The 576716-nt window shown below is 35.6% G+C and overlaps 1 protein-coding gene, 1 long non-coding RNA gene and 1 other non-coding gene across 5 annotated transcripts; 2 read left to right on the top strand and 1 right to left on the bottom strand.

Moving 5' to 3' along the window:
* Positions 1 to 240916: 240916 nt before the first annotated feature.
* Positions 240917 to 462548, top strand: PRR16 (proline rich 16). Of its 3 annotated transcripts, none has more exons than XM_008014231.3 (3): positions 240917 to 241318; positions 399249 to 399346; positions 461190 to 462548. In XM_008014231.3, exons 2-3 carry the CDS (start codon positions 399335 to 399337, stop codon positions 461943 to 461945), a joined length of 768 nt encoding a protein of 255 aa, XP_008012422.1. In that variant the 5' UTR covers positions 240917 to 241318; positions 399249 to 399334; the 3' UTR covers positions 461946 to 462548. The 3 variants fall into 3 exon arrangements, with proteins under 3 accessions (XP_008012422.1, XP_008012420.1, XP_037864601.1); XM_038008673.2 differs by lacking the exon at positions 399249 to 399346 and adding an exon at positions 436259 to 436316 and having other exon boundaries at positions 241214 to 241318; XM_008014229.3 differs by lacking the exon at positions 399249 to 399346.
* Positions 462549 to 480683: 18135 nt separating this feature from the next.
* LOC119618436 (U4 spliceosomal RNA) lies at positions 480684 to 480827 on the bottom strand. The gene has a single exon (XR_005234741.1). It is a non-coding gene; the product is annotated as a U4 spliceosomal RNA (small nuclear RNA).
* A 76629-nt stretch (positions 480828 to 557456) lies between these two features.
* On the top strand, positions 557457 to 561795 carry LOC140709984 (uncharacterized). Its single transcript, XR_012090882.1, has 2 exons — positions 557457 to 557554; positions 560571 to 561795. It is a non-coding gene; the product is annotated as an uncharacterized lncRNA (long non-coding RNA).
* The last annotated feature ends 14921 nt before the right edge of the window (positions 561796 to 576716 follow it).

Raw genomic sequence — 576716 nt, 5'->3', positions numbered from 1 at the left:
GTCTTCTTCAAAATATGACAATTTCTACAGATTACTAGATTATTTCCGTATTCCGAATGACAAGTCCAGCATAAGTAAACCAACTAAAGACTTTTTTTTTCAAATTTCACAAATTGTTGACTCCTGGCTAATGCAATTTTACTCTACATTATGCAATGTGTTCTCCTGAGAAGAAGCTGCATGCTTATTTCTTTCGGTTTGATGTCTTGTAATGGATTGGATTTGAGTGAATGAGAGGATAGTTTATCCTGTATTTTCTCTAATTTGTCTGAATTTTCAACAGTATGTGTATATACTTTCCTTTGGGTCTATCATACATACAGAAACTGTTCATGTTAATTTACCATCATGCAATTGAAAATAAGGCTCTAATAGCAGTCAAGATTCATAGTTACAGAATTCTCCAGAATTTTATCCTTTATTGCTCTCTAATTTATAGGTCCATCTAATCAGAGGTAACATTGTATTTTGAAGCCCTGCATTGAATTCCAAATGGTGTTAAAAAGCTTTGCAGTATTGAAACTTCGCTGAAATTTCCACCAGGGATAAATTTATGCTATTTCCCAATATTATTTTAAGTGAGCTTTTTTTTTTTTTACCCACTCTGAATGACACTGAACTACCCATTCATTATTTCTTTGGATAATCTCTGCTATTTTCTGTTCCCCTCCTCTTTTTACTCCAGTAATTACTTGCTTTCAGTTCTTTTTATATGCCAACCAATTTATCACATACATTCAGCATTTTCTCATAATTTTCACTCTAAACACTATCTCTGACATCTTGCCAACATCCTATTGGATCCCACTATTTCTGCTTTTATTTGAATACTAATTATTTTAGTCTTGGGCATTTTGGAAGGATTAATGCATACATGGGAAAATTGATGGTCCTAAAATTTAAGGTCATTAACCCAGCTAGCCATTAATTCTCAAAAAATGTCCTTAAAGGAAGGAAGTGATTATCGTTCTTGCAGCATCTTTGGTTTTTCTTTCAAGCCTATTTTCCCTAGCACAACTGGTTTTCAGACATAACAGAGTGTCATGAATTTAAAACAAATTTAGAAAATGCCAAAGAATAAAGAATAATTTTAATACCTATTGTTAATTATTGGCTTCCTATTTAGAAGTAAAACCACTAAATAGAATAAATTCATTCATCAAAGACAGAAACGGAGAGAAGTAAAAAAAAAGTTTGTGAACAGACAAACTAGATGATTTGTAAACAGTAAATTTTGTTTCTTTCCCTTAGGTAAAGAGTAGCCTGCAAAGTACCAAAGAAGATATTCACACACACACACATACACACATACACGCACACAGACACAAAATTCACCAATTTATGAATTCTCTGAAAACCATGGTAAGTTCTGCAGTGAAACACAGGCAACCAGCTGTCTGTACCCTCTGTTACACACCTCAGTCTTAGTCCATCTCTGTAGCATTTCTCTCATGACAATTTTTCAACTCTCCCCAATTTGACCAAGCCACGTTGATCATCAGGGCTTCAGTTCTCCTTGACACATGTCCCCTTGACATAAGTGATGTCCCCTTGACATAAGTTGAATATTGCCTAGGGACAATGACTTTACACTAGCATTAAAGAATGTGAATGTGTATTGTGAAGCTGAACAAAAATTTTAAGGGCCCAAATTTCTTTGAGTAACACAGCAACCACTCATAGGTGTCAGAAGACAAAATTACAACAAAGTTGGTTATAGATCTAACTGGCTTTTATTTCTGATTGAGAAATCCGGGAAGCCTCCATTCTACAAAATAGAATGAGAATTTTTTTTCTAGGCATTAGCAAAGTAGTGGGTTTTGCAAGGTGGGAACAAGGAAACAGAATAGGAAAAAAGCCAATTAGTTAACCTCAGGTTACTTCGGGTTACTTCAGTTTACTTTTTTGTAACGAATAAAGCATATTCCTCCTTATTATGCTGATTGCAGTAGACTGCAATCTCCTGTTTTCAGGAAAACCTGGTCTGTTTGCGGATCCATCCGCTTCCTTAAAGTTTCAGTTTGATATGTGGCATTTAGCATGAGTGACTTCATTTTGGTTTGGTCTGGTCTGTTGGGGCCTAGTGCAGGAGCTCAGTCTAAAACAATGGTCTCCCATAATGTTTCTTTAATATGTTCGTTCTTTTCTTGAAGCTCAGTTACATATTTTCAATTGCTGTATTATATCCACTGTTTTCACATGTTTGTAGCAGGAAAGTTTCCTATGCGTATCTCTTAGTTTATTATATTGCTGGATGTGGTCCTAATTTATTTATGTTTTTAAAGATGATTCTGGGGAAGTTTAGAGACATTTATCTGACACTTTCTCATTGCTATCTCTTACACCCATTATCCCTTGAATCAATGTTTCTTGTACCAATCTGTACCAATGATCACTATCTTAGGCCAGTCCCTTCATTTCTTATTAATATTTACTTTAAAAAAATACAACTGTTGTTTTGTTGAGATCCTTACTTTGACCTCATTCTCTTCCAAATCACTTACCCATTATTATGTCTTTCCTGATTAAAATTCTCAGCAGTGTCCCATCTACTATCAAAAAATTTCTCTTCTTCTGCCTATTTACACTCCACCACACACATCCCTGCACTTGAGCCTCCCCAAATGCAGTAGCTGTGGTTTCCTGAACACTGCCACCAATTTCCATGCCATTGTCTGTGTTATATCTAATGTCTACAGTGATCTTTAATCACCTCATTGACTTGGTTAATTCCTCTTTGGAGATGAAAGAAAAAAATAATTTCTGACTAGTCAGTACATAAAAGGAGAAACGAATCATCCTGAGTATTCAAATACTTAAAAATTGTGTTTTTAAAAAGGCTTAAAGACAAAATTTACAGTCAATTGAAACTCACAGAATAGAGTTTCTTTGCCAATATGTAAAGTGTGTTCTGAAACAAATGTAGCTGCTGTTGATTTGGTTAAATTCCAGTTAGAATGTAAGAAAGCAGTCTAAATTTTACAACAGAAAGAGAATATGTTTTAAAACAAAACAACATGTATAGGTACATTTACAAAATTCCATAGTAATAAAAGTTAAAAATGTATTTATTTATTCAATTTTTTTTGTATTGCAAACATGAAGTGTCAACTGTTATGAATTAAAGAGGAAAAGAATATGCAATTATAAATTGTTTGAGGTAGAATAATATTAAAAACAAAGGAAATTTCATTAAACTAAAGAAGACAAAAGGGTTAAAAATAAACATCATCTCAAATTCTATGGGGAGGGAGGGAAAACTACTGAAAGCATTGATTCTGAAGACATTGCCATATTGCTGACTAGATTCATATTTCACAAGAGGAAATAGATGCATTACAAAATAGACATTCTTTTTCTTGATAAAATTATGTCCATTAGAAGTTTATGAAAATACATATTGGCTATAGTTATATATTGAAACAATATTTTACAAGTATGTAATAATGAAACCGGAAATTAGTATAATAGTGTAATCAAATACTTTTTTACCTGAAAACTGTAAAATAAGTTTTTAAAACTACATAACCTCCAAAGTATATTTAAATTGATGGTTTTCATGACATAAATTATACTTCAAAAAGGCTGTTTTTTAAAAAAAATGTAGCCTCCAAATTATGGTAACCTGTAAAATAAATCTAAAATGACAATCCTAAATGTATAAGACTTGGTGAAATGTTAGGGAATCATTTAGCAAAATTTCCAACAACACTATACAAATATTCCAGGAGCAAAAGTTTCCACAAATGTCTTTTAAAATATTCAGAATCTCAAACTTTTAACTCCATTAATACCCTAATTTAGTCTTTTTCAATTATTCACAGAAAGGTATTTTCATATCTAAATTAAATTAACTGAGTAAAGAATGTTGCCTTCAATAGAGAATTGAGAATATTTTCTTTTTTGTTTGTTTGTTCGTTTTTTGGGTTTTTTTTTCTTTTTTCTTTTTTCTTTTATTATTATACTTTAAGTTCTAGGGTACATGTGCACAACGTGCAGGTTTGTTACATACGTATTCCTGTGCCATGTTGGTGTGCTGCACCCATCAACTCATCAGCACCCATCAACTCATCATTTACATCAGGTATAACTCCCAGTGCAATCCCTCCCTCCCCTCCCCATAATAGGCCCCAGTGTGTGATGTTCCCCTTCCCGAGTACAAGTGATCTCATTGTTCAGTTCCCACCTATGAGCGAGAACATGCGGTGTTTGGTTTTCTGTTCTTGCAATAGCTTGCTCAAAATGATGGATTCCAGCTGCATCCATGTCCCTACAAAGGACACAAACTCATCCTTTTTTATGGCTGCATAGTATTCCATGGTGTATATGTGCCACATTTTCTTAATCCAGTCTGTCACTAATGGACATTTGGGTTGATTCCAAGTCTTTGCTATTGTGAATAGTGCCGCAGTAAACATACGTGTGCGTGTGTCCTTATAGCAGTATGATTTATAATCCTTTGGGTATATTCCCAGTAATGGGATGGCTGGGTCATATGGTACTTCTAGTTCTAGATCCTTGAGGAATCATCATACTGTTTTCCATAATGGTTGAACTAGTTTACAATCCCACCAACAGTGTAAAAGTGTTCCTATTTCTCCACATCCTCTCCAGCACCTGTTGTTTCCTGACTTTTGAATGATTGCCTTTCTAACTGGTGTGAGATGGTATCTCATTGTGGTTTTGATTTGCATTTCTCTGATGGTCAGTGATGACGAGCATTTTTTTCATGTGTCTGTTGGCTGTATGCATGTCTTCTTTTGAGAAATGTCTGTTCATATCCTTTGCCCACTTTTTGATGGGGTTGTTTGTTTTTTTCTTGTAAATTAGATGGATTAGAGACTTAAATTTAGACCCAATACCATGAAAACCCTAGGTAATACCATTCAGGACATAGGCATGGGCAAGGACTTCATGTCTAAAACACCAAAAGCAATGGCAACAAAAGCCAAAATTGGCAAATGGGATCTAATTAAACTAAAGAGCTTCTGCACAGCAAAAGAAACTACCATCAGAGTGAGCAGGCAACATACAGAATGGGAGAAAATTTTTGCAATCTACTCATCTGACAAAGGGCTAATATCCAGAACCTACAAAGAACTCAAGCAAATTTATGAGAATTGAGAATATTTTCTATTCCACTGTTTCCAAAACTAAAATTTATATTTTAATGTAGCCATACACATCTGGGTAAATTAAAAATACATAATACTAAATGTAGATATAAATGCTCCATTTCAAATAACTTCTATCATTTTCTACATTAACAGTTTAAAAGACAAGGGAAAAGAATATTGAAACAAGCCTAGTGTATTCTCTAAGAGCCAAAATAACAGAGTAGCATAAAGTTATTTGACTAATATAGGGCCATAGAAATCATTTCATTCTATTCTTCACCAGCATTTGAACCCATATGCACTATAATTTAAAATGCATGAAACCCATATGTACTTCCATAACTAAATATCTTAATCTAAAAAAAGTTATCATAAGTAGGAAATGTCTTTGAAATCATGTTTATTCTTTAAAACAGATCTAATTTTTCTTCTTCATTAAACACCAATTTTTGTTGAATATTAATATTTGAAATATACTAAATATAAAAGTGAACATAACTATATGTAAAAGGACATTCATTATAGCAGCATCTGTAGTAGCAAAGGATTGAAAATAACCTAAATACCATTCAATAGAGGACAGGTTAAATAATGTATGGCCCTACCATGGAATATTATGCAGCCATTTAAAAATTAAGGAGCAACATACATGGAATGATCACCAGGAGGTATTGTGTAAAAAAGGTAAGCTTTGCAACAGTCTGTATAGGGTGGTTCCCGTCTTATAAATAAAAATGTCATCCATGCAATTCATACCACAAACATGTTTTGAGTGCCTATTAGGCAAGGTACTATTCTAAGTGCTTGGGATAGAGCAGTGAATGAAACAAAGTACTGTCATGGAACTCCTATTCTAGGAGAAGAAGACAGATAATAAAATAAACATAATTATGCCATGGAGTGAGAGGTAGTATTAACAAAAATAAAGCAAGTTATTTGAGTATGGCAAAGAGAAACAAGGCAATATGGTTGCTCTTCCTCTTAGGAGTAGTTAGGGATAATGTGATATTGAGCAGTGGCCTAAAGATGGGTAGGAACAGATTAGAGGGAATAAGGAGAGGTGTGAGATATTCCTATTTTTATCATTTTGAGTTTGGGGTCATGTCAATATTTTACGTAATCAGAATAAGTTAAGAGAATAAAAAACTATAAAATTAAACATAAACACATACAAATGAAGCTAATATGTTATCAAATTGATAACACAATCACACAAAGTAAAATTTAATTCCAGTAATTAAGCATACTCTTTGGGGAAAACATTTGAAGGGTAGAATGGCAATAAAATCTTAAAGTTTACTCCGCTGTTTTGTTGTAGGTATTGCTATTAGTATCATAGTTCTGAAACTATTCTGTATATAGCACAAAGCAAGTGAGTTATTATATTGATCTTTTTGGGAATCAGAGTTTTCTCTGTGTTAAAAGGCAGATGACTAATATGAAATTGTTGAACATGAGGAAGATCCTATACTGGAATGCAGGAGTACTGGCTAGATACATTTTTATGGAATTCAAAGCCTATACAATTTTGGAGGCTCTCTTAAAGGAACATTAGAAATATAAAATTAGGTATAAAACCTTAAATAGATCCCATTAACATCACAATAAATCTTTTCTAAACTGGTGGGGTTGGATTTGACTTGAAAGTATAGATTTTTTTTTTTTCTCTCCATGCTGGAAAGGCTTAGAAATAATAATAGCCTTATAGCAATGAGCAGACCTAGTACCCAGACTTTGTGTTCTATATACATTCCCCAACAGAAATGAGGAATTGCTAAAGAAATGTCTGACTCCAGGTCTAAGCAGAAAAAGTATAAGAATATTCTAAAACATCTTGTACCAGACTCAAGAATGTGCTCAAAGACTAGTGGGATAACAAAATGACAAGTTTAACAAGGATCCTAATGGCTAAATTTGCAACTTTTTGAAGCACCAAAAATAACTATGACAGTAATGGATAAAACATTCACTTTTTAAAAAATCTGAGTCTTTGATGATACTGAAAGAAACAGAGAGACAAAGAAAGGGGAAAAGCTGTTGTTAACTTGAAATTCTTCTATAAACAACTGTAGGAATGACAATGCATTTTGAAAATCCCAGTCTAATAATAGATCCATGGAAGAATCATTAATGAATGCTAAAATTATTAAGTAAAATGGTTTGGAAGAGCAGGAAATTCATACAGTGATAGAGTATCAGCTCAGAGATAATTTAGTTTCAAATTAACAAATATGGTGGTCACCACCTTAACTAAGTAATAGATTCAGTATTTTTTATCATGTAGTACAACCTGAGATTAGGTGCTTCTGTTATGAAGTAGCAAAATACATATAATACTATATATACCTATATATATTTTGAGATATGTGTGTGTGTGTGTGTGTGTATAGCATTTATACTGCCATGAAGCATATTTGCCAAAAATGCTCTTTTTTTTTTTTTTTCTCTGAGACAGAGTCTCACTCTGTCGCCCAGGCTGGAGTGCAGCGGCACGGTCTCGGTTTACAACCTCCGCCTCCCAGGTTGACGCCATTCTCCTGCCTCAGCCTCCCAAGTAGCTGGGACTACAGGCGCCTGCCACCTCGCCCGGATAATTTTTTTTTTTTTTAAGTAGAGACGGGGTTTCACCGTGTTAGCCAGGATGGTCTCAATCTCCTGACCTCCTCCTGACCTCGTGATCCGCCTGCCTCGGCCCCCCAAAGTGCTAGCCACCGAGCCCGGCCCTTGAAAAATGTTTAATCTAACACTAATCATGACGTAACAACCAGACAAATCCAAAGTGTGAAACTTTCTGTAAGGCAACTCCCCCAGGTTCCTAAAAAATGTCTGATGGGAGAAAAAAAAGTCAAGGGGATTGATGAAAGATAAAACTAAAAAGACAATATAGACAAATGCCATCTGTGGACTTCAATTTAATCCTGGACTTGTGGGTCTCTCTGCAACCCCCCACCCACGCACACACACACACTCACACACACAAAAAGCATTTGGGGGACAATTGGGTTAATGTAAATATGGACTGGGTATTAAATGATATTTAACTCACACTAATTTTTATAGCTGTAATCATGATATTACAGTTGTATCGCAGTTAGATAAGAGAATGCCCCAATATTTAGGCGTTGCCTGAAGTAAGTGAAGTATCATGATATGTTCAACTTCCAAATGATCCAGAACAATGTACCTGTGTGTGTATGTAAGTGTGTACATGCATATTGTTTATAACTCTTTGAAGCATAAAAACTTACTATGACAGTAATGGATAACACACTGAATATTTTTTAAAATCTATTAAGTCCATAATGATACTGAAAGAAAACTAAGAGAGAGAGAGAGCAAGAGAGAGAGAGAGAGAGAGCACAGAATCTGTGCATGTGCATAAAGCAAACATTCAAAATGTCAAGAATTTGAAAGTCTAGGAGAAGGTATTCAGGTATTCTTTAGAATTTTTCAAAATTAAAAAAAAAATAGGGAAAAGGCAAAAAATAATGAAGCTGAGTCTGGAAAGCAAGGAGCAGATACATGATGAGAGACATAGAGCTTTCTCCTGCGTCTCTCTCCTTCTGCCTTTTCCTCACCCCCACGTTCCCCCAAAGAAAGGAAATTACCTACTCTGACTAAAGCAAACAGAACTCCATCTACAGTTTACTATCGATAATGTGTTCTAAAATACTATTCTAGTTTAAAATACAAAATTTTACATTTTCTGATTTCCTGGGAAATGAAGTTGACATTTGATACCATTTCAAACATAAATGTAAATATTGTAATAGCAGGATATTTTAAATGTCTGTTTGACAAACTGGAACACTATTCTAATTAAAAGCAGTCTCTATAGAAAGGCATGCTAAACACACAATAATTATAATTTTAACAAGACATTAACATTTTCTCCAAACTCCAAAGGTGATTTAGGTAATGTTACAGAACATACGTGCCAGGAAATTGTCAAATTAAACTAAGCAGGGCTTGCCTCGAGTAAAAAAATGCAACATGGGCAAGTTTATCCTTCATTCCGGGATTCTCTCCTCACTTTTAGACTATTCCCGCAGCTCAGATGGATTGCCATCTAAAGCAGATGGTCGTATTTATTCATTCAATTTGTTTCTGCGCACCAACAAAGGCTTATCTCTGCCATGTGCCTGCTTTACTCAACCCTCTGCTCCCTGATTCCCACAGCATTACACAGAAATTCGCCTTCCGTATTCCTCTCCTTCATGGTCCAAAGTATTTGCTAGCTAGCATTGTAAATCATTCCTGCTTAGTATGCTAATTAGGGGAACCAGATGACCACTCCATGTGCGTGTTAACTGCAGCCTTCTGAGGGCAATAGTACGGCTTTTTGTCTAATGCCTCAGTTACAGAAAAGTTATTCCTGAACTTCCTCTGTGAACCTACAGCTCCTGTGCACACCTTTTTAACACACATTACTTGAGAGTGTAATTATGTCTTTAGATCTTTGGCTAGATGTAGTCTAATATCTCACACATTATAAATGCTTAGTAAAGGATTACTGAACTCAACTGTCAAATTGAAAACTGTTAAATTGGAACCATTTCAGCCAAAAGCCAGAAATTGCATTTCAGAGGGAACTCTTTCTTTCAGGAAAGACTAAACTAATAAGAGAAATAACAGGCAGTGAGGTCAAGGATCTGAAGCCTTTCCTAGCTCATGAAAAAAAAATCCCCTCTGTTGAGAGCAGGTAGATTTAAAACAGCCTCTTAGGTGAAACAAGTGTACCTTTCTGGGAGGAGCATGCCTTAACTGGAATTTGCTTAATGTCCAACCTTGTGACAGTCCAAGAAAGAATCACTGTCAAAGGAAGAGAACCTGTGCGATTTGCTGTTGATCCTTCACTTTTATCAAGTTGCTGTTTGTTTTTAAACTCAGACAATAAAAAAGCAACTTTATCCCAAAAATTTTCAGCAAAAAAGTACAGTATATATAAACACCAATCTCCTGCTGGAGCTTAAAACCTCAATCTATTTAATATTTAATATCTTGGTCCTACAAAAACTAAAACGACTCTAGAAAATGAGGGAGAAAGAATAAATAGTCCTTGGGGGTAAACCATAGAGAAGAGGTTGACACCATAGCATGTTACAGTGGGGACTACATTTTAGTAGTTTCTATCGTGTAAAGCAATTAATATCATAGTTCTCTAGCACTTGAAAGAATCTAAAAGTGAAAGAACACGAGGCTGCAGGCAGAGAACCTGACTTCTAGACCCAACATCAGCACATGCTGTGCCTCTGAACAAAGAACTTAATGGCACCTCTGGGTTTTTATCTGAAAACCAAGAGTATTGAACTTGATGTGATGTTAAGTTTCTTTCAAGGCATATTACTCAGTAATTACACATTTGATTTGTTCTTTATGGGAAATGAAACTAATAGGGAGTACAATTGACCATAACTGCATTAGTGTGTATAATTTCATAGGGGTTCCTGTACTGCCCTGATCAGATAAGACCGAAGTCTTTATTCTCACAGCTGGTGTTCTGAATGGCTCACAGCTGAGTCCCCTCTCAATGAATTACCTGCAGAAATCTGACTGGCAACTTATTTCCAAGAAACAGCCTCCATCTGCTGATCACTTTAGAGATACAGAGGCTGGGCCCTCTTGCCTCAATTTGGAACAATGCTGAAAGACCATCCTAGGTGCAAAGCATCCTAAGGATTCCACTGAAGTTTGCAGCAACTGTAATAGAGGTCAACTCCTCCCTCAGCCCAATTCTGCCTCCCTGACTCCATTCTAATTGTTGCATCCGAAAGTGTTGCCCAATATCCTCCCATCTCCAACTCAGGTAATTTCCCAGGGAATCCAACTTCAGATAGCTGGTACTACATATGGTCCTAGGCAGCAAATTATAGAATGGAATTTTGGAGAGCTGATAATAAGGATCCCTTTGCTGGTGATAACTGTAAGATTGATCATTCCTGGGATGAGATAGTGGTGAAATTAATAAAACTTTTACCTGTGGCAAATTGAGACAAGACTTCAGTGTGTCAGAAAACACTAGGAGGTTCAGTATCTTAGATATTTGAAAGGCTTAGGGGAAAAAGTAATTATAAGAACTATAGAATCAGATAGCTGTTACTGGCTACCACTGATGCATTGCAGAAATTTAATGGCACTCTGAGGGGTATTAATCTCAAATTTAAGGCAAAGTATAAAAGACCAAGGGCCTCCTTGGAGGCATATAAAGATATTCTCATCTACTACAGCCAGATAGCAGAAATAGCTTGAGATCAGACTCCACTCTAAATGCATATGAAAACCAGAGGTCCAGAGAAAAGAAGTTGAATTCTCTACCCTAGCTGGTATGCCACCAAAGTGAGACACTGAGACTCGAAATGGGGACATGTGGGTTGAGATACTCAAGAATCTTGAATCCTCAGATCTTACTAAATGCTGTAGCGCTGCACAAGTGGTTCACTCTCCTCCCGTAAAGCTTGCTATTCTGCCCTTACTTGAAGATGCTGCGGAGCCTCAAAAGAACACATGCCCTTCTCAGATTCTACCCCACTTCCATTCCTGGCTAGAAGACTAATAAACAGGGTCAAATTACAGCATAACCCAGCCAAGGATGCACTGGGCTTGTTAAGAGAAGAGAAACACAGCAGAAGCTGCAGGGCCCAGGGACCAAGATTCAGCAAGAACCAGAGGAGTGTGTGTGGGGTGAGATCCCTAGGGCAATAGATCGGCAGTATAGTGCATAAGCGTGAGTAAGGGAACTTTCATCCCTAAGGGGGCACTGTCCAGTGACACAGGATTTAATAATATGGCAAGAACCCTGGAAGATGGGTGCTAACATACTGCTAGCATGGCTTTTGGAAGCCTGGAAAAAGAAATTATCTACACTAAGAAAACTAGAAATGTCAGAAAAGCCGAAACAGTAGAAAGGTGTGGCTGAACGTAGTGGCTCACGCCACTTTGGGAGGCCGAGGCGGGTGGATCACCTGAGGTCAGGGGTTCCAGACCAGGCTGACCAATATGGAGAAGCCCCACTTTTACTAAAAATACAAAAATTAGCCAAGCGTGGCGGTGTGCACCTGTAGTCCTAGCTATTCGGGAGTCTGAGGTAGGAGAATTGCTTGAAACTGGTAGGCAGAGGTTGCAGTGAGCCGAGACTGTGCCACTGCACTCCAGCCTGGGTGACAGAGCCAGACTCCACCTCAAAAAAAAAAAAAAAAAAAAAAAGAGAGAAAAGAAAAGAGCAAGATGGTCAGAAAAGTTAAAGTGCTAGGGTCAGCACTGTAAGATAAGGCAAAATTTAAAACAAACAAACAAAGCCACTACTCACTGGCCAACTGCTTTTCAGAGATGGGCTTATAAGACAACTCTGTGTTTACTGAAGCAATGAGGAATGTGTTTATGAAAGAAGTGCCAGAAACAGTGAGAAATTTATTGGTGGCTGTTTTTTCTAAGACATAGGTAATTGTTGGAGATGCTGTATGGTTTGGTCTAGCAATAGAGATTTTGCAATCCTGAAATAATAAAGGTTAGAATGCAATACTTTAGAAGCAAAGGGGATGCAGCACAATGAGTGGCAAAATGGAGTTGTGGATTTTAATTTATTGGGAACTGGCTATTCTTGTATTTAAAAATAATCCTAATCTCTATTCTGAGAAACAATTACATTACTTTGAAATGGTTTGATCTTTGTAAGGATTTTTTCTAAGTTTTGTTAGGAGAAACCAAAGCAGTCTTCATCTAGAGCAAATCTTGCCTTACTAATGAGGCAACAAATACCTTTCTGAGCACCCTACCCCACCCCCGTCTGTCTGGTGAGAATACCAACAACACCTTTCCCTGTGTGTGTTCAGGAAATTGTTCTGATCGCTCTTTTTGAGTGGTTCTTTTCCCAACCTTGAATAGTCAGCTAACTCTGGGAACTCTGTCAAAGGTCTGGATCGATCTCTCTCTCTCTGTCTTTCTCTCTCCCCCGCCCTCCCCGCCTTCTCTCTCTCCCTCTGTGTCTCTTTCTCTCTTGGTAGCTCACTCTCTATCTCTCCGTAGCTCTCTCCTTTCAGTACTTTTCCATGAGAACCCTAGCCATGTTGGCCCTCCTGAAATCTCAAATCTAACTCTCCTCAACTTAAAATATTTACAATTGGGAGCAGAAGGTTAAATTTACAAAATGTAGTAAGATGGTCAAATTCACCAAGATTATTCTCAACAGCAAAGTGCGGTGGCTCACACTTATAATCCCAAAGCTTTGGGAGGCCAAGGCAGGAGGATTGCTTAAGCCCAGGAGTTCAAGACCAGCCTCGGCAACATACGAAGACCCTATCTCCACCAAAATTTGTTTAAAATATGTTGAGGCAGGAGGACGTCCTGAGCCTAGGAGTTTATGGCTATAGTGAGCTATGGCCACAGTACCACATTCAGTCTATGTGACAAAGCAAGACCATGTCATTAAAACAAACAACAACAAAAAGATAAGAGTATGCATCAATTCAAGCACATATGTGTGAATTTTCTCAGATAATTACTGAGATATGCACACTTTCCAGGAAATTTTATGAAGATGTTTAATTAGCAGAAAATAATATACAACACGTAAGCAAAATATCATATGTATATCAACCACTGATATTTCTTAAGATATTTTAATCTGCAAAACCCAATACACTTACATCCCAATAAAGTGCCAACATGTGAACTCTCAGAATTCTTCCTGTGGATTTTTTATTATTACATGTCTTTGCAGTAAACAAAGGTGGAATTTCTGACCAGCAACTGCCCCATTTTCAGAGAACCTGTTGCTCACTCACAATAGTAGATCCCTACAGTCATGTTGGAATCACACACCTTTGTACCCACAAGGTGTAGACATATAAGTCAAGATAGACCCAGAAGATTCTCTCCTAACAGAAATTTAGAACAGGACTTGAAGACACCCATCAATTTCTTTGGTACCTGAACTGAAATGACCTATATATCTATCTGCAGTGATCACATGGAACAGCAGAGAAAGCTGGCCTGCATAGAAAGGAGAGTAAAACAGAGAGGCAGACAGATAAAAATGATTTGGGAGAAAGTAAATGATGTTATTAATAGCTTTCCGATTTTTGGTAATCTTCCTGTGTAAGACACATCTACATTTCCTGACACTGAGTTCCAATAAACCATTTGCATATTCTCCTTTTTAATCTAAACTATAATAAGAGAAAAATTGACCTACCATGCCTTGTGAGATATAATGAAAATACATTTTTTTTGCCTCCTATTATGCTTCTAAAATGTATTCAGTAAAGGAAAAAATTTTCTCTTGCCTCGGATAAAATTCTTTCTCTAGTAAGCCCTGTAAACTTTCTGTTCTCATTTGAAGTTTAAAATACCCTCCAGTCACTAAAATCTAAAGGCTATCTTGTATCTATTAAAATTGTCCAGCCCAAGACAATAGTCCAAATGCAACTTTCCTCTCTCAGGCTACTACTGAAGGTTTGTTGCTCACGAATGCAAAGGGGGAGAAACAGAAGGGCTTCATCATCTTTCTTTCCCTTCTTAGCATGTCTCCTCCTCTGCTAACTGCAGCTACTGACCTCCCCAGGGTTGAATCCAGAAAGGAGCAGGGCTTAGGGTCAAGGGCAGTCTTACATAGTTGATACGGGTTTCATCTTCAATGGGCCCCTCTAAGTGACAGATGTTCAGATGCTTCATCAGAAACTTTGTGAACTTTCTGGAGAAATCCCTTCCACCTCATGCTAAGTACCTCTGGCTACAATTTCTATAATATGATAATCTATGCCTCATAAAACTCCTTCTTGGAATACTCAAGTTCTCTGAGGGGTTCTCTTGGACAGAATAATAAATGACACTACCAGGTCTGTTTTCCCTGTGAGGCCCACCCTTGGTGCACAGAAGTATGCTTTCTTTTCACAACTGTCCCTAAGTGTGAAGGTACATCTGGAACAGTTCTGTGATTTTTCTCTGCCCCACTACCACCTGCTGATAGCAACAGCCTGTCACCTAGTCCAGCAGATACGTCTCATGTTTTCTGAGTTGTCCTATTGAGGTAGCATCACCCTTACCTTCTCTTTCTCAAGGAGAAGCAGGAATCAGGGCAACAGTTTAAAAATTATTTTCTTTTTTCTTCTCTTAAGCCTTTTATACAACTGATGTGGGTCATGGTCCCTGAGGGTGGTCCAAGTGTCTAAAAACTAATTTTACTTTTTAAAAAATTTCAATATAGCACCTTTTATTTGTGTGTAGCATCTATTGCAACTTGGTGAAATTGTCAAAAGTTAAATTTTATCATGTAACATTAGCATCAGTTTGTTTCTGTTACTCTTCTACTCCTGCCAAAAAACCACTAATGAAGTATTCTGCCAGTATTCATAGTAAATACCTACATTGTAAGTTTCATGAACCTGAAAGTAATTTTCACTATTGAAAGACTGTGAAGGTTTATGGAATGTAACAATTTGCTGAATTGAGAATTTGAATCACATTAGCTAACAAAAGAGAGAACAAATTATTTGATATCCTTATCCACATGTGATCTTGATTTTTCTTTACCCATAGGTGGAATAGAAAGTAACTCTCGTGAGATAGTCGGAGGTCACTTCCAAGATAGCCAAATAGGAACAGCTCCAGTGTACAGATCCCAGCAAGATCAATGGAGAAGACTAGTGATTTCTGCATTACCAGCTGAGGTACCTAGTTCATCTCATTGGGACTGGTTGGACAGTGGGTGCAGCCCACAGAGGGAGAACCCAAGAAGGGTACGGCATTGCCTCACCCAGAAAGTGAAAGGGGTCAAGGGATTTCCCTTTTCTAGCCAAGGGAAGCCATGAGTGACTGCACATGGAGAAATGGTACACTCTGCCCAAATACTGAGCTTTTCCCACAGTCTTAGCAACCGGCAGACCAGGACATCCCTCCCATGCCTGACTCGGCAGGTCCCATGCCCACGGAACCTTGCATGCTGCTAGAGCAGCAGTCTGAGATCGACCTGGGATGCCGCAGCATGGTGGGGGAAGGGGCGTACACCATTCCTTAGGCTTGAGTAGGCAGTTCTATCTCACAATGTAAACAAAGGAGCAGGAAAGCTCAAACTGGGTGGGGCCCACCACAGCTCAGCAAGGCCTACTGCCTCTCTAGATTCCACCTCTGGGGGTAAGGCATATCTGAACAAAAGGCAGCAGACAGCTTCTCCAGACTTAAATATCCCTGCCTGACAGCTCTGAAGAGAGCAGTCGTTCTCCCAGCATGGCATTCAAGCTCCGATAATGGATAGACTGCCTCCTCAAGTGGGTCCCTGAAACCCATGTAGCTTGACTGGGAGACATCTCCCAGTAGGGGCCAACAGACACCTCATACAGGCGGGTGCCCCTCTGGGACTAAGATTCCAGATGAAGGATCAGGCAGCAATATTTGCTCTTCTGCAGCCTCCATTGGTGATACCCAGGCAAACAGGATCTGGAGTGGTCCTCCAGCAAACTCTAACAGACCTGCAGCTGAAAGCCCTATCTGTTAGAAAGAAAACTAACAACACAAAGGAATAGCATCAACATCAACAAAAAGAACATCCACACAAAAACCCCATCTGTAGGTTACCAACATCAAATACCAAATGTAGATAAAACCATAAAGATGGGGATAAACCAGAGTAGAAAGGCTGAAAATTCCAAAAACCAGAATGCCTCTTCTCCTCCAAAGGAACACAACTCTTCACCAGCAAGGGAACAAAACTGGATGGAGAATGAGTTTGATGATGAGTTGACAGAAGTAGGCTTCAGAAGATCGGTAATAACAGACTTTCCAAGCTAAAGGAGCATGTTCCAACCCATTGCAAGGAAGCTAAAAACCTTGAAAAAAGGTTAGATGAATGGCTAAGTAGAATAAGCAGTGTAGAGAAGAGCTTAAATGACCTGATGGAGCTGAAATCCATAGTACAAGAATGTCATGAAGCATACACAAGCTTCAGTAGCTGAATCAATCAAGCAGAAGAAAGGGTATCAGTGAGTGAAGATCAAATTAATGAAATGAAGTGAGAAGACAACAATAGAGAAAAAAAGAGTGAAAAGAAACAAACAAAGCCTCCAATAAATATGGGACTATGTGAAAAGACCAAATCTGCGTTTGATTGGTGTACTTGAAAGTGATGGGGAGAATGAAACCAAGTTAGTAAACACTCTTCAGTATATTATCCAGGAGAACTTCCCCAACCTAGCAAGGAAGGCCAACATTCAACTTCAGGAAATACAGAGAACACCACAAAGATACTCCTCAAGAAGAGCAACCCCAAGACACGTAATTGTCAGATTCACCAAAGTTGAAATGAAGGAAAAAACGTTAAAGGCAGCCAGAGAGAAAGGTCAGGTTACCCACAAAGCGAAGCCCAACAGACTAACAGCAGATCTTTTAGCAGAAACTCTATAAACCAGAAGACAGTGGGGGCCAATATTCAACATTTTTAAAGAAAAGAATTTTCAACCCAGAATCTCATATCCTGCCAAACTAAGCTTCATAAGTGAAGGAGAAATAAAATCCTTTACAGACAAGCAAATGTTGACAGATTTTGTCACTGCAAGCCTGCTTTACAAGGGCTCCTGAAGGAAGCACTAAACATGGAAAGGAACAACTGGTACCAGCCACTGCAAAAACATGCCAAATTGTAAAGACCATCAATGCTATGAAGAAACTACATCAATTAACAGGTGAAATAACCAGCTAGCATCATAATAACAAGATCAAATTCACACATAACAATATTAACTTTAAATATAAATGGGCTAAATGCCCCAATTAAAACATACAGACTGGTAAAATGAATAAAGAGTTAAGACCCATCAGTGTGCTATATTCAGGAGACCCATCTCACGTGCAAAGACACACATAGGCTCAAAATAAAGGGATGGAGGAAGATTTACCAAGCAAATGGAAAGCAAAAAATAAAAGCAGGGTTAGCAATACTGGTCACTGGTAAAACAGACTTTAAATCAACAAAGACCAAAAGAGGCAAAGAAGGCCATTACATAATGGTAAAGGAATCAATTCAACAAGAAGAGTTAACTATCCTAAATATATATGCACCCAATACAGGAGCACCCAGATTCATAAAGCAAGTCCTTGGAGACCTACAAAGAGACTTAGACCCCCATACAATAATAATGAGAGACTTTAACACCCCACTATCAATATTAGACAGATCAATGAGACAGAAGGTTAACAAGGATATCCAGAATTTGAACTCAGCTCTGGACCAAGTGGACCTAATAGACATGTACAGAACTTCCACCCCAAATCAACAGAATATACATTCTTCTCAGCACCACATCGCACTTACTCTAAAATTGACCACATAATTGGAAATAAAACACTCCTCAGCAAATATAAAAGAACAGAAATCACAACAAACTGTGTCTCAGACCACAATGCAACCAAATTAGAACTCAGGATTAAGAAACTCACTCAAAACCACATAACTACATGGGAACTGAACAACCTGCTCCTGAATGACTACTGGGTAAATAGTGAAATGAAGGCAGAAATAAAGAAGTTCTTTGAAACCAATGAGAACAAAGAGACAATGTACCGGAATCTCTGGGACTCATTTAAAGTGGTGTGCAGAGGGAAATTTATAGCACTAAATGCCCACAAGAGAAAGCAGGAAAGATCTAAAATTGACACCCTAACATCACAATGAAAAGAGCTAGAGAAGCAAGAGCAAACACATTCAAAAGCCAGCAGAAGGCAAGAAATAACTAAGATCAGAGCAGAACTGAAGGAGACAGACACACACAAAAAAAAAACCCTTCAAAAAATCAGTGAATCTAGGAGCTGGTTTTTTGAAAAGATCAACAAAATTGATAGACCGCTAGCAAGACTAATAAAGAAGTAAAGAGAGAAGAATAAAATTGACACAATAAAAAATGGTAAAGGGGATATCAACACCGATCCCACAGAAATACAAACTACCATCAGAGAATACTGTAAACAGCTCTAAGCAAGTAAACTAGAAAATCTAGAAGAAATTGATCAATTCCTGGACACATGCACCCTCCCAAGACAAAACCAGTAAGAAGCTGAATCCCTGAATAGACCAATAACAAGTTCTGAAATTGAGGCAATAATTAATAGCCTACCAACCAAAAAAAGTCCAGGACCAGACGGATTCACAGTCAAATTCGACCAGAGGTACAAAGAGGAGCTGGAACCACTCTTTCTGAAACTATTCCAATCAACAGGAAAAGATAGAATCCTCTCTAATTCATTTTATGAGGCCAACATCATCCTGATACCAAAGCCTTGCAGAGACGTAAAAAAGAAAGAGAACTTTATACCAGTATCTCTGATGAACATAAATGTAAAAATCCTCAATAAAATACTGGCCAACCGAATCCAGCAGTACATCGAAAAGCTTATCCACCACGATCAAATTGGCTTCATCCCTAGTATGCAAGGCTGGTTCAACATACACAAATCAATAAACGTAATCCATCACATAAACAGATCTAATGGCAAAAACCACATTAATATCTCAATAGGTGCAGAAAAGGCCATCGACAAAATTCAACAGTCTTTCACACTAAAAACTCTCAATAAACTAGGTATCGATGGAAAGTATCTCAAAATAATAGCTATTTATGACAAACACACAGCCAATATCATACTGAATGGGCAAAAATTGGAAGCATTCCCTTAGAAAATCGGCACAAGACAAGGATGGCCTCTCTCACCATTCCTATTCAGCATAATATTGGAAGTTCTGACCAGGGCAATCAGGCAAGAAAAAGCAATAAAGAATATTCAAATAGGAAGAGAGGAAGTCAAATTGCCCCTGTTTGCAGAGGACATTGTATATTTAGAAAACCCCATCGTCTCAGACCCAAGATAAGCAACTTCAGCAAAGTTGCAGGATACAAAATCAATGTGCAAAAAGCACAAGCATTCTAATACACCAATAACAGACAAGCAGAGAGCCAAATCATGAGTGAACTCCCATTCACAATTGCTACTAAGCAAATATAATACCTAGAAATACAACTTACAAGAGATATGAAGGAGTTCTTCAGTGAGAACTACAAACCACTGCTCAAGGAAATAAGAGAGGACTCAAACAAATGGAAAAACATTCCTTGCTCATGGATAGGAACAATCAATATCAACAAAATGGCCTTACCGCCCAAAGTAATTTATAGATTCAATGCTATCCCCATAAACTACCACTGACTTTCTTCACAGAATTGGAAAAAACTACTTTAAACTTTATATGGAACCAAAAAAGAGCCTGCATAGCCAAGATAATCCTGGGCAAGAAGAACAAAGTTGGAGGCATCAAGCTACCTGATGTCAGACTATACAACAAGGCTACAGTAACCAAAAGAGCATGGCACTGGTACCAAAACAGATATATAGACTAATGGAACAGTACAGAGGCCTCAGAAATAACACCACACATCTATCACCATCTGATCTTTGACAAACCTGACACACACAAGCAATGGGGAAAAGATTCCCTATTTAATAAATGGTGTTGGGAAAACTGGCTAGCCGTATGCAGAAAACTGAAACTGCATGCCTTCCTTATACTTTACACAAAAATCAACTCAAGATGGATCAAATACTTAAACTTAAGACCTAGGACCATAAAAATTCTAGAAGAAAACCTGGGCAATACCATACAGGACATAGGCATGGGCAACGACTTCATGTCTAAAACACCAAAAGCAAGGGCAACAAAAGCCAAAATTGACAAATGGGATCTAATTAACCTAAAGCACTTCTGCACAGCAACAGAAACTATCATCAGAGTGAACAGGCAACCTACAGAATGGGGGAAAATGTTTGCAATCTTTCCATCTGACAAAGGGCTAATATCCAGAATCTACAAAGAACTTAAACAAATTTACAAGAAAAAAGCAAACAACCCCATCAAAAAATGGGCAAAGGATATGAACAGACACTTCTCGAAAGAAGACATTTATGCAGCCGACAAACATGAAAAAATGCTCATCATCACTGGTCATTAGAGAAATACAAATCAAAATCACAATGAGATACCATCTCACACCAGTTAGAATGGCGATCATTAAAAAGTCAGGAAACAACAGATGCGAGAGAGGTTGTGGAAAAATAGGAAAGCTTTTACACTGTTGGTGGGACTGTAAATTAGTTCAACCATTGCAGAATACAGTGTGGCGATTCCTCAAGGATCTAGAACCAGAAATACCATTTGACCCAGCAATTCCATTACTGGGCAAATACCCAAAGGATTATAAATCATTCTATGATAAAGACACATGTACACGTATGTTTATTGTGGTACTATTCACAATAGCAATGACTTGGAACCAACCCAAACGTCCACCAGTGATAGACTGGATTAAGAAAATGTGTAACACATATACTAAGGAATACAATGCAGCTGTGAAAAAGGATGAGTTCACACCCTTTTGCAGGGACGTGGATGAAGCTGGAAACCATCATTCTCAGCAAACTATCACAAGACCAGAAGAGCAAACACTGTATGTTCTCACTGATAAGTGGGAGTTGAACAATGAGAACACATGGACACAGGGAGGGGAACATCACACATCGGGGCCTGCAGGGGGTTGGGGGCTAGAGAAGGGATAACATTAGGAGAAATACCTAACATAGGTGATGGGTTGATGGGTGCACCAAACCACCACGGCACGCGTATACCTGTGTAACAAAACTGCACGTTCTGCACATGTAACCCAGAACTTAAAGTATAATTTTAAAAAATGAAAAAAAAGAAAGCAACTCTTGTGAAATGGTTTAAGGAAATATTCTTATTTTAAAAATAGAAGTTAAAAAAATGTAAAAGTATCAAAGGCTGTAGTCCAGGAAATGACTATGGCTTAGATCTGATTTTTGAACCACCAGATACTTGAGTCACTGAATAAATATTAATTGTGCACTCATCATGTACAAGGTATTGTGATGGGTGCTAAGTCTAAACAAAGAACAAAATAGGCATGATTCTTGCTCCTTTGAACTTTACTATCTATATTTGTTTCAACTGAAAACAAAGAAAAAAGATTCATGAAATTATTCTACCAGTGCCCTAGTTATTCATCAAGAAAGAAAATTTTGATGAAAGGTAAAATCTGCCTAATTTATGATGTGAACATATACACAGGTAACATGTGCCTTTAGAAAAAATGTGAATCTTTAGAAAGCCACGTGCCTATACAAATTTTTTCATGAGGCAAACATAGGCAAACTAACCTTTAACACAGGTAACGAGGAAGAAAACAGAAATACTTGTGTTGCATATAATATGAAGTTGACTGTAAAAGTTGAATATAATAATCACATGTCTGCAGAATTGTTTTCCTTCAATCTGAGAAAACTAATTGAAGATGACGGGTGTGGCCCAGAACCAGTGTCCCATATCTGTTGGAGGGAAGTGTCTTTTCAAACATTCCCATGTGTCCCCTGTGCTCCAGAGCAACTGCCCTGACACTCGTCAGTCCTGCTTTCATCTTGTATATTTAAGGAGGTTAAAGGTTAATGTTATAAAAATGAAGAAAGCTAAGACACTGTAAGGTGTGTTTTGCTAGCAGAAATCGAATTTAAACTTCATAAACTACTTGAACATTTCCTTTTTTCATTAGAGAGATATATATGGCATGACTATATTTACAAATTCGGAGATTATGAAGAGTTATCTCCAAGAGTGTGAAGAAAACTCTAAACCCCCTAGTAATTGTCCACTTGTATTACCTGTGTAAGTCTTGACTTCCACCAGCTCTGGTACCTAAGAGCAGTCAGAACAATCCTCTGTGGCGAACATTTACAAATCTGCTTAAAAAGCTTTACCAAAAATGATTGCTGGTGACCTGCCTTGGTATTCCTGGGTCCTTTTTGCATACTTTGTCAGGGCCTACCAGGATTAAATTCTGGTGGTATTTAGTTGGTGATTCTGTTCCAGGTTTTGGAAACCAGAACAGTCTCTTGAGGAACAACTTTCTATTAGGGCTAATTTATACTCCAGTGCAGAACACTCTTGAGACTGAACAAGGGACTCTTGCTAAGTATGCCAAAAGAAGAGTTATAAACCAGCAGCAGCTTATAGTCACCGTAGCTGAGTTTTCAATCAAGTTTGCTGAATGCAGAGTCTAGAATATTTGCTTCTCTTAAATTGCAGAGCAGAAACACAAATCCAGAAGAAGGGGAGGATGGTGATACAACATGAGGAGAGACACGTACCATGTATAGAGCTCATGGCTGAGCCCTGTGCATTCTCACCTGTTTAAACTACCAAAGCAACTGAAGAAGGAAAAAGACGGATCTGACACCTTACTTCCCACACACTGTTCACCTCCCTCAGATGCAGATACATAACTTACAGGCTTTCACAGTTCAGGGTGAGGATGGCATTGACCCATGAAACATGCAATCCCGTAATTAAAACAATCTTGCCATGTTAAAGCAATAACAGATTATACAAGAGTGATTTTTGCAAACTCACTTACCTAGAAGTTGTGACTTTTGGGGGTGCTTGGGAAAATTTAGACTAGTATAATTTACCAATCATCTATTTTAAATAAAATTTATTTTCTACCTTAATACCTACACTACAGAACTTTTTGTGTCACCAGGACTCTATCATTAAGGTTATTTATGTCACGCAGGGTTATATCTCTGTCTGATACACCCAACAGGGTCTCAGATCATCTCCCATACCCAGAGTGCTATAGATAAGTGTGAATTTCTCACTAAAAACCTATCAGAAATTCTTAAGTTTTGCCAAGACTATTGGTGTTTATTCCTGGCACAGAGTCATAACAGTATTTGAACAAAATAACCTTAGGGAATTATCTTTGTTACTGATTCACTGCCAATACGAAAAATCATGAAATTGAAATACATATTCTTTCTATCCTTTCTTACCTTTATTTATTCATTTATTCTACCACATTTGTGCCTACTATGTACTAGGCATTGTGTAAAGGACCCAGCGATGAACAAAATACAGTGTGGCTTCTGCCCTGATAAAACTTTCCATTTAGTGAAGGAGATAGACCACAAACAAGTAAACAAACATAAAGTGCAAAGCTATAGTCTGAGCCACTAGAAAATAAAATGGAGACATATTTAGATAAAATGGTCAAAGGAGGCCCTTAGACAAGGTAAAATATAAGTCCTATAGGGAAAGTCTCTACTTGCTCCATTTTTTGCTATCCTTAGATTATCTCCTTTTTTTATTTCTTCAAATTTCTAATTTAAGTGTCACACCCTTATGCATTTTCTTCTTTTTCATTCATATTTATTTGGTTTTCTTATTAATTTACTCCAATCTCTTTGCTCCATCTTACCTTGGTCACTGTGTATCGAGCCTCTCAGGATGAAATTCATAAGGAAATCAACCATTTTTCTCTGGTATGTGGAAATGTAAGTCAAAACTCTTCAATCATTATTTACCTCATATTCATCACTTTGTCACATTTTACTGGAAAATGCTGTTTAAGATGTGAAACAAGCATATTCTATCACCATTTACTTTGAATTTCTTGTATAACCAGGATCTTTTTTTTAATAGAAACTGAATTAGCCTGTAAGGCTGCTTATCCCATAAACATAACTTGGTTTTCTTTTCTTCTTCCCTTCTGATTCAAAATTGCTATGGGAGATGTCTGAACACTGACAAAGCACCTGCAACATCACATCTCAGCATTAGAAGTTATTTATAACCAGTTTATAAAGACAAGTCAACAAATGTGTTAAACTGTATGCTGTGGCGGATATTGGCATAGCCTTTTCCATTCAAGTCTACAGTCCAGCAGGCACATGAGACATGTGCCTTCATTATCATGTAATCCAAATTTATCCAGCCCTCATTAGTCTAGTGATAATAAATAGAGTTCATATTAACAGTAATAACTCTAATTTTCCTAACTTTTACCTGATTGCTGAAGCATAGCCTTCCACCTCACCCTGAATCCACACAAATATTTCTGCAACCGTGTCTCCCAGGTGCTCTTTTCTGTTCCTCCCAGGTGGTACTGATAGTATTCAACTTCTGACATGCACTGTTATCTCACACAAGGAACATGGTTCTTTCCATTTTTATTTATAATCCATTCCTCTGGCACCCGCTTTGCTATGGCACCTAGCTGATTTTACCTGACTCCTTCTTTCCTCGGCATGAGTGTTCTCCAAAGAGACACCTCAGGGTGCATGCAAACAGTGCATGCTATCCCATCATCTAATCAGTGGGCTACACTTGGCTGAACACAGTGTAGGTGGTCACTGCTTCTTCTGACCACACACCCTGAGGCCTTTTACAGCTGTCGCCAGGAGTTAAAGGAGGCCAGCACAGTGGGATGCTCAGCTTCCCTAGAGCTGCCAGTCTAATCAAAGGTGTTAAGGTGGAGCCTCCACATGTGGTGTAAGCTCCATTCCTCAACAAAATGAATTGAGATCATGCTCCTGTTGGTCTTCTCCCTCCTATATCAGAGGTCAAGAGGAAGACTGTATAACGAGACAGAGACCACATCTCAAGATGATGCCAAATCCTCTTGACCATTCAACAGGGAATCCCAAAATTCAACCACTCCCTATCCCCCAAATTCACACTCTTGTCACAATTGTTTTATTCCAACAATGCAAATTGGATCCCCTAATTCTTTCCTCAACACGCTTCTTAACTTCTAAAACTCTTTCACTATGCCCTGTGAAATTCATCATTCGTCATTATGAAAATTCCCTATCTGAGTATTTCTGAATGTTTACCTCAGTTTTTGGCTCTAATAAAAATCTGATTATCCTCTCAAAATACTTTTTGCCTTCCCATCTTTCAAGCATTAGGTTTTCCTTTCTTCCCACAGTCATTATAGTGTTGCACTTGGAGATGCTTCTTGTTCTCATTGCTACTTCTACCACATTTTCCCTATGACCTCCATGTTAGTAAATCCAGCGCTCATTGCTAGTCTTTATCAAATATCATCTCTCTGCCACACTTGATGGAATAAATAACTTGCTTTTTCTTAATGTATTTACATCACTTGCATCCAAGACACCATTCTCTCTTGGTTTTCTCCCAACATCATTGATCATTTTTCTCCATTTCCTGTAATAATTCTTTTTCTTCTCACTGATCTCTTAATGTAGAAGAGCCCTAGGGTCTCTTCTCTATGAACACTGATATTCTTGGTGATTTTACTTAGTTTCATGGCTGTAAATTATGTGTGTGTGTGCATACACATAAATGTATGTATGTATGTATTTGTGTGTATGTATGTATGTGTGTGTCTGTGTGTGTTGTGTGTGTGTGTGTGTGTGTATATATATATATACACACATACATATATATATCAGATCTCCCTCTTGAATTCCAGGCTAGTATATTCTGCAATCCTCTTAACAGCTTCACTTGGTTGTCTAAAGCTACCATGTCCAAAACTGAACTGCCAATTTTACCCTCCAAACTTGCTCTATCCCCAATTTTTCCTTTTTCTACTAAAGGCAATTCCATACTTACAGTTGACCAGGTCATAATTCTTAGCATGATCTTTAATTTCGTCCTTACCTTTACACCACACATCTAAAATACCAGCAAATCCATTGGCTCTACCCTCACAATATAACCAGAAACTGACTATATGTGACTTCATCCACTGCTACCACCCTAGTTCCATTCAACGTCTGTTCTAGCATGGATTTCTGTTTTCTTCTTTGCTCCCTTACTGTGTATTCTCAACCCAACAGCCAGAATGCTTCTTATAAAAAGTAAGTGAGATAATAACTATTGTCTCTCTACTCAAAACCATGCAACAGATCTCCATTTCACGCTAAGTAAAAGCCAAAGTTCCTGATGACCCACAAGGCCTGATATAACACCTGCTACCTCTCTGACTTTATCTCCTAGTTTTATCCCCCTTTTTATAAGCAAAGTGTACTCAAGACTAGGGTTTTCAACAGTTTGTTCATCTCTAAAAGGTCATTCCCCAGATTTCCACATGGCTATTCCCCTCACCTTATTCATGATTTTCCTCAAATTATCTCCTCAGCAAGGCATACCCCATCCATTCTATTTCAAATTCAACCTACAACCTTAATATCACCCCAGAACTCTTGATTCCCTTTGCCCTGCTCTCACGTGTCCTCTTTTCCATAACATTCATCATCTTTTAACTTACTATATCATTAACTTATTTATAATAAGTATTACTCATTGTCTGTCTTCCCTACCCAGAAGGGCAGGGATTTTTGTATTATTCGCTGATAGTTTTCTTTCCAAAACAGTGCCTGACATATATTATATGCACAATAAAGGTCTGTACAATTGGGTTTATTCTGGGATTCATAAAAAGTATAGTAAAATGTGGCACCTGTTCTTTTTTTCTTAAAAAAAAGGGGGGGTGGGTAAGTAGACTATTCAGGGACATAGATGAAGGAGATTTTATTTCTGGCTGGAGGCACTGAGTAAAGAACTATAAAAAGGTAGAATATCAATGGAGTTTGACAAGTTGGTAAAAATTGCTTGGCAAGTGATGATGAATGGAGAAGGGTATTCCAGCATAAGAAAAAAAATCGACAAACAAAGTACAGTCAAAAATCACAGAATTTATGAAAAGCATTTCGGGGGAGAGGAAGGTGGGGCCCAAGGCTTGAAAAACTACCTATCAGATATTATGTTCACTACTTGTGCAAGGGAATCATTAGAAGTTCAAACCTCCTGCTCCTGAATGACTACTGGGTACATAACAAAAGGAAGGCAGAAATAAACATGTTCCTTGAAACCAATAACAACAAAGACAATATATACCAGAATATCTGGGACATATTTAAAGCAGTGTGTAAAGGGAAATTTATAGCACTAAATGTCCACAAGAGAAATCAGGAAAGATCTAAAATTGACACTCTAACATCACAATTAAAAGAACTAGAGAAGCAAGAGCAAACACATTCAAAAGCCAGCAGAAGGCAAGAAATAACTAAGATCAGAGAAGAACTGAAGGAGACAGAGACACAAAAACCCTTCAAAAAATCAATGAATCCAGGAGGTGGTTTTTTGAAAGATCAACAAAATTGCTAGACTGCTAGCAAGACTAATAAAGAAGTAAACAGAGAAGAATCAAATAGATGCAATAAAAAATGATAAAGGGGATATCAACACCAATCCCACAGAAATACAAACTACCATCAGAGAATACTATAAACACCTCTATGCAAATAAACTAGAAAATCTAGAAGAAATGAATAAATTCCTGGACACATACGCCCTCCCAAGACTAAACAAGGAAGAAGTTGAATCCCTGAATAGACCAATAGCAGGCTCTGAAATTGAGTCAATAATTAATAGCCTACCAACCAGAAAAAGTCCAGGACCAGACAGATTCACAGCCAAATTCTACCAGAGGTACAAAGAGGAGCTGGTACCATTCCTTTTGAAACTATTCCAGTCAATAGAAAAAGAGGGAATCCTCCCTAACTCATTTTATTAGGTCAACATCATCCTGATACCAAAGCCTGGCAGAGACACAACAAAAAAAGAGAATTTTAGACCAATATCCCTGATGAACATCGATGCAAAAATCCTTAATAAAATACTGGCAAACAGAATCGAGCAGCACATCAAAAAGCTTATCCACCATGATCAAGTGGGCTTCATCCCTGGAATGCAAGGCTGGTTCAATATACACAAATCAATAAACGTAATCCAGCATATAAACAGAACGAAAGACAAAAAACACATGATTATCTCAATAGATGCAGAAAAGGTCTTTGACAAAATTCAACAACTCTTCATGCTAAAAACTCTCAATAAACTAGGAATTGATGGAACGTATCTCAAAATAATAAGAGTTATTTATGACAAACACACAGCCCAAATCGTACTCAATGGGCAAAAACTGGAAGCATTCCCTTTGAAAACAGGCACAAGACAAGGATGCCCTCTCTCACCACTCCTATTTAACATAGTGTTGGAAGTTCTGGCCAGGGCAATCAGGCAGGAGAAAGAAATAAAGGGTATTCAATTAGGAAAAGAGGAAGTCAAATTGTCCCTGTTTGCAAATGACATGATTGTATATTTAGAAAACCCCATCGTCTCAGCCCAAAATCTGCTTAAGTTGATAAGTAACTGTAGCAAAGTCTCAGGATACAAAATCAATGTGCAAAAGTCACAGTCATTCTTATACACCAATAACAGACAGGCAGCCAAATCATGAGTGAACTCCCATTCACAATTGCTACTAAGAGAATGAAATATCTAGGAATCCAACTTACAAGGGATGTGAAGGACCTCTTCAAGGAGAACTACAAACCACTGCTCAACGAAATAAAAGGACACAAACAAATGGAAGAACATTCCATAATCATGGATAGGAAGAATCAATATCATGAAAATGGCCATACTGCCCAAAGTAATTTATAGATTCAATGTCATCCCCATCAAGTTACCAATGACTTTCTTCACAGAATTGGAAAAAACTACTTTAAAGTTCATATGGAACCAAAAAAGAGCCCACATTGCCAAGACAATCCTAAGTCAAAAGAACAAAGCTGGAGGCATCATGCTACCTGACTTCAAACTATACTCCAAGGCTACAGTAACCAAAACAGCATGGTACTGGTACCAAAACAGATATATAGACCAATGGAACAGAACAGAGCCCTCAGAAATAATACCACACATCTACAGCCATCTGATCTTTGACAAACCTGACAAAAACATCAAATGGAGAAAGGATTCCCTATGTAATAACTGGTGCCAGGAAAACTGGCTAGCCATAAGTAGAAAGCTGAAACTGGATCCCTTCCTTACACCTTATACAAAAATTAATTCAAGATGGATTAAAGACTTAAATGTGAGACCTAAAACCATAAAAACCCTACAAGAAAACCTAGCTAATACCATTCAGGACATAGGCATGGGCAAGGACTTCACATCTAAAACACCAAAAGCAATGGCAACAAAAGTCAAAATTGACAAATGGGATCTAATTAAACTAAAGAGTTTCTGCACAGCAAAAGAAACTACCATCAGAGTGAACAGGTAACCTACAGAAAGGGAGAATATTTTTGCAATCTACTCATCTGACAAAGGGCTAATATCTAGAATCTACAAAAAACTCGAACAAATTTACAAGAAAAAAAACAACCCCATCAAAGAGTGGGTGAAGGATATGAACAGACACTTCTCAAAAGAAGACACTTCTGCAGCCAGTAGATACATGAAAAAATGCTCATCATCAGTCACCATCAGAGAAATGCAAATCAAAACCACAATGAGATACTATCTCACACCAGTTAGAATGGCGATCATTAAAAAGTCAGGAAACAACAGGTGTTGGAGAGGATGTGGAGAAATAGGAACACTTTTACACTGTTGGTGGGACTGTAAACTAGTTCAACCATTGTGGAAGACAGTGTGGTGATTCCTTAAGGATCTAGAACTAGAAATATCATTTGACCCAGCCATCCCATTACTGGGTATATACCCAAAGGATTATAAATCATGCTGCTATAAAGACACATGCACACATATGTTTATTGTGGCACTATTCACAATAGCAAAGACTTGGAACCAACCCAAATGTCCATCATGATAGACTGGATTAAGAAAATGTGGCACATATACACCATGGAATACTATGCAGCCATAAAAAAAGGATGAGTTCATGTCCTTTGTAAGGGCATGGATGAAGCTGGAAACCATCATTCTCAGCAAACTATTGCAAGGACAGAAAACCAAACACTGCATGTTCTCACTCATAGGTGGGAATTGAACAACGAGAACACCTGGACACAGGAAGGGGAACATGACACAGTGGGGTCCGTTGTGGGGTGAGGGGAAGGGGGAGGGATAGCATTAGGAGATACACCTAATGTAAATGACGAGTTAATGGATGCAGCACATCAACATGGCACATATATACATATGTAACAAACCTGCACGTTGTGCACATGTACCCTAGAACATAAAGTATAATAAAACAAATAATACATTAAAAAAAAAAAGAGTTCAAACCTCAGCATCACACAATATACCCACGTGGCAAAACTGCACATGTACTCCCTGAATCTAAAATGAGATAAAATAAAACTCCAAAGCTTTTCAAATTATACTATCATGATAATTCATTTTAATGAAAGACAGAAAAAGGGAAAAGTAGTTTGGTTTGACTAGAATGTAAACTTTGGGAGTAGAAAAATTGAGATAAAACGCTGGAAAATGGAATAGGATTTATAGTCAATGTACTTTAATGTCAGAGTCAAAGTTTAGACAACATTCTGAATGCAGTATGGAACTAGTAAAGGATTTTAAACACAGAAAGGATAAAATTGGACTGGAGAGATTCACTGGAGTAGGGAGAAAAGGGAAAAAAGGAGACTATTCTAAAAAGCTGTTGCAATTTTTCAGGTGAGAGATTGTGAGGTACTTAACTAGGCAATGCTGCAGGAATTTTTTTGATATAAGCTTGATATATTCATAGAAAGTGAGTTAGCAAGTCTTGATGATTGAATAAAATTATGAGAAAGGAGAGAAATAGAGATGACAAGGTTTGTATTCTGAATGGCTTTAAGTAGAATAAAGAACACAAGATGGGGAAGATGTATTAAGGATTTTTACTTGGAAGTGTATTTGAGAAAACATACTGGAAAAATAAGTTTGTGGCCCAGGAGAGAAGTTTAATCTGAAACTATATATTTGTGATTTTTATATTAATGAACATAAATGAGATACTGTAGAGTATCTGCCCAGTGGGTTCGGAATATATAGAGAGGAGCAAACAATGATAGAAAGAAATATCTTGAAAATATTCAGAGAGGTGGAGGGAAAGATGTCATCATGGACTTAAGGAAGAGGAGGAAGAAAATGAGAAAAGAAGAGTAATCGGGGTGAAACTTTGAAGTTTGGTAAGTCAAAGCCAAATGACAACAAGCTCTATATGGTGAATGAATTGATCAAGGTCATTAGAGTGGAAGATGTAAAAGATTAGTGAGGTTATAGTGATCATGAGTCATTAACATGGGTGCAGAAAGAACAACAGCAGGGGTTTGGGTTAAGAGAAAGACCTACACATATGCACAATGCATTAAGGCTATATAAATGCAGAAGGCACCAAGAAAAGTAATAGAAAAATGTGGTTTATTTCTGTGTAATTAGTTAAGCAGATGAAACAAAAGTATTAAATAGCTTTTAATTTTTAGATTAATGATTCTACAAACATATTTAATGATGCTCAGAAAGGGCTGCAGGGCCCTATAATAAGTCAAATATATGAGAAAAAAATAAATGAGCTACCTGTAGAATCATAAAGAGAAATTATCATCCACCAGCCTTGAGTGATCATACATTCAAGAGTCAAAATTTTGTTTCATATGATTTAGTTTCTTATTATGTGGTGTTTCATTTTTATGGAACATTTAGAATTTCTTAGTGGAATAGCAATCACTGATATGAATATTACTTGCCATGAAAAAAAATGATGAACTTGATAGTGATTAATGGCTTCCATTACACTCAGAATTTAGGTTCAATTGCTGGCTCTGTTGATAATAGCACAAAACTCCGCAAAAGAGGAACCGACATTTTAACACATTTCAGAAGTCCCAGATTTGGAGTACATGACTTTTTTACTTGTACTTCACTATACAATATAAGTCTCTATATCTATCTTAAATTATTAGGTTCATAAATATATCTATCTTAAATATACATATATGTCTATATTTTAAATAATTATGATCTTTTTAAGTAAAGAATAAAATAAAGGAAATCATTCGTGTTTATTCTCAATAAAAGCCATTGGTCAGGTTTTTCATCTTTTGGTTTCTTTTATATCATAAATCCATTTTCTATTTAATGCCTTGGGATTTAGCCACATGATTCACTATACTATGAATGATAATGTTATAGCTGAAGCTTGGAACCATCTCTCCAAAAGCCTATCTCAACATTAAATATTAAGATATCACATTAAAAAGGTAAGAGACACAGGGAGCAGCAAAGATAATTAATGTTACAAGGAAAGAACTACACAGAAAAATAAATGATCAAAGGATAATTCTGGGTTGTCAAGAATTTTTTTAATGTTTCAAAGAACAGAAAAACCCCAGTCCTTTGCACCCGTTTCCTTCTTTCCTTATTCTGCTGATCCACTCTGTCTCTACCACGCAAGGCAATGCTTAGCTCTCAAATGAATGTATGGGGATTTTCTTTACAACTTTTGTTGTGATTATTGTGCTTTGCTTTCAGAACAGAGGAAATGGGAGTTGCCAGTTGTCAAGTACATTTATGTAACAAATGTTTGTTTGCAAATATCTTGCCTTGGGGGAAGAAGAGATGGGAGTTTTCAGTTGTCAAATTGATTTTAGCATTGAATATATTGTTTTAAGAAAACAAGCATAAGAAAACAAGCATAAGCTTGTATTTGTCAACAATTGCTGACAATAAAAATGTGTTTCCTTCAAGTGTGACTGTATTTTATCTTGCTAAGGAGTCAGAAGTTAATGAGCTGATAAAAAATAAATCTCCCACTTCTAGTAACTGAAGTAGAAAAAGATAGTCTAAGATCAAAACCTGTGAGAGGAGAGGAACTGCACCAAAGGGCCCATCCTGCTGGTCTGGAGCTTGCTGGAGATCCAACACAACTCTCCCACGTTTGGATGCATGTTAAGACCGTGACCCACTAAGACAGGTCCAGTCCAGTGAGATTGCTGACTATCAGATCGATTCCCATGGCTCCTAGATGAAGACCATTGGCCTCTACTTGAAACAGATTCATTACTACAGGAAAAGTAGCAAACTGGATGTTGCCATGTTGAATTCTGGATATTAACATCCATAATCCAATAAGAAATGGTCTTATTCAAATACTGAGAAAAGTGAGTGCTTCAGTTTACCTGAACAGTTTTGTCTAGGGAGGTTGAAAGAGGAAGCTTTCATGATTAGAATATTTGGAGCACCCTCTAAACTCCATATTACGACTATGACTTAATTTTTGGTAGCACATCTTAGGGAGGTCAGCAGTATTTTAGTTCCCTGAGTCTAACTAATGATAAGCAACTACAAAGAGTCCTATATGCCCCAGGGAGCTTCTATTAGTACATGAAGCTCTGTAAGCAATGGGGACTGACTTCAAAGGATGCAATAACTATTCCTATATATGGTGAGGCTTGTCTGGATACTCCCTTAGATCAGCTCTTGACTCCCATTTATGGGTCAACTTTACATTCTGAGAGTGAAATCCTCCATTGTCACAATTTATTCATGAACTCTAACCAAGTGAAGCAGTAACTCGAACAACAAATTTATTCTGGTACCAAAGATTTTATTAATCCATTCCTTCTACTTTTACTAAAGTTAGAAATCACACTCAAATGAGAATTTAATATTTTTCTAATCACAAAAATGAAAATGAAATATTTCTAAATCCACAGGATTAAAGAGCTCTTTTCAGTGTTTCATGTTTTGAAATTATTTCATTCCACAGTAGTGTTATTAATCTTTCTAGCTTCTTCACCAAACTTGAGTGATCAGGCATCCTGTCGGTTGCTTTCCTTATAATGTGTTCTTCAACAGTGAGCCAAAGATAGATGTCAAGCTTGAAGTAAAGGTTCATTTACCTTCATGTATCTTTCAGGGAAAGCCTCTGATGATTATGTAAGATGCCATTATAATTAATTATCAAATGGATGAGTGAATTTTAAAATGAGACTATAATTCATTGACCAGAATCCTGTTCACCATTCTTCAATTAGGGTGGGCCTTTTCCATCTTGGATTAACATTCTTCTTTCTCCTTAATTGATCTCTTGTCATCCTTGAACAAAAAGTCATTTGTTAGTACAGGAAGCAGTCAAAGTTAAACAAGGAGCCTACTGATGTTGAAAGGCTCTGTGTCATAGAAAAAGTCATGTGCAAGGTGCTTGCAATAGATGAAAATGTAAAACACACACCACACACCACACACACACACACACACACACACTCATAACTGCATGCTAGAAATTATGTTAACCAGTGTTGATATTCAAAATATGTAACAACTGTAGAGGCAGCATGGGTACCAACCATCAGAATGAATGCAATGTCTAATCAGAACGAGTGCTGCATGACCTGCTGGTATAGCTATATTGATACACCTGATTGCATTAGCCTTGAAGAATATAATTGCTCTGTTCACTATTAATTTACTTTACAATTACAAGGTCATTGATAACTTTTAAGCAGAAAACTCTATAATTCTGTAATTTTCATTGACATTTTTAGTGTACACTGAGAGTAGCAACTTCAAATGCTGCAAGACATGGCAGGAATTAAAAGCCAGGAAGTGCACAAGGGAGCTGGAAGTGGTAAAGCCTGCAAAACAGGAGAGTGCATTCCTCAACCAAAGATGTTCAAATTAAAATATTTTTTAAATTGCTGGCTGGGAAATACAACATAACTCAGATTCCATCTTAGGTTCAAACTAATGAGCATGCCAAAGTCCAATAAACCTCTTCAAATGCTATAAAGTTCTCCAGTCTAAACTAATACTTGGGAAACATGTTGTATTCTCATGATGGACTATGTCATTATGTCACAAAAGTTGAAAAACTTATAATAAAAATTAAACAAAAATCAAAGAAAAATTTTCCTAACGTTTCTCTTAAACTGCAAATGGTCAGGAACTGTGCCTTATGTCATTCTCCTACTGGCACAGTGCTTCTTATTCTGTATGTTATCCAATGCAGAATGAAGAATGATTTATTGTTTGTTTCCTTGCTTGTTTGCTCCTTATTTTAACAAAAGAGGGTTTTAATTTCTTCCTGAGTGAATGATGATAAAGTAGAAATAGAAAACTATTTCATGAATGCCGTTATAAATACTCAAGGGTAACAGAAAAGTAGAGCATTATTACTAAGTTATAGGTAAAACTACCCAATATGCACTTATGGAGGCGAGGTGAAGAAAAAACAGATCTGATCATATATACCACAAATTATTTATTTACTATTTAAGAAAATGGCCAGCTCCATATAAGCAAAAACCCTCCATAAGCATCTTGAAACCCACAAAGCTATCCGGAATTGACACACCCCATTATAGAGAATTGACAAGTCCCATTCATTCCGTGGGATTTTATGAGCACCATAGCAAATTTGTGAACACGTTATGGACCTGATGCAGACATTTCCTGAGCATGCCTCAATCCTAAAGGGTCTTCCAGGAAACACTTTCAGTTATGGAATGAAGGTGAAGAAACCCACAACTTGGGAGGGATCACTGGAACAGAATATAGTGCACGGTTCTTCTTGGGTTTGATAATTCTCCAGCACACATTATAAAACTGAAAAATCTGAAGAATTCTTCATTTAATCCCAATGTCTTGCTTTATTTTAAACCTCAGATCTATAATTTTGTGGCTGAAAATCAAATCAAAAATTTAAAGAAAGTAGGAAAGGGGAATAGATGGAAAAAAGAGAGATAATTAACGCAATACAATGACATTCATGCTTGATCATTGTTATTGTCCAGTGACGACTACATCCCAAGGTCTTGGATGAAGAATAAAAATATGTTTCAGACACTAATGAAAGGTTTCTTCAAGGCAACAGAAATTAAAGACATTGATGTCATACTCAAAAAAAATCATGAAACAAAACACTTTTGGAGGCTTGACTGTACAAAATTAGAATCTACACCATCTACTACTTCAAATTCACATTTAAAAATGTATTTTGGGATAACGCTGGTCTATCACACTAACTGATGACAGTTATGGAAGCCAAATGTGTAGTAGGTGATTAAAGACTAGCATCTCCCTATTTTGACATTTGATGAAGTCTGAAAATATTTCTTATACAAGAATGTGTAATAGCTACATTAATCAGCTCTTCAAATAATTTAATTCTCAAGATGATACTACAGTTTTTTATCCTTCCCTTGTCTATTAATTTCTTAAGGAGAAAAATGTCATATAATGTCATATAATGAGTAAAGTTCATGTTTGTTTAAGTTTCTACTCTTAAATAGCTATAAATTTTCAAATGCCTTGATATAAGAGAAACTGTTAATTGCATCAATAAAATCTGTATCAAAGATAAAGTTTTAGCCAAAGAATTCAGTATAAACCAGAGAATAAATATGTTTATTTCCAAAATATTAAAAATATTTAGAAGGTCTATCATATATAATATTAACTACAGTTCTCATGCTGTACATTAGATCTCTAGGCTTATTCATCTTATATAACTTGACCTACATCTCCCCATTTCTTCCCCCTCCATGCCCCAGTAATCACTGTCATACTCTCTGTTTCCACATACAGTATTTGACATTTTTTCCCTAAAATTTCACTAAAATCATGCAGTATTTGCCTTCCTCTGTGTGACTTATTCCACTTAGCATAATATCCTCCATGTCTATCCATGTGTCATAAATTGCACAATCTCCCTTTTTAACTCTGAATATTGTTCCATTGTACGTATATACCACAACTTCTTTATGCATTCATTCATTTATGAACACAGGTTGTTTTCATATCTTGGCTGATGTGTTGTTGAATTTGGTTTGCTAGTATTTTCATCAGAGAAACTGGACCATCTTTTCTTGTGGTATCTTTCTGGCTTTGGTATCAGGGTGGCCTCGTAAAGTAAGTTTGGCCTCATAAAATAAGTTTCAAAGTAAGCCCGCTACTTTGGTTTTTGGAAGAGTTCAAGAATTGGTATTAATTCTTCTGTGAATGTTTGGTAAGTGAATTTACATATTCTCTATAATATATGCTGAGAAAAAGAAGTCCAGAAATAGCAATGTCAACCATAAAATGCAAATAATACTTAACTTACCATACTACAAAGCCATAGATGAGAACCCATGTACTACTGGTCCAAGAAGAAATAAATAAATAAATAAATAAATATTTAAAAAAGGAACGCGGAAATTGGAATGGTTGGATAAATGATGATAACACTAAATACAGAGAGGGATCTCTGAGCTCTGAGAAAAAAAACAGCCCAATCTCAGGAGAGTACATAGAACCAGAATAATCAAAGTGAAAGCCAAATCAGCCAGGGAATCCTACTCAGAATATGACTCAAGCAAAAAAAAAAAAAAAGAAAAATAGACTAAAAGTCTACAAGTCACAGATGTTTCTGGAGGCTAGCAGAGCTCCCAGCAAGCAACATCCAAATGCAGAACAGGCTATACAATTTAAAAGACTCAGTGTAAAATGAAAATGTGGGTCCCAAAGTACAGAAAAAGTACATTAGAAGTATTAAAATGTAAAGTCCATTCCTTCCTTCCACAGTCTGTCTGTCTCAATTTGTTATGGTGTTTTCGTTTGCTATGTAATGTTATTCTAAGTAAATTTAAATTATTAGTAAAACTTTTACCATTCATCTTTATATTGTTCAATACCAATCTTAAATGCAAATATAAGAGCATTTAACTCATACATGGAATTAACAAAATTTCAGGCTTTACTTTTTGCAGCTCATATATGAATATATATTATAGTCTTGCCAGAAGAGTGGAAAATCTACAGAAAATTAACACAACTGCTTTTATTTCACTTCTTGATGTATGCACAATCTACTGATAGTCTTTAACTCTGCCTTATTGATGAGTAAGAAGGACTAACAAGAAAAGGAATTATGGGTTGCACTATTTCCCTTTCCTTCTCTTTCATCATTCTTAGTGGAAGTGGTTGGGTAATGCAGGGAAGTACAAAATGATAGGGTCCTCTGGTCATTTGTGTTTCTCAGTGCTCATTGACATATTTCTACATTCAAAGCAAATTATGTTTGAAACAGAAAGCATGGCCTTCAGGGATGTTCACATCCCCACTTTCTCGTTGGTAGATGTAACATGCTTACTGTATACTCCTTTGAGCCTTGCTGAACCTCCACATATCAATGACTGTGATAGGTAGAATGCTTAGATGGCCCCCACGTGTTCTTCCCCTTGTTGTGCACACCTTGTCCAATTCCCTCACTTAAATGCAGTGGGCTGTGTGAATGTGATGGGATATTACTCCCATGATTATATTATGTTATGTTATGTGGCAAAGGTAAAGGGACTTTACAAATGTAATTAAGGTCCCAACTCAGTTGGTTGAAGTTAATAAAAAGATTGAGTATCCTAGGTGGGTCCTATATAATCAGATGAACCCTGTAAAAGAGAGACTACAGATCAGAAACTCCAAGCAACAGCGGAGACTCTCTCTCCATCTCCCTACAGTCCTCCTTTTCCCCTCCCACCATCGAACTATTGTTTTAAAACTTTGAAGAAGCAAGCTGCCATGAACTCTACTGCCATAAGGAAATGAATTCTACCAACAACATGAGGGAGCTTGAAAGCAGATCCTTCCCTCTCTAAGCCTCCCAGTGAGAATGCAGCCCAGCCAACTTTGAATACAGCCTTATGAACCCTTAAGCAAAAGATCCAGTTAAGCAATGCCCAAATTCCTGTCCTACAGAAAGTGTTAGTAATAAATGTGTGTTGTTTTAAACCACTCAGTTTGTGGCAAATTATTATACAGTGCACAAAACTAATATTTGGGTCCATTGGAATTCTGTGCTTATGGAGTATTGCAGTGCTATATGTGAATAGGGCAAGAAGGAACGGTGCGGACATGCATATTGTGTAATGCTTACACACATTTGCTTACACATATCCACCATCATCCCATCAGAATTCACTTACAAAACACAGATTCGAATGTAAAATTATTATGAAGTTCAAATTAGCAACAGCAGAGCATGAAATCAAGCATAAAACCTTTCTATCATGGGGCCCTAGACAACTGCATGTTCATGAAGCTGGCCCTGCCCAGTGGACAAGGACCAGGAACAAGTAGATTACTTCAAAAACAGCATATCTTTCTCTGCATGATAAAATATTGCAATCTGTGCCCTTTCCTCTCCCATAAAAGCATACTGTCTTAGGGAGAGTAGTGAGCAATAAGGATAGCAAGCTGAGTACAAAGCATTACCGAACTAAACAGTTTACATGGCCACATCATACGTGCTTTACACTGAATTTTATACTTAATTATTTCACTGCTTTCTATTCCCCAGCTCCAACAAATGAGCCCCAAGAGGATTACTAGATTTGTTAAAAAGAAAATTGCAAAAATGCATAATTGCATTTTCTCTGAAATCCAAGCTGTGGAGTGAATAATATATTCTGACCCCATTTTGCTCATGGCACAGGACTTAAACTATTTTTAAAACAAATCCTTTAAAGTTATATAATGCCTTGAAGAGTGAATCCCCCCAACTTACTCTCTGGAACTGCGTATAATCATCCTTTTAAGAACTTTTTACTCCTAAAGAGTCCGTAAGGACAAAGATTCTTAGAAAAGGTCTCTTGAAGAATTTTAAGCAAAATCATCAGTGGAACTTGGACAAAATCAACAAATTACTTAATGCCTAAAATATCACAAAATATTATCTTCTAACTGCTCTGAGGACAGAATTTACACAGAAGTTTTATAGGTTTTGTTTTTTTGTTTTGTTTTGTTTTCTCAAATAACCTTGGCATTTGGGGAAAAAATAAAGTAAGTGCTGAATTGTAAGTTATCCTATTCTTCTGAGGGAATGAAAACAGCTGAAGAAAAGGAATTCTGATGAAAAGTATTCCAAAGTAAATTCAGTCCCTAACTCTCTCTTAAGGATTGCAACTCATGTGCATCAGATCCTAGATAGTTTTAAAAGTTCCAAAAATGCATCCTTACACTTTACTGGGAATAACTCCATCTGCAGTCATACTGGCATGGCTAGAAGAAATCCCAAAGAGAATTCTAATTTCCTATGTCTGATTTCTTCTGCCTCAAATCTTATAGTCAACTTTTATTTTTCCTGTTTTAAACGTTTTCTTCCCTTGACTCAACCTCCTTTTCCCAACACATCTCTATTTTTCTCTTCCATTACCAAACTCCAGACTCTAGTAACCTCACACCAGAATCACTTCAATACTTCTACTATCTTCCTAAAGTCTTTTTTCTTCTAGGACATTTAATAGAGTGCTACCTAATTAATCCCTCTAAAATGCTATCTCTAAAAATATCAATGCTAAATTATTCAGCCTAGCATCAAAGTCTCTTCCCAATCTAGACTCTACCACCTTTTCGCCCTTGGTGGTTTCCTATGCGTTGAACACAAGGAAATAGCCCAAAAAGCCTCACCAGTTTTTCTGGGAGATACTATTTCTTATAGATAAATTAAATCTGATTTCACATTTGTAGATTCAATTCAACATTTCTTAGTCCTCAATTATATGCCAGGCACCATGCTTGACACTGGAGAAGCAACAATGAGTGAGACATGACCCTGACTTTGAAGAGCTCACTGTGGTAGGAGAGTTCAAAGGACTCCCCAACCCACCTTGTCACCCCTACTTCTACCACTACAAAATATGTGACAACGGCTAGAGGGGATTATTTATAAAATATTAAGAGAGCACATATAAGGGAGTTAAGATTAGAGAAAGTGGATATAAAAAGACCATGCAGGCCGGGCACGGTGGCTCACGCCTGTAATCCCAGCACTTTGGGAGGCCGAGGCGGGCGGATCACAAGGTCAGGAGATCGAGACCATGGTGAAACCCCGTCTCTACTAAAAAATAGAAAAAAAATAGCCGGGCGCAGTGGCGGGCACCTGTAGTCCCAGCTACTTGGGAGGCTGAGGCAGGAGAATGGCGTGAACCCGGGAGGCGGAGCTTGCAGTGAGCCGAGATTGCGCCACTGCACTCCAGCCTGGGCGACAGAGCGAGACTCCGTCTCAAAAAAAAAAAAAAAAAAAAAAAGACCATGCAAGAGCTACAATAGACAGGTCATTTATTTATCAACCTGATTAGGGTTTCTATTCCTAAATGATATGCAAAATAAGAAAAAAAAAAAGTCTTCCTATAGTATCTATAAGGTTGCATATCCCTAAATTAGAATAGAAGCAGAAAAGAGGGAAAGGCAGGAGCCAATCCAGTGTAATGAATAACTTATAGGACTCTGTTGGGAGCAAGCCCCCCAAAATCTGGCCATAAACTGGCCATAAACAAAATCTCTGCAGCACTGTGATATGTCCATAATGGCCCTAATGCCCAAGCTAGAAGGTTGTGGGTTTACTGGAATGAAGGCAAGGAACACCTGGCCTGCCCAGGGTGGAAAACCACTTAAAGGCATTCTTAAGCCACAAACAATAGCATGAGTGATCTGTGTCTTAAGAGCATGTTCCTGCTGCAGTTAACTAGCCCATCCCTTCATTTCCCATAAGGGAAACTTTTAGTTAATTTTATCTATAGAAACAATGCTAATGACTGGTTTGCTGTTAAAATATATGTGGGTAAATCTCTGTTTGGGGCTGTCAGCTCTGAAGGCTGTGAGACCCCTGATTTCCCACTTTACACCTCTATATTTCTGTGTGTGTGTCTTTAATTCCTCTAGAGCTGCTGGGTTAGGGTCTCCCTGACTGAGGTGGTCTTGGAAGGACTCTGTGAATAACCATTTGGGAGAGAGAATTAAAGACAAGGATTAAGATGGATTCCACGTTCTCAGGTCTGAGTGCCTGAGGGAAAATAGGATGTTTAAGTGGCAAAACAGTCAGAATAGAAGGACAGCTGGAGAGGGGGAAAGTAGTGTGGCATTTTGGATGTACTTATGGAAGAGATGTCTCTACTTGTAGCAGGCATTTAAAAATGAGACCTAGAACTCAGTTTTGATGTATACTTGGTGACATGATAAAAACATGAAGAAAGAAGTGGAAAAAGAAGAGCAAAAAGCCAAGAACAGAATTTTAGAAATCATCCGGATGTGAAGTCGGCAGAACACGATGAAACCAAAATAAGAACATAAATAAGGAGCAGCCAGAAAGTTAAGAAGAGAAACACCACATAATCTAGAACCTTTCAGTCTTATCATACATTACTTTAAAATAAAGACCATGAATTATTCTATGCTCTAGCAAATTTTCTCCTTAAGGGCACTTCTTTGGCCATTTGTTAGTGGTTATGAAAGTGGGGTTAGCTTTACAAAATTATTTTCAAAATATGAATCAGGGAATCTTCATAGTACACACAAGGTATGTTTTTAATTATGAAATGGAAATATGAAAGAAAATCTAATGAAATGCACTATAATTCAGTTACATTTTACTGAAAAAATGTAGACATGTGACTTCTCTCCAGCTGATTTCACTGCTCCTGATAGTCACACTGTGGTCAACTGCCACCAGCAAGCTTTATACTACTAAACAATCAAAATAAAAGAACATATGAGGTTCTACATAATAAATATAGGTCTGCATTTAAAGCCAATGTGTTTTATATTTTTAGTCATAAGCACAGGTCTCTTTACATTAATGTTGAAAGGACCTACAAATAGTTCATAAATTTAGGCCTGTAAAACTGCATACCTCCTACTGATCCACAATACTGCCAGTTTTTATAAGCCTTCTCTGAAGCAGAGTCCTCAACTCGAAAGGCCACAAAAGAATGTTGACTAGGACTGGCCTATGCGTAAGGGACAAACAGTTCAAATGAAGTCAAACATTAGCACTAAGAATTGAAATGTAACCTAACCAACCTACAAATCAAAGTTTTATGACACTTTATTTTTCTTAAATGAAGAGCAATAGGATTTCAGTATCAGACAGACCACTGTCCAAATTCCAGCTCTACTTCGTAATAGTTATGTGACCTTGACAATGTTAGGAGCTCTTAGTTTCCATATATGAGAAATGGATGGTTGTGTATAACTTGCAGGGTCATTGGTAAGGTTAAAAAAGATAGCACATATAAATTGCCTACAACAGAGCCTAGTCCATATATCTGTATAACGTAATTGGTTAGTTTTAAAGAATAACATTAATTTTGTTTGATCTCTTTTCTCTTCCACAATTTTTTCTACTTGTATTAACAAGAAAGCAGCATTTTTGTAATCTGACATTTTCAAGATTCCACATGATTAATGCAATTTCCAGCAAACTTTATGGTTAATTTCTCTAGCTTTTATGGCCATCTATGATTAATGCTCTCTTAGCTAGTAATAAATGTGATAATGTTATGAGTTCTGTAACTTGAAGCATTATAAGTAGAACAAAATGAGATGATTTATGCAATCAGAGACAGGTAAGACAGCCCACACTTGACCCCCATTCAAAAATAAAAATAATTTAAAATAGGAGTGCAGGTCTGTTTAGAAGAGAAAAAATTTACATCATGCAAAGAAAAGAAACTGTGCTTTAAAAAGGTAGTCTGAACCTTAAGTTAATTACAAAATACAGCATGCTCAGTAACAATGTGGCTTTTTAAAGTCAGATTTGCTTCAAGTGAGTCATTGAAGTTCTCTGTGCCTCAATTTCCTTTTCTGTTAAATGATAATGGCAAAATGTAAAATGAAATGATTAACATATACGCTATATATCGGTAAAGAGTACAGTTACTTCTCAACAGGTTGTTGTTGTTATTCTTTCGGGATTCATCAGGGTCCTGAGAACAAACAGAAAAAACTCAGCTAAGGTTATGAAGAGAATTTAATGCTTAGGCTATTTTCAGAGGTATAGGGACCAATAAGAGATATTGAAAGACCCAGGACTGTCAACAATCAGAAGCCATCATTACAACAGGATCTGTAGAGGTAAGCAAGGGGAAGATAATGCTAACCAACCTGGTGGTCATAAAGGGTTGCGGAACTACAGCACTCAAAGGGAAGGGGAGAAATATTTATATTTTCCACTGGCTAAACCCAACAGAAAGCTAGAGGGCAAAGAACTGTACAGCCAAGGTGCTGGAGTCCATGGGAATCATCCTCCCTGGATAGGCTCTCCAAGGGCAGGGAAGAGCAGAGAATCAATCGGGGGGATGGAGGGTTAAACAGAGTCTATCCAACCTAAATTATAATTGAATAATTAAATCAAACCCTGTATTCCTCATAGTTACACTTAGGCTAGAGCCTTTATTTTGCTCACTGGACTCCTTTCTCAGTTCTCTATCTATTCCAAGTCCTTTTCTTTTCGGGGGGGAGGCAGTGGTGGGGTGGAGGGGAACAGACTTAATATGATAACTGTGCCACATCTGTTATCTTCTGGGTTCTTGATCAGTGAAGGGTAAGCCTTTATTTTGAAGCATTTCTGCTTCTCTTTTACTGCTCCAGTTCATAGTCAAAAGGAATAAAATTCTTGATGATTAAAAAGTGCCATAAGTCTGATAAATGTAAGTTGTCAGTTTGTTCATGCAAAAGACAGAGTGTAAAAATCTAATGAGACTTTTAACATTTTTGTGACTGTTTGGCAAACAGCAATGGTTCATTTTGGTTTTGCTCATTTGCTATACTCTCCTCTATAGAATGATGCATAATGCCAACATTTACCTTTAGCCAAAGTTTTTACGTCCAATCAGCAAACCACCTAAATGCATCAGCCTGAATCTTGTTATCAGTAATCTGGGTGAATTGGTATAAATTTTTGTTTCAGATGTTAAAATTATTAAGTTACAACAAGAGGAATTTTAAAAGAGCCCAAATCTACTCTAATGATGGGGGTGTGTGTGTACATGTAATAGTTAAAATGAAAAAGCATTATGTGATTTTGTTACAAACTTCTAAATAACCTCTCAAATTAGGTATTTAGAGACAAATCATGAAAGATGTAGAAATTGAACAAAAAAGGTTTGTGGGAATTCTCAGTGAAAAACTAGGCATTTTCTAGGGTACTCCCTTCCTCATTATCTAGCAGATGCATGCCTTTCATTCACAGAACTGTTTACTACTCTATATATTATAGATAACTGATCAAAACGGAAATAATTATTTTTCTGAGTTATTTTAGCAATACATAATATTTGCATATATTTATGTGGTATATATATTACTACACGCATAGAATGTGTAATGATTAAGTCAGGATGTTTACAGTATCCATTACCACAAACATTTATTATTTCTGTATTTGAGAACAGTTCAACTCATCACTTCTGTTATTTTGTTGTTAACTATAGTCAAAACTATATTTTGTATTATCTTTAAAGTTGTAATATCTTTCTGGTTTCCTCAATAATTAATGAGCAAATTAAATCTTTGACACATGTTTATTTTATATTTGTGTGTGTCATGATTGTATCTTTTTAATCTTTTACAGGTATTATCATCATTCCCCAGTTTTACAGATGGAGAAACTAAGGATCAGAAAAGTTGAGTAGCCCATTGCAGAACTACTACTATTCTGAACACACAATTGTTGAAGTCAAAGTGCATGCTTTTCTCATACATGAAAATTTTATTAATGTAAAAAAAATCACATGGATATTGTATGCTAGAGCCTTTAATAGAACACTGGATCATATGTAGCATGAAAACCCAACTAACTAATAATTACCACTGATTAGATAATTAGCAACAGTATTGCTAATTACATTTCAACATAGTTTCTGTATGGTAACAAAAATGTTAATAATAGCCTACTGAAGTATAAACAAAGTAATATTGTACAAACTCAGCAATCAAACATGCCAGTGATTCATTTCAGTTGGAACATTAGGAAGTTTCAAGTATTTTTTTTTTCTTTACCAGTTCTTTGGATTAGCAGACATTATTAGCTGGTTTTGATTGTTTCATATGTAGTGGGGGGAAAAAAAAAAAAAGAAACAGAGAAGGAGTAAAAAAAAGAAAACAGGTGGAGGGGCTGGGTGTGGTGACTCACGCCTATAATCCCAGCACTTTGGGAGGCCGAGGCAGGCAGATTGCCTGAGCTCAGGAGTTTGAGACCAGCCTAGGCAACATGATGAAACCCCTTCTCTACTAAAATTTTAAAAAAAAATTTAGCCAGGCGTGGTGGCACATGCCTGGAGTCCCAGCTACTCAGGAGGCTGAGGCAGGAGAATTGCTTGAACCCGGGAGGCAGAGGTTGCAGTGAGCCAAGATCATGCCACTGCACTCTATCCTGGGCAACAGAGCGAGATTCCGCCCCCCCCCCAAAAAAAAAGAAAAAACAAAGAAAAAGAAAAAAGAAGAAAAGGAAAAGAAAGAGAGACAGAGAGAGAGAAACAAGTGGAGGATGATGATGAGGAGGAGCAGCAGCCTTCAGCATATGATAAATTAAAATAACATACATATGGAGTTAGGAATTCTGTTCTGTACACTGGGCAAGTTATTTATTCAGAGTCAGATCCTTCATGTATAACATGGGGATATGACCACCTAGCACTAAGCTACTAAGATAAAATGAGATAGTGACTATACACTGTCTGGCACACAAGTAAGATTTTAGTATTTGAATTCCCTTCATACAACTCTACCCCTGCTCCAGATCATTCCATAGCCCTCAAAACACAATGAGGCAGTACACAACAAGAATTTAGAATATACTTTACTATTAAGTAGTCTTGGAGAGCAAATAGTGAACCTGAATGTTCAACTAAATTTTTTTCCAGTCAGCACCTGTAAGATATGAATTCTCAGTAGCACACTTACAAAACAGCTAATTTCAAGACTCACATAAATGTAATGAAAAATTTGTTTTCTTGAAAAAATGTAAGACAAGCAAGTGGCATATGACTCAGAAGTTCTGATATCCATCAAATAGTGTCTCAGAAAAAATTTATAGTGGTTACAGTGTGACAACCTGGAGGGACAACTTTTAGGTTATGGTTATCTTTGTATACAGCTGAAGTGACAAGCTTATATGCAGTCTTTAAACCATTTAAGATTATACAATGCTCTGCATTCCCTCACTTAGTTTCTTTTCTCAGGGGTGTAGGGGGAAGGGGATGGGATGATGTTTGTTTTAAATCAGATTCCCAATTTAGTTCATGAAGGATAAGTAGTAAAACATTAAGAACATCCATTTTTATTCTTCTAGTTTCTTATATGTTTCTCAGTAACTTCTCAAATTTCTTCCTCTTCCAAATCTTTCAAAACTTTTCATGCTCCTGAATCCTCTCTGAATTAAACATAGAAATACAACTGTAAACCTTCTATAAGCAAGCCAAAACTATCTTCATCTTTTATACTAAATATAAAATATTAACCAAAAACATTACTTTTGAGTAGCCAAGTCACTCAAAATATAATAGTTAGCAACCACTATAGAGTTTTCCATCCTATAGAAAGAAAAAGAATTGCCTTAAAGAGAACACAAAAGAAGAGCATAGATTATGAGTCATTCCCTGGATCTCTGGCAATCAATAATAGGTTAAAAAGCCATCTTAGATACACAGATGTTAAACATGGGGCAGTTTCTTTTGAGCAGAAGTCTATTTCAGGTTTCTTGAACTCTGACTGAGTTTGAACACATACCATGGAGGTCACCATAGTACAGCCTACATGTATCTGTAGACTGCGTGGCCTGTATCTATCATGTTAGGCATTTTTGTTCACCTTCATAGTAAAGTGGATCAATCCTACAGTCCCATTATGGACCAAACCTTCTACCATTGGCACCCCATCTTGGTCACTAAATATCACAGCAAGTTCATATATGCACATAACCTATGGTGGTATACTCATAATGGTTATCGGGAAATCAGACAGTGTAAATAAAATTATCACAGCTATATTCAGAAAAGGTTAAACTTGTAATCAAAAAATGCACCAGTAAATAATTGGGATTGGAGTTCTACAAGATAATTCCTAATTGGTTTGAAGCTTTCGAAAATAGCTACAGATGGTAAGTTTGTCATCATTCCTTATCAACAAAAAATGTGCCAATGGGTAATTTAATCCTAAACCTTTCTTCCTTTTAGGGATCCTCTGTTTCAACTCAAACTGATTTAAAACAAAGTTGTAAATTGAAATTCAGTTCTGGCACAAAGTACTGGAATTAGCATAGACCTTACAAGTTAAAGGCTCGGTAATCCCAAAAACTGCCCCCACTTCAGACACCAGTCACAAGTTCAAGTGATTGCCAGGCTATCCACACCACTGAACAACTGGCTACAAATTTGGATTTCCCCATGTTGAGTCCACTCACACTTAATTTGCTGAATTCAGGAAAGTACTTTACTTACAATTATATATATATATATATGTATATATATATGAATGATACAACTCAAGAGCAGCCAAATGAAGAGGCACATAGGACAAAGTCTTGGTGCATTCCAAACACAGAACTTCACAGCATTTAACTCATGAAGTCAGGGTGTGTCTTCCTCCTGGCACATTAATGTGCTCATCAACCAGGAAACTCCACTGAGCTTCAGCTCCAGAGTTTTTACTGGGGTTCATTAATTCTTTGGAATACAGAATTAAAATCAATCTCCAGCCTTCCCCAGCTCCCTGGTGGTTAGGGTATATCAAAGTTCCCTCCCTCCAATCATGTGATTTTCTGTGGCCAGCCTTCATCCTGAAGTTACCCAGGGTACCACTATGTGTTACCTCATTAGCATAAACTTAGGCAGATTCAGGGGGCTCATAAATAACAAGGACACTCTTATTATTCAGAAAATCTCAAGAGCTTAGGGGTTCCCTCCCAGAATCAGGGACAATATCCAGCCAAATCCTTTATTATACACCATGGGATGATTATATGCATTGTAATATCAAGTGGGCCAAAAACAAGGCCTGAATATGTAACTGATGATCAAATAATGTATTAAGAAATATAAATGACTTGTTTCTTCTACACCAGAATCACAGATCAGCTTTACTATTCAAAGCCATCTGCTCTCCCAGCTTATTCTGGTGTTAGGAAATAATGGGACTTGAGTCTGAGAACTGAACCACTTCAGGAGCATTGGCACCATGTACATGGAATCACGTAAGCTACACCATTGGCATCTTAGTCTCTCTTATTCTATTTTAGTCTATTTCAAAGTCTAAACAATTTCTGATCATTAGCCAAAAGGACCTCCTCTCTAAATACTGACAGACTTAAACACCATTCTCTTAGTGCATCCAATGTGAAATAACTGATGCTTTATAGCAAACACCTCCAGACATCAATATAGCTATGAAATCTATAACAGAAAAGTACCAAATCATCTGATCTCTCACTCAACTTCAGGATGGATAGGATACCAATTCATCCATGCGGTAATTTGTCTCAGATTCTTTCAGTATCTGCTGTAGAAATGCACTCTGTAGAACAGTTTATCCTGTCTAGCCCTCCAATTCAGACAGGACATAAAACACTGGAGTTGGAACTGGCAGATCTAAAGGCTAAGTTTCAGCTACCAACACTTACATTGAAAATTTTACTTAACTTCTCTGTACTTCAGATTTGTCATCTGTTAAATGAAAGTAATGCCAAAATCACAACCACACATTAATGATAAAGTATGATAACATATGTATCACTTTAAGGCACAGTAGAAGATAAATTTGTTAAAACAGGCAGAATCCTGATTTGTGCTCTAAAGTCCTCATGTTCAATTAAACTGCATTTTTTTCATATGCTGTGTTTTAGGATCAATTACACACACACACACACACACACACAGAGAGAGAGCTCTCTTTAGCTCTACCAAATGGCCACTTGAAGACATAATATGCATTCAGTAATTACACCTCCACCCTTGGCAAGGTAGTTAGGGATGGACATTAAGCCTTAACATGTGTCAAAAGCCTGCCAAAACACATCCAAATACTATACAATGCTGGTATCCCAACCCTGCCAATAGCTCCTTCAGCTTATCTTCATGCAGAGATACATGGCTTTCCATGATAAGTCAGGTGTGTCAATTTGCATTCTAAAAATGCCAAATTTGTCCTTCTATACTTCAGATCCTGAAGTTAAATATTCAAAACACCAAATACCTGTATTTAGCACTCTACAAAGCTTTCAGTGTTGACTTAACAGACATGTGGTTCTGATCAAAAGCCTGTATAGGAAAATTAATATTTGAGAATAATAGTCGACCAGTGTGTTTTGATCTTCCTTAATTCATGCTGCCTTCAATACTTTCTCTTGCACCTTCTGTTATGTTCATCCCAGCCACATATATTTATAAAAAGCCTTATTTTCTGTTGTTTCAAGTTACAATGAATATATATCAAATACATTTGTCCAAAGTGCACACCGCATCCTCAGCTACTCCTGCTCAGACCTTGACATGGAAATACGGTCAGAGGATAAGGATTGAAGAGCAGACTGATGGATAGCAATTTGGAAGTGACAATGAGCAGCAAAGTAGATAGTGAAACTATTTTCAAGCCCTGAGATTTGGGGATGTGAAAGAGAAAACTGCTTCCACTTGTGAGTACTGTAAGAAAACCATACCCTCTGAAGATAGTCAGGTTTTGGTTTAGGCAGGGAAGTCAAGATAATACTTTGTGACAATGTGAGAATTAAGAGAATCCTGCTACTGAGGAGGAAGGCATTTCAGAGGGCATCATGGAACAGTCTGGGTACAAAAAGGAGGACCAGATCAGGGGTCTGCAGGCACCACAGGGAAGAAATTCCAATTGGAGAGAGATGGCAGAAAAGGCTTTACTCTCTCATGGCAACTCAGATAAACAGGGACATGAGGCATGTGGTGTTTGTCCTCATAGTCTAGGCAATGAGAAAAGACAACCAATGTTAATACTGCCACAAGAAGTCACCACAGAGAATTGCCCATGGGGTTGTGGCTTACTTCAGTGTGATGAACTTTAAGCTACAATTAACTTCTAAAAACTATACCATATAGTGTAATAGCCCATCCTATTGGCATTTCCCACAAAATATAATGGCCATCAAGACTGGCAAGATGAAGGAGGCAGGGGGGTGGAGAGACTCAGTCAATGTAATAGTGCTCATGACCACAGGCTAACATTTTACGTATCTTTCTTTTATTACAGGCCACTTTTAAAAATTACTCCTATAATTTGATGGTATCAATTATAAAGAAAATAAAAAATATAAATATTTTGAAATAACTCAGAATTATCTTCTCTGCATACTTTCCAACTGTGGGTAAACAAATAAGTTAATAAATTCAGCAGATTGAAAAGATTTACTACCAAAGAACTCTATCAGTGGACAATTAAAAGGTTTAGTTAAGAAATATATTTATAATTGCAAATCTTCCTATAGAAACAAAGAAAACACTTTGAGATTAATGAGAAAACATAGTCAGAAACCATCATGGTTGAGGGAAATAATGAGGCTGCAGTTCAGAAAATTCCCAGTTCTATTACAATAAAAAACAAGTTTAACAGCACATACGTCATTCACCAGTTATACCATATAGGTCTCCCAAATAAAGTATTCTGTTCCCATCCCCCAGTGCTTGTTTTAACATATGTATCACACATGAAAATCTCTACCCCATGACCAGCTTTTATCATCAGTTTCCAAAAACTGTGAAAATATGTTTTCACTCCAGTTTTGCATATTTGTCAACTTAGGAAAGTTCCTATCGCTTGCGTGAATATAGGAAGAGGGTCTGCCTAGAGAGCTGACTCATAAAAAATAACTAAATTACAGTTCTCATTTTATAGCTCTTCTCTTGGCATGGTGCTTGATGTCAAAAATAGATACTTTGAATTGAATGCATAAATAAATATATCATATATAAATTAATTTATACATATATATGGAGAGAGAGAAAAAAGAAAGAGAGAGAGAGCACCACATCTGACTCAAGTTATGAATCTTTGTTTTCTTTCTCCAGGAGTTCTTGTGGAATGGGCTGTGCTCACCCAGGCTCCTGTCTCACCTAACATCCAACAGCACACACTGGGAGGTCAGATAAGGCTAAGAAGGTACTGTGTGATTGAGGACATTGCTTCTCTGCATGCCTTCTTCAGCAACATACATTGCCTCTGCCTTATTTTCTTTGCAGCAATGTTATGAAGTAAGACCCCCAGAGCAATTACCTGACTTTCCACTGGTGGGTAGTGTTCCTTCTCTGCCCCTTAAACATAGCTTCATTACCAGGTACTGAAGCAATCAGCCTATGCTAGCCCACACTAAAGAACACCTACACGCAACTGAAGAATTTTATCCAAGGCATATGAGGAAAGCTGCTACAGAATTCAGCTCCTAAGGCTATACACTGGCCAGATGGTGTTTTAATCATCAAAGAGGGAGAGAATTAAAACTAGGAGGCTGGCATCTCTGGAAAGAGACTGTGACATCAAGATGCATACCAAAGTACAGGGCTCTCAGTATTGCTTCCTAAGCACTACTACATTAGTGAGATGTTAACTAGCTGCTTCCACAGAGAATTCCTCAAACATAAAATAGGAGCATTGCTTGCCTACTGGCAAAGGGTAGAAAGTAAAAGAACACCAAAGCAGGTGATACACATTGAAGTGGAAAGGTGCAATTGCAGAAGGGAAGGCTGCAAAAACAATGCCCCGAAGCATAATTGTAGGCTGGCTGCATAACCACTATAACCAACAGACTTGTAGAGCAGGCTCCAGAATGTAGTTGCCTCTTTGAGGCACACTGCAGGTCAGCTCAGGGTCTAAATATTAGCTCTTACGTGATAACAGACTAGAAAGTTAAACACTTTAAACATAAAATAATCTTCAGGTGCCCAGAGGAAGGAAGAAAAAACAAAACTAGCTAAGGGCCGTAGCCTTGTCTTTGCAAATGAGATAAAGCAAAATGATTTAAAATAATACTGCCTGTGACAATCCGAAACTCTGCTGCTCCCACCTAATGGCGGTGTAAAATAATTATCTCCACTTCCAAGAGAGAAATAATTAGATGACATTGAATTGAAAAGGCTCTATGTTTAAAATGTAGTTTTTATTACTTTAAAAGAAATTCATGTTAGTAGAAACATTATAATTCAGAAAAATATGGAAAAAAAAAATATAATCCTACATCCCAGAGGCAACCACTACTAGTTTGTCATTTTCCTTTCTATTTTTACACATATTTTACATGGTTGATATACTAAATATGAAATGTTATACTCTGCTTTTTCAGCTATGATAACAAATATTTTTCCAACTGACTGTATTTTAATGATACCTGGCTTACTTGTTAAAAAGTATTCTTTTAGGTCATATAAAGTGCAATGTATTCTATCATGTAGATACAGTGATAAGTTAAAAAAAAATAGTTTAAGATCTCTTACCAGTTCAAATCACAAACCCAATAAGCTAATTAGAGTGGAAATTCCACATACAGTAGAGTCAGAAACACCAAACCATACTAAACCCTTGTAAGTGGGGAACAATGACACCACATATAAATGAAGAGATCTGCAGAGCCTCAAGGAGCTTCCACTCATTTTGTCAATCATTAATCTGGCATGTCCATTTGCAAATGAAAGAAAGCAAAAAAATGTAAAAAATTCTTTTGTGATTTCCCCTCAACTCCACAATTTCTTGTTGTCTTTTAAGACCAACTGCCAACTTCAAGTTTCAACAATTTTCCTTGATTCTTTGGTTTCTAGGAAGACAGCTTTCCCCAATTGTGTTCCCATGGAGCTTTGAGTAAACTCTAATTTAACACACTTATTACATCATTAATTTATTGTCATTGTTTAACCTCCTCATGACTCTATGAACTTCTTGAAGGTACAAATAATATGTCATATTTATTTTTCCCTCAGAATCTATCAATGACTAGTAGAGAGTAAGGGCTCAATACATATTTTTTGAGCAACCACTATTAAATAAATTTAAAGTGAAACACATTTTTTTCTGAAAATATAGGAAAGCAATATTCAAATGGGTTCCTGATCTAGACCCCAAGAGGGTTCTTGGACCTTGTACAAGAAAGAATTTGGGTGACTCATACAGTAAAGTGAAAACAAGTTTACTAAGAAAGTAAAGGAATAGAAGAATGGCTACTCCATAGGCAGAGCAGTGGTACGGGCTGCTTGACTGAGTGTGCGTATAGTTATTTCTTGATTATATGCTAATCAAGGGTTGGATTATTCATGAGTTTTCCAGGAAAGACGTGGGAATTTCCTGGGAACTGAGGGTTCCTCCCCTTTTTAGACTGCATAGGGTAACCTCCAGACATTGGACATATAACTTCTAGGCATTTGTAAACTGTCATGGCGCTGGTGGGGTTGTCTTTTAACATGCTAATGCATTATAATTAGCATATGAGCAGTGAGAAAGACCAAAGGTCCCTTTTATCGCCATCTTGGTTTTGGTGGGTTTTGGCCGACTTCTTTATGGCATCCTGTTTCATCAGCAGGGTCTTTGTGTTCTGCTGACTCCTATCTCAGGAATAATTTGTGTGTGTGTGTGTGTGTGTGTGTGTGTGTGTGTGTATGTGTTCTTAATTATATCTATCCTAAGTCAGAATTGCAGTAGCTTTTGTCACTCTGCTTCGAGACTTGGTCTTTCTGGAAATTCAACTTATATATTTGATTTTCCATCCATTTAAAAAATTCTTTTGGGCAGAGATTAGTTTTATTTTGGGCTTTGGTTTTTAAAGAGCCCCGAACTGACTGAACTTCGTGTATGTATATCATGTGCATATCAGATGTCATTTTATTTTTTCTTTTGCAATTTTTATACATTTTCTTTTATTTAAACACTCCATTTATTTCTGTTTATTATTAACATTTTGCACATAGTTCATAACATAGGACCCAAAGGACTGTGTTATAAGATGAAGTCTGTTTTACAATATTACTTTTCCTACTAGCTACTATGTTGTGTAGCTTATGCACCAGCATTCAATTAGTTCAATGGTTAATTACAACAATTAGTTCAATGGTTAATTACAAAAGTCTGGCTTGGGTGGGCTAGTTTTTCTGATATTTACTGATCCTGGAAAGGTTCATATCACTGCTGGATGTCAGCAGAAGTTGAGCCTCTAAGTGGCATTTGTAACAGTAATCAGATGTCATAAACTGTTTAAGAGGAATATTTGAGCGAATTTGTCCTCTTGATGCCTTAGCTAAATTTCTTAATTAATGTCTTTTTAGATAATATATGTGAGCTCACCATCAAGACCCTACCATTATCTAATTCCTGACCAAAACCAAAATTCCCAGTACTATCAGGTTTTCTTTTAGAAATACTTACTTTATCATCCTTTCATATTTTAATATTTGCTTTTAGGACATAGTTGAATTTTTCTAAATAATTATAAAGGGTTTTCTTGCAATTGAACAAAAACTATGCCTTTCTTTATCCATATTTATTTTCTCACTACAGTGCTCAAAGAATCCACTTCTACCACCCACCCGAATCAATGACTAAGCCAGTGGTTTGTATTTCATAAACAAGGCGTTATTACTTTCAACTTCATCCCCTATATTAGGATCTTCTTTCTTGTTTCTTTTTTTTTTTTTTTTTTTGGTTCTTGCCAAGTGATTTTATTAGGTTCACAGCTCTGTAGTCCAGCTTCTAAAATTGTCAGCTTAAGTTAGAAATATGTGTCATGACAGTCATTCCAAAGTATTAAGAAAAGCAGAAATTTGGTGACATGAAAACTTGAAGAAAAAGGAATTTGGCAAAGACTGACAGTAGTTAGATTGATTCTTGGCAGTGCTAGAGATGTGAATTTTGTCATTATTATTATCATTTTTTCCATTCCTGGAAGTGAAAAGTAATTTTGCAGGTAATTATAACTTCATATATTTAGTGCTTATTTTGTCATTTTCTACAAACATGTATATTTTTAAGTAAACTAAAGAGGCTTGTTTAATTAATAGAATTTTAAAAGAAAAATTATTTAATTGTTGCCTACTCTATCCATATAGCAGCTTTCAAATGCATGCTTTCATTCTCTGTCAACACTCACACACATAACAATGTTGTATAATATACATATGTGTGTGTATACACACACACCCATATACGCAGTCCATTTTTATTGTTTGTGGATTTCATTTTTGTGAACTGGCCTACTTGCTAAAATTTATTTGTGACTCCCAGACCAATATGGGTGGTGCTTTTCTGGTCATTCACGGACATGCGTATGCACAGAGCAGGAAAAAATGTGAGTCGGTCCCAGGCACACATTCCCCCAGCTCAGGTCAAAGTGTGGCATCACCTTCTTGTTGCATATCTCCTACTGTAAATAAGTGTTTTTGTTCACAGTCTGGTGACTTTTTCACATTTTTGTGCCTTTTGTTGATTATTTCTCTATTAAAAATAGCCTCCAAGTATAGTGCTAAAATGCTATCTAGTGTTGCTAGGTACAAGAGTGCTGTGATGTACCTGAGGAAGGACGTAAGTTCGTTAGACATGCTTCATTTAGGCACAGTCAATCAGTGCTGCTGACTGTGAATTCGATGTCATTGAGTCAACAATACATACTAAATAAGATGTGTTGAAACAGAAACAGACATAAAACAAGGTTATATATTGATCTGATGACCAGAGGCTCCTTGGAACCTAACCCTGTATTTCCTTTAGGATTGATAATTCAGTATTCATAGATACAACATTTATGGTGACTTTATAGAATGTTACTACCACAAATAATATGAACAAACTCTATATACCTTATTAAGCTTTAAATTTATACTATTCATATGTATATCTAATCACATACGCACCTATTCAGACACATAATTACACATTTATTTTTAACTAACTCTATAGTTACACTACCAAAGTTTGAGGAACACTGGTTTACTAGGATATTAATTTGAAGGGCATAGGACTTTACAGTTTAGATTCAATTGGCTAACAAAGGTGCCTAGAGTTGTTTCTGTTTTTCTTGTGAAATAGCCATTCCAACAATTGAAATCAGTCTATTATTTTAATAATAACTCATTTTCTGGGAGTTAAACACACTCCAGACATTTTCCATCATAAACCTGTGGTTTCTGGTTTCTGCTTATTGCAGTCATCTTCTCTGCCAGCTCACATTTCTCTTTCTCTTCCTGAGAAATCATTAAGCAGAAAGAGAGTGGAGTGAAATATTTAAAGTGTTGAAAGGGAGTGGAGGTAGAGAAACTAGGTGCTTTCTCTCTAAGATTGGGAGCCAAGGATGTCTCCATGATGTCTTTTAAACATCATAGTAGATGTTCTAAGTAATATAATAAGTTAAATAAATAAAAGTATATATGTTGATTTAGAAGGAGTTTATCCTCAGAAGACATGACTTTCTAATTAGAAAAATCCAAATAATTGAGAAAAACTTCTGCAAAGAAAAAACTATAGTGTGGTTGCAGGATATAAAGTTAATATATAAAAGTCAATTGTTTCCTATATACTAGCATTGTAGAATTGAATTTTTTTTTTTTTTTTTTTTTTTTTTTTTTTTTTTTTTTTTGATGAAGTCTCACTCTGTCACCCAGGCTGGAGTGCAGTGGCATGATCTCGGCTCACTGCAGCCTCCACCGCCCAGGTTCAAGCGATTCTTCTGCCTCAGTCTCCCAAGTAGCTGGACTACAGGCGTGGGTCACCATGCCCAGCTAAGTTTTGTACATTTAGTAGAGACGGAGTTTCACCCTGTTGGCCAGGATGGTCTTCATCTCCTAACCTCGTGATCCGCCTACCTCAGCCTCCCAAAGTGCTGGGATTACAGGCGTAAGCCACCCCACCCAGCCTGAAATTTGTTTTTAAGATCTCACTATGTTGCTCAGGCTGGTCTCAAACTCCTGAGCTCAAGATACCATCCCATCATAGCCTCCCAAGTGGCTGGGATTACAAGAGACTACTACTGTACTCAGCTCAGTTAGAATTGGAAATTAAAAATACAATGCCATTTACATTAATAACAAAAAATTAAATGTTCAATTATTAATCTAACAAAATGTGTACAAGATCTATTTGAGGAAAACAAAACTCTGATGAAAGAAATCAAGGAAGATCTAAATTAAGAGACATTCTATGTTTGTGGATAGTAATATTCTATATTGTTATCAGTTCTTCCCAAATTGATATACTGATGCAATGTAATCTCAATCAAAATACTAGCATAATTTGTCATGACTGCCAAAAACCAGAAGAAATCAACATGCCCTTCATTAGTTAATGGATAAACAAACTGCAGCATACAGGAGAACACTATTCAGCAATAAAGAAGTGAAGATCCTAAGCCACAAAAAGACATGGAGGAAAGTTGAGTGTATATTGCTAAATAAAAAAAGTAAATTGGAAAAGCTATGTACTGTATGATTCTAAATATATAACATTCTAGAAAAGGCACAACTATAGAGACAGTAAGATCAGTGGATGCCAGAGGTTGAGGAGGTGGAATGGGGGTGGAGCACAGGGGATTTAATAAGTCTACTCTTATTAAGTAAGGGAGAGTAGTAAATCTACTCTCCATGATAGCATAATGGTGGCTATATGGCATTATGGAGTCATCAAAACCGTGGAACTGCAAAATGTTGATAGAAAATCCTAATGTAAACTGTGGACTTTAGTTAATAATAATATATAAGCTTATTAGGCAACAAATGTGCCACACTCATGTAAGATGTTAATAATAGAGTAAACCATGAGCAGTAAGAAGTGGTTCATGGGAACTCACTGTACTATCTGCTCAATTTTTTGTAAACTTAAAACTAATCTATAACATAAAGTCTATTAACTTTTTAAAGCTTACATTAGATATTTAATTTTTAAAAGATTATTTTGTCCCATGTTTTACTTTCTTGTGTCAAATAATGAAAACTAGTTTTAAAAATGATCATTATGAATCACTGTAGAAATACAGAGATGACTTGTACATGTGTATAAAATAATTGATTTTGATAAAAATTGACTGCAGTGATGCTTAAGTAGTTAGAAGGTATTTTAAGTAGGGGAGAGGAAGAGAGAGGTAGCGATTACAGTAGGGAAAAGAGCATGTGTTGATTCAAGAAGATGGAGTAGCCATGTTGTGAGACAATAAAGGGGGAGGCAGTGGCATATGATAGAGGTTATTTAGAAAAGTAGTTAGATTAAAGTTATGGAGAAGTTCTGATGCCAGGAGAGGTGTTTATCCAAACCTGGAGGCACAGCAGTAACATAAACAAAGTAGTGTTGTAAGGATTAAATAATGTCCATGGGAATATATTTACTCCAATGTCTGGAATATTGAAGGGACTCTATAAATGTTAAACTTCTTGTCTTTTCAGATAATTATTTTCATGGTTAAATCAACTCTCAAGCAATATTAAGTGGGTGACTCATAATAACCAACCACTTGGGACAAAATATAATTAGTACACTTAATTAAAATTATGTTAAAATACATTTTTCCTCCTTCAGTCACAATGCTAATTGATTAATGTATACATCATAATTTTATTTAGACTGAAAACTTCTAGAGGGCAGAGTATTATAATTTTATCATTAGAAACAAATTCTATATAGAGTGGTTATTAATTAAATATTGCTTAAGTATTAAATGAAACATTAGGATGCAATTGATAAGATATGATTAGAACTCAAACTGATTAAAATGCTCTGTAATTTGGATAATCTGTGCTGCTCTTCACTTTTCAAGCACAAAATAACTAAATTCTTCTCTTTCTCCAATAGGCTAAGGTTATGATGATTCTTAAGTGTTCATTACTTGAAAAAAAAAATTATTTAACAGACATATGTAGAGGATTTTCTTATATAAACTAAAGTATTCTCAGTTGATTCTCTATTTAATACAATTTAATTTTCACAGATCTTTGTGACATTATTTGAGCATTTAATGAATATTAATAATTATTCACCAAAAAATCGAGTCCAAGGGATTTACAGTGACTCAGAGCCTTAGAGATGAGGAAATGAGGAGGTCTCACATAATGAGGCAAGGACCCTACAATGGTCAAAGAGTTTCATGATGAGGAGAATGTAATTAGTGAAAGAACAAAGTTTCTATTTCTGACTGCTAATTAACCTATTCACACTTAAATCAAGAAGAAAAAAAAACTTTGGGTGAAAGAAGTCTTCCTATCTTCAAGTGGACTTTTGAGACTGCTATTTCTCTTTTTCATTACTGTGAGATTTCATTGTTTAGTCTAAAATCTGAAATGACAACTTTTGATGTATAGAATCCAGTATTAAAACCTTGAATTTCTAAACTTCAAGATTGTTCAGCATGATTTTTTTTTTCAGTACAGCAACATTTCAGCATGATTTTTTTCAGTACATTATTTTCAGTTTTAAAAATACATATTTCAGAAAGCACTACTCATCATCCCCCAATACTCTTAACTATCATCATCAGATTCAATTGATTAGATTTAATTCATTAGATATTTAATATTTAATTCTAAAACTCAGTAAACATATATCACTTAAAATAACTATGGTTAACACCTGTTAAAGATATTTGTTTGTGTAAGTTACAAATATTATTTTTTAAAAATCAGGTTATGTATTTATACCTTGACTAGGTCCTTGACCATGTTCAAGGCAATCTGCCATTTTGTTTCTGTCTCTATCATCAGTGTTGTAGTGGTGACCCCATTATCATATTGATGACTCAGCCTACAATTGTATATGCAGGACAAAATGGAAAACAACTTCACATAATCTGCATGAATCAAAGTGCTAAAATAGTTTTAGTTCAGTCCCCTAGATCCAGACTCCAGAAGATTTGAGGACAGCAAAAATACACTACAGGTTTGCAGTTTTTGTCCAAAACATTATAAACTAAAGAAAGATAATTCTCCACTTCTCTTTAGTTCTCATCAGCATAAGGAGCTGGCCTCATATTTGCTCTAAAAGATTTGAAAGGGGTTGCAGGTTAACTTAAGAAAATAGTCTCATAAAAATAGCAGTCTCATAAAATGGAGAAAGAATTCCAATAAATGTATTACCCGATTTGAACATTACATTTCATTGATAGAGTGTTGGGTTTCATGTTATAGTAACTGATGGAAGTTGAAGAACAAGGTTCTGGAATGCAATTTTAGTTGGCATAATTCAGAGAAAGAAGTTCTTTCATATTCCCCCTAAAGTATTTTACATGGGGGTAAAGAATTATTAAAATTCTTTACCTCCTAACCCACCTCACCAATACATTAGAAGATTTTATTTACTAAATAGCCTAAAAACAGTGAGCCTACCTTTAAGATCTTGTTACACTGTAGAAGATAGGGAGAACAGAATGAATGAACCAGATTCCCAGAAAAGGTTTGTAGGCGAATAACAAGGTGAGTGTATAGTTGGTTGAGTCATGAGATATCATAAAGATCTATAGCTGGCTGGTCCCTGAGGTATTTTTCAGAATGATTTGAACACATTTAGAGAGTTCCTGAGGAAGTTGTTTCTTCAAGGCATTTTGTGTGTGTGTGTGTGTGTGTGTGTGTGTGTGTGTGAAACCAGAATGTACTTCAGCACACAGTCTATTGTAGAGCAGTTCTCAAACTGAAGCATGCAGAATCGCCTGATGGGCTTGTGAAAACACAGATTGCTGGGCTTCAATCTCAGAATTTTGTATCCACTGAGCCTAAGATGGGACCTAAAAATTTGCATTTCCAGCATGTCCTCAGATGATGCCAATGCTGCTGGTCTGGGGACCCCACCTGGTGAATTCTAACTGTTCTAGAGCAGATTCGGTCCACTCGATAGCCACAGATTAACTAAATAACTTGGAAGTCAACAGAAATCCACCTTCTAAATCCTGCTTTAGCAATATCTTACTAAGAACTTGAATTTTAAGCCAGCTGTCTGGCTTCTATCTGTGTCCCCTTGGAGTACAAATCCAAATAACATGTTGCTAAATTTCATTCCCTTTTCATCATGTCCTGTTTTTCCCTGGGTTGATAAATCTTTGAAATTGTTCGAAAATGTTCAATAATTTGGTTCAGTGCTCTTGGTCCCTATAGAAATGAGATATCATTAGAAATTATAGGCTTTTTAAATAAAGACAAAAAAAGATAATACTTTTAAAATTAAATTTTAGATAATTAGCACTTGCATACCTTGAACTAACAGTATTTGAAACTTATGCATGAAATGTATCCCAAGTGAAAATATCATCTCTGTGTTTATGCCTGTTTCACATTCACAGTTTTTTTTTTTAACTTAAAAATTGGACTGGATTATGTTAACATTTCTGAAAAATAACTGCAACTTACCTCTTCCAAATACCTGAGGAAAGAGAACAAAAATACTAATAATTCCCCTAATACCCATTCGACACTCTACATTAATATACACGTTTTCATATGCATGGATTGAGTTGATTATTTACTTTAAGGTATACACGGGTACTATATGTAGAAATTAAAACTTATCTTAAAAACATTTTGTTATCTCTACTTTCTACTTCTCAACTGTTTACCAAGCATACACTATACATTTTTCCCCTTTGTCCTTTTATTTTTCTTTATCTTATTTCTAATCATACAATCTTGAGAAAAAGGATATTTGAGTATATTTTTGATGAATGTTATATGGATAGGTCATAATCTGTCTCATTTAATTTTAGAGGTGAAAATCCCTGATGGGAAAGACATTGTCTTTCAATGCAACATGTACCACATGACTCCTAGAATTTGTGGGGTATTTAATAACCTTTACATCACCATCATTGATATTATCATCAATCATGGAAGCTATTCTCAGCTCTGATTCAATTAGATGTAGAGAAAAAAGAAGTCTCGTATGTTTCTGGTTGCTGTTCAGCATAACAGCTCCCCTTTTTAAAAATACATCTGCTCTCTTTCAAGTAATTTTTGTGTACCTCTCAGATCTGTAATGGTGGTGCCTTCAAATTAGTGACAAAGAAGTTAATTGAAATGAGCTAGCAGTTACTGACGAAAGCAAGTGCTGGGTTCAGCATGATAGTGCTAACCTGTTTCCACATGGCAAACCAGTATTGCACAAAAGCAAATCATCACTGAAATGTAGTCATTCTCTTAATCATCTAATGATTCTATTACTTACGTATATAGATAAATGCACACAGGGCACCCTGTTGTCTTCAGTAAGGTCATTCAGTAATCATTAGAGTTGAGTAAACAAGGGTTATACTGCCCTTCCCAACAACGTAAACTTACCTACTTTTATATATCCTATAATTATGGAGCAGAAATATAAAATATAAAATGAGTTTCACTGATACATAGATTTACAGAGCCTGTAACCAGAGACACTATTTTTCCCTTCGAAAAGCTAAAATATTTTAGAACCTGAAAGATGTTTTGAATTAATTTTCATCTATGAAGTGCTTTGTTCAAATGGAATTTTATTTGGTAACACTTTATGTGAAAGAGATAAAAGCATAAGTTGTGAATGAAGTCAGTTTGGGAGGTCAACTGGTTGAACTGCTTTTCACACCAGCAGTTCCCAAGGAGCCTCCACAGTAAGCCAAGGGATGTCAAAGCAGCATAAAAACTTCACTATTTGAAAGTTAATCAGTGGTCAGTTTTTTTTTCTCCAAAGCATTTATCACAATATAACATACCATGCACAGTATTTTATTTTCTTACTTATTAATTACTTTAATTGGGATCTAAGTTCTTTGGAGGGAGGACCTTTTTGTTTGTTTGTTTGTTTGCTACATCATAGGAACTCAAAACTATTTTTTGAATGAATGAATGCATGGATGAATATGTTTACTAATTAGTGGAGTGAAAGAACAAAACTAGATTTCCAGAATCAAAGAAAAGGTGAGACATAGTCACTGACCCAAAAGAACACGCGGAGAATTTGGAGCAGATTAAGTGTCCAAAAGAAACAACTAATAATGTAAAGCCACTTGATAGCTTTCCAGTGGTAGAGGAACAGTGTACTAACATTAATTTGGAAGAGAGGAAACTGGGTCAAGAAGATCAGGAAAAAATCAGTAGGGGTAATGAAGAAAGAAAGTAGCTAACTACATGTATGGCCTTAAATAATTTGCTTAAACTATCTGGGTCTCACTGTCCTCATATAAAATGTTTTTCTAGCTAAATGACCAGCAAGAACCCCAGGAGTTTTAGGCATAAAAAGGAATCTTTGAATGGATGGTAAAATCCTAAACTAGATGGGAGACAATTTGTCTGCAAATTTGCCTTGAGAACAAAGTAAAGTTTAGTGTAGTATAGAGTTCATAACAGTGTAAACTTTTCTTTAAAAACTACAGTATACTGACTTCCTGCGCAATAGATTAGTTTTGCTCCTTTTTGAACTTCCTATAGGTAGAATCTTATGTGATGGACTATTTTCTTGCTTCTTTCACTTAACATTCTGTTTATGACATTTATAAACTTATAACTTTAATAATATATTTTTATTATATATTAATATATTAATTATAATATATTTTTAAGTATTACTTTTTTAATGTAATCATCTGAATACTGTACATTATACCCATTAAGAAATTACTCATCCTGCTGAGCACGGTGACTCACGCCTGTAATCCCAGCACTTTGGGAGGCCGAGGCAGGTGGATCACTTGAGGTCAGGAGTTCGAGACCAGCCTGGCCAACATTGTGAAACCCTGTCTCTACGAAAAAATACAAAAATTAGCCAGGCATTGTGGTGCATGCCTGTAACCCAAGGTACTCAGGAGGCTGAGTTCAATCACTTGAACCCAGGAGGTGGAGGCTGAGGTGAGCCAAGATCGCGCCACTGCACTCTGACCTGGCATCCTGGGTGATGGAGTGATACCCTGCCAAAAAAAAAAAAAAAAAAAAAAAAAAAAGAAATTACTCATCCCTCATCCCCATCACATCCCCACCCTTCCAAGTCTCCAGTGGCTGTTATTCCACACTTTATGTCCATGTGTACAGATTAATTAGCTCCCACTTATAAGTGAGAACATACAGTATTTGACTTTCTGTTTCTACTATTTAAAAATCAATTATTTGTTCTTTTTTCCTCAATCTTACCTGTTTGTTGAGTAATTATTTAAAATTATTCTGTTATTCCTCTTTATTATTTTTAGTTCTCTTTTACATTCACTTAGTAATTTTATGCCAAATATTAGAAAAAGTCTTCAAGATGTCTCAAGATCTCTTTAAAATTTTGCAAATTATTGGGAATCCCAAAGATCTTTTGATAATGCAGGCTACATATATTGATATTTATCATATTAGACATGAAAACTGAAAAAGTGCTAAAACAAAGAACACACAGCTACTTGTTACATTAGTCATCTAGTCATCAGAGCAGGGATAATACCACATGTTATGTTACCTTTGGAAAACTTCACTATATAATTACAAGAGAATGAAAGCAAAAAAGCAAATAATATCTTAGTGTTGTTATGAAAATAATTGTCACTGCACATATTCTCTGAAAGTTTCATTTTTGGAACTTGCTATCCTGGAGATTCAACATGAATACTTAATTTATGAGACTCTACTGTAGATTCATATTTTTTGTGTAATTTCTGCCCCTTGATTGTGGCGTGAATATAGTGACTCACTTCTAAGGAATAGAATGAAGCAAAATGGTGGGGTGCAGACTCCATGACTAAGTTTCAAAAAGATTTTGGCATGTGTGCATTCTCACTCCCTCTGGATTCACGTGTTCTGGGAGAAGTCAGATGCCAGTTTACAAAGCAGCTTTGTGGAAAGGACGGCATGAAGAGTGCCTACAAGCAAATACTTCCCTAATCAAGTCTTGAGATGAATGCAGTCCTGGCCCAATCTTGATAGCAGTCTCATGAGAGATCCTAATACCCAACCATCCGAAGGCCTCCCAGATTCCTAATCCGCAGAGGCTGTGAGATAATAAATGTTTATTGTTTCAAGCTGCTAAATTTCAGGGTTGTTTTATAATAATATATAACCTGGTATACCTGGTGCATAATTTCTATGCTTTACCTTCACATTTCTGTGTTTTTATACCTAAATGCTTTTTATCTTTAATTCTGTAGAAGACTTTAGGCAATTATTTGTGTTATTTAGTCAATTTGCATATTTATTTGTAAATTTAAGTTCATATCTACTATCTTTACTCTTTTCAATTTAACAGAATAGTGTTACATTATTTTATATTTCCTTCTCTTATTTTGGATACTCAACTTTTAAAATTCATTTCCCTGTATTAATGTGTTATTTATTATTTTTTTCACTATTTTCTTTGTGGTTATCCTGGCAATTATGACATACATAATTATTTAAGTCAATTAAAAAATCTTACTTTTTCAACTTCCCATAGTAATTCTGAAACCACAGAAAAAATTAATTTAGCTGACTCCTTTCTACATATCTGCCTATGTTTTAGTTTCAAATGTATTTAAAATAACATAAGCATTAGAATAATTATTCTGGGCCGGGCGCGGTGGCTCAAGCCTGTAATCCCAGCACTTTGGGAGGCCGAGATGGGCGGATCACGAGGTCAGGAGATCGAGACCATCCTGGCGAACATGGTGAAACCCCGTCTCTACTAAAAAATACAAGAAACTAGCCGGGCGAGGTGGCGGGCGCCTGTAGACCCAGCTACTCGGGAGTCTGAGGCAGGAGAATGGCGTGAACCCGGGAGGCGGAACTTGCAGTGAGCTGAGATCCAGCCACTGCACGCCAGCCCGGGCGACAGAGTGAGACTCCGTCTCAAAAAAAAAAAAAAAAAAAAAAAAAAAAGAATAATTATTCTGTGTAACCAGTATTGTGTTTATTTACATGTTTACTATTTTGTGTGTTCTTTATTCCATCATGTATTTTCTAATTTCTAGAGCAATCATTTTATTATGCCTGAAAAATTCTCTTTGCTATTTATTTTACAGTAGGCTTCCATGTAATGAATACTTCACTTTTTTTGTTTAAAAATGACCCTCATATTTTGCCCTCATTTGAATAATATTTTCCCTGGAAATAGAAATTCTGTTTGACATTTATTGTATGTCAGCACATTAAGAATGTCATACCAGCAGACAATAGAATGTCTACTCGTTTCTATAATTTCTTTTTTTTTTTTAATTTATTTATTATTATTAAACTTCAAGTTGTAGGGTACATGTGCACAACGTGCAGCTGTGCTACATATGTATATTTGTGCCATGTTGGTGTGCTGCACCCATCAACTCGTCATTTACATCAGGTATAACTCCCAATGCAATCCCTCCCCCCTCCCCCCTCCCCATGATAGGCCCCGGTGTGTGATGTTCCCCTTCCCGAGTCCAAGTGATCTCATTGTTCAGTTCCCGCCTATGAGTGAGAACATGCGGTGTTTGGTTTTCTGTTCTTGTGATAGTTTATGAGAATGATGGTTTCCAGCTGCATCCGTGTCCCTACAAAGGATACAAACTCATCCTTTTTTATGGCTGCATAGTATTCCATGGTGTATATGTGCCACATTTTCTTAATCCAATCTGTCACTGATGGACATTTGGGTTGATTCCAAGTCTTTGCTATTGTGAATAGTGCTGCAATAAACATACGTGTGCATGTGTCTTTATAGCAGCATAATTTATAATCCTTTGGGTATATACCTAGTAATGAGATGGCTGGGTCATATGGTACATCTAGTTCTAGATCCTTGAGGAATCGCCATACTGTTTTCCATAATGGTTGAACTAGTTTACAATCCCACCAACAGTGTAAAAGTGTTCCTATTTCTCCACATCCTCTCCAGCACCTGTTGTTTCCTGACTTTTTAATGATCACCATTGTAACTGGTGTGAGATGGTATCTCATTGTGGTTTTGATTTGCATTTCTCTGATGGCCAGTGATGATGAGCATTTTTTCATGTGTCTGTTGGCTGTATGAATGTCTTCTTTTGAGAAATGTCTGTTCATATCCTTTGCCCACTTTTGGATGGGGTTGTTTGTTTTTTTCTTGTAAATTTGTTTGAGTTCTTTGTAGGTTCTGGATATTAGCCCTTTGTCAGATGAGTAGATTGCAAAAATTTTTTCCCATTCTGTAGGTTGCCTGTTCACTCTGATGGTAGTTTCTTTTGCTGTGCAGAAGCTCTTTAGTTTAATGAGATCCCATTTGTCAATTTTGGCTTTTGCTGCCGTTGCTTTTGGTGTTTTAGACATGAAGTCCTTGCCCATGCCTATGTCCTGAATGGTACTACCTAGGTTTTCCTCTAGGATTTTTATGGTATTAGGTCTAACATTTAAGTCTCTAATCCATCTTGAATTAATTTTCGTATAAGGAGTAAGGAAAGGATCCAGTTTCAGCTTTCTACTTATGGCTAGCCAATTATCCCAGCACCATTTATTAAATAGGGAATCCTTTCCCCATTTCTTGTTTCTCTCAGGTTTGTCAAAGATCAGATGGCTGTAGATGTGTGGTATTATTTCTGAGGACTCTGTTCTGTTCCATTGGTCTATATCTCTGTTTTGGTACCAGTACCATGCTGTTTTGGTTAGTGTAGCCTTGTAGTATAGTTTGAAGTCAGGTAGCGTGATGCCTCCAGCTTTGTTCTTTTGACTTAGGATTGTCTTGGAGATGCGGGCTCTTTTTTGGTTCCATATGAACTTTAAAGCAGTTTTTTCCAATTCTGTGAAGAAGCTCATTGGTAGCTTGATGGGGATGGCATTGAATCTATAAATTACCTTGGGCAGTATGGCCATTTTCACGATATTGATTCTTCCTATCCATGAGCATGGTATGTTCTTCCATTTGTTTGTGTCCTCTTTGATTTCACTGAGCAGTGGTTTGTAGTTCTCCTTGAAGAGGTCCTTTACATCCCTTGTAAGTTGGATTCCTAGGTATTTTATTCTCTTTGAAGCAATTGTGAATGGAAGTTCATTCCTGATTTGGCTCTCTGTTTGACTGTCATTGGTGTATAAGAATGCTTGTGATTTTTGCACATTAATTTTGTATCCTGAGACTTTGCTGAAGTTGCTGATCAGCTTAAGGAGATTTTGGGCTGAGACAATGGGGTTTTCTAAATATACAATGATGTCGTCTGCAAACAGGGACAATTTGACTTCTTCTTTTCCTAACTGAATCCCCTTGATTTCTTTCTCTTGCCTGATTGCCCTAGCCAGAACTTCCAACACTATGTTGAATAGGAGTGGTGAGAGAGGGCATCCCTGTCTTGTGCCAGTTTTCAAAGGGAATTTTTCCAGTTTTTGCCCATTCAGTATGATATTGGCTGTGGGTTTGTCATAAATAGCTCTTATTATTTTGAGGTACGTTCCATCAATACTGAATTTATTGAGCGTTTTTAGCATGAAGGGCTGTTGAATTTTGTCAAAAGCCTTTTCTGCATCTATTGAGATAATGATGTGGTTCTTGTCTTTGGTTCTGTTTATATGCTGGATTATGTTTATTGATTTGCGAATGTTGAACCAGCCTTGCATCACAGGGATGAAGCCCACTTGATCATGGTGGATAAGCTTTTTGATGTGCTGCTGAATCCAGTTTGCCAGTATTGTATTGAGGATTTTTGCATCGATGTTCATCAGGGATATTGGTCTAAAATTCTCTTTTTTTGTTGTGTCTCTGCCAGGCTTTGGTATCAGGATGATGTTGGCCTCATAAAATGAGTTAGGGAGGATTCCCTCTTTTTCTATTGATTGGAATAGTTTCAGAAGGAATGGTACCAGCTCCTCCTTGTACCTCTGGTAGAATTCAGCTGTGAATCCATCTGGTCCTGGACTTTTTTTGGTTGGTAGGCTATTAATTATTGCCTCAATTTCAGAGCCTACTATTGGTCTATTCAGGGATTCAACTTCTTCCTGGTTTAGTCTTGGAAGAGTGTAAGTGTCCAGGAAATTATCCATTTCTTCTAGATTTTCCAGTTTATTTGCATAGAGGTGTTTCTAGTATTCTCTGATGGTAGTTTGTATTTCTGTGGGGTGGGTGGTGATATCCCCTTTATCATTTTTAATTGCGTCGATTTGATTCTTCTCTCTTTTCTTTTTTATTAGTCTTGCTAGTGGTCTGTCAATTTTGTTGATCTTTTCCAAAAACCAACTCCTGGATTCATTGATTTTTTGGAGGGTTTTTTGTGTCTCTATCTCCTTCAGTTCTGCTCTGATCTTAGTTATTTCTTGCCTTCTGCTAGCTTTCGAATGTGTTTGCTCTTGCTTCTCTAGTTCTTTTAATTGCGATGTTAGAGTGTCAATTTTAGATCTTTCCTGCTTTCTCTTGTGGGCATTTAGTGCTATAAATTTCCCTCTACACACTGCTTTAAACGTGTCCCAGAGATTCTGCAATGTTGTATCTTTGTTCTCATTGGTTTCAAAGAACATCTTTATTTCTGCCTTCATTTCGTTATGTACCCAGTAGTCATTCAGGAGCAGGTTGTTCAGTTTCCATGTAGTTGAGCGGTTTTGATTGAGTTTCTTAGTCCTGAGTTCTAATTTGATTGCACTGTGGTCTGAGAGACAGTTTGTTATAATTTCTGTTCTTGTACATTTGCTGAGGAGTGCTTTACTTCCAATTACGTGGTCAATTTTGGAGTAAGTACGATGTGGTGCTGAGAAGAATGTATATTCTGTTGATTTGGGGTGGAGAGTTCTATAGATGTCTATTAGGTCTGCTTGCTGCAGAGATGAGTTCAATTCCTGGATATCCTTGTTTACTTTCTGTCTCGTTGATCTGTCTAATGTTGACAGTGGAGTGTTGAAGTCTCCCATTATTATTGTATGGGAGTCTAAGTCTCTTTGTAAGTCTCTAAGGACTTGCTTTATGAATCTGGGTGCTCCTGTATTGGGTGCATATATATTTAGGATAGTTAGCTCTTCCTGTTGAATTGATCCCTTTACCATTATGTAATGGCCTTCTTTGTCTCTTTTGATCTTTGATGGTTTAAAGTCTGTTTTATCAGAGACTAGTATTGCAACCCCCGCTTTTTTTTGTTCTCCATTTGCTTGGTAAATCTTCCTCCATCCCTTTATTTTGAGCCTATGTATGTCTCTGCGTGTGAGATGGGTCTCCTGAATACAGCAGACTGATGGGTCTTGACTCTTTATCCAGTTTGCCAGTCTGTGTCTTTTAATTGGAGCATTATTCCATTTACATTTAAGGTTAAGATTGTTATGTGTGAACTTGATCCTGCCATTATGATATTAACTGGTTATTTTGCTCGTTAGTTGATGCAGTTTCTTCCTAGCCTTGATGGTCTTTACATTTTGGCATGTTTTTGCAATGGCTGGTACCGGTTGTTCCTTTCCATGTTTAGTGCTTCCTTCAGGGTCTCTTGTAAGGCAGGCCTAGTGGTGACAAAATCTCTAAGCATTTGCTTATCTGTAAAGGATTTTATTTCTCCTTCACTTATGAAACTTAGTTTGGCTGGATATAAAATTCTGGGTTTAAAATTCTTTTCTTTAAGAATGTTGAATATTGGCCCCCACTCTCTTCTGGCTTGAAGAGTTTCTGCCGAGAGATCTGCTGTTAGTCTGATGGGCTTCCCTTTGTGGGTAACCCGACCTTTCTCTCTGGCTGCCCTTAAGATTTTTTCCTTCATTTCAACTTTGGTGAATCTGGCAATTATGTGTCTTGGAGTTGCTCTTCTCGAGGAGTATCTTTGTGGCGTTCTCTGTATTTCCTGGATTTGAATGTTGGCCTGCCCTACTAGGTTGGGGAAGTTCTCCTGGATGATATCCTGAAGAGTGTTTTCCAACTTGGTTCCATTTTCCCCCTCACTTTCAGGCACCCCAATCAGACGTAGATTTGGTCTTTTTACATAATCCCATACTTCTTGCAGGCTTTGTTCATTTCTTTTTCTTGTTTTTTCTTTTGGTTTCTCTTCACGCTTCATTTCATTTATTTGATCCTCAATCGCTGACATTCTTTCTTCCAGTTGATCGAGTCGGTTACTGAAGCTTGTGCATTTGTCACGTATTTCTCGTGCCATGGTTTTCGTCTCTTTCATTTCGTTTGTGAGCTTCTCTGCATTAATTACTCTAGCCATCAATTCTTCCACTTTTTTTTCAAGATTTTTAGTTTCTTTGCGCTGGGTACGTAATTCCTCCTTTAGCTCTGAGAAATTTGATGGACTGAAGCCTTCTTCTCTCATCTCGTCGAAGTCATTCTCTGTCCAGCTTTGATCCGTTGCTGGCGATGAGCTGCGCTCCTTTGCCGGGGGAGATGCACTCTTATTTTTTGAATTTCCAGCTTTTCTGCCCTGCTTTTTCCCCATCTTTGTGGTTTTATCTGCCTCTGGTCTTTGATGATGGTGATGTACTGATGGGGTTTTGGTGTAGGTGTCTTTCCTGTTTGATAGCTTTCCTTCTAACAGTCAGGATCCTCAGCTGTAGGTTGTAGCTGTAGGAGATTGCTTGAGGTCCACTCCAGACCCTGTTTGCCTGGGTATCAGCAGCAGAGGCTGCAGAAGATAGAATATTTCTGAACAGCGAGTGTACCTGTCTGATTCTTGCTTTGGAAGCTTCCTCTCAGGGGTGTACTCCACCCTGTGAGGTGTGGGGTGTCAGACTGCCCCTAGTGGGAGATGTCTCCCAGTTAGGCTACTCAGGGGTCAGGGACCCACTTGAGCAGGGAGTCTGTCCCTTCTGAGATCTCAACCTCCATGTTAGGAGATCCACTGCTCTCTTCAAAGCTGTCAGACAGAGTCGTTTGCGTCTGCAGAGCTGCTGTGTTTGTTATTGTTTACTGTGCCCTGTCCCCAGAGGTGGAGTCTACAGAGACAGGCAGGTTTCCTTGAGCTGCTGTGAGCTCCACCCAGTTCGAGCTTCCCAGCAGCTTTGTTTACCTACTTAAGCCTCAGCAATGGCGGGTGCCCCTCCCCCAGCCTCGCTGCTGCCTTGCCGGTAGATCACAGACTGCTGTGCTAGCAATGAGGGAGGCTCCGTGGGTGTGGGACCCTCTCGGCCAGGTGTGGGATATGATCTCCTGGTGTGCCTGTTTGCTTAAAGCACAGTATTGGGGTGGGAGTTACCCGATTTTCCAGGTGTTGTGTGTCTCAGTTCCCCTGGCTAGGAAAAGGGATTCCCTTCCCCCTTGTGCTTCCCAGGTGAGGCAATGCCTCGCCCTGCTTCAGCTCTCGCTGGTCGGGCTGCAGCAGCTGACCAGCACCGATCATCTGGCACTCCCCAGTGAGATGAACCCAGTACCTCAGTTGAAAATGCAGAAATCACCGGTCTTCTGTGTCGCTCGCCCTGGGAGTTGGAGACTGGAGCTGTTCCTATTCGGCCATCTTGCTCCACCCCCCGTTTCTATAATTTCTATTGTGTGTTTAACTCAGTACTACTGCATTTCCTTTCTTCACTGCATCTTAGCCTCAAGTATTTGGCGGATGTGTCCTAATGCTTTCAAATAGTAAGTTTAAAAATAAATTTAGCCTCTTCTTATAGTTATTCTAAGACAGATGGTTGATAAGTTATTAGTTATTAAAATAGTCAGAAGCAGAAGTCTAGGTGGTCATTTTTAAGTAAGGATTAAATTGGAGACAATTTTGCTAGACCTTTTATTTGTTGGGGTGGAGGACTTTGTCTTTTGTAGAATTAAAAAACCTTAGTTGCAGTGTTTTCATAATTTGAACATATTTCCATTGTGGTTGAACAATAAAATTGCTTTTGATATTATTTTTATTACACTTTGCATAGGAAGAACATTAAAGTCAAAGATGGTAAGGACAACAGAGATAGACTCATTCATTATGCCTTATGGCTGCTATATACAATATATCAGTTTGGGGAAGAATGAGACATAGGGAGAATTGAGTCTAAAAAAAGTAAGTTGATGAAAACTGACAGCCCTTTCATGAATATAGGATTTTATTCCACAGAAAAATGAGGAGTTACATGAATCACATTAGTTATAGTAAGATCACAAACCATAGTCACATTGTGGTTTAGAGGGACACAGCTTTTATAAAACACAAAGAAAAGGAGAATAATCTTAAAATTGGAGAAGTTATTGAATAGGCTATTAAAATTGTTGAAGTAAGTGAAAGTTGATTTAGTACTGGGAAGTATCACTAGAAATAGAAAAGATGAAATGCAGTTACATGATATTTCAGGGAAATAGGCATTGGGCTTGATTACAAATTGGATGTGGAAAGGAAAGATATACAAAATGAGTAGGGCACTAAATTAGTTGAGTTTATTAAATAAAAATTAATTACTTAGATACAAATTATGTTCTTAGAAATTTACATATCCAGAACATTGTGATCAAAGCTAATTCTGAAACTCTCTTAGCACTCATGAAAGTAATCATTATTGGAGAAGGCTGGATTCATGATATGGCATTAGAGGAGAAGGGAGGGTTCTTTTGTAGAAGAAATATATATTTGTAAAACAAAATGATGTCTTGGTACTGGACAGTGGGTAATGCAGTAGATCCAGGGAAGAAGCACTAAGGGCACAGTGGGAACCTGAAGTACTTTCTCTGTGGACTGTAGTGGAGGTTATTATTCACTTCTTTATTTAATGACTCAGTCTCTGATTCAAAGCCAGCTAGCACTGGAGATTCACTGGCTAGTAACAATGGCAAAGAATAAGACACATAAAAACTAATACAAGACAAATTATGAAATCTATGTCCTTCAGTTATATTCACTATGTTAATTTAATGTGGTAATTCTTGATAAAGGAACTAACATACCAAACTTGACCTGGGGAAGGAGTGAATGTTTTATAACTGTTGGATGTTTGATGAAAGGGCATAGAAATTGTTAAAGAGTTCTAAAATCTTGCAGTTTATAGGCAAATAAATAGTGGTGTTGCTGGTATTAAAATTAATAGTTATTTTGTGGGAAACTTGGAAAATGTTTGTAAAAATAAAATAGAACAAAAACATTATTATCTTGGCATACAGAGATTTTGACTGATAATAGTTCAGAAATAAGCTTTCATATTTTTTCCCTAAATTTATCCCAAATAGGCTCAAATCTATTTAGGAATAGAGGCATAATTCTAGGAACAATATATAGTTTTCATAAAATACAAGAGTAGTCATTTATTTAGCCATGGAAATAAATGCAATAAAAATACCCTAATTTGAAAAATTCCCTTTTGTTATTTTAATTCAATTAAGTAAAAAGCATATATCTTTATTATATGAAAACATAATATAAATGTTATTTGAAAATTGGAAGCAGATATTCCTTACTCTAAATTGGAAGATGAATCTTTCATCATCATTAACTCTGTATAAAATTTTGAGAACTATATTCCACATAATATTAAATATAGTAACTATTTTAAAAATCCATGATCGCCTCTATGACTATTGGAAACCAAGAAGAGACTCCTTGGTAATGGCAAAACCCAGTGGAATTGGGAGCCCCTATGCCTAAAACAGTAGTCCATTTCTTGGAGCCATTTCCATTTTCCTACAATCCCAGGATGCTTCCCCATTCACTAACCAGTAACAAGTCATCTCAAATATGGAGGCAAATACACAAGCAAGACTCATTTAACATTTTAGGAATGCTAACACCATAATGGAGGTACCAAACTCAACAAACAGAAAAACTGAAACCCAAGAAGAGAGATTTATAAGAGACTAAGAAGAAAAAATCAAAATAAATATAATTTATCTTCTCAGAGATATTTGAAAGATGGTGACATTCAAAAGAAGAAATTGGGGGGAATTATAAAAATAAAAATTTGATTTTTGAAATGAAAATCCCAATTTGAATAACAATGATTATGGCTGAAGAGAAAATTAGTAGGGTAAAAATAATTAAGCTAAGATAATCTTTCAAAATATAGCTGAAGAAGATAAAAAGAAAGTTAAATAAAAAGTAACTCTGAGCATTCAATTTCCATGTAGCAAGTGATAAACAAGAAAAAACAAGTGATTTACAAATAACAAATATAGAAAGCCATCATAGAAAAAGAAAATACAGATCTGAACTGAATTTTTATTTTCCATACTGAAAGGACAATTTAGTAAACAGAATGAATAAGAAAGGCTACATCCAGATTGTATTAGTCATGCACAAGGCAATTTACAAAAGAAAGAGATCTAACGGACTTAGTTCCAAGAGGCCTCACAATCATGGCAGAAGGCAAGGAGGAGCAAGTCACATTTTACATGGACAGTAGCAAGTCACATTTTACATGGACAGCAGCAGGCAAAGAGAGAGAGCTTGTTCGGGGAAATTACCATTTTTAAAGCATCAGATTTCATGCGAGTTATTCGCTATCACGAGAACAGCACAGGAAAGACTGGCCTCCATGAATCAATTATCTCCCACTGGGTCCCTCCCATAACACATGGGAATTATGGGAGCTACAAGATGAGATTTGGGTGGGGACACAGAGCCAAACCATATCACAGATACTTATAATACTTAAATTCATTGATAAAATGAAAAGTAAGTGATTCTAGACAAGAAAACTGAAAAGAAATGAGGATTTGATTAATATGCTTCTGCTTCATTAAAAGGGGGACAAGGAAACAATAAAATCTGTAAAGATCTGAGAAAAATAGTGTTGATCTAAGAAATATTCATAGAATTATATAATCATATGTAAAAGGAAATATTGCACGTTTTAATATTTGCAAATGCTCAGAAATTTTACCACCCATAAAGACTCACAGAAACAATTACAGAAAGATACAGTCTAGCAAAACTGAAAACAAACTAAAAACTTGTGGAACCCAAGAAGCAATGGCAGGATACAAAACTAGTAAATCTTTTCGATTATAAATGTTTACTGAAAAAAGGCATGTGTATTTGTGCATGCATAATAACACAATGGAACTAAAACAGTATTGGTTGAAAGCATGATAAGAAATAATATAACAAGTAGAAAACTGGCAATGTATTAGACAAATAAATCAATAGACTGGGGTAGAATAGTTTATAAATAGAAACATACAGAGATATAAATTTACCACATAATAAAGTTAGCTTTTCAAATGGGGGAAAAACAGTATTCAATAATTGGCTATACATTTGGATTTATATATCTACATACTTTCTTCCCATGATCAATTCTAAGTCATGTGGAAACAAATAGCTATTCATTTGAAGTTATGTATCTTCAATACATAATTTCACAAAATAAATTCCAGATGAATTTTAGTCCTTTTGGAAATAAAGATATTCAAAGGAAACTTTGGGAGAATATGTATACAGCTTTGGTTTGGGAAGGCATTTTATTTAAATATTCAACAAACCATAGCCATAAAATTAATGACTAATAAATTGACTACTTATAAATGTAAGCTTTAAAATAATGAAAGTTACCAAAACAAAGTTAAAAATAGTTTATAGACTGGGAAGAGTATTTAAACGTTTATAACAAATTATTATATTTGAAATAAACATATCCTACAAATTATTTAAAAAGCAAAAACATACAATCTAATAGAAAAAGAAGCAAAACAAATGAACAATTAACAAAAGATGAAATATAAAAGGCCAACAAACATAAAGGAAATCATTCAACCTCACAGGTAATCTTGGAAAATCAAAATAAAAATACAATTAGATACATCAAACAGTTTATTAATAATTTCACAGTTTGACAATATCAGCTGAAGTGAAGGCACAAGAGCAGGTGCTCTCATGGATGAGGATGATTGGTGGTAGTATTAAATGGTATAACCACAATGGAAGACAATTTTGGAGAATTGATTCAGACGGCAGCTCTAATCTACTAATCCTACCTAATTCCACTTCTTAGTATTCACTTAAGAGAATTATTCAATATATGACTGGAAGAGCATGTGCAGATGTTTTTACTAAAATATTATTTAGAAAAATGAAAAGATGTGGACTACAGTTTTTTTTTTTTTTTCAGTAGAGAAGTAACATGGGCAAATCTCAAAAACAAATGAAAAAAAGTAAATTGTAAAATGATACACTTCTATCATTTACATGAAAACTAAAAATGTGTGTGTACATGTACATGTGTGTGTACAAATGTCGGTAATTGTAAAAATGTATTAATCAGTAAACTATTGATCATAGATAGTCACCTCGCACAAGTAAACTTAAACTGGAAACAGTAAAAACAAAAAGGAGCATAAACTTTTTTAGGTTGTCTAATATTTTATAATGTATATTTATGTTACTTGTGTAATTATAAATAAAATTTAAAATTTGACATAATTTTGATATATTCAAAATAGTTTGTAATTAAGTAGTTAGCATGTAACTAGAATGCTGTCATTGTGAATTAGGAAGATTAATACTTGAGAAATAATGAGTTATATTGTCTTAGAAGTTGAATATAATTTTTTCAGAAATGATGGAATGGAATTAAGTCTGTTATCCTATTGTTTTTTTTTTTTTTTTTTTGAGAGATTTAACATGATAATATCTTGAATATAACACCTGACCATAGATTAGTAACAGAAGAAAATACAAATATCTGTGTGTAAATAAGTAACAACTGGAAAAACTTTTTGTCATCTTCATTTAACTGATTAAAGCCATCTCTTTGACTCCTTTTTCAGCTTTATTGAGGTATAATTGACAAATAAAAATTATTTATATTATACAACTTGATGTTTTGTTATACACTGTGAAGTGATCACAATAAAAACAAAAAGTTAATTAATGTATCTATCACAGTTAACATAGCCTCTTTACTCTTTTTCTTCCTTTTTTCTATTTTTTTCTTTCTTTCTTTCTCTTTGTTTCTGTGGTAAGAACACTTAAGATCTACTCTTTCATTAACCAACTAATATCATAATGACAGGATCAAGTTCACACATAACAATATTAACCTTAAATGTAAATGGACTAAATGGTCCAATTAAGAGACACAGACTGGCAAATTGGATAAAGAGTCAAGACCCATCAGTTTGCTGTATTCAGGAGACCGATCTCACATGCAGAGACATACATAGGCTCAAAATAAAGGGATGGAGGAAGATTTACCAAGCAAATGGAAACCAAAAAAGAGCAGGGTTGCAATCCTAGTCTCTGATAAAACGAACTTTAAACCATCAAAGATCAAAAGAGGCAAAGAAGGCCATTATATAATGGTAAAGGAATCAATTCATCAGGAAGAGCTAACTGTCCTAAATAGACATGCACTCAATACAGGAGCACCCAGATTCATAAAGCAAGTCTTTAGAGAATTACGAAGAGACTTAGACTCCCATACAATAATAATGGGAGACTTTAACACCCCACTGTCAACATTAGACAGATCAATGAGACAGAAAGTCAACAAGGATATCCAGGAATCGAACTCATCTCTGCACCAAGCGGACCTAATAGACATCTACAGAACTCTTCACCCCAAATCAACAGAATATACATTCTTCTCAGCACCACATTGCACTTATTCCAAAATTGACCACGTAGTTGGAAGTAAAGCACTCCTCAGCAAATGTAAAAGCACAGAAATTATAACAAATTGTCTCTCAGACCATAGTGCAATCAAACTAGAACTCAGGACTAAGAAACTCAATCAAAACCACTCAACTATATGGAAACTGAACAACCTGCTCCTGAATGACTACTGGGTCCATGACGAAATGAAGGCAAAAATAAAGATGTTCTTTGAAACCAATGAGAACAAAGATACAACATACAAGAATCTCTGGGACACATTTAAAGCAGCACGTAGAGGGAAATTTATAGCACTAAATGCCCACAAGAGAAAGCAGGAAAGATCTAAAATTGACACCCTAGCATCATAATTTAAAAAACTAGAGAAGCAAGAGCAAATACATTCAAAAGCTAGCAGAAGGCAAGAAATAACTAAGATCAGAGCAGAACTGAAGGAAATACAGACCCAAAAAACTCTCCAAAAAATCAATGAATCCAGGAGTTGGTTTTTTGAAAAGATCAACAAAATTGACAGACCGCTAGCAAGACTAATAAGAAAAGAGAGAAGAATCAAATAGACACAATAAAAAATGATAAAGGTGATATCACCACCAACCCCACAGAAATACAAACTACCATCAGAGAATAGTATAAACACCTCTATGCAAATAAACTAGAAAACCTAGAAGTAATGGATAATTTCCTGGACACTTACACTCTCCCAAAATTAAACCAGGAAGAAGTTGAATCCCTGAACAGACCAATAGCAGGCTCTGAAATTGAGACAATAATTTATAGCCTAACAACCAAAAAGAGTCCAGGACCAGACGGATTCACAGGCGAATTCTACCAGAGGTACAAGGAGGAGTTGGTACCATTCCTTCTGAAACTATTCCAATCAATAGAAAAAGAGGGAATCCTCTCTAACTCATTTTACAAGGCCAACATCATCCTGATACCAAAGCCTGACAGAGATACAACAAAAAAAAAACGAGAATTTTAGACCAATATCCCTGATGAACATCGATTCAAAAATCCTCAATAAAATACTGGCAAACCGAATCCAGCAGCACATCAAAAAGCTTATCTACCATGATCAAGTGGGCTTCATCCCTGGGATGCAAGGCTGGTTCAATATTCGCAAATCAATAAACATAATCCAGCATATAAACAGAACCAAAGACAAAAACCACATGATTATCTCAGTAGATGCAGAAAAGGCCTTTGACAAAATTCAACAGCCCTTCATGCAAAAAACTCTTAATAAATTCGTTATCGATGGAACGTATCTCAAAATAATAAGAGCTATTTATGACAAACTCACAACCAATATCATACTGTATGGGCAAAAACTGGAAGCATTCCCTTTGAAAACTGGCACAAGACAGGGATGCCCTCTCTCACCACTCCTATTCAACATAGTGTTGGAAGTTCTGGCTAGGGCAATCAGGTAAAAGAAAGAAAGCATATTCAGTTAGAAAAAGAAGAAGTCAAATTGTCCCTGTTTGCAGATGACATGATTGTATATTTAGAAAACCCCATTGTCTCAGCCCAAAATCTCCTTAAGCTGAATAGCAACTTCAGCAAAGTCTCAGGATGCAAAATCAATGTGCAAAAATCACAAGCATTCTTATACACCAGTAACAGACAGAGAGTCAAATCATGAATAAACTCCCATTCACAATAGCTTCAAAGAGAATAAAATACCTAGGAATCCAACTTACAAGGGATGTAAAGAACCTCTTCAAGGAGAACTACAAACCACTGCTCCATGAAATAAAAGAGGACACAAACAAATGGAAGAACATACCATGCTCATGGATAGGAAGAATCAATATTGTGAAAATGGCCATAGTACCCAAGGCAATTTATAGATTCAATGCCATCCCCATTAAGCTACCAATGACTTTCTTCACAGAATTGGAAAAAACTGCTTTAAAGTTCATATGGAACCAAAAAAGAGCCCACATTGCCAAGACAATCCTAAGTCAAAAGCACAAAGCTGGAGGCATCACGCTACCTGACTTCAAACTATACTGCAAGGCTACAGTAACCAAAATAGCATGGTACTGGTACCAAAACAGAGATATGGAACAGAACAGAGTCCTCAGAAATACTACCACACATCTACAACCATCTGATCTTTCACAAACCTGACAAAAACAAGAAATGGGGAAAGGATTCCCTATTTAATAAATAATGCTGGGAAAATTGACTCACCATAAGTAGAAAGCTGAAACTGGATCCTTTCCTTACTCCTTATACGAAAATTAATTCAAGATGGATTAGAGACTTAAATGTTAGACCTAATACCATAAAAACTCTAGAAGAAAACCTAGGTAATACCATTCAGGACATAGGCATGGGCAAGGACTTCATGTCTAAAACACCAAAAGTAATGGCAACAAAAGCCAAAATTGACAAATGGGATCTAATTAAACTAAAGAGCTCCTGCATGGCAAAAGAAACTACCATGAGAGTGAACAGGCGACCTATAGAATGGGAGAAAATTTTTGCAATCTACTCATCTGACAAAGGGCTAATATCCAGAACCTATAAAGAACTCAATCAAATTTATAAGAAAAAAACAAACAACCCCATCAAAAACTGGGCAAAGAATATGAACAGACACTTCTCAAAAGAAGACATTCATACAGTCAACAGACACGTGAAAAAATGCTCATCATCAGTCACCATCAGAGAAATGCAAATCAAAACCACAATGAGATACTATCTCACACCAGTTAGAATGGCAATCATTAAAAAATCAGGAAACAACAGGTGCTGGAGAGGATGTAGAGAAATAGGAACACTTTTACACTGTTGGTAGAACTGTAAACTAGTTCAATCTTTGTGGAAAACAGTGTGGTGATTCCTCAAGGATCTAGAACTAGAAGTACCATATGACCCAGCCATCCCATTACTGGGTATATACCCAAAGGATTGTAAGTCATGCTGCTATAAAGACACATGCACACGTATGTTTATTGTGGCACTATTCACAATAGCAAAGACTTGGAATCAACCCAAATGTCCATCAGTGACAGACTGGATTAAGAAAATGTAGCACATATACACCATGGAATACTCTGCAGCCATAAAAAAGGATGAGTTTGTGCCCTTTGTGGGGACATGGATGCAGCTGGAAACCATCATTCTGAGCAAGCTATTGCAAGAAGAGAAAACTAAATACCACATGTTCTCACTCATAGGTGGGAATTGAACAATGAGATCACTTGGACACAGAAAGGGGAACATCACACACTGGGTCCTAGTGTGGGGAAGGGGGAGGGGGAGGGATTGCATTAGGAGATATACCTAATGTAAATGACGAGTTAATGGGTGCAGCACACCAACATGGCACATGTATACATATGTAACAAACCTGCACATTGTGCACATGTATCCTAGAACTTAAAGTACAATAAAAAAAGAAAAAGAAAAAGAAGATCTACTCTTTCAGCAAATTTCAAGTATTTGATGGAGTATTGTTAACTATAGTCAACATGTTGTACATTAGCTCTCCAGAATTAATTCTAGTTCATTTAGTATTAATGAAAACTCTGTGCCTTTTGGTCAACATCTTTCCTTTTCTCCCTCCCCCAGTTCCTGGCAACCACCATTCTTACTATCTGTTTCTATGAGTTTGACATTTTAGGTTCCACATATAAGTGAGATTATGCAGTGTTTGTCTTTCTGTGGCTGGCTTATGTCATTGTGTATAATGTCTTCCAGATTCAGCTGTGTTTTCACAAATAGCAGAGCTTTCTTTTTTTAAGGGCTGAATAATATTCTATTATATATATGTGTGTGTGCATATATGCTTTTCTGTGCGTATGCATGTATATCACATTTTGTTCATCTGTTCATCCATTGATGGACATATAAGTTGAGTCCATCCATCTCTTGGCTATTGTGAGTAATGCTGCAATGAACATGGAAGTACAGGTGTCTCTTTGAGATCCTGATTTCATTTTCTTTGGATATATATTCAGAAGCAGGATTGATGGACCACATGGTAGTTCTACTTTTAAGTTTTTGAGGAGCCTTCATATTGTTTTTCTATGGTGGTTATACTAAGTTACATTCCCACCAGTGTAAATTAGTGTACAAAGTATACTACAAAATGTATACTGTACAAGGGTTCCTTTTTTACTACATTCTTTCTGAACTTGTTACCTTTCATCTTTTTGATAGTAATCATCCTAATAGGTGTGAGGTGAAATCTCATAATGGTTTTGATGAACATTTCCCTGATGATTAGTTACATTGAACACCTTTTCATATAGCCGATGGCCATTTTTATGACTTCTGTTAAAATATGTCTATTCAGGTTCTTTGCCCATCTCCTTGACTCTTTCTCCTTTCTTTCCTCATTCAGATTCATTTACGCTCACATCTTAAAATGTGAAGATTGATTGACAGCTCAGCTTTAGACGCTAGTATTTTAGCAAATAAAAAAATTTAAAGGCTAAAATAATATTATAAGTAAAGAGCTTTTTATTCTCTAAAATTACCATTTTACTTGAAACGCAATTTTTATTTTAAGTATGCCATGACTCAATACCCAATATTGATTGTCATGTCTTGATTTTTTAATGTTTATTTTTCCTTTGCTATTTTATTTTAATTGCTTTGGAAAATTAAAGCAGATATTATGGTATACGAGAAATATCTTTTATATGCATCTTTTAAAAATGATCGCATCTGATGTTGTCTTATTCTAAGGTGTAAGGTTCTTGCCACTAAAGCCAGGTAAAGAGTTAAAGCAATGATCCATGTAATTGAGGGAACAGTAGCTTTAGTTTGACGACTAACCTGAGTCAAGGTTTTACCACTGGAATTACTTAGGTTTACTTTCTAAGTCCCCAGAATGTCTCTTGTATTCTGGGTGATTGATTAAAGAGTTCACAGCAGTAAGCACAACAGAGCCACTATTATCCAATTCAAGGATATAGTATGTACGTGTGAGTCACCATAAAAATGAAGTGATATGTATGGGGGATGCCAAAAACTGTGTAGTAGTTACCAATTTTTGTACGTATCGGAGCTATTGCAGGATTGCTATATCCCTTCCAAACACATCCATACAAAGGACATGCTTGTTTTGCTCTCTTGCCTTTCTAGCGCCTGGCATAGAGTAGGCCCTTAATAAGTACTTATTGAATTAATGAAATAAAGAGTTTAAAATTGTGGAATCAATTTGATGATCATTAAAATGCAAAAACAATTTTCCAGCCAAACCCCAGAATGCTTTATCACTCTTATTTTGTTTTATTTTTATTAGAATTTGACACTTGTTATATTATCAATCTGTTTATTGTCTGTTTCCCAACCAGAATTAGGATTGTCAGGGATAATCATATGAAGACAAATACTATAAGCCCAGAGATTGTTTATTTCATTTTCTACTGTATCCCAGCCAAAATATTCTGGCATGAAAACATATTCTGAACAAATGAATAGATGAAGAATTGAAGACATCTCAACCACAGTAGGACACAAATAAGTTTGATTCATATAAGCACTCCATCTCTAGTTTGTTTGCTAACCAAAAATTAGTGAGTAGACACAATTGAAAGTGATAATTAATTATTCTAATATTTATTGATGAGTTGATTGATTTACTCTTTCATCATTCAATATAGGACCTAGAAGTAGAATTTAGGACAGGGTTCCTCATTTAGGACATGGTTCCTCATTTCCTAGAAAGGTTCTGTTAAATATTGAAATTTAAAAAAGAATTCTTTAGGAGTTAGGACCCCTGAACAAACTGTTATAGTTCAGCTACAAAATAAATTAATCAGGTGGCTTAATGGTTTAATGTTTTTCCTCTGGAGCAAAAGAATATTTTGACTACATTTTTATTTGAACCAACTAGGTACTACAGGGGATATGCTAAGAATAAATGATATTTAATTTCACTTCTATTTATGCAACCACATGTAAAGCCAAAACTGATCAATTATGGTTTAAAGAGTTCAAAAATTGTTTTTCATTTTTGTTATCCTGTTCCTGAGTATTCATATGCACAATTACCCAGTTTCTTTAGGAAACTGAGCCATCATGTAAGCTAGAATAAATCTGTTCTGAGTTAAACCTCATGTATTTTAAAATTAATTATATTCATGCAAACACATATAAAACCAATATTTTAACAAATGCAGTGCCATTTCAGTGGAAGTATGTAAATAACTGAAAGTAGAGTTTTCTAAAAATTATTTTAAAAAGTGATTTAATAAAATGAACCAAAGAACATAGAAACAACCACCTATAAAGCAGACATTGTGAAAGAAGCTTGGGAAGAAGAAAAATTACATTAATCATAATATTTTAGTACATGGGCAAAAACAAAATGACAGTGTCATTTTAGAATTACATATCACAATGGAAAATGGTGTTGAAAAGGACCTTTCCTTTTACCAAAATTCATAGGTAGTATCCAAAGTGGAGCACAAAATATCAAGTACCTCACATTCCAAAGAGAAATGAACTCAATTGGAAACCCACTGGTTCTTCTACACCCCAGCATCACTTTAGCCCTTACCCCCTCGGACCTCCCCTGTGTGATAGGAAATGAAGGAGTAGAGAAGGAATGGGATAAACAGTCATTACTGTCATGGGACTTGGACTTGGACATAAAAATCTATGGTTTTTGCTTTTTCATTCCTTCTCCAGGAAGAATGGGTGTCTTCTGGCTACAAGAGAATTACGCATGGAGTTTAGGCATGAAACTGCAACTGCTTTTCCATTCTGTATTTGCTAAGTGTGACGTTGCTGAGCAGCTCTCCATACCTATTGGAGAAGAGAGGAGAAAGAGTCAGATACGGCAGAGTGGAAAGAAGATACCAGTGATGCAGTCTGAATCTTCATATTTAATGTGTAATAACGTGCGGATTTACTCTGGTTTACGTGATTAACACTGAAGATAGCCAAACCTAAATCGGTGGTTTTTTAAGGAGGGACATCACAGCAGCAAAAACTTGTATAACAAATAAAAACCTAAGAAAAGAGAAATGAAATCAGTGCAGTTACAGCTGCATTCACCGTCATGTCCATTTAATGTGGTAATTCCGACAAAGCAGCTAATACATCAAACTTGACTGGTGGAAGGGAGTGACTGTTTTATAACTGTTTCATGGCTTATAAAAGAGCATAGTAATTGCTAAGTAATTCTAAAATCTTACAGTGTATGGAGAAACAGTTGCATGATAATATTGAAAGTAACACATTTTATTGCCTCCAATTTCTTACTAGGCTAGCTTGGCTTCTTTAGATGGCGTCTCAAATAGTTTTCCAAGAAAACAGTAGAAATATACTACAAAGTTTCTTAAGTCCTAGCAATTAGAAGTATTATGACATCCCTTCTGCTTAATTCTACTGGACAACTGCCAGCCCAGATTCAAAGAGAGGAGGAAATAGACTCCATTTCTTATGGGAATGACAAAATCACATTGCATAGTGGTACGTACTGGATTGGGAGAAATCTGTGGCCATATTTTGAAATCTACCACAGGTAACAAAACAATTAGCTGAGAACAACTAACATGGACATACTTTTCATCAACACTAAAAGAGACACAAAGTAGAGCACAGGTATTGATTTCCAGTTACTTCTCACTGAAAGGCTGCTAAAATTGCTTCACCAACTATGATTAAAGAAAATATCTTTGTAATAATGGATTTTGTATTTCTCTTTTGGCATTGTCCAGGTTCTGTTCATTCTCTTATGCCCTTAAAAAAAGTGCCATATTCCATTATAAGCTTTATACTTTATCCTTAGGATGACAAAAATAAATAGTTATAATTACTCCCTTTTAAAAGATAAGGAATCGAAGATTTTAAAGGCTAAGTAACTTGCTAAGCCACGTAGCTGGTGAGTGGTGGAGCTGGAATCCAAATCCAGACAATCTGCCCCACGTCCATGCTCTTAACCACCATGGTTACTGCCTATTTGATTAATTCGGGGTTCTATTTTCACTCTTTTGTAGATTAGAATATAGCTTGCTTATATCAGGGATTTTATTTTTGGCCTCTGCTAATGCACTTGTTCAAAATTCATACTTAAAATAACATCTTAATCAGGGTGAAGTAGTCAATGTTTGGCGTAATTAATCTGCTTCAGTCATTAGTGGGATTGGTCTGATCTGTGTTGTATAGACTGGATAGTGAGTTAACCAGACCAATATGTCTGAAACAGTCATCCACCAGGGCCATCAACTCAGGCAGTGGCTGATGGAAAACAAAAAACAAAAAACATAGATTTCATAATGGAAGAAGACACAGGTTGGGACCAGACTCCAGGGTTTCAAATTCTAGCTCTGCCACTTACTAGCTGGAAGACTTCGGGCATGACCCTTAATCACTGGGGATAATAATAGATTCTTCTTGATAGTATGATTATGAAGATTAAATTTAATGAGTTCGTATTTGTAGAAATGCTTGGAACTCTATTTTTGTGCCTTTTAAACAATTTTTAAAAATTGTATTTACTTCAGACCACCTAGCCAGGACAAACGATGTGTCTGGGCACTCAGTACATCTGAAGTGTCTGGAGTGGTCAGATGTTAATCTAAACATAGGTTTTTTGTTTGTTTGTTTTGTTTTTTAAGTTTTTAAACTTTTTATTTGCATATTTAAAAAATTGTGCATTCCAATAATTAAAATCATTTGAACAACAACAACAACAAAAATGGCACTCTGATTAAACTGCATTACAGCCTGCAGGACACCTTGGGCCAGCTTGGTTTTACTCTAGATTTCACTGTCGTCCCACCCCACTTCTTCCAACCCACTTCTTCCTTCACCAACGTGCAAGTTCTTTCCTTCCCTGCCAGCCAGATAGACAGATGAGAGAGGCGGGCGCGGCCTTCATTGTCAGTAGTTCTTTGATGTGAAAGGGGCAGCACAGTCATTTAAACTTGATCCAACCTCTTTGCATCTTACAAAGTTAAACAACTAAAAGAAGTAAAATAAGAAGGCAATGCTTGTGGAATGTACAGTGCATATTGGCGGCGCACGCCTCGTTACGATTCGCCTGCTTGCTTCTCCTGTTCAATCATTTCTTTGGAAGGCCGTGGATTTTTCTCTTGCGTCTCTATCTCCTTCAGTTTCGACTTATCGAATTTCTCGATCTCAGCCATATCGGGTTTGTCAGACGTGGTTGCGGAGGAAAAGCGGAGCGAGGCGCGCGAAAACGAGCGAAGTCTGGTCTGCGCAGTGGCCACCACCAAGTTGTCCCAAATATAGGTTTTATTTGTCCCGCTATCCAATTTTTTCAACCTATTGAAAATACTGATCTTCCATTTGAGAGTTGTCTTTGGTTCAGCTGAACTAGAAATGGGACTGGGGGATGATTGTGTCCTGCATTTTACCTCCCAAAGAGTGGGAAAGGTATTTTTTGTCCTCATCCATACCCAGTATTAACCACAGGTGGGTTTCAGAAATTAAAAGGGAAAACTTTCCTCACTTAGCCCCAGCCTGGGCCGTGAGTGACCTGGGTGACAGTAGCCCCTTGACCTATCACATCTCATCAGCATCTCATGCTTACAAAGTTCTACCCATGGATGACAGATAATCAACCCAGTAGTCATGGTAGCCCAATCAGTCTCCCTTTTCTGCACCTCTGGACCTTTGCACAATGAGCACTAGGCTGAGGTAGTTCAAATGATCTGAACTTCAAAATTAGAAAACGTGGGACCAGGCATGGTGGCTCACGCCTGTAATCCCAGCACTGGGAGGCCGAGACAGGCAGATTACTTGATGTCAGGAGTTCAAGACCAGCCTGGCCAACATGGTGAAACCCCGTCTCTACTAAAAATATAAAAAATTAGCCAGGCGTGTTGGCATGCACTTGTAATCCCAGCTACTGGGGAAGCTGAGGCAGGAGAATCGCTGGAACCTGGGAGGCAGAGGTTGCAGTGAGCCAGGATCGTGCCACTGCACTCCAGTCTTGGTGACAGTGAGATTCCATCTCAAAAAAAAAAAAAAAAAAAAAAAGAAAGAAAGAAAAGAAAAAGAAAAGAAAAAGAAAACGTGGTTCTCTGGCATTCACTGGCTCTTAAAATTGGAAGTTATTTAATCTTACTAAGTATTTCTTTCCTCAACTGTACAACAGGGATGATAATAAAACAGTACCTAATCTCAGTACCTAGTGTATCGTTAGCTCTCATTAAATGGTAGCTATTCTCATTTATTGGATATAGTACATGCTTCAGTTATTTCTCTAAAGCTCAAAGGGCCTAGTTCTCATGGGATATATGCCTATTACTTGGCAAATGTATCCATGTATAAATCATATAATATTGTGCTTTGGGAAAGTACATGAGAAAAGTAAAATTTATACCCAATTGAACTGTAGGAAAATATAATGTTTCATATAGAAAAAATTTATATCATTTATAATTAGAAGGGCTACTGATTTCAAATTTTGTATTTCAAAGCTCATATATTAACCATAAAATATACATCATAGTGTAAGTTAAATGTACCATTCTAAACCCTCTATTTTAATTCATAAAGTTCATATTTTTATTGCTGCCTTTTGATTTATTACAAAAGTGACTGCTTTATTTACCCAGTATTGATCTAATATAAACTTGCTAAGCTTCATTCTCTTATCAATTAAAAAGTTCTGACTCATGGAATGTTAAGATAATCCATTAAGAAATAAAAATATACTGCATGAATGGACAAAAATGTATATATACACAATGGAATACTATTCAGTCATAAAAAATAAAATTATCTAATTTAGAGTAACATGGATGAGCCTGTAGAATATTATGTTATGTGACATAAACTAGACACAGAAAGACAAATACCATAGGATCTCACTTGTGTAATCTACAAAAGTTGATCTCATAAAAGTAGTGAATAAAAACAATGGTTACCAGAGACTGGGAAGGGAAGGAAAAAGGAATAAAGGGGAGAGATTGGTTAATGTGTAATACAAAGTTACAATTGGAAAGGAAGAATAAATTCTAGGGTTTTGTTGTACAGTAGGGTGACCATAGTTAACAATAACGCCTTTGTGTTTGAAAATAGCTAGAAGAGAAGATTTTGAATGTTGCCACCACAAATAAATGATAAATATTTGTGGTGATGGATATACTAACTGTCCTGATTTGATCATCACACAACATACATGTCTATCAGAACGTCACAGTGTACCCCGTAAATATGTACAATTATTGAGTCAATAAAAAAGAAAAATAATTTAAAAATAAAAAAGCCTGAGATTTGAGCTGCTTACAAATAAATGTTATAACACTACATTGTCATTATCACATTTTGACTCTAATACAAAACTATCAGTTCCACAGCATTTAAGAGCATTTGTTTAATGTCAATAGCAGAATTCACAAAACTGACAATTTATCTCACTCTCTTGCTCTCTCTATGTTAACTAGATCAAAATCATGACCAAGGGTCTGAGAAAATGTGTTGTTTATATTTAATAGAGTTCAATACAACTAAAATTTATTCTTAGAAAAATATATTTCAGAAAATTTGAAATGTCAACTCTAGAACCTGACATAAAAATTCATACTAACTTTGAATTTGGTTCAAAAATAAAAATATAACCCTGCTAGAATTATTCATTAATTGCTTGGAGAGATTTCAAATATTTGACAGTAGGACTAGACAATCCATCATGTTAGAACTGGCATAAGTCTTTGCATTTTAGCTAAAATATTCATAGTTTTAGAAAGATTTAGTATTGTCTTAGTTAATATTACCTTCAGAATACATAATTCCATTGAGTTTACATATTTATTACAAACAGGAGAAGAGTTCAATATCTCTCCTTGGTCAAATAATACAAACATTAATGTATCCATGTCATCACACTGCCAGCTGCTATTGTTGGAGCATCCCCTCCAAAACTTAATGTGGGAAACTTAATTCCCAGTGTGGCAAATTTGGGAAGTAGAACCCTTACAAAGTGAGGTCTAGTGGGAGGTATTTGGATTAGGGGGCTCTGCTTTCCTGGGCTGCTTGGTATCATTCTCATAGTAGTGACTTCTCCCTCTCACAAGATTGGATAAGTTTTCGTGGGGATCTATTGGTTCCCATGAGAGTGGGCTGTAATAAAGCAAGGACACTCCTTATGTTTTGTCTCTTTGCACTTGTCTGCTTCCCATTTGACCTTCTGGGATGGCAGCACGAAGACCCTCACCAGAAGCCAAGCAGATGCTGGTGCCATGCTTTTGGACTTTCCAGGTACCAGAATCACAAGCTGAACAAACCTCTTTTCTTCACAAATTACTCAACATCAGGTATTTTGTTATACCAACACAAAACAGACAAGACAAAGACACCACCTAAATACAGAAAACAGTATATAAAGGAAATCAAGTCTTACAACGTTCAAGTTAGCTTATAACATCTGGCTTTGATTTATTCATGAAACAAATATTTAAACAGAATCTGCTTTGTGAAACTTAGAGGAACACTTGATCTTCTCCATTTCTGTTTACTTCTTGAGTTTTGTGGATAGAATACTACTGTTAACAGCTGTTCAGAGAAAACAAGATTAAGAGTCAAAATGTTAGAGAATCTTAGATTTTAAAAAGCAATAAGATTTGTTTGTGGCAAAAGTTCTTGTTCTTTTAAAAAATTCTTTAAGAAGGGGATTCAGGGTGTTATAAAATTTCCCAAATATAAATGGCCATGGGCCCCTTACCTCCTATCCTAGTAATATTTATTAATATATTAATCAACATTATAGTGTTGTGAAATCTGTTCCTGAGAAGTCGTCTTTTCCAATCTACTCTTCTTGTGGAGTGGGTGACTACAGACTATTAAATTTAACTTTTTCTCAAGGACAATATTAGATTTATTTTGGAATTAAACATAGATTTTTTTCCACTTCAAACGGATTTTTTCTGCTAAATGTTATTTTTTCCATCCAAGTGGAGTCTTTTTCTAGGATCCTGCCATCTAGAGGATCATGAAATGAATAACTTGATGTTATCTAATTAGGTTTAATTTGCTTTTACTGCTTAAAATATGTTATATTTTTCTAAGCTCTCAAAGAGTTAGATAAACTCTAATAAAAACTCAATGATCTCCTTATGCAGAAATTCCTTGTAAAATATCATGAATAATTAGTACTAACTATAATCTAATATATTCATAAGCATATATATGCATACATATATATTTACTTCAGATGGTCAGGAAGTCTTCTGTACTTGTGGATTTGTAGTTTATGGTTTCAAAAATTTATATCAAGGTCTGCTCACCGTTATTCTTTTTCTTGTTGTTTTTGTTTTTATTGATATTATGCTCCTCTCTTACCATAATGTGATAAATGTTGAAGTGTTTATTATTTATTCGTACTATCAATCATGTAACTAAAACTTAAGTATATGTAGTTGAGAGGGAGAAATATTTGCATAGTGAGGACAGAACAGTATTTAAAATTACCTTATTAGAAAGCCTCCTAAATTATCTTCTATGTGAACAAAAGTACAGAAAATTAAATAGGAAATATCACTTTCATTAGAATTCCTCTCCTTTGTTCATAAGTTGAAGTTTTGTTTCAATACAATAAAATTACGACAAATTTTTTGTCATGAAATATAGGTTCATCTTCTACATTTTTTACCTAACATATTAAAACTTTTTATTTAAGTAAGTGTGAATTCTGAAGTTACCTTGATATTAGTTAGCTTTATTTAATGAGTGGTGGTAAGAAATGAGTTCTTACTAAAATGGAAGAAACTTTGATTCATAAGTAATAAAAGAATGCCTGGAAATTGACAGTTTGAAACAGGCAAGTATCTAATGATCCAGTCGAGATTATTTTAATTGGCTAGACCTTTGTCACTCTAGTCCATCCCAGTAAAAAGTTGATAAGTTACAACAATATGAAACTCTATACAATATCCACATCATCACAGGAGGATCGAGGTTTTGTGGAATCAGAAGCTTATACAATTTGGAGGAGTAATTTTTAATAAAATATTACAAATATAATAATTCAAAATTTCTAGACATTTCTTAGCAGTTGCCTATTCCAGTGAGAGGTCTTGCAGCTTTAAGTTTCAACAAGTTTATGATAAATAAGCTTTTCTATATTATTCAGATATCAAGTATATCTGCTGGAAAAGCATCACAATTGAGGACAAGAGAACTTTGCCATTTCTGAAATTAATTGTTCTGGATTTTGATTTCATTACAACATAGGCAAGTGTGCATTACATAAAATTATCTCTAAGGTTTCTTTTGATTGAAGAATTTCTATTTTTAAGTGGAAAATTTATTACTTCCAGAGCAAGGCATTTTCCTTGCTAATGTGGAAAAGTGAGTGAATCTTGTTAATTTATTTTGGTACCCTAATTTACATGATTATTTCCTGCCCTCTAAGTTATATTTGCTTTCATAGAGCAAAATATATGTTGGCGGTTCTCAGAGGCCTCAACTGGTTAAAATATCTTGTTCTTGTTTTACAGAATTGTTCAATGTATTTTCTAAGTCAGGGTCCTGAGTACTGGCTCCAGATCATTTGTTTTCACAGAGCAAAATATATGTTGACTGTCCTCAGAGGTCTCAACTTGGTTAAAATATCTTGTTCTTGTTTTACAGTAATAGTCATTATATTTTCTAAGTCAGAGTCCTGAGTACTAGCTCCAGATCATTAGGGAGAGGTGGGGATCTTACAGCAGAGAAGAGAAAAAAGGAAGAATAGGAATCTGTTCCCAGCATCTGCTTTCTCTTCTTCAGCAAATCTTAGAATTGAAAGCTTGACCTACTAACTGAGACATTAATATCATATATTTGAAAGTTGAAATGATAAGTTCTTATCATTTAGCTTCCACTTATAAGTAAGAACATGCAGTATTTGGTTTTCTATTCCTGTGTTAGTTTGCTAAGGAGAATGGCCTCCAGCTCCATTCATATTCTTGCAAAAGAAATGATCTTGTTCTTTTTTATGGCTACATAGTATTTTGTGGTGTATATATACCACAATTTCTTTATCCAATCTGTCATCGGTGGACATTTAAGTTGATTCTATATCTTTGCTATTGTGAATAGTTGTGCAATGAACATTCATGTGCATATATCTTTATGGTAGAATGATTTATATTCCTTTGGGTATATGCCCAGTAATGAGATTGATGAGTCAAATGGTAGTTCTGCTTTTAGCTCTTTGAGAAATCACCATACTGCTTTCCACAATGCAGATGCTAGGGTCTACTTGAGGAGGGAGATGGAGGAGGGAGAGGAGCAGAAAAGTTCACTATTGGGCACTGGGCTTAATACCTGGGTGATGAAATAATATGTACAACACACCGCCATGACACATATCTACCTATGTAACAAACCTTCACATGTACCCCCAAGCCTAAAATAAAAGTTAAGTAAAAAAGAAAGCTGAAATGATAATTAAGTTAGGTGGGTAAGCAGAGTTTTGTTTTTTTAAGCACCAGATAAGTAAATATAGAATTGATATGAATATGACTGACATGCGAACATCTTTTCAGGACTATTTTCCCAAAATCAGTATAAAGATAGAGTCTCTTTGCTTTCATTTTCTATTTATATATGAAAATATATAGAGAAAAATTATTCAGAGATGGACCAAAATTTTATCTTTATGTGGTACCCGCTTTGTAATCATTTTAAACAACTAAAAAACTGTAAGACAGATTTTTTATTTTTGAAATGGGATTGAAAAATTCCATTTTGTGAACAAAAGAGTTAATTTATAGGATTAGCAATAGCCAAACCCTATCTTTTATATACACAAGTATATAAAGCAAAGTAGTCTTAAAGAAAAATCAAGCATTGTACTGAAGTAGCCTTCCAATTTTACTACAATACATTTTTTTGTGGGATAGATTGGGCTATTTCACATAGATTAAATTTGACAGGATACCAGACTATTGCTATATTTTTACTTCTAATTCAGTACCCTTTTTGTTAAATGTGAGGCAGAAAATACATATTTTTGGGTTTTTTTTCTGATGGGGAAAGTCAATTGAATAATACTTCAAAACTCTGCCATGACTGTGTATCTGGCTTACATTATTTTATAGATAGCTGGAGGGTATTTTAGCCTTGACGTTTCACTTGTCCTGAAAATAGTGATGATACATGGACCAGCACTACATAGAGATCCCATTTTTCTTTCCAAAAGTGCAGTGTGATTAGCCTTTTTATCCTCCCAAGACTGCTACCTAGGGAGGCTCTCATGTCAAAGCCAATGCAGCTTTGATGAAGCAGCATCTCAAGATACTATGGTTTAAATTCAGGGCAGCAGTTGGGAATGGATTGTTTACTGGTCTTATTGTTCACTCAGATTTGTCCCTGTCTCATACAGAGATTGCAAAGGATTTTTTTTTTTTTTTTTTTTTTTTTTTAGATGGAGTTTTGCTCTTTGTTGCCCAGGCTGGAGTACAGTGGCACAATCTTGGCTCACTGCAACCTCCCCCTCCCAGGTTCAAGTGATTCTCCTGTCTTGGCCTCCCGAGTAGCTGGGATTACAGGTGCCTGCCACCACGCCTGGCTAATTTTTGTATTTTTGGTAGAGACGGGGTTTTACCATGTTGGCCAGGCTGGTCTCGAACTTCTGACCTCAAGTGATCCACCCACCTCAGCCTCCCAAAGTGCTGGGATTACAGGTGTGAGCCACGGCGCCCAGCTGAGAAGGATCTTTTAACTGAACTCTGCATGCTATTTATGGCCTTTGGAGACAGAAGAAATCCAAAGACAATACATTCAGGGCAAGGGGAATGAAGGGAGCTGGGAGAGACTCAACAGTTCGTTTCTACCCTGGCATTATGGAAGTTCCCGGGCACATATGCCAGTCTGTCAAGCTGAAAATATAGTTATTCCTGCAAACACTGAGAAAAATTTCAAAATAAAACTCTCAGATATGCAAAACTTTAAAAGGACAGAGTCAACCAAATAGGTCTAAGAATAAGCAAAATTAATGTCAGTTAAGACCGTTTCCCTCTGAATAATGGTGAGAGCACTTGGTGGAGAAGTCTAGGTATAACTGACTCTTAGCATTTGTATCCAAATATCATTATTGATTTATAACTTTCCCTGGTTTATCTGAGTCCTACAATCTACCTATGTTAGTAATCCCTGCCTAAGGTGGCACAGCTCACTTTGGCCCATGGCAGCAAGGCACATTCACCTTTGAGGCCCAATCTGTTCTGAAGATAACAGAAGGGACCCCACTACACTTTAAGAGATTACTCAAAGGGATTCTATCCCCGTGAGCTTCTTCACACTGAAAAATGGGATAATGGCAATTCGTCTAACAGGAATACAATTCTTTGGACCTACAGGCACCAAAATAACAACAAAAATGAATGAGAAGGAAGCTAAGAATCCCACTGGACCCAATAGGTAAAACAGAAAAAGTCTCATTATGTTCTTGAGACATTAATTTGTATGTTTTTTTTTTTTTTCCATTTACATCATGTCTGGAGAAAGGTAAACAATCCACACATTATTTTAATTTTAATTTTTTTTTAGACAGGGCTGTGCTCTGTCACGCATGCTGGAGTGCAGTCGCATGATCATGGGTCACTGCAGCCTCAACTTCCCGGGCTCAGGCAATCCCCATGCTGCAGCCTCTCAAGTAGCTGAGGCCACAGGTGCGTGTGCCACCATACCCAGCTAATATTTTTCTTTCTTTCTTTCTTTTTTATTGTAGAGACAGGGTCTCACTATGTTGCTGAGGCTGATCTTGAACTTCTAGGCTCAAGCAATCCTCCGCTTTGCTCGCCCCGAGTACTGAGATTGCAGGCATGAGACATCATGCCCAGCCTCTTAATTTTTAATTTTTAAAAATATGATCAAACGGGAGCTGAGATCTGCTTTTATGAAATGGAAGAGTGGTGGTCAAAGAAGCAGTCATTGTACTAAGAAATGGCTTGAAAGGATTTCGCTTTTCTGTCATCTCCATTAACCCTCCCCACCCACCATTAAGCAAAACAAATCAAAAACAAAAGCAAACAAACGAAAATCAACCCTCAGTAAATTTTCCATTTACGTTAAATTTTGCCATGCAATGTTTTAAAACACGTTTTAGTCTCTCATACAATTCCTTGATTCACACACAGACACACATACACACACACACAAACACACACACCTCTCCTACCAAGAAAACTGGAGGCAGCAGGACAGGAAGAAGAGACAGGACTTCACTTACCTTGGTGGCTACTGCATCCAATCTATCTGGCTCCTTCTTCCTCCTTTTCATTGGGGGCATTTGTAAATTAAGGCATGCAGAAGACAACTGCTATGATTACCCTAGGATTCCTGTATTATCACAAAATTCACTTTCAGGTTTCCAAGGGATGATCCAGTTTGCATATTAGCCATGTTTATACAAATAAACAGAATACTTTGTGAAACAATTTGAAATATTTGCTCAGAATGAACAATATCCTTTACTCAGTAGGCGACGTGTATTGGTTGAAGTTACATAACGGATATTTTAATAAGAGAATGCTTTTTCCCACCTCACCCTTCATCGCACATAGTTTCTTTCTGCTGCTAACCCCTCTCAGCAGTGGCTAGTTGTAAACTGAAGGCTAAGATGTCTGCAAGAAGCTGAGATTCATAACATTGTGGAGTGTAGGCTGTAGGGTGAATGGCAAGATAGATGTAACAAAGTATAGAGAAGCAGGGAGAGTTTCTCTGACTGGCTAGGACATGTCATATATTTAATGGAGAAAGCAGTCCACATAAAAAACACGTCTACATATAAGGTGTGATTTAAATGGCTAAGTTTAAATGAAGATGGTCTGTGCCTCATATTGATTTTTATGTTATTCTTTATCCCATTAATTGAAATATTATTATCTGGATATATAATTCTCTTATTAACAGCATCTGTGAGAAAAACTGTAGCATGAATTGTTCATGTGGTGTGCATATATGAAGGAATTTTTAAATTTTCACTGGGTTTTTTCATATTTCAGAAAAAAAGTAGCAAATCGCTCCTTCAAAGAAGAAATGTGACATTATCAAGGATGTTGTTCCCATGGCATCATTGACTTTATCCAATCGCAGCAGCTTATATTTCCATAGAAACTGGATCTGACAATGACTACTAAAAGTGCAGTCCCCCATAGCAATATCAGTTGAATTAAAAAAAAAAGCGTAAATTGTCTTATCAAAATCTTTTCCCACACAGTCCACATTCTCACATTGTCCTCTGCTATTTTATTAAATACTGACTTGCTGTCCAAAGGAGTGACTTTATAAGAAGGCTTGAGAGATATAATAGTAATACCAATGATTTAGGTGTAAATTTAAAAAAAATTATAGTGCTTATTTCATTTGTTAGAGATAAATGTATATAAATCTTCCAGCAGAGAAGTTTCCAAATCACTTATTTTTTCCTTTGTTCTTTGCTTCTTTTTCTTCATTTATTTTTTTCTCCCTTCATTTGTTCTATCCTTCATTCTTTTTTTCTTTCCTTTCTTTCTTCTTTCCTTCCTTTCTCCCTGTCTCTCTCTTCCTCCCTCTTCCTAGCTTTTTTTCTTTCTGTACATCCATCTTTCCTCTCTTTCTTAGATATCTGTTTTCCTTTCCATATTTTAAAAGCATCCAGGATTAAGTCCTGTACTAACTAAGGAACCAACAATTTCTTGATCTTCTCTCTCATTTTTAAATTTGGTCTAGTTTATGCCTATCTAGTAATGAGTAATCTGTGGCTACAAGAAAAATAACAAGTTCAAATCCCTTCTAACGTAACCGAGAGAGCCCTGTGCGCACACCTGTAAAGACACAGCCATCTGCCATATTCCCCAACTTTGTACCATTCAACAGAAAAACTCCCAGGAAGAACAGCAGCTCAGAATTTTTCTAGTAAGCTCTTTGATAGGAAAGCCAAGATGCCCTTTTCCTCTTTTCATAATGGACTATTGTTTCTGCCTTTCCTTTAAGGGTGTCAGGCAGGGAGATAAAACTCAGGAGGGAAGACTGGATACAGGCTTCTGACTAATAACTTGAGTCAGAAATAGGAAAAAAAATAGTTCCTTATTTTCTTTCCATCTGTCTGGCCTCATTTATTTATTATCCGTTCATATAATAGATATTAACTGAGTCCCCACTGTTTCCTCACATCTCCACATAATGCCACTTACCTGTTCCTTTGCATTCTTAATTAATGTCATGCCTCACTTGGATTTCTCTGATAGCTCTTACTTCCTGTCTTTTTCTCATCATCAACCCTTTTCTTCAACCCACCCTACAAATCTGCAGCCAGGTCAAGCTTGCTATGGGGCTGTTTGGATGCTATTATTTCCATTCTTATGAACTTCCAGAATTTTCCCAGTTTTATAGAATAAAATTCAAACCTTTTAGCCTTCAATTCAGGGTCTTATAATCTGCATCCAACAATTCTACTTTTTTAATACCTTATACATAAGCAAGACTGAGCTATGTGTTTGTTCTCCTTGTCCTCTTTTTCTCTTCCTGTCCGCATGCTGTGCTCTCTCCCGTAAGTGCTGATTGACTCACTGATCCTTTTGGCCTTCTTCCTCTACTCAACTGTCAAGCCTCCCTTCATCTTCCCTTTTCTGCTCTCCAGCGGGAATTCACTTCTAGCTCTTCTACAACCCATGGAACTTTATCTCTCCTGTAACATTTTGCATTTTTGAGTTTATAGTTATGAGTATTTGCAAACATCACGTATTTGCCATTGTAGAATGTATGCTCCTTGAGAGCAGAGTGCACCATTGAATACGCTTTATAGTTCAACAGCATGCTTCGTAGTCTTCAACTGAGTAAATGGATGCGTGTTCTGCAATGCCACTCTCTATTAGTTTTAAAAAGACATGTTTAATAATAAGCCTATTGCTAATTTCAGCTATAATGGGGGTGATATTATGGTCCAATAAGAGCCTTTTGTATCAAGACTTTAAAAACTTTTCTTGCTGTGTAGACAGTGGCAGTTCCATCAGTCCCAGCAAGATCAGAACCTCTGAAGAATCATAACCCTCCTTTGGTACACCAACTATTGTCCATTAACATCTTACTGACTGTAATGATGCTTACCAATCAGATTAAGAAATGTACTCCTAACCCAAGACAAGGATACCTTTTACTCCTTATTCCTAACAGTCTTCTTTGAATGTGTTTTTAAAAATTCACAAGTTTCCAAAATCAAAATGTATAAAAAAGTATATAATGCAAAGTCTCCTTGCCACCCTATTCATCGTGTGCCCAGTTGCCAGTACACTGATAAACAGATATTGCTGTGTTAGAGTCTTGGGGATCTTCCTAGAGAGCTTTTTAATATAGATGTTATTATGTATCTTTAAGATACATAGCACGGTGTTGTGGGATACATATAGATAGTAAAATGATTAATGCAGCAAATTAAAATATCTATCATTTCAGATAGCTCCTCTATTGTGTATGTGTGTGTCAAGGGCAACTAATATCTGCTCATTTAGTAAAACTTCTAATTACAAGGCAATATTATTTATATATTTATTTATTTTTATTTTTATTTTTTGAGGTGGAGTTTTGCTGATAAGCCCAGGCTGGAATGAAGTGGTGTGATCTCGGCTCACTGCAACCTCCACCCCTCAAGTTCAAGCAATTTCTCCTTCCTCAGCCTCCCGAGTAACTGGGATTACAGGTGCATGGCACCACGCCCAGCTAATTTTTGTATTTTTAGTAGAGGTGGGGTTTTGCCATGTTGGCGAGGCTGGTCTCGTACTCCTAACCTAAGGTGATCCACCTGCCTCAGCCTCCCAAAGTGCTAATATTACAGGCGTGAGCCACTGGCAATATTGCTAACTTGGCTGGGAGGCCCAAGGCAATATTATTAACTATAGTCCTCATGTTGTACATTGCTATCTAGACCTGTTCATTTTACCTGTCTGCTACTTTGTGTTATTTGAGCCCATTTTCTCCCGAGGACCACCTCCTGGTAACCACTGTTTTATTCTCTACTTTTAGGGAGATTTTTATGTACACAAAATCAAATATAAATGAACGTTTTTCTCATGTTTTATGCCAATCATATCATACTATACACATTTTATATGTTTGTGTTTTTTTTCCTTGAAAATGTTTCTTCAAGATCTTCCTAGATCATATTGTGTCATATTCAATTGTATGGTAGAGTATCACATTCAGTTCTGGGGATATAACATATTTAAAGAGTTGCTAGTTGACAGATAATGAAGTTTGTTTCTAAACATTATTACAGCCTATACCACAATGAATAACTTTGTATATACATTATTTTCTGTGTATGGGAACTTATGTGTATGATACCTTCCTAGGATTTGTTGCCGAAAGTGTATATAATCTTGGATAGATACCTTATAGTCTTGGACAAATACTTCAAAATCATCCTCCATTTAGACTGTACCAACTTGGACTTTTATCAGCAATGAATGAGAGTTTCTATTTCCACAGACTTGCTAGTTGTGTTTTGAAACTTTGATTTCTGCCAAGTTGATGCTGAAAAATAGTCGCTTTAAAAAATATGAAATGTTTCATGAATTTGCACATCCTCTTTGTTCAGAGGCCCCGCTAATTTCTGAATGGCATCAATTTTTGGTATATGTGTTGCTGAAGTGAGCACTCTGTTTACCTTTTATTTGTGTCTCTATGATTGTGAGATCAATGTGTTTTCAGGTATTTAAGATATTTGCAGATGTTTAATTTCAAGATGAATTTAATACAATTTACTTTAATAGTAATTTTGAATTTAATATGAGTTTTTCTACTTTTTAAACTACAAATTCATTGAAAATTTTTATACATTTCAGATCTAAACTATGATGTGGCTTGCATATATTTTTTTCAGTTTATCATTTGTCCTTAGCCCTTCAATATGATGACTTTTGCCATGTAAAAGTGTTTTGTTGTTTTTTTTTTTTTTGATGAATTCTGAATTTTGAGTCCTAGAAAGGACTTTTTATACATTGAGATTATAAAACAATTCTCTTGTCTCCCCACCCCACACAATCTCACCCTCTGTAGCTTTTGTGGACTCATTTCCTTACATGTAAATTTTGAATCATTTCAAATGGATCTGACACTATTTTTGTACCAATACCATTTATTTAATGTCATTTTATAACTGGTATGAAGTGACTTTATAACATACTAGCTTTACCATACTACCTTTAAATAAGTTGGAGATCAATTATTGAAAATTCTATTCTATTGAATTCATATTCATGTGCCAATACCACATTATCTTAATTACTGAGACTTATAATATGTTTTGCTATTTAAGAGTGCTAATTATAAAATATTGCTCTTGTTTTTCATACATTTTATGGCTCTTTTTACTTTTTCATTTTACGGTATGCAATTTAAAGTCAGCAATGTATTTTAAGAGAATGTTAATTTTGTTTCAAGAGCATATTAAATTTATAAATTAATGGGGGAAATCAATTACTTTTTAGGCTAAATCTTCCTATCAAACAACTCTGTAAGCTATTACCTCAAGCTTTCTTTTGTCAGAAGTATATTAAAATTTTACTATTTTTTTGTTAAGTTTGTTGCTAAGTACTTTTCTTGCTATTAGAAATTTTACTTTTCATTTTGTCATACTTTCTAACAAGTTGTATATGTGAAATCATTTACTTTAATTATAATAATTATTTTCTATGGCTTATTTGCCAAGTTCTCTTATTTACTGTAGTGATTTTTGTTAATTATACTTAATTTACCTCCAAAATAGCAATCCCCAGTCATGTTAATTTTCAAATAGATACGTAAAACTTATCTTCAAAGCTTATAACTCATTTTTTCCTCTATATTCTAATTGTTTTGGTTATAAAATTATTAAATAACGATGATAGTGGACTTCCTTTTTGTTTTATCCTCTGTAACAGTTTAAATAGAAATGGGATTTTCTGTTCTTTTGGGTTTTGTAGAAAATTCCTCTGAAAAATAATCTTAAACTAGTAGTTTTTGGTGATAGGTACTTAACAAAATTTTTCATTTCTTTTATGTTAATTTGTCTTTTTAAATGCTTGTGTGTTTTTTCAATAAAATGGGTTTCTGTAAATTATATTTTTCTAGGAAATTGCTTAACTTTTTAGGTTTTACATAGAAGTAAGCACAATTATTTCTTACGACTCTAAATTTTCTCCTTTTGTACTTTGGGTTAACTAGCTACTTAACATTTCTGACTTTTGGTAATTATGCTTTCCTCTGTTTTTGCTAGATTTGTTTCATTAGCTCTATTTTACTGTTTTCTTCTGGTACTTCTAGGCTTTCCTTGCATTATCCTAGTTGTTCTCTTATGTTTCTGGTCATTGTTTATCAAATTTCTTTGCCATTTTATTTTCGATATCTAAATTGTAAGTGTTGCAGGTTAAAGGTTTAGCCTTCTTTCTCAGCATATTCTTTTTCTATATAGGCTGTCTCATCGATAACGTGGTTTAAATGACTCCCTAAAATATATTACTCATTGAAATTCCACCTCTTAGTTATAGGCACATGTTATTCTTTCAGTCATTCATAGACTAATAAAATTACATATATCTAAAACTTGGTTCTCTTCCTTCAGTGTTTCTTATCACTGTGAACACACCAGCATCTGCCTAGTCTCAATCACAGAATCCTAAAGGGATTCTCTCATATATTTGTTCTCTTAACGTCTATTCCCTCTAAATTAATGGATCCCTTTAATTTTCCCACTTAAGTGTCTCTTTAATATATCTTCTCTCTTTACTGTCATGACCCTCTTCTAAGCCACCATCATCTTTTGCCTACCAAGGGGATGGCCTCCTGCCCAGTCTCGGTTTCTTCCCAATTCATTCTTCATATTAAAGCCACGTTAATTCCATAATCCCTTTCTCTTGCTTAAGTTCACTTATAGCTTATTATTATTGTCCAGGGAAAACACTAGAAATATTTATATGGTTTTTAAGGTTCTGAATGATGTGGGCCCTAGACACCAGTCTCAGCTCGAGCCGCTCTACCCTTTGCTTTCTCCAGTCCAGACAAACCAGCAGTTTTTTCATTTTCCAAATGCATTATTCTTCTTGTATCATCTTATGATATTTGCATATTTGCAGTCACTGTTTCTTGAGAAATTCATTCTACTATTCCATTTATTACTAATTCATTATCTTTGGACTTGGTCTTCGTGTTTCTCAGATTTTTTTCCTCCTTTTTTATTTTTAATTTTTGTGGGCACATTGTAGGTGTATATCTCAGATAAGATTCCTCATATTCATCTTTTCTAGATCCTTTGGGTAGCTCTCTTTCCTCCGTATACCAGTTGAGTTTTCAGGTACACAACAAATTACATAATTATTTGTTTAGTGTTGATTTTTCATACAACGTGTAGCCTCAGTGTGGATATCTCTTTGGTACATGACTTAATCCCCCAGTAACTAGTAAGATGACTATCTACTAAAGAGTTCAAAACATTGAAAGAAAAAATGTTATCAAGAAAAAAATAATAAAAGTTTAGAAAATGTATTATTATTCTCTAAAAATTGAAACAGAAGATCTATATTAGCATGATATTAATAATCTAGCAGGACAAATAGTTCCAAACAGAATTATAAATTTAACATTTCATCTTGGCAAAGAAATAAATGATTAATGATCAGTATTACTGTAATTTTCTAACCATCTAGAATCATAAACAGTACGAGATGCCCAGGTTATACAAAATAAACTCTACATGAATATATATGCAAATTTAATCTCACGCATGTAATCTTAGCCCTTTGGGAGGCTGAGATGTGTGGATCACCTGTGGTCAGGAGTTTGAGATCAGTCTGGCCAACATGGTGAAACCCTATCTCTACTAAAAGTACAAAACATTAGCTGGGCGTGATGGCATGCGCCTGTAATCCCAGCTACTTGGGAGGCTGAGGCAGGGGAATTGCTTGAACCAGAGAGTGGAGGTTGCAGTGACCTGAGATTGTGCCACTACACTCCAGCCTGGGCAACAGAACGAGACTCTATCAAAAAAAATAAAGAAAAAAAAAAAAAAAGGAAGGAAGGAAGGAAGGCAGGAAGGAAGGAAGGAAGGAAGGAAGGAAGGAAGGAAGGAAGGAAGGAAGGAAGGAAACAAGATTGCTAGTAGAAAAAATTTCATAAAAAGAAGTGTTCACAACAGGAGGGTAAAAGTTGTTTAATATATGTGATGGAAAATAAGTTATTGTCCTTACGTGTTAAATGAAGTCTTTGTGATTATTTAAGAGATAATCACCAAGAAAATGACAAACGCCTAAGTTAAAGAAAAAAATAATGATTTTAAACAGGCAATTCATACAATATTAAATGTCGAATTATATGGTAATTTTGACTGCTTTAATAGCCATGGGAATGAAAATAGAAAGGGTATATTATTTAATTAGGGTGACAATGATTAAAAGAATGATAATATAAGAAATAAAGAATATATTAACATAATTAAGGAATGATCAGAAGAACTAGCTAACATAGAAAAACAGACATTGTTATACAAAGATAGCAAGATTATAAATTGAAATAACCTTCACAGAGGACAAATTGGCATTATGAGTCAAAAATGTTTAGAATGGTCACACTCATTCATTCCTCTCTGAAAAACAACCTAAGAAAATATTCAATTGAACACAAATGGTCGTGTCTTACTTGTCATTTAGTGTCCTACTTGCAGAAATGAATAGGACTTTATGGCATAAATATTCATATTATCCATGTTTATAGATACATCTAATTTTCTTCCCCTTGCTTTTAAAAAATTTGTTTTTTATTCACTGTAATTTTTTTCTATAAGTCCTTACATATTTAGAAACACATCCTGAAACAAGATAAAATACTAATACACATACACACACACACAAGTGCACATACCATTGCTGTTTGTAGTTGCAGCTTTTAACAGAGTGCTTAATGTATAGAAACCATTCCATAATTTCTACTTAAATCAAACTGAAGTGAATACTGTATCATAGGAATTATACAAGCAGAACGTGTATTACCCACTTGTCAAGGATGTCTGCCTTCTTGTGAAATAAAATAAATCTTTCCTGTTTTTCCAAACCTCATCTCTAGAAGCTAAGTCACGGTATGCTTAATTGATTTTGATTTGCTCTCACATTTTGTATATAGATTTCCTTCATTTCACAGAAACACCATCTCTATTACAGGATTTGGGCAGAGCTAGCAGAGCTGCTATTTACCCTAGTAAGTGCCCTAGAAAGTCAATTGTCGAAGGCTGAAAGAGTGAGGGTCTTGATCAACTCAGTATACCACTGGAGACTATGTGAGTAAACAGCAAACTGTTCTCATGAAAGCAGGATGTTGGCAAACTGACAAACTGTGTCTGCCTACCAGAAGGAATGATGAGGGCAGTCATGACCCAGGTACAAGCGTTTCTTGTGATCAGGCAAATCTAAAGCCTGTTAGCAATAACGTGAACCTGTGATCAATCAAGCAGTTGACCAATCATTACCTCCTCCCTGCTCTTGTTACCCAATAAATACTAAGGGCTGTGAAGCTCGGGGACTGCTTTTGCTCACTAGAAGCAGGGAGCTCTCTTCTTCCCCAGCCCCTTCCTTTAAAACAGTTTTTTTTTTTTTTTTTGGTCTTAAGTTTTCATTTCTACGTTTTGTTCCTTCCTTCGGTCTCATAATGATGGTCTCAAGTAGTAACAGTAGTAACAATGGTAACTGCTGTAGTGATGGTCTCAAGCAGTAACAGTAGCAACTGCTGTAATGACTGTCTCAAGTAGTAGCAGTGGCATTCCGCCATAGTCAATTCTACTTTATCTACAAGTCACCAGCACAGAGGTACCTTTTGTTTGCAAAGGCAAATATACAGTAAGTTGTCAGCCAGCAAAGTCTTCATCACTATATCTAAGACTTAAATTTTCAGCTAAGCAAGTCCAGAATTAAACTCTTCATACTGCTATTAGGCATTAACTTAATCGGTGATTATTATTTTGGTACATTTTCCAAAGTAACATACTCAAATGGCTGTGACATGACAATCTGGAAGTTCAGGGCTAAACGAATATTTTATTTAATTTGTAGAAAGTATAATTCTTGAGATAAATTAACAAATGCTAATAAATGCAAAGTTTAACATAAAATTAATGTTATACCGAATTGTAATAATAAGGGAAGTGTTTTGATTTTGTAACAGTTTAGCTTTTAAATAAATACAATGTTTCATTAATTTGAAAAAAATGATTATAAAACATACAATTTGGTAATTGGATGCACATTTTCTTGGAAGGAAGATATTGCAAGTATTGTAACTTAACATTAAAATCAAGACTATTACTACTGTTTAGACCTAAAAGTGTTTATTCATCAGAAATTAAAGATTTTGAAAATAACTTGCTGTTGTCATTTTTTTTTTTTTTTTTTTTTTTTTTTTTTGAGATGGAGTTTCGCTCTTTTTGCCCAGGCTGGAGTGCAATGGTGCGATCTCGGCTCACTGCAACCTCTGCCTCCTGGGTTCAAGTGATTCTCCTGCCTCACCCTCCCAAGTTGCTGGGATTACAGGCATGCCCTACCATGCCCAGCTAATTTTGTATTTTTAATAGAGATGAGGTTTCTCCATGTTGGTCAGACTGGTCTTGAACTCCCAATCTCAGATGATCCACCCACCTTGGCTTCTCAAAGTGCTGGGATTACAAGTGTGAGCCACCATGCCCAGCCTGTGGTCATACTATTAATGAAACAATAAATATCCTGATGTCATAAAGCCAAATCACTATGATATAGTAAAGACCTCAGATTAAAGATTATTCTTATAGTCTCTGTAAACACAGGGATTTTCACACCTTGGTCTGAGTACCTTTTACAATAACTTTTAAAATGGTTATTGATCATTTGTGATTACAATTACTTAGTGAATTAGTCTGTCAATATTTGACAACTCCTAAGATAAATCTAAAATTTCATAAGTTGGTTCTAAAATTCACCTGTAAGATTAAATGACTAAGAAAAGCCAAGATAACTTTAAAGAATAGTGATGGGAAGTTTATTTTAAAACTATTTTTCATATTTATTTTTATTTATAATAACTGGTAATAAATTTTTTTGATTTATTTTTTATTGGCAAAAACAATTGTACATATATATGGGATACATGTGATATTTTGATATATGCATACAGTGTGTAATGATAAAATCATGGTAATTGGGATATGCATTACCTCATTTTTCATTTCTTTCTGTTGAGAACACTTCAAATCTTCTCTTCTAACTACTGTGTAATACACAATAAATCATTGCTAACTATAGCACCCCATTGTGCTATCAAACACTATAACTTATTTATTCTCTTTAACTATATATGTGGACCCATTAACCAACCTCTCTTCACCACCTCACCCTCTTCCCAGCCTCTGGTAGCCACCATTCTCCTCTCCACCTCCATGAAATCAACTTTTTTAGCTCCCACATATGAGTAAGAACACATAATAATTGTCTTTCTTGCTTATTTCACTTAACATAATAACTTCCAGTTCCATCTATCTTGCTGCAAATGACAGGAATTTATTCTTTTGGGATGGCTGAATAGTATTCAGTTGTGTATATATAACACATTTCCTTCATCCATTGATTGTAAAGTTAGGAATAGTACAGTAATAAACATGGGAGTGCAGATGTCTTTTCCATATATTGATTTCCTTGTTTTATATTTAGATACATGCCCAGCAGAAATTACTGGGTCATATGGTAGATCTATTTTAATTTTTTAATGAGCCTCCATACTGTTTTCCACAGTGGTTGTACTAATGTACATTTCCATCAAAGGTGTGCCAGCATTCTCCTTTTTCTGCATCCTTGCCAGCATGTTATATTTTGTCCTTTTGATAATAGCTATTTTAACTAGGGTGAAATGATTTTGCATTGTGGTTTTTATTTGCATTTTTTCTAATGATTAGTGATGTTGAGCATTTTTTCATATGCCTATTGGTGATTTGTATGTTGTCTTTTGAGAAATGTGTATTCGAGACATTTGCTTATTTTTTAAAATTTATTTATTTATTTTGTTTTTGAGACAGGGTCTTACTTTGTCACCCAACCTGGAATGCAGTGGCACTATCTCAGCTGACTGCAGCCTCCACCTCCCAGGCTTAAGCAATCCTAGCACCTCAGCCTCCAGAGTACCTGGATTATAAGTGTGCACCACCACACACAGTTAGTTTTTGTACTTTTTGTAGAGACGGAATTTCGTCATGTTGCCCAGGCTGTTCTCAAACTCCTGACCTCAAGCAATCTACCTACCTCAGCCTCCCAAAGTGCTGGGATTACAGGCATGAGCCATGGAGCCCAGCCGTGTGCCCATTTTTAAACTCAATTGTTTTTCTCTATTAAGTTGTTTGAGTTTCTTATATATTCTGGTTATTAGTTCCATGTTGGCTGCATTAATTTGAAAATATTATCTTCGAATATGTAGGCATCTCATGCTCATGGATTGGAAGAATTAATATTGTGAAAATGACCATATCACCAAAAGAAATCTACAGATTCAATGTAATCCCTATCAAAATAACAATGATGTTCTTCACAAAAATAGAAAAACAGAATCCTAAAATTTATGTAGAATCACAGAAGACTCCAAATAGCCAAAGCAATCTTGAGCAAAAACAACAACAACAACAAAAGAAAAAACAAACAGAGCTGGATGCATTACACCGCCTGCCTTCAAAAATATATTATAAGGCTATCAAAACAGCATTGTACTAGCTTAATAACAGACACATGTTCAAATGGAGCAGGTCAGAGAGCCCAGAGATAAATCCAACTATTTCCAACTAACTGATTTTCAACAAAGGTACCAAGGGTATTGATTGGGAAAAGAACGGTCTCTTCAATAACTGGTGCTGGGAAAACTGGATATCTGCAAGCAGAAAAATGAAACTGTATCCCTATCTCTCACCATATATAAAAGTCAAATCAAAATTGTTTAAAGACTTAAATGTAAGACCTGAACCTGTGAAACTACTAGAAGAAAACATTAGGGAAAAGCTTCAGAGCATTACTCTGGGCAAAGATTTTGGGGGAAGACCTCAAAAGCACAGGCAACAAAAGCAAAAATAGACAAATTGGATAACGTCAAGCAAAAATGCTTATACACAGCAAAGAAAACAAGTAACATAGTGAATAGACAATCTACCGAATGGGAGAAAATATTTTGAAATCATATTAATTAAAAGTTTGTTGCTAGTGCTGAAAAAGACAGTAGTTAAACCAATAGAGCAGGAGACAGCACAGAAAGAGTCCTGAGCATAAATGGGAAATTATATATGACAGAGGCAGCATCTAGAGAAAAAAACACGAACTATTCAATGAATGTTAACAAGAAAAGAGATGATTCGTAGGAGGGAAAATGATCAGATTCCCATTATAATCATGCAGAAAAGTAAATCCTCAATGGATTAAAGACCTAAATGTGCAAAGCAAAATTATAAAGACCTACGAAGAAAATAAACAAGCATATGTTTATACCTTAGGATTCGTAAGGATTTCTTGCAAAAATACAAGATATAAAAAATTATCAATAGAGTTGATAACAATAAAATTAATAAACTATAAAATAAAGTTAAATTACAAACTAAACCAGAAGTTATTTGCACTGCATTGTCTGGCAAAGGATTATATCTAGAATATATGAGGATATTGTACAAATCACTAAGTAAAACAACAGCTAAAATTATCCAAGAATGTAAATAAAGACTAATAAACATAAGGAAATATTCTGAAATATTATTTCTTGAATAAAAGAACTGTCATTCTCATTATATTGTTATGTCCTTCTTATTAGATTATATTATCAAACATTTTAAAATCTGACAATTCAAAATTTTTTTGTGCATATAGGACACTATGTATATTTCTGGTGGTAGTGTAAATTGGCACTACTTTGCATAATGAAAGTGGAAACACCTAGTAAAATCAAAGACGCACACCACATACACACACACACACACACACACACTACAACCCATAATATTCACCTCTAGATAAATTTTTTATAAACCAGAGGAAACCTATCATATCTGTAATAGGATATATACAAGAAAATCTGCTGAAGGTTTTTATAATAGAAAAATACTGAAATTATTGTTACTGCCTCTATACAGAAGAGGATTAAAAATCTAAGATATTGGGCAATGCTATTTATTCAGGACAGGCACAGGAAAAGATTTCATGATCAAGATGCCAAAAGCAATTGCAACAAAAGCAAAAATTGACTAATGGGTTCTAATTAAACTAAAGAGCTTCTGCATAGCACCATAAACTATCAATTGAGGAAAGAGAAAATCTACAGAATGGGAGAAAGTTTTTGACAACTGTGCATCTGACAAACATCTAATATCCAGCATCTAAAGGAACTTGAACAAATTTATAAGAAAAAAAAACATTAAAAAGTGAACAAGTACATGGACAGACACTTAAAAAAAAAAAAAGGCATACATGTGGCCAAAAATCATATGACAAAAAGCTCAGTATCACTGATGATTACAGAAATGCCAATCAAAACCACCATGAGATACCATCTCACACATGTAAGAATGGCTATTACAAAAAGTCAAAAAATAACAGATGCTGGCAAGGTTATGGAGAAAAAGAAACACTTATACATCGTTGGTGGGTGCGTAAATTAGTTTAGCCATTAGGGAAGACAGTGTGGTGATTCCTCCAAAGCCTAAAGACAGAAATAGCATTTGACCCAGCAATCCCATTGCTGGGCATATACCTAAAGTAATGCAAATTATTCTATTATAAAGACACATACATGTGTATGTTCATTGCAGCACTATTCACAATAGCAAAGACAAGGAATCAACCTAAATGTCCATCAATGACAGATCGGATAAGGAAAACATGGTACATATATACCATGGAATGCTATGCAACCATAAAAAGAACAAGATGATGTCCTTCCTTAGCCAGGACATGGAAGAAGCTGGAGTCCAGTATCCTTAGAGAACTAACACAGGAACAGAAAACCAAAAACTGCACGTTCTTACTTATAAATGGGTGCTAAATGATGAGAACACATGGATACATAGAGGGGAACAACACACACTGGGACCTATTGGAGAGTGGAGGATGGGAGAAGGGAGAGGATCAGGAGAAGTAACTAATGGGTACTAGGCTTAATACCTGGGTGATGAAATAATCAGTACAACAAACCCCTATGACTCAAACGTTTACCTATGTAACAACCTGCACATATACACCTGAACTTCAAATAAAAGTTTAAAAAAAATCTAAAGTATATCACTGTGATGGAAGGCTACTTAGTAGTGAATTAATGAAACAGAACCACATGAATCCAGGTAGATAGATCTTTAAAAAATACTAAATGTGTAAAAAAACAAGCTGCGAAAGTATGCCACCTGTTATGGTCAATACTAAAAGCATCCAAATCAATATCATATATTGATAAAAACTGTAGAACACCATCCTCACTCCAGGGATTTTACTGTGCTGACTCACAACTTAGAAAGGGAGGTCTAAGTCATCTAATGTTAGCAATTGCAATATCTTCAATAAAAATATGTGCATCTTTGGTCAATACCTGAGTGACAAAAGAGAGAGAAGAGATTTTCTGTAGCCTGCTTTCTCTCTCTTTTGTAGTTTTGTTTAGAATGGCATTCTAGTTGACCATGAGAAGTAGAGAGCAAGTCACTTGAAAGGTAGTCTCTCAGCAGGAATGTTCACTGCTTAGTCTAGCAGTTTCCTTTGAGCTACTCTGTGTGAAGGCACTTTCCTGTCTGCACTTTGCTGACGCTGCTGGTAGAAGGGCAGAGCTATAAATCCTTTTCTAGAGTAAAAGAGACGACACTGTGGGCTCTGGATCGGTTAGAGGGCTGCCATATGGCAGAGGGTGTTACCACTGTGGAAAACTGTACATATTTATTTGCCTTTTTTTTTTTCTTGTAAAAATCTTTAGAGCACTGAGTTCCTGCCCCAAATCTGACTCCATGTTAGGAACCAGCTGCAACAATGGTCCTACTTTGCTAAGGGGAGGACTGATATTCAGTTAGCGTGATCCAAGATCTCCATGTCAGTTGCTAAAACATTTAAATGCTTTCATCTTGACTGCTCCATCTCTGACCTTCAGAGGACCAGCAAACAAAAGGTTAATGCACTTCTTCAGGATGTATCTGTTTTTACTGGGCATTTGGGCTTTTCAAAATTCTAAATATTTTATTATCACTTCGGCTTGGAGAGCAGTTATATAAATAAAAGTTTAGAGGAATGACTTTTATGCTTTTCTGTCACACATGGAGACACACACACACACACACACAGATTTACATAAAAAAATGAATGTGGAACAGATTAGCATATAGAGTATATTGTATTATATTATTTATATAATATTATATAAATATTAGTTATTTATATTAAAATATAGTTATTTATATTAAGGGATGTCTTTGGGATGAATACCTATGATTGTGAGATAAAGGGAGCTAGATTGGGCAGAGAGAGAAGTTGAGGTACAATGTAAGTCAACAACAGCCTGAGTTGACTTCACAGGGAGCTTTGAACCACATATGACCCATTGCAGGTGCACCTCATTGGGACAAAATGGCCAGGTCTTTATAATCTCCACCAATCAGTGGAGTCTGCTGACTCAGATAGGGCGTGACCTTAGGCGAAGTTGCTCTACAGCTCAGGCCTTCTCCAGAGTCACTGGCACCTGAAAGGTCTCTGCTGACAGGAATTCCATCAGCAGAGGCAACAAGTCTTTCCTTGAAGAGAAATCCACGTTCATCATAAATCAGCACTATGGTTTTATTATAGCACTGAAAAAAAGATAAATGCACTTTATGATAGGTTTGGCTTTAAAACATGAACATAGATCAAGTTTTTTAAACTGTATGTTTTAGCACATGCACAACATTTAAATTTGGACTTCCACAGATATTAATGTATGTGAGATTAAATATCTTCCTGTAGTCTAAAAATGTTAAATCAGTTGCACCATTTCTCTTATTATCTCTTTTCTTTTTGCCCCTCTATTTCTTCTTCATTTTATCTACTTTTTTATAAAATACTCCTCCTTCATATAAATCATAAATAAACTCAGAAGAATAATAATGTCAGGGTCAGATTAATGTAGAATATACTAGAAGAGTGACATTACAGATATTAGAAACCACTTACAGATTCTTTTAGTATTAATAGGCTCACACATTTGTAACAACTTCAAGTTTGATGTTGTACCATATGACTCAGTTCCCTCCACTTACACTGCTATAATTTTCCTCAAATTTTCTTGTAGACCAGAAGAAAATTTGGAAGATTCTAAACATTACTGTCTGAGCCAGGATACATTACAACACAGAGCCTGAGGTGAAGCTTACGTGCTACACTTTATTAGGCATGCAATACCAGGGGAGCAAGAATGAAAAGAGCACTGGAGACGGCAAGAGGGAGAGCATAATGGTAAATTTTATGTGTTATCTTGATTGGGCCAAGGGATGTCCAGACAGCTGGCTAAACTTAATTTCTGGGTGTGTCTATGAGGGGGTTTCAGGGAGATATTAGTGTTTGAATTGGTAGACTGAGGAAAGAAGATGGGCCTCATCCAATCAACTGAGGTCCTGAATATAACAAAAAGATGGAGGAAGACTAAATTAACTGCCCGACTGCTGTGCTACAATATCAATTTTCCCTTGTCCTTGCACTCATGATTTTCAGGTATACCTGAACTAGAATTTATATCATTGGCTTTCTTGCTCTCAGGCCTTCAAACTATACCACCGTTGTTCATAGGTCTCCTAGAGAGCAGATGATGGGACTTCCCAACCTCTATAAATATGTGAGCCAATACCCTATAGTAAATATCTTCATGGATGGATAGATGTAGATAGGTGTCCTATTGCTTCTGTTTTTCTGGAGAACCCTGACTAACATACAAAGTGAATAAAAGGTGACTACTGAAGATATCTTCACAAGAAAGTACAACTGATTTCCATTCTGTAGGTTGCCTGCTCACTCTGATGGTAGTTTATTTTGCTGTGCAGAAGTTCTTTAGTTTAATTAGATCCTATTTGTCAAATTTGGCTTTTGTTGCCATTGCTTTTGGTGTTTTATACATAAAGTCCTTGCCCATGCCTATGTCCCGAATGGTATTGCCTAGATTTTCTTCTAGGGTTTTTATGGTTGTAGGTCTAACATTTAAGTCTCTAATCCATCTTGAATTAATTTTTATATAAGGTGTAAGGAAGGGATCCAGTTTTAGCTTTCTACTGATGGCTAGCCACTTTTCACAGCACCATTTATTAAATAGGGAATCCTTTCCCCATTTCTTCTTTTCATCAGGTTTGTCAAAGATCAGATGGCTGTAGATGTGTGGTATTATTTCTGAGGGCTCTGTTCTGTTTCATTGGTCTATATCTCTATTTTGGTACCAGTACCATGCTGTTTTGGTTACTGTAGCCTTGTAGTATAGTCTGAAGTCAGGTAGCATGGTGCCTCCAGCTTTGTTCTTTTGGCTTAGGATTGTCTTGGCAATGCAGGCTCTTTTTTGGTTCCATATAAACTTTAAAGCATCTAACAAAGGGCTAATATCCAGAACCTACAAAGAACTCAAACAAATTTACAAGAAAAAAACAACCCCATCAAAAAGTGGGCAAAGGATATGAACAGACACTTCTCAAAAGAAGACATTTATGCAGCCAACAGACACATGAAAAAATGCTCATCACCACTAGCCGTCAGAGAAATGCAAATCAAAACCACAATGAGATACCATCTCACACCAGTTAGAATGGTAATCATTAAAAAATCAGGAAACAACAGGTGCTGGAGAGGATGTGGAGAAATAGGAACACTTTTACACTGTTAGTGAGACTGTAAACTAGTTCAACCATTGTAGAAGACAGTGTGGTGATTCCTCAAGGATCTAGAACTATAAATACCATTTGACCCAGCTATCCCATTACTGGGTATACACCCAAAGGATTATAAATCATGCTACTATAATGACACATGCACACATATGTTGATTACGGCACTATTCACAATAGCAAAGACTTGGAACCAACCCAAATGTCCATCAATGATAGACTGGATTAAGAAAATGTAGCACATATACACCATAGAATGCTATGCAGCCATAAAAAGGATGAGTTTGTGTCCTTTGTAGGGATATGAATGCAGCTGGAAACCATCATTCTCAGCAAACTATTGCAAGAACAGAAAACCAAACACTGCATGTTCTCACTCATAGGTGGGAATTGAACAATGAGATCACTTGGACACAGGAAGGGGAACATCACACACTGGGGCCTGTAGTGTGGTGGGGGGAAGGGGGAGGGATAGCATTAGGAGATACACCTAATGTAAATGACGAGTTAATGGGTGTAGCACACCAACATGGCACATGTATACATATGTAACAAACCTGCATGTTGTGCACATGTACCCTGGAACATAAAGTATAATTTTTAAAGAGTGGTATAAAATTACAGTTAACAAATTGCATCTGATGAAAGAAATCGATTCTTGTTCTATAAAGCTTTTATATATAAGTATTCCTTTGACAGAAAATAAAATTTAAATTGGAAACAGAAAAAACAAACAAAAACAAAAAGAAAGTACAACTGATTTCTTAGTCACTACGGATGGTGCTTAGAAGCTGTCATGGGGGAGAAGGACAAATAATTTACCTTCTTGTTCCTTTCAGTGTATTTTTTCTTACTGTTCAAAGGTTGATCCAGAGCCATTAATTCCTTGATAATTTCAGGGTAAACTTTATATAGCCCCACCAGGCAATCACTGGAAAAGCCAGATTGCTCTTCCCATGGCATGGAACCTCACCAGAGTGTGAACATTGTGAATAAAACCAGAGTCTCCATAGCTCTAGCAACATTAAGATGAAAGTCATGCACAATGCTGGCCTTCTTATCTGGGGATACTAAGTTGTCAGGAAACAAAGCTAAGGGCATAGGTTGGGATTGCATGCACAGGCAAGCTACACCAATAAAGACTGAGCTGTCTCAGGGGTTGTCCTACTGACCCAAGCATAGAGAAACTGGAGAAGCTCAGGTGAGTCTGAGTCTGGCTATACAACCATGCCTGGGTGAACTCAGCTAAACAAATCTAGAAATTTACACAACATAATTCACTATAAATCATTTCATAAAATTCCATATGGCATTGCATTCATATAAATAAAAACACTGGTTCCCTGTTATTAACTTATAATAAAAACTCAGACTTGGACATGACCTTAGAAATCATGGAAGTAAGTTTCATCACCATTATTAGGAAAGGAACAATAAAATGACTTACTCAAAGTTAGAGAGAACATCTGAGATTGAAGAATAGAACTTGATGGATTCCTAAGCCAAGGATTTGATTCACTGTTTCACGCTTTCTCTCATTTCATATCCTGAAATCTTTAAACAGACTTAACACAGGACCCTGTTCAAAATGATATACAACTCACTAACATTTAAAAATGTATATGCAAAGAAATAGACATATGAGAAGGAAAATTATTCATATTGAGAAAAGATCTTCTGATATTACAAAATGAAGTTGTACCAGATGCCTTAGAATATTAAGGTTGATTTCTACCATGATACTCCTAGCAAAGACTTTTCAGATTATCTAGTTCATAGAATATTAATGTGGCATCAATGGGCCCCTTTAGGAATTTCCACTGAAGTTACATGCAAAGCATTGTGCCTGTGTATATTTTCATAAGAAGAAGTTTTATGGTTTATAAGATCCTCAAAGAAGTCTGTTAAAGATTAAAATGATAGAAAAAGAGGAGGAGCAAGAAAAGGCTTACTCAACTGCTTAATTTTTATCCAGGAGCAAACAGAGGCTCAGAGAACTGTCAAGTAACAGTCCCAACTGCACAAGATGAATGACTGGCAGATTTAGGGCTAAATTATTGCTCTCGTGACTCTAGGTCCAGTGCAATACCATAAATAGAAACCTTTCTTAGAGCTTTGGACCAATAACTTTTTCTAGAAGAACCAAGAGTTAGAAAAAGACAAGAAAGCTAAATATTAAGGTCAAAGGTATTTTTATTCTTTCCTTTAGAGAGAGTTTACAGGTAAAATGTTCATATTTTTTGTAAGAGAAAAAAATGAAAACCTAAGAATTTTTGCTTTTCCCAAGAGGTTTTGCCTTTCCCCAGGTTTCAGTCAGTTAATGACCATGCCGATCTGGACTCTTTGGCTCTATCTTCCTTTCACTCCTGCTGTTTCTGAAAAAGTGAAGAATGAACAGAAATTAACAGAAAGCATGTATGTCAGTTGCACATTCACAGAAATCAAAATTTATAAACTCATTCTATTATTAAATCTCATATTGTATGGAGAGAAAGACTAGGTAAGAAAAATAATTTTGTATACCCTGGAAAGTGACTTTTAGAACTTGAAAGTAATGTGTAGATAGCCATGGTATTTCTTTAACCATGCCCTTTTTTTCTCTAAGTTATGGTGAGAAACAAGATGTTATTCCTGGTCTAAATATAAATAACAGCTTATCCAGAAATTATCTAATTATCTAGCAAACTTGTTAATTTTTACTCTACATCTGTCATTACAAAACAACTTTTAAAGTCATCTTCATTATTTAATAGAAACTTTGATTTTTTAAATATTCAATAATAATGTGGATTTCAAAGGGCATTTCAGCAATCTCCCTAAAGATATAAACCCAGTATTTTCAGAATAGGTATCTTATTAGAGAAAACTTGGGGACTGACAAGGTTTTTGTGATTTGGGGTCAGTTCTTGGGTTATATTTTCTTTCAGAATGAAGTTGTTCTCTCTTCATTATATGCCATGTTCCTTTTATTCACTTTATTATTATTTTTGCTATATTAACTTTGCCTAAGTTCTGACCTTTGTCCTTCATTTTGCTCTTTTGTGTAGATTGGCAGCTCTATTTATACCCTTTATTTTATACTGAAATAGAGTAAGTTTTTCTTGATTACTGTGTATCTGAAGACTCTCTCTCCTCTGAGCGTTTTGTTTAGGACTGGATTTTTGTAGCACGTGGGCTGGGGGTTGTAAGAGACTGCAGAACCGGAAAGGTTCAGTAGGACTATGTGGTCTCTGCATCCATTTTGTCCAAGTTTTGTTAAATGCTCCATACCTGTGTTCATTCCACTGTGTGGGGGATGCATCCCTGCCCAGTGCAGATAGGATCTTTGACATCAGATAATTCCCATAACCCAATTTGGAGACGCTGACACATTCATTATGATTAGTTCAGTTGTTATCTCATCTTTTCTCTTATATCCACTTCCTAACAATAGAGGAGAAAAACATATGCATAATGTGGTTTTGGCATTTACTTTTTAAAGTTATTTTTTAAATTTGTTGTGGGCACCTAGTAGGTATACATATTTATTGGGTACATGAGATGTTTTGATACAGGCAAGCAATGTGAAATAAGCACATCATAGAAAATAGGGAATCCATCTTCTCAATCCTTTCAGTTACAAGCAATCCAATTACATTCTTTATTTTAAAATATACAACTAAGTTTTTAATGACCATACTCACCCTACTGTGCTATCAAATATTAGGCCTTATTCATTCTTTTTACATATTTTTTTTACCCATTAACCATACTTACCCTTCCCCACAATCTTCTACTACCTTTTCCAGCCTCTGGTAATCATTCTTGCTTCTACTGTCTATGTCCATGAGTTAAACTGATTTAATTTTGAGATTAAAAATATAGTGGTGAGGGAAACAGCTGAGGAAATCCATAAGCAATGTCTTCCTCCCACTTGCTCTCAACTTCTTGCTTATTTATTTTATCTTTTATGTTCTGCTTGATTAAATTGCAGTTTGCTACTGGAAATAATTAGCACTAAGCATTTATGGGACTGTTTAGCTTTTCCTTTACGGCTTTGTGCCCATTAGGGAATCACCAAAATGGTGAAGTACAGTCATTTTCCCAGTCCCTTACAGTGACTCAGAAGAGGTCAGGTGGGGGCTTCTAATCTTGTGGAAATGTCTGCTTCCTCCCCCAGACTCCCGAAACTCATCCGCCTTCCATTATTCTCTTGAGTGGAGCTGTGAGTGATACTTTTCAGGACTTTGATTTCTCTTCTAATCCCCAACCCCCTCCTCAGCACACAGTGAGCAAAATTTGGCACTGCTTCCACCGGCCCAAGCCAAAACATGTCAAAATTTTGAACACAGTACTACCCATTTGTTTTGCTATCCCGCACTCATTTTCTTTTCTTTTCTTTTCTTTTCTTTTTTTTTTTTGGGGGGGGGGGAGACGAAGTCTCGCTCTGTCGCCCAGGCTTGAGTGCAGTGGCGCGATCTCGGCTCACTCAACCTCCTCCCTGTGGGTTCAAGCAATTCTCCTGCCTCCTCCCGAGTAGCTGAGACTACAGGCACCTGCCACCATGCCCAGCTAATTTTTGTGCCTTTTGTAGAGATGGGTTTTCACCATGTTGGCCAGGATGAGCTCAATCTCTTGACCTTGTGATCGGCCTACCTTGGCCTCCCAAAGTCCTGGGATTACAGGCGTGAGCCACCGCGTGCAGCCAATCATTTTCTTTTATTGTATATTTGATTCGTATATTTTTGTTGTGTTTTTTTTTTAACTTTTTGTATCTCCTCATTGCTTGATTTTCTCATAAACAGCTTTTAGTATTTTAATGTAAGTTCACTGGCTTAAAATTACTGTCTAGAAAAGATAACCTTTTAAGTGACTAAAATATGAATGTATTTACAGAAGGACTGCTGTGATCAGTGTTAACGGACAAAATACACGAAAAAAGTAAAGGGAGCATTGATTCTTTCTCAATGTTTTCTTCTCATTGCATGTTTATATTTGTTTCCTTGATTTAGTGTTCCTGCCTGGAAGAGTCTGTTTTCTCTTTCATTGTGTACTTTGAGTATTCACAGCACAGCATATTATATCAATGTTCTTAGGGGGCACTTGAATCTCAGTATTCTCATTACTCACGAAGAAGAAGGAACAAGGTGTGGTTGAATTCTGACAAGAGACTTTCTCCTTCCTCCATTTCTCAGCTCAGTACACACACACACACACACATGTTCTTGCTCGCTCTCTCTCTCTCCCTCCCTCCCTCCCTCTCTCCTATGTGTGTGGTCATCATAGACTCTTGGGAACAGGCCCCCAAATCTGGCTATAAACTGGCCCCAAAACTGGCCGTAAACAAAATCTCTGCAGCACTGTGGCATGCTCGTGATGTCCTTGGCGCCCACGCTGGAAGGTTGTGGGTTTAACAGAATGAGGGTAAGGAACACCTGGCCCACCCAGGGCAGAGAACCGCTTAAGGCGTTCTTAAACCACAAACAATAGCATAAGCAATCTGTGCCTTAAGGAAATGTTCATGCTGCAGATAACTAGCCAGACCCATCCCTTTATTTCCCGTAAGGAATATTTTAAGTAAATCTTACGACTGGCTTGCTGTCGATAAATATGTGAGTAAATCTCTGTTCGTGGCTCTCTGCTCTGAAGGCTGTGGGACCCCTGATTTCCCACTCCACACTCTGTATTTCAGTGTGTGTATCTTTAATTCCTCTAGCGCCGCTGGGTTAGGGTCTCCACAACCGAGCTGATCTCGGCAGTAGACTACAATATTCTCTTAGTTGTACAATCAGAAATACAATGTTCAGAGATTTCCTTTGTGGCTCAACTTTTCCCACTGAGGTCATGTGATATGAATCTTTATTAAGATCCTCCTCTGGAAAAGGTAATGGCCACTATCAAGAAAGTTGATGGGTTTCACTGAAGACAGCACCTACTGCTACTGAGGAGTAAAATTAGAAAGCAGATGGAAACCTGCAAAGAAAAGGCCTAATTCAGGAAGTTAGCCAAGGCTGCTGTGCTGGTGATGTTGCCAAGACTCCCCAGTATTCTTCACAGCTACAGGGTTCCATTAAGTTAATAGGAGACTCCTACAATGGCCAGAAATTAATTCTGTCTTTTTGTTTAGCAGTGAAAGTTATACGGACTTTATTAAAGTCAAGATGCCAAGCATTAATTGAATACAATTGCCATAGTATTGTCACAATTACAGGATTCTGTGGTGTACCTTCACAGAGGATATGACACCTTTAAAAATATTTGAAAGAACTGTGCACACATGTGCCTACACACACACACTTAGAAGATACACATGTAGGAGAGTATATATACATATATCAAGTAGGATATATATATAAATATATATGTCTTTTTATATTTTTATAATTATATATTGTATATTTGTGTGTGTATGGAAAGTGCCCAAAAGACATAATTTGATTCATGACTGTGAAGCTGGCAATCAATTTATATTCTGAGGAAGTGGCCATTATATTAAAATGTATCCTGTATTTGTTGAATGAATGATACTAGAAGATAATGGTTTTATTATAATTTGTGCTACTCTAAGCAAATATAAATTGTCAGTAGTTTATATCTAAGCAACTAGTTAGTCTAAACAGAATGAGTAGGAGCTAGGAATTATTACCACAAAGGAAAACAAAATGATAAAATGTAATTTATATAAAAGAGCTAACCCAGAGTCACTATTTAATAAATGGTAGCTATTGTGATAATAATGATTCTAAAGTATTTTATTTTCAACTATTGTTTCCATATAATACTAACTTACAAAAAATACACTGAAGCAGTATGTACTAGAAAAACAATTTTTAAGGAACTTAGTAACTACTTAATAAAAGCTGAAACAGAGTGAGAGAGTTATGTTATAAAGGATTAGAGGTAAATTGGGATAGGGAATTATCCAGGAAATGATGAATTAAGGGAATCCATTGCAATTGAGCACAAAACTTACCTCTGAATATAAGTCAAGGAAAGAAGAAAAACATAATGAGACATAACTTTAACAGCTGAAAAACAAGGAATCATACCAATTTTCTAGAAGAGACAAATACTCCCCTATCTATGCAATCCATCAGAAATTTATCTTGTGAGTATTTCTATAAATAGCATGGGCTACTTCCAGTTTGCTAGGGCCTATTCCAATATAAAGCCTATAATTATCTATGTAAACTTTCACTGGAAAACGTTAATGTTTATAAAATAAATTACATGGTCTTCCTCTTTAATAGCAGAAAAGGTACTGAAACACATGAATTAATCTAGTTTTAATGAGGCCTGAAATATATTGGAGGCCTTTTTTAAGAAACAGAATATACAATTATATATACAATATTAGAAAGAAAATATTTATTTTGTGAAAAAAATAAATCACACAAATTAATTCTTGAAAACTTGACCAAAAACTAACAGTCTGCAGTAACGCAGTATTTTGCCTATGTTTGCTGACTGTATTCTCTAGGAACACCTCTTCCTAGGACAACAATTTTATTATATTATCTATAAAGAGAATAGCATGATTAAATGTGTTTATTTACATTTAATAACAAGAGGTTTATTAGAGCTTCATAGTTTGTAATGCCACATAAATTTTTAGTATTGCTGTCAAATTTGGGAAAATCTTAATCAAGTTCATTTTGTATATGAGCTATAAGAATTCAGGGAATTTATATTTTAAGTTTTCTTGGAATTACTAATTTTAAGTATTTCTTAAACTGACAGCATACATTGAACCAATACGGTATCAATACTATCGTTCCAGTAATGTATGAGTCTTTTTGTCTCTATTAATGTCAGCAATTCCTGTCAAATTGAAGTAGAATCAGCAAGAAATTTAAATACTTTATATGTATTTACATGATGAATTCCTCTTCATTAATTGGATTATCAAACAATCCAGAAGTCTATTTGTTACTTCTATGAGAAATTTATCTTTCTTCTTCAGGATTTACTGTTTTAAGTATGATCTAGTTAGCATTTTGTCTGAAACTTCAAGAGTTCAGCAAGAGAAGAGCTGTTGGATAAAAAGATATGATCTGAAGCACTGGAATGCATATAACATGCAACTTCACACACACTTACTTGCTGTTTATAGTCCTTCTACAGGTTTGTGTCTTACAAAGACAGAAATTCTGATAGATACTTTTCCCTCTCTTCCCATGGGGGAAAAATGTCCTGCAGTTGTTTAAATTATTTATGCTATGTTAAGTTTATTCCTTGCAGGGAGAAACTTCTACATTCACTTCGCATCAATGGAAACAGAATTGTCTGTTAACCATTCTGCATGTTTTATAGTTAGAAGAGTTGTTGAAGGACGAGTTATGGCTGTATTTCAAACCATGTTTCTTTTCCACTACCCTCATTCTTCCAATTCTGGCCACATTATGAACTCATGCCCTGCAGCTTTGTGTCACAACACCAGAGGAGCTGGCACATTATGTACCAAGATGGCTAGGAATAGTGATATTTTCTAATGAGATGACTGCCATCACGTAATACAACCCATTAAATTTCAAATAAAGGTTTGACCAAGCCGAATTCCTCCTAGATACCTAACATTTCTGGGACCACACTAACTTCAACAGACAAGGAAAGAATTGTGTCAAAGGAGAAAGTGGAATGAACTCAGGCAGTGGTTTTAATATGTTGTTGAGAAAATGTTTTATATCTGGAAATTTTATGAAATTTTCTACTTTATGAACCCAATGTAAGGGCCCCTCTTAGGGCCTAGGAAGGTACCTATGGGAGTAACAGGCCCTGAAGGCACAACTTAATTGTCTTCATGGTAAGTCTCACTGGGGAGATGTGATACAAGGGGACTTCCATTACTGCAGATCTCAGTAAAGTCCTAGGGTCATGAGTTAAGTAGGAGTCAACCCTACAAAGTCTTGAAATACAGCTTTGTAGTTTGTTTTACCATAAGGAATCTAGAAAAATCAATGTTTAGAATGTCCTACTTTAATATCAATACTCTAAGCAAAACATTTTTTATGAGACAATTTAAAATTGAGATAGGTAGGGAAGGAATTCTGTATTACCAATTTGAAAGATACCTACATGTGTGAACATATAATGTGAAATAGTCAGACTTTAATTTTACTAATATCAACTTCCATAAGGGTGGCCCTGGTATTTTCCAATCTGATCTCCAGAATATTGACTTTACTGGGCAAGGCTAATAGCGAATATATTTATATATCAAAATATATGTCTTTTATTTGGGATTTTATGAAGTCATATCTGGAGTTATAGAAGATGACTGAGTCTACTCCTCTGCAGTAAGGACTACAGATGGCAACATTGACAATTAGTTAAGAAAAATAATTTCCTACGTCAAAGTATGTGACATTGCCAATTTTATAAAATGCCTGCATAGGAAGAAATTATTTGCAGTGGATCTTGAGAAAGTAACTGGCTTGAAGGAAAGACACTTTAAATAGGAGAAAACAACTTGACGAAAATTGTGAAGATAGGGGTGTTTTCTTAAAATAAAACAATACTCTTTTTGAAAGCAGTAACACTTTCTCTATTAAAAATGAATTTTGAAAGTCTTATAGTCCCTAATCATTCCCATTGCAATAGTTTTCTCTCAAAATTACTGAGAAAAATAAACAAAAGGAAAAAGCAAGTGGCTTATTTCATGAATTATTTACATCTTTACTAAGAAAATAAAGTAAAGGAGTTGAGAAGAGAAAAGGCATGGCTTCAAGACTTTGATCTTTCTCGCTAGGATGGAGAGCTCCATGCATGGGAGTACAAGGAAACCCAAGAGGTTCTCTGGGGCTTGTGAAAAGAAAAAGGGACAATTGGGGCCTCTTTCTGAGGAAGCCCAGAAAAAGCAATCCTTTTGTTTCCCGTCTTGAGGAGAAACATGGTGTGGGGCTCACTCAATGTTTTTATCTTCTCAATCATCAGTCTTATGCATAAATTGATATGAGATCATAAGGCCTGATATTCAAGGCTTGGAATAGTAGTCTCGTGTTTCATTTTCTCCTGTCCTTCTGAATAGCCTCTTGATCTATTTTCTCCTTATCCCTTGTATTCTGAATTGTAATGTTATCATGCATTAAATTATGCTTAACTTTTCTAGCATCCTTCAGGATGCTAGACAATTAAACATGTATGATATGTTTTTGTTGATAAACATACATCTATATCTGACTAATGCAAGAATTTGTACTTTATAAATTTTGTGCACAGTCTTGCCCCAGCCCTCAAGAGAAGCATCATTACAAAACATTGCAGGGAATTAAAATATTGTAGTTGAGGATTATTCCCCCTAAACATACCTACAATACTTATATTTTCTATTTTTAAACCAAAGACTCACTTTCGCTTCTATAGTCAATAATAGAGGAAATACATTTTTAACATTAGTGTCATTCTTATATAACATTTGAATGAATTTCTTCCTCCAAATCTAATCTAATTTTTAAAAATAAATTGCATAATATGTTTTCAAGTATTGTGTGAGTCTATATTCCATTATTTCAATTGGGAAAAGTCATAATATATTCCTTGCCTAATGAAAAGTTTCAACCACAAATACTATGAAAATTTTCTCAGACATCTAAATATCACATAAGATAAACTGTTTACAACACCAATTAAGTAATATCTAGGTAGCTTGTTAGTGGCATGTATGTATTCTAACTGCGATGATAACATATAGAATCAGATACAAACTATATTGCAATAACACCTATTGCAATATTAATAAAATTGAAAACATGATTTAGATAGGTAAGAAATGCAGACAACAATTAGCAGAATAAAATATAACAAAGCCATTATAAGGCTGGTTTAAATATTGAAATATGTTGTACTAAAATATTTTCATATATGGGATATAAAAATGTACAATCACAACAAGCATTTTCAAATTGAGAGTTTGGCATTACAAAAGCTTCATTTTTACACATTTTAAGCAAAAGGAAAAGAATGATTTCAGTTCAGATTTTTTTAAAAGAAAATATCTCTAAAAGCATTTCTAAATGTATTATGAGTGGCTGAGTAAAACCTAGCTAATAACTTCAATTTAGAAATGCAAATTATATTTTACATTATTCACTTTCAATAAGCCATCAGTCAAAGGTGATGCCACTGATAATAATTTTTCTTTCCCATTAAAAGTAACCAAAAGTTCCTTTCAACACATTTTTATTTCTGCTGTCTAAAAGACAGTTCTTAAATCTGTGACAATTATATTTTTAAAATTAAAAACTTTTTTCACAAAAAGCAATGCATTTTTTTTAAAAAAGGAAATATAAGAAAATTCACCAGTACTATATATATATAATGACAAAAAAATGGGTCATACTTTTCACATCTTTTTATAATCCCGAGTTATTCTAAAATATAGTTAGATTCTCTTTTTTAGTGAGATTTAGAATTGGAAATGATCTTGTCAAGCTATCGTATAAAACCTTAGAACATATTTTGCCTAGTAGTGCTTTCCCAAAGATTAAAAAAAGATTAATGTTTTTCTATGCTTTAAAAAAATCATTAGTTCAGATTTTGTTAATTTGAAATTGTTGTAATTTCAACCAGTACTGGACTGAGGTTCGCCTCTTTTAAATAATATTTATTGAAGTATAACCTACATAAGGAATATGGGCAAATTATATGTTACAGTTTGATGAATTTTTCACAAACTGAACAACCCAGCTAGATCAAGAAACAGCATCGCACCAACCTCCTAGAAGCACTCCCTTGTGATGTCTTCCAGTGAGTACTAACCCCTTGGTCTAATAGTATTCCTGACTTCTAACACCATAGATTAAGTTGACCTGTTTGTAACTTTACGTACAAATCATATAATATGTAGTCATTTTTGTCTGGATTATTTCACTAAGGATTCTAATTGTGAGACTGATCTATATTATTGAGAGTAGTTGCCACATTTTAAATTATCACTGTTGTATAGTACTTCATTGTATGAGTATATAAAAATTTGTTCTGAAGTCTTCCATCATTGGACATTTGCGTAGTTTCTAGTATGGGACTACCATGAATAGTGCTGTAATAAATATTTTGTATGTCTTTTGGTGAACACATGTACACACTTCTGTCCAAATAGAAATTGCTAGGTCAAAAGATATGGATATATTCGTGGTTAGTATGTAGTGCCAACTAATTTTCCAGAGTATTTTTCAAAGTGATTGCATCAAGCTATATCTCCCACCAAGAATATACGTGACTTTTTGGTTTCTCCACATTCTCATCCACATTTAGCACTGTCTTTCATTTTCATTTAGTCATTCTGGTGTGAGAAACTTGCCATTTTTCTCTGTAAAATCCTTTTCTAGGCAAAGTAGTAGTGGAAGCAATGATTAATCACAACATTGTCAATATTTCCTTGTGCAGTTGTGACTGTTTCACCATTTGAAATGGCACACTTTCAGTGTCAAGTGTAGCAGTTAATAGATGCTTTATTATTAGATGTTGTATATAATATAGTGATGCATACCCTTTTTCATTCTTTTTTATTCAAAACCCTCAATTTTAGATACAACACTAGTCTCTTTCCTATTTGGAGAACGGTCACCTAAAAAATCACAATAGAAATATGTTAAGTCTTCTAAATGCATTGTCTATCCAAGTTTCTTCACTTCTCTGTAACTATTTTACAGTCATGAGTTGCTTAACAACAGGGATACATTCTGAGAAATGCATATTTAGGCAATGCTTTTTCATTGTGTGAACATCATAGACTATATTTATTTTTTATTTTTTATTTTTTTTTTTGAGATGGAGTCACTCTGTTGCTCATACTGGAGTGTGGTGGCACAATCTTGGCTCACTGCAACTTCTGCCACCCAGTTTTGAGTGATTCTCCTGCCTCAACCTCCTGAGTAGATGGGATTACAGGTGCTGCCACCGCGCCCAGCTAATTTTTGTAGTTTTAGTTGGAGACCGAGTTTCACCATCTTGGCCATGCTGGTCTTGACCTCCTAACCTTGTGATCCACTCGCTTTGGCCTCCCAAAGTGCTGGGATTACAGATGTAAGCCACTGCGCCCAGCCCATAGACTATATTTAAACCAATCTCAATGGTAGAGCCTACTAAGCACCTAGCCTATATGCAATAGCCCATTGCTCCTAGGCTAAAAACCTGCACAACACATCACTGTACTAAATTTTATAAGCAATTATAACACAATGCTAATATTTGTGTATCTAAACACGGAAAAAAAACAGTCAAAATACAGTATAGAAGCTGAAAAATGGCCCAACTATATGAGGCTCTTGCCATAAATGAAGCCGGAAGTTGCCCCAGGTGAGTCAGGGAGTATGTGATGAGGGACTGTGAAGGCTTAGGATGTAACTATTACACTACTGCAAACTTGATAAGCACTGTACATTTAGGCTACACTAAATTTGGAAAAATATATTTTTTTATTCTTCAATAATAAATTTACTTTCACTTACTATACTTTTTTACTTTATAACCTTTTTAATTCCTTAACTTTTAACACTTAGTTTAAAATACAAATGCACTGTACAGCTATCAAAAATATTTTGTCTATATACTTATTTAAGATTTTTTATTTTCAAAATATAAAAAAAGTTTTAAATTTCAAAGCTTTTCAAATTAAAAACTGAGACACAAATACACACATTAGCCCAGGGCACATAGGGACAGGATCAGCAATATCATCATCTTCCATCTCCACATCTTGTCCCACTGGAAGGTGTTTGGGGGCAATATCACACATGGAGTCTTCATCTCCTCTAAGAAGAATGCCTTCTTCTGGAATACTTCCTGAAAGAACTGCCCAAGGCTGTTTTATAGTTAATTTTTTTAATAAGTAGTTTTTAAAATAATGTTTATATAACAATATGTTTATATGATATATAGTAACATACATTTTTTAAATAAGTAGTTTCAATAGTTTTAAAAAATAACAATAAAATATAGAATATATTAAATACATAAACCAGTTAACATAGTCATTTATTGTCAAGTATTACATACTGTACATAATTGTATGTGCTATACTTTTCTATGACTGCCAATTCAGGATGTTTGTTTACACCAGCATCACCCCAAACGCATAAGTGATGTGCTGCACTGTGACTTTCATGTCACTATGTGATAGGAAGTTTTCAGCTCCAGTGTAATTTTACGGGACTACTGTCATCTATGCAATGTTTTATTGACCAAAATGTTATGTGGTACACGACTGCATTTTAAAAATTGAATACATTTAGAAATAAGTGAGGAAAATGTTTAGATCCTTCCAATAGATATCATGTGGTACCTTATAAATAGGGTGACCTAAATTTCAGGTTGCCTGGGATAGTCCTCCAGGTTTAGAGCTCTTCCCCTGGAGTAGTACCCCTTTGACTTACAAAGGTATCTTAGTTTGGATAATATATTTATGAACACTCTACTCGTACCCCAAACAAGCTCATCTCCTAATATTCTGATTAGTTTAAGTAAGAAACAGATCCTGTCTTTGAGTGGCTTATAGCTTAATTTTCTACTTCAGGTTTGTCTGACTCAGCTCATATTTGATGAACTTTATTCTGGAAACAAAAATTTTTTCATGTTGACTTAATACTGTATAATTTCAAAGTTAGTTCCATAAAATAAATCTGAGCTTTCATATTTGTCCTTTTTGCTGGTTTGAAATCTGAAGCAACACTTTTCAGTGTTTCAGAATGGAATTATGTTGCGTTACCATTACCCTTATTTCTAAATGTGAATTCATTTATTGAACTGGAACATTTTCTCTCAATGATATTGTTAAAAATGTTTTCTTTCATCGCTTGATTTCCTTTATTTGTTAAATTTTCTCTCAAAGCAGCACAAACATTGTGTATTTTAAAATGAGGTTTTATATTCATTTGAATGTTCTTTCAAGAGAAATGACAGCACATATTAAATGCTTTGTGATAATGCAATGTAACGTAAGCTGGAGACAAAATAAGAGTATATGAGTGCATATAAAGGATGTCAGTATTGAAATTCCTTTTGCAGCCTGAATATATTATAACGTACTCTTTTATGTACCAAATCCTTGGATTTGTGTGGATTACATTATGATATGAGAAGTTTGCCCTGAGTAGTTCTGGCTATTTTAACATAATAAAATAGGTATGTGGAGCTTAAAACACTGACCAGGGATAAAGTGTACCTCAAAGGCAGAAATATGGATTTGATATTTAAGGGACCAATCTGTGCTTATTAATCATAATCAAAATAAGGATACAATATAATCTGGTGGGTGGTTTTGCATCCATGACCAGTAAGTTTGTAGTCTTCCAGCTACCATATCTTAAAAAACAGTATCTCAGGATCCTCTCTCTTACACAATTTCCATCTGGTTGAACTATTTGCAACTAGAAATATATACTTTCAGGTCTACAATTTGGATTACAGCTGTTTGTAACAATTGTCATGTTACATCTTTGCTTACCCAAATCCATGATCTCATTATACTACACTCCTAAGACACAGGGTGATCCTAACATATGAACCAATGATACTGGAAGTGCTCAGCAAGGAGGAACTTCAGAAATGAGCTGTAGAAATTATGGGGAGTGATCATTAATAGGAACATTATCAGATATTAAGTAAGTGGTGATAAAACAAAAAACCATGCAGACAATTCATTGTTTTAAAACCACGAAAAAAGTTGCCTGGAACTGTCTTCATTCAAAATGCTATGGAGTAAATATACCCGTGTATTGCTCTTTGTATAGTCTGTTGTCCTTTGTGCAGCATGACATTTTGATGAATGGTGGGGATCTGAAATCAGCCAGAACTGATTTTGAATCTCTGAGGCTTTAGATAGGTTGCTATTTCTCTAACTCTCACTAGTTTCACATGTAATCTGGAGGTGATAATAATAATAACAATTTTCTTATGATGTTATGCATATTTATTGAAATGATGTGTACAAAGCACTTATCACAGTCATGGCACTTAGTAAATATGCTATAAATGATAGTTATAATTCTTTATTTAAGTCTTGTGCTCATGCTAAAGACAGCATTCCAGAATAATCAATGTTGCTCAAAAAATCCCTAGGAAGTCTAGAAAATTATTTTAAAATACTGCTTACCAAATTTTGAATACTTTTATTCAGGCCTTTCTGAGGGGAAAAAAAAAATTAAACCCCAACTTGGGGATATACTAAACAAAAATACATCCACTAATTAATGTTAATAAACACTGTGGGTATGGCATTCCTATGACTCCTCCTTCTCCCTGGGAGATTGTAGGAATGCTTTGTCTGGCACAACTAAGGATCTTGCTCAGATCCAGGTGTTCTCTGTCCATTCATTTGCTAACTCTTTTCCGTATGCTACACTATGGGGTTTCAGATTAAAGTCCTGAACTTACTGCTTCCTAGATTGTGATTTTGAGCAAGATATCTACTTTTTTACACCTTTTTTTTTTTTTCTTATAACATGGAGGTCAATATAAAGCACAAGTGTGTGAAATTATCATGAAGGATAAATAAGGTAAGGCCTAACATATTGTAAAGAGCAAGTAGAAGTTAGCTAACTACTTGTGCTTTAATAGTCACTAACTCTGGAATCAGTTTACCACCAGCTTCAGTTGATTTTTAGTGTCTCTGAAATTGCTGAAGGTTCAGACATGAGGTAAACATTTTAATAAATTATTTGCATGAATCTGTGAAGTGCTAGAATTTTAGAGGACCGCTTACTTTTCAAATGCTGCCTGAAGCTGCTTATTAGGAGGAAGGTCCTCTGCGCCCTGCCTGCGCTTGCTCATTCTCTCTGTTCTCTATGCTCTCTGGTCTATGTTGTCTCTCTCTCTGAACTGTGTTGCCAAAGTGGGAGTTTTTTTTTTTTCAGCTCCAGCTTTAAGTAGGAAAAGAGTTGCTTCTAGGTCATATATGATCTCAAAATGATTCCTTGGCTGTACAGAGAAATTCTGGACTGTAAGTTACTTTCTACAGCTACAGTTTTGAAGAGCCACCCTAGTGGCAGCGCCTTAGGAATTTGCTGTCTATTTCAATTCACCGTTATAAGGAATTATCACGTAGACTATCTACATTGAAGTAACAAATGGACTTCAATAATAATTTTATATATCTTTTATGATTTCAAATTATATTCTAAATTTTCTGGTTTGTAAGATTCATTTATTCATTTCACTCATTCAGCAAATATTTATTAAGCACCTTCCATATGCTACATACTATTTTAGGTATTAGAGGTTCATTATGGAACACAGTTGGAGTATGTTAAGTGCGGAAGTTTTAATTTTGAATATTGGCCCAGAGATAACATTTGAGTAAAGGTAAAATAGCAAGCCAGTTGATATTTGGGGAAAGAGCATTTCAGGCAGGGGAAAAGCAAGTGCAAAGATCTGGAAACAGAAGTGTGTCTGAAGTCTTCATGTAGTTGCAAGCTGAGCAAGAAGACAGATATAAGATAGAAGACCAGAGAAATATCTAGGGATGAGGACAAAATGGGCACATGCCCCTAGGTCATTGTAAGAACTTCGGCTTTTACTTTGGGTTACTGTTTACAAACTCAGATTATCTCTGCAAGATAGAGATAAGGAGTACACATATGGGAAGGCTGTCCAGCTATGCAGATACCTGAATGCCTTGTTGAGAGTAACTAACTGGAAAAGGAAGTTGTAGGTGACTTTATCAGTAGGTAAATTAAGGATTCAACCAAGTACAGGAATGTGGTTCAACTTCTAGCTCCTCAAAGTGTATTTTACTCAATCTTAACACCAGTTATCACATGACTGAAATTCCATCCTCTTTGATTATTCTTTCTGCTTCAAAATATATTTCTTCAGAAGTACTATTATGAAAAAGCAGATATGGTTGAGAACAATAGTACATTTAGCAATGACCAGATCTCTGAGATTAAGGATCTTTGACAGTAGTAAACTCTATGATAGCTAAAGTAACACCTGAAATTTGGTAAGTACAGTCATGCTCTGCATAAGGACATTTCAGACAACAATGAATTGCTTATATGATGATGGTACCGTAAGATTATAAAGGAGCTGAAAAATTCCTATCACCCAGTGATGTTGCAGCCATTGAAAAGTTGTGGTGCAACGTACTACTTAACGTTTTTGTGGTGATGCTTGTGTAAACAAGCCTACTGTGCTGCCAGACATATAAAATTATAACTCATACAATTAAGTATGGTATATAAGACTTACTAATGACAATAAATGGCTGTATTATCAATTTATGTATTTACTATACTATATATATATGTTTTTGAGTTGGAGTCTCGCTGTGAGCCCCAGGATGGAGTGCAATGGTGCAATCTCAGCTCGCTGCAGCCTCTGCCACCCTGCAGGTTCAAGCAATTCTGCTGCCCCAGCCTCTCAAGTAGCTGGGACTACAGGCATAGGCCACCACACCCAGCTACTTTTTTTCTTTTCTTTTCTTTTCTTTTTTTGTATTTGTAGTAGAGATAGGGTTTCACGATATTGGCCAGGCTGGTCTCAATCTCCTGACTTCAAGTGATCTGCCCACCTCAGCCTCCCAAAGTGCTGGGATTACAGGCATGAGCCACCGTGCCTGGCCTATACTGTACATTTTTGGTTTCTTTTAAAGATAGGGTCTTCATATGTTGCTGAATCTGGACTCAAACTTCTGGACTCAATCCTCCCACCTCAGCTGAGACTACAGGCACACACCACAGGGCCTGGCTTTCTTACTTTGCATTTTATCATTACTTTAGAGTATACTACTTCTACTTACTAAAAAAAAAATGTAAAACCTCAGGCAGGTTCTCCAGGAGCTATTCCAGAAGACAGCATTGTTGTTATAGGAGAGGATAGCTCCATACGTGTCATTATCTCTGAAGACCTTCCAACTGACAAGATATGGAAGTGAAAGACAGTGATGACTGATGATCCTGACCCAGTGTAGGCCTAGGCTAATGTCTGTGTTTATGTTGTAGTTTTTAACAAAAAAGTTTAAAAAATGAAACTAAAAAAATTGTTAAATAGAAAAAAGCTTATAGAATCATGATAAAGAAAATGTTTTTGTGTAGTTGTACAATGTGTGTTATATTACTACAAGAGTCAAGATGTTATAAAAATGTAAGAAGTTTGTAAAGTTAAAAAGTTATAATAATGTTAGGTTAATTTATTATTGAAGAAAGAAAAATACTTTTTATGAATTTAGTATAGCCTGTGTATAGTGTTTATAAAGTTTAGAGTAGTGTACAGTAATGTACCTAGGCCTTCACATTCATTCAGCCCTCATCCAATGACTCACCTGAAGTAACTTCCAGTCCTATAAGCTCCATTTATGGTAAAAGCCCTATACAGTTGGACCATTTTTCATCTTTCTTATTGTATTTAGACTGTACTCCTTTTATGTTTAGGTACACAAATACCTACCATTGTGTTACACTTGTATATGATATTCAATACAGTAACATGCTGAACAGGTTTGTAGCCTAGAAACAATAGGCTATACCATATAACCTAGTTGTAAGTACATCTGTAATGCTCATACAATTATCTAGGTTTGTGTAAATATACTCTATAATGATTGTACAATGAAGAAATTGCCTAATAACATATTTCTTAGAATGTCATTAAGTGATGCATTAACTGTACTTAACTATTAAGCAATCAGGTGTCAAGGTGGTCAATGACAATGGCCTTAATAGTGGTCAAGGACTATGAGCCAAACTGAAAGTAACAAGCCTTTTTTCACTTAGTTGTCACAATACAAGCAAGAGGCAAAAAGTGATGCTAGTTCCCTCATATTCCATTTTCCCCATAAAACAGTACCGGGCAAGGGTCAGAAGGATGCAGCAAAAATGGGAGAACATATCTTACTGCCAGGAAGTCCAGAACTTCCTGTATCTTTATGGACCTAAAAGTGAGAGTTAGAGAGGTAGTGGGACTAGGAATGAGTGAGTTAAAGTGAAAAAAGTACATGAGCCAAGGCTTCTTATAAAGGGATCTTAGTGGAGGCCTCTGGGAAATGCCTCTGTTACCAAACACCAGGGCTTAATTCTAGGTCCTGCTGCTTGCCACCCAATCACTGAGATGATGAGTATTGCCAAGGAAGAAGGCTTTAATCAGGTGTGGCAGCTGAGGAGGTGTGGCAGCTGAGGAGATGGGAGCTCAGTCTGAAATCCACCTCCCCACTGACTAAAGCTAGGGGTTTTTATAGCAGGGAGGAAATGTAACAATGTGTAAGGAAACAGGAACTAGGACAAGGCAAGGAAGCAATCATGATGAATAAGGGGTCCTGCATCTCATTGTCTGGATGTGGTGATCTCTATGAGACTTTTGGGTCAGTTTCATTTTCACCAAGACTTTGGATAAACAGGCCTCCAAGTGGAGGTGTCTGAACTAGAAATGCATATATGCATGTGAGCATGAGTCACACAGAGAGTCCTGAGTCCTTAACTGCAGCTCCCTCCAGAAAACTGCAATGTACTCTCTGTACAATCAGTCTGGTGGCAAAGCCTGCTAACTGCCTATGATCCACCTCAAAATATCAAATGTAGGATTTTGGCCTACAGGCAGACTCCTCATTAACAGATATTGTTGAATGAATAAATAACCAGTAACATCTAGCTGAATGATAACAGCTATATGCTTTCTAATGATCATAATGTAAGAGAGAGAAGGAAAAGAGCAAATGACTTCACTATGAACAAACTTCTTTATACTTTTTCCTACAAATGATCCTGAGTTGATTTTACTAGTGCCAGTTTAGATGTCCTAATTAGCTGAAAGAAAATTGTGTCAGCACAAAATAGCAGTAAAGTTATATAAAAGACTGTCAATCTATATTTTGATACTTTCTTCCATATAACTGGAACAAATTAAGATGAATCATTTAAATAAAAGTTGCCCTAAGGGAAGAATTTCAAACAGTATAATGTATCTCTAGTGGCATAATTTCTTTTTAAAATCTACTGGAATTGGATTCAAGTTTTTATGTCATTATTGGTGAGACTTTATTATATCTGTAATCTACGCTTGGTAGAACTGTTTGATAAATAAATGATGGTTGCTTTAAAATAAAAGGAATATTTTTCTTGATTTCATCATCATCTCTGTTCTATTAGTAACTATGAGATATTGAGACAGATGGAGTTTAAAATTAAGACTAAGTAAAAATAATATTGAAATTACTTAGTTTAAGTAACACAGATATCCAGCTGTCCCCCGAATACTGACACATTAGCATAATCTGATATACCTCAAAGCATTTGTTTCAAAATTCAAATAGCAACAAGACTGTTAATGAATTTGTATTTTACAAATGTAATCACTCTAGCAAATTTTAGCGAAGTGTGAATTACTTGAAAAGGCTGTCTTGGTTCCAAAGTTCTTTAGTAACAGAATATAGATTGTTTACATAAGAAAAATAACACAATGGTTGAGAGAATTAAATATTAAAAGTTACAGTTGTGTACTCATTTCTTTGTATGTGGATTGAAATACTTAAACATATAAATTTCTGAAGGAATGTAGTCATTGGAAATAATACATATAAATCATCAGTAATAATCTTAAATTGTTTAATGTTTTCTGAATCTTGAATATGTGTATAATATGTTAATATATTTAGAACATTCTGTCATTAGGGCTTTGGGTTCTTCTAGGAAGCTAAGGAAATATTATTTTAATGTTATCTTTCCTCCATATCTATATTCTTTCCTTCAATTTGCTTTTAATTAAATATTTTTAATCATATTTAATTTTGTAAAATTCTGTTTAGAATCTAAATATGTGTGTGTATGTGTATATATATGTATTCAATAAAGATAGCTTATCTAAAACTTGTTCTGCCATTTTTCTTCCTTAGCAGCTTTCCTTCTGTTTTGTTTTGCTCTCTGGTTAAGAAAGATGACTTGCATCTAAGTATCCACGATTGGTGTTATCACCAAAAAATTGTATTATTATGTACTCAGATGTCCATATTTTAAATAGGATTTAAGATGTGCATTAATTTGTTTTACTTAGAAACCCTACAATGAATATATTTTTTTCTATTCATGTAACAAAACTTATTTCTAAAGAGTTTTTAAAATAAATAACAAATGCAGAAAAAAATATATATATTTTTCCATCATAATGATGGCAGCGGCAGCCTGTCTGGAGGGGCCACTGTGAGGACTCCAGCTGCAGCAGGGAAGGTGCAGCCAGGGCTGTGCACTCCATGGAGACAGTAGGGACCAGGAACAGGTGATCCCAGTGGCAGCCCTGCACCCTACTGAGTTGGCAGAGTGGGAGCCTGCATTCTCAGGCACGGCTGCAGCCTCCCAGTTGTGACTCCAGACCTGGGCACCCCTATACTATCTGGGCCCAGGGAGCTCCCTGCCCCTGCAGGCTCAGAAGTGCTGCCTCCTACTTCCTGGAGGAAGTAGGCACTTCCTCTCTCCCCACTCTTGGCACCTGCTCCAGTGCAGAGTTAGGTTGTGGACAAGTCTGGGCACTGTTGTGACCCAGCTAGGTGTGTGTGTGCTCAGGGCAGCGCTGACACAACAGCCAGTCCCCACCATCGCCTTGGCTTCCTCTGAAACTTTGGGTGCTGATGAGCTCAGGGAGGAAGGACTACTTTTTGGTTCCATATGAATTTTAGAATAGGTTTTTCTAATTCTGTGAAGAATGGCATTGGTAGTTTGATAGAAACAGCATTGAATCTGTAGATTGCTTTGGGCAGTATGACCATTTTAATGATATTGATCCTGTAATCCATAAGTATGGAATGTTTTTCCATTTATTTTTGTCATTTCTGTTTTCTTTCAGCAGTGTTTTATAGTTCTTCTTATAGAGGACCTTCACCATCTTGGTTAGCTGTATTCCTAAGTATATCATTTCCTTTGTGGCTATTGAAAATGGGATTGTGGTCTCGATTTAACTGTTAACCAGGATATTATTGCTGTATAGAAATACTACTGGTTTTTGTACACTGATTTTATAGCCTGAAACTACTGATGTCGTTTATCAGTTCTAGTAACTTTTAGGCAGAGTCTTTAGGGTTTTCTCGGTATGGAATTAGATTGTCAGTGAAGAGAGATAGTTTGACTTCCTCTTTTCCTATTTGTATGCCTTTTATTTCTTTCTCTTGCCTGATGGCTCTGGCTAGGGCTTCTAGTACTATTTTTAATAGGAGTGGTGATGATGGCATCCTTGTCTAGTTCCAGTTCTCAAAAGAAATGCTTCCAGCTTTTGCCCATTCAGTATGATGTTGCCTGTGGGTTTGTCACAGATGACTCTTATTATTTTAAAGTATTATTTAAAGCTCCTTTGATGCCTAGTCTGTTGAGGATTTTTATCATGAAGTAATGTTGGATTTTATCAAAATATTTTTCTGTGTCTATTGAGATGTTCAAATAATTTTTGCTTTTAATTCTGTTTATGTGGTGAATCACATTTATTGATTTGCAGATGTTGAACCAGTCTTGTATCCCAGGAATAAAGCCTACATTACAAATTTCAAAAAAGCCACAGATTACTCCCAAATTAGGTGGCATGCCCTAAGAGGAATAAACCTGTGATTTCTTCTTTGTAAAGTGAGGCCAATTGGAGCATAAAGGCTCCAAGTAAGTCCCTGTATGCACATGACCCCAGAGGGACAAGGTGGTATGGTTTAGCTGTGTCACGATCCAAATCTCACCTTGAATTGTAATGATCCCCATGTTTCATGGGTGGGGCCAGGTGGAGATAACTGAATCATGGGATACTTTCCCCCATACTCTTTTCATAACAGTGAGTTCTCACAAGATCTGATGGTTTTATAAGGGGTTTCCCCACTTCAATCAGCACTCATTCTCTCTCCTACCACCATTTGAAGAGGTGCCTTTTGCTGTGATTGTAAGTTTCCTGAGGCTTCCACAGACATGTGGAACTGTGAGTTAATTAAAACTCTTTCCTTTAAAAATTGCCCACTCTTGGACAGCATTTTATAGCAGTGTGAGAACAGACTAGTAAAGTGGTACTGCAGGGAGTGGATACCCATAAAGATACCCAAAAATGTGGAAGCAACTTTGGAACTGGGTAACAGGCAGAGGTTCAAACAGTTTGGAGGGCTCAGAAGAAGACAGGAAAATGTGGCATAGTTTGGAACTTCATGGAGACTTGGAGGGCTATGAAGACAAGAAAATGTGAGAAACTGTGGAACTTCTTAGAGACTTGTTGAATGGTTTTGAATAAAATGCTGATAATGATATGGATAATGAAGTCCAGGCTGAGGTGGTCCCAGATGGAGATGAAGAAGTTCTTGGGAACTGGAATAAAGCTGATTTTTTTGCTATGCTCTAGCAAAGAGACTGGCAGCATTTTGCCCCAGCTTTAGAGAACCATGGAAGTTTGAACTTGAGAGAGATCATTTAGGGTATCTGGCAGAAGTGATTTCTAATTCTCAAAGCTTGCAAGAGGAAGCAGAAGATGAAAGTTTAAAAAATTTGCAGCCTAATGCTGCAGTAGAAAAGAAAAACCAATTTTCTGAGGAGAAATTCAAGCCAGCTGCAGAAATTAGAGTAAGGAGCAGCCAAAACAATGGGGAAAATGTCTTCAGGACATGTCTGAGACTTTCCTGGCAGCCCCTCCCATCACAAGCCTGGAGGCCTAGAAAAGAAAAATTGTTTCCTGGACTTGGTCCAGGGACCCTTTCTGTGTGCAGCCTCAGGAATTGATGCCCTGTATCCCAGTCACTCCAGCCTTGGTTAAAAGAGGCCAAGGTACAGCTCAGGCCATTGTTTCAGAGGGTGCAAGCCCAAAACCTTGGAGGTTTACATGTGGTTTGGGCCTGTAGGTGGTCAGAAGTCAGGAACTGAGGTTTTGGAACCTCTGCATAGATTTCAGAAGATATATGAAAACACTTATATTTCCAGGCAAATGTCCGCTGCAGGGGCAGAGCCCCATGGAGAACTTCTGCTAGGGAAATGTGGAAGTAAATATGGAGTTGGAACCCCGACACAGAGTTTCCATTGGGGCACTGACTAGTGAAGCTGTGAGAAGAGGTCCACCATCCTCCAAACCCCAGAATGGTCGACTCACCGACAGCTTGTACTGTGCACCTAGAAAAGCCACAAACACTAAACACCCGCCTGCAAAAGCAGCAGGAGTGGGGCTTTACCCTGTAAAGCCTCCGGGGTGGAGCTGTCCAAAGTTGTGGGAGTCTACCTCTTGCATCATCGTGACCTGGACGTGAGACATGGAGTCAACGGAGATCATTTTGGAACTTTAACATTTAATGACTGCCCAGCCATATTTCAGACTTTTATGGGACATGTAGCCCCTTTATTTTGGCTAATTTCTCTCATTTGGAATGGGAACATTTATCCAATGCCTATACTCCAATTATATCTTAGAAGTAACTAATATCCTTTTGATTTTACAGGCTCCTAGTTGGAAGGGACGTGCCTTGTCTCAGATGGGACTTTGGACTTGGACTTTTGGATTAATGCTGGAATGAATTAAAACTTTTGGGGATCTGTTGGAAAGGCATGATTGTTTTTTGAAACGTGACGCCATGAGATTTGGGAAGGCCCAGGGGCACAATGATATAATTTGGTTCTGTGTCCTCACCCAAATCTCACCTTGAATTGTAATAATCCTCAAGCATCAAGGGTGGGACCAGGTGGAGATAATGGAATCACAGGGCCATTTCCTCCATACTGTTATCATGATAGTGAGTGAGTTATCATGAAATCTGATGGTTTTATAAGGGGTTCCCCCTTCTCTCGGCACTCATTCTCTCTCCTGCCACCCTGTGAAGAGGTGGCTTCTGCAATGATTTTAAGTTTCCTGAGGCCTCTCCAGCCGTGAGGAACCAAGTCAATTAAAACTCTTTCCTTTATAAATTACCCAGTCTTGGGTGTTTCTTCATAGCACCATGAGAACAGACTAACACACAAGGGAAATGGGGTAAGATGAAGAATATCATGGACACATTATCTTCGCCTGAAGAGTGTCATCACTGTGACAGGGCAGAGGGGTATTGTTAGTGGATATCACATCAAAAACTAATCTCTGGCAACTAAGGAAAAATTTAAAAACTAGCAAATGACACGTAACACATTTTGGCTGTCCCACTAACAGTCAAAAATATCTTCTATTCCTTGAGCAGAGATACATCTGTACCATAGAATGATAGTAAGTTAGTGCAACAGACTCAACTTCTCTATATGTGTCTCTTCAGCTCAATGCCCTGGCTCACAATCAAGTACTATTGTTAAGTAGAACAGTGGCTTAGAAATAAAATCTCTCATTCCAAGATGAGTAGTAATTAGAAATGACAGTGTGTGATATCTGCAAATAAATTGCAAGAAAATATGAGCAAAGAAATACCACAAATACATAAAGTAAATTTTAAACATCACAAAGAATACTAAACAGAAGAAATTATAGAGAAACATGTTTTTCTTTAAAATCAGTTACATACAATGTGACATATATAATGGAAAGAAGCTAAAATAATAGTTAATTGGCTTCAAAGAAGACACAATGAGAAAACAGCAGGACAGAGGTGGGTGGCATAGCTCAGGGATAAAATGGAAGAGAAAAATAAAATTATTTTAAAAATTAAGAAAAGTCTTTATGTAAAGACAGATATTACTAAAAAGTCGGTTATTAGAGAACAGGTTGAATATATCTCAAACAAAATGAAATTAAATATTGAAATGTATGATTATTTGCACAGGAAATCTAGAAAGTAACAAAATAAATTTAACAGTGTTTCTGTGGCGGCTAAACAATTTGGGGGTCTTGAGATTGTACATTTAATTATGTACTTTTATTTTCTCTTATTACAGTCTAGTTTTTACCACTTTATAGCTTTTTTAAATATAAATCAGCTACTGTCTGCATACTCCATTATGTTATAGTATATTAAACTATCTAACAGACACCTTTTAGGTGACATTTATGGCAATTAGATTTGTATTTTATTAATGGATCTTTGCTTTATATAGAATGTTTCATTAAGACAACACTGCACAATCATTAATAATACTTAAAATAACATGATCAGAATTAAATGGAGATGGAAAATGTACAAGGGTAGAAGAGAGTTTATAGAACATAAGAAAGAAAATAAATACAATGGGGCGAGGCACAGTGGCTCGCACCTATAATCCCAACACTTTGGGAGGCCGAAGTGGGCGGATCATGAGGTCAGGAGTTCAAGACCAGCCTGGTCAACATAGTGAAACCCTGTATCTACTAAAAATACAACAAAACAAAACAAAACAAAACACAGCTGGGTGTGGTGACACATGCCTGTAGTCCCAGATACTTGGGCGACTGAGGCAAGGGAATCACTCTAACCCAGGAGGCAGAGGTTGCAGTGAGCCAAGACTGCACCATTGCACTCCAGCCTGAGCAACAGAGCAAGACTCTGTCTCAAAATAAATAAATAGATAAATGCAATGGAAAGTCATATTTCAAATGATCAGAGACCATTGCTATTAACAGTAAATGTGGCCAGATGAAATATATTTTTCTAGTCCCCAAAGAATGGTGGACCAGCTAAACCTTTCTATGCGATAAACACACACAACATTTTGGTCATGGACTGGGTCTTGTAATTTGTATCAGAGTCCCAATTTTCTTTGCATAATGCCATTCTCTCTCTTCACTCTACTGTTCCTACCATATCTTTCTTTGTCAGTTCCATTGGTACAGGACAATGTTCACATGATATAAGCAAGTTCATTGAAATGAGAACATCACTTTAACCAATATGTATAAGCTATATGATAATAAAGGACAGTGTGCTACCCTTTGATAGAGAAGACAGGGCCAATTCTGCAAACCCAGAGAGTTATGGGGGATCTAGGGATTCAGGATGTGTTATTCTGTAGATGCACATTGTCCTTTTACAAGTCACAGTGTACAGCTCCCCTGAACGGCCTTCATCATTGCAGAGCCGACTTTCAAGGACTGAGAATTCAAACTTCTCTAGAACTCCAGTACCCTTATAATTAAGTTCTGAGCTGGATCTTACACATAACTAACTTTTTGGCTTAAGATGATGAAAGTCCCTCTTATATACCGCCTTTAAGTCTTTGGATTCACATTTGGCCTTAAACAGGTGATTAATCACCTTCAGCCTTCATTGTCTTTATTCAAAGTTTCTATGAACCCCTAAAGTAGTCATCCAATTGTCTAGTTAGTATGACTATTGCTTTTTTCAAATTTCCCAAATGACTTGAGATTGTATTCACCTGTGCATTCTATTACTCCCCTATCCCAACCCACTTAACTACTGGTGAAAGTTTTAACAGTTACACGTCTACTGCATGCAGAGTACCTACCTCACTCACTCCTGGTGATAGGCCCTCTTTCCCAACCGGCCAGCAGGGAATCGAGTTCCAGAATCGTTTTAGAGCCTACTTTTTTGAACTGCTCCTAGCATTAACTGTCATATGTGAGGTTACCCAGGCAACAGACTCTCAGATGCAGATTGTTTTTCCCTTGATTTATTGGAGAATGCTTTCTTGGGATCAACACCTACAAGGGAGTAAGGGAATCAGGTTTGTGTAAAGGGATATTTGAATTGATATGCAATTGCAACAGAGGTCCCAGTTAATTCCATGGAAACTAAGCTGGCAAAGATATCCCAAGTTGAAGTCAATAGGTGGAACTTTGTAGCCCTCCTCCCTATTGATTTTCTTGCAGAAAAGAGGCCTAAACTTGCACCAGACACCTTCCTTTGACCTAGGGCATTTACTAGGGAGAGGTCCATATGTGAGCAGTTAGTGGCTGTAGCTGGGAGGAAGGAATACTTAGCTCCCAGAGGGGATATCTGGCAGTGGACCACAGCATCTAATAAAGATGAATAATTAAAACGCCACTCTCTTCTTGAAGTATTCCTCATCCTACATAGATAACATATTGCTCATCCAGTTGTGTGTGTGCCACTATTTCTCCTTCATTTGATTCATTTGTATTATAAATTAATGCTTATGTATCTGCTCAACAGCAAACTTTTAAACTTTTTAAGAACAGGGATTTTACATCTAGTCAGTGCTTTACACATACGAGGTACTGGGTAGTTCTTTATTATATATGACTACTTTTAGCATCATTAAGAACTGCATCAGAATTCCAAATAAGCAATGAACTAAACTGTCTTGCAATCTAAGCACTTATTAATATGATAAGTATTCATTATGCAACAATATGAATAAGGAAGAATACTGTCCTAGAATGATAAAGAATATAGTGGAAAGAATATTTTTGATATTTCTACTGATATAAAAGATGTTTAAGAAGTATGAGGAAAGAGACTTAGGATAGATATAAGGAATAATTTCTTGTTAATAAGAAATGTGAAAAATTTGAGACTATTTCATCTAGCACCTGGTTATATAAATACAGACATAGGTTCAGAAAAGTTAAGTTACTACCCAAGACTTTGCTCCCACTTATTGGCAAAATCAGGACTAGGATCAAGGATTTTTCATTGTCTGGTCATGCATCTCTCCTATGCCTTAGGAACCCGCTAATTTTAATAGATAAGAGTCAGAGCTGAAAATGAAAATTTACATATAGAAGATATGCTGCTTTGTTTTTTCAAGTGCTACCCTGGACCATTGTTCTAAGTGAGTTTAATGGTAGATACAAAATATAGAGCTCCACATTGTTAGTTTTTTTGAGTTAGTTTTGGTCTAAATGACTTTAATAAATAAAATGTTACATCAAGGTAACTTTCTTATAAAATCAAAGGGTTTTGTTTCTGTCTCTTGCATTATAATCATAAGGATGATCTGATGATCAGAGTTTTTAAAAAATGATGTCCAATACCCTGCAGAGAACATGCATTAGATATGCTGTGTGACTCAAGGCATAGCCTTGTGTAAAGATAAACAGAAGTTTCAGAGGTGTTACAATTCACCTTGATATGTTGTCCGAAACACTGTGTTTATTTATTTAATCAGCAAGTGGCTCCATTCACTTAGATCAAAAGACAGGTTGGCATCATTTGGACTATACCATTAGTGGGGATTGTATTTGACAACATGTTGATGCACATTTTGATTTTATTTTAAAATGAGAGGAAGGAGGTTACATACATATTTTATATAAGATATAATTAATAGGTCAATCAATCCAGAGGTCATTTATTGCTTTTATGTTATTAAATAAGTATTATGTTTTATAGGTTAACTTGCACTTAAATATTCCATTTTAAAGTTTTCATTGATGGAAATTCAGATACATTTATTTCCTGTTCATATTTTTGTTTTTTTAGTAAATTAAGTAGCTGCCCATTGAATTTGATTCTAACTTTCTATTAGAAACTTGTTCTATGCCTGTAATCCTAGCACTTTGGGAGGCAGAGGCGGGTGGATCACCTGAGGTCAGGTGTTTGATACCAGCCTGGCTAACATGATGAAACCCTGTCTCTACTAAAAACGCAAAAAAAAAAAAAAAAAAAAAAAATAGCTGGATGTGGTAGCAGGACCTGAAATCCCAGCTAATTGGGAGGCTGAGGCAGGAGAATTGCTTGTACCCAGGAGGCGGAGGTTGCAGTGAACCAAGATCATGCCACTGTACTCCAGCCTGGATGACAGAGCGAGACTGTGTCTAAAACAAAAAAAAGAAAAAGAAAAAAGAAAAAAAAGAAACCTGTTCTTCTGTTCTTTCCCATAGCTAAGAGTTCTTTCTGATATTATTTAGCCCACCTCAAGTTTTGATTCTACTGTTTTATGACATATAAATCCATATGAGAATTTGCACATATAAAATGCAGATTGTACTCCAATCTCTACTGTGTATCACATATATTTCACTTTGTAGGCATGTTTTGAACATAGGAAAGTGTGAACCCCAGGAACATGACATTTAAAAAATCAAGGCAGCCACTAGAGAATTTTCTTAAAGCTGTTCATTACAAACCTAAGCATACCCAGGGATCCTCTATCATTCCGCAAAGTCAGGGACATTTTATGCTAATAGTAGACAGGCATTTTGCTCACTTTTAAATAATTGTTTTGCAGTCTGCATTACAGAATTTCCATAAAACCTAATAATTATAGGTAATTTTGAAAAAACACCAAATTTTGAGTTATGAATTAGAATTTCCTATGTAGGTATTAAATACTAAACTATGAGCTAACAGTTTTGTTCATTGGCCAAAAAATATTTTGCCTACTACACAAAGAATATACTTAACAAGTTTAATAGCACAAGAATATAAATATACACACAAAAATATAGATATATGGAGTGAAATAAAATAGAATCCAATTCAGTTTTCAGTCTCTGGAAATTAAGCCACAATTTGGCCATTAATTTACCTCATGAGAAAATTTGTCCTTCTACATTTTATCTTTGAATAATTATGTTCAACAGCCATATACTATTGAAAACCAATATTTGGATGCCTACTTGAAATGAATTGTAAAATATAATTTGCCAGAATATCAGATTTTGAAGAATTATTTTGAAAGTTTGTAGTTTTTATAAGACAGAGCATTGAGTAGATAAAATGTTTTAATTTCTTTCATAAGAAATTAAGAGAGAATATAACAATACATTTTGTTTGAGAAAGGGACAGAAGGCAATAATTCTTATAAACAAAATGTATATATTTGTACAAATTTATTAATGGAAAATAATAGGCAACAAGAGGCAGATAGGTGATGGTGTGCAGATTTAGAGACACATGAGATCTATCATCTGCATGACAGAATTTCCTGGTAGCTAGATTGGAATGATGCAGCGTGGGAAGGAAGGGGCCTGTGGAGCCTTCCAAGCAGTGGTCAGAAACAGAGAATCAGCTGGAACCGCAGGAAACTATTTCCAAGTAAGCTGGTAACATCTGGTCATTATTCGGGTGAATAATTGGTGCTGGGATTGGAGAGGAAGAAATGATGTGTTCCAGCTGGTTAGTGGAGCTGACCAAAGAGACATCTGGATGAATTATCTTTAGAAGTCCATGATGGACCTCAGCTTCTGTGATGTGTCACCAATGAAGATGAAGTCCAAACAAAAGACAGAACTTAAGGGTAGACTCCGGTCCTCAGAAATGCACACTTTCCATTGATGAGGGGCCTTATCCCCAGACAAATAGAAAAAAAACAGGCAGACTGCTATAGCAAGTCCTGTGATATTGGTAGGTATCAAATAAAAAGTTCACATTTCTCACTAAGGCATTCAGCCAATGGATATTAGAAAAGGTCCATTAAGCTTTGGAGAGGCCTGGAGTTCTTTTGAGAATGGGAACAGCATTGGGAATTCACATAGAGATTAATGTCAGCATCAAGCAATCATTTACATGGTCAAAGTTGCATGGCAGAGCGAGTTGGGTATGCTGCATCCTTGGTCTACTTAGGAGTGTATGTCCAAGACCACTGCATGAGTGGAGAAGGAGAGGGGGTACCAGAGCTCTCCATTCACCTCAGTCATTTAGTCTAGGGTGGAAATGAGCCTTCATAGGTATCATAATAATGTAAAGTCTGGAACATAAGTTCCTGGAGAGCCAGTATCTTCTCTATTATTCACCACTCATCATCAGCACATCACTCAGTGCCTAGCACATTTCAGGCACTAAGCAAGCACTTGTTGAATGACTGAATGAAGTAAAAATAAGAGAAAGAGATAGGAGAAATTATGACTTATGCAAATACATAAATTCAGGGGGAAATGTCTATGAAAAATAAAATTGTGAAAATCTGTTCATGTGAGAAATGAAGTATTTTACACAAAACATTTGAATAAGTCTTAGGAGGTCTCTCCATATAAGTACAATGAAAGCATCTCATTCCATCTTTTAAATGTACCAATATTTATTTATGCAGTTGACTATTTAGTTGTTTCTTTCTCCACTTTTTTATTTATAAAGCAAATACTTCTATAAGAAAAAATAAGTCATATGGAGCTTTTAATATCTTCAAGAATCTACTTAAATAATTTGACAGTTTATGTACACTTAAAATGATATTGTTTGCAGTGGGAATTTTGCAGGCACACAGAAAGAATATTGTGTAATTCACTGAAGCAAAATATTAGTAAAATTTAAAAACTGGAAGTTGAATAAATAGATAACATTAACATTAACTTGGCAGAGGTAGGATATTGTTTTGGATCAAAATTATGATTAGCTCCCTGCAAAGAACACATTTTTAAAACAGTAAATTCTCATTTTTTCTAAATACAAGTCAATGTCTGTGAAAGTCAATTCCCAAACTGCCTGAATTTGCAACAATACCATAAACACCATTCTGTGTGAACCATATATAAAACATGTTAGACAAATAATGAATATGTCGGGTTCAGCTCCCACTCAATTCAGCAGGAAAAATTGACCAATATTTAGATGGCATACTTGCCTGCTGAATTTATTTTGGATATCATCCTCATAAGATTTCTATAAGGAATTTCCATTGGTTAATAATTTACTTAGGGAGAACTTTTTCCATCTTTTTACAAAGAAATACATGAGGTCAGAATAATATGATAAAGGCTTTTGTTCTATCTTCTTGATATAATTTTAATAATAACACAATGGAATGTATATAGGCTACCTTATCAAATTAGTTAGTTTTCATTTCTTTATTGCCCAAGGAAAAACAAGATTTATATTTGATTTTATGTGTTTGCATGTATATGAATTACTATCTTTTTGCAGTAGATGCAACATAGGGTATTAAACTTCTTTGACTTCTCCATTGCATCTTAAGAGCCAAGGAGAAAACCTATCACATTCAAGCAGTGAAAGGAATCTGTCACTCTGTAGTGGACTTGGTTGCAGTAGATCATTGTGTAGCATTATGTAACCTCTTTCAATCCCTTTCTTTCAGCTTGTTTTTCTCATCCCAAACAAATCATTAATAATGTTAGTATTCTCCTTTTTAAAAGAAAGTTATGTTTTTGTTTTATATCATATCTAAATAAGTTCAATGAGCTATATGCCTTAGATGTATGAGTAATAGCCACTATGTACAGTAATTGTAAGTTATGGTTGCCACTTCTGGACAGACAGTTGCCTGAATCTTTATTCATGAGTCAAACTTTTTCTTAAACCAAAATACAAATCATTAGACTCTTTTACTCTGGAAAATGTTTCACTTTGACAATAATAAATTACTTTAAGGAGATTATGCAAGCCTCCGGAGCTGAAGACTCACTACATTTTATCTGGGTTGGCTCTCAGTAACTATCAGTTCATGGAAAAAATGAAGCAAGAGGGATAATCAAAAACAAAAGAAGCCAAATAGACAAATAAATTAACAAAGAACCAAAAACATGTCAGATACAAGATTGAATATTTTCAGCATATTGCCCTTTATGTAAATTATTCTCTGAAATAACATGCATTGCTATAACCTTACCAGAGTGTTGGAGACAAATAGCATACAATCTGAAAAAGCAGTATCTTATTAAAAGCATGCCATTTTCTTTGATATTTGCTCAAAATATTAATTTCTTAATTTAAAAAATCTAACTTATTTGTTATAAATTTAAAAACAAAATAGTAGACCAAAAATAAAGGGAGATTTAATGTTTGAGTGGAGGGATTTCTTTATCGAGGCATAGTGTACTTAAATTGAGATGATTCTTTAGTTAGCCTGTTATATCTAAGTAGAAAAACCTGATTCAAGATAGGAGCATCTAGGGTACTTATGCTCAGTTTCAGTACCAACCATTAGGACTTAGGATCACAGAAATAGTATTTTTAAAACCAGCAAAGCTATCTTTAACATTTGAGAAAGATTGTCATGTAGCAATCTCTGGAGTTCTCTATCAGCCACTAAAAGCTAGAAAATATTTAGTAATAATTAGCTTGCAATGAAATATATTTTGTTTTTGTTTAAATGGAAAGGAGAAAATCAGTATCAAATTGGTTAAAAGAGGGAAATGATCAGAATAAGCATAAGCACAGACTTCCAAGTACTATAAACAATCTGGTAAGGAAAGAGATGAAAACCATAACAAAGAATCAAGTTAAGAATACAAAAAAGAAAATTAGAATCAATTACAGAGGAATATATATGTGTGTGTATATATATATGTATAAAATAGACAATTTTTAATTTAATCTACTTACACCTTGCTATAACCTAGTTTTTTGGGTTTTCTTCTCACTAACTTCATTGTATTGTTCCAAATCTATATTATATATTTTATTGTAGAAAGTTAAGAATACAAGCAAGTAGAAATAAGAATCAAAATGTTCTTAAAGACAAAATGTAAAAAAAAACACTTCAATTTTTTTCGCAAAAATAATGATAGATAGGGTTTACTAACACTTTCAGGCAGACCCTGCCATAATTGACTACATGTATTATTTAGTTCATATAAAAGCCCTAAGTAACAGGAACTCTTATAATTTCACTGCTCTTAAAGTTTAGAGTTGTTTTGGTCAGATAATCAATAAGTAAGAAAACCTCTTTTTGGAGAAGCATATTCACTGTAATCTTAAAATTCTCTCAGCCTTTTGATTTAGATAATACATTGGGAATTAGTATATGATATTTTGATACATCAAGCATCTTCATTGTATGTTGGGTATGTTAATACTTATTTCCATTTTTACATAATGTTGACAGTATCTGTATGGAAACATTGCAAAACAGAAGAAAAGAATAAAGTATAATACCTAGATTCATCAAATAGTCAGTAAATAATGTATTAGTTTGCTGTGGCTTCCAGACCATATTCCATCAGCTTGGTGTCTTAAACAATAGAAATTTATTTTCTCACAATTTATAGAAACTGGAAATCTAAGATCAAGGTGTCAGCAGATTTTATTTCTTTTGAGACTTTTCTTCTTGGCTTGAAGATGGCTATCTTCTCCCTGTTTCTTCACATGATCTTGTCTCTGTGCCTGTTTGTGTCCTAGTTTTCTCTTCTAACAAGGACACCATTCAAATTGGATTAGGGCCTACCCTGATGATACCATTTTAACTTCATTACTTCCTTAAAGTTCCTATCTTCAAAAAGTCACATTCTGAGGTTCTGGGAATTAGGACTTCAACATATGAATTTTGGGTGACTCTACTCAGCCAATAGCAGATCCAATTATATACTTTTTAAAACTGTGTGTGGAGATTGTTTAGGGAATTACATATTAAGGTATACAAGCGATATGGTTTGGCTGTGTCCCCTCCCAAAGCTCATCTTGAATTGTAGCTCCCACAATTCCCATGTGTTGTAGGAGGAAACTGGTGGGAGGTAATTGCATCATGTGGGCAATTTCACCCATACTGTTCTCATGACAGTGAATAAGTCTCACAAGATCTGATGGTTTTATAAGAGGAATTTCCCTGCCAAAGATTTCTCTTCGCTTGCCATCATCTATGTAAGACATGACTTTGGTCCTCTTTGTCTTCCACCATGATTGTGAGGTCTCATCAGGCATGTGGAACTGTGAGTCAATTAAATCTCTTTCCTTTCTAAATTATCTAGTCTCAGATATGTCTTTATCAGCAGTATGAAAATGGACTGATACAGTAACTTGGTATTGGTAGAGTGGGGCGCTTCTGCAAAGATATCTGAAAATGTGGAAGCGACTTTGGAACTGGGTAAGAGGCAGGGGATGGAACAGTTTCAAGGGCTCAGAAGAAGACAGGAAAATGTAGGAAAGGTTAGGACTCCCTAGAGACTTGTTGAATGGCTTTATCCAAAATGCTGATAGCAACATGGACAATGAAGTCTGGGCTGAGGTGAACTCAGATGGAAATGAAGAACTCATTGGGAACTGGAGCAAAGGTAACTCTTATTAGTTGTAGCAAAGAGACTGGCAGCATTTTGTCCCTGCCATAGAGATTTGTGGAAGTTTGAACTTAAGAGAGATGATTTAGGGTATCTAGCAGAAATTTCTAAGCAGCAAAGCATTCAGGAGGTTACTCTGGTGCTGTTTAAGGCATTCAGTATTATAAGGGAGCATAAAAGTTTGAAAAATTTGCAGCCTGACAATGTGATAGAAAAGAAAATCCTTTTCCTGAGGAGAAATTCAAGCCAGCTGCAGAAATTTGCATAAGTAAATATGATCTGAATGTTAATCACCAAGACAAGGGGTAAAATATCTCCAGGGCATACCAGAGGTCTTCACAGCAGCCCCTCCCATCAAAGGCCTGGATGCCTAGGAGGAAAAAATGGTTTCCTGGGCCTAGACCCAGGGTCCCCTGGCTGTGTGCAGCTTAGGGACTTAGTGCCCTTCATCCCAGCTGCTCAAGACATGGCTGAAAGAAGTGAATGTAGAACTTAGGTTGTGGCTTCAGAAGGTGCAAGTCCCAAGCCTTGACAGTTTCCATGTGGTGTTGAGCTTGTGAGTGCACCAAAGTTAAGGATTGGGGTTTGGGAACCTCTGCTTAGATTTCAGATGAGGTATGGAAATGCCAGGATGCCCAGCCAGAAGTTTGCTGCAGAGGTGGGGCCTTCATGGAGAACCTCTGCTAGGGCAGATAAGAAATGAATTGTGGGGTTAGAGCCCCCACACAGAGTCCCTACTGGGGCATGGCCTAGTGGAGCTGTGAGAAGAAGGTCATCATTCTCCAGACCCCAGAGTGGTATATCCACTGACAGCTTGCATTGTGCACCTGGAAAAGCCACAGACACTCAATACCAGTCCATGAAAGTAGCCAAGAGGGAAGCTGTACCCTGCAAAGCCACAGGGGTGGAGCTGCCCAAGACCATGGGATCCCACCTCTTGTATCAGTGTGACCTGGATGTAAGACATGGAGTCAAAGGAGACCATTTTGTTAAGACTTGACTTACCCTGTCAAATCTTTGGTAAGATTTGACTTACCCTGTAAGATTTGGCTGCCCTGCTGGATTTCAGACTTGCATGGGGCCTGTAGCCTCTTTGTTTTGGCCAATTTCTCCCATTTGGCATGGGTGTATTTACCCAATGCCTGTACCTCCATTGTATCTTGGAAGTAACTAACTTGCTTTTGATTTTACAGGCTCATAGGTGGAAAGTACTTGCCTTGTCTCAGATGAGATGTTGGACTGTGAACTTTTGAGTTAATGCTGAAATGATTTATTGAGTCATGACTTCTGAGTTAATGCTGAAATGACTTAAGACTTTGGAGGACTGTTGGGAAGGCATGGTTGGTTTTGAAATGTGAGGACATGAGATTTGGGAAGGAACAGGAGAAAAATGATATGCTTTGGCAGTGTCTGCACTCAAATCTCATCTTGTATTGTAGCTCCCACAATTCCCACATGTTGTGGGAGGAACCTGGTGGGAAGTAATTGAATCATGGAGATGGGTCTTTCCAGTGCTGTTCTCATGATGGTGAATAACTCTCATGAGATCTGATGGTTCTGTAAGGGAGAGTTTCCCTGTACAAGCTCTCTCTTTGCCTGCTGCCATCCATGCAAGATGTGACTTTGCTCCCCCTTGCCTTCACTATGATTGTGAGGCCACCCCAGTCATATGAAACTGTGAGTCAATTAAACCTCTCTCCTTTCAAATTACCCAGTCTTGGGTATGTCTTTATCAGCAGTGTGAAAATGGACTAATATAACAGGCATACCTCAAAGATACTGCACGTTTGTTTCCAGACCACAGCAATAAAGCAAACATTGTAATAAAACAAGATATACAAACTTTTTGGCTTCTCATTGCATATAAATTTATGTTTACATTACATTGCAGTCTATTAAATGTCATAGCACCATATCTTTAAAAACATATATACCTTAATTTAAAAATGCTTTAATGCTGAGACATCATAACAATCATCTGCACCTTCAGGGAGCCATAATCTCTTTGCTGGTGGAGAGTCTTGCCTTAATATTGACTGCTTACTAACAATGGTGAAGTTTGCTGAATGTTGGGGAGGTTGTGGCAATTTCTTAAAGTAAGACAACAATTACTTTTGCTACATCAACAGACTTCCTTCCCTGAAAGATTTCTCTATAGTATATGATGCTATTTGATAGCATTTTACCCACAGTAGAAATTCTTTCAAAATTGGAGTCAATCCTCTTAAACACTGCTGCTTCTTTATCAAATAAATTTCCAAAATATTCTAAATTATTTGTTTTCATATCAGCAATATTCACAGTACCTTCACCAAGAGCAGGTTTAATCTCAAGAAACCATTTTTTTTATCATTGAAAGGAAGCAACTCTTGATCCATTCAAGTTTGACTGTGAGATTGTAGCAATTAAGTCACATATTCAAGCTCCACTTACAATTCTACTTCTCTTGCTGTTTCCATCAGATCTGCAGTTACTTCCTCCAGTGAAGTCTTGAACTTCTCAAAATCATCCATGAGGGTTGGAATCAACTTCTTCAAAATGCCTTTTAATGTTGACATGTTACCATCTTCCCATGAAGTACAAATATTCTTAATGGTATCTAGAATGGTGAATAATTTCCAGAAGTTTTTCAACTTACTTTGCCAGGATCCATCAGAGTAACCACTGTCTACAGCAGCTAGAGCCTTATGAAATGTATTTCCTGGAAAATAAGACTCGAAAGTCAAAATTACAACTTGATTTTTGGGCTACAGAATGGATATTGTGTTAACAGCCATGAAAACAGCATTAATCCTGTATATCTTTATCAGTGTTCTTGAGTGACCAGGTGCATTGTCAATGAACAGTAATATTTTGAAATAAATCTTTTATTCTGAGCAGTAGATCTCAACATGGGCTTAAAATATTCAGTAAACCATGCTGTAAATAGATGTGCTGTTATCCAAGCTTTGTTGTTCTGTTTCTAGGGGCACAGGCAGAGTAAATTTAGAAAAATTCTTAAGGCCCCTAGGATGTCCAGAATAGTAAATAAGCATTGGCTTCAATTAAAGTCCTCAGCTGCATCAGCCCCTAACAAGAGGGTTAGCCTGTTTTATGAAGTGTTGAAGCTAGGCATTGACTTCTCTTTCACTGTGAAAGTCCTTGATGACATCTCTCATTACAAGGCTTTGTCTACGTTGACAATCTTTTAGTGCAGCCACCTTCATCAGTTATCTCAGTTAAATCTTCTGCATAACTTGCAGCAGCTCCTACATCAGCGCTTGCTGCTTCACCTTGCCTTTTTATGTTATAGGGATGGCTTCTTTCTTTAAACCTCATGAACCAGCCTCTGCTAACTTCCAACTGTTCTTCTGCAGCTTCCTCATAGAATTGAAGGGATTGAGGGCTTTACTCTGGATTAGGCTTTGTCTAAAGGGAATGTTGTGGCTGGTCTGATCTTCTATTCAGACCACTCAGACTTTATTCATATCAGTAATAAGGCTGTTTTGCTTTATTATCATTCATGTCTTCACTGGAATAGCACTTTTAATTTCCTTCAAGAACTTTTACTTTGAATTCACAACTTTATTGCTTGACACAAGAGGGCTAGCTTTTTGCCCAACTTTATTTTTGAAATGCCTTCCTCACTAACTTTAATAATTTTTAATTTTTCGTTTAAAGTGAGAGATATGCAACACTTCCTTTACGTGAACACTTACAGGTAATGGTAGGGAGTTTAATCAACCTAATTTTAATATTGTTGTCTCAGGGAATAGAGATGCTTCAAGAGAGAGAGAAAGATGGAGAAGGACCAGTCAGTGGAGCAGTCAGAACACATACAACATTTATCAGTTAAGGCTGTGGTCTTACATAAGTGTCATTTGTGGTGCCTCAAAACCATTAGAATAGTAACATTAAAATAATCACTGATCACAGATCACCAGCAGATATAATAATAATTATTTGTATATATTGTTGAAGTTTAAATATTGTGAGAATTCTCAAAATATGACACAGAGTCACAATGTGAGTACGTGGTGTTGGAAAATGTTTCTGATGAACTTGCTCAATGCAGGATTGTCACAAACCATCTGTTTGTAAAAACAAGCAAACAAAAACCCACTGCAATAAAATGAATTGCAATAAAACAAAGTATGCCTGTATTAAGAGCCCTAGCATTTGAGATTTCTTAGAATATGTGCTTTATCTTGAAAACACTATTCTCCAAATATATTGGCTTATATGCTGATTAGGGATTGAATTAGAAATCGTGTAAATAATAAATTTATTTCTCAGATACAAAATATCAGTTAACTATAGACAGCTCCCAACTTACCTATGGCTCATCTTATGATTTTTCAATATTACAATGGTGTGAAATGATACACATTCAGTAGAAGTCATACTTTAAATTTTGAATTTTGATCTTTTTTAGTGCTAGTGGTATGTGGCAGAATACTCTTTTGAAATTCTGGGCAGCGGCAGCAAACCTCAGCTCCCAGTCAGCCACAGGATCACAAGGCTTAACAATGATATTCAAGAATGTACTGAGTTGCCCAAGATACTTGAATATTGTGTTTAAATGTTCATCATGTCTACAAAATGCCCATTCATTATGTCTACAAAATGCCCATTTTTAACTTATGATATTTTCAACTTACACTAGGTATATGGGAACATAACCCCATTGTAAGTTAAGGAGCATTTGTATTTAGAAGACAGTGAAATGTTATGTATTTATCTTCTGTTTTAAAATATCATATCTTTTTATATTTACCTGCTGCTGTGAGCAAAATTGACTTAGTGTAGGGTTCTATAACATTAATATGTGAGTACATGAATAGTACAACAAGATCAAACCCTCAGTTTCCAGATAAGCAAAGTTATCTTAATGCTGGGTACCAGAGTTAACAATCACATTGAGTTTTATTTTTTCAGCTGTGTAAAGTCTGGTTTTAGAACACAAGTTAATGAACATTTCTGCCTTCATGTTAAAAAAAGTGTGTTAGCCAATATTTAAATTCTGTAATACTGTTATGAAGACCCCTTCTCTATACTTCTAAATTAAAGAAAAAAAAACTAAATGGAAATTATTACAATAAATGATTATATTTTAATTATGTAAGTAATTTGTCTTCACTGTTAGAATTTTATATTAATAGTGTTGTCAAAAAATAATTAAATCAGAGAAAATGATAAACAATTATGTTTTCAACCTTCCAAATTCTTTATTTGTAAATTATACATCCTGTGATATAGATAACAATGTGATAGTATCTACATAATATTGGAATATCCAGGTCAAAATTTAAAATTACAGATATGATAGATATATTATTTTTAATGTAACATTGTAATATATCCTGCATTATATTATACTTTATATATCTTATATATATTATAAGATATAATGTATAATAAAATAATATTATATACACCATTTTGCTGCCTACTTATTGATTTTATCTGATGTGTATAGACTCATGTGCCATACATTTAATGATCTTATTTCATATTCCATCTTCCATCTTGATAGAATATCATTGTATAATATTCAGTAATTTTGTATGCATCCCCCTATTGCTTTAAGTGTAAGTTGCTTTTATTATTTTATGATATACACTAATACATTGAGAATTCCAAAGAACTTCTCTGATTATATTTTTTAATTACATCTAAATTTATAACATATGCATAAGAACAGTTTTAAAATCACATTAAAACTACATAGTAATTTGACATATGTGCATATATAATTTGTTATTTACGTGTATATACATTATGTATAACTATCCCATGTTATTGGTACATTTGTTCATTTCTCCTAGATGTGAACCTAAAGTCAGACGTTAAAATTGAATGCATGTTTATCTAATGAATAATAGATGGCTGCTAGGCATATATTTCATGTTGCAGAATATAGTATCCAATGTAGTGATCCACAACTATTTGAAAAATATTTTCTATTCAGACATGATACAAATACCTCCTCTTGTTTATAGGACCTACCATCTTATTATGAGTTGTAAACTTGCAATATTTAATGTCTAGGCTGCCTGCATTATTTTTTATTTGTTATTATTATTATACTTTAAGTTCTAGGGTACATGTGCATAACGTGCAGGTTTGTTACATATGTATACTTGTGCCATGTTGGTGTGCTGCACCCATTAACTCGTCAGCACTCATCAACTCGTCATTTACATCAGGTATAACTCCCAATGAAATGCCTCCCCCCTCCCCCCTCCCCCTCCCCATGATAGGCCCCGGTGTATGATGTTCCCCTTCCCGAGTCCAAGTGATCTCATTGTTCTGTTCCCACCTAAGAGTGAGAACATGCGGTGTTTGGTTTTCTGTTCTTGTGATAGTTTGCTAAGAATGATGGTTTCCAGCTGCATCCATGTCCCTACAAAGGACACAAACTCATCCTTTTTTATGGCTGCAGAGTATTCCATGTTGTATATGTGCCACATTTTTTTAATCCAATCTGTCACTGATGGACATTTGGGTTGATTCCAAGTCTTTGCTATTGTGAATAGTGCCGCAATAAACATACGTGTGCATGTGTCTTTATAGCAGCATGATTTATAATCCTTTGGGTATATACCCAGTAATGGGATGGCTGGGTCATATGGTACATCTAGCTTCACATTCTTGAGGAATTGCCATACTGTTTTCCATAATGGTTGAACTAGTTTACAATCCCACCAACAGTGTAAAAGTGTTCCTATTTCTCCATATCTTCTCCAGCACCTGTTGTTTCCTGACTTTATAATGATCACCATTGTAACTGGTGTGAGATGGTATCTCATTGTGGTTTTGATTTGCATTTCGCTGATGGCCAGTAATGATGAGCATTTTTTCATGTGTCTGTTGGCTGTATGAATGTCTTCTTTTGAAAAATGTCTGTTCATATCCTTTGCCCACTTTTGGATGGGGTTGTTTGTTTTTTTATTGTAAATTTGTTAGAGTTCTTTGTAGGTTCTGGATATTAGCCCTTTGTCAGATGAGTAGATTGCAAAAATTTTCTCCCATTCTGTAGGTTGCCTGTTCACTCTGATGGTAGTTTCTTTTGCTGTGCAGAAGCTCTTTAGTTTAATTAGATCCCATTTGTCAATTTTGGCTTTTGCTGCCGTTGCTTTTGGTGTTTCAGACATGAAGTCTTTACCCATGCCTATGTCCTGAATGGTACTACCTAGGTTTTCCTCTAGGGTTTTTATGGTATTAGGTCTAACATTTAAGCCTCTAATCCATCTTGAATTAATTTTCATATAAGGAGTAAGGAAAGGATCCAGTTTCAGCTTTCTACATATGGCTAGCCAATTTTCCCAGCACCATTTATTAAATAGGGAATCCTTTCCCCATTTCTTGTTTCTCTCAGGTTTGTCAAAGATCAGATGGCTGTAGATGTGTGGTATTATTTCTGAGGACTCTGTTCTGTTCCATTGGTCTATATCTCTGTTTTGGTACCAGTACTATGCTGTTTTGGTTACTGTAGCCTGGTAGTATAGTTTGAAGTCAGGTAGCGTGATGCCTCCAGCTTTGTTCTTTTGACTTAGGATTGTCTTGGAGATGTGGGCTCTTTTTTGGTTCCATATGAACTTTAAAGCAGTTTTTTCCAATTCTGTGAACAAACTCATTGGTAGCTTGATAGGGATGGCATTGAATCTATAAATAACCTTGGGCAGTATGGCCATTTTCATGATATTGATTCTTCCTATCCATGAGCATGGTATGTTCTTCCATTTGTTTGTGTCCTCTTTTATTTCACGGAGCAGTGGTTTGTAGTTCTCCTTGAAGAGGTTCTTTACATCCCTTGTAAGTTGGATTACTAGGTATTTTATTCTCTTTGAAGCAATTGTGAATGGAAGTTCATTCATGATTTGGCTCTCTGTTTGTCTGTTACTGGTGTATAAGAATGCTTGTGATTTTTGCACATTAATTTTGTATCCTGAGACTATTTTGAAGTTGCTTATCAGCTCAAGGAGATTTTGGGCTGAGACAATGGGGTTTTCTAAATATACAATCATGTCATCTGCAAACAGGGACAATTTGACTTCTTCTTTTCCTAACTGAATACCCTTGATTTCTTTCTCTTGCCTGATTGCCCTAGCCAGAACTTCCAACACTATGTTGAATAGGAGTGGTGAGAGAGGGCATCCCTGTCTTGTGCCAGTTTCCAAAGGGAATTTTTCCAGTTTTTGCCCATTCAGTATGATATTGGCTGTGGGTTTGTCATAAATAGCTCTTATTATTTTGAGGTACATTCCATCAATACCGAATTTATTGAGCATTTTTAGCATGAAGGGCTGTTGAATTTTGTCAAAAGCCTTTTCTGCATCTGTTGAGATAATGATGTGGTTCTTGTCTTTGGTTCTGTTTATATGCTGGATTATGTTTATTGATTTGCGAATGTTGAACCAGCCTTGCATCGCAGGGATGAAGCCCACTTGATCATGGTGGATAAGCTTTTTGATGTGCTGCTAAATCCGGTTAGCCAGTATTTTATTGAGGATTTTTGCATCGATGTTCACCAGGGATATTGGTCTAAAATTCTCTTTTTTTGTTGTGTCTCTGCCAGGCTTTGGTATCAGGATGATGTTGGCCTCATAAAATGAGTTAGGGAGGATTCCCTCTTTTTCTATTGATTGGAATAGTTTCAGAAGGAATGGTACCAGCTCCTCCTTGTACCCCTGGTAGAATTCAGCTGTGAATCCATCTGGTCCTGGACTTTTTTCATTGGTAGGCTATTAATTATTGCCTCAATTTCAGAGCCTGCTATTGGTCTATTCAGGGATTCAACTTCTTCCTGGTTTAGTCTTGGAAGAGTGTAAGTGTCCAGGAAATTATCCATTTCTTCTAGATTTTCTAGTTTATTTGCGTAGAGGTGTTTATAGTATTCTCTGATGGTAGTTTGTATTTCTGTGGGGTCGGTGGTGATATCACCTTTGCCATTTTTTATTGCATCTATTTGATTCTTCTCTCTTTTCTTCTTTATTAGTCTTGCTAGTGGTCTGTCAATTTTGTTGATCTTTTCCAAAAACCAACTCCTGGATTCATTGATTTTTTGGAGGGTTTTTTGTGTCTGTATCTCCTTCAGTTCTGCTCTGATCTTAGTTATTTCTTGCCTTCTGCTAGCTTTCGAATGTGTTTGCTCTTGCTTCTCTAGTTCTTTTAATTGTGATGTTAGAGTGTCAATTTTAGATCTTTCCAGCTTTCTCTTGTGGGCATTTAGTGCTATAAATTTCCCTCTACACACTGCTTTAAATGTGTCCCAGAGATTCTGGTATGTTGTATCTTTGTTCTCATTGGTTTCAGGGAACATCTTTATTTCTGCCTTCATTTCGTTATGTACCCAGTAGTCATTCAGGTGCAGGTTGTTCATTTTCCATGTAGTTGAGTGGTTTTGATTGAATTTCTTAGTCCTGAGTTCTAGTTTGATTGCACTGTGGTCTGAGAGACAGTTTGTTATAATTTCTGTTCTTGTACATTTGCTGAGGAGTGTTTTACTTCCAAATACGTGGTCAATTTTGGAATAAGTGCGATGTGGTGCTGAGAAGAATGTATATTCTGTTGATTTGGGGTGGAGAGTTCTATAGATGTCTATTAGGTCTGCTTGCTGCAGAGATGAGTTCAATTCCTGGATATCCTTGTTAACTTTCTGTCTCGTTGATCTGTCTAATGTTGACAGTGGAGTGTTGAAGTCTCCCATTATTATTGTATGGGAGTCTAAGTCTCTTTGTAAGTCTCTAAGGACTTGCTTTATGAATCTGGGTGCTCCTGTATTGGGGGCATATATATTTAGGATAGTTAGCTCTTCCTGTTGAATTGATCCCTTTACCATTATGTAATGGCCTTCTTTGTCTCTTTTGATCTTTGATGGTTTAAAGTCCGTTTTATCAGAGACTAGTATTGCAACCCCCGCTTTTTTTTGTTCTCCATTTGCTTGGTAAATCTTCCTCCATGCCTTTATTTTGAGCCTATGTATGTCTCTGCATGTGAAATGGGTCTCCTGAATACAGCAGACTGATGGATCTTGACTCTTTATTCAGTTTGCCAGTCTGTGTCTTTTAATTGGACCATTTAGTCCATTTACATTTAAGGTTAATATTGTTATGTGTGAACTTGATCCTGCCATTATGATATTAACTGGTTATTTTGCTCGTTAGTTGATGCAGTTTCTTCCTAGCCTCGATGGTCTTTACATTTTGGCATGTTTTTGCAATGGCTGGTACTGGTTGTTCCTTTCCATGTTTAGTGCTTCCTTCAGGGTCTCTTGTAAGGCAGGCCTGGTGGTGACAAAATCTCTAAGTATTTGCTTATCTGTAAAGGATTTCATTTCTCCTTCACTTATGAAACTTAGTTTGGCTGGATATGAAATTCTGGGTTTAAAATTCTTTTCTTTAAGAATGTTGAATATTGGCCCCCACTCTCTTCTGGCTTGTAGAGTTTCTGCCGAGAGATCTGCTGTTAGTCTGATGGGCTTCCCTTTGTGGGTAACCTGACCTTTCTCTCTGGCTGCCCTTAAGATTTTTTCCTTCATTTCAACTTTGGTGAATCTGGCAATTATGTGTCTTGGAGTTGCTCTTCTCGAGGAGTATCTTTGTGGTGTTCTCTGTATTTCCTGGATTTGAATGTTGGCCTGCCCTACTAGGTTGGGGAAGTTCTCCTGGATGATATCCTGAAGAGTGTTTTCCAACTTGGTTCTATTTTCCCCCTCACTTTCAGGCACCCCAATCAGACGTAGATTTGGTCTTTTTACATAATCCCATACTTCTTGCAGGCTTTGTTCATTTCTTTTTCTTCTTTTTTCTTTTGGTTTCTCTTCTCGCTTCATTTCATTCATTTGATCCTCAATCGCTGATACTCTTTCTTCCAGTTGATCGAGTCAGTTACTGAAGCTTGTTCATTTGTCACGTATTTCTTGTGTCATGGTTTTTGTCTCTTTCATTTCGTTTGTGAGCTTCTCTGCATTAATTACTCTAGCCATCAATTCTTCCACTTTTTTTTCAAGATTTTTAGTTTCTTTGCGCTGGGTACGTAATTCCTCCTTTAGCTCTGAGAAGTTTGATGGACTGAAGCCTTCTTCTCTCATCTTTTCAAAGTCATTCTCCGTCCAGCTTTGATCCGTTGCTGGAGATGAGCTGCACTCCTTTGCCGGGGGAGATGCGCTCTTATTTTTTGAATTTCCAGCTTTTCTGCCTTGCTTTTTCCCCATCTTTGTGGTTTTATCTGCCTCTGGTCTTTGATGCTGGTGACGTACTGATGGGGTTTTGGTGTAGCTGTCCTTCCTGTTTGATAGTTTTCCTTCTAACAGTCAGGACCCTCAGCTGTAGGTCTGTTGGAGATTGCTTGAGGTCCACTCCAGACCCTGTTTGCCTGGGTATCAGCAGCAGAGGCTGCAGAAGATAGAATATTGCTGAACAGCAAGTGTACCTGTCTGATTCTTGCTTTGGAAGCTTCCTCTCAGGGGTGTACTCCACCCTGTGAGGTGTGGGGTGTCAGACTGCCCCTAGTGGGGGATGTCTCCCATTTAGGCTACTCAGGGGTCAGGCAGTTAGGCTATCCACTTGAGCAGGCAGTCTGTCCCTTCTCAGATCTCAACCTCCATGTTGGGAGATCCACTGCTCTCTTCAAAGCTGTCAGACAGAGTCATTTGCGTCTGCAGAGGTTTCTGCTGCTTTTCTTGTTGTTTATCTGTGCCCTGTCCCCAGAGGTGGAGTCTACAGAGACAGGCAGGTTTCCTTGAGCTGCTGTGAGCTCCACCCAGTTCGAGCTTCCCAGCGGCTTTGTTTACCTACTTAAGCCTCAGCATTGACGGGCACCCCTCCCCCAGCCTCGCTGCTGCCTTGTGGTTAGATCGCAGACTGCTGTGCTAGCAATGAGGGAGGCTCTGTGTGCGTGGGACCCTCCCGGCCAGGTGTGGGATATAATCTCCTGGTGTGCCTGTTTGCTTAAAGTGCAGTTTTGGGGTGGGAGTTACCCGATTTTCCAGGTGTTGTGTGTCTCAATTCTCCCGACTAGGAAAAGGAATTCCCTTCCCCCTTGTGCTTCCCAGGTGAGGCGATGCCTCGCCCTGCTTCAGCTCTCGCTGGTCGGGCTGCAGCAGCTGACCAGCACCGATTGTCCGGCACTCCCTAGTGAGATGAACCCAGTACCTCAGTTGAAAATGCAGAAATCACTGGTCTTCTGTGTCGCTAGCGCTCGGAGTTGGAGACTGGAGCTGTTCCTATTCGGCCATCTTGCTCTGCCCTCCCTGATTATATTTTAAGATTAACATCTAGAATTAGAATTTGTAGAATGAAAATAATGCACATATTTAAAGCTTTAGAATCCTGGGTCAAGTTCCTCTTCAGAAAAACAGAATAGTTTATACACAATTCACAAAAATATTTGAGGATACCCAATTTCTTACATGCCTATAAATTCTACTGACATTGTTTTCAACCAAGTAATTGAATAATGATATATTTTGCCTATAATTTATGTCCTCTAGTTCACATTTGTTAACAACTATTAAAGTTCTTTAGGGGATTTCTTCTTTATATTTTTGCCCATTTTTTTGTTAATGTGTCCTAAATAGTTACAATATTAATAAAAATTCATAACTACCAATTATTGGGTACTTTCCATTACAGGTACTTTCTAAGTACTTTATGTGTACCTAATCATCATGCTCTCAAAACTTTCCTAATATGAAAATAGTATTATTATCCCCACTTGACAAGTAGGTGGAAGATTCAAGGTTTGAAACCAAGAAGTTTGGCTTCAGTGTCTACCTTCATATCCCTCATATAATGTTGTCCACCTTTATTTTTGTGTTTATGCCTCTTTATACAAGAAAGATTTTTTTTGAACTACATTTTAAATATTATTTAATTTTAAATGACCTTATTGTTAGCCATATGTGGTTAGTGGCTAATATTGTTTGTTTGTTTGTTTTAATTATACTGTATGTTCTAGGGTAGATGTGTACAACGTGCAGGTTTGTTACATATGTATACATGTGCCATGTTGGTGTGCTGCATCCATTAACTTGTCACTTACATTAGGTAGATCTCCTAATGCTATCCCTCCCCCCTCTCCCTGCCCCACAACAGGCCCCGGTGTGTGATGTCCCTTACTGTGTCCAAGTGATCTCACTGTTCAATTCCCACCTAGGAGTGAGAACATGTGGTATTTGGTTTTCTGTTCTTGCAATGGTTTGCTGAGAATGATGGTTTCCAGCTGCATCCATGTCCCTACAAAGGACACGAACTCATCTTTTTTTTTATAGCTGCATAGCATTCCATGGTGTATATGTGCCACATTTTCTTAATCCAGTCTGTCATTGATGGACTTTTGGATTGGTTCCAAGTATTTGCTATTGTGAATAGTGCTGCAATAAATATATGTGTACGTGTGTCTTTACAGCAGCATGATTTATAATACTTTGGGTATATACCCAGTAATGGGATGGCTGGGTCAAATAGTATTTCCAGTTCTAGATCCTTGAGGAATCACCACACTGTTTTCCACAATGGTTGAACTAGTTTACAGTCCCACCAACAGTGTAAAAGTGTTCCTATTTCTCTACATCCTCTCCAACACCTGTTGTTTCCTGACTTTTTAATGATTGCCATTCTAACTGGTGTGAGATGGTATCTCATTGTGGTTTTGATTTGCATTTCTCTGATGGTGAGTGATGATGAGCATTTTTTCATGTGTCTGTTGGATAAATGTCTTCTTTTTGAGAAATGTCTGTTCATATCCTTTGCCCACTTTTGGATGGGGTTGTTTGTTTTTTTCTCGTAAATTCGATTGAGTTCTTTGTAGGTTCTGGATATTAGCCCTTTGTCAGATGAGTAGATTGCAAAAATTTCCTCCCATTCTGTAGGTTGCCTGTTCACTCTGATGGTAGTTTCTTTTGCTGTGCAGAAGCTCCTTAGTTTAATTAGATCCCATTTGTCAAATTTGGCTTTTGTTGCCATTACTTTTAGTGTTTTAGACATGAAGTCCTTGCCCATGCCTATGTCCTGAATGGTATTGCCTAGGTTTTCTTCTAGGGTTTTTATGGTATTAGGTCTAACATTTAAGTCTCCAATCCATCTTGAATTAATTTTTGTATAAAGAGTAAGGAAGGGGTCCAGTTTCAGCTTTCTACTTATGACTAACTGGTTTTCCCAGCATCATTTATTAAATAGGGAATCCTTTCCCCATTTCTTGTTTTTGTCAGGTTTGTCAAAGATCGGATGGTTGTAGATGTGAAGTATTATTTCTGAGGGCTCTGTTCTGTTCCATTGGTCTATATCTCTGTTTTGGTACCAGTACCATGCTTTACTGTAGCCCTGTAGTAAGAAAGATATTAATACTTTATGTATGGAGCAGATAATTTTTCTCAGTTAATTATTTTCTTTGAATTATGTTTCCGATACTTTAATAAAAATACATTTAGTTCTCCTTAAGTTCTCTCTCTCTCTCTCTCTCTAATCTTGGTTTTCTGCTTAGAATAGCTCTCCCAGGTTACATTCCCCAGGTTACATTGTACATACACGTATACTTTTTTTTTACTCGAATTTTTAATTCAGCTTCTCATTTCTCTCTCTCTTTTCTTTTTTGGAGACGGACTCTCACTCTGTTGCCCAGACCTGAGTTCAGTGGCGCAATTTTGGCTCACTGCAACCTCCATTTCCCGGGTTCAAATGATTCTCCTGCCTCAGACTCCCAAGTGGCTGAGATTACAGGGACCTGCCAACATGTCCAGATACTTTTTTTTTTCCTTTTTGTATTTTTAGTAGAGAAGGAGTTTTACCATGTTGGCCAGGCAGGTCTCAAACTCCTGACCTCAGATGATCTGCCTGCCTTGTCCTCCCAAAGTGCTGGGATTACAGGCGTGAGCCACCGTGCTCAGCCAGCAGGTGACAGATTTCAACACATATTTTGTTAAGTGGAAAGTGGATGATGATTTCTGAAATGAGGATTCCTCAGCCTGGAGCCAAATCTGCATGTTTCTTTGTGGTTATTTACAGATATGATATCAAGGTTAATAAATAAAAATATAGGGATGTAAGTAAATTGTAGTTATGAAGTTAATCAGCAGGAGAATTAAAATGGGAAAATTTAAAAGTACATCTTTCTGAGGAGTGGGAAAAATATGGCAAAAAACTGTTGCTTTTTATTATAATCCAGAATTAGTTTATATTTTTTTCATGTGCATGTACCACTTCGATACAACTTTTTAAAACTTAAACTTGGGTAAAAGAATTTCATTTTAACATAAATATGGGGCACAAACATTTCCTTTATAAAGAAATGATTATTTTTAAAAATCCATTCTTTCTATATCAAACTGAAATGTCAACATTAGTTATATCTGTTTATGGACTAATTTTTGATTTTGTTATCAGATCATTGTACCTATTCTTAATGCACAATGCCATTTTATATTCTATAAACAATTATTTGTTTACCGAATTCTTTTCAACATTTTTGATATTTTTATTTGTTTAATTCTCTAGAATCCAAATATCAAAAAAGAAAGCAAGAAATTTGAATCATGACAGAGGAAGACTGTAGCTCATATTGGCTTAGGGAAAAACACACACATGTAATTCATTGAACAGAAGTGCCTATTTTCGAAACACTGGTTGTCCAGGGTTAAAATTTGTCATTGTTTCTGCATAGAAACTGACGTCCGGAGCCCATCAGACATTATCTTTGTTTTTGGCCTTTCTCGGTTAATTTTTTTCACAGGGCTCAGTAGTTTCTTCTATAGATTTCAAATATTTAATCATAATATATAACAAAGACTTTAAAATGTAGATCTTCAGATTACCTAGATTGATCTGTGCACCTTTGTATCTATGCGACATTTCCTCATACATGTTTACATGTACTTATAAGTAAATCTAACGAACTATGATAATAAATTGTTTTTTTTCATAATCACCATTATGTTCTGTTTTGTAACGTTAGAAATTAGAATAAGAAACATTAAAATATCAAAAACATGTCTATCCCAGTTTTGCTACATCTGTGAAAATCTGTGGCTCTCATCTTCAACTGCAGGCAGGATTGAGAGGTGCTCCATGCTGCTGCCTCACTGGACCACCTGGCAGGTACTGCAGAGGCCTACTTAATGAGTAACCACACTCAATGAGTGATCATGATGGAGGTAGGGCTCAGTTTATTTATTCTGCTGTAACAGAATTCCATAAACTGGGTAGCTTACAAAGAACAAAAATATATTTCTCACAGTTCTGAAAGCTGAGAAGTTCAAGATGAAGGTGCTGCAGATCTTGTAAAGATCCACTTTTAGGTTTATAGAACAGCACCTCCTCATTATGTGCTCATGCGATGGAAGGAGGGAGGGTCCTCTCTGGGTCCCTTTTATAAGGTTCAGAATCTCATTCATAAGGTCTCGGCCCCAAGACTAAATCACCTCCCAAAGGCGCCACCTCTTAATAACATCACTTTGGGGGACAGAATTTCAACATATGAATTTTGGTTGGGACACAAACATTCAGACTGCAGCAAAGAGTAAAGAAAGGAAAAATTTGAAGATTAGTGTCTGTGGAGGGCCCACTTTCTGATTCATATTTGGCACCTTCTACCTGTGTCCTCACGTGGTGGAAGGGAAGAATTCTGATCTCGTCAGACTCTTATAAAGTCACTAATACCATTTTTGAGTGCTCTGCCCTCATAACCTAATCACCTCCCAAAGGTCCCTTCTTGGGGATTAGGCTTTAACATACAAGTTTTGAGGAGATGCAAACATTCAGTTTACAACAGGTATGAGTGTAAGGCCTCCTTCCCCCACTGGCCTGGCCCAACTGGCTCAGAACTGCTCTGCGGTGTGAAATTCTCCCCACCCCATCATTCTTCCTTCCCCTTCTACTTCTGCAAGTTCAGATCTGCATCTTGGTTTGGAGGTTCTTCTCACCTTCTCCCACTCTCTTGCCTTTATCCTCAGCAGATGTTTTCCCAGTAAATGTTTTTCATAGCTAATCCCATCTTGGTATTTGTTTCTCAGAGAACCTTAATTTACATAACCTAAAATAAATAAATGTGAAGAGATGTACTTCTATTTAATTCCCAATTCTTTTTATCTCTATTATTCATACATGTTTTCATATTAATTGAATATTCACTCGAATCAATTTAAATCTCAGTTCTTTAGCTTAGGTTTTCCTTTCAAAATAAAACCTTGAGGCTTTAAATTAGAACTGGTGTTTTTGCTGGGGAAATAATTCAAAAGTACCTTAGACTAAGAGTATTTGTGATGACAAAGTGCAAGAACTAGAAAAATACAATTAAAATAAACATTGTAAAATCACTTTCTTAGGTTCAATAGATAAGTTTCCTAAAATTATTACAGTAGCAGCAGATTTTCACAGATATCAGTCTCAGGTCTTTGTTCCTATATGCAGTATAAGGGTTTTCAGGGTTTTTCTGCCTCCTTGGTGGGGATGCTGACCATTCATGGAATAATCAGTTCACTTATTCATTAACCAGATGTGTGTGGAATATTTTGCCAGTGGGTAGGCTCTATGCTGAGTGTATTTCTCAAGTATTTATTAGATCCTAAATACAGCTAACCTTTGCCTTGTGTTGAATTTGACATTTGGAACACAGATTTAAGTAAATGCCAGAGTTCCACTCTAAAGATGAAGCGATTTCCTCTATTTGAAACTGTTTGTCCTTTTTGGTTCTGCACAGCTCAGTCAAAAGACATTTATACAAACTTCTAGTGGCTGATTCCTATAACCAAATTAACCACAAAACTCTACAAGAACAGGATATGATTCATACCTTGCTCAGTGTCTTCATTTCTGTCAGTTAGTACAATTTTTTTCTTTTACTAGTGTTGGATGGATTAACTCTAATGTCAGCAACAACATTTTATATGTATGCACACCTTTCTTCCTGCCTCCGCTCCTATGCCTGCCATGTCAATGCCTCTGCTGTGCTCTGTAACAGTCTTCTCTGGCCAGCACTGTCACCACTTTTCCCAATGTCCCCCAGTCTTTTTTGCATGCCTGTTCTCCTTTCCTGGCTCCCCTTTGACAATCACCATTTTTTTGGTACCTCTCCTCATCCCAAATTTTATGTTTCACTGTCCAGAGGTGCAAAACTTCCAGATGCTAAAGGAAAACTTCTTTAATCAAGAGACCATACCTTTCCTTCCCAGTTATCTCATGGATAGATCTCTTTCCAATAAAATTATTATGTTTTATGTTTTTGAATTTTCATTTATAATGATTTCTACTCTTGCTCTGAGAAATTGATTAAAAATTTTGCAATAGGCTGGCATGGTGGCTCACACCTGTAATCCCAGCACTTTGGGAGGTTGAGGTGGGTGGATCACCTGAGTTTGAGATCAACCTGACCAACACGGCAAAATCCCATCTCTACTAAAAGCACAAAATTAGCCAGGCGCAGTGGTGCATTCCTGTAATCCCACTACTCGGGAGGCTGAAGCAGGACAATCTCTTGAACAGGGGAGGTGGAGGTTGCAGTGAGCTGAGATCGTGCCACTGCACTCCAGCCTGGGCAACAAGACTGAGGCTCCATCTCAAAAAAAAAAAAAAAAAATTTGCAATACTAATTTCAGAAGATATTTTAGACACTTGGAGCCTATTTTTAGAAACATAATATGATTTTATATTTAATTATATATTCATATTTTAAAGAAGTGTGATAGGGTGTTTAATAGATACATTCAAGCATAAATATATACTAGGATAAAAATTTCCATGGCAAATTGGATTAAAATATAATTTCATTGAGAAAAAATAATAAGCCTTTTCAATATTAAAAATAATTTGTTCATATACTGAATGATAGGTTAATCACATAATTATTGTTATATTTATAATCCTTTTGGCTGTCTTTTTAAAAAATATAACAGCTGTATTTAAAATGGAAATAATATCCTTTTTAGCTATAGAAATATATGATACAAATTTTAGATTCTAACTTTTAAAATGTATATGAAAATACCTAGTTTTGAAAATCACCTTAGGAAGTGTCATTATCTGTTCAGATGCTATCACAAAATACCTTAGACTGGGTGGTTTATAAACAACAGAAATTTATTTCTCACAGATCCAGAAGCCAGGAAGTCCGAGATCAAGGTAGTGCAGATCTTGTAGACTCACTTTCAGGTTCATAGACCAGCACTTCCTCACTGTCTCTTCATGTGATGGAAGGAAGCTCTCTCTTGGGCCTCTTTTACAAAGGCACAACTTCATTGATGAGGGCTCTGCTGCAGACCGAATAGCTTCCCAAAGACACGACTTCTTAAATACCATCACCTCAGGCGTTAGGATTTCAACATATGAATTTCGGGGTGATGCAAACATTCAGATCAGAGCAGGGAGTAAAGGACTGAAAAATGTGAAGATCTACAAGTCTCAAATCACAGCTTATCAATGCTTATGAGTATCAGAATTTAATTTTGCCTGTTTTTTTAAAAAATTTTTCAATTTTTAATTTTTTGATAAGGGCTTCCTTCCTCCCTTCTAACGAAGTAATTTTTCTTTACCCAAGACTCTAACAACCATTCAATTCTTAGGAAAATATTTTTACATTTTTTTCGTAAAGACAGACTCATCACTCAATGGCAAATTTGTTTTTTGTTTGTTTGTTTATTTTTAATTTTTGTGGGTACATAGTAGGTATATATATTTATGGTGTGCATGAGATGTTTTGAAGCTGGCATACAATGTGAAATAAGCACATCATGGTACATGGTGTATCCACCCCTCAAGTAAGATGATCCCCCTTGCACGGGTAATACTTTTGCTCTACATGCTCGCTTCTTCATGTCAGGATAATTCCTTCAAATTGCCCCCTGCCCACCCCAGTAATTTGAGGTCACTTCATTGCCTTGAACAGCACATAAGAGGTATCAGGTTTCCAAACTAGTTGAGAAGGAACTCCTAATCTCACTTGTAGGGAGCCAGAGGATTTCATCAAAGGGAAGCTGTGACCTGCAGATGAGCCACTTTCTGGGGGTAAGGAAAAAACCCTCCTCATCACTCTAATATTCTAACCTTATTTGAGCTTCCCAACACACCATTTTCCTGAAAAATCTTCTGTCAAATGTTGCCAATCATTTATTAAGTATTAAATTTAAAGAATACACTTTGAATGTGTATCTCATTTGAACTCTCTACAGTATTTGACAAGGATGACAATTTCTTCTTTGAAATCTGGGCTTCCATCACACCTCTGTCTTAGGGTATCTGCTACTTTTCCCACCACTTTCTCTCAAGCTCCTTCATGTGCAGTTCCTTCTCTGTGTGCTCCAAAACTCTGTTTTTCTTACTCTAAACACTGTCTTTGATAATCACACTCACTGTCTGGCCTTCGGTTACCAATAGGATGTTAACACAGCTTACATCTATATTGTCAGCTTAGGTCTTTCAGCTGAGCTTCCTTTGAATCTTACAGCCTACACTCAATAGGGCTCTTTGTTTTGATGTCAATTAATGTTTTTATTAAATGTGAGTAAAATTGTTACTCCAGAAAGATATATGATGTATATCCCATGACTTTGGATATACTCTAACACAGAATCTCAAAACCTGTAGGGACATACATCTTGTTAACTAAGCATAGGAAATCTAGCCACAGTCAAGTTATTCACTCCTCAGCATTAGAACACTTCTTTAGCCAGTTAGACCACTTTTCTCTCCCATATAGCTATTCTCCATCTCTTTTCTAAGCCTCTGCTAGTCAGTCTCCCCACCTAAAATGCTATTCTTTCTGGTCTTATATTCAAATGATCCCCCTTCTTTTAGGAAATGATGCCCCTTCTTTTAGGGGTTGACTTAGTCTTTACACACTCAGTGAAGTCTTTCTTAATTATTCTAATACCCATTTATCATACCTTTCTAGAACTCAAATTGAATGTATTATGCATGCAAATTCATTTGAACATTAAGTCAAATACAGTTTTAAACTTATATATACCAACTTCAAGCATATATTTTTTGATTTTGCAACTACAATACAATTATAGGCTGAATGTTTGCGTCCCTTACATTTTATGCATTGAAATCCTACTCTCAATGTGATATTAGAAGGTAGGGCCTTCAAAAGGTGATTAGGTCATGGGAGTAGAGCCCTCATGAATGGGAATGGGAATGGGATTAGTGCCCTTTTAAGCATTCCAAGAGAGCTTGCTTAACTTTGCTCTCTGTCATATAAGGATACAACAAGAAGTCAGTATTCTATAACCTGAAAGAGGACCCTCACTGGAACCCAACCATGCTAGCAACCTGATCTCAGACCTCCAGTATACTGATTGTGAGAAATATATTTCAGTTTTTTATGAGCTACCCAATCTATAGTAATTTGGTATAGCAACCTGAACTAACTAGACAAATTCCTAAGCTTTTATGGTATGAAATTCTTTATTGGCTAACTTTTAATGCCTAGAACAATGTTATGAACATAGTAATATTTAACAAGTATTTGTTAAATGAATAATTTTAAAAAGGCACTCATTTTCAAAGTCAGAGTATATCAAATATTGTTAGAATGACAATTGATAATAGTTAAAATGTTGAGGAAACAGGAGATTTATTTTAACTTAAGAGTCCCAGAGCCACTGTTATATTTTTCAGGAATAAGCATTCACTTGTGAGGTAGGATTTGAAATATATTTTCTTGTCCAAATATATATGCCTTAAAGCTTCCATTTGTGTGCTTATACTTATCATGTTAACTATTCCTTGGAGTTAACAAAGCCCAAATAAAATTTGGAAGAATATTTTGGATTAAATTTCTTTATCAGGTTAGGCAGACCTCAAGAGGATATTGGAATGGACAGAGATGAGGAAAAGAAGTGGAGGGAAAAGTTTAGAGCCTGCAGCTACAGGGAAGGCAATGTCAGGGAAATACTTGAGGCATCAAAGATGTATGATAAAATTGCTGAATATGTGACACAAACAAAGTGTGGGCTGCCAAAAGCAGTAGGTACAGAAAGCAGCTCATATCTCTACTAGAGGGATGAGCTTTGTGCAAGGTAACTTTTGTTGCTTGAATATTGAGTAGGGGCTTACAGTTAGTAAAAATATCTTCAGTTGTAGAATAAAGTTGTCGCCTTGAGCAAAATGTTCTATCAAGTGTCTAAGTGCCTTGCGTAGTTAGTTACTCCACCAAAACCATATTTCTTTGGGTATTTTAACTTTTGTTTAATTATTGTTTATGCAAAAACAAAAGAAGGTAGATTAAGAAGAAGTCAAAAATGGAACAAAGTAAAAGGAGAATAGGAATGTGTACATGGTGAGCATTTGTTTGACTGGTGCAATGTAGGCCTGGAAATGCTTATTTTATATATTTTCACAATAAGAGAGTTATAAGTACCCTCATTTCTCCAAAAAGAAACTGAAATTTAGCAAAATTATGTAAACAGTCCTGTGTCACTTGGTTATTAAGAGCGAAATCTAGCATTTGACCTGAGATGTCTATAACACCAGTGCTCATGCTATTTTACAAAATTCTAAATGAGCAAAGACAAAAATACCTTGAGGGCTTAGATTATTTTTCATCATGTGAATAGACATTTTTACATGATGTAAGATTCCCTAATACAGCAGGATAGGTTTATGAGCTGTAAGTAACAGAAATTAGTTTTAGATTCAGTATCTTAGTTTGGATCCCAGAATCAGACTTTGAGACACGATTTATATGCAAATAATTCATTTGGGAGGTGGTCCCATAAACATAAGTAGAGTGGTGAAGCGATAAAGAAAAGGGAAGGAAGCCAATAAAAGTGCATCATCAAACAGGTTACTATAGTGGGCAACTATAGCTTAGTCCTACAAGCTTATTACCCCTGAGGGGAGAGAGTTACATCATATGAACCAAATCTTGGCAGTTAATGATTAAAAGCCACTCCTGTGGAACGTTAATTCCCCAGCATTTCCAGCCTGCTTTATGCACAGGTGGAGAGGGCTCCAGTAGCCAGAGCAAGCCCTCAGGCAAAGATAAGTTAATGATATTTGGAAGTCTATTGGCAGGTATTAAAAAGGCAAGGGGTATGGGGATAAAGAACTCATCTGCTGCATTAAAAAAATTAAGATGTTAAAACTATGTTAGGCACCTTTGACAAAATATATTCTCTTTAACAAATTGTGTTGGGATAACTGGATAGTTACATGTAATAAAATAAAATCTGACCCCTATTTATACACAAAAATAAATCCATCAAAATGGTTTAAAAATGTCAATGTAAGAATCGAAACTGTTAAACTCCTAGAGGAAAATGGGAGAAAAGCTTCATGACATTGGATTTGGCAATGATTTCTTGGATATGACACTAAAAGCATAAGAAACAGAAGCAAAAATAGACAAATGAGACTACATCAAATAAAAAGCTTCTATATAGTATAGGATGCAATCAAGAGTGAAAAGATAACCTGTGGAGTGGGAGAAATATTTGCAAACCATATATCTAATAAGGGGTTTATATTGAAAATATATAAGGAACTCCTACAACTCAATAACAAAGAAACAAATAACCTTATTTTAAAAATGGGCAAAGGACTGGCGTAGATATTTATCCTCCTGAGAAGACATGTAAATAGCCTATAGGTATATGAAAAGATGATCAGCATTATTAATAATCTATGCTCAACATTATTAATAGTCAGAAAAAGAAGTAAATCAAAACAAAATATTACTTTATGCCTATTAGAGTGGCTATTATTAAAAAACAAGGTAAGTATTGGCAAATGTGTGAAGAAATTGGAACCTTGTACCCTGCTAGTAGGAATGAAAAGTGGTGAAACTGCTATAAAAAGCAATAGGAGATATGGTGTTTCCTAGCATATTAAAAATGGAACTACCATATGATCCAGCAATCTCACTTCTGGGTATGTATCACAAAGAATTGAAATCAGGATCTTAAAGATACAGCTGTAATCCCATGTTCATTGCAGCATTTCTCACAATAGCTAAGGTATTGAAACATTTATGTACGTTAACATCCATTTATATATAAATAGATAAGGAAAATGTGCCATATACACAGGATGGAATATTATTTAGTCTTAAAAAATAAGGAAATCCTGCCATATGCTACAAGAAGGATAAATCTGGAGAACATTACACTAAGTGAAAAAAACTAGTCACAGAAATAAACTAGTCACAGAAATACTGCATAATTCCAACTATATGATGTACCTAAAATAATCTAACTCATAGAAACAAGAGAATAGAATGGTGGTTTTCAGGAACTGGAAGGAGGTAGAGGGTAGTTAAAGTTCAATGAGTATAAAGTTTAGTTATGCAAGATGAGTAAATTTAAAGATCTGCTGTATACCACTGTACTTATAGTTAACGATATATTGCACACTTAAAATTTTGATAAGAGAGTGTATCTCAGGTTGTGTTTTTACCACTACACACACACACAAACACACACACTGTATTAGTCTGCTCTCATGCTGCTAATAAAGACATACCGAAGACTGGGTAATTTATAAAGGAAAGAGGTTTAATGGACTCAGTTCTACATGGTGGGGGAGGCCTCATAATCATGGTGAAAGGTAAAGGAGAAGAAAAGTCATGTCTTACATAGTGGCAGGCAAGGTAGCTTGTTCAGGGGAACTCACCTTTATAAAACCATCAGATATTATGAGACTTAATCACTACCACAATAATAGCATGAGAAAGCTCTGCCCCCATGATTCAATTATCTTCCACTGGGTCCCTTCCATGACACATGGGAATTTGGGGAGGTACAATTCAATATGAGATTTGGGTGGGGACACAGCCAAACTGTATCACACACATATTAGTTTGTGGGTGGAATCATCGTCATGCCAGGAGAAACAGACTCCAAGTTACATAGCCTAGAAAATTTCTCCACACTCTTTATGAAGGCGTTTTGTGATGCATAATGGCCAGCTCCCACAAAGCAGTAAAAGCTCCAGCTTGCACCTCAGCATAGTTAACCCTGAGCATAGGACATTCACATTAGCATTCCTGTTCTGGCTGCTCTTGGCATTTAAACTTGTTTTAATTTTCCCCTTTACCAGAGGGTTTCTTTAGTCCATCATCTTCAAAAATGCTTATGTCTTGGGTGGTTTCATCTGATTTGCAAAGCCTAGTGGTTTTGCCTGAATCCTAGTTGCAAGGGATATAAGGAATTTTAGCTTCCATGGTGAAAAGTACACTCTTTCCAGTCAAACTCATCAAAACTCACAAGGTTTTGGGAGGTAAGTCTGTAAGCATAGGAAGTTAAGAGACTGATCCTCCATAAAGAAATTGTAAATATCCATGATATATAGTTAACATATTTTAATCCACAATTTAATTTTTTTTGTTAAATACATTCCCAGAAATAAGCTGGGCATCAAGGCTTTCAATCAGAAAGTGTAAAAACAGTGTTTGATTGAAGGTCTCAGCTTTAATTGAAGAGGCACACTGATTCCTTCATTCTTGGTCTTACCTCCATTTTTCTTTAATTTTCAGTGCCATTGTTGTTTTTCTGGGTCAAATTTTTAACTCTCCTGGCTTTTTTCTTTACTTTTTTTTTTCTTTTTCTGTGTAAGAAACTTTGCTTAAGAAGTCTTTCTCCAAATGCATCCCTAGGGCACTATTAAAAGCTGAGAGAGGAAGGCTCCTCTCCCCTCTGTTCAATCTGTGAGTCACTCACTCACTCATTATATGCGTCATAAGCCTAAGCCTATGCCTACCCATAACTCTGTGAAGGCAATTCATTTTGACAGTGCTACACTATGCACCAAGAACTATTTGAGACAAAGAAAGAGGTAAAATATGAAGATAAGAAGAAACTGGCCTCAAGGGAGTTTATAATCTCATAGAGTGCATAAACTAGACAAGTATATAAACAACTGTATTACAAGGATATAAGAAAGGAAAAAGATGATTACTATGGCAATATGGAGAGAGGCAAATGAACCTCCATTTAGGACTGGGTCAGGGAAAGGTTAGGGCATTTGAAAAGCTACTTCTTGATGTTTGGAAAGGATTTGGACAAATGGAGTTAAGATGTGACAGAAATATCTTCTGAAGAAACGAAATAAGGAGAATATGGATTATATTTGACAATTATTAAATAGCCTAATTTGCTCAGAATAAACACTGTCTATAGAATAATAGGAGGAGACACAGACAAGTAGCATGTGAATAGTCCCCTGGTGAAAAGTATGAATCATGGATATCTCAAAAGAGAAAATGGGACCCTAGTTGAGTATTAAGCTTTGTGTTTCTTCTCATGTTGAACAAAGTACCTACTCTTTGACCTTCTATTGGCATTTAACTCATTACATTTTAATAAGAAATATATTATTAGAAATCATTCTCTTTAGACCAATTTCATATTCAGAGATTAAAAAGTCTATGCATGTACCAAATGTTGAATAGACATTATTTTACTGAACTGAGAAACTGATCTTTCTTTATACTCTAGTTTAACATCTTTCTGAATATCCCAGTTTTATAGTGACAAGCACCTTGAATATAATGAGCCAGACAGAACTATTCTGAAAGGCACAGCATAACAAAGCTTCAAGAGTGTCTCTAACCCTCTTTCTCTTTTGATTTCTGCCAGAACTCAGTGGTTAAAATAATGCCATTATGCCAGTTTCCAATAAGCATGACAAACTGTTCTAATTAAGCCATTGAAAACAACAATTTTATTCCAAACATATGTGCAACCAAATGTGTTTATAAATTAATTTTCCTTTGCTCTTTTGTACAAATTAGGATTTTCATAATTGTAAGTGTGTAAAATGAAAATATTAGAAGCCACAATTTCTGACAACATAAATTCTTGACTTATTAAATTTTACACCAGTATTACATGTTAAAAAAACAGTACTTCTGAAACAACAAAAATCTTAACTAATTTATGAATATTAAAAAATAAAAATATGATATTATAAAAGTAGAAGTATAAGAATGATCTTGATAGCACATCTGCGCTTTAGACAACATTAGATTAATTTGAGAGTATTTTTCCTTCAAATGGAGTTTAAAAGGTTTTTCATTCTTCACTCACCTTATCACACATTTAAACATGCATATGTAAGCTTAGTGTCATTGCTTTAGTGCTATACAATTATTTACACAAACTTAAAAATGTTCCATATTTCCTGTTTATCACTTATGATTATATCCATATGCCATAAAGGTCTAAACTCAGAATAATTTGGGAATAAGTACTTTCTAAAAATTATGAATTTTGCAACGGCATGAAGAACAAAATTCGAAGAATTTGTTTTATACCTTCATAATTTGTAGCAATGCAAACAAAGCCAGAGCTATAATTTTATTTATGTTTTACAGTTCATTTTCTTTGGAATGCCACTGCTATCAACCTATGCCAGAAGCTCTGTCTTGAACTATTACTATGACCTGCTGAAATATCTTCCTGACAATCATCACTTTCCCACTTCAATCCGTTTTCACAAGGTAGTCTGAGTTATCTTTTAAACTTGAATATCTGGTAATAGCTCTTCACTTATTTAAATTTTACATGGCTTCTTATTGCTCTTGGAATAAGTAGAAAATTATTAACATGATCTTGAAGGATCTGCATAATGTAAACCTTGTCCAAACCTCTATCCTCTACCCAGATCCCACTAAAAATAACTGTTTTGGTGGAATATTTATTCCTCAGTTTTTCAAATATGCTCTTCTTTTTATAGAGAAGAAGAGCATATTCTTCTCTATATTTGCTCCTCCATTTTATAGTGATTAAATAGCTTTCAAGTTATAGAACTGATACAGTTTGCCTGTATCCCTACCCAAATCTCAGCTTGAACTTGTAGTTGGCATAATCCCCATGTGTTGTGGAAGAGACCCAGTGAAAGGTAATTGAATCATGGGGGTCGTTACCTTCATGCTGTTCTTGTGATGGTGAGTGAGTTCTCACAAGATGTGATGGTTTTATAATGGGCTTTTCCCCTCCTTCACTCTGCACTTCCTCTTGCTGCCACCACGTGAAGAAGGACATGTTTGCCTCCCCTTCCACCATGATTATAAGTTTCCTGAGGCCTCCCCAACCATGCTAAACTGTGAGTCAATTAAACCTCTTTCTTTATAAATTAACCAGTCTCAAGTGTGTCTTTATTAGCAGCATGAGAACAAATTAATACAGTAAATTGGTACCACAGAGAGTGGGGTGCTGCTATAAAGATGCCTGAAAATGCAGAAACAACTTTGGAACTAAGTAACAGGCAGAGAGGTTGAACCAGTTTGGAGTGCTCTGAAGAAGATAGAAAATGTGGGAAAGTTTGGAACTTCCTAGAAAACTAGAGATATCAGAAGACAAGAAGATGTGGGAAAGTTTGGAACTTCTGGACACTTGTTGAATGGCTTTGACCAAAATGCTTATAGGGATATGGACAATGAAGTCCATGCTGAAGTGCTCTCAGATGGAGATGAAGAACCTGTTGGGAACTGGAGTAAACGCCACTCTTACTATGCAAAGAGAATGGTGGCATTTTGCCCTTGCCCTAGAGATCTGTGGAACTTTGAATATGAGAAGGATGATTTGCCGTATCTGGCAAAAGAAATGTCTAAGCAGCAAAGGGTTCAAGAGGAAGCAAAGCATAAACATTTGGAAAATTTGCAGCCTGACAATGAAATAGAAAAGTGAAACCTATTTTCTGGGGAGAAATTCAAGCCAGCTTCAGAAATTTGCATAAGCAATGAGGATCTGAATGGTAATCACCAAGGCAATGAGAAAAATATCTCCAGAGCATGTCAGGGACCTTCTTGGGAGTCCATCCCATCACAGGCCCAGAAGCCTAGGAGGAATAAATGGTTTCATGGCCCAGGCCCAGGGCCCCCCTACTGTGTGTAACCTAAAGACTTCATGTCTTGTGTCCCATCACCACAAGCCATGCCTAAAATAAACCAAGGCACAGCTAGGCCATGACTTCAGAGGGTGCAAGCCACAAGCCTTGGCATCTTCCACATGGTGTTGAGCCTACAGGTGCACCAAAGTCAAAAGTTGAGGTTTTCGAACCTCTGCCTAGATTTCAGAGGATGTATGGAAATGCCTGATTGTCCAGGCAGAACTTTGCTGCAGGCAGAAACCTCATGGAGAACCTCTGGTAGGGGAGTGTAGAAGGAAAATGTGGGGTTGGAGCCGGCACACAGAGTCCTCACTGGGGCACTGCCTAGTGGGGCTGTGAGAAGAAGGCCTCTGTGCTGCAGACCCCAAAATGGTAGATCTACTGACAGCCTGCACTGTGCATCTGGAAAAGCCTCAGACACCACACCAGCCTGTGAAAGCAGCCAGGAGGGCAACTGTACCCTGCGAAACCATGGCACAGATCTTCCCAAGGCTATAGGAGCCCACCTCTTGCATCAACATGACCTGGATTTGAGACATGGAGTCAAAGGAGATCATTTTGCAACTTTAAGATTTAATGACTGCTCTATTGGATTTTGGACTTGCACGTGGCCTGTACACCCTATGTTTTGGCTAATTTCTTCCATTTGAAACAGGTGTATCTACCCAATGCCTGTGCCCTTCATTGTATCTAGGAAGTAACTAACTTGCTTTTGATCTTACAGGCTCTTAGGTGGAAGGTAATCGCCTTGCCTCAGGTGAATCTTTGGACTTGGACTTTTAAGTCAATGCTAAAATGAGTTAAGATTTTAGGGGAGTGTTGGGAAGGTATGATTGTGCTTTGAAATGTGAGGACATGAGATTTGGAAGGGGGTAGGGGTGGAATAATTTGGTTTGTCTGTGTTCTCACCCAAATCTCATCTCGAATTGTAGTTACCATAATCCCTATTTGTCATGGGAGGGAGCCTTTGGGAGGTAATGAAATCATGGAGTAGGTTACCTCCACGCTGTTCTCATGATAGTGAATAAGTTCTCAGAAGATCTGGTGGTTTTATGAGGGGCTTTCCCCCACCTTTTCTCTGCACTTCCTCTTGCTGTTGCCATATTAAAAAGGATGTATTTACTTCCCCTTCTGCCATGATTGTAAGTTTCCTGAGGCCTCACCAGCCATGCTGACCTGTGAGTCAATTAACCCTCTTTCCTTTATAAATTACCCATTCTCATATATACCTTTAGTAGCAGCATGAGAATGGACTAATACAATAACAAAACATACTGCATTTCAACCTGGGTCTCTTCTGTTATTATAACCTCACATAGAGCCACATTCTTTCCATTTGTATGGTTTACTTAGTAAATAGTAATAATTTGTGTACCTATTTGAATAAAATGTGTCTCCCAACTACACTGTTCATGAAGGAAAGGATTATACATAATTTTGAGCACAATTTTATCTTTAGGGAGTAGAAAAATACCTGTTGTTTATTGATAAATTGAATAAATTACTAAAAATAAAAGCAAGCAGTAAACTGAGTCCAGCAAAGCATAAACATAATTCTATACTAGGACCAAGTGGGATTTATCACAGGAAGGCAAAGTTGCTTTAACATCTAAAAATCAAATACAAAAAAGCCCACCATATTAATAAGTACAAAAAAAACACATGATTATCTCAAATGATTCAGAAAAAATACTTGACAAAATCCAACACTTTCATGATAAAAATGTTCACAAGCAGCTGGGCACGGTGGTTCACACCTGTAATCCCAGCACTTTGGGAGACTGAGGCGGGTGGATCATGAGGTCAGGAGATCAAGACCATCCTGGCTAACACGGTGAAACCCTATCTCTACTAAAAATACAAAAACAAAATTAGCCAGGCGTGGTGGTGGCACCTGTAATCCCAGCTACTTGAGAGGCTGAGGTGGGAGAATGACGTGAACCCAGGAGGCAGAGCTTTCAGTGAGCTGAGATTGCACCACTGCACTCCAGCCTGGGCAACAGAGCAAAAAAAAAAAGTGTTAACAAGCTAGTAATAGAAGGTGATTTTCTTGATCTAATAAGAGACATATAGGAAAAAATAAAACAGAGTCACATAATGGCGAAAGACTGATTTTTTTTTTTTTTTTTTTTTTTTACTTAAAATCAAGAACAAGTTAAGAATATCTACTCTTTGAATTCTATTTAAAATTGTACTAGTGGTCCTAGTCAAGGCAGTTAAGTAAGAAAAAGAAATAACAGATTGGGCACAGTGGCTCACACCTGTAATCCCAGCACTTTAGGAGGCTGAAGTGGGCAGATCACTTGAGGCCAGGAGTTCAAGACCAACCCGGCTAACAGGTGAAAGCCCATGTCAATTAAAAATACAAAAATTAGCCAGGAATAGTGTTACGCACCTGCAATCCCAGCTACTTAGGAGACTGAGGTGGGAGAATCACTTAAACCAGGGAGGCGGAGGTTGCAATAAGCCAAGATTACACCACTGCACCCAACTTGGGTGACAGAGTGGGACTTCATCTCAAAAATAAAAAATAAATAAAAAATAACAACATCCAGGTTGAAAAATAATAAATAAAATTAGTTATTTTCATATATGACATGCACTTACATAGATAAATCCTAAGTAATCTATGAAAAGTTATTAGAACTGATAAATAAATTCAATAAGATTTCAGGATAAAGATCAATACAAAAATATGAGTATTTTTATATGATAACAATGAGTATTCCAGAAATAAAATTAAGGAAATAATTTTTTTCTGAAATAGCATCAAGAACAAAAGGCTTAGTAATGAATTTAATAGAAGAAGTACATACTATGCAATGTAAGCTACAAAAGAATAAATTAATGAAAATATAAATAAGTAGAAAGACGTACTATGATATCCTGGATCAGAACATAATGTTCTCATGGATTAGAAAACATAATATTGTGAAGATGGCAACACTGCCAACTTCATCTAAAAAGTTGATGCATTCCCTATCTGAATGCTAAATGCCAGGTTGGTGTTTTTTGTAGAAACTGACAATCTGGCCATAAAATTCATATAGAAATGCAAGGGATCCAGAATAACCAAAACAAAATTTTTAAAAAGTTGGAGAACTAACACATCCTCATTTCGAAATTTACTACAAAGCTACAGTAATCAAAAAAGTATAGTACTGGCATTAGGAGAGATTATATATCAATGGAAAAGAATTGACAGCCAAGAAATAAATCTTTACACTATGGTCAGATGATTTTCAATAAGGATGTCAAGACAATTAAATGGAAAAAAAATACTCTTGTCAACGAATGTTGCTGAGTCAACTGAATATCCACATGCAAAAGAATGAAGTTGAATTCTCACCTCAATCATACACAAAATTAACTCAAACTGGATCATAGACTTAAATGTAAGATTTTAACATTTAAACTGTAAACTACTTAGAAGAAAATATGAGATTAAACATCCTTAACTATTGATTAGGCAATGTTTTCTTAGAAAGGATAACAAAAACATAATAAAAATAGATAAATTGAATAACATAAAAATTTTTAATGTTCATTATGTGTTTCAATAACACCATCAAGTGAGTGAAAGATAATCTGCAGAATGAGAAAAATGTTTACAAATCATGTATCTGATTAAATACTTGTATCCAGACTATATAATGAACTCTTACAACTCAGTAATAAAAATACAAATAACCCAATTAAAAGTAGAAAAAGGATCAAATAGATATTTTCCAAAGAAGATATGCAATTGCTCAATAAGCATATGAAAAGATACTCATCATTACTCATTAGTGAAATACAAATTAAAATCACAATGGATACCATTTTACTATGGATATAATAAAAAAGACATACAATAATAAGTGTTGGCAAGGATGTGGAGAATTAGAATCTGCAGACCTTGCTGGTGATGATGTAAAATCACCAAAGTGCAGCCACTTTGGAGATCAGCAATTCTTTCAAAAATGTAAATATAGAGTAATCATGTGACTCAATTATTCTTCCCAAAAGTGAAAACATGTATCCATACAAAACATCTACATGAATCTTCATGACATTATTATTCAAAATAGCAAAAAGTGGAAAAAATGCAAATATCAACAAAAGAATAGATAAGTACTAAGCAGCATATTGAAACACTAGAATATTATTTGTTAAATAAATGAAATATTAATACATGCTATACCTAGATGATTCTTGAAAACATTATACTAAGTTACAGAAGCCAGTAACAAATGCCACATACTGTATTACTGAATATTAAATGTCCAGAATAGGCAAATCTGTGGAGGAAATCTGATTAGAGGTTGGTGAGGGATAGGGATGCTGTTAGGAGGCAATAGACATGGAGCTGATTTTAGGTGGGAAGAAAATGTTCTAAATTTAGGTTATGGTAATGGTTTCACAACCCTATAAAATATTTTAAAACATTAAAGTTTATACTTTAAATTGGTGAATTGTATGGTATATGAATTATTTCTCAACAAAGATGTTTAAGAAAGATTGAATGAACAAATTAATACACAAAAAATGGTAAACATTGAAGATATTTAGAAATAAATATATTACGTATGTTAAAGTTTGTTGTATGCTTAATGAAAGAAAATATAAACTATTCTAATTGCTATGTTAATTAGATATTTCCAACCATTTCTAATGCAGGCTCTATGGAGGCCACTAGCAAACAACAGTTTGAATGTGTAACCTGTTTGTATCATTCCTAAAACAGTCTGTGGTTTTTATTTCCCAACCTTGAAGCAGGGCTTGACTTTTCATCTTATCCCTCTGACTTTACTTTTTAAAAATCTTTATATTTATTTACTGATCTCTGAAAAAGATTGAGAAGCCTTCTGACTTCAAGTCTACTACCACATCATTAGTGAGATGTGTGTAGATTTCAGTTAAAAAAAAAAGGTGGGGGGAGTCATATTTAGGAGAGGAGATAACAAGTGTTTATAAAAAGTTCCATGTGGAAAATATTTTAATAAATATCTCATTTGACACTTCAATCCTCCCATAAATTTCTTCTTCACCTGTCACATGTTTTTCACCTCTCTGTCAACTTTCCTTCCACAGTCTAAACCTATTTTTTTCCTGCCCAATTGCTTATTCAGAATTTCTTGGTGTAATTACAGTGCCAGCTCACCCATAGCCCTGGACATATGGCTTCTCTCTTAGTCAGTCTTGTGTTGCTATAACAGAATTCTATAGACTGGATAATTTGTAAAGAAAAGAAGTGTATTTCTTACCATTTTGGGGACTGAGAATTCCAAAAGCGTGGTACTTACATCTGGTGAGAGCTTTCATGCCGCAATATCCCATGGCAAAAGAGCAGAAGGGAGAGCAAGCACATGCAAGAGAACAGAACATCAGTGGCTGGCCTCACTTTTATAACTACCCTGTCATATGATAACCAACCCATTCCTGTGATAACAACATTAGTCTATTCATGAGGGTGGAACCCTCATGAATTAATCACTTTTTAAAGACCCCACCTCCAAATACCATCATAGTGGCCATTAAATTTCAACATGAGTTTTGGAGGGGACATTCAAATCATAGCAGCTTCCAAGTTTATCATGTTTTACCTCAATAAAACTATTGGTATTTTGTTACTATGCAAACACACACAGAAACTTTTTTTTTTCTACATCTAGATCCTTATAAATAAATTAATGAATATTATTAAGGTATTTTGAAAGACTGAATTTATTAATATGAACAATTAACATGTTCATGGTACAAAATTTTTGCAATTTAACCAGTTTTATTTACTAATATTTATTTATTAACACTATGTGTCAGATATCATGGTAGATGCTGAGTATATCCAAATATTGAAGTCATAGTCCTTGCACATAATTGAAATTCATAATTCAGCTCTTTCACAAGCATGATCTGCATTTACATCCCCCCAACTGTGAAAGGAAACTAAAGCAATATGAGAAAATTAAGGCTCTGGAAGATCTTGATGAGTCATGCAACTACTGTCCAGATTTGTACTCACAGTTTCTAATAATAAATGTGTGGGTTTTTTTTTTTTTAATTGGGCCAGTGAATCACACTGACTATAAAAGTTTGCATACATTATCTTATTTAGGTTTCATATAATCCATTTTTGGGTTCAGAAACATTTAATCAGTATATCTTGGATAGGTATCATTAACCCCTGTATCTGTCAGGCCAGCTCATGTTTTTGCATCTATGTATTACCTTCATTCCTCCTGCCATAGCTACTCCGTTAATGAACTCAAGCAAAATCTGAGATGGTTGTATAAGAAAAGCTAATTGATATCAACAGAGTGGTTTAGTTTGTTAATTTCTGACCATATCCTCAGCAGCTGGATGAACACTCAGATAGGACAGTTTCTCCCAGACTGTACTCATTTCAAGAAAAACCTTTCCAAATTTTTACCAACATTCTATTCTTATTTACATAAAACAGAACCCACTATTGCTAATTGATATAGTTTGGCTGTGTAGTCACTCAAATCTCATCTTGAATTCCCACATGTTGTGAGAGGAACTCAGTAGGAGGTGATTGAATCATGGGGGTAGGTCTTTCCTGTGCTATTCTTGTGATAGTGACTAAGTTTCATGAGATCTGATAGTTCTATAAGGGGCAGTTTCCCTACACAAGCTCTCTTTAATCTTATCTGCCACCATGTGAGAGGTGCCTTTCACATTCTGCCATGATCGTGAGGCCTCCCCAGCCTCGTTAAACAGTATCCAATAAACCTCTTTTCTTTGTAAATTGCCCAGCCTTGGGTATGTCTTTATTAGCAGCATGAAAATGGACCAATACACTAAATTGGTACCAGTAGAGTGGGGCACCACTGAAAAGATAACTGCAAATGTAGAAATGACATTGGAGCTGGGTAACAGGCAGAGGTTGGAACAGTTTTCAGGGTTCAGAAGATGACAGCAAAATGCAGGAAAGTTTGGAACTTCTTAGAGATTTGTTGAATAGCTTTAACCAAAATGCTGAAAATGATATGGACAATGAAACCCAGGCTGAGATGGTCTCAGATGGAGATGAGGAACTTGTTGGGAACTGGAGAAATGATGACTCTTGTTATGTTTTATCAGAGAGACTGGTGGCATTTTGCCCCTGTCCTAGAGATTTGTGGAACTTTCATTTGAGAGAGATGATTTAGGGTATCTGCAGGAAGAAATTTCTAAGCAGCAAAGCAGTAAAGAGGTGACTTAGGTGCTGTTAAAGGTATTCAGTTTTCAAAGGTAAACTAAGCATAAAAGTTCAGAAAATTTGCAGCCTGACAATGTGACAGAAAAGAAAATCCCATTTTCTGGGGAGAAATTCAAACTGGCTGTGAAAATTTGCATAAGTAACAAGGAGCCGAATGTTAATCCCCAAGACAATGGAGAAAATGTCTCTGGGACATGTCAGAGGTCTTCACAGCAGCTCCTCCCAACACAAGCCTGGAGACTCAGGAGGAAAAAACGGTTTTGTGGGCCAGGCCCAGGGTCCCTGTGCTGTGTGCAGCTAGGGACTTGGTGCCCTGCATCCTAGCCACTCCATCTGTGGCTGGAAAAGGCCAACATAGAGCTTGGGTCATGGCTTCAGAGGGTGCAAGTCCTAAGCCTTGGCAGCTTCTACATGATGTTGAGCCTACACGTGCACAGAAGTCAATAATTGAGGTTTGGAAACCTCTGCCTAGATTTCAGAGGATGTATGAAAATGTCTGAATGTCCAGGCAGAGGCATGCTGCAGGGGTGGGGCTGTCATGAAGAACCTCTGCTAGGGCAATGCAGATGGGAAATGTGGGGTTGGAGCCCCCTCACAGCATCCCTACAGGAGCACCACCTAGTGGAGCTGTGAGAGGAAGGCTATCATCCTCCAGACCCCAGAATGGTAGATCCACTGACAGCTTGGACTGTATGCCTGGAAAAGCCACAGATGGTCAACACCAGCCCATGCAAGCAGTCAGGAAAGAGGCTATACCCTGCAAAGCCACAGGGGTGGAGCTGCCCAAGATCATGGGATCCTACATCTTGTGTAAGTGTGACTCAGATGTGAGACATAGAGTCAAGGAGATCATTTTGGAGATTTAAGATTTGACTGGTCTGCTAGATTTTGGACTTTCATAGGGCCAGTAGTCCCTTTGTTTTGACCAATTTCTCCCACTTTGAATGGTTTTATTTACCTGTACCCTCATCGTATCTAGGAAGTAACTAACGTGCTTTTGATTTTACAGGCTCATAGGCAGAAGGGACTTGCCTTGTCTCAAATGAGACGTTGGACTGTGAACTTTTGAGTTAATGGTGAAATGAATTAAGACTTCGGGGGACTGTTGGGAAGGCATGATTGGTTTTGAAATGTGAGAACATGAGTTTGGGAGGGGCCAGGGATGGAATGATGTGGTTTGGCTCTGTCCCCATCCAAATCTCATCTTGAATTCCCATGTGTTGTGGGAGGGATCCAGTGGCAGGTAACTGAATCATGGGGATAGGTCTTTCCTGTGTTGTTATCATGATACTGAATGAGTCTCATGAGATCTGATGGTTCTATAAGGGGGAGGTTCCCTTCACAAGCTCTCTTTTCTCTTGTCTGCCATGATGTGAGAAGTGCCTTTCATTTTCCACAGTGATTGTTAGGCCTCCCCAGACAAGTGGAACTTTAAGTCCAATAAACCTCTTTACTTTGTAAATTGCCCAATTTTGGGTATGTCTTTTATCATCAGCATGTAAATGGACTAATACACTAATTTGAGATAAATGAAATTAATTACAGGATATTCAACATGTGGGTAGCATTTTGGCATGATAGTTAGAGGGGCCACACTCATTTTGATGCTTTACAACGTTTCTGGGACCACATATTTTGGTTTGGGGAAAGAAGAAAATAGCACTGTATATTAATTGCTGATTCAGAATATATACTACCTCCTGAAGAACTGTTCCAAAGCATCTCAAGGTGTATCTTCCAGCAGGTGCTGTAACTGTCTTCAATATTCTTTTCCTCTGGTAGTTTCTAATTCAGATGGTTTCTAAGTGATGAGGTACATAATGAAGACAACAAATTCTGTGACCATAAGCTCCATTGCCTTACTACTCTTGCAAGATGAGTTTCTCAATCAGAATAAATATTATAAATAAATAAATATCATGGTATTAAATATTTTATAGGATATGAGTACAGTTATTACTGTTCTTAGAAGTGTAGTAGGCAAGAAAATTATAACTATATACCAAATATGTGTTTATTACAATAAGAACAAATTTCCTTCTAATGGACTTCCTAGTAGAAGGAAATCTGGTATGAGGTGGTTTGTTTCTTAATCATATAGCCATGTGGAGGGCTAGGGCCAGAATTGCTGCTATTAAATCAGGTAAAAATTGGTGCAGAAAAGTCAACTTCAATGATGGCTAGCTTGTGCTTCTGTGTCTATGTATTACCTCTATTCCTTGTACTGTAGCCATTTGTTAATGAACTCATTATACAAATTCTGGGGTTGCTGAAGAAAAAATACTGATTGACAGCCATACAACACTTTATTTTGTTAACTTCATTACTGAGCATATCCTTAGAAGCTGCATAAGCTTTTTTGTAGGACAAACTTTCTGTCAAACTGAACTCATTCCAAAAGCACAACTTTCCAGTTTTTTGCCAGATCGCCATTCTTATCCCTTCCAAGTCCATGATTATCTTAATCCATTTTTAGATGATTCTCTAACATTTAAGTATAAGATGAACTTTAGTGTGTGTTATATATACATTATATTATACATTATATATATATATAATTTCCAAGAAAAAATTTATATTTTGCCTATAAGGACGTTTACTCTGTTACTCTTTAGGGCCAAGCCCAGGTGGGGTGATAATGCAATAATAGTCCACTTCCAGAAAGCACAGCCACATTGCATAAAGCCATTTGCAAGCTAAGCTGGTGGGACTTACTATCATCTCTACCACACACAGACACTTCAAACACCAAGGTGCTTAGTGAAATGGCCTGATGACAATGCTGTCTATGAAGAAAGCTAAAGGAAACTTGTTTCCCGTAGGTAAGTGCTGCAATTTACAATTTTCACACAAATAGAAATTGAGATCACATACCAACAGCAAATCTTATTACAGAAAGCACTGAAGGATGTATTTACAAATAAGAAAAAGTATTCAGTAAAGAAGATCTAAGGGTGCTAGATGAAAAAAATAAAAAAAGAAATTGGTAAACAACAGGGAAAATATAAAATAGCAATATTACCTAATTTGGAAATTTAACTGAAGTTATATATATAATGTATAATTTTATATATAGCCTAATATGTAATCCAATTACTGAGACTGTGTAAAATTCAGATATGTGCTATTTAAAGGAAATGTAATTAACAGTAAGCATACAGAAAGAATGAAAAATAAAGAGAAAAGAACATACCACCTAAATACTAACCAAAGTAACACTAGGATAGTGATATGGTTTGAGTGTGTCCTCACCCAAAATCTCATCTTGAATTGTAATCTAAATTGTAATCCCTATGTGTTCAAGGAGAGACCTCCTGGGAGGTAATTAGATCATTGGGGTGGCTCTCCCATGCTGTTCTCATGATAGTGAGTTCTCATGAGATCTGATGATTTTATAAGGAGCTTTTCCCCACTTTGATCTGCACTTATCTCTCCTGCTGCCATGTAAAAAGACATGTTTTCTTCCCCTTCCACCATGATTGTAAGTTTCCTAAGGCCTCTCCAGCCATGTGGAACTGTGAGTCAATTAAACCTCTTTCCTTTATAAATTACCCAGTCTCAGGCAGTTCTTCAGAGCAGCGTAAGAATGGACTAATGCATATGGCTATTTTAGAAATAGATAGAAATCGGAGGACTTGGAGCAAGATGACTAAATAAATGCTTTCAGTGATTGTCCCCTCTGCGGGAATACCAAATTGTATCCACACACAAAACGATACCTTCATGAGAACCAAAAATTGAGTGAACTCTCACAGTACCTTGTTTTAACTTCATATCACAGAAACATATGAAGGTTGTAACTTCATGTCACAGAAAGAGGCACTGAAGAAGGTAGGAAAGACTATCTTGAATTGCAGACACCACCCATCTCCTATCCCCTGGCAGCAGCTGCTGGAGAGAAAAATGTGTGCACTCCCGGGAGGGAGAGTGCAGTGATTGGGAGATTTTTGCATTGGAACTCAGTGCTGCCCTGTCACAATGGAAAACACCAGACAGAACTCTGCTGATGCCAATGGAGGGAGAATTTAGATCAGCCCTAGCTAGAGAAAACTTGCCCATCACAGCAGCTGGAACCTGAGTTGCGTTAATGCTTGCTACCATGGACTTGAGTGCTCTGGGATCCTAAATAAACTTGAAAGCCAGTCTAGGCCGCAAGGACTGCAATTCCTGTACAAGTCCTGGTACTGTGTTGGGCATGGATCCAGTGCACTTTGGGAACACATGACCGAGGGAATAATCTTCAATCTTTCCATTTGTTTGTGTCCTCTATTGTTACAAGTAATCCATGATAGATTATTTGTTCCATTTTTTTTCATTAAAAGATAGATCAAACTAAAGTATAAGTTGATTGGAAGGAAATAGACTGACATATAAGGATGAGATTCATTCCAAAACGAATGTTAAAAACTGCACAAATTGTACTGAAGTTAAAAAATTAACTGTTTCTATATTTATGTGTTTATTTAACTAATGTGTTTCTGCCATCTTTAAATGTGATATAACAAAAACCTTTGAGAATAAAGAACATTTGGTTTTGTTCATCACTGCGTATTTTTCAAGGCCTGACACATGATAGTTTGTTACTTAGTTATAATATAATGCTTATTAGATTATTGTTTATTAATTATAATAAATGAAAAACTATTCAGATACCAGATAATTAAGGACTAATTGACAGCAATCCAGCACATGCCTAATGCTTGATTGATATCTTGACCTTTATATTTGAAAAAAGAAAATATAGGCCAACGGGCATTTCCTAAGGTTTTGCTCACCCCTATTCTAATTTAAGGTAAGATTACTAGTATTGAATTCAGATTTAATTTGAAGTAAGGGTTCTCATAAATAGTTGATACGTTTTAACCTGTATTTCCAGCACCATTAGTTGAAGAGGCTTTTCTTTCCTTACTCAATTGCCTTTGCAGCTTTGTATATGTGTAGGGATATTTGAGGACTTTTTCTTCGGTCCCATTGCTCTATTCATTTACCTTTACACTATTTCCATGGTTTTTACTACTGCAGTTTCATTGGAATTCCAAAATAATCTAGAACATCTCCTGAAAATTTGTCCCTCTATTTCAAGTGTTTTCCATATTCAAGGCCCTTTGTATTTTTCAAGCCAATTTTAGAACCAATTCGTCCATTTCTACCAGAAAAAAAAAGTCTATTGGAATTTTGATTTGGACTGCATTTAATCTGTATATTTTTTTGGGGAGTGATTGACATCATACTTTATTATTATCTTCCAAGTTATGAAGATGATATATCTCTCCATTTATTAGGTCTTATTTAATTCACTCAACAATATTGTATAGATTTCAGTATAGAGCTCTTGCACATCTTGTGTTAATTCATAAGTGTATTATTTTTATTCTATTTTAAATGGTTTCTCTATTTCACTTGCCAATTTTTCTCCTTATATGTAGAAATACACTTAATTTTTGACTCAACATTGTATTCCACAGCTTGTTAAATTCACTTCTGATTTGTTGATTGATTGGGGTTTTCAGTGTATACTGTCATGTTGTCTAGGAATAAAGTTAGCTTCATTTCTTCCCCTCCAAACTTAATTCCTTTTATTTATTTGTCTTACTTCCTTGTATTGGCAGGTTATTATGTTGATAACTGTAGGTTTTTTATAGATACATTTTATCAGATTGAAGAAGTTCTACCTGTAGGTACTATGCTGAGAATGTATTTTATTTATTATAAATGAGAGTTGATTGTATTGATTTTTAAAAACTTTATTCTGTTAATAATCAATACTATTGATTAACTTTTAAATATTAAATCCATCTTTCATTCCTGGGATAAATTCCAATCAGCTGTAATATATTATACATTTTACATGTTGCTGTGTGCAATTTGCTAATATTTTGTAAGGGTTTTTGTATCAATTTTCATGATAGTTTTTGGTCTATAATTTTCAATGTCTTTGCATAAAGGTTTACACAATATTAATATTATTTCTTTTTTAAAAGTGAATATAATTCATCAGTGAAACCAGCTGGTACTAGAGAATAATTAGTGTATTTTTCAGGTACAGAGAAGAATAATAAAAGAATTCTTACAAAGAAGTATTTTGCCAATCTTTAACATTAGCCTCTATTTTTTTATTTTCCTCTCATTTTTCACATAATTGTTTAATATTGTGAGTAAAAAGGGAACTGAGACAATAAAGATGTCACTAAAAATTCCCATCGGAGCATTTCATTTTCCCTGATGAATAAAACTAGCTGGACAAAATAGAACAGAAACTGCTAAAGGAATCACTCAAATGTAATATTATAAACTATACGTCTAATAAAGGTCTAACACCCAGAATCTATAAGGAACTTAAACAAATTTACAAGCAAGAAACAAAGAACTCTATTAAGAAGTGGGCAAAGAACATGAACAGACACTTTACAAAAGAAGATATACATGAGGCCAACAAGCATATGAAACCAGCTTGGCCAACATGGTGAAATCCCGTCTCAACTAAAATTACAAAAATTAGCTGAGTGTGGTGGCAGGTGCCTGTAATCCCAGCTACTTGGGATGCTGAGGCAGGAGAATTGCTTGAACCTGGGAGGCAGAGGTTGCAGTGAGCCAAGATTGTGCCACTGTACTCCACCCTGGGCAGCAGAGCAAGACTGTCAAAAAAAAAAAAAAAAAAAAAGAGAGAGAGAGAGAAAGAAGGAAGAAAAAGAAAAATGTTCAACATCACTAATCATTAGGTAAATGCACATCAAAACCACAATGAGATACCATCTCACATTAGGCATAATGGCTATTATTATAAAGTCAAAATATAGCAGATGCTGGCAAGATTGTGGGGAAAAGGGAATGTTTATACACTGCTGGTGAGAATGTAAATTAGTTAGGTCATGTAGAAAGCAGTGCGGCAATTTCTAAAATAATTTAAAACAGAATTATGATTCCACTCAGTAATCTCACTACTGGGTATATGCCTAAAGGAATATAAATTATTCTACCGTAAAGACACATCTATGTTTATGTTCATAATTGCACTACTCATGATGGCAAAGACATGGTATCAACATAAATGCTCATCAATGGTAGACTGGATAAAGAAAATGTGGTCCATATACAGCATGCAAAACTACACAGCTATAAAATCAAATGAGATAGGGTACTATCAGCAATATAGATGGAGCCGTAGGCTATTATCCTAAGCATACTAATACAGGAACAAAGCAAAATACTGCATGTTCTCACTTATGAGTGGGAGCTAAATATCGAGTATATATGGATACAAAGAAGGGAACAACAGACTCCAGGGCCTACTTGAGGGTGGAGGGTAGGAGGTGAGGATCAAACCCTACCTATCGGGTACTATGCTTATTACCTGGGTGATGAAAAAGTCTATACACCAAACACCCATGACATGCAATTTACCTATATAACAAACCTGCATATTTACCCCTGTATCAATAATACTACTTTTTATAAAACTTTTATTTTGATCTAAAATAAAAGTTTAAGATAAAAGTTTAAAACCTAAACTAATGTAAAACTTAAAAGTTTTTTTCAAAAGTAGTATTAGTACAGGAAGTCAGTTGTTCTGATTTTTTTTTAATTAAGGCAAAGTTATCAAGGATCAGGAGAGTTTACGTGGGTAAGACAAATGGAACAGTATTTTTTGAAATTAGAGTTCATTCATCTATTGAAGATGATGTAAATGTCAGTATAATCTTCCTTGCAATCAGAATTTCCTCTTAGCTAATTGAGAAATGGATACATAGAAATTCAAATATCTATGTCTTCCATATCCTCCTCCCTATTCCAAGCCCTGCTACCTTATTCTTAGAAAAGTGTAGATTAATCTATAATCAGTAACAATTCTTTGTTTGTCTAACTTCTATTGAGCTAGTTAATATTGCAGAAGTTTAATTCTACAAATACTAACCTAGTTAGCATGTTTAACACATATGCATACACACACACACACACACACACACATCACTCATATTTGAAAAATACCACACATAGTAGTGGCATATAATATATGAAAAAAATCACTGTCCTACAAGGAGAAATATATAGCGGAAAAAATACAACCCTTGTTTATGCAGCTCATCACATGCAAAAACGCAGTACTGGTCTGCTATATTATTATATTGTTCCCCACTTACTTTGCCTTTATGCAGTTTTTTAGTCAGCATTTTTAGATACTTTGCCAAGCAGAGTGATTTACATTTTTATTTTTTAGACATGGAAGGCACTTTGTAGTTCTTCCTGACAAAAGTAGTAACATTCCTAAAATATTTATTAGCAAGCCTATTTTCCTTTGATATTCCAGAGGTATTAATCCAGAAAATGTGACCTTATTTTCAGCCTCCTCTCATAATGACAGTAATAATCACAAATGATCAGATGAGATTCAGTTTTTTATGTTTTAGTATCAGTTTCCAATCATCATCATTCCCGGTTCTCAGTTGAAAATAAATGAATTCATTTTGGCTAGTTTTAGTAGAAAGGTATATTCTAAGGATTATAGACAGCTTTTGCAAATTATCATCGGAGCAGAAGCATTAACTCTTGTTTGAACCTCAAAGAACAAGGCACTTCAAAGATGCTTCGAATTCTGCCATTTTCCGGCTATTACAATATCAGCAAGCCATAGCAAAAGCTGCTAGTGCCAAGAGCATTTTGACTTTGTGACAACACAACCAGAAAAATATAGATCCCATTCTTATAAAATCTAATTCTGCATTAGACAGCCTTGCGTGTTCACTGATTGGCTCAAAAGTGATCACATAGTGAGCTGAAGCTGAAGGAGAATCTGAAAAAAAATGTACTTTTTATTATTCTATCTCCTCCGCTTGAGAAGTGGTTTGGAATGGGTATTGAGCAGTTCATTTACAATATGAAATACTCTCAGGGAAAAACTACTTCTTTTCTGAATAATTAAACCTCTACTCTACCAGAGCACAGAGTAGAAAACACCTAAAACATCCTGCAAGAGAGCTTCCAAGCTCATCAATTTTCATCTTCTACCTGAAGCCACCGAGAGGACTTCAATAGGACATTATTACTCTTCCAATGTTTCCAGATATTGGGTTGCATAACAATACCAGTGAATCTCAAACATATGTACTTGTTAACTTACTTTATTTCCCCATTAAATGCATTGGTATGCCCAGGCACTACTGTGTGGAAACACATGATGGAATGTAGAGAATTTGGTAAGCCCACAAATGACTACCAGAGGTAAATTCAAACTGTGTTTTAAAAGAATATAAAATGTTGACTGCTCACTTCATGATGAAAGGGACCTAGTAGAATCAATCTGCCACCAGGTGACATGTAGCATACCTTAATTCATGTTAGCATAAGGGAGTCTCAGGAATGTTTGAATTGCTTACAATGTGTGACTTCAGTTGCCACATAGGATTCCAGATTGTCTTTACCTCCAGATTGAGGTACGTTCTCCTCAAGCCCTGGCCATCTGACTACACTGTTAGCCACTGGTTGCTCTACCTCTTCTTCTAAGTCAAGTAAATAATAAAAGAGTCCAACTCAATATTCACCCATTGCCCTTTCAGGACACCAGTGATACAAGCTGTAATGGCACAAGATTCTATCTAGATGGAGTGGACTTATTTTTAGCAACCCACAGAAGCTTAAATTTTATTTTATGACATCATCAGTCTAGAATTTGGGATCTAGATTTGAGTCTTTTATGTTATTTAGTGCTGTCAAAAAATACATTGTGTATTTCTCTTGTTGTGGCCCCTTTCTATTTGCTTTAAAATTTTATACACTATCATTTGTTCCATTCCTTAGAGTTTCAAACTCAGTGAACTTATGGTCAGTAGATCACAGGAGACAACCTGATTAACTTGTTTTGTCCCTATGTATCATAGGCTACTTGCCATCCTCTGATTTAAAAAGGACTAAATACCTATCAATCTTCCTTGGCCAGACATTTAATTCTAAATATTCCACATGTCCCTAAAGATCTGTGCCTAACATTCACTCTCTGGGACCTATAACTGTGTAATTCAAGATTCTACTTTGTTGACAAGGAACAGAAGCCAACGCTGGAAAATTTATTGATTTATTTCAAAGATTTATTTCAAAAATTGCTGGGGTAGAAAACAGAAATCAAAGAAATAACTGAAAAAGTGAGGTCAAGAGAAAAATTGAATCAGGAAATTTCTGGAAACCTTCACAACAGTAATAAACAGGTCTCTCTAAGAATGGTTCATCAAAGTAATTCTGTTCCATCAAATTCTTTTGTTATATTGCCAGTTTTCAAATTCCTTTGGTAACTTCTCTGACTCAGTTTAAAATTGTTTTTAAAAGAGTGGATTTGAAAGGGCAGAGGCCAGGTCACATGGCAGTTAAGAGTTAGTGGGTCTCCTGTATTGAGGTTGTTTCCAGAGAAAGGGAAGCCATCAGAATATATTAAACTATTTTCTTAGGACATCATGGTAAGATAGTGAATCATTAATGACACAGGTCATGCTTAACATGTCTCTGAAACTTTGTGTCTAACCCACATGTTTTTCTTTCCTCTCTACTTTTTCCTCAATATTAGTAGTTATATAAAATTCTCATTTTTTCCCATTAAATTTGGATGATATATTAGTCTCTCTTAGAGTTTTCTAGTTGTATTCTTTATTAATACATTTACTAAAATCATGATTCAACATGCTATTATTAAATTTTTTCCCTTGTGGGGTTGAACCATTTATTTCAGCTAATTTAGTATCTGTTAAATATTTCAACACATGTAAAATCCATAAAATGTATATTTTGCTAGATTAAAATTTTATTTCACTTGCCTGGAGCTTTTATTTGCATTTTAAAAAGTTATCAGAAGTGTGCTGAGAATGGAAAATAGCACTCAAGTTTCTGAAGTAACTATTTAGTCATTTAATTGTTAGTTTTATTTAGAAAGAGTTTCACTAAGGTTAAACGCAAAGAAAATTACTAGACAAGAAAGGTTATTGCTATTAGACAAGATTCAAGAAAGACAAGAATTTCAAGATCATGGCACCCAATATTATTTTTTACTCTTCCTTTCTGGCTCTGGGGCACTTTAATTCATGCCATGGTCATTTGAATGTCATTGAGTTGGATGTTGCGTTCATGCAAAGCCCTTGGCAGGATTGTGTAAATGTAAAAGAAGACTGGAGAAGCTGTTGTCAAAGAAAAATTATTTTGTGATTTCTAAATGAAGGTAGCCTGGATAATTGCTACGTTTGTCACATGAAAGAAGCTATGTGATTACACGTCCACACCTTTAAATAACCTCGATGATTTTACACTTTTCTCCATTGTACATTTATATTGTTCATTTGGCTATATAATATTGTTTCTTAGCCTTTGAGACATTTTTGGGGAAGATACCAAATGTTTCTGCTGTATTCCACGTATTTGGAATAATTTGTGGCTGGCATAAACTCTAACAATACGAAGATAATTTTTCACAGGAAATAGTTTCTAAGTTACATTTACTAACAATATAAAGAGGTGTGGTTAGAAAAGGTTGTAATGTTTAAAAAATGACTGCTAATCCACACAAGAGCTATGCACACAAATTTACCACTAGATTAATATACAAGGAGAGCAAACTGAGGAAGGGGGCTTGAAAGAATAACTTCAATGAGGGACTAGACCTGGAGGCATGTGAATGTACTAAGCCATGATACAAAATAAACTGAAAAATGAATATTGTATTATCAAGAAATTGTACTGAATAATCAAGTATAAGATGCAATGTTAGTCTTTAGAGGGTAAAGAAACATATTTTTCCTATGCTCTTTATTTCCCTTTTAATTAAATCCATATATGTATAAATTAAGTAGAATTGATTAAATACTATTTGAATATGCCAATCACATAAGAACACAAGATATAATCTTGGCTACTAATAGTCTTCACAACAAGACAGAGAACCATTTGTGTAGGTGGAGACATTTATTATATACATTATATCCTGCAATTTTAGATAAATGTCTGCATTGGGCACAAAGAAAATAAGTAATAATTTTAATATTTTGAATGAAAAGTATGAATAATAAGCATAAGGTTTATTTGGCATGAATAAATGTAAAAGAATTGTTTTATTTGGGTGACTTGTGTCTCCTGCTATAAATCACCCCTAAGAATTTATAACGGATGCCAGGACAAATGACATGTAGGCACTAATGGATATGAAATAAAGTTTATTATTCACACAGTAAGCCACAAAAATATTTCCTAAGGTGAAGGGCTCAGATTTTCAAAGAAATGAAACAAGGGAAAAGCAGAGGGCAGACGTTGGGGTCCTTATAATGGCTAGGGGTTGTGGCTGGAGAAGAGACCACACGCAGGGTGAGAATTCACCAGAGTTTGCACCCAACCTCAAAGGATAAATGGAGCACAGAAACTCCTTTATCTTAGTTGCCCAGTGTGGGGTAGCAGGAAAGAAAGATGGGAATCTGAAAGCCACCAGGTCAAACACTAAAAAAGGAACCCATCTCTTAATTGTTAGAATAAAAATAGAAGAAATCAATTGTTTTAGAAGCTGTGGTACAGTAGGAGAAGATGGGGATAGGTAAACAGGGCTTTAAATTAGAAAATGAGACACTTGTATAGGTTTGTCAGGTGAGAAAATTGCTGTAAGTCTAAGAATTTGGGCAAGACCTGAGCACTATCTCTGGGAGTCACGTTTACGTGACTAGGAGCTGGAGTGTGCTAAGAGGTAATTGAGAAGGAGAGGATTTGAGAATGGTTTTGATGGGGTCTACTTAACTGATGTTACTTACGATAGTAACAGGGGATGTGGTGTGAATATCACGGGGGAATATTTCCTTTTCTCATTCAGAGAAATGTCCAAAGCAGGTAACGCATGTTGGGTTTGAGAATTTAATAATAATCATCTTTAGTAAGACAGAATATTTAAAGTTTCTTAAAGTAAAATTATACATTTTCTGAAAAATGATGTAATCTATAAATATTTATTGAAAATCTACCTGATATCATGCATTGTGTCAGAAGCTGTAGTGCATATAAAGGTTGATATCTTCAAAAGCATAAATATTACCCTACCATGTAAAATATTGTTTTCCTGAAATATAGGCTTTGTTGGGAAATACTGCATATTATAAAACTTGATTGTTTTCTATATCTTATATTCAGTAAATATTTTTTTCCATGCTAAGAGACAAAACGTTATGCCACTCATTCATCCTAAACATTTTTTTGGAGGGTGCTATGGTTTTACTTTTTTTTTTAATTTTGATTTTTAGTTCTGGGGTACATGTATAGGATGCACAAGTTTGTTACATAGGTGAACATGTGCCATGGTGGTTTGCTGCACCTAGCAACCCATCACCTAGGCATTAAGCCCAGCATGCATTAGCTATTTTTTCTAATGCTTTCGCTCACCCCACCTCACCCCTGATAGGTCCCAGTGTGTGTTGTTCCCCTCCCTGTGTCCATGTGTTCTCACTGTTCAGTTCCCACTTATAAATGAGAACATGCGATGTTTGGTTTTCTGTTCCTGCATTAATTTGCTGAGGATAATGGCTTCCAGCTCCATCCATGTCCCTGTAAAGGACATGATCTCATTCCTTTTTATGGCTGCATAGTATTCCATGGTGTATATATACCACATTTTGTTTATCCAGTCTATCATTGATGGGTATTTTGGTTGCTTCAATGTCTTTGCTATTGTGAATAGTGCTGTAATGATCATATACATGCATGTATCTTTGTAACAGAATAATTCATATTCCTTTGGGTATATACCCAATAATGGGATTGCTGGGTCGAATGACATTTCTGCTTCTATATCTTTGAGGAATCACCACACAGTTTTCCACAAAGGTAAAACTAATCAACATTCCTACCAACAGTGTAAAACTCCATCTTGAGTGAATTTATAATGTGTGAGAAAGGGGTTCAGTTTTTTGTTTTTTGTTTTTTTAATTTCTCCGCAACCTTGCCAGCATCTGTTGTTTCCTGACTTTTTAATAACTGCCATTCTGACTGACATGAGATGGTGTCTCATTGTAGTTTATTTGCATTTCTCTAATGATCAGTGATGTTGAGCTTTTTTTCATATGTTTCTTGGCTGCATGAATGTCTTCTTTTGAGAAGTGTCTGTTCACCTCCTTTGCCAACTTTTTAATGGAGTTGTTTTTTTCTTGTAAATTTGTTTGAGTTCCTTGTAGATTCTGGATATTAGACCTTTTTCAGATAGATAGATTGCAAAAATGTTCTCTCACTCTGTAGGTTGCCTGTTCACTCTGATGATAGTTTATTTTGCTGTGCACAATCTCTTTAGTTTAATTAGATCCTATTTGTCAATTTTGGCTTTTGTCGCAATTGCTTTTGGTGATTTCATCATGAAATCTGCCTGTGGCTATATTCTGAATGGTATTTCCTAGACTTTCTTCTAGAGTTTATATAGTTTTGTGTTTTACATTTAAATCTTTAATCCATCTTGAGTTAATTTATAACATGTGAAGAAGGGGTTCAATTTCAGTTTTCTGCATATGGCTAGCCAGTTCTCCCAGCATCATTAATTAAATAGGGAATAATTTCCCCCTTGCTTGTTTTTGTCAGGTTTGTCGAAGATCAGATGTGCAGTAGATGTATGGTCTTATGTCTGAGTTATCTCTTCTGTCCCATTGGTCCATGTGTCTGTTTTTGTACCAGTACCGTGCTGTTTTGGTTATTGTAGCCTTATAGCACAGCTTGAAGTCTGGTAGCATGATGCCTCCAGCTTTTTTCTTCTCGCTTAGAATTTTTTTGGTTATATGAGCCCATTTTTGGTTTCTTGTGAATTTTAATATAGTTTTTTTTCCTAATTCTGTGAAGAATGTCAGTGGTAGCTTAATGGAAATAGCACTGAATCTATAAATTATGTTGAACAGTATGGCCATTTTCACGATATTGATTCTTTTTATCTATGAACATGGAATATTTTTCCTTTTGTTTGTGTTCTCTCTGGTTTCCTTGAACAGTGGTTTGTGGTTCTCTTTGAAGAGGTCTTTCTCTTCCCTTGTTAGCTGTATTCCTAGGTATTTTATTCCCTTTGTAGCAATTGTGAATGGGAGTTTATTCATTATTTGGCTCTCTGCTTGCCTGTTGTTGGTATATGGGAATGCTCTGCATATTGATTTTGTATCCTGAGATTTTGCTTAAGTTGCTTATCAACTTAAGAAGCTTTTGGGCTGAGACAAACGGGTTTTCTAGATATAGGATCATGTCATCTGCAAACAAAGACAATTTGACTTCCTCTCTTCCTATTTGAATACACCTTCTTTCTCTTGCCTAATTGCCCTGGCCAGAACTTCCAATACTATGTTGAACAGGAGTGATGAGAGAGGTCATCTTTGTCCTGTGCTGGTTTTCAAGGGAAATGCTTCCAGCTTTTGCCCATTCTGTATGATACTGGCTGTGGATTTATCATAAATAGCTCTTATTATTTTGAGGCATGTTCCATCAACACCTAGTTTATCATGAGTTTTTAACATGAAGGTATGTTGAATTTTATTGAGGGCCTTTTCTGTGTCTATTGAGATCATCGTGTGGTTTTTGTCTTTAGATCTGTTCATGTGATTAACTACATTATTGATTTGCATATGTTGAACAAGCCTTGCATCCCGGGAATGAAGCCAACTTGACCGTGGTGGATAAGATTTTTGATTTGTTGCTGTATTCAGTTTGCCAGTATTTTATTGAGATTTTTTGCATCAATGCTCATCAGGGATATTGGCCTGAAGTTTTCTTTTATTGTTGTAATTCTGCTGCTAGGATTTTGGTATCAGGATGATACTGACCTCATAGAATAAGTTAGGGAGGAGTCCCTCCTTTTCAATTGTTTGGAGTAGTTTTAGAATTAAAAAAATGGTATCAACTCCTCTTCATATTTCTGGTAGAATTCAGCTGTAAATCAATCTGGTCCTGGAATTTTTTTGGTTGGTAAGCTATTTATTACAGTTTCAATTTCAGAACTTGTTATTGGTCTATGCAGGGATTCAATTTCTTCCTGGTTCAGTCTTGGGAGGTTGTATGTGTCTGGAAATTTATCCATTTCTTTTAGATTTTCTAGTTTATTTGCATAGAGATGTTTATAATATTCTCTGATGGTTGTATTTCTGTGGGGTTAGTGGTGATATCCCCTTTATCATTTTTTATTGTGTCTATTTGATTCTTCTCTCTTCTTCTTTATTAGTCTAGCTAGTGGTCTATTTTATTATTTTTTTCAAAAAACCAGCTCCTGAATTGATTGATGTTTTGAAGAAGTTTTCATGTCTCTATCACCTTCCGTTCCACTCTGATCTTGATTATTTCTTGTCTTCTGCTAGATTTGGGGTTTGTTTGCTCTTGGTTCTCTAGTTCTTTTTTAGAGTATCAATTTAAGATCTTTCTAGCTTTTTGATGTGGGCGTTTAGTGCTATAAATTTCCCTCTTAACACTGCTTTAGCTGTGTCCCAGAGATTCTGGTACATTGTATCTTTGTTCTCATTGGTTGGAAATAACTTCTTGATTTCTGTCTTAATTTCATATTTACCCAGGAGTCACTCAGAAGTAGGCTGTTCAATTTCCATGTAGTTGTGTTGTTTTGAGTGAATTTTTAAATCTTGAGTTGTAATTTGATTGTGCTGTGGTCTGAGAGAGCGTTCATTATGATTTCACTTCTCCAGTTATGTAATCAGTTTTAGAATAAGTGCCATGTGGTGCCAAGAAGAATGTATATTCTGTTGTTTTGTGTGGGATTCTGTAGATATCTGTCGGGTATACATGATCCAGAGCTGAGTTCAACTCCTGAATATATTTGTTAATTTTCTGTCTCGATGATCTGTCTAATACTGACAGTGGGGTGTCAGAGTTTCCTGCTATTATTGTATAGAAGTCTAAGTCTCTTTGTAGGTCTATGAGAACTTGTTTTACGAATCCTGGTGCTGCTGTATTGGGTGCATATGTATTTAGGATAGTTAGCTCTTCTAGTTGAATTGACCCCTTTAACACTATGTAATGCTCCCCCTTTTTTTTTTTCTTTTTTTAAATCTTTGTTGGTTTAAAATCTGTTTTGTCAGGAACTAAGATGGCAACCCCAGCTTTTTTTCTGTTTTCCATTTGCTTGATAAATTTTCCTCCATCTTTTTATGTTGAGTCTATGTGTACCTTTGCATGTGAGATAGATTTCTTAAATACAGCACCTCGATGGATTTTGACTCTTTCTAGCCTGCAGCTCTGTGTCTTTTAATTTGGATATTTAGCTTATTTACATTTAAGTTTAACATTGTTATGTGTGAATTTGATCCTGACATCACGATGCTAGTTGGTTATTTTGCAGACTTGTTTATGTATTTGCTTCATAGTGTCACGGGTCTGTGTACTCAGTATGTTTTTTGTAGTGGCTGGTAATGGTTTTTCCTTTCCATATTTAGTGCTTCCTTCAGGAGCTCTTGCAAAGCAGGCCTGGTAGTGATAAATTCCCTCAGCATTTGCTTGTCTAAAAAGGATCTTATTCCTTCTTCACTTATGAAGTTTAGTTTGGCCAGATATGAAATTCTACATTGGAAATTCTTTTTTTAAAGAATGTTGATTATTGGCCTCCATTCTCTTCTGGCTTGTAGGGTTTCTGCTAAGAGGTCTGCTGTTAGTCTGAAGGGTTTCCCTTTATGGGTGACCTGGCCCTTCTCTCTGACTTCCTTTAACATTTTTTCCTCCATTTTGATCTTGGAGAATCTAATGATTATGTGTCTTGGGGTTGATTTTCTCATGGAGTATCTTACTGGGGTTCTCTGGATTTCCTGGATTTAAATGTTGGTCTGTCTTGCTAGGCTGGGGAAGTTCTCCTGGATGATATTCTGAAGTGTGTTTTATAATTGGGTTCCATTCTCCCCATCTCTTTCAGGTACCCCATCAGTCATAGGTTCAGTCTTTTTATATGATCCCATAGTTCTCAAAAGGTTTTGTTCGTTCCTTTTCATTCTTTTTTCTCTAATCTTGTCTGCCTGTCTTACTTCAGCAAGATAGTCTTCAAGCTCTGATATCCTTTATTCTGCTTAGTCTATTCAGCTATTAATACTTGTGTTTGCATTATAAAGTTCCTGTGTTGTGTTTTTCATCTCTATCAGATCATTTATGTTCCTCTCTAAACTGGTTCTTCTGATTAACAGCACCTGTAATGTTTTATCATGGCTCTTAGTTTCTTTGCAGTGAGTTAGAACATAATCCTTTAGCTCAGTGGAGTTCATTATTACCCATTTTCTGAAGCCTGCTTCTGTCAGTTCATCCATCTCAGCCTCAGCCCAGTTTTGTGCCCTTGCTGTAGACGTATTACAATCAACTGGAGGAGAAAAGGAACTCTGGCTTTTAGAGTTTTCAGCATTTTTGTGTTGATTTTTTCTCATCTTCATGGGTTTAACTACTTTGATCTTTGAGGCTGCTGACTTTTGGATGACATTTTTGAGGGGTCTTTTTCTTTGAGGTTTGTGTTGTTGCTTTCTGATTGTTTTTCTTTTAGCCGTCAGGCCCCTCTTCTGTAGAGCTAATGTGGTTTGCTGGGGGTCCACTCTTGACCCTATTCCCCTGGGTCTCTCCCACCCCTGGAGATATCACTGGTGGAGTCTGCAGAGCCACAAAAACATCAGCCTGCTCCTTCCTCTGGGAGCTCTGTCCCGGAGGAGCACAGACCTATTGCCAGCCAGAATGCCCCTATATGCAGTGCCTGGAGACTCCTGTTGGGAGGTCTCATTCAGTCATGAGGACCAGAATTTGGGACCCACTTAAATAAGCAGTCTGTCTGCTCCTTGGCTGGGCAGGTGTGCTGCACTGGGGAAATCCCCTCATCTGGGCTCCTCTGACTCTCCAGTACCAGCAAGCAGAAAAGACTGAGATTGCTGATCCATGATGCCACAGCTGCCCCTCCTCCTACGGTGAGTTTCTACAGCTTTGTGCTTGGGACTCAAGGCTATGGTGAAGTGGGCTCAGGAGGGACTTCCTGATCCATGGGTTGCAAGGATCCATGGGAAAAGCATGGTTTCAGGGAAGGGAAGCATAATCCTTCACCACCTCCATTGGTCGGGAAAGGGAGTTCCCTTTTCCCCATGTAGCTCCCATGTGGGCCCTTGCTCCACCCTGGTATTCTGCACTCTCCAGGATTCACACCAACCACCAAGTCAGTCCCAATGTTCCTTAATTGAAGATGCAGAGCTTACTCGCAGTTTTCACCCTTCTTGGTAGGAGCTGCAGAGCAGAGCTGCTTCTATTCAGCAGCTGCTCCCCAAGTGCTATGATTTTAATGTGTCCCCTCCAAAGTTCTTGTTAAAGTTTAATCCCCATTGTGGTGGCATTAAGAGTTGTGGCAGAGTTTGGGTAAGCAGACGCCTCATGAATGGTTTAGTGACTTAATTAGAGAGTTAGAGGACCTAGCTTAAGTCCTTTTTTGCCCTTCCACCTTCTGCCATGTGAGGATAGTTTTCACCCCTTCTGCCACATGATGATGCAGCAAGAAGGCCTTCACCAGACATTGAATGCCGTTGCCTTGATCTTGGACTTCTCAGCCTCCAGAACCGTGCAAATTCATGTGTCTGTGTCACCACTTATGGGGTGTCACCAATGTTGCTAAGTAACAGGGGATGGAGGGACAGGCAAGGCAGCCCCCACTTTGAGGGGAGAACCAGGCTGGGCCCAGAACCACGCAGGGTGCCATGGAGGCCATCAGCCAAAACTGTGTTTTTTAGTAGTTTAATTAATAAGTCTAATAAAATGTGTTTCATATTTTTTTATATATTCTTATAGAGAAATCCAGATTTGCTTTACATCTATCTGTATCTTTATTATCTATTTTTATATCTATTCCAGTATGAGAATTATTTTTATTTATTTAGGACTGAATTAAAGACATGTCATTGAAACAGGATCCTTTTTCTATTTTTAGGTCATTCCAATAAACTATCATAGTTCCAGCAGCCTTTAAGGGCTTAGTACTGACTGGTGTGTGATTAAGAGGAAGAAATTTCTTAAGCAAGGTTTTAAGATATGGCATTTGGAAAATTAAGAAAATGTCATGAATGGTCTCTTTTACTTCATTAGCCAAAAAATAAATTATACAATAATAGTATTATTTGGGTAGCTTTCAATCCTGAAACTCTTGGCATGCAAAGAACTTAACTACAATTTGATTGACAGATGGACAAAAGACCTTAACAGACACCTCACCAAAGAAAATATACCGATGACATAGAAAAAGATACTCCACATCATATGTCATCAAGGAAATGCAAAGTGAAACAATAGTGAGGTCCCACTACACACCTATTAGAATGGCCAGAATCTAGAATACTGATAGCATCAAAAGCTGGTAAGGATATGGAGCAACAGGAATTCTCATTCAATCCTGCTGGGAATGAAAATAATATAGTCACTCTTGAAGACATTTTAGCATTTTGTAAACAACTAAATATACTCTTATGATATGATCCAACAATCACACTCTTGGTATTTGCCCAAAAGAATTGAAAACTTATATTTTCACATAAGTACACAAAAATCTGTACTAAGATGTTTATAGATGTGTATACATAAGTACACAGAAACTTGTACACAGATATTTATAAAGGCTTTATTCATAGTTGCCAAGGTATCCTTTACTATGTGACTGGATAAACTGATATATCCAGATAAGATAATACTGTTCAGAACTAAAAAGAAATGAACTATCAAACCGTGAAAAGACATGGAGGAACCTTAAATGTGTATTACTAAGTGAGAGAAGCCAATCTGAAAAAGGTACATAGTGTATGATTCCAGCTATATGACATGCTGGAAAACGCAAAACTATGGACACAGTGAAAAGATCAGTCAATTAAAATAAATAAATATGGGTCAGGCACAGTGGCTCACGCCTGTAATCCCAACACTTTGAGAGGCCGAGGCAGGTGGATCACGAGGTCAGGAGATCGAGACTATCCTGGCTAACACATGAAACCCCGTCTCCACTAAAAATACAAAAAATTAGCCGGGCATGGTGGCAGACCCCTGTAGTCTTAGCTACTCAGGAGGTTGAGGCAGAAGAATGGTGTGAACCCGGGAGGCGGAGCTTGCAGTGAACTGAGATCAGGCCACTGCACTCTAGCCTGGGCAACAGAGCAAGACTCTGTCTCAAAAAATAAAACGAAATAAGATAAGATAGATAAGATAAGATAAGATAAGACAAAATGTTTTTAAAAGTCAGTAGTTTCCAGGTATTAGGGAGGAGATAGGGATGAATAGGCAGAGCATAGAGAACTTTTAAGTCAGGGAAACTTCTTTGTATAATATTCTATAGTGGTACATGCCATTAGACATTTGTTTAATCTCACAGATTGTACAGCATCAAACATGAATGCAAAATAAACTGTGGAATCTTGGGTGATAATGATATGTCAATGCAGATTCATCAATTGTAACATATGTACCACTCCAGTGGGGAATGGCTATAATGGGGAAGGCTATGTGTAGTGGGACCTCATTATTGTTTCACTTTGCATTTCCTTGATGACATATGATGTGGAGTGTCTTTTTCTATGTCATCTACATATTTCTATGTCATATGCATATGCAGAAGGCAAATGGAAAATTTCTGTATCTGCTGTTCAATTTTGCTGTAAACCTAAAATTGCTCTAAAAATAGCCTAGGAATGGTTTTATAATAACAGTAGGCCATTATTCATGTTAGCATTATCATTATAGTCATGAATATAGTCTTCTGTTGACTATAGGGAACACAGTGCTTTTAGATTTCCTAGCATCCATTTAGCTTCCATGTTAAAAATAGAACAACACTAAGAACTTCTATATCATATGCACTATAAAACTATATATTGTAGCTCATTAATTTATTTGGTAATAAATTGCTAATTAGTGATATAATACTCACTTGAACAAGTTAGTTGAATGGTGCTAATAATCATAGAACACATCCTGAATCTCCATCAGACTTCTTTTTTTTTCATTCAGTTGGTCACAAGGAGAAATAGAACAAATGTAATGAATCAAAACACATCCATAAATTATACTAGAAAAAATAGCTCAAAATATATGTCCAGCAGAGTTATTCAGTGTTGTTAACTCCTATTTCTCTATTACCATTTGATTACTACATAATACAGTTGAATTCAACCCTCGAGCTCTTTTTGCTTTACTTGATGGTTATATTTATTGTGTATATCACGAATACATATTTTAGTGTATCCAATAGCAAGCCACATTAGTACCATGGACCTTGATAAGCTTAATATAAAATTATAATCTGAAATAACCTTGTAATACTACATAGAATATTACTGAGCCAATAAAACATTCTCATTTTTGTTTACCTTTCAATTTACACATAATTTAAATCTGCATTTTATCTAAATAAGCCAGATTGTTGGACTCTCAAATGTCTTGAGTGATCTATCACTTACTGAAGTGCATGACACTTTTAAAGCATAAATGAAAACTTCAGAGAATTACAATTTATATTACACAAATACAACTTCTGTCAATTCTGTCACAGTCAAAACATAACCAGCTGCCTGTGCAATGATATCAAGTGGCAATTAAAATAGCACCAGTAATGTTACACTACAGTGAGGTGCAGAAAATATTTTGTCTAGTAAAAGCAAGAATTATATTTAGATGGTTGAGATTCATGTTCCATATTAAAAGAACAAATGTTCTGAAAGATTAGTCTTTGGTGCCATCATGTCTACTTGTGCATAATCCTGGACAGAGGGTGGCTTGCATGAGCCAGATATCTGTCTTGTCCAACTTTAGTCCACTAAGCTGTGGTCTCCACGTATCTTCTGCAGACCATTAGTTCAATGAAATACTAACAGGAATTTTGTCAAAAATAGGTTCTATGATCACAGAGGATTTGGAAACGCTATGTTAAGCTTGTACATTTTTCTCTCCGATGAATTGTCAACTCTTTAATGTACTCACATGCACTATGGATTTTTTTTAGAGAAAATGCATAACTTCCCCCAAATTATTTAATTATAGAACACATGCCAGAATAACTATTAACTCAGATAAAACACATGTTTGGGACAAGTAAAGTTGGAAAAATTTATGTCGTTATCTGATATTTGCTTAAGCCATCAAGGAAGTTAACACAAGGAAAAATAAAAATTTTGTTGGATTGGTTACATTTGTTGCACAGTCTAATGTGCTTATTTTGGTAAGCATAGTGGGTGTAAACTTGATTTTTTTTAGTGCTAACGGCCTTTAATGGAATTGATCCAGAACTCTTTTTTCAAGGAAGATCTACTGGAGTAATGTTGCAAGGAACACGTTTACAGAATTGCATTCTAAATCCCATTTACCACATTTGCCATTCTGCTCATCTAAAGATACTAAAACATTTTTCTGCTTAGAAGCTTCTAATACCGCCAGTTCCCCTGGAATAACTAGGGGTCTGCTGTGGCTGTCTCAGGGTTCTCTAATAAAATAAAAATTCAGCCACCCTCTTAGAATATACAAGGGCCAAGGAGCATTTACAACACATAGTGACACCAAAGAGGTCTTCTTCTTTGAGCAGTTAGAGGCAGTGGGGCGAAGTGACCTGCATTAACCCAAATTCTCCTCTCTCTTAAGTTAACAAGGATTCTGCTTGATGCAAGGATTGACACCTGACATTAGGACCAAAGCAGGCAAAAATAGCAAAGCCAGTGATTTATTTTTAGTAGCTCCTTTTTCAGTGTCTTTCCTTTACTCTCATATTCCAGCCAACCATCTCCCCGGAACCCTTGGGCAGCCTTCTCTCTTCTTATTCCGAGCCTTCTTACTCCAACACCCACTCTTCCACTGCTTCAAAATTACGACCCTCATTGACCATTGGTGTTTATGTGTTCTCTTTTCAATACTCAATTCAATGACAGTAAATGAGTTTTTGCAATGGCTTTATTACATTGAAGAAAAAGAACTGGAGCACATACAACATAATAGAATGGAGAATCATAATTGACTTAATGAAATGGAGGAGGTTAAAACCAAATAATTTTCAGGGAGGCATACAAGGACACGTAAGGCAGTTTGCCCTAAATAACTCAAGAAAAGCTAAAACCTTTAGAGCTATGAAATCGACAAAATGCACGGATTATGTGGAACTAAAAACGGAGGGATTGGTCAAAAGCAAAGTTCTGTAGATCTTTGGAATCCATTACTATCTTAATTCCCAGAATCCGGAAACCAGCATGCACTGCTTGCCACCACCACCCCATCAAAATGAAAATATTATTAAATCAAGAAAATGACAGAAACTAAAGGGTCCCAGGGAAGAAATACCTACCAATATTGATAAATGAGATGGGGATAATGAAAAGCCTGATTTTACCATCATTATAGTGAAACGAACTAAATCAGTGCATCTCAAACTTGAGTGTGCACATAGCAAGAACCTGAGGTCTTACTAGAATGCATACTTTAGTTGATTAGGTCTGGGGTGTGGCCTCAGATTTAGCATTTCTAATACTTCTGCATTTCTGCTGGTCCATGAATCACACTTTGAATAAAAACACAAAAGACAACAAAGTACATTTGTACTCAGAGTAACTAGCCACTTTTTACTACTTCATTCTTGAATATGGGTAGACAGATAAAAATTGCCATCTATTTGAAGGAAGCCTCCTACATGAAAGACAGAGACCAAAACAGATATTAAGAAGAAAAGAAAGTAAAGTACAGTTAGAGTACAGCTCTAGATATCATCATAGAGATATAAAGTTCATTTATGGAACTAGAGAAGAATTCTAAGAAAAAATAAAAATCAGAGAGCAAAAGCATGATTCTAGGAATTTAAAATACATGAGAGACCAGGTGCAGGGGCTCACGCCTGTAATCCCAACACTTTGGGAGGCCGAGGTGGGTGGATCACTTGAGGTCAGGAGTTCGAGACCAGCCTGGCCAACATGGTGAAACTCCGTTTCTACTAAAAATATCAAAATTAGCCACGCGATAGTGGTGCACATCTGTAATCCCAGCTACTCAGGAGACTGAGGCAGGAGAATTGCTTGAGCCTGGAAGGCGGAAGTTGCCTTGAGCCGAGATTGTGCCACTGCACTCCAGTCTGGGCGACAGAGTGACACCCTGTCTCAATAACAACAAAATAATAAATAATTAAATACATAAGAAAAATATCAATAGACGTTTCAGAAAATAAAATAGAGAAATTGCCTAGAAAGATGAGTATACATCAAAAGATTTAAAATAAGAAAGTGGTTCAAGACCAATCCAAGAAAGCCAGCATATGAAATATGATATGTTTAGTAACAAAAAAAGGATGGAAAAATACTAACAAGACTTATCCAAGAAAAAATATTGAAACTAAAGACATACGTCTTCAGAATGAGTTCATGTCCTTTGCAGGGACATGGATGAAGCTGGAAACCATTGTTCTTAGCAAACTAACACAGGAATAGAAAACCAAACACCACATGTTCTCATTCATAAGTGGGAGTTGAACAATGAGAACATATGGGCACAGGGAAGGGAACATCACACACCAGGGCCTGTCAGGGGGTGGGGGGCAAGGGGAGGGATAGCGTTAGGAGAAATACCTAATTCAGATGATGAGCTCATGGGTGCAGCAAACCACCGTGGCACATGTGTACATATGTAACAAACCTGCACGTTCTGCACATGTATCCCAGAACTTAAAGTATAAAAAATATGTATATAAAAATTAGCCAGGCATGCTGATGGATGCCTATAATCCCAGCTAATCAGGAGGCTGAGGCAGGAGAATCACTTGAGCCCAGGAGGCAGAGGTGGCAGTGAGCAGAGATCATGCCACTGCACTCCAGCCTGGGTGACAGAGCAAGACTCCGTCTCAAAAAAAAAAAAAAAGAAAAAGAAAAAAAAAGGAAAATAAGATAATATTGTAAGATACTCTGGGATAAACTAGAAGGGAGTGAAGTCATCTATTTGGGGCTTAATTTTAAAAACCATTGCTTTTTCTTACATTATATAATTTTGAAAAATAAAATACAATATATTAGAGACAATGTTAAACACTTAGAAAAGAAAAAGGCCCCCTAAGATATTTCAATAAATATCAATATCGTACACAGCAGCAATACATATTTAACCTCAGAATCTAAAAGACAGCATATAAATGCCATCCAAATTCTAAGAAAAATTATTTCTATGCTAGAATTCCAGGTTAATTCTGATTCACCCGTTGTGGCAAAATAAAGACATAGATACAAGGATAAAAATGTATCTGCTATGCATGCAGTTTAGGACATTTCCAGAGGATGTACTGTAGCCAAATGAAGCATTAAATTAACAAAATGATAGACTTAGGATCCAGGAAAAAGGCAACTCATTAAAGGATACTGGAAAAACTAATTTCCAAGACAATGAGAAAGAAACATCCCAAACGGACAAATGCATAGCAAGTGCAGAAATAAATGAGTTTAATTGGATTTGAAGAATCAAAGGAGGAAAAAATAGAAATAATGTACTTGAGTATATAAATGGCAATAATAAATGTGATGAAAAATGTTCCACATTTGGAAAAAATGATAGACTTTTTGTAAAAGGTGAATAAATCAATTTGGCAATCATCAATTCCAGGAAAAAAAATGGAGAAACAGGAATAGAAAAATACATTTCATAACTTAGTTGTTTTATCAGTAAACAACACCTGCATAGTCATAGTCATGTAATGTAATCAGTGACTAGTGGTTTTTTTTTTTTTTTTTTTTAAAGCACACGTTATAACTATGTAGGAGGAGGAGGGAGAGATTATGTGGTTGAGGAGAGTATTGATAAGTTAAAGCATCATCTATCATGGCCAGAAGTAAAGGCATCATCTGTAATATTGATGAATCATGAAATAACAGTATAAGCCTATTAATTAGAAATGCAGATATAAATACATTAAATTCTGTTTGGCTCAAAGTGGCCTCCATACACAATGAGCTATACCTTAGCTTGATGTTTAAACAAGTTGTAACCTAACTAGTAGTATACCCTTAAAATTAGGCAGCTGAGTCTCGCTGATCTCAAATAGAAAACTGCCAAATTTTGCCAAAATAAGGCAAAGGCTAAACTGTACTAATCAGTTTGCTGCTCATGTTGTAGGTGGGGGCATTTTGAACCATCTTCAGTTGGAAGAAGCTTGCTTCTAGAATCTTTTTCTCTTGTTCAAATTAACTTTGTTAAATTTAACTGATCTCAGTATTTTTTTCAGCGAATACCATAAACAACAGTTAAGAGAGTTGATAGTAATTGCTTTGCTAATAATGTAATTAATTTTAAAAATAATATGAGCCAGGGCAAGGACAATCAGTGTTCCAGTAGTTTTAGCTGTGGCACACTCAAAGTAGAGCCTTTATCCCTCCAGTGGGGCTTTGCAGAAGAATGGAGCCCAGAATACTGCCATCCCTTGGTGGTACTTGCCTAAAACATCCCCAGCATCAGAAATCTGGGGGAAGGATAAGGAATGAGGGCCTTCCCCTCCCTAGAACATAAGCCAAGGGCTGCATGGAGAGGGCTCTGTTCTTGGCTGCACCAGCCTAGGGTGGAGTTTCCTTCTTCCAGACCAGGAAGAGACGATGAAAGGAGCAGGGCTTAATTCAAATGCCATACTGAATTTTAATATATTTTCTTTAACAAATATTTCTTAATTTATTCTATGATCTTAGAACCATCTCTAGAAACTTAAATGTTTGTTTTATCAAAATAATGTTTGCCAGTTTGACTGGGCAGTGGATCCATGGAGATCCTTACGCTGTAATGCCAGAACTAGCCCTCCTCTAACCAGCTTTTGATTTTTCACAAGCAACTCACCTTCTCTGAGATTTGTTGCCTTTTCTTTAAAAGGAATACTGTCTAATTTTCAAGGTTCTCATTGGCATTGAAGAAAATATGCAGAAAGGTGTTTAATGTAATTTTTGTCACATGGAAGACTTCTTTTGCAAAAAAGAAAAAAAACTATTCTTGTCTTTGAAGAAAAGTGATTATATGTCATGTATTCATTCATCCACTTAAATATGGCTTGAGCACCAGATATGTGTGCTATTCCAGATGGTGGAAATTTTGAGCAAAGCAAAGGCGCTTCCTTCACAGCTTGTTCCAATGGAAGACATAGACAATAAAAAGTGAATATATAAACTGATGTCAGGGATTGATCAATATGGTGGAGAAAAAGAAAACACATGAAGAGTTGGAAAGTTATATGAGACTGCCATACATACAAATGGACATATGGAGAAAATGGCCTATTTTCTCCAAGAATTCATCAAGGTAAAATTTTCAAATTTTGCCATTCAAGTGCTTTTTGCCTTTAGAAGTAGAACAAATATCTTTTGCCAACACCTCCTAGTAAATATGGACCTAGTAAATATATATGTGTGTGTGTGTATATATACACATATATACATATATAAAAATATATATGGTTTTATATATACTATATAGTACGTATATATACTATATACAAATATATATACACATATATATACACATATTCAGCTGCAACAGAGGCTAACCTTCCACAGCAATGCTTAAATGTAATAACCTTTACATATTGCCTCTATTCTTATAAGTTCAAGCCTGCCTGAAAGTGTGGGATAGTATAATAGACTCTTGTTGACTTCTAATTCTGTACTTCTATGACATAAAGATGTGTGATATATATGAATGGGAGTACAGAGAGAGTGAGGGAGATTCTACTAAATATATTATAAATGCTATAAACCACTACTGGCGTTAAAATATTGTGGATGTCAGATTTTATTATCTTGAGAGTAACTTTGAAAAGAGAAGGAAATATAAAATATAATATAAATTACATAGGAGAGTTAATTACTAAATTAATTTCTATGCAGTATTCTCACAGATGACAGAATGCCCTCTTGACTATTCTCTCTAAATCACAAACACTGAGATTTCATTGAGTACATTATCAGAGAGTATATAATTATTATGAAGACATACACCCTATCTTCAAGGAGTTTGTATTATAGTAGAAACAATAAAACTACAGAAATGGCCCTGTAAAGTTCATATCTTGAGACCACCAGCATAAGAATCATGTTAATAAGTTAGCACTATAGCTGCTCTGATGCTGAAAATTCTTCACCTACTTCCTTCTGTCTCAACAAGGATAATGGAGAATTTAAGGGACACAGATTATTTTTTGGATGTCTTCTGCTTTGTCCTACTCTTGGTTTCCCCCAACATCTCTCAGAGGATCAGGTGCTGCTGGAAAAGTTCACAATTGGCTGTTTCAGCTACCAGCCTCCCATGCAGCAACAGGGATTAGGAGATGTGAAGGGATGCTATTCCACACATAGTCTTCCTTTGCCTTAGGCAGGAAGTTGGGTGCTGAGAGTTTGTGCAAATAAAGTTGGCAAACTTTTATGTCACAGAGAGAAACAAGAGTTTTAATACCCAGGCTTCTGCTCCCTCTGAGACAACTGCTGTATTCTACACAACCATCACCGTCATTCACCGCTGGCTACCATCATGCATGGATTATTCATTGCAACATCTCCCCACAAAATGCTCTTTTCATTGCCTGTAACAGCTTATTTTCTTCTCTCTGTACAGCTTCAAGAAGCTGTTGGCTATGCCTTTCCAACTTGCCTCTACATGTTTACAAATTATTGGTCCTGTTGTCTCATGACTGACCTGAAATTCTCTCTATATCCTTTTTTTCTAGAAGACTTCTAGAAGTTCATTAAAAACCCAGATTACCCTTTTGGAGCCTCATCTGTGCCAGGAACAACTTCTAATTCTAGTCAACTAATCCCCCTTCCCAATGCCACCAGCAGATTTGTTTTGAGAGGCTTGGAGAGGAGAGAATTGATATGAAAGACATTTAGAAGGCAGAAAGGGCAAAACTTAGTGACCAGTTGGATGTGTTGTATGGCAGACTGGAAGGAGTTATGGTCAATTTTCTGGATTCTGGTATGGGCATGTGGGTAGAAGACAGAGTATAGGAATTCAAGTAGGTGGGGAAAAGAGAAGAGAATTAAAAGCCTTCAGTAATTGTCATGATTACATTTCAAAATTCTTGATGTATGTTCAACTTCAGAGGGGTGGAATGAAAGTAGAGCTAACATCAGACAGAACACAGGCAGAAAAGAAAAAATTGCAGGCCCTAAAACAATTAAACTGGCATGGATGATACTATTCATAGGCACCACTTGAGGTACTTGGCAGAGTTTCCATCCAAGTGATAGCATTCAAGAGTCCAGGCCAGAAAATTCTTTCTTTGTTGAGAGAGAGAGCAGTTACTTGATCATGTAAAATAGGTCTATGGCTGTGCTCTGTTCTTAGTAAGTTCAAATACCAAGTAAGATGGACATAGGTAAATGGGAGATAAAAGATGGATATGTGATCTGGGAATGAGACAATGAAGTTTCAGAGATGGAGCAGTTCTGGATTATTTAAGGAGTAACGTGGAGGTAAAGGAGATTAGAAATATAGATCATCAACAAATTGTGAGTCTAGTATATTGGAAAGTGCATTGTCATGGGAGTTTATATTAAACAAAATATCAGATAGAAACAAAGCAAAGTACCATGAATAAGGCAGATTATGTAAAATTTTTCGTTTGGAGGTAACTACCATAAGGGGAATGAAATACATTTTTTTGTGAGGAAGAAAACGAGTATGATATTCCACAGCAGCCCTCTTTAATAGAATGTTCTGTAGTGGTGGAAATGCTGTATGTGTTCACTGTCCAGTATACTAGCTACTAGCGACATGTGATATTGAGCACTTGAAATATTACTAGTTTAACCAAGGAACTGAATTTTTTAAATTATTTCAGTATATTTAATTTTAATTTCATAAGCACATTAGGGTAATGGCTATCATAATGGACTGTATAGTTCAACAGATCTAGGAGAACAATGGACTGAAAATGGTAAGAGTGAGGTAGCACATTGCTGACTGTCCCACCAATGTGGACCATAGGATGCAAACGAAATTTGTAATCTTGCCCATTTATCTTTCTAGCCTTCTTACTATCTACACTGCCCTTTTGAGAGTACAATGGCATGAAGACAAGAAAGAATAATCATGTATAGGGGGCAGGGTGTATGCCATTTATAATTATAAGCTCTTGTTAACTAGGTGCTGTTGATCAATATGTGTGGTTTCAGTCTTTAGGTATGCAATTACTTCTGCCAGTATGTTCTTCAGGCTTCCGTATAGAGCAGCAATATCTAGAGTTTGGTCCATGGAACCCTGAGGGTTCTTAAGATCCCTTCAAGGGCTCCAGGAAGTCAAATTTACTTCCAAAATATACTATGACATTATTTGACATTTTGTGTATGCTGACATGGTACTGATTTTATGCAATCCATGATATATAAAACAGCACCAATCAAGGCAGTGGCACAGAACTATGTAAATCATTATTGTATTCTTCACAGCCAGGCACTTGCAGCTTTTTTTAAAAAAGAAAATTTTATTTAAGAATGTCTTTAATGAGGCTTTCATGATTATAAATTTTATTAAATTTTAACTCGATTATTCAACTTTAAAATATTCTGTATGAAAAAAGGGGAAATACAAATAAAGCACTTAGGCTGGGCATTAAAAAACAGTGGTTATTCCAAAAACACTGTGCAATTGAGTTGTGATCTGAACATCATTTTCACTCAAAGGAATAACTGAAAATTGTAATTATTCAGAATTGGGAGTTTGGCAGACATTTTCTGGAAAATGAACAAAGTGACCCTATCACTTCAAAAAAACAAATTGTTGATGTTATACACAACCCATTTGAGCTTTGACAGGAAAATTTGAATATTGAAAAACGTATATTTTCCACTGTGAGCTTGACTGTTTCTCAGTACTTAAAGACTCTTCTGAGGATATTGGTAATGACATTAATGGATATGATTTTTATGGTGTATAATGAAATGTGTCAAAATTTTGAAATTATAATTCTGAATAATTCCACAAACAAATAGTTTTCAAATGATCAATATATAATGATTTAAAGATAAAAATATCAAAGTGCAAGACAGATCAATTGATTTTAATGAAACAGGCAGGGTAAAAAAGTTTACCGATACAGTTTCAGAATGCACATTACAACGAACATGTAAGAACTTACTACTAGTTGAGTTTTAGTGTAATACTATTTTTAGTTATCTGAAAACACTGTTAAAATTATTTTCCCTTGTTCAATTATACCTGTATGAGGTGGGACTTTCTTTACATATGCCAATCAAAACAATATTCTGCAACAGATATAATACAGAGCAGATATGAGAAACCAGCAGTGTTAACCAGACATTAAGAAGACTCATAAAATTGTAAAATAATGATATTCTGCAAACTCATATCACTGATTTATTTGAAAATATTGCAACTTTTTATAAAAGAAAAATATGTTTTGATGTTAGCATACAATGATTTTTATTGTTATCTGTAAGTGAATTAATAAAAATATGTTGTAAATTTTGGTTTTAATTTACAATGTAGTATATATAGATAAATATAATGCATGTAAACAGAATAATTTTGGCTCACTCAGTTACTTTTGAGAGCATAAAGTTGTCCTGAGACCAGAAAGTTTGAGGGCCACTGATGTAGAAATATCTTATGCATTTTGCAGGACCTCAGTCTTAGAAAACCTTTTCCTGACTCCACAGCTACTCAATCCTCGTTTTTTGTTAGTATAGCAATTTGTGTAAATGTTTCTTTGAATGTGTTTACACTGTATGAGAGAGAAACAAAGTTGGAAACAAACAGACAGAAACATACACAGGTGGAATTAAGCAGTGGCCCTTTTTATAAAGTGGAAACAATCACATATTTATTAACAATAGACAGGGAAAATTAAAAGAAAATAGTGGAACAATGAAAGAGGAGCATTTGACAGGTTTATTTAAGAGAACTAGTTGTGAAGAAGAGTCAAGGTAAAATAATTATGCATGGAAAGGAACAACTGCATTGTTATCTACACTGAGATAGGTTAGTGTTGATAAAAATTCAGCATTGGTGAAATGAAAACTTAGAATGGTAAGTGCTATGGTCTGAATTTTCGTGTTCCTTCCCTTTCCCCAGAATTATTTTATTGAATGCTAATCTCTAAGGTAGGGGAATTAGGAGGTAGACCTTTTGGGAGGTGAGATTAATGTCCTTATGAATGAGGCACTAAAGACCACTTACCCCTTCCATCATGGGAAGACACAGCTAGAATGTTCCATTTGTGAACCAGAAAGTGATAATATCAGATCATTAATTATATGTAAAGAGAAATAGATATTATTTCAATAATTAATTGTAGCCACAATTTATTATAAAATACCCCCTTTCATACTGGACTATAATTTCCATAAAAGATAGAAAAAATGTGTACTTATGCATAGGTACACTTTTACCCATAGATTTCTTACAGTGCCTTACACAAGCTCGATTCATAATGAAGTAGTGCTGAATGCCTGTCAAATAAGTAAGTGTGGGTTAATCTGTGTAAAAACATAAACAGCCCAGAAACAGAAACTACTAAATGTTTCAAACAGAGAAAATAAAATTCATGGAATTGTTTACATGGGTTAGAGAAGAGCTGGTGGGTCAATAAGGGTTGGTGAGGCAAGCCAGAGATTAACAGCAGCTGGAAGCAGGACAACCCTGGAGCAGGGACAAAGAGAAGAAATGGTGATAACAAATCTATAAGGGAAGCTAGATTCCTGGCCAGGAACCATCATATCCTAGAGAGAGGGGCTGTTCTGTTATGAGCTGAGATGATAAAGCCACTGCTAAAAATGTTGCCATGGTATCTAACTCTCTCCTAAGAAACGAAAAATACTTTTGTTTCTCTCTTACTCCCCTTTTCCAGTTTTCACCATTAATAAACTTGCTCAGAGACTGACTGGCAAGAAAAGCTCCCTGGCAGGAAAATGGCATTCCTTGTGATGTGTAACAGTGGAGAAAGGGGCAGGAAAAGGACCACTAGAGTCATTAACAAATGCCCACTACAGTGGATCCTATAAGCTACCTGGTAGACTGATTTCTGAGGGAGCTAGCCTGCAGCCAATGGAACACAAAAATAATTCAGTATAGAAAAATTCAGTGTAGATGTCTTTTCTGGCATTATTATTTCAAAAGAGAGTGGAACAAAATATTTCTATTTAGAAAAGAAAGTGCTATACAGGCATTAAATCTACACGTGTTCAAAATATGTTACATGATGTATAGGAAAACATATTTTGAGTAATGAGTGAAATGGATTATACCCATAGACAAAGAAGAAACATGGTGAGAGTAATTATTTCTGGCATGTAGAGTATGTAAGGCTGCTAGAAACACAAGATGCACAATGGCAAAAGTATTTGCTTTTACATAAGTGGGAAACATTTACAGCTTCTGGAATATAAAACTGTATGATCCTAAACAATCTTGTGTTTCTCAGACCTCACACTTATGGTGCAAGTCATAAATTTCAACCATCAGAGAAAACATTTCAGACTTTTTATTTTCATGTTTTCATTAAAGAGCTAAAAGAGAAATGAGAGAAACATAGTCAATTGCATAAATATGGAGGGTTTTCAACAAGTAGGCTCTGTCTCTAGAATAAAGAAAATATTATTAGGGTAAAGAGGATGTTGCCTACTCTTGGTGAAACAAATTACATGTTTGTGTATCTGTAATATCGACATCAAAGGTACCCAGGAAAGAAAGTAAAACCACAAATGATATCTTATTTCTGTCTCCTGGTACAATCTCCTATGAAATAAAAGGAATGCAAGAAAAAAATGAATAATTCAAATTTAAATTGCCAAGAAAATCTAGTGTTGTACTTTAAAATATCTGGGCACTTGATGCAAGCTCAGTAGGTAAATGATTAAATAAATATTTGAAGTTTTGCAGGTGGAAAAGTTCTTAGACATCATCAAGTAAAATATCCTTATTATGTAGATGAAAAATGAGACCCAAAAAGAACAAAACATATTCCAGTTTGTATACACGTGATGGATAACAAAGAGTTCCTTTTCTTGACTCAACCACTCGTAGTTGGTCCCAGAACTGACACTGTAGTCAATCAGACCTGGGAAATAATTCAGAACTCTGCTACTTCCTCTTGTGTGATCATATACAATTAACCTCTTTTTGCCTCAGTTTTCTCATCTGTACATAAAGATAAATGTATTACCTAACTCATAGGATATTTGTAAAGATGAAATGAGCTAATGCATATAATGCACTGAGCGGAGTACATAAGGACACAGCAGATGTTATCCTATTCTTGTTCTACATCACTCCCTGACTTTCCATCAAGCACTGACTAGCTAAGCATTCCCGTTGAAAATATGGTCTACATCCCTATGGAGACCTATAGAAGGAGGCAACAGTCACTCAAATGCTCTTGTAATATTTTCTTTATGACTCATTCCAATGCCTTCCCACTGTCATGATGGTATTCTTATCCGGCCTTGATTTCTTCTACCCTGATTGCTTCTATTACCCATAATGAACAGGCTACCCAAGAGCAAACTGGTCACTGCAATCTTTAGAGTATTTGGACAAATCACTTGGTAATGAAGCCTTTATTAAAGATGTGGTAATGAGGAGTTTCAGTAGGGACAATACTAGGTGGCTTCTGCACTGAGGGGTGGATATGAGTTTCTGGGGCAATTCTCTGCCACACTGTGAATACAAAATAAGCCAAAAAAAAAAAAGGCCATGTAGAGTAACATGATTTGTATATGATTGGTGTTCATGAGGTTCTGTTGTAATACAGTGGATCAAATGATGTGTACTTGGAATTTGTGCCAGGCATGATAGGCATAATTTATCTCATAGTCAAGGCAAACATGTTGTGGGTTTTTCAAATTCTTAGCATTCACTTAGAAAAAATATATATAATCCATATTATCAGTAGTCATCATAAAGGCAAAAGTAGTGTGGTCCAGGAAGGCGTCACTATAAAGATACTATTTTAAAATTGGCTACCAAAGGTGGGATGCGGTGGTTCACTCCTGTAATGCCAGCAGTTTGAGAGGCCAAGGCGGGTGGATCACCTGAGGTCAGGAGTTCGAGACCACCGTGACCAACATGGTGAAACCCCATCTCTACTAAAAATACAAACAAATTAGCTGGGCGTGGTGGTGGATGCCTATAATCTCAGCTAATCGGGAAGCTGAAGTATGAGAATAGCTTAAACCTGGGAGGCGGAGGTTGCAGTGAGTCAAGATGACACCATTGCATTCCAGCCTGGGCAACAGGGCAAGACTCTATCTTAAACAAACAAACAAACAAACAAAAACTAACAAAAGGTGAGGCAGTGCATCTTGTAACTGTGTGAATGAAAGAAAAGCATTTCAGTTAGAGGTCCTGAGGTGGCTGAAATACATTGCTTCAAGATTCCCCTTAGACCTCTAGGCCTGCGGACTGGTCTACTCTGCCTTGTGAGAAGGTATAATGGTACCCATTGTTTGAGGACTCTGTGACAAGTACCTTACAGGGCAACCTTCACCCATTCAAAAGCTTCATTCACCTACCCTTCCTGCCACCAGACCAATAATTTTGTCAAATCTGAGAATAAGCTGAATGGGGAAGAGCTCCGTATGTGAAAGGAGAACAAGAATTTTATACCAAAGGAACTATCAGATCTGGTGAAAATGTATAATATGTACCCAAAGTAATTGGTGAGTATGACTGGGAATATATATTGAAGGTACTGAACCAGAAATCACAAGAATATAATTATGAACATAAGTTTTCCATTTGGAGCCCCTCCCCTATGCCAGGAATTAAGATGCACACACAGGCCTTTGGAGATGATTTTAATATACTTCCTGGATGACTCTTAGAACCTTGGAAAAGGCAGTGACCTACATTGAGTTGGAAATAGCAGAACTGCTGTGGAAGAATATGAAAGAATGGATCAAAAGTCTCAGAGAAGAGCGTATGCTAGAATGAATGTTTGTAAGACTCAAAGAAACACCAGCTGAATATGCCAAAGCAATAAAGGATGCACTGGCAAAAGAAGCACCAGAATTCCTGAATGCCTTAGTAATGGTTGTCCTCTGTATGACAGGGCTGACAGTGGGAGATTCTGTCACTTCCCCTTAACAGTGGGAGTGAGAGAATCTCAGAATAGCAACAGCCAGGGAGCAGTCCTTAACCATTAGAAGTAAGGTGGGTGTAATGATCATAATGGGCATCTGAGTTAGAATGGTAGCCCTGAAATATCTAATATCTGACCCAGAAGATGACACATAAAGCATGATATGCCAGAGGTACCCAACAGGAATATTGATTGTATATAGCTATAAAACCTCAGTGGTGCAATTTATATTTTAGAGTTCTTGGTGGGACCAGACTAAGTCTCAATAAAGCGTGGGGATTTGTCTGAAAGTGCATGTTATGGACTGCTTGTGTTTCTCTAAAACTCATATGTTGAAACCCTAAGCCCCAAAGTGACAGTATTTGGAGATGAGATCTTAGGAGGTAATAAAAATTAGATGAGGTCATGAAGGTCAGGTCATCATGATACAACTATTGTTCTTGTAAGAAGAAATACCAGAGAGCTCTCTCTCTGTCTCTCCCAGCATGCAAGTAAGAGGTTATCTGAGAACACAGGGAGATGTTGGCTGCCTACAGTGAAGAGAACAAACAGGCTTCAGAATAAAACCTACTTTGGTGGAAAGTTGATCTTGAACTTCTAGCCTCCAGAACTGTGAGAAATAAATTTCTGTTATTTAAGCCACACAGTCTATGGTATTTTGTAATGGTAGCCCAAGCTAATACAACATATTTTCATGGTTTCTTCATATTCTGCCCTGCTTTCTTCTCATCCTTACAGGTTTCTCCTGAGAGCACTCTCTCAATCAAGAGTTCCCATCTCAGGATCTGCTCCTACAAAACCCCACTTAGGATAGTAATGATGTTTATCGCTTATTAAGTGAGCGTGTGTCAAGTGCCAGACATGCCTACACTCAACATGCAGTGGCAAGCAAGACAAATATTTCACCCAGTTTACAGGGCTCAGAGGCTTGTGGTCTCACTAGTGTGATTTACTAGGTATTATATTAATCAAAAATTACAGTAGTTTGTAAAAATACCTTTGTTAATGTCATAATTATTTTGACATTAGCTTCTGAATTTATGGTCATCTGATCATAGAATATATCATGTAATATCTGCTTTAGGAAAAATGTATTAGGAGCTTAAAACATTTCATGCATATTCTAGAGATATTCAAAGAGAAAGTATATGACCTGACTCCTCAACCTGGCTTTTACTATACTTTTCTAGTCTTGCTCCATATGTTATGGGATCCTTGGGGTGTTGCTTCACCAGCCAGGGACCACTGTGGACAGTGGTGCCTTTGCCTGAGTTTTGTTCAGGCCCACTGGGCCCACTCAGCCTGGTGGACTGTGCTTGGTTTGTGCTACTAGCCTGGATCCCATGCCTGCCAAGGGTGAGTGGAGTGCTGAGGGTTATGTGAGCAAGCGTGGGGTCCAGCCACTGCACACAGCCAGGCACCTTGGGGGCTGTGGTGGGATGGGCAGCTCCAGGCACTGGTATGGGCACTGGCTCCCTGCAAGGCTGTGGCTGGACCAGGCGTACCGCTAGCAGCTTCCATGGCTGGCACCAGAGAAACACGTTGTCACCCAGAAGCTTGGAGATGCCAGGAACCAAAGAACCCCAAAGAGGGTGTCACAGCCCTGGCTTGGAGAACTCCTAGGTCTGGGCTTCCCAAAGGGCTGCAGCTCTTCTTTCCTTCTTGTCACCAATAATGTGGCAAGCAAGGGGTGTGTTTCAACCTTGTTGACTTCCAGGGCCACCGACAATGCAGAGGTGCCCGGGTCCGCAGCCACAGCTTGGGCGGCTGCTGCTGCACCCAGGAGGGCAGGTCTCCTGCCTGCTGTCTGTCCGCAAGAGCAGAGGGATGCCCGGGTCTGCAGGGGCAGCTAGGTGCTTGCAACTGCGCCCAGGGATAGCGAGGCTCCACCCTGTCAACTTGGAAGAGGGCAGGGCTTCCTCCTGTTCCTGGCTGCCACCGGCTGGGTACACAGGAAACCCCAACTGCACCTCCCCAACTGCTGCTGGTATCACGGCAGCAGCCACGTCTGGGGCCACTACTGCCGTCACATAGATGCCATATTGCTACTCATTGAAATTGCTAAAGAGATGTCTTTCAAAATACTGTTTGGCTGGTTTCTTTATTATTTCTTCAATCATTTTCTTCCTGTGTCTTCATAATTTTATGGTTTCCTTTACTTATTTTTTTCAGTATTTAATCATAGTCCCTGTGTTCTTTGGTTCTCCTCTCTATGGATTCTACCTAAGAATTTGCCAACAATCGTAGTATATCAGTGTCCTTGTCCTTTGCACATTCTTCTTGAGTACTGTTGAAAATTTCAGTGCATAACCAATAAGGCAGGTTGGGATACATGATTTCAGGCTAATTCTTGGTGCACAAGTGGAACCTCTTGGTATATTTCTGCTTTAAAAGATGACCTTATTTTATCCTCTGCCTGTCTTCTTATATTTCCAACTTTAATAAGTACAATTTCCAGTATCCAGGGGTACCTCATGGTCCTTTAATTATTTAGCTCATTTTGTTCTCAAGGACTCTACCCTACCACCCGCGTTTTAATCTACATGTCCTCTTCACAAAGCGGGTCCATTATGATCTGTCAGCCACAGCCTCTGCATGGATGTGGAGCTGTAGAAGTGTACATTAGAAGTGTTCTGATCACACTAAAAGAAGTCCCCAAAAATAGATAGAAAGACTGGTTGTGCCTAATATCATTTTAGTAGCCAAGTACCTAATTTCTTATTTTCTTTGTCTTCATAGAAATTTGAAAAGAAAATTGTGGGGGAGGGCAGAATCAAACACTACTGGTAAGAAACCTTTTAAAATTATAACCAATCAATTACATTTTGATATTTTTCAATATAGTGTTAACTTTAGCTACAATTTCCCAGAGGATAAAGACAAATTCCCACTCACTGCATGACCTGAGAACATTCCTTAGAGATATGGTCAGCAACATTCCACCATCCTCATGCCCCAGTGAGAATCTGATCAATATGTCTTCTCCAGTCTTCTATTTTATAGATATATGTTGGAGATTGGAGGGGTCCAACGGTACAAAACTTTATACAAAAGCATGCTAAACATTGTTCTAAAAACTAGAATGATATGAGAAACCACACAATATAGAGATACATGTATCATTATAAAGTATCTAGGTGAGAACACTCAAATGAGAAGAATATGCCTGCACAGAATGAAAAGAAACTTGAACCTCTAATAGATTTTCTAAATTAATTAACATATAAATAAATTTTAATATGTTCTTTTCAATTTCATTAGCAGTGTAACTGACTATTCTATGAAAACATGTAAGCATAGAAGTCAAAAATAATCCAAGTGCACTTTAAAATATTTCTTTTCATCTATGATTAGGTTGTCCAATATATTTTATTTGCCTTATGTTGCTTATGGAAGAAACAATTGGCACTACTTCTACACAATAATGGTTTCTGAATATATCTAATTGCCTAGGAATATAATCTGTACTAGATGTGTATGATGGTACAGTTATTTGCACAATTTATGAAAGCTGAAAAAAATCACAAAAAATAGGAAATTTTGTGCACCTGTAAAAACATGTTTGTATGCACCATATAAACTCATCAATATTCTACTGTTTTGACCTAATATATAACTGGTTTATTAAATATACTGATTACAAATGCCCTTACATTTTAGGATAAGCTAAAATGTTGATGGGAGTAGGACCTTTGGACCAAGATTGGGGACTCCAGGTCTCTCTTCTCATAGACTGAATGACTTCAGATTTCTTTCATATTTTTGTAAATAGGGACCTAACTGGTTGGGTGGCCAGATATGTGCAGATATGTCTACATAAGGCAGGGTCAGGTAAAAGATGGCACTTTCCTAGTAAGTAATTTGAAAAGAGTTTAATACAGGATAGTTGACAAAAGTCTGCATAGGGTGTAGTAAAACCAACCAGTGATGCAGAAACTCAGAACAGGATCAGGTCTGAATGGAATAGGGGGAAGAAAGGTAACCAGAATCCAGAAAGGTCCTTGTCAAGGTATGTGACTCAGGGGTACAGCCAACCCTACAGAAAATATGCAAGATAAATCAATATTCTTTCTCTAGTCCCCAGTACTTGATCCAATCTGAAAGACAGAGAACAAAAGAACACAAGGATATTGTCTATATGGATAAGTTACCTGTGCACAGATCATTGCAAAGAATAGTAGACAGTGCATCTGGTTTTATTAATTCAAATCCTCACTCTGGTAACTCCCCCGTCAGGCTCCATACATCAACCCTATTACGCTCCACCAGCCCTCCAGTTAATATTTCATAACAGTAGAACAATTTCAGGAGAAATTGACATATGATCCCCATTTTATTTTTATAACTTTATTAGGGTTATCCTTACAAAATTGAATGAAAATTTTTAATGTATATACTATGTCAAAATATAAATAATAAAATTAATTTTCTAATATGCAAATTATCACTAGATTTAGTGAAACACTATATCTTTCAATGATTTTTAAACTTGGAAACATATATGATGCCAGTTAGATAAGAAACAGTATGTACCCCATTAGAAACAATATTGTATAAGTCACTGATTTTTGTGCTGCAATTACTAGATCAAAAAAACTCCTGGGTCAGGAGGAAATTGAATCCAATGGTCACATTATTGCAGAGTTTGGTACACAGTATGTTTTTCACAGAGTTTCAACCATCAGTTCACTTGGCTGTAAATTGCCAGGCATTCAGCCTATTAAAGAAAAGCTGACTGAATCTTGCCGTGTGCTGCAGCATGGTTATTTGCCAATGTAGTCTAAGTCACACTTTCTATTCATGTGCTGCTCCACAGAACAGCTCAGATATGTCAGGAATGTTACTGAGCTGCCAATATGTCAAATGCATGGTAGAAAGTACATGGTGGAAAGCTTTCCCTTTTGTTTTCTTGATTACATTAGTGTATTCAGAGCTCCTTTATGGCTCCAGATGGGCACCACTTGAACAAGTGCTTTTCTTTTTATAAAATATTGCCATGCCATTATGACAGGGAAATATCCATTGTTGTATTACATTCTGTTTTACTACAATATTATTAACCCAAACCCTTGAGGATTCAGTCTTGTTTTTCAAAAATTGGAAATAGCCACAGGCTTTGAAATTTCTTGAATAATTCTCAGTCTGAAGTTGAGAATAGGATACTTTTCCTTTAGTAATTCAAACCAAATATCTACCGGCCAACCTCCTTTTCCTATTTCTAAATATCCAGTAGCAAATAAAGGTACAGGTTCAATTATCAGGCAGCTAAAACTAAGCCTGCAAATTCAACCTCTTTTTTTTTTTTTTTTTTTTTTTTTTTTGAGACAGAGTCTCTCTGTTGCCCAGGTTGGAGTGCAGTGGCACGATCTCTGCTCACTGTAACCTCCACCTCCCAGGTTCAAGTGATTCCCCCACCTCAGTCTCCCCAGTATCTGGGACTACAGACACGCGCCACCACACCTGGCTAATTTTTGCATTTTTAATGGAGACATGGTCTTGCCATATTGGTCAGGCTGGTCTCAAACTTCAGACCTCAAGTGAACCCCCCACCTCAGCATCCCAAGGTGCTGGGATTACAAGTATGAGCCACCATACCCAGTCAAATTCTACCCTCACATTTCCGAACTGAAGCAGAAAATACACTACTTTTTTGCACTCAAGGCCAGAAAAGAGATTGGTGGTGCAGAATATGAGAGGCAATGAGTCTAAGAAGTCATGCGTTGTAGGAGAAAGCTCAGTGAGTAAGAATAAGGACACCTGTGTTCTGCTCTTAATTCTGTCCCATAACACCAACTAAATCTTTTAGCTTCAGAAACCTTATCTGAAGATTGAGGATGATAGCAGTTCCCTGCTCTAGTTTATTGGATTATACTGAGAATCAAGGAAGATTGTATTATGACATTAGAAAATGCTACAGAAATAGTAAAGTTCTGTATGAATACAACACAAATGAAAATAGCAGAAGTAAATTGTTATATGAAAATATAACAATATTCAATAGCAATACAAATACTATTGACACACACACACACATACACACACATGATTCCCAATAAAGCCTTTCTATACAGAATAATCAAGGCTTACAGACAATCATTTGGGAAGGCAAAAATATGATCAAAGTAATTAATATAAACTTTTATTACCATGTTTACCAAAATGTATTTCATGGAAATTCTTTAAACAGGCTATTTATAGGTGTTAGGTTAAAGGAGGGGAGGGTAGAAGGAAGGAGGGTGAAAGGGAGAGACAAAAGAAAAGGGAGATTCCATTGTAAAATAAAATAAATTTGGAGATTAAATTTAAACAGGTAAGATTTTTCAGACTTTAATATCCTTATATTTAACCTCATCATTACATAAAGTGGGGTATAGAGATGGCAGAATTTCCAAAATTTTATGTCAGTTGAAACTGCTGGAATATACTTTGAAAAATGCTGTTATAGAGGGGTTTGCTTAGTCAAGTAATTCTGGAAAGCAGCCAAATCCTAGAACAGTGAAGTTAGCAAGTTCCTTAATGCACACAGAAGATCAATCAAAGTAAACACCAAAAAGAATAACCATGGCTAACATTTGTTCAGTAATTCACAGATAATAAAACATTCTCACATAATTATCTCTTCTGATTCTCCACCCATTTTTGATAAATAAGTATTATATCCACATATGCAGATAAAGAAGCAAATGCTATTGGAGTGTTAGTGTCTAAGATGACAAAGCTGGTGGCAGAACATTAGTCTCAAATGTAAAGTGTCCAATCCATAGAGTTTCCATTATAACCTGCTGCTTTACTGTTGAAAAAAGGAAGAGGTCTTATTCTTGATATAAGGTTACTAGTCCTAGCTTAAAGGTCCCACCGTCACGACTTCATACAACCTTCGTTACTTCCCAATGACCTTATCTCCAACTATCATCACATCGGAGGTTAGGGCTTCAACATAGGAGTTTTGGTGAGGAGACACAAACATCAAATTTATAATAATATCATTTTATACAGTTGAAGACAGGCTTGAGGCATAAATCATAGCTCATGGACTTGTGGTAAGAGAGGGGGGTAGAAAGTGGAAGTAGCATGCCAATTAAATAGATTAGTGGCATCATTGTAGATCAAAATGATTTTATCAAGGTCCACCAGTTCAGATTGGCATGCTGTCTAAGGCCTTACACTTTAGCCTTACACAGAATGCCCTTAACTACTTGCCAGGCTGCAGATCTGTGTCAGTCATTCCATTCTAGTTCCTGGATGAAGAACTAAAACTGCATACTATATGTGGTCACACACAGTATTGGTGACCACCTAACAGCTAACAGAATATGGTTTTATATCTGAAGGTCAGGGAGTATAGCTTTTGACAACTTATTTATCCTCTGTAATTTTATCCTTGATCACAGTTACTCATTTCCTTGGAGCGGGGAAAGTACCTTGAAACTTAATAAGGACAGAAATCTCCAAGTACCTTCAAAATTATCTGGGTATCTGAATGATTGAATAGGGCTTTCAATTACCTTGATGCATGCCGAGTGTATTGAGTTCTGCTAAATGATTAAGGTGTCCTCTGTTCTAGCTGAATCCCCTTCCAAGGAAAGGGGCTGTTAAGCTGTGTAGAGTGGCAACTGGTCAAATTTTAGGAACACCTCCTTGGCCACAGCTGTGTCCTGGAGTATGTAAAGTCCTAGGTTCTCTTACCACCTAATCCAGCAATTTGAAGCTGCGAGGTAGAACGAGTTTGGGACTACCCTGTTAGGCACTCGCCTCAGGGTTTCAGGACAAGTGGTAATTCCTAAAAACTTGAGTGAAATGGAGTAATCGTTTGAGAATTGCTTGCTCATTTGGTGGGCAGTTCAGCAGAGCACTGGGATGCTTGAGGTGAGATCTTTATAGATGGGACCTGAGCCTGAAATTGGAAAGGATGAGGGGGTTGGTGGCTTTTGGCATGGGTAAACTGAATGCCAAATCTAGGTCTTGATAGACGCTAACCTGGGGAAGCAAAAACAACTAAAAAACTTCCATCTATGAGATAAAAGTAAATAATCTGTAGGGTCCAGCCCTACAGGGCCTGTGGGTTTTTCTCTTCATGTGTGGAGACCAGAGATTGTAGAAATAAAGACACAAGACAAAGAGATAGAAGAAAAGACAGCTGGGCCTGGGGGAACATTACCACCAAGACGCAGAGACTGATAGTGGCTCCGAATGTCTGACCACACTGCTATTTATTGTATACAAGGCAAAAGGGGCAGGGTAAGGAGTGTGAGTCATCTCCAGTGATTGATAAGGTCACGTGAGTCACGTGTCCCCTGGACAGGGGGCCTTTCCCTTTTAGGTAGTCGAGGTGGAGAGAGGACAGCTTACGTCATTATTTCTTCTATGCTCTTCTCAGAAAGATCAAAGACTTTAATACTATCACTAATTCTGCCACTGCTATCTAGAAGGCGGAGCCAGATGTACATAGCGGAACATGAAAGTGAAACAGGAGAGTGACCACTGAAGCACAGCATCACAGGGAGACATTTAGGCCTCCAGATGGCTGCAGGCAGCCTTGACTGATGTCAGGCCTTCCCCAAGAGGTGGTGGAGCAGAGTCTTCTGTAACTCCTCCGGGAAAAGGGAGACTCCCTTCCCCGGTCTGCTAAGTAAAGAGTGCCTTTCCAGGCACTGGCGCTACCGCTTGACCAAGGTCCGCTAGGCAACAGGCACCTTCCCAGGCCCTGGTGTTACCACTAGACCAAGGAGCCCTCTAGTGGCCCTGTCCGGGCGTGACAGAGGTCTCACACTCATGCCTTCTGGTCACTTCTCACTGCGTCCCTTCAGCTCCTATCTCTGTATGGCCTGGTTTTTCCTAGGTTATAATTGTAGAACAGAGATTATTATATTGGAATAAAAAGTAATGCTAGAAACTAATGATTAATAATATTAATATATAATCATATTTATATTCTATTTCTAGTACAACTATTCTTATTCTATATATTTTCTTTATTATACTGGAACAGCTTGTGCTCTCGGTCTCTTTCTTTGGCACCTGGGTGGCTTGCTGCCCATAATAATCCAATATAAATACTATATGGTGGATATATATAGTTTTAATTTTTTCAGTGGTATGTCTACTTTTTTGGGGGAAGAAATAGGCCACAGGGTAGGCAATTTTATCCAAGTTGGCTGAATCATTATACTTCTTCACTACCAGTTACTGACCCATGAAAGATGACTGCTAATTCATATGCTGTCTTTCTTTGCATTAATTTTAAAAATAGAATCACTTTCTAAAAATACTTTAATTCCAACTATCAGAAAATTATCATAATATACATATTTTGAGAGAATAACTCATTTTACAGACATCTGCTGGAAAATTGCAGTAATAAATATACACAACTATGACTTTTCTATAAGAATGGCACAAGTGTAATAGTAGTTTTGTACCCTACAACCCTATCCAAATCACAGTGATTGACTGTAGTGTGTGTCCATCATCTAAGCTGGATGTATAAAAATTTTCTCCTGGAAGCTTGCTGTGATGACCATCCTTTTCTAGTTGTAAAGTTGTGAAAATGTGAGCCTGAATTTACCAGTGATCAAGGTTCAACTTTGTGGAGAAAATGGTATACAGGCAAAAAGCCAATCCATAAAAGGGGAGTGGGAAATAGAGTCACAAAGAAATAGTCCCAATGATTCTAGAATTTCTGGCTCCAATTCTACCTGAGGATATTTTTATCCTCACTTTTCTATGGTTCAACTATGAGACAATTTTTTCTGTTGAGTTGAGCAAAATTCAGATTTTGTCACATGGTTAAAAAGTCTTCCAATTAACATCCATTGGATGCTCTCTTAATTCATTTGGGCTGCTATAATAAAGTACCACAGTCTGGATGGCTTATAAACAATACAAATTCATGTCTCACATTTCTGGGGCCTGTGAAGCCCAAGGTCAAGGCACTAACAGATTTTGTGTCTGGTGAGGTTCTGCCTCCTCTTAGAGACAGGTCTCACTGTAGCCTCATATGATGGAAATAGGGAGGAAGCTCTCTGGCACCTCCTTTATAAGGACACTAATCCCCTTCATGTGGGCTTTGTCCTCATGAATTAATAAATCCCAAAGGCCGCATCTTCTAATACAATTACCTTGGGAGATAGGATTTCAAATTAATTTTGGAGGAATAATCAGACCATAGCAGAGGTCAAATAAAATGAACTCACTATAGTTAAGAATGAGGGCAGGAAGAGATACTCCGAGTAATCCCACTTTGTATTAGAGTCATGTAGAGAATTATCTAATTGTTCCTGCTGGGATTATGTCTAATTAAATCTAGTGGCACATCTACTCTTAGCATAGATTCTTGCTCAAGCATTTACAAATATTTGTTGAATTAATTTCAAAACACACAGAGGCAACGGTTTACTCATTCATTCATTTTGTTAAGTATTTAACAAAATTTAAGTATTTATTGATCAGCCTTTTTGCAATAGACAGAGTTCTAATTTCTCAGGATATTGTGTTGAGTACTTACATTGAAACTCCCAGGTCTCATTTTTTTTTAAACCTATATACATCAACAGTAGATAGTCATCATGCCAAAAGCAGTTGATACATTAAAAGGAGACATCGTCCAGAACAATAGAGACAATTCAACAAAATGTATTAGTGAACAAGGAATTCTAGCTCTCAATTCATTGTTCCCTAGATGTGATATATTGGATATGCCATTTAGCCTACTAAAGTCTTAACATTTAAGTAGATGCTCTTTAGATTTATACTTATTTAAGATTTATCTAGATGTTTTTTAAAGCTTATAACAAGCAGAAATTTAACTAGATGATTTTTAAGGCTTACTCCAGGTAAAAAGAAACTTAAAGTCTTTATTTTAATCTCTCAAATTGGTGGTTGTCAAAGTATGGTCCCCTACCAGCATCCTAGAAATTTGTTAAAATACACATTTTAGACCTCACCCTACACATACTGAACTACAAACCCTGGGGCAGGGAGTATAGCAATCTTTTTTTTTTTTTTTTTTTTTTTTTTTTTTTTTTTTAAGAAGGTCTGATGGGTACTAGAGTTTCTCAACCACTGCCTGGACATATAAAATATATTTAATAGTAAATATATGTATGGAAAACTTTTCTAATTTTTCACAGCTATATCACTGATAGGGTTAGGCTTAGTGTCCCCACCCAAATCTCATCTTGATTTGTAATCTCCATAATCACCACGCATCAAAGAAGAGACCAGGTGGAGGTAATTGAATCATGGGGGCAGTTTCCCCCATGCTGTTCTCATGATAGTGAGTTCTCATGAGATCTAATGGTTTTATAAGGGGCTTTTCCCCCTTCACTTCACACTTCTCCTTCCTGCCACCTTGTGAAGAAGGTGCCTTTCTTCCCCTTCACCTTCCCCCATGATTGTAAGATTCCTGAGGCATCCCCAGCCATGCTGAACTGTGGGACAAAATATTTTGGTAATATTCTTATGCTTTTTGTGAATTTAAAATTATGTCAGTGTCACAGAGTTTATTTCCTATGGGTTAATTACTAGGGATCAGCTGCAGTGGATTAAACACACACATGTGCACACACATATGCACACACTTGAGAATACTGATAAAGGCTTGTAACTGAAGAAACAAAAACTAGATGATCTCTTGTAATTATCCAATTCTTCCTGTTACAAAACTCAGAAAATGATTAATAGAGAGACAGGGAGAATAAAATCCTGGGTTTACAATCACTTCTGTAAATGACCCTCCTTTATTTAGAAATCCTTTCTAAGTTAATAAGTAATGTGGTTTGGGTGTGTACATTTGCAGCTAGCACTAGTACATTAACGAACTTATAGAAAGATTTACCAGAAATTTTATTAGATGTCACTTTTGCTGTTTAGTCTTTATAACTGGAGTCTAAAACATCCTATATACTGATCTCTGAGAGAGTCTAGGATTACCCAAAGGAATGAAAGATTTTTCCATAGGGTAATACAAAATAGGAAGTAAATACACTTGATTTATATTCATGGGCCCTTTTTATTCTGTCTTCTCCTCCTCAATATTTTTAACTCTCTTTATAAAAGTTTCTTCTTTAGACATATTGTATGGAGATTTGCTTTAAGTGATCCTTAATGACTAGAAGATAGGACAGACACCACTGCTGCAATCCTACCAGCTTTCTCAGTTTGGGCCTGGAAGCCAATTTTAACTTTTCCCTATTCAGTTAACTCCATATTGTATAAAGATACAGATAGATAGATGATAGTCATTATCTCAGAGTGAATTGTGATATGGGTGTGGGTGGTGTATTTCTAAACAATAATTTTGATTTGATTTTAAGCCAGAATTATTTGTTTCAGTAGTAGCAGTGGATATTAGAGTATCAGAAGATAACAGTTTTCTTTCTTTCTTTCTCTCTCTTTTTTTTTTTTTTTTTTTTTTTTTTGAGACAGTGTCTCGCTCTGTCGCCCAGACTGGAGTGCAATGGTGCGATCTCAGCTCACTGCAAGCTCCACCTCCCGGGTTCAAGCAATTCTCTCCCTCAGCCTCCTGAGTAGCTAGGATTACAGGCACCCACCACCATGCCCGGCTAATTTTCGTATTTTTAATAGAGATGGGGTTTTGCCATCTTGGCCAGTCTGGTCTTGAACTCCGGACCTCGTGATCCACCCAGATTGGCCTCCCAAAATGCTGGGATTACAGGGATGAGCCACGGTGCCTGGCCTGTGTTTTCGTTTTGTTTTGTTTTGTTTTAATCTTCAGTGAATGAGATTCAGAGTAGCATGGATATCTTCTTATATCGTGGGAGGATTATTTTGTCACTGTGAAGGAAAATACAATTTCCTTTCCTCCTCTCCAATATCCTTGTCTAAAGTTTGACTTAACTTTGAGTTTGGGGGCTTTCTTACCCACTTGCCTACTAAGAGTCAAAAAATAATTCTAATCTAGAAGAATAGTACTTTCTCTTTTTCCCTACCATTAGCTCTGGCTATTTTTGACAATTTTGGAGAGTTTGTAAACCTGATATAATTATTTTAATGTTATATTTTTATAAAATGAAGAATTTGAGGATATAAAGGATGTTTAAAAAAATCTAATTATCCCTACCTCAGAGAACTCAAGCATATTACTTAACACTTATAATCATTTCTTCTCTTTTTCTTTTCTCCAGTTTGCATGCTGCAGAATTGTTCTTATAATCTCGTCTTAAGTATTTCCAGCAGCATCTGCTTTTCACCTTTCCTCATTTCTTCCCCTGATTTTTCAATGCAATTTTCAATGGTTTTCTTTTGACACCACTTTCAAATTTCATTTTTTTCTTCTGTTCTCTTTCTTCCTCTATATTACACATATGACTTCCAAAGGTTTTGTAAAGATGAATTGTCCAGGATAAAGAGAGTGATTGATTAAGAGCCTGCAGAACTGGGAAGAGGAGAGCTGCCAAGATTTTCTTCATATGTAGAAGCACAGAGGAGCTACCCAGAGTGTGAGAAGCAAGAAACAGAGAGCTGTGCTAACGCATGACGAAAAGCGGAAGCCTATTAAAAGAATGATCTGGAGGAGTGTGCAGTGAGGAAAATAGAGTCAGCCTGCTGGGTCAGTAGCTAATAGCCCATGAGTTTGCAACTAAGGAAATTAAAACTCTAGCTAATGAGAATTGTAGACACCTACTGACAGTGAACCGAAGGCTTCCTATTAACTTCCCTTCTTGGGTCTTCTTGACAGAAAAGTCAGAAAGTTGTTTCCTATTTGTGTAGTAGCAAAAGAGTTGAAATGGAGGTTTAAAAAATGATGAAAGAGAAGTTGGAGGCAAAATCTTACTCAGCTCCTTCACGAGGTCCAAATAGGATGCCTCCCCCACTCCACTCAAAATGTAAATCAGCATAGGTCATAAAAAGAGGAAGGACAGTTAAAAAAAAAAAAAAAAAAAAAAAGAGTTGGGCCAGATAAGACATACAGCCAAGACGACTCAAGACAGTCAGCGGGGATTTGGGGTGTGGGGACTTCAAATTAATACATACGATATTAGCTTTGTGGAATTAGCAGGATTAGGGTACCTCTTTCAAGAACACTGGTTAAATTTCATGATTTCAATAGATGACCATTAGCTATTATTATGTACCCCCCCCCCCCCTTTTTTTTTCCTGCAGAAGTTAAAAAGTTTGTTTGACTCGCAGGTCACCAAGAGATTGATTAGAGACCTCTGGACATCATTTGGGTTTGGATAAATCTGTAGGGCCACTTTACAGACTGTCTCCAACTCCTAATCCCACTGTGGTTCTTTCTGAATTGATCCAGGTCCCTGCTAGCTAGTGAAGCAGAAAGAATCCAGGCTAGTTGTGAGATGACATACAGCAGGCTGAGATGATGGGAACATTTCAGAACCCAGAGGAGGTGGCAGGCAGGACACAGACTTTTCTCCCCCACCTTGATGCCAGCGTGGTCTGGGAGAGATCTCGAAGGGCAACGTCGAGGGGACTGCTAGCGTCAGCCCGGGCGCCGCGGTCCGTCGCCCCTCTCCGCGGGCGGGGAGCGAGCGCGTGTGCGCGAGAGCGGCGGGCGGCGGCAGGAGGAGGCGCAGGCGCGCTGCTCGCCCGTCTGCAGCCCCGAGCCGAGCGCCGCGTCTCGGGAGTTGATGGCAGCACCACTGTGCGGCCGCCCGGTCGAGCGCGGAGCGCAGCCACACGCCGCTGCCCAGGGAGCGCCCAAGATGTGGGGGGACCGGGGCGGCAGCGGCTGTAGCAGCGCCAGGGACGGGGGCACGCAGCAGCCTCCGCTCGCTCGCCTGTCCTGACCTGCCTCGCTTGCCCCCAAAGAATGTCAGCCAAGTCTAAGGGGAAACCCTCCTCGTCCTGTCCAGCCGAGGGACCGCCGGCAGCCTCCAAAACCAAGGTGAAGGAACAGATCAAGATCATCGTGGAAGATCTGGAATTAGTCCTGGGCGACCTGAAGGACGTGGCCAAGGAACTTAAGGAGGTGAGAGGCGCGGGGGTGGGGACGGAGTTAGGCGCCCTTCGACCCCTGCGGGGTCCCCTTCCCATTTTCGGCAGGGACCGCCAGATTGCCAAACTCCTGGGAAACTACAGAAAAGGCGCCTGCAGACGGACTTTCTTTGCTCCGGGTACTCCTGAGAGGAGTTGTTGTTGCACTTTTTAATTTTTTTTTTTTTTTAATCAGGAAGAAATCAACTAGTGTTTTAATCGATGGACCTGGGCTGGTGGGAGGGGTGAACGCACGCGTGTCTCTGAATCTGTGTGTGTGACGACGGGGGAGGGGGTTAGCTGGGGGTGTGTCGGCAGAGGAAGTCGTGAGCAGCCCGGCCAGAGCGTGCAAGATGCTCCTCTCCTGCCCTCTTGCTTCCCCAGAGTCCTTTGGCAAGTCCGCTGCCTATCTGGCAGCCTCCCCAAGTCGGGGCTGAAGAGGGGCCGGGTTCTGGGCCCTGGGCCAGATCAGGGAGGGCAGCCTGGGGGAAGCTTGGCTCAGACTCCCCTCCCTGTCTCCTGAGCCTTGCTGCAGGGAAGGCGACCCGGGCTGCTGGCAGCCTTGGGGCTAAGGAGGGGATCTGGGACTTTCTCACTTTCTCAGTTTCTGAAGCATCCCCTGCTCTCCTCCGAATGTCGTTCCCAGTAACTCTGGGCCTTCCTGACACCCTACCTCTCCTTCCTTCCTTCCACCCTGTCGCCACTTGGCACTGAACCCGAGGAGCAGGACGCGCAGGAGAGTGTGTGTGTGGCCGGGGTCTTGCCACTGGTGTCGTGGCTCTCTGCAACTGGGACTGCTTCGGTTCTTCCCCCCTTTTCCTCTATCTCACTTACGTTCAGCCCTACTCCCGCCCGCCCCTAGCCCCAGGTGATCCAGATGGAAAGAAGCAGGGAAGGTGTCAGGGTTGAGGCTGCGTAACTCAGGCGGCGGCTCCGGGCGGGGGCCGGGCTGGGAGGGGTGGGGTCTCCCGAACCGGGCTGGCTGCCGGCGGCGTCGCGGAGCTGGTGGCAGAGTCCCAGCGCGCCGCTCACTACTGAATGGGCTCCTGGTGCGGTTCTCGGTGAGGGAGTCCGCAGCTCCGCTTGCGTGAGAGCTAAGACTGGAACTTCGAAGGTGGTGGTGGCTGCAGCGGGAAAAGAAGGGGTGGGGCGCAGTCTAGGTCCAAAATTGTAATCCTGTTTCTGAAGCCAAGGGGGAGGAGACTGAGGGTTGTTTGGATGACTGGCCTCTAGAGATTAACCTCCTGTATTCAATTTCCAAACCAAATTTCAAGAGCCCCCTCGTCTTCCTTCCCTCCCCCCGTTACCTCTATGAACTGAACTCCGCATTTGTTACCTAATATAAGTCTGTTAAAATGGGCCATTCGTCACCAGGGTTAAGTTTGCCAATGGCAAATGTCGTTCCTGTAGGTTACTCCACAGACAGAACATAATTACTACTGAGGTCCTGAGAGTGGCTGTTAATATAGATTCAGGGATAAAACTTGTTCGTGTTTTCAGGGTTTCTCTAGGATTATTGCTTCACAACTGGTTGACAGATGGTGGGGTTATGCATTGAAATTCAATTCTAAAAATGCTGTCCCTTTCTTTGTTATTCTTTTATATGACATCTTTGGCAGACTGTGTTTTCATCTGACACATTATGGCGTTTTAAAAAATGAAATTGGGCATATTCCTTTCGGCAGAATTGTGCTTAATAATTGGTAAGGTTTCTATGGGGAATGTAGAAAACCTACAGCAGCACAGAAACGTATTTACTGTTATCATGAGGCTGAGACTAAAAGAAAGGTAGTTAAGCAGAATTCTGCATCTGTGAGCCATACTTCCTTATGTTATAATGCCAGTCCACTCACTTTTTTTGCACAGAATAAATGACAAGAAACTACACATGGTCCTGGTTTTACTTTGCATCATTATTTATGGACATTTAGAGATCAAGTAGATCTGTAGTGAAATCTTCAACCTCCCTGTGGTTATTGGGTAGAATCACAAAAATGTAAATCAGGAAATCTGTTGATACCACTTTCTGTGTCTTCATTACTGAAGATTTTTTAAGGTTAAAAAAAAAAAAAAAAGGTTGTTTATAAGAGGAATAGAAAGCAGAGATAATGTACAACCCAGTAGATGAAAATATATAACAGATCTAGAGACACAATTTTGACTCAACATTTTGGAATATTTGTTTGCCTTAAGGATCTGTTTGAGTAAAAATCTCACCATGAAACTGAAATTTATGACTGATAAATAATATGATGTGATTGTTAATTACTTTTGTGGGGTATCATCATCCTAGATTTGCACCAGAAAGTGTACCTACTATGGCCAAATCCCAAAACATTGGCTATTCATATAATACGAAGGAAAGTATTTTGAGAACAAAGTATTTTTAGGGCATGTTTAACCTATGACATCTTGCAGTTGTCCAGCATGTATCTTTTTAGGATAATCCTGCATATGTGAGTGAACATGTCTTTGGTATAGTTTTGGATAAAGAAATAACAAAACTTCGTATATTACAAAGCTTGTTGGTTTCTGTAAATGAATGTTGCTATTCATCAGTTGTCATATTCAATATTCTGGCAGTTTAAAATGAGTATGTGTTAAATATACACTGCTATATTTAGAATTCTAACTCCTTTATTGGCAATGCTGTGCCTTTAGACCATAATATATTTTAATATAAATTATCGGTGAGTTCTTCTTAACTTGGGACAGAAATTAAAAATAAAAAAGTAGTTATGACTGTATCACTATGTCAGTCATCACATAGTATTTGTTTTTTCTTTCTGCTTTCAAAAAATATCTAGTTAAAATGCAATCTTCTTTAATTCTGTTCTTTGTTTTTGCATAATTTCTGCACCAACAATATTAAACTTTGGTTTGAGGTTATTTTGAAATTGCTTTTCTTCATAGAAGTTCTCTGGGCTTAAGTCAGCTGAAAACTCAGGTAGTAGAATAGATTCAAGCATAATAGTAATTGCTTGAAACACTTTAATAAATAGTGACAAAACTCCAGTCTGCTCAGCAAGATGAGTTGTTATTTTGGGTATCTGTTTTATGATTATTTCGTTATAATTACTTAATCAGTTATAATTGGATTATATATTAGAAGCAGAGGAACAGGCTTTCTAGAAAGTCCAAGAGCAGTCTTATTCTACTGTCAGAATTTAGTAAAATCTCAAACAATTTGACTTTTCAGAAATAATATGGGTCCTTTAGTTTTCTATGCAATTTATTTATTGGAAAAGCCTTAAATATAATTCAGTATACTTATTGAGCACCTACCATGTTCAAAGTACTAATACCACCTTTTTAATTGCCACCAAGATGAATAAAGCATCGTTTCTGGTCTCAGTGAGCTCCAAAGGTTAGGTAGGGATATATTTATCCTGTCTTTCAACCTCAGCGCTATCAAAAGGCATTGTGGCCTTTAGTGGCCACTCTCACTGCAGGCTTGGGGAAATCGAGAATTGAGAATAAGAATGAGTATAAGTTGATTTATAAAATGATACATGCTGCATACTTAGTAGTATGGCAAGTCTTTGATGAAGAAAGAAGCTTAAAAAGATTAAAATATATGAATTTTGAGAAATTTGCAGTTGATTTAGATTGTGATGATTAACATGAATGGATCAATACCATATACAGGAGATAACATAACATGTTCAAATGTTGTAACTAAACATTGAAGATTTCCATGAAAGGTGAGTCTTTTGGAGAAATGGAGAGTTAAAAAGGAAGTTTTTGAATTCTTCTTTTTCTTAATGTAAATCAGGTTTTAAGAGATAGTCAGAAGGTAAAAGGAAATAGGTTTGGACTACATGAGTAATCCACGTTGCATTTTTCTACACATTGAAAAAAAAATAAAAAGAAAATAGTAGTGAAACTCTAGAGTTTTAGGGATAAAATTAACCATAACTGGTAGAGTAGGTGTGAGTGATACTTTTTCACTATGAAATGTAGAAACAAGGCAATTGCTTTTTAAAATATTTCTGAAATAATCTAATGCCTTCGAGTAGCAATATGCCTGTTCTTTTTTGAAGATCTCACTGGTAAACTGTTTTGCATTAAATGCAGGTATTAATATAGGATCACATATCATACTGGTCACAGTGACACTGGAATCTCTAATAATCAGCCTTTTATCTGGAAACAAAATTAATTGCAGCTTTAGCGGGATTCTCTTCTAGTTTAGACTCGTTATAACCTTGAGCTTTTCTTGTAGTGTTTATTTTTATGATTTGAAGCAACAAAGCTACTATATGAGTTGAAAAAACATTTATATATATAATTTCTTGAGAGCCTTTCTGAGTAGACATGACTGTAATGGAGGAACAAGTTAAAATAAGTTGTTTTGTTGTTGCCTTAGAATCACTCAGTGACTGGATCTCCATTGATGAGAAGTATGTCAGCATCGTTGCCATGGACTGGAAAGCACCCATAATTTGTCTTATAGTGGCATAAACTGAAATAAATTTAAGTTGAATTTTGAAAAATTTGAAACCCATAGGAAACAGTCTGATTTGAACTGATGAAAACAGAATTAACAATTATCTGAAAAATATTTTCACTTTTAAATGTTCCCTCTTTTAATGTCTTAACCACTTGATATTATATAGTTTGTTGTTCTGGAAAGTCCTACTGAGTATTTTTTGGTTAATGAGCCCATGCATAAAAAATTCATTACAAGAAAAAATTATAGAGAATAATCTTGGAAGTATTTTCTTTTTGTTTGAGACAGAGTCTTGCCCTGTCACTTAGGTTGTAGTGCAGTGATAGAGATCTTGGCTCACTGCAGCCTCCATCTCTTAGGCTGAAGGAGTCTTACCACCTTAGCCTTCTGAGTAGCTGGGACTACAGGCATGCGCCACCATGCCTGGCTAATTTTTAATTTTTTTTTTTTGGTAGTGATGGTATCTTGCTATGTTCCCCAGGCTGGTCTTTAACACCTGTCTTGAAGTCATCCTCCTGCTTAGGCCTCCCAAAGTGCTTAAATTATAGGCATGAACCACCATGTCCACCCCGAAGTATTTTCTAGGTTCTAAAGTTGTGAATAAATAGAATTTAGTAGTTCTTTTAACTGTAGCAATAGTCATACTTTTACTACTTTATACAACAGTCTACCTCCCCAAATTGTGGTATATTTACCAAATGCTAAAAGGCTCTAAAATTTTTCTTTACTTAGGCATGATGGCCTAGCATGTTACCAAAAATAATTTTGAGAACATAAACATAGCCAGTAATCATCCATCATTGTCTATTTCCAATGAGTTAAAACATTCAACACTTAGAGGATTAGCTGATAAGAAATTCAAGCAGCCTTAAAGTAATAGACAATGTGTTTCAGGAAATAGTGAAGTCATAGATAATAAAGCCCGTCTAATAGGTTTCATTATTACCTGAATTATGTTATTTTCACCCTTGCTTCTCTGAGGATCTCAGGTACTTAAATCTAAATATAGAAAAAGAGATAGAAATGCAAGTTGGAGCAAAACATATTTTCCCAAACTATAGAACTTTCCTTCTGTAGAATAGTTTATGAAAAATTTCAGGGTCAATTTTTGAGAATTCGAGTAATAAAATTCCAGTGGGTCGCTGATGCAACTCTGATTGAAATATACATAACTGACATCAAGCTGCAAATACAAAATTAACAAACAACAAAGGGCACTATTAAAAAAATCAAATTTATTTTTTCTGATGTTAGGAGCAGTACATGAATATTATAGAAAGTTTGCAAAAATCTAAAGAAATATAAAAGAGAAAATAAAAATTATCTGTAGTACCACGTAAAAATAGATATACTAAGCATTTTGTTATATTTCCTTTTAGTCTTTTTGTATGCATATTTTAACATAGATGAAGTTAAACAAAGTTATAGATTATAAACAATGACATTTTCTACTTTCTTGAATAATATACATCATAACTATTACACAGATTTGCTGTAAGTTACTTCATACTTCTCTTAATGTTGGATAGTCTATTTATTTCCAGCTTTTCACGGTTATTAAATATCACTAGAAAGAGGAGTTTTGGCAATATGAATAGCTAACAGAGGTCTTACTCTCTGCCAGGTACTCTTCTCAGTGCCTTTATCTATATTAAATTATCTAATTCTCAAAACAGATAGATGAGGAAGTTACTAATATTGCCGATTTTACAGATAAGAAATCTGAGGTCCGAGATATTAAGTCATTTGCCCAACTCACTTGACTTGTAAGTGGAGAAGTGAGGTTTCATTGCCAGATAGCTTGGTGTCAGAGAACAGCATTGACCACCAAGCTCTATCATGTTTCCTAATTGTTTTTAAACATTTTCTTAGAAGTCAAGGATCTAAAAGCTTTATAATTCTCAATTCATGTTGCCAAACTGTCTTCCAGGGAGTTTTCACAAATTTTTGCTTGCAGCAGCAGTATATATGTGGACACTGTTTCTTAAATTGGGAGTGAAGCTAATAAACCATTTCGTTATTTCATTAAGGCTTGCTGTAGTTTATTAACTTCATGGTAACAGTCATTGTTTTTGTGGGTTGCAGAAAACAGTATTGAGACAAAATTAATACTGAGTAAATTAGACCTTGCAATTTAAAAATTGCGAATAAAGAGGTGCTGTGATTAATTACCTTTAGTTTATTCAACAAAAATGTTGATAAGAATATTACATAGCTGTTTAATATTCTGGCTGAGAAAATAAAAGAACAACTAGTATGGAAGCTTGTTGATATCTAGCATTGTATATAATTGTTTCAAATGAATAAAAATAATTTGGAATGTATTATTCTCTTTTGTTGCTGTTAAATTACCTTAGAAGAGAGACAGTATCCTTACATTTTCTGAGACGTTTGGGGTTTGACAGTTTTCTTGTTTTCTGCTATGACTGAAGAATTAGAGAATCTTGTTGAATTCTTTACTAGGAGCAACATTATTGAACTGGCTAATGATGTCATATGTTTATTATAATTTGATTTCTTGTATTAACTTTAGTGCTGTCGATTATAAACCACCTCCTCTCTCCCACATATAAGGGGTATAAGAAATGGCCTTATTCTAAAATTGTTTTCTTTTCCAGTATATTATGAATAGAAATGTTTTTATTGTGTTAAAAGTCAGTGTTCATTTGGAGAATTACTCTGAATTAAGTTTCCCACAGGAACTGGGAACCCAAAGCGAGCAATAATTCATCTTTAAACAAGAACCAGAAAGTAGCATTAACTGAAATGAGAAAATAAAGACATATCTAATATCCAAATCAAAGTAGACTCACAAGGTAGTCTGTCAGCTCAGGACAAATGTTGTCTTGCTTATATGGGGTAAGCTATTTATTTATTTAGAAAGGAAAGACACGAGGATTCCAAAGGATTTAAACTCCCAGACCCCACTTTCAGGCAAGAAATATTAACATTGTTAGGACTGAATTTATATTCATCATCTTTGTTTTCTCTCTTTCTACTTTGCAAATGGTACTTCAGATTGGTGTTTGAGATAAATGTTTACTTGTAGAATAATTGAAATTTGGCAAATTACATACTTATGCTCAATGAAACAGTTATGATGTTTAGGACACTATAAATAGATTTTCAGCTGCAGATAACATATGTCATCCTTGTCTGGAAAAAGCAAATTTGATGATTTCTGACAGGTTCTTTCTCTAGTACCACACAAATGGTAACAGATATATTGGTGTGCATATACCCCTTTTATAATATCACATCTTATTTCAAGATTTCAAACTGTATGTTTATATGAGAAAAAAACACTGGGTTAAAAAATATCAGTCAAATCAATTGCCTTCTAGCATCAGTGGTTGTTAATATTCCCCCTCCCCCCATATCACAAACCCCTTCAAAAGAAGGAAAAAAAGTTGGGATTATTTCTTCTGGAACAAAATGTCACATAAATGTGGTTCCTGCGCATGTTCAGAGAATCTTGGGTGGGTGGGAATGACTCAGGTAAAGAGACAAAACAAGTGGTTGATTTATTTTTTAGAAGTTTTAGCCAATTGTTTGAGGTTCAGCTCCATAATTTTCAGAATTAAAAGTCCTGGCTCTACAAAAAGAAAAAAATGAAATTCTGATGGCTGTGGTTTGATGTTTTTTATGTAGGGGAAAATGAGTGGCGTATCAACAGTTTATTTCTCTTAGAATGTGATGTCAGTGTGAAAATAGATAGTATATTTATAATTCACTACTTTGCAAAAATTGTAGGATGTTGTGTGTCTAAAGGTTAACGCTCTCATTTGGTTGTTTCTTATGATGTGTGCCATAGTATATTAGTAAATAGATGGACAAAAAGTTTTCAGAACTCAATGTAAATTAAGCATATTCTCTTCTTAAAACTGATTCCAGAACAGCGTTCTTCTTTATTTTATTTTCCTGTGTGACATTAACATGAATTATGAAAGACATATTGAATTATTGATATGTGTAAGTCACTATGCTAAAGAAAGTAAAAGATGCAAATATGAATAAGCTTAGTGATCTGCCCTTGAAGTAACCATTTTCTGTTTACTTCTGATGACAGTGATAACACTGTAGGCTGACTATTATTAATTGAGATAACTTTGTAATTTTAAAGCCCAAATATCAGACATATATTTATGTTTATTCAATTATATATATAAAATAAAGTATAAATTTGGTTGTCTATTGCACTGATCAATGTTTTTGATAAATGTTTGGGGTTATCTTTTTTTAATAGGAGAATTTTAGTCTGTGTTACTCAGTAAGGTGGCATAGTATAGAAGGGTGAGAGCGCAAACTCTGAAGCCAGACTGCTTTTTTTTTCAAATTGCTCTGCTGTGCAATATTGAGCACATTATTTAATTTCTCTCTGCTTTCATTTTCTCCTTAGCGTGGCGATAGTGACAATGTTACGTGCAGTATAAGTTGGTTACAAAGATTAAATGAGTTCTTTGTAGAACGTTTAGAATAGTTCCGATGCATAAAGCAAGCATTGTATGTGTATCTGTCGTTATTATTATTATTTGAATTTGTCTGAGACCCTTTATTCATTTATTCAACAAGCAGTGTTTAACACCTACTGTATACCAGGCACTGTTCTAGTTTCTAGGGATATAGTGGGGAACAAAACAGACAAAATTCCTTCATGGAGTTTACATAGTGGATGGTAAGGGCACGGGGAAGATAGGTCAGTAAAATAAACACCAGTTTACATCAAATATTAGAAGGTGATCGATCTTATGAAGTAATGAAAGATTATAATGGGATAAACAGTGATGAGGAGGAAGTGCAATTTTAAATAGGATTGTCCAGAATAAGCCTCAGTGAGAAAGCGGCATGGCGGCATTGTGGGGAAGGCTTGAAGGCAAAGGAGGAAGCAGTAAGGAAATCTAGGGGAGCATTTTCCCAAGTAGGAAACAGCAGCCCCAGGGGCCTTATAGTGGGCAAGTTTTCCATGCATTTGCAGCAGAACAAGGGGCCAGGGTGGCAGGAGTGGAGGAGCAGGGCAAGAGTAGCAGTGGTAAGGTCAGATGGATATGGGGGACATGTCTAAGGATTTTGACTCTTCCTTGGACTAAAATGGGACTTTTGAGCAGAGAGGTGACTAAATCTGTTATACTTCCATCTTTTTACCTTTAATCTCTGGCTCAGGGTTTCTCAAACTCTGCACTGTTGACGTATTGAGTGAATAATTCTTTGTTGGGGGGATTGTCCTGTGCATTGTAGGATGGTTGGCAGCATCTACAACTAGATGCCAGTAGCAACCAAAAATTTTGATGTGACCATGGAAAATGTTTCTAGATGATGCCAAATGTCCTCTTTCTATTTTGCAGTCATAGCACTAGGAACCCAAAGGGCTACTTTGAGAACTACTGCTCTTGCTCTTCCATCTTATTCCATATTACTTAATACTGCTTTTGCTACCTGCCTTTTTCTTTCTTTATGCTTATCCATCAAGCATTGATACTTCATGTCTCTTTCATGTCTTGTATTTGCTATCTTTTAAAAATACCATTATTTGTATTTTTCTTTACATTTACCTCATTCTTTTTTCCTTAATTCAACCTACTTTAAAAATATGCCTTCCAATTTCCATCCACCACTTCAATTTTCTTACTTTCCATTTTTTTTTCACAATGAAATAAAAGTTAAATTGATAATTTTTAAGGGATTTGGGTAAATATGTGTGTTTTAGGATTGGGGAGAAAAAAGGAGAAACTCAGAAGGAATGAAGGGAGCAGTCGAGGCTGAGCTGTTTGTCTTCTTGCCAGGTAGTTTGTGAGTGAGATCAGAGGCAACCTTGATTAGTGGAAGGACTTTTGTCTCATCCATCAATTAGTCTTAGGCCGCTTCTGCCGTTTTCATTTCTGTAGACAGAAGAGAATGTAGAATGGTTTCACTGCTGTCTAGTAGGGGACAAATTACAGATGATGATGATACTGATGACTGACAACTGTTAAATGCTCACTGTGTACCAGGGACTATTGTGAGTTAACTACTTTAATCCTCATAGCCACCCTTTGAGGTACCTGTAATTATTCTATAGATGAGGAAGCACAGACAGAGAGGTTAACTAAGAGCAAGTGTTGGAGTTGAACTCTTGATATTTCCCCCTTTAAGCCGAAGTCCATGACCTGCTTCCCAATTCCTGGCGGCCACACAGTCGCTTTGCTATTTTTCAGTCTTCTAACTTCAACATAATTTCTTTTTACTCTTTTTCATCTTCTGCTTTCTTTAAATCATGTCTCTTTTTCCTTTCTTGTTTTTCTCCTTTCTCCTCAGCTTTCTGTCTTCCTTTTTTTCTTCTGTTTTTCTGCCTTTTGCTTCCTTAACTTCTTTGAAATCCATACCTTATTTACTCATTAAAATTTTTTTTGACACTTTGGGAAGCAGAGGCAGGAGGATTGCTTGAGGCCAGGAGTTCAAGACCAGCTTGGGCAACAGAGCAAGACCCTGTTTCTGTAAGAAATGAAACATAAGCTGGATGCTGTAGTACGTGCCTATAGTCCCAGCTACTCTGGAGCCTGAGGTGAGAGGATCGCTTGAGCCCAGGAGTTCAAGGTTCCAGTGAACTGTGACCATGCTCCTGCATTCAAGCCTGGGTGACAGAGGAAGATTCTGCCTCAAAAAATAAAAATAAAAATAAAAATAATCCCAGAAAAATATTTCTTTTATTGCCTGCTGTATGCAGGGTACTGGGCTAGTCCATATGGATAAAATAGTCAGCAAAACATATGTAGCCCCTGCCATCTTGGAACTTATATTTTAGTAGAGAGACACTATTCAAATAACAATATAAATAATATTTATGGTAGAGTATTAAGGGTTATAAAAGAAAATTACAGGATGCAACAAGAGTATATAATCCTTGTTAAGTCTTGTTGATTCTTACTGAGAAGGGGATTTTGATTAGCTGCTTTCTTTCCCACTGCCACCTCTCTAATTTGTATGCTGTTAATTTCATGGATGGTATTTTAATAGCCCTAGAGCTCATTTATCTGCCTTTTGTTCTCCTCTGCCAGTTCATTCTCTAAACACTGCCAGATTAATCTAATGTACTGCTTTCTTTGGGCCAGTCCCCTGCTTAAAAGATCACACACTATCTCCTATTACTTAAAATGTCAAATGACCAAAACCAGCCTTCTAGCCTGACATCCAATGGTCCAGTCTTTCCAATTTGGCATTATCTCTTTCATTCAGTGAGTAACACAGAGACCATCCCAGACAATCTTGACATTATCACAATATTTTACCCAACTTGATATCTGTACCCCTTATGTTTATAATTACTACCCCACTATCTTGGATTTGCTTATGTCACTTCAAAGTTATTCCCTGTTTGTGCATTATTTTACGATCTAGTAATCTTTCTCTCTCTGTTGATTACTAACTATATAACCTTCAAGAAAACATTTTGAAAGTCTCACTGTTATTATCTGATCAGGAACTTGAACTTGAAAATTCAATTCCATGTAATACTTATTAGGGACCAAAAGCCAATCGTTCTACTTGTATGTGAGAGCCCATTATCTCCCATTTATTCAAGAACATCATGAATAATCTTCCCCTATCTCTCATATACCATCATTGTTTTCTCTGTCCCCTAAATGATTCCTATCAGCATACAAATGAAACAAGTATTAAAACCCTTTCTTAAGCCTTCTTCCCCTAAAAATTACCATCTGATTTCTTAGTTCTTCTTTAAAAAATAAAAAAAAATTTTAAAAAGTGAAAGAGTTCTCTGTACTTGCTGTCACCTGTTTTCTCGTGTTCTTTCCTAAATCCACTCCAGTCAGATCTATACTCTCACTACCATACCAAAACTGCCTCTATCAAGGTTGTCAGTGACTCCATGTTATTTAATCCAGTAGTCAACCCTCAGGCCTAATCTAGCAGCAGTTGACAGTCTCTTTAATAATCTTTCTTCACTTAGCTTGAAGAATTACCATTTCATTTCACTGATTTTTCTTTTCGTTACCTTCACTTATTCCTCCTCTAGGATATCTAAACCGAAATTTTCATTCTTTAACATGGCACAAGTATACATATGTAGCAAACCTGCACGTTGTGCACATGTACCCTACAACTTAAAGTTTAATAATAATAAATAAATTAAAAAAAAAAAAGTACTCTTCTTGGTGTTTTATTCAGCCTTGCGGATAAATTCCATTTATATGTCTATAACTCCCAGCCCAAACCTTTTTTCTAAACTTGTGTAGCCAGTAGTCTACTCCCTATCTCTGCTTGGCTAAGAGACACCTTAATTTTGCCACGTAGCAAACTGAACCCAGATCTCCTCCCTCCTGCAAAACCTAATCCCATGCAGTTCTTCCCTCGTCAGTTGGTGTCATCTCCATCCTTTACACCTGGGAGTCATTATTAATTCCTCTTTCTCTCATGCGTTATGTTTAATTCACTAGAAAGCCTAGTTAGCCCCATCTTCAAAATGTTTCCAGAATCTGACCAATTTTTATCTCTTTCACTGTTACCATCCTGGTCCAAGCCACACATTATTTCTCACTTTGATTGCTACAATAGCCTCCTGACTATTCTCCTTCTCCTTCGCTCTCTTAAACCTTTCTCAGCATTATCAGTAAGGGTAAAGTTAGACCGTGTTACTCTTTTCAGATCCCTGTAGCAGTTTCTCATTTTACTCAAAGTCAGAGCACTTACTGTGTCTCTGAGGCCTTGCACAGTGGTCCTCCTTTCCTTGTTATGGTTCTAATGTCCTCCCCTATTTACTACTTTCTCTGTGGCTCTCCTTACTTCAGGCTCAGTTGCAGTTGTCAGCTGTTACAGGAACAGATGCGCTAAGCACATTTTCATGCCTAAATCCCCACCTGAGCAAACACTCACCTCACTCAAACTTTGCTCCAGTGGCACCACACCACAGCCTGTTCGGGCAACTACACATGTTGTTGTATGCTGCCACATTTCCTGTTTTTCTTTCCTTTTTTCTTAATAATTGTCAGCGTTTCGTATACTGAACAATTTATTTCTCATATTTATTATTGTTTCCTGCTTCCAGCTTCTGAAGGTCAGTGACGTATTTTTGTTCTCTTTTTGTATTTCAAGTTTCTAGAGCAGTGGCTGGCATGTAGTAGATGCTCATTAAATGAATTAATAAATTACCGATCTCTTTCAACTCTAAACTTCATCCTTCCAAAGTTCTCAAGGATCAAACTATTACCTTTTTCTTTCTACTGCAATCCAGTATTTACAGAGAAGGAACAAGGAATAGATATTTATTAGATATTTCATATGGATTATTTATCTTCTTGCCCATTATATACGTTGGTAGTTTTTGGATTGGCTGAAGGGAGCTCTTGTTTCTCCTACTTTGATTCCATAATCTACTAGTTCATTAAACTCATCCCATTCCCATTCAACTCAACCCATGTCCTTATTTTTTGGAATAGACAAAGGATCTCTCAGCAATAGCTAGTACCCTGAATGCTTACTGTGTGTCACAGTTTTGAGTTTTTAAAAAATATTAGCTCATGAAGTCCTTACCCCTCTCATCTCCCAACCAGTGGCTCCCACGTTGTCCCTCCTATGTAGAAATTTTGGAGACATTGTGTCTATGTAAACCCTAAATGTGGCCTGGAATCTCAGGATTTCATCTTCAGACAAAAGTCTGACCCTGATTTAGGAGTGCCCATTTTTCCCTTTTGCCTAGGAATGTAATTTTAAACTCTTTGAAGTACTTAGAATTATATATTCTAAATCAGACGTAATTCTACTTGCTTCTAATATAATATATAAACTAAAATGGGGAGAAAGTATGTCTACTTTTTACAATCTTCTTTGTTTTTCTGCTTCTTGAATATCGTGCATTTTTCTTGCCTTTAGCCATTACCAATTTTAAATTAACTGGAAAATGACATTTAAAAATGGATATTGGATACTGTTTAAATAAGTTTTAAGCATTCTACTTATGTGCTTTAGAAATAAGCAAGCAGATTGGTAAGACCTAATGCAATTTAAAACACCGAGAAACTAGGTAATATCACTTTGGCTTCTTTTTCTTCTCTCTTATATACTCCCTCTAGTGTTCAAAAATATGGGTACTTACAATCAGCCTATTCAGATACGAAATAAAGTACTACAGTCGTTAAGGTAGAAAGAGGGCTTTCCTAACCTAATATTGTTTGGAGATTATACTATCAAGTTACTGAACTTTCAGTATATTGTATACGAACACATGCTCTCTTTCCTTGCTTGTGGGGATTGAGTCATGCGGGGCCTTTTCATATGCATTTTCAATCTGTCCACTTCAGTCAGGGAGACTATTGGACCTCTGTCTTTCAAGACCATACTATGTTGCAAACTCTCCCTCAGTTTTTGTAACTGAAGTCCAGGTTTTACTTGTGCAATCTGAATATGAACATAAACCTCCCAGCATGCTAAATTTATGCAAAGAAAGAAATACTATGTACTGGAATAACCACTACTGGATTATTTTGAACACAGAAATTAAATAATCTAATGAGATCATTTTGCTTTAATATATTAAAATGTTATTTAAATATATTAATTTCAAGCTGCTTTAACAAATCACCAAGAAATCCCTAGGAACAACAAATCAGAGAAAAAATATATACTATTGTCATTTAATATAGAATATTAATTGTTGCTAGCACATGTAAAGAAGAAGATAACTTTAAATTATAAAAGTAACTTATTGCTGTTTACTGATTTTTTAAAATCAGGGACTAGTATTTGAATTAAGTTATTCTAAACTGACATCTGATAGTATTCAAATTTGTTTGATGCCCTGTAGTTTTTAAGTAACTTTGATACCTACTAGTTCAGTTAATCATCATTAGGCAAAGTAAAAAACATAGGATAAGTTACTTCCAATAATTTTCTGAGACATTTTTCATAAGCTGTATTCACTTATGGAAGTACTTTATGTTATAATGATTAATTCATTTTAAAATAAAATTCAAAACTAGACAATCACCCTGTAACATTTTTTAGGGAGATTTATACTTGATACCGAAACCTTATTTGTAACAGGCTGCATTGTATGCCCTTGGGGAAACTAGCATTTGTTAAAATACAGAATAATATGGCACAGCATGCATGTCTGTGATTGTTTCATTAATCGTAGACAGTATGCGCCAAAATATCCAAGAGTTTAACATCTGCTTCCTAAAGTTACTAATACTCATAATGTCCAATGAATTCCAATACTCACCAATAACCTCTTAGTTCTATAGCTCAGGTAACCTAAGATTTACTTTGCATGAATACTGGATTAGCCAATAACATTTCTAGGATTTTATTTTTTGCAGGGAGGGAGATAGTTATCAGGAAAACATCCAAGACAATTTTTGCTCATAATGTTTTTCTTTTTGTGATTTCACTAAAAAGTGAAGTCATACTTAGTATACTGACAATGTAGTATTATCTAATGGAGTTAACTCCTGTAGTATATAGATTAGCTGTTGCTTAGATTTGAAATATTTCTAACCATATTATGTTCTTTTTGGTTTCTGATAATGTTCTGCAAACTGATGAAGAAAGAGATTTAATGAAAAAACACTGGCACCTGAACAGATGCAGAGAGCAAGGAAAAACAGGGAATGAAGAATATATTTAAGTCTTGTTTTGTATAAACAAGATACTATTGTTAAAATATTTAATGAACCTGCAGATAGGCCATTATTTACTAAGCTGATACAAGATGATGATTGTCTTAAATTGTGAGGAAAGTAAACCAGTTAAGTATTTTTTATTAAGAAACTTTGATTTCCTATGCAATTATAATATTAAATGTTCTTTTTTCACTCTGTGCTAACAGTAAATAGATGAGGTCCGACTCACTTCATGTCTTCAGAAGTCTTCCGTTAAACCACACTAATCAAATTAGCATTGACTTGAAGTATTTTTCAATATAAAGTACATGGCAGGCAATACTTTGGCCCATCTAATTCCCTTTGATATTTGTGAATTTTCAGATTAAACACAGCTACTTTACAAACGTTTTAAAATATATCTTATTTCATTTTTTTTTTTTTTTGGAGATGAAGTCCCACTCTGTCGTCCAGGCTGGAGTGCAATGGCGTGATCTGGGCTCACTGCAACCTCTGCTTCCCAGGTTCAAGCGATTCTCCTGCCTCAGCCTCCTGAGTAGCTGGGATTACAGGTGTGCGCCACTATGCCTGGCTAATTTTTGTATTTTTAGTAGAGATGGGGTTTCACTGTGTTGCCCAGGCTGGTCTTGAACTCTTGAGCTCAAGCATTCCGCCTGCCTTAGCCTCCCAAAGTGCTGGGATTACAGGTGTGAACCACCATGCCCGGCCCTTTTTAAAATATATCATTGCCAATGTTGTTTCCACTATTAGTATAGGAAAGGAATTTAACACACATGTATTGTATGCATAATAAAATTATGGAAGTCTTTGGAAGAGCTTCTGTTTTGTGAAAAATAATACTGTATTATTTTAATAACATTCCTTTTAATTGTAGAAAGCAGATTACATTAATCAATACTGTGGAATATGTTCGATTAACATGGCTAGAAATATAATTTAAAAATAAGATGTTTCTGCAAATTTAAGAGAAATTTTCTAACTAAAGTGGTGCTTCATGTACTGTGTCATAGAAACAGAATTTGGTTAGTGATAAAATTTTAAATTGTAGCAGTTTTGTGAAATTTGTTTCAATTTGCCTAGAATAATTTTCTGTTTCAAAATATATTTTGAAATCGTTTAATGGTTATATTCAATTATGTTTCCATTACACGAGAGAACCAAGAAGTATCTAATTTGATTTGGTCCCAATCTATCACTCTAACGGACAATTGACTAATGGTTCTTTTTAATTGTTGTTATGAGTGCCATAATTTTAATGTGTCTTTAGATGAACTTCAGCATGGGAGCAGAAAATGCGTATGTTATCTAATACAAAGAATGAAAAATTTGTCACCTTTTTAAAAAATGAGCTTGTTGCCTACTGGACATTTTCTTTCTTTTTTAAAAAAATAATTTCCATTTTTATTTTAGATTCGGGGGTACATTTACAGGTTTTCAACATGGGTATATTGTGTGATGCTGAGGTTTGGAGTACAGTTGATCCCTTCACTCAGGTAGTGAGCATAGTACCCAACAGTTTTTCAACACTTTTCCCCCTTCTTCTCTCCCCCCACTAGCCCCCAGTGTTTACCACTGCTGTGTTTATGTCCTTGAGTGCCCAGTGTTTAGCTCCTGCTTATAAGTCAGAACATATAGTATTTGATTTTCTGTTCCTGTATTAATTTGCTAAAGATTATGGCCTCCAGCGGCATCCATGTCACTGCAAAGTACATGATTTCATTCTTTTTTATGACTGTGTGGTATCCCATGGTGTATATGTACCATATTTTCTTTATCCAGTCCACCATTGATGAGCACCTAGTTTGATTCCATGTCTTTGCTATTGTGAATCGTGATGCGATGAACATATGAGTGTGTGTGTTTTTTGGTAGAATGATTTATTTTCTTTTGGATATATACCTGGTAATGGGATTGCTGGATTTAATGGTAGTTTTATTTTAAGTTCTTTGAGAAATGTCTGACTGCTTTCCACAGTGACTGAACTAATTTATAGTTCCATAGGAGTAAGAACCTTGTATGCCTTTTATGTTATTTTACCCTGTTAACTTATGAAAGTGCCGATCATGTAGCAACATAGCAAAGTATATTTAATGAAGATTTATAAACATAACATTTTAAATTTTTTCTTGACAAGTATATTTAGATGACATAGGGTGAATAAGGAATTTTCAGTGTCTGAACAACTGTAATTTTAGTTTTATGTTAGCTCCCTTTGTGTCACTTTCATTATTTTAGAATTCAACTATATTATTGGTTATGGTAGGTTAGGTAGGTTAGGATATGCTGCAGTAATAAATCAACCCTGAAATTTCAGTGGTTTCAATCAACAAAGGTTTTTTTGTCTAACACACTGCATTCTCCAGTGCAAGTTGGCTAGGAGCTCTACTCCAAAGAGTCACTCAGGAACCCAGCCTCCTGCAATACTCTATTTCAACATATGGTTTCCAGGGAAAAAAGAATGCAAGAATTCATACCCACACCTGTATATTTTAGTTTGTAAATGACACAGATTACCTGTGCATAGAGAACTGTATCCCCAAGTGAAATGCAAGAGAAATAAAGACTTCTTATAAATCTATGATGAAAAAAAAATCAGTTTGGACTTGATGAACCCAGTATTGTCTTGGCCACAACTTTACTATTTTTGGATTCTTCCTTTTCAAAATAAGGTTTATGGAATATTTATTTTATCAGATAGGTTTAACATACATACATACATACACACGCAGCTTCTCACAGAGGATTTGCTAAACTCAATACATTTGATATTATTTCTCAAATTTATTGGGATAAAGATTTTGATTTTCGGAGACCATATGTCAGAGCTAGTATTCTGTGAAGCAGTTTTAGGAAACAGTATTCTTGATCATGTCGATTGAATAAATATCAGAATGTGTCGCAAACAGAAGAAACTAATTTTTAATGAACTCTTTAGCCTATAGTACATTCACAAATATATCAGCTTTTATTTTGCTTGTCAGTAAAATTTTAAATTAAAAAGTAAAATATTGTTTAGTTTATCATTAATATAAATTTCTGAATATCTCAGATAGCAGATCTGGCCAAGAACCTGGAATTAAATGGGAAAAGAAATGCCTACAGTTGATGTAAATGATTCTTAACAAATTTGCATGAAGATCACGCACTCAAACATACTTTATTTCAATCAGTTCCAACTTGGCCTTAATTGGCACAGAATATTAACAATCTTAATTTTCAGTCTATAGTAGATTGTAGATACCAAATTAGAAGGGGTTGCAAGTTTTCTTTCCTTCTAAAAATTTTCATATTATCAGAGGTATGAAACAGCATACAACTCAACAAAGGAAAAACCCAGGATAACATTTTTAAAAAGCAAGCATGTAACTAACAATATTGTTTAATAGAAGAAAATATTCCTATTTCTTAACTACTCAAGTTATCTGAACAAAGTTTAATTACCATTAGCATACTCACTTTTAAAATGTGAGGCAAATGTGTAAAACGTTTGAAATGATTACCGATTCTAGTACTGAAAGTTAAAAAGGAAAATATATATTTTTTATATATATATAATGTATATATATAAAATATGTAATATAAGAATATTATATGTGAGATCTCATATAGAATATATAAGAATATTCTATATGAGATCTTATATATAATATATAAGTATATTATATATACCAATCCTTATATATAATATATACCTTATATATTAGATATATTTTATATCTAATACATATTTATATAACTGTATATAAGATGTATAATATATAGTATATATAAATGTATGTGCAATATAATACATAATTGTATATTGTATATATGAAATATATACATTTATATATTATACTTATATACACATATATAAAATATATACACATTTATATATTCATATATTTTATTCCTAAAAACTGGAACCTTCAGAAACATGGGATTTTCAGAGCATATCATTTTTTTCCATCAATGTTAAATTGCAACACAATGTCATAATGCTGTCTTGAATTTGTAAAATAAAATATGTCATACAGATTTTTCCTTATTTTCTTTCCTAGTAAGATGATGGAATAATTAGAAGTTGGTGTCTATTCTTGTAAGGAGTTGTTTTAAATAGTACACATACATGTATTTTAATGTAATTTAATTTCTTATATACTTTAATTCTCTGATTTAAAACATTGTATTTATTTTTTGTCGATAAAAATACATATGATTCCATGGGAGAAGGAATAGATAAGTTTTTTCTTTCTTGAACTTCTGGAAAAATAAGCTTTACTCTGATTTAAATAGTATAGCTGATTGTCTGATTTTAGTATAATTATTTCACATAGACAACTTTGTTAGCATTTTAAATGAGCAGTTAAGCACTCCTAATTTACAATTATAATGAAATACTAATTAACTTGCTAAACATTTATATTTTATGTCTTAGTCCATTTAGAAGAGTGGATTTGAAAGTATTTCTCTATATTTTATATAATAATTGAGTTTTGTAAATAATTGTGACATGCTTTTCTTTAAAATGTTTTGCATGGTTCCAAAAAAGTATTAGGATAAATATTGATCATCCTGTTTTAGACATTTTATTAATGAAATATTATAAAAACACCATATATAATTAGGTATACTTTTCAGCATGTTTCTTAGAGGCATTTTTGTTAATGGCAAATGCCAACGTTAAGCAGACATTGACATGATTATCTACATGTTTACAACATCTGCTATTTGTTCTTGTAATGGATTTGCTGAAGTTCTCTTAAATGGAAGCAATGATGTATTGTGCACAGAAACGAGGTAAACCACAGTGAACTGTTCATAATGAGTTACTAGTGGGACTTGCAGATGTTGGTGTAAACTATGCCTAGATTTAGTTTTTAATGTTTCCCTGGTGTCACACTGAGTATAGCATGAGGAGTCACTGGTAAAGAGTGGAAAATAACTTGAGATTAATTTTCTGGGAAATCTGTAAGCCTGACATTGAAAATGCATTATAAATACTATTTATACTATTTCTTAATCATTTTTCCTTCTTGTGCGTTCTGTGTTAACTTAGGTACAAGACCTAAAGGCATACACTCCTTCCTTCCTTCCTTCCTTCCTTCCTTCCTTCCTTCCTTCCTTCCTTCCTTCCTTCCTTCCTTCCTCCTCTCTTCTTTCTTTCTTTCTTTCTTTCTTTCTTTCTTTCTTTCTTTCTTTCTTTCTTTCTTTCTTTCTTTCTTTCTTTCTCTCTCTCTCTCTCTTTCTTCTTTCCTTTCTTCTCTTTCTCTTTCTCTTTCTTTCTTTCTTTCTTTCTTTCTTTCTTTCTTTCTTTCTTTCTCTCTCTCTCTCTCTTCTTTCCTTTCTTCTCTTTCTCTTTCTCTTTCTTTCTTTCTTTCTTTCTTTCTTTCTTTCTTGCTTGCTTGCTTGCTTGCTTTCTGTCTTTCTTTGTCTTTCTCTCTTTCTCTTTCTCCTTCCTTCCTTTTCTTTCTTTCCTTTCTTCCTTTCTTGATGGAGTCTTGATCTGTTGCCCAAACTGGAGTGCAGTGGCGCTATCTTGGCTCACTGCAACCTCTGCCTCTTGGGTTCAAGTGATTCTCTTGCCTCATACTCCCAAGTAGCTGGGATTACAGTCACCCGCCACCAAACCCAACTAATTTTTGTAATTTTCAGTAGAGACGGGGTTTCACCATGTTAGCCAGGGTGGTCTTGAACTCCTGACCTCAGGCAATCTGCCCACCTCAGCCTCCCAAACTTCTGGGATTACAGGTGTGAGCCACAATGCCCAGCTGACCTACACTCTTTATTTTTATTGATTTCATTTTTTAAAACGATCTCCTATTTTAAGGAAATTATGTCACTTCCCAAATCATAAAACTTTGATAACAGAATTCATGAGGAGTGTTTAATTGAATCAATGCATTTAGAATGACACAATTACCAATATAAATGTTATTACAAAAATGTGTATAGGGTTTATACATTATAGTGTTCAATCTCTTTGTTTACCTTTACTGTTTTTTATTTGTTTGCTTTCATTTTGTTTTGTTTTTTTTTGAGACAGAACCTTGTTCTGTCACCCAGGCTAGAGTGCAGTAGAATGATAACGATCCACTGCAGCCTCAGCCTCCTGGGCTCAAGTGATCTGCCAAACTTAGCCTTCTAAGTAGCTGAGACTGCAGGCATACATCCCCGTGCCAGCTAATATGTGTGTGTGTGTGTGCGCGCGCGCGCGCCCGCATAGAGACAAGGTCTCCTTATTTTTTCTAGACTGGTCTCTAATTCCTGAGTTCAAGTGATTCTCTCACCTTGGCCTCCCAAAGTGCTGGTGTTACAAGCCATCTTTACATTTAATTCATATATAGAAAACACATAGTGTTCAGTTTTCTTTTCTTTTTTTTTTTTTTTTTTTTGAGGCAGAGTCTCGCTCTGTGGCCCAGGCTGGAGTGCAGTGGCCAGATCTCAGCTCACTGCAAGCTCCGCCTCCCGGGTTTACGCCATTCTCCTGCCTCAGCCTCCCGAGTAGCTGAGACTACAGGCGCCCGCCACCTCGCCCGGCTAGTTTTTTGTATTTTTTAGTAGAGACGGGGTTTCACTGTGTTAGCCAGGATGGTCTTGATCTCCTGACCTCGTGATCCGCCCGTCTCGGCCTCCCAAAGTGCTGGGATTACAGGCTTGAGCCACCGCGCCCGGCCTAGTGTTCAGTTTTATAAGGATAATTTTTGTAACTATTATTGGATTTTGCTTACTTCTTTGGTTTTTAGTTTAAAAGCCTTATTGACTGTGTTATAGACCACTCTTTTAATTTATTTTTATTTCTATAAGTTTTACTTTTTAAAATTTCAGTAGTTTCGGGGATTCAGGCGGGTTTTGTTACATGGATGAGTTGTTTCGTAGTGAATTCTGAGATTTTAGTGCACCCATCACCTTAGCAGTGTACACCGTACCCAATGTACTCTTTTATCCTTGCCCCTCGATATCGCCCATGGGTCCCCACAGTGCATTATATCACTCTGTTTGTTTTGGGGTCCTCATAGCTTAGCTCATAAGTGAGAACATATGGTACTTGGTTTTCCATTCCTGGATTACTTCACTTAGAATAATTGCCCCCAATTCCATCCAAGTTGCTGCAAAATACATTATTTTATTCCTTTTTATGGCTTAGCAGTATGCCATGGTGTTTATATACCACATTTTCTTAATCCACTCGTTGGCTGATGGACATCTAGTTTGATTCCACATCCTTGCAATTGTTAATTGTGCTGCTATAAGTGTGTGTGCAAGTGTCTTTTTCATATAATGACTTCTTTTATTTTGGGTAGATACCCAGTAGCAGAATTGCTGGATTGAATGGTAGATCTACTTTAAGTTTTTTAAGGAATCTCTATATTATTTTCCATAGTGTTAGCACTAATTTACATTCCCACCAGCAGTGTAAAATAGTTCTCTTTTCACCACATCTACACGAACATCAACTGTTTTTTTTTTTTTTTTTTTTTTACTTTTTAATTATGGCCATTCTTGCAGAAATAAGGTGGTATGTCATTGTGGTTTTATTTTGCATTTTCTTGATGATTAGTGATGTTGAACAGTTTTTCACATGGTTGTTGGCTATTTTGTAATCTTTTTTTTGAGAAACATGATTGTGTTATAGACGACAGCAACGCTTTTACACTTTTTCTTATTTCTTATTTGACCAGTCTTTAATAAGTTGATACTGTTTACTTTTTTAATTTAAGCTTTTTATTTTGAGATCATTGTAGAATCTCATTCAGTTGTAAAAAATGATGCAGAGAGATCCCATTTCCCTTTACCCAGTTTCCTCCAGTGGTAACATCTTGAAAAACTACACAATAAGATCATGATCAGAATATTTACATTGATATAGTCAAGTTACAGAACAGCACCATTGCTACGAGGATCTCTCCTGCTGCCCTTTTGTAGCTATACCCACTTCTCTACTGTTGATAGAGACTCCCTAACCCTGGACAATCACTAATCTGTTCTCCATTTCTATAGTTTATATTTTCATGATTGCTATATAAACAGAATAAGATGATATATAATCTTTTATAATTAGGCTTTTTTCGCTGAACATAATAATTTGGAGATTCATCCAGGTTATGATGTGTATCTATGGTTTATTCCTTTGTTTGCTAACCCATTTTCCATGGTATAGATGTACCATGGTTTGTTTAAACGTTCACCCATTGAAGGATATTTGGGTTGTTTCTAGTTTTGCACTATTTTTAACAAAGCTGCTATAAACATTTATGTACGTGTTTTTGTGTGAATGTACATTTTTGTTTCTCTACAATAAATGTCCAAGCATACAATTACTGGATCAAATGCCAGTTACGTGTTTAGTTTTATAAGAGACTGTCAAATAGTTTTCCAGAGTGACTATATTATTTTCAGTCCTACCATCAGTGTATAAGTTATTCAGTTTCTCTGCTTCCTCACCAGCATTTGATATTGTCACTACCTTTTTCTTAGTTATTCTGAGTGTAGTGCTACCTCATTATGGTTTTAATTTGCATATCCCTGATGGCAATCGTGTTTTAGCATCTTTTCATTTGCTTATATGCTGTACACATATCCTCTCTGGTGAAATGTCTGTTCGTGTCTTTTATTTTTTTGTAGCGATGGGGTCTTGCTATGTTGCCCAGGCTGGTCTCAAACTCCTGGCCTTAATCGATCTTCTTGCCTTGTCTGTTATGTCTTCTGTCCGTTTTAAAATTTGTTTCTTTCTCTTTGCTATTGAGTTTTGAGGGTTATTTATATATCTGATATTAGTTCTTTGTCAGATATAGGCTTTGATAATATATTCTCTCATATTGTAGCTTGTCTTTTCTACTTCTTCACAAGGTCTTTCTTAGAGCAAAAGTTTTAAAATTTAATGAAGTTCAATTTATCAATCTGTAAATGTTATGAATTGTGTTATTGGTGTCAAGTTTAAGAACCTAACCCTAAATTCTGAAGGACTTCCTCTATCTTTTCCCTTACAATTTACATTTAATTCTGTAATCTATTTTGAGTTAATTTTTGTATACAGTGTGAGACATAAGTTGAGGTGTATTGTTTTGCCTAAGGATGTCCATTTGCTCAGCACCATTTGGTGAAAAGACTAGCTTTCTTCCACTGAGTTGCTTTTGCACCTTTATAAAAAAATCAGTTCTGCATCTTTTTGTTATACTCTTTATGGATCTGTATTCTGTTCCAGTGTTCCATGTCTGTCCTTCTACTGATACCACATAGTGTTGATTACCGTAGCCATGTAAGTCTTGGAACTGTGTAGATTGATTCTTCCCACAATATTCTTTTTCAAAATGGGTTTCGCTATTCTAATTTATGTGTTTTGTTTTTGTTTTTTTTACATTTCAGAATAAAACTTTAGGCTAATCGTGTCAACATCTACTATACTGCTGGAGTTATTACAGAAATTGTATACTTTCGGGCATAGTTAAAAACTTTACAATGTTGAATCTTCTTATCCCTGAACATGATTGTCTATTTATTTGATCATGTTAGATTTATTTCATTGTCATTTTGTAGTTTTGAGTGTACAAGTCATGTGTATGTTTTGTTAGATTTCTACCTTTTTCTTTTTTTTGAGTGATTGTATATACATTAGTCTAATGGTATCCATGGAGCATTGGTTCCACATCCCCTGATAATACCAGAATCTGTCGATGCTGAAGTTTCATATATAAAATGGTATGGTATGGTATTTGCATGTAACCTACACACAGCCTCCCATCTGTAGATTACTTATAATACTTAGTAAAATGCCCACAATATCACTTTGTTCATGTGGATTCAAAATAGTGCTCAGCACATGGAAAATTCAAGTTTAGGTTTTTGGACTTTGTGGAATTTCTTTCCATAAATATTTTCCATCCACAGTTGGATGAATCCACAGATAAAGAAGACTGACTGTAGTATGTTATTTTTAATTTTGGTAACTATCTGCTCATTCCTAGAGTAGAGCAATACATATGATTACCTTGTATTCTGTAACTTTTCTATTATTTAGGATATTTTATGTAGACAATCATACCCTTTCCAAATAAAGACAGTTTTATTGTTTCCTTTCTAATTTGCATGACTTTTATATCTTTTTCTTGCATTATTCCCTTGAATAGAATAAGTTCAATAAGAGTGGTGAGAGTCAATATCCTTTTCTTTTTCCAATTTTAGGGGGAAAATTATTTCACTGTTTAAATTAAATTAAAATTAAATTATTGGCTGTAGTTTTTTTTGTAGATGCTCTGTATCAACTTAAAGAAATTTCTTAGTATTTTTACTTTTCTGAAAACTTTTATCATGAATGGATGTGGAATTTTCACAGATATTTTCACCAATTGATAGGATTATGTGATTTTTCTTCTTTAGCTTTTTAATATGGTTGATTAAACCAGTATTACATCCCTTAATTAAATGCTACTTGATCATGATGTATCAATTTTATATATAGCTCAACTCTATTTGGTAAAAAAAAATTGATAAGAATTTTTGTATCTATAGTTATGGTATGGACATTGGTATATAATTTTGGTGTTTTGTTTTTTTTTTTGTATTCTTGATCGATTCGGGTAACAGAGTGATACTGACTTTATAAAATGAATTGGAAAATCTTCCCACGTCTTCTATTTTCTAGAAAATATTGTATCGAATTTGTAGTAATTCTTCCATGAATGTTTAGTAAAGTTCTCTAGTGAAACCCTCTGGAACTGGAGATTTTCTTTCTTGGGGTTTTAAAAATTATTAATTCAGTTTCCATAATGGTTATAGAGTTATTCAAATTATTTATTTCATATTGGACATGGTGAGGTAGTTTATGTTTTTCAAGGAACCGATGTATTTCATGTAAGTTGCCAAATTTATGTTTGTAGAGTTGTTTATAGTATTCCCTTCTCATTGTTTAGATATCTGCAAGACCTGTAGTGATATTCCCAATTCCATTCATAGTATTGGTGTATCTTCTCTCTTGTTTTCTTTGTCGGTCTTTTTAGAGATTTGTAAATTTACTTTTTTTAAGTAAAAGGGCTCTGTATTTGATTTATTTTGATTTTGTCTATATTGTTTATGTGTTTTTTATTTTATTGGTTTTTACTCCTATATTTATTGCTAAGTTCCTTCTGCTTGCTTTGGTTTATTTTTCTCTTTCTAGGCTCTTGAAGTAAATGCTTAGATTATTGATTTTAGACTTTTTCTCTTAACTAATTTAAGTGTGCAGTGCTACACGTTTCCCTCTCAGCACTGCTTTAGCTGTTCTCCACATATATTGACTTGTTGTATTTTCCCTTCTACTCATTTCAGTATATTTTTAAATTTTCTTGAGATTTACTCTTTTACATATGAATTATTTGAAAGTGTGTTGTATAGTTTCCACCAGTTTGGAGATTTTAATGTTCTCTTTTTGTTATTAATTTCTAATTTGATTCTATTGAAGTCAGGGAACTGACACTGTTATGATTTCAATTCTAACAAAGTAGCTGAGGATTGTTTTAAGGCTCAGAATATGGTCTGTTTTTGTATGTGTTTCACAGACACTTGAAAAGAATGTGCATTCTGCTCTTTCAAGGAGTGTTGCACAGATATTGACTAGATTCTCTTGGCTCATGGTATTGTTTACATATATCCTTGCTATATGTTTCTAGTTACCCTGTCAGTTTTGAGGAAGGAATGTGAAACTGTTCAGCTATACTTGTGGTTTTTTTTTTTTTTTTTTCCTTTTAGTTCTATCAGTTTTTGCTTCCCCTATCTGTTTGATGAATTGATTCTTTTTTTTTTTTTTTTTTGGAGACGGAGTCTTGTGCTGTCACCTGAGCTGGAGTGCAATGGTGCGATCTTAGCTCACTGCAACCACTGCCTCCTGGTTCACATGATTCTCCTGCCTCAGCCTCCTGAGTAGCTGAGATTACAGGGATTACAGGTGCACACCACCACACCCAGCTAATGTTTTGTATTTTTAGTAGAGACGGGGTTTCACTATGTTGGCCAGACTGGTCTCAAACTCCTGACCCCGTGATCCGTCCGCCTCAGCCTCCCAAAGTGCTGGGATTACAGGCGTGAGCCACCGCGCCCAGCTGAATTGATTCTTTTATTACATAATATTTGTCTCTCCTCAGAAATTAACATTATATAATGATAACATACAACATTATATTATAATCACATGTATTATTTTATATTATCATATATATAACATTATATATGTTTTCTTTGAAATTTACCTGCTCTAATATTAATATAGTCACTCTTGCTTTTTTGATTAATGTCCGCATGGCATATCTTCTTCCATCTTTAATATCTGTCTAGACCATTATATTGAAGTGAGTTTTTAATAGATAGTATATAGTCATCCATTTTACTAACTCTTTTAATTGATGTATTTAGGCTATTCACATTTAATATAATTATTAATATGTTAAGGTTTATGTGTGCCATTTTAATTTTTGTTTTCTGTTTGTTTTGTTTTTGGCATTCCTTCTGTCTGTTTTCTTCGTCCTGACTTCTTGTGTGTTACTTGAAAATTTTTAGAATTTTGTTTTTATTTACTATTTAGAAATCTATTTTGACATCTGTTTTCTGTGTTTGCCTTTTTATAGAGTCTTTTTGAGTAGTTTTTCTAATAGTTTTTCTAGATATTTATATATGATATGTGTATATATATAAAATACATATATTATGTTTCATATATCTATACATATACATATCTATCTATACATATCTCTATATGTCTATCTATTTATATAAAACTTACCACAGTCTTCTTGTGTTGCCATTTTGCCAGTTTAAATGAAGTATGGAAACGTTAACTCCTTTTACTTCCCTTTACCTTCTTTCATTTATGGTGTATTTGCCTTAACTATTTCGCTACATAGATGTAGAAGCACATCAGACAGTGCCATGCTTTCTTTTTCAACCATTAAACATAAGAGAGAAAGCTCAAGAGGAAAGGAATTGCATTTATCTGTATTTTTGTTTACTATGTTCTTACAGATATTCTAAGGCTTTTTTTTATTGTTTCCTTTTTGGTTTAAAAAACTTTCTTTAGTCAATCTTTTAGGAAGGGTCTTCTTGTGACCAGTTCTTTTAGTTATTTTTTCTTTTTTCTTTTTTTTTCCATCCAAGAACATCTTGATTACTCTTTCTTCTTTAAGAATATTTTCACTGGTTATAGGATTCTAGGTAACTAGTTTTTTTCTCTTAGCATTTAAAAATGGTATGCCATATTCTTCTTGTCTCCATGGTTTCTAATAAAAATTTCTGCTGTCTTTTAAATTATATTTTTCCCTGTAGATAAGATGTTATTTTTGTCTTACTACTTTCAAGATTATTTTTGTTTGCCTTTAGTTCTGAGGTTGATTATGAGGTATCTTAGTTTGGATTTCTTCAGATTTATCGTATTTGGGGTTTCCTCAGTTTCTTCAATCTGTAGGCTTGTAAGTCTTTTTCCAAATATGGGACGTTTTCAGTCACCTTTTTTTTTTATCACTTTTTTTTTTTTAAGATAGAGTTCCGCCTTTGTTGCCCAGGCTGGAGTGCAATGGCGTGATCTCGGCTCACCACACCTTCGGCCTCCCGGGTTCAAGCGACTCTCCTGTTTCAGCCTCCCGAGTAGCTGGGATTACAGGAAGGCGGCACCACACCTGGCTAATTTTTTGTACTTTTAGTAGAGATGGAGTTTCTCCACGTTGGTTAGGCTGGTAATCACTTTTTAAGCCCTACCCTCTTAACTCTCCTAGAACTCCAATGACATGAGTATTAGCTCTTCGATTTTGGTCCATGGATCCCTGAGTCTCTTTTTGTTGTTTTCAGGCTAGTTTCTCTCTGTTGTTCACATTGGGTGATTTCCATTTCTATTGTTATATCTTCAATTCATGGATTCTTCAGTTTCTTCTGTTCTACTATTGATTCTATTCCCTGGGGTTTTAATTTTGATTTTTGTATTTTCCACTACTATAGCTTACATTTTACTCCTCTCTGTATCTTCTATCTTTGCTGAGGCTTTCTTTTCTTTTCTACTTCTCCTATTACTTTGTTTCAACATACTTCTAATTATTCTTTGAAACATTTTCTGTTGACAGCTGTTTTAAAACCTTTGACACCTCTATCATGAAGCTGTTGACATCTACGGATTATCCTTTTTTTTTTTTTTTTTTTTTCCATTTCATTTGGGATCTTCTTGATTCTTAGTGTGATGAGTGATTCAAAATAAAACCTGGACATTTTAGGTGTTACATTATGAGAGTCTCGGAAGGTGGTGTAACATGTCACTACTCCCAGGAAAGTATAGAAGCCCAGTTTCTCAACACTCTTCTGTTAACACTGGAAAGAGGGAAAGTAGAGTGGAGGAGGGAAGCTACTTTTTACTGCTTTTTGAATATTAACATCCAGTCTCTCTCCTTACTCAGCTTTTTCTGATACCATGCCAATGTGGAGTGGAGGTACTTCTTTACAGCTTCTTGAGGGTTAGACTCTAGCCCACCCTCTTGGCTTTTGCCGGTGCAGATGAGGGTGGAACTCCAGTTTTTCTGTGCTGTTTGCTAGGATTAGAACAACAATAGTCTGAAAGTTTTCTGTCTTGCTAGACTGTTTCTTTTCTCAAGCCTCATGATATTTCTAAGTTACTGGTTTCTTCAGCTGTAAGTCTGGACTATATTAGGCAAAAAGAATACCCAAGGGAACTCAACACCTCTTCTTTTGACTGGGGATTGGTTCTTGAAGTCCCTAGCTTATCTTCCCTTTTGAAGTATCTCATCTTAGTGTTATATATAATGTCCAGGGTTTTTAGTTGTACTTTGTGGAAATTAAAGACAAAATTACATTTACCCCATCTGTCTGGAAGCAGAATCCTTAATGCCTTCCATTTTAAGACCAAAACATTAAACTTATTCTGTATTTGATAATAAAGACATGCATGTCTTAAAAACTAAAATTTTGCCTAAAATGTTAAATTTTATGTCATGAATCTCAAAAATAGGGCACGTGCCATAGAGAAGCATTTATTCTTGATTTCTTGCCTATTCCAAATTAGATAATGGAAATACCACATGGAAAACTTATTCTTTTTTATAAAATTTTGATATCTTGTCAATATCACTAAGTAAAATGCAAATATACAAATTATACTAAAGGACATAACATGTTTTATTTTCTGTTAAAATAACAAATTGTTGGCCGGGCGCGGTGGCTCAAGCCTGTAATCCCAGCACTTTGGGAGGCCGAGACGGGCGGATCACGAGGTCAGGAGATCGAGACCATCCTGGCTAACACGGTGAAACCCCGTCTCTACTAAAAACACAAAAAACTAGCCGGGCGAGGTGGCGGGCGCCTGTAGTCCCAGCTACTCGGGAGGCTGAGGCAGGAGAATGGCGAGAACCCGGGAGGCGGAGCTTGCAATGAGCTGAGATCCGGCCACTGCACTCCAGCCCGGGCGACAGAGCAAGACTCGTCTCAAAAAAAAAAAAAAAAAAAAAAAAAAAAAAAAATAACAAATTGTTAAGCATGACAATTAATGTAAATTCATGAGGAGATCATCATAATTTATTAAATTCATGCTAAATCCTATAACTTTTATTTTTTTCCTTTGTTTATCTTATAAATTAGATAGAATTTAATGATTGGATAACACTTCCTTTTGTGTTTTTTTTTTCTGATCTTATTCCTATATAATAACTAAGAACACTTAACAAAGGAAGTGACTATTAAATGAAATACAACAGAAATATAAAATGACAGATTAAGTATTTTCTCCTAAAGAATTCAGAGAGGAAACATTTAACTTCAGCAGCATAAAGTTTTTTAATTTAAAATAATACAAAAGGTTTTGCAGGAATATATAAAGCAAATGTGAAAAGGCTTAGGAAAATGCATAGAATTAATTTAATGACAAAATCCTCAGAATTAGGTTTACTCTTTGTAGGTGACACATTTAATTTAATAACACAAATTAAGTAGAGAATTCTACCATTAACTTTTACGTGAAAATAGGTTTAAATATACATTGAGATATTATTGGAAAAGAGGGAGTATGTCCATCAAAAGCTTAACCAGTTGCCAGATATTTCCTTTGTCTAGAAAGGAACAAAATGTGACTTGGAGATATTAAAACACACACACACACACACACACACACACTCTCTCTCAAATAAATTGAATCTTTATAAAGTTAAAATAAAAGTAAGTTTAGTTTTTTTGTAGTATATTAAAAAAGTAGTTGTTTGTCATCTTAGGGAACATCTTTTATAAACAATATTTTCCCTATGGTTTAAAAGATTTTTCTGTTAAGATGGCATTTCCATATTTTGGTGCAGATCTCATTCATAGAAATGAGTGGAATTATCCAAATTGAAAAATGAACACATAATGTAGTCCAGTTGCTCATAAAATAAGAAAAAGAAATGGCTAATATAAAAAGTTACTGTGGAAGAGACGGGGGACTCAAATACTCCTCAAATGAAGTATGTTAATAAAAGTCTGAATTGGAACAACAGTTCTGGAGGGAAGTTTGCCAGAATTTATCAGAAGCTTTGGAAGCCCTTTGTTTCAGTAATTTCACTTAAGGACATCTGTCCTAAGGAAATAATCAGAAAAGCATAGAAAATTTTAAATACAAGAGTATACATCAGAATATCCATAACAGTTTCCTTTTATATGTTTTCCTTTGTTCTTTAATTTTCATTTTTCTGTTCCTGTTTTTCAACTTTAGCCAACCAAAAATATTAATTCCTAATTAGTAAAGAACCCCAATAAATATGATTTCCAACTATATGTTTTATATATGTCATATATATATTAGAAATTGAATTCTAATCCATTTGAACTACATATAATAGGCACTCAAGGGTTAAATTTTTTTCTTACTGTCTTTGTTACTTCTCAGGCAAAAAAAAAGGTCTTTTAAATCTTCTATGTGTTTGTGACAGGAATGTTTTAAATGGTAGAAAACAGAAACTATAATGGAAGGATAACGGATACAGGAAGAGGCTCTGTGTGCTTAAAATGCAAGGCCATCTACTGTGGGAATTCAGAGGTCTTGGTTTAGATTCCAGCCCTGTTACTAACCTTGGGCAAGTCTTTTAATCCCTATTGGAGACAATTTTCTTTTTATTAGTCGAAGCATGTGACCTTGCCATTTTTGTTGGTCTAAACACTTTCATACCAGCAATTTCTAGTTCAACCTGATAAAAATGAGTAACAAACTGTCTCATAACTCTAACAAACTGTGGGTCCATTGTGAAGTTAATGTTGTTGTGTCCCAAAAAATAATAGTAAGTAGTTTCTTCTTATTCAAATGATCTACTTTTAGGAGGCAAATGAGCTCCTTTGGCCATTCAGAAACCTTCTCATATCATATAGTGAAATGGTTAGCTCAGCAAATCTAGGACCTATTCTTTCACTTTAAAAAAGATTTTTTTCTGTTCACAATTCCATATTATGCATTGAAGCATATGAAATATTAGAAGCCACTAGGTTGAAAAAGATAATTGCTACAATTTTAGTTAATCTTGGTTAAAGACATTGAAAGCTCTTCAATAAATCAAAGAAAGTTTAAGAATAAATTAGTAAATATGAGTACTGAACATTTTTGTAAATAGTGTTAAAAAATCTTAAGTCTTACATAGTTTTCAGACTCTAGGGCCTAAATTTCATGTTTGATGAATGAGGGAAAAGGAGCAAAATTATAGAAAAATATTTACTTAAAAAGGGATGCAAATTCTAAAGATTTAAAGTTACTTTAAATAATATTTCATTAATTTACAATTTCTATAAAGTGCTATAATTTTCCATGTTTTCACTTAGAGCTCAGAAAAATTAGTTTGTTGATGTCGTGTGAATGCCCTAATAGAAATAATAACAGACTCAGAGTTATTGCAGGGAAACCATGGACATTTTCTTATATAAATATGGAATTTTTCTTACCTATTGTATGGTAAGATAAAAAAGAGAGCAATTGGATTCAGAAAACTTACGAGCTGAGAACATTTGTTAACACTCAAGTAGGAGTTACACTTCTTTAGGAAAAACCTGTTTGCACAATAATTCAGCTGTTGGAGGCAGTGATATTTGGCAGAGGTTCAGGCTCCTCACCCACTCTCTTCTTCCTTCTGCCCTGGCCTTGGTGCTGATTCTGCTAGAAGTAAACAACCAACCATGTTGCATCACCTCAAGTTGTAAAAATGGCATTGGCAACACACTCGAATCAGTAGTCTTTTGAAGTCTTACATCCAGATTCTAGTGGAGACAAAACAAAAGGGACAGGAATTATTTTGAATTCCTACCAAGTGTCTCTTAAACCTGGAGCTGGTAAGTTACAGAAGAAATTGTGGGGATATATCTAAAGTCTTTTTCATCTACTGTCTTGAGACTGCCTGCTTTGAAGTAGTCTGCCACATATTGACTGGGATGACATGTCTTTGAGAAGTAGTTCCAATTTAAAAAGAGCAGTGAGTCACCCTTCACGGGGTTGACATGGACAGTGATCATTGATGTAAGAAGGTCAGTCTTTGGAAGGAAATGATGTGGTCAGAAGAGAGGAGCTCAAGCAAAATTCAGAGAAGGGCACTGAGCCAGTTTCTTGCTTCCCAACCAAGCAAGTCCCTCAGCTACAGGGATCCTCTTTGAAGTCAAGTCTTTTAAGAGTATGATAAAAATTGGGCATTTTCATGTCACTTCTTAGGTATATTGAGTGCCAAAGAGTCACATACTCTGGGATTACCTGTGCCATTCCAATAACTCCCCCAAGGCCCATAGTTACAGCTCTATAGGCAAAGCAATGCCTTGCATCTTCAATGATTTGATTGCAGTAAGTCATGGGAACAGGAGAAGGGGTTGATGATAGAAGGCAAGAATACTTTTATTGTAGCACCTCTCAGGTTCTTCAGGCTGTTATTTGTTCCTGGACGTTTGGAATATAATCTGGAGAAACATGCTACATTTCAGTTATTTCAAAATAATACTAAAAAAGAATTTCATGTGATTTTTATTTAATCCTCCCCTCATTTCCCTCTCCTGCTTTCTTTCTTCTCCCTTTCCAAACACTTTTCTGACTAGTGGAAATGAGTTGCATGATAATATAAACTTAATGAGGTTTCTCATAAATATTTGAATTGAAAACTCTAATGTCTAAAGAAATACTGAAGGGGTCTCTAATAAAGAAACAATTTCTAATCCATTTGGTTATTAAAACATTCCTGAGCAAATGGATTAAAACAATCCAAGTCCTGGATAAGAACACTTACAGGGCAGGGAATAGGTTGCTTAAAAGGTGTTGAATGTGGCTGTTGCTTCCTGCTTGGACAGGTGTCCAGTCACAAATAGACTTCCCAAATGTGCTCCTTTGCACCCCACTTCATACTTGGAAAGGACTTCAGTAGTTGAGACTGAAATTCCAGAACTTGTTTCTCAGAATTGACTTTGAGATTATTTATCATAAGAAAGATCAGACTATCCATCACTGGAGAATGAAGATTGACTGCATTTGGTGACTGTACAAACGTCAATTATTTCAATGAAAAAAGTGAATTGGGATTTTACACTTTTATTTTATAACAGATTGCTGCAGAGTAAAGTTTTAAACAGTTCAGAACCTTCTGTTGTCCCTTTTTCTTTGATTAATTTCTCAAAAGCTATAAAACAAATAAAAACTTTCCATGAATTATTTAGCATGTGTACTTTAAACTGATATAGATATATACTTTTTAAGTTTACTGTTTCTCTTCTGAAAGTATATGTGTGTATGTATACATATGTACACACACATATACATATGTGTATGAGTAATATGTATATATACATATACATAGGGATATATATGTGTATGCATATGTGTGTATGTGTATATATATACTTTTTTTTCTGCGTAGAGTACATCTGGTTTCATCACATTCACTTCATCATGTTTGCTTGTAAGTCCGTATCATATGACAAACAATGAGACTTTTCTTGCCTTGAGAACTTAAAAGTATTGATTTCCTAGAAATTATGCTTTACAAATAAATAAACAAATAGACAAACATATATTCTGTACAGAGGATGTGGAGGGTCTTTCATATGAATTCTTATTGAGTTACCATGTGTGTATGCTTGTTTTAATTTGCAATTTTCGCAAAAAGTAGGTTTTAGGTATTCTTTACAACTTCTTTCACATGTATCTTTTTTTTAAGGAAAAGATAAATACAATTTTATTTTAGAATAAATTCTTGCATAACAATACTAAAATATATTGAAATGTATTTTGACTACCTGTTTCTAAAGACAAATAAATAAAACTCTGTCAGAGATATGGCCTGATGTACAAGGAATAAATATAATGTAAGCTGAACTGATTTGTATCAATTAGGACTGTGTTCAGCCTTGAATTATGGAAAACATGATTAATGGTGGTTTAAAGTTATGCTGGCCATTTTTATTATATAACAAGAAGTTCTGGGTAAAAACCATTTTAACTGGAGTGAGATGATACCTCATCATAGTTTTGATTTGCATTTCTTTGGGGCAGGCAGTCCAGGGATACAGCAACAGGTCCACAGTGTTATCAAAGGCCCAGGCATCTTCTTTCTATTTCTCTATCCATTCATCCTTTCTATTCTAGACATGTTGTGTGACTTTTCTGTTATGGTGGCAAGATGACTGCTGCATCTCTAAGTGTCACATCAGTTTCCAGACCAAAACAAAAACAAATGAACAAAAAACAAAACAAAACAAAACAAAGGGAAAGGAGGAAAAGACTAAAAAAATGCTAAGAAGAGCTTGCTAGCTGAGCCTATCCCTTTAAATTTCCCATTTGTTCCCATCTTCTCTTTGAGCACAGTGGGGTCCCAAGATCAGAAGGGAGGCCAAAGGGGGTCAGCATTTTAGCTTTCTGGCCTCAATAGAAGAAGGCAAGGAAACTGTTAATGGCCTTGGGAAGTAAATTCAGTGTCTGCGACTCCATTCATTTCAACTTACTACCAGTGGTAATACCAGGCTAAAGAAAGACAATAGGAGAAATCCTTTCTGTGAATGATTTGTCTTAAAGGATACTCCTATTTTTATTTTTGAGAATATATCTAGAATCACTAAAGAAACTAGAAACATAAGGGCACCATCTCTTGCATAGTATGCCACAAATGCACTTTGTATGATATATAATACCTTGCATCTACAATATTTAAAGATTTCTACCCTTTAAGGCATTTTTATGTTGTATATACCTATGTTGTCAAAAATAAAACAGACATTAAAAACTTATTTCCATTTTTGATGAAATATGTACATAAAGTATTTTACTTAAATTGCAAAACAAATGTTTCAGTGATCGTCATTCCTGATTTATCAGCAGTGTTTCCCAGTGTAAAAAACCTTGTAGTTAGCAAAAGTGGCAAATGTGTGACTGCATGCAGAAAAGATGGAGTACCTCATCAATTTATTTTGATCATCTTACAGAAAAAGTGTGATTCCTTCAGGATTAATAGTAAGGAGAGAAGCATGATAAAATGTTGCACTGACATGACATAGACATAGTTTGTATATATAAAGCCTGAAGACTCATATTCAGTGTTTTTGTCATTGTTATAGTTTCATTTTGCTTTGCTTTATAGTTTTTTAATTGAAAGTTTTTTTTTTATTTTCTTACCAACAACTGCTAAGGAAAAGGCATGCTAGTGAACCACTTTTTTTAAGGTTGGTCTGAATTGTTAAATATGACAGTTTGAGCTTGGATGTCTTTAAAACAACATTACTGTCTGATGCAAGAATCCATATAAACTTTCTATTTTTCAGACACTTTCAAAACCATATTCTATTGGGTTAGATGACAGCTGGATGACAAAGCAGTGCATTTATAACAAGGGCAGATACTGCTACTTGCCTACCCACTATTTATTCCCTCCTTCTCCCTTAACGTCAGAACCTCACTTTGGTTTGAGACACTAATGTGCCCACTAAATAACTATATTTCTCAGCCTCTCCTACTAAATTGTGGTGCAGTCAGACCAGTGGTGCCTAAGTATGTCATTGGCAGGTTTTCTGGGAAAGCTTTTAAAGGGAGCAGACTCAACTGCACATACCTTTCCTCTCTTTCATTCCTTTTCTTCCCTTTCCCCTTCCTGTAATAAAATTAGGAATATAATGCAAGGTAGACACAACTTCCATCTTAAGAAGATGAGGATGAAAACTATATGCTGAGATGAATGGCATCTGGAATAGTTACTATACACTTGTTACATCATCCTGGATTGCTTGAAATTTGACTTCTTGTTATGCAAAACTCTGTGTGCTGAAAACAGTGTTGTTTGGGCTTTCTTTTATATGCAATTGAACACAATTTTTAACTGTTACAGTAACTTAAAGGAGAATGTGTGGAGTCTGATGACAATTGAATCTCTTCATAGCAGTCTGCTGCAATATTATATAAGCAGTGTATTTGATGCTTTCTTCAGACAGATAACAAGAAGCCTCAGTTGCTTTAGAAATCAGAAAAAATAAAGGCTTTAGAACAATGGTATTAGCCCCTCCCCATATCATTAGGTTTCCATATTTGTAGGGCTCAATCTTCTCCAATATATCCTGAATATCCTTATAAATTGTGTCTTTGATTAACAGAGCCTTATTTGGATAACATCATTCTGCAAATATTTTACATTTTTGCTTTGGATATTTTCCCCACATACAGGGATCATTTAGGTTTTAAAGCATTAGTTTAAGGACAATGCTATCATATAATTATAGGTACTTCATCAACCACCGAATATATTAAATACATAATTGCTGCCCTGGCATGAACTAAATCATATCATGAGAAGGTCTAGGGCTATCATTATCTGAAAATAAATATTTATTACTATATGCTCCTTTTTGTAATATAACCTGTAACTTTTAGTTGGATGAGAGGGGGGATAGTAAAGACAATTTGCTTAGTCAAATAAAAATTGTGAAGTTGAAAATATACACTGATGGGACTAGCTTTCTGTAAAATAGGTTGTTTAGATTATATAGCTCTGTCTTATGTTTATGTTGCCTGTGAATCTCGATAGTGAATTTTTAATTAGCTGGCAAAATGTAGTAGCGCAGTAAATCTTTGTCTTTTATGTACACATGTGTTTTGTGTTTCTAGTATTCATCTTGTAAATTCTTTAGCTCACATGGTGTATAAGCACCACAGGCCCTCTATGGTGTAATCATACATCTGTAGGCCAGATTTTCTCCTTGGTTTCTGTTGAGTTCTCTTCATCCATCTGTGGGACCGTTTACAACCATATGCTTTTGGTATCAAGTGAGAATAAAAGGATTGACTGAGGCCACCAGTAAAAGGATGACCAGTCATTTGGGGCTACTGAAATGTTTCGCTTGGGTATAGTCACATGCTAGAACATCTGCTGGGTTGCTGAGGCTCTGTTTTTCTCAGAGTGAGGCATAAATAAGAATGGTTAAGAAGGGTTCCTCCACTGAGAGTTTATCTATCCATTGCCAGTTCCTTTGTTCATTTCTCATAGTTAAATATAGTAGTATTTAGGCATCTGGTTGGAAGGGGTTAAATTTGAGAAGGGAGTTATAAATTTTAGGCTACTGACTGCTGTCAAATTTTCAATTGTCTTTTGGTGTTATGGACATCAGAGTTTTACCCTATAGTATTTGAATTAGAGCAGGAAGAAATTAATGTGGCCTGAAGTTGTCAGGTGAATATCAAGGCAATTCATTTTTTTAATCTGTTCCGTCAGAAACTTTCACTAACAGGGAGTTAATTACCTTCTAAATTGGAATTTTGTGTCAGCATTGAGTAATATTTAATTCATAATGGTCTTGGAGGTCTTCAAGTTTTGTTTCTGGGAAGTGATCCCAATTGGACAGGCTGAGCTTCTGACAGGATAACTGATTCCCTATTCGGTATACTGTTCTTTACACGTCCATGTTTGGACTAGTGCATCAGTGAGGCTTTTACTAGCCCAAAAGAAGCTTTCAAAAAGAACTAGTTTATGACAAGTTAAAAGTCTTTAGGTTAGAATGCACAAAACTGGGTAAATACACATTTTGTTTGAGCTAGGCTTATCGCTTAAAGGTGCCCTGTCTTTTGTCATTAACTTACTCTGACTTAGTGTTAATTTCTCAACTGTTAAAGTAAGAGAATGATTTATACCTGTCTCTGAAGCAATGTTATTATGGGCAAAGTATTTATGATTGGCAGAACACTTTGTGTTCTCAGAAAGCTATTTAAGTACCAAATAATAACATTCAACGTGTTACATAGGAGTTTGTTAATGCATGTGAGATTACAGTTCATAATGGAAATATGAGAATGGATAGGTCTTGACAGTTGAAACTGCTCCTTAGTTGAAATTGCTAAAATGAAAAATTACTGCCTGGCACGCTTATCATTGTGCAACAGAGCCTGCTATCTGTGAGAGATTATTTTGCACTTCCTATCATTTGTAGGAAAAGATTATGTCCCATGAAATGGCATCTGTATTCACATATTAGATGTTAGACATTGTGTGATGCTACAATTTTTCGAACTATCAGTAGCAGCCTACGTATAGCAAATGAAGGAAATAGAATGTACTGGGTGATGGATGGGGACTTAAAAATTATTTAATTAGATAAATGACTTTTATTTAGCATGGTCTCCAGGTTGAAATACCTACAGGATTTATGCTTACCTCAAATCTTGAAATTGAGACAAAGTCAATAAATACAGTGTTATATATATTTCTGATGCACTGAGGTTGTAATGGAATGAAAGGTAAACCAAAAATTGGAGGCTCAGATTATGGTCCAGGTTCTGTCACACATGACTGTGTTTCTTTCATCTGAGAAATATGTGGCTTGCCTTGTTTCTACTTGTCTGGGGAAACTAATATGATGTGGATGAGAGTACAGGACAATATTATGTGATGCGGTCTGGTTTTCAGCTTTGCTATGTCAGAAACCTGACTTATTGGCATGCTGAATGCGGATCTGTCTCTTAGGGCTCCATACACAAGCACCCAGAAACTAATGAATCAAAGCAGAATGCCAGTATATTAATGTGTAATGAGAAATAGCACTGCTAAAGGGGCTATCATTTTTAGCTATCTGATTTTCTCCCTAAAGGCTGGAGGAACTAAAATATAATTAAAAGCCTGTACAGGTTGCGTGGAATCAGTTTAGGTTGAATGACATCAATTTAAGGTAACGTAATTCATGCAAATAAAGTTTTGTTTGTCACTGGGACCAAAAAAAACCGTATTTTGGGGCCAAAATGGACTTTACCTTGGACTGAGCCTCTGAGAATGTTCATTTTACACATTTTTCCAAACTTTCATTGCTGACTCTCCTTCTCATTTGTTATTATTTATTTTAGTCACGTTATAGCCAGTTTTCCATGTCTGGGAGCCACTTTGGGCTTTACAAAATGACTTGTCTTATCTCTGACCTATTATATGGTGATTTATAATTTAATTTTCAGAGGGAAAGCTTATCTCCCTTATTTCTAAGTTCTTCATGGAAGTTTTTGCTGCCTCTGCTCCCCTACTGTCACTGCCTATGGTAGATTAATTCAGTATTTAAAGAACTCAGATCTAGGGCAACTTTTTACTCAATTAATGTATTTATTTTGAGAGTTCTTAGTGTTTAAGAGGCAATTAGACTTTTCAGATTTTAGTCTCATCCTTTAGAAAAAAAAAATTTGTTTGAAATACTAGCTAGGCAACAGAGGAGAAATAGCCTTATCTTTTTGACACAGTTTAGTGTCAAATAACAAGACAAACAGAAACCTGGAGGGGCTGCTGCAGTTGTGTGCTTCACATCAATTTGGTTTACCTTAGAAAAGTGAGAAAACTTGCTCCTTTTAGGGGTCTTCTAGGAAAATGAAGAGCTATTGTTTTTAAACGTTTTAGTGAAAGAGAAATCTGTCTGAAGCCTCTAAACCCCACAGTTAAATTATTCAACTCTATCATTCACCCTTGCAATTAGGTAATATTTTATTAGTGTAGCCAAGGAACCCTGAGAGGAAAGGCATTAATGGAGTTTCACAAACTTTCCCTACCACAGCGCTGCTGAGTTTCAGCACTGCCCTAGATTCAGGCATCTGCTGATTCAGCTTTGCAGGCTCCCAGCTTTACCTAGAATCCCCTGCTGTTCCTGGAATCCCCATCCATTGACCTTGTTTCCCCTCCAGATACAGAGATAGCATTCAAGAGACACATCTCCTTCCCTCTCCCACCTATTGTCCTTAATTTTTCTGTGAGACATGACTTTCCTGGTAGCTTTGAGAGCTTAAGGTTGTGAGGGCTCCAGGTGACCAAATCCCTTAAAGATCACAATTGCCTGGAAGTAGTTCTGCTCCTAGCTAGAAAAGTCAGCAATCTTGGAGAGGAGGTGAACACTGCCAACCAACATGGGCAATCTCTGGTAGAGTTTCTCAGAGTGACCTTTCTTGCTCTGAGAGGCCTGCTTCTGACCGTTATTCCCAGTCATTAGGAAGGGATGCATTTTGCATCTTACGGGTCAGTGGTTTCTGGCGGCATAGAAAAAGTCTGAGACTAGAATCACATCTTTTCCTACCTGTGACAAGAATATGGAATTGGGAATGTTCATAAAGATCTAAGATATCTAATTATATTAGAATATTTTCTACTTGTCTAGGATATTCAGTTTATCTTTTCTTCAGGCACTCTCCAAACAGCCTGTGTGACAATGAAGCCATTTCGTTGCTGGTAGGGCAGTTCAGGTTCTTTTCTTCACCACACAAAAGAATTTGAAAAGGATACCAAAGTGAAAGTATAGAGAAGCTTTATTGGGAGGGAAAGGAAGTACATGCTTAAGAGAGGAGCGCAGACGTGTTCAAAAGAATAAGACAGCACAACGTGGTCAGGGCTCACATACTATATGGATAAGCATAATGAAGGTGCAGAATATGCTATAATAAAGGGAGGGGATTTCCTGTAAGTGGGCAGGCAATTCCCCTAATTGGGGTGCCACCTTTTTCTAGACTAAATATGGTCAGTCTGGAACTGTCATGGCGTCAGGTGCATGAAGGGAGTGGGAGGTTTCCCTTCGGAAATTTTAGGGTAATAAGGGTGTAATATAGCCAAGTGGTGGGGGTCAGTCAAGCTTTCAGCCATCTTGGATTTAACCAGTTGTGGCTGGTTTCTTCTTTGCTACATTCCTATCTGTGCCTAAAGCAGGATGTCTGCAATCTGTCTTCATTGTTGCAACCTCTCATAACAGTTTCTTTCTGCTAGGGGAAGGCTACTTGTGCTCACCTGTTTGACTCCATTTGTATTTTAGCTATCTGCAAGTAATCATGCTTGTTCCCTTGCTAACTGCCTGCCTCAAGTCCTCTGTTTATACCCCTTTCAATGAATTCCTGATGAAGATGGACTTCTGATGGTAATGTCTTATTGTCTATTTTTCCAACTTTTTCTCAAACCTTCCTCTCCTTTGCTCATTGTGCTGTGACCCCACTGACCCCCTTCCAGTTCTCGAATACTTTATACTCTCAAGACTCAAGGCCTTCACATGTTTCCTCTGCCTGGAATTTTGTTGCTTCTTCTCTTTACCTGGCTTCTGGTCCTCAGACATTCGTTACCCAGGTTTCCCCCTACTGGCCCTCCCCATCACAGTATTCTCTATTACATCATTGTGTTTTTTTCATAGAACTTGTTACAAATTAGACTTACATACATTTATATATATAGTTTATTTAATGTCTCTCTCAATTGATGGCCAGACTTATTAACATAGAGATCACATCTGTTTTTTTTTTTTTTTTTCTTGAGACGGGATCTCACCCTGTCGCTCAGGCTTGAGTGTGATAGCATGATCTCGGCTCACTGCAACCTCCGCCTCCTGGGTTCAAGTGATTCTTCTGCCTCAGCCTCCCGAGTAGCTGGGATTACAGGTGTCCACCTCCATACCCAGCTAATTTTTTGTATTTTTAGTAGAAATGGAGTTTCACCATTTTGGTCAGGCTGGTCTCAAAACTCCTGACCTCGTGATCCACCTGCCTCGGCCTCCCAAAGTGCTGAGATTACAGATGTAAGCCACCATGCCTCGCCACATCTGTTTTATTCATTATCACATGCCCAGCATTTAGCATCATGTTTGGCATATATTTGGTGCCCCGTAAGTATTTTATGAATAATGATGAATATATTAATCTAAGATGCCATTTCTAGCCTAATGATTTACTGATTCTCTATGCCATTGTAACAAGGAGCGGGCACCACTCTGGATACCTCGCTTTCAAGGCCTTAGCTTGCCTGGAAGTTCTCTGAAATGCCTTTAGTGTCATTCTTCCATTGTCTTGATGAATAGAACCTGGCTTCCTACCATCCATGTTAATCTCCTTAATAAAAGGTTGCTTGGTCCCCTTAGTATTCTCTCCTGAACAGCATGCTTTTCTGTTTTTTACATAGCCTGGCTGAGAGTTCTCTAGATCTTTCCATTCTGCTTCCCTTTTAATTATAAATCCCATCTTTAAATTATTTCTATTTCCTGCCATTTTATTCTAAGCAGCCAAAAGAAACCATGTAGTACCTTGAATACTTTGCTGCTTAGATGCTTCTTCTGCCAGATGTCCTAGCTCTTAAGTCTTAAGTTCTACCTTTCACAAAGTCTTAAGACAAAGACACAATTTCACCAGGTTATTTGCAAGTGTAACCAGAATAGCCTTTTCTCTAGTTTCCGATACCTTATTCCACATTTCCATCTGAGACCTCATCACAATGTCCTTTTTTGTCCACATTTCCACCAGATTCTGATCACAATAATTTAAGAAAAACGCTCCAGACATTTTCTCCATTTCTTTCTTTCTTCTGAGCTCTCACCTGAATTACCACTGATGCTCTGTTTATGGCAATTTGGGCTTTTTCTAGCCTGCTCTTCGAAATTCTTCCAATTTGTATCTGTTACCCACTTCCAAAGCTGCTTCCACACGTTCAGATAGTAACAGTTTCTTATAGCAACAGTCCCACTTAGCATCTCAGTACCAATTTTCTTTCTTAGTCTGTTTTGTGCCTCTGTAACAATACCTGGGACTTGATAATTTATATACAACAGAATTTTATTTGGCTCATGGTTCTGGAGGTTGAGAAGGCCAAGATCAAGTGCTACATCTGGTGACACCTTTCTTGCTGTGTCATAATATCCCAGAGGCATTAAAGGGGTGAGAGAGAACACATAAGGGAGCAAGAGGTGGTCCAAACTTGCATTTATAATGAACTCACTCTCATGATAACAAACCCATCCCCATGATAATCACATTAATCTGTTTATAAGGGCAGAAGCCTCATAACCCAATCACCTCTTAAAGGCCCACCTCTCAATATATTTGCACTGGAGATTAAGTTTCCAACATGTAAGCTTTGGGAGATACATTCAAATCATAGCAAAAATGTCATATATTTTATCCTATTTTCAACACAAGTCCCTTTCTAAAATAATCTCTTGTAAATCATTGAAAATTAATATGTGATTAATAATGATGATATAAACTGGTGAAGACAGGGATGAGGGGAGCTTTGTAAAATGTAACTGAGCATGGTACCTTTCCTTAGAAATTGCTTCTGTTAAATAACCTCAGGGATACCCTACATTCTGATGACTTCCTTTTTAAAATCTCTATTCTCTTACTCACTGAAAAAAAAAAAAAAACAGATTAGTAGCATATTTTACCAATATTTGATACAATCTGTACATGTATGTGGATATTAATTCCAATAATGAATACAGCATGTTTCTCACAGTCAATTTGAAGGAGTATGTTGTGAAAGGAGAAGTACAGTGTGCCTTGTGTGGAACGAGGGTTATGCAGTGATGCTGCATTAATTGCGTATATAGCATTTATGTATTATGATAATTTTATGCTTTATTCAGTGGGAAGTTATTTTTGTATATATTATATTGATAGAATTTCTTTCTTCAAGAATCTCTTGTTTAGGAGAGTCTCACCTAAAATATCTATCTATCAAATTTAAGTCTATAGTGTTTTTCTTTTTCTATATTGACAATTTTGGGTAAGCAATTTTCACTTTCCTGAAAGTTCCCTCTTTTTAGTTCAACTGTTTCCCTAGATTGTCTCCACAATGCAGTTCAAGACTGAAAATTTTCTGCTAGAAAGCAAAACCAAACCAAACCAAAACAAAACAAAGGCTGGGCATGGTGGCTCATACCTGTATTCCTAAAACTTTGGGAGGTGGAGGCAGGTGGATCAGTTGAGGTCGGGAGTTTGAGACCAGCCTGGTCAACAGAGCGAAACTCCGTCTCTACTAAAAATACAAAAATTAGCTGGGTGTGGTGGCGAGTGCCTGTAGTCCCAGCTACTCAGGAGGCTGAGGCACAAGAATCACTTGAACCCGGGAGGCGGAGGTTGCAGTGAACCGAAATTACACACTTCACTCCAGCCTGGGTGACAGAGAGAGACCATGTCTCAAGAAAAAAAAAAGCAAAAGAAAGGTTTTGTGGTATCTCTCAGGAGGGAAGGACACACACACGCATTAGCAATTACAAGGCATTTCCACTGTGCTTTAAAGACATCCTGTCACTACATTGGTTTTTAAAGAATATGAATGCTGCCGAGAAAAGTGTGACCTGCATGGATTTTTAAATATTTTTTCTTTTAAAATGTAGTTATATCAGGCTCTAATCAAATAAGTAAAAAAGGGAATCAGCAGAATACACTGAAAAACTCTTTGGTATCTTGCCGTGGATTGGTGATATTTCATAGACCTTGGACATTTCAAAGGCAGAGATATTTTGCACCATAGACTAATGTTAATTCTACCATAGCAAGGGACACTGGCAGTTTCAGAACCTGCTGCTTTATTTCCCGTTTTAGCAATTTCCATATGGCTCATATGGTACCTACCAGCAGGCTTTGTCAGGCAGGGCCACTGAGTCACCTGTGGCATTTGGACCATCCTGCTGGGTTTGTATCATAACCAAGAACAATTTCTATTGTTAGCAAATTCTGTGAAAAATTCTCATGAGGTAAATACAGCCCAAAGAGAAGGCTGCTTTGGGATTTCCCTGAGTCAGAGTAAAAAATTGGTAGGAAAAAAATCTTTGGCAGCAGATACTTTTATCCTACTGTGCGGGAATAGTCTAGGAGAAAATGTTACAACAGAGAATTTACTGAGGCTGGTTTGCTTGATTTGAATCCCTTTGGGAAGGCTACTTTTCTTCATTTTAAAATATTAATTTCAGCGTTTTATTTACTTTACTAGAGTTATACAATCAATGCATGAATTCAATTTATTTCCCTATAATTAAATTGGAACATTACACTTGAAGCAGAATTCTGCTTTGACCATCCACCACAGTGTGATTCTTTATTTTCCTACTCTCCCTCACCCCTACCCATTCCCACAAACCCTCAGTAACCATGCTTGAGACTTTTGCTTGTATTCCTGGAGAATTATGTTTTTTAAAAAATCTTTTCACATATAGAAATCGGTGCCCATAGAAAATATATAATTTTCTATTCTTCTTTAAAGAACATAAACTATAAGCAAAGAAACATTTGATGTTGATAAAAATGTCTTACAAAATCTCCAGGTTTAAAAAAACAATAATCTCATGCATTTCCTTTCTTTTAAAACTTAGCTAAAATTTTATTGATTGTTCTTTTTCGAAAGTAGAACTCCAAAATATCCTGGTTAATACTTTGTAGATAGTAGAAGAGTGTTCCTAGGGAAAACTTGGCTATGTATCTGTCTCAATAATTCTTTACTCTGTTTCTAAAGGAAGGGGCCAGTGTGAAGTGGTGGCTGGACACTGTTTTGAGTACTAGAAGGCCTGGGTTGTAATTTCATCTTTGCCACTGCTCTCTTTGTGACATTTCTACTTTTGACCTCTGTGAGATCTATGAGGACTTCCTGTACTCTAAAGTTCTAGGATTCTCTACAATGCATCAGTATTTTGCCAAGCTGAATACATTATCTTGGCTGGGGAAAAAGTTTTGTGTCACTATAGTGATGGATGGATAGCTCTTGAGTTACAGGATCTGGTGTCAAATTGTCTGGGATTGAAACTATCTTGTCTGCTTTCAGATGTCTATGACCCAGACGTGTTACTTACCCTCTTTTTACCTCAATCTTTTTTATCTAGAAAGAGAGTGACAGTAATACATATCTCTCATAGGCAGCTTACGGGTTAAATGAGGTAATGTATAAAGAACACTCAGAAAAGCAAGTGTTGAATACATCTTAATTCTCATTAAATTTTGCAGGTATCTATTCACTTCTGGGGGCAATAATTTCCTTGTCTTCAATCATTGTTTTAACTGTATATGGATATTTGTAAAGCAATATACTGACTCTGTAAGAGATAAATTGTGATAACTGTGGGGTCCTTGAGAGGGAATTCTTTGTATGAAAAGGAGACTAGGGATGAGGCTTCAATATGGGTTCCAGGAGTGGCCTGGAAACTGGTACCCAAGTGCATCTTGACTCAGTCATCTTTGCAAAGCTTGTTTACCTTCAGAGAAAGAAAGTTGTGTTTGTGAATTGAAAGACCTTCCTTCCTCATTAAAATCTTTTTTTTTTTTTTTTTTTTTTTTTTTTTTTTTTTTTTTGGTAGAGGCTGCTAGTTGTCTCCAGTATTTAGCCCACCTTGTGTAGTAATAATTTTTTTCCTGGACATGTGGCCTCTTCTACAATAAACATCACATTTCCAACCCCCTTTGTGGTATAGTGTGGCGAGATGACTACATTTTGAACAGCGGGTCTGAACAGAGGTGATGTGTGTAATTACTACACTTTGTTCTTAAAAGCATGTGTGGAATGCAGAGGGAATGCATATGACTTCCCCTTGCCTCTTTTCCCCTTCCTGCTGGGTAGATTATAAATGTGATGGCTGGAGCTACAGGAGTCGTCTTGCACTGTGAAATGGAAATCACCTTTTAAGGATGTTTGAGAACAAGATAGAAAAGGCAGTAGTAAACTTATCTTGTTTAAGATACTATTGTTATTTTATTTTATTAGTTAAGCCTATGTGTTAACTAATACAACCTTAATAGTTTGGGGATAAATAATCCTGTGATTGAACCTTCTCCTATTCTCCCCATTCCTAACTGAATATAACCTGCAAGAAGGGAGTATGCCTTCTTATTTCCCAATAGATCATTGAGTTTGGAGGGCATGGAGAGAGAATCTAGACCCTAGGACATGAAAGACAGCAGGTATGTGCTTCTCAGGAGAAAGATCCATGCTGATTCAATACAGTATTAATTTATTATTTACTGAGTATACAAGATAGCTGTAGATGTGCTAATGGCACATATAAAAAAAGATATTCTGTATAGTGATAATTATATAATAATAAGAATGTTAGCTTCTTAGACATGAACTGATTAGAATTTGTGTTATGAATCTTTATATGATAGGCATTGAGTGATGAAATAAACCATTTTTCTCTAGCAGTTTTATAATATAAGCAATTATTTTTCTATTGTGAGCATTCTACTTCAAGTATGAAGTTTTTGAAGAGTAATCCTGTATTACTTCACTCAATGAAAATTCCACATCATATGATGTTAAAAGGCCATTTGTCTTTCCTGAAATTAACTTTAGTAAATGTTAATTATGATTATTTTCATTTATAAACTTAAAACTCTTAGAAAGCCATTGTATGTCTCAGCTTAAACATCTCTTCTACCAACAATGAAAGAGCAGCTTTTATTTTTAAAAAAATAGAAATTAAGAGAAAAAAAGAAGAAATATGTGCCAGATATTTTGGGGGGCCCTTAAGATTCTGGGTAAATAACATAAATAAAATCTCTAGCTTCCTAGAGCTGAAAAATAATAATTTTTATGTTTTTTCTTTCTCATTTTTTTTTAAAACACTTGATTATGTCACTTTTCAGGTTTCTCCTTCTTTACTGAAGGAATCTAATTTTTTCTTTAGTTTGATACATCCATACACTCATTTCTTCAATTGTTTTATTATGAATCTTCTTTAGATACCATTAATCCTGAACATTATTAACAAACATTGCAGGAATGAAAGCACAAGAGATTTATTAAAGTGTAGAAAAAAATTTCCTATTTTGATGCAGTAATGTCTAATATTTTATTAGAATTTTGCACACAAATTCCAGCACTTTGGGAGGCCAAGGTGGGTGGATCACTTGATGTCAGGCGTTTGAGACCAGTCTGGCCGCATGGTGAAACCCTGTATCCACTAAAAATATAAAAATTAGCTGGGCATGGTGGTGGGCGCCTATAATCCCAACTACTCAGGAGGCTGAGGTAGGAAAATCGCTTGAACCTAGGAGGTGGAGGTTGCAGCGAGCCGAGATCATGTCACTGCACTCCAGCCTGCATGAAAGAGTGAGACTCTGCCCCAAAAAGAAAAAAAAAAAAAAAGAATATTGCACACGGAGTTTGCTCTTCCTGAAATTATAGTAAAATCAGAATAAAAAGGAAGCAAGGCAAAGGAACATTGTAGGTAGATGACAGCTTTATTTTAAAAGAACCCAGGTTGAGAGAAACTCTTTATTCAAATCTTGGTTCATGATGGTTCGGTATTTTAACATCTGAAGCTTCTAGTACTTTTACTACTTGTAGCGCATGAAGAAGGAGTCTTTTTTGGTTTGGGTGAAGTTTTCACCGTTGCATTTTATTGTTCTCAATTTGACCATCTTATGTGAGTTGTCACATATGTGTTACATCTGAAAATCACAAAGTCCTGTATTATAAAATGTGTGAATTAAAATGGTAGTATTTTGTTTAAAGCTTTGAGGATCTATTCCTCTTGGAGTTCTGTCTCTTTCTACCAAAAAATTTCTTATTGTATTGATCATATATTTTCTTTTAACTTATTTTGTGTTGAATTTGGGAAACATTACTTTTATTTATTTTTTTTTTTTTATTCACAGCATCATAGGTCATGTTCCCCCATGAGATGGAAATTTGTCCACAAGAGGCTTATTAGAAGTGCCATAGGAAACATCAATAAGGGAATAAGCAAAGCAGAGGGAGAATTTGAACTGTGTTGTATTTGCAACAGTGGATACAGTCAATTCTAGTGGAAGCTCTAAAATTGGTTTGGCCTTCAGAAATGTCTGATTTGAGACAAAGATCTTTGTTCCTCTGCATCAGCCAAACCAAGGATAGAGGATGCTCCAATGAAAGGAGCATAACCTTGGATGGGACAGTTTCCTTTGGCTCAGGACAAGATGAGTCCTCTTTTTTTTTTTTTTTTTAATGTATGTTAAGGTCTTATCTAAAATGTTTCTTGAAATGGATTATAATAATCAGAAAGAACAGGTCTTTAGTAATGCAGTTTTTTAATCCTATAGATTTTTTGATTTATTACAATTGTGGTGGTTATTGTTATTTGGTTCCGATGGAATGTATGCACTTTGTTTCCACGTGACCTATATGTGTATATCATTAGAACTACAAATTACAGTCTGCTCGTGTTTATGGGAGTCATTTTTTTCTTAACTTTTTATTTATAATTGGCACTTAATAATTGTCCATATTTATGGGGTACAGTGTAATGTTTCAATATGTGTATATCTTGTGCAGTGATCAAATCAGGGTAACTATCCTATGTATCACTTTAAACGTTTATCATTTCTTTATGGTAATAACATTTGAAATCTCTTCTTTATTTTATTATACTTTAAGTTCTAGGGTACATGTGCACAATGTGCAGCTTTGTTACAAATGTATACATGTGCCATGTTGGTGTGCTGCACCCATTAACTTGTCATTTACATTAGGTATATCTCCTAATGTTATCCCTCCCCTCTCTCTCCACCCCATGATAGGCCCCAGTCTTTGGTGTTCCCCACCCTTCGTCCAAGGGTTCTCATTGTTCAATTCCCACTTATGAGTGAGAACGTGCAGTGTTTGGTTTTCCATCCTTGCGATAGTTTGCTGAGACTGATGGTTTCCAGCTTCATCCATGTCCCTACAAAGGACAAGAACTCATCCTTTTTTTATGGCTGCATAGTATTCCATGGTGTATATGTGCCACATTTTCTTAATCCAGTCTGTCATTGATGGACATTTGGGTTGGTTCCAAGTCTTTGCTATTGTGAATTATGCCGCAATAAATATACATGTGCATGTGTCTTTATAGCAGCATGATTTATAATCCTTTAGGTATATACTCAGTAATGGGATGGCTGGGTCATATGGTACTTCTAGTTCTAGATCCTTGAGGAATTGCCACACTGTCTTCCACAATGGTTGAACTAGTTTACAGTCCCACCAATAGTGTAAAAGTGTTCCTATTTCTCCACATCCTCTCCAGCACCTGTTGTTTCCTGACTTTTTAGTGATCGCCATTCTAACTGGTGTGAGATGGTATCACATTGTGGTTTTGATTTGCATTTCTCTGATGGCCAGTGATGATGAGCATTTTTTCATGTGTCTGTTGGCTGCATAAATGTCTTCTTTTGAGAAGTGTCTGTTCATATCCTTTGCCCACTTTTTGATGGGGTTGTTTGATTTTTTTCTTGTAAATTTGTTTAAGTTCTTTGTAGATTCTGGATATTAGCCCTTTATCAGATGGGTAGATTGCAAAAATTTTCTCCCATTCTATAGGTTGAGATGGAGTCTCATTCTGTCACCCAGGCTGGAGTGCAGTGGTGCGATCTTGGCTCACTTTAAGCTCTGCCTCCTGGATTCACACCATTCTCCTGCCTCAGCCTCCCTAGTAGCTGGGACTACAGGTGCCTGCCACCATGCCCAGCTGAATTTTTTTTTTTTTTTTTTTTTTTTTTTTTTTTTGTATTTTTAGTAGAGACAGAGTTTCACCATGTTAGACAGGATGGTCTTGATCTCCTGACCTCGTGATCCGCCCATCTTGGCCTCCCAAAGTGCTGGGATTATAGGTGTGAGCCACCGTGCCTGGCTCAAAATCTGTTCTATCTTGAAATATATACTACATTGTTATTTGCTGTAGTCGCCATACTTTGTATAGAACTTATTCATAGGATTCATTTTTATATTAAAACTGTGAACTTGTTATCTGCTTTTTGACTTAATTTGGAATCATGGTGCATGTATCCCAGGCTCTAAGATTCTAAATTAACTTCAAAAGAGTTAACTGGAATGATTTGCTTTTAAATCTTTCATTTACTTGTTGCTATCTTATAGAGATGGAGTTCACTGCTTGTGCATTTTTGGAAAATAGTCCATCTCATCATTATATTTATTTGTTGTTCTGATCTAATTTTAATAAATAGCTCAACACTGGTGTTATGAAAATATTTGAAACTTTGTAAAGGTATAATTGCCTCTTAGGTTACGTATATTTTGTTGGAATAAGTTAGTTATAGCATATGGTATTAAGTCTGTTACTTAGTAGTTGACATTATTATTATTATTATTATTATTATTATTTTACTAATGAGGCAAGTACTATCTTGAGTTGCAGATATGGACTTTGTCATAGCACAGTATAATACATTTATTTGTATTTGTGAGTATAATAAACAGCATTTAATGTCAATGTCAATGAATATGGTTTTTAATACTGTTTGTTTTATCTTTAAGTTGCAGCAACATTCGTTGAAGAAAAAATTATTTAATTAAAATTGTTTGATTTAATTTTTATTTTCAAATTGAATTTTTTTTCTTTGTACTGAGCTATAAACATTACTTTATACTGAACTATAAACATTACTACCTATAGTCAGTGACTTATTATGCTTGAAATTATATGTATATTTAAATTAATACCTCTTTTCTGGTGGAAGTTGCTCTAAGCCAAATTTTTCAGAGTGAGTGTGTATATATGTATTGATATATTGAATACTTTTAAACCTAACTTATAAATGATTTAAGCTCATGTCAGAAATACTCTAATAAGAGTGGAACAAAGAAGAAATAGATAATTAAACCCAAGGGAAATATACAGAATTAATAATTGAAAAGCAGAGAGTGAAGAATATTCATATGTAGACCACAAGTCTCAATGTGGTACTTGAAGATGAACTTCCAACTTGACTCTGCCTTTTTCAGGAGCCAAACTTTTTCTGCTTAGTTATATGACATTCACTGTTAGAGAGAGTAATAGCATTATTTTCAATGTGCAGATGAGGAAACTAAGACACAGAAGTTTATATAACCTGCTCAGTGGCACATAGCAGCTGGAACCAGGATTTCAACACTGCTAAGCTGACTTCTGTCTAAACTCTTAAAATCCTTCTGTATGATACAGTTTTTAATATCTTCCCAAAATATTCTCACAGAAAATATAGTACCAAAGTCTAGAGTTTGTTGTAGCCAAATTACCATTCTGAAAAAGGTTCTTAGTGTATTTAATGAAAATTGAAAGCATGCCTTTCTTTATAATTATTTTGTATTAAAGACATAATATATCTAATATACAAGCTACAAAATAAGTATGATTGAACAGATTTTGATGCCTTAGGAAAGGCAGATACACATTTTGTTTTTCATTGATAGCCAAACTATTAGGTTGACAATTGAACTCATAAACATAGTTTAGAACAATGGTTACCATAGGCTGGCAAGGGTAGTGTGAGGGACAAGGGAGGAAGTGGGGATGGTAAATGGGTACAAAAATAGTTTTACATACAATAAATATCATCTAGTGTTTGATAACACAACAGGATAACTTCAATTAACAAGAATTTACAGTACATTTTAAATAAATAAAAGAGTATAGTTGGGTTGTTTGTAACACAAATGCTTGAGGTGATGAATACCGCATTTACACTGATGTGATTATTATGCCTTGTATGGCTGTATCAAAATATCTTACATACTCTATAAATATATACACCTACTATGTACCCACAAAATTTAAACATTAAAAAGCCAAATAAACTATTCGGTTGAACATTTGAAATGGCTGGCAAAAAGGTTAACCATTTTTTACTGTATTGCTCAGCCTAATATTGGAAGAATATCTTAAAATATGATACTATAAAAATGTCTTATTTGTTAGTAAGATCATAAGGAGATTTATTATAGTAGGACTTTCAATCCTGTCTTGCCAGTCTATAAGTCTTCTTGAAAATATTTGGCACGATAACCTCTAGAAGGCAACTCGTCCTGGCAAGTCTCTCCTTCTTATGATAATTTACTTATTTCTAATACAGTCTTACTGATGTAAGGAAATAAATGTACTTAATATGCTTTGTAAACTTCAGTTGATATGTAAATATGAGAGGGCCCCATCATATATTTTAATATGTTAAATCAGATTGTCTTCAAATTCACCAGACTCTTTTCAAGTTCTTTCATTCTTAATGACTAGGCTACATTACATGGACACATTATCGCCCCATATTTCTGCCAGTTCTTCCATATCCAGGCTTGAACTTAATAAATTAAATATGAATTATAGCTTCATTGTTGTTTCTCTTTCCTCTTTCCCTTTTAAATTTATGCTATCTTGCTGTATTTTAAGAATCTCTGTAAGCCATCTTAAATAACATCTGGAACATAGCTTACTATAAATAAATATATTTGTTAAGTAGAAGTTTTATATAATACTGATCAGTTCCACAGACTACTATGAATATGCAATATTGACCTAATTTAAGAACACATATATTTCCTTTAGTAGCAAAATCAATATTGCTTTTTTTCTTTTTTCTAACTCTTAGGCAGGAAATTCTGCTAGATATTGTCAGGGATATTGTCTTGCGAAAGTTTTACTTGAAAGTAATTAATGTAGATAAAATGGACACACATGAAACAGGTAAAGAACATGTCAGTGCTTAGAAGTCATTAGTAGACTTTAAAACATAAGCCTTGAGGAGGACCCAGGATCATTCAAGTGGTCAAGCTGGTGCAGTAGATGCTGAGCACATTTTTCAATGAGGCAACAAATTGATTATTAGGCAATAAGTTTTGCTCCCTGGTTCAACAATTAAAAAGAAGAATCAACAGTTTTGGACAGATGTTTCCCCATGCAATGACAACAGATTAAACCAGATCTGAAGAAACAAATTTGATGTAATTCATTTTTGGCTGGGAAGGGGGCCGGGAAACAGTTAGATCCACAATCTCAGATCTAGATTTTCTGTTCTGAGGGGGAAGTTTACCTGTGTTATGAGCTGCAAAGTAACTGTATAGGTCATTCAACTGTCTGAGCTGCAGAGTTGTATTAACTCCCACAGATACTGTGGGTCTGGATAATAAAGATGCCATCCTGTGGTCAGCTCCTTGTTATTAATATGTAAACTTTGTAGACTTTTTCCTTTTCGTACACCAGATTCCACTTGCCTTCTCCGTCCCAGTAAGAACACGAATTAGGCCATCTTAGCCTCTTGTTGTCATTCCTAAATCTATTCATATCACGACTTTCAGATCTGTGTATCTTCCAGAAGCATTTTTGTTATTTAAATATAATTGTGTGCCATTTCTTTCTCTTTCTGAATTCGGAATGCATTGCTGTGCTATTTATATTTTCCCCTCAGGCAACAAATCCTGGCAATAACATGAATTATTGCCGTTCCCTCCTTCACTTACTCACATTATAGTGTATTACTAAGCTCAACTGTGTGTCCAGCCCTGGGTAGGGAACATAATTGGTAGTAGAGCCACTGCCACATGTATCAACTCTACTCTCTACCCGAGACTGGAAATCACAAAATAATATTTTCTGGAAGTGCAATAGTTGGTTAAATCACACTCTCAAAAATTTTGAATGCCCCGATCTCAGAAAAATCATAGCAAAGTAACAAGATGAAAGAATATACAGTAATTATTTGCTGTTTCCCGGCGTTCTGAGACTATATCTACTTTTTCATTATTTTAGCAGACATTATTGTAGCAGAACTATCTTAACTATACCACATATATCTTTGAAGAGAATTAATAATGTATGATTTGACTGACCAGTATCAGAATAATTTGCCCACTTGGGATCCCTGCTCAGATAGTGTTCTCTAGATTGTATCACTGTATAGGTGTACTTTAGAGTCCTAGGATTATGCAAAGATAGAATTGGAAGAAACTTCAGTAATCATTAAAGTAAAAATAGTAAGCATATCAAGAAAGTAGCAGTCCTGTGAAATAAAACCATTGTCACACAGTGAGTTAATAATTGAGATGGATTGATAACCTAGGTTTACCTACTGCTAAAGCATTGGCTTTCCTGATAATTTGTTTTTCCTGTAACTCTGTATACACCTTCACCTTGATAATGCTTCTCCATGTTATAGCCTACATAGGCTAATTCCCAAGTGTAACATGCAATGAATCAGAACAACCTCCCTTTCCTATGGTCTCACCCCCTAACCCCACATTTCTAGCCAAGTCTCCTAATTTCAGGAAAGTGAGATCTGACAGTGATGGCTCATTCTCAGTCCCTCGGTTTTGGCTTTGGTCTTTGCCTCTGTCCAGAGTCCTAAACTTGACTTTGTGATTTAAACAAGATCAGGGTACCAGAAATTCACATTAGCATCGGACTATAGCTATTGCTACATTTCTAAATCCCCATGTCAGTATGGCTGCTTGTGCTGCTTCTGAGTGGAAGGTGGAAGGAAGAATGAAAAACAGTGAAAAATTCCTACAATTAGGACAAATGGAAGCTGGAGATAGTTAAAGGAAATTTTGAGAAGGAGAGGGTAAACAACAGGGGAGACAATATTATATTGATAAAAATAGAGGCTCTGTGTTAGATGAGCTGGTTAGCTTTACTGAGCCTCCATTTCATCATCACCTTTAAAAGAGAAGTAATGCCTACCTTAGACGGTTTGTGAGATATATAAAACCTAATACTGAATAAGCACTGGGACAATGCTAGTAATGAGTATTAATTTGAAAACAGTACAATCTGTTTTAGTAAGAAAATGAGGATAGAGGAGTCATCAGTTACTCCTTTAATTAATATGCATTATAACAAGCAGAAAAGCAAAGATATACACATAGATTAATCTGGAAAAATGTAATGTGAAACTCCTAGAATTCTTGCCTTAATTGAAATCCTGTGGAATTCATCTTTGGCATTCTGTGGAACATCTCCAGCTAAGTGTTCCTGTGTTTGTTTTTCTTTTATTGTGGTAAGAACACTTAACACAAGATCTTCCTCCATATATGTGTGTGTGTATGTGTGTGTGTGTGTGTATATATATATATTTTTTTTTTTTTTTTGAGACAATGTCTCACTCTGTCACCCAGACTGGAGTGCAGTGGCACGATTTTGGCTCACTGCAGCCTCTACCTCCCAGGTTCAAGCGATTCTCCTGCCTCAGCCTCCTGAGTAGCTGGGACTACAGGTGCGAGCCACCACGCCTGGCTAAGTTTTGTATTTTTAGCAGAGATGGGATTTCACCATGTTGGCCAAGATGGTCTCCATCTCCTGACCTCATGATCCACCCGGCTCAGCCTCCCAAAGTGCTGGGATTACAGTTATGAGCCACCACGCCCAGCCCCTCCATAAATGTTTAAGTATACAATACATTGTGGTTGACTATAGTGGCAATATTGTACAGCAGATCTGTAGAATTTATTCATCTTGTTTAGCTGAAGCTTTATGCTCCTTGATTAGTAACTACCCAGTTCTCCTCCCCACAGGTCCTGCTGATTACCTTTCCACTCTGATTCTATGAATTTGACTCTTTTAGATACCTCATATAAGTGGAATCAAGCAGGGATCAGCAAACCTTTTCTGTAAAGGGCCAGATAGGAACTATTTTAGGCTTTGTGCCTGAGAGGCAAAATCACCAATATTTGTATAAAAAACAAATTTCCACAAATTTTAATGATGAAATTCAAAATAATTGAGTCCAACTTTTTGTACATAAGTCTACTGATGAGAGTAGCTGAGTTCTTTTTATTGGGGTGGTTAGTGTTTTCCTTAATTATTGGTCAAACATAATATTCCCTATCATCAAATTGATTGCTAATGTTCTTCTGTAAAAGCCATTCCTAGAGCTTATGGGCTGTACACAACTAGGTGGCAGGCCTGATTTGGCACACAGCTGTGGTTTGCTGACCCTGGTCTTAAAGGATTAAGAAAGCAGGAGAGCTCTGAGACATTCTGATCAAATTAACATGCTAGCAAGTAACAGCTTAACTAGCCTCAGGCTAATTTTGAGTTATGAAGTGAGAAGTATAGCTGTAATAGTGTCTGAACATATTTGGATGTAGAGTGCAATTGGAAACAAAATTTGGGAATATGCATGGGTTCCTGATTTCTAAAAGAAGGTTCTTGGATCTACAACTGAATTTCCTTTCACTTTTTACACTTGCATGAGCTTTCTGCAAAGAGGCCAGACAGGGTTGACAAATGCTTTCCTATTTGAGGATTCCCAGATATTGTGGCTATTTTAGCAGAAGGGAGAGAATACATCAAAGGCAGTGCCAAGTGATGCTCATCTCAGTTCCTCTCTAGAAGTACATGCTAGCCTGGAAGGGAAATTGACAATAAAAATGGAAATTAACTTTGCCTTTTGTATATGCCTAATGTGAAAACAATAGGAAAAGGTGAAGGGAAATCCACAGATATTCCGCAGATCTCTTTCTTATAGTTTTTAAAGATCCAAAATTGAGTTGTTTGGTAAATACTAGTTTAGGTAAAAGTTAGAATGGAGAGGTGTACAGAAGTCTTAATAGTGATAAGATGCTTATATCCTCCTGCCATGCAATGATGAACATCTTATGATCCTGGGATGGATAGAGAGAGTGTCATTTACCTGCTGCTGTGGGACATTCTAAAAGTTAGGTAGAATGGAGAAATAAGGTCAATAAACGGAATCCAAATGTGTCACCACCCAAGACAAAAATACTTGGGTTTTTGAACTAAGTCAGCACCGTGGAGAGTCAGAAGGAGGAAGACAGAGAGCAATAGTTGAAGAAAGTCAGGTGAAGTGTGGTAGGTTTGGTGTTGCCTTACGAAGACTTGCATTACAGTGCAATTGAATGATGATTGCCAGACACATTATTTTGTAGGGCTCAGGATACCGACCAGCTCTGGCAACTTTGCCATATTCTGGTGATGGGGTAGAGAAAATAACCCGACATAACAGGGAGGCTATGGAAAAGGAGACAATAGGGAAAAATGTGGTATTTCAGAGGAAATACAAATAATCTGTAAATCAATTATGAATTTGAGTTTAGTGAAGGCATTCAAGTTTCCAGCTGAGCATTAAGGATCCAATGCAGAATGGGAAAGGATGGGGACCTCAATTTTAAGAGCACAAAGGAGCTACAGTAGAAAACCCAGATCCAGAGGTGATTTATGGAAAGTTCAGTCTGAGCATGATGCGAGACCATATTTTACCCCTGAAGCCTCAGAGGCAGGCTGAGGCAGCTGTCTAAAGATGGCTGACAGCCCCGACCACCCACGTGCTGAATGGGGATGGACATGCTGATGAGGAGTACCAGAGACAGATTATTATGGATTGCACAAATATCTAACATAGTTTTGATGTTCTTCATAAGCTAGCTAAAACTATGGACCCTTGTGAAAAGAGGCAATGTTTGGCTTACCCTGCCACAGATGTACCTGGCTGGCATATTATATCTTGAATGGAAAATCATATTTTTCCATTTAATTAAATCACTAATTTTTATGATTCAATTTTTCTCTCTTCCCTGAAAAACAAACTTAATCTCAACTTAGCAGCATTAGTTCTTATTATGTAGGAGAACAGTACACTTCCACTGATGAAGAACAAAGCAACCAATCTTTACTATATTTGCTTTTCTCTTTATACCATTAATTGAGGGCCCACTAAATACCAGGTGACATACTTGGGTTATAAAGATAAATATGACATGATTTCTGAATAAAATAGCTTTAGAAATGTTGTTAATTATGATATGATCACTACTAGCGAAGAGATACATAAAATTGGTGCAGAGGCACAGAGGGAATAGTAGCTACCTATTTTTTTCTTTCTGATAGTGTTCAACAATGGCTTATTGGCAATTCAAATCATGTTTTAGACCATAAGTGTACTAAAATAATGTATGATGCATCTTTATTTTTTAAAAAAAGTATCTGTCTCTAAAACAAAAATCTGATTTTTCCTCTGTAAAGCAACAAGCAGAATACATAACCTTCTTGGTTATATAACAAACTCTGGTGATATTTATCTATTTGAATTAAGTGCAAAAATTCCTGCTGGGCATTTACTATCACAGAGTGCATCAGCTTCCATGGCCTGAGAACTGTTCCTGTTCAAATCAGCTTGATGAGGGGTGAAATAGGACAGGGAAAAATCCTTAAACATCCACTTGAAAAATGTGGCAAGGAAGGTAAGGACAAACTTTTGTAGTGACTGTGAGTCTAAGGATTTAAGAATAGAGTATTTTTAACCACTTTGATTGGTTTGTATTAAAATAGAATAATTGTCGAAGGATCTAGTTACCATGGTAACTTACTATATTTTAAGAGCATGTAACTAAAGTCACTCTTATAAGACCAGAAAATATTAAACACAATACAACAGGCTTTTTTTTTTCTTTTTTAACATTAACTTTTATTACCCAAAAATAATATAAAATTGAGTTTTGGGTGCCGGGAGGAAATGAGAAAAAGAGAGCACATTGTAACATATTTGTTTCACTTTTTCTGAAGTTTACATTCTTAAAACACTTTTTTCTGTCGTATAGCAAACTAACAAAACCTATTTAAGAATCAGGTACACGCATTTCTCATGTAAAAGAGTTGACCTTGTAAATATGCTACAGACATATATGTGTGTGTGTATATATATGCAGTGCTTATATATATAGAATATATATAATATATATTAGCAAAGAATTGTGCTGTTTTATCTGCAGTGTGTGTAAATATATATATATTTATATTTTACTACACACACTGTATGTAAAACAGTTAGCACAATTCTTTCCCAGAGTAAGCCCTCAGTATACATGAATGTCAATAATTCTCTGCTTGCCCAATCTCCTTTTTCTTCTGACTTCTCCTCTTTTTTTCTTTGTCCATTCACTTTCTTTCATTATATCTCTGTGTACTTTTTGTTTTGTAGTCCCCCATATTGCCTCTTAATTTCTTTTTTGTTTGCGTCCTTGTTTTCCTTTAAATACTTCTGCTTCTCTTAACTAGTTAAAAAATAAGATGAAGTGTGAGAGACTAGCATGAAACTAGTGCTAGGATAACTCGATGGTCATAAAGCAGCATATTGTTAAAACAGCGTATTTGAGCAGCATTTGATTCTGGATGAGGTGAGGTAGAGGAGATATTGGGGAGATGGGTAAGAGAAAGGGATGGTAGGGTGAAATTAGTTCAAAGGAGAAAGGTAAAGGTTATTTAAGGGATGGGAAAGAGACTGCCTGGCATCACTCAGGGTGGAAGTTTCTGTTTTCCCATCTAAGCCAGGCAGCTTAAGACAATCCCTGCTACCAAAATAGTAGAAGGATTTAGTATGAGGCTTTATTAGAGTAAGACAGAATCTTACAATGTTACGTCTGTCATTTCATGAAGTGCATACCTTAGTGCAACAAAAGTTAGAAACAGAAATAGATATACAGTTGGTAAAAATAATTGAAATATAAAAGATATGCACTGGCAGCCTCTTTCTGCCAGATCAAACATTCTGATTGCTTAGCTTAACTTTCTCTGTATTCAAATTGTACTGGCTCAGAAAACTAGGTAGTTTAAAAACCCAGACTACAAGTTGTCTGTTCCCATGCATAGGAAGGGAAACTGTCCACCATGAACCTTTGTAGAATATAACATTTTTTTCCTCTTTAGTGGTGGTAGTTTGATGGCAAATGGCTTAAATTATCCTATTGTTTTACCATGGATAGAGTTGTTTGGGGGGTGTAGCTCAGATCTATAGCAGGATTGTTTGGGGGAGCTTGCTGGCTTCTTCCACGCCCTGCAAAGCCCCAGAGAGCCAGGGGTCATTGTGAGCTAAATGCAGGATGGACTGTAGTGAGATACAGCATGCCTGGTATCCAACTTTTCATCCATAATGCCAGTCACTCCCAAATAAGGAGAACCAATCAGTTGATGCATGCATTCTCTAGCAGGTCATTCCAGGTAAGCTACATTTGAGGTGTTTTCCTGTATGAAGTTAGTTGAATATTTTGATTTCCACCTTCCTGTTTGTATCTTCATTTATTTAGGTGGCTTCATTTTTGACATTTTGCCACTGTCACTGTCTAAATGATACTTCACAACTCCCTAGATTGGCATGCATTTGGTAGAGAAGAACACAAGCAAAATCACAGAAAAGGAATATCTCCTAAGCAGAATGATAAATTATAAATATTTAATTTGTACACATGTATTTAAATATGTAAATATGCTACAGAGCATAATTAATTTGTTGACATAACTGCTGAGCTATTGTATAGTAAGTTGATGAGATAGTGATACAAGTGTTGTTAATTAGCATGTAATGCATTAAAGACAACCATATCCAACTTCTTAATAGTTAATTGGAGAGCTAATTATAAAGAAGCTCCATTAGAAATTCCCTTTTTGGGTATGTTCGGGCTCTCTTCTCATATTATGAAAAAGTTAGTGTGAGTTGCATTTTTTTATCAACAGAGAAAATGAAAATAAAATTTATATGGTGATTGTACAATATGTTCTCAAAATCATAAAAGCCAATGGGTTGTGATCCGGAGAAACTAATGTTGCCCGATTCCTTTCTTAGGCAAGATTATACAGAAATATCATGACGCTTATCCAGCTATGCCATTTTAGGTAAAGATATTATACAAGTGTTTGGAGAAATTTTCTGTATTTATTACTTATATATAGTTTCTTTAGGAAAACTATAATTCATTTGAAGGATACTAAGATAATTTTTCTCCTTGAATTTACATGGTAGTCTTTAAAATTCTTTAAGTTTATGGGTTAGATTTTATCAAGGACTAGTAGGATAACTATCCCTGAGTGCTATGGATGTTAAATAAGAAAAAAACAACAAAATTTACACTCCTTTATGGATATAATTAAATGAATCAGAATAGTTGTTGAATCTTATATGACATCAGGTTTTATAGGAATTCTTAATAATTTCATTTTTCTGGTTTTGAGAATTTTCCTAATGCAAACCATTGTTCCTTAAAGTGGTTAAAAGTCTTATAATGTACAGTATTGCACTGAAGAATCTTAGAAGAAATTTAAAATATTCAGTTTTCTCTTTCAAGAATATTAACTTTAGTTTTTATTATGAAGCCTACAGGATTTTATTGGAAATTTTATTTTTTTAAGAATTAACTTTTAATTGTATAAGAATTTTTAGAAAAAAAATCCACATACTAGAGAAATGACAAAGAAGCAAAAACCTATCCCAAAAGCCATTTACCCCCAAAAAGTAATTAGTAACATTCTGTAAATGTCATTACAGAAACTTCCCTCTATACAAATAAAATGAATGGAATGAGTGGACCTGGGTAATGTCTCTTTAACTTTTAGTACTTCTGGGCCGTTCTGGCTCAGAGCAGCCATTTCCCTGAAGTCACAGGCAGATTATTGCTTCCCTGCTTTTTCATCCCGCCTTCACCTCTGGCTGTTTCCACCTTGGGGGTCTATGGCAACTTCACCCTAGATGTCAGATAGAAGATAATATGATAGTTTACACTATAATCCATTGTTCCTGCCCTTTTGGAGTGATCTAGATTTCTGTGGAGAAATTTTCATGTGTTTTCTCTTTATCCGCTGAATACATCTTCAAGGAATCAAATTTAGTAATTTCAAATCAACCTAATCTTCCACATGAAGTATTTATTGGGTGTCTATTATGTGTTAGGCATTGTTGTAGGGACTTGGAGATACATCAGTAAATTAAGCAGACAACGATTCTTGCTCCGTTGGAGTTTAAAATTTAAAAGGGGAGATGGACATTAAACAATACCCATAATAAATCAGTAAATTATATAGCATTTTAGAAAGTGATAACTAATGTGAAAAAAGAAAGGTGGACTGGCATGAAGGGGATTTGAGTGCTAAGGCAGTGGTAGGGATAAGTGCTATTTTCAGTAGAATAATTGTGGAAAAGGTGATACTTGAACAAAGATTTTAAGGCCAGGGAGTTGGCCATGTGACTGTCTTTGGGAAAAACATTCTATCCAGTAAAACCACCAGGGAAAAGTTTCCAAAGCAAGACCATGCCTGATATATTCAAGGAAGCTTGTGTGGCTGGAACGGAGGGAGCAAGGGAAGGGCACTAGGAGATGAAAACAAAAAGGCAGCAAGAGTCTGTCCACTGACTGTTGCAGTCCGTGCAAAACTTTAACATTTCAGCCGGGCACAGTGGCTCACGCCTTTAATCCCAGCACTTTGGGAGGCCGAGGCAGGCGGATCACAAGGTCAGGAAATCGAGACCATCTTGGCTAACACGGTGAAACCTCATCTTTACTAAAAATACAAAAACTTAGCCAGGCGCAGTGGCGGGCGCCTGTAGTCTCAGCTACTCGGGAGGCTGAGGCAGGAGAATGGCGTGAACCCGGGAGGCGGAGCTTGCAGTGAGCCGCGATCGAGATCGCGCCACTGCACTCCAGCCTGGGCGACAGAGCGAGACTCTGTCTCCAACAAAACAAAAGCAAAAACAAAAACAAAAACAAAAACCTTTAACTTTTCTTTGAGTTAAATAGGGGGACTACTTCAGACTGTTAAATAGAACAACACATGACCTGAATTACATTTTTAAAGATCATTCTAATATTTGTGTTGAAAATAGCCTGCAGGATTGCAAGGGCAGAAAGAGAGAAAATTACAAGGCTATTGAAATAATCTGGGATGAAAGATGACACAGTGACTTGGACCAGAAAGGTAACAGTGGAGGTAGGGAAGAGTGGCTGGTTGCTGGATATGTGTTGAAGGTACAACAAGGCTTCCTGAGAGATTGGAGTCCAAGGTGAATTCAAGTTTTGTGACCTGAGCATTTTCAGGTGCCTCCATTAAGATGGGGAAGGCTGCATGTGGGACAGGCATGGACATTAATCAGGAGTTCAGGTTTTAACAGGGGGAGATTGAGTTGCTTATTAGACATCCAAATAGATATCTTGAATAAGCAATTGTATAAACAAACAATTTAAGAGCTTGTGGCAGAGATCTGAAAGGGAGATATAAATTTGGTTGCCACTGGCAAATGGGTACTCTTTATTTAAAGCCATAAAACTAATGAGATCACTAAGAGAGATAGAGCAGAGAGTCAAAGATTGAGTCTGGAGCCTTCAGCATTAGGAGAATGAGTACCTGCCCCATACACATCTATTGGTTTTTGAATATCTTAAAAAATATTATATTTTTCCTTTTATCTATTACATTCCAATATTCCTTCTTTGATAATATGTATATATAAGGGATATAAATGTGCTATTCACAGCACCTAATAGAAATGCTCATGTTAGACTCAAGCCCAAATGTTTTACCCTCTATTGCACTTAAAGTATCCTATGGTATCTTTTTTGTATATATCATTTTATAGATGGAATTAGGAATCTATCTGTACTTAAAAATGTGTTATCTGTCACCTTATTTCTATCTCTGACCTTTTTCTTCTCTCACACACTCAACATAAGTGAGTCCATCGTTTTGTTTTCAGTATATTTCTAAAGATTCAGTGAATTTCCAAAGATTATCTTAAAACAGATCTTTATAATGTAAAATCTTGCATGTCTGTTGCCTCTGTGTATTTAGATGTGAGCCTCAACTGTCCAAATTGGAGAGGAGAGAAATACAGTTTCTTAAGTCACGTAAGTATGCGTAATATACAAAAATTTGCATGAAAGATTTTGATTTTATTGGTATTCAAAGTGTTTATTGTTTTAGAAATGACATTATAATGAACCAAATATTTTATCAGGACTTTGTGGGGCATAATTATTTTTAAAAGTATGTATTGTGATGAGTAGCATACATGCATCAAAATAATGTAATGAACCAGATTGTAAGGGATATGTAATTGAAATGATTATTTGAATTTACTTTACACGTGTGTGTGTGTGTGTGTGTAAAAGCTTCTGTGAGGATGCTGTTGTCTATTGCTTTGCTCCTGCCCTCAAAGTGATGAACAGCATTGCAGATTTTGGCAATAGTTTATTTACTGAGTATCATCATGAAGAAGAGTAATATGTTTTGTAAGATATTTTTTAAAAACTTTTTAATTTGAAAGGTTTTTAGTCACGTAGAATTTGTACAATTAGTAATTGGAATTCTTGTGTACCCAGATTCTTCAGATGTTAATATTTTACTAATTTATTCTTTCTTTCTTACTCTGTAATTGTTTTATCAAAACATTGGTAGTAATTTATGTACGTGATGCCCCTTTAACTCTTAACTATGTTTGTGTACATTTTCCATAGAATAAGGACTTTCACTTACATATAACAAGAATACACTTACCAAGATTAAGAAATTAACACTTCCTGGGTGTGGAGATTTATGCCTGCAATCCCAGCACTTTGGGAGGCCAAAGCCGGAGGATCGCTTGAGCTCAGGAGTTCAAGACCAGCCTGGCCGACATGGTGAAATCATGTCTACTGAAAATACAAAAATTATCCAGATGTGGTGGCTCACTCTTGTAATCCTAGCTATTTGGGAGGCTGAAGCATGGGAATTACTTGAGTCCGGGAGGCGGAGGTTGCAATGAGCCAAGATTGTGCCACTATACGCCAGACCGAGTGACAGAGTGAGATCCTGTCAAAAAAAGAAACAAGCAAACAAGCAAGCAAACAAACAAAAACACTTGGTCAGGCACGATGGCTCACTCCTGTAATCCCAGCACTTTGGGAAGCTGAGACGAGAGGATGTCTTGAGCCCAGGAGTTCAAGACCAGCCTGGGCAATACAGTGAAATCCCATCTCTATTTTAATAAAAGAAAAAAAATTAAAAAGAAATGAACACTTATACAATGCTATTATGTAGTCTATAGACCTTTGTCAAATTTCACCAATTATCTCATGTTTAGTCACTAACCACACATCATTTACTTTCATTAAGTGACAAACCTTGTTTATAAAATGTCACATCAACTAGTGTCAGTGTTTTGTTACAGAATTGTGATAGTTGGCATAGTTAGCAAATGACATTGTGTGTGTAACCTCTCTGTGATCAGTAGCATGAGAGTTCTTACTGCTTGAATCTCCTTAGTAACCAATTGATTTAAATATTAGTGATGCACTGATTCCCATTATGCTAGGAATCTAGCAATAGAATTCACAAGTAATTCATCTATGGAAGCAGTAGTCATCTATAAACCTCAGTTGCAAAAATTTGTGCTGGTTGTGCACACCCTTTTTAGTGCTACAATATTGCACATATTTTCTATTGTAATAAACTTTATAAAGTTACTTTATTTTTCCAGTTAAATATTTGACACTATCCAGTTCAAAGACTCCTACAGATGAAATGTCCCAAAATATCTCCTCTTTTATTAAAAAATTAAGTACACATATACATTGAGTTTACACAAAACATATATGAATGAATGAAGAGAAAACATGTTCCTGAGAAAGGATGGCAGTTTTGTTATGTGGAAAAAGGTGTGGTATATGTTTACATTTTAGTGCATCTACGTCTGTCCTCATTGGTCACTGATGAATTAAGTCAGAATACTAGGATTACCTATTGTCTGCCTTTGATCCACTAATATAATCCCCTTTTCTTTAAGATTTATTTAGATTAATGTTTTTAATCTGAGCAGTTAGCACTGTAATGTGATTGATAATTATTTGATTCAAATATAATTTTAAAAATATACATCGTGGAATAGTATGCAACCATAGAACACAACAAGATCATGTCTTTTGCGGGAGCATGCGTAGAGCTGGAGGCTACTATCCTTAGCAGATTAGCACAGGAACAGAAAACCAAATACTGCATTTTCTCACTTATTAGCAGGAGCTAAATGTTGAGAACTCATAAACACAAAGAAGGGAACAATATGCTGGCATCTACTTTAGGGTGGAGGGTGAGGGAGAGGAGCAGAAAAAGTAACTACTGGGTCCTAGGCTTAATACCTGGGTCATGGAATAATCTGGACAACAAACTGTCAAGACATGAGTTTACCTATGTAACAAACCTGCACATGTACCCCTGAACCTAAAAAAAGAGTTAAAATGTTAACCATATAAAAATCCTAGAAGAACATTCATTTATGAATTAAATTTGAATACATGGAAAATTACACGTATATTTAATTTGTTTTACTAAATTAACTCTTAAAATAAAACTTTGCCTTTTATGTCTGGGCATATAGTTAGCACTTTTGGAAAAGGTGTTATTAACTAGACTAGGGTATAGTGTTACATTTGCTTAATTTGCCATGATATAAAATTCCTCAATTACCACAGTACACATGTTGCATACCAGGCAAAACTCGGTGGATCTCCAGCAAGTATTACACAAATGTTACCCATACCAATATAAAAATATTTTATTCATTGTACTTGTGGTTAGTGTATTGGAAGTTTCCCCACTCTCACCCACACACACCAATTGCTATTAAGCAAAATGAGTTGAATTTGGCCCAGCAAGATTACAGAATTACCTTGCCCATGACTGAAGTTAAAGTGCTATTAGTGGAACTGAAATAAAATTGGAGACAGCAAAAAATACGTTGTTTTTAAACTTTTGAATAATTTTGTAGTCAGAGATGGTGACCCATATAACTTGGGGATTTTTTTTTTTTTTTTTTTTTTTTTTTTAACCTGAGACGGAGTCTCGCTCTGTCGCCCAGGCAGTGGCACAATCTCAGCTCACAATCTCAGCTCACAATCTCAGCTCACTGCAAGCTCCGCCTCCCGGGTTCCCGCCATTCTCCTGCCTCAGCCTCCCAAGTAGTTGGGACTACAGGCGCCCGCCACCTCACCTGGCCATTTTTTTTGTATTTTTTTAGTAGAGACGGGGTTTCACTGTGTTAGCCAGGATGGTCTCGATCTCCTGACCTCGTGATCCGCCCGTCTCGGCCTCCCAAAGTGCTGGGATTACAGGCTTGAGCCACCGCGCCCGGCCGGGATTTTTTATGTTATTTATAATGTAAGCATGATATTAAAAGATACTTGGAAATATACTTTCAAAAATACTTTCTGCTAAATAAAGAGATTAAGACTGAGTTGTCTATTCATTGATTTCATTTATGTTGAATACTTAATATTTAGAAAATACAAGCAAGTTATTATTGTTTCCACTTCAAATTTGAACAAGGTATTTCTACCATCCTCTTTCAAGCTACTGGTTTAGTTTAATTGATAAGCATTCTGAGATTTTTAAGAGAAGCTCTTGAGAAAACATGGCATTTGCAGTTGTATTTCTATGAGTCAGGATTTGTCACTACTTTGCCACCAAAATGGAATCCACACATAATTTGTCTATAGAAACAGCAGTCATCTATAAACCTCAGCTGCAAAATTTTGTTGTTAAAATACATGTAATTCAATTTATTGGATATATGTACTGTAATTTTGAACTTACAAACATTAATATATGCTACCACTTTTAGTGGAGATTTAGGGGACCACATAAAGGTTTCTGCTGTTAAAACAGTTTGATAACTGCTTGGTGGTTTGAATTTCTCAGAAATAAAAGAAGTACAGATCTATAGGGTGCTTTTATAAGCTGAAAGTATCTTCAGCATTTGCATTAATGTGTTGCAATTGCAGATAAAAAAGAAGCTTGTCCTTGCTTCCCACACTTTCCTAAATGATTCCAAATAATCCTGTTCTTTAAGGTATCAGTCATCTGAATTATCTCACTGCTGTCTTTCCCAGTAGTTACAGTTGGGCCTGGAGTCGGATGAGCATGTGCAGCCTGCTTAGGGCTACTGCTGGGAGAAAGTGTTGGCTGCTGACTAGCAATGGCATTGTGAGTTTGTTCCCTGGAGGAAGATTGCGAAAAAATGGGTGAAGTGAAATACAGAGAAAGAAAATTGGTATGAAGGAAAATGGTGAAGTCAGAAGCAGACGAGACCACTCCAAGGACAGAGAAGGTACCTGGGCTCCTGAGAAAACAGAAAGGAGTAGCTCAGTATGGCTCTTAGCATTTTGTGAAATTTCTGACAGGCAACTTTGAGGCCGTTTCTATGCCATAAAGAGAAAAACTGATGCAGGTTCTCATGAATATTTTCTTTTGAAGAATACTAGGTTTTTAAAATCATGGTATTGGCAAAACAAAGCAATAGGAAATATTATTTTATAATAATATTTTTCTTGGAAGATTAAAAATATTTTAAATTAATATCAAATATTTAAAATAACAACAACAAAGAAACCAAAGCCAAGAAGCAATGCCCATTGATATTCCAAAGGAGTTTAATATAGACTTTATTCAGAAATGTACAGGAATACTATTAAATAATATTTGAATAGTCATCTAAGGCTTTAGTGGATTTATATGTTATCTTCAGGAAAAATTTTGCTATGGATGGGAAGAGGGTGAATAATGGAAAACAATCTCTCGGGTGTTATACTGATTACTGGGTGACAAAATTATCTGTACACCAAACCCCTGAGACATACAATTTCCCCATGTAACAGACCTGCACATGTGCCCCTTGAACCTGAAATAGAACTTGAAAAGAAAAAAATTGCCGTCTTTGTCAGTAAAAAGGGTGTAGGAAGAGCATTTTGAGTCATGAGATTCTTGTATTATTCATTGGTTAATGAATATCTAAATTATCAGTTGTGTATAATGTAATTGGATGTTGTGAAGAGCACGGTATGAATATTAAGGTTTTTTTTCTTTTTTTCTTTTTTTTGGATGAGTAGTTAACATGTGTAATGGTAGAGATGACTGAGTCATTTTTAGAGCCTATTGTGTTTTATATTATAGGTTCTTGCTGTTTCAAAATCTCTTTTTGGTTGAAATTCATGCCTGGCACTTTTAAAGCCTGAGAGTACGGCTGCCTTCCAGAGGCTTATACCTGGGTAGAGCTTGCCATGTTCCGTGTTTATTTTGAAACCAATTTACTTTTGGTGAACCTAACAGGGCTTCTTACTTTGATGGCTCATTAGACAGAAAAGACAGCAGTAACAGTGTTTTATTTTACTTTATTTTATTTTATTTATTTATTTTTTAAATTGAGCCAAGCACATTTACACACTCTATTTTTTGTTCTTGGAGAGCCTCCCCCTTCAGACCAGGACACAAATTCTCAGCAGGGCCATTGCAGAGGCCCCTGAGGAACCTCTTACCTGTTTGCACACAGCAGCTAGATTGTACTTTTTTGAATTCAAATCTAAAAATGTCTCTTTCCTCCTTAACATGATTTTCGTGCTTGGTCTTGCTTTAATCAGAAAATTTGAGGTTTTTAGACACCATCCAGATTTCTGTCTCAAGTGCTTATAAGGTCCTATGTGCCCTGGCCAGGCCTCTTTTACCGGGTTCATTTCACACCATGTGCCCCTAGGCAGTTAGCATTTTGGTCACATACCCCTGTATACTGTCCCTGGAAAATATGATGTCCCTTTCTGTCCTGGACTTTAGATATGTGGTATCCTCTCTCCTTTGGTCTGTCCTAACCAACTCTTTCCCATCCTTCAAGACAACCCATTTATGCCTAGTGTTCCATTATTGGAACGCTAAGTCTGTGAGAGTCATTTATATCCTACTGCTCAAGGTCATCACCAAGGTCTGATTGCAAAAATTCCAAAAATCAAAACCTCAGGCATAAATGGGTTAAAGAACTCAGCCTCCTAGTGACCATAGAATAGACCAACATTCTCTTTTTGCTATCTCTTAATATTATATACTGCTACTTTCTAACATGTGTCATATCACAACTGTTATTAAATTATTAATTTTGTGATTGGAACTTCATTTTCAGCCTGCCCAGATAGAATGTAAGCTCTGTTTAGGCACCTGGAACAGTGCCATGAGCATGGGGATATGCAACAAATGCATTTAGATGTACACATACACACATATATGTATTTTATAAAGAGATTCTTTAGAGGTCTTATAATTGATTGCTTTAGTATTCGAGGCAGGACAGAGGTAATACAGACTAGTTATATAACAGTAAATGACTGTTTTGTTGTTGTTGTTTGTTTTAGTTTTTGTTTTTGTTTTTGTTTTTGTTTTGGGGGGGAGATGGAGTCTCAGTCTGTCACCCAGCTGGAGAGCAGTGGCGCGATCTCGGCTCACTGCAACCTCGGCCTCTGGGTTCAAGTGATTCTCCTGCCTCAGCCTTCTGAGTAGCTGGGATTACAGGTGCGTGCCACCACGCTCACCTAATTTTTGTATTTTTCGTAGAGATGGGGTTTCACCATATTGGCCAGGCTGATCTCAAACTCCTGACCTCAGGTGATCCGCCCACCTTAGCTCCCAAAGTGCTGGGATTATAGGCATGAACCACTGTGCCCAGCCATGACTCTTTTTGAAAAGCCTGAATGTTTTTGCTTCACAACTCTGCATCATTTCTAGTCACAAGGATGTGATTTTGTTAAGTCTAGACCAATATGAACATTAAACTGCATTCTAATTTCAAGAACTAATGACAAGCAATTAAATAATATATTCAGCTACAGCAGATTTGGGCTTTAAAATGATTGCTTAAAGGCATTTAAAAAATATATCTGTTTCCTAATATTTGGAGTCTTATACTTTCATTTCTGCCTTTTTTTAAAAAAAAATAATAAAAGTTAGTCTGGAAAGAATTGTGGCTTTAGACATGGGAGTGTTCCTGCCAGTATAATTGGGGTCATACAACTTTCAGGGCTTAAATGGGCTTTGGGGAATAGATGTTTTCATCAACCAAAAAGACATTTTCTCTAGGATATCTTGGCCACTTCCTATTCTCATGATCATTTTTGAGTTATCAGGAAGAATTTTTCCCCCTTCCTTTCCTCTTTTTTTTTTTTTAAATTATAGTCTTGAGTATTCATTTTAGCCACAAATTAAAAAGTAAGCAGTATATCTTCTTGATACTGCCTTGTTGAAACCAAATCATTGGCATTTCTTTTCCTTTAGGTGTTACAAAGAAATTGAAAGGGATACCACTTTATTAGCTAAAATTATTTTTGTGTGTGTGTTATATTTCTTAGGGGCACTGTAATTCAATTTTGCAGCCACTTTTGGGCCTTGTTAATGCCTCGAGTCAGTTCGTTGCAAGGTTTTGAGTGGTGATACTTATGCTGGAGTAGCTTTTTGAAACAGTAAATTAATATTTTCTTCAAGATAAATATATAACTTCTGTTTTTACTTCTAACTGATACGGCCTTCTCATCTTTATTAATGGTTTCTCAGTATTTGTAAATAAACCTTTTATTTTGGAATAATTTTAGATTTACAAAAAAGTTGCAGATAGTACAGGGAGTACCTATATACTCTTCACCCTTTATCACTATTAACATTTTCATTACATGATACACCTGTCAGAAATTAAGACATTAACATGGATAAATTAATATTAACGAAACTCCAAACTTTATTTGGAATTTAACAGTTTTTCCACTAATAATCTTCTATTTCAGGACCCAAACCAGGATACCACCTCTCATTTAGTCTCCATCTTTTCAACATAAAAACAAAAACGGACAAAAAATGAGATAGAGATTAAGCAAAAGATTGATTGATCCAAGGTGTTATGGTCTATGTCAGTAATGAGAAGAACCAGGATGGTATATCTTATATATATATATCTTGAAGGCAGTGTCATCCCCTTCCAGTATTGTGTAACTGTTACTGAAAATGTTCTTTGGAGATGGATAAGTTTTTGCTTATTCACATTTATTTGTCTCTCTTGTGAAGATACCTAAGATAGTGTTTATATTATTAGCAGTCATTATTTAAAGAATCAAGAATAGAGATAATACAATCATTAATGAGTGATTATTCAATGTGTAGTTTTAATGGAGTGTTTTTAAAAATTAGGAAATAATTTGATGATTTTTGAAGATTTTAAGTTTTAGAATAAGTAAGAATAGAGCCTTTAGTGAGGATTATTACATCTTTGTCCTTTTATAATAATTTATCTGATTCTAATAAGTATGGCATAACTTGTCTTTATTATAAATCCATAGGCTGAAGTATAGTCCCCTTACCTTTCAGATGCAGAGATTCAACTTGTAATTATTAAACTCTTAAGAAAATGGTTGACGTTTTTCTATATTGTAAAATACTTGCTTGGGAAATTTTTATAAAAGATGTCAAAAACGGATGAAAACTTGCTTAAAACTACTTAATAGGTGCTTAAGAAATATATTTAGGTACAAGAGTGTGGCAATTGGTGAATGTATCGTGGGGTTATTTTTTCCTTAACTGATACAGGAATTTTATGAGCCTGGTGTTGACTTTTATCTGAGGACTATTATGTCAAGTTGTATTATGGACACACTTCTCATTTTAGTCATTTAGAAATCAGTCACTTATTTCTAGATATTGTTCTGTAACTGAGTTGTTCATACTTAAGAGTATATATTATGTAGTAATTAATCTATACCAATATATACTCCTTCAGTTGAACATACACTTGGAAATTGTAGATAAATAAGGAAACTGATGTGAACAAAATATGATGTTGGAAAGAATAGAATAATGATTGCTAATATTTTATTTCTATCATCTATGTCCATATTACTGATAATTTATGTATAACCACATTACATTGGCTTTGTTATGCCTCAGCAATGATTTTACTGCCTTTTATTTCTGAAAATTATTTAACTAAGGGCAATTATGCATAATTTAAATGACATCAGGATGGTAGTGAGGAGAACTTACTTCTAATGATGGAGCTATTACATTAACTCAGTGATCTCTGGTATTTTACTTGTTCTCTTTGAGTCTCAGTTGCCTCATCTGTGAAATGAAATGTTTAGACTAAAAACCTCTAAGGAGTGTGTTAGCTTTACAGATGGATGATTTTGTAGTTCTTTTTTTTTTTTTTTTTTTTTTTTGAGATGCAGTCTCGCTCAGTCGCCCAGGCTGGAGTGCAGTGGCGTGATCTTGGCTCACTCCAACCTCCCAGGTTCACACCATTCTCCTGCCCCAGCCTCCCAAGTAGCTGGGACTACAGGCGCCCGCCACCACGCCCGGCTAATTTTTTGCATTTTTAGTAGAGACGGGGTTTCACTGTGTTAGCCAGGATGGTCTCAATCTCCTGACCTCGTGATCCGCCCGTCTCAGCCTCCCAAAGTGCTGGGATAATTCTTTCTTTTTTTAATCATGAGGAGTTGTTATTCAGTGTTTGTCTAGCTGTGGAGATAATCTAGGCCAAATCATGGATTTCTGTAATAACCCCTTGGTCTGTGCGATCATCATGGGAGCAGAGGTCTATACCAAATGTGACAAGTACAAATGCTTGAAGTTATCTGCTAGGTACAGAAATAAGTGAAAAAGGAAAACATAGGGCCCTGATGATCCAGAGAATCCATGCTCTTTCTAATGGTGCAGCTATTACTCAGCTGCTAGGGACTGTAGCCCCGAGGAATGCCAGATCTTCTGACCTTTCAAAGGATGCTACATAAAAGGCTGTTTATGTGAACTCTCACAATCTTCAAATGTTAGCACATAATTTTATTTAAAGAAATTCACTCTGTGGACTAAATTAAATATTCAGTATGCCGGAACCCATCCTTTGTATGCTAGTCTGTAATTTCTGTTCTATTTCAGTAGACTTCAAACATTTCTGCTCATTCCAACATTAAGCAATGCCTTTCTCATCAAAACCTAGTATACACACACACATGTATGTGTATGCATATGTGTATATATACATCTATTTATATATATGACACTAAAACTAAAACTTTATACAATAATATGTATAATACAATTATGTTTTCTATTTTATTCTATATGACATTTTAAAATTCTGTTCTGTATATTTATATTTTATTTCTTGAAAAAAGTAATCACCCTCACATTCATAAAGTCATTCGTGATTTACCAATGGGTTGACTTATTTTTGTAGAGACGGGGTCCCACTATGTTGCCCAGGCTGGTTTTGAGACTAGGAGGCCTCAAGCTCGGCTTTCCAAAATATTGAGATTACAGGTGTGAGCCACTACACGTGGTCAAGGGTTGACTTCTTGTTCATGACTCTTTTGAAAAATTTAGATGGCAGTATTCTTGATACTTGAATATGATTTTCCCACATACAGATCAGAAATCTGAAATATCTCAGAGGTGATTTTCTCAGCTTGATATCTTAAGAAACATTCCAAAACCACTGTATATTGTTTGCTGATGATTTGAGATTTCCTTGTAGCCCCAGTCATCAGTACACTGGGAAACAGTAGTGTCTCCAAGAAGACAAGACTGAGCACAGAGGTAGGAGAGAAGAATCAGAGATATGCTACTTAGGAAACTAAATTTGAACATCACATTTTTTCTTCTTTTTAATTGCCTACAGATGGCATTTTTTCGTGCTTATTCACATGCACAGAGCTGTGTCCATGAGCATCCTTGTCTCTTCCAAATGTTTTAGTGTTTTTCTGGCAAATAAAATTAGATTTTGTTAGATAATAAATATAGGTGACATTATAGATTGGATTCTCTCTGTTTGATTTATATTATTATTAAACAATTTATTTGAAATCAATCAATGTTCTCTACATAATGTCAAGTTCATCAGTAAAGTTTCTTTCAGCTTTCACATCTTATAATTTTACAGTTGAAAACTCATGTATGGTGGTGGCTTTTATAATGTTACAAAGAAGCCTGAAAAAGTTCACTTTATACTTTTTATTCTTCATATGAATAGGGCTTACATTTACTGATAAAAATTATTATACATATATAAAAATAAGCACTAAATAAGTCATTTAGTGCTTTATGAATTAAACTCTTTTGAAAATGTTGCATGGTGTATGTTATAATTTTATAGATATCTGTGGAGAAATATCCTAAAACCATATATTTTGTTAATGAATTATTGAATATTAATGCCATAGTACACTGCTCTTAGTGAATCATTTGTATTGTTACAAATAAAATTTTAAAAATTTGGGTAGCCTTAGATTTGATCTTTTTTTTTTTTTTAAGATTTTCTTTAAAACACATTTGATCCCCAATTCCCAAACTTAACTTGAAGGAATATGTCATTCTTCAACAGATTGAAAAATAGGATGTGTTCTTGCCAATTTCTTATTAGGTAATTTAAAATACACCCAGAGGCTCTATTTTGTATTGATTTTGAGAGCATGGTTAGGTGATGATATGGCTTTCTGCTATTAAGGTCGACATGGACCAGCATTTGTTGAGTACTCACCATGAAAAAGTGGTTTTCATACATTATTCATTTTGACACCACTTGCATAGGGTATTTTTATCACTTTCATTTTACTAGTAAGGAAGCTGGAGTTAATAACAGTGTTGCAATGTTAGTGGCAGAGTCCATGTTCTTAACTATCATGTTACTCTATATCCATATTTAGTGTAATAAAGATCTACTCACAATCTGCTGATAATTACATCACCACACTTCTTAGAATATAGTGGGAATGGTTATATACATAAGCATGGTTAATATTCATTCAATACACAATGGTAAAGATGTACCTGTTGGATTATGAAAATGCTGCAAATTTTTTTATAAATCAAAATTAGTTGTTGCTCCATACTGCTCCCTCCCTACCACTCAAAGTCTCTCCCCAGTACCTCAACAGGTCTTCCATGATTAAAAACTAGAAGATTCTTGATTGCATGGTATTAGGAGGAACTAACCACAGCATGCCCCTGTGCTCAGACCCAGGTTGTTTCTGAATGGCTGGTTTGGTCAATTGATTGCTACATAGTTTGAAATCATCCTTGCATGTCAGTGTTTAACTTGAGGAGACAGGTATGATTTGTCAACTAACATTGCTTAATCTGCTGAAGTGAAAGTACACAGAGTGAAGATGAACAAGGATTCAGCTAGATAATTTTTCTCTGTTCTTAGGAGAATTAAGAGTGAACGTGGAAATTCAGTCATCTCAATGAAGGTGATGCAGGGCAGTGAAGCCCCCAAACTGGGACTTAACCTGGAAGGTTCTTGACTTCACCCAGAAAAGACCTCAAGGGTGGCCCACTGGTAAAAGAAAGCAACTTAATTATTAAGTGTTCAGTAGAGGTATTTCTCCTTGCATAGCAACACTAACCCATAAGCCATGTCTCCAGAGTGGCAGTATATGGGCTATTGGCTAGTTATATTGATACCCATTCTTAGTTACATGCAAATTAAGAGAGAGGTCATTTAGAACTTTCTAGAAAAGAGATGTGGAGTTTCTGGAACTATAAAAGGTAACTTTCGAGTTGTTGCTATGGTGCATTGCCATGGCATTTGTAAATTGTCATGGTGCTGGTGGAAGGTGGGAGTGTCTTCATGTTAATGAGCAGTTAGGGCAATTAGAGGTTGCTTTTGTCACCACCTCCAGGCTTCAGCTGGCTTCTTCATTGACCAGATCCTACTCCAATTAGCATGCTCAGAACCAGAAAAAAAGTACTGCCTATCTCCTACCTCAGGCAGGCCTTGATGAATTCTAAAGAGCTCAAACCATTATCCATTTCCAAGGCTAGCAAAATACTCCTAGAGTCTTAAATCCTTTGTTCCTGAGAAAGTACTTTAAAAATGGGTGGGTGGCAATATGTAAATTCTTGGTATATAATCTTGGTTTCCAAGTGAGACAGGAAACAAGGATACTTCACTAAATGCCATCCGCTCATGGACTACTTAAGAAGGTTGAGTATCTCTAAACTTAGAGACTCTGTTTACTTTTACATGTGTTTCTTCTCTTGGAAGGCAAATTATCCTCGTTTGGATGCATTTTCTTTCTTTCTTTTCTTTTTTTTTTTTTTTTTAACAATAGTATCTATTATCTTTTGGCATTATCTACAAGAACATAATTGATAACAAGGTTGTGTTTTGTTATCTGCCACGGGATGTTAAAAGAATAGAATATCAGTCACTGAAGTGAGCAAAGTACTTAGTTGAAAGTATTTAAAAAATTCTACAGCAAGTATTAAGTCCTTTCTGTACTATGAGACTTGTAAACATTCAAAGGAATGTGAAGATCTCTGAGTCTATATGGGTATAATATATACTTATTTCTTCAGAAATTGATTAAAATGCACAATGAGTTTATCAATTTTTATAAGAGAATGCACCAATACAGGCAGTAGATGAGACATGTTATTCAATTTTCATAGAAGTTTAGCAATATGAACAAACTGCCAAGTAATGAGAATAAAAATACCAAATTTTTTGATGAATAACTATGATAAATTATAGATTTAGGTTGAGTTTCCTCAGCCTCTGTTTGCTGGTAATGAGAGTTAAGTCTAAAGAGATACTGAGGACAGGAGAAACTGTTTTTCAAGTAAAGAACCTTGATTTTAGAAAAAAACACAAAAATGTATGGCCCTATTTTCAAATACTGTAGATAGATCAGACAGGATTTACATAACCATTTACTTTGTTTCCTAAACTGTACCTACTTATCAGTATGCAACTGTAAATATATTCACTTCCTTGATGCTCAGCAATGCTTGCTTACCTGAGCACATGCAGACATTATTTTTTGAAGGTAGATATGTCAATATTTCCTATTCATTTTTTTTTTTTTACATTATTGCTACTCTTATACAAGTCTCTCCTTAAAGCTCAGCTAGCCTTTAGTTACAGTTCTTTAAGCAAATTTTTAGAGCAGTCAATAATAAACAGAAAAATATTTTAAAATAGTGTGTACTTTTCACTATTGGCTAAAGGTAACTTTTTCACTTTAGTTGAATCAGGGTTGCTTTAAAGATAAATTGGGATGTGTCTAGAAAAATAACAACTCAGTTATTTTAGGCTGTTTGTGTTCTTTCTGGATGACAGAATAACTTCAGTTTTAAGTGTCAGATATTACAATTAGCCCTCAAGTTTTGTGCTTGTTCTTTTGTTGTCCTGGAACTATCTTTTTTATCAGTAGAACTGGAAATAAATTAGGGCTTGACATGTTCTTTTCGTGGATTGATTGTAATGTATCATTGTGAAGGCATCTGACTTGCCATTGGCCAAGAGGTGACTAAGGAATCAGGGAACAGATAGTGATATACACCACTGCATGACTGCCATCCTGTCTGCTTTTAGCATGATTCTACAAATTTGATTTTGATGCATCGAACTGAGTTTAAATGCACTGATACCTGAGTGCTGAAAACTTTGAGACATGCTGGTATTAAAAACAAACTGTCCCCTCTTACTCTCTTTTCATGCATATACAAAAACACACACACATACACACTCATATATCCATTTGGTTTCATTTCCTATTATAAAGCCAAGTTGCCACTCTGAAAGAGCATATTGACCTATTTTCCTCATACCTCTAAGTTGCCTAAATTGTATGTTTCTCTTTTATTGATTGATTGATTGAGAGAGGCTCCTCCAGGCTGTAGTATAGTGGGGTGAGTACTGCTCTCTGTAGCCTCTACTTCCTGGGCTCAAGTGATCCTCCTGCCTCAGTCTCCCAAGTAACTGGGAGTATGTGTGTGTGTCACTTCACCCAGCTCATTTTTTTGTTTTTATTTTTTGTAGAGATGGCGTATCGCCATGGTCTTAAACTCCTGGGCACAAGCATTCCTGCCTTGACCTCTCAAAGTGTTGAAAATACCCTTGTGAGCCACCACACCCACGGCTCAGGCACCTAAATTCTTTAAAAGAGACACTTGTTAGAATAACCTTTTCAAAATACAAATTCCAATGTGTCCTTCCTATTATTAAGAATTGGAGGTGACTCTCTGTGGTCTGTTCCATCAACTAAAATCTCAGACTGGGTTGTAAGACCCTTCTTTACCTCTAGTCTTTCTATTTATGGAAACATTTCCACTATTTTTCCATTGTCTGCAAGACTCAGGCAGGCCTACTTTCTTTCCTTCAGAATATCTTATAATTTAGGAGCTGAACATGTCATGGCTAAAGTAGGTAGGGTGGGACACTAACAATTAAAGTAAAATTCAAATCTGGTAAGCTTATTATATTTCATGGGTACATATTTGTTTTATCTTGACTTTAGGTGATTAACTTGCAAATTAATTAATTTAACAAATGCTTATGGAGCATGTACTGTACACAGAAACATTGTCAGACACCTAGGGATACAATGCTGAGTAAAACTAGTCAAGTCTCTGACTTTCTGGAGTTTATATTTTATCCTGAGGTACTAAAATTTTATAAATCCTCACAGAAATGTACAATCGTAACTCTCATAAACATGGTAAAGAATGACTAAGGGGATGTGACCCGGGAAATCAGATCAAAACATTCCTAGAAGAAGTTGGAGAATGGATCAAAATTAACTAAATGACAAGAGGAGATATATATATGCTAGACAGAGAAAATGTGATTCATAGAAATGTTATTAGAAAAATTAGATATTGAACAGGATGTTCCACAGCATTTATTTGTCATTATTACTAGAAAAGCATCTTCAAGCAAATAGTCCTGTATTCCTGCTTACTACATACTCTAAATATGAAGTTCAAGACATCCCAACATTTTTCGAGAAATAATGGATCTGCACATTGGGTTTCAATAGCTTGTCTTAGTTTTTCTAAAAATTGAGTAGAATAGAAATTACTTGACTGTAAAAAGTATGGAAAAGCCCGAAGAAGTAAGTGACAAAGTGTGGGTTATGCTAATTTTACATGCACAGGGTGTAGGGCATTCCTGAGTTCAGTGGTGATTAACTGAAGATGAAATAAAGTTTTAGAGAGCAGCTACATTCTACTCTTATGAGAGGAAGAACATTTCCACTGCCTCTTGTGTTGATTAAGACCAACAGGAATGAGTGGACTTCAATGCACGCCATAAAAGCGTGTTTTAAAAATGCATCATCTATGAGTCAGGCCTGGATTTGAATCCTGGTGCTGTTATGGAGTGACTTCGCCATTGGAAAACAGAAACAACACTAAGAGGATTAATTAATATTTGTGTAAGTGCACAGCATAATACCTTGAACATAGCCATTGTCTACCATTATTTTGTGTTTTTTAAACCCTCATTCCTTCTTTTCTCATTGTTCACATGAATTTTAAAATTCAGTATGCCTAAAGCAGGGAAGGACAGAAATTGGCAGATGCCTGATTATTTCAATATTTTCATTCCTCTTCACTAGCTCTCAGTACTGTTTCTCCTTTTCATTTACTCAAGTTTACTAGTATACCTGACAAAAAATTGTATATATTCAAAGTGTACAAGGTGATGTTCTGATACATGTAGACATTGTGAAGTGATTCACACAATCAAGCTAATTAACGTGTATAACTTCACATAGTTAACTTTTTGTATGTGTGATGAGAATATGGAAAATCTACTCTCTTAAAAATTTCAACTATATAATACATTATTATTTGTAACTGTAGTTACTATGCTGTGCATTAGGGTTCCAGAACTTATGCACCCTTTGAACAACATGTCTTCATTTTCCTGTTATCCTTGGAAATCATCTACTCTGTGTTTCTGTGAGTTCAACTTTTTAAAATTCTGCATATAAATAAGATCATGCTGTATTTGTCTTCCTGAGTCTGGCTTATTTCTCTTAGCATAATGTCTCCCAGGTTCATTCATATTTCTTCTTTTAAAAGAAAAATGAAAATTTGATGTTCATAGTTAGATGAACTTAAGTTAAAATGCTGGCTTTTTCGCTAACTGGTTTTGAGACCATTAGCCAGTTATATCATTTCACTTGCCGCTTCATCATCTATTAAATATGGAAAATAAGAACTGCCTCATCAAGTTGTTGTTCTCTTAGCATAGGATCTGGCATATAATCAATGCATGATGAATGTATGGTACTTTCTTCTGTATACTGGAAATAAGTCAAACTTAAAGTTAAGCTTTAGCAAATATCACTGTATGTTAAATACAATGTTTTCTACCAACTACCAATGATTACTTTGATCAGTGGTTAAGACCTGTGCATTTATATAAATGTAGGATATGATGAACATGTAAGAGAAATTACTGTTGATGTGGAACTAATGTCAAGGCAGGGGTGTTGAGAAAGACCTCGGTTGCTCTGGAAGGGTTGCTTGGCTCACCAGAGAGAAGATACTAGTAGGTTCTCTGACTTGGTAGAACAGAGTCTCTTGCTGTGCTAGCATCATGTCTTCTAAACTTAATAAATAGCCACTATTTGAGTTTATGAATGAACATTTTCACCAAGAATTCAGTTCAGGATATACAGAGAGTCTCATGGACTTACTGTCTCATTTAGGACTAGAAAATAACTTTCTTGCTGAAGGAGCCATAAATAAAAGTGAGTGTTAGACATCTTCTCAGATCCCAATTCACCTTCCTCTATGACATCTGAGGACACATGAAAGTGACATGTATCTTTCATAGTAGTGGCAGGCTATACAATGAGTGAACCATTTTCAGAAGACCACGTGAACCTGTGAAGTTTATACTGAGTCAAGATTCAATTTATGTTTTTCAAAACCACCGATGGCTCTTTTTATTGACACTGTTAAAAAGATATTGTTGTCATTGGGAAGTATTTCTTTTTTCAGGCTCATTATATTGCCTCCAGTGATTGCACTGGGAACTAGGTGCTTAATTCTTTCTTATTGATATTTGCGGGGATTATCATAAATATGATCGATAAAATGGAATCATAATAACTATAAATGGAGTCAAAACAATAAGGTTTACATATTATTTTGGGCAAAGTCAGATGGAAATTGTAAGGCAGTTACTGAAACACAATATTTATCATTTTTACTATTTAGGATTTATCCCATTTATATCATTTTAAGATAAACTTGCAAATAAGAATATATTTTCTGATTGTCTATAGATTATTTCTAGCTTTTTCTGAAAAAACTGATGTAGTTGTTTGTTTTTAGCCAAAAATAGTTTTAGAACATTGTTGTCAATCAAAAACTAGTATTTTTCATATATAAACTAAACCATGTGTTTTGGTTGTGGAGCATCCTTGTGGAAATGAATCACATGCATTTTTTTCCTGCAATTTTCTAAGCTTATACAAATTGTATCTTACAGTAATGAAAATTTTGCTGATGAAATCTTTGAGAACATCATGACTGTCGTTTTTATTTCAATAGTGTGTCATACCTGAAGTTATTTGGCACACGTTTCCTATTGATTTTGAAAGTCATTCCCTGCATGTTGATAGTGAAAAAAAGATTAGAATTCAAACAGGGAGACCTGAGGTCTGAGCTTACCTCTGCAACTAACCAGTTTTATGAGCCTGACTAAATATTTTGGACCCTCTGGGTGACACAGTTCAGAGAATAGACCACGTAACTCTGAACTCAGACAACTTCCCTTTAAATCATTTTCTTCAGTTTAGTGAAAAATAAAATGTAATGAAAGGCATATAAAGGTTAGTATTCTTGCAAAATTCTACATGGATTTATTAAACCATGGTTTGAGAATATATTGAAAAAAAGGAGTGATGACCAGAGTGTATTGTAGATTCCCTAAGAACCAATCTCATCACATCCATTTAATGTTTGGTAGGACTACTAAATGATAAATTAAGGACTACTCTATGCCATAACTTGGTATTAGTGAGGCATTTTACAAAGGGTCTCATGATGTCTTTGTTACATAGGAAGGACTGTCCTCAAACCCAAGAAGAAGGGCTGTTTTGGATTATTGCTCACAGTTTATCAAACACATAATCTTTCCAAATAACGATGCATGCAGGCCTGAGTTTTGGCAGTTTCTTGATTTTGTTGTGGAAGTACTTTCTCTTGTTTAAAAAATAACTTTCGGCCGGGCGCGGTGGCTCATGCCTGTAATCCCAGCACTTTGGGAGGCCGAGACGGGTGGATCACGAGGTCAGGAGATCGAGACCATCCTGGCTAACAAGGTGAAACCCCGTCTCTACTAAAAAACACAAAAAACTAGCCGGGCGAGGTGGCGGGCGCCTGTAGTCCCAGCTACTCGGGAGGCTGAGGCAGGAGAACGGCGTAAACCCGGGAGGCGGAGCTTGCAGTGAGCTGAGATCCGGCCACTGCACTCCAGCCTGGGCGACAGAGGGAGACTGCGTCTCAAAAAAATATAAATAAATAAATAAATAATAAAAAATAAAAATAAAAAATAATTTTCAATCTGAATATCTTTATTTTCAAGGTAAATATCCTCCATTGTCTTCACAAGGTATTTGTAAGATCATTAGATCATTATAATCTTTTTTCTTCACATTCTTGCAGAGAGATTTTAAAGCCAAACTCACAGCAAGGAGTGAATCATTTTCAAAAGTTGGTTATCTCTTATTGTGTTTCAAAGCAATATGTAATATGTTACTAACACATACAGGCATAATAACTGTCTGTCATTCTGCAATTCTGATTATGTGTTGAATTTTTTTGTAGTTCTCTATACCACAATCAATTATCATGCTTGAAATAATAACCTCAACAACATTACAACTTGGTATATGATTGCCAATGGAAAAAAAACACACTCAGATTATATCAACTAATAGTAGTCTTTCATTGAATGAGATTGGATATAGGAAATTTTCTAGCAAGTCATACAGTAGGAATTCAGTAAATGTTCTACTTAAGTCTAACTGCCCACACCTTCTCTAATCATGCTGAAGTAAATTCTGTTTTGTTTTGTCTCTTTTCAACATTTTTTAAAAGAAAATTCATAGAATGAATAACAACTAAATTCACAGATAATACACGATCAAGAATGAATAGTAAATATATTGAAACTTAGAATCAAATTTTTAAAATCAAGTTTGTTTAATGCTTGTGTGGAAAGAACCAGATGTGTAGGCAGGACTGCCATCTAAGATTTTGTAGGTTCTCCCTGCAAACTCACCTTGGGAGGATATTTGTCAATATATTCTGTGATTTCTTTCACGGGGGTGTCTAGAAATATATAGTGTTTATTTGCTTGTCACGTTGACGAGATCATTTACAATATTACCATCTGCAATGGTGGGCAGAAATCATGCACAAATTTAACAGAGGATTTAAAATACTAAACTAATATTTTAAAAATTAAGTTATGTAACTGTAGAATGGGTAAACATTTTTTAAACAAAACTAGGTATTAAAGAACTTTAAGGATTGTTTTGTTAATATTTAGTGAAGGTATGAGACAATGGAATAGTAATACAGGAATTCAGGGATAGAAAGAAAAGGTAGTAATAAAATTGAAATTGCAACCTGGGTTCAATCTGAGAGGAAATTCTATTGCCTGAATGGGGACAAGACTGCTCAGATGTAAATAAGAAAACTAGCATTTGTGACTAAAGACTATGTTTTAGATCCCCTGTTAGTTATTTTGCATATAGTATTTCATGTAAGTCTCACAACAACCTAGATTCCAGCCTTCCTAGCTCACATTAGCCAGAGTAGCTCTACTGTCTCCAGTTTGATAGAATGATAATTTGAAGCACTGCAAGTTAAGTTGGGATTAGAAGGAAGGAACATAACCAAAAACACCTCTCATAATTTCTTAAGAATTTTCTTGAACACAAGAAAGATACCTAAACACAGCAGAAGCAGCTACAGCATATGTTTCTTTATTTCCATGTTCCAGTAAGGGGAAGGCATGAGAGAGACACTCCATTTAGTGAGCATGGTACCCGCATTGAGGATGAAGCCAAATGCTTGCTAGGTCACTGCTCCTTTATTACGCAAGTTTATATTGCCAGTTTGAGAGGATTTATGTGAATAATCTCTATACATTCTTTCAAGGGAAACTTTTAAATATCTAGTGTTTTTATTTATTAATTTACTGAGCAAATTCAGCATTCACAAGGCGATATTCTTATTCATGGGAAGGCAGAGTTGATTTTCTCATTCAGAACATTTTCTCTGCTCCAATTTTTTCATATTCTAACAAGCTCTTTCATCCCAGAGGTGTCATATAAGATTTATTTGAAAAGAATTGAGCACTGTTAAAAATAAGTCAGTTTTGAATAACATTGTTTTGGACCTGTCAGCTTAGGCTGCCACGACAAAATAATATAAACCATGTGGCTTAAGCAATGGGAATTTATTTCTCTGTTCTGGAGCAAGAAAGTTCCAAATCAAGGTGCTGGCCAATTTGGTTCTGAGTGAACATCTGCTTCCTGGCTTACAGAGGTAAGTCTTCTTGCTGTATTCTCACATGGCTGTGGAGTGGGGGATGTGTGTGTGTGTGTGTAATTTAATTTATCTAGTTGGCTTTTTGGGTGCAGTCTCGCTCATACTAACTAGGAGCCCATGTCAACTTTTATGTTGATAATTTCTGTGATCACAGTCCTTCAGCTGAAGGCCATTATTTCTATGCTTTCCAGTATACATCTCTGGGACTGACTTGATTTGCTTTAAGAATTAAACAGATGCAAAGCTATTTCCTGAGAAGAATACTGGTATAGCCTGTAGATACTCATTTATACTGCCGTCAATTAAAGGAGACCAAGGCTCTATCTTTCATTTTCTCGACAGTTTCATCTTTGCCATTCACATGTAAGAGTGTTGCTGGCATAGCCTGTATGTTTTTGTTCAATTCAGGTAAAAAGAAACTCCCTCTGAGCAGACAAATTACAAAAACCCTCTTCCTCTGGGTTGACTAGCCTATTGCACATCTTGGAAACTGGAGAACTGGCTGGATTTCTGCCCTCACTAATCCTCAACTAGCTCTCTTCAGAGCTGAACCTACAAAATCATATGTGGAATCTTTGCTTACTTGCCTGGTCCTTTCCCCAAACAGTATTAAACACTCTCTTTTCAGTTCTGAATTGTCTAAGAGTTCCTATACATAACCAGTAGACCCAACTGCTACATGAAAAAAAAAAAAAAAAAGTCTTCTAGGGTGTGTTTATTTTAGAAGATTCTCCACTGTTTGTTTCTACTACATTATAGAATAGTCTTTATAGAACCAGATGTAACACTGGACCCTGGGTGTTTACTGAAGATTGCTATGACACACAACAATAAAATTTCTTAATTTCTTGAAATCTGTTGAAAATAGGTATTGTTTATGAATAACACTTTCTTAAACACTCATAAATTTTTTTCAGGTCTCAGAACCAAGAAATATCTGTCTTTTCTGAGGTATTGATATGCTATCTTTTCATAAAAGGAAGTTTTCAGTAGGAAGTAGGAAGTAATTGTAAAATTGAAATTCTAGATGTAAGTAATTTCCAGTTTTTTGCTTGTTTGATACAGTTTTCCTCAGAGTTTGGATAGCTCTAAATCTAAATATATAATTGCATATATCTATATAATACATATGTACTTTTTTTCTCCCTGTTTATATTTTATTCTACTTACATGATATTTGATTTCATTGTATCTGTGTTCTTTTTGCAAATTGCTTCAAATTATCATTACTAATACAACTAATTAAACTTACACTGACCTGATGAAAAAATATATGCACTGAGTTTCAGAAGATCTGGGTTCAAATAATTCACTCTGTCATTAGTTATTTTTGTGACTTTAGGCAACTCTTTGGTACTTCTGCTTCACTTTCTCATGCAAAACAAAGGGTTTGATTACATATAGTTGCATTTCCTATGGTCTCTTTTTATTCTTAAATATGGATTTTAAGATATCATTACATTTCAATCCATTAAATACTTAGAAAAAGAAATATGAACCATATCTGATAATTAGATTATTGACAATTTGAAATCATTTAGCATCTCTTGAAATGACATGCTTTAATGTAGATACTTCTCAAAAATCATTTTAGAACTTATGCTACTTGGAACCTCATAATATTTAGAAAATATTTCAAATTTGGGGAGGGGGAGGACATAGGTGTTAGGTCGAGGTTTAGATTTAATAGCACAAAGTGTAGGTTCTTGTTAGAAATTAGGCATATTACCATCTTCAGGGTTTTTAAATTTTTTGTGGGTACATAGTAGTTGTATATATTTATGGGGTACATTAGATGTTTTGATACAGTCATGCAATGCATAATAATCCCATCATGGAAAATGGGGTATCCATCTCCTAAAGCATTTATTCTTCGTTTTACAAATAATCCAATTATACTCTTTTAGTTCTTTTAAATGTGCAATTTTAAATTATTTTGACTATTGTCACCCTGTTGTGCTGTCAAATACTAGGTCTTATTCATTTTTCTAATTATATTTTGTAACAATTAACCATCCACACCTACCCACTACCCTTCCCCAACTACCCTTTTCAGCCTCTGGTAACCATCCTTCTACACTCTATCTCCATGATGAACTAATCATGTTTTGATTTTTAGTTACTACAAATTAGAACATGTGATATTTGTCTTTCTGCGTCTGGCTTATTTCATTTAGCAAAATGACTTCCAGCTCCATCCATGTTGTAGAAAATACAGAATATCATTATTTTTTGTGGCTAAATAGTACTCCACTGTGTATAAGTACCACCTTTTCTTTATCCATTCATCTATTGATGGATTCTTAGGTTGTTTCTAAGTCTTGGCTATTGTGAACAGTGATGCAACAAATATAGAAGTGCCGATGTCTCTTTGATATGCTGATTTCCTATCTCTTGGTATATACTCAGAGTGGGATTGCTGGATCACATGGTAGCCCTATTTTTAGTTTGTTGAGGAACCTCCAAACTGTTCTCCATGGTGGTTGTACTAATTTACATTCCCACCAACAGCATACTAGGGTTGCCTTATCTCCACATCCTTTCCAGCAATTGTTATTGCTTGCCTTTGGATAAAAACCATTTCAACTAGAGAGAGATTATATTCCACTGTAATTTTGATTTGCATTTCTCTTATGATCAGTGATGTTGAGCACCTTTTCATATGCCTGTTTGGCATTTATATGGCTTCTTTTGAGAAATATCTATTTAAATATTTTGTCAATTTTTAATTGTATTATTATTATTATTTCCTATAGAGTTGTTTGAGCTCATTTTATGTTCTGGTTTTCAATTATTTGTCAGATGGGTAGTTTGCAAATATTTTCTCCCAATCTATGGGTTGTCTCCTCACTTTATTGATTATTTCTTTTGTAGTGCAGCACCATTTATTGAAGATTTATTAAAGATACTGTATGTCCTTGGTACCTTTGTTGAAAATGAGTTTACTCTAGATGAGTGGATTTGTTTCTGGGGTCTCTATTCTGTTTCTTTGCTCTACGTGCCTGTTTTTATGTTAGTACCATACTGTTTTGGTCACTATACCTCTGTAGTATAATCTGAAGTCAGGTAATGCTTTTGGTAATTGTTTTTGATCAGGGTAGCTTTGGCTGTTCTGGGTCTTTTGTGGTTCCATATAAATTTTAGAATTATTATTATTTTTCGATATCTGTGAAGAACGTCTTTAGTATTCTTATAGGAATTGGCGTTGAATTTGTAGATTGCTTTGGGTAGTATGGACATTTTAACAATATTGATTCTTCCAATGCATGAGCATGGAATATCTTTCCAGTTTTTTGTGTCCTCTTCAATTTCTTTCATCAGTATTTTATAGTTTTCCTTGTAGAGATATTTCACTTCTTGGGTGAAATTTAATTGTATGTATGACTATTGTAAAATATATAATTTTTTATTTATTTTTCAGATGTTTGGAATTGACATATAGAAATGCTGATTTTTATGTGTTGATTTTGTAACTTGTAACTTTACTGAATTTGTTGATCAGTTTTAATATTTTTCTTGTGGAGTCTTTAGTTTTTTCTAAATATGAAATCATATAATCTACAAACACAGATAATTTGACATCTTTCATTCCAATTTGGATGCCCTTTATTTCTTTCTCTTGTCTGATTTTTTTAGCTAGGACTTCCACTGCCGTGTTGAATAATGGTGATGAATGTGTGCATCTTTGTCATTCTCCAGATCTTAGAGGAAAGACTTTCAGTTTTTTTCTTTATTCAGTATGATACTAGCTGTGGGTCTCTCATATGTGTCTTTCATTATGTTGAGACTTATTACTTCTATACCCAGTTTCCTAAGCGTTTTTATCATGAAGAAATGTTAAATTTTATAAAATGCTTTTTTCAGCATCAATTGAAATTATCATTTGTTTTTTGTACTTCATTCCGTTGATACGATGTATCACACTGATTGATTTACACACGTTGAACCATCTTTGTGTCCCTGGAGTAAATCACACTTGGTCATGATAATTGGTGTTTTTAATGTATTGTTGAATTTTGTTTGCTAGTATTTTGTTGAGGATTTTCACATCAATGTTCATCAGATATATTGGCCAGTAGTTTTAAATTTGATGTGTCTTTTTCTGATTTTGGTATCGGGGTAATACCGACCTCATAGAATGAGATTATAAGTATTCTCTTGTATGTTTTTCAGAATAGTTCAAGGAGGACTGGTGACAGTTCTTCTTTAAATGTTTGGCAGAATTCAACAATGAAGCTATTGGGTCCCACACTTTTCTTTACTGGGAGACTTTTTATTATGGCTTTGATCTCATTACTTGTTATTAGTCTGTTCAGGTTATGGATTTCTTATTCGTTCAATCTTGGTAGGTTGTATGTGTCTAGGAATTTATCCATTTTCTCTAGATTTTCTAATTTGTTGGCATAAACATAGTAGCCACTAATGATCCTTTGATTTTCTGAAATATCAGTTGCAATGTCTCCTTTTTTATTTTTGATTCTTTGTCTTCTCTCTTTCATTATTGGTTAGTCTGGCTAAAGGTTTGTAAATTTTATCTTTTCAAAAAAAAAAACCATTGCTTTGTTGATTTTTTTGTTTTCTTTGTTTTAAATTTATTTATTTATGCTCTGATCTTCATTGTTTCTTTTCCTCTACTAATTTTGAGTTCAGTTTGCTCTTTCTTTTTTAGTTCTTTAAGATGCATCATTAGGTTGTTTATTTAAAGTTTTTCTTCTTTTTTGATGTAAGTCTTATAGCTATAAGTGTTTTTCTTAGGAATGCTTTTGTCCCGACCCGCGGGATCATCAATGTAGGCCCTAGAAGAGGGAGTGGGAACTCGGGGGGACAAGAGACACGAGAAATGGAGACAAGACAGTATCCTGATCAAGTCTCGTTTATTGGTGGCAATGTAATGCCTTATATAGACCAGCAAGGGTGGAGGTTGGGCCAGGGCGATGATGGTGGCCCTGCAGTGGGCATGGCCAGGTAGGTATTGGTTTCTTCGGTCGGACGTCATGTTGCGCCTGCGCCGTCGCTTGGTAATTTTCCCGGGCGCGGGATGGCGCCTGCGCTGTAAGTTGATCATTTTCCCGGGCGCAGGAAAATGGGTGATGAAGAACCCAGAAGAGTGCCATTTTGTACTGGCGTATGAGACAGCAGAACAAGGAAGAAAGTAAATCTACGGAGGAGGTATAAAGTGGAAATGTATAGAGCTCAGGCGTCAGTCGTCAGTTATAATCGCTATGGCCGGGCCACGCAGCTCCGGACAGGTCCCCCTTTTTTATTATTTCATGATGAGAGATAGCCCCTCGGGAACTGCGCCTGTCTTAGGTTGGGTCAACTCATCCCCACCTTTTAAGCCCGTCATGGGATTAGGCAGCAGCAAGGGCGGCCCTCCTGTCTTAGGCTCAATTGGGGGTGGTGTCCTCTTACCCGTCATTGACTGTCCAGTTCAGCTCACAGGGGAGGTGGTCTTATAAGGGCGGATAAGACTCACCATGTTCAGACATCTCAAGGCGATGATAATGGACCTGTATAGGCTTGGCCTGGAAGGCCTCGATTTGTCGTCTGACGAATGCCATAAGCTTATTAAGGATTATAGGCCCAAGAGTGAGAAAGAGTAGAAGGGTAAGTAAAGGACCTAAAAATGGTAGGAGATAAGGGAGAAGTCCGTGGAGTCCAGTCCAAAGCGGATTGGCGGCCAGGTCATTTCTGCGTTTTTCTAGCTCTTCTTGTAAGGTCTTTATTTTGTCTCTAACGATCCCGGATTTGTTAGCATAAAAACAACATCTTTCCTGTAAAGCCAAACAGATCCCTCCCTGTTCTGCTGTTAGTAAGTCTAGACCTCTTCTATTTTGGAGAACTACTTCAGCTAATGAGTCTACCTGATCTTGTAGATCTTGTATAGTACTGGATAAGGTTTGTACATCGGAAATTAATTGATTGGATAATTTAGTATATTGCGTTAGTGAGACTCCTAGGCCTGTAGCTCCTGTTGTAAATGCAGTGGTGATTCCCAGTCCGGCCAACAAGGGAATAAATTGTATGGCCCGTTTTGGTCTATATATAAAATGCTCAACAGCGGGGATGGGGATAGGTTCATCTCCAGGGATGATATCAATGTCAGGGAGAAGAGTGGCTAGAACACAAAGCCCTGTCCAATTTGTGGGTAGATAAGTATATGCCATGTTGTTTCCACAGAGGAAAACCGAGCCATTTATAGCACACAAGGGGCTGGTGATATTGATTATGGAGGTACAGTTGTTGAATACAACGTAGCCTAGATCGATTTCTTCAGTGCTATTGTAAGAGGGTGAAAAGAGGCAAGAAGAATTAGAAAACTTCATTGGTTGAACTAAGAGGGGAGAGATAATTGGACAGGAGTTATTGACCAAGGACTCACCTGAGTAATTGACATAGGATAATGAAAAGTTAGGTATAGCGAGAGGAGTAGGGGGACCCATTTTTAAACAAAGCCAACAATCATGGGCAAGGCTTGTATTGGACATTTGGAGTAAGTTATAAGTGGCATTAAGGATATCAAAAGTTTGAGCATCAATCATAAGGTTATCTCTAACCTTAGGCAGGGCCAAAGGGTGATATTGAATTTCAGGATACAGGGCTTTATGAATTTCTTCTAGTTTTTTCTGAACAGTTTTAATTCTTGTGGTGTCTAATGGACCTCCCCCATCAGAGATGTGGATAGGGGCTGTAGTGCTCCAGCAAACAGGCTGTCCTTTTTGGCCGTTACAAGGAGATTGTACAAGTTTATTGGTGGATCCTAATACTTGTACGTCACTGGTACCTCCAGTTTGTTTTTTTAGTAACGTAGCCGTATAGTATGTTTTATTGCCTGATTTGCATTGTTGATATGAGGTGTAGCAAGAACTATGTACAGAGGACTGGAAAGAACTACAGGGGCATTCTTGGAGCGGCCCGCTAGGGGAGGTGTCTCTTGGGGTTGACTTACATTTCCATAGCTGGTTTGGCATTAAGTAAGCTGTCTTGCCCGAGCAAGTCACTTGGAAGATTCTGTCTGACGGAGGTTCAGATACTTGTCCCCCGCCGCAGTCACAAGGCTGGCCGTGTTGCTTTTGTATTAGTTCTATTGCTCCACGAGGGTCATCAAAACCTGCAAAGACTGTCACTATGTTATATAAAATGATTATTTTCCAAAAGAATCTCATGTTGGGCTTCATTTTCTGAAAAACAAAAGGGAAGAAACTTCTCAGGGAGGATTGTTTTCCCTGGATTGACAATGGTTATGATTCATTTGTCTTACCAATCTTTCGGGCAGCCATCTGGCTGCATCATTTTTTTGTGAGAAAATACATACTGAGCCTCTTCCCCAAACTAAAACTGGGTCAGGGCCATGCCATGAATTATCGAGTGGATCTTTCCATTTAACCATTGCAAACTGTTTTTGAGATTCAGGATGCCAGAAACGGTCGGCAGCAGATTTTCCGTAACTGTCCAAATTTAAAAAATTAAGGATAAAGAGGGCATGATTAAGTATGTTTCTGGGGGTACCCTTCACGGGGTACCAGCTCCCCCCTTTTATTTTTTCGATAGTAGTTTTTAATGATAGATGGGCCCTTTCTACTATACCTTGTCCTTGGGGATTGTAGGGAATGCCTGTGATATGTTTAATTTGTAGGGTGTTGCAGAATTGTAAGAAAGTTTTGGCTATGTAACCAGGACCGTTATCTGTCTTAATTTGTTTGGGTATACCTAAGATGGAAAAGCAATGTAATAAATGAGTTATGACATGTTTGGTGGCCTCTCCTGTCTGGAGAGTTGCAATAATGAACCCACTATAGGTGTCTATGCATACATGAATATATTTTAGTTGGCCAAATTCTGAGTGATGTGTAACATCCATTTGCCAAATTTCGTTGGGGATGAGTCCTCGAGGGTTAACTCCTAGATGAGGAACGGGTAAATAAGTTATGCAGTTGGCACATTGTTTAACTATTTGTCGGGCTTGTTCTCTAGTAATTTTAAACATAAGTCTTAAGGTCTGGGCATTTAAATGATGTACGGCATGTGCTTTTTGTGCTTGTTGTAAATTGTCTGTAGTGACTGTGGCTATGGTTTTTGTTGCCATGTCAGCTGTTGAATTACCTTGTACTAAAGGTCCCGGTAATCCTGAATGTGCTCTAATATGTCCAAGGAAAAAGGGAGTAGTCCTTTTTTGAATAAGTTGTTGACATTGTAGAAATAGGTTAGCTGTGTCTGAAATATGTTTAATTTGCGGCACGGTCTCTAAGAGGGGTATTGAATGAGCCAGGTAGGCGCTGTCTGTGTAAATATTAAGTGGCTGACCAGGGAAAGCTGATAATACTGCAATTATGGCTTGTAATTTGACTAGCTGAGCTGATGTATAAGTGGTTTGGAATTTGACAATTGTATTATTGTAGGTGTAAGCAGCGAGTCCTGTGGAAGATCCATCAGTGAAAATTAGTAATGCGTCATTGAGAGGTTCCTTACTGGTAATATGAGGAAATACAAATGCATGAAGTTTGCAAAATTGAATGAGTTTGTTAGGTGGGTAATGGTTGTCAATTGTGCCAGTGTAAGAAGCGCAAGCAATTGGCCAGGCTTCTGTATTTTGTAACAGCCAATGGATGTGTGATTGAGTGTAGGGCTGTATAATGGTAGAGGGTTCTATTCCAAAGTATTTTCTACTGTTTTCTCTTCCCAAGATAATTAGATCAGCTATGGCATCATAATAAGGCAACAAAACCTTTTTGGGGGAGAAGGGCAGGTGTACCCACATAATGGGATTGTTTTGCCACAATAAACCAGTAGGGGTTATTGCTGTGTTAAAAATAATGAATATTAATGGCTGAGAATAATCAATACTGGTAACAAATTGTGTTGTAATGGCATCTTCTACCCGTTGGAGTGCCGTTAATGCTTCTTTGGAAATGGACCTGGGGGATTTTGGATTAGAGTCTCCTTTCAATATATCGAAAAGAGGTTTTAACTCTCCTGTGGTAAGTTTTAGGTATGGTCGAAGCCAATTTATGTCTCCCAGTAATTTTTGGAAATCATTTAAAGTTTTTAGATGGTCACGGCGTATAACGGCCTTTTGATTAATTATTTTGGGTCCGTTAATTTGAAAACCAAGATAGGTATATGGATTTTGTAGTTGTATTTTTTCCGGGGCTATTTGCAGTCCGGCTGTTGTCAACTCTTGTTTGAGTTGGGCAAAGCACTGTAAGACTTGTTCACCAGTCTGTCCTGCTATTAAAATATCATCCATATAGTGTATAATATACATTTGTGTCCATATTTTTCTGACTGGTTCTATAGCAGCGGCTACATATTTTTGACATAAGGTAGGACTATTGGCCATACCCTGACGTAAGACTTTCCATTGGTAACGTTTCATTGGTTGTTTAAAATTTATAGATGGAAGACTAAAGGCAAACCTTTTTTGATCAGCAGGATGAAGGGGGATTGTAAAGAAGCAATCTTTAAGGTCAATAATGATTTTAAAATATTTTTGAGGAATCGCAACTGGTGAGGGCAGTCCCGGTTGTAAGGCACCCATAAGGACCATAGTGATATTTATGGCTCTTAAATCTTGTAAGAGTCTCCATTTGCCAGACTTTTTCTTAATAACAAAGATAGGTGTATTCCAAGGGGAATTACTTTCTGTAATATGTCCTGCTAGCAGTTGTTCCTGCACTAACTGTTGGGCAGCACTTAGCTTATCATTAAGTAAAGGCCACTGATCAACCCAAACGGGCTCATCTGACTTCCAAGTAATAGGGTCAGTGTACTTTTGGGGTGCAGGTATGTCAGTGGCCTGAGTTAAAAATTTCCAAACCCCTTTTTATCAAGTTGTCCTGAGACTGGTATAGGCTGTGGAATACCGTTTTCCTTTTTTCCAAGACCTTTACCAGGGGTGTATCCCTGAGTTAGCATTTGTGCAGTAACTATATCATTTGGGCTGCACATTATAATTTTCATTTGGGAGAGCAGGTCTCGTCCCCAAAGATTAACAGGTAAGTGAGGGATGATAAATGGCTTAATGAGGCCTGAATTGTTTTCTTTATCTGTCCATGTTAGGTATTTAGAACTTTGTTTAGGATTACTGCTTTGTCCAATTCCTCTCAGGTGAGTTAAAGTCTCTGTGGTAGGCCAATGAGAGGGCCAATCTTCTTGTTTAATGATGGTTACATCGGCCCCTGTGTCTATTAGCCCAGTAAATGCCTTACCATCTAACCATAAGGTTAGAGAGGGTTTTTGATTTGTAATTGGTTGCACCCAATATATGTCTGACGATCCAAAACCTTTTGTATTCCTGTTAGAGTGTTGGATATTATTATCTGTTTTAACTAAGGGTAGCAAAACTAACTGTGCTATTCTCACCCCTTGAGGGACAGTAATAATGTTGTTAATAGCTCTGACCATGATTTTAATTTCTCCTTCATAATCATTATCGATAACTCCAGGGAGGACTTGTAAACCTTTCATGGTGACACTACTTCTTCCCAAGAGTAGCCCAAAAGTGTCAGGTGGTAAAGGCCCATATATTCCTGTATTTAAGGTTTGTGGTCCCATCTCAGGTGTTAATACTGTGTGGGAGGTGGAACTGAGGTCCAGTCCTGCACTTCCTGGGGTTGCTCTACTAAGTTTTGAAATGGATTGTTGCTGCTGGCTGGAACAAAGCTGACCGCCCCATATGCTTGTTTTGGGGCCTGGGGCTGGCCCCTCACCCCGTTTCCCTGCTGAGACGATAAAGGATTTCCTTGACTATCAATTTTAGATTTACATTCGTTGGCCCAGTGCCTTCCTCTGTTACACCTTGGGCAAAGGCCTGGAATTTTTGTTTCTGGATTTTTATTTTGATTTTCATGGCAATCTTTTGCAAAGTGTCCTTTTTTACCGCATTTAAAGCACCCCCCTTTATCTTTGCCTTTGTTATTGAGGAAGTCTCTTACTGTTTGACCGCTAAAGGCGGCGGCCATTGCTAGACCCTGTTGATATGAGGGCCCAATATCTGAACAAAGGCGAATATATCCTGTTAAATCTGTTTTCTTTTGATAAGGTCTGATTGCCGCTTGGCAGGCGGGGTTGGCGTTTTCATATGCCAACTGTTTAACATAATCTACACCCGTTTCTGCATTTCCAAAAATTCTACCTGCCGTAGTCATGAGTCTGTGTACAAAATCTGAGAACGGCTCATCCGTTCCTTGTTTGACTGCCGTGAGTGAGGCCCCTGGGTCTCCTTTAACTGGGAGTTTCCTCCAGGCTTTTGTAGCAGCTGCCTGGATTTGTGAAAACAAGCCAGGATCATATAGCATTTGGGCCTGAGTGTCTGCATAGTTACCTGAACCGGTTAACATATCAAAATCCCAGCCGTTTCCTGCCTGTTGGTTTCTTTTAGCTGTGTCCCTACAATTTTCAGAAAACTCTGACTTCCAAATTAAATAATCTCCCCCAGAGAGAACTGCCCTAACTAAGGTATTCCAATCTGCAGGGGTGAGCCAGTTATCGGCTACAGATTCCACTATTGCGAGAGTATATGGAGCAGTAGCCCCATATTGAGAAGCAGCAGTTTTTAACTCTTTTATGATAGTGAAATCAAACCCAGTATGATGTCTCCAAGCTTGTCCTTGCCCATCTGTGGTTTCCGTAACTGGGAAGATGTCTTTGGGGGAGGAGTCTTCTCTATGTCGGCTAGCAAGTAACCTTCCTCTTAGAACATGCTGTCCAGGCCACTGAGGTGGGCGCAGGGAACCCTCCATAATGTCTGGGTTAGGTACCTTTTTATTTCCTGTTTTTAATTTTTGGAGCCTAATTATCAATGATTGATGCAACTCCTCAAGTTTAATTTGTTCTTCTAGTTGAGCAATTTTTTGTTTTAATTCTTCTTTGGGATCTACTACTGCCATAACAGTGGGTGCAGAAGCCCCATTACGTGTCCCATTATATGGGGGCGGGCGTGAAGTAAAGGAAGGCCAGTCGGGGTTATGATATTTAGCCGCCTCTTTCTCTAAATCATCCCAATTTATGTTTAATTGATCAGGCTTATTAGTTTCTTCCTCTTTTTGAGGTGTTTGTAAAACCGGATATTTTGTTTGTTTGTTTTTGTGTAATATTTCTTTATCTGTTACAAAAGGAGACTTGACTCCCTCATCATCACTCTCAAGGGAAATGAGATCCTCCTCCGTATCTTGCGGAGGCTTTGTGAGGTTAGAGCGGGAACTAACCTTTAGAATATGTTCTGTTTGAGCAACCGCGGCCATGACTTGTGGATCGGCTTCCTTTTTATCTATCAAATCTTTAATGAGATTCCAATAAGAGAAGGCGGTCACAGGAATTTTTTCTGGCCCAAAAGCATTATAATAATCTTGAAAACAATCTCCTACTCTACGCCATCTTTTAATATCAATAGTTCCTTCCTGTGGAAACCAAGGGCAAGTGTCTTTTACAAAATCGAAAAATTTAAACAAATCATTACTTTTAACCTTTACTCCTCGTATCTTTAAAGCCTCTTTTAATTGTCCTACATAGATTTGATGTTGACTTAATTCTTGACCCATTTCGGACGCGTCACTTACCTTCGATTCTGACGCAGCAGGTTCCCGCGGTGATCGGAGGAGTTTAGTTTCACCTTGACGACGGTCGACCGTTCTTTCGCGTCCTCTTCCTCACGGAATCCCTCGTTTCCAGGTTCCACGTTGAGGCGCCACGTGTCCCGACCCGCGGGATCGTCAATGTAGGCCCTAGAAGAGGGAGTGGGAACTCGGGGGGACAAGAGACACGAGAAATGGAGACAAGACAGTATCCTGATCAAGTCTCGTTTATTGGTGGCAATGTAATGCCTTATATAGACCAGCAAGGGTGGAGGTTGGGCCAGGGCGATGATGGTGGCCCTGCAGTGGGCATGGCCAGGTAGGTATTGGTTTCTTCGGTCGGACGTCATGTTGCGCCTGCGCCGTCGCTTGGTAATTTTCCCGGGCGCGGGATGGCGCCTGCGCTGCAAGTTGATCATTTTCCCGGGCGCAGGAAAATGGGTGATGAAGAACCCAGAAGAGCGCCATTTTGTACTGGCGTATGAGACAGCAGAACAAGGAAGAAAGTAAATCTACGGAGGAGGCATAAAGTGGAAATGTATAGAGCTCAGGCGTCAGTCGTCAGTTATAATCGCTATGGCCGGGCCACGCAGCTCCAGACATGCTTTCACTGTATCCCATAGGTTTTAGAATGTTGTGTTTCCATTATCATTTGTTTCAATAAAGTTTTCAATTTTCTTCTTAATTTCTTTATTTACTCACTGGTCATTCATGAGTGTATTGTTTGATTTAAATGTGTTTGTATTGTTGCCAAAATTACTTTTGTTGTTGATTTCTAGTATTATTTCATTGTGGTCAGAGAAGATCCTCAATATTATTTCAATTTTTTGAATTTTTTTTTAATACTTTAAGTTCTAGGGTACATGTGCATAACATGCAGGTTTGTTACATATGTATATTTGTGCTATGTTGGTGTGCTGCACCCATCAACTCGTCAGCACCCATCAACTCATCATTTACATCAGGTATAACTCCCAATGCAATCCCTCCTCCTTCCCCCCTCCCCATGATAGGCCCCAGTGTGTGATGTTTCCCTTCCCGAGTCCAAGTGATCTCATTGTTCCCGCCTATGAGTGAGAACATGCGGTGTTTGGTTTTCTGTTCTTGCGATAGTTTGCTGAGAATGATGGTTTCCAGCTGCATCCATGTCCCTACAAAGGATACAAACTCATCCTTTTTTATGGCTGCATAGTATTCCATGGTGTATATGTGCCACATTTTCTTAATCTAGTCTGTCATTGATGGACATTTGGGTTGATTCCAAGTCTTTGCTATTGTGAATAGTGCTGCAATAAACATACGTGTGCATGTGTCTTTATAGCAGCATGATTTATAATACTTTGGGTATATACCCAGTAATGGGATGGCTGGGTCATATGGTACTTCTAGTTCTAGATCCTTGAGGAATCGCCATACTGTTTTCCATAATGGTTGAACTAGTTTACAATCCCACCAACAGTGTCAAAGTGTTCCTATTTCTCCACATCCTCTCCAGCACCTGTTGTTTCCTGACTTTTGAATGATCGCCATTCTAACTGGTGTGAGATGGTATCTCATTGTGGTTTTGATTTGCATTTCTCTGATGGCCAGTGATGATGAGCATTTTTTCATGTGTCTGTTGGCTGTAAGAATGTCTTCTTTTGAGAAATGTCTGTTCATATCCTTTGCCCACTTTTTGATGGGGTTGTTTGTTTTTTTCTTGTAAATTGGTTTGAGTTCTTTGTAGGTTCTGGATATTAGCCCTTTGTCAGATGAGTAGATTGCAAAAATTTTCTCCCATTCTGTAGGTTGCCTGTTCACTCTGATGGTAGTTTCTTTTGCTGTGCAGAAGCTCTTTAGTTTAATTAGATCACATTTGTCCATTTTGGCTTTTGTTGCCGTTGCTTTTGGTGTTTTAGACATGAAGTCCTTGCCCATGCCTATGTCCTGCATGGTATTCCCTAGGTTTTCTTCTAGGGTTTTTATGGTATTAGTTCTAACATTTAAGTCTCTAATCCATCTTGAATTAATTTTCATATAAGGAGTAAGGAAAGGATCCAGTTTCAGCTTTCTACTTATGGCTAGCCAATTTTCCCAGCACCATTTATTAAATAGGGAATCCTTTCCCCATTTCTTGTTTCTCTCAGGTTTGTCAAAGATCAGATGGCTGTAGATGTGTGGTATTATTTCTGAGGACTCTGTTCTGTTCCATTGGTCTATATCTCTGTTTTGGTACTAGTACCATGCTGTTTTGGTTACTGTAGCCTTGTAGTATAGTTTGAAATCAGGTAGCGTGATGCCTCCAGTTTTGTTCTTTTGACTTAGGATTGTCTTAGCAATGCGGGCTCTTTTTTGGTTCCATATGAACTTTAAAGCAGTTTTTTTCCAATTCTGTGAAGAAACTTATTGGTAGCTTGATGGGGATGGCATTGAATCTATAAATTACCTTGTGCAGTATGGCCATTTTCACGATATTGATTCTTCCTATCCATGAGCATGGTATGTTCTTCCATTCGTTTGTGTCCTCTTTTATTTCACTGAGCAGTGGTTTGTAGTTCTCTTTGAAGAGGTCCTTTACATCCCTTGTAAGTTGGATTCCTAGGTATTTTATTCTCTTTGAAGCAATTGTGAATGGAAGTTCATTCATGATTTGGCTCTCTGTTTGTCTGTTACTGATGTATAAGAATGCTTGTGATTTTTACACATCTAACATATGGTCTATTCTTGAGAATGACCCATATGCTGAAGAAAAGAATGTGTATTCTGTAGCCTTTGGGTGAAATATTATGTAAATATCTGTAATATGGTTTGGCTCTGTGTCCCCACCCAGATTTCATCTTGACTTGTACTCCCATAAATCACAGGTGTTGTAGGAGGGACCCAGTAGGAGATAATTGAATCATGGGGTGGTTTGTCCCATCCTGTTCTAGTGGTATTGAATAAGTCTCATTAGATTTGATGCTTTGATAAGGAGAAACCTGTTTGTCTTTGCTCTCATTCTGTCTCTTGCCACTGCCATGTAAGAAGTGCCTTTAGTCTTCCACCTTGATTGTGAGGCCTCCCTAGCTAAATGAAACTGTAAGCCTATTAAACTTATTTTTCTTCCCAGCCTCAGAACTGTCTTCATCAGCATCAGCATTAGTTTGTTCTCACAGACTAATGCAATATATTACGTTTATTGTTTATTTCTAGAGTGCAGATTAAATTAAGTCTGATGTTTCTTTGATGAGTTTCTATCTGGGAGATCTGCTCAATCCTGAAAGTGGGATGTTGAAGTCTCCATGTATTATTGTATTGAAGTCTATCTTTCTCTTTAGCTCTAATCATAGTTGCTTTATATATCTGTGTGTTCCAGTGTTGGGTGGATATATATTTACAATTATTTTATTCTGTTGCTGGATCAATCCCTTTATCATTATATAATGGCCTCCTTTGTCTTTTTAAATACTTTTGTCTTGAAATCTATTTTTTCTTATATAACTACTCCTGAACTTTTTTGGTTTCCATTGTCATGGAACATCTTTTTATCATCGCTTTATTTTCAGTCTATGTGTATTTTTATAGGAGAAGTGTATATCTTGTAGGCAACAGATTACTGTGACATTTTTAAATATCCATTCAGTCACTCTGTTTTTTTTTTTTTTTATTGGAGAGTTTAGTACATTTACATTCAATGTTATTATTGATGAGTAAGGACTTTCTCCTGCCATTTTGTTATTTGTGTTTTGATTATTTTGTAGTCTTCTCTTCCTTCTTTTCTTCTTTCCTGACTTCCCTTTAATGAAAGTGATTTTCTCTGGTGGTATGTTTTAATTTCTAACTTTTTATTGTTTTGTGTATCCATTGCATGTTTTTTGATTTGAGGTTACTGGGAGTCCTGCAAATACTATCTTATAACTCATTATTTTAAACTTATGACAACTTATAACTGATGGCATAAACAGACAAAAACATGGAATGAAAACAAATAAAAACTCTACACCTTAACTCTGTTCATCTGCTTTTTAACTTTGTTTATTTTATGTCTTATCGTATTGTTGATGTCTCGAAAAGTTTTTGTAGTTATTATTTTTTATTGGTTCATTATTTAGTCTTCCTATGTAAGAGTTTGTATATTCTTTTTTTGTGTGTGTGACGGAGTCTCGCTCTGTCGCCCAGGCTGGAGCTCAGTGGAGCGATCTTGGCTCACTGCAAGTTCTGCCTCCCAGGTTCATGCCATTCTCTTGCCTCAGCCTCTTGAGTAGCTGGGACTACAGGTGCCCGCCACCATGCCTGGCTAATTTTTTGTATTTTTTAGTAGAGACAGGGTTTCACCGTGTTAGCCAGGATGGTCTCGATCTTCTGACCTCGTGATCCACCTGCCTCAGCCTCCCAAAGTGCTGGGATTACAGGCGTGAGCCACTGCGCCTGGGCCTAGTTTGTGTATTCTAATTACAGGTTATAATATTCTGTGTTTTTTTGAATGCTTACTATTACCAATAAGTTTTGTACCTTCAAATGATTTTCTATTGCTATTAACATCCCTTTCTTTCAGATTGAAGAATTCCCTTTAACATTTCTTATAGGACAGGTCTGTTGTTGATGAAATCGCTCAGCTTTTGTTTGTCTAGGAAGGTCTTTATTTCTTCTTCATGCTTGAAGGATATTTTTGCCAGATATATTATTCTATGGTAAAGTTTTCTTTTCTTATGCTGAGTCAGATCTGAAGCCAGAACAGCATTGGGTCTCATCAAGGCCTGCTGTAACCACTGCCTGCTACTACTTGTGTTCGCTCAAGGCCCTAAGGATCTACAATCGGCAGGTGGCAAAGCCAGTGACATCTGTGGGCTTCCCTTCAAGATGGCGAGTTCCCCCATGTCCTAAGAGGCTCTAGAGATGCTTTCTGGGAGCCAGGGATCAAAAACCTTAGAAATTAGCCTGATGTCCTGTTTTACTAAAGCTAAGCTGGCATCAAACCACAATACAAAGATCCTTCCTGCTCTTCCCTCCCCTTTTTAAAGGCAGAGGAACTTCTCCCTGTGGCTACCACCACCAACAGCCCATGGAGGGTTCTTCCAGGCCACAGGATCATGTTCATTTAAAGCCTAAGGGCTCTTCACTCAGTTTCTGGTAAAAGCTGCCATGTTTAAGACTCACCATGGGCCAGTATGACCTCTGCCCCGGGCAGATCCAGAAATGCTGTCCAAGAGCCTAGGCTTGGACTTGGAGATCCAAATGCCTGCCTGTTGCTCTACCCCACTATGGCTGAGCTGGTATCTATCTGATATTTATCCATCTATCTGGTGTGAGACAATGTCCCCTTTACTTTTCCTTCTGCTTTTCTCAGAGGGAGTCTTTCACCATAGCCACTATAGCTGGGGATGTGCTGGTTCATCCCTAAAGTCAGCATGTCTCAGAGCTCAAAGCACATGGCATACTAACTGGGTACTACTGCTGGTTATTCAAGGTTCAAGGGCTCTTTAGTCAGCTGGTGATGAATCCTGCTGGGAATGTCCTCTTCTCTTCAGGGCAGTGAGTCCCTTTTGGCCCAAGGAGTGTCTGGAAATCTCATCCAGGAGCTAGGGCATGGAATAGGAGCCTTACAACTCTATGTAGTGCCCTATCCTACTGTGGCTGAGCTGCTATCCAAGATGAAAGACAAAGTCCTCTTTACTCTTTGCTCTCTTCTTAAGCAGAAGGAATGAGTCACTTTTGTTGCTGTGAGATGCAATGCCTGCGGTTGGAAGAGGGTACAGGCATTCCCAAAACTGCTCCTGGCTGGTGTCTCCTTAAGTCACATGCCATCCTAGGCCCCCTGCCTCTGAGCCCAGCCCAACACTAGAAGTTGCCTAAGAAATCCAGTCTTTGGGTCCTAGACTGCCTTTCAAGTTTACCTAGGATCCCAGAGCACTCTGGCCTGTAGTGGCGAGGCTTCCCGTAAAACTCCGACCTTCCGACCACTGGGATGGGCATATCGCCTCTAGCTAGGTCTGGTCCAAATGCTCCCTACATGCAAGGGCACTGACTGAGGCAAGCATGTCTTTGCTCTCCACTGTAACAAGGCGGCACTGAGTTCAATGTAAAGTTCCCCAGTCACTGTGCGCTCTCTTTCCCAAGCACACAGACTTTCCACATGCACAGCAACTTTTGGGTGGTAGAGAGGTGGTGTCAGTGATGCAAGCCCTCTTCAGTGCTTCTTTAGGTGACATGAAGTTAAAACCAGGTACTGGCCGGGCACAGTGGCTCACGCCTGTAATCCCAGCACTCTGGGAGGCCGAGTTGGGTGGATCACGAGGTCAGGAGATCAAGCTATCCTGGCTAACACGGTGAAACCCCATCTCTACTAAAAATACAAAAAATCAGCTGAGCGTGGTGGCGGGCGCCTGTAGTCCCAGCTGCTCGGGAGGCTGAGGCAGGAAAATGGCTTGAACCTGGGAGGCGGAGCTTGCAGTGAGCAGAGATCCCACCGCTGCACTCCAGCCTGGGTGACAGAGAGAGACTCTGTTTCGAGAAAAACAAACAAACAAACAAACAAACAAAAAACATACAGGTACTGTGATTCCTCACCTCATTTTTGGTTCTTGTCATGGTGCTCTAATGTGTATATAGTTGTTAAAATTTTGTGTTCTTGCAGTGGGGACACATGGTATAGGATTCTGTTCCACCATCTTGCTCTGCCTCCTTCTCAGGGCTCTTTTTTTAACCTAAGATTACTTAAGCACTTTCATGTTTTGGGGAGGGAGTTTGGTAAGTGTAGAAATCAAAAATTTAAAGAACTGTTGTCTAAAATAATCCACCTTTCAACAAAGCAGTTTAAAGGCACTAAGATTTTCTTCCTTTAAAGACTGAAAGAGTATTAAGAAATAAATTAGAATAATGACTCTGAGGTAAATTCTCTCTTTGTATAAACCATATGTAGCTGTAGAAAGATAAAGAACATTGGGAAGCATTGTAATTAGAATCAGCCCTCTACTTTTATGTTTTATACATAAAAAATTTTGAAAAAAAATATACCTCTTGTCACTAGACACTACTGCTAATTCCATATGTAATTTCAAATATGGTTTTGCATAACTCTCATTTTAAGGAAAAATTAATCGTATACTCTGGGAAATAAATAGGCCATCGTAGTTGTATTTGAAACCTTTTTCTAAATCCTTTTAACCAGTAACACTAAGTATTCAGTATCTTTCCATTGTCCTTATAGATCCAATTTTGTAAGGAACTCTATTGCCTGCTTTTTATGAGTAAGACATCTTGTATTCTGAATTATGATATCACAGTAAAATATGCAGGTTTCATTTGATAATTTGGTAATATTTTTGTTTTGGTTATTTTTGGACTATAGCACCCTAGAGTACAGATTAACATAAAATATTTCAGTGGCTTATGTTAGTAATTCATAATTCAATGTATGCAGCGGCATAATGGATTGTAACAGTTTGTGGAGAGCTAGTATTCTGATGATCCACTTATATGCATGTGTTTGATACTTGCGCTAAAATCCTAGCAGAACTTTTCAATTTCTTTTTGTGTGATATATTAGAAGTTAACTGCATAAAAATAATTATAAAAGACATTAAGGCCAGGAATAACCTTGAAATATCAAGTGGTAAGATGGTGTAGTTGTACATGTCATTGATATGAGATGAAATTTTTAGTTTCTATGTCTGTAGAAACTAGCCCATTCAGATTAATCTGATTAACCTTGCCTAAATGTGCGGAAGACATTCAACACTAGCATTTTCAAAAAGAACTGGTTCTGCCATGTTTGACTGAATTTCTAATTCATCAAAATGTGATGTGGAAAAATCATACATAATTGAAATAAATCCTGAATTTAACTCCTATCTCTAACACTGGTTGCAAGATCTCTAGCAAATCTCTACTCTCACACATAAAATAAAAATAAATAATACATGCTACTAAAAGACTTACAGGATGTAAGAAAAGAAGAGATTTTCCTGTGAAATAGCTTTGTTAATTCTAAAGTGCATTACAAGCCTTAGTAATTATCTTCCTCAAAACTAATACCACTGAAATATTCTATTTTATTGTTTTGAATACTGGGCTTACTATAATTGCAATTAACTTTACAGTTGCATTATGCATTCTTTCTGTCACAGTATTTGACATCTGAATTTATTTCAAATAATTTTTCCCCTGAATTTTGATAGTTTCATTTAGCTTATTATCACACAGATCACAAGATATTCTATGTTAAATATATAACTATGGCATGGTTGATGCTATGGTTTGAATGTCCTTTCCAAAACTTACGTTGAAATTTAATTGCCATTGCAGCAGTATTAAGTTAGAGACAGGGCCGTCACAAGGTCATTAGGCCTTGAGGGCTCCTTTCTCATGAATAGATTAATGCTGTTATTTCCATAGTGAGTTCCTGATAAAAAAGGAACCCAGTCCCATTTTTTCTCTCTGTTCAGTGTGCTATCACTCTCTCTCACCATTGTCTCTGTGTGATCCCTTCCTCAAGACCCTCACCAGATGTGGACTCTGAATCTTGGACTTCTTTGCCTCCAGAACTGTGAACCAAATACATCTCTTTCCTTTATAAAGAACCCAGTCTGTGGTTTTCTGTTACAGCAGCAGAAAATAAACTAAGACAGTTGACCAGGTTGTGTGACTCTTCCTGCCTGTTCTGGTGAATGTTACCAGAATAATAACATGACTGCCATATATTTCTGAATCCTGTTGAGCTTTACATGTATTATTTTGGTGTTTCTTTTTACCAAAAGTCTAGAATTTATTGGTCCCACAACTCAGTAGTACTATGTTGTTTGCTGAGGTGCTATTGGCTGATGGAAGTATTTTAGATCACTGACTTAAGAATATCATTTTATCCATGTATAAAAAAATAAAAGGGAGAAACTGAAACACTTGTTGTTTTAAAAGTGATTAATTTTTGAATAGCTGTACACACTATAAAATGTAAATGTTGTGAAATGGCATGTGCTTTACAGTAAGGTTCTTCTCTCTCAATGTCCGTGTCTGTCACTCTTTCAATGACTGTTAATGGTTTCTTGAATAGCTTTCCATAAATATTCCTGAAGCAATTCTCTATGAATTCAGTCAGGAAAGAACTATTTCCTTAACTTAGCCAGCATTATTCTGTTTTTAGATTTCCCTCTGGTCTTTGATACATTACTTTTAAGTTGATAAAAATGTGATTTTCTTATATGCCTCATGAAATTCTGTTATTTTTTTTTTTCCTGTTCCTAAGGCATACTCAGTTCCTGCACAGTTTCAAACTAACAGTTTTTCAGCAGTTTGTATTAGGCCCTTCATGCTTATCAAATCATTTTGTGCTATGCTTTCATGCTTATCATATCTTATAAATTGGTGTAGAGGAATAAATCCATTGTCCTATGTCCAATGTCTCACATATGCCATTTAAGCCTATAATGGCATTTTTTAATTTGTCCAATGACCAGCTTTGGCCCATAACTGGAAAATGCATGCCCAGTCTATGCCACTGGGTTTTGGCCTACTTTCTCTTTTCTGCAGCACAGTCTGCTTGCCTAGGGTCCTGACAACCTGCCTACCTCTGATAGGACTTCTTATCTGAGAGACTGGACCTTGGCTCTTAAGTTCACCTTCCTGTCACTGTGCTTTACCTATCATATTTGACCTCTTTAATCAGAATACTCACATGGAATAGTCAGAGTACACAGAGGGTGGTGGTAGAATGTTATCATTATTACAACTTCCTATCTTCTGACAGTCAGCCCTGTGCAGCACATTGATGTGGTTTGGCTCTGTGTCCCCACTCATATCTCATGTTGAATTGTGATCTTCAGTGTTGCAGGAAGGGCCTGGTAGAAGGTGACTGGATCATGGGGGCAGATTTCTCTCTGGCTCTTCTCATGATAGTGAGTGACTTGTAATCAGATCTGGCTGTTTAAAAATGTATAGTACTTCCCCCTTCACTCTGTCTCCTACTGCCATGTGAAGATGTGCTTGCTTCCCCTTTGCCCTTCCACCATAAGTGTTAAGCTTCCTCAGGCCTCCGCAGCCATGCCTCCTGTACAGCCTGTGGAACTGTGAGTCAATTAAACTTCCTTTCTTTATAAATTACCCAGTCTCTGTTAGTTCTTTATAGCAGTGTGAGAACAGACTAATACACACATGATTTATCACTTGGGATCAGGCCCTCTCTTACCCAGGTCCACTCCACTTTCCACCCATCCCACTCAGGCCTAACATGTCTGTTGGATATGGCTGCAGTTTCAAGATTCATTTCTATATGATATGACTGCATTGCTTGGGTTGTTAACACATTTAACACATTAAGTACCTTCTGGACAAATGATTACAAGATTTATGTGATGATATAATCATTTCTTTGCATATTAATCATCATATTAGAGGTTTGGAGAACCCAGAAAAACTGACACAGATGTGACCAGTCAGTGAGCTGTAATAGCAATGATTGCAAAGGCAGATACATGACCCTCGTAAGCTGGCTTTGGAAAATTAAAGGACTCCAGTTCCACAGAGGGAGATTCTGGATCGATAGAGCTGGGATAGGGCCCAAAGTAAATGTACTTTTAAAAACTCCTGAGGTAATAAGTCTATGCAGCTAGTGGGGAATTATTACCCCATGGAGCAAGAGATGAACTTTCTGTCATTGTTTATGATCAGGGATATGAGATATTTATGGGAAAGATCTTTCCTGAAAGAAAACAAAATAAAGTTGTCTGGGAAAAATGACTTTTTAGTGTTCTATGTAAAAGCAAAAATAAAAGACCATCTCCTTTCCCTCAGTCTCACCACTTTCTCTACCACCTAATCAAGGGAACCAATTCTAAATAGAAAATACTGTTTAATATTTGTTGATTTATTGTCTATATTATATACCATAGCAGATATGTCATAACATTTTAAAATTTTGTAGTGAACAGGGTAATACAAATGTGAGAATTACACATTCTTTGGTAATTATAGCTTATACACCACCACAAAATTTTTTTTAAGTGATTCAGATGCTTTTTTGGTGAACATGATTTAGACATTAATTGTCTGGTGCACTAGGTTAACTTTTCAGAACCATCTGAGTAGAATTTTTGTGAAATGAATTTAGCTAAATTTAGAAAAAACAGTGAAATATTTTTGGAATGCTGTCATCACTGGTTCCTGACAAACAAACAGAATAGCATCACCAGCCATCTCTCAAAGCTTTGAGAATAGATCCTCTTTTTTATGCCCCAACTACTTAACTTTTTATTTCTCACTCTAGGGTTGCATTAGATCAATTAATTCCACTCATAGTTTGATACTCACATTCTATACATCCCTCTAATCAGTATCCTGTTTTTAGGAGTTATTTATTTTTCTTTTTGTTTATAAATGCTTGTGAACATTTTGTCAGATGTGCCAAATTTTTCTGCTATATACTCATGAAAGACTTTTTACCAATTGTTTACTATATCATCTGTAAGTATTAAGCCACATTTTAAAAATTTGTGCTTTTATAAGCTTGTGAATTTTATTCCTCTAAAAACCTATAAAACTAATATACAAACAGAGCATATAGTTTGATACTCTGGAGAGAGGTCCTTGATATGCAAAGGTTAAGGCATGTGCATTGCTTTAGTTTTTGCAGTGATGGGGTTACAGGGTTTTCCCCTCAAAACAGAGTCTGTATCTTTGAAATGGAGAAACTGGAGTGAGAATTTGGCTACCACATGGAATACGCATAGATGCAGTGTGTTTATTTAATAAAGATTTACTGTCTTGGAAGACATAATGAAATAAAAACTCATGGTCCCTGAACTCAAAAAGTTTACAGGTTGAATGAAGGGACAAACACATGAGAAGATGTCCATTAAACAGAAGACTGTAAAAGAGATTATAGGAACAAAATATCACCCCACAAAGAAGCAGCAGAAAAATGACATGGTGTCCTGTCACGTTCCAGAGTGATCAAGGCAGGGTTCATAAAAGGCATAAGAATAAAGCTGGGATTTGAAGAGTGGGTGACAATTTGCCAGTCAGAAGTAGGAAATGATACATGCCAGTTAAGTGTTTGAAAACAAGGGACCTGACTAGGAACATCTGAGTAAAGGGTTGATATACAGACAATAATTGAGATAAAATTAGGGATAAAGTGAAACAAGTAACATAAACTCTGCCTAAAGAAAAAGAAAATGTGAATTGTTAGCTCATAAAAGCTTGCAATTCCAAGGATAGAATTCAATTTAGATTTGGCTTATTCAGACCATAGTAAACCTCCAGATGTGACTAGAACCTGGTTTCTCTGTTGTTGTTTATTGACACCATGTCCCCAGGATTTGCTTCATTCCCATATTATGAGCCTTATATCTTTCATTAACAAATGAAGAGATGAGAGCATGTTGTTGATAAATTACATAGAAGATAAATAAAACCCTTCCTCTCAAAAGCTCCAGCAAAGATCTCTAAATGGCTTACCTAGCTATCCCTGAACCAGTGATACCTGTGGATAAATGGTGAAAAGTCAACCACCAAATGCCCTGCATAGGTGGATATGTTGGGCCAGATGTATAATGTAGGGACCTAGGAAGCTTAAATGGTTTTCAGTGGAAACAGGACCTAATACAAGAAGAGTAATAGATAAAACATTATATGCAAGTACCCAGGATAATGCTAGGTGTATAGCCAAGTAAAATTCTCATAGATAATACAGTAGAAGATATACACAATAATATTTATTGTAGCTCTATTCATAATAGCAAATCTGAAAACCATCTCAATCCCAGTAAGACAATAGTGCATAAGTATTTTGCTGTATATTCACAAAATAATACCTCAGGCAAAATGAACAAAATATAAAAACATGAATCAGTATGGATAAATCTTAATAATAAATTATATGAAAAATGGATTCTCAAAGATTATAAACATGATAGGCTTTTTGTAAATTTAAAAACAACTAAGGTTTAAATATATACAGTTTCTTAAAGAAGAATATGAATACAATAAAATACAAAAAAGTATGAGGACAGGAAACAAACAAGTGAATAGGTATTATAGATGGCAATGTTTATGGTTCAAGAAAGAAAATAAATAATGTAAGATGTTAGGCCAAGCTGGAATGGGGTTATTGCGATGTTATTTTATATATGGTGGTCATTGAAGTCTTCTCTTGGAAGATGGCAGTTGAGCAGAGGATGGAGGAAAGTGAAGGAGTGAGCCATGTGAGTGACGAGAGGAAGTCTTCTGCGCAGAGGGAAGACCAGCCTCGCCAACATAGCAAAACCCTGTCTCTACTAAAAATACAAAAATTAGCCAGACATTGTGGCATGAATCTGTAATCCCAGCTACGTGGGAGCCTGAGGCATGATAATCACTTGAACCCAAGAGGCTGAGGTTGCAGAGCTGAGATCGTGCCATTGCACTCCAACCTGGGAAACAGAGCAAGGCTCAGTCTCAAAAACAAAAACAACAACAACGATGAAAAAAGAGGATATCCAAATTACCCATAAATATATGAAACAGTACTCAGTTTCACTAGTCAAAGAGAAATGCAAATTAAAACCACTTTATAATATTTGTAAGCTAAAATTATTAAAATAAAAAATAGATATTGAATATTGGTGAAGACTTGTAGCAACAAGAACTCTCATACACTGTTGGAAAAATGTAAATTGACACAACTACTTTGATAACTGTGTTTGAGAATGTACTAAAGCTGAAAACAATGCAAACATTAAAACCCAGAAATTCCATTTGTAGGTACATACCAAAGGAATTTGTTCATATACTGCAGTCTCCTCTTATTCATGTGTTTTCTTTCCACAGTTTCAGTTACCCATGGTCATCCATGGTCTGGAAGTGGGTGTGTTTCAATAAGATGTTTGGAGAGACAGAAATCACATTCATATAACTTCTATTATAGTGTTATAGCCTTTTAATTATTACTTATTATTGTTAATCTTGGACTATACCTTATACATTAATCTTTGTCAAAGGTATGTATGCATAGGCAAAAATATAGAATTTATAAGATTCAATATTATGCATGATTTCAGGCACCCATTGGGAGTCTTGGAACATGGATAAATGAGGACTGCTGTATTTACCACAAGATGTGTAAAAGAATGTTTATAGTAGGATTATTCAAAATAATCAAAAATTGGATGTCTTTGTCTAGACAAGGACACACACACACACACACGGCACACACACACAGACACACACACACACAGACACGAAAACAACCAGCCAATATCTCTGATGAACATAGATGAAAAAAATCCTCAACAAAATACTAGCAAACTGAATACAACAACAGCACATCAAAAAGATTATTTATCATGACCAAGGGGATTAATCCCAGGGATGCAAAGTTTATTCAGCATACTCAAACCAGTAAACGTGATATATCAGATCAACAAAATGAAGGCCAAAACATCATGTAATTATCTCAATAGATGTAGATGAAGCATTTGAAAAAATCAACACTTTTTATGATAAAAACTCAACAAACTATACAAGAAACACCTTAACATAATAAAGGCCATTTAGACAAACGCAAAGCTACCATCATACGGAATGGGGAAAAGCTGAAAAAGCTTTCTCTCTAAGATCTAGAATAAGATAAGTATGCCCACTTTTACCACTTTTATTCAACATAGTACTGGAAGTTCTAGTCAGAGCAATCAAGTAAGAGAACAATATGTAAAAAAATTCAAATTAGCAAGGAGGAAGTCAAATTGTTTGTGTTTGTGAACATGTCTATAGCCAGTTGATTTTAAGCAAAGGTGCCAGGTACACAGAATAGAGAAAGAAAAATGTCTGCAATAAATAGTGCTGGTATAACTGGATATGATGCAGAAGAAGGCAGGTTGACTCTTAATCCCTCACCATATACAAAAAATGAATTCAAAGTGGATTAAAGACTTAAATGGAAGACCCACATACTACAAAACTATAAGCATATAGGGCATGGCTCCATGACATTGGTCTAGGCAAAGATTTTTCGATAAAACCTCAAAAGCACAGGCAACAAAAGCGAAGACAAACTAAAAACTTCTGCACAACAAAGAAAACAATCATTGGAGTGAAGAGATAAGCTATGGACTGAGAGAATGTATTTGTAAACTACACATCTGGTAAAGGGATATATTCCAAAATAAAAGACTCAAACAACTCAGTAACAACAACAATAACAACAGAAACAAATAACCTGAATAAAAACTGGGCAACAGTTCCTGAGCAGATATTTCTCAAAAGGAGGTATATAAGTGACCAACAGGTATATGAAAAAATGTTCAATATCACTAATCATCAGGGAAATGCAAATTAAAACAACAATGAGACATCATTTCATTCCAGTTAGAATGGCCACTATCGTAAAATTAAAGATAGCAGGTGTTGGTGAGTATGTGGAGTAAAGGAAACCCTTATACTCTGCTGGTGGAAATGTAAATTAGGATAGCCAGTTGAAATCCTGAATAGAACAAAAAGGCTAACCCTATGTGGGTCAAAAGGGACTCCTGCCTGGCTGCTTGAGCTGGAACAGTGGTCTTTTCCTTGAATGAGACAGTTTGAGACCCAAACTGATAGCAGATCTTCCTAAGTTTCTAGCCTCCTGGCTTTCAGACTGGAATTTACAGCATCAGCTCTCCTGGCTTACAGGCCTTAGTACTCTGACTGGAACGCTACCATTGGCTCTCCTGGGTCTCCAGCTTGCCAACTGCAAATCTTGAGACTTCTCTGTCCCTATAATTGTGTGAACAAATTCCCTATAATAATTCTCTATGTGCTTTCTCACTCTCTCTTACATATAAATATATGTATATACACACATACACATATATATGTTTATAACATCCATTTGTTGTATTTCTCTGGAAAACTCTAATGCAAATAGCATTTTTAAATGATTCAGTTTTCCAATGCTGAAATATTCTTTCTTTTAAGCATGGGTGAATTTCAGGAAATGGTTAAAAATGTGTGAATAATTGCATATTTTTGTGAGTTTATACTAATACGATTCACATGTATATCATGATATAGCCAAACAAAATCAATATGTGTTCTAAGGATGTGCACTGAAATTTTAACCAAGAAATTCCTAACAGCAGGGTTTTTGTATTTTATCTGAAATGTCCTTGTTTAAAACCTTACAACATTTATATTGAGAAGTCACTTGCATATGACTTGGCAAATGCTGTAAACTCAGAAAAATGTAGAAAGTAGAGAGAGACTGTGTTATTGAGGTTTAGAGAATGATCTTGGTGCACCCATCCAAGAAAACCTTTTAAAGCAGTTTTTTAAATATGCTGTGCATAAATTTGCTTGATTGTGGTTTTATTGTCCTACTACAAATACTCTTGCTATCCTATTTCCTTACTAATAATTATACCTTAATTTTATGAGTTACTATAATTTTTTTCCTTATTTCTTCTAAAAAAAAAATGGGGTACATATGTAGAATGTGCATGTTTGTTCCATAGATATATGTGTGCCATGGTTGTTTGCTGCACTTATTGACCTGTCCTCTAAATTCCCACCCTTCAACCTCCACCCCGCAAAAGGCCCTGGTTTGTGTTGTTCCCCTTTCTGTTTCCACGTGTTCTCAATGTTCAACTCCCACTTATGAGTGGTGTTTGTTTGGTTTTCTGTCCCTGTGTTAGTTTGTGTTAGTTTGCTGAGGATGATGATTTCCAGCTTCATTCATGTCCCTGCAAAGGGCTACATAGTATTCCATGATGTATATGTGCCACATTTTCTTTATCCAGTCTATCATTGATGGACATTTGGGTTGGTTCCATGTATTTGCTACTGTAAATAGTGCTGCAATAAACATACGTGTGCATGTGTCTTTATAGTAGAATGATTTATATTCCTTTGGGCATGTAGACTATAATGGGATTGCTGAGTCAAATGGTATGTCTGGTTCTAGATTCTTGAGGAATTGCCATACTGTCTTCCACAAGGGTTGAACTAATTTACATTCCCACCAACAATGTAAAAGCATTCCTATTTCCCTGCACCCTTGCCAGCATCTATTATTGTTTCCTGACTTTTTAATAATTGCCATTCTGATTACCATGAGATGGTATCTCATGGTGGTTTTGATTTGCAGTTCTCTGATAATCATTGATGTTGAGCTTTTTTTCATATGTTTGTTGGCTATGTAAATGTCTTCTTTTGAGAAGTGTCTGTTCATATCCTTTGCCCACTTTTTAATGGGGTGTTTGTTTTTTTCTTGTAAGTATGTTTAATTCCTTGTAAATTCTGGATATTATACCTTTGTCAGATGGGTAGATTGCAGAAATTTTCTCCCATTCTGTAGGTTGCCTGTCCACTCGATGATAGTTTCTTTTGTTGTGCAGAAGCTCTTTAGTTTAATCAGATCTCATTTGTCAATTCTGGCTTTGTTGCAGTTGTTTTTGGCATTTTTGTCATGAAGTCTTTTCACATGCCTATGTCCTGAACGGTATTGCCTAGGTTTTCTTCTAGGGTTTTTATAGTTTTGGGTTTTACATTTAAGTCTTTAATCCATCTTGAGTTAATTTTTGTATAAGATGTGAGGGAGGAGTACAGTTTCAGTTTTCTGCATATGGCTAGTCAGTTTTCCCGGCATCATTTACTGATTAGGAGATCCTTTCTGCTTTGCTTGTATTTGTCAAGCTTGTCGAAGATCAGTTGGTTATAGATGTGTGGTGTTATTTCTGAGTCTCTGTTCTGCTGTGTTTGTCTATATGTCTGTTTTGGTTATCAGCACCATGGTGTTTTGGTTACTGTAGCCTTGTAGTATAGTTTGAAGTCAGGCAGCATGATGCCTCCAGCTCTGTTATTTTTGCTTAGGATTGTCTTGACTACATGGTGTCCTCTTTATTTCCATATGAAATTTAAAATAGGTTTTTTTTTGAATTCTGTGAAGAATGTCAATGGTAGTTTGATGGGAATAGCATTGAATTTACAAGGGCAGTATGGCCATTTTCACGATATTGATTCTTCCTATCCATAAGCATGGAATGCTTTTCCATTTGTTTGTGTCCTCTCTTACTTCCTTGAGCAGTGGTTTGTAGTTCTCCCTGAAGAAGTCCTTCACTTCCTTTGTTAGGTGTATTCCTAGGTATTTTATTCTCTTTGTAGCAATCGTGAATGAGAGTTCATTCATGATTTGGCTCTGTGCTTGCCTATTGTGGGTATAAAGGAATGCTTGTGATTTTTGCACATTGATTTTGTATCCTGAGACTTTGCTGAAGTTTCTTATCAGTTCAAGTTTTGGGGCTGAGCTGATGGGGTTTTCTAATTATAAAATCATGTCATCTGCAAACAGAGACAACTTGACTTCCTTTCTTACTATTTGAATACTTTTATTTCTTTCTCTTGCCTGATTGCTCTGGCCAGAACTTCCAATACTATGTTGAATAGGAGTGGTGAGAGAGGGCATCCTTGCCTTGTATCGGTTTTCAAAGGAAATGGTTCCATCTTTTACCCATTCAATATGGTATTGGCTGTGGGTTTGTCATAAATAGCACTTATCATTTTGAAATATATTCCGTCAATACCTAATTAATTGATAGTTTTTCACATGAAGGGATTTTGAATTTTATCAAAGACCTTTTCTACATCTATTGAGATAATGTGGTTTGCTTTTGGTTCTGTTTATGTGATTGATTGCGTTTATTGATTTGCATATGTTGAACCAGCCTTGCATCCCAAGGATGAAGCCAACTTGATCATGGTAGATAAGGTTTTGGATGTGCTGCTGGATTTGGTTTGCCAGTATTTTATTGAAGATTTTCACATCAACGTTCATCAAGGATATTGGCCTGAAGTATTTTGTGTGTGTGTGTTTCTTCCTGGTTTTAGTATCAGGATGATACTGGCTTTATAAAATGAGTTAGAGAGGAGTCCCTCCTTTTCAATTGTTTGGAATAGTTTCAGAAGGAATGGTACCAACTCCTCTCTGTATTCCTGGTAGATTTCACCTGTAATTCCGTCTGTTTGGGGGCTTTTTTTGGTTGGTAGGCTATTAATTACTGCCTCAATTTCAGAGCTTATTATTGGTCTATTCAGGGATTCAACTTCTTCCTGGTTTAGTCTTGGTAGAATGTATGCATCCAAGGAATTTATCCATTTCTTCTAGATTTTCTGGTTTATTTGCATACGTGTGTTTATAGTATTTTCTGATAGTAGTTTGTATTTCTGTGGGATTAGTGGTGATATCCCCTTTATCATTTTTTATTGTGTCTATTTGATTCTTCTCTCTTCTTCTTTATTAGTCTACCTATTTTGTTAATTTTTTCCAGAAAACTAGCTCCTGGATTTGTTCATTTTTTGGAGGGTTTTCCGTGTCTCTGTCTCCTTCAATTCTTCTCTGATCTTAGTTATTTCTTGTCTCCTGCTAGCTTTTGGATTCGTTTGCTCTTGCCTCTCTAGCTCTTTTCATTGTGATGCTAATATGTCTATCTGAGATCTTTCCAGCTTTCTGATGTGGGTATTTAGTGCTATAAATTTCCATCTTAACACTGCTTTAGCTGTGTCCAAGAGATTCTGGTATGTTGTCTCTTTATTCTCCTTGGTTTCTGCCTTAATTTTATTTTTTTACCCAGGATTCATTCAAGAGCATGTTGTTCAATTTACATGATATTGTGTGGTTTTGAGTGGGTTTCTTAATCCTGAGTTCTAATTTGATTTTACTGTGTTCTGAGAGACTGTTTGTTATGATTTCCGTTCTTTTGCATTTGCTGAGGAATGTTTTACTTCCAATTATGTGGCCAATTTTAGAGCAAGTGCTATGTGGCACTAAGAATGTATATTCTGTTGTTTTGAGTGGAGAGTTCTGTAGACGTCTACTAGGTCCACTTTATCCAGAGCTGAGTTCAAGTCCTGAATATCTTTGTTAATTTTCTCTCTCGTTGATCTGTCTAATACTGACAATAGGATGTTAAAGCCCCTCACTATTATTGTGTGGGAGTCTAAGTCTCTTAGAACTTGTTTTATGAATCTGGGTGCTCCTGTATTTGGTGTATATATATTCAGAATAGTTAGCTCTTCTTGCTCAATTGTTCCCTTTACCATTATATAATTCCTGTTTTTGTCTTTTTTTTTTTTTTTTTTTTTTAATCTTTGTTGGTTTAAAGTCTGTTTTGTCGGAGGCTAGGATTGTAACCCCTGCTTTTTTTTTGTTTCCCATTTGCTTGGTAAATTTTCCTCCATCCCTTTATTTTGAGTCTAGATGTGTCTTTGCACATAAGATGGGTCTCCTGAAAACAGCACACCATTGGGACTTGACACCTTATCCAATTTTTCAGTCTTTGTCTTTTAACTGGGGCATTTAGCCCCTTTACATTTAAGATTAGTATTGTTATGTATGAATTTGATCTTGTCATCATGATTCTATTTGGTTATTTTGCATACTAGTTGATGCAGTTTCTTCATAGTATCATTAGTTTTTATATTTTGGTGTGCTTTTGCAGTGGCTAGTACTGGTTTTTCCTTTTCCTATTTAGTGCTTATTTCAGGAGCTCTTGCAGGGCAGGCCTGGTAGTAACAAAATCCCTCAGCATTTGCTTGTCTGGAATGGATTTTATTTCTCCTTCACTTACAAGTCTTAGTTTGGCTGGTTATGAAATTCTGGGTTGAAAATTCTTTTCTTTAATAATGTTGAATTTTGGCCCCCACTCTCTTCTGGATTATAGTTTCTGCCAAGGTGTCTGCTGTTAGTCTGATGGGCTTCCCTTTGTAGGTGACCGTTCTCTCTGGCTGCCCTTAACAGTTTTTCCTTCATTTTGACCTGAATAAACAATCCTAAGTAAAAAGAACAAATCTGGAGGAATCACGTTGCTTGAATTTCAATTATATTACAAGACTACAGTAACTAACATAGTATAGTTCTGGTATAAAAATAGACACATAGATCAATGGAACAAAATGAGGACCCCAAAATATAGCCACATACCTATAACCAATTGATCTTTAACATGATCTACAAAAATAAACAATGGGTAAAGGACACCATATTCAATAAATGATAATGGGAAAATTAACTAGCCATATACAGAAGAATGAAACTCTACCTCTTCCTCTCACTGTATACAAAAATTAACTCAAGATGCATAAAAGACCTAAATGTAAGACCTAAAACTATAAAAATTCCTAGAAGAAACCTAGGAAAAATTCTTCTGGATATTGGCCAAGGCAAAGAATTTATGAAGATCCCAAAAAGAAATGCAACAAAAACAAAACAGACAAATGAAACTTAATTAAACTAAAAAGCTTCTGTTCCGAGAAAGAAATAATCAATGGGGTAATCAAACAACCACCGGAATGGGAGAAAATATTCACAAATTATGTTCCTGACAAAGGACTAATATGTAGAATCTGCACGGAACTAATAAATGAACAAGTGAAAAACAAACAACTCCATTAAAAACTGGACAAAGGACACAAGCAGACATTTGTCACGAGGAGAAATACAAGCAGCCAACAAACATAGGAGAAATGTATCAACATCACTAATCATCAAAGAAACACAAATGAAAATCACACTGACATACCATCTTACATCAGTCAGAATGGCTATTAATAAAAAGTCAAAAAACAACAGATGTTGGCATGGATTTGGATAAAAGGAATACTTACACACTGTTTAGGGGAAGGTAGATTGGTTCAACTTCTACGGAAAACAGTATGGAAATATCTTGAGGAACTAAAATTCATGCTACCATTTGACGCAGCAATCCCACTACTGGGCTTCTGCCCAATTCAGAAGAAATTATATAAAAAGGACACCTGCAATGGTATGTTTATCACAGCACAATTCACAGTACTGAAGTCATGTAACCAACCTAAGTATCCATCAACAGTTGACTGGATAGAGAAAATGTGGTATATATAAAATACCGGATACTACACAGCAATAAAAACAATGAAATCACCTCTCAGCAACATGCCTGGAGCTGGAGATCATTATCCTAAGTGAACTAACTCAGAAACAGAAAATGAAATATTGCAGGTTCTTACTTATAAGTGGGAGCTAAACAATGGGTAGACATGGATATAAAGTTGGAAATATAGACAATGGAGTCTCTAAAAAGGGCATAAGTGGGGGAATGAGGGTTGGAAGAATATTTATTGAATATAATGTTCAATATTTGGGTGAAAGCTACACTAGAAACCTAATTCCAATCACTATGCAATATACCTGTGTAACAAACATGACATGTACCCCCTGAATCTAAAATAAAATAAATTAAAATTTATATACTCTTATTTTTTTTAAAAAAAAAAAGGCATAAGGAAGTAAATTTTAAGAACAAAAGCAAAACAAATAACAAATCCACAAACTATGCTCTTTGATCTATGCTAGAGAAAATATAGTTAAAAATAGATAGAGAAATATTGTTAAGGACTTTAAAAACAATCTGGGGGCTTTTACCAAACAGGAATTTGGTATAGTATTTTCTGAATGATTTTTAAAAAATTTCTTTCATAATGGTAATATTTAATGTAGGAATGTGAAGTTCAGAGTGGTTATTTTCAAATGGTCTGTCAATAAGAAATTGCCCAGAGTATGGAAGGTCTCAGATCACCTGAAGTCTAGCTATAAATTGATAGTCCCAAGTCTTGGCAGTCTGCCAGATTGACATTGATTATTTATTGCTGCATAATAAATCATTCTAAAATAAGGTGGCTTGAAACAGCAATAATCACGTATTATCTCTAATAGTTTGTGTGGATCTCAGCTGGAAGTCTCAAATATTGAAGGTTGAAATTATCTATACTCTCATTCTCTCACAGATCTGATGGTGGGGCCCTGCTGTGGCTTTTAATTGCAAGGCCCATGTGGGGCATCTTCATGTTGCCTGGGCTACCGTACAACATGGTGGCTGTTTCAAGAGCAACTGTCTCAAATTAGAGGGTGAGCCAAGCTAAAGTCATTTTGTCTTTTACACGCTAGCCTCAGAAGTCATGTAGCATTTCTTCCACTGTATTGTACTGGTAGAGGCAGTTACAAAGGTCCAGCCAGATTTAAGAAAGGAGCACAGATTTCACATTTCACTGGAGTATTTTCATTGTCACATTTTAATGGGTAATACAAAATAATGTGTGTGTGTACATGCACGTAATACATGTCACCATGCTTGGAGAATACAACCTGCTCTTCTGTCTGAAAAGGCCTAGAAAATCAGGTAGAAAGCAATGAGCCACATTTTCCTTCTGAAGGTAATTAATTAAACATGGCAGGGGTTAGGACAACTCACAAGGGGAGACTTTATTTTGTGTCTCTTAAATTGGTATTTGTACTGAGAAACTGGTAATTTTCTTTATGGACCATGACTGGAGACAGACCTAAGAATGAAAGAACTGTGTCAAGACTGCCATTAAAACTGTAAATATTGAGATTTGGGTATGGTGAACTGTCAGTGCTAAGCTTAGTTGCCTACCACAAAGATATTTCTGGAGGTTGCTGGATCCTTTAGGGTGGTATTGTTTGTTGTTTGAGTGGAAGTTACCTCTTAAGTGCTGGGCACTCAGACTGTAGGATATTCACTAGTTGCCTGATGTGACAAAGGGATCTCAGACCACTGGCACTGTATCTATAATCATTTAGGCATTTGACCCAAGCTGTCATTGGTACTCTGGGGAGTCATAGGAAGTTTTCGAGATTGTCATGACTTTTCAAAAATTTATTTAACACTTACTAAGTATCTGTTATGAGTCAAGTGTGTTGTGATGAAAGTATAGAGGTGAACAAGGTCTCCTTTGTTTAGTAACACGTCTACCAAAAGTGAGAGACGTGCAAATAGGCCATTTCACTGAAGGATGGGAAATGCCATGATAAAAGGTAAAAGCAAGGGAGGTCTTCTAGGCGAAGGGATGCCACTTGAAAAGAATAGAGAAGTGATGTCCCAGGGACTAATTATATATTACAGGACAATGTGGGAAGTGATAGGAGTTGAGGCTCACATGATAAGTAGTATCTAGGACATAAAGGAGAAGTTTATTATTGAGGAGACTTACCTGAAATGACTATGTAAAATACCTTTGTTTTCTTGAGTCCTATCTTAGAGACTTGGTAAGGAGTTTTTAAAAGAGGACATCAAAAATTATAAACCTTAAGAGTTGGAAAGAATCTTAGAAGGCATGTAGTACGTAGTTACATAATTCTAGTGAAATGTAGGGTAATACATTGGGCTATGAAAGTGAAAAGATACAACAGTTGATTAATAGACTGAACATTTAATTGCTAAAACTTTTTCTTGCTCTTATTCTTGAATTTTAAAAAGTATTTTATGAATGCTATTTGAAATTAATTATACTAAATTTATATGATATTCTGTTCCCCAGGCATTTTCTAATTTGTGCTTAAATCATTTTTTTTTTTTTTTTTTTAGATAGGCACAGAGAGTAGATTATCTGCATTTTATAATGGACTAACAGATATATTGTATGGGTTGTGAATAACCCATGATCAAACACTTAGTAATTTCCTCAACCAAGAGTAATACTTCTGACTTCTAACTTCAAATATCGTGTTTAAGATCCCAATACTTATAAAATAGTAGTCTTCTGTGTTTAAGAGTCTTCTATGAAGAAGGTCCTCTAGATGCTACTTTCATATGTTACCTTATTTTCCTTCCCAATGATCCCATGAGATAGGTGGTGCTATAGAGACACCAAGACTTGTAGACACTGGATCATTTCAATCTTCATCAAAGCAGAAGGGGGCTGAAACTCCTCCTCTCTGATTTCAAAGCTCTGGTCTTTCTGCCTCACTAGATCAGCTTAACTGTTGTCTTCACTCTCTCAAAACTACGCTTTCAACTCAACAACAAAATATGTGCCCTTCCACCTTGGGAAAGACTCAATTGTTGAAACAGCTTTAAAATTAATGGCCTTTGAAATGTTAAATAAGACAGCTATGTCAATTCCACCTATATGCCTGAGGAAAATGTGTTTCCTTATTGAGGGCTATACTTTTTATTGTTTAAATTTTGAGTCAATTGGACTAACAGCGCATACAACCACACAATAGTATAAGAAAACACAATAGTATAAGGACAAGGTTTACTGTTTGGTTAAGAATTATAAAGCTCAGCTGGGCACGGTGGCTCATGCCTGTAATCGCAGCACTTTGGGAGGCTAAGATGGGCAGATCACTTGAGGTCAGGAATTCGAGACCAGCCTGACCAACATGGTGAAACCCCGCTTCTACTAAAAATACAAAAATTAGCCAGGCCTGGTGGCAACTGCCTATAATCCAGCTACTCAGGAGGCTAAAACAGGAGAATCGCTTGAACCCAGGAAGTGGAGTTTGCAGTGAGCTGAGATCATGCAGTTGCACTCCAGCCCGGCAGATAGAGTGAGACTCAGTCTAAAAAAAAAAAAAGAAAAGAAAAGGCTGGGCGTGGTGGCTCACGCCCGTAATCCCAGCACTTTGGGAGGCTGAGGCGGGTGGATCACAAGGTCAGAAGATCGAGACCATCCTAGCTAACATGGTGAAACCCTGTCTCTACTAAAAATACAAAAACTTAGCCGGGCGAGGTGGCGGGCGCCTGTAGTCCCAGCCACTCGGGAGGCTGAGGCAGGAGAATGGCGTGAACCCGGGAAGCGGAGCTTGCAGTGAGCCGAGATTGTGCCACTGCACTCCAGCCTGGGCAACAGGACGAGACTCCGTCTCAAAAAAAAAAAAAAAAAAAAAAAAAAAAAAAAAAAAAAAAAAAAGCTCTTTCTTCACACCACCCCACTCCTTTGCAATCTCTCCTAAATAATGCAACTTAATTTTTGTTTGTCTCCCATGATATTTACATTCCATGAAGAACTTCAGCTGTATTATTCAACACTTCAAGTCAGCATTTCAAGTTGAACATACGTGTTTCAGGTACATGTAAACATATTACCTACGTTTCCAAGATCCCTGTTATCTTGAAGTTTATTCACTACATAGAGAAATAAAATACAAAAATATATTTTTGGGTTGGGCGCGGTGGCTCATGCCTGAAATTCCAGCACTTTGGGAGGCCGAGGAGGGTGCATCACGAGGTCAAGAGATCAAGACCATTCTAGCCAACATGGTGAAACCCTGTCTATACTAAAAATACAAAAACTAACTGGGCGTGGTGGTGGGTGCCCATAGTCACAGCTACTCGGGAGGTTGAGGCAGGAGAATCACTTGAACCAGAGAGGCAGAGGCTGCAGTGAGCCAAGATTGCGCCACTGCACTCCCACCCAGCGACAGAGCGAGACTCCAACTCAAAAAAAAAAAAAAAAGTGTTTTTGATTGATGAACACGACAACATCTTAATCATTAAATGGAATATGTGCAACAACTGTAAAAAAAAAAAAAATTGACTTGGTGATAGGTCTTAAAAAAAGAGAGACCTAATTTACCAAACTACTTAGAGGAAGGAAAGCGTAATTTTATCTTTATTTCAACTGTAATAGTAAATTATCTTCTAAAGTAATACAGGCATACTTCATTTTATTATGATTCACTTTTTGGGCTTCACTTATTGTATTTTTCACCAATTGAAAATTTGTGGCAACCCTGTGTCTAGCAAATTTGTCAGCACTTTTTTTTCTAACAGTGTGTGGCTTACTTTGTCACATTACTGTGTCACATTTTGGTAATCCCTACAAGTTTTCAAAAATGTATCATTATTATTACATCTGTTATGGTGATCTGTGATCAGTTGTCTTCTATTGTAATTATTTGGGGGTGCCACAAAAATGCCTATATAAGACTTCCAACTAATTGAGAAATGTTGTGTATGTTCTGATTACTACACTCATTGGCCATTTCCCTCTCTTCCTCTCCTTGGTCCTCTCTATTCCCTAAGACACAACAATATTGAAATTTGACCAATTAATAACCCTGTAATGACCTCTAAGCATTCAAGTGAAAGGAAGAGTCCCACATCTCTCCTTTCAGTGAAGAGCTGGAAATGATTAAACTTAGTGAGGAAGGCACATCGAAAGCCAAGATAGGCCAAAAGCTAGGCCTCTTGCACCAAACTGCCAAGTTGTGAATTCAGAGGAAAGGTTCTTTAAGAAAATTAAAAGTACTTCTCTGGTGAACACAGAAATGATAAGCAAAACAGCCTTATTGCTGATTAGAAAGTTTTAGTGGTCTGGATAGAAGATGAAACATTCCCTTAAGCCAAAACCTGATCCAGAGCAAATCCCTAAGTTTCTTCAATTCTGTGAAGGTTGAGAAACTTCATAAAGGCTAAAAGGTGAATAAGATGTAGAAGAAAAATTTGGAGCTAGCAATGATTTTTTCATGGGGATAAGGAAATAAACCATTTCTATAACATAAAAGTGCAATGTAAAGCAGCAGATGATGATGGAGAAGCTGTAGCAAGTTATCCAGAAGATCTAAGATAATTGATTAAGGTGGCTACACTAAATAACAGATTTTCAATGAAGATGAAATAGCTTCCTATTGAAAGAAGATGCCACCTAGGACTTTCATAGCTGGAGAGAAGTCAGTGCCTGGATTCAGTGATTCAGAGGACATTCTGACACTGTTTTTAGGGGCTAATGCACCTGATAACTTTAAGTTGAAGCTGGTACTTACCTGTCATTCTGAAAATCCTGGTGCCCTTAAGAATGATGCTAAACCTACTTTGCCCTTGCTCTAGAAATGGAACAACAAAGCCTGGATGAAAGCACATCTGTTTACAGCATGATAAACTGAATATATTAAGACTGCTATTGAGACCTACTGCTCAGAAAAAAATATTTATTTTAAAATATTACTGCTCATTGGCAATGCACCTGGTCACCTAAGAACTCTGATGAAGAAGTACATAAATTAATGTTGTTTTCATGCCTGTTACCACAACAGCCATTCTGCAGCTCATAGATCAAGAAGTGATTTTGACTTTCAAGTCTTATCATTTAAGAGTAATATTTCATAAGGCTATTGCTGCCATACATAGTAATTCTGATGGATATGGGAAAAGTAAATTAAAAACATTCTGGAGAAGAGTCACCATTATAGATGCAATTAAGAACATTTGTGATTCATGGGAAGAGTTCAAAATGTTGACATTAACTGGGGTTTGGAAGAAGTTGATTCTAACCCTCCTGGGTGACTTTGAGAGGTTAAAGACTTCAGTGGAGGAAGTAACTGCCTATGTGTAAATAGCAAGAGAACTAGAAGTAGTGCCTGAAGATATAACTGAATTGCTGCAATTTTATGATAAAACTTTAATGAATGAGAGATTTCTTCTTATGGATGAGCAAATAAAGTGGTTTCTTGAGATTATATCTACTCCTGATAAAAATGCTGTGAACATTGATGAAATAGCAACAGATTTGGAATATTGCATAAACTTAGTTGTTAAAGCAATGGCAGGGTTTGAAAGGATTGACTCCAATTTTGAAAGAAATTCTACTGTGTGTAAAATGCTATCAAACAGCCTCTCATGCTACAGATAAATCTTTTGTGAAAGGAAGAGTCCATTCATGTGGCAAACTTTAGTGCTGTCTTATTTTAAGACATTGCCACAGCCATCCCAACCTTAAGCCACCACCACCCTGGTTATTCATCAGCTGTTGCTATCAAGGCAAGAGCTTCCACTAGTAGAAAGATTTCAGCTTGCTGAAGGCTCAGATGACCATTAACATTTTTTAGCAATAAAGTATTTTAAATTAAGTTATGCACATTTTTTAGACATAATGCTATTATATACATATAGACTACAGTGTAAAGATAACTTTTATATGCAGTGGGAAACAAAAAAAAAACATAGTATGGCTCTGGAACCAAATTCACAATACCTCCAAGGTATGCCTGTATTTGTAAACTATATGCCTTGGTTTTAGCTTTTTATTGTGACCTTAAGTAATTCATCATTGGATGTAGAGCACAAATTCTGACAGCATGCTCTTAACCTGGAATAAAACTTTCTTTTCTGTGTTCCTAATTTCTTTTTTAAAATAATAGGACAGACAAATCTTTAATTTCTCTAAATCTCAAGTAGGTTTTCTCTCTATCTAAGCAATAGATTTTTTTTTTATACTAAAACCCAGTTCTACCATTAATTTCTAGGGAGAAAAGTCCTAGTAAACTTCCTGGATTAGAATGTTGCCTCTACCATTTTCTAGCAATGTGACTTTAAATTACTTAATCTGTCTGTGCTTCAATTTTAAAATCTATAAAGTAGAGATGATAATAAAACCCACTGGATAAGGTTATTATTATAAGGATTAAATGAGTAAGCTTTTTATCCTAATAAGTAATAAAAATTAAGCTCATTAACCTGATTTTCAAGGTTTTTTACATCTAATTTAATGGCATTTTCTGGAAAGTATGTTCTTTTTTAAAATATGCATACTCCAGGCCGGGCGCGGTGGCTCACGCCTGTAATCCCAGCACTTTGGGAGGCCGAGGCGGGCGGATTACTAGGTGAGGAGATCGAGACCGTCCTGGTTAACAAGGTGAAACCCCATCTCTACTAAAAATACAAAAAGTTAGCCGGGTGTTGTTCCAGGCGCCTGTAGTCCCAGGTACTTGGGAGGCTGAGGCAGGAGAATGGCATGAACCCGGGAGGCGGAGCTTGCAGCGAGCCGAGATGGCGCCACTGCAATCCAGCCTGGGCGACAGAGCGAGACTCTGTCTCAAAAAATAAAAAAATAAAAAATAAAATATGCATACTCCAATTAAGCTGAAACATGCCTAATTTCTGAATGTTTCTTATTGACTGCAACTTTCACACCTCTGCAGATGCCACTCTCGTTAAATAAAATATCCTGTATCTACTTTCCAATTGCCAGAATCTATTAACGTTTGCTATAACATAGCTCAATCCTAGGATAATACTCACAGATTCTCAAGGTATAGGAATGTCCAACTTAGTACAAACTCTAATACCACTTCCCACGCAGGCTAAGTATGAGGCTATAGATTTAGGGTGGTGTAGTCTGTTTTCACACTGCTGATAAAGACATACTGAGACTGGGAAGATAAAGGAGGTTTAATTGAACTTACAGTTCCAAATGGCTGGGGAGGCCTCAGAATCATGGCAGGAGATGAAATGCACTTCTTACATGGTGGTGGCAAGAGAAAATGAGGAAGATGTAAAAGCATAAATCCCTGATAAAACCATCAGATCTCATGAGACTTATCCTCTACCATGAGAACAGTGTGGCAGAAACTGCCCTCATGATTCAAATTAATTATCTCCCATCAGGTCCCTCCCACAACATGTGGGAATTATAGGAATACAATTCAAGATGAGATTTGAGTGGGGACACAGAGCCAAACCATATCAGGCAGTAATCCTTTAACCAACTGATCAAAGGGCACAAGCTAAAGAGAAACTGGGTTTGGAATTTGCTTCCAAGAAGATTTCTCAGAACTGAGAGTAGTTTTTCCTTAAGTGTATGTTGATAAATAGCTTTTCTTCCCTACTCAAAAGATTTCTATGATTCTTCCCTGATTTAGTTGATCTACTTATTAGGACCTAAAGAGCTAAGTTTTTTGTTTCATTTATGAGACATGATTCTCAGAAAACATTTAGCTGTAAGAGTAGTTTTACTCTCAACAGATTATAAACCAAACCTAAGTAACAATATCGAATGCTCTATTACCTTAACAAGGCCTCATCCCCAACCTCTCCCCAATTTGATCCTTCAGGATCCAGCTCAGATTCTTGATCCTCCCTTTTAATTCATCTCTTTCTTCTCAATGCCCATCATAATTTTTGCCTGTCTGAACCCATTCAGTCCTTCTGTGTCCTAAAGTTATTTTTGCACTTGATTTGTCTCACTAAGAAATAGTGAGCAAACTTGGGGGAAGTTTGCCACATTTTTGTGTTCTCCGCAAGTATTTTGTCAGTAGGAATTTCTTAACAAATATTTTACTTTATACTTATTCTGTTGTGATTGGTAATATTTAATATTCATTCTATAAAGCCTGATTCAATGTTGAAGGTTGAAGTTTTAGAGAATTTGACTTTCTTTAAAAAGCTTGAGATTTTTGAATTGCAGCGAATTTATCTAGAATTGTTAGAAGCTAAGATTTACACTTGAACGAAGTTATTGAGAGACTTCGAAGTTAGACAAATCCTGGTTCATATCACTATGTGGCTGCTTCTTGGTAGGTGACCTTTCCAAGTTCCAGCCTCTACAATTATAAAATAGAGAAGCAAAATTATAAAATGGTATTGGTGAAGGTAGAATGAGACCTTGACTATAAAGTCAAGCTCCTGTCTCATGATATGTATTCAGTAAGGATTAGCTGTTATTATAAATATGAATAAAATGAGTATGTATATCTGTTACTCATAATTGTTCATCACAGTTCTGGTATAAAGTAGTGCGCAATAAACAAAGTTTCTTTGATTTTTTATTCTTTAGATTTTATCGAATAGTATCCCTATTCCAAACTATTCTAATTCAAATTAAATAATTGTACTGTAGGGCCAGATGTGGTGGCTCATGCCTGTAATCCCAGCACTTTGGGAGGTCAAGGTGGGCAGATCACGAGGTCAGGAGTTCGAGACCAGCCTAGCCAACATAGTGAAACCCCATCTCTACTAAAAATACAAAATATTAGTCGGGCATGGTGGTGGGTGCCTGTAATCCCAGCTACTCGGGAGGCTGAGGCTGGAGAATCCCTTGAACCCAGGAGGTGGAGGTTGCAGTGAGCTGATACTGTGTGATTGCACTCCAGCTCGGGTGACAATGTGAGACTCCATCTCAATAAAAATAAAAAAATAAATAATTGTACTGTATATATACTTTTATAGCAATTCCTCGATTTTCAGAGAATTCTAAGAGGATATAGATGTATATTCCATATATCCCTTTCTTCATTTGTCACAATCATTATATTAAAGGCTACATAAATTTTTATAAAGTTATTTTAATATAAAAGCAATAACTGTGTTTGTGGTTTTAAGTAGAAACAAATAATTATTATGTTATTTTATTTTTTCTGAATTATTTGTATAATTACTTTCTGTTATCTCAGAACCAACCTCATAGCCTGTGTTGGACATGTAAGTCACCTTGGTTGATTTCAATTTTCAGAATTATAGCAATTGATGTGTAATATCATGGTAAGGATAATGTCATGGTAAGGATAGTTTTAAAATAGTAAACTCAGAGATTAATCATGTTGTAAATGAAAATGCACAGAAGGGCTGAGGAGTTCTTATCTTGAATCTTCGAAAATACCAAGTAAAGATAGAAATTTTACAATGGTATCTTCTTGAAGAGACATGCTGAAATAGTTTTCTTAGAGTAGCTTATGTTCCCACTTGATATATATAAGATAAAAAGCCCAGGATTGCCGTTATAGTCTTCATTTATTATGCAGTACAACAGCTTGAATCTTCATGTTGTATTTTGGACATCTATCACTTTCATCATCAGAATGTCTGAAAAGACAAAGTAGCATAACATAAAAGTAGTAGTAGCCACATAAGGCATTATACTGTGTTATAGTTTTGCCATACATAATGATAAAGATGTCATACTACCCTTCCATAAATTTTGGTAACAAACTTAACTTGTTTGAAGGCTGCATGCTGCTTCCAAAAGACTCTCTTTCTAACATAAATTTCAGATTAAAATACTCAACTTATTAACATGAAAAATATACTTGTAAATCTGAAGAATAAAATGCAGAATAACTCTTGTAGTAGTAGGAGCGTATTCTGCAAGTGGATGCCTAGTGTTCTTGACTGAAATGATGGTAAATACAACTAGCTTGTAAAATGGTATGTTCTGGACAACATAATTTGTTTTTGTTTTAGTTTGATAGATAGTGCTTCAAATGATATATTAAATTCATATGAAGTGAATTCATAGTAAGTAAGAATTTTTTATATTATGAATTTAAGAATATAGGCTTTTGGTGAGTGACAGAACTATAATCTTTTGTGGTGGTTTATTTCCAAAGCAATCTCAAATACAACTGCTTTACACATTATTCATCTCTCCTTTGTCTTTGTTGCCCGTGTACACATAACCCATCCCTGTGAAGACCATAACTTATTGTTTAAATGGAAATTTTTGTCTCCATATCTTAGCTAACAAATGACTTTAGATTTCATAATAATGGTTGTTAATGTATAGGGCATGTAGAAGGATTTTGTTATATTATTAACATTTTATTATCCCCTGTGTAATATTCCAAAATGTCAATGTTAAGTTACTAACTTCTAAAAATATGTTACTCTTTTTTTAGAGAAGCATGAGATAATTGAAGCTACCTTCTTTAATAAATTACAAAAACCTAAGATATAATTTACTTCATTCGCAATTTATCTTTTAATTACTAACTTAGAAATAACTTTGTTACCCATACTAGAATCTCTGGGTCACAGCTAAGGCCATGTTAAGAGGGAAATTTATAGTACTAAATACCCACATCCAAAAGTTAGAAAGAGCTCAAGTTAACAATTTAACATCACAGCTGTAAGAACTAGAGAAGCAAGAGCAAACAAACTCCAAAGCTAGCAGAAGACAAGCAGTAATGAAAATAAGAGCTGAACTGAAGGAGACTAAGATAGGAAAAACTGTACAAAAGATCAACAAATATAGATTTGAGTTTTTGAAAAAATTAATAAGATAGACTACTAACTAGAAGAAAAGAAAGCAAATCTAAATAAGCACAATTATAAATGACAAAGGGGACATTACTGCTGACCCCAAAGAAATACAAATAATCACTAGAGACTAACAGGAACACCTCTATGCACACAAATTAGAAAATCTAGGAGAAGTGGATAAATTTCTAGACACCTAACACCCTCCCAGGCTGAACCAGGAAGAAATTGATCCCCTGAACAGATCAATAATGAGCTCCAAAATTGAATCAGTAATAAATATCCTACCAAGAAAAAAAAAAAAAAGCCCAGAACTAGTTGGATTCATACCTGAATTCTATCAGATGTACCAAAAAAAGCTGATACCATTCCTACTGAAACTATTCCAAAAAATTCAGGAGGAGGTACTTCTCTCCAATTCATTCTATGAGGCCAGCATCATCCTGATACCAAAACCTGGTAGAGATACAACGAAAGAAAGAAAACTTCAGGGCAATATTCTTGATGAACATAGATACAAAAATCCACAAGAAAATACCAACAAACGGAATCTAGTAGCACGTCAAAAAGCTAATCTACCACAGTAAAGTAGGCTTTATCTCTAGAATGCAAATTTGGTTCAGCATATGCAAATCAAATATGATTCATCACACAAAGAAAATTAAAGACAAAAATCACATTATTATCTCAATAGATGTAGAAAAAACTTTTGATAAAATACAACATGTTTTCACATTAAAAACCCTCAAAAATGAGGCACAGAAGGAATGTACTTCAAAATAATAAGAGCCATTAATGACAAATCCACAGCTAAAATCATACTGACTGGGCAAAAGCTAGAAGCATTCCCCTTGAAAACCGGCACAAGACAAGGATGCCCTTACTCAGCATTCCTATTAAACATAGTATTGGAAGTCCTGGCAACAGCAATCAGGCAAAAGAAAGAAATAAATGTCAACCTAATAGGAAGACAGGAAGTCAAACTATCCCTCTTTGCAGATGAAATGATTCTATACCTAGAAAACCCCATCCACTCTGCCCAAAGGTGCCTTGAGCTGATAAACCACTTAAACGAAGTTTCAGGATACAAGATCAACATCCAAAGCCAGTAGCATTCCTATACAGCAACAACATCCAAGCCAAGAGCTAAATCAGGAACACAATCCCATTCACAATAGCCACAAAAAATAATAAAATACCTAGAAATATAGCTAATCAAGGTGGTGAAAAATCTCTACAATGAAACACTGCTGAAAAGAAATCAGAGATGATACAAACAAATGGAAAAATATCTGATGTTCATGGATAGGAAGAACAGATATTATTCAAATGGCCATATTGTCCAAAGCAATTTACAGATTCAATGCTATTCCTATGAAACTACTGAAGAAATTCTTCACGGTATTAGAAAAAAACTATTTTAAAATTCATAAAGAACAGAACAAGAGCCCAAATATTCAAGGCAATCCTAAGCAAAAAGAACAAAGCTGAAGGCATCATGCTACCTGATTTCAAACTATACTACAAGGCTACAGTAGCCAAAGCAGCATGGTACTTGTATAAACACAGACAGATAGACCAATGGAACAGAATAGAGAGCCCAGAAATAATGCTGCATACCTACAACCATCGATCTTTGACAAAACTGACAAAAGCAAGCAATGGGGAAAGGACTCCCTATTCAATAAATGGCATTGAGATGACTGGTAGCCACATGCAGAAAATTGAAACTGGACCCATTCCTTACACCACATGCAAAAATCAACCCAAACTGAATTAAAGACTCAAATATATAACCTAAAACAATAAAAATTCATGGAAGATAACCCAGGAAATGTAATTCTGAACATAGGAACTAGCATAGGCATCATGACGAAGGGCAAAGATGCCAAAAGCAATTGCAACAAAAGCAAAAATTTACAAATGGAATCTAATTAAACTAAAGAGCTTGTGCACAGCAAAAGAAACTATCAATGGAGTAAACAGACAACCTATAAAATGGAAGAAAGATTATAATATCCAAAATCTGTAAGGAACTTAAAGAAATTTAGAAGCAAAATCAATCTAATTAAAAAGTGGGCAAATAACATGAATAGACAATATATAGACATATAGAAGACATATATGCAGTCAACAATCATATGAAGGAAAACTCAACGTTACTGATCATTAGAGAAAAGCAAATCAAATCCACAATGAGATACTATCTCACATTAGTCAGAAGGGTTATTATCAAAAAGTCAAAAAAAAAAAAACAAAACAAAACAGAAAACAGATGTTAGTGTGGTTGTGGAGAAAAGGAAATGCTTGTACACTGCTAGTGGGAGTGTAAATTAGTTCAACCATTGTCAAAAGTAGTGTGACAATTTCTCTATGAGGGAGAACATTAGGAAAAATAACTATTTTTAATATGCTTAGTACCTGAATAACAAAATTGTCTGTACACCACACTCCATGACACAACTTTGACTGTGTTAACAAACTTGCACACACACCTGTGAACTTAAAATAAAAGTTAAAAAAATTCAATGACTCAATTGCTTTGTTCTCAGAGTCTTAATAGAATGTGTGATGTTCTTATGATTCTCCTTTTGCCCATTTAGTACACATATTTTTCATATAAATGCTTTGCAGATTTGTGGATCTCTAATAGTGCTTTATCTTGACAATAGTCTTATTTAGAAAAATTTAGCTTTGCAACTTGAATATACCTTTAGTATTCCTATCATTAAACATTACCTAATATATTTCCTGCCAAAATGTAGTATTTTGTAAGCACATTTTCAGTTTGAGGTTTTCATAGCAAGTCAAAAGATGAGCAGTGACTGTGAAACTTGCAGAATGTTCTTATCAACATTAAAGATGGGAAATAGAACAGCCTTTTTATGACTTACAATTTTATTTCTCTCTCTCTTCATCCATCCATTTATCTGTCTCATTCCAGATGTTCTTTTTTTATCTCTTGCCTTTTTTTTTTTTTTTTTTTAATCCATTGGCCATTGTGATCAATTTCGTTATGCAATCTTGATTTGGACTCATGGGATATGAGAAGGAACCTGCTGAAGCTTATGGGAAAGTCTTTTTCTTTTCCTACATAAGGTACCTAAACTTCATCTGGATACAGTGGTAAAATGGGACAGACTCTGCCCCCAGGGTGAAGTTAAAACGTCTGAAGGAAGAGCTGAACAATTTCCACAAACCCAGAACCTGATTATATTGAAAAACCTGAGGACCAAACTCTTCCTGGAGTTTCCCTTACCATTGAAACTTCATTTATTTTGGGCCATTTAATTACTTTTGTTTTTATTCTTTGTTTTAGGAATCGCTTTTCTCTTCATTATTTTTAACATAATGAAATATGTCAACTATATGAAAATTGCACAGAAGGAGATAATCAATACCTCTATATCAATTGCCCAACTTAAAGCAAATTTTTTTTGCATTTGATTTTAAACATTTTTACACCAAATAAAGTATCACAAATACAACTTACATCATTTGTGTAAGCTCCCTAATTCAACTCTTCTCTTCTTTCTCCCTTTCCCTGTCCCTGCATGTTAACCAAATCCTGAATTTGATATTTATTATTGTAATGCATTTTTTCTATATTTATTTTCTGTGTATGTATAAGTCCAGATATAATATGCATAATTTTTAAATTCTGTCTGGTTTGTGTCATATGTATTTGTGAAAAAAATTATGCAACAGTCTTCTTTCTAGAACTTCTGGTTATAGTTTATGCATTTTTATTTCCAGGAAGTATTTCCTTATAGAATATGAAGGACATTACCTTGTATACATATAAAACAATTTATGTACTCACCTGTTGAGTCACAATCATGGTTTTTAAATTTTTGTTATTAAGGGTTTTACATTTTTAATTTAATGAATGTTTATTTCTTGATTACAAGTGTTCATTTGCCATTTGGTAATTTTTTTGCTTACATAATTTATATTTTTACTGGATCATCTCTCTTTTCACATTGATTTATAGAAGACTTTATTTATTGTATTGGAGTACTAGTACTTTATAGGGTGTATGCTTTAAAAATATCTTCCATTCTATTGGTTGTTTTTAATATTGTTAATATTATATCTTACAATTTGTAGTAAAAATTTTCACCATTGCTATGCTTTGTGCTTTGAACTTTGTGAGTCTTGTTAAGAAGTCCATTTGTATTCCAAGGTTACAAAACTGCATTTTCCTGTGTTTTTTTCTAAAATTTTGAAGTTTTCTCTTTCATATTTAAGAATTTTTTATGTATTAATGTTTCTCTGTAATTTCTAAAATATTAAAATTCTGACTTTGACATTTAAATGTTTAATTAATACAGATTTATTTTGGGATGTAATAGAAGTAGGAATAAAGATATTCTAACTTCCCATATTTATAGCATATTCTCAAACAACATGTAGTCTTTCCCCTTACAGATTTATTATATCAGGTCCCTATCAGTATGGGTGTATTTCAAGGATTCTGTTCTCTTGCTTGTTCTGAGTAACATGATCATAGACTATGTAACAATATTATATTTCCTCAATTTCTATAACTGTAATATCTGGATATTTAGGAGCGTGATTCTTCCAAATCTGTAAGGCTCAGTTATCTTTCTACTTCTCTTCCTCCATCTCCTCCTTCTAAATCTTTTAAATATTCTTGAATATTTTTCTCCCTTTGTCTTTTCATTTGAAATGTAAGATCAACTTGTCAATTTTTGTAAAATATTCCTTTAGAATTTTAGTGAAATCTCTTTGGATATGTAGAAAAATTTGGGGGGAATAGCTGTTGCTATAATATGGAGGTCTCCCAGTCATGAATATGGATTATGTACACAAATATGCAGGACCATCCTGATGAAGTTTCATAATATTGTCCATGAAGATCTACCTCATCATTAAAAAATACTTTTTTGTTAGTTTATCTATAGGTTACTTTGTGATAATTTTTTTCATATTCTGTCAATTTCTGCCTTTCTATATATCTGGATTGAGGGCATACGTGTCAGATTTTTTATACATTTCTTGTTAATTATTTTTACATTTATGTAGCAATCCTCTTTTTTATATAGCATAAATGTAGGCAATTTTTGTCAGTTTAAAAAAACTAAATAATTAAAAAGAATTATCTCTAAGATATTCTATCTTGTAGCCATTGAAAATGTTTTGGTGTGGCTCCCTCCTGTCTTTTTCTTATGCAAGCAGGTGTGACTGTGTACTTTTTTTTCTTTTTCAACTTTTATTTTTGAATCGGGGGTAATATACAGGTTTGTTATAAAGCTATATTTTGTGATGCTGAGATTCAGGGTATGACTGAACCTGCCAACCGGGTAGTGTGCATATAACCCAACAGGTAGTTTTTGAGCCCTGCCTCCCTCCAACACTGCCCCCTCTAGTAGTCTCTGGTGCCTGTTGTTCCCATTTTTATTTCCATGTGTACTTAATGTTTAACTCCCGTGTATACGGGTGAATATGTATGTAGAATTTGGTTTTCCATTTCTGTATTAGCTGACTTAGGATAATGACATCCAGCAGCATCAATGTTGCTGCAAAAGACACGATTTCAGTGTTTTTATGGCTGTGTAGTATTGCATGGTGTATATATGCCACATTTTTTTAATCCAATACCCAGCAGTCTTCTTTATTCTTATTAATACTTTTGACTTTAAAATCAATTTAATCTGGTATTAATGTAGTTGAGTTAGCTTACTTTGTTAGAATTTTTTGTTCATTTTTTAAATTAATCTCTTCATTTCTTTATAAGTTTGCCTTTAAAATCAAAGTATAGCTTTTTGGAAAATCTGAGATTATACTTCACAGGATCTTTTGTTCAAACTTGCTGTTGTTGTAATATGTTTAGTCTCATTACTATGATTGTATTTTGTGCATTCTACCTGTTATTGTCTTGCTTTGCTTCTTTTTTTCTGATTTTTTTTCTTTCTCTCTCACCTTCTGGTTGACAGATAAAATTTTCTATGCTGTGCTTTTTCCTCTTGTAATTTGGAAGCCATGTGGGCTGATTCTTTCCTTCCCACCCCAGCTTTAAATTCAAAACCATTGCATAAGTGATACATAAAAATGTAACCATGTAAAATATTTGAGTCTAAACTTATAAATTTTGCATTCTCCCTAAAGAGAAAATTTCTATTTCTATTACTGTGATGGATTTCTTTAAATTTTGAATATAGTTACTGAAATATGAATTCTTTCAATGAAGTTTATGTTTACTCACTGGTTCATTCCCCTTCTTTAAGGAGACAGAAAACATTAGCACCTTTTAACCTCTCATTTGTTTCAAAATTTATTGACCTCTCCTCTGAGAAAGTTTGTATTCCTAGATCTCTTTAAACATATAAACATGCTTATTTTCAAGTTTCTGTCACAGTATCCTAAAACATCTTTACTTGGAGTGACTTTTTCTTTCACTTACTAATTTTGTTGCCTAGATTAGCATTCAATTTCTTAACATGTATTATCATTTTCTGAGTTTATTTTTGCTTGTGTTTTTCTAACTCACTGTTTACCTTTCCCCATCTAGTGGTTAGTGGTTGCCTTGACTTGGCCTCTAGCCCAGCCTCTTTCAGTTTAGAAGCAAGTCTTTCCCCCTGTGTTATTGCTGACATAGTCCAACCAGTTACTCAGATATTAGATAGATGGGTCAATTTCCTCTTTCTGGTTCATAGGAGCTCCTGATGTTCTCTAACCCTATGCCCAAGGACCGTATAAAACTCATGTCAAGGTTTGCAACAGATTTCCTTCAGCCTTCGCCTGTGAATGACTCAAATCCTTGGTATAGTTTTAAGCCCATTAAGTTTCTGATTAAAAAGTTCCAGAGTTTTATGTGCATCTAGGTGCACTTCTGAAGCATAACACTCAATTAAGTCTGGTTCACCAATTCTCTTTTCTGTTACGATTCTATTTCATGGATATGTTCTTCCTTTTGTAGCCCAGCCCCATTTTTGTTTAGTTGTTTTTCTGTTCATGTTTTATCACTCATGTCATCTACTATGTTTGTAGGAGAGTGGGATGTACCAAGACATGTATTTACTATGCCAATTTGACTAGAATTTCCCCTTTTTTGTTTAAGCCTCTTTGACTTATCTTCCTTTGTTTGACCCCAAAGACTTTGAACTGATACAATATGTACACCTTCTCATATTTTAAAAACTTTCTAAAGGTGTTTTTAGTTTTGTCCTTTATTTATTGCTGCAACAATTCATAATGATAATTAGGGTTATTTTAATAGTTCAGAAATTTGCAAACTGAATAGAGAATATGAGACCTGCTAAGAGCAGCGTGTAAGAGGTAGCAGGGCTAAGACTAATGTCTAATGATATGGTTCTTTTTTTCCCAATGATTTGATTTCATTTTATAATTTCTCTTTCAACTTTTATTATAGGTTCAGGGGGTAAATGTGGAGGTTTTTTATAAGTGAAAATTGTGTGTTTCTGGGATTTGATGTACAAATTATTTTATCACCCAGATAGTGAGCATGGTGCCCTATAGGTAGTTTTTCGGCCCACATCCTATTCTTACCCTCTCTCTGCAAGTAGTCTCAGTGTCTACTGTTTCCATCTTTATGTCCATGTAAGCCCAATGTGTAGCTTGCACTTACAAGTGAGAACATGAAGTATTTGGTTTTCTGTTCCTGTGTTAATTTGCTTAGGATAATGGCCTCCAGCTGCATCCATGTTGCATCAGAGGTCATGATTTTGTTTTTTACGGCTGTGTTATATTATATAGTTTATATGCACCATATTTTCTTTATCCAACCCACCATGAATGAGCCTGTAGGTTGATTCCATGACTTTTCTATTGTGAATAAAGCTGCAGTGAATATACAACTGTCTTTTTGGTAGAATGATTTATATTCCTTTCAGTATATACCCCATAATGGGATTGCTGGGTCAAATGCGAATTCTGTTTTATGTTCCTTGATAAATCTCCAAACTGATTTCCACAGTGGCTAAACTAATTTTACTTTCCTGCCAACAGTGTATAAGCATTCTCTATTCTTCACAACCGTGCCAACATCTATTATTTTTTGACTTTTTAGTAACAGCCTTTCTGAATGGTGGGAGATGATACCTTCTTGTGGTTTTGATTTGCATTTCTCTGGTGATTAGTGATATTGAACTTTTTTTATATGCTTGTTGACCTTGTGTATGTCTTCTTTTGAGAAGTGTCTATACATGTTTTTTGCCTATTTTCTTAATGGTGTCTGTTTTGCTTAATTTGTTGAAGTTCTTATAGATGTTTATTATTAGATCCTTGTCAGATGCATAGTTTGAAAATATTTTTTCCATTCTATGCATTGACTGTTTATTGGTAGTTTCTTTGCTGTGTAGAGGCTCTTTAGTTTCATTAAGTCCCACTTATTAATTTTTGTTTTTGTTGCAAATGTTTTTGGAGTCTTTATCATGAAATCTTTGCCAAGTCCTGTGTTTATCTAGGTGTTTCCTAGGTTTTCCTCTAGAGTTTTTATAGTGTGAGGCCTTACATTTAATTATTAATCAATTTTAAGTCAATTTTTGTATATGATTTAAGGAAAGGGTCCAGTTTCAATCTTCCACATACGACTAGCCAGTTACCCCAGCACCATTTGTTGAATAGGGAGTTCATTCCTCATTGCTTATTATTGTCAACTTTGTCAAAGGTCAGAGGGTTATAGATGAGTGGCTTTATTTCTGGGTTCTGTAACCTGGTCCATTGATTTATGTGTTTGTTTTTGTACCTGTACCATGCTGTTTTAGTTATTGTAACCTTGTAATATAGTTCAATATCAGGTAGTGTGATGGCCCAGCCTTGTACTTTTTGCTTAGGATTAATTTGGTTTATCTGGGCTCTTTTTTGGTTTAATATGAATATTCTAATAGTTTTTACTAATTCTGTGAAAAATGATGTTGGTATTTTGATAGGAATACCATTGAATCTGTAAATTTACATTGAGCAATGTTTTCTTTTAACAATATTGATTCTTTCTATTCATGACCATGGAATGTTTTTCCATTTGTTTGTTATCAACTCTGATTCTTTTACTGGTGTTTTACAATTCTTGTTTTAGAGATCTTTCACTTTCCTGGTTAGTTATATTCCTCGGTATTTTATTCTTTTCATGGATATTGTGAATGGGATTGCCTTCTTGATTTGGCTCTCAGCTTGAATGTTATTAGTGTGTAGAAATACTACTGATTTTTTTGTACATTGATTTTGTATTAGGAATCTTTACTGAAGTTATTTATCAGTTCCAGTAGCCTTTTGACAGAGTCTTTAGGGTTTTCTAGGTATAGAATTATATCATTAGCAAAGAGAGATAGTTTAACTTCCTCTTTTCCTATTTGAATGCCATTTATTTCTTTTGTCTGATGGCTCTGACTAGGCCTTCCTGTATTATGCTGAATAGGAATGATGAGAGTGGCATTCTTGTCTTGTGCTGATTTTCAAGAGAAATGCTTCAGGTTTTGCCATTGCTTATGATGTTGGCTATGGGTTTGTCATAGATGACTCTTATTATTATCAAAGATATGTTCCTTTGATGCCTGGTTTGTTGAGGGTTTTTAACATGAATAGATGTCAAATTTTGTGAATGCCATATCTGAGTCTATTCAGTTGATTATGTGCTTTATGTTTTTAGTTCTGTCTATGTGATGAATTACATTTACTGATTTTCATATGTCAAACCATCCTCACATCCCAGAGATAAAGCCTACTTAATCATGGTGGATTAGCTTTTTGATGTGCCGTTGCAATGAATTTGCTAGTATTTTGTCGAGGATGTTTGCATCTGTGTTCATTAGGGATATTGGCCTGCAGTTTCCTTTTTTGTTGTGTGTCTGCGAGGTTTTAGTATCAGAATGATAATGGCTTCATAGAATGAGTTGGGTAGCAGTTTCTTCTTGATTTTTTGGAATAATTTCAGTATAGTTGGTACCAGCTCTTCCTTGCATGTCTGGTTGAATTTTCTGTGAATTTGTTTGGTCCAGGGCATTTCCTGGTTGGCAGGTTTTGTATTACACATGCAGTTTGGAACTCATAATTGGTCTGTTCAAGATATGAGTTTCTTCCTTTTTTAATTTTGGAAGGTTATATGTTTATAGGAAGTTATCCATTTCTTCTAGATTTTCTAGTTTGTCTGCATAGAGATGTTCATATTAGTCTCTGATGGCTTTTTGTGTTTCTGAGGGATTAGTGTTAATGTCACCTTTGCCAATTCTGATTGTGTTTGTTTGACTCTTCTCTCTTTCTTTATCATCTTAGCTAGCAGTCTATCAGGCTCATTTATTCTTTTGAAGAACTGACATTTGGTTTCATTGATCTGTTATGTGAATTTTATTGTCTCAATTTTATTCAGTTCAGATCTGATTTTGGTCATTTCTTTACTTCTGCTTGATACGGGGTTCGTTTGTTCTTGTTTTTCTAGTTACTCTAGGTGTGATGTTAGGTTGTTAACTTGATAACTTCCCACCTTCTTGATGTAGGGATTTAGTACAAGATACTTTCCTTGTAACACTGCTTCAGCTGTGTACCAGAGATTCTGGGATATTGTATCTTTGTTTTAATTAGCTTCAAAGAATTTTTATTTCTGTATTAATTTCATTTTTTCACAAAAGTAGTTCAGGAGCAGGTTGTTTAATTTTAATGTGATTATATTGTTTTGAGAGATATTATTGTTATTGATTTCTTTTTCATTGTGCTGTAGTCTAAGAGTGTTCTTGGGATGATTTTGGTTTTTTTTTAATGTGTTGAGAATTGCTTTGTGGCTGAGTATATAGTCAAGCTTAGAGTATGTGCCATGTGAAGATGAGAAGAATGTATAATCTGTTGTTGTTGGGTGTAGTATTCTGTGGATGTCTGTTAGGTACATTTGTTCAAATGTTGAGTTTAGGTCCCCAATTTTTTTTGTTGTTGTTGATTTTTTTACTTCCATGATTTGTCTAACACCGTCAGTGGAGTTTGAAGTCTCCCACTGTTATTTTGTGGTTATCTAATTCTCTGTGGGTCTCTAAGAATTTGTTTTGAGTCTAGGTACTCCCGAGTTGGGAACATATATATCTAAGATATGTAAGTCTTCTTTTTGAATTGAACCCTTTATTATTATGTAATATCCTTCCTTATCATTTTTGAACATTGATGATGTAGTTCATTTTTGTCTGAAATAGGAAAAGCAACCCCCGTCCTTATTGTTTTCCTTCCTTATCATTTTTGAGCATTGATGATGTAGTTCATTTTTGTCTGAAATAGGAAAAGCAACCCCTGTCCTTATTGTTTTCCATTTTCTTGATAGATCTTATTTTCAGCCTATAGGATCACTGCATATGATATGGGTCTATTGAAGACAGCGTACAGTTAGTCGTGCTTCTTTATTCAACTTGCCACTCAATGCCTTTTGAGTGGAGTTTTCAGTCCATTTCCATTCAAGTTCAATATTGGTATATGAGGATTTGAACCTGTCATCATATTGTAAGTTGGTTATTATGTAGCCTTGATTGTATAGTTGCTTTATAGTGTCAGTGGGGTATGTACTTAAATATGTTTTTGTGGCAGAAGTTTCTGTGTTTAACTCTCCCTTCAGGAACTCTTGTAAGGCAGATCTGGTTATAACCAATTACCTTAGCATTTAGTTGTCTGAAATTGATTTTTATTTCCCCTTCACTTTTGTAGCTTAGTTTGGGTGGATGTGAAATTCTGTGTTGGAATGCTTTTTGTTAAGGATGCTGAATACAGGCTCCCAATCTCTTCAAGCTAGTAAGGTTTCTCCTGAAAAATTCACTGTTAGACTGATGATGTTCCTTTTATATATAACCTGTCCCTTCTCTGTCACTGCTTTTAAGACTTTTGTTGTTGTTGTTGTTGTTAACATTGACTTTGTACAATCTGATGACTATATGCATTGGGGATGGTTGTCTTGTGTAGTATCTCACAGGCATTCTCTGAATTTCCTGAATTTGCATGTCAGCCTGTCTAACAAAGTTAGGGAAATTTTTGTGGTTTTATGGACAGTATTCTTAAATGTGATTTACAATTTGCTTGCTGTTTCTCCATCTCTTTCAGGAATCCCAATGAGTTATAGGTGTGATCTCTTCAGATAATCCTGTATTTCTTGGAGGTTCCTCTGTGATGGAGCCTCCTCAGGACTCCCAGAGCTGAGGAGACAGAGCAGTAGGCATCCAATTATATGGCTTTTTAACTATTTGACTTATATAAAAGAAATTTCCCACACGTTGGTCATTTATATTTCAAATATGTATTTTTTAATCACATTGACTTATCACCTGCATTTTTATATACGTTTTTGTATTGACTTTTTAATTTAAATATATTTCTTTGAAAATGAAAATTTCTGTTACTGGTTTGGTAAACTAGTTATGTTTTCCTAAATAATATTAAAATAAATACATAATTACTAATTATTTTTTTCATTAATCACCTAAGGTCACTTTCATCATCAGTTGATGCTCTTAGGAAAAAATGTGATAAACCATCTGAGTGCAGTGGTTCTTGCACTTAATCACATAATCCCAGCATGTTGAGAGGCCAAGGTGGGAGAATTCCTTGAGACCAGGAGTTAGAGTCAAGCCTGGGCAACATAGTGAGACCTCATCTTTACAAAAAATGAGAAAAGAAATTAGTCAAGAATGGTAGAATATGCTTGTGGTACCAGCTCCTCAGCAGGCTGAGGTGGGAGGATCGCTTGGGCCCGGAAACTCTAGGCTACAGTGAGCTATGGTCACCACTGTACTCCAGGCTGGGAGACAGAGCAAGATACTCTCTTATTAAAAATCGTGGTATGCCATACTGTTTCCCTTACCTAACATTATGTATTACTGGCTCTAGGTATTTAACAATGCAAAGATCCAAGTAATTTCCAAAACATGGGCAGTGCTTTTTGGATCCATTTAGAAAAGAAGATCATTTTATTCTATTAGATTCTTGCATATAGAAATTTTAAGTAGTAGTGAATTCTGTTTTTTTTAATTGCCTTGTTGAAACCTGTAAATAGTGGTTCCCAATTTACTTGTTTTAATAAATTATTTGAGACAGTAAAATGTACCTATAATTTAAAACAACATTGTTCATGTAGACAGATGTACAATATATATCTTAGGTTTTTTTTTTTTTTTTCAAAGAGAGACTGTCTCTTTTCACCTTTTACTGAAAAGTGAAGAGATCTTAGTGTTTGCTTTTTATATACTCTGTTTCACATTCAATGACACGATGTGAAATATGATAATTATTTTTATCTTATCAGCTGTAAATGGAAGGAACTAAAACAAACTATTCTTATGTTTTTCTCTTTTGGAGATAAATAGTTTCTTTGAAGATATTTTACCATATAAAGAAGATTTCGTTTGAGACTTACAGAGATTCATAGGTGCAAATGGAGTTGGGTCCCAGAGTTGTGCTGGGAATATGGATGCTGCAGTAGGGACACTTGATCTGTGCTTCATTAGAGTCTTGTAACCATCTCCATGGTTGATCTTGGTTTCAAAGTCTTTTCTACCATCTGCTTCAGAAGGATAGCAATTTCCTACCAGAGCTTCTCCACTTCCCAAAGCATACTAAGAAGGATTTTTACTAACTTAAAAGAAGATCTTATAATCAGGGTTTTTTGTGGTGGTGGTGCTTTTGTTTTCCTAGAGATGATAACCATGCATGTGTTTGTGTGAGTGTTTCAATTCTGGTAAACTCATTTTTGATAAAACAAGATGAGTCTTATATACCTGACACATTCTAAGACATTCTCACCCTTCTTTATTTTATCTCCCCTTGTAAATACAGAAATAAATCAATAGTAGCAAACCTCATATGTAGAGTTGTACATTTTTACATCTTTGAATCATGACTTTCTCCAATTTATCCATCCAGTAAGTATCAAATCTAGGAGTTGCCATGCTGGAGTCACAGGCATGCAGGCAATGGAAATAATTTGGCTGCATGTTCTTGCATCTTAAGTTCATAAGAAAAGGGGAGCATATTTTGGTAGAAGCCCTTCCCTTATGTTTCCTGAAAATATACCCAGCGCTTAGTTTTGAATCTCAGTTTATAAGAAGTGAAATCCAGAGGTTTCTGGTAGCACAAGAATGGAGTAAAATTTTGCCTTCCCTGTATAATATCCATTTTTTTCTTTGCTCTTGGCCTTTTTAAATGAGCCTAGGCTTGAAGTAAAAAGAGTGTGTTCTTATGCAAAACAGATTTATCAGACTAGGTCTCTGACCAGATTGATGCCACTGAGCTCTTCCTATGTATGAATGTTGAAACCAGCACTGGTATTCAGAATTTAATTTGATTACATTAGTTTTCAACGTAAGGGGCAGAAGTGAATAATACAAAACTATCCAACTGATACAAAAATAAAACAAAAACAAAAATATAGACATGTTCACAAGATGACTTCTTGTTTACTGCTTAACAGTCCAAATTTTTCAACTAGTAGTTAGAAAAAAAGACTAGAGTTCTTATTTGTGATTAATATACCAAATAAATGATTTAAATCTATTCATGATAGGATTTTTCCTATTAGGCTAGATTTCTTTCTAACTTATTTTCAATTATAGAATTATTTTTCTTTTAAAAAGTCTATTGCAGCAATCATTAGATCTTGTTAATCCCCTAGACGATGTTTCACCTCTCATTGCTTTTTTTTCTTCTTGCCGTGATCCAGGTTCTATTTGCATTTTGACCTACCGAAAATAAGCTGGGATTAACCTATTTCTGGTGGATTTCTGGAATATAAACTGGGGTCTTCATTTCCTTTATACTTCTTTCAGAATCAGAAGGGTGTCCCAAAGAGGGTATCTCCTGACAGTCTTGGTATTCTGTTAAGAAAATTAATCCTTGAAACTCTTCATATTCAAAAGAGAGCTGATTATTCATCCTAAAACGATCACATCTTCTAAAAACATTTTCTTTTCTTTCATAAGAAGAGATATTCTTTTTTTTCAACAACTATATTCAGATATACTCCACATACCCTGCAATTCACTTATTTGTACAATTCAATTGCTTTGGTATATTGCATTACTAATTTTTAAGAACTGCGGTTAGATATGTATAAGTAAAATTTGACATTTTATTCGTTGTTAAATGTACCATTCAGTGGCATTACATTTACAATGCTGTGCAACCATCATGATTATCTATTTCCAAAACTTTTTCATCATGCCAGACAAAACTCTGTAATCAATAAATGAGAACTCCCCAATTCTCTCTCCCTAGAGGCCCTAGTTACCTCTAACCTACTTTAAAAAAAATTTTTTTAAAAGGAATATTCTTTATTGAGTTGTTTACTTAGCTTTTCTTTTCAAATTGTTTTGCAGTCATTGTCAAATTATTATAGAAACAGAAATTATCTCAAGATGTAGAGCAATTATCTAAGATTTTCGACAAGATTAAGAGCTTCTAAGTAATATTAAAATAAAATAATGGATATCTTATTGAATTATTTTTTTCTTTTTTTAAAATTTACTTTTTATTATTATTATACTTTAAGTTCTAGGGTACATGTGGATAACGTGCAGGTTTGTTACATATGTATACTTGTGCCATGTTGCTGTGCTGCACCCATCAACTCGTCAGCACCCATCAACTTGTCATTTACATCAGGTATAACTCCCATTGCAATCCCTCCCTCCTCCCCCCTCCCCATGATAGGCCCCGGTGTGTGATGTTCCCCTTCCCGAGTCCAAGTGATCTCATTGTTCAGTTCCCACCTATGGGTGAGAACATGCAGTGTTTGGTTTTCTGTTCTTGTGATAGCTTGCTGAGAATGATGGTTTCCAGCTGCATCCATGTCCCTACAAAGGATACAAACTCATCCTTTTTTATGGCTGCATAGTATTCCATGGTGTATATGTGCCACATTTTCTTAATCTAGTCTGTCATTGATGGACATTTGGGTTTATTCCAAGTCTTTGCTATTGTGAATAGTGCTGCAATAAACATACGTGTGCATGTGTCTTTATAGCAGCATGATTTATAATCCTTTGGGTATATACCCAGTAATGGGATGGCTGGGTCATATGGTACATCTAGTTCTAGATCCTTGAGGAATCGCCATACTGTTTTCCATAACGGTTGAACTAGTTTACAATCCCACCAACAGTGTCAAAGTGTTCCTATTTCTCCACATCCTCTCCAGCACCTGTTGTTTCCTGACTTTTGAATGATCGCCATTCTAACTGGTGTGAGATGGTATCTCATTGTGGTTTTGATTTGCATTTCTCTGATGGCCAGTGATGATGAGCATTTTTTCATGTGTCTGTTGGCTGTATGAATGTCTTCTTTTGAGAAATGTCTGTTCATATCCTTTGTCCACTTTTTGATGGGGTTGTTTGTTTTTTTCTTGTAAATTTGTTTGAGTTCTTTGTAGGTTCTGGATATTAACCCTTTGTCAGATGAGTAGATTGCAAAAATTTTCTCCCATTCTGTAGGTTGCCTGTTCACTCTGATGGTAGTTTCTTTTGCTGTGCAGAAGCTCTTTAGTTTAATGAGATCCCATTTGTCAATTTTGGCTTTTGCTGCCGTTGCTTTTGGTGTTTTAGGTGAAATCTGAAACACTTATACATTTTTAAAACATGTTATTTTCAGAATATGATATGTGTGAGTGATACTTGTATATATCCTACATTACTCATGCAATGAAAAGACAGAAAAGAGAAACAAACATGTTATTTTTACTCGCTGGAAATTGTTACTCCATTTTCTTTCCCATTTCTCTGGATTGTTTCTGGAACAATAATAGTCTAAACCTCGAGGAAAGCAGTCACGGTGTCAGTTCTGTTCCCATGGTCCCAGAATTACTTTTTGCACCACACTTAGCTTTCCAAATTCTCAGGTGCCTCCTGAAGTGCTAGTTTCTTTGGTTTTGAGACTTGTCTTACTGCTTTTCATAAATAAGGACATTTGTTTCCAGGCAGTCCTGACACAGTCTAATCCCAGATATGTGTGGCACCCTTCACGGGCCCATTTAGCACCTACACCATTATCCTGAAAAGGCAGGTGCAAAAGCAATTCATTCCCTTTGAGGTGGAGGGAGGTATCCTCCATTGCTGTTTATCTGTTTGCTAGTGCCAGCTGAATAAATTCACTTGCTCTACAGAAGTAACTGGTCCAAAATTAAATACTGCCTGAAAATATTCTCTATCAAAACTACACTCTTTCTTTATTTAGACCCTGAATGCCTAATGTGACAGCATGGGTTTTTAGTTTTCAGGCAATATTAATTTAAATCATATTTAAATTAATTAATTTAACCAGTTTAATTAGTTTAAATTATATTTAAATTAATATAATTTATTACATTAATTTAATTATATTAAATTTAAATTAATTATATTAATTTAATAAAGTTTATGAAATAATAAATATTTATTTTAACTATTTCAATAAAACTTAAAGCTAAAATTAGTTTCAATACATACTGATATGGTTTGGTTATGTGCCCACCCAAATCTCAACTTGAATTACAAGTCCCAGAATTCCCCTGTGTTGTGGGAGGGACCCAGGGGAGGTAACTGAATCATGGGGGCCAGTCTTTCCCACGCTATTCTCATGATAGTGAATAAATCTCATGAGATCTGATAGCTTTATCAGGGGTTTCTGCTTTTGCTTCTTCCTCATTTTCTTTTGCCACTGCCATGTAAGAAGTGCCCTTCACCTCCCACCATGATTCTGAGGCGTCCCCAGATATGTGGAACTATAAGTCCAATTATACCTCTTTTTCTTCCCGGTGTTGGCTATGTCTTTATCAGTAGCATAAAAACAGACTACCACAGTAAATTGGTACCAGTAGAGTGGGGCATTACTGAAAAGACAACCTGAAAATGTAGAAGTGATTTTGCAACTAGGTAACAGGCAGAAAAGTTGGAACAGTTTGGAGGACTCAGAAGAAGACAGGAAAATGTGGGAAAGTTTGGAACTTCCTAGAGACTTGTTGAATGACTTTGCCCAAGATATGGACAATAAAATCCAGGCTGAGGTGGTCTCAGATGGAGATGAGAAACTTGCTGAGAACTGGAACAAAGGTGGCTCTTGTTATGTTTTAGCAGAAAGACTGGCAGCATTTTGCTCCTGCCCCTAGAGGTTTGTGGAACTTTGAGCTTGAGAGAGATGATTTAGGGTATCTGGTGCAAGAAATTTCTAAGAAGCAAAGCATTCAAGTGGTGACTTGGGTGCTGTTAAAAGCATTCAGTTTTTTGTTTTTTTTTTTGAAATTATTATTTTTTTTTTATTATTATACTTTGAGTTGTAGGGTACATGTGCATAACGTGCAGGTTTGTTACATATGTATACTTGTGCCATGTTGGTGTGCTGCAGCCATCAACTCGTCAGCACCCATCAACTCGTCATTTACATCAGGTATAACTCCCAGTGCAATCCCTCCCCCCTCCCCCGTCCCCATGATAGGCCCCGGTGTGTGATGTTCCCCTTCCCGAGTCCAAGTGATCTCATTGTTCAGTTCCCACCTATGAGTGAGAACATGCGGTGTTTGGTTTTCTGTTCTTGTGATAGTTTGCTAAGAATGATGGTTTCCTTATAAAAGCATTCAGTTTTATAAGGGAAGCAGAGCATTAAAGTTTGGACAATTTGCAACCTGACTATGTGAAAGAAAAGAAAATCGCATTTTCTGGGCAGAAATTCAAACCAGCTGCAGAAATCTGCATATGTAACAAGGAGCCTAATGTTAATCTCCAAGACCATGGGGAAAATGTCTCCAGGCAATGGCAGAGACCTTCAAGGCAGCCCCTCCCATCACAGGTCCAGAGGCCCAGGTGGAAAAAGTGGTTTTGTAGGCCGGGCCCCAGGTCCCCATTCTATGTGCAGCCTAGGGACTTGGTGCCCTGTGTCGAAGCCACACCAGCCTTGGTTGAAAGGGGCCAATGAAGAGCTCAAACTGTGGCTTCAAAGGGTGGACGCCCCAAGCCTTGGCAGCTTCCATGTAGTGTTGAGCCTGCAAGTACACAGAAGTCAAGAATTGGGGTTTAGGAATCTTCGCCTAGATTTCAGAAGATGTATGGAAATGCCTGGATGCCCAGGTAAGTTTGCTGCAGGGGCAAGACTCTCATGGAGAACCTCTGCTAGGGCAGTGCAGAAGGAAAATGTGGGGTTGGAGCCCCCCCACACAGAGTCCCTACTGGGGCAATGCCTAGTGGAGCTGTGAGAAGAGGGCCACCATTCTCCATACCCCAGAATGGTAGCTCCACCAACAGTTTGTACTGTGCACCTGGAAAAGCCACAGACACTCAACACCAGCCAGTGAAAGCAGCCAAGAGGGAGGCTGTACCCTGCACAGCCACAGCGGTGGAGCTGCCTGAGACCATGGGAACCCACCTCTTGCATCAGCATGACCTTAATGTGAGATCTGGAGTCAAAGGAGATCATTTTGGAGCTTTAAAATTTGCCCCGCTGGATTTCAAACTTGCACAGCCCTGTAACCCCTATGTTTTGACAAATCTCTCCCATTTGGAATGGCTGTATTTACCCAACACATGTACCTCCACTGTTTCTAGGAAGAAACATTGCTTCTAGCTTGCTTTTGATTTTACAGGCTCATAGGCAGAAGAGACTTGCCTTGTCTCAGATAAGACTTGTGACTATGGACTTTTGGACTAATGCTGAAATGAGTTAAGACTTTGGTGGACTGTTGGGAAGGCATGATTGGTTTTGAAATGTGAGGACATGAGATTTGGAGGGGCCAGGGGTGGAATGATATGGTTTGGCTGTGTTCTGCCCACCAAATCTCAACTTGAATTGTATCTCCCAGAATTCCCCCATGTTGTGGGAGGGACAGGGGAAGGTAATTGAATCATGGGGGCCGGTCTTTCCCATGCTATTCTCTTGATAGTAAATAAGTATTACAATATCTGATGGGTTTATCAGGGGCTTCTGCTTTTGCTTCTTCCTTGCTTTCTCTTGCTACCACCATGCAAGAAGTGTCTTTTGGGTCCTGCCATAGTTCTGAGGCCTCCCCTGCCATGTAGAACTGTAAGTCCAATTAAACCTCTTTTTCTTTCCAGTCTCGGCTATGTCTTTACCAGCAGTGTGAAAACAGACTAATACACATATGTATTATTTGATTTGATTCTTTTTGAAGATATACTAGTTTGTATTCTAAAATGCAAATAAATGTAATTCTGTTTTATTGTATTATTTAGTGAAATATGTATATAATATTACTTTCACAAATCGTAAAAGTTCTTAATATGAGTATTAATACATGTATTCCCTTGAGACTGGGCACTCAAATGGGATGATCATATTTTAATCCTGTGAACTCAGGTTTTTATTTTGCTAATGTGATGGATTAATAAAGAAGTCACTCTGTGCTATTTTCTGTAACTCAAAACACTTATTGGGCAAAGACAAATAAGCATGAGGTATACTATTTAAAGATTATGAGCAAAGCATACAATTGGCAGTTCAGCAGAAACTGAAAAAACTTGTAATGCAAATATTTGCCCATGAGTTTACACATGGAGCATGGCTATAGTGTCTAAGTAAAGTGAAGGAAACTTAGCAATTAAGCATGAATTTTAAAACAAGGGTCGTGTTTGTTATTTAACTGCTGATTTTCTGAATATTCATAGAATACATAATTCAAACCAGTATTGGTATTTTATAAATAAGAAATACTAGATTTTATATCATATTTTATCATTGCTTTTTAATAACTTCAGTGGAAATAAAATGTAAAGCTTCATAATTTATGTTTTTTCTGTTTACATTTTTAAAAATCTTACTATGTATTATTTTGTCATAGAAAGTCATGCTTTGTAATTTTTCAATAATTACTTAAGCCTGTTACTAAGATTCATGTCTTAAACCCCACAAAAACATTATCAAATAACTTACATGTAGGCTTCCATTTGAGAAAAAATAACTAAAACATATTAAAAATTGTTAGAATTTTATTTAATTCATATGATTGGTTTACATATGTGATCTATTATATAATTAAATCCAGTTTTAAGCATGTATATTGTAGGCTTTTCTTGGGTCTCCTATGCAATTTCAACAGCATACTTATATTCTAATACTTTTTAAATACTTTTCCTTTAAGGCACTAACACATTGTTTAGGTGATGGCCACTGAAAATGAGACTGAACCTTGCATTTCAGTTTTTTATATCCAGGCATATATGGCTCATTTAAGAAATCTGGACTGAGAATACAATAGCCCTCTGCTGCTTAGCCTAAGAGCTGAGCTTTCATTGTGTTTAGCCAATAAACAAATTTCCTTTGATTCTCAGAAGATGGCGTCGTAAAGATGAGTAAGAGGTTATCGATTCCCTGAAGGAACTTTTAATGTAGTCAGTTGGATAACGATTAGCATTTGAACAGAGCTTTCCTTAGTAAAGCACTTTCGCACACACACAGATTCAATTGGTGAATATTTGCAGCTTGTAGTTTATGGGTGTTTATTTGATCTCCATATAAATCTGATGGCTTAATACACAAACATGTTTTTTTCCTGTAATCAAACTGTGACCCTGCACGTGAGACATGTTTTACAAATATATGTCATTGAGCATAAAGGAAACAAGGTAATGTGACCAGTTGAATGTAAAACCTATCATGACTCCTCAAAAACCTATTCAAGTTCTGTTCTCATACTGTGGGCTGCTTTGTATATTCTTACTGGAAGAATAAGCGAATGTTTAGGGTGGAGTTTTTAAAACAGATTTGGGATGTTGATTCATTCTGCACAGGCCAAAAATGTAAATGCACATTTATCATGAATTCAGGTTTGGTACCCTCCCGTCCAACAAATTCAAATCATTTTCTGTTGTTTTCCAGTGGCCAATGCCAAGCCTAAACTTTAGACATTTTCCTTGTAGTATGGATAATCATACTTTGGATAATTGAAAACACTTTAATGATTTACTTCAAACCTTCACCAGATAATTTTCAAGCCTTTTCCACTTTGGTTTAATTAGCCTTGTCTGAGACTGTGTCTAAAGTACACGAGAGGAACGAAAGAAGGAATTGTTCAGCTTGTAGTTGGCAGGAATGTTCTATTGCTGAATAAGTTCACAAGTTATGGCTGGAATGATTTGGTAATAGTTTTTCCACTGTGCATAGCCAGACAATCTCAGCCAACCAGCAGAACAGAATCTATACTGTCAAAATGGAAAAAGTGGTGGCAATTATGAAGCCGGGGGATTCTGGCAGTACATGCAGAATTTGGCTCTTTCACTTTGCCGTGAGGAGGAACATATGGGCACCAGCTATAGCAGCTTGGTCTGCTGCTGTATTGCCCGGAGAATATCTGACACTGAAGATTGATTACAAAGCCCGAGTTCTTGGTTCAGAATTCTTCATTCAAGTGCTCCGAGAACCTCTGTCAGTAAAAATTCTGACCGGCATTGTTACTTCCCTGTTCTGTTGACTGTGTAACAGAAAAAAAAAATAGCAAACATTTGTAAGCACTTATTATGTGCTTTTAAAAGTGTGAAATTATTTACATATATTAACTTAGTTAACTCTCACGTTAACCCTGCGAAGCTTGTACGTTTTTTAGCCCTCTTTTCAAAGATAAGAAAACAGAAGTACAGAGAGATAGCCCCCAAGTACCTTGCCTGGGATTACATAGCTAGTGAGTCTGACTATAGAAACCACACTTCTACCACCATTCTTTAGTGTCTTGAAATGAAGAACAGAGTTCAAGAGGAAAATCTGTATTCTCTTCTATAGGCCCTTAAGCCGCTTTCTATGGATTTCTTTTTCTTTTTTTTTCTTTTGATAAAGTTTTTTTGGGGGGAGGGTGGAGGTGGATACAGAGATATGTAATTTTCTTCTGAAGTATTAATATAGAGAAAATAGTGTTTGCCATTTTCGGTTTTTCTACTTCAGCATTATAATTTTATGAATATCTAATTTTTGTTAATAATGTCAGGAGTATTCATTGTAGATTTAAAGTGAAATATGATTAGAAAATATGATAGTTCTTGTTTTTGATTGTTGATGTATTTAAATGTTTTAACCATAACATTAATACTATATAATAAATAGTGCCTGCATACTTTATTCATTAGATTATTATTTTTAATTAGTATTTTGCAGTCAAATGTTATAATTTAGTTATAATTTAACAGAAGTGTTTTCTGTCATCCATGTGTATATAATTAAAATGTGGGTGAGAATTCTGGACATTTTATTCATTGTCATGTTGCCAATAACCAGGAGGGTTCCATAGCACATACTTAGTGCTCAGTGAGAGTTTATTGAATATATTCATGGGTGGATGAATGATGAAGTTAAATACCTTGAGCTTATTCAAATGTATAATTTTGCTTTTCTTTACTAAATATTCAAGTTATTGTTGATAAAGAAGGTCAATAGCATAAGAAGCAGCAAGAAACAGAATAGTGTGCCCTTTCTCAACCCCCACCCCAAACTGATTCTTTTGAGCTCCTTGAGGAAGAGTACTTTTTCACTCATTTCTGCATTCCTAGTACTGACACAGCATGGTGCTCTACAAGTAGCTAACAACAGTCAATAATTGAGCAAACTCGGCTATATTAATAACTCACTGGGCTATTGGATTCTCAGTCCAGATTTCTTAAATGAGCCATATATGCCTCATTAGCAAAACAATATTGAATGATGAGTCAGTGTTAACCTACAGAAAGCATCCAATGATTTGCTGTGGTATACTGTTCTCAGAAAGAATAGGCACTCAGTAAACATTCTTGAAGACTTGATTGATCGATACTCATAGTTCTTATGTTTTTACTCACAATACGTGGTCTTTCACATACACTTCCTTCATAGATGTGTTCTTATGTTCATTCTTCTTCTCTTCCATCCATGTGTAATTTCCATCAGTATATCCTATTCCTTCATGATGAATGCCCCCCATCCATTCATAACCTCCTACACCATGTCCAGTCCAGTGTTTTTTGGAAAGTCTAAAGTAAATAAACTAATTTTTAAAGTTTTCTAATTTTTTTAACAGAAGCTCCATTACCTACTCCCACCTCCCCACATGATGAAACAGGGAAACAGAGCTGCAGGCATACAGTGACAACAGGACATCAGGAAATGCCCAAGAAGGTCAGCCCCACCTTAACATGATGTTTTCAGAAATTTGGACAGCACATACCAGCATTTCTAAGAAACATGCAAGACCAATATATCATTTGTAATTCGAAATATATGTAAGAGTTGCAATTAACAATTAGGTCTCTTCGAATATTAAAGTTATCAAATGATGACCATGAATAACGTGATTAATGCTCACAGCACTATTTATCATCATATAAATGATCATATTTTCAGTCTGTGTTTTATGTTTAAATTCCACATAGGGAAACAAGTATAATAATATCATGAATTTCAGCAATGTTTTATTTTTAAGGCTCCAAAAATATTTTAAGAAATATTTGTGATTTGTTCGAAATTGCAAGATTTAACTTCCAAGGTATCAGAATTAATGAGGTCATATTAGAATATTCACACTTTTTATTAACAAAATCAGTTTACACTTTGATAATTTCTCTTCATATATGTCGATTTTAGAAAATTAATTTTAATCATTAAAAAACAATAAAAATTGTATTAAAAATATGATAATTTAAAATCAGATATTAAGCCAATAGTCCTGTTTTAAAGATTGGTTTATGGTGCACAGAATTCATTCATGACATTAGAAGTATATTCATAACATAATCCTGGTTGTGCCATATGTGACCATAAGAAGGATCATTACCTTTAACAACTGTGAATTCCCAATGAAGTGAAAACATGCATAGTCAAGCTCAATAATTTTTTTATTGCAATTTTCCATGTTCCCATCATCAAAGGATGTCAGTAAGGGTTTCTTTGATCTCAGTATTTTTCTGCGTATGAAAGAACATGTGTTTATTGCTCGTTATGCTCTGGTGCTTCTGGGACAATCATTTCAACCCCCTAATCTATATAAGACTCTAGTTACTGTTTGTGTTAAATATGGATACTAAATTTTTCCAATTCTAGATAAAACCTGAAAGATGCCATGATTAGTCAATTACTGGATTTTAAGAATAATTCTGTTTTATTTAAAATCAAATATAAAAGATGTCTGGATAATGTCAAATAGTAGAGATATATTAACATGTTTACAATTACTGTTTTTCTTTAATCAGTTACCTCCTTTTGTCATGCATTTGACAACACTCTATTTGAATGAATTCCCATGAGTAGTATTGATTTTGTTGTTGAGTGCCTATTAAATAAAATTTCTATATTAGTGTATAGTGATTTTAAGAATGTAATAAGTAAACTATTTTTAGTTTTGAGTTTATAGTAATTATACTGTTTTTTAACAGTTTGTTAGTGTTGTTTCATGAATCAAGTCTGCATTTTAATGTGTTTATTCTAATTGTTGTAAAACAAGAGGGAATGGTATTTGGAATTTAGCTATATTTATTCTCAATCAGATCTACTTAAGAGGTAAGTAAAAAAGAAGTTATAGCACATCATATAAAATGGATAAAAAAGGTATACTGAAAAGAAAATAAATTGTTGATTATCTCAGGATAAAGAGGAAAAAGTAAATTTAAAAGTCTCCCTATGTCTGTTATTGCTAAGAGAGACCCATGGATAAATACTTGGAATTATTGGTTTTTTTTGTTTGTTTCCTTTCCTTTTTTATAAATCATGTTAATTCACCTCAAAACTATACAACTCTGATATTAACTTGCCAATTAGCAGTTCGTCAAGTCACTTATTCAACTTGAATTCCTGAGACCTTATTCAATCGAATTCATAAGACGTTCAGCTGACCCAAAGGACCAGAAAATTCAAGACATAGTGTCCATATATTCTGTTTGATGTGACTTTTACACAAAAAGTCGGAAAAAAAAAAAAAAAAAGTGCTGTAGGCCTAGCTTTTCCCACTGGAATAAAGTCTTGATAGTCTATAACCAGACAGCATTCTTCTTTACCTAGAAGAAATTACACGGGCATAGATTGCTAACTCATGTTGTTTGGGGATGCCACATTGGCGATATATTCAGAGGCAATTCTCTGTACATATTACATGATGCCCCATACATCATTTCCTAAAGTCAAGTATTTTGTACCCTTTAGACTGCTGCTGCACTTGTCAGACAGACACACCTCTCAAACTCAGTTCTAATTTTTCTTGAAAAAAGAATCAGATCTAAATATTTAACTGTTTGAACTGAGTTCGGTTGAATAAAAATGATGAATTGACTGTTGAAGTAATTGTAAAGTTGACTAGTAAAAATAATAGTATGGAATGTGCAATGTCTTTCCATCATTATTATAGGGGCTATATATTTTGTTAAAATACAAGAAGTATTTGTTGCATTGAGCAAAAGAGAGAACCAACCATTTAATATTACTATTGATTTCAATCACAGAGCTAGTTCCTGAGAATTGAAAACATATCGTAGGTTAATCGACTAGCAGTTGTCACTCAAAATGGTTTGTTGTTATACTAATGAAATACTAGCATACTAATGAAAATTACATTAGTATACTAGCATACTAATGAAAATTACATACCCAAATAAAGATGAAGTAAGAAAGCATGAGGGACTGATGAACCTCAGGAATGCAAAAATTTCTCCTAAGAGTCTATATTAAAATATAATAAAGCAGTTGTTTGATATCTTTATCATTTTTGTCAAACCAAAAATTAACAGTCTAAACTAATCTAATCAATTATTTAATTCATTATTTTACTCAATAGCTATTGACCATGCACTTTGTGGTATGCACTGTGCAGAAAAAAGAAATATAGAGATTAATAAGACACAGTTCTACCTGTGATAGGTTCACTGTCAAGTAGAAGACTAAAACAAGGTAATACAAGAGTATATCGATGTTTACATAAAAATAATTGTTTTCTGCTTGAGTTGGAGGTAGATCAGAGAGAATATGAAAGTTAATAAATTGAGTTTTATGAAGTAAGGATGTATAGTGATATTAGAGAGGAACTAAAATTCATGTGCCTCAAAAACTGGAATAAGTATTGTTTGTTATCTGAATTTCTAAAGAAAGATTCACAATAAATTGGCAAGTCATGGTAAAGTTTGGTGTTTTTGTGAAATGAAAAGAAGATGAAAAATTCAGACCAGAACTTTTGCAAGATTGTGGAATTCCATAATAACATAGTGCATGAGATTTATCTTTATTTATCACTAACAGTGACCTTGAATATTATAACAGCAAAGAATTACGGAGCATTGTGACACCAAAGCCAGAAGTTGCAATGGTGAAACAGGCAGACGAGCTTCATGATTATGTTGCAATGCTCCACAGATGGGTACAGTGATTAATAACCTGCAGGAAAGTGTGCTTATGAGGTGAGGTTGCTTGATTTTGTTGTCAAATCAAAACAACTATAGATATTATTCCTGAGAAACAGTCTTTAACCCGGCTTTAATCAGAAAACAAGTAGTTCTGTGATGTAGGTCAGTGAACTTGCTGTGATAGCAATGATGTATGTGAAAGTGCGAAAGAGTACTACATTTTGTTATTGTCAAAATGTTATCTGTCAAGGTTCTATGTATGGAACAGATAAATTTACATTTTCCCTTCTACCTCTCTGGCCACCTCTTGTTAGTGTGTTTTGCTGAGTCCTTGCCTTCTCAGCCACTAAATGTTCCAGGGTCCCAATACTCAGAGCAAGACTTGTCTCTCCCTAGTTTATTCCCCCTCCACCTGTTTATCTCTCTGGGCTCCCCATCCCAACTCTTTTTGCTGATCTCATCCAGCCCATAGCTTTCTACACCAACTATATATGAATGAATTCCAACTTTGTATCATTAGCCTCTCCCCATTGTCTCCATTGGATGTTTAATAAGCATCTTAAAATAAACACATTGAAAGCGGGAACTTCAGAATCAATACCGGGGCCCATATTTCTCTTTCTCCTTTAGTTTTCTCTATGTCAGTTAATCACTCCCTCATCAAGCTGCCTGAGCCAAAACTCTGGGTGTTGTTTTCCTTTAGAAAGTTTTGTCAAATATGCCTCCAAAATGTATGCTGAATCCTTCTTTTCACTGTCTTTACTACTTGCAACTTTTCTGTCCTCATCTTTAAATTAGACTGCCCTTATATGAATTCCTTTCCAAACTCTACTCCTTGCTTTCTTACAATTCATTTTTCTCAGAGCAGCTAAAATAATGGGTTTGTTTTTATTTTTTAATATGAAGGGATTCATACTATACTACACTGAAAACTTTTGCCACTTGCCATTGCCACTTGGGCTGTTTCATGCTGCTTGTCTTGGAGATCTCTATTTTGTGATCAGTCTGTTTACTTTGTGATCATTCCCCTGTGATCTGTTGACCTTGTGATCAAACCCTGTGATCTCTTCTCAGCCAGAGCTAATCTCGTCTCAGTCTGTGATCCCCCTGTCCAGTACTTTACCATACAAGACATGTTTTGGTCTCAAACTCATTCCCACTTGATATAATTAGGCTTTGCATCGCAACCCAAATCTCATCATGAATTAATCCCCATAATCCCCATAATCCACATGTGTCAAGGGAGAGACTGGGTGGAGGTAAAAGGATTATGGCGGCAGTTTCCCCAATGCTGTTCTCATGATAGCGAGTGAGTTCTCACGAGATCTGGTGGTGGTGTAAGGGACTCTTCCTAACTTGGTCAGCACATCTCCTTCCTGCCACCGTGTAAAGAAGGTGCCTTGCTTCCCCCTGGCCTTCGCCATGATTATAAATTTCCTAAGGCCTCCCAGGTCATGCTGAAGAGTAAGTCAATTAGACCTCTTTCGTTTATGAATTACCAAGTCTTGAGCAGTTCTTTTAAAGCAGTATGAAAACAGACTAATACAACACCTTTGGTCCTTTCCACTTAGCATGCACAAATTGACTCACTGTATTATTTCGGTTCCATTTCATGTCACCTTTTTCAGAGATGTCTTTGCTGACCACTTAACCTGAGCATTGGCTGTTCATGTGCATCTCTCCCACTCACACACTTAGTCGCATGGTGCAATTCTATTTCTCACAGTACTACCTGTAGTTTTTTCCATGGCACTTATCACTTTAGGATTTCTTGCTTTTGTGTTTCTTTTCTTCTTTGCTGACTGCCTCCTCCTGTCAAATGTAAGCCCCTTAAGAGCATGAGTCTCGTCTCCCTTTTTTATTCCTGAGACCTCAATATCTAGAAAAGTAATGGCACAATAAGTGTGTATGGAGTGAAGGAAAGAGATTCTGCAGTTAATTCTTGTTTTCTATCTTTAGAAGCTTTAGAGAGATTACCTATATATATTTTAAGAGATACACAGAGCTGAAGATATGTCTTATTACTCTGATATTGTCTTCTGAGTGCAAAGCATGACAAGTGTTTATTTTTTGCAAGTTGGCATTCCATGTTTTATTTAGCTATTTGTTTGTTTGTTTATTTTATGTTTATTTATTTATTTTTTGAGGTGGAATCTCGCTATGTCACCAGGCTGCAGTGCAGTGGCGCAATCTCGGCTCACAGCAACCTCTGGCTCCCGGGTTCAAGAGATTCTCCTGACTCAGCCTCCCAAGTAGCTGGGACTAAGTAGCTGGGACTACAGGCACGTGCCACCATGCCCAGCTAATTTTTGTATTTTTAGTAGAGACAGGGTTTCACCATGTTAGCCAGGATGGTCTTGATCTCTTGACCTTATGATCCACCCACCTCAGTCTCCCAAAGTGCTGGGATTACAAGAGTGAGCCACCACACCCGGCCACAAGTTGGCACTTCATATTTTAGCTACTTCTTGCTCTCTTTAAATCCTGTACTTTTTACTTTATTTCTTTTTTGTTCTTTAAAAGACTAAGTGTCAAAAAGGAATTTGATTTACAGAAACTAAATGTTAGCACTTTGAAAGAATGCAGTAGGGAGCGGGAATAATAAAAATGTGTAATTTTCTATTTATAAACACAATACATTTTATGTCTTGGAATTAGGGATTAATTTGTGATATTTTTTCACAAAATTGAAGGGTAATATAAAGTAATGTATTGACTTCAGAGACATTTTATTATTTTCAACTATTTACAGAATATACCACCACTTGAAAATGTACTGTTACTACAGTTATTTTAGGATAGAAAGAGAAGAAGAAAAAAAATGTTATGGTCATTAGACTCCTCAGTGAGGAAAAAATAAAAATACACATAAAAAGGGAAAAGTTTTATAATGGCAACAGTATCAAGAGTTAACATAAATTATTATGAATAAATTATATCTGTCATTGCTAGAATTTTCTTGGCAATTTTATGTAATTATGTATGTCCTAATTCATTCCTACTAATCAGGATTCTACCCGTATAAATAAACTGATTGCCTGGGACAAAGTGGGAGGCACTTCAGTGTAATTATTAGAACATGGATTTGGGGTTTAGAATACCTGGCTTTGAAACCCAGCTTCACTACTTACTAGTTATGTGGCTTGGGCACATTACTCAGTTTCTTCTTGTGTAAAATGAGGATTCATTAATAAATACCTAATTTATGACATTGCTTTGAGCATTACATAAGGAAATGTTAGCTAATATAGTATTACTCTATTTATTATTATCTTCACCCTTACCCATGTTATCATATATTATTAGCTCTTTTATTTACCATGTCATAGACCCCAAAGGTTATATTAGAATAAAAAGTAATTGTATTAGTTTGTCATGGATTCATTAGACATCCAGAGCAGCAGTGTTTTCCAATGTAGGTAAATGGGTGTTACACCGAGGAAAAGCAGACTTCATTATTTTAAAATTTGATAACTACTGAGTTAAATACATTTAGTCAGGACTTTTCAGAGCCTTTAAAATGTGAATAAGGATGAATATGTTAATAAGCTTGATTTAATCATTCTACATAATATATATTATTTGTATATAAAACAATGTATAGATACATGACAACTATAGGTTTTTAATTTTTTACAATTGTATACTTAATGTTTATGTAATTAAAAAGTTAAAAAAATTAATATGCATCATTATCTTCTCATGGGACCTAAACTGTGCAAGATTTTTCGCAATGGGGTATTTTTCCACAGACGCTCTGCTACTCTTAATTCATAGATAAGGAAAGAATGACTGAGTAGGAAGAGAGCATTCTTATGGTCAGGTTAGGGATCCTTTCTGCAGTATTAAATAAACACATCTGTGAACTTGAAAAGCTTTAGTTTTTCAGCATTACACACATATAAAATGGATAAGAGGATTTAAGATGAAACTTAAAGTAAGATATAATTTAGACCTGGCTTGTTTCACTCCTATTTGAAAGAAACATTTTCCTGTGGCTTAAATAAACCAATTAGAGTGATTAAAGAATATTGGTGTGGTATATATGTAGAGAAAAACCGATCATGCCTCCACTTGCCTTTTCCAAGAATGTATTTTACTTCAGCAAAATGTTTCTACTTCTAGTAAAAGAGATAACATAGCATAGCAATGCAAATGTAAACACTGGAACCAGGTTACTGAGTTTGAAACTCAGCTCTGTACTTATTAGCTGTGTGACACTGATCAAATTACTCAACGTCTCTGTGCCTCAGTTATCTTATCTGAAAGTGGAGATAATAAATACTAATTCATAGGGGTGTTATAGATTTTAAATGAGTTACTACTCTTAAAGTATTAAAAACTGCTCCTGCTCATAATGTGCACAGCATATTTGTTAAATAAGGTAGAAAAGCTACTGATATGGTTTGGCTCTGTGTCCCCACCCAAATCTCATTTATAGCCTCCATAATTCCCACATGTGGTGGGAGGGACCCAGTGGGAGATGATTGAATCATGGGGGTGAGTCTTTCCTGTACTGTTCTCGTGATAGTGAATAAGTCTCATGAGATCTGATGGTTTTAAAAAGGAGAGGTTCTCTGCACAAGCTCTCTTCCCTTGTCTGCCGCCATGTGAGATGTGCCTTTCACCTTCTGCCATGATTGTGAGACCTCCCCAGCCACGTGGAACTTTAAGTCCAATAAACCTCTTTCCTTTGTAAATTGCCCAGTCTCACATGTCTCTTCATCAGCAGTATGAAAACAGACTAATATAGCTACGTAATTACTTTGTACTTTTTTTTTGTCTTTCTTTTTCCCTGTGTCTAGTATCATATTCATAAGGAGGTGATAGGAGGAAGAATGAGTGTTCAGTGGTAGAAATCTAATTCTGCTACTTTGTCCCTGAACTCAGTGATGTTCTATCTTGAAGCAAGTGGTTATTAGAGAGTCCCTTCCCCACCAATTACTGTGTGGTAGTGATCAGATGGGAAAATACGTTTTTAGTTTGTTTTGTTTTTTTGAGACAGGGTCTTGTTCTTTTGCCTAGGCTGGAGTTCAGTGACAAAATCACAACTCAATGCAGACTGCAACCTCAACAAAGTGATCTTCCCTCCTCAGCCTCTTGAGTAGCCAGGACTATAGATGTGATCCACCATCCCCAGCTAATCTTTTAATTTTTCGTAGAGACAGGTTCTCACTATGTTGTCCAGACTGGTCTCAAATTCCTGGACTCAAGCTTTCCTCTTGCCTTGACCTCCCAAAGTGCTGAGATTACAGGTAAAAACCACTGTGTATGGCCAGAAAATAAGTTGTTTGCTACCCTCTATATAAAAATATGTGAGTTTCTGCCTGATAGTATGCCATGTTAATCAAGAGTGAGGTTTGCATCTCTTAGTAGGAAAATAGAGTCAGAAATCTTCTAATCATCTTGTTTTATTAGCACTACCACTTTCTTGATGTATTTCCATTATGATCTGGTGCATAGTTGTTATAATAGTTAACATCAAATGAGCACTGTGCTAAATAAGTGTGTTTTGCATCATCTGACCCTCATGACAAGCTTATTTATAAAGGATCCATTGTCATTATCTCCCTTCTACAGCAAAGGAAACCAAGTAATATCTTGCTTAATTTAGAACTGGTACAATTGCTTTGCATATCTTAGTACCAATTTTCCCAAGGCTCGGTAAGCATTATAAACATGTGTATACCCATAAAACTGGATTGTGATGTCCATAAATACATTATTTATCATACTCAAAAAATGAAAACAATCCAAATGTTCATCAACTGATGTTTGAGTAAAAAAATGCGATATACCTATACAATGGCATACTGTTTGGCCATGAAAAGTAAACAACTACTGACACATGCTCCAACATGGATGAACTACAAAAAGGCCCCACAGAAACAGTACGTAAGTAAAAGAAACCAGATATAAAAGACTATAGTGAAATGTCCAGAAAAGGCAAATCTATGGAATCAGAAAGTAGATTATTGGTGGCCTACGACTATGAGTTATAATGGGGATGTCTGCAAATGAGCATGAGGGATCTTTTGCAGGCTTTAAAAGTGTCCTAAAGCTGGATTGTGGCAATGGTTGCACAAATCTGTAGATTTACTAAGTTTCATTTATCTAAAAGGATTGTACACTTAAATGGAAGAATTTTATCATATGCAAATTATGCTTCAGTAAAGTTTAAAAAAGACACAAATAAATTGGATCATGGCCCAGAAGTACCATAGTTTAATGATAAGCATAAAGCAGACTCAAAGTTTCAATTTTACAATTCATTGTAATTTTTAAACTTATCTGTGTTCCCTCTATAATTTGTAGAGTAAAAGATAAAACATAATTTAACATCTAGCATAAAAAATAAACTGGCAATAAAATAGGAGTCTTATTTATTTAGAATTTGGTACTGGCCTTATTTCTCTTGGATATGATAAACTGAATGTCTCACTTTGGAAATAAATTAGATTTTGTCCTTCATTTAAAATTTGTCTCTTCAAATGAAAAGGTTTAATTGGAAGTTTTATCATATTACTATATTTATATATAAAGTAAAATCTGCAAAGTTTAAAAGAAATCCACTACCTGTACCCTGGGTAAGTAACTAATATGCTCCTTTATAGTCAATCACCCAGTTTTATTATGTTCAGTCCTTTGATTTTCACTAAATTGTACTTCATAATATATGCAGGGCATTCATTTACTGTTTCTCCCCTTTCACAATCTAGACAACAGAGTCATATAGGGATTAAGCCCAAATCATGTAGCTTTTAAATGGCTGAGATGTGGCTAGCACTCCATTTTCCTCAACACTAGTCTTAATATAATCTATACATGATCCTGCTGTGCTGCACTCATTGCTCAAATTAGTAGATATTTAACAAGTCCTGGTTAATTCTGTAGAGCCATGGTAGATATCATAGCTGGGTTATTCAACAGCTATATTACTACCATCTTTTAAGATTCTTTTGGCAGCATATAGTAAATGGGAGCTACAAGCTATAAGGGTTTAAAATTTGACTGGGGACTGATGAATTATAATAGTCTTTGATGTGCTTCAGGCATCTACCAATAGACAGATGCAGAAAAGAATGATCCTACACATACACAACATATCCATCTGAAAATAATGTTCCTGAATGCATCATTTTTCACTACTGAGCTTCAATCTTTGTGGAAAAAAAAAAAGGAAAGTATTATAGATTATTTAACTATTGTGCTGGCTGGCCATACATCAAAGCAAAAGAAGAGAGCCACCCTGCTGCTTTTTACAAAAGGTGTAATTAGGCTCTGATGGAGCTCCAAGGTTTTCTTCCCAAAAAATATTCTGAATGGCAGTTTTCCTGATGCTTAAAAGCCTTAGATCTCAGTCCATTTCTTATGGACTCAACCACTTACTATTAAAGGAAGACTTGTCAAAAGCTTACAAATCAATTTTCTCTCTTCTTTTCTTAGTGTTTGTCTTAAAGAAATAAAAGAAGTTCATGTGTGTGTTTCTTTAAAACAATATCTCTTGATCTATTCTTAGTATAATTATGTCTCTTAACAATATTTCCTTTCTGTTGTCCTTACTCTGGTGAATGTATTGCTTCTTTTAGCAACAACATGTATCATACAATCACTTTTTCAATTGCTCTGGTTATCATGTGAATTTATGTTTCTTCCATGTGAAGATGGATTGTTCCCTAAAAGGTTAGACATCAAGCCTGCATATTTTGGTTTTGATTTGCAGTTGTTTTGTTTCATTTAATGTTTTCTGTATTCAGAACCTGATGCGCTGACAGTAAGGGAACAAATATGGGTGTCTTTTTAAGCAATATGCATGGGAACTATGGAAACACTTTTCTAATTATATTTATTTATTTTGTTTTTAAGACAGTTGTTTTTTAGATATAAGTGAGACTGAGTGGGGTGGACTTAATGTAAAGCACATGTGTTGGCCAGTTTGCAGGCACTTGTTAGAGCTCTCTGAGCATAGTGGAATAATGAATTCTGTTTCTGTTATGTGTTTCTCGTGAAGCCTAGCACTGTGTTTTTAAAGGCTAGGAAGCATATAAATGTATTGGAACCTTTTCTCCCATACGGCAATAAACTGGAAAGGATAAAAAAAATTGTAGGTAAGAGAGATTAGATTTCTCCAGGATAAAGCAGATTTGTATCTTTTATTTTTTGTATGAAATTTTCTACCTATCATTCTACCCACTATCTCTCTCTCTCTCTCTCTCTCTCTCTCTGTCTTTCCCATCTAACAGTAAGCATCTTAAGGCAGAAGCCTATGAGTTTAATTGTTGAATTTCCTTAATTTGTTTGAAATAAACACATATATATACCTCCTCGATATGTCACTTAACAAGATATACTTTTTTAACTTTTAAGTTTAGAGGTACATATGTAGTTTCATTATATAGGTATATTGTGTGTCACAGGGGTTTGGGGTACAGATTATTTTATAAGCTACGTAATAAGCATAGTACCTGAAAGAAAGGTTTTCAATCATCATCTTTCTCCCACCCTCCATACTCAAATAGGCCTCAGTGTCTGTTGTTTCCTTCTTTATATACTCAATGTTTAGCTCCCACTTATGAGTAAGAATATGGGTATTTGGTTTTCTATTTCTATGCTAGTTTGATTAGCATAATGACCTCCAGCTCCATCATTTGAGATCTGCAAAGGACATGATCTTATTTTTTATGAATGCATATTATTCCATAGTGTATATATACCACATTTATTTACCCAGTTTAACATTGATAGGCACTTAGGTTGATTCCATGTGCTTTTGTGAATAGTGCTGCCATGAACATATGTGTGCATGTGTATTCATGGTAGAATGATTTATATTCTTTTGAGTATATACTCAATAATGGGATTGCTAGGTGAAATGGTAATTTTGAGATGATTTCTGCCGGTGATTTCCGAACATTATTTCTAAACATGAGTTTTGTAACATTATTTCTAAAATGCAATTATCAAATGCTATTAAGTATTTCTTTTATGCCTCTTGACCATTAAAAGCATCTTAGAATGTTTTAATTCTGCTCACCACCTTACTAATATTTTATAATTATTTGTTTTCTGTGTCATAAAGTAGCCGTTACTAGAATTGTTTTATACAACATTGCTTATTTAAATTTACTAACATGTTTTCCAATTTCTTGGCTCACTATGCCTTCACACACCTTTCTGTCTCCGTTTTCATATTCTTAAAATACAACCTTTAGTTCTTTCAGTTAAGATCAGTTAGTAGAAGACTCTCTTTGTTTTTGTTTTGAATTATATTTACTTTACCGTTCATTTTAGATTATGACTTACTACTGGGCATAGGATTCTAGGCAAACAGTTATTTCCAGTCTGCATTTTAAAAATATTAATCCATTATTTTCTGGGCTGCAGTGTTGCTTTTGAGAAGCCTGAAATCAGCTGTCAGCAAGATCTTTTATTTTCTTTTGTCATTGGCCATTATGATGACCCAAGATGTGTGATTAAAAAAAAATTACACCCGTATCTGATGGTTTTCTTCTTCTATCCGAGGATTCATGATTTTTGCCAATTCTGAACTATCATTCTTTAGATGCTAATTTATTTCCATTTTTCTTACTTTTATTCTTTCTCAATTTCTATCAATTTTGTTTTTTCTTATTTTATCATTTACATCTCCTAACCACTTTTTCTATTTTTAATATATTTATGTTTATCCACTTCATTTTGTCTTGTTCATTTTCTTATTCATGTCCTTAGTCAATTTAAACATACTACTTCACAGATTGTCTTTTTCTATTATCCTAAGTTCTTGGGATTCCATTCCTATTGCTTGTTCTCTGGGCTGACTTTCCGGCACAGTGTACTGTTTTTTTATATATTTTGTCCTTTTGACTTGTAAAGTCATCCTAAGCTTTGAAATCACCTAAGGTCTGACTTTCATCTACTCTGGCAGATGTTCCTGTGCTTTTGCTACAGTCCACTGCTAGACATAATTGCCAAGATGTATAGGTTCTATAGATTTGAACCCCAAACCTAAGTCAAGTTTTTTAAATGTTGCAAAAAAGAACACCTTTTTTTTTTCTTTCATGGACCCAGAATATGAGGAAAACATCCATGTCTTCTACTTTGAATAGATATATTTATCTTTCCTGCCTACCCACTAACAGATGGTGCAGCTGTTCTATATTCCTTCTATGATTGATATATCTCTACCTCCTCATTATCCATGGTCTACATCAGTGTCAACCCCCGAATTGTTTGGTTACCCAGCAAATGATCAACTTTCTCCCCAACGAAGGTTTATTTCCATACCAGCTCATTGGTTTACACTATTGTTTCTTGCCCTTGGGAAGTCCCTTTCCTTTTTAAACAAACCTAGATAGCATTTTGAGAGATGTTTCAAATTATCTAGTCTAGCTAGACTAGTAAATTGTGATAAATATAAGTCTCCCAGAATACTAAATTATTTAGCTATGGTTTCACTAAGTATTGAGGACCAATATCACCCAAAAATAAGCTGATTTTTAATGTTTGTAATCAACTCATCATAAAGAAGCAGAGGACAATAAAATAAATTGATAGTGAAGATTTATTTAAAACATAGTACTTCAAAGGGGATTTAAAGAATTTAAAATAGAGACATCCTTATCACTATATATCACCACAGTAAAATAAGAGTTGATGATTTAAAATTTACAATTCTGGATTAGGATTAAGATGGCAGATAAGAGGCAGAACTATCTTGGGTGGACAGAGCAGCATGTGGAGACTTACATCGTGAACTTTTTGCACCAAGAACTATGCAGGAACATACCAGGAAAGCAAAGAGAATCAGCAGACCTTTTGAAGGACTGGATCACCACTGCAGGCTCCCTGAGACACTGAAAAACTGTGAGTCAGCTTGCTTTCTCAACAGGCTGCTCATGGTCTAGGATGAGTTCTCAGCCCTGGTCATTGTTGGCCCGGAAATAGATTTGGTGTTGTTGTCGGGGGACAATGGTACTGGACATTAGAACTGCCAGCTGCATGGGATTGGTGTTAGGCTGGTGACTGCTGGTATTTCCCCATTTCCCTGGTGACCTGTATGACTCAGTAGAGGCAGCCATAATTCCACTGGACTGGGAACTAGACTCCCATTCTCCACAGCAGCTAAAACAAGCCCTGCCCAAGGAGAGCCTGAGCTCAGACAGGCCTATCCCTGCCCCGACCTGGTGGTCTTTCTCTGCCCACCCTGGTAGCTGAAGACAAAGGTCTTTTGGGAGCCGTATGCCCCGCCCACTGCCTGAGAATCCTGAATACTTAACCAGGTGTCCCTAGGGCAAGTTTACATTCCCACATAGGACCTCAGCTGATGCACTCTTGAAAGCATCACCTTCTGGCTGGAGGCCAACCAACACAAAACCAGCACACTAAATGAAAACACAACCAAAGACCCTCACAGAGTCCACCTCACTCCCCTACTACCTCCACTGGAGCAGGGGCTGGTGTCCACAACTGTAAGACCTGAAGATGGATCACATCACAGGACTCTTTGCAGATACTCCCTAGTACCAGCCTGGAGCCCAGTAGCTCTGCTGGGTGGCTAGGCCCAGAAGAGCAAAGACAATTACTACAGTTTGACTCTTAAGAAGCCCCATTCCTAGGGGAAGAGAGAGAACACTACACTAAGGGAGCACCCTGTGGAACAAAAGAATCTGAATAGCAGTCCATATCTTCCCTCTCACATAATCTACCCAAATGAGAAAGAACCAGAAAAACAATTCTGGTAATATGGTAAAACAAGGTTCTTTAACACCCCCAAAATTTTGTACCAGCTCACCAGCAATATATCCAAGCCAAGACAAAAATCTCTGAATTTCCAGAAAAAGAATTCAGAAGGTCAAATCCAGGAGGCATCAGAGAAAGGTGAAGTCAAACATAAAGAAATTAAACACATGTTACAGGGTATAAAAGGAAAATTCTGTGAAATAGAAAGCATAAATAAAGAAAACAATCATAATGTCTGGCAACCAAGGACACACTTAGAAAAATGCAAAATGCACCGGAAAGTCTCAGCAAGAGACTTGAACAAGCAGAAGAAAGAACTTCAGAACTTCAAGACAAGGCTTTTGATTTAACCCAGTCCATCAAAGACAAAGAAAATATAATTAAAAAAAAAAAAAAATGAACAAAGCCTCCAAGAAGTTTGGCACTGTGTTAAAATTCCAAACCTAGGAATAATCAGTGTTCCTGGGTAAGAAGAGAAATCTGAAAGTTTGGAAAACATACTTGAAGGAGTAATTGAAAAAAACTTTCTTGGCTTTTCTAGAGATCTAGACATGCAAATACAAGAAGCTCAAATAACACCTGGGAAATTCATTGTAAAAAGATTATCACCTAGGCACATAGTCATCGGATTATCTAAAGTCAAGACAAAGGAAAGAATCTGAAGAGTTGGGAAGCAAAAGCCTCAGGTAACCTATAAAGGAAAACCTATCAGATTAACAGCAGATTTTCAGCAGAAACCCTCAGGATAAAGAGATTGGGGCCCTATCTTCACCCTCCTTAAACATAACAATTACCAGCCAATAATTTTTTATCCAAAGAAACTAAGCTTCATAAGTAAAAGAAAGATACAGTCTTTTCCAGACAAGTAAATGCTGAGAGAATTCGCCACTACCAAGCCAGCACTACAAAAACTGCTTAAAGGAGCTCTAAATCCTGAAATACACCAAAGTAGCATATTCTTAAAGCATAAATCTCACAGGACCTATGTAAGAATAACACAATGAAAAAGAACTAAGGTATTCAGGAAACAAACAGCATGATGAATAGAATAGTACCTCACATCTCAATACTAATGTTGAATGTAAATGGCCTAAATGCACCACTTAAAGGATATAGAATTGCAGAATGAATAAGAACTCACCAAACAAGTTTCTGCTGTCTTCAGGAGACTCACCTAACACATAAGGACTCACATAAACTTAAGGTAAAGGAGTGGAAAAAAGATATTCCATGCAAATGGACACTGAGAACGAGTAGGAGTAGTTATATCAGACAAAACAAACTTTAAAGTAACAGAAGTTAGATAAGAAAAAGAGGGACATTATGTAATGATAAAAGGACTAACCTGACAGGAAAATATCACAATTCAAAATATATAAGCACCTAAAACTTGAGGTCCCAAATTTATAAAACAGTTACTACTAGATATAAGAAATGAGATTGACAGCAACACAATAATAGTGGAGGACTTTAATATTTCACTGACAGCACTAGATAGGTCATCAAGACAGAAAGTCAAACAATGGACTTAAATTATACCCTACAAGAAATGGAGCTTACAGATATTTACAGAACATTCTACCCAACATTTGCAGAATACACATACTATTCATTAGCACATGGAACATTCTCTAAGATAAGCCACAAAACAAGTCTCAGTAAATTTAAGAAAATCAAAATTGTATCAAGTACTCTGTCAGATCACAGTGAAATAAAACTGGAAATCAACTCCAAAAGGAGTCCTCAAAACATGCTAACACATGGAAATTAAATAATCTGCTCCTGAGTGATCACTGGGTCACAATGAAATCAAAATGGAAATTACAAAATTCTTTGAACTGAACGATAATAGTGACACAACCTATCACTACTTCAAACTGAACGATAATAGTGATTAAACCTTTGAGATACAGCAAAAGTGGTGCTAAGAAGAAAATGTATAGCATTAAATGCCTACATCAAAAAGTCTGAAAGAGGGCCAGGAATGGTGGTTCACACTGGTAATTCCAGCACTTTGGGAGGCCAAGGTTGGGGGATCAGTTGAGGTCAGGAGATCAAGACAAGTCTGACCAACGTGGTGAAACCCCATCTCTATTAAAATATAAAAATTAGCTGGACATGATGACATGTGCCTGTAATCCTAGCTACTCAGGAGACTGAGGCAGGAGAATCACTTGAACCCAGAAGGTTGAGGTTGCATTGAGCCAAGACCATGCCACTGCACTCCAGCCTGGGGAGCAGAGTAGAGTGAGACTCTGTCTCAAAAAATTAAACAAAAAAATTAAGTCTGAAAGATAACAAATAGTCTAAGGTCACATCTCATGAAATTGGAGAAACAAGAACAATCCAAACCCAAATCCAGCAGAAGAAAAGAAATGACAAAGACCAGAGCAGAACTAAATGAAATTGAAGCAACAGCAACAACAAAAATATAACAGATAAATGAAACAAAAAGTTATTTCTTTGAAAAGATAAAATTGATAGACCATTAGCAAGATTAACCAAGAAAAGAAGAGAGAAGATCCAAATAAACTCAATTAGAAATGAAACAGGAGCTATTGCAGCTGATATTATATAAATATAAAAAATATGAAAGGCTGCTATGAACATCTTTACATACATAAACTAGAAAACCTGTAGGAGATGAATAAATTCCCGGAAATACACAACCCTCTTAGATTAAACCAGGAAGTTATAGACTCTCAGAACAGACCAATAACAAGCAGTGAGGTTGAAATGGTAATTAAAAATTTGCCAGCAAATAAAAGTCCAGGACCAGACAAATTCATGGCTGAATTCTATCAGGCATTCAAAGAATAATTGGTACCAATTTGTTTAACCCTATTCCAAAAAATAGAGAATGAGAGAATCCTCCCTTAATCATTCTGTGAAACCAATATCACCCTAATACCAAAACCAGGAAAGAACAACCAAAAAGGAAAACTACTGACTAATATCCCTGATGAACATCAGTGCAAAAATCCTCAACAAAATACTATCTAACTGAATCCAACAACATATCAAAAAGATAATCCACCATGATCAAGTGGGTTTCAAACCATGGATGCAGGAATGGTTTAACATACATAAGTCAATAAATGTGATACACCATATAAACAGAATTAAAACCAACAATCGCAAGATCATCTCAATAGATATATAAAAAGCATTTGACAAAATCCAGCATCGCTTTATGATTAAAAACCTTAGCAAAATTGCCACAGAGAGACATACCTTAAGGTAGTAAAAGCCATTTATGATAAACCCACAGCCAGCATAATACTGAGTGGGGAAAAGTTAAAATCATTTCCCTTGAGAATTGGAACAAGACAAGGATGCTCACTTTCACCACTTTTATTCAACGTAGTACTGAAAGTCCTAGCCAGAGCAATCATACAAGAGAAAGAAATAAAGGGCACTCAAATTGGTAAAGAGGAAGTCAAACTGTTGCTGTTTGCTGATGATATGACTGTATGCCTAGAAAACCCTGAAGATTCATCCAAAAAGCTCCTAGAACTGGTTAAGTGACAAAGTTTTGGGATACAAAATTAATATACAAAAATTAGTAGTTCTGCTATACACCAACAGTGACCAGGCTGAGAATCAAATCAAGAACTCAACCCCTTTCACAATGGCTGCAAATAAATAAATAAATTAAATTAAATACTTAGGAATATACCTAACCTAGGATGTGAAAGACTTCTACAAGGAAAACTGTAAAACACTGCTGAAAGAAATCATAGATGACACAAACAAATGGAAACACATACCACACTCATGAATGGGTAGAATCAATATTGTGAAAATGACTATACTGCCAAAAGCAATCTACAAATTCAATACAATTCCCATCAAAATATTACCATCATTCTTCACAAAACTAGAAAAAATCCTAAAATTCACATGGAACCAAAAAAGAGCCTGCATAGCCAAAGCAAGACTAAGAAAAAAGAACAAATCTGGAGGCATCACATTACCTGACTTCAAACTATACTGTAAGGCCATAGTCACCAAAACAGCATGGAAGCAGTGTAAAAATAGGCACATAGACTAATGGAACAGAATAGAGAACACAGAAATAAAGCCAAATATTAATACTTAAAGCCAACTTATCTTTGACAAAGCAAACAAAAACATCAAGTGGGGAAAGGACACCCTATTCAACAAATGGTGCCGGGGTAACTGGCTGATCATATGTAGAAGAATGAAACTGAATTCTCATCTCTCACCTTATACAAAAATCAACTCACGATAGATCAAAGACTTAAGTCTAAGACCTGAAACCATAAAGATTCTAGAAGATAATATTGGGAAAACCTTTCCAGTCCTTGACTTCGGCAAAGACTTCATGATGAAGAACCCAAAAGGAAATGCAACAAAAACAAAGATAAATAGATGGGACTTAATTAAACTAAAAAGCTTCTGCACAGCAAAAATTAATAATAATTATAATAATAATAATAACCAACGAGTTAACAGCCAGCCCACAGAGTGGGAGAAAAATCTTCATAATCTATACATCCAATAAAGAAATAAAATCCAGAATGTACAAGTAACTCAAACAAATTGCAAGAAAAAAAAATCCAATCAAAAAGTGGGCTAAGGGCATGAACAGACAATTCTCAAAAGAAGATATACAAATGGCCAACAACCATATGGAAAAATGCTCAACATCACTAATTATCAGGGAAGTGGAAATCAAAACTACAATGCCATACCAACCCGCTCCGCAAGAATGGCCATAATCAAAATATCAAAAAATAATAGATGTTGGCATGGATGTGGTGAAAAGGGAACATTCTTAAACTGTTGGTGGGAATATAAACTAGTGTAACAACTATGGAAAAACATGTGAAGATTCCTTAAAGTACAAAAAGTAGATCTAGCATTTGATTCAGCAGTCCCCCTACTAGGTATTTAGCTGGAGGAAAAGAAGCCATTATATGAAAAAACAACAACAACAACAACAACAGCAACAAAAAAAAAAAAAACCTCGCACACACATGTTTACAGCAGCACAATTTGCAGTTTCAAAAATATGGAACCAGCCCAAATGCCCATCAATCAATGAGTGAATAAAGAAAATGTGGTATGTATGTACCATGGAATACTACTCAGCCATAAAAAGGAATGAAAGAATGGCACTAGCCGTAACCTGAATGGAATTGGAGACTATTATTCTAAGTGAAGTAACTGAGGAATGGAAAATCAAACATGTTCTCACTCATATGTGGGAGCTAAGTTATGAGGATGCAAAGGTATAAGAATAATACATTGGATTTTGGGGATTTGGGGGAAAAGGTGGGGGATGGCGAGAGATAAAAGACTGCACATTAAGTACAGGGCACACTGCTCCGGTGATGGGTACACCAAAATCTCAGAAATCACCCACTTGGGGGAGACTGAGGTGGGAGGATCACTTGCAGTGAGCTGCATTCATGCCACCGCACTCCAGCCTGGGTGACAGAGCGAGAGACCCCATCTCAACAACAACAAAAAAGAAATGTTAGCCAGATTCATTAATTTTTGAATTCCTTTGGTGTTGGCAGATATAATAGTAACCTTTTGTAAAATACAAGTTGAGTACCCCTTATCTGAAATGCTTGAGACTAGAAATGTTTCAGACTTCAGATTTTTTCAGATTTTGGAATATTTATATGTACTTAGTGAAATACCTGGTGAATGGGGCCCAATTCTAAACATGAAATTCGTTTATGTTTTATATATATCTTATACAAATAGCCTGGAGGTAATGCTATACAATATTTTAATAGTTTTGTTCATGAAACAAAGCTTGGGCTGCATTTTGACTGTGACCTGTCACAGGAGGTCAGGTGTAGAATTTTCACTTGGGGCAACATGTTAGTGCTCAAAAAGTTTTAGAATTTGGAGCATTTCACATTTCATATTTTTGGATTAAGGATGCCCAACCTGTATAGAAATGGCATCACAGACAGCTTATTTTTCCAAAGTCATCCATTCAGTTATTAGTAATGTGGTATTTTCAACCAGAAGTATATCTAAAAGCTGCTTAAACAATGTATTTGAGTCATTTTTTAGAATAATTCATGACACATAGAGGCTAGAAGAATTTCAGTAATGGTAGTCAATATGATAATACCACTGTGAACCAGGCACTGTTTGAAACATTCCATTTATTGACTTATTTAAGTCTAACAAGGTCATGAGATTCAATTATAATCCCATTTAAAGACGAAGTACTCTGAGGTATCTCTTTCTCAAAGACATGTTGGGATTTACAGCCAAGCCATGTGCAGCCTGGCTCCACAGTCTAGTTGTGAGCTACTGCTCTGCACTTTTTCTTTTTTTAAACACAAATTCATGCACATGCAAACACATACAATACACATGCATACCAACACACATACCCCAATACACCCACACACAGCCAATGGCGTCATGATTATCTTAGAAATGTTTCTACTTTGATTTATCTCTCTCTTTATCTGATTGGGAAGAAAAGGGACAAATTTTCTCACTCTTCAATTTATAATAGTGGCCCCAATATAATGGATCATCTAATCTAATATAGAAAGATGTTATTTTAGAGGAGTTGAGGTACATATTTTATATGATTGAAGCCAATATTTTATCTGTGCAATTAATTTCATGGAGTTCTGAAATTATTACAACTCTGATTTTGTTACTATTGGAAAACAATGTATTTTATTTCAAACAAGTATGTAGTGACTTAATATAGAATCTGTACTCTCCTCTCAGAAGAAACAAATGAATGACATTTTTTACTAGCAATAACTTATTTTTGTTGCTTAGTCATCTTATGTATAATGATTACCTGTTAACAGATATTAGATATTTAATGCTTATTTTGGATTTAATTTATTTTTATTGTTTAATATTAAGTCTTTTTGTTATTATAATTTGTTTAAACCGTATAATTGTTTGAAAATAGACTGGAATTATAGTCAACTTTATTTTAAGAAGATCATAAAAATGTAAATAATGTTCTAACTGAATAGAAATAACCTTTTGTTTTCTTTCATGATATATCCAGGTATATTGTATTCTATTTTCTTTTATCATTTGACTGGCTAAACTAAGTGAAAAATGTCTGTAGAAATGATTTTTACCTGCTCAAAATCCAAAGACCTAAAAGAATGGCAGCTTTTCTAATTCTTTTTTGCCTTAAAATACTCTAATGATGAAGGGATGCTGGATTTTATGGAAAACTTTTTCTGCATCTAAGGAGAAATGCAGAACCACAGTGAGATACCATCTCATACCAGTCAGAATGGCTATGATCAGGAAGTCAAAAAATAACAGGTGTTTTCTAGGTTGCAGAAAAAAAGGGAATATCTATACACTGTTGATGAGAATTATACACTGTGCAGCCACTGTGGAAAGCAGTTTGGAGATTTCTCAAAGAACTTAAAACAGAGCTGTCAATCAACCCAGCAATCCAAATACTAGATACATACCCCCCCAAAAATAAATCATTTTACCAAAAAGACACACACACTTGTATGTTTAACACAGCATTATTCATAATAGCAAAGACATGGAATCAACCTAGATGTCCATGAACATTGCACTGAATAAGGAAAATGTGGTCCCTATACACCATGGAATACTATGCAGCCATTAAAAAAGAATGTAATTATGTCCTTTGCAGCAACATAGATGCACCTGGTGGCCATTATCTTACATGAATTAACAACACAGGAAAAGAAAACCAAATACCACATGATCTCACTTATAAGTGGGACATGGATATAAAGGTGGAAATGACAGATTCTAGACACTACTGGAGGGGATAGGGTAGCAGGCAGCAGGTCAACAATGGTTGAAAAACCACCGATTGGGTACTATGTTCAATACCCAGATGACAAGATCATTCATATCCCATACCTCAACAACACAGTTTACCCATTTAACAAACCTGCACATGTAGCCCTGAACCTAAAATAAAAGTCGAAAAAAATACTCTCATGGTCATTTTAAATTATTGCCACTGAGTTTAAATCTGTGACCTATAAATACTACAATGAATTTTATATTCATGGCATTAACATGTTTGGTGACTATATATAGAAAGAGAGACATGAGCTACGTACACAGAAAGTTTTCGTGGAAGTGGTCATTCTAATATAATGCCCCCCAACAATAGTCTTGTAATTTAACATCAGTGAAATAGCAGTTTTTAAGGCAGTGTATTTTGTGGAAAAAATAGTGTTTGATTTACACACAGATAGGGAATTGGAATTACATTTAAGCTGGTTGCATGTACTTGTCAGTGGATCATTACATATGGTATAGAACATGAATTTAACTGCTGTTTTGTTCACAGGGTAACTTTTGGCCAACTCCTTCATCTTTATTAAAAAGTAGCTGAATGGTACTGTCAAAGCTGAATGACTTCACTACTCAGAAAAAAATAGAAACAAGTCAAAACAAAACACAATTCTTCTCTCTTGCTTCTCTGTCTGAGTCTCTCACCTACAGAGCTACTATTAGGCATTAACCCTTTAAATTGAACTAGCTTATTGGCTAGGCAGTTTTCACTTTGCCATTGTGTGACTTGGCAGTCTATGAATTGGCTCTCAGTGACTTGGCTGAAGTTCTGCAGAGCCTAGAGGCAGTGAGTGAGAGAAATATCCGTTGCCCACAGTTTTTAAAAAGAGACGATTGTAAGGCCTAGGCCTTGGCAACCAGAGAGCAGAGTACGGGTGGGGAGAGGAGAGGAGCCAAAGGGTAATAACAAACAAGTAAAGGGAAACGGTGAGAGTGAGAGGCTAAACACAACTTTCGTCTAGCTTAAAATTGTGCTGAGGCAATAGCAAATATGACTTGCCTTCTTTGTATGCAAGAAAAATTATTTTTCTTCAGCAAGTGCTTATTGAAGATTATGTATCAATCAGTGTGCAAGGGCTGGAGAATCAACAATTAAGAAGTTTTTATACCTGGTCTGCTGGTGCTAACAGATTAACTGAGGAAATTAATAAGAAAGGCAGACAGACCAGTAATTATAATGCCATTAGATAAACATAAGCAACAATGGAAATATATTAAGTACTATATAGTTTCTAAGAAATTGCAAGGGCATGGGAAAGGGAAGAAAATGTTTTGTTTTCTGTTCCTTTTCCTTTAACTATGTTATCCAGCCCTTTTACACTGAAGGAAAACCCTACTTTCAGGTTGCATCATCACACTGCCCTGCATGAAGTGAGGTGTGGCAAAAAGAAACCCTAAGCAGCATTCCTGCAAAAGAATGCTACCTATGTGTACAGGGAGACACCCACTCAACTGCCCTTGATTACCTTGGATTTAATTTTCTCTAGCTGGCTTTCACTCTTTCTGATGAAAAGAGCAAGTAAAAGAAAATGCAACTGTTCTCTCTGAAAAAATGTGCCAGGGACAAATCATCCATGTGCAGCTTCACCCTCCATCTGCAGAGAGCGTTAACCAGAATCTGCAGATTAGTTTTCGGTCCTGACCTCAAGGGTGGCATCTTTTGCATATAGATATTTATCTGGATGTCCCTAGGACTTCAAATCCAGTATGTCAAGAACAGAATCCATCTGATTCTCCACTGTCCTTACCCTAGGCATCTCAAACCTATTGCTCTTTAGGTATGACTTACATTGTTCATCCGTTTACTCAAGCCAGAAATTCAGGTTCCTTCTGTAGCCTTCCTTTTCTCTTTACCCTCCACATCTAATCAATCACCAAGTCCCGTCAGTCCTACCTCCCACACTTCTCTATTTATCCATTCCTTTGCTCCTTCTTTTAGGCTGTCACCATTTTTCATCTGGATGATGAAGACACCATTCTCACCAGTCTCAGCTCCATCAGCCACCAAAGGGACCTTTTTAAATATTTTATTTGCAAATCTGATACTGTCATTTCCTGTTAAAAATTCTTCAACAGCTGTTTTTTTCCCCTATCAGTTGTTTTCCAAGTTGTTTATAGTGGGCAGAAACCTCATTCAATTGATATTTTATTCCAATTATATGAAATTGATTAGATGTAAAGTTTAATGTGTGGTACAGAGATGTAAAGACAGTGGTGATCTCAGAGAAGTTTTTTTTGTTTTTTGATAACCTCTCTGGATATCTTGCTAGATAACACAAGGTACCTCAGTGTATCTGCAGGGAAGAACAGAAACAGCTTGAAAATCACTGATCTGTAGGATAAAAAAGTATAAACTTTCTTGTTGCTTGTTATGTAAACTCTTAATTATTCACCTTTTCAGGCTCATTTTCTACACTCTGCATGTTTGCAATTCATGCTGCAATCATAACTTTTGCTATTTCACATATACACTGAGATTTATCATACCTCCTTCTGAACACTAGTCCCTCTTTCCAGAATGTGTCCCCCTATCAAGAACTTCAAACAACTGGCTACTCATCATCTGAAGCTCAGTGGGCATCATCTGTTCCACGTCACATTACCACTGCCCACCCACAGGCACACGAAAACACTCCTCTATATGCTCCCACTGCATTCCCACCTGTATAGCGTATTGTTTTGTAACTCTGTCTTGGCACCTGTTTCTCTACGATACTTGCTGAGGCCAATTGCTGGTTTCCATGTCTTCATTCTTGATTTCTGAGTACCTTACACAGTCTTTCTGCCCAGAGTGAGTCATTAATCAGTATTTGTGACATGATTAAATGGATAGCTTGCTCTTTAAATTACTGTAATTAGAATAAAATTCCTTTCAAAGATAAATATACTCATAAAATATTTGATATAGTGATATGGGCCTTCATTTTTAGATTAAATGAGAATTCAAATGTAAGTTTATTGATAATACCATGTTTGAAACAAAGAAAAGATATACAAGTTTTCTTAAAAAAAACAAAAAACTCTATCACTGTCGTTTTCAAATTGTTTGAGACCCATATATTGGATGTAAGATTTTCTTTTTAGTTTCTTTATTTTATTATGAGTTAACTTAAGTCGTTTGAAATTAGCATGCCCCATCTCTAGCCCATTCAAAGTTTCTCATCTCTATATTGTTGCACTTTGAGCCCTGGTAGTCAGTATCACTACATATAACTGTTAAGTTTAGCTTACTTTCCGGGAACTGGATGTTTAAACTCAGAAGTAATAGAAAAATGAGAACATGATTTTTTAAAAAATATTCACTCATTTTGTTTTGGTCAAAATACTACAAATCCTTAGAAAACTAAATTCTAAAGTATAGAGTTTATCTTTTTTTAACTATTAAAACCTGACAAATATTACAGGATATGTTCTAAAAGTATAAAATTGATTCATTAGCCTTCAGTGTAAGCAACAGGTCATCTCTGTTCCAGGTGGGACCTCAGTAAACCTGGATGAACTAGAGAGTTGAAGATAGCTTAAAGCGAATGCTCTTTAGGCCAAGCATGGTTGCTCATACCTGTAATTATAGCACTTTGGGAGGCTGAGGTGGGCAGATAATTTGAGGTCAGGAGTTCAAGACCAACCTGGCCAACATGGTGAAACCCTGTCTCTACTAAAAATACAAAAATTAGCCAGGCGTGGTTGTGGGTGTCTGTAGTCCCAGCTACTCAGGAAGCTGAGGCAGGAGAATCCCTTGAACCCAGGAGGTGGAGGTTTCAATGAGCGGAGATCGCACCACTGTACTCCAGCCTGGGTGACAGAACAAGACTTTGTCTCAAAAAACAAAAACAAGCCTAATGCCCTTTAGATGAGGTCATAGAACTCTCTGGATAGAGCTCAACGACTTGGGTTCTAAAACTGTTCCTTCTCTTACTAGCTGTGTGAGTATTCAGGCTAATTACTTCTCTAATACCTAGTTTCTACTTCAGGAAAACAAGAATGACTATCTCATAATCAGATTAATTGAGATAATGTCTGTAAAGTTTTCAGCTTAATTCTAGGCACAGGGTAAGCATACAGTAAATGATTTATTATTATTATTATTATTTAACTTTAACATATGCAATATTTGTCCTCTGAAAAGCTCGATCCCTATAGCAGGGCTGCCAAGAAAAAAGGTAAAATGAAATGCCCAAGTATATTAAGAATTTTGGAAAATGTCCAACATTGATATTATAACAAATGATATTTAATGTTGTTCATATTATTATTAAAAGAACCTCATGGGATTTGGAGATACATTGGGACTTTTGAAAATATTTGAGAGTTAGCCATTGCTTTTACACCTGAGTCAACAGAAAACTGAATCACATTTACATTTCCACTTAATCTTGCCTTTTGGGTCAAAATGTGTCATAATCTTTTGAGATGAAGTCCAGCATTAGCTCATTTTTTATGATGCATAGTCACGTTTCTTCATTTGACAAGGCATTTGGAAAGGCATTTGAGTTTCCTTCTTAGAATAATGGATGATGCCTGTATTTCTGAGATAGAATATTGTCATTGAAGGTATTTCATATAGTGAAACAGTGTTGCTGGTTTATGTACTTCGTTGATTTACTTTGTAAGTTCATGAACCACATGGGAATTTAAGTAACTTGACAATTTTGATACAAAGCCTTCTTACCTGATCATTTACAATAGAAAGATCCATCTCTGCAACTAATTCATCTAAAGCCAGCTCTTGACCAAAATCAAATATTTATTCCTGTGCCTCTCTTCTGACTAGATGCTTTGCCAACATTTGTATCTCTTGTTATCTCTGGAGAAGATCAGTTATTTACAGCTTCTCCGAAACCTATACCTTTTTAATTCTCTTTTGAAATGCAGATTATTTAGCTCTATTTAGCATCTATTATGGAAACAAGACATGAGTCCTTTATTTACTAAATCAGTGAAGATTAGAAAAATTGAGTAAATACTTTCTTCTTTGTCTATGTCATAAATTTTCAATGTGTGTGTTACAATATCACAGAAAACATATTCTAATGGAGCTGAGACTTTAAGACTGGTACTATATAGTACATAAAAGTCTGGTTATAAACACACACACATACATACACACACACATGCATACACACACACACACACACACACGAATGCCCACCTGTCCCCACCCTTACACGCACAGAGAGAAAGAGAGTGAGAGAATATAAATTATCTTAGTTGAAGTGCAACTTCAATTTTCCTAAATACTATTTTTGATCAGCTATTAGAGGCAAAAGTCTTATTAGATCCTGTGGAAATAATGAAGATGAAAAATACATATTCCCCATTTTCAGAGTGTTTACAATCTGATAATGTGAGATGTAAGTATGACATTTGCTACAAATTACTAGTTTAAAGAAATTGGAAAGTTTTTGAAGTTGCTCAATAAGTGGTTTAAGGATACATATGTTTGTGGGTCCTTCATGTTTGGTTAAGCCAAAAGCCCAATTATTTTCTCAAGAGCCAAGTTTCTTTTGTTGCTCCATCATGTCATCCTTGGTTTTGGTGTTATGCTCGCTCTAGTGATCAGTTTATCTGCAGCACTTCCAGGCATTACATCTTGAATAACAATGACTAGAAGAAAATAAATATACACCATGTAATCTTGTGGATATCTTTCTTAAGACAGAGGAAATCCTTCTCTGAAGATAGCCCAGAAGTCTTCCCTTCTATCTCTTATTGCCCAATGTGGGGAGTTTAATTGATTTCAGTTGATCAATGTTCAGGACTTAGCCACAATCCTCTAAATATGACGATAAGCTCACATTGCAAAAAATATACATATTATATATATCATAGTTTTATGAATATTATAAAAATATTGAAGTTTTATTGAAATGTAAAAGTGGCAAGGGGTTTACAGACTGGGGAAAATGACAGTAATCTCTGTGGTTGTGAAATAAATGAAGAAAGTGTCAAAAAAGTTTTAGTCACCTTATTTATAGAATTTTTGTCATCTTACATCTATCATGTCTATCATACCACCTCTCACATTCGCAGGCATTTATTTAGAAGATTATTTGCTTTCTGTTGTGACACCATACTGGAATTTCATAAGGACAGGAATAGTCACAGTCATTCATCAATATGCCCCTCTTTGTTAAATAAATCAAAGAGTGAATGAATGGTTTTGGAGGCTTTGTAGAACTTTAGCAGCCAAGAAGAGAGCATTCCAGGTACAGGGACCATCATTAGCAAAGTTATAAGTCAGGAAAGCTCAGACACTTGGCTGAATCTCCAGGCAAGTATAGTAGAAGAGTGAGAATCTATGTTGGGATTATAGTTCAGAGTTTCAGAGTATGAAATGCATGATTTTTTAGCTTCCATTAAGTATAATTAAAATTTCAGAGTTGGATGGTGATTGAGTAAGGGCACTGTTTTAGTAAGAAAATCGTGACAATGATATGTTAGATATAAGAGGAAGAGAGTCAATATAGGACTGCTGACTAGAGGCTGTATCAATATTTGGAAAGAGCTAAAATCCTGATTTGGGGTTAATGAATGGGGAAAATGCAATAAATGCATATCTAACAATGTTACAGGTAAGAATTGAGAGGATTTATGAATAAATAGGAAAGGAATAAATTAGCAATGGAATGACTAAGAGAAACAACAACAGAATAATATATATCAGAAACAAGCATTATATTGTTTTTGTTTGTTTGTTTGTTTGTTTTTTCCGGGAATCATGGGTTGCAGAGACAGCATGTTGTAATGAGAGAAGGCAATAGTTCTTCTAGTTGAATGACTTGGGTCCAGATCCCTGAGTCATCTATATTAAAAAATGTTTAATATTAGAAATTTTTAAGAGTGACACAATCATAAAAGTCAGATTAAATGCTTTCAAAAATTAAGTAAATTATTAATGATTTATAGGAGCCTCAAAAGGAGTCTGTGATTAAGAGAAGAGTTAGAATAAGGTTATGGCAGGAAAAGTATAGAATGGGAATTAAAAAGGAAATGTTGGAATACATTAACAAATTTTGTCCAACAGTTATTCAGTTGTTGCCTAATATATGTCTTGGCTTTAACCATATATTTGTAGAACAGAAAAGGGTTTTATGATGTTTTCCAATCTTCTGTTTGGCATGCAAGAGATACCAATTAAAGTTGTTCAGATACATAAAACCTGCTTAATTTTTAAAGAGATTTCAAAAAAAGAGATTTCATAAACAGTCTGTATGTAACTTCGTCACAAATATCAGTCTCCGCCAAGAAATTATTCTTGCAACTAGAGTTAATCACGTATAACAAAAAGTAAGCTTATTCATTTTTAGTTTGTCTCTCTATATAGATTGTATTTGACCAATACCTTTGCTAATACTTGACTTATTTCAAGTACATTATAATATCACCATTCAAATTATTTCTTTACTAATTCTAATCTCTAAAAGAGGAACTGATAAATTCCGTATTTAAGATCTGTAATTGCTTTTGGCTTAACTCTGAACCCTGCTTAAAAATTTATAATCCTTTTACATTTTATACAGCCTAGAAAATGCTGCAGGTCTTTGCAAAAGGATCCACATGTCATGCCTCATCTTCATGCCATTTACTAAAGCACTTTACAAAGAGCTAGTGTTTTTAAGTACCAAGAGAAAACTGCCAGTTTACATAATTTTGTATGTTTGGAGGGAAGAGGTATTGAGGTCTTGAGTTAGGGGCTAGCAGAGAAATAATACAGCAATAAATGCATATTTAGCTGTGCAGAGAGGACTTATTACACTATTAGATACAGCATTTTGGAAAGGAATGGGTTAACAATTAACTAAAATTAGAAGATTAAGGAAAATATGAGAAGTTTTTGGAATACATATTACTGATAAGTATATTTAGCTTTCTTGCATATAGGACTTCTCTGAACTTTAATATGCTAATTTCTCATGTAAATATATAGAGTTTAGAAAAGGATATTCTACATTGTACTCACTAGATGTTTTTGAATCATAGCTTCTATTTTCAAAGTGGTGATTGAACCTAGTTATATGCTAAAAATAACAGCTAATATTTATTGAGTATCTTTAATAGTTTCATGTTTAGTAGCTTCACATTTGTTATCTCATTTCACGTTCATAACTCTGTAATGTAGGGTATTAACATTTTTTTAATAAATAAGGATTCAAGCCTTTGAAAGATCAATTATGTTCCTGGTGTAGAAAATGGCAAAATCAGAGTTAAACTGTTCTACCACTAGTATGCTGCCCTGCCTTCCCTTACATTCAGAAATTGTTAAGCTCAATATAGAAGTTTCTGCCTGAGAGATGGCTGTTTGGAGTAACATTATTTTTCTATTTTTCTTTAAAGAGAATAAATATCTCTATTATTTTAAAATGAATGACTGAATACAGAGCTGAAAGTGGTAACAACATTTCCACTTTTGGGGACATTTCCCCAAAACAAATATCTTTAAAGAGAACCAACACTAAAATTTTATTTTCTTTCAGAGAGAGAATTGATGGAAGGGTTAAACATGGGGTTAGTCAGTGACGTGCTGACAAATGTTTTACAACTGGCTTTTTGAGGTGGGAAGGCAAAGCCCTGGTTTGTAGTATTTGCCCATTCTTACAGTGTCAGTACTCCCATAGTAGTTTATTTCAAGCTACCAACCGATGTCACTGAATGTGGAATTGGGAAGAGATGCACAAAAGCAGGGCTTTATGTAGAATTTTTAGATTACACAATAGATGTAAATGCCCTCAAGAACATGGATAATAGCAAGCCATTAGAAAGTAACAAGTTTTGAATGTTTATTGCTTTTGTTGTTAGTATGATTAATTGTAAGATTATAATTTAATTTTTAATAATGGTTTAACAATTGGCTCACAAATTCCAGAAAATTTAAGAAATGGCTCTTGTAAGCCAGTGCAAGCTGGTTCCAGCACACTGCTGGGGTGGATTGGAAGAAGATATAACTTAAGTCATGTAGGAAATAAATTATCTAAAGGAATATTTTAAGTCTATTTTAATATTCTTTTCTCCCATTGTTTTTGAAGTTTAGTATGAGTATTAATTTTAAGGTAATGGAAACAGTGGTATTTTTCTCTAGGAAGGTTACAACGCATTTCTTGCCGATTTCCATTTATCACTCAGATTTATGGTGTATGACAGTCAAGGGAGCCCACATGATTCATCGTTAGGATGAAGATCAACAGTAATTTTACCCCAGGGATGCATGAAAATAGCAGAATCTATTTTTGAGGATCATTGTCATTTCTACTACTATTGACTATACAGGATTTATGAGTTATCCATCTTCTTATTTTTACTTCACTTCAAAAAGAAATACGATAACTGGGTTTAAGCATAAAGTAAACAGATGTAACTCTAGCCTATGGCCATTTGGAAGGTGGTTTAGATTACTGAATAACATTGAAAAGGTGGGGAGTATGTTTTATAATTTGCAATATAACATGGGAAAAATCTACCGTGTTATTTTCTGGGTTATTAGATTAAGAAAATGTTTTACATATTAAACTGGAGAAATAATGAAAATATATTCTTCAGTCTTATTTCCCACTAGACTTTTAAATACTTTTTTTCTTAGGAGATAAAAATGGTAGTATCTTGCTTGTTTATTATATTTTTATAAGGCACTCCATAATAAATTAAATTATATAACATATTAATCTTCTATGAATAAATTCTCTCACCATTATTCTGTATTTGTGATATTAACTCTGAATATTATATAGTGTATATTTTTGGACATTTTCTTTAGAAAATCTGAAACTATTGGGAGGCCTAGGTAGGCAGATCATGAGGTCAAGAGATCAAGACCATCCTGGCCAACATGGTGAAACCCCATCTCTACTAAAAATGCAAAAATTAGCTGGGCATGGTGGCAGGCACCTGTAGTCTCAGCTGCTCTGGAGGCTGAGGCAGGAGAATTGCTTGAACCCGGGAAGTAGAGGTTGCAGTGAGCCAAGATCATGCCACTGCACTCCAGCCTGGTGACAGAGCACTCCAGCCTGGTGACAGAGCAAGACTCCTTCTTAAAAAAAAAAAAAAAAGAAGAAGAAGAAAAGAAAATCTGAAACATGCAAAAAGAAAGAATAAGAAATAAATAATTCAAACTTCAACTAGTTCAGATTGTCAGATGATTTTTATACCCGGATTATTTTTATGCTTTCAAGTTCTTTCACTTCGTTTTGTGTAGACTTGGTTTATGACTGTTTCTATGGATGTACATTGATATAAAGATCAAGTCAACTGTTTTGATCATCGATTTAGATGATTCTATGGAAAAGAAATATTTGCCATGGTGTCTATGTGTTTTTAACTGATTTTCTACATGGATATCATGAATTGGACCTATGGTAAATGTTCTTTTCCTGTAGGTTTCTGTATAGTATAGCAGTCATGATATACTTTGGAATCATATAAACTTGTTACTTTTAGTATGTATTACTTTCTTCCAAAAAGTACAGTATGGAAAGAGAGAGGAAAAATGAGAGAACTTTATATAGGAGAAACTGACAAACACTACCTGAAGCCAAGTGGAGCTGCTTAATATAAATGTAATAAGTCATATTTTTAGTAAGTGTTATTGATGTGATGTGTTAAGAATGGCATTTTACGTCTATGGTCTTCTCAAAAACACATTTCCTTAGTCTAAACTTAAGAAAAATGTAGACAAACCCCAACTGAATGACATTCAACAAAATGCCTGACTAATAATCCTCAAAACTGCTAAGGTCATGAAAAATAAGTAATGTCTGAGAAACTGTAACAACCAGACAGCCTAAGGAGACATGATACATACAGTATCTTCAATGGGATCATGCAACAGAAAAGGGACTTTAGGGGAAGACTGAGGCCATCTCAGTAAAATATGGGCATTAGCTAATAATAATATTAATATATTAATATTGGTTTATTAATTGTAAAACTTGTACCATACTAATGTAAGATGCTAAAAATAGGGGAAACTGAGTGAAAGGTAAATGTAACTCTCTGGACTATTTTCTCAACAATTCAGTAAATCTAAAAATGTTCTAAAATAAAAAGGTTATTTAAAATAAAACCATGTATACAACAATGCACATATATTTCATCATTCACCTGAAATGCAGCCAATTAATCTAGACATAAGAGTGTATATGAAATATTAATCTGTTTAGATAAAGTTCAAGGATAGGCAAAATTAATTCATGCTATTATAAATCAAGAAAAATGGTTTCACTTGAGAGAGGAAAGTGACTGTAGAAGGAGCACAAGGTGTTTTTTAGGGGGGGCCTGTAATATTCAAATTCTTGGTCCCTATGTTGGTACCATGGATGTGTTCACCTTGGGAAAAAAAACAATTGAGCTACAATTACGATTTTTAGATTTGTCTATATATGTATTATAATTCAATAAAAATAAAACGGCAATGAGAGTATTTTTTCAGTGATGTTTGGATTGTATACATTATAAAGAGTTTTTAAGCATTAAACACCAAAATGCATTTTGTGTAAAATGATTTTTAAAAATTAAGAAACAATATAGTATTAACAATATAGTATTTAAAAAGATATTGGTATATCTTTTTTGTATTATTTAAATTTTTCCATGTCTCTTTTTAAAAACTTGCAATACACATCCTTAGAAAAACAAAGGTATTCTAGAAATAAGAGATAAATCTTAATCAGATATAGGAAGGGATATCTGCAGTCAAGAGCACTGATCACCATTTATTTGACTTAGGCCTAGGTTTATGGTGAGTGTACTTGAATAAATAATTATAAATCAACTGCACAATGCTTCACATTAACAAAAATAGAACAAAGTTAATGCAGTCATTTATTCTCACTAGTAGTGATACATTTCTCCAGTCCCTGATGGGCAACCCTCATGTACCATACACCTCATATTTATGTGCCTCTCATGATGGCCTGCCTGCACATATCAAAATGACCTTTTAAAAGTGAATAATGCCTTAGCTTAAACCTCTTTCATGACTCCTCCTCACTATCTGGATAAAAATTGAAACTCCTAAACAAGACTGTGGCACAGACTGTTAATTGTCCCTTAACAAATTACTGATTGTTTTTCAATAAAGTAATATCCAAATGGTAACTAGGCAAATGACCACCCTCTCCCAAAAACCTACATTTCTCAAGCTCTCTTGCAACAAGTAGATGTGACAATGTAGACACAGCCAGTAGAATTTAAGTGATGTGAACAACTTTCAGGAAATATCCTTAGAGGAGGTGTATTTGATTTGCTGTCCCTTCTCCCTTTTTTGCTGCTTGGAATGAGGACTTGATGGCTGGAAGTCATCTTGGACCACAAGTTAGAAGATGCAAATTGAACATGCACTTGACTACCTACTTTACATAAGAATAAGAGACTTCTAACTCATTCAGGCTCCTTTTATTTTGAGTATTGAATCTAATCGTAATGTTTTGTTTCTACCCCCATTCAACCTTTTCTTCTTTGCATAGGAGACTAGCTAATGGACTTACTAGGAGAAGACAAAATTTAGTGGCGTTTTTTTCCCTAGTATGTAACAAACTACTTGACACATTAAGAGTTGTCACAAAAAAAGTCTTTTTTTTTTAAACTTGGTTAAATATAAATATCACCTCCAACAAAAATTAAATTCAGAGATACATTGCAAAGCTAAAGAAAATCTCAAATTATCTTCTATCTCCATTGGTTCAGGAATTTGAAAGATATACAACGGAGAGAAAAAGTAAACATCAAATATGAATAATTTCAGAGTGAGAGAGAATATACTACATCCATTAAAAAGAATATGATTCTATGAAAATATATAATAAAATAATATGTAATAAAAATAAGAAAGGGTCCTCATATATAAACATATTATGACCATGTTTAAAACTTCAGTAAAAGGGTTGAATGGTAAAGCCCTAAACAGCACAAGCCAGAAGTAGAAAGATTAGGAAAAACAGATAAAAACATTATAGGATCAACCCAGGACATCCATTACCCAACTATTAGAAATTATCAGAAACAGAGAGGGAAGGATTAGAGAAGACAGAATGATCAAAAACATAATATATAAACACATCTCAAAACAAAAGCATGATGCTCAATGTATACTTACTGAAGTATGCATATATGCATTCTTTATCTCTTGTACACCAATCATAATTATTGATCATATATTACCTGCCAGAATATATACTAGCTACTGAAAAGAAAAAGATAAATAAAATGATATTTCTGATTTCCAGTCTCCACCCATCACTCTGCTCACTTATTGTTTATGTTAACTCAGGCCTGTGGTAATGATAAATATTTAATAATATGATACTTAATAATAAATGCTTATTTTCTCTTGGTGATTGTGTATATTAGCTGATAGACATTAAGTCTATAAAATTTGCTTGTACAAATTATTAAAAAGAAATGTATAATGTTGGGTAGAATTTTCAATGAATGATATATCTTCAAATCAATAATTGACTTTTTTTTTAAAAAGAAGTTTTTATGGTCCTTTATAGTTTAGTGTAAAAATAAAGCATAAAAAGAGAGGGACCTCACTTTGGGAGGCCGAGACGGGCGGATCATGAAGTCAGGGGATCTAGACCATCCTGGCTAACACTGTGAAACCCCGTCTCTACTAAAAAATACAAAAAAACTAGCCGGGTGAGGTGGTGGGCGCCTGTAGTCCCAGCTACTCGGGAGGCTGAGGCAGGAGAATGGTGTGAACCCGGGAGGCGGAGCTTGCAGTGAGCTGAGTTCCGGCCACTGCACTCCAGCCTGGGCGACAGAGCAAGACTCCATCTCAAAAAAAAAAAAAAAAAAAAAAAAAAAGAGATAGACTTATTATTATAGACATATATCAAAGCATTTGTACAAACAAGTAAAAAGAAGGAGAGGAAGTGGTACAAGTAGTAGTTTGACAATATCTGATAACCAAATTTAGTGCTTCATTTTCCCCCAAAATATTTCTTTACTCAGTTTGAATGAGTAACTCACAGATATGGTCTGTGGGATTGTCAATCAAAACACCCTGGTATGAAACACAATAAAATAAAACCATGCAATCACATGACTCATGGTAATGCGAATTTGGATGAGAGTAATTGACGATTTTTTTTTTTTTTTTTTTTTTTTTTTTTCTGAATGCAACCCACATTTTCAAATGAAGGTGGTCAAATGAGAAGGCTAAATGTGAAAAGAAGTGAGACACCCTCTTGAAGATCCAGGTGGGTTTAGGAAAGGTCCTTATATTCTTGGTATCGATCATTCCCAATTCCTTGAATAGGGATGATGAGACAGGTTCCAGCTAACCAGAAGATCCCTTGAATCACTATCACTGTACAGGAACCCCAGCCAGTCACAGAACCCAGCCTTTTCCCTATTTTATACTTTAGACAGAGCATAGAGTTGCCACCAGGTGGTGCCAAATTCCAACTGGGACTTGGATTTGGAGTACACAGTCAGATCCAGAATTCCAAACCTACTAACTGCTTAGGCTTGTCTGGTTCATTTCATTATTTTCAAAATATCATCACTGCCTTTTACACCAATGACTCTCTTTGAGCCTTCTTACCACATTATGAAAGGATTTTACTGCACTTTAATTTCTGTTGACTGAAATTCTGCAAGTATACTATCCTCAGGCTATCATGGAAGAAGTAGTCAACTGAGTAGTTAGATTGTATAGCTAACTTATCATATCTTTGCCTATCTGTGGTTCAATTACTTCTTTTCTTATAGCACCTCTCTTCTTAACAGATGTAAGGTAAGTGGTAGCTATCATGTGAAAACTGTTATTTCCCTCCATAATCTATCATGTCACATTAAGCTCCAAAGAAAATAGACATTCTAACAGTAGTAATCACTCCCCCACAAAAAAATTGACTAAAGTACTTACCAGACACACCAGAATAAGGGAAAAATCATTGTAAGTATAATGCCAATATCTAAAATCCAGTATAATTAGTTGTGACAAAAAATGCGCTACAAAAACACACATTTCAGTTAACATATTTATGTACACCTTGCCAAAGTAGCTTTTTACCAGTTTTAAAAATAGCCACTTATATAATTTTTGTGTCTATTATAAACAAATATAAGCAGTTTAAGTAGTCAGCCGATTATTGACTTAGTGTCATACATAGGTGATATATTTGTGCTTAATGGTTCTGTAGTAAACTGGGAATTTGTTTCATTCAACCTACATTTATTATGAGATTACCATCTGTCTGTGCACAGATTAAGATTCCTTTTATTGAAGGCCTCTTCAAGAAGAAAACGTATCCAAATGCTTTTCATAGGAATATTTGAGGTTAAAATAAAATAACTTAGAGTTTTTATTCCTTGGGGCTTTGGAATGAGAAATGTCTGCATTTAACTTTATAGGAACCAAGTGATTTTTTGAATTAAAGAGCTCAGATTGTTTGAAAGAAGATTGCACCTCATGCTATTTTTATATATGGAAAAATCATCACAAAATCAAACTGATTTATTTCTTTTAACTTGCTGAGTTCTTAGTATAGTTCAGCTACTGGTTTGCTCATAGAGCTCTAAAGGTAAATTAGAAATGATCCACATGTATTTTGGTGTTTAAGGGAGACAAACAATTAGCATGCCTCTTGCCAACCCAGGTTTTAGACCAATTGAGAATAAACTTATAGTAAGCAGATTGAAGCTGAGATAACATCTAAGTGTCTGATAAATGGCAGCTTGAAGAATGACTCATGTGCAGTGATGTGCTTGATCCAGCTCATAAGGGGTTTGTGAAAGCTAATTATTTACACATTCCCCTAGTTCCATGTTCAATGATCTCATATTGGTACCTTGAAATCAAATTGTGTGGGAATATTTGCACTATGAAAATTGGCAAATGACACATTGGGGATTTTTTTTTTACCCTGGAGAGCTGGTTGTTAGACATTTAACAGAATGCTACCCACTTTCTGCAAGGACATCTGTGTCTAAATACTGAATCCCAGAGTTACCCATTGAGCCCCACAAGATGAATACTGGGAGACATGCTCCCTGCACCTGGAGTTAAACAAGTGGATTCTCTTCATATAACTTTTTCATCAGAGGAAGGGAAAAGGAACACCTTTAATTATGTATACTCTTTCCAAACTCTCCTGTTTAGTCTGCCTTCCCGAGGACAGAAGAAGTGAGGATGTGACAACTTGGAAGAAAGCATTAGGAATGTGAATGCATGTTCCCCCACCTATTGCCGCCTACCTTCTGCTTTTTGTTCATATTTTGGAATGAACCATTAAGAACTGGACTTTACTAAGGGTGTGATTGTTGCCATATGGGGAGGATATTGCCATTCCTTTAGGGCATTTTCTAATGCTATACCAACACCAACCTGCTATCCCAATACCAACCATTGTTTCTTTTTGAGTACCTTCCTGGGAATACTGGTGATGAGGTTTTGTGGGTTTTGTTGTTGTTGTTGTTGTTCCCAGAGAGTTCTAACTATTGGACCCATATTTGAAAATGAAATATTAGTAGATTTAAATTCAATTTTCCCTCTGCAGATACAACTACATAATGCTCTTGCACTTTTTTTTTTTCTGCAACAATATGTGATTTCACAATGGAAGGCATTCCTCACATTATACTGAGAAGCTCACAATTGGGTAACTCTCCAGTGTGACATGTATGTCTGCCCAGTATATCAACTCCAGCCTCACTTAGGTTTATAGGTTTTCCATATTTCTGCAGCTGTTGTAACAGTTTCCCATGAGTAGGGGGGAAAAAAGATTTTAAAAAAAGCTCTAAATTCTCTTGTTCTTCATGGAACCAACACTTGCACAATGTCCAGACAGCACTAAGGGAAACATGAAGCAAATAGGAAATACTTGTGTTCACGTTTTCACTGTTTCCTTTAGCACTGAAATTGTTCCAAATCATATAATGAAATAAATTCTGAAGGCTCTCTGTATTCAATTCTAAATATTTACTTGCTAATGTCTTTCTTATCCTGTATTGTTTCCAATCTCACTGTCTAGCAGAAGCTTTGAAATTTGATGAAAGACAAAAATAAGATACTACAACAATACATATGCATATTGAACTCCAAGACACACAGATACAATTTATATAAAGAACTCCAATAATGCCAACAGTAAGAATCCCTACGTATACAAATCTGCTCCCATTTTTCTAATTATATGAGAGTGAAATCATTATTTAAAAATTAATATGTTTTAAAGCTGAAATCCAGAAATATAGTGTGAAATCAAATTATCTTGCCCTTGTTCATCTCAAAGTCTAAAGAAGTAGTATTTCCTTCTTTTTTTTTTTTTTTATTTCTTCATCTCCGTCTCCCTCCTACCCTTCCCAGCCCTTGCCAACTTCTTACTCTTCCCTCTGGTCATAATCAGGGTTCTTTCAGGAGTTCAGTGTGGGTTTTCTCTCTCTTTCTCTCTCCTCCGCCACCCCCTCATAGTTCTTTTAAGGTCTCAGATGTTGTATTAGTTTGATTCCAAGTCTTTCATTAACTATACTTTAAAATGCTCAAAGAGTTCATTGGATGCACACAATGATCTTAAGCACAGGCCCCACAAAATAAAAATTCAAAGGTGAACCAATTTGATTCCAGGACCTAGTAGTTGGGGTTTTTCAAAGATCATCCTTTATTTTTATTCTATTTCTTTGTTGGCTAGATTTTGTTGTCAAGTACATTATTTTTTAAAGAAGCATTCAAGATATCTTTAGTCTGTGTCTTCTTGGTTCCTTGAGAGCTTCTGTTTGTTGTCTCTGTAACTGGATAATTTGGCAATTTTTAAATGTCAAATATAAAATGTAATATGTTTCCTCCTTCAGAATGTATAGGCCTACCCACTGAATATGTTTTTATTGATATATAATACTTGTACATATTTTCAGGGTACATGTGATATTTTGATACATTCATGTGATACATAATGATCAAAGCAGGATAATTGGGATATCTATCATCTCAAACATTTATCTTTTCTTTATGCTAGGAATATTCCACTTATAGCTATTTTGAAATATTCGGTAGATTAATATTGATATAATCCTTTCAACATAGCTTTTTATTTCATCCTCTGGGTTGGTAAATTTTGGTCTTTTTTATATTTCTTGAGTACCTGAGGTTTGAAACTATCTTGTCTCTTGTATTTATATGTGAACGGTAGCTTGGCTAGGTTAACATTCTTGGATCAAAAAAAGACAGTCATCTGAGGGAAGGTTGGTTTAACTTGCAGTGGTTTGAGAATGTACCACTGAGCCAGATCACTTGATGCTTAAAAAGAGTGTCAGATGTTATAGCTGAAACACCTTCACATTCTGGCTACTGATTGGGTTGCCGAAGTACCTAAGATAATATGCATGTCTTCCAACCCAGAGCCCCAGTACTTCTCACTACACAGGCACTGCCATGCATTCTGTAGTCAGATCACTGTTCCTCACGGCTTAGGTTGCTCCGTCCAGATTGAGTGTGGAGTATAGGGCATAGAAGAGTGTTTCATTACTAAACTCATCCTAAGTTTATGAAACTAGAATAAGGACAGTATAAGTACACTCACAACTTTAGGCAAGCCAAGGATTTTATAGTACACTTAGAAACTTTCTATCTTCTAGTCCTCAAACATATATGTTATAGTTATTACATAATTTCTAATTGTATTTCTTATGAACAGTTTTGTTCTTGTCAACACATTTTAAATAATATGATGTTAGTGGCAACATATTTTATAATTCTAATTTTTGTCATTGACAGACATCACTTTAAAGGAAGCATGCCACAGTGCCCTTTATGTTTGTTTCTTAATAGAGAATCTGCATTTAAATAATCTCATGTATTATAAAATTAAAGTATTCAAAACTTTTCCATGGTAAAACAAGCCAACGCTTTTTCACTTTTTAACATTTTAAATTATGAACACTTTTAAACATATGTTACAACAGAAAATAATATAATAATACAAAGTAGCAATGATCCAGATTTAAGACATGCTCTTGTTTGACATATTTGCCTAGGGCTTTTTTTTTTTTTTTCTTGTTTAAATGACACAGATACCACAAAACCCCTGATTTCCTTGCTGTCAAGCCAGTCTCCTCCATCTCCTTGACATTGTAGCTCATCTTTCCTGTTGCTTTTGAACTTTTACTACATAGGCCCTCATGACATTATGCAGTCTTATGTGTGTTTTTAGAATTTGCATAAATGGTATAATTTCAGAATTTATTTTATATTATGATAGTATTTAGTATTTAGTGATTATGGAATATAAAAAGCAACAAAAGGATTTGAAATTCTTTTCTATGTTTGATATGATCCTATGGTGTCAAATATATCATCAAGTCATTTTGCTTTTTTATTTGTGTGTTTGTTTTTAAAGAACTGTTTGAGATCTTGTAATCTGTGTTTTCTTAGATCTTTGAGAGTTTCTGTCAGTTGTCTCTATACTTGAAGGATAACTTAGGAATTTTAAAGTAGTCCAAGATGGCATATTTTCTTCACAATGTGTAGACACCAGGACATTGAATGTTGCTACAGTCTCTTTATCATAGCTTGTCCTTTCATCTTTTGGGAAGGTACATTTTGAGCTTCATATCTTTCTTGGGTACTTGAGGTTTGAAACTGTTATGTCTGTTGTCTTTATACTTCACAGCAACCAGATATGACATTCTTGGGTCACATTTTCTTTCCTCAGAACTTTGTACCCATTGCTATTCCATCTCCTGTCTTTTGATGTTGCTCTGGGAAAGTCTGAGACCAGCCTGACTTTTCTCCCTTATGCTTGAATGGCTCCTTTTGCTTGGTTCCATTGAAGTGCTGGATAATTTCTTAGTGGCAATTGTTTGCCAACAGATTTTATTGGAACACATTGTACAATTTAAATGGCCAAAGTCAGTAGCTTATTCCTTTCAGAGAAATTAGCCTCTTGAATACTCTTTTTTTTTTTTTCTATTCTATAGTAATGGAGTCAATATGGAAATAATCCTAAAAGTAACATTCCTTATGATGTATATCAACTTTATATTTCCTCCATACCTATTCTTTTCTTTTCAGTTTCCTTTCTAATTTATTTAAATTTAATACAGAGAGATCTTTGCCTTGGCTACTGTCCTTCAGAACACTCTACTCTGTCCTTCTCCAGCTGCTCTATGGGCCAAGCATCTCTGTCCACCTAAAGTCTGTATTTCCCAAATCTGTATTTCCCCTCTAGATCACACTACAGTACCCAAGACCCTGGAATTCCCCAACCGTTGTTTTAAAACACATTTCAACGACTCATGGTAGCTCCTTGTCGTGAATTTTCTGTCTGAGGACAGACCAAACCACTAGTATGTTTATCCAGAGACCTAAGAAATCGTTCAACAATTTGACTATTTGCAGGGACTATGGAAAGAGCTTGGAAGTGTGGGCTGGGGTATCCACATATGTACATATGAGGCTCCTCATGTTATAGGCACAGCTGGGGTGGAAAATGGAGTGTAATGGGCTCTGGTCAGGCCTTGACAGCTAGGGTTGGTTCTTCACTGCTACGTAATGACATGGAATGCTGAGTTATCCATAAATTCTATCTTAAAAATTTGGCCTTTCAGATCTTTTATTAAGGTGTATTTTTCAAGGTAGCAGGATAGAATATGTAAACATTTTCAATAGTTTATTACCTTGAAATGACCTTTATTTAATATTTGGATATATTGTATTTTACTCTTACCATAGGCTTTGGAAATGTTAGGAGCAGGTCTACGTGAGAAATCTCTGAATTTTTTCCCTTCTGTGGTCACAGTGTTTATGTCAATAATCCAGTTGCAATCATGTCTATTCTCCATCTTACTTCATGCATATTATTAGTTTGTCAGTAGTGCTATTCTGGAACTCGGTTTTTTTCTTTGACTCTTCAATTCCTCTCCTATTTTATTCCCTTTTAATAAGTATATATCTTATGTATTTTTATAGCACAAAACACTCAGGGAAGTTTTTCTTCTCTTCCAAACAGCTCTTCATCTGCATTTTGCACTGTGTATTTTTTTCTTTCTTTTTCTACCCTTCCACACACCTTGTCACAATAGTGTTTACAGAGTCACCTTGCCAGTTCTTTTCATCTTGCTATGTTTAATTTTAAAAGCTCTGAAAAAGACCTGAAAAGTGTGCTAACTTTTAATTTTAAAAGCTCTGTAAAAGACCTGAAAAGTGTGCTAACTTTTCCTTAACGTATTTCTCTCGTATCTAAAACTGATGATCTTCCTAGGCAAGGCCGAGCACGAAGGTGAGCTTATTTCATTCCAGACAGTCGTATAGCTTGAAGGCCTGGGGGTCTTGGGAGCAGGAATGGGGGTGGAGGACAATCAAGGAATTTCTGCTCTTTGTACTTATTGTAGAATAAGTACAAATGATTATTCCATCATCTTCTTTCTAAACTTTTCACTATGACCTCACTTTTTATAAGTAAAAATCATGCATATTTGCTGTTGAAAAGGTTAAAAAAGTTGAATAGGGTACAAAAAGTAAAAAAAAAAAAAAAAAAAAAGAAGTAATTTTATTTCCACTTTCCTTCAATGCACACTGTCTACTTTAGTTATTTGCTCTTACTGTCCAGAAACTTTTCCTTTGTTATTACTTCCTAGAGATTCCATTCTTCATCATGCCGTCTTAAGTAGATTTTGTACGTTAGCTCATGCTAAAATACTTGAAGTTAAGGAAAATGAGCTTAGAAACAACTTTTCTCCTATCTAAGAAGCTCTTGCCTCTCTGAGGTACACATTCATATCACTGTAGAGCATGTATATTTTTGTGAATTGGATTGTTACTTTGTTGTTTTGGACAGTTGAGTCTAAGCTACCTCTCAACATCTTGGTACACTTTGCTAAGCAATAAAACAACTTGTAATAGAAAGTTCCTCAGTGACATGTTATGCCTCTCTGGTGCGTCACAACCCATTTTTGAAGTGGACTAAAGGTAACTATTGTTTACTAATAATAAATATTGAAGTTGTGGAATTAATTTACTTTAAAAATTAACTATATTCATTAGTACGCTGATTAAAACAGTGAGTGTGTAAAGAACTGGACAAATCTAGCTGAGTGCGGTGACTCATGTCTGTAATCTCAGTAGTTTGGAGGCCGAGGCGGGCATATCGCCTGAGGTCATGAGTTCGAGACCAGCCTTACCAACATGATGAAACCTTATCTCTACCAAAAATACAAAAATTATCTGGGCGTGGTGGCAGATGCCTGTAATCTCAGCTACTCAGAAGGCTGAGTCAGGAGAATCACTTGAACCTGGGAGGTGGAGGTTGCTATGAGCTGAGATCGCACCATTGCACTCCAGCCTGAGAGACAGAATGAGATTCGGTCTCAAAAAAAAAAAAAAAAAAAAAACTGGACAAATCCTTATCTGTCTTAAGGTACTCGTGCTGCAATCCTGGGAAGCATGGCTATATAAGCAGATCTTGTTAGATGTGATGAGGCAATGAAAGGTTGAGAAAAAATGTTTTAAGAGAATAAAGTGACCCTCTGCGAAGGGCATGCCCTATGAGAATTTATTGTTTAGGAAAGACGAATAGATATTTTACTTTTGAGGAAGATTTATCCAAGTGTTTTTTTCTAACATGCCATAAGAGAATAACTCTGTGGTGGCTGCATGTAATGACACTAAGTCTTTTAAGCACACGGCCTCAAAATGTTGACGTGTGTGTGAGCTCATTAACTCCTCCAAGCAGATTTGGCACAGCTTGCACAATGAGTTTTTTGAATTATTTTTATTATTACACCAGTGTTTGAAAATCTGTAAATTTCACATAAAAATTATTTTAGCTTCTCTGAAAACCTTTTGAAAAGGGCAATATGAGGCCCCCACACCCTCCCCTCTTTATCATAGCTCCCTGCTTGATGGCGGTGTATTCGTACACCTCCCCCTTTTAATTTGCCAACTCCACCATTTGAAAATGGCTTATCGTTTTTTAAATAATTCCTTATATAGCTCTTATGTGAATATGAATGATTAGCATTAGCCTTCTGGAAAAATGTGTTATTAGACTAGGTTGATATTACAAATTACTCAGAATAATTAGACATTATCCTCTAGTTTTTGATTTCTACATGTGAAAATCATGTGTCCTTCAGCACATATGTCTAATCCTCCACATACTAAATTTGAAATTTTAAAACATGTTGTCAAACTTATAATTTTAAATTACCTAGCATATTTTAAGAGATATTTTTTAAGTAGTGATATTAATTTAAATGCCACAATTGTTTCACCTTTTGTTTTAAATTAGAACTCAGTAAAAGAAAAAGTCTTGTTGTGAAAGAAAAAAGTGTTTCTAGGTTTTACATTCACAGTGTAAGAAATATACTAATTTATTTTTTAAAGTAATAATTCATAGAGAATTTAATGAAGTACAATAGAAATATACAGTTTTGAACACTATGGGGCTTTAATTTTTTTTTTAACGAATGAGAGTGTATTTATGAAGATAAACAATGGATTTATATGACTACCGAAGGTTTTAGGGTGTAATTATAATGTTTTAAATGTTATAATACACAAAATAAACAATACTTTTATTCTGACCATAAGCAAAATATGTAATATCTTTGATGCACTGTAGGTAATGAAGGCAATGTTTTATATTTGGACATGTGAAAAGTGGTAAATAATACAGATTCACAATGGGATTGGTTTTACAGTTTTCATATGTTCATTGCCTTAACATTTTTAGGAGTTAGAAAAAATATTCTATGTTTTGCCTTTCTCAGTACCACAGATAGAACATGTGTATTTATAGTATCTCCCAACATAGTTTTGTTAAAATTAAACAACATGAATGGCTTTTGCTATGGATACACTAAATTCTCTGTTTTCATAAAGAAAAAAAGTGAATGTTGAAGTCTTTCTGGGATTTGGCAACAGAATGAGAGCTGTAAAATATCAATTTTCGAAATCTCTTGGCAGATTTAAATGACTTATATTTGTTATGTAGACTTTCATTGTTTTCAAATTATATGTAATTTATTTTTATAAAAAATCTCTGGAGCCCCATGACAGTGAAAGCAAATGGTTAGAAAGCCTATTCTACAAGAATTTCAAATTTTAAACCCTCTCTTTCATGTCACATATTCTGGATGATTAAATCAGACAGGAATATATTGTATTTTAAAATGCAACCCCCTTACTCCATTACGAATGCTGGAACTCCAGCACAGAAAGGAATAGCATAATGCTTGTATACCTTTAGTAAACCAAGGATAATGTCCCCCTGTGCATTCATGCTAAGCACACTCCCCTCATGTTTGAGCCAAACTTGGTATTTTCAAGTTGTGGAGAATATGCCAAAGATGGACTTTAGAGATTTTCAGATGTTTTCACGTACGCAAATATAATATGATGTAATCTCACAATTTGTATCATTTTCCGTAATTTCCGTAGGTTTGCTTGTGACAAGAATAACCCTTTTTTATGACTTGCTTTTTGGCACTTTTCTGTTTGAACTGCGAGTGACTGCCTATTACCTTCAGGTAAAACCCCACCCATTAGCATGGTGTTGAAGACCCTTAGGCATTCTCAAACCTCTTTACCTGCATCTTTTTCCCTTTCTGTCTTTACACATTTCCTCCTTTTTCTAGCTTGCCCGTTTATTTACTAAAATCCTAAAATATGCACATATACACACACACCGTACCCCTTACGCTGTACTACATTGAGTGGTTTTATACTCCTAGAACTCTCGTTTTATTTTTCAAATCTTCCTTTTACTGTGCATTTTATTGTGCTTTATGTGCTCCCTCCTTTTTTCTACCTCTTCTCTCAAAGATTAGATATCAGAGTTTCTTTTTTACTTTCTTTAAAAAAAAATTGCAAAGTACAGAGCTAATGCTAGAAAAATCCAGTTTTATCATCTCAAACTAGTGAGAGTCCAAATCATCAATACATCCAACCATCTTACCTTTACATGCAGTAGTGTTATCAGTATCAATATTTCTGGTAATATTACTTTGAATACATGATAAATGCTATTATTTCTACAGTGGAAATATCTGCTTGAGATATCAAGGAGAGGATAGACTTTTCTGATCTTTTTAACAAGTAATTTAATACTGTGAATAGATACTAAGATAATTTAAGCAAATAAAGTATAATTTACTAAAATGTGCCTTCCTTTGCATTGTATGCTAAGCATTCTGCTCAATATCTGAGATGTAAAAAGTAAAAACATGTCAAAATATCATTTTAATGTAAATGTAAATATTTATTTAAAAATATTGATAAGAGTAATACTATATATTTCAAAATTGTTTTAATATAGCACGTGAATACCATCTCTCTATGAAAGTGCCATACATTTTAAATGTATGTGTCTGTGTGTGTGTATATATATATATGAAAAACAAAGAAGTTATAAATCTCATGAACATAGACTATTTATCACCCAAATTTATTACTTCAAAAGTTTATAATCAACCACAAAATGTAAACAATAAGAATCTAATATAAAAACATTTTGTTGTAAGACTTTTCCTTTGATTATTGTATGTTTATTGTTCATTCATTCAACATATGTTCTTATTCTAGACATAAATGCACAGAATTTCCTGCCCTCTGAGAGGTTACAGTCTTGCCAAGGAGACAAACCTTAAGGGGCTAATTACACAATGAATCACTGGATCACCATGTGGTACATGGTGTGAAACACAGGAACAGGAGATCTAGGGCTGCATAACAGGACTCGAAGGCAATCGGGAAGAGTGCCTTGAGGAGATACAGGGGCTTTCTTGAAGGGCAGGTGAGGGGTGTGTGTGTGTGTGTGTGTGTGTGTGTGTGTGTGTGTGTTGTGGGAGGAAACAGTGAAATGAACTAGTCCTAAGTAGAGAATTCCTTATACAAGAACCCACAGGCAGGAACTTAGCATCTTCTCAGCATTAAAAGAAGTGAAAAGAGTGTGGAGTGAGGATGGGTGACACAGGAGCATCCTGGTATGGACGGTAGGACCTGGTTCCTGGGAGTATTGTAGCCTTGTTAAGTATTTCCTGTTTATCTTAAGAGCAATTACAAATTAATTAAGGGCTTTTAATAATTTATATTGTGTGTGTGTGTGTGTCTGTGTGTGTATGTGTGTGAAATAGATACATATTTAAAGAAAGTCTTCTCTAACTGCAAGGCAGAGAATGGATTGAATAGAAGAAAGAGTGGATTGGATACAGCAGAGTCTTACCCTTACTACCTTACTGTGATGCTTGCGGAATATTTTTTATTGAACTAGTTTAACATCTATAGGGAAAATTAAAAGAGACAACTTGAGGATTTGTTTAATTCATACTTCACAAATACAAAAAGAGATTACAGATATTGAAAGCTATAAGCTTGTGTTAAAGTTTACAGTTCCATTATCTTGAGTTACAGTCTCTTTCTGAACATGATTAACATAATGGAATCATTTTGAAGTGTATACACACAAAATGCAAGTAGTCGCAGCTTTTACATCTATTAGGTTACTAAAGCAATTGTGATGAAAGATGTTTCCTTTGCCACACTTTACAGGAAGCCTCAGAGAGCCATGCTGTCTGTTAAAATCACAAGGTAGCTGATGAAAACAGGAAATTAAGTTAGCAATGATATTTCAGCCATTATAATCTGTGAATAATGTTTGTTACAAATGAAAGAAAAGCAAAAATCTCATTTATAAAACTTATAGACAAGTAAACGTGAGAATTACATGTAGGGACTGTAACATGTAATACATTTAACTATATGGAACTATGTGATGCTTTAATATCACTTTCTCCCTTAGTACTTGTTTTATGTTTCTTTTTCCTAAATAGGATTTCAGCATGTGACAATTAGAAGTTAGAAGTGGTGTATGATGATTTGGGTCATTTCTACTTATTTCAAGTGCAGTTCACAAATGCGTATGGTTGTATGACAAAATGAATTAAATGAAACCAGGTACTTTGGTGTTATATTATGGACCTTTAGAAAGCACGTAAACATCTTGTTTTACAAATTATAGAGTTAAAATTTTTACATCATTTAGTGTTTCAATTAACGTAAACCCCTGAATCTTGTGTAATTTTTCAAGGCTACAAGGATCTGTTAACATTTTTACACAAATCTTATCTAGAGTGGAATTTTACATTTAGATATGGGCTGTTTATTTATTACCTATGCTATGGCTATAAAATAATTAGACTTAAAACATGAACTTACCAGGCCAGGCACAATGGCTCATGCCGGTAATCCCCCAGCACTTTGGGAGGCTGAGGTGGGTGGATTGCTTGAGCTCAGGTGTTTGAGACCAGCCTGTGCAACATAGCAAAACCCCATATCTAAAAAAAAAAAAAAAAAAATTAGCCAGGCATGGTGGCACATGCCTGTAATCCCAACTACTCCGGAGGTTGAGGCAGGAGAATCGCTTGAACCTGGGAGGCAGTGGCTCCAATAAGACGAGATTGCACCACCGCACTCCAGCTTGGGCGACAGAGTGAGACCATTTCTCAAAGAAAAAAAAAAAAAAAAAAACCTACTAAAACATGTGCATTCATCTACAGTCTATGTACAAATACTTCCTACATTTTTTAATCAATCCTGTAAATACACATCTTTTGGGAATTGAGCTTTAAAGTTTCAACAAGTATCTGAAGTCTTACATGGCAACACTACAGGGCCTCCTGCAACCTCTTAACTGTTTTTTTTGGCCATGTGTGGTATTGATATGCCATCTACCTACTTTATTTTTACCAATATGGAAAAAATTGTCCGTCATACTTGCATGCCCCTGTATATGCTGCTGCCTCTGGCAAAAAAATAAAAAATAAAAAATAAAAGAAAAAGAAAAAAAAATGGCTGGGTTAAATGTAATGTTTCTTGGATCCTATGCATCTCATCTTTCTTGGATTCCATTTTTATTGTACCAGAATATCTCCTTAATTAACTTTTAAAGAATGGATGTGAAGAAAGTGTCTTTGTCCTTAATATCTAAAAATATTTTAATTTACTTTTACAAAACATTATTAATTTAGCCAGGAATTAAAACTGGGGTTGAAATAATTTGTCCTGGAACTTTTGAAGTTACTGGTAAAATGTCTTTGACTGTTCCTCCTGAATAAACTATATTGATCATGTGATTTGTATTTTTTCTGAGTGTCTTGAAATTGACTTTTCTTTATTTTTCATTCATTCTCATCAGCATTCAATTGGTCCTTTACATTTGAAGCTCTATTTCTGTTGTCAACCATGAAATCTTTATTCTTCCATTATTTAATTTATTATTACCATCTCACATTTTCTCTTTTTCTGTTTCTGGAACTTAATCAGTTATTGAAGCTCCAATATTGATCTTTTTGCTCTATGTCTTTTAACTTTTTACTTGTAGTTTTAAAATATAAATTTGCTTTATATTTGATAATATTTCTAAGATTTTATTTTTATCTTTCAGCTTATTAATATTTTTTAATTTAGCATTTGTTTTATATTCAATTTTTTATGATTGCTTTTTTACATATGTTATTATTTTATAACTGCAGTACATTTTCAAGCATCTCTAAATAGATTAATTAGATTTACTACAAAGTTCTATTTAGTTCACTAATAATGTCAGCTTCATCTTCAACATTGATCAGTTCATTCATTTTGATCCTTCTGTTTTGTGCTGTTGCTTATCTCAAAAATCTCATGAAACTTAGTCATATGTTCTTATAATATAGATGTTTTAGAATCATCCCATACATGGAGCAAGAGCAAATGGCTGGATGTTGTGACTCCATCTTCATGACTTTCCCAATGGAAAAAATGAAGAGCTTTATTCGGAGCTGCTGTTAACCATACTCAGAGCATTCTTATCCACAGACATTGTTCCATATTTTTATAGCAAGGATTTCAGTTTTTTTCTTAAGGTTATTAGCTGTTACTATGTTGCCAATCGTGTTGAATGTGAAAGAGTATGGGGCCATTAGACACGTGTTCCCGTGAAATACAGTGATTCAAAAATGCCCCACTCTAACTTTTGTATTATTTATCACTTCCACTTTTTCTATATTCCACTTTAAAATTTGAAATTCTTCTGGGACGTCATCAGTGCTTTTTCCACCTTTTTAAATCACCTATATATTTATAAAAAACTCTGATTAGACTTCACTTTTCTCTGAAAGTTTTCTGAGTTTATTACTACACTTACTTCTTTACTCTCATTTAAAGATGATCTGAGGAGGAGGACATGAAGTACATATGGTCAGTCTCATTTAAACTAGAAACTTATTTTTTTGTCCTCAGTATCTTACATATTACCAGATGAATAGTACTTGCACAATAAATATTAATTGAATCCAATTGAACACAGAAAAATAAGACAAATCGCATTATAGTTTTACTTGCTTTTGACAAAAAGTATTAGGTAGTAAATACTTAATTTATCAGGCTCAACTATGAATAATGATTGTTGTCTATTTTAAAATCTAGTTTATTTCCGGAGAGCAGGATGTAAGTTTCCACTTATATGCATATTACAAAAGGAAACAACACAACACCTCCCAAAAATGCACCTTACTCTGTTTCCAGAAAAACTTGCAAAAAAAATTAGTAAACATTTTTAAGTATATATCCTCCATATTTATCTTCTGACAGTATGATTAGACGTGTACCTTTGTGTGGGTGTGTATATTTATTGTCACTGTGTGTTTGTTTCAGTATCTCTTTCAGAGAAAGCTTGTTGCTTTGAAATATCCTTTCTTCTTTATTTGGTAGAAGAACCATATCCCAGATAAAAGTCTACATTCCCCAGTATCCGTGTATCAAGATGACTTTATTTTGACTGGTGAGATGTCAGCAAATAAAATGTGTTGCTTCTAAAACATCTCCTTAAAAAAGAGTAGTTATGACTTCCCCACCCTTTTTCATTCCACCTCTTGAAATGTATATGTGAAGGCAGGGCCCCAGTCCTCAATTTGGACATGAAAATGGAGGCCACCCCCTTGGTATAGCAGAGCGGAAAGTTACACAGACCTTGGGTCTCTGACAACATCAAGACCGTCTAACTTACTCTGGATTTTTCACATATATCAAGGAAAAAAAGAAAGAGTTAAATAATACAATTATGGTGCTTGAGATGTTTCAGACTGCAAAGAGAGACATGCTTAGTTGCTTTAGGTGATAAGAACTTAGGAACAATGTGGAACTATGTCAGGAGCCGATTGGCCTCATCTGTAAGAAACAATAATATTGTTAATGAAATATAATTCCTCTAGAAATCCAAAGACAGGCCTAGGAACCCAATGCATTTCTAGTCTTCCCTTTGGAAACAAGCGTTTAGTGAAGATCTCCTGAGCGACTTTTTCATACTGGACATTGGACATTTTCAGAAGTCAAAAGAGGCCCAAGTCACTCCTAATTTTAAAGTTTTTATAGATTATTCTACATAAATAAATACAAAGAGAAGTTAACTAAATTGTGAGATAATTTAAATGTTTCCATTTATGACATTGTTTCTAACGCAAGTAGAATTCAGTATAATTTTACCTTTCAGAAGATAACCACAGGGTTTATTCACACATATTAATTCATATACAGTGTATCAGAAATACTGTGATCTAGCAGCAGAACACAGAGTTGTAGGCTGTATAATGAAGTGCTTATTTTCATCCTGTAAGTAGATCTTTAGGATAGGTGGGTAGAGATTTTTCACATTTTATATGAAGTGCGTATGCGGTGACTATGAACTCAGGGCAAAGTGGCCTTCCTGTGCTGTGTCCTTGCTGGAATATCCTAACTGTTGACTCCACCACTTCCTGCCTCACCTCTGTTAGGCTTATATGAGGGCTCTTCCAGAGGAGGATATGCCAGTTGCTATCCTATATATTATGCCTGTGTTGGACACAGTTCTTTTACCCACCAGCATTTGGACTCAGCTACTGAGAAAGATCAAACAGTTATGGGAAGGTAGTGTTTTTACCTGTCTCCTTCTCTTGTTAGAAATTCCTATAGCTCCCATTAATTTCTCTTTTCAGTTCTTCGCTGATAATGCCACCATATTTAAAATGTCATTGTTTTTGTAAGTCAACCTTAAAGATTTTACAGGAATCTATAAATGTTCTTGGAAAGGTTTCAGTCAGGGTTAAGTTCCTTATTTCTCTCCATTAAGTTTGTTATTGAAAATTCATGTGGTTGAGAATTGTTGACAAGGAGGAGCTAAAGATTCACTCAAATTGAAAGAGGTGTATATTTTGTTTTGTTCTTAAGGCAATTGAATTATATATGTTTTTTATTAAACAATATAAGTAAGATTTAGGTTCTAAATGCACTTAGTGCTATATGGAAGTTTATTTGAAGAAAAATATATACTTAAACTCTTGTAGTTGTTTTGGAGTTGGACTCAACTGCTTTTTGTGTCAAGCTTTGGAGCAAAGCTTTACGAGTTAGGCAAAATAGGAAGAGAGCTCACCAAGTCTCACTGATTCTGTATTTTTCTCTGTCTAATCCATTTTATATGTCTTTCTGGGCCATCTGGAATTGGAGGGATTAAAGATTATGAAAATCAGGCCCAACCATGGAAAGCTGGGGTAGCGTGGAAATATTGGCAATAAATGACTTTTTTCATAGTGTCTATATTTATTCAGTTCCCTCACTAGACAAATTCTTAGTGAATTCTTACTATGTGCAGTCACTGTACTCTCTGCCAGGGATAAAAAATGGAAACACATGCTTATATGTTCTGGGGGAATACACATAAATAGACAGTCCTAATACATTAAGGCAATTGTAGTATTAAAAGGACAAAACACAGTGGGAGCATAGGAAAAGGAGCTACTAATAGTTTTTTTATCTTGCTACTTTGCTGAATTTGTTTACCAATTCTAATAGTGTTTTGGTGGAGTCTCTACTCTTTTCTAAATATAAGATCATATCATCCACAAAGAAAGTTAATTTAACTTCTTATATTCCAACTTGGATTCCCTTTATTTCTTTCTCTTATCTAATTGCTCTAGCTAGGACATCTGAATTCCACTCTAATGACACCTCTATGGTGCCGTTACCCTTATTCATTGTAGTTTAATTTTGTAGAAGTAATATAAACTGAATTTGGATTTCCACAAATAACTTAGATTATATAATTATTTAATTTCTTCTAAATCTGCTTTTCTGTTTCGAAATTAATTAGATATATTTATCCATATGTGAAAATACTGAGCTCATGTGATTCCTAACTCGTATTTATCACTATTTTTAATTATTCCAGTCTACTATAGCTTCCTTTTTATACATGGTTTTAAAAACCTCCTGGGATTTTCAAACACAACTTCTGCCATTATCCTTGTTTTAAAACTCTCTTTGTTTCACTGTGATTAACCAAGTCCTCCACAGGCCCGAATAGCCACAATTATTTGGACAAATGACTCAATTTCAAGTTTGAGATACATTTTTTCTGGATACCTGATGTTTACGTGTGGATGTTCCCAGATTTGTGATTGATGCCATGCTATCTTCTCACCTCCAATTGTCTGCAAAAAATCTAGCCCTACTTTCTTTTATTTTGTTTTTTTCTTTAATTTCTATCATGCCTGTGGTTACTATTCCTTTAGGTGCCATTTCATACTTTGAAATACCTTAAGCAAAACAGAGATGTGCAATTATAAGGATATAGTGGATTCCTTTTCTAGGAGATTTATTTACTTCTCACTTGGCTGTAATAAAATCTAATTGGTTAAGTAAATAAAATGCAGCACCCTTTAGTATGTTTTCCACATAGCATCTATAAGATTTACTTATTTTATTTTTTTCTAAATCTTTTAGCTAATGTTAAATATTTACTGTTCAACCTTAAGAGAAAGGGGAAGAAACCCTGCCCTTTGCCACAACATGGATGGACTTGGAAGACATTATGCTAAACGAAATAAGCCAGATACAGAAAGAAAAATATTGCATGATCTTAATTATATGTGGAATCTAAAACAACAACAACAAAATCAGTGGTTACCATGGTCTGAGTTGGGGGTCAGGGAATGGGGAAATGTAGGTCAAAGGATACGAAATAGCAAATATGTAGGATGAACACATTGAAAGATTTAATGTACCATATGAGGGCTATAGTTAACAATATTGTATTGTATTTAGGATTTTTGCTACATGAGTAGATTATAGCTCTCTTGTTGGGGAGAAATGGTTAACTGTGTGAGATGATGGAGATGCTTATTCATTCCACTGTAGGAACCACTTCACTGTATATGCATTTTATAACCTAATGTGTACCTTAAATACCCACCATAAAATTTATTTAACAAATGTTAACATTTTCTCAGAATGACTTTATATCCTTTTAAAAGCAATAAAATATTGATATTATGTAGCTGATGACTTTCCTCATTTGTTCCTGTTTCTCCTTCTCTGAATTTGGTGTGTATTATCTATTTCTATGTGTTGACTAAACTACCTGTGCTTCTATGCCTAAATGACATATCTACTGAATATATCTTTTTATTATTTCTTAAAATATTCAACATTAGGTTTTTGAGATTTATCCCCGCTGATACATATAGCACTAGTTAATTCATTTTAACTGCTTTATATTTGCTAACACAATCACTTTTTAATAGATATTTAGGTTATTTCAAATTTCTTGCTATAACAAAAATGATAAACCTACAGGGAATATCTTTGTGTATTTTCAACCCCGTGAACATCTATCGGACTTTCCCTGGCATAGTCAAGGCTGTGTTCCTAGTAGAATTGCCACAAAGTGTGTACCTTATTCAATTTATAAGGTATTCTTTAAAAGTGGTCTGAACTGACTGAATTTACGTTTGCAGTGACAATGTATAACTTCCAATTATACACACCATCACCAACAACTGGGATTATCAGGTTGTTTCATTTTTACCAAATCATTGAGTTTGAAATGTTATGTTGTTTTTTCAAGTTTGCATGACCTCAAGACTGAGTATGTGGTTATTGGTGTTTGGAAATTTGTATTCACTTGATGTGAATTGCTACTTCATAATCTTTTTTCCACTCATATATGTGTGTACACATGAACATGAACTCTAAATTATGTTTTATTTGTTTATTCACCTGAGTTGGTATCGATACTACACTGTTGCTTTGCTTAAGAAAGATTTGGACTAAGTTGTGTGCTTGGAATTAATATGGCTACATCAGGTTGAATTTGGATATTTGCCTGATATATCTTATTTCTATAACTTTATATTGCCTTTCTGTGTCTCTTTTTGACAGCAGTCACTACTTTTCTCCATTATTTTAATCTATTCACACTCTTGTGATTACAAATATATTGGCATCACTTATTCTATTATAGAGTAACTTCCATTTACGGTGCTTTTTGTTGTGATAAAATTTAAGATTTCTTATTTTCTGCCTTTTTAGATTTATTGAATTTCCTTTATTCACTTTTTATTTCTTATTTATTTTGGAAGTGATAATTTTATATCTGTTATTTCAATAGTTTCTCTAAAATTTGCACCTGCACTTTTGACTTAATAAAGTTAATCAGTATCAGATAGATAATAATTTTCCTCACACACACAACAAAGACAATGACCTTAAATAGTTTAATTATGATTGTCCTACAATCAGACGTGTTCTTTTTCCTAGTATTTTCACTTTTTTCTTACCCCGTCCCAAATTAGTCATTAATATATTATGTTTTGTAATCAATGTATAACTTGACTTACTTGTTTACCAATGCCTTTGTTTATCTATGCTTCTTGCATTCCAGTTCTTCCTTCTGATTATTTACCTTTTGCTGAATTTTTATTTATCAATACTTTCAATACTGAGCTATAAGAGCAATACCCTCTCAGTCTTTGTTGTCTAAAATGTCTATTTCTCTCACTTCCTTATCAGGTAAACTATGTTAACATTCCCAATTACTTTTTCAGTATGAACCTATTTCTAAATTATCTTGGGACCACTGTTACTTGTGTGAAAATCTGTCAGCCTAATTTTTGTTACTCTATAAATACTTGGTGTTCCCTTTTTTGTTGTTGTAAAACTTTTATCATTGTTTTTCAGTGTTTTCTAGTTTCACTATGGTATGTCTGGGTGAGAGTTTGTTTATATTTTCTTGTTTGAAACTCTGTATACTTTAACTAGAGGACACTTCAGTTCTGAAAGTACTAATTCATTGTCTGTTTGAGTACTCCTCTCACTTCTTCAACTCTTTAAAAGAAAAATATGTGGTACTTTATCACATCATCTCAAAGGCTCTCACAGGATAGCTGCTACCTAACTCTCCAACCTCATCTCTCACAGTACCCTTGAGCCAAAACAGTCTTTAAATCACTCACACGCAGGTGATCTCTTCTGTCAGAGGGCCTTTATCAGGCTCTTTCCTGAGCAGACTGCTTGAACCACTCTTCTGCCAGTAAGCTCCAACTCATCCTTACAGAATGCTTCACTGACCTTTCTGATGGGGTGTTCCTCTTCCCTTATAACATCTTATATTCTTCAGAGTACCTGAACTAGTTGCATTTTTACAGTTACTTGTTTGAGGATCTAGTCAAAGTCAGGCCCTTTCACTGGATTCCCTGCTTCATGAAAGCAGCGTTTTGTTTGTTTTTTATTCTCTTGGAATGTTATAGGCACTCGGGACATAACAACATAGAGACTGAAACCAGGTAGGAAGCATAAAACAAGCAGTAATGGAGGTGGCATTTATTCATCCTGAAAATCAGCTTCACTTCCCTCATAAAAGACATGTTTTCTCTCCTTTGCTGCAGAATTTATTACGATAAAATGTGTGGGGTTGATAACCTCCAGGTGAAAGAGGACAGGGACCCATGAGCCAAGACTGTCTCTCTACCTCTCACATTCTTTAGACAGCCTTTCATTTTAGTTTCTAGGCAAAGCTGGTGAATATGCAACCAACTCGGTGGACATTTATGGATGAATCCTTTTCTTCCCATTTTCTTCTAGAATAACTGAGCAAGTTTTGAAGTAACAACCACTTCCAAAAATCAAATCGGAAAGAAAATGCTTTTTGCTCACACTTAAACTGAAGAAATAACCCTCGGAGCATTTACTTAACAAATCCTTGCCGAGCCCCTAATTAATACCGGTTGTTATGTTAGGCCTTTAGAATGCAATAGGAAAAATTTTAAGGATGTGTCAGTGTTAACTAGACTAAGAGAAGAAGGAAGAGCATTTCAAGAAGAAATAATGTTCTGTGCAAACATTCTGTGGCAGGAAGCAGAGAGGCGATTTTGAGGGCCTAAAGAAGACCAGAGAGACTTGGAGCAGAAATACAGAGTTGAGGATTGAGAGTTATTTAAGAGCATGAGACAGTGACTGGAACCGACTCATACTAGCTAAAAAGCCAATCATATTTTTTAAAATTTTGTGAGCTGGTTGGTGGTTAAACATAACAGTTATTAAAAGTGAAACTGGGCCGAAGCGAGTGGATCATGAGATATGCGTTCGACACCAGCCTGACCAACATACTGAAACCCTGTCTCTTTTTGTATTTTGTAAAAATACAAAAAAATTAGCTGGGTGTGGTGGCGGACATCTGTAATTCCAGCTACTTGGGAGGCTGAGGCGGGAGAATTGCTTGAACCCGAGACATGGAGGTTGCAGTGAACTGAGATCGCATCACTGCACTCCAGCCTGGGCAACAGTGTGATACTCTGTCTCCAAAAAAAAAAAAAAAAAGTGAAGATGTATAAACTTATAATTAAACTAATTACATTAAAAACAAAGGTTTTCTAACTGTTCCCTGTTATTTTAAATTATTTTACTGCAGTTCACTATTATTTGTGCTCCTGAGTTTATTTATATATAGTATACTTTTTAATTGTGTGCTACTGTACGTTTATTCCCAACCTCAGATTCAGTAATGTCGCGTTACTAGCCTGAAATCAACCACAGTGGGATTTTACACAAAACCTTTCGAATGAAGACTTCCTTACACTGCCAAGAGCCAGTTGATAAACACCAGTATTCCACTGAGTGAGACTGTGCAGAATCCTGAAGTCTGTCTTAAGAGTTGATCTTTATCACAGGAGAAATGAGCAGACATATAAAGGATTTAAATGGGGAGTTAACAAAAGCACATTTCTGCTTCAAAAAAAAAAAGAAAAAAGAAAAGAAAAAGAAAACGTCACTGAGACTACTGAAATGAAAAAGGAAGTAAAGTGGCTTTAGATAGTCCATATGGCAAATCATAGAGGCTCAGAGTAGGATGACAGAAGTGAAAATGGAGGAAAGTGAATGGATTTAAGATTCATTATTTAGGAGCTAAAATAGAAGGACTTGTTCTCCTGACCAGAAGGCGAGTGAAAGGATGGTATCCAATATAGTTTCTGGATTTCTGATTATTCAGATGTGAGGTTTGTACTGTCATTTGCTAAAATAGAAAATACTAGAAGAAATTTGTGGAATTTATTATATTTGTTGAATGTTTTGAAACTGTTGAGTTTGCAGGCCTTTGAGATATCCAAAGACTGAACCCTGGTGGCATTTACCTGCCTGCTGGAATCAATCACTTAAGAGTCTCGTTGGGAAGAAGTAAAGTCTATATCCTGTCCAACATCTAGATGCTTTTGGTGTTTTCATTTTGAACCCAATCCTGCCACCATGTGACAAAGAGCCAACTTCACAGTTGATTAAACTTAGACCTAAGTAAAAGAGGAGGGAGCAATCTTCATATGGAATAAATGGGATGGAAATGTGTGAAATGAAGGAACTGTCTCCTTACATAAACTATTTTTAAAACAGACCATTAACTTTTCCATTCTCATATATGTATAACAGTGCATATGTGGTGGCTATGAGAATTATGAGAATAGCCTCCAAGACCTCTGAATGCAGAGTGTGAATGACTGAGGACTCTGATGCTATACTCTGAAAGCCAGCATTTGAGCAGTGACCACACTGCTGCTCCCAGCCAATGACTGAACAGGGCAGAGACACTAAGATAGGCCTGTTATGGGAGATGTCAGACTCCCCAGTATCCTTGCCAAACTCTCCTTAGAACTGCATTGTCTAAGATACTTCCATTCAACGTTCCTATCTTCACAACCTCTCTCCTTAACGTGGGTGATGACCTGCCTTATGCTCTGATGTCTCTGCCAGCCTTATCTGAGTCTCTGGCTCCTCTGCCTGGTGCCTGTAGTAGCCCTTGACTGATGTGACTTCCTGTCATTCCCCCAGTGATAGTAAATATCTGCTTTTTATTAGTTTAGCGTCCTGGGCCCAAATAATTTTCTTTCCCTTTCTCCAGAGTGAGACAGCTTTTGCTTCTACCCTCTCTCAGAAGCAAAAGATCGTTGCCTGTATCTTACACGTTGGAGGGTTTCTTGCTAACGCACCAGTAAAGGTTCTGCTTTATAAGGGAGAAGAGTCTGAGAAGTGGATGGGGTTTTGTGCCTGTGTGCGCAACAGGGGCTCTCTTCCATCTCTTTTCTCCTCTCAGCCTGAGAGGTCTATGAAAAGGAGGCCATGAGTGAGTACAGATGATACTGTGTCTGAGACTTCCCAGGATTCTAAATTGTTATAATAGCACATATTCAACCTTTAATTAGTCATCAAAGTTTTAGTTGTTTTCTTTACCCACTCTGATGGTTGCTACTTTTTTTCCTGTGATTTTCTAAAGGTTGAACAGTTGATGTCTTCTGTATATCCTCAGAGGGCTTGAAACTCTTGACAGTTCAGTTCATTTGGTTGGCTTGTGAGGTCAGGTCTCTGTTGGTCTCAAGAAAAGTTATGATTTTGCAGATGATCTTTTTTTTCTTATTTCAAGATTGGAAGCAATGTTCTTCTACAGCTTTCTACATGTTAAGCAGAAGGGAAGCGCTCTCTGATTATTTTAAAACATCAGTTATATTTCTGCATCAGGTTTCATATTTTATGGGTGGGTGTATCAGAGTCAGAAATAGAATGCATATATAAATCATATGTCATGTTCTAGGCATGTGAAATTATGTTATCAAACAGTTAGTCTTCTGTGTGATGGTCACTATTCTGTAAATTTATTGACTGAAAACATCAAGCAGCAATGGAATGCTCAGTTCAATATCAGTTAAAGCTTCCATAGCAGATTTCCCCTAGACAAAAAGACATTGTTTCTAGTATACTTTGTTTGGGTCATTCTTCAAAACAATTACCTTGTCCTTTCCACCAGGTGGTTGACCAGATTGACACCCTGACCTCTGACCTACAGCTGGAGGATGAGATGACTGACAGCTCCAAAACGGACACGCTGAATAGTAGCTCAAGTGGCACAACAGCCTCCAGCCTAGAGAAGATCAAAGTGCAGGCTAATGCACCACTTATTAAACCCCCAGCACACCCATCTGCTATCCTCACGGTCCTGAGAAAGCCAAACCCTCCACCACCTCCTCCACGGTTGACACCTGTGAAGTGTGAAGACCTCAAAAGGGTGGTTCCAACTGCCAATCCCGTAAAGACCAATGGCACCCTTCTACGAAATGGAGGCTTACCAGGTGGACCTAACAAAATTCCAAATGGAGATATCTGCTGCATACCCAACAGTAACTTGGACAAGGCTCCTGTCCAGCCTCTGATGCATAGACCTGAAAAAGACAGATGTCCCCAGGCAGGGCCTCGAGAACGAGTTCGGTTTAATGAAAAAGTACAGTACCATGGCTATTGTCCTGACTGTGATACCCGGTATAACATAAAAAACAGGGAGGTCCACTTACACAACGAACCTGTCCACCCACCAGGAAAGATTCCTCACCAAGGCCCTCCCCTCCCTCCTCCACCCCATCTCCCTCCTTTCCCACTAGAAAATGGGGGAATGGGAATAAGCCACAGTAACAGCTTCCCCCCTGTCAGACCTGCAACTGTGCCTCCTCCCACTGCACCAAAACCACAGAAGACGATCTTGAGGAAATCAACCACTACAACCGTGTGATGTATGCCATTAAAAAAAATGTTTTTTTTTTAAATTTTCTATATTATAAACATAAAATAATAAGTATCGAGCACTTTCTACCAAGCAATAAAAAGCCCAAATATATTAATCCTGCATTCAGCAAAGTGGCATAAAAATCACCTGGTAAGTATGCAGCACATTGCTTATATCCTGGGTATGCATTATTTTAAATGTTGTATCATTAAAAACCTCAGAATGATGAAAAATACAAATGCATTGTTTTTGCAATTGACCTATGACAAACTGTGAACCTGCAGATTTCACCTATTTTGATTTACTATAAGAGCTGGGATTTGATTGATTTTATTTATGCCTAAGTCATCTATGCATTAACATGTCATATTCTTAACTTTGATCTAATGCTTTTTACTAGGAAATTTTAATACTGAAGGACTATTTTATTATTTTTTTCTAAAGATGTTTGTCACTAGTTTTTCATTATTAAATGCTGAGGCCAATACCAAGAAGTTTATTTTCTATATTATACAATTATGAATTACATGCTCAGCTATATATGTAATAAAATACTTTGGTCTGTGGAAATACTGTTAAATCAATAAACAATAGTAAATAATGACAAAACCAAATGTTCCTCAGAATTAAACTGAAGTAGTGGTTCATTTAATCTCATTTAACATTCCTCAAAATGGGCAGCAAATCTGAAAGAGTTTGGAGAAGTTACAGTGAGTGTATATCAGAATCTTCTAAATGAAATATCATATTCCACATCATAAATAGAAATTTACACACTACATATTTTATATTTCCATTTGGTACTTCAAGAGCCTTCTGTTGAACTCTCCCTATGTTGCCAAGCCCTCCTCATACTCAGCATTCTTCCAGGATGGACCCTAAACTATTACATTGAGGCTGTAGGGTGTTTTGCCTCCTGCATTAGCAAACTCTTTGCCTCCCCAAGTGAACCCACATTTATAGGAGAATTACAGGGGGAAATCTGAATGCTTCTGGTATCAGGAGGTGTTCAGCATTGGGCATAAGTTTTTCCCCCTCAGAGTTGAAAGATACCGTGGGCTCTTGCTGTCCTCTAAAAGAAAGAGAAGGAATCGTTCCTTCTAATATCAAATAAAAATCCTCCTCTTCAGTCTTATCTACCAGCTTAAGGAACTTTACCCACACATGGGCCAAATTTAACTTCCAATTGCATTCATTTCAATTGATGAGATATTTTGTCCTGGAGCTGGAAATGAGTTTCTCTCCCCTAGAGTTATGAGGAGGACAGGTTCCTGAAAACAAAATTAGTTCATTTAGTGGTAAGAGTAGAGGAAGCCATCTTTTGTGGAAATGTATTTATTGCACAACTTGATACAGAATCCAATGGCTTTTATGAATATTTGGCTTTTGCTCTCAAAATTGTAATCTTTGCACAGGAAGGTAGCCTTCAATCATATTTCTTTCTTGTCTTTTTCAAGCTAGATCATGGTAATTTAAATAGTGTTTTTGACAGCTTCCTATTAAAAATGATTATATATTTTAGATGGAATACAAAAAGAAAATAGGCTTTCTCTTTTGAAGGAACAATCAATTGAGTAAAAAACAGAATGTCATGTTAAATATTTACTCAGCATGCATTATGTTTCGTAGATGTTGGACATGAAGATAATGAAAGCAAAATCATCAGACATATAATAATCAGAAAGTCACAAAACATAGATCCATAATCAAGAAAGGCCATAATCTAAAATTTGTTATCTGTATTATTAAGAAGTTTAATAGATATGAGCCAGGTCAATAAATAATAGACTTATTAAATACCAAAATAATGTGTTCTTAACTTTTCAATGCATGCATTTAGTCTTGATGTAAATAAAGCCAGGGTTTTATCATATTTCTAGGGTTAAATAATTACTTCATTTCACATGTCTATCAAGAGCTAGACCGTTCAATATTATATACAGTTGTAGAAGACATGCAGTTTTCTTTCTTCAATTCATCTTTCATCTTACGCCAGTTACTGTGACCTAATAATCAACCTATAGTTTAATACTGTGACACTTTTCAATGTCTGAGATCCAAACCTGATCCCAAGGTAGAGCTTTCTAGCAATGACACATCACCCACAGAACAGATAATTTCCTTGCAATAAAGCAAGAGGAATAAATTGAAACATTCAAGTTGGTTGAGTAAAGACATTGAGCCAGACGCCTAGAAACAATTGCAGAGTTCCAAATCCATTTCTCTTTCTCTAAGTATAGGCAAACCTTCTCCATGAAAGACCATATTTTTCTGTGTGATTGGTGATATATACCAAAACTACATTTGTTTTTATTCAACACATAAATAATTAACTACTGGCTTAGAAATCTGAGTTAAATACCATCCCCCAAATGTTATAGTTTTGACCTTGCTAATAAGGACTTTACTTTTTTATGATAGTTTATTCATAATCAACATTTAATGTTAGATTACAGCAATCTTAGGACTTATTTTGAATTTATTTACTCCATGCGGTTTCATTTTTTATTAATGCATGGAATATATTGTACCAATATGTTTTCTTGCCCAAGTGATAATATTGCCACATTCATTGGAACTTAGTTATAGTTTTATATATATACAAACTTGTAAAACAGAAAGCAATTAACATAGAGCATCATAATATTTGCCTGCAAACTTATAATTAAAATGTCATAAGTGGCAGCACAGTTTTTGTAATCAGCCAACATTGCTTTCAAAATGTAAATGTTGAAGTGCAAGCTCTACACATCATCCATTAAATCATCATAAAATAGAGTACATACTTCCTCTTCCTAAAGACCGTAAACAGAAATGTTTTCCTCAAATACTTGAGACTGCATTTTGGTAACAATGTGCATTTGAACACTTTTATTTACACATAGTGTTTACCACAGAGCCAGCATTCATACTCCTTTGAAGGTGACATTTCCACAAAATGTAAAATGGTAATACACTTCTTATGTAATCTCCATTCATACTGTAAAAATAGGGTATATTTCAAAAGGCATGGTACTCATTAATTAAATTGGAATACACTTTTTTTTTCTTTTTTTTTACTTTAGACAAAGATTTTTCTATTTTTGGAGTTTATTGTATTTCTACTGATGAAAGGTGAAAAGAAAATAAAAATTGACCAAAGTTATCTTCTACCTACCAATAGTTGTAGCAGTTATAAAGGGAAATAAAGCACATTTTTAAGGTCATGCTTAAGCCAAATCTAAAAATATCTTCACAAAAATACAAGGGCATACAAAAACAAATTTTTCACTCTTCCAATTTATGTTATTATATCAATTTCTTCCCTTATTCATTGAATAATATTGGAAGAAATGAATCTACTATTAGCAGAAGTGGTTTAATTAACCTAAATTATCCTGTGTTTGAATTATAACTGCATCCTAATTATTCAATGAATAAAGGAATACGATACAGTTGATATAGCTTTCTGTGGACAGATGAGCATGACCGGAATAGCAGCTACTCACAGTCTCTGAAACTATACAAGACCTTGAATCTACAAAGTTTAATTATAGCTCTTTCTGGGTGCTCCATGAAGAAAAGTCTGTGTAGTTCTGCATATAATTGCACAAGGAATGGTGTGATCAAGTCGTGAATCACTGCCTTGACTAAATTTTTTTCCATGGATTGTATGTGACGATGCGATGCTGAGTCTTGTAATTATCCTGACGATTTTGTTTGTTGCTTCTAATTCTCTGTCAGCAGCACATCTTGCTATAACCTATGTTCCAAGTTGTAGCAAAAGATTACATTGCAATGTACTTTGATAAAACACTGATGATTTCTAAGTGGGGAAATGATTTATGAGCAATAAAGTTCTATAAAAAGCCATATCACGAAAGTAGATAAAGTGCACAGCATTGGACAATTACTAGACATTTTCACAAAATCACATCACATTTTCTGGGTCAATGTGTAGCTATGACACATTTAAGTGTTTACAGTAAACATTTTGGAGTTTTCGAATTCTTCAAGTTACATGATTCTGAAATAATGGCAGATGTGATGCTATGATTAAGGCACACAGTAGTATTGAACATAAAACTGCAGTTAGTCTTATATTCATGGAGTAGCAATTATGAATGCTGTCATTTCATTTGAAGCACTTGGATTTATCATTCTGATCTATTGGAGAAAAAACATCCTGAAATGTAATATAAAGAAGCTTTACAAATAACTCTTTTTTTAAAATATGGTTAAGCTGACATGGGGTATGGAATTGTGTAAAGACAAAGAGAAAATAAGGAGGAAATATTGCTTATAATTTATAACTTCTAGACTCATCAAATATAGGTAGACTCATATTAACTTCTTTCTCAAACTTAACATATCTCTAATACTAATACATAACATAGAAATTAGTACACTTATTTACAAACGGAGTAATTCCAGACCTCAGTTTCAATATTCTGCCAAAATTTTCCCCTTGATAAGTGTTGGGCTGGCATTTTGTGCTGCCAGCATGACTCACCATGCTTTTTCTCTCCACAGTATTGCCACTTAATTGTGTTCTTCATAGCCCCAAACTTTGTAAATCTTTCCTTTATTTCGATCAGTTATTTTGACACTTGAAAGGGGTTACCTAATGTTTTGACATTCTTAATGTGTTTGATCTTTGCAGAATATGAAAGGGATTTCAGGCAATTTAGCTACCATCTAAAATGAACGAGCTGCTGAACAATGCAAGCCTCATTTTCTCATGTATTTTACCAGTGGCTTCACCTTTTAGTTTTTTCCTCTAAGTTCAAAGACTATTATTTTGGATCTTTTCCCTAAGAAGTTCTGATTCCATAGAATTATGCCATTGACCCTGAATTTGTCACTATCATACACTGGTGTTTCACTTGTGAATTTCATCTATTTAACATTGACCCCTAAAGCCAAAAGTAGCAATAGATCTACTCCATGGAACCTCTAAAGAGTGCATTAATACTCTCTCTAATAAAAGCATTTCTATACTTTTGTTATTAGGCTATGGATATGATTTACCTGTATTTCATAATGTAATTGTCAGTTATCCTAACCACTCGAAGGGATTTTCGACCAGCTAAATAAAACAACGTGTGCCTCAAGTGGGTCAGGGTTCATGGCAGCAAGATACGTGCTATCTAATCCTTATCAAGGGCTTACTTTATTCTAAACACTCTTCTAAGGGTTTTACGTGAATATAAAACATTTCCTCATAACATCATTTTTTCCTTCATAACAACCCGATGTCTTGGACACAATTATTATCCCTATTTTACATATGAGAAAACTGCGGTTTTGGAAACTGGCTGCCCATGGTCTTAGGGCCAGCGGAATTATGAGGCAGGCAGTCTGCCTCCACAATCCATATTCTTTACCATCTTTCAGCACCACCTAAAACATCGCTCCTGCACTGTGTACAGGTAATCTGTAGAGTTGAAAGTCATCGTTTTCTGGAATTTGCCTTAGAAGGCTGTTGGGAGATATAAGATAGAAAAATAAACGTATTTCTGTGTTAGCCAAGATAGACTAGGCTATATGCTATGGTAACAAATAACTCCAGTATCTCAGAAACATCTGAGCTCTTTGTTATGAACTCTGTCAGAGTTCATCCTGAGCCTGGGAGAATCTTCAGAGCAGGAGTCTCTCAAGTGGTTTATTCAATAGTAAAGACTGTGTTGACCCTGGGAATCCAACATTCTCATCGAGGATCATCACAACATAGTAAGGGGCAACTGGAGAATCTTGCTGGTGCTTTTACATCAGTTAAGATTTATGCACCAAAGATTGGTGCTTTGACGCCGTTGCATGTGTCGTTGGCCAAAACTAGTCACATGGCTTTTTTGTAGTCCCCATATGCCCAGAAATGGAAGGAGATCTGCATATGGGTGTGGGCCCAAGTCATAGCCATCGCAGTTTCAAAGGGGTAATTTTTTTAGTGTTTGAATATTTTATAGACTCTTGAAGACTTTGTTTTCTTTTTATATTACCTCATGCTCACTTAATCTCACCATAAACTAGGATGTCATTTTATTTTAAACACAGAAATGAATCTACTATAACTCTGCTAAAAGCTTAGTGGGGGGAATTAACAACATTTAGTGTGATGAGGATTCAGTTTTTTTTTTTTTTTACAACTTTTAATAACCATATTTGAATTCTGTCTGAGAATGGTCACCAGCAGGCATTTTTAAAGTTAAACACTTTAAATTTCCTACTAAATTTTCAGTTGGCAAGTTTCTGAATAAATAATCTTTCAATTATAATTAGGTTCCTAAATGAATTGTCCCCCAAGTATTACATAAACCTAATTTGAAGATACATACTAATCTCTCCAGAATAGCCAAATAAATATCATGATGTACTACAGAAATTTAGGACCATGATGATGTAAATTATGATATATGTATATATAATATTAATCTAAACTACATTATATTAGGATAAAAATATCAGTTTGAAACAAGAAAGTCTGTGTTTGAGTCTCGATCCTCCAAGATTTTTTTTTTTTTTTTTTTGAGACGGAGTCTCGCTCTGTCACCCAGGCTGGGGTGCAGTGGCCGGATCTCAGCTCACTGCAAGCTCCGCCTCCCGGGTTCACGCCATTCTCCTGCCTCAGCCTCCCAAGTAGCTGAGACTACAGGCGACCACTGCCTCGCCCGGCTAGTTTTTTTGTATTTTTAGTAGAGACGGGGTTTCACCGTGTTAGCCAGGATGGTCTCGATCTCCTGACCTCGTGATCCGCCCGTCTCGGCCTGCCAAAGTGCTGGAATTACAGGCTTGAGCCACCGCGCCCGGCCTTCCTCCCAGATCTTAAGTGCTCCTGATAGAATTACTCAACCAGGTTTGAGATTTCGTTTAAAGTATAGATAACGGTGCCGTTCTTTCTACCTAATGGGGCTGTTGGGTCATTAAGTATGTATCCTGAGATTACCAGGACTCCTCCATTACAGTGTAATAAACAATATCAACAGAAGGATACTACAATTACACAAACCCCAGATGAACTTCTAAGGCAATGGGACTACAAGCTTTAGTTCTTTCCTAGACAGCAATGCTGAAATGCAAAATGGATGAGGCAACATGGATATGCAATTTCAGGATTCAACAAGTCTGCAACCTTCAGAGTTAGTGAATAGACAGAGCCACTAAATTATTCTATTTCATTCTTTGCAGAGATCAGAAACATGTTCCAAACTTTTATAATATCTTCTAGATTGGTGCTAACTAGACTATGTATGTTCTCATAGGAAATTATTATTTACTCAATGCTTTGCTTTAAATTTTACTGTGTTATTTGCATGGGATAAAAGCTCTTCTGCTAACACAGAATGGGTTACACACATAGTTAAGGTCAGTTGTATTTTCTGTTTATTTACTCAAACTTCAACCCTTTCTCAACCCATGTCTGTCTTGTAGTAACATTTATAGAAATGATATGTATTACCCCTGCTTAATTTTATCTAATCCTTCACAAGGTCCTGGTCCTGTACTCATTCCTCAAATTACGTGGTTTCACACATTTTATGTCTAAATATGTATTTCTCAGTAACATTAACTGTATATCTTCTATTACCACTCAGTTTCCTAACAATGTCCCCTGCATTCCTCCTCTGAAGGACACCACCTGACAACACATTGTTATGAGGCCCTAATTACTTAATAAATGTGAAAATACTAAGAGTAAAACCTTGAACAAATACAAATCATTGTTATTAATTTGTGATACTTCTTACCAAATTATTCGTGTTCTTTGTTAATATGGTGGATTGTTTTTTATTTGCCTTAGTTGATGCTAATGATATTGTTTTCATCTTATTTATAAAGTAATCACTGTACTTAGGTATTTTTGTAGTTTATATTATCCGGTAAGCCTAATGATTTTCTTAGAACCTTACCGATTCATTTGTAGAAGCCTCATTTTTGATGGATTATATTTTGTGAATTAGGAAGTCAGCCAATGAACATGATAGAATTCTAAGAAAACTGAACCAAAAAGTATGGTTTATTAAACTGTTTTGACAAGTGTAGCCTAGTTTTAATTACAATAACATGTAATAGCACATGAATAAATGTATTTAGAATATAATTTGTGAAACTAAAGTCTAATACACTAGTAATCTTTGCATCTTCTAAAAATATTCATATAAGAATAAATCATCTTTTGTTTTAAAAAAGTCTAGGTTTATGGTTTAAAACTTAATTTATCAGCGATATTTAAAAAATTCTGACCAAGCATTAACTACTGCTTTGCTTTAATAAAAGTTTGTGATGTATCTGAATACATATTTCAGTGAAGGGCATTTCAAAAGGACTGAGAACTGGAGTCCTATGGTTACAGTGATTTAGTCACACATTCACCAGTATGAATATTGCCAATAAAAGTCCAAAAATATCATCTGGAACTATTATTTTCTACCAGTTCAAACCACTTTTTATGACAAAAAAGGAGTATTTGGATTGATTTATTTTATCTTCTTTTAAAAACTTTATAGTTGTATCAAATAATGACTGTATCTTATGTGACATTGAAAATACAGTACTGAAGTTCTGGGTTTATGAAACGTTTCTTTTTCTAAGTGGACATATCTATCGGTTATTAGGGAATTAAAATTAGCTCCTCCTTATGACTTCTCAGTAATTTTTCTGATTACCTAAACTCCAAATTTCAGCTATAGTTAGCTTTTCAATCTCTCATTTTTTTTAAATCTAAGTAATTTTAACTTTTTGCCATGTCTTCCTTTGTAAAGTCATTCCCAATGACTCTCCTCAGATGGGCTTTTGTTGTCTCACTTCTGAAAGTTGCATTTGCCACCTACCTGCTCATTTGACCTCTTGCCTTAGTTTCTACTCCATCCTGCCAATACCCAACAGAGAAAATTTCCTCTCACCATTTCATCTCAATCCAAAAATGTTGATGGTTTAGGACTGTCTGCTATTTAAAATTCTTACCTCTGGGCTTAGCAGTCCTAACAAAAACACCTCAAAGTCTATCTTTATAATCTCCCAATCTAGCGACCCCAAACCTGAGACGGCTGCTCCAGCTGAGTAGTCTAATTACTGTTCCCCTGACATGCCTTGCTGCACCTTTTCCTGGACTTGTGACCCAGCCTGAAATTACTTCATTTTGTAAGCCTTGCTCTGTAGATTTTCACCATTTATCTGAATCTTATCCTAACTTGTAAAAAAATCTATTCTAACCATATATATATATAATCGGGGCGGTGACTCATGCTTGTAATACCAGCGCATTGGGAGACCGAGGCGGGTGGATCACGAGGTGAGGAGTTCGAGACCAGCCTGGCAAAGATGGTGAAACCGTGTCTTTACTAAAAAAAAAAAAAAACATTAGCCGGGCGTAGTGGCGGGTGCCTGCAGTCCCAGCTGCTCAGGAGGCTGAGGCAGGAGAATGGCGTGAACCCGGGAGGCGGAGGTTACAGTGAGCCAAGATTCCGCCACTGCACTCCAGCCTGAGTGACAGAGTGAAGTTCCATCTCAAAAAAACAAAAAACAAAAAAACAAAAAAACCCACAGTGGTATAATGAGTACAACACAGGTAAAAATTCACAAACAAAACAAAAATATATAGAGAAAAAATAATTAGTAATTAAATAAATATACTTTTGTAGTGTGCATATTTTCTTAAATTAGCAGTATTATTAAAGGCAACACTTACCATACCTACTTTTACTAACAAGAAACTATAGGGTAAATAAAGTTGAAGAAATGTAAAATGATTAAATTGAATTCCTTCACTTTATTGACCTATTAATAGGCTGAATAAACTTGTGAAAACACAGCACAGAAATGTAAGTTTCCTCATTTGAGATAAAATATATTCCTATTTCCTCCAACAAAGTAGTTCTCTAGAGAAGATGGACTGCTACAAAGTGGTGTGTTAGTATCTGAATCTTGGTTCAGAAGAGGTAAGCAAGAAAATTTGAGCTAATGAGGTAAAATGCTATAACATATTCAGAAAGTGCTCAACAAAAAGAAGGAGAGGAAGTGAAAAATAAAATTAAGAAATATACACTCACCACAAAAAATATATGTGAAGTAATGCATATGTTAAATCGCTCAATGTAGCCATTCCACAATGCATACATATTTCAAAACATGTTATACTTGATAAATACATATGTTTTGTCTATTTAAATAAATAAAAATGTTCAAGAAAGAAATAAGCAATTAATATATTGTACTTAAAATTTGACCTGAACCAAGAAAATAAAATAGAAGTTAGGCCCTTAAATTAATGCATGAAGATTTAGTTACACTTTTATCACTTAGATTATAATATTTATGTTTACTTTTTCTAAACAAGTTTGAAAGGTAAACAAATTTGAAGATATTCTCTACTTTGACTTTATGTGGAGAAAAAGTTGCTTTTTCCTCTCAGAAGCAAATAGCTGATAAGAAGGATTTCTGAGACAGGTCCCTTGTATAAATGTTCCCATGAGGATGAGGCTTTTAGTTAGGTTTATATTTAGTCATTCAATTTCATGCATTTAAAGAACAATCTCATGCTAAACTCCATCCCAATCACTATGGTGATGTAGGTGGGACAAGAATGAGTACTCCCTCCTGGCAAATGATCTCCGTGTCAGATACAAAGATAAAAATATAAGAGATAAATACAATTTGCAACTGGAATTGTACAGATGGCATTCCCCTTAAACCATCCTAAACCTGTCCACTTACTGGAATAAACACACAAAGTTATATGAGTTTTCTGCCCAGTGAGAAAATTCTAATAGTTTTAGTATGGTTATGTTCAGCATTTACATTAAATTTATTTTCTAAGCCTAGTGAACTGAAGCCTCATGTTGTTTCATTTCCTGTGGAGTGCTGTCATGTGCACTGAATACACAGCATTCTTTCTTTTGTGTTTGATGAAATCACTTTGGTAAGGATACAGCTGCCATCGCAATATGTATTTGTTTACTGAATTCATAGAATGAACAATCAGATGTAAAGTGCTTTATTGATTATCTTTTCCTATTCTCATGGCTTTGTCTATTGCTTTTGTTTAATGTGTTGTTCCTTGCAACGTTTGAAGAGATTGGAGTGAGATTTGAAAATACTATTTTTATGTCTGTGGTTCTCTGTGTGAGAGTTTTCTTATTGATAGTTAAAAAGTGTGACATTTACTTAGCATGCAGTTATAAAGGTTAGTCCTCATAGGTTTCCTAATCCATGAAATGAGGAAGGTTATTCTGGATTTCTTATCATTTAAATCCCACATAAATAGCTGCCAATTACATAATCTATCCCAATTCTTTGTGCACAGAGATGAAATTGGATTTGTCAGTATGTGCCGTCTCTAGGTATTTTGGGAGCTTTTCTATAATGATTTCGATACTGAAGATACAGCTGGACTTAGGTAGACAAACAGAATTTTGGGCTTTTGTTTCTTTGTTTTTCCATGGTCAAAATTCAAACACAGAAGTTAACATAAGAAGCCTTTCTCTTAAGAGAACACAGGCTCCTTTCTAAACTGTAGAAAAGAGCTTTTTAAAAAAGGGGTATGGGAAACAAAAATTTTGTTGGTGGTGGAGAAGGATAAAAGATCCTTCTGGATTCTGAGCAGATAATGCTATGAAAAACTGAGTTCTCATCCAATCTGGAATCTTGGAAATGAGCAGAGATGGGTGGAGGGGAGGCCTGGTTTCTATGAGTGTGGGAAACTGACATCATTGGCTTGAGGTTGTTTTCTTCTTTTCCCTCCTTTCCTGGCCTAGGGATGTGTTGCAAACCTGAAAGAATGCAGGGTTTCTATATAAATGTTGTACTATTTGCACCAAAGAGAACACGATTTTATTTTCCAGATGGAGAGATGAGCAAATCTAAGAATATATGTTCTAAAAATTCTTAGCATTTTATGGTATAGAAACTAGAGCACCAATGTACTCAGGAATATTTTAAAACTCATGAGCCTTATTTCTTTGCTTTCTGTTATATACCAATATGAATCATAATCCTCCCTAAACATCAGAATCACTTGGGAAGCTTCACACCCTGTTTCCCAAGCTGGACCAATTAAATCAGAATCTCTTTATGGTGGGTTCAGACATCAGTAGACTTCAAATGACCCAGGTGATTCTAGTATATCAGCAGAATTAACAATAATTAAATAACACAATACAGAGAATGGCACATCTGTTATTATTTTATCCTAATTGAGACAGCATAGAATCAGTACTTATGAAGCCTATTATGCGTTTTTTTCACCATATGTGTAAGAGACAAGAATGTGCTAGAAATTTATATTTTAAAAAGCTTATGTGGAGCATTAAAACCTTTTTTTTTTAATACAGTATTAAAAGTAATTCCTGGGCTAGAGATCCATTTAAGATTAGTTTAGAGTGGGAAATATATGACTTCCATGCATTACTTTAACACGTAAAGTTTCTGTGATTCACTGGCTCAATGTCCATTGTAAAAAAACGAGAATACATTTCAACAATAAATTGTTAAAAAGAGTGAAGTCTTAATATTTTGCATTCAAAGAATATTGCTTAGGTATCAGTAATATGCTTAGGTATCAGTAATTCTGAAATGATTATGTATATATAATGTTATGTTAATTATATGAAAATTATTCATTTATAGTTTTTATTCAGATATTCTGATGGTGCAGTTAAGCTAAACTATCCAATAAAATATCCCAACATTGTCAGAAATGTTATATTCTTCATGATATTCCTCAAATTTTTTCTATATATCATGTTGACAAATTATAATAAGCATATATATCTTAGTATGTTCCACATGTGCTTTTAAAAACTTTATCTGTTCATCTTTTAAATTTTTATTCTAGGGAAATAGAAGTCAATTTTCAGTGTTCAGGAAAATGATATTCTTCAATATCAAATATCCAAATGATATTTTCTGTTCATTATGTTTTTTCTTTATAATCAGCTTATATTTTCCACACTGGCTTTAACAAAATTTAAATTTTAATTTATTCTCATGTTTTTGTGGTCTCTAGCTAAGGCAATAAAAGTCATTTTCTGACATTCACGATGTAAGTTAATAACAACAACATTATAATCATTATGATCATTATGTATATTTGAATGTACATTTAATATGAAAGATAGCAATAAGTGTAAACAATTCACAGTGCTTTTCTCTGACTCTGTAGTAATGATTGGTAGAAATAAATATTATCAATTAATAAACTTGAACTGGAGCCTGGTACAGGATGATGTGAATAGAAAAAAAATTGTAACACATGAGAGCCTAAAAAATATGAATTATTCTAACAGCAAAGATCTTGGTACATCACTGGTTGCTTATTGCATAACAGAAAATGAACTTCTGAAAAAACGCATTTACTCAAAAATTCACATTGTATCTTTCATCATTGTGTTTAACAGTCATATAACGAAGTTCAGAGACATGTAGTCTAATTAAATGGGTACAAAAATGGTGTCCAATGGCCTTACAAATGATCCCAGTAAATAATAATGAGAAAGACACCACATTAATGAAAATGACAATTTTATTCTTTTGTGCTCAAAGAACTACTTGAAAGAAGGGTTTCTCTGTTTTAACTCTGTATTACCCTTAGATTAAGATGGACCTCACGATTTTACTTTTGATAGCTGCTAAGCAAGTCATCACCATGCCTCCTGATGTAATGACATGTAGATATTCTTACCTATTGATTTTTGTCAGTTCCTAGAGAAGAAACTAGCAGTTTGACTTTGGGGACATATTTTCACTTTCTGCTTGAAATTTATGTTGATATTTGAGCTGAAGACCCTTTGCTTTTTCTGGCCAGGTTGCAGCCGTCAAAGTCCCATCATTGTTATTAGTGTTAATGTGCACACCATTCAGGCCGGCTCAGTGGATAGAAATACAACTTGCTGATATGCTCCTTCAGCCTGTTTCTTCATTTAACATAACAGCACACACACAAGGAATTGTTTTTTAAGTTGTTCAACTGCCATATCACACCATTATACCTGGTCTTTGAAAAGAGACATTTTGAGTTTTCAAGGATCTCCATTCAGAGAATTCTGTGGTTCGAAAGAGAGGGGTCTGAGAAAAAGTAACATTTATTAAGCAACCATTTTATGCAATGTTGAGTATTTTACATATGCTACTTTAATTCCCATAACAACTCTTGTCAAATAAAAATTGCATAGGACATGTTAAACAGACAAGAAAGATTTTATTCAAACGGTCTCAAGATAAGATTAGTTCAATAAGGGAGAAAGATTGAACTCAACTTCATGGAGACAAAAAACAGGCTGTTTTTGCCACTGCTGTAAGCTATTGTGGGAAGGAGGTTGGTCAATGTGATTAGGCCATCTGTGTTTGCTAATGACCGCTTATCAAAGTTAAGCTCTTACCCTCTGATAGACACTGGGATATAGGGAGTTTATCTATAGGGACACTGTCTTTTTTGATGATTACATTTCAAAGGAATGGTTCCCAGATTGAGAAAGATTTTCCTAGGTTGTAAAACTGGGAAGAGGCTGGGAGAAAAATTACATCTCAAAGGAGCAAGGAAAATCTACAATTGAAGGGTTTCTAGACTAAATGCTCTAAGAAAAGGGATGTCAGAGGCTTGTAGTCTTATTTAACATTTAGAAGAGCTTAGGGGACTATGAAGGCCATCTTGTTCTCCATTAAAGTTACTTACTAAAAGCCTGAGGCTTGGAGGTGTTACTTTTGCTTGCCCTAGTCTCCCAGCTATTACGGGACGTAGTAGAGACATGACCGTAATTCTGATATGCTCCAAAGTTTGTGACTTTACCAATACACTTCAGGCTTACAAAAGTCCTCCATGGGAGGAGAACGCTGGCCCAAATAGGAGGGATTGTCACATAATGGGTCCCAAAGCTCTTCTAGATACTTTTGGAAAAATAAACTTCTCTCTAAGGAAGTTCTGTCCATTTAAAACTATTGTAAGCCACCTGTTCTATGGCTTTCAACAACTGGAATATTTCACTGACTTAAAAACAGATGATGCTTTAAAGGAGGAAGAGCCATATAATCTGCCTGACTGTTATGTTCCATATTTTTAATAATGGTTTCTTACAGACAGCACATGAGTCTCTTAGGATATTTATGGCATAGCTCTAGGAAATTTCCATTTACCCTCTTAAATGAAAATTTGTTCTGCATTACTCAGGAGTTAAGACGCTATTCTTGATAGGTAAAGAAGAAAATAACAATTAAAGACAATTATTTCAATTGTTAGTAAAGAGAATTTCTTTTATTAAAACCTTAAGGGAAACACGCTATGAAAAAGTTGCCAGGTTCTCTGAAGGGGCAATTCACTTGCATATGAGGATGAGGCTTGTCAACTGGGAAAACATCCTGGGATCAGAGCCGGGTGGTGGGCTATAAACCAATGGCCTAGTGAGACAGAAGTCTTCATCTCATTTAATTACTGTTTAGCTTTTAGCTTCTGAGAATGAAAAAAAAAAGTATAATTTTCTCTGTACAGGATCAGTGTACATGAAAAGATAAATATTTTCACCATAATAATTTGTCTTGATTTTTAATGTAACAAATTATAACTATCTAATTTGTCAGTATTTCTGACAGTGAAAACACCTTTCTCATCCCAGTTAAATCTCCTAAATTTAGTAGCCTTCAGGGTTGTACATTTGCCTTTCCCAGTCATGCATTTACTATAAAGTAGTCAATGTTGTTCATTACTCCTTGCTCTTTATCTTAGGTTACATGAAAGACAAAAAGTTCCTCTTCGTGGTAATGAATTTATCAAAAACTTTAAAAGTTAAATCAAATGCTCTAGTTATGGCTAGCAGTTATTTATCTCAACTTTTCAACAGAGTGATTAGTTGCTTTTATTCTCTTTTTATAAAAGCAGTAATGAGCTCCTGGTTGGATTTTAATTGTCAGGAAATTATTTCCTTAGGATATCTTGCATGAAATTACCTCAAAACATCTTTACTTGAATATGTGAATATTCCAGTAAACGTCAGACAGGAAAAGCTAAAAATGTTATTAATGTTGAGGAAATAAAAGGGAAAGTGTAAAGGAGACACTTGTAATTTTATGAAGTAAGTGTACAAAGCAATTATCAAATTCTATAAACATTAAAGAAAGATATTCGTGGATTAAGTATGTCAGTTTCAGAACCCAATCCTACCAAAGGAGACCAGAATTAAACTAAGTGTATATGCACAACTTAAATTTTTTTAAGAGTTTGTGGAAATGGAGAGCAGAGTTAAAGAAGATTCCTGAGCATTATTAAATGCATTTAGTTTAAATTAGCACTTGGTTATAGTGGAATCCCTGGGCCATTCTTAATTGATCATCTACAAATGATGCCAAAACTTGCAGGAAGTCTCTGCAGGAAAGAGTTTTATTGTTTGTTCAAAATATGTTCTGAATTTATCTTTACTCTTTGGCACATTCTTTTTATTTATTTATTATTATTATTATTATTATTATTATTTTGAGACAGAATCTCACTCTGTTGCCCAGGCTGGAGTGCAGTGGCGTGATCTCGGCTCACTGTAAGCTCCACTTCTCGGGTTCCCGCCATTCTCCTGCCTCAGCCTCCCAAGTAGCTGGGACTACAGGCGCCCGCCACCACGCCCAGCTAATTTTTGTATTTTTAGTAGAGACGGGGTTTCACCGTGTTAGCTAGGACGGTCTCGATCTCCTGACCTCCTGATCCACCCGCCTCCGCCTCCCAAAGTGCTGGGATTACAGGCGTGAGCCACCGTGCCCGGCCTGGAACATTCTTTTTAAAAATTCTTATAATTATATGTAATTTTATATATTATGGGCTCTTTCTGGGAAAAAAAAAAAATGAAAGAAACAGTTTTCTTAACATGAAACACCAGATAAAATCCCTTGATCTTAGCATAATATTTTTAAACCAAACAATGGCTTGATTTAAACAGTATTTATTTTGGTGATGGTTTGTTTTTAAACAAAGTGGCCCGGTACAAGTTGATGGTATTTGAGGGTTTTGCACTGGTAAAATGCTTGTGCTTCTAGAAGCAAATACCAATTTAGAAATACCATGGCTATCTTGAAATAAGGATACTGTTTCTACCATGATTATGGAGTCTGAATTATAGGCACCTCCAAACACAGTCCTACAATCAACAAGTTATTTCCAATGAAGTTCTTTCAATCTGTATTTTGGAAGGGTTACAATTTATGTTTCCCTGTACGGTGTTTTTCTCTCAGGTTAATGTTAATTGTAAGCGTTCCAAAATATAGTTTTTAAGATTCAATTAAGCTTCTTAATTTTATTTTACAGTGTTATTTTTTAAAAAACAATTATATGGATACCCATTAGTTGTTCATATTTATGGGGTACATGTGACATTTTGATATAAGCACGCAATATGAGATGATCAAATCTAGGTAATTGTGATATTCATCACCTCAAACATTTATCATTTCTTCATGTTGTGACCATTCTAGATCTTCTAGTTTTTTGAAATATACAATGAATTTTTGTTAACTATAGGCTCCTCTTAGTCTATCAAACACTAGATCGTATTCTTTCTATCTAGCTGTATTTTTGTACCCGTTAACCAAATCCTCTTCCTCCCTACTCTTTATTACCCTTCCCAGCCTCTGGTAACCAACATTTCACTCTCTACCTTCATGGGATCAGGTTTTTTTCAGCTCTCACCTATGAGTAAGAACATGGGATAGTTGTCTTTTTGTGTGTGATTTATTTCACTTGACATAATAACCTCCAGTTTCATCCATGTTGCTTTAAATGACAGGATTTCATTCTTTTTATTGCTCAATAATATTCCCTTGTATTTAAATATCACATTTTCTTTATCAGTTTATCCATGATGGGCGCTTAGGTTGATTCCATATCTTGGATATTGTGAGCTGCAATAAACACAGGAGCATACATATGTCTTCACTATATTGATTTCCTATCTTTTGGATATATAACCAGCAGTGAGATTGCTGGATCATGTGGTAGTTCTACTTTTAGTTTTTTGAGGCTTCTCCATACTGTGTTTCATGATGGCTGTACAAATTTACATTCCTAACAACAGCATATGAGCTTTCCCCTTTTTCCGTATCCTGGCCAGCATTTGTTATTTTCTGTCTGTTTGATAAAAGTCATTTTGACTTGGATGAAAAGATATCTTTTTATCATGTGAATTTCCCTGATGATTTTACATTTCTCTTGATGATTAGTGATGTTTAGCATCATAGCTCTAGTGGTACAATCGGCTGGTGCACAGTACATACAAGGCTTTTTTAAAAAATTATCATTTTAGTGGTAGGAAAGGGGAGGATCTCAAAGTTGTTATTGGTTACTGAAAACCTCATAGGCTCTAGCTACTCTTCCCATAATATCCAGTGGAAAAAAAAATACTCATTTTTTTTAAAAAAATTATCATTTTAGTGGGAGGAAAGGGGAGGATCTCAAAGTTGTTATTGGTTACTGAAAACCTCATAGGCTCTAGCTACTCTTCCCATAATATCCAGTGGAAAAAAAAATACTCATTATGGGGGCATGTGAACAGCAGGAAAGTTTATAGACCCTCTAAAAGGATTAAAATTAGAAATTTTTAAAAAATTTTAGCCAGCTTGTCTGAACTACCACATGCATGGTAACTCACCGACCTCACTCCAAGTTACACTCTAGTCTGTTATTACAGATGTCTCTATAGAACTTATTGCTGCTGTATTAGTTATCTATTGCTGCTGTAACAAGTATGACAAGATTGGTGGCTTAAAAGGACACAAATGTATTATTATTATTTTTAAAATTCAGCCCCATGGTGATTGTTAGAAATTGCCAGTGTCGAATATCAGACTTCAAGTCATCATGGTGAGATATTGAGAAAAGTTTTCGATTAGCAAGAATCATACCTTGGATAAACCTCAGTGGGTATAATACTGCCTCTTTGTGAAGTTTGTATTATAATTCTTATACACAGAAGTCTAAAATGGGTTTCACTGGACTAAAATAAAAGAGTTGATAGGGTTATGGTCCTTTGTGGAGAATCCACTCGCCCCCGCTTTTTTTTTCCCCCAGCTTCTAATGGCGGCCTGCATTCCTTGACCCATGGTCTGTTCCTCCATCTTCAAAGCCAGCAAAAGACTGGTTAAGTCTTTCTCACATTGCATCACTCTGACTCTGGGTCTTCTGCCTTCCTCTTCAACATTTAAAATTCTCTTGTTATATTGGTCTCATTGGATAACGTAGAAAAAAATTTTTTTCCATCTCAAGGTTAGTAGATTAGCAACTTTTATTTCATCTGCAATTTTAATTCCCCTTTGCCATACAACAGCATATTCATGGATTATGGGGGATAGAATGTGGGCATCTTTGGAGAGCCATCATTCTGCCTAACACAACTACAATTATTTAACTTATAGTTTACTTGTTTTTTTCTGTTTTCTCACACCAGAATATAGACTCAGTGTAGAGTAGTAATCATGTCTGTCTCTTTCATTTTCTCCTGATTGGTTGGATGAAGACCGAATAGAGAAATGAAAACAATATGAGGTATCTAATGTGCTGTTTTCTATGATTTTAGCTTGCCAAATTAATACTACTACTCTATGCTGATTAAGAACTATCTGAGATTTACCCAAAGGTTCAGCAGAAGGATATTAATTAGTATGTCACTTTATTACTCATAAAATTTAGATATGTGATCTGGGCCATATAGTCCTATAGATACATTTCTCCTGGATTGGACCCACTTGGCCAACAGGTCTGAAGCTGCTTGAAGCTGTGCTGGACAAAATCCTGCTTTTATTATAGATGCAAGCCTTGTAGTGCATAAGAGATAGTCCACGAGAGAGTCTATGATCTGCAAAGGGGAGGGGGTAAGCCAAGAATGACCTTCCTTTCTTCCAAATTCACCAGATAACTTGCACTTGTCTTTACAGCCAGGGATAAGGGATTTATGGAGAGAGGCCAGGAATGTTACTCTATGGAGCCCCTCCCATGGACATTCTTTGAAGTGAGAGGAAAGGCAGTTTCCTCTCCCATTTCCACACACAGAAAATTCTGTGTCTAAGTTATTATGTTAGCCTTAATTTGACCACCTGTGTGTTATATTTTTCCTCTGATTGACAAGTTTCTGACTGTATGTTGTTAGTGCTCCGTATATCACTAATGGCTGTGCTAAATTCAGACTTTTTTATCATATAAATTTGAGATATACAACATGATGTTTTGGTATATGTATATGTAGTGAAATGCTTACTACATGTAAGCAATTTTACATATCCATCACCTTCTATAGTTACCTCTTGTGTGTGTGGTAAGAGAACTTAAAATCTACTCTTTAGCAAATTTTCAATATACAATACAAAATATGCAATAATACAATACTATTAACTATGGTTTTCCTATTGTACATCAGATCTCTAGACTTATTTATTCTACATAAATGGAAGTTTATACCCTTTGACCTACATCTATACATTTCTTCCCCACTATTGTACTGTTTCTATGTATTTGACTTTTTCTCTTCTTTCATTTTATTTTTTAGATTCCATATATAAGTAGGACTATGCACAGCAAAGGAAGTAATCAACAAAATGAAAGGGAGCCCTACAGATTGGGAAAAATATTTGTGAACTATATATCTAATAAAGGTATATACATATATGTTTAATATTCAAAATATATAAGAAACACAATTCAACAGTAAAAGAAAAAAAATCCAATTTTAAAATGGGAAAAGGATTTGAATTAACATTTTTTCCAAAGAAAACCTACAAATGACAAACAGATATATGAAAAGGTGCTCAACATCACTAATCTTCACTAATATTTAGGGAAATGCAAATCAAAACCACAATGAGTTATCATTTTGTACTTGTTAGCTATTATCAAAAAATCAATTGATAATAAGTGTTGGCAAGAGTACTGAGAAAAGAGAACCCTTGCACACTGTTGATAGGAATGTAAATCCGTACAGCCATCATTATCGGAGATAATATGAGGTGGTTTTTGTTTTGTTTTGTTTTTGGTTTTTTTTTTGTTTTTTGTTTTTTGTTTTTTTGAGATGGAGTCTCGCTCTGTCGCCCAGGCTGGAGTGCAGTGGCGCGATCTTGGCTCACTGCAAGCTCCGCCTCCCGGGTTCACGCCATTCTGCCATTCTCCTGCCTCAGCCTCCCGATTAGCTGGGACTACAGGCGCCCACCACCACGCCTGGCTAATTTTTTGTATTTTTTAGTAGAGACGGGGTTTCACTGTGTTAGCCAGGATGGTCTCAATCTCCTGACCTCGTGATCCACCTGCCTTGGCCTCTCAGAGTGCTGGGATTACAGGCGTGAGCCACTGCGCCCGGCCAAGGTCTCTTAAAAAGTTAAAAATAGAACGGCCACATGACCTAGCATATACGTATACGACCAAAGGAAATAAAATTAGTAACTTGAAGAGATATCTGCCCTCCAGTCTTCATTGCACCATTATTCACAATAGCCAAAATGTGAAAACAACCTAGGCTCAGGGACAGATGAATGGATAAAATAATTGTGAGGCACAACAGACAAACACACACACACACACACACACAGATGTTACTTAAACTTAAACAAGAAGAAAATACTGCCATTTGTGACAACATGGATGAACTTGGAGGGCATAATTCTTAGTAAAATAAGAGACATAGAAATAAAAATACTGCATAATTTCACGTATGTGTAAAATCTCTTTTCAGACTCTTGTAAACTAGGTACATAAATGTAGCATAGTATATCTATAATCTGTGCATATTCAAGGCTTTCAACTTTCCTTTCATGGGCTAGGGAAAGAACATCCTGACTAATCCAGACATGTTTTCAAGTACACAGAAGAATTATTTTTTTCTTAATAAGAAATAGTAAATATAAAATGAAAACATTGTTTTCTTGATCTTTATAGTTCTCCATTTTGAAAAGTAGTAAAATCCATATTATATGTGGGAAACAGCAATTCACAATCAGAAAATTTGTGCAGTTTTGATTTTAAAACTTGTGTGATTAACCCATTCATATTGTGGACAAATAATCTGAGTCAGAAAGGCAGTAAGTAGCTTGCCCACGTTTTCATAGCTCCACAGTGACCCAGAGTTAGAACCAAGGCCTTTTCCTCAGTAGTTTTTCCTCTTTTTCTGTTTGTTTCATCATACATCTTTTTATATGATAATTTTAAGATTAATAATTGTTAAGAATAATAGCATATGGCTACTATAACAATTTGAGCGTTTAAACATGTAAGAGTACAATTAATTAATAAGAATGTATTGAGTGCCATGAAAGCATGTGAATGCACTTTAACTTTCAAAGCAATCTTTTTCCAAGTGGTTCTCCTATATCAAAACCCAGATTTATATTAGAAAACTGCTCCCTGTTCAAAGTTTTGATACATTTCCAAGACACATGAAAATTCCTAGTGTTCTTAGATTTATATACTTGATATTTTATAATCAGAAAACAATTTATAAGGAAAAATTCTGTAACTTAATTTTTTTCAGGGAAACAATTTCTTCTTTGTGTTTGATATATTTATAATATGATATTAAATCACAATATTAAGTTCACTAAAAGAAATAGCCAAAATGCCAAGTGTGATTGTTATAGTTGATAATTAATATTGAGCAATTTATTAGAACATTTATTAAAATCAAATATAAAAGAACATAATGTGAAATATATAATTTGAACTAATTTAATATTCTGAGAAAGAAAGTATTGTGATCAAAATTACCTTTTGCCAAAATTGACTTGGAGTGGGAGGTATAGAAATTTATTGGTTGCCTGTGTATGACTCCTGTAAGTGACAACCTTGTTTAAATTTTCAACTCTGAAATGCAAATCAAAACCACAATGAGATACCATCTTGCACCAGTCAGCATGGCGATTATTAAAAAGTCAAGAAACAATAGATGCTGGCGAGGCTATGGAGAAATAGAGATGCTTTTACACTTTTGATGGGAATGCTAATTAGTTCAACCATTGTGGAAGACAGTATGGTGATTCCTCAAGGATCTAGAACCAGAAAATGCCATTTGATCCAGCAATTCCATTACTGCATATATACTCAAAGGAATATAAATCATTCTACTATAAAGACACATGCACATATATGTTTACTGCAGTGCTATTTACAATAGAAAATACATGGATCAGCTCAAATGCCCGTCAATGATAGACTGGATAAAGAAAATGTGGTACATAAACACCACGGAATACTATGCAGCCACAAAATGGAATAAGATCATGTCCTTTGCAGGGACATGGATGAAGCTGGAAGCCATCATCCTCAGCAAACTAACACAGGAACAGAAAACCAAACGTTACATGTTCTCACTCAAAAGTGGGAGTTGAAAAATGAGAACACATGGACACAGGGAGGGGAACAACACACACCAAGGCCTGTTGCGGGTGGGGGATGAGGGGAGGGAACTTAAAGGACAGGTCAACAGGTGCAGCAAACCACCATGGCACATGCATATCTATGTAACAAACTTGCACGTTCTGCACATGTATCCCAGAACTTAAAAAAAAAAAAGAAGTCATAGTCGTAGCCGAGGTCATCTAGATTTTCTCTTCTGTTATCTCCTCTGTTGGGAGTTTATAATTTTCTGTTCTACATTTAGATCTGTGTTCAATAAAACTTTATTTACAGACACTATAAAAAATAAATACATTTTGAATTCTGAATGCTGATTCTAAAATTAATTATTGGATTTTATTATGAGTGGCATAAAGCACTGTGGAAAAGTCCATGGAAGCTTTTATGATTTCAATGTTTCACATTCGTAGCCCTTACTACTCAATGAAAACTATACAAACACACACATTCTATTTATGGCTTAATTGGGTATTAAGTAAGCTATAACTGAATCTTTCACAGGTGCGTTCAAAAGTCAAACTTGATTGAAAATATTTTTGATGATAATTCTTCATATGTATTAATATGATCTCTGTTGAGGACTATTGTGTCTTAGCAAACTTTTTATCAATGCCTTCTGCAATTTCACTTCTGAATTTCATTTCAGATTTCAAATACCGAATTATTTTGCCCTATGATAGTCTGATTATCATGTTAAAACAAATAAAGAAAGTAAAAGCAGTGGTGAGATGTATGAAAATCAAAATAACTTAAACTGCTTGGTGTTTTTTCTTTTGTTATTTTTTATGGTTATACATCTCAGGAGATACACTATATTGGGAAGTTTGCTGCTGTCCTCCTCCTCAATATCTTCTCAGATGAAGAGTAAATAGAAATAATACAGGGAGACATTTATCAAGGCTTGCTGCTTTGCTCACATAGGCCTTCTCTCTACACAGTAGATGTTGAAGCTCCACTCCCCTTTGCTCGCTGTGCACCAGAAAAATCTCTCTCCTTTATGGAATTCTGAACCTCAAACTAGGGTTTAGGCTTTAGCAGTGGCAAGGATTAGTTCAGCCACCAATATATCTTATCTGCATTCATATTATAAATCTAAACAGCAACAACAACAGCAGCAAATCAGGAGAGTCTAGAAAAAGCAGCTCCAGAAATTGTCCAACATGAGGAAATGTACATCACTAAATCATTTTCTCCCACGTCTTTGCTACAGTTACTCAACATATATTTATTGGGGTCCTTCTTTGTCAAATCCTTTTCCAAATCCCCACCCTCCTTGACTTTGTGACCAGCAGAGATCTGTCTTCCTGCCTATCTGACTGATTTTCTCAGGTAGCAGCCCTGATTTCCTCTTGCTCTTTGAATCAAGTGAATTCCATCTCTTTTGTTTTCAACCCTTCTCATTTTGTCAAGGATATATATATATATGTGTATATATATGTGTGTATATATATATATTTTTCCACTATCTACTCCATAAACCAGCATCAGATATCTGAGGAGCATTAGCACTTTATCACCCTTTTACATGTTTTTCTTCTTTCCTACCCCAGCTGTTTCAGCAACCGTATCACCAGCCCTAGCCTTTTAAAGACAAAATTGTGTTTTAATCTGCCTGGTACCACCAGTGGCTCACATAGTTCCTGAAATGGACACAAGGCTTAACACATGGTCCTTGGGGGCTGAGCATGGTGGCTCACGCCTGTATTCCCAGCACTTTGGGAGGCCGAGGTGGCAGATCACCTGAGGTCAGGAGTTCGAGACCAGCCTAGCCAACATGGAGAAACCCCATCTCTACTAAAAATACAAAAATCTGGGTGTGGTGGTGGACGCCTATAATTCCAGCTACTCGGGAGGCTGAGGCAGGATAATCACTCGAGTCAGGAAGGCGGAGATTGCAGTGAGCTGAGATTGCATCACTGTACTCCAGTCTGGGCAACAGAGAGAAACTCCATCTCAAAAAAGGAAAAGAAAACAAAACAAACAAAAATCACAGTCCTGGAATGAATGAGTAGAATGCAGGAGTGAGTGAATGAATCAGGATTCCTTAGCATTTAGTCTATACCAGGCAATGTGCTGGTACAGGTGAGGAAGATGGATGTGGCTCATATACTCAGTGAATTTACAATCTAACAATTTTTCATGACCTTGTCACCCATAGTTTGACAAGTGTTTTGATGTTAAGTTGTTTATTATAATGTTGTGATGAATATATTACTAAAAAATGTTTTTCTACACTAATAATTTGGAATACATTTTCAGTTATAGAATTAATGGATGAAAAAGTACAAACACTTTAAGGTTTAACTCTTTACTCTCTCCTCCACTTTCCATGTATTAATAAAATAAGGATTTCTGACTAGTAGCAGATTCTTGTATATGTCTTTGCCAGAGGAAAAATAATTCTAAAGGGAAATTTTATACTTGCATATATTTTAGATCTGATCTAGTCATTGTTTCTGATATTTTCTAGTTATCCTTGATTATTTATTTTTGAAACCTTCTAAAGAAGCTGATGAATAACCTGATGAAAATGATGATTTGGTTAATAAACTCATGCAGAAGAGATTTGCATAGAAATCACAAAGCTACTTCTTACACCTGTGTATTTTCAATTTTCTACTTATCCACTGGCTGCAAACAAAATAACAATGCTGTCTGTCACATATGCAGTCCTTTTCTTCTTGCCTGGTAATAATCTAGAAAGATGATGGCATTTGACTTAAAAGGAAAAAGGCCTGATCTGAGCATTGTGCTATATTTTCTTTGTGAAGAATCTGATGTAATATCCTACCTCATCTGCCACTCTCTGTGAATCTGTGCTCTTTATAAATCAGTGTTTGAAAATAAACCACACTGTCTAGCATCAAGAGACTGTTAATTAAATTTGAATGTCACAACGAAAACTTTATAAACAACTATTGAGGTTTTATCTTTTAATATCAGAATCTAAATAGAAATACTTAGTGATGCTTGCTTTATACATTTAACTGAGCCTTACATTCAGTACTAAAAATGTAAAGTAGCAGCAATTTAATATTCTGCTTTTTTCCCTCCTCAATCTAAAAATTTATTGTGATTAAGACAAAAGATAAATGCCTTGTGGATTCAACCCATCATCTTTATAATGCACTACACTTGTTGGAACATTATTGGAAGTTCATACTGAGAGTGGAGGAGTTTCAAAAAATCCCATAATGTGCCTCACTAATGCATGAGATAATATTTCCATGAAATTTTCCCATCTAATATTCACATCCTGCAGTGAAACCTAGAGTTTAATATTCATTTACCATTTCTGTGGTCCTGCTTAATTAAGTGGAAAAAATCTATGTCATGTAGGACACCTCTGACTTCAAGTATCAGAAAACACCAACATACTGGCTTAAACATAGAGAAAATTAATTATCTTTCATACCAACAGGACACACAACTCTGGGAATGGTAATTCAGGAGCAAATAATACAGGCAAGAAACCAGGTTTTTTAACCTTTATTTTCTCTGGCAAACTCCCTTTACAATTGCTAAGTCCTTGCCCCGGTATAGATATCACATACAGACTCCAAAGTCTCCGAAGGAGCAGTAATCAATTCTTTCTTGTGTGTGTGTTTTTAAGGCTTATTAAATATTTTTTCAGAAGTCACCCAGCAGGCTTCCCCTATATTCTCATTGGCCAACATTGTGTCTACCACCTATACCTAAACCAGTTGTTAGAAATAGAAGTGAACTACGATATGTAGTTACAATCCATGGTTTCCCCTGGTCCAGGAAAACCATCACTCAGCCATGGATTACATAGTGCATGGGGGTGAACCTAGAATATAATCAAGACTTTCTTACCAATGAATTATGGGGGTTCAGCTTTAGGCAGGCAGGCAAATATTACCTCAAAAATTAAATTAGATTCTGTCCCTAAAGTATTTTACAGTGTAGTGTGGGGAGCTAATGAAACGATAAATGATTGTAACCATTACCACAATGTATACCACTAATAGAATGCAACTGGGGCTCTCACTGAAGAAGGGGCATGTAATTTTAGACTAAGGGGAGTAGTCAGAGATGGTACAGCTGAGGAGAAGATTAGAGGACAGATATTATTGCTACCTGATTATAAATGAATGCAGTTTGGGCAATATGTCATAATTTTCTTCAGTGCATTAAGTTTTGACAAAATTGTGTAAGATATCTTAAAGATTTTTGTTATTGCTTCAGTTACAAGTAAAATATCATTGTTATATACTTTTCTTGGGATATATATTTACAAGTAAGAAGAAATCTAAATCTTCATCATATTGTTTGATTTTATTTTTTCAAACCTGGTGAGTTTCGTTGATGAGAGTGCTAATGACAATAATGATAGATAATCATAGTGTTACAGATAGATGTGATGGCATTTTTGGTTTGATTGTGTATAATGTCAGATCAATTGCAGAAAATATTTTACTCTAAGGTTTTGTGTTGGTATACTAAACATCATTAAACTATTACACAATAAATTGACTTCATCAAGGTAATTTTCAATTATAGTGTCACGTAAATAGCAGAAAACAGATTGTCTTTTTCAATTTTTCTGTTATAATCACAAAAGGACAGAGAGATAGATATGAGGTTCTGGACTTGTTGCTGATGGGAAGATTTTTATGCTCATTAAATCCATTTTTGAATAGTACTATGATTTGAGATATATTGCATAACAACCAAATAAGCCAGTTGTCTGATGAAATGCATATATCCAATTCTAGGTAAAACTAAAAAAAATAGCATGGCAACTCTAAGAGAAAAGCTTTAATTTAAATTTTCTGTTTGTAGAAATGTTCAAATAAAATTAGATTAATGACACAGATATTACGACCCTTGTCTTTGGCACATCTTAGATTCAGTTCAGTTTATTTTTAAAAAATTATTGTATCTTGATCTCACATATGAATTTATGTTAAGTGAGAATGACATATGTTATACCTAATTGATTGACATCCCTGAAAATTGTATAACATTTATATAAAATAAAATATTTACCAAGGTTGTTCTTAATTTGGAAGAAGTCATGGCACATATTGCTTAAAAATTAAAGAAACTGATATAAACCCCTTCATATAGTGGAAGGTTTTATCAGTTACTTAGATAGGCCCAAAGCAGAACAAACATTTATTATATACTCTATATTATTTTATTGATATTTCATTTTGTCAACTGGTGGCAAAAGTGAAGTAATTATTCATAGCCATAAGAATAATAGTCTTGCCTCCTATCTCCTGACTTGCTAAAGGGGACCTCAGTCTCTGTGAATGTGGCACACCAAACTCAGGATTCAGCATGTTCTCTACTTTTATGTCCCTACTTATTTCACCTTTTCTTCCTTCCTTTTTCATTTCCATCATTTTTCTTTTTTGAATTTTTATTCTGCCATCTACCAAAACTAAAGTTTATTAAATTTCCATTTGACCCATTACCATCTTCTTCATCTTTTCCAAATGAAAATATGTGCATCTTTCTTCTACATATAAACAAAATGAAGTCCTCCCAACCCTCTCACATGCTTTACTTCATGAAATGTCAGAGAATATTAATTATCACCCCAAGACACATCAGAATTGTTCTAACATTCACATAACTGGTCTCAATATCTGTCCATTTTTTCTGGCTTTATCAATTTATAGTAAAATTATTTTTGGGTGGATAGTTGATATCCACCCTCATTTCTCTTCCCTACTTTTTGATCAGGAGATTACAAAACTATTGAAATGTGGAAAATAAATATGTTGCCTGAATAATTGATTCAAAATAACAGAAAATTCTGCATTATGCAGTTTGATTATATTTGTATGTGTTCTATATTTAAGGCAAATGTTTTCTCAAAGTGTCTCTTGAACAGTTTTATGATGGATTTATATTTTTCCCATTTCATAGTTTTACTTACATTAACTGTAAGTGTTAATTTTTGGGGTAAAAAAGATGGAATATTCAAATACCCTATCCTTCAGAGTTCATCAGTGTGAAAGAGGAGTCTCCCATATCTCAGAGAACTATGGTAATCTTCCAATGGTAATTAAAGCATTATCTCATTTTATCATTTCATCATTTATCTCACCATTTCCTGGAAAAGGTTATACTGATGACCATCATCATATGGAAACTTTTGAACATCATAATTTCTTGTTCAAATTACACATGTAAGTGTATGCTCCATAAATAGTTGTTGAATAAAATGTATGGAATTCAATTATCCATTCATCCATTTATTAAATAAGACTTTACTGAGTGGCTATTATTTACTACAGATTTTTCTAAGCACATAGAGATACACCAGTGGACAAAACAGATATTCCTGCCCTTGTCGAAGCTTATCTTAGGGGAAAACATAATCAATTATATAATAAACATTTAATAATTACATTATATGGGGTGTTGTAAGGTGATAAATTCAATAGAAAAATACATATAGATCAGGGTGAGACGATCTAGAATGACAGGTTAGGAAGAAGGGGCATATAATTTGCAATTTGAAATAGTGGTATCATGTTTGACCTCAGTGAGGAGATAATCTTTTCAAGCTAGAACTTGGAAGCAGCTGAGAGACTAAGCAATGTAGTTATATGCATTATGGACTTTGGAGTCAGAGAGAAAAGCAAATGTGGAATCCCTAAAGAGGCAACACCCTTGAGTGTTTGAGAAAGAATAAGGAGTTCAGTGTGCCAAATTGTTGTGAGCAAGTAGTGGAAGGAAGCCACATTATATGGGACCTTCAAAGCCATTGTAAAGTTTCTGGGTTTTATACAGAAAACTAATGTGAACTGACTTACATTTTAAAATTATTGCTCCTGCCTCTGTGTTGAGAATATACTATAAAGAGGAGGAATTCAAGATGGAACAGCAGTTAAGTGGCTATTATAGCAATTCAGACAAAAAAATGGTGCTTGCACCGGATAGCCCAATTGGAAGTTATAAAATCTGTTAGTATTCTTTTTTTATTATTGCTATACTTGGATACATGTGGGATACATGTGCAGAACATGCAGATTTGTTACGTATGTATACACGTGCTTTGCTGCACCCACTAACCTGTTATCTACATTAGGTATTTCTCCTAATGCTATCCTTCTCCTAACCCCCTACCCACCAACAGGCCCTGGTTTATGATGTTCCCCTCCCTGTGTCCATGTGTTCTCCTTGTTCAACTTCCACTTATGAGTGAGAGCATGTGACTTGATTTTCTGTTCCTGCGTTAGTTTGCTGAGAATGATGGTTTCCAGCTTCATTCATGTCCCTGCAAAGGACATGAACTCATCCTTCTTTATGGCTGCATAGTATTCCATCTGCTAGTATTCTTATAGAACCAAGATTTCCTAGGTTGTGAGAGAAAAAGAAAAGACTCAGATACTATCGTTCTGTATATCTCAGGGTTAAGCATTCTCTTTAAGAACAATACAGAAATCTAAAAATGAGGTAAGCTCTTGGCAAGATATATTATGTTGAACTTTAATGTAATAAATTATAGGATTTATAGAGTCAACAGCCACAACAACTGTGGTTCACATTTATTGAATGTATAGTAAGGTCTAGACTTTGTAGGAAATGTTCTTACACGTTATATCTTTCAGTCATTTACAATATCTGAGGGTTCTAGTATTTTTCTATCTCAAGCCAATGGAAAATCCCAATGTAAAAAAGTATGAAATCACTAAAATTCTGGTAAAAGAGCTAATGAACAGTCCTGATATCTCAGTTACCTTGGAAGTTCAAATTTTCACTAACCTGAGCAGTGTAGCAAAATGGTGAAGCTTATGAACTCTAGAGCAGACTGTTTCATTATCATAGTTGTCTCTACCACATACTGCTGTGAGAACTTGAATAAGTTACTTAATCATTCTTTCTCTAAGCTTTTGTTATCTGTAAATTTTGGGTAGCAATGGCACCTGGAGTTGTGGGAATTTTCTTTCTCTGTAGATCTGTAAATATAGAGACAGACATATTTTGTATATATATAAAATATATATATTCTTAAAGTATCTATCTCTATATTTATATCTATACTCTCCATATATTTTAAGAATTAAGTATATAATAAACTGTAAACTTTTACTAAAACTGACATTTTAACAAATATTAAAATTGTTTAATACATTCATATCAAAGTAAAAAACTGGATACATTTTAATGTTCTCTATAAATCACATTTCGAATTGTCACTTTCACTTTTGCATCAATACCATCATTGTAGCTCATTCTATAAAAATTTTATAGAATTATATCTAAGGATATGGAATCTAAAGTAATTTGTAATTATTAATAAATTGGTTGATTTTACATTGGACTCAGAAGAATTGATTACATGGTAGTGGCCAGCATTATGCTTCATACCTGGTATGTATTTGGTACTCAATTTATATGTTCATTTTCTGAGTAACTTCATTGCAATTTCACTTGTGCTTTTATAAAACATAAAGCCATATTCATTTCTATGCATCTTATCAGTAATTTCAGCATGGAAAAGAGAAAATTCTTGTGCTGTCTATGAGAAATAGTTTTTCTAAGTAAATTAATAATTTAAAAAAGGATAATTACAAAAATTCAATGACTTTAACCATATAATTAACATACAAGCAATATGCTGATGTCAAATAGCATTTTATATATTCAATAAAGCAAATGTGCCGGTACTTGTATTTGACAATACAAGTCATTTATATTAATATTTGTGCCAGACAGAAATAAGACTCTTGATTTTCACAATGATTGAACTTCACACTGTTTATAAATTACTTAAGCATTTATTGCAATTACTCCAGACTAGTACATTTCCTGTGCTTCTGAATTGCCTGACATTCCAGGCCACGCACTTCTTCTTCATTTATTTTGTCCCTATGCAGTACATATTTATTTAGTTAAGACTTTTTCTTGGTATTACGTTATCATTTGTAAATATTCAAAATGCTTTATCGTCCAACGTGGAATTATTTGAAGCTATTAATTTTATTTTATTCTTAAGGTTTTGCATTAATATGAAGTGGTTTTTAATTTTATGATTATTAAATAAGAAAATGAGAAAATACAGACAATTATGGCATAAAAAAGCACAAAACTACCCATAACCTTAAAAAGCGGGTGATCTCTATTTGCAATATTTTCTTCCAGTCGTTGAATATGTTTTTCATGGTTGACATCCTAAGCATATGGCTTTCTCAAACTTTTTCCAGCTTTCCCAACTGGCTATTAATTGCAAATGAACTTCAGACACTCTTTCTTAGGTTCTCTTCCCTGCAAACTTACACTCTCCTAAAACCCTACTGGGAATTGCATGGCATTTATTAATTAATTTGGGAAGAATTAACTTATTTTCACTATACTTAGTCTTCTCACAGAATTGTGATTAAGAACGCAGGACCTGCAGCCACAGACCGAGCGTTCAAATTCTAACTCTAGAACTTGCTGTGCATGTAATGATTAATAAGTTGCTTCTCCCCTCTCTATTTTAGATTCCTCTTCTGTAAACTGGGGATGAGGATTGTGTCTATTCCTAAGGGTTGCTGAGAAAATTAAATGTGCTTATTCAGGTGAGCACTTAGAATAGGGCCTGGAACACCGTGAATTCACAATAAATATTAGCTACTATTTTTACATGGATTATATATTATGATTTTCAGTGACTGATTAAATCACTCATTACATTTATCTTCATATAGATTCCATGAATCATAATTTTGTCATTTTGCCTGTTTAACTTTTTGACATTCTTCAGACCTAAACTTACCTGTCACAATGTCACTTTTTCAGGTGACCTTTCAGATATCTCCCTACCCCCACATCTATTATGCTCTTGTAATATCCTGGACTTAACTAGCACAACATCTCAGTGTTTAATTAAATTGCCGTGTAACTCATTTATTGTTTCATCAAATATATAGGAAGAGTCTACCACATACCAGACATTCTTCTAAGCTTCAATGACGAATAAACTGAGTTCCAGCCTTAATGGTATCTGTATTCTGGTGGGGGAGATATGAAAATTAAAAAACAAAAACAAAAACAAAACCATGTATACTATAATTTCAGTAGCAATAAATATCTTGAAGACAAATATTTGAAACATGACAGGTGAACATGTCATCCTTTTATCTTGAAAAAGATTATTAGAGAGACTACTGTGAGAAGATAATTGAAAAGATAACTGGATAAAATAAGAGAATAAGACATGGTGCTATCTGGAGGAAGCGTATTTCCACCAAAGGCAGAATTGTATAAAGCTGCTGAAATGAGAGCCAGCTGGGCCTTATGAGGCTTGGAGGCTGAAGCAGAGTGATGAACCAGGAGTAGGTAGAAGTTGTGTCATGACAAGATCAGGACTATATGATTAACTTAAGTCTCATGTTCAGGACTCTGAACTCTTTGAAGTTGTAAATTTGACACTTCGTTTGTTTGTTTGTTTGTTTTTCATATTCAAGACTTAACCCAGAATCTGACCCATAGTGTGTTTTCAGTTAAATAGGCCAGGTGTAGTGGCTCATACTTGTAATCCCAGTGCTTTGCGAGTCCAAGGCAGGAGGATCACTTAAGGCCAGAACTTTAGACCAGCCTGGGCAACATAGTAAAACCCCCATCTCTGCACAAAATGAAAACACACACACACACACATATTAGTCAGGCATGGTGTCATGTGCCTTTAGCCCTAGATGCTTGGGAAGCTGAGGCAGAAGGATTGCTTGAGCCTAGGAGTTTTAAGTTAAAGTGAGCTATAATCATACTATTGCATTCCAGCCTGAGTGACAGAGGAAAAATGTTCTTAGTGCAGAATTTTCAGGCTGCAGTTCTCAACTGTTTATACACCTTTCGCTACTGTAATGTGATAGCCTTGAGTGCAGAAATTATTTTACTCTTCTGAGTGCTTAGGGTCCTAAAAAATAAAATATTGGGTAACATTGATTTTCAGTAATTTTTTCTTAAATGAATTAATGAATGAGTGAATGAACACTATAGTGAGAAGGCAGAAGAACCCCTGCTATCTAAGGAAGGAAATTAATAGTTTCCACTTGCAGCATATTATTAGTCCATCCTCTTTGAGACTCCAGAGCTGTGGGTGATGTAGTCATACCAATGTTTTGGAAAGGTCTTGAGAAAGAGGGGAATTGCTATGCTAAACACATGCCTTTCTACTTGGCACTAAGTTTGTTCATTTTATGCCGTTAAAAATATTTTCTACACAGTTTAGTACTGAATATAGTGAATAACAGAATTCCATAGACTGCATGTTATTTTGGTAGTTGCTGATAATGCTTTAATTTAAAAATATAACGAAAGTTGGAATGTAAATAGTGCTTTTATGCTAAACAAAAGAAAGGCAGAACAAAGATTATATCCTTTGGATTCAAACAGTAGTAGTAATTATCTGTGGATGTCAAGAAATCACAATTGCACTTTTCCTCCGTAAGCCTTCCGTGGCAGTGCAGCGGGGGGTAAACATTAAGACTGACAGTTTAAAGGTCTTCCAGTGAGGGAATATGGAGACAGTAATGTCTGCACAACTTTCCTCAACACCACATAGTATTTTGATTTTTTAAAAATACAGATATTTCAGAATCATATATTAACAAATTTCAAACTGTTCTCTTCTGGCTCCTGACAAACAGAAATGGCATGTAGATGGGAAAAGGCCGCTGTCATAATCATAACTTACTATTTGGATTCTTACAAATGTTAATATTTCTTAGTTTAGTTTGTTTAATAGCTCATGGTTTGATACAATTTGATAGTTAATAATGCCTTGAACAAAACAGATGACAAAGGAGTACTTGCTGTTGATTTTACTCATTCGGAATGTAGGTTAATGGACAGGTCTTATTTATTGCCCCTTCTGACTGACATGTCCGCTTTTGATGGTGAGAAAACATTCAGTGTCAACTGCTCATAGAAATGGGCTGAATTCAGGACTGTATTTACTTAGAAGGCCTGTTTGAGTATCTCCATGACAAACTGCCTTGTCCTTCTACCCGCCTAGGTAGTAGCATTGTTACTATAGTTAATAAAAGAGTAGCAAAATGTTTTTCTTGTTTTCTACATTCGTCTTCTAAAATAGTTATTCATATTAAATGGGTCAGCTGCTCATCAACCCACTGAAATCCTCTTTCAGCCCCAGAACAACACTGAAGCTTTCTTTCAAGCCAATGGCATCCAGTTAATCACCAATTGATCATCCACTGAATGATCAACGTTCTGTCCTGTAATTTCCTCCTTCCTTGATTTCTAAAACTTCACCCACTGGTATTTTCTTTTGCTTTTTTCTCTTTTCGTGTCTCAAGTTTTGTTTCTTCTTTATGCCAAGTATATCTGCTGCTCCAAGATTCTGTACTTGTCTCCCTTTGCCTTACATGTTGCATATTTTACTGTGATAATCTCTTCTGGTTTTATGGCTTCAAGTCCACTTACAAGCTGGGGACCCTCCAGTTGGTGTCTTCTGAAGAATCTGCTCTTCCAAGTTTCTGATCTGTGTGTTCACCTGCCTAATCTGTACATTCACATAACTCCATTTGGGTATCCTGAAGGCAATGTGAAGCCAATGCATCTGGGACAGAATTCAGGCTCCTCCCCACAAACCTGTGCTGTTCTTTCTTTTGCAACTTTTCCAGCAGACACCCATTTTAGTAAGCCAGGAGAATATTGTTTAAACACTTGGAAAAAATTCTTTATCTGTGAAATGAGAATAATATTTGTCTTGAAGAATTACTTTGTAGATATGTAATGAATTTAGCAAACAATGTGGTTTTAAAAATCTTTATTGTTGCCTGTGTAATATATACAAATAAAATTAAGACTTTAGATATTTATGTTAAATATCTAACATATTCTGACATATTCTAACATGGATATGTGAGATATCTAAATATCTAACATATTCATTTTAAAATATGAAAATATAGAAAATAAGAAAGTTTACTAGTAGAGCTTCCTATATGTTCATTTTTTAAATCACTAAGAAAACTTTTAAATACATAAAATGCTTGAAAATCTTACAGATTAGACAAATGCGTTAATAATAGAAGAAACCCTGAATGTAATCTAAATATTCAAAAATAAGATTACGTTACTATAGAATATCTATTCAACAGAATATTAGGCAGCTATTGAAAGTAGTGTCAGTGTTCGTAATATATCACATGAAAAAAATTATATAGAATTACATATATGGTTTGGTTAAATTATACATAAAATAAATTTCAAAGTACAGATTGTAAGTGTATGTGGAAGCTGAGATTAATTTTTAAAATAGCATTTACTGTAATTTGTTTTTACAGTTTAGAAAACAAAAATTGCTGAAGCAACAGTTTCTGATCTCAAAAAAAAAAAAATAAAAATCCCAAATAAGTATAAGCATTAAGACATACTATAATAGTTTGATATAGAGTAACAGTAAAAAGTTTATTTTTTCAAAAATAACCTTTTTTTACACAGGATCCTGGAAGGATGTTTCATTTTAAACATGAGACACAAAGACAACAAATTATTTTTTCTGTTTTCTATTAAGGAGACAATTCTTAAAGTTATTAAATTTTGATGATATAATTATGAAATGATGTTAAAGGTATTTTCTCCGTTGATGGCAATTATACCTGTCCAGATCATACTAAATTCCCATATGGTATCCTTATTTTAGCAAAGCATGAAAGGGAGTGATTTGGAATCAAATATGAACTTGAGTTTTTCTAGTTTTGTTTTCTCTTGAGAATTTATGTTGGTATTTTCAAGAAGAGAATTTATTCAGACTCTACAGGGAAATGCTTTATCTGTCTGTCAAACTGGATGGAGTGTTTTTCTGCATCTGGGCAGCAGTAACCTGCAGTCCAGGCACTCAAGTTCCTAATTTGTGGCATTGTTTACTCTACTTATTCTTATAGCAGCCACATATTACTTTGAAATCATATGTTGGTGATTATGTTTGAAGCCTGCATCTATTATTTGAGAATCTTACTGCAAGGCTATATGCATCTTCAAAGTGAATAAATGAAGATTTAATTTGGTGTTTATACAGCACAGAATGCCTTAAATACCAGGTGTTCAGTATATCATTTATGCTTTCCCCTACCTTCCCTAAGCCATTTTATTCTAACAGATGCTGCAGGAGACTGTTCCTTCCTTCTGCTGAAACCAGTGGGGTTCTGATAGCATATTTTTGCAGATTCACTGCTCATGATTAAATCCTTTGAATTCTAAAGTGTTACATTTGTAAAACTTCCTCTAAGCTTCACAGAATTTAGTGGAATCCATTGAGGCACGACAAATGTGAACATGTGATTTGACTTAAGGAAGGACTGTATTTTTTTTTAATTACTGAAGAAAGTCAGTAGTATCATAAACATGGATGGTTTCTAAAATCTGACATTTCTGGATTTGTATTCAGATTCATGCTCTCCAGCTGTGTGGCCATAGGTAAATTTGTGTCTCTCTGAACCCATGTCTTCTTATCTACTAACGTGGCAGAACAATACTTATTTCTTAACATAATTTTGAGAGTTAAAATGAAGAGTTGTATGAAAACATCTAGCCTTGTGATTGACAAGACAAGATTGAGCATCTAAAAGACGCTCACTAATACATTTTTGGGTGTCTATTATGCGGCCAACATGGCACTAATAAATGATGATTGAACAGTCCTTCATTTACTAGGGTTTGAGTGTTTGTTTGCTTATTGTCTGTTTCTCCTCCACTGGTTTGTAAGCTCTATGAAAGCAAGAATTTTATTTATTTTGTTCATGCATAGATATTTGACTAAATAAATGAATGAGTGAAATATCCTCCAGTATAAGTCTTAAAACTGGATAGTGTGTCCAAATGATATTGAGTAGAGAGTCTCAGTTCCTCACAAAGTGAAAACATGATCGAAAACAGGGAATGACAAACAGCATAGTTCCCAGGAAAACTGCCATTGGTTTGATCTCACTGGGCTGTGAAGGCTAAGGTGGGGGAAAAGTTGTATGTCATGGAGGGCTTTGCATGCCATGCCAAGAAGTTAACTTTTTTTCTGCGGTCAAGTGGCTTTCAATCTTTGCTATGTGGATCCAGATGGGCTCCTCACAGTACCTCAAAAATATCAAGGAAATTGAGACATAGCCATATAGACAGGGCTTTATTCTACAATTCCCATTTCTCTCCCCTAATCCCAGTATGAGATATCAACCAGAACTGTTATTTTCTTTATGCATTTAAACACTACTTTTTCAGTTTTTCTGTATGCTTCATTTTAGAAATCAATGTACTACTTTATGATAGATATAAAAATAACTTTTTAGCAGTGACAATGGAGTATTTGGTGCAGGAGAATGGTATGAAGATTTTATACTTTAGATGTATAATCTTAGCAGCTCTCTACAGGATGAATTCTCAGACTTTTAAGGTAGGTAAAAAAGTTAATCGTGGTACAACCAGGGTGGAAAACACAGAGACACACATGGATTTTAGTGTGAAGATGTGCAATCAATTTAGTTCCTTCCTGTTATTACACAACTTGTGGAATATCCAGCAAGAGGTGTCCGACTAAAAGTTAGGTAGACAAATATGATGATTGGGAACATTTCTGAGTCGAATACATAGATTTGGGTGTCATTTGCATAGTGGTCAAATTATAAGAGTTGATAAAAATTAACCAGTGAAGGTTCTTGAAGAGGGACAGTGGACCAAGGATGGATTCTTAGGAATAACTGGCTCTTCAGAGACCAAATTGCTGGATAGAGTTCAGCAAGGAGATGAAGAAATGGTAAGCAATGTAAAAAAGAAAACTACGACAGTTTGATTAGCTAGTTTGAGGTAATAGGATAGTTTGGAAGCCATGGGCATGTTGAGTTTAAAAGGAATAAATGAAGGTATGAAATATAAGATGTCTATTGAATTGATGAAATAGAGAGTCAAAATTATGCCTCATGAATATGGAAAATAAATTGTTATTTACCCTGAGATGATCTTTCTAGCACTACCACATCATCTATGTTTAAATTATCGCAATACTCAGCTGAGAATCTTTTGCTCTTTTTATTGCCTATGGACTCACTTATGTTTATTTAGTCTGAAAACTGTTCATATGGACATTAGAGTTAATTGTTTTGTCATCTATGAATATTGAGGAGTATGAATAAAGCATAAATTATACACCAGAACAGGATAGTCTTAAAATGAGCCCTTTAATCCCATGTTTAAAATATGGCATTTAGGTTTCATATTTGTGAGAAAATTGAGATAAAAGTTATACTTTATATGTCAACAGACCTCAGAATCTAACAAGTTCTGTGCACAAATCTGATGGAATATTTCCCTGGAAAAAAATAGAGATATATGTGGGCAGTAGATATTTGTATTTAAAAATCTATAGTAAACTAAAATATTTAATTCTAGAACACAGAGAACAAGAATGGTGAAGTAGAAATCTTCATAGCTCTTCACATGCTCTTAAACTATAGGAGAAGCCTTGCATAGAATGATTAGGAGCTTCAATTCCAATAAAATTTGGGGATTGCTGTTGTCACAGTGGTGTGCTGGATCTGGCTTGCACCACCTCATAGAAACCAATTGTATATACCATTTCTCAAGTTCACATTCAGTGATATCATGTTGGTAATTGCAATCAGGCATGGTGGAAATATTAACACCATAGAACTCATAAAAATACTACAGATGAAGGCTTGTTTCCATCCCTGAAAAGCTAGTTGTTAAAATTGACCAGCACATCATTGGATTTGCATCACTGACAGAAAACACAGAAAATACAAAGGGCATTTATCTTCTCCTTTAGTAGGACTCTTTTTCTGTGCCCTAGTACATTAAAATACAATTGCATAAAGTGCTGTATCCATTCTTAATTTTCACAGCAAGACAAGTCTGGCAATGACAGTGCCTTATACACTAAATACGACCGATTCTGTTTGAATGCTCACTCATTTAGAATATTGCATCATATTAACATGAACAGACTCATAATCAATAATCCCAATAAAAAGTGTTCTGCTTGCTAGCCAAAGAGTCAGACTGGTGATAGCTATGTGGAAGATTCCCTGGTGAAAAGGCCCTGAATATAGCTGGTGAGAGAGACTGGTGCTGGTAGCCCTAGGGGGCTACAAATTGGTCTTGACAGAAATAGACACTCACCCTGGACTGGGCTTTGCTTTCCTAGTAGAAGATGCAAGTGCTCAGAGTACTACAGAGAAATGAAAACAAAAGACATTGCACAGATTTGGATGGCCAACCATCATTTCTTTAGAACAAGAAACACACTATACAGCTCATAGTGTTCAGCAGTGCACATAGAGATCTCTTCCTCAGAGTAATAGTTTGGTAAGAATTATAATGGACAATTGGTTTATCAGTTGTCTAAAATAAGATAAAATTAAAACACGTAAGGCTGGCTTACACATCTTCATGAGTATGTTCATGCTTAACATGAGTAGGAGTAAAGGAATGTCCCCACTAGACTTTTCTTCCATTTTTCTTGGTTGATCTGAAGATGAGGGAGTGGGTAAGGATGCTGATGTGGCTATATAATTCTTGCCAAGGGAGCAGTACCCTGATATAATGATGATGCTATTTTTTCTTTCTTCCCACTATCACTTGATTTATTTCCCTACCTGATGCAGTGGTCCTAGGATCAAGGCTGCAACCACAAGTGTAGGAAGCATATACAATTCCTAAGCAGAAACTGTAACTACGTTTTTAAACCTTAGGCCCAAATTCCTAAGGGCCTGATGGGGATAGGTTGTGCCTTTACCCCATCTAGCAAAAGTGGAGCTAAGAATGAATGCATATATACTGCCTGATAGTAAAGATGGCCCACTAGGTCAGCACCTATGTAACCTTACCCCATATGAAAGGGAGTGGACCAAGGAGGAGGCACTGTTAGACTAGTATTGCTGTCTGCAGTCTAGACCAGTACAGTAGCAGATTCTAATATCCTTTCCAAAGGTGAAAATTTGGGGTATAAATGGAAGAAAAAGGAATGAATAAATGAGTTTTAATTAGGGAAAATCAGATATTATAAATGCACCTTACAAGAGGCTCAGAGTAAGAGATGACATGTCTCTTAGCTCAATTATACCAGATGCCTGAAAGGGCAAAGCTATATGTTTGTTGAGACAACTTTTGCTGTTGGAACCTGACAAAATGGAGTGGAAGCCTGCAAACCTGAGTGGCCTCACCCAACATACAATGTGATGATGCAGTGGACTATTTATTTATATGACTGAAGTATTCTAGTATTCTGGTAATGTGGTGGTATCTCTGGAGTTGTATATCTTTTTTTTTTTTTCTTTTTTGAGAGAGAGTCCTGTTCTGTCACCCAGGCTGGAGTGCAGTGACTCAATTATAGCTCAACTTGAACTCCTGGGCTCAAGCTCAAGTGATCCTCCCAACTCAGCCTCCTGAGTTGTTGGAACTACAGCAGTGTGCCGTCATGCCCACTAAGTTTAAAATTTTTTAAAGAGATGGGGTCTCACTGTGGTGCCGAGACTGGTCTTGAATTCCTGGCCTCAAGAAATCCTCCCACTTTAACATCTCAAATTGCGTATTCTTTTGTTGTAAGGGATCTGGGTTTAAAAAAGAGGATAGACTGGCCGGGCGCGGTGGCTCAAGCCTGTAATCCCAGCACTTTGGGAGGCCGAGACGGGCGGATCACGAGGTCAGGAGATCGAGACCATCCTGGCGAACACGGTGAAACCCCGTCTCTACTAAAAATACAAAAAACTAGCCGGGCGAGGTGGCGGGCGCCTGTAGTCCCAGCTACTCGGGAGGCTGAGGCAGGAGAATGGCGTGAACCCGGGAGGCGGAGCTTGCAGTGAGCTGAGATCCGGCCACTGTACCCCAGCCCGGGCGACAGAGCGAGACTCCGTCTCAAAAAAAAAAAAAAAAAAAAGAGGATAGACTGTAATATTATAAAATATATATTTGGGTTTTGACCCCATTTCCCAGTATACAACTCCCCAGATCCCTATTTATGCAAAATTTCTACCCATATTGCTGAAGATTATTTAAGATACTCATTCAGGAGCTCAGGAAGTTGTATAACCATGAACAACATTAGACCTATGCTCGGCTCTTTCAGTAACACTGTTGTTATGCAACTGGGAAGCAGCTAGAGTTTTCAAACTGTAATTAATACAGAAACTTTAGAATCCAGCCTGATTACCTAGACTTTCCACAGTTTTAATGAATTGGTTAAAAGAGTTTCTAATAATTTTTGTCATTTTTTATCAATTGTTTTCTTTCTTTCATTTTATTTTAGTGTTTACAATGTATCCCTTGGTTTGAAAAAACAAACAAACAAAAGATTAAAAAGCCCTTTACCAAGTAAAATGTTTTTACTATAGTTTCAATGCATTAAAACATACTTAAAAGTTACATTTATTTTATTTCAATCTATGTTATCCCTTACTTACAGTGATGTGTGTACATTTGTGCAGATAGAAAAAAAAAAACCTACCTATTCATTAATAAAACTGTGTGACTGATTTTTTTTTAGCTCTTATTTTTAAATGTGTTACATTTAAAATCTCCAAGTAAAAGGAGTGACACACAGGGGATGTAAGCCCTGGGATTCATTGCACATGTGTTCTTTCCTCTCTTGCTTGGAGCCTGAAGCGGGAGGGCTCCTGGCCCAGGCCTGCCTGCCCAGAGCATTGGCACTGGTGACCATTTGGGCTTCCCAGGGAAAAGCTGCATAAGGGGAAGTAGCTGAAGAACAAAAGCAGGAATGAGGAGGGAAGAGGGAACAGGAGGCTGGGGCTCATTTTTCACACTCCTCTGTGTGTGTATGTGTGTGTGTGTATGTGTGTGTGTATGTGTGTGTGTAAGTGCATGTTTATTTGTTACAGTTTTTCTCATTTATAATAAGTTCTTTTCACTAGGAAGGAAAGCCCTTGAGACTGATAATTGTCATTACATTTAGAACTTAGTCAAAAATGTTATTTAGTTTTTATTTTGCAGCAGTTGTTGCTAAACATGAAAGATAGTACTAATGCTAACCCCACTGGGATTTTATTTTTTTGAAAATTCTTATACCAGTACCTAGTAAACATTGGTTGATGTTATCTGATTGGAAAATAAACTGCTTTTTCCATATTTTTCTGAATTCATTCCTTTATTAAAAGGCAAAGTTGTATATTGCAGCACCTAGCATTTTTCTTTTATTTGTATTTGTGCCTGTTACTATTAATATGAAATATTTATCTTCCCAAGTTTAAAACAATGTTATAGAGATTTTCACTAGTTTGAGATAGCATATTGAATATCTGTACAAATCAGTAATACATTGTTGGACTTAAAAATGAAACAATATTTACATTCAGCTTGACAAGTATCTATTGGATGAATGAATAAAATATGGACACATTTTTCTTTCAAATTTCAGTTTTGCAACAGATCTCCAGAATCATTTTCATTTTGGGAAGCTGAAACTCTATGGCCATTGAATACCAGGTCCCCATTTCATCATCACCCTAGCTATGACAACACCATTCTACTTTCTGTTTCTATGAATTTAACTTTCTTAAATATCACATAAGTGGAAGCATACATATTTGTCTTTTGAGATTGGCTTATTTCACTTAGCATGAGGTCCTCAAAGTTCATTCATGTTTCACCACTTGACAGAATTTCCTTCTGTTTTAAAGGCAAAATGATATTCCATTATATGTATATACCAGAGTTTGCTTATCCATTATCTGTAGGCGGACATGCGTGTTGCTTCCACCTCTTGGCTATTGCGAATGCTGCAAAGGCTGTGGGTATGCAAAAATGTCATCAAGATTCTGCTTTCAAAGTGGGGATGTGTATATCCACATTGGCTGCATCATTTTATAATCCTATCAACAGTGTACAAGTGGTCTGGTTTCTCCACATCCTTACCCATATTTGTAATTTTCTGGAATTTTTTAAATAGTGGCCATCCTGATGGGTATAAGTGAGAGCTCATGTGGCTTTGATTTCCTTTTCTCTAATGATTAGTGATCATGAGCATCTTTTCACATGCTTGTTGGCCATTTGAGTATCTTTGGAGAAATGACTATTGAAGTCATTTGCCCAGTTTTTTACTCATATTATTTGTTTTTTTTTTCTTGTTGTTGTTGTTATTGTTGAGTTACAGTTCTTTATATATTCTTGTTTCTTTATTTAGTCTTTATATATTCCTTATCAGATATATGATTTTCCTCCTATTCTGTAGGTTGATTTTTTTTTTTACTGTTATTGCTATGCAGAAACCTTTAAGTTTGATATAATCCCACTTGTATATTTTTGCTTTCATTGCCTGTGCTTTTGTGTTATTCAAAAATCATTGCCAAATACAATGTCATGAAGCTTTTCTCCTGTGTTTGCTTCTAGGAATTGTCTAGTTTTTGGCCTTATATTTTTAAAAATCAATTGTGAATTAATTTGTGTACACCATGGAAGGTAAGGATCCAATTTTTTCTTTTGCATGTGGATATTCAATTTTCTCAGCACAAATTATTGAGGAGGCTATTCTTTCCTCATTGAATAGGCTTGACACCCTTGTCAAAGATCATTTCACCACACACACAAGGTTTTAATTATGGGCTGTCGATTCTACTGCATTGGCATGTATGCCTGTCTTTATGCCAGTACCACCATGTTTTCATGACTAAAATTTCGTACTATATTTAGAAGGAAGGAAGCATGAGACCTCTAACTTTGCTTTTCTTTTTAATTTTTTTTTTTTTTTTTTTTTTTTTTTTTGAGATGGAGCCTCGCTCTGTCGCCCAGGCTGGAGTGCAGTGGCACGATCTGGGCTCACTGCAAGCTCTGCCTCCTGGGTTCACGCCATTCTCCTGCCTCAGCCTCCTGAGTAGCTGGGACTACAGGTGCCCGCCACCACGCCTGGCTAATTTTTTGTATTTTTAGTAGAGACGGGGTTTCACTGTGTTAGCCAGGATGGTCTCGATCTCCTGACCTCGTGATCCACCCACATCGGCCTCCCAAAGTACTGGGATTACAGGCATGAGTCACCGCGCCTGGCCTTAATTTTTTTTTTAAGACAAAGTCTGTCACCCAGGTTGGAGTGCAGTGGTACAATCTCGGCTCGTTGCAACCTCTGCCTCGTGGGTTCAAGTAATTCTCCTGCCTCAGCCTCCCCAGTAGCTAAGATTATGGGCATGCACCACCATGCCCAGCTAATTTTTATATTTTTAGTAGAGAAGGGGTTTCACCATGTTGGCCAGGCTGGTCTCGAACCCCTGGCCTCAAGTGACAACCTTCCTCAGCTCCCAAAGTGTAAAGGTTTTTTTTACCATTTGGGGTCCCTGGAGATTCTATATGAATTTTTAGGGTTTTTTTTTTTTCTATTTCCTCAAAGTGTGTCATTGGGATTTTGACAGGATTTACATTGAATGTGTAGATCACTTTGAGTAGTATGTATTTTAACAATATTAAGGCTTTCAATCATCTCATGAACATTGGATGTCTTTCCATTTATGTGTGTCTTCTTTAATTTCCTTCAGCAATGTTTGACAGTTTTTAGTGCGTAAGTCTTTTGTCTCATTAGTTCAGTTTATTCATACTTTATGCTTTTTTGTTCTATTGTAAACAGTATTGCTTTCCTAATTTCCATTTGGTGTTGATCATTGTCAGCGAATAGAAACATAACTAATTTTTGTGTGTTGATTTTGTATACTATAACTTTGCTAAAATCTGTTGTTAGTTCTAACAATGTGTTTGTGTGTGTGAGAGAGAGATCTTTAGAGTGTTCTACATATAACATCCTGTCATTTGTGAAGAGAAATGATTTATGCAGATAAATTATTTTATTTCTTCCTTTACAATTTGGATTCCTTTTACTTTTTTTCTTTGCCTAACTGCCCTGGCTAAGACTTCCAGTACTATGCTGAATAAAAGTGGTACGAGTGGACATCCTTGCTTTAGTCCTGACTGAGTGGGAGAAACTTTCAGTCTTTCACCTTGAGTATGGTGTTAGCTGTCGCTTTTACATACATGGCTTTATTGGGTTGAAGTAGATTCCTCCTATTCCTAGTTTGTTGAGTGTTTTTTTGTGAAAGGGTGTCAAATTTTGTCTTTTTTTTTTTTTTTTTTTTTGCTTCCATTGATTAATTATGTGAGTTTTGCCCTTTATTCTGTTAATGTGATGTGTTACCTTGGTTGATTTTTATATGGTGAGCCATACTTGTATTCCAGGAATAAATACTATTTGATCACAGTGTATATTCCTTTTAATGTGTTATTGAATTTACCTTGCTGTATTTTGCACATCTTTTCCTGTAATAGCTTTACCAGACTTTTTTTATTTTTATTTTTTTTGGAAGAGTTTGAAAAGGATTTATGTTAATTCTATTTTAAGTTTCTGGTAGAATTCTTCAGTAAAGCCGTCTAGTACGGGATTATTTCGTTTGTTCTGTTGGTTTGTTTGGAGATTTTAGATTGCTGATTCAATCACCTCACTGGTTTTATTTCTGTTCAGATTTCTTAATTTCTAAATGATTCAGTCTTGATAGGTTGTATTTCCAAGAATTTATCCATTTTTGCTAAGTTATTTATTTTGTTTGCATCTTAAAATTCTTAGTTTTCTGTTACTTGTCCCTGGAATGCTACACAATACTGATGTTGAGAAATTTTTTCTTTAAATAGAAAGAAAGAAAGAAAAAACAAATTTTGGAGATCAATTCAGGAAATATGTGAAGCAAAGAAAGCTTAAGAAAATGCCTTTTTGGGCAAAAAGTATAGGAATTAGGTATTAGAATGGTATAAAGAATCATAAGAGAAGAAGAAGTTTCTGGAAAAAAAAGGAAGAAAACTCTGTCCATATAGGAAAAACAAATTTAATAAGTAGAATATACAATATGGAATTATTTGACAGTTTTTGTAAAGCATTGCTCCTATCAGTAATACATCTATGGGGGCTTGTGGGTGTAGCTGTAAGATAATCTTCTCTTTGATTTTATTGAATAAAGTTAACTATTTCATTAAGCTGGAGGGTGGGTATAAAAATGAAAATAACCTGACCAACCTAGTATCTGGAGTTTCCAATCTAGATATGATATTCTTAGTGAAAAAAAATTAGAAATTTATTTATTTAATATTTTTATTTCACATTTTTTCTTAATTATTTGAAATTCACTTTTAACTTTTCAAGTTTTAATATTTACACGACTACCCCTTCCATTTTGTTCATTTAATAAGTTTAATAACATCATCATTATGGCTGAAAGTGAGGGAATGATTTTTGCATGTGTTACAAAGCCTTTTAAAACTAGTAAAAACCTATGAACATATCAAACCAAACCATTCTAAAAGTTCAGAGGCTCACAGTTGATCGTAGATTTCTCTTCTTAAGCACAGAGTTCAAAATTTGGCCTATCATCTTGGTAGGTGCATTTGTGTACCAACTTGATTAGACTTCTTCAGGGAGTGACTGAGTGATTTGTGCTCAGTGTCAGTAATTACAGCTTTAAGCAGATAGTTCCATACTGCAAGAGGCGATTTAGCAAATAGCAGTGAGCAGAGAGACAGGGACACCTACTGAAACAAACCAAGATGAATTAAAAGGAACTGGCTGGATCAAATACTAGTTTTGCAGAGGAGATCTGGTTCCTGGAATTTGTGTGTGACATTAATATTTCCTGCATAGGAAACTATTATTTATATACTACATTTACCACTCTTCAGGCACTAACAAAGAATAAAAACACTAATAAGACATGACTCGTGTCTTCAGAGAACATAAGTATAAATTGAAATAAATAGAGATAAGTAGTAGCAAGCAGAATAATGAAGCAGGTGTAATTTTGGAAGGCCACCCTAACAGAAAAATTTAGTGAAAGATACTGAAAACCAAAGTTTCTATAAGTGAGTATGTAACAAGAACAATCCTTTAATAGGATGCTTATATAAAAGATGGTCTCTGTATTATGAGATATTTAGATACTGTTATACAAATTTGTAATGCTGAAATATGAATATAGATCTGGTCTCTCAAAGTTGCATGTATCTAAATACACATCATTAAGTATTGAGCTGCTGTCAAAAGACAAGGCTGAAACTGCAGATCACAAGCTTTTACATGGTTATGAGAGGGGAATGGGTTACTTTTCTTTGTCTAACTCAACTATGAGAACAAGTCTTTAAAAGAAAGACAGTTGTCATGTCTGAGTTGTGCATATAAAAATCAACCTTTTAGAACGTATATTGAAAGATAAAATTGGGACTAACATGAGTCAACAAGTGATACAATCTACTTAGATAGTTTTAACAAGTTGGTTTATTTTACATTGTACATAAGAAGTCAATAACCCTAAGTTTAAACCTAACAATAGCACCACTCTCTAAGAAGACTTGCAAAAAATGTTCTGGCTATAGAAGTTTCTTTGCTTCTTCTCTCATTAGGAAAAAAGTCATTAGCACAAATTATCAATTTAAGAAAGAAGTAATGTCTTAAATATCTTTAAATATACATTGGGTGTTTCATATTTTTAGCCTTCTGGAAATTCCGCAATTCCTGTCACGTTCAAGGAAGTAGAGTTCTGGATGCTATTTTTCAGTAAGCTTCAAATAAATTACTGAAATACTAAAACATATTTTAAAATTTATATAATAGATGAATGAAATCAGAAATGGCAGACTTGATCTACTAAAATGCTTTATGGCAAAGGCAAATATACTCATATGCTTAAATGATTATATTATAACCTCTAGGACCCTGGAATATTATTCAGTTTAAAGTTTTAGCTTAGCTATGAATAACAGACTAATGGGTCAGTGATTATTACTTCTAAAACAATGGCAATGTCATTGAATACTTAAGGGGCTTTGGTCTTTGCTTTTCTTCTGTTGAGATGCTATTTGCACATAAGCAGAAATGGTGCCCTGATTCATTTTTCTTCTCTTCTTACTGACCCATTCTCTGGGTATTTCATGAAGCTGTATGGTGTCTGTCAGATTTCCTCACTAAAGTTAAATTTTTTTCTCTTTGGAATTCATAAAACATTTCTATAGGCAAGTTTATCTACATTTTCTTTATGGCTTTTGTATTTTTTGTTATGGCTAAAAAAGACTACTTCCATATAAAAATTATAAATAAATTCACACAGACTTTCTACTGGAAGTTTCTTGTGTTCATTTCTCTTTTACTTTTAAACATTTTATTTGAAAATACCACACTTTTACTACTGTACTGTACTGTCACTTTTGTCATAAATCAACTGACTATACATGTGTGGGTCTATTGCTGCCTGTCTATTCTGTTTCTTTGGTCTACTTTTGTATGACTATATCAATATCACACTGTCTTAATTATAACAGCTCTGCAAAATGTGTCAATATATGGTAGTTTAAATCCTTGGCTATTTTTAAACGTTCTTATTTCTATATAAATTCTGGAATCAGTTTTCCAAAATCCTCAAAAAAGTTCACAGGAATTGGTGGAGGGGGACAGATTATCTTGAACATTTAGATTAACTGAAGTGTAATTTACATTTTTATAATATGTAGCACTATTTTTATTTTGCATTATTTTTATTTTTCTGTGTTTTAAAATGTTATTTTTATCGTATGATACTATAAAAAGGTATCATTTAACTTTAGATTTTACTTTCATAGCAAAATGAAAGATCATTTTTTACAAAAATAGAGCTAGATTAATTTTCCTTTTAATATACACCTCAATTTATTTAATTTTTCTTTAATTTCTCTTGCATTATTGTGTAGTATTTTATATAGAACACTTGAAGATATTTCTTTAGCTATATTCTTCCACATCTGATATATTATGCTGCAAACATAAATAGCATATTTTAAAATAAATTTTTTTACATATAGAAGTACAGTTAATTTTGCATGTTGACCTTAAATTTGCTGATTTTGCTAAATTCACTTATTAATTCTAATAATTTATGTGTATATTCCTTCATATATTTATTTATTTATTTATTTAATTATTGAGGCAGAGTCTCACTGTGTTGGCCAGGCTAGTTTCAAACTCCTAGGTTTAAGAGATCCTCCAGCCTCTGCCTCCAGAAGAGCCGCAATTGCAGGCATGTGCTACTCCATCCAGCTTTCTTTCATAATTTTTATGTATGCAATCATATTTATCATCTATAAACAAGGAAAGTTTTATTTCATCTTTCTTCATTCTTATAACTTTTATTTCTTTTTCAGTTATTACAAAGTTTTGGCATTTTAGGCCAATGTTGAATAGCAGTGACAATAGTAAACCTTTTTTTCTTATTCCAGATCTCAGAAAAAAGCATTCAATATTTCATCATTAAGTATCTGTGGAGTGTTTTGTTTTGTTTTGCTTTGTTTTTTGACAGTATCTCGCTCTGTCACCCAGGCTGTTATGCACTGGTCCGATCACATCTCACTGCAGCCTTTGCCTCCCTGGTTCAAGCGATTCCCCTATCTCAGCCTCTCGAGTAGCTGGGATTGCAGGCACGCGCCATCAAGCCCGGCTAATTTTTGTATTTTTAGTAGAGATGGGCTTTCTCCATGTTGGCCACGCTGGTCCCCAACTCTTGACCTCAGGTGATCCGCCTGCCTCAGCCTCCCAAAGTTCTGGGATTGCTGGCATGAATCACCGCACCAGGCCTCTGTGGGGGTTTTATAGACACTATAAGATTTAGAAAGTTCTATTCTGGTTTTTTGCTAAGTATTTTTCTTTTTAATCATAATTTGTTATTAAATTTTTTTCAAATTCATTTTCTGTGTCTATTAAGATGATTTTCTCTCTTGTTAGCATTTGTCTGATCTTCATTTATTTACAATTAAGCTTTTTGTATCACAGTGTTTTAATTGCATTTATTTTATAGACTTTGTAATATTTCATTATTTTCACAAAATATATGGGTTTGAAGCCTATGAATAAATTCATTTACATTTGCTAATGTAATGAACATGTTAGTTTGAATTTCTGTTGTCTGCTTTATTTTTAATGCTTCTATTTTCAATGTTTTGTTACTCGTGGGTTTTTTTTTTAAATCTATCTTTTATAGTTTAGATGTCTGTGTGTGCAGGTATGCCAATTTTCCTCAGAAAATTTGGAAAGTTTATAATGCTCTTTTTCTCAGCTCTTACATTCAAAACTTTTGATATTGCATATCAGATTCTTGATAAGTATCTTCATTATGTATTTTTAATGTTAGTTACCCCTTGATCTCTGAATTTATTTTTTAATTTTAAATTATTTTTGTTTTAATTTTAAATAAAAATATTAATTTTAATTTTACAAAATATATTAAAAGCATAATTTCTTCATTTAATTCTGTACTTAATACCTATGAGCTTTCTTCAAAGCAAGATAAATTTTAAAATAATGCATCTAAACTTTTTCCTATCTGTATTTGTTTCTCCTTTCTGCTTTAACAAATTACCATGATCTTTCTCTCTTAAAACAATGTAAATAAATACATTATTTGTTAAAAACTCTGGACCCTATAAGTCCACAATGAGTCTCATGGATCTAAAGTCAAGATGTCAGCAGGGCTGGCTCCCTCTGGGCTCCAAAGGAGAGTCCATCTTCTTGCCCTTTTCAACTTCTAGAGCTTGCCCGCATAACTGAGCTCATGGCCCCCTTCCAGCCATCAATGCACTATTCCAACCTCTGCTTCCATCATTACAGCTTGCCTTTCCCTTCATCTGACAGAAGGCTGTGATTACGCTAAGCACACCTGAATAATCCAGGAAAATCTTCCATCTAAAAATCTTTAATTTAATTGCATATGCAAAGTTCCTGTTCCACCTATTATCTTGGAATGTAACTATTTATAGGTTCCCAGGATTAGAAACTGAACATCTTTGGTGTCATTATTCCATCTCCCACACTCTTTTCTCTTTTTTCTTCTCTTAATATTTTCTTCTACTGTATTTTATGTGGTTTATTTTCAGGCATTCACCTTCTATAATCCCATTTCCCCAGTTACTTTATTTTCACTTTTATTTAAAGAAATTCAGTGTTCCTTTTATATCTTGGTTAGTAAAATTTAGTTTTGAGAAGCTTTTGTTTGATTTTTTTTTGTCAAGAAAGTTTCACCACTGGTATATTTCATAGGTGATTTAAAAAAATGTTTGAGGGTGTGGGCTGTAGCTTGCATTGTGAATGTCTGCTTAGTTGGTAAAATAGTGTTGGGTTAGATTTTCTTTCCCTTAGAATTTCAGAGTTATTGTTCTGTCTTCTGCATTCGAATATTGTAGTGAACTGTCTGAAGACAGCCTGATATTTGTCCAATGGTAAGAAACTTTGCAAACTTTATCTTTTAATTTCAATTACTTGAGACATATTTTATTACTAATAGTTTTGTAGCAGATGTTTCTGCTAGAAAATGCTCTTTCATGGTTACTTTTACTTTTTGCTGTATTTTAGGAAATTTTTCTTCTGTCTCTGAAAGCATTTAGATCTTATTAATTGAATTTGCTCCTTCAGGGACTCCAGTTATCCTTGGTTTGATAAACTTTGCTTAACTTTCATACTCATAGTCTTTTTATTATTTGCTTTAATCACTTTATTTTATCCTTTGTTTTCATTCTGAATATGTTTTTTTTTTTTTTCCTATTGGCTAGTGAATCATTTTTACCTATTATTTTCCTTTATGCATCCAATATATGTAATAATTCAGTAGTAGTGTAGCACTGGTCCTATATTTGTCTTCTTATACTTCAGTTTTCCTTTTCATCTCTTTCTGTTGTTTCATAACTTCATCTTTGAGATATTGTTACTGAGCAATGGACTCACTGTACAATGTACATAGAAGCTGATACTATGGCACTTGCTTTCGCAAAAAAGGAAGACTTTATTGTGACTTCAACCAGCAAGGAAACAGGAGACACTGATCCAATTTGTCTCCTCTATCTGGGGTCTGGGGTAAGCTTTATGGGTTAAAGAGGACAAGTTGGTATGTGAAAGTGCTGGCAGGGTAGGTTTTGTTGGAAGGACTTCAAACAAGACTATAGTAAGGCATGGAGTGGAGTCTTCTTACCAGATAGTCCTAGAAAAGGGACCCTTTACTTCTGAGGGTGTTCCAGTTGTCTGGCGCCAGCCATGTCTCAATCTTTCAGTTCCATGGGGGTGGAAGGGGGATTGGGGAAGGAGACGGATCTTTAGTTCTGGGTGTTATCTGAGGTCTGAGTTTTCTTTCCTGCCATGCTCTGTCTGCATATCTTGCAGACTCCTAGCTCTATGCCTGCAAAATAACTGGACATTCTATTATCAATAGAGAACAACCAGATAAGACTGGCCCAGCACTTACAATATTGATATATTAGATTCGTGTTTCCTGTTAAACTTTTAAATGTAAATTATTCATTATTTTCTTTTAAAATAGACCTCATGACACTTCCCACCTGACTCACTTATAACATGGACAACTTAGTCCACATTTTCTATTTGCATCATTATTTTTTGCACACATTTGTCATAAATACTTTCTTTTCCCTTATCTGACTTTTAGTCATCTTTTCTCAAAGCTATAGCTCGCCTCTGTGCGTGGTTGGTGTGTATTTGAGGAAAAGGGATTGCCAATGAGGGTAAAACGGGAATCAACTGAAACTAGGTGTGAAACTAGTTAGAAAATTTGAATTGTATCTTTTAACTTAATGTCCTATAACCCAATTCACTGTAGAGAAGATGTATCCTCCTCCATGCCAGAAGATCTTCAGGTTTCAAGGAGCACCTATGAATTTGGTGCAGAACCTTAGAGTCTTGGTATTTATCAGCGAGCAGCTGCTGAAGCAGTTTTTGACCCCATTTCACCCTGGCTTCTCCTGAAAGTCTTTCCCAATCCTCCATAATCATAAGAAGATAAAGAGATTGTCAAAGTGATTTTAGGGCGCTGTGCCGAGTCCAAAGTGGGTCAGATATATTTTACATATTCTTTTGCTTCTTACTACCCAGAAATCTTTTATTTATTCTTCTCTACATTTATGTTTAATGAAATTATTGTTTATGCATGGGATCTTGCTTCTGAGTGTTTGAAATGTTTCTGCTTTTTCTCTCTGCTTTAGTCCCAGCCAGAAAACCAAAATCATTAAGATCAACCATTTTCCTTTTTCTGAGGCGTTTTGGAAGTTTGTTTTCTTTAACCGGCCTCCATTCTTTCTCACTGTGCTCTTTCCATCCACGGATTTTTAGTAGATTTTTTCAGGATGTTTTAGAATCACCTTTGTCTCCCTCTGCTTCTGATTGGACTGTTAGGAATTGCATAGAGCATTCAGGGTTTGTAAAATATTAAAACAAAAACAACAACAAATAATACTCTCCTTCTCTGGCTACCGGTTTTTGATTTTATGGCCTCCAGTGTATTAGTGGAGGGTCGTGTATGTTGCTTTGTTGTGTTTTGTTTTAGCCTTGTATTTATTTTATTTTATTTTTAATTTTTGAGACGGAGTCTCACTCTTGTTGCCAAGGCTGTAGTGCAGTGGGGCGATCTCAGCTCAGGCAACCTCCTCCTCCTGGGTTCGAGTGATTCTCCTGTCCCTGCCTCTGGAGTAGCTGGGATTACAGGCACCCGCCACCACGTCCGGCTAACTTTTTTTCTTTTCTTTTTTTTTTTTTAAGTAGAGAAGGGTTTCACCATGTTGGCCAGGCTAGTGAAACTGTCTGTATTTCCTGACCTCAAGCGATCCGCCCACCTTGGCCTCCCAAAGTACTGGAATTAGAGGCGTGAACCACCGCGTGTGGCCCTTAGCCTTTCTATTCATAATTTTAGTTTGGAGGCAGTGAAATTTTGAGATCTGGCATAATTTTGTCATCTTTAGAGGCTTGTATTTAGATTTGTTCAATTTTTTCTAAAAGCTTTTTTTCTAAATTTAATTATATTACATTTTCGTCCCTTTGTATCATTTCCATAAAACGATTGACACAGAAACATGCTGCTGAATGTGATCTCCGTGGCCCAGGTGACCAGAACTGTGATTGAATTTGGTATAAAGGTAGTGATACTGAGGGAAATGAGATCTGCTTCTAATCCTGGTATTGTTCCAATTAAGTGTGATTTTGATTTGGGAAACATCTCTCTTCTGAAGTTATAACTGATTTTCTGAAATGTACCCTTAAGTCTTTAAAAAAGTAAGACATTTGGAGATACAAGAGGAATTCAGAGATTTTTCTTGGTGAAGTGTGTCTTAGTAAGAAGACTTGAGCCAACTGGAACTAAAACTACGTCCTTCCCAATTTTGTCAGTATTTTCCCATAATTTTGCAGTGTTTATCTTTGGAAAATTTCTTGCAGATGAAACACTGGATTAGTAGTCTGCAACATTCACTATGTATAAGAATTGCTTGGGAATTTTTAAAAACAATAGCTGCCCAGGTCCTAGCTCTAGCAATTTGTTTTCAATTTGTCTGGGTGCAACTCTGATAGTGATATATATTTTTTTTCAAATGCTCTTGGAGGTCTTTAATGTATAGCCAGAGTCAAGAAACATTGTAATAGAAAATCAATCAGGAGGAATAGTCATTTTCAGGAAGGGATACAAGGGAATACTGGCTTAACTGGACCACAATTTGAGAGTAATTGAAAGCAAATTATTTCCTCTTCATTGGGATTTACAGGAGAAATTATTTTGACTTAAACTATTGTCCAACATAGTTACTGGATAAAATCATCTTTCTTCTGAGGACTAAAAAGCAAGCTTTCTTTTAAATTTGAGTGAAAAATATTAAAATATTAATTTAAAGTCAGCTCCATTTGAAGAAATTTGCTTCATCAGAGTTGCCAAGAAATGCATTTCCTTATTTGCTGTTGAAGAGAAAGTTTGCTTTTAAGTTTACCTGAAACTTACCGTGAAGGAAAAGCATTCAAAGTTAAATGTGATTGAAAACCCCAAACATATTTTTTCATACAAGACCCCAAAGGACATATAGATTTATGCTTAGAGACTGGCTACATGTGTGGGGCTAAGAAGACAGCTGGGAAGATTTACATTTAACAGTTGATTTACTGACCTACTAGTCAATTTACCTAGGCATGCTTCATACGTTCAAGTTTTATTTTTTACCTTTTTAGTTAATTTGATGTTAATTTGATAAATTAAGCACTCCAACTTTTACTCTGCTAAGAACCAATGGCATTAACCAATCTTCCGTAAATGTGTGAGCTGCATTTTCAATTAGATTGTATCTGATGTAGAAGGCTCCATCCTTTAGAAAATGCTTCAGTCTCCAGTAGAGCCAATCAGATCAATGATTCTCAAGGTGTTGTAAGATGGCCAGTGGTAGATGTTACTGTGAAAAAGGAGCAACATTGCTTGTTAACTAAGAAAGTTACCCTTGGCATTCTGTACACACAATGAATGTCTGTAGATACATAATCTAATATTAAATTGATAGGCATTGCTTAGTGAAAAGCAAGATGTACATATAGAATAAGGTGCTTTTTAGAGCCTAGGGTTTTAGTCTGTTTATAGAAAACAGTGTAAGGAAGGAAGAGAAAGATAGAGGAAGGAAGGAAGGAAGGAAGGAAGGAAGGAAGGAAGGAAGGAAGGAAGGAAGGAAGGAAGGAAGGAAGAGAGGAGAAAAAGAAGGAAATTAAAAAAGTCATTTAGTTTGTCAACATTTCCTAAGTGATATTTGTAATTTGTGTTTTCCCTGGATTGCTGGAATTTATATAAAAAACAATGATGTGTACACTTAATTCCCAAAAACTAGAAAATCTACATTTTGTGCAATTGATTCCCCACATTTTAGAATTACTTCTAAAAGTCTGTCATTTATCAATCATTGCTGCCATATATTTCTCTATGTATTACCAACAATTTAAAAATGTGAATGATTCCTGCACTATCAGATCTCTATTTGGGAGTCCCTTTGACAACATATTATTGAATGATTAAATTTCTGGGATAGATGGAATTTTTAATAATGATTATTAATATTGCCTTGAGAGAGTAAAATACTGAAATAGGAAACTAAGTTGCTCCTCTGCACCTATTTTTAAATTATATGGTTTCATGAAATGTTCAGACTGTAGTGAGGTTGATGATTTCTAAATAGACAAGATTTACTAATATCTACCTCTTTCAGACAAATAGTAATTCTCTTCCAAAACATATTTGCTTTACTTTTGACAAACTAATGCTGAAATATCACATAATTTCCTCACACCATTTTTGCATGTATAATTCATTCTTTCATGAATTCATTCATTCACCTGACATTTTATATGTGTCTAGTATATTTTGGGACTTTAATAACTTTAAAAAAGTATCTTTCAATGTGGAAAATATGGAATAGTGAGAAAAACAGACATTAATCAAAGACATAATTATTTAATCTAAAACCTTAATAAGCCTATGAAAAAATAACACAAGGTCTTATGAAACGTTTGGGAGATGTTATCCAAGGTTGAAACTGGGAAAGCTTGTAGAAGAAAATGACATTTGAGCTAAACTCGGAGGATTGAAATGGCATTCATTTAACAGGTAACATGTCAGACAGATAAATGAGATGCCATAAATCCTTGAGGGAGAAAAGAGCATGTATGAAGAATTAAAAGAACTGAAAGAAGGCTCCTTGTGGACAGACAGCAAGGGAGAGAAGACCCAGGGACTATGAGATCATGCAGAAATCTAGAAATGTCAGAATGAAAATTTACTTTTATTTAAGGGAAATGATAGAAATGGAATCAGAGTGTTATTTTGTTGTTAGCAATTTCTTAAATTTGATTTTATAATTGTACACTTTAAACAATTTTTATATACTCCTGCTGAAAACCAAATCTAGATATTTCTTTTGTATATGACACCACCAAGTGGCAGTAGTATGCCAAGGCCTTACCATATGTCAAATAGTAAGATTTAATTATAGATAATATGTAATAATACTTTTTTCTTTGAAAACATAGAATGCATATATCTGTAAATTAAAAAACTAAAGCAATGCTAAACTCATTTTCATAGAAAACACTAGAAAAACAGTTAAAGGTATGATTTGAAAATTTTATAACTTTTATATCATCATCATAAACATTCTTAGTTATCTTTATAACACAAAAAGTGTACAGGATTAACTTGAGAATTCAAATTTTAGAAGCACAAAATTTAACTTGAAATTACATCAAATAAGACAAAATTGTTATGTTAGGAGTTTAAATAATTATGTCACATAAATTATTTTTTATTCAACCATGGGGAAAATTGTTGTTGCTACCTGAGCTTGAATATGTGTTATAGAATGATTATAAATTATTGTAGAAAAGCCAAATGTAAGCCCTTTAATATTTTGTTTTCCAAGTGTTGATTATTATTCATAACAATGTACTCTCACTTTCACATTTTCAATTCAATGAGAGTATTTATTTTAGATTGTCATGCTATGTGCTATTTTCAATAGGCATTTCCAATCTCTTTGTGTTGAGAGCTGATAAGATTATCACTGATTTCACCCATAATGCAAAATAATTAATACCAAAATCTAGTTATTTATGTTAAGTTATGAAATTTTATTTTCAAATAGCAAGAGTAAGTAGAAAGAATTCTGTACGATAGCAACAAACAGTGTTTACAGAAAGGAAGGTGTATATGGATATTCCCGTTTGAATAGTCTGTGTCTTGAGAAATGAATGGTACAAAAGAACCAAAGAGTATTTTCATGTTGAAATGTTCTAATTTCAAATTTCAAATCAGACTTTCTTCTGTAGATTTAAATAGATTCTTTGTTTAGAAAAGATCATGTAGCAATTTGTCTAACCACCTCTCCTTACCCCTATGATATAATGAAGATTAGAATATGTTTGAAGCCAGAAAAAATACATATGAATCAACATGAGTCATTCTCTGAATTTTTTTCATTTACTTTGCTGTGAAAAATTGGGTACCTTTATATAGCAAAACATTCAGCAGCATGGTTTTGTTGAGTCTAATATTTTTGTGGGAGTTTAAAACAAATAAGCTGTTAACTGATTGGTGAAAGAGCTTCTTGAAAAAAAATACATTCAGCCTCAGTCATCTGATTTTTTTCAAACTTAATATATTAAGAGCCTAATAGGTAAATTATTGATTCATCCTGATATGATAATAAGCCAATTAAAAACTCCATAGGATTCAACTCAACCAATACTTTTACCCTGTCAACATATTGGATGACACTTCATTTTATTTAAAAAAATTTTCAGGGTCGGAGGCTCACACCTGTAATCCCAGCACTTTGGGAGGCCGAGGCAGGTGGATCACCTGAGGTCAGGAATTCGAGACTAGCCAGATCAACATGGTGAAACCCCATCTCTACTAAAAAGACAAAAAAATTAGCCTGGTGTAGTGGCGCACACCTGTAATCCCAGTTACTCTGGAGGCTGAGGCAGGAGAATCGCTTGAACATGGGAGGAAGAGGTTGCAATGAGCCAAGATCTCACCACTGCACTCCAGCCTGAGTGACAGAGTGAGGCTCCATCTCAAAAAAAAAAAAAAAAAAAAAAATATATATATACACACACACACACACACACACACACACACACACATATATGGATACATACATATGTACATATTTATGGGGTACATGTGATATTTTGATACAAGAATTTAAATTCAGTGTATAATTATCAAATCTGGGTAATCGAAATATTCACCACTTCAAGCGTTTATCATTTTTTGTGGTGTTGGGAATATTCTAAGTCCACTTCTCTAGTTATTTTAAAATACACAGTAAATTAATGTTAACTATGGTCACAGTATTGTGTTGCTGAACATTAGAACTTATTCCTTTATCCAACCCCTATTTATCCCCTACTCCCTAATACCTTTTCCAGCCACTGGTAACTATCATTCTATTCTCCGTCTCCATGAGATCAATTTAGCTTCCATATATGAAGGAGATCATGTGATATTTGTCTTTCTGTGACTTGCTTCTTTCACCTGACATAATGTCCTCCAGTTCCACCCATCTTGTTGAAATGATGAGATTTCATTCATGTCATTTGTATGGCTGAGTAGTATTCCACTGTATCTGAACTCCTTTTCCTTATTCATTCATTGATCGATGGGCACTTAGGTTATTCCATATCTTGGCTATTGTGAATAGTGCTTCAATAAATATGGGAGTACATACTGATTTCTTTTCTTTTAGATATACACCTAGCAAAGGGATTGCTGGATTATATGGCAGTTCTTTGTTTAGTTTTTTGAGATAGCTCCATACTGTTTTCCATGGTGACTATAATAATTTGCATATTCCAATCAACATGTATCAGAGCATTCCTCTTTCTCTGTCTTCTCACCAACACTCATTATTTTTTGGTCTTTGTGATAAAAGCCACTTTAACTGGAGTGAGACCATATCTCATTGTGGTTTTGATTTGTATTTCTCTGAAGACTAGTGATATTGGGCATTTTTTTGTTTATTTTAGCTCTACAGTTTAAATTCTTTTTCATAATGGTGTATTTTCAGAGAACTTATCTCCCAGGATCCACAAAAGAAAGATAATAAGTAAAATATTTTTATTTGAATTACTTCAAATATGTACATGCTTTCTTTCTTTCTGACCTTATAAGTTTATGACAGCATTTTTTGAAAGAACAAGTGGATGAAAATGAACCAATCATATAGAATTACTAATCTCATTTCACTATCAGGACATCTTTGTAGGGGGTGGGTGGAAGCATTTCAGTGTTCTCCATTAACACAGGCTCACAGGTAGGCCTTTATGTACTTATGTTTTCAGTGTACTTCTGGAACATTCATTTAAGTTTGCTTCCTCAGAATTATGTGATATTAAACTCCAGTCACCTCTTTATTTAGACAGTTCAAAGATTTCCCCTTTATTTTTAAAATTGTTCATTGTCAAGAAGAATTGGCTTTTTCTGAAGAAGCTTGTGATGTCTTAATGTAGTTCTTTTAACACCTCTAAATAAGTTAATATTAATTCTATTACATTGTCCTGGTTATTACAGTCATACACAGTCATACATAATTTAGGAGTTTATCATAGGAAGACTTGCTAAAAAAACTGAATTCCAAATAGAAAATTGGCCATTTTTATGAAACACTGCCTACTCCAGGGAAATATATTTCCAATTGGCTTTGACCATTAGACAAGAGAAGCCCATGTGAAATAGGGTATAAACACATTAATTCCAGATGAGACCTTGGCATCCATGATGGGTTACAGAATAGATAACAGTGAAGATAATGCGGGGCTGAGGAAGGAGAGGAAATAATATACAATCACACAAAAACCTTGCTTCATAACCTGTTTATTGTTTTTTTTTTTTTTTTTTTTTTTTTGGAAGGTAAAGAGGGACGGTGAGGGGCCTATCATTTGTACATGAGAGGCATTTTCTCATCTTGCTATTTATCTATGCACTGATTAGGCTTATTTGTGCTTAGATCAAACTGACTTAGTGAGACCCAAAAGAAAAGAGAAAATAAGATTTTCTTTAAAAACTTCCTATATGAAATGATACCATTTTGTGAGACCAACAATTCGTAACTTCTATATTCCTAGATTGTGTAACAAGATAAAACTGACCGAGCTGCCCAAAATCATAAATAGATTATTTCTTTTATATCTAGCTCAGAAGTTTAAAGAATGATACTTGATTATAAGTTTCTATTTATTCATAGGTTTTATAGATCAATTTAGCTCAAGTAGGGAAATTACAGAGATCATTATTTAGCTTAAAGTAGTCAGTGGAAAGCAGTAGATAGAAAATGAAGAAAAAATGAAAGTTGAAGTTTCAATGATGTATATAAAATATTTTCTCGGGTAGAGAATAGGTGAAATAGATCGGACAACAATGCAAGATTTTTTTCATCTCTTTCATTTAAAAAATTATATAAGGATAAATGAAGATAATATTATTGATAATGTCAAATGTCACGCTAAGGATTTTTTATTTCTCCACGAATAGATGAAGAAACATTTATTGTTGTGAGCAGAGGAATGATACGATTTTGGATTTGAGCAGAGGAGTGAGCAGAGCAGTGAGCGAGCATTTGTAAAAGGTCAATCTGGTATACAGAGTAGATTTGGAGAGAAGTAAACCAAAGAAATTTAAGGAAAATACAAGTCAAATGAATTAAATAGTCTAAAGAAGCCCAGGAGCAGAGCAAATAAGAAATGGCCTTGGAATCTGACAATGAGTCACTCATTTGTGAAAGTATAATTTCAGCACAGTAATACGGTTGGAAATAAGGCCATAGGAGGTTACAATGTCTTTTGCGTGCTGCAAATAATAAGTTACCATTCAAGTATGAGGAAGAACAGGTACACAATGGAACCAAGAACAAAAAGAAATGTCCCCATTTGTTGAGACAAGTCAGAAGCCATGAGTTTTGCTTGAATAAATTTAGAACTTTTTAGTTAAATAATGGAGTCTTAGAAACTTGATGAGTAAAGAATGGTGAGTGATCTTTATCTGTGTGTTTACTTTTTATTAAAATACACTTGCTTCAGAATTTAGATCAGTGTGAGAATGGTGACAATGATAGTGATGATACTGATGAATTAGATATACGAAACATTTTAGTTCTTACTATTTGCCAATCACTGTGCCAGATTCTTTCACATATATTGCCTTGTTCAATTCTTACAACTGCCATATGAGGTATATACTATCATTATTCAAATTTGAATGAAAATTCCTCGGTTATTTAATTATATGTACTCTAATGTACCTTGAGTTTTACATACATTAAGTGGAATATTTTTAGAAGTGTTCTTATATTTTCTTCCTGATATAACTAAAACGTAAGCAAAATTGTAAAAAGTTGTCTTCCTCAACAGATGATTACAATTAATAACATGTTTACTTTTATTTATTACTAACTCTATACCACTGGTGAATTAAAAATTAAGAGTCAGGTCAAAAGATATGGATCAAAACCTCCTAGTTCAATAGTCAGAAGCCATGAGATTTAAGAAGGAGAGTGAAAATATTTCACTTGATAATGCTATAGAATATTGGGAATGGAATATCATAGAATGTACAAACCAGAGAGGAGAAATTACTTGTGTTGAAACCTAGGGTTGATTATCTTTAAGCTGTATTATGTGACCAAGTTTCTTTACTTCTTTCTTTTCTAATTTTTAACTTTTAAAAAATAATTTCAATTTTTATTTTAGATTCAAGGGGTACATGTTAGGCTTGTTATGTGGGTATATTGCAAGATGCTGAGGTCTGAAGTATAATTGATCCTGTCAGCCAGGTACTGGGCATAGTATCCAATACCTAGTTTTTCAACACTTATCTTTCTCATTCCTTTCTCCTGACCATTGGTCTCCAGTGTCTATTGTGGCTATCTTTATGTCCATGAGTGCCTGATGTTTAGCTCAGAATTATAAGTGAGAACATGCAGTATTTGATTTTCTATTCCTGTGTTAGTTCACTTAGGATAATGTTTAGCTGCATTTACGTTACTGCAAATAACATGATTTTATCCATTTTTTATGGCTACATAGTATTCCGTGGTGTATATGTACCATATTTTCTTTATCCAATCCACTGTCGATGACCACCTAGGTTGATTTTATGTCTTGTTATTGTGAAAAATGCTGTGATGAACATATGAGTATACATGTATTTTTGGTAGAAGTATTTATTACTTTTGGATACATACCCAGTCATAGTGTTACCAGTGGTGATTCTTGACTATGAGTAGTCCAGGTTCTTGGTGTTTTAAACAAAGAATTGCAGAAAATGCACAAAAAAAGCAACAAAAGAATAAAGCAATGAAAGCACAGAATTATTGAAGCAAAAGTACACTCCAAAGTGACAGAGGACTCAAGCAGTGGCTCAAGCTCTGGTTACAGAATTTTGTGGGGTTTAAATATCCTCAAGTGGTTTCCCATTGGTTACTTAGTTTACACCCTATGTAAATGAAGGAATGCCCTGCCACTAATCTGATTGGTTGTGGAAGGTGACCAGTCAGAGGCTGAAGTGAAGTTACAAAGTTACACTTTATGTAAACGTCTGATTGGTTGCCTGAGGGAACCAATCAGAGAATGAAGTGAAGTTACAAAGTTACACATGAAGACTAGGCCTGCAACCAGTCTGATTGTTTGCAGTAGGGAACCAATCAGAGAAACTTTCCATTTTTCATCTGCAACACAGAAGCGGGGAGGGGCTTGCAAAGGGAGTACCCTCTGATCCTTTTGTTACTTAAGCATGGGAAGTTTGAGTTTTCCTTTTGATTTAGTTGTAGGAAGTCAGCGTGAAATGGCCTTAGGTTCCCTGCCTCCAGACCTCCAAACTGCCTTCCAAAGTGGTTGAACAAATTTGCATTTCTACCAGAAGTATATAAGCATTTCCTTTTCTCTGCAGCCTCATCAGCATGGGTTGTTTGTTGACTTTTAAATAGCCATTTGGACTGGTATGAGATAGTATCTCACTATGTTTTCGATTTTCATTTCTCTGATAATTAGCTAGTGGAGCATTTTTTTTTTTTTTTTTCATGTTTGTGGGCTACCTGTATGTCTTCTTTTGAGAAGTGTCTGTTCATGTCTTTTGCCCATTTTTTTTTTTTAATGGGATTGTCTTTTGTTTGTTTAAGTTCCTTATAAATAGAACTTTTTATATTAGACCTTTGTTGGATTCATAATTTCCAAATATTTTCTGGATATTAGACCTTTGTTGGATATTAGAGCTTTGTTAGATTCATAGTTTCCAAATATTTTCTCCCGTTCTACATAGGTTGTGTGTTGAGTCTATTGATAGTTTCTTTTGCTGTGCAGAAGCTCTTTAGTTTAAATTAGGTCCTACTTGTCTTTTTTTTGTTTTTGTTGCAGTTGCTTTTCAGAACTCAGTATAAATTCTTTCCCAAGGACAATGTCCAGAATGGTAGTCTTTAGGTTTTCTTGGGGAACTCTTATAGTTTAAGGTCTTACATTTAATTATTTAATCCTTCTTTAGTTAATTTTTGTGTATGGTGACAGGTAGGGGGTCCAGTTTTATTCTTCTGCCTATGGACATCCAGCTATACTAGCACAATTTACTGAACGGGGAGTCCTTTCTTTATTGCTTATTTTTATTAACTTTGTTGAAGATCAGATGGCTGTGGGTTTGTGGCCTTATTTCTGGGTTCTTTATTCTTTTCTTTGTCTATTTGTTGGCTTTTGTACCACTACCATGATGTTTTGGTTACTGTAGCCTTATAGTACAGTTTGAAATTGAGTAACATGATGCTTCTGACTTCGTTCTTTTGGTATAGAATTCTTTTGGCTATTCAGGCTCTTTTTTGGTTCCAAATGAATTTTTGAATAGTTTTTCTAGTTCTGTGAATAATAACATTGGTAGTTTAAGCAGTAATCACATTGACTTTATAGATTGCTTTGGACATTATCGCCATTTTAATGATATTGATTCTTCCATGAGTATGCAGTGTTTCTCTATTTGTCTGTCTCATCTATGAGTTCTTTCAGCAGTGTTTTCTGGGTGAAAATTTGATCTATTGAATTTCTTTTTCTTTTGATATGTAGTAAAAGAAAAATAATGTGATTGAAATCAAGAAAATAATTTAAATTTATTTTGTTATCATATGATTATAAATACTCCTTGACACAAATATTTCTAAACATAGGATCATGATATTCTTCATTTAATATTAAATAATAAAGTAGTAATCACAGATAATACCAGATGAATTGAGATCATAGGTTTGGTGAATTGACGATGTGTAACTAATGGCAAATGTAAGTCTCTTACTGCTTTTGTTTTGAGAAATTGTAGTGACTGATATACTCAAAATGAAAGTGATACTGCTAGTCTCTGGATTTAAATAGAAAAATGGAACTATAGTTTTCATATTCATAATCATTCTATGAAGATTTTGTCAAATGCATTGGAGTAAAAATTATCATTAACCTATGATTTATGAGATAAATAGGGAGTGAGTAATTACATGTAAACTTAGAATGTAAAACTATTTTTAATATGGCTACTTTTGTAACTTTATTGTTAATCAAGACTTCATTAACATGTTTATTATTCTTGTAACTTTATTGTTAAAACTTCATTAACATCATTAACATGTTTTTTTCACTGTAGGTATTTGTAATTACGCATTTAGGTAAGTAATTTATTTGGAATCAAATTGGATGCAAAAACAATGGAAATAGTTTATCTTTATTACAAAATATATTAGGTTTTTTTTTTTGTATTCTCAAATGTAGTATTTTTAGATGAGTATTGGTTTTCATAGTAAGTGAAAGTAGTAATAGCTAATATTTCTCAAGACTTATTGTTGCAGGGCTCTGTATCATAGGCCTCATATGCATCAGCTCTTGAATTTCATTTAAATTTTATCAGCTTTTATATATGATCTCTTCAAGAAATTGGAAAGTTATTTTCATTCTGTTGTAGAGCATGAGAAAAATGAAAACTCTTTTTTTACTTAGTAAATATGGTTTGGCTTTGCGTCCCCACCCAAATCTCATCTATAATTGTAATCCCCACATATTGAAGGAGGGATCTGCTGGGAGGTGACTGGATCATGGGGGAAGTTTTCCCCATACTGTTCTCATGATAGTAAGGGAGTTCTCACAAGATCTGATGATTTAAAAGTGGCAGTTTCCCCTGAAGTCTCTGTTTCCTGCTGCCATGTAAGATGTGCCTTGCTTCCCCTTGGCATTCTGTTATGAATAAATGTCCTGAGGCCTCCCAAGCCATGCAGAACTGTGAGTCAATTAAACCTCGTTTGTTTATAAATTATCCAGCCTCTGGTATTTCTTTATAGCACTATGAAAACATACTAAAACATTAATCTAAAAAATATGTTTGCCTATCAGTTACATAACTTTGTCATATTTTTTATTTTGAGCATATTTCCTTTTGAGCATTCTTGCTGATACAAATAGAAATTGCAGTTATCGAAGAGCTGTACATTGATTTTTATACCATTATTTCTTAAAATATCCCTTATGATATACATTACAATTCATATCACCCCAGTAATTTTAGTTCTACATTAAAAAGTTACCAAAAAATTTATCTTATAGATATTTGTATCCAAAACATATAAAGAACTCTTGAAAACATCTACAAAAGGCTATATAATATTTGATTCTAATTATATAATATTATATGAAAAAGCAAAACATATAGATACAGTAAAACTATAAGTGGCTTCCATGAGCTCAGCAGGAGGCATGGAGGGTTGAATATATGAAGCACAATATTTTTTCTTTAGAAAGAGTAATTAAATTTTATGATATTGTAATGGTAGACTTGTAACATGTATTTGTCAAAACTCACAAAACTTTATAGTACAAAGAGTGAACTTTAGTGTATATAAATTAAAAAATCAGTTAAAAGTCTTGGAGATCCCAAAGGAATTCATAATAATAGAATCTAAATTAAATATGAAACAATCTCTTTGAAGGCGGTGTGTGTAAAAGATGCTGACCTAAGTACTTTTGGATAGGATTTAGAGTCTTGAAGTCTAAAGACAAAAAGAACTGCATACATACATTTGTTGATAAAGTTGTTTCTTAAATATCATTTAGAAGGTTGGGGGATCCCAAAAGGAATAAATAATATGACAATAGAATCTAACTCTAATAACAATGTATGAAATAATATTACTCTCTGAAGGGGGAGTGTGTAAAAGGTGTTAATCTAAGTCACTTTGCATAGGACTAGAGTCTCTAAGTCTAAAAGCAAAAAGACCTAAATATGTATACTTGTTGATAAAGTTGTTTCTTAACAGGCTGTAAGTTAATTTTGATATTACTACACATGTATAATTGAACTGAATAATTAAGCAAATGAATGGTGGATGATTGGAGCCATATTTCTCACTGTTGCAGTAAATTTACAGATTAGTAAGAGGAGGAGGGTAGAATGAGCCACGTTGTAATCGATTAAAGTTGGGCATATCAGTAAAAACTCATGTTTAAATTAATTTATGTACATATGATGGCATATGGAAATAATAAGTTTCAAATATATGTGAAAATATAATCATACAATATACCCATATCCTCTTAAGCCATTTTTAACTACTGACAAAACCTGTCTCATCTATACTTGCATCTTCTGTCTCCCCTTCATATTAGTTTCAAGCATATTCCAGTATCATATTTTATTTATAGAATTTTGGTAGTTATATCTAAAACAAAAAATCCCTTGTTTATTCACCATCACCACTACATCTTTAATGTACTACAGAACTGAGCCTGGTACTTTTTCATATCCCCTTAGCATTTACCTCTAAATCCAAAGCATCTTGTTTAATTACCTGAGACTTTGCCTAATACTTTCATTTTTCCTGACCACAGGATCACATTAGGCCTTTGTGTAGAATAAGCTGCAAGGGCTGGGAGCAGCTTTTGACCAATATCAAATAGGAATTTAGGGGATAAATTCCCCAGCTTGCATCCCTCAGTTAAGATACCTCTGAAGTGCGATGTACATTACAGCAGGCTTGAGCTCCAGTAGCACAATGAAAACCTGATGGATAGTGCATCTTGTATGGAATCCCTTCCTTTCCTTGCCTTACTTCCTCACTTCTCTATTTGTATCCTGAGATTACCTCCCAAACAATTCTTGTTTCAGAATCTGTTTTGGAGGGAGATCAAACCAAGTCACATTTTCTAAAGAAATTAATGATAATTTCTTAATGGGATAAAATATTAAGTGTTAACATTTCTAATTGTCTTATACATATAAAATTTATTATTTTATTATACATTGTTTTATATTAAAAATCAAGATTCAAGGCCCTCCCATATCTATTGCATCATATGTATTTTAATTCTATTTTAATTAATCTGTATGCATGGTTCCCTTCATATCTTCTGTATTTCTTGTAGTTTATTTTTTGAGGAAACTGGATTGTTTAACTCATACATTTCTCATGGCCTGACCTTTGCTGATTACATCCCCGAGCTGTAGTTTAACAGGATCATTTTTTGTTAGTTAAATGGTATTTGGAGATATAATCTTGTTCAGATAAAGATTTGATTTTTTTCCCCTTGGCAAAACTACCCATAGGCTATATCTCAAAGACTGTATCTATAAAAAGGAGCATAATGGAAATGCCTGATTCTCTCTTGTTCTCGGTGTTAGCAATCATGCGTAAGTGTTTAGATCTATTAGTAAGAGATTGCAAAAGTATACATAAATCAAAAGTTTATTTTAAAATCAAGGTATATTTTGTTTAGATTTATCTTTTTTATCAGTGCATAATATTTGTACATACATACGTGGTACATGTAATATTTTATTACATGCCTAGAATATGTAATGATCAAGACAGAGTTTTAAAGATACACATACGTCAAACATTTATCATTTCTATGTGTTGGGAACATTTCAAATCCTCTCTTCTAGCTATTTTAAAATACACAATACATTGTGGTTAATAATACTCACCCTACTCTGCTGTTGAACATTGGAATTTATTCCTCCTGTCTAACTGTATGCTTGTACCCATTTACCAACCTCTCTTCATTTACCTCCCCCCAACACATACCTTTCCCAGCCTTTGATAACTATCATTCTATTCTCTACCTCCATGAGATCAACTTTTTTACCTCCCACATATGAGCAAAAACATGCAATGTTCATCTTTCTGTCCTTGGCTTATTTTACATAATAACTTCCAGTTTTCATCCACATTACTGAAAGTGACAGAATTTTTGTCTTTTTATGGCTGAGTGGTATTCCACTGTGTATACATACCACATTTTCCTTTCATTCATTTGTTGATGAACACTTAAGTTGATTCCATGTATCTTTACTACTGCAATAGTGTTTTAATAAGCATTGTGGAGGGCAGGTATCGCTTTGATATGTTAATTTCCTTTCCTTGGATAAACATCCAGTAGTAGAGTTGCAAATTTTTATGGTACCTCTATTTTTAGTTTTTAAAGAGATCTCCATACTGTTTTTCATAATAATTGTATTAATTTACATTCCTAACAATAGTATATAAAATTCCTTTTTTCTGCAACCTTGCCAGCATCATCTTCTTTTTTTTTTTTTTTTTTTTTTTTTGTATTTTTGAAAACACCCTTTCTAAATAGGGTAAGACAATATATTATTGTGATCATTGTAGTTTTGATTTGCATTTTTGCATTTCCCTGATGATTAATTATGTTGACTATTATTTTTTGTTTTGTTTTGTTTTGTTTTTTAGAAATGAAATCTCCCTGTGTTGCTCAGTTGCTCTCCTGGGCTCAAGCAATCTTGATCATTTGTATATCTCCCTTTGAGAAATGTCTATTCAGGTTCTTTGCCCACTTTTTAAGGGCATTTTTTTTTCCCCGTTGAATTGCTTGAGTACCTTGTGTATTCTAGGTATTCCTTGTAGGATGAATAGTATGCAAATATTTTCTTCTACTCAATAGGTGGTCTCTTTGTTGACTGTTTCCTTTGTTGTGCAGAGGTATTTAAGTTAAAAGTTTCATTCGTTTATTTCTGTTTTTGTTATCTGTGCTTTTGAGGTCTTAGCCATAAAATTTTTGCCAATATCAATGTCCTTGAGTATTTTTTCCTGTTTTCTTCGACTAACTTTATAGTTTGAGGTCTTAGGTTTAAGTCTTTCCTTCACTTTGAGTTGATTTTTGTGTATGGTGAGATGGGGTCTAGTGTCATTTTTCTGCATATGAAAATCCAGGTTTCCCAGCCCTGTGTACTAAAGATAATGCCAATATATGTACTTAGCACACTCGGCACCTTTTACAAAAATCAGTTGGCTGTAAATAAATATGTGGATTTGTTTCTGGATTCTTATTCTGTTCCTTTTGTCTATGTGCCCATTTTAATAGCAGTATTTTTGTTTTGTTTTGTTTTCGAGACAGTGTCTCACTCTGTTACCCAGGCTGGAGTTCAGTGGCATGATATCGGCTCACTGCAACCTCTGCATCCCCAGTTCAAGCAGTTCTGCCTTAGCCTCCAAAGTAACTGGGATTACAGGTGCATAATCCACCATGTCTGGCTCATTTTTTGTATTTTTAGTAGAGATGAGGTTTTGCCATGTTGTCCAGGCTGACCTCAAGTGACCAGCCTACCTTGGCCTCCCAAAGTGCTGAGCTTACAGGTGTGAGCCACCACATTGGGCCTGCAATCATGTTTTTATTACTATAACCTTGGACATATTTTTCGAGGTAAGGTAATGTGATGCTTACAGTTTTGTCCTTTTTGCTCAGGGTTGCTTTGATTGTTTGGGCTTTCTTTTGGTTTCATATTAGTTTTAGTTTTTTTTTATTTCTATGAAAAATAATGTTGGTATTGTGATAAAAAATTATACTTAATCTTTAGATCGCTTTGGAAAGTATGGTCATTTTAACACTATTAATTCTTCCAATCCATGAACATGGGATATCTTTCTCTTTGTTCATGTCTTCTTCAATTTGTTTCATCAGTTTTTTGTGAGTTTACTTGTAGAGGTGGTTCACTTTCTTCGTTAAATTTATTCCTAGATGTTTTATTTATTTATTTTTGTAACTATTATAAATAGGATTGGCTTCTTGGTTTCTTTTTCAGCTAGTTTATTATTAATATACAAATATGCTACTGATTGTTTATATTGATTTTGTATCCTGAGACTTTACTGAATTTGCTTGTCAGATCTCAGAGGTTTTTGGTGGAATCTGTAGGATCTTCTAAATTAAGAGGCTCTTCTAAATGTAAAGAGGGCCAATTTGCAAGGGTCAAGCTGTTTATAAATTTAGAGGACTTTTATTTCTTTCTCTTGCCTGATTGCTCTGGCAAGGACTTCCATTACTATGTTGAGTAACAGCGGTGAAAGAAGGCATATTTGTCTTGTTCTTAGAGGAAGAGCTTTCAGCTTTCCCTTTTCAGTGTATTATATATGGCCTTTATTATGTTGAAGTATGTTCCTTCTATGACTAGTTTGTTGAAAGATTTTATCATGAAATCATATTGAATTTTACCAAATACGTTTTCTGCATATATTGAGATGATCATATGTCTTTGTCCTTTCAGTCTTTTGATGTAATATGCCATGTTTATTGATTTCCCTATGTTATACCAGCCTTGCATTCCTGGATAAATCCCACTTGATCATGATTTAAATTTTTTTGATGTGCTCTTGGGTTTACTCTGTTGCTATTTTGTTGAAGATTTTTTGTGTCTATGCTCTAGATATTGGCTTGTAGTTTTATCTCTGTGTGTTCGTGTCCTTGTTTGATTTTAGTGTCAGGCTTTTCAAAACTAGATGGAAAGGTGACCTATTCACTATATGTAACATATAATGAAGATTTTTAAATCCTTGATTAATCAAGGAAAATGTTAAATTTTTATTTTAGTGTTGACAACTGAAGAATGCAAAGAAGTATATATAATGCATTTTAGAAATTCTTAATTAAGCATTTTATTACTTGTAGAGGTCATTGTCAATTACCCGTCAGAGATACTTCATTTCTTTTTAACATCAAGAAAATTAAATAATTGGTAATTAGCACTTTCTGCCACCCACTGGCATTTATGGTTCTACTTTGAAATTTAAATTCATTAACCTTTCTCATCATACAACAATATAAAACCTCCCCCCAAATTTGCATCATTTCCCAGATGTTTGAATGATATCCTCTGTCTTTTGAAACCTGACATACTTTGATTGTCATAATATGTATGTTCTACTTATAACACCATATAATTGTAAGAAGGAAGACAGAAAGTAGAGAACAAAATTATATGGTTCTAAAATGAAATAAAAGGTCTTTAAAATATAAATAATGGGTCATGAACACTTGCATGACCAGAAAATAATCTGTGAAATATTTTCCCTTAGATATCACATGTGCCTCTAACGATGTTTAAAGAGAGAAAATGTAACCAAATAGACTTAAATGAAGTTGAACGTATTTTAGTCTGTCTTTGATGATTCAAATGTCCCTTGGAAGTCTCTTACATGTATAAATAACAGTTGTTGATTTTGGACTGTGACAGTGGTGAAAGTCTGTTTAGAATAGATCAGCTTAAGCAGATTGCATCATATAAACTGTGAAAAACATCCAACTCTGGGGTAGTTTTTAGAGTTTAAAAGTTCTGCCTTTCATTTTTATTATTATTTAAAAGAACATTTTTCCCTGAAAATATTTGGCTGTAAAAAGTATTCTTTAATACAAAAATTAACCACTTTACTTCTTTTCTAAACCTCTTTTATCCATTTTTAAAAACCTTTATTGAATTGCAATACATATACATTCATGTCCACCTATCATCATTTTACAACTCAATGAATTTTCTCAAACTAAACGTAGTATGGAACTAGCATTGAAATCCAGAAATAGATGATTACCAACATTTCCAAAGCCCTCATATGCCTTTTAGTCACTATTTCTCACACTCAAGATAATTTCTTTCCTGATTTCTAATCCCACTGTTTAGTTTTGTCGGTTTTATACATGAAGAGGTAAGTTCATAGCCTTTTATAATTAATTTATTTCAAATGATCTTGTGTTTACAATCTTCACCCACGTTGTTGCATGTGGTTTTTGATTGTTATTCTCATTGCTATATACTACTGTTATGGAAATATACCACAATTTATTTATCCATTCCAGTGTTGATAGATATAGTTAATAAGTATCCTTTGCAATTTAGGGCTATTACAAACATTGATGCTGTAAACATTTTAGTACCTGTAATTTGGTAAAGCTATCTAGGTATTAGCTATACACCAAAAATGGAATCCATGAGTTTTGTGTCTGTATTTTTAGCTTTAGTAGATACTTCAAATAGCTTTCTGAAATATTAACACAAATTTACACCTGACATCAGCAGCATTTCAGGGTTCAGGTTGCACTCTCTTCTTCCCAAAACTAGTCATTGCCTGCTTTTGTTTTATCTATTCTAAAGAGTATGTAGTAGTATCATATTGTTTTTAATTTTCATTTTTATTTTGCTTAATGGAGTTGAGCATTAAAAAAACACATGTCTATTGGCCATTTGGATTTCATCCAATGTGAACTGTCTATTCAACTATTTTATTACTTTTCTATTGTATCTTTTTTTTTGTGATTGATACACATAGTTGTGACATACTCTGAACTGGTAAATTGTGCCATATATGCATTGCAAATGTCTTCTCTCTTCGTGGATTATGTTTTCATTATCAAAGTGGTGACTTTTATTTCTACCCACTTTTAATAATCAGCTTAATTACTCTTTTTTCATAAATTTTCTCTTAGGTGAATCAGCTCACTCTGATCTTCCATTTCACTGATTTTTCAGTAACTGCAATCTTCAACATAGCACAAAAGCCTTATTTTTCCACAGGGCTATAAGCAGCTAATTATAGAGTTGGGTATATAATATATGATTATTAAACATTTGATAAAAATAAATGACCTTTGGACTATAGCTATAAATTGACAGTTCCCCAAGTGGTGTCCCTTCTATCAATGCCAGTAAATGAAAAAAAAAAATGGGTTTAATATAATCCTAGTTAATTGTCAATTCTGGCAGGTAGAATATTTGATTTAAACTGATTTCAAAGTACCTTTTTTATCTTCTCCTCTATAGTGACTGAAGACAAAATATTAGTGATTCTTTTATTCCAGAAAATAAATGTTTTAAAATTTGATGTAAAAACATTAATAAAACAAGAATGTTTGTGTATCCATTCTTTAAGTTACTCCACTCACATTTGCTTAAATTTTGGGACCAGATGGTCATGACTGGATAACAACATTTTGATGTGAACATAGCAAGAATTAACAGCAAATACTTTTAAAGGGTTAAAAGTTAACATTCACATTTGTGTTAGGCTGCTCTCATCTTTAAGAGCTGTTAATAATGTGTCGTTATTACAAAGTCAAAACATCTCAGTCCAGATTGCAGGATTTTAGGACACTGGTTAACTTGGTGATGCCACAGGGCACCATAGAAGTAGGCAACATGTTTTGTCATGCCCAAGTGAAAGGCAAACTTTCACAAAGTTCTATGCTAATTATACTCTCCAATAAAATACTGTATTTCACAACCCCTTCAAGCATGGTTTTTTACAATCACCAATGTGAGCAAATGCCATCACTGGGGCAAAGTGATGTCAGGAAAGACATAAGTAAGGAGTTAACAAATGCAGCATTACCTGTTCTCCTTCACTCCAGTTTGAAGAGTCAAAGATGTTTGTCATCTGAGTCCGAAATTCAGCAGTCTCACCATCCTGAGAATACAGAAATTACTTTGATCGCATAAAGTTTGGAAGTACTATTTCACAATAGCCAAATCACACAGGGAAGTTGAAGACAATCTAACAAACATGACGACACAGGATGAAATTACCTATTAAAAAGGCACTATTTAGGCCGGGCGCGGTGGCTCAAGCCTGTAATCCCAGCACTTTGGGAGGCCGAGACGGGCGGATCACGAGGTCAGGAGATCGAGACCATCCTGGCTAACCCGGTGAAACCCCGTCTCTACTAAAAAATACAAAAATCTAGCCGGGCGAGGTGGCGGGCGCCTGTAGTCCCAGCTACTCGGGAGGCTGAGGCAGGAGAATGGCGTGAACCCGGGAGGCGGAGCTTGCAGTGAGCTGAGATCCGGCCACTGCACTCCAGCCTGGGCGACAGAGCGAAACTCCGCCTCAAAAAAAAAAAAAAAAAAAAAAAAAAAGGCACTATTTAAATAAAAGCAAATGAAAAAGCTATAGCAAATATGGCAATCTTGAATATAAGACTTGAAACACGATTCTCACTGTAGCTCATCCCAATTCCAACACCCCTTCCAAATACAACTTTTGCATTAAAAAAAATCACAACTTAGAGTGACTGAGCTCTTGCTACTCCACTTTTGTATAATCAGTGTTTCTCAGTATATTCACAGAATTATGCAACCATAACCACAGTTTAATTTTAAAATATTTTTATCACTCCGTGAAGAAACCTCAATGAAAGTTAATTCTCATCCACCTACTCCTAGCTCAAATCAACCAGTACTCCTAGCCCAAATCAACCAGTAATTTATTTTTGTTCTTTAGCAATTTGCCTCATTTGGCCATATCACATAAATGAAATAATAAAATACATAGTTTCCACTCAATCTTAATACATATTTTAATTTTCAAAAACAAATCTTAATTTTTCCTTATTCTTATTTCCAGTTATTATAGATAGGTCTTTATAAAATAGCACCACACAATATAACTCTAGAACATTTTTTAAAAGAAACAGTGCTAGATATTGTAATTTATTAATTATTTTCTTAATATAAATTATTGTTCATTTTAATCCCTCATATTTTCCTTAGTTTGAGATGTCTCTATAGTATTTTAAGCAATGATTTCTTCTACCTTCTGTCCTTGAAAACGATCAGTTATTAGGTGATAAAATATAGAATTTATTGACTTTCTGACTTTGTCTCTAATTGGTTGTAGAAGCTGGTGTGAATACCTACCTTCAAGAACTCTGAATCCTGAATTAATACTCAATAAGTATGGGGAGAATAATACACTTTACTCATCATATTCACCTGAGGTATTATAAGAAGGAAATTACAAAGGGAAAAACAAAGGTTTGCAAAAGTATTTTGAAAAAAATAGGCCAGGTGCGGTGGCTCACGCCTGTAATCCCAGCACTCTGGGAGGCCGAGGCGGGCGGATCACGAGGTCAGGAGATCGAGACCATCCTGTCTAACAAGGTGAAACCCCATCTCTACTAAAAATACAAAAAATTAGCCGGGCCTCGTGGTGTGCGCCTGTAGTCCCAGCTACTTGGGAGGCTGAGGCAGGAGAATGGCGTCAACCCGGGAGGCGGAACTTGCAGTGAGCCGAGATCGCACCACTGCAGTCCAGCCTGGGCCACAGAGCGAGACTCCGTCTCAAACATAAATAAATAAATAAATAAATAAATAAATAAATAAATAAATAAATGGTTGCAGTCAGAGTTGCTGCAGCTTACATTTCTTAGGACTTTGATTAACGTCAAAAAATATTTGAAAGGAGCACATATGTGGCAAGTTTAATTTAAGAGTAAGAGCAAGAAAATAATCTGAGAACAGGTTTGACTGATTCCTTTCCCTGCTCAGACATTGCCTACAACTGTGGTCTTCAGTGAATATACATACTTTTGTATTGCTGTGAAGCTAATTAAAAAATTAATTAAAACAATGTCATTCATTATCTCCTGATCATTACTCTAAGAGTAAAACCCAAAAGTTTTGACCAGCTTACCAAAATTTACATATGCAAACTAAAACTCCCATTCTCCAACATGTACCTGATCTACAAAAAACAAAATATTTCTCAGTGTCTTCGAACAAATTAAGATACCTCATGTCTTCACGCCTTTATTTTTTTAAGGTTCGTACACCTATTTAATGCCAGAAAATGTCAAACATTTAATTTCTTTATTTAGTCCTCAGAAGAACACTTCTACACAGTTGATTTTTAATAGTTTTGTTAAGGTGTAATTGATACACAAAAAATCTGCATATATTTAATGTGTATAATCTGGTAAATGTGGACGTATGCAAACACTATGATACCATCATCTGTAATGGCAATAGACATATACAACACATGCCAAAGTTTTCTTGTGTCTGCCCCTCCGTCTTTTTGTGGTAAGCACACATAACATGAGATCTACCCTCTTAATACATTTTGAAGTGCATAATACCACATTGTTACCTATGGTACTATATTGTACAACAGATCTCTAGCACTTATTTATGTAGCACAACTGAAACCTTATAACCTACTGAACAACTTCTCATTTTCCATTCCCTGTTGTTTCTATTGCAGAACTTCCTTTTTTTAAAGGTCGAGTAATATTTCATTCTTGTATGTACCATATTTTCTTTACTCATTAATCTGTGGATAGATGCTTGAGTTGTTTCCACTTTGATAGATGCTTGAGCTGTTATTGCAACTAAAGCTGCAATGAACATTGGAATGCAGATTTTTTTGACTTACTGATTTCAATTCATTTGGATATATGCCCAGAAGTGGAATCGCTGGATTATATGGTAGTCCTATTTTTAATGTTTTGAGGAGACTTTATACTGTTTTCTCTAATGACTATACCAATTTACTTTCCTGCCAACAGTGTACAAAGGTTCCAATTTTGTCATATCCTCACCGACACTTGTTTTCTTTTGATTTTTTTAATGAAAGCCAACATAACAAGTGTGAGGTGATATTTCGTTGTACTTTTGATTTTCATTCGATAATGAGGTTGAGCGTCTTTTCTTACAGCTATTGGTCACTTGTATGTCTTCTTTGAAAAAAAAAAACTCTCTTCAAGTCCTTTGCCCATTTAAAAATTGGGTTATTGTTTAATTGTTGAGTTACATTTTTATAAAATAAATAAAATCCTAAAATTCATATGAAACCAGAAAAGACCAAAAATAGCCTATACAATCTTGAGAGAGAAGAACAAAGCTGGAGTCATCCCACTTCCTGATTTCAAAATGTATTATGAGGCCCCAGTAATTAAAACTCTATAGCACTGACATAAAGACAAACACAAAAGCCAATAGAACAGACTAGACAGCCCACAAATAAATCCATTCGTACATGATCAATGGAATCCATGATGGGAATATTAGTCTCTTCAACAAATGGCGTTGGGAAAACTGGGTATCCACATGCAGAAGGCAACTGGAACCTTGTCTTACATCATACAGAAAAATCAATTTTAAATAGATTTAAGACATAAACATAAGGTCTGAAACTACAAAACTACCAGATGAAAACATAAGGGGAAAACCTTTTTGACACTGATCTTGGCAATGATTTATTGACTAAGATACCAAAAGCAGAGGCAACAAAAACATAAATAGCCAAGTGAGACTGTATCACACTAAAAATGTTCCTCACGATAAAAGGAATAATCAACAGAATGAAAAGACAATCTAAAGAATGAGAGAAAATACTTGCAAATCATGTATCTGATAAAGGTTGATTTATAAAAAATATAAGGAGAATCTACAACTCAACTAGACAAATAACCCAATTTTCATGACTTTTATTGCACACACTATTTTTACTGACTAGCTCTCCCTACTTGCCTCTGCCTTGTAAATTCTGACAAATACTTTGTAACAAAATTCAGATATCATCTTCTTTTTGCAAGGATATACAACTCATTTACTAGCTTTTCTGAATTCCCATACCTCTGTGAGTATTTGACTCATTGGAACACACAGACACACACACACACACACTCTCTCTCTCTCTCTCTCTCACACACACACCTTGCATCTTTTCTATTTATTTGAATGTCTATCTTTGTTATTGGATTTGGGAGTTCTCTAATTATAAGATAATATAACATTCATTTCTTCATTTCTGGTATTTCTGGTATCTTGCATAGTTCATGGTTCAAATTAAGTAAGTTAGATGTATTTTTGTTGACTAAGTTAAGAATAAACCAATGGACAGAAATCCTTTCTGATAATACATAAACCATCTTTATATATACTTTAAATATGTATTAAACATTTTAAATATTATAGGCAAAAAATGTGCTTTCTGGTTATGGACTGCTGAAAGAAAGGATTTTTAAAGCTATTTTTCTACTGAAAAATGAGGACAAATACTCAAAATGATGCAACAAGCATTAGCAACAACCCAAACACACTGCAGTAGTTCTGACCATGACCAGGTATGAGCCAGAGAATAGCCTGAGAGATGATGCAGCATACTATACACAAAAGCAAATGTCTCGATTCTGGCAGTTTATATCATCATTCCTTTAGTAGAGTGAGGAGATTTGAGCTTCAGGACAGACCACTATACAATCGAGAGACATCTCTATGGAAACCTAATTCAATCTCAAAACTTGTCAGTGAATATGACACTAAGGGAGAAACCATAATAAAGTCATTTTTATTATTCATAACTGAACTTTTATGCAAAGGAGATAGCTGGATGTCAAGAGTGGTGAATGAGGGAGGGGAAGCAACAATCACCAGCTCTCAACTCAGAGTGCTTGAGTCTGAAGGGGATTAATAATGAACCGTACAAACTCAGCGCTGCTTAAATGCTGAAATCCTATGTCCAAGATATTTGTTAGTATATTTTATATTATGAAAATATATACTTCAATTTTTAAAATGACCAGAAACATAACTTTATATTATATGAAATATTATATAGCCATTAAATAATTATATTACTGTGATTTTTGTTATGTTATAAAAATATGCATTGAAAATTAGATCAAATAAGAAAAAAATGTTTAAAAACTGGAATAAAATATAAGAAAGCTATAATAGTGGCTGCCTCTGAGTGTCAGATTGATATTATATCCTTTCTTTAAGCTGTTCTTATTTTCCAAGGATTTTAATAATCATGTATTAATTCAAAGATTAAAAAATATGTTAACATTAAAAAACAAGCATAGGGATATCATGTAGCTGCCATATCCTACCTCTGAGATTTGACAAGTAAATGAATCTTTTCAAATGTAAGCAATATGGAAAACTCAAAACATGAAGTATTGCAAGCACTGTTTCTTCTTCCTTTTTAACTGTTACAAAAAGGTAAGATGTTTCTTCTCATCTGAGAAGCGTTTTTCTGCCTCTTCTCCTCCTCATTCAAACTGCAAAACCCTCCTAAATTTTGACTTAGCTTACTTTACCATGTAATATCATCTGTAATCTTTAATCTCTTTTGTTTACTACTGTACCTGGAGTATATACAATAGTACCTGGCATATAGAATGCATAATTCAATAATGGTTGAATGGGATTGTGGCCATTAGTAATAGTTACTTGAGATATACTGTTGAAGCAAAGTCTATGTATTATTAATGAACTCAGTATTTCCTGGCATTACTAGTACTTTAAAAAATTCTGCCATACTTTAAAAGCTACTAAGGTTTTTATTCTCTTTCTCACAGACTGGTCAACCACCCAGAAGGGCTGATTGGAATGGATATAAGATTATTATTTGGAATGGATATAAGATTATTATTTAGATTGATGGATAATGCTTTGTCACACAATGTGTAATACAATTAGGCACCAGATACCGTGGTTTTCTACAAATTCCAGAATTTGTTAAGTTCACATCAGACTCTCTTATTTACAGTCATCGATGCTCACAAAACATCTTCCATGGCTCTCTAAAAATTTGTTTCAATAGCATAACCCTGAGGCTGCTCAGTGCCATATCTTCAAACCATATACAGTTTTCACATGAAGATTTTACTTTATATGAAGCTCATATGAATTTTTACATTTAAGCCAAAATATACTAGATATTGTGGACTCTTGATTCACATCATCTTTGTACCTCTTTCACCCAAATTTTTCTGGAAGAACAATGGTCTTGAGGTAGTTGTAAGTATGCTATATTATATAGATGTTGCTATAGCAGATGTCTACTTCTGAAACAAAGCAATGTAATCTGTGTGTGGCTTTGACTTTGATCACAGGGTCCAAACTGACTTGAGAATGGATTCTTACTAGTATCAGTTAAGATTCTTCCTAGTGTCAGTTAAAATTTCTATTAGTGTCATTAAGATTAGGTTCCCATGTGAATAACAGTCCCCAGTCACCGCGACTTGAAAACAATAAGGTACAAGTGTATTTCTTACATACAAGTCTTGAGGCAGATGATGGCTTATATGGCAAGTCTGGTCTGTAAAGTCCATAAGGACTAAATTTGTTTTAAATGTTCCTCTTGGCCATTCTTGACATAGTAAGTTCATACTAATGGTTCAAAATGGCAGCCAGAGCCACAGCCATCAAATCAACATTCTAGTCAGTAGTCAGAGTAATGGAAGAAAATTGTTGGCCACAGATATGGGTCTAGCTTTCTTTGCAAAAGATTTCCAGAAGCTGCTTTTCATTTCTTTCCTTTTCCAACTTTGTCACACAGGCACACCTAACTTCAAGTTAGAATTTATTCTACATGGTCAACTACTTAACTAAAAATTAGGTGTTATGGTTTTTTTGAAGGAAAAATGGCTATCTCTCTGCCAGACTGTCAGAATCATGTGAGCTAAGACTTGGAGTGGGAATGTCCCCTAGAATAAAGATGGGGAATATTATCAGGAGTCAAGGAAATGAGTACAGGGAACAAAACACAGATGTCTAGTTTACTGAAAAATATGAAGTACAAAGAAATATAAATTATGATAAAGGCAGACTAAATGCATTGTTTTGTGGAGCAAGGCAGAAATGGCAAAAAGATGTAAACAGACTTCATGTTGCATAAGCATCTCTATGTGTGGGTATTAACATATTTTTGTACTTGATATTCCATAGCTTGCAGATTACCCCTTACAAAACTTGATAAAGTTAATGTGTTTATAAGAACACAAAGTCACACTGCAGATGGTAGTATATTTAATTACTAACTAGCTTTTATAATATTTTATTTATTTTTGAGTTGATAGATTTCCTGTTGCTATGAAAATATCAGTTTCTCAATTTCTTAAGGTTGAGTAATTTCTTAAAGAGGAGATTAATTTTTCTAAACAAGATGAAAGCAAAGAGATAAAAAGCAGCTGCTATGGTTTCATGATTTAATTGTACAATTCTTAGTTACCTATGCAGAAGGGATAAGTTTCATTTCTATAACAGTATAGGGACACAGGAGAAAAGATTGTGTTGTCCGCCCAAAACAGGAAAGCTCAACTATGGCCTTATCTGCTTACTCACTTTGTAGTTCTGTTATAGAAAATTTTCTCATGATTTTTTTTCTTCAGAAAAATAATACCTAACTTGATTTCTTATGTTGGAGTTTTATATGTATAAACATTATTCTCTGTAGTAAGACTTCTCAAACAGGGGCAATTTTAACTTCTAGGAGAAATTTGACAAAGTGCAGATAGAAGCCACCAGATGCTACTGATCATTCTACAGTTCACAGGCCAGTCTCTGCTTCTCAACCCCAATAAAAGATTATTTAGCCCAACTGTCAATCCTGCTGAGTTATAAAACCCTGATCTTTAGGAATTTACTTGGAAGGGAGAACATTCCCTATTAGTGCTAAAAAGATACCTCTAAATCTATATGTGATTTCTAAAATAATACCTTTCTACAACTAAACTTGTCCAACTCTAAACTCTAAACCAAGGGCTCTTAATTAAGCTAAGGTCTCTGCAATGCAAGGGAGTCCATGAATAGGCATCTTACCGTCATAAGCAAAATTGTGTGTGTGTGTGTGTGTGTGTGTGTGTGTGTATCTGAATATTTATAGGAGATCAGGTCTATAGCTTTCATCTGAGTCTCTTAAGGTATTTATGACTTCAAAAACCAGCCATTGAATTTATTTACAACCTCAAAAGAGTTTTACTGTATTAATCACACATTATCTTCCTTCCATTCAGCCAAACTTCTCTTTCAGGCATTATTTTCCCACACGTACTCTAACCTTACTCATTTAAGGCATATACTATACAGGTAAGTAGATATTTTTCCATAACCTCCTCTTTGTCCTCTTCTCCTATCTTGGGAAATGGCATTACTGTCAGTCCAAGTCACTAGGCCAGAAACAATAATAGGAAATCTTCCTCACCTCCTCATTTGCAACTTCAGTTATTTTTCTGAATAGAAACACATGGTAGAATGTGTTGTCCATTCTACACCCTAAATATAATAATCAAATCCACCCCCTCGTCTCTACCCCTGCTGCCATTTTCTCAGTTCAATATCTCATTTTCTTTTAGTTGAAATATAGCCTTAATAGTTTCCTAACCTGCTCTTCCTGATTCTGTTCATTTCCATTTCATTCTTTACACCACTGGATAGACATCTTTCTAAACTATAACTTTTTTTTTTTTTTTTAGATGGAGTTTCACTCTTGTCACCCAGGCTGGAGTACAGTGGCACGTTTTCAGCTCACTACAACCTCCACCTCTCAGGTTCAAGAAATTCTCCTGCCTCAGCCTCCTGAGTAGCTGGGATTACAGGCACCTGCCAGAACGCCTGACAATTTTTTTTTTTTTTTTTTTTTTTGTATTTTTAGTAGAGACAGGGTTTCACCATGTTGTCCAGGTTGGTCTCGAACTCCTGACCTCAGGTGATCCACCAACCTTGGTCTCCCAAAGTGCTGGGATTACAGGCGTGAGTCACCATGCCTGGCCTAAACTATAAATCTAACCAGCTTGCTTTCCAGATAAAAACACTAAAGATCTGTCTTCCTGCTGTAACATGGTAACATCCTAACTACAGCAGGGCAATCAGGATCTTATAAATGCAGGTCTAAGCTCCCTCTGGGGGCTTGTCTCCCACTATAGCTGCTCCCACTGGAGTCTGGGGGCTAACTACATTGATTTCTCGCCATCATCGGATATGTACTTTTTACTCTGTTCCTGCTATGCCTCAGTGATTTTCCCTCCCTTGTTGAAATTCTATTCAGCCTTCATAAGGAAGCTGGGCTTCAAAGTATTTTCCAGTTCCCTGAAGTAGAGTTCATCGTTCTTATATTTCTGCTCAAAAATCATTTGGTACTTTAACATCTTTTCATCTTTGGTTTTCTAGTGCTTTGGGCAGTTCTTGGCACATATGTACATTTTCAATAAATATTTCTGTAACTGGATTAGACAACACTACGGAAATTCTAGACTTTGCTTAATACTAAGTAATAGAAAATCCATGAATTCATGGGAGGAGTTAAATGAAACAGTTCAATGTGAGCTCTAAAAATTAGAGCTTGGATGTTAGTTTTTGAAATGACTGTTATTAAGAGCATAGATAAATAAAGTTCCAAAATAGTTTGAGGAATTCACATGATTTCCTGTTTCATGTATTGAATATGATATCACCTAAATAAAAGAATTTGAGATTTAAAATCATTTATTTCAAAACATAGAGATAACAGATATTATTTAAATTTCTCATAGATTATATTTGCATTTGTACTTCATTGCTATTTTTGTTAAAGTCTCTCTCATATCACAATTTGCAGACTAGGATCAAAATTAATAATGAATTGTAAAATACATAAGTATCAATATTCTAAAAAGTATTGCTCTGTTTTTATTCTGACCATAATTCTTATTATTGTTGATGAAACTTTTATGCAGTAGTAGGGGTTGTAGAACGTAGGGGTTTACAGTCTTAAATTGTATAAACAAAGCAACACTATCCAAAATTTTGTTTAAGATATTATGTGATCTGAATTAAATTCAGAAATCCTAGAGGGCTGGAGGCAATTTGGTGTTGATAAAAACAAACAAAAAAACAACAACAAAAACAACAAAAACACCTTCTATTACCACAGCTTGGTCCCCAAGCTCTTGGTTCTCATGTAAATAGAAATTAATAGAGGTTAACACCAGGGCAAATAGAAATGTTCAGACTTGATGTAAATAATTTTTAACATCTCATCAAGTATAATAACTTTAAGGCAATGAAAATAACCAAACGAGTTTTATTTTTCAATATATTTATTCAACCTACTTATTGAGTACCATCTATATATTCAACACTGTGCTTGTTAACATTTATCAATAAGAGGTTAAATATGCATATTGTTTAACTTTTTCTCAAAAGTAATACAAATTTAAAATTGCTATTGTGTTTTATTTTGTATATTTTATTTTAGACTTAAAAATAATTATTTTTGGCCTAAATTTGGTATTTTTTAGCAATTTTGAGCTATCAGACAAGACTTGAATTTCACCTAAGTTCCCCACCTGCTCCCTCCTTTTTGCTCACTTTTCCCTATTCTCATTAGTTTTATCCTTTATGGTTTATTATGAAGCATTTCTCCCTGTTTTATTATCCAAATCTACATTTGACAGATGAGAATCTGAGAACCAGAAAATTTCAATATCTAGACTAGTGATATAAGTAGGAAGTGAAAAAGCCAGAACTGAAAAGAGGCCTTCTGATTTATTTCATTATACATACCACAGTGTCTTATTATTTTCCTCTGAATCCAACATATGCAGAAGCACACTGAATTCTGGGGATCTATTAAAATCAGTGCTGATTGATAATGCAAAATAAAAAATGTGGAAATCATAGGTGCTATTTGTTTGCGTATTGTTCATGGAAGTAAAAGAGGAATTATTAAGTTGACTTTATTAGATTCTATCCGAACCAAAAATGCATTGAGAGCCAAACACTGAAGCTATTTTTGGTTTCACCATTATGGAAGTTATTATATTTAATTCTGAACATAGTATGATAGTAGCCCTTCGACAGTGTAGTTTACTTCTTTTGGACATAAAACACTATGTTATTAGATACTATTTGGGAAATATCCTGGCAATGTTAAGATACCTAAAACCTAAAATTAATTGTAAGTTTAATGGCAAAAAAGACTGCTGATCATTCAGTTATTTGTCTAATTTACAAGAATAATAGGGGTTAAGAAAAAGACAGGTGGTAAGGAACTGACCCATTCTCAGGTTAAGTAAAAAATATCATAGATACCTGCCAATTAAACTTGTAGGACGTCTTATTTTGCTCAAGTAAAACAGAAGCATTTTAACAAGTTGTATTAATGTTGCGCTTTCAAGAGCTTTCCAGAAACATCATTCTATTGTAGCTGGAGCAAGACATTTTTCCTATCCTTAATCTTACATTATTCATGTTTGCCTAAAGAGAAAAACATTTGAGAAGAAAAATAAAATTTAAGTTGAATATATTTTATTTTGCTTTATTTCTAATGTCTTTTGAGTACAATGTTTTAAAAAAGGAAGTGGAGAATAGAGACGCCCTCTTACATAGACAACTAGATGTTTTCCCAAGTCCAGTAGCTTCAGTGACCTTAATAACAGAGGAAAATCCCAGATTCCTTTTCCAGAATTTAACGTGATTGTGTTCAGCAGATTAGTAATGGCTGAAGTCAAACTGTTTTTGACTTCTAACCCTGCCTGTGTTTTGGTAGGAGAGACAAGTTAACCTGATTAAGTTCATAAAATTTCAACCCACAAAATCCAACTTGCTGATTCATGGAAGGCATTTTGTCATCTATTTGAAAGCCAGAGGAAAAAAAGAAATGCTGTTTCATAAAGATGAAAGCAGCATTTGATTGCTTGTCTAATGCATTTAATGGGTGAAAAGCATCAGTGGATATTAGAGAGGGAAGTATTGTTATCACTTGTTTCAAGTAATAAATTAAAAATGGAAATGAAATGGTTTGCCAAGAATGTTTAAACAAGGAGGAGGGAGAAATGTTAGCATTTTAATTCTATTCTGATTGAAGGTATTCTCGTTCCACCATGAAAAAATAATGTCATTCTTCCAGCATGCCTCATTTCCAATAGAACTCAGTAAAATATGCACATGTTAACATTAGATTCCGCAGGGTTTAACGCAGTTACACAAAGAAGTTTTGCCAGAAGGAGGGATAAATATCACAGCCATTCATTTCACAGCACTCTCCAATCTGGCTGCAACAGTTTCTGTAAGCAGCACATCAGTGAATAAAAAGGAAATTAAAAGGAGGAGCAGGAAAACAGGGATTTAGGATGAAGGAGTTTTCAAAAACATTTTTGGCTTTTAGAGAAAACAGTTCACAATCATTATCATGAATAAAATTACTTCTTAGCTTAGGTTGATGGAAACATTCTGAAAGCAGAGCTTTAAAAAAAAAATAACAAAAAACACAAAAAAACTATCCTCTGAACACCATTAGTGAGGATCAAGGGGAGCTAGAGAAAACATCCTTGTTTTATATAGCTGAATCCCCCGCGTCCTCGAATGATGCAGTAAATGTTCGCATTTCGTGTGCTTTTCTGTGTTCGTGGAAAATGACACAGTATTCTGATGACTTTCTAAATTGGGTCTTTTAGCATTTATACTTTAGTACTTTCTATGCTCTGTATTTTATTATCCTAAAATAATTAAATAGTAGAGGGTATTTACAACTCTTTGATTGCAAAAATGGCACATGCTGATATTCTTAATAACAGCAAAGGAGAAAGCAAGGGAGTTCATTTGATTCTAGTTTCATTTCTTGGCATATCTGCTACTGCGACCTCCTTCAGTTGTCAGAGATTGGACTCAGGGTGTATGACGGCTCTCCTATCGAGGTGTGCCAAGTAGCCTTGGGTCCCTCTCAAGAATCAAGCTCTTCGGTAGCTTGTTCAGCATTCCTGTGGAGTTATCTACAAAAATTTATACTGTTGACTGTTTATGTCTCTTTATAAAGGGGAAATAAATGAATATTGCAAATTCATTTGTACCTGTGCTCTCATTTACTTTTGTCACCAACCTTGGGAGGTAAATATTAATGTCTATCCTTTTTGTTGTTGTTGTTTACAGAAAGGAAAACTGAGTCTCAAAAGCTATCTTGTACAGATTCTTAGACCTAATGTGGGATGGAACTTAATTATGAGCTCCAGACTCCAAAAACATCACATCCTACCAGGCACTGTTTTAGAGTTCATCAGTATTTTCTAATTAACCAATTTATATAAAAAGTTCAATGTTAGCCTATAACTAAGGATATACTATAGAATTACACATAACATAAATAAATAAATAAATAAATAAATAAATAAATAAATAAATGATTTAATTAATATTGCTTAATTCCCGTAGAAGGAGTATTGTGTGATTGGAATTTACACTTAATTATAAGAAGCTGGTGGTAGTCTTAACTAATTTAATTGCTTATTTGTGCCCATAACAGGCAGTAGAAAGGGATTTCTAGAAAACATTTTTCATGATAATATTTTCAACTTGGATCTAAAAGATGTAAAAACATTTTCATTTTACATCATTTACTTCTTTTCTGTGCTAGAATTTGACTTTAATATTTAATCCTAAAATGTATAAAACAATATTACAATTTTTCCAAAAGGTTGACAAAATATTCCAAATTAAGTCTGATCTTGGCTTCTAAAATAAGCTTTTTAACTTTTTTTACAATACACATATCTAACAATTATATAAGGATATTATTAGCATCTTAAAAAGTTACCACATCATAGTAACCTTAATGATATCCTTCATAAAATATAATTTCCAGCCGGGTGGGTTCAAACCTGTAATCCCAGAGCTCTGGCAGGCCGAGGCCGGGGGATCACAAAGTCAGGAGATCGAGAGCATCCTGACCAACATGGTGAAACCCCATCTCTACTAAAAACACAAAAATTAGTTGGGCATGGTGGCGAACTCCTGTAATCCCAGCTACTCAGGAGGCTGAGGCAGGAGAATCGCTTGAACCCATAAGGTGGAAGTTGCACTGCACTCCAGCCTGGGTGACAGAGCAAGATCTCAAAAATTATCTATCTATCTATCTATCTATCTATCTATCTATCTATCTAATTTCCATAATTATTAAATATTATGTTAACATTTATTTCAACTGAATTAAATTAATTGACAAAATGACTTTTTTTTTTTTTCAAACTGATGGTATTCTACATGGGCATATCATATAGAGGAAAATATTCTTTTCTATCCCCTTTCTTAGATTCATGGCTGAAGCTCCTGAAACAAAAGACTAACAAGATTAACAAGATAAAAACATACAAATTTATAAAATATAAATTTTATGTGACATAGAAGCACTTATAAAGAAATGAAGACCAGAAGAAATGGGTAGACCTGAGTATTTTTTATGCTAGTTTTGATGAAAATGGGAATGCTTTTGGAGACGCATGAGTGAATAAAAAAATATAATCTAATGGTAATTAACTAGAGGAAACAGAGCAAAGCCTATTCAGGTTCTTCTCTATGATGCTTTGTTCTTCAGAGGTAAGTGCCCCTTTCCTTGGTGTATGGGAGGCATCTCGCACGTAAGGATTTTATCATCTGCTTCAGGGAGATCAGGAGAAGGTCAGAGACACCTTCCTGCCTCTGTGGTTTTCTCAAATTTCTTAAGCTTAAAATACCCAGTATACCAAGGAGCCATATTTTGGAGCAGCATGTTCTCAACCCCATCAATGTACACATGTGAAAAAAAAGATACAATTTCAGATAGTAATAAAAGCAGTTTTTTACTTGTGTGCATGCTGATGTTTCATGGACAACAGAGCTTCTATATCTTCATTAATATCTATAGCTAATTTTCCTAGGGAATTTCACCAAATTCGTTTTTCAAGTATTTATATATTGTAGATAGACCTTACAAATTATGTCCTTATTTTAAAGGGAAAAGGTTTCAGGAATTGATAAAAATTCTATTTTTCTAGGTAAAATCGTAAAAACTTTAACAAGTGGGTATTTGTAATTTACTAGTAAAAATATTGATTTAGCATGTAAACAGTTCAGGGCATTCTTTCGACTATTGTTCATGTTACTACTTTTCTTTCATGCGCATTGTTCTTCGGTAGTGACTCTTGAATGAAAAAACACCCACAATAAAGCATAATACCAACCTAAACTGAATGTGTGGTTGGTGTTATTTTGGACCTTAATGTAAGAGTTTGGAGTGGACAGATTAAATCGTCTATTTGGGACAGACTTGCAGGATCAGCTTCATAAGTATGTGACCAGTACATTTGTACAGGCCCCTGTGCTCAGTGTTCAGAAGTACCCCCCTCCAAAACCACAATCCCTCCATACACGCACCCCACCTTCATAACTGGACCCCATGGCACTTGGGGTTTTATTAAGGTCTACAGTCACCATCTTGATGATTTTAATTGTTTTTTCTTTGAATTTGTGTTTTAAAAGTGAAGCCCGATGGGACAATGATGCACGACTAGGAACTCAGCACTTCCCCTTGAGGGTGGTTCCACATTTACCTGGATGAGTTCCTAGTTACCTATTTTCCCTCCCATATGCTGCTTCCCTCTATCTCAGTGGGGACCAAACTACTGCTGTCATGAGTTAAAAGGCAGGGCTCCAGGGATTGTGAAGGTCTGTGTTCACTCTGTAAGCATCCCTGTGTCCAGTGGAACAGGCATTAAGTGGTAAATCTAGAGAGACTGGATGAGAAAGAAAAAGCTTCTATCCTGCTTTTCCAAACAGAGCCCTGAATTTTATTTTCTTTGGGCCCTGCAAATTTTGTGGCTGGTCCTGGTAATTTGGAACTAATGTTAATGTATATAACTGTCTGAACCCACCAGTTCAGATGAGAAGGGCAATTCTGAAGTGCATGATATTTCAGGGTATGAGGTGCTTACTTTAGAAAATGACCATCTAATCTTAAAGATTTAAATGGTCATTTCTCTAAGTTGTTGCTTGTCAGGCAGATGCACACTTACTAAATATTCTCAATGTGAGAAGCACTTACTCAAAGTTCATGCAGTATGTCTTGCTGGTGGATGTACAGATTCCTTAGGCAGTGCTTGCACTGCTCTCAGACTCAGGAAAACAGGTGCAGCCATCAGAGAATTACAGTTGCATTTTAGAAAATGTCATATATAATTCATAAGAAATAATTATTTGTGTTAACTTAGAACCACAATGATAGAATTAGTAATATTTTCTTCACATTACAATAATCATTTTCAATGTGATTTACTCAGTATTCATAGTTTGCGAAGCATGAAATGAAAGGTTTTTCTAAAGTAGCTATTTAATCAGACTTAAAGACTACAATGAAGTACATCCATAAATGACTTTTTCTAATTTAATCATAGGTGTTTAATTCTATATATATCCATATAATAACCAAAACAAACTTCTCAAAACTTAGAACTGATACACGGGCAGAATGTAGAATGTGCTAGATGGGTAAAACGGCATCATGTTTTAAAAACTGCCCTGAGGTCATTTTCTCTGTCTACCTAGAATGCTTCCCTCAACTTTCTTTTTTCAAACTGGTAATATGCTGCCTACCTGTATTTTTAAAAATTTTTAATTGTTTTAATTTTTATGAGTAAGTAATTGTTGTATGTATTTAAGTGATATATGAAATATTTTTATATAAGTGAACAATGTGTTATGCTCAAATTAGGGTATCTGGACACCCATCACCTAAAACATTTATCATTTTTTTTTGTGTTGGGAACATTCCAAACCCACTCTAGTTATTTGGAAATATACAATAAGTTATTGTTAACTATAGTCACTCTACTGTGCTACCAAACACTAGATCTTATTCTTACAACCTAAGTGAATTTTTGTACCCATTTACCAACCCCTCTTTTTCCCCCCATTCCCGCTACCCGTACCGGCCTCTGGTAATCATCATTCTACTTTCCACCTTCATAAGATAATTTTTTAAGCTCCCATCTATGAACAAGAACGTATGTATTTGTCTTCCAATGGCTGGCTTATTTCACTTGACATAATGCCCTGCAATTCCATCCATGTAATTACAAAGGATATCCTTCTACTTTATGGCTGAATAATATTTCATTTTGTATATGTTCCAGTTTTTCTTATCCATTTATTGATTGATGGACACATACTTATTTCATATCTTGGCTATTGTGAGTAGTGCTGCAATAAACATGGGAGTACAGATATCTCTTAATATACTGAATTTCTTTCTTTTGGATCTACATACCCAGCAATGGAATTGCTGAATCTTGTGGTAGTTCTACTTTTAGTTTTTTGAGGATTCTTCATACTATTTTTCATAATGGCCATAGCAATTTACATTCCTACCAACAGTGTATGAGCTTTACTTTATCCACATCTTTGCCAGTATTTGTTATTTTGTCTATTTTATAAAAACCATTTTTAAATGGAGTGAAATGATACCTCATTGTGGTTTTGATTTGTATTTCTCTGATGATGAGCATATTTTGTATATGCCTGTTGGCAAAGAGACAACCTATAGAATGGGAGAAAATATCTGCAAACTATTCAACTCACAATAATCTATGAGGAACTCAATAACCAGAATATGTAAGGAACTCAAAAAACTCAATAGCAAAAAAAAAAAAATCTGATTAAAAATGGGCAAGAGATCTGAGTAGACATTTCTTAAAGAAGAAATAACTCTTAAGAGCTAGATTAAATACAATTTTTATCCATGAAAGCTCTTTGAAATTTTTCCCAGGTCTCAAGGAAATTTTGCTCAACTCTCTCTAATATAGCACATTTTATATTTTTGCTAATTCTTCCTAGAAGAATGATATTTAACATCTTATTCAAAATTCTCTCTTCTCTCAGAATCAAAAAATCATGGGCTCGTTATGACCAGGACAGGAGTATCCATGGCACCATCCTGATGGTTCTCAGGTGTTAGATGTATTTTTGTTTTGTTTTGTTTTGTTTTGTTTTGTTTTGAGACGGAGTCTCGCTCAGTCACCCAGGCTGGAGTGCAGTGGCCCGATCTCAGTTCACTGCAAGCTCCGCCTCCCGGGTTCACGCCATTCTCCTGTCTCAGCCAGCCTGTAGGTGGGACTACAGGCGCCCGCCACCATGCTCAGCTAATTTTTTGTATTTTTAGTAGAGATGGGGTTTCACCATGTTAGCCAGGATGGTCTCGATCTCCTGACCTCGTGATCCGCCTGCCTCGGCCCCCCAAAGTGCTGGGATTACAGAGGTGAGCAACCGCGCCCGCCCTAGGTATATCTTTAAACTATGTAACTAGTTGCAGGTGCTACACAGGCTACTCCACACTTCCCCTGACCACCCTCTGCTATTAGAGGAAACCGGTAACATTTTGATAAGTGCAAATAAAAGGAATCTCTCCCTGTGTATAACATCCAGTAGTTGTAGGCTCAACCGAACAATCTCACATGACTACAGTAGGCCACACTTGCTAATGGCTTCATTAGAAGTATACAAATATCATAAACAAAGCTTGCCAGCAGTGCAGTATTGGTTATTATTATTATTATTTTTCCATGAGAGTTTTGACAAGTGTCTAGGGCTACAACCTTTTGCTAACTCTGCGAAGTGTCAAGTGTGAAAGATGAAGACTATACGTAGGTATGAGAGTTATCCTGACTTACACTTAGGTCCCAAATAGGAATCAGTATCTATTATAAGAGCCCATAAGCAAAGAACGTGACGAATTACAAGAATGCCCAGCGTCAAGAAAGCTCATCTCATCATGATGCCTTATTTCAGTGGGAAAGCTTTAACTGCCTTTTATTTTCTTTTCTTGGTATTGATTGTTTAAATGTTCCCTAAGGCAAAGTTTGTAATTTATCTTTTTCTACCAGATTATTTGATTTACTTGTACACATAAACGTCTCTCTCTGTGTTTTTTTTTTTTTTTTTTTTTTTTTGAGACAGAGTCTCTCTCTGTCACCCAGGCTGCAGTGCAGTGGCGCAATCTCGGCTCACTGCAACCTAGGCCTTCCAGGTTCAAGCAATTCTCCTGCCTCAGCCTCCTGAGTAGCAGGGACTACAGGCGCCTGCTACCACGCCCGGCTAATTTTTGTATTTTTAACAGAGGCGGGGTTTTACCATATTAGCCAGACTGGTTTCAAGCTCCTGACCTTGTGATCCACCCGCCTCGGCCTCCGAAAGTGTTGAGATTACAGATGTGAGCTACTGTGCCTGGCCTAGAAGTCTCTTAAATGCTCTTTTTCCCTGATTTCTAAAGTTATCCATTTGCTTTTTCTTTATGTTTTTCTTCTTATTCTTCCATAGCAATATATATATTTTAGTCATTCTTTTCAAAATCAAAGATGATTTTAAAAATCAGGTTTTTCATTTTTTGTAGCTTTGCCAGTTTTTATTAATTTTTAAATTTTCATTAGTATTTTATAGTTTGTGGAAGATTTTGTTATTTATTTATTTATTTTTGGTTTCTTGAGTTAAATGCATACCTGTTATCTTGAATTTTGTTGTTTTATGAATCAGAAAATATTGTCTATTTGGTATCTGAATTCCCAAATATTTCTGTTTCTTAATATGAATAGAGGGATAGCAAAACATATTCTTCTTTTCCATAATCATAAAAATTACCCTGGGTTAACTTTCAACTTTTATTTCCATGGAAACCAGATCCTGGTAGATTGTCAGTCATATTACTAGGCAACATTGCCTATAATAAGAATAAATCAGGATGGATAAACTGTATCTGGTTTGGGAGGGCTGCTTTTATCAGTCAGGCGAAATAAGACAGATTTTCTTTAACATGATTTTGGTCTCTTAACAGTTACTACTTCTTATAATCCAACAGACACATGACACATTGTCCTATAGTTTAAAATATTTAAAATTGTATATTTATTATATATATTAAATGTTTTAAATTAAGTATGTATATATAAATATTTTATAAAATATATTTAAAAGGCTATAATAATATACAAAAATGTATGTATTTAAAATGTGTAAATACAGATTATAAAGAAGAAAATTATAAAAATTTTACCAAAATCCAAATAAATATATAATTATGAGACATGTCTGTTTAGAAAAATTTTTTGTATTATTTTCAGCATTTCCTTAGCTTTGCTTGCTGTCTTTGGCATTTTTAAATCATACTGCCCTTACTGCATAGAAATATTCTCAGTCACTTAAAATGTTACTTATATAAATTAATTAACTTGACGTTTCAGTGATTCAAGACTAAAAATTATCTAGCATCATTCACATTTTGCATATTACATTTGGGCCTCGAAACATTTACAAGAATGAGAAAATGACCCTTGAAGTGCTTGAAAACTTTGACCTATTCCATCCAAAAAGTGAGTAAATCTTATATGGTTTTAAGCCAAGTCATTTCAAACATAATAGAGCAATTAACCCGTTGACATGAAGAATGGGTCGGAAGGCATTTCCATGGAGGGTGCCCGAATTCATTTTTGATTGTGCAAGGTCTTTCTGTTTGTCATTTATTTTTTATTATTTCAATGAGGAATAGACTTACTTAACTTGTGTAACAGTGACAGTATATTACGTCTCTATATTTGAAGTAAACGTGCAAAAAAGAATGTGGAGGTTTCAAAATTTGTGTATTTTATAACCAATAATAATGGAAGTTCATGCAATTATTAAATAGGCAAAATTGTACATGAAAAGCTATTTGAGGCTTTGTTTAGTGGGCCTGAGATATTGGATCAAATGTGGTATCTCATACCATCCAGTAAGAAGCCTGGATATATGTAACAAATTTTCAAAATTCAGTGATATTTAAATACGTTCCTTTAATATCCAATCTTAGAATCTAATCAGCAGATATAGACTTCTACTGGTTAGATGATTTTTGTTTTCTACTTGTAACGTATGGCCACTGAGGGTTGAGAAGCAAATATCCGCTTGCATAAGATACCTAAAAATTTGGTGGAACAGGAAAAGCCTATAATAATGTTTGCTCATATCTTGAATGTATGGTAATTGAATAAAATGCTCTCTTAATTTAGTAAGAAGGAATGGGTTAGTTTACTCACTTCAATTTACCGTTAAGAAAGTATCTGCAACTGTAGTCATAGTTATTGCTTTCAGCCAGTGTCTTCGCCATGTCTTTACTGAAAATATGGAGCGTAAGTACTTCCCTCCTCCTCATTGTACTTTCCACACTTCTTCCAGGCACGCTCCTCATCAAAAGTTTTCAACATTTTCCATTGCCATTAGCATAAATATCTAGTTTTACATAGTGTAAAAAGACACCTTGTCCTCTGTCAAGCTCTTCAGAAACATGTCTTTTCTCTTTGTAGTTTTATGCTATACAATATTGAAGGTATCACTCTCTCTCTCTTGCTTCTATGCCTTTGACCATGCTTGTCCCTCTGCTTGAAATACTCTTATTCATAACTAATAACATTTTATTATTTTTGAAAATTCCAACCTATCCCTTAAATTTCAATTCAAATGCCACCTTTTGTAGGCTCACTACTCCCATGTTCATTTTAAAATATTATATTTACGTATGTCGTGGCACCAATTTTTTACTATGAATGTTTGCTTTTTTAACCTTCAGATACTAATCTCATTGGAGAGCAAGAAATAAGTTTTTTTGTATCCATGGATTCTAGAGTAGTATACAATAGGTGATGAATCAATATTTTTAGACAAATAAACATGCAAATAATAGATTGAAGTTTTAATAAACTGTAGCAGCTTATCAAAGGCTGCTGAAGACTCCCATATTACATAGCCATTAAAAATATAATTGTCACATTTAATTATCTTTGTTTCAAATATGTGAATTATGTACCCACACATTTGTGGAAAGTCGGCTTTGTGTGCTTTTCATACTGTTTTTATTTAATACTAAAACAAAAATATTATTGTAGGACTACTGCTTGTTCATTAATAACAGCTTGAGCACTGGTTTCCTTTAAATACATAGAGACTTATATTTCTAGATGATACAAAAATGGCACAAATAGAGGCAAGCAATGCTGTTGGGATTGTATAAAGTTTAGGCCAGTTCCATCCAGGCTTTTCCACTTTCCTGTACAGATAAGTTTCTGCATCTTCTTAAGCAACTCCATCATGAAGATTGTTTTTTACTGCTTCTCTGTCTTTCATGAACACCTTTAGTAATGACTCAGAGTAAGCCCTCGAGTCTCATTGACCTGTGTTCAGTGATTTTTCTGGTTTTAATCTTGGAGATAGGAGAGAGAGTTATTGACTTTTTTTTCCTTTTTGATTGTTCATTTAGATCATTTAGTACTAAAACATTGTCATGGTAGTTGGGTAACATAATGAAAATTATCACTTATTAATCTAATAGAATACTGACTAATAATTTTGTCACAGAATGACTAAATTATTTACTCTGCTGCCTGTATGTATGTTCGTGTGTCTATATGGGAGAAAACCACATTCTCTTTGGGGGTTTGCCTAACCCCAAATGAAAGGGTTAAAATGGGGGTTTCTCAGATGGACTTTAAGATTTTAAAAAATACACTTAAAGGCATTCCTCTGTCTCTAACTTTTCTAATAATTTATAAATCAATTAATCATTATACTAGGTTTATAGTAATAGCATTCTGAACCTATTGTTGTGAGTGTAAGCATAAATATTCTTTATTACATCCTAACTTAAATAGAAGACCACAGATGCACTCCATATTAAGTAGCGCTAAACATGTCTGATGTTGGCTTGTCAGGGTGATAACTGTGGCATTTCTTTTTGTTTTCCCAAAAAAATGCATTAATTAGAGATATGGATATAATTTATTTTAATGTACTGTTTTAAAAGTATTACAGATATTCCTAAAGTGAAGAAAGATTAATTCTATGGCTAATTATCTGCTGTATCAAGGAAAAATATCCCTTTTTTAATCTGGTAATAAGTTTAAACTATATAGATTGCAATAAAAATTACATCATTCTTACATTATAAAGTGTTGTGAAATTACACTTTGTGATTATTATTTCAAATGAAAGATCTACCTTAATGGAAAAGTATTTCTTAACTATATTGAAAATTTATTTTACTTAATGTCAAATTTATCTGAAGTTCTAAGCACTGTTAGGAATAAGGGAAGATCTTTTAATTTAGGTATAATCATACTACTGTACTTAAATTTTGATGACTAAGTTACATAATAATATATACAATTTAAATGTTTTAATATTTATTTAAAATGTTTAGACATTTAAAATAAAATGCTTGATAATGTAAATAATCTAAAATTACTTTTATTATTTACAGATGATTGCTTCATTTTTAATAATTTTTATGTGTTTTTGTTAAACCATTTTACTGTTTAAACTGACCGTATTTGTATTTTGTTTTCCTTCTTCTGACAGCTCCTTCGGATTGGAAGGAATACCTTTACTTGGGGGCATGTCAATTCGTTTTTCTCACTTCAGATTCATCTTTATGACTTCTTGAGGACAGATCTAATTCTAAAGTAACCAGAAGTCTGACCATCTCAGAGCAGCAAATCTCTCAGCCTTGGAGCACAAATGATCTCTGATACAGTCTGCATAAAATCATCTTCCTCTATCTGACAGCCATGAGCAGAGCCTTGGGGGTAAAAACAGCCACAGCCTTAAATCTCTTCACTCAGAAACTACCATGAACATAAAATAAATAGATGGAAAGGACTAAACAAGAAGCCAACAAAACATAAACACCAAACCAACTCATCTTGTTTCACTATGGAAATAAACTGTTCCCAGATGTGAGACCAACAAAATGAATATTAAGCAATTAAACCAGTAAATTATAAACTGATTTACCATTTGGGAAGGTTAAAATATAGAGAGATGAGGTACTTCTAGCTGGAATTACACATCATTTCAAAATATGTAGACAAAAAAAAAAAAAAAACTGAATGAACAGAGAAACATTGCAGCAATGAACAGTCTTAGGTCGAATGTTGCTTTTTCCAGACAGAGAGTGTTCGCCATCTTGTGTATAGCCTCAAGCCATCCTGAGATAATAGCATTGTTGTCAATTGCTTGAAAATTTTTCGCATTCAATCCTTCACCCTATATTGGTTGGAAGAGGGGGGATGTCAGTTCTTACTGATTACTTCTCAGTGAACTTCTAATATTTGCACTGTCACTTCCATTCAGGGTAATGATGTGTGCTGTTATTTGCACAGATGGTCCCATGAGTTTTGAGACCACAGCAAGCAGTTTCTTGCAGGAATCCAAAATGGAAAAATGTAAGAATTCTCAAGACATTGATTTTTCTTCCTTCCAAAAAAAAATCAGTTATCTAATAAAAAAAGGATTTGATTTTAAAACAAATTTAAAAACAACAACAGAATAACAATGAAAAAGCATCAGTATGGTCAAATGAATGAAAAAGGGATCCAAAGTTTTTAATGAAGATCATTTGATATCATTAACAACAAAGAAGTCAAATACAGTGAAATGCATACTAAGCATTTGTGTTGAACATCTATTTGTTCTCTTAATTAAAAAGTCATTTTTAATTTGTATTTGGCATGTAACAGTTTTTATAGCCAAACAGCATTTTCAGTTTATTTTTCTAAATAAATGTGTTGTTTGTAGTTGCTTATTTGATTTGGTTTTCATTACCAAGAAAACAAGTTTCCTTTGGTTCATTGGCAAGCTTTCGTCATATTAATTCAGAACTAATGGAAGATTGATATTCCTAATATTTTTGTAGTATAAAATTATGCTTTCTGTTTCCTAAGCTCTGAAAAACATGATATATTTTTCACTATGACTTTCTTGTGAAGGGCTATTTTAATATTATAGTTATAGTAACTATTGAGAATTAATTTTAGTACAATGGAACATTGCTAGAAAACAGAAAGCTCAGGTATTGTATCAGTAAGGATTTTTTCTAAGTGTTGTTTCTAGAATTCTGTTCAGAAGGTAATAATTAGATAAAAAAGGTCATTAATTATACCTAAAGTGTTCTCATTATTGTTATCCAGAAGTCTGCTAAGAACTTCTATCATCTATCTATCTATCTATCTATCTATCTATCTATCTATCAATCAATCATCTATCTATCTATATCTATCATCTATCTATGAGTAGGTAATCACACCTGGAGCAAAAATGGAGCTCAATCAAAAAGGGCTGATTGTAGTGTACAATTCACACAAATTGCACTTAACAATTAAAAGAATAGGTCATTAGGCTTATTCCCAAACTATGATATAAAATCAAATTCCCAACATATTGTTCTATACACTTAAATTGGTTTACACTCTGCAGTACCTCCTGGTACTTAAATATCTTGCAATGTAATGAGGAAAATTAGTTTGTTTTGCATGATTTGAACCTCTGAAAACTAATACATAGTACATTAAAATAATCCAGCAAAGAATCAATTTTCCAGTTCCTGTGAGATTATGGGCATTGAAATAGATGCCTGGACTTATCCATATTATTTTAAAATCCATGCTGACTGCTTCAATCTATAAATTATTTGAACTTATAAATAGGAAAGCCAACTTTCCCAAAAATATTTAACAATAAAATTAGGCAAGCATATGTGATAAAAAAAAAAAATAGTTCTTTATTTTGTGCTTATACTCAGTGAGAAGCAGCACTTCATCAGCTGTAGTCTCTGATGAGCTTCTAAAAGACTGCAAATATGTGAAATGATCAGGCCTGCTCTTCAGCAGGATAACTCCAGTAGTAGTTTATAAAGTGAGTTACAGTGAGACTGGAGGTGGCCAGACTAGGAAAAGTGTCTATAATTTTCCTTGAATTTAGTTTGTTTTTTTCTCTTAAGTTTTGATTATATTACTTTCTTAGTTATTTCACTTGTCCATCACTGTTTCTTCTTTCATCTTCAACTTTTAAACCTGCTATTCTCACAAGTCAATATTACTTTTACAAAATCTATTAAACAATTGCCAGTCCCTACTAAGAAGTACTACTTAACAGGTTTTCATTTTTATCTCAAAATGGCAATGTAGATAATCTTCACTTCCTAACCTTTGCTTTTAGAGTGCTGGTGTCTGACACATAACTTGCAAGTCTCTCCTTGCTGGCCTCTGGTCACATAATTATTATGATTACTTAGGTAAGATAATCTTGCTTATTTACTGAGCGCTCACTATGGGACATGAATTATGCAGGTCATTAGAAACAAAAGGGTGAGAAAAAATACATAGATATATATAAATATATAGATCTATATTAATAGAGTCTAAAATCTAGTTGGAGAGAACTACATTAAACATTTAATTACACATTAACAAAAAATTACAATATGCTAAATTCTATAAAGAAAAGTATGTGGACTGGGTGTGGTGGCTCATGCCTGTTAGTCCAGAACTTCAAGATGCTGAGGCCAGGAGGATCACTTGAGTTCAGGAGTTCAAGACCAGCCTGGGAAAAATGGTGAAACCCTGTCTCTACCAAAAATATAGAAATTAGGTGACTATGGTGGTGAGCACCTGTAGTTCCAGCTACTTGGTTAGCTGAGGTGGGAGGATGGCTTGAGCTCAGGAGGAGGAGTTTGCAGTGAACGAAGATTGTGCCACTGAACTCCAGCCTGGATGACAGAGCAAGACCTTCTGTGGTTGTGTGTCTAAACATAGAAAAGACACAGTGAAAATATGGTACAACCTTGTGGGACTACCATTGTGTAATATACGTTGTTCCTTGTTAATGGAATATGGTTATGTGCTGAATGTATCCAGTACAACAAATGTAGGTATGTGTAACTCCTGAAAAGATGCTGCTTTTCTTTCTTTCTTTTTTTTTTTTTTCAGAAAAAAAGAAAAGAAAAATAAAAAGAAAAGGTATATGGTATGCAGATATCACATGTCTAGTGGGTAGAGAAAGCTTTGAACTGAGATCTGAAGGGTGACTAGTGGGTGAAAAGGGAAAATCACGTGCAAAGCACTGCAAAGGGGAAGAAGAAGGTAAGACATCAGAAGACCTGAAAAAGTCTAGAGTTGTGCAAAGAGAAAAAAGAGAGTAGTGCAGAGAAGACTGGTTAGATGGAAATCAGATCTTACCTATCTACATCCTAGGTAAAGAAACAAAAATATGAAGGGTAAAAACGATATAAAGAATAAAACAGTATGAAGAGTAAAACAATATGAAGGGTAAAAAAAATAAGTATGCAGAAATGACAGAAGTATAGTCATGTATTACTTAACAACAGGGATACTTTCTGAAAAATGAGGAGTTAGGTGATTTCATTATTATGCAAACATCATATAATTTACTTACATGAACCTGGACTCTAAGCCTATTTTGCTTGAAGGGCACAAACCAGTACAACAAATTACTGTATTGAATACTGTAGGCAGTGGTAACACAATGGTAGTTGTGTATCTAAACATACCTAAACATAGAAAAGATATAGTGAAAATATGGTATTACCTTGTGGGACCACCATTGTAAATATACATGGTTCCTTGTTAATGGAATGTGGTTATGTGCCGAATGTATCCAGTACAACAAATGCAGGTATGTTTCACTCCTGAAAAGACTAAGATGACATTTCCCTCCCACCACCAAGTCCACCATAATCTCCCACACTCACAAACAGGAAAGATTTACTTGCACTGCCGAAACAAAGAAATGCAGAAAGTTACACAATTGAAACAATAGGTTAAAATATATCTGACTGAGTGTAAACTATAAGAAAAAAAGGCTCAAAACGAATACGATCATGATTCATATTATTGTGCTTTGCTTTATTGTGCTTCACACAGATGTTGTGGTTTTTACAAGTTGAAGGTTTGTGGCCTACATGGGGCAAGTCTATCAGCACCATGTTCCAACAGCATGCATTTACCTTGTGTCTCTATGTCATATTTTGGTAACTCTCACACTATTTCAAGCATATGCATCGTTGTTATATTGATATTCATATTATTATATGTGTTATGGTAATATGTGATTTTTTGATGTTACTATTGTAATTGTTTTGGGGTGCCAAGACGACACCCATATAAGATGGTGAACTTAATAAATGTGTGTGTTCTGACTGTTCCATCAAGCAGCCATTCCCCTATTTCTCTTCTGTCCTTAGGCCTCCCTATTCCCTAAGACACAAGAATATTGAAATTAGACCAATTAATAACCCTACAATGTCCCCTAAGTGTTTAAATGAAAGAAATATTTGCATGTTTCTCATTTTAAATCAAAAGCTAGAAATGGTTAAATTTAGTGAGAAAGGCATATTGAAATCTGAGACGGGCTGAAAGCTAGACTTCTTGTGCCAAATGATTTGCCAAGTTGTGAATGTGAAGGAAATGCTCTTGAAGAAAAGTAAAATTGCTCTAGTAAAAACACAAATGATAAAACAAAAAAGTGAAGCAGCCCTATTGCTGATATGGAGAAAGTTCAAGTGGTCTAGATAGAAGATCAAACGATCCACAACATTCCCTTAAGCCAAAACCTAATCCAGAGCAAGGCCCTCAACATAGCGACAATATCCTCCACCAGCAAAAAGATGACGACTCATGAAGGCTCAGATGATTGCTAGCACTTCTTACTAATAAAGTATTTTTAAATTCATATATACATTTTTAGACATAATGCCACTGCACAATTAATGGACTATAGTATCTTATAAAATAACTTTTGTATGTACTGAGAAACAAAATAAAAGTGTGTGACTGGCTTTATTGAGATATTCACTTCATGCAATGACCTGGAACCAGCAACATCTTCGAGGTGTGTCTATATCAAAGAGAGCAAAATTCTAAATTAAAAAATTAAGAATGGCCTTGGAAGCATTTTCAAACTTTTACAGGACATAATACTCAACGGAGATAAAAAATTATTCAGTAGGCCTATATTAATTCATAATGACTTCAGCAACTACAGATAGACTTACAATAAACATGTATAAAAAATGTGTTGAAACTAATTTGTGTTATATTGTATTTGCCTATATTTGCCAGAAAACCCAAAATAATAAACAAGTGTCTGTTTATACCTAAAAAGGCAACTCTACGAAATCATCAGGAATCAGGCTTCTTTCAACTTTCTGCTCTGACATCCTTAAAATATAACATTTTTCCTCATGATCCTCAACGGTAGATGGAACTCTAGACATTATACACATGTTCCAGGCAGTAGGATGAGGAGACAGCTATTTCCTTCTTTTAAAGAAAACTTACTGAAAACTATTCATACAATATTTTGGTATCTTTGGCATTGTTCAAATCTGAAGCACAGGAATTTAGGATTTTGGCTGGCCATGTTGAATGAATTTGGCATTCTGACACTAAAGAGGCTGCAGAAAATAAATGATGGTATACACAACCATCTAACTCTGCCACAAGACTTTAAAGTGTGACACTAATTCATCATGTACTAGTTTGAATATTGAGGATTTCTGGCATTAAATTATATGCAAACATGAGAAAGTTAAATTTTCAGCGTATATTTTCAAGAGCAAATTGGTAAAGTGGAGTCACAGCATATGCACATTTAATCTTCGAGAATTCTACTACACTCATGTTTATTCCTTTCTGTAAATATGTGCACAAGAGTGGTCAGGTGGTGAGACTCATATCTCCTGTTGCGAACAGCTCATCACACTGTGGTTCTGGTTCATAAGGCACATACACTTTATAGGTGAGAAAAGGGATTGCAAGGGAAATTGTAACTATGGGCATTCACACTCCATCATGATAGTTTAATGTATTGAATATACTTTATCAATAACTGACTTGTGCACATTTTAGTAGGGTGTTTTTATCACTTGTTTTTTGGAAAAAGGAACACTAAAGTAATACAACATTGTATTTACTTAACAAGTACTTAACGTTTCGGGGCACCTTTTATGCTGGGTCTATGAAAGCATCCCTCATACCTTTTGGTTTGGACATGTCTAAAGAAGGGCTTGTTTATTGAGGATAGTGAAAATATTCACGTATTCCTGAGGCTTTGATTGAGGAAACAAAACACCCTCAAAATGTAAAAGTAATTATGTAAAGGAGCCATGGGTTCCACAGAAAATGCAGGGCTCCACAGTTATAAGCACTTGCCTAACCACAATCATATACTTTCTTTAGTCTTTTGCCAACCATGCATGTATAAAACAACTACATCAATCAAAATGATTTGAGATTTAGAAGTGAAAAAATAGAACACATTATGACATGCAGTGTGATCCATCAGAGAGAAGGAAATCCACAGAATTAAAGACATTGCAAACTTTTTAATCATAAAGTAAAGCTAATCCTTGGAAGACTAATTTAACCAATGCTTATGATCAAAATGAGTGTTCTAAGCCATGGACACATATGTTGTGCAAGCACCAGTCAATTTCTCTGAGGATGCTCTACAATGTATTTGGAAAAGTATCTAAATATTTCAATAGTGTTTATTCTTATATTATTTAATGTACAAATCGAATCTGCAATTTGCTAATGAATCTATTTCTGAATAATTTCCATGTTTCTATAATTGAATGCAAATAAAATATACATAAATTTGTAGCGAAACCTGAAAGACTGCAAAAATGAATAATATTTAGTGCACTAACAACAGTTCCTTTGGAAAATTAGCAAGCAGGAAATACGCAGTACTTTATCATATTTAAAGGAAATGCACTTTAACTTAAAATATCTAGAAATCAAGGGAAAAAAGCTTGACCATGATATGAGAAAGATACACAGTGTCTTACATTACTTTAAATTCAAGTTTTCACTTTACATAAGAAATATTTTAAATTCATCATTATTATAAAAATAAAAATAATACATATAAAACAAAAGTCCCCACATACTACCATTTGCACACTCTTCTCTGAGAGAATTACTGTCATCTTTGATGTAAATATATATGTCAATAGAAAAATAAGAATTGGTGTGTATGGCCGGGCGCCGTGGCTCAAGCCTGTAATCCCAGCACTTTGGGAGGCCGAGACGGGTGGATCACGAGGTCAGGAGATCGAGACAATCCTGGCTAACACAGTGAAACCCCGTCTCTACTAAAAGAAATACAGAAAAACTAGCTGGGCGTGGTGGCAGGCGCCTGTAGTCCCAGCTACTCTGGAGGCTGAGGCAGGAGAATGGCCTAAACCTAGGAGGCGGAGCTTGCAGTGAGCTGAGAGATCCGGCCACTACACTCCAGCCCGGGCCACAGAGCAAGACTCCGTCTCAAAAAAAAAAAAAAAAAAAAAAAAAAAAAAGAACTGGTGTGTATATGAATATGAGTATATGCATGCTTTACATTCATAGAATCATAATTTATATAATGCCCTACTACTTAAATTTTTTCCACTCAGAAATGGATCTTGGGAGAGAGGGGCAGAGCAAGATGGCAAAATAGAAGTCTCCACCAATCATACCCCTAGAAAGGATGCTAATTTAACAACTATTTACAAATAAAAAGCACCACTGTAAGGACCAAAAATTAGGCGAGCACTCACAGTACCTGGTTTTAACTTGATATTGCTGAAAGAGGCACTGAAGAGGTAGGAGAAACAGTCTTGAATCACCAGTGCCACCCATCCCCATCCCCCAGCAGCAGGCTTACCCTGCAGAGAGAGAATCTGTGCCATTGGGAGAGGGAGAGAAAAGTAACTATGAGACAGTGCATTGATCTCAGTGCTGCTCTATTATACCAGAAAGCAAAACTGGACTGAACTCAGCTGATGCCCACCCACAGAGGGAGTGATCAGAGCAGCCCTAGCCAGAGGGGAATCACATCCCAGTGGTTGAAACTTGACTTCCGGCAAGCCTTGCCACGTTGGGCTGGAGTGCTCTGGGGCTCTAAATAAACCTCAAAGGTTGTCTAGGTCACAAGAACTGTAGCTCCTAGACAAGTCCCAGGGATGAACTGGGTTCAGAGCCAGTGTATGTGTACGTGGTGGTGGGAGGTGGTAGCACCAACTGAGATACCAACAGGGTGGCTGGGAGAGAGCTGTCGCCACTCCTCCCCTAGCCCCAGGTAGCACAACTTGTGGCTCCAAAAGAGATCCCTTCCTTCTGCTTGAGGAGAGGAGAGGGAAGAGTGAGGAGGACTTTGTCTTGCATCTTGGATACCAGCTCAGGCACAGCAGGGTAAGCACTGGTCATAGTTGTAAGGCCCCCTTTCCAGTCTCTAGCTCACAGGTAACATTTCTAGACACACCCTTGGATAGTAGGGAACCCATTATCTTGCAGGAAAGGACTATTCTTGGCAGCATTCATTACCTGCTAACTAAAGAGCCCTTGAGCCTGAAATAACCAACAGCCCTACCAGGCAGTACACTGTGGGCCTTGGGTGATACTCTGAGACTTGATTTCTTCAGGTGAGTCTCAGCACATTCCCAGCAGTGGTGGCTATAAGGAGAACTCCTCCTGCTTGAGAAAAATGAAGGGAAAAATAAAGTAGACTTTGTCTTGTACCAAAGGTACCAGCTCTGCCACAGGGGTATAGAACACAAAGAGAGCTCTTGGGGTTCCTGATTCCAGAACTTGGCTCTTAGATGGAATTTCTATACCTTCCGTGAGACAGAGGAGAGCCCACTGCCCTGAAGGGTGAGTCCCAGGCCCGGCAGCATTCACCACAAACTGACTGAAGAGCCCTCGTGCCTTAAGGGAACAAAGGAAGTAGCTAGCAGTACTCCCCATGGGTCTGTGGTGGCAGTGGTCATGGGGCAAGGCTCATCTACTTTTGACAAGGGGAGGGAAGAGTGGGAATAACTGCATCCTGTGGTTTGAGAGCCAATTCAGCTGCAGTGCAATAGAACGCCAGGTAGACTTTTACAATTTTTTACTCTAGTCCTTGGTTCCTGGATGGCACCTCTGGCCCCATCCTTGGCCAGGGGGAGGTAACTGTCCTGAAGGAAAGGGAACCGACCTTGCTGACTTTGCCACCTGCTAATTGTAGAGCTCCAGGGCCTTGAGCTAACATAGGCAGTAGCCAGGGAATGGTTACAGGAGGTCTTGTGCTCAATGCCATTAAGCATCAGAGAAATGCAAACCAAAACTACAATAAGATTTTATCCCACTCCAGTTAAAATGGCTTATATCCCAAAACAGGCAATAACAAATGCTGCTGAGGATGTGGAGAATAGAGAACTCTCATACTCTTACGGTGGGATTGTAAATTAGTACAACCACTATAGACAATAGTTTGGAGATTCCTGAAAAACTAAAAATAGAGCTACCATATGAGCTAGCAATCCTACTCCTAGTTATATACCCCAAAGAAAGGAAATCAGATATCAAAGAGATATCTGCACTCCCATGTTTATTGCAGCACTATTCACAATAGCCAAGATTTGGAAGCAACCTAAGTGTCCATCAACAGATGAATGGATAAAGAAAATGTGGAACTTACACACAATAGGGTACTATTCAGTCATTAAAAAGGAATGAGATTCTGTCATTTGCAGCAATATGGATGGAACTAGAGGTCACTAAGCGAAATAAACCAGGCACAGAAAGACAAATATTACATGTTCTCATGCATTTCTAAGAGCTACAAATTAAAACAAATGAACTGATAGAGTTAGAGAGTAGAACTATGGTTACCAGACACTGGGAAGCATGGTCAGTGAAGGTAGCAGGGAAGTGGGGTGGTTAATGGGTACAGAAATATAGTTGTAAAAATACATGAGACCTAGTATTTGCTAGCACAACAGGGTGACTATAGTAAAAAACATTGTAATTGTTCACTTTAAAATAACTAAAAGAGTGTATTGGATTGTTTGAAATACAAAGGATAAATGCTTGAGTTAATGAATATCCTATTTATCCTGATGTGATGATTATGTATTACATACCTGTGTCAAAATATCTCATGTCTCCATAAATATATAAATATACACCCTACCATGTACCCACAAAAATTATAACTTAAAAAAATTAAAAGAATAAATCTTGAATATCTTTTCATTTATATATGAAAAGATAGATACATATATAATATATATTATATATTTTTTATAATTATTACTTGTTTCTCATGATAATGCTTTATCTATCTCAAATGAGAATTTAATCACTCATTTCTCAGTCATGAGATATTTAGGTTATTTTCCGCTCTTGCAATCCATACTGTATGGGCCACTGGCGTAGTTGATTTTCTATGTGCTTGTGTATATTCCAGTGTAGAAACTGAGATCACCTTTTCTTCAAGAATATCCAAAGCCAGTGTTATAGCATTTATAAATGCTACAGATTTTTGAATTATATTCTTATTATTTGATAGTAATGGTAGTGATGTATGAAAAGTCCTTTGTTCATTTCAGGAAATTCTACTCAATTAACAAGAAAAGAAATTAAGAAGGGAGAAAAACCTAAGTTTGAGAGGTAATAGGAAATTTCACTGGAGAAACGTCCTTTGGTGCAATAATTATTATTCTCCAAAAGTACAGATGTAGACATTAGTTAAGGAAATGCAAGGAAAGAAGACAAATACATTTCAAAAAGCAAAACATGCTCCTTAGGGATTCTTACAAAACATCGGAAAATACTATGCTTGTTAAATCTTATTTGCTGTGTGATGTCAGTTAATGTTAAGGCTTCTGTTTAAAGAGGTCATTAAATATTTTCCCCCTCTGGAATGAAATCATGCTTTTAAGAAAAACAAACAAACAGTTGTTTAATTATGGTATAAAATAGGAGATGTGTTCTTATAATCACTGTGGCTTAGTCACAAAATTGCTTCTCTTAGAAATTCAACGCTTTCAACAGGAGAATGTACATAGTAATTAATGTAGAACAAATAAAAATGTCCACTTATGTAGCCTAACAGCTATTTTAAAGGAAATAAAAAGTATCCATTTGAATTTCAAATGTCAGAATATTCTACTTGCACATTAAAAGTATTAATATTCTACCAAATATTAACTAATGTATGTAGGTATTAAAGTTGTATTGTCATGAAAAATTAGCAGATGGTTAAGAAGTTAAAATCATTTAGTTTTCTCAGAGAAAAACACTCCCGTCCCCCAAGAAACAGGAAATAGTTCTAAACTACTCCTTCCATGTAGACCATTCCAGAGAATACTGAGAAGTCCTGAAGTGGAAATGGCCTTTGCCAACGGATTTTTACTGGCATGGTTTATTTTCTTCAGCATGTGTGATATAAACTGGACACTCATGTTTTCCTAAAGAAAATAATTAAATTTGCTAAGAAAATTAAAATAACTGAAGCAAAACTAAAAGCAAAAGAGAGAAGAGATAAAAGTTTGCTTTTATTTGAGATTTGAGAAGCAGCCTCCCTTTTTTGTGAGAAAGCTCTTTTAGATATAGGTTTTTCAAAGCAGAAAAGATCTGTTAACATTACCAACTGGAAATACTGACAAAAATAACTTGAATATTAAAATACCAAAGGAAGCCTCAGAGTAGTTCTCTTTAGCCTTTTCTAGAGGCAGATTATCTCAACCTACTGGCAACTTTAACTTCTAAAAGAGTGTTCATGAAATCCAACACTTTAAAGTCATCAACCCTTCTTCCAGGAAACTCATAATCCTTGAATTTAGGCTAGGTCCAATTTAAAATCTTGCTCTTGAGTATTCTCCTTTACTCATTTAACAAATATTGAGCAGATATGTTCCAAATTTGATCAGGTGAATAGGGATTGAATGAAGAACAAAATAGACAGCTTGCCCTCATGGAACTTAGAATCTATTTCAGAGAAGGACAAGAGATCTGGTAATTAAAACACAGACTGAGAAGACCTTTGGTACAGATGGTAGAGCTCACTCATACTCAAACCATTTTCTTGATGCCGATGAATTTAGATGCCAGAAAGTATATATATTTTCTTAGAGAGAAATTAAGATTGCCTTAAAGGAAACCGTTCCATTTCTAAATAAACTACCATATCTAAAGTCACCACTTGGAGTGGCATATCACCTAAAGAAGCATCTTCTGTCAATACTCTACCAACTGGGATGGGCATAGAACGTAGAGTCCTTTCTGGATTGGCTATCAGGTGATATGTTCCTGACCTGTGGTATTCTGAAATGATTTATTTTACTATACTCCCTTCCAAAAAGGACTTGAGGAAGCCTATACCAAAGACAATTCATGCAAAAAAAAAAAAAAAAAAAAAAAAAAAAACTCATAGTCACAAACATGAACATAGTAGCAAAAGAAAGGAGATAACACAAATGCTTTTACTGTAAGGGTTAATACATTCGCATTGCAAAGCATAAAATTTAACTTCCTAGAAATCAGGGCAAAACTGAAAAATATTAAGCTGTATAATTAATTCACTAGAAAGAGGAAAACAAAGTGCCAAGAAATGCAATAAAAGCCAAGAGCTTAACAATGAAGTGCTGTACATTTCAGTAAAAGAAGTTTTGTAAGTGAGCACGCTAATGCAGTCTGTTTGTTGTTTCTTGTTTTTTCAAGACTAAAACTTGAAATAACTAGATGACTGGATATAAAAGCCTTTCTTCTGTATAAGCCAATATTTTTGCTACTTTGGAGTTCCCAAATCCTCTAAATATCTGTTTTTTTCCACATTGAATAAACTCCCTCTTCCCCTGCTTGCCGCTCACTGTAGGATAAACCAGTGCCTTCTCAGCGTCTCTGCATAATGTTCATTCCTCCCTTTTCCCAACTCCTCCACTTGCCTGTTCCCACTGATTTCTCGGTTCCTCAGGTCAGCCCTTGGACTAGGTATCTTTCTCCACACTGTTTCTCCTCAGACTGAACACCACCCGTATTCTCTTTTCACTGAGGCACAAATAACACATGGCTTTTCTGGGTCTAGCAAATTTTACTGAAACAAGAGAAATAGTGAAGGATAATAGCCTTGCTCAAGGACCAGCACTCATTTTAATATGTACATTGGATAGTATTAATCTAAAATTTCACATTTTGCATTGCATAATGTCAAGGTTTTTTGTTCATATCCTACGTATTATCTCCTCTCTTTCATATCCAAATTACAGCCATCTCAGCTGATCACATTTTCAGACCATTCTGTCTCTAACTGCCTTCAAGCCCCAATTATTGTCACTTTCTTAAACAAAGCACTTTATCATTAAGACCTTCTTTTGCAAAGCCAAGAAAACTCTTTGAGATAATTTCTTCAATAAAATCCCATCTATATAATGCCTCCCACTAAAAGCTTGAAATTAAGAGAGTGCTTGTTAAAACAATGAAATTCTTAGGCACCTGGTAGGATAGAAAATAAATATAAATATTTATTTTTTTCATCTGTCCAAAGAAATTTCTCAGAAGTTGTGGGAGAGGGATTGATGGTTTCACTGTGAATGTTTCATTTTTTGTGTTTTGTTTTTCTCAATCACATGAGCACTGTTGTAAATAGATTTTTATAAATGAACTTATGCCCTCTTGTGGTAAAATGATTAACCTAACCATTAAACTTGTTCTTTTTGTTGTTGTTGTTTGTTCTATATTTTATTTGAGAAAGACAGAGAGAATAAAAAGATGTAAAGGCCTGTCTTCTCTTCTGTTCACATTAATGGCTTAAGTTATCATCTGTACCAGTAGTTGCAAAACATAATAATCAAATATTTATGTAATTCTATCAACTTGGTAGGGCAGAAATCATTTGAGGGAATACAGTAAGTTTAATTACTTTACAAATGTATTAATTATACAAGAAATAAATATGTTAGAAATTCAGGATTGATGCTAACATTCTACAAATTTTTTAATCAGTGTCTACTAGGCTGAGGGATGATTTTAAGAACTGGGATAAAATAATGCAAGAAAAACAACAGAGCTTGTACTCTAATGAAAATAGTTAGATGACCAGTAAACACAAATATAATAACAAATACAGAATATGTCCAATGTTAATAAGAAATATAAAGAAAACTACAGCAGTGTGTGGTGAATAGAAAATGATGAAAATTGGGAAAGTAAGGGTTATTAAAACACTATTTTATACAAAGCAGTAGACAAGAATGGAATCCTAGGGCACTCCATTATTTGGAAGTCAGAGAGAGGAGTGAACTATGTGTGAACTATGTGAACATTGGGCTAGTAAAATAGAAAAAAACTAAGATAAATGAAAAGTTTAAAAAAAAGTATTTTAAGAGGTCAAATAAAAAATATCAGGAAAATGACTAACCTCATTTTAGCAAAAAGCACAGTAGTCAATCAAAAGGCAATCTGTGTATATACTTTATATTCAACTATGTGTTAGGAGCAAATTAGCTTCTCACAGGCAAGGCTACAAGGGTTACACGTGGTGATCATGATGATGACTCACATTCTCTCTGACTATGTATGCAATAGTGATGCTGGTCTAGAACTACACATGGTGAGTAATCACATTTAACTCTCCAGCTTCACCAGCAATCAACAAATTCAATTCAAGTGATATTTGCGAACCACTCTAGTTTGAGTTATATTATACCTGCTTTGGCAGGGTGAAAGAACAGACATCCAGGCACCTTGCATTACTGTTAAGTCTGATACTGAGACTGTATTGTTAAATTTTTTAAAAAAAGCAACGAAAACTGATGTATTATAAGAGACAAAGTAGAAAGGAGCAACAATGAGCATCCAACAATTGATGATTAGGTGCAGTGTTACCCAGGGACTGGTGTGTTCTACAGGGCAGTTGCTGTGGTGCTCATCTGGACAGGGAGAGGACCTAAGAATAATTGGTAGGTAACACAACAGGGGTGAGATGTCAGGCTCAGACCTTAGGGTCCCAAGTGAAAGGTTGTATGATTGATTTGTGTAAAAACTTGGGGATGTGAATGGAGTGGGCTATAAAGACTCTTTTACCAGGGCGGCATTGATAATGGATGACCAATCATGCTTCTTTGTTGGAACTAATGTGAAGATCTCAACCAGGTTCCTTTGGTGCTCATTCTCACTCCAAGTCCCTTATACCATGCTGCTTTCCCTGAGCCTCCCTTTCTATTCCAGTTCGTCCCTCTTTTTCTGTGCAAAACTTCTAATTGTCAGTCTGGGATGAGTAGTGCTCAGCTGGCTCAGTTGTGGTCAGGTCTTCCTTCAGCTTTCCCAGTAGCTTGGAAGTATCAAATAATATGCTCTTCTGCATGCATGGAACCTGTATCTAGGGTGTGAGTAGCTAAAAGCATTGAGGTTTCCTGAGAAAGAGGAAAACACTTCAATATGCAAGTATCCATTGTTCCAGGATCTGTTCCAGCTTTCTTAGCAACGTTTACTACTGAAAGGAGACAGTGAGGAAATAGATTTGTTTGATTTAACTTTACCATCACTACTGGTAAACAGCAAATAAGCTTTGGATTCTGAGTGCTAAGAACACTATGTACATATAGAAAGTGCACCTAGTAATTATTATATTTTAAGAATTGGAAGATAGTCCTGAATCATCAACAGGATAATAGGTAATACGAGTGGTTGATGTATTTTTCACCTTCCATTTAATTTATTTCTTTATTTTTTACTCTTAAAGTCTTCATATGTTAAATTATTACTCTGGAGAACATTACAGGTCTCATTAGTTATACTGGCAAAAACATACAGAAATGGTTACATGGTTAGATAATAAGATTGATAACAAAAGTATTGGACATGATTTAACTTAGAGAAGAAACAAGTTAGGGGAAAACTGACAAAT

Source organism: Chlorocebus sabaeus, chromosome 23, assembly GCF_047675955.1.
Source record: "Chlorocebus sabaeus isolate Y175 chromosome 23, mChlSab1.0.hap1, whole genome shotgun sequence".
NCBI classification, from domain to species: domain Eukaryota; kingdom Metazoa; phylum Chordata; class Mammalia; order Primates; family Cercopithecidae; genus Chlorocebus; species Chlorocebus sabaeus.
The sequence above is the reverse complement of the archived record's forward strand: the minus strand, read 5'-3'. Positions and strand labels throughout refer to the sequence as shown.

What these genes read in the sequence shown, in the direction of transcription:
- PRR16 (XM_008014229.3), top strand. Translation starts at nt 241,160, where the DNA reads ATGTCAGCCAAGTCTAAGGGGAAACCCTCCTCGTCCTGTCCAGCCGAG. An exon ending in TGGCCAAGGAACTTAAGGAG is followed by an intron (nt 241,319 to 461,189) that starts GTGAGAGGCGCG and finishes CCTTTCCACCAG; the next exon opens with GTGGTTGACCAGATTGACAC.